This window comes from Akebia trifoliata, chromosome 1 (assembly GCF_017979445.1).
Source record: "Akebia trifoliata isolate Shusen 1 chromosome 1, ASM1797944v1, whole genome shotgun sequence".
Lineage (NCBI taxonomy): Eukaryota > Viridiplantae > Streptophyta > Magnoliopsida > Ranunculales > Lardizabalaceae > Akebia > Akebia trifoliata.
Genome location: NC_141375.1, coordinates 22,543,785 through 23,033,682, shown reverse-complemented (window position 1 = coordinate 23,033,682; position 489,898 = coordinate 22,543,785). Strand labels below are relative to the sequence as shown.

The following is a 489,898-nucleotide window of genomic DNA, read 5'->3' as shown; positions in this document are numbered from 1 at the left end:
GAACATGAGTAAGAAAGGTACATTCCGTAAGAAACCTAAGAAAAGATAGAGCTAAATAAAGGATTTTGTTGAAGTTAATGTATAAATTTGAATAATAAAAAAAGTTATATAAAGCAAATAATAAGAATAGTTGGAATGAATTTATCGATTTGAGTGACTAAGACACAGAGAAGTCATTTTAAAAAAAAATTAATTTCTCTCCCTTAGGATGATATCCACAGTGTAGTCGATCTTAGGTGATAAGTTTCTAAAATTTAACAGTCACACGTCTGTTAATCGCACACTCGAAAATAACAGACCTTCTACGAACTCGATCGAATATGTCGGTGTACTAGCCGTGAGAATTAGAAGAACAAAAGAGAGGGAGATCATAAGTTTCTATTTACAGTCTGTATTTCTGCGTACAGAGCTCTAGGGCACGATCCTCTTTTATAATAGTTAAAGCCCAAACAATACAAAGAAGCTCAACTTAGAGAGAGACATTTAAGTTTTTATTGGCTTGTTTCTAAACGTTGGGGGGTCCAAACGGTCAATAGAGATTAATTCTAACGATTAGATAGATCAATGGTTAAGATGTGATCTTTAAGTAAAAAATGCTCAAACGAAATTGAGCAAAAGTCTTATATTTACCCGATGTGAGACTAAATATTTAGAAAGTTATCTCTACAACTCTCAAGAGAAAAAAAAAGAAAGAATCTTTGACTTTTCAACTATCACAAATAAGAAAATATTCTCTTAAGTAAGATTTCACAAAAAAATGAAAAAATCCTACACCAACCACACGTAAGAGAAAATAAGGTCTTGAGTTCAAATCTAGCTCTCAACAAAACCCAATAAATAACATTAACTATGAATCCTACAACAATTCCCCACAAATTCATAGTAAGAAGGAATACAAAGTGAAATACTAGATATCTAATGTCGATGTCTTTTGGACTTAATCGACAGTTAATATAGATAAGTAGAATTTACAGGGACTTGGTGTAACTAGGTTACTATCATTTTCCTTTTGGAGTAAGTTAACTACCATATCATACATATCTTTCTTTCTTAGATTGATCAAGTTCTTATGGTTTGACATGTTTTGACCGTGTGTCGAATCTTGGTTCTTTTCATGAATGTTCTAGAGTACTTACCTATAGTACTTATAGGGAGTGGTCCACCTCCACATTCACATAAGTAATTCCATCAAGTGTGTTTTATGACTATTACGTATTACCTAAATATAGGCTATGAAATTTATTAAGAGCTTTTGCTCATCACATCGTCATAGAATAACACTACTCAACACCATAGGAAATTGACGTAGAGTTAGAATTTTTTTTCACTAGTGCTCATCTATCAGTTCAGTGACTTGTTATTACCCTTTAAATCTATTTCTTGGGATCTCCATTCAAATAGATTGAGTTTCCATCATAAACTAATTATTTACATTGGCTTAGGTTCCGTTCCCCTCAATGTAGTACTTACTAACCTTCTAGTTAGTGGTTTTGTTAAAGTATATACTAGATTGTTTTCTGACCTCACAAAGTCAATAACAATCATATCATTCGTCTTTAGTTGTATTACTCTATTGTGTCTTAGACTAATATGTCTACTTTTACCATTATATATATGATTTTAGCTTTGACTATAACTGTCTAATTATCACAATGAATGGATACTGACGACATTGGTTTTTCCCATAAAAGAATATCTAGCAAAAGATTTCTCAACTATTCAGCTTCAATTTTTGCCAATTCCAAAGCATTGAACTCTGATTCTATTGTTGATTTGATCATGCATGTCTACTTCGAAGATTTCCAAGAGATAATTCCCTCACTTAGTGTAAAAACATAACCACTAATGGACTTAGCTTTATCAGATTCTAAGATCCAATTAGCATCATCGTACCCTTCAAGTACATTTGGACTTCTATTAAAATGTAAGCCCAAATCCATGGTTCCCCTAAAAAATCTAAGAACTCTCACTAAAGTTGTCCAATGATCTCTACTAGAATTACTCGTGTATCTACTTAGCATTCCCACAACAAAAACTATGTCTGAACGAGTACAATTCATCAGTTACAATAAACTTCTTATGATCCTATCATACACCTTTTGTGACACGTCATCACCTCTGTATTTTTTTAAAAAAATTTCATGTTAGGATAAAAAATAGTTAAAATTGGTACATTATCAAAATGTCCAAACTTTTTAAGTACTTTTTATATATAATGACTTTAAGATAAAACATACCCTTCATCTTTCTTTGTGATTTTAATTCCTAACATGATATCAACTTCTCCTAAGTCTTTTATATCAAACTTAGATTTTAAAAAATATTTGATATTTTTAACTACTTTAAAACTAGTTTCCAGGATCAACATATTATCTACATATAAATAAATGATTACATCAGTCTTACCTCTAAATTTGGTATAAACACATCTATCACAATCATTGAAGACATACCCACTAGATTTAAGCATAGAATCAAATTTCTGATGCCATTGCTTAGGTGTTTGATTTATTCTTTCTCTTAACCATATACCACACACTCTTCTAGTTGGTCCATATAGATTTCTTCTTCTAAATCATCATTTAAGAATGTGGTTTTGACATTCATATATAGAGGCTAGGGCAACTAAGAGTTTGGGTAACGAAGACTCTAACTATAGCAATTCTAGAGACTGGAAAATAGTATCAAAGAAATCTATCCCATCTTTTTGTTTAAAGCCTTCAACTACTAATCTCACTTTAAATTAAATTTGTCTATGAACTCATCTATTTTTAATTTCTTTCTAAAAATTTATTTGCAACCAATAGGTTTAGTGCCTTTAGGTAAATCAAATAACTCCCAAGTATTGTTCAACAAAATTGACTTTAGTTCACTTTTGATAGCTTCTTTTCAAAAGACTACATTAAGAGAAGTCACAGCCTTTTGATAAATCACAGGATCATCATCCACTAAGTAAGTATAAAACCTATCTCCTAAGTTAGTTTCTTTTCTAACTCTTTTACTTCTTCTAAGTTCTATTTCTTCTACTACCTTTGTGTGATCTCGTGAAAAAGATTCAATTATTTATCTTTCACTAATGTTCTCAACAAGGATATTTTTCCCTTTAACATCCAAGGATATTTTATCCTTCATTGAAAAAATATATTCAAAAACATCTGCATCCCTAACTTCAATTATAACATTAGCTTCATAATCATTTCCATTTGACCTCAAAGTTATAAATCTATGTGATGAACTATATTTTGAATATCCTAAGAATGTACAATCAATGGTTTTAGGACCTATATTTCTTTTTTTGATTTCTAGGAGTCTTACCTTACACAAACACTCCCACACTTTGAGGTAACCTAGATTAAGTGCATAACCCTTCCATAACTCATAAAGAGTTTTCCTAATTTCCTATGAAGAATCCTATTAGTAATATGAGAAGAAATTAAAATAACTTCTCCCCACATGTTAAAGGGCATTCTTGAGTTTATAATGAACTTATCGATTTGAGTAACTAAGGCATAGAGAAGTCGTTTTCCTTAAAATCAATTTTGCCCCCTTAGGATGATATCCACAGTGCAGTTGGTTTCAGGCGATTAATTTTTAAAATTCAACAATCACAAGTCTGTTAATCGCACACTCAAACATAATAGATCTTTTACGAACTCGATCGAATTTGTTGGTGCACAAGTAGTGAGAATTAGAAGAACAGAAGCTAGGGATATTAGAAGTTTCTATTTACAGTCTGTATTTTTGCGTACAAAACTCTAGGGCACACTTCTTTTTTTATAATAGTTAAAGCTCAAACGGTACAAAAAAGCCCAATGGTCCAATGAATTAAAGAGAGAGACATTTGGGCCTTTATTGGGTCATTTCTGAACGTTGGGGGATCCAAACGGTCAACATAGATTAATTTTAATGGTTAGATAGATCAATGATTGAGATGAGATCTTTAAGTAAAAAATGATCAAACAAATTTGAGCAAAAGTCTTATGTTTACTCTATGTGAGACTAAAAAATTAAAGAGTTATCTCAACAACTCTTAAGAGAAAGAAAAAAAAAAAATCTTTGACTTTTCAACTATTACAAATAAGGAAAATATTATCTTAAGTAAGATTTCACCAAAAATGGAAAAACCCTACACCAACCACTCAAGAGAAAATAAAGTCTTGAGCTCAAATCTTGCCCCCAACAAAATGAATCCTACAACAGGCTTTAACTTCATTGACTTCCTATATTGTTAATGAATATTTCCGATGTGAACTTAGTTTCCCATATTAGAAGGCAATCTTGAATATTTGAAAATATGACAAGTGAGTCAAAAGTTTTTCTTGATAATTGAGATAGATTATTACAAGAGTACAAAATTGCATTAAATCTCTAACAAACATGTTGCACCATCCACAAGTGTAGGGAGACCAGCTCACACTCACAGATATAAAACATCCTAATTAGTACTATGTTAAGACCCTTGAGAAATGTGGGCTTAACTTTCCCCACCATTAACTCCTAAGTATTTTTAGTGTATTTGTTGAGTTTGTATCAAGGGTAAATTATCATTTCATGAGTTGAATAAGATGAATTGAAATTTCGATTTTGGCTCACTATTAATTTTAATTCCCAAAACATGAAGAGCGAGATTACAGATTTTTCAAAACGATGATCTCATTGATAGTTTTTTTCGAAGTGACAACTGGGAATCCCAATGATTTATATAGTGACAATCTCGTTAAAAAGTAGCGATACTGACTAATGAGACTATCACTATTAAAATAAACATCAATAATCTCACTATTTTATATTAGCGAAATCATCACTTTTGAAAACCTGCAATCTCACTGTTCCTGTTTTGGGAATTAAAATAAGCAATGAGTCGAAATGGGAATTTCATAAAATATTGATCATGTTTTAGGAAATTTCTCTAGTATCTATTGGTGTCAAGGCCAGCATATGCACCATGTCGTGGGTTGAAGACTCAAAAGGACAACCAAAGGAAAGGTCTACGTGGGAGCCCGTGAAAGACGTACAACTAGAGTGAAAGTCGCTACAGAGTGAACCATTGCGAACATCAAATATAGAGTGTGTGGAGTGTCACAACCCTTAAGAGATAAGCTAATTAACTTTATGCACCACTAAGTATTTTTGGTGTACTGCTTGGGTTTGTATCAGTAGTCTAGGATCCAGAGAGCACAACAAAGATTTACAAGATCCCCTTAGTTGTGGGCAAGAAGGGGACACATCCCTAATTGTGAGAAAACTGGAAGCACGTGAGCTTGTGGAAACTTGAGCTCCTTGGAAGGGGAAAAGTTTCGAATAAAGAGAATCCATGACACCCCATCCCATGTATGAAGAAATATTGGTGGATCCTTGAAAATGAAGGGTTTGGCAACAACTCAATCTAGAAAGTTCTCCAATATGGACACTATCTAGAGTGGACAAAGGACAAACAAGGAAAAAAAAAAAAAATACTTGGAACTACCAAGAAAAATTGTAGTTCGTCCATCCCATCGCCTATAAAAAGGGAAAGAATGAAAGCGTGCAAACATACAAATTTCTCTATACTCAAATCAATACTCTATAAAAATAACAAAAATAAAAATAAAAAATTGACTCGAGTACTGGAGTTTAATCTGAGGTACCGCATTGGAATCCAAAAGTTTATCCGAGAAGAAGATTGAACGAAACTCATAGCTTGCACCATAGATCTCAAGGCATTGAGAGGATTTTTACTCCCACAATTATATTATTGATATGGATTTTTTATAATGGAGTTTTCCATTCTTCACCACTCATGTTGGATAGAATCCCATATTTTTTGAGAGTTTTTTAAGTGAGAATACTTTCCCTGTTCAGACTTCCTAAATGGAATTAAAGAGATACTTTGATGACTTGCATAGCATACACATTAAATCAATGACAATGAAGACTTTCTACAATGAAGAATGGAAATCAATGACAATGAAGACTTTCTACAAGGATAACAACAAGTTATTATTGAACCTCACTATAAAACATGTCAATAGCAGTCTAAGAGACTTAAATAAGTAGAGACCAAAGAACACCTAAAAGGAAAGAAAGCTATAAATCAACTTAATTTTAGTGTCAACAAAGAATAACACTTTCCTTAATTAGTATTAATTTGATGTTGGGGTAAGAGGAAGGACACAAGGTATCGCTGCAACAATGTCGTCATAATAATTTTTGGAACGATATTAATACATACTTCTCAACTATTTTATGTTGGGCTTTACTTATTATATATCCTGAGACCACTTCCCAGTTAGGAAAAATCCATCCAAATAGAAAAACATCTATTTAGGTCCAAACAAAATCTATATTTTTGCTAGAACTGGCCAAAAAATTTCTGAAACAATATGCTCGCTCTAATCAGAAAATATTGCTAGAACCTTCAACTTAGAGAATGGTTTTCGAGCATTTTCAAAATCCCCATAACACCCTCATAGTTGCCTAAATTATCTTGTGGGCTTGTAAGAGCGTGGGCACAGTCGCTCGGCTAGGAGCCTAGTTAAGGCCGAACGTGATTTAATCATCCCTCTATCTGATATTAAGTCCCGATGATATCCATTATTGTTGAATAAGAGAACATTCTCAAATCATTTGTTTAAATTTCTTGACCTATATGAATTCCTAAAAATCATCTCATCTGAGAGACATTTATTTACAAATGAAAAGTACAAAAGTAACTCTCATTTACAAAAATATCCCTCATCATGGGCTGTTATTGTAAGTCCAATATGTGTTTTGCTAATGTAACAATTGCTAAGGGTATTTTAATTAGAAAAAATTACTTAAAGGACCCTCGTGGAAGGGTTTCTTTCTAAATAGTTCCTAAGTTTTCAACGTTAGCTTGACAAGACATTTAGTAAACTTTTTCTTTTTAAATAGTCCCTAGACCTCATCTCCCATATTTCTCATGATTGAATGCCCTAACCGTTTGAACTCATATTTTTCATCTAAAAATGAGATTTTTGACCTCTCAATTATATTTTGGAGTCTCCATTCTGTCATAAACGATTTACGAAAAAAGAATAAGCTAGTTTCAAGTAATTTTTTCAAATATTTTGAAAAAGTATGTAAAAAATTAGGGATTTTTTTTTTTTTTCACTTTTTTTTCTTATTTTTTGAATGAAAATCAATCAATAAAGGTTCTTTTGGGTTGAAATCATCTAAATAAGTCGTTATTTCAAGTCTTTAGTCGATCTTTCTATGTATTTTAGTCGAAAAAACTCAAAAATTGAAATTGGGTGGATTTTACTAGTGTCGAGTTCACCACTTTTTATTGAAAAAGTGTTGAATTTGACAATAATTAAAAAAGATCGAGTTCGAGAGTAAAAATGGTGAACTCGACACTACATAATAAAATGTCGAGTTCAACAATAATAAAAAGTGGTGAACTTGATAGTAAATAAAAAAGTTGTGAGTTTGCCAATAATGAGGGACCATTAAGAAAGAAAAAGTTTACTAAGGGTATGTTTGATTGGACGGAAAATTAAAGGGAAATTGAAGTTTTGTTAAAAAAAATGACAATGACAATTTTTTTAGTGTTTGATGTGTTAGAAACTCTAAATTTGCGCAAGAAACGATTTGCCAACACCTTCGATTTTCCTTCATTAATGGCAAATCAATTTTTTACCCCTCCCCTCTTGAAAAATGATTTGCTAACACACAACAAATCAAACAAAATCAATATTTGTTTTATAAATAAAATTAAACAAAATAAAAAAATACACACAAAATAATCATCACAAAGGTCACATTAAAATACTATTTTATATTTTATTATTATTATTATTATTATTTAATAATTCAAACAACAAAAATAATTTTCCATATTGTGCTCAAATGGTCAAAAGGATTTGCCAACTAATATTTTCTCTACAATCAAAGATGCCCTAAATGTCCTATCAAACTATCATTCAAAACTTAAGGACTATTTAGAAAGAAACCCTTCCATGGGGGTCCTTTAAGTAATTTTCTCTTTTAATTACAAAAATTCTTTGTGATTTTTCTACAAACCATCTCATCCTCCCTTTCTCGTCATGCCGATCATCTGGATCTCACCGCTTTTACTAATGCAGATTGGCAGGATCTGCTTCTGATCATCGTCCGACCTTAGGATATTGTGCCTTTCTAGGAGGCAATTTGGTTGCATGAAAGAGTAAAAAGCAACCAGTGGTCTCGCATAAAACAATTTCTTCATTTTAGGATAACATCCCAACAAGGATAGGATTTTTATTTTTAAGAGAGATATTATTGCCACATCAACTTTTACTAATGACACACCAATTCCTTTGTAAATAATTACACACAATTGGTGTGGCATTAGTAAAAATTGGTGTGGCAATAGCAACTCTCGATTTTAAATATGTACTTTAGTAATAAAAATAATGATTATTATTTTCAAAATAACAGTGATCATTTAATTTTTAAAACTTCTTTTTTATGGGACAAAAGTGAACTTTTAAAATTTAAATGGCATTTATAAGTCATGCTAGACTTAGTCTGTCAATTGTTGTTCCCCTACTTGTATGGTCTAAATGTATAACATCATAGACAATTCAATCATCACAAAAATCAATATTCAAACATTAATAGTTCTATTAAAAGAAAACCATAAATTAGCAGTTTAAATGAACAATCGACTGCTTCAAATTTAAAAACCATGGAAGACATTATTTGCAAAAATCACAATGAAAAAGTAATATGATCCAATGGTAGAGTCTTGCTATTTCCAAAAAAAATCATTTAACCATAGTGGAATTTTTTTTCGAAAACATGGTATACTAGAAAGTCATGGACTAGGGAACAAAAGATCAGTAGTAATTCTCACAATTCTCTGGACATAATGATCCATAAAATTACAAACAATTCTTTTTGGACATGAAAGATAAATTGCAATTCATTTGAAGGTTAAATCAATCCAATCAGTGTAGCTGTAAGGATACTAGCATTCAAAGAGGAGCCCTGTCATTCGAAATGCTTAGATTAATAAAAAATCCCTCCCCTTGGAGAGACAAGAAAGAGTAGAATAAATAGTATTTTGTTTCTACAATGAAGTTTCATTGAACACTCAACATCGTGTTGTTCCTATGAAGCCGCTTCTGTCCCCTATTAGTTGAATGGTTTGTCTTCCTCTCTCTTGGATGCATTTTTGCTATGGTCAGTGACCCCACGCTGCTACATAACCAATCTCACTTGTGTGAACTTAGCTCATATAGTTGCAAGTGAGATTGTATCGTGAATCTGCATTTCCATTCCAAGGGACAGCTTTGAATTCTCAATTTGAAGTGTAGTTAGGATCACTCAACTCTGGCATCCGGACCTTGAAACCAGACACATGGCATGAGATGCTCCTATTGCAACCGAAAGGACATGGTGAGGCCCTAATCCATCATCCTCAGTTAGAAACTTCACTTCAACAGGCAATGTTTGTACCTCAGGGAGCCCAGGAACCCCAAGCTGAGAATCCTTTGCATTTCCCCACATGTATAACTTTCCTTTATCTGCCGTTACCATGAAAAGATTTTCAGCACTATACCCCAAAAAAAAAAAAAGGTAATTGTAACTAGATAAGGTACCTAAAATCAAATATTTCAAGGCAGTCTTTGCAGACACTCAGAGCCCCATATATCATTTTATATGAATATAGAAATACATTATTAAATATAGTTTTTAATATGTAATCACTAAGGTTGTAGACTTTTTGACAGCATAATATCGTGGCTTTGAGGAGAGAGAGAGAGAGAGAGTAGGTTGAATAGATAAAAAGATAATGGGGCTATGTTTCTTCAGGTTCGGGGCGGATGCCAAAGCATTGATAGCATCAGGGCATCAGCTGAATCATCTTTGGGGCTTTCAAGCAATAGGAAAGTCAGATGCCTCTTCGACTAGTAAGGAAGAATTGTCTACAATTAAAGTCAAGTCCGAGATTGGCATCCGAGGGCCCAATGAGTGTAGAAAGATAGGTTCGAGGATGTGCTTCGCAGGACAACCTTTCGGAGTAAGTGCCGGAGTAGGTGTCTCTCGGTAAACTGCCTAGACCTCTACCTATGCATGATGACACCCGTGCCTATGCCTCTGCGACCTATGCCATCCCTGCTCCTGGGGCTACCTCTCTCACCCACCAAAAATTCTCCTAAAATATGACCAAGGACACTGTCCCCTAAAACGTGCTTTGTTTCTTATAAGATAATATGGTTCAAGGAAGGTGCCACCTCAGTTAGGTGAAGTCTGAGTGGTAATAAGACGTACTTGGGATCAAAACCCATCCACCTGCTCCCACCTATCAAAAAATAATATGGCTGAGAACTCATTTACACACTCCCAATCCATTCAAAGAAGAGGGATTGGATCCATGCGACAATATTTTATAGCCTTTGAAGATGCCCTTGATTTAAGATTGGTGCCCTAGTCCATAGGGTACTAAACAAATAACAAATTGTTCCAGAATAGATCAGCGCGCACTTTGAATTAATCGAAGGTCTTCACATATCAAAACATTTACACTGATTCTTTGTTATGTTACCACCTATTATTGTGCACTCTAGAGCCACATCACGTATTCCTTAGAGAAAAGGCCCATTGGGATCATAGACTTGCCAACATCATGATTAACAAAATTCAAAGCGATGAGGCCAGAGAAAGACTTCCAAAGCCACCCTTCAAGATGAATCGAGCAAGTTGACTTAGGTTGATTAAACGCATGCCACTAAAGACAGGAAGACAACTTTAGAGTGTCTACTCTGGTCTCACGATAATTATATGGAGAAGTACCAGTCTCTGTGTCAAGGGACTGCACCTACTAATAGCTTAAATCCCCACCTTAGGAGACGTCATCTCTTCCACCAGGGTTTCGTAAAGGGCGGAGATACTGACCCAACAACCCAAGTGCGCTCATGGAAACTTCTTCCAAGAACATTTGATTAACAATCTTAGGGTTTTGTAAAGGTCGTTTTTGCAATGATTTGATAATGAAGACCGAACCTCGATATTAGTCTAAGCTTTTAGAGCACCTGTTTGCGGTTTCACTCTCAGTTTGGCCTTCTTTCTTGAAAAACAAAGACTCCGATACCAAAGTTATATATACCAGGCAATTTTACAGAATTTCTTATATCTTTTTGGTTAAGATTCCATACCTTTGTTACGTATTCCTTCTTCTCTTTATAGAGTCCCCTTTCCTTTTTTTCCGTTTTTGTTATTATTTTCTTTTCTTATTTGAAAAGGTAAAACGCCCCCATCCCTTGGATTTAGGAGTTTCCTTAAAGTATTGTGCTCGAATCCAGGGATCTGCGCGCCATATCCTCACGGGTTGTTATTATCCCAGATGGCACCCGACTCATATTGGTTCGGAAGCGAGAGCACCCAGGCCTTGTGAACCTCGAGACATTCTTCCGACTCAATCTAATTTATCCTATTGGTGAGGACTTAATCCCCCCACAATGCCCATTCTCGAAAGGTCATGAGTATCATGAATTTTCGAGAAATCCCATTGTACTACTTCGAACGATGCTTCGAACTCCATGGTAATTGATTTCGATATACGGAAGTTTATGCATTAAATGGGTTGCGTGGTCACAAGGTGCGCATTTATTAGCTACTCTACGTGTCTTCTACTGATAGGGTTGCAGTCCTGTGCCGTCACCTCATTATGCCGTTCATTAAATGCGGCCGTCTGACATCGCAGGCGGTTGATTTTTTCTCTACGTGGCACTCCTCCATAAGTTGGGCACGGGACGTATGGCATTCGGTTACTTCGTTCTTAGTGCGCTGAAGGCTTCCAAGTGACCAGTTGAGATGCCATCTCTTCTTCTTCAGACTCTGAGTTAGAATTCCCAAGGGAAAAATACGAGGAGGTAGTGGAGGAGAGGATAGATGTCTGAGGACGGGGGTGAGAAGTTCCCTCTCCTGATCTGGGAAGGGTAGTGAGAGGAAGGGCCGGCAAGAGGAAGGTAAGTTTCTCCCTAAACTCCTAGTTAGCGAGGATGGTTTCAAGAACAGGAGTGGGGGGAAGATGTCTATTTTTAACACCTGCAAGGATAAAGTAAGTTAGCCTATTGGTGAGAAATCCAGCAATCGAGGAAAGGAAATACGTTGAATACACCTACCTGTCCAATTGAAATAATGATTCTTAAGAATAGGAGTGGCGCCTGACGGGGTACAGGAACCACTCCTTATTTGTCTCGGGAAGTTGAAGAAGGACTTCCTGACCTTTTCTCTTCATCAGGTAGAAGAATCCGGGCCTTTTGGGGGCATTGGAAAGTTTGTATTGGACACAGATGTCGATTAAACCAACCTTATGTCCTTCAGGGAGTCGGGAGTTCATCAGCTCAATCATAAAAATCAAACGGAAGAAATTCTCTGTCATTTGACTAAGAGCCTTGTGGTAGAAGTTCAGGACTTCATAGGTCAGTAAGGATAGGGGGATCCTGAGTCTAGCCTTGAACTAGCCCCAGAAGACAACAGTCGTGTCTTTTTCCCAAGTTTCATGTTGGTCAGGGAAATCACATCATTTTGTAGCCACAAACTCCGGAATGGAGTAGGCGGCTCGAAATTCATCCATGGATGGCCTAGCAGGAGTATATGATTTTTTACCCATGGAAGTCTAGTGGTTTCTTGGAAGGAAAAGAAAAAGAAGGAAAGAAAAAAACAATGAAAACCACAAGACAGAGGGTGCAAAAAGGGTATCTTGAGCGAGAAGAGAAGGAAAAATAAACTTGGACTAAGAAACTCAAGTGAAGAAAACCAGCAGCACTTCGACGAAGGAAACCAGAGAAAAGTAGAAATGAGGGGAAGAGAGGTCTTTTTATAAGAAAAGTATCATTGAGATTCGTATTCAATCCTAGGGTCAGGGTTTCCTAGAAGAGAGAGCACATTATGAGTTGTAATAACCATCATTGCGCCCCAAGAATGAGGCGACCAAATGCCATGCGTCCTGTGCCCAACCTATGGAGGTGCTCCAGAAAAACCAACCGCTTGCAATGTCAAACAGTCGTATTTAATGAACGGCATAATGAGGTGATGGTGCAGGACTACAGCCCTATCAGTAGACGACATGTAGAGTAGCTAATAAATGTGCACCTTGGGACCACGCAACCCATTTAATACATAAACTTCCATATATCGAGATTAAGTACCATGGAGTTCAAAGCATCGTTCGGAGTAGTACAACGGGATTTCTCGAAAACTCATGACCTTCCGAGAGGAGGCATTGTGGGGGAATAAAATCCTCACCAATAGGATAAAACAGATTGGATCGGAAGAATGTCTCAAGGTTCACAAGGCTCGGGTGCTCTCGCTTCCAAACCAATATGGGTCGGATGCGATCTGGGAGAATAACAACCCATGAGAATATGGTGCGCAGATCCCTGAATTCAAGCGCAATACTTTGAGGAAACTCCTAAATCCAAGGGATGGGGGCATTTTACCTTTTCAAAGAAGGAAAGAAGATGAGAACAAAAACGGAAAAAGAAGAAAGGGGATTCTATAAAGAGAAGAAGGAATACGTAACAAAGGGATGGAATCTTAACCAAAAAGATATAAGAAATTCTGTAAAATTGCCTGGTATATCTAACTTTGGCATCGGAGACTTTGTTTTTCAGGGAAGAAGGCCAAACTGGGACTGAAACTGCAAACGGGTGCTCTAAAAGGTTGGACTGATATCAAGGCTCGGCCTTCATTATCAAATCATCGAAAAAACGACATCCATAGGTTCAGTACCTTCCAACCTACTCAGCTCATCGCCATGTGAGGTTTTGTTCTTAGAAGACAGACCAATGTTCAGAGGAATACATCTACCCGCAATGGACAAAATGGGAAATTGAAGGGGGTTTCCCATTGTTGAATTCCCAGGACCTTTGAATAAATTGCTCTAGGACCCTTTTGAAATATGCTCCTGGTTTTACTCTTATCCTTCAATTTACAGGCTACAAATTATGATTTGAAGTAATATCCACCATACTTGTGTTGGCCTCTCGAAGACCAAATGAACAATGGAGATTGTGTTAATCCAAGCAGCGACAATGCTATAATGTTCCTTAGCATTGGTCATTTAGTTTTCTAAAGGCCAACACCATATTTTCAAAGTTGTGACCAAGGACTTCCCTGGGTTCACATAAACGTTGGGTTTCCAAGTGGAGGGAGACCCCAATGGGGTAAGCCTTGCTAAGCAAATTAGTTACCACATGTGAAACACTATTGGAAGGATTAACCACATCAGCTCCCCGCCCCCCAACTCCTTTTTCATTTGGTTGATTGGAGATGCAAACGCCTTGTGAGTTCTCCCCATCCATCTTGACCTCTATAGAAAAGATTCAAACTTTATCCAACTTATTTGATTTTCGTTTTTAATGTCTAACTTGATATATGCCTCTAGTTTTCCCTTTTTTCTCTACAAGGTAAAAAATATCCTTCTCACCCTCTTTTATACGGTACTTATTGTAAAAATCACCAAAAGCCATATGTTTTGCCCAACTACTTTATTGTTTCCTTTTTAACATTTCTATATCTTTCAAAGTTTTGTTCAATTCTAGTTTTCAGCTAAGATTTCATTGTGCATGACTTCCATTTATATTTCCCAAGAACTCCTTTAGCTACGCTTCTGATACAACTCATCCTACATTTGATTTTTGTTCATAAATTTTCCCCCAAAGCAGAACTACGTTTTCTCCATTTTAGATCCACCGTTTAATGCAAACATCTATAACCACCAACCTACCACAGTTGTCCTCTCAAGAGATAACCTTATGATTTTGCATATCTAAAGGGAGTTCTTTCTTAGAAGACAAATATTAATTTCTACTTGTTCCGCTTTTAAGAGCCACTCAATGTTCCTCCCTTTTCTAGAGTATATTCAACAATAACAAATTGTACACCATGTAAATTCAAGGGTTGTAAGCCCGTCTCATTCCTTTCTCTAAACCCTAGTGCTCCATGCACCATCAGTATCCTCCACAATCTTTTCATACATGACTATGTAGATCTCCCACAAATTTCCTTTCTCCATATAGAACTTCCTACAATAAGTCATCCATGTTATCAAAAATTCATCTTAATGAATTCATCCAATCCTATTTGGGGGTGCATATGTGCTAATAAAGTTAACCATCTCCTCTACTAAAAGGAGTGTAGTTGATAGAAGTTTATCACTTATTCTTCTAACACTTTCAACACTATTTATTAAACCTTCCCCCATCACTATACAAGGTTTAAAATTTCAATTAGAGGCAATGGTTCAATCAGAAGAAAAATTGAAATGGTCTCATCCAATGTTTTAAGATCCCAAACAATCAATGTTTTGAGGTCAATATTTCATTTTGGTCTCTGCCTAAGCTGAAATGTTCCACCTAAATATTCCAAAACAGAATGAAAGTTTGAACCATGATCATACCTACCCATCATTAGCATTTCCATCACCTTCATATATGCTCCCATGCCCATTCAGCAGACAGGTTTTACCTCTTCCACCATAACCTTTTTTTTTTTTTTGGATAAAGATAATTTTATTAAAGAGAGGAGAGGGGGGGGGGGGGGGGGGGGGAGGGGGGGTGGGTCGAGAAGACCAACCCAAACAACAAGAACAAAAACAGCACAACAAAGGAAAAGAGAGAACAACAAAACACCAAACAAACTACTCCAACGCCAAACTATATATCCCATCCCATCTAACAATAAAATCTTCGAAAAAAACTCCTTTGTATTCCTTGTAAAGTTTGTTCCAAGCGAACACCAAGCCCAAAATCGATAAGACCACGTCTTCCGACACACACTCCTTCCCCTCAAAGATACGATTATTCATTTCTTTCAAAATACCCCAACAAATTGCAAAGGGAATCAAGTACCAAAGAATCCGTTTCGATAAGGAAAAAGAGCCTCCACAAGTTAGCCACAATTCCAAAAGCAATTTGACCGAGTGGGGCAAACAACCCACAATGCCAAAGAGAGATAAGAAATGTGCCCAAATCTAAGAAGCCACCCAACAGTGAATGAAAAAATGATCTGAATTCTCCGCTGCCGAATTACACAAACAACATTGATTAGGAGAAATGAAGCCTCTTATAATCAATTGGTCCAAGGGAGGTAATCTCCCTAATGCCACCAACCAAATAAATGTCGAAATCTTTGAAGGCACCTTATTACCCCACACCAACGTATGGGGGAAGGTCAACGAACTCCTTGGAACTAAGATGTGGTACATAGATTTGACCAAAAACCTCCCATCTCTAGCTCCACCCCAAACTCTTCGATCCTCCAAAGTAGTTTCCATATGATAATTCTCCACTAAATAGATCAAGCTTCCCAATCTTTCCAACTCCTAATCATTAAAAGGTCTTCTAAAGCCAAAGTTCCAATTTATGTCAAACATTCCCAACGGTTCTAAAAAGAGAGATGAATTGTCCTTTCTCAAAGACAAATCGAAAATATCCTTAGGTGGACCATCCCCACACCACCAATCCTCCCAAAACCTTACCTTATTCCCCATTCCCAACCTTGAATTTGACCTTTTTCTTGAAAAAAGGGAGACTTCTCAAGATCAAACCCCACAACCATATGAATCTCTAGCCGGCCCACTTTCCCACTCATTCGCACTAACCCCAAAATTTTCCAATATCACACTCCTCCAAAGACTCTCACCTTCCTCTCCAAACCTCCATAGCCACTTTCCCAACAAAGCCGAGTTCATTGATTTAAAGCTTCTGAAGCTCAAATCATCATTCTTCTTAGACAAACACAACTTTTTCCATGCAAGCATTAGAATTGCAATGTTGGTCCCAAGTCAAAATAAAGGTTATGTCAGGTTGACAATCGATGTAAAATGATGTCAATATCATAAAATGGATATGAACTCATTTTAATTGGGATAAGGAGTAAACAATGATGAAGATGCACAAATGCTGCATTAACTCTCCTTAATAAATGAACTAACTCCCACTCCTGACCTTTCACATTCCCTAACTTTACAAGTAGCCAAATAGATCATTTTTTCATAGACAAACTTCTTTACTTGCACTTGTCTAACTTGGTGTGGGAACCCTTGCCTATCAACCTGACATTGCTATAGCATATCATTTATCTATATCCCATCCAACCCTTGTCCACTTGCCACCACACCAGAGTTGGGGTGTAGTGTGTTGTTTCCAGAGAATGCCCTAGTAAGAGTCAGAATCAATAAGTTTTGATCCATGTTAATGGTTGGCTGATTCGTAATTCCAACTGTCAACCTGAAGAATCCTTCCTCTGTTTTGGCTTGGGAGGAAATATAAGCCTAAAGCTCAAACAGACAGATAATGATGATATCCAAATTTGATACTGTACATGTACTCATATCATGATGGGAAACTGGATACACTTACGGAATTTGAAAGATCGGTAATAGGTAATAATGACCAGTTTGGGATTGAGGGACAAGAACCATCTCAGATGTAGATTTAAGAAAATATCTGATTCTACAATTCTTACCAGTTATAGCAGCTGAAGAGGAACCTCCACAAGCAATATAGACTATGCGTTCGGCAGCTAAAGTCTCAATCACCACAGGGACCTTCTGACTTTGGATAGAAGAATGACCCAGCTGACCATGTCCACCATGGCCCCATGAAAGTACTTTGCCTTCATCTGAAACCCAACACAAGCATTAGGTGACAATTAAAACTCGAGAGAAAAAGATACAATCTCTAGTATATAAAATCACAGTAAGCTTGTTTAACATTTAAGGCACACAAATTTATGTAAAATATAAAGCATTTATAAAAATAGAATTATAACTTTATTATTTTACCAGTTAATGCTAGAGAGTGATATCCACCACTTGCTATCTGAGTGATACGAACATCTTGAAGGCTAGGAATTGGTTGTGGTTTCCAACCACCAATCTTATTACCCCTTCCTAGCTCGTAGTTGGAGTTTGCTGCATGATGCATATAGTGACGACGTGTCAGTTCTTGATTAAAGATGAAAAAATTAAATACAGTACTTAATTGAACCCCATGCTTACTTGATACAACAATCATTAATATTTTTCAATTTGAACATGGTAGCCTAGATACATGAAAAGCCATAATGGTGTGATTGGTTGCATGGGCAAGGGATGGATTTCCATGAATGAGTATGATCCAATCTAGTAAGGTGGAAAAACCTTTTTTCTTGAGAAAATAACTTTCCCACAAAATGTATGAAATTTTTTTGCCTTTTGTGGATGGCATCTCTCTCTCACCCCTTACTCCCCTGCAATCCAAACAGTGGATGAGCTTTAATCCAGCATGTAATCAGTTCTACCCCAGTGACCAATGCCAAAGAGTTAAAATTTTAGAAGCATTTCCAAGTTTGTCTCACATGCATAGAGAAAACCTATTAGCTAAATGGAAGCCACCCAAGCAATCCATCTCCTTTTACGGTCAAGAGTGGTTAAGTACATGTATAAAATTGAAGAACTGTATCTCATCTTCAAAACTCAAAATGAACTAGGGTTCTTATCAATGGAAAAAAAAAATTATAAAAAAAGGCACCTATAGAAATCAACATAACAGAACAAAGTAATGGAGACAAAATAGATCTTAACCTCCCCAATTCCAAAGTTGTCCCTCTCTAGTCAATGCCATTGTGAAAAATCCCCCACAAGATACAGCAGCGATAGATACAGGCAACGCCTTTACTTTGGAGGGGATACTAAGTCCACCAGCCTGATCCGGACCACGATCAGCACCGAGGCCCAATCTACCATCCCCTTCATCTCGACCCCATACATACAGTTCACCTGCATTACATGAAAAATTAATACAATGTACACCGGCACCAAAAGAACAAAGCACCCATTATACTAATAATGGACCTCCTGCAACAGTGCTCTTTTCCTTAAAAAACCTTACAATTCCTTCAAATTAAAGGAGCATAAGATATTACAAAAAAAAAATTGTTTTTTTAAGAACTGTCGAGAAACATGGTAACAAATTTCTTTATGTGAAATTATAAAATAAATTTAAAAAAAAAAATGAAATAAACAAACCCGAATCAGAGACAACTGCAGTATGAGTCCCACTAGTTGCGATTTGGCATATTTTTCCATTCCAAGCTTCCTTCACCTTCCTAGGAAGCAATTCTCTATGATATACTGAATGCCCAAGCGCGCCAAATCCACCATAACCCCTGCAAACTTCATCCCACAATAGAGTCATTACAACCCGCAAATCCAAAAAAGTCCAAATTAACATAATAACAGTAACTAAATCAAAATTGATATGATCTTAAGAAGCATTAGACTTGTTGCATTGAAAATATGGTTTAAAAAATCCTCTTGAGACCGAAATGACTCACATCATCTCGGTATCATTCATGAGCTAGCGGAATGTGAATCGGCCTTCACATTGACTCATCCAAGATCCAATATGACTTGATCGATGCTGAGTCAACTGGGTCTTTGTATTTTCATAAAAATAATAAATTTCATAATCATGTAAATATTTACTATCTAAATAAAATTATGATCTTGTGACTAAATAAAATCTAATCCACCTTCTTTCATTAAAATATATATATATATATATATAAAATTACTTGAATACAAATATGCATTAATAAAAATACTTTTAACTCGAGTTGAACCAAGACAATATGACTCGGGTGGGTCAACTCAATAAACAAAACGGAAAACCAAGTTATAAAAGACGATTGTGAAATGTGAATGGTTAGACTGACCAAGTGAAGACATCGCCAAGAGTGGTGTGCGCCACAGAGTGAAGACCACCAAGAGAAATGCTTCGTATGCAATCAAGATTAGGGTTCAAAGTTGGGACAAATGCGGGATTTTCGTGACCAAGCCCAAGACGGCCACCATCCCCTTTCCCCCAAATCCATAATTTTCCATCAACGAGTAAAGAAGAATGGAAGAGTCCACATGAGATGCTGGTCTCGATGATGGACGGTTGTGATGATGATGATGGATCGGACGGTGGAAGGAGGCCGGGTGTAGGGGAGAGGCGGAAATTGGAAGGAAGGAGGAGAGAGGCAACAGGAGTAGGGTAGAGTCGGATTTCTTCTATGCCTCCACCGAGTTGGCCTGAGCCACCTCGGCCCCATGATAGGACTTGTACGGTGGTGGAAGATTCGATTTCAGTCCTCCACAGTAAGGGAAACTTAGAAGAGGAGGAGGAGAAGTAACGAGTTAGGCGGTGTGCCATGAGAACTTTTGAGGGCTCTGTTCTGTTTCTGTTTGTTATTTGGGGTTTCGGAGGGTTTATGGAATGTTTCTACATTTTAAAACACAGTATCTCGTCTCGGACGAGTTGAACCCTAACCAGGTTCAAGTCCATCTTACCCATAAATAAATTAAAAAATTTAAACTTTTATTTCAAATTGTTGAAAATATAATAAAAGAGTAGTTTTGTCATTATAGAAAATCAACTAAACTGATTATTTGATTAGGATTGTAAAGGTCTTTTTGTAATTTAAATAGCAAGTGAGGCCATTTTGAAGATAATTGAAAACAATGTTATTTTTTTAATTTTACAAAGCAAATTAGTGGTCATTGGAGTTGCTCAATTTATAATTTTATTCAATCTAGTAAGATTAAATGTAAATTTGGGAGCATTACAATAGCAAGAATATTGTGTTTTTGAAATCTAAATCTAGATTATCACGGTGTGCGAGTAACTATGTAAGACTAATGCAGAGGTTTAAAATGTTAAACTGGGGATCTATGAATCAAGTTCAATGTATATTGAGATGTCTTCAACTACTCCACTTGATTATATATTAATCAATATTCGATCCGTGATTTTGCCTTAAGCCCCTAAATCAAGTAAATGGGTAGTTTAATCTCCTCACCACATCTCCACCAAAGAAAAAAAATTTGCAATTGAATAAATGGAAGAAAAAAAAGAGTATCAAATTAAAATCTAAAGGAGGAAAATATGTCATTAGATTCACTCCCTCAACTACATTAGAGGATAAATATTTACATCTAACTGCCATTCCCCACTCTACAAAATTTGGAGAGACTGACTTAATTTGGTCTCATTTGTCTAAAACTGTACTTGGACTATTCTTTGTTCCTTTATGAAAAACAACTCAAACGAGAAGTGAGAATGACAAACGAGTCTTCTTTGCATGGGATTGTGAGACCACCTATTGGATGATCAAATCCAAACTCCTCTTCAGCCTTGCTTAATAAATCTTGGAAGGAAGGATGGTTCAAGTATGATATTGGAACCACAAATCGCTTCTTCTGTGTCTCTCCAACATAAACTGTGAAGTGGCCTTTAGGGACTTCTGTTCCTGTTAGAAGAGACTGTTGGAAAATTTGCTTAGCATTTAACATTGCAAGCAAACGGATACCCATGGCTTCTATGAAATATTATCGTTGACAGAACAAAAAAGGTTTGTCAAGAACTATTTCAGGGTCATACAGGTCAAGGTGAGGTGAGAGCTCTAACAAGTTGGAAGTGTGGTAATCTCAATATGTATATATAGAAATAGAGAGAGAGGAAATGTCGATAAGGTTGATCCACTCAATTGGAAAGAGTGGTGAAGAGAAATTGCAAATGGATTTCTTAAGAGACATATCTCACGAGGGATCACATGGTTTTGTCTCCCAACTCATGCCTAGTGGTTTGGATTGAAATGATCACAGTGTTCTCATTTGTTGCAACATTTTAGGCCCCACCACCCTGAGAATTAATACAACCTATACATTGCCCACTTGGAATTTTAGATAATTAGTGGTCTTAGGAACACTACTAACTGGCCCTTCAAATCAAAGATGTCGTGCTCATTTTGTTTGTACATACAACACCATCACATGTAAATGTTTTCTTTTATGTAAGGTGGCTGTTTTGGAGCTCTAGTTTTTATTTGAATTATGGATTCAAATGCATGTGGTGCTGCTTCAACATGAATAGATGGATGGATAAGAACTCTACATAGAGAGAGAGAATTAGGGAGGAATTTTAGTTGAATTAGATGAGCAAAGCCATGTGATGCTTTATGAGGTAGGTCCCTAAGCTAAGCCAATTGTGAATGCCTCCTCACCACCTATTACTCCTTTTGAATGGATTGCTAACAACACATATCGGCACTCTATATATACATACAGAGATACTAGACTTGCCTTCCAACTCCAAGTCTTCACTTGCATCCTCCATATCGCTAAAGCTTTCTTTTATTCCTCTATCAAGCTAATTTAATATCTCTCTTTTTTTTCTTTTTCTTTTCTGGTTTTCGTTCTCTTCACTGCAAGATTAGTCATGGGTGTCCGTTTGCATTCCATGGTTCTTCATGCCAAGCAGATTCTCAAACTACAATCTCTTCTTACCAGAAACCAATTATCTCAAGTAGCGGCCACAGCAGATGTCCCGAAAGGACACTTAGTAGTTTACATCGGAGTGACCGAAAAGAAGCGGTTTGTTGTTCCAGTATCTTACTTGAACTATCCTTCATTCCAAGACTTATTAAGTTGGGCTGAGGAAGAGTTTGGGTTCAATCATCCAATGGGTGGTCTTACAATTCCATGCAAAGAAACAACCTTCATCGATATTACTTCTCGTTTGAAAGCCTTGTGAAAGGGGTGGAAGAACAAAGTAAGCAACAACAAAGGAGTTACCAAGAAAACATGAAGGCACCCCTGAATTTTTCTCTCTTTTGATCACCATTTTTTTGAGAGTTTAAGACGGGTGGCTAACCATTATATCGAAAAAATCCAATTTTTAAGAAGAGGATTGTTCTCATCCCTTGTAAAAAAAAAATTTATTTATTGTAAAGAAGCGGGCAGAGTGATAAAAAAATGTCTCTCCCATTGAATACATCATTTAATAGAAATTTTTTTCCTTTTGTCTTTCAAATTGTATAATCTTGACCGGCTCTAGAATTTTATAATGATGAGCATGAGTTTACTCTAAAATTCTCCTATCTTAAAATTTGGCTGTCTTAGATGAGCATGGTGAGCCTCCTCTAAGAAAATGTTTCTTCTAATATACCTTAATGGTGAGCAACTATAAAGAGAGACATCATTTAGTTTCTTCTAATATACCTTAATTCTCTTTGACAGTTTTTAGTTTTTCTATTACAGCTTCTAACTTATCAGTTTGATTGTCAACAAGGTGATAAGCCAAGTTCATCAGATGAGGCATTTAGCTCACCTATAATGGTGACTGAGTTTGACTCATACATACATTCAACACTGTAGATGCAATCTAATCCATCGTTATAATTTATAAGGCATTTAGTAATTCACATTTTTTTTCCATTATCAAGATTTCACCACATTTAACAACTTGGACATTGAATATCACTAAACCAATATTCAAATGTATAAATTGGAATACTTGATCAAACTCAGGATTGGAACATTTGAAGTTACAATTCAATTAAAAATAAAAAATAATGGTTAATTTACCAAAACAACTTGTACAGGTTAGAGTGAATTGTAATATAGCCGATGCATGAACTTATATTGAAAAACAAGTACTCTATGTGATTATCTGTCAATAGATGCCAATGTTTTCTCTGGGACTTTGTAGGGTATAATGTGTTTGAAACCTAAATCTACAACCAGATGGTAAGAGTAACTATCTAAGACTTCACTGTCTACTCCTATCCACATAAACTAGAGCAAGAGATTTCAAATTCCAAACAGGGGACATGTGGTTTCAAGTTCAATATCCAGATACATTTTGAACGATTCGTCTGATCAGAAGAAAGGTTTTCAAGTAGTGTTAGACAGATTAGGTATTCATCAATATTCGAACGTTTGCTTTACCTTAGTCCCCTAAATGTAGTAAATGGGTAGTTTAATTCCCCAATCAAACCCACACATGAAAAAATAAAAGAAATTCCATTGAAGAATGCAAGGAAATAAAACAGAACTATATTGGAATCTAAAGGAGCAGAAATACATTCATTACATTCACATGACTCCATTAGGAGATAAATATTTACATCTGATTGGCCACTCCCCACTCTACAAAATTGGAGAGATTGACTTAATTTGGCCCCCTTGGCCTTCAATTCTAGCTTGAGTGTCAGATTTTGTTAGCAAGAAAATTTTCAACATTCTTTGCTCCTCTATGGAGAACAACTCAAACGAGAAGTGAGATCGATGAATGAGCCTTCTTTGCATGGAATTGTGAGACCACCCATTGGATGATCAAATCCAAACTCCTCTTCAGCCTGGCTTAGTAAATCTTGGAAGGAAGGATGGTTCAAGTATGATATTGGAACCACAAATCGCTTCTTTTGCATCTCTCCAATATAAACAGTGAAGTGGCCTTTTGGGACATCTGTTCTTGTCAGAAGAGCCCGTCGCAGAACTCGCTTAGCACTTGCTATTGCAGGCAAACGGATGAAACCCATGACTTCTTTGAAATATTATATCCTTGGCAGGAAAATAAGGTTTTTCAAGAACTCTTTCAGGGTCTTCTAAATAAGGGAGGAGTACTAACAAGTTGAACTGTGGTAGTAATCTCAGTATGTGAATATATAGAAATGGAGAGAAGAAATATCTGTAAGGCTAATCCTATCAATTGGAAATGAGTGGTGAAGAGGAATTGCAAATGGGTTTCTTAAGAGACATATTTCATTAAGCATCACATGATTTTGTTTCCCAACTCATGTCCAATGGTTTAAAATTGAAATGATGTTATGCCCCACCACCATGAGAGTACTACCTATATACATTTCCTAGTTAAAATTTTAGATAATTATTGGCCTTGTTGTTTTGATCACAACTAACTGGCCCTTAAAATTAAAGATGTCGGTGGCACCAGATGCTTATTCTTCAGGGTGGAAAAAACATGGTAATAATCATGACCTTTTTTTTCCTGTTTAACTAATTTTCTTAGTCTCTCACACTTTAATGGTCAAGTAGACTTTCCATGGGACATTGGTGCCCTACATGAGCCAATTGGTTTGCAGTCAGAGCAATGTCTACGACAACAATAACCACCTTTGATCATCCTTGTCCGCCACAGCATCCTTTACTAGCAACATCATAACCACCACGGTTTTTTCACATTGCTATAGCCCCTTATAACTGCAAGCAAAAGTTTCCAACCAACGTTGTTCTTGTTTTTGTTCGTGTTGCCACAAGCGGGATGTCACACGTTGTGATAGATTTCTTAAACGTCAACTTTGATTGATAGCCAGGAATGTCTAAAACACTAATAGTATCCAAATTTGGTTTATGTCAAGTCCAGGGGGTAATTGGGCATTACAACGTTTTGGGTATACATATAATTGTAACTCACTTCCAGGTTACAGGAGAGTGAAATCGAACAGAGGGAAACTTGGGTTTGTAAGTTGGGGAGGTCTGAGAGTGGTATAGAGAGAATTCACGGGTTTTAATTTCTTTCTCAAACATGGTCATCACTCTCATCTCATCTATGGACTTAGGCACTGCCAAACAACTTAAATTTGCTATGTTTTGTTCATTTTTCATTTTATTTATATCGTCTTTGTGTTCTTGAACTAGAATTCGAAGTACATTAAATTTTGCGTGTTAACATTTTGACGACAATAGTGATCTAAATGTTAGGCACATATAAGCATAGTGTTCTCGAAGACCTGCAATGTAGAAATGTATGTTTGTCTCCTACTTGAGAAATGGTTGAATGGAATTGTAAGACTGCAGATCGTTGGTCATAAAACATAAACAATTGTTGCATAGAGTAAGTACGTGGTTTGATGCGAATTGCTTGTAGCTCTCCAGAACATAGACAAAGCAACCCATAGAGATGTCAATGATTGAACCTGTATCAGCTGCTTTTCTTTATACTAACTATTAGTTACAAAGTATCTAGACTCTCAAAGTCAAATGACGATGAAGAGATTAGGATTGCTGAGAACATTGAGAGGGTGGGACAATAATGTTTTCACATGCCCAATCCAACACAGACCTTCGGTTTGACTAAACTACACCTAACCGGCTGGGTCTACTATTTCCTCATTTTTACCATAATTTGTACAAATAGCCAAATTCTTCATGCCACGTTAGAACAATTCAAGTTTATAATTCTGTCTCCATCTTTTTTTCCAAAGTTTAGATGTAGGGCCAAGCTCATATCATCCTCATTTTCATTTTGTTTTTACAACAAACACCATCACATGTACCTGTTTTGTTGTTGTTATAAGCCATTTGTTTTGAAGCTCTAATGTTTATTTGATAATTAATTCAAATGCATAAGTGGTTCTTCTGCAACATCTATTGATGGGTGGATAAGGACACTAATTGAGCAATGCCATGTGATGCTTTGTGAGGTGTAGGTCCCTAAGCTTAATTAGCCAATTGTGAATGCCTCCTCACCACCTACTAGTACTTTGGAAAAGGATTGGCAACATAACATTTCCTCACTGCATATATACATACTAGATCTGCCTTCCAACTCCAAGTCTTCACTTGCATCCTCCAAAGTGCTAAAGCTTTCTTTTCTACCTATATAAAGCCCATTTAAATCTCTTTCTGATCTTCATTCTCTTCACTGTGAGAATAGCCATGGGTATACGTTTGCCTTCCGTGTCCCTTCATACCAAGCAGTTTCTCAAACTACAGTCTCTTCTTACCAGAACAACCACAGCAGATGTCCCAAAAGGACATTTAGCAGTTTATGTCGGAGTAACGGAAAAGAAGCGTTTCGTTGTTCCTTTATCTTACTCGAACCATCCTTCATTCCAAGATTTATTAAGTCGGGCTGAGGAAGAGTTCAGGTTCAATCATCCAATGGGTGGTCTTACAATTCCATGCACAGAACCAGCCTTCATCAACCTTACTTCTTGTTTGAATGCCTTGTGAAAGGAGTGGAAGAACAAAGAAAACATTAACGCTCTCAACTTTTTATCTCTTTTGATCACCATTTGTTTTAGAGTTTAAGGCGGGTGGCTAACCACTAAATCTAATATCTCCAATCTCTACAAGAGGATTGTTCTCAATTCTTGTCACTTGTATTTTTTTTTTTTTTTTCTGTAAATGAGTGGGCAGAGTAAAACAAATGTCTCTCCCTTTGAACACATAATTTAATAGAAAATTTTTCCTTCCACTTTTAAATTTAAATGTTTTATATGATGAGCACTAGCCTCCTCACTCCTGTGAAAATTTTCCCACCTTAGAATCATTGTCACTTTGCAATCTGCTCAGTAAAAAACAGTCAAAAAATTCTATTCTTATAATCAACTCGGTAAAATCAATTTTCCGAATAGATTTAGTTAACCTCAAGAAAATCTACTACATAATTTGATCACTAAAATCAAGCATTCACCTGGGATTAATGAGCAGTTACCCAATAAGACAGACCAGATAAAGCTCTGACATCACCATGTGCAAACTCATATTCCTACAAACAAAGTGGGTCATTGTTTTCAAAATCAAGCATTGTATTTAATTTAGATTACAAATTTAGTTTCCATAAGGGCCCATTAGTAGGGTTGCATATGTGCATAACTGAAAGATGAAATCAACATAGATGATTTTACTCTTTGATCTAAAGTTAAAAATGGAAGAAATATAGGGAAAATAACTTAATAGACCAAACGAGAGACACATGTTTCTAAATGCACGCGGACTTTAGGGCCTGAATTAGTAAAATCTATCTTTCTTAATGCCCCCTCACCTTGATGAAACAGCAAACTTAAATCATCGAGATCGAGATTCAAAATTTTGAGATCCACAATAGATTAAATTGTTGATCCTGATGATTCATATTGAAATTTTGAGTCAATGATTGTAACAACAATGATCTTAAAAATTTGAATGTTGATCTCAATGACTCTAATTCAAACATCGAGAATCAGCAATTTACAATTTTTTTTATCTTGACATTGTAAAAGGAGATTCCGACGACTTAAACAAAGGTTGATCGTAATGATTTGAATTGTCTATCTCGACAATATGAGTCATTGATCTCACCAATTGAAAGGGGCTATCAGGGGCCATAAGAAAGAAAGAAAAAAAAAAAAAAGAAGCTTACTATAGTTAGGGGAATTTTGAAAGTAGTTCTTCTTGCAAGATGCATTAAGTGATTTTCCTAAAAATATAGTTAAAACGCTTGTGTTGGTAATGTTGGATGTGTCAAAATGTTTCATTTAGCTTCTTCTAAATCTCATATGTTTGAGATGATGTTACGCCCCAAATCAGACTATCGTCGACTCGGCAACATGACTGGGGGATACTCGACCCCACCCCAAACCTTAAACTTGAGCATAAACCTCAATACTATGCGAGGGAGAGATCCGCTAACACCTAAAGCTTATTGGTCTAGATACCACGCCCTAGGATTCCTATGATTCCCAAGGTATGGGCGAGAGTTGAGATAACTCAAGGAACTTTCTACCCAAAGAAATTTCAAATTACTTAGCAATAGAAAGAATTAATTATTCTACAAGCTAATAATTTGTAACATAAGAATTTTATCTAAAGCATAGGTGTTACTATCATATATAGATGTTCAGTAACATAACATATCATAGCGATAATATAAGAGTAGCATATGGTATAGCAAAAGTAAGAAACCAAGTAAGTCCTGAAGGACAATATACATAAATAAACAAAAAAACATCCCAACGTCTAAAAAAAAACCTACTGTCAGGGAAAGCAGATCGTAGCAGCGACAAACATGTGGCTCCTAACATCGTTGGCCTTTTAACACGGGCGAGGCATCTTCACTTGTCCTGATTTCCCAGTCTAGTGTGATAACCATTGGCTCCCATGGAGAGCATGGGGTCGTTCACAAAATGCCATCTTTTCCGATCCAAGTTGTCATTTGACAATAGGGTCAACGACCCAACTAAACCTAATGGCAATCAACAATTCGACGACTATAGTCTAGGATGGATCCATGTTTAAACTAGGTGTGAACCTTGCGTCTAATGCCTATCAGGCGTATTTGCAATCTCTAATCCCTCTAGCCATTGACCTCAACCTCTTTACAATCAAAATCAATGTTTATCCAAAAAAGATATAACCAATACTTCCCAGACTTCGTTGGTAAGGATTATCTCCAAGGCGTCCCATACCACCAAGGAGCAAGTCAAATCCATCGATATCTTAGGTAATTCCTCGTTTCCAAAAGAGCCTAGGGATTACCCGCAAGATAGTTTCACGGCCCTTTTCCGGCTCACCAATTGTATTAAAATAATATAAGTATTTATTTTATTTGCAAGAAATCTCGAAGAAATAGGTGAGATGCTAAATCATCGGTATAATAATTATTTTAATTCAGATTTGTTAAAAAGAAAACTAAAACATGAAAACAAAACATTACAACTCATTCCATGGATACCCAAAAATTGTCCATCAATTCCAATGTTGTGTTTCATATGTACTCACTAAATAACACATCCATAATCATAAACAATGTATTATACATATCAAAAATTGATCGTCTACTATATCACTCCTAAACAACACCACCGGATATCCATGTGACGAGTACACATCACAACAGTCTTTTATACATACTTAGTAAATACACATACTTATAGCATATATAACTTTGAAAATAGAAGAGGTTTCTTTGTTTCTAAAACAGAAACATTTGATAAGAAAAGGAGATATTTTTAAGTTAATAAACATGGTATCTCATAGTAAGCATAAGAGATTTTATAAGTTATAAATTATAAATTTCTTATGGTAAATAGGAAACATTACTATGATTTACAAAATAAAACCTTTCATGGGTGAGATTAATGGTTCTAGATTATAAATTATGTTACAAAACAGAAATTTTCTTGATAAAAATGAGGTATTTGTATGATGTAAAACAGAAACATTTGAGAGCTTTCTAGGTAATAAAACAAAGCATTTCATGATAAAATGATGCATATTTTTATAGCAAAACAGAAATAGTGAGAACTTTGTAGATATAATAAAAAACATACACACTTCATATTAACATTTCATGGTAACAATGATGTACTTCCATATTATAAAACAGAAATATTACATGAATGACATAAGAGTTCTCTATGTTATAAAACAGAAATATTACATAACAATTATGAGAGGTAGGTTGCAAGATTTCTCGTGATGTTCTTTCTTCAAATAGTTATGTTCCTAGTGTCTAACAAAATAGTGAAAATAATCTATAATTTAGAATTATATAAACATTTAAAGATAAAACTTTCTTCTCTAACGATCCATATCAAATAACCAAGTCATGTACAATTAAGTTAAGAAAATCATTCTACATATGGCAATTGAAATATAAAATACACTATCTGTCCCTCCTATGTCAAATAAGTTGAATGAAGTAGATTTTGAAAACTATTAATTTTAAAATCAGCAATACAAATATTTTAGAAAACACGTCAGTTGGCCTACCTAGGGTGAGAAGGTACCTTCTCAAACTACAGACACAACTCGCAAAAACCCTATTCCTTGGTCTCGGTTCCATGCTCCAGCTCTGCCACCTAGAGTTCTTTTGAGGCTGAAATACAAAAAGATTCCATTAAGTATGAATGTCTATAGTTCATATTTTAGCTAAAGTTTCCTTTACTAATAGATCTTACCTAAGGTTGTATGTGTTCCTCTTCAAGAATGCTTGAAGGTGTACTCTCCTAGAAGAGTTGAGGTTATAGTTTGTAACTGGAGGAGGACCTAATAAGAAAGAAAGGTGTAGGAATACTAATTGGCTAAAAGAAAATAAAAAAGATAGAAGAATGTGCACTACGTGAAAAGTGGAAAATTCGACAGAAAAAATTGACTGGCCAAGGCCTATGAATTTTATAAACTGAATTTTGATGGTCTAGGACTGTCGAACTTCTTGATGTTCCTAGATTTGATGGTTTAGAGCTGTCGAATTTCTCCCATCCTTCTTTAATTTGACAGTTTCGGTTCGTTGAAAAAAAATTTGGCAATGAAAAATTCAACGCCAATTTGACCTCTTGGTCCGTCGAATTTTATGAAATTTAATGGCCCAAGCCCGTCAAATTTGGGCTTTTTTCACATTGTGATGTAGTAGTGGGAAACCACTTATTTTAATAAGTAGTAAATGAAAACTTTTTCTCAAATACAAACTTAGGTGACATATGAAGGTAGCTGATTTTTCTTCAAGAATCCTTTAGAACTTCTTAATGATGTTGAGAGGTCTCTAGAGATGCATATACATTAGACTTGAGTTATGAAGATTTGTGGATGTAATTGAGGGGGGATGAGAGGTCTCTAGAGATGCTTAGGCAATGGAGAATGCATGAAAGAGTAGAGAAAAAGATTTACCTTAAATTTATATAATGGAGAGAACTATGAATTGAGGTAGCAATATGGACTCATACGGATTAAGTAGAGGGGGTCAAGTTGTAAAAAAGTGCATGCATAGGATTATATAGATTGGGCTGAGATTTAATCATGGGTGGAGGTAAACTAATTGGGGTTAATTTAGTTAGTTAAAATTAGTTAGAATTTCACTTTAGTTAAGGGGTGGTTGGGGTTGGTTAAATTTTAACACAACCATGGTCAAGTTAAGTTCTAACTAGGGGTAATGCATGAGGGATAACTAGACACTTTTCTCTTAGCTAAATACATGGTGTCTTTGAACAGAAATCTGACGTGGCAGCTATGGTGAGGTGGATAGCAATAATAGAGTTAAATTTTTAGGTTGGACACATGGCAACCAAGTCTTACATGTAAGACCATATGTAATAATTTGCAATAATGATATTGCCGATATAAGCAATAAGTTTGAGGTGACAAGGGACATATTTTTTTATTGTATGCTACATGTAGTAACATACAAAGTTACCCCCGATGGATGAGATTTCGGATCGCTCTTTCGGGCTTGTTTTGAGTTTGATTTTGACGATCCAATAGTTGATTCTCATCTATTCGAAGAGATCTACGCAATGGTGTAGTTTGATCTCATCGATGATGCTTTCATCAAGGATTGTCTTTCAAGTAGTTATGCGAATCTTGAGGCAATGCCTTGAGGTCTGATTTATGCGATTTAATAGTCTATCGTGCTTGATTTATCTATATATTTCTATTGGTCATACCCGACAGATATGATTTTTTTGTTGCATGTATCTCAAGGTAATTCCTTGAGATTCATTTCAACTTAGATCTAGTTGATCTTATAATCCATCCTAAGTAGTTTTATTTTTATTTATTTTTTTATTTTTGAGGGGTGATCATTGGTGATGTTTGTTTACTTGGTTAACCTTTAATTCTTATCTAATCCCAACGCATATCTTGAGGAATTATTGAAAGATATAGTTATGATTATATAATCATTCATTTTGAGACTAATAGCTGTATAACCAATAAAGTTACATGAAACAGTTAAATTACAAGTTCTTTCTTCGCTCGTCTCAATCGACGGGTCTTCACTACGTGAAAATCCCAAATTTATCTAAAAAAATTTGTTGGGCCCGGCCCATCGAATTTTAAACCCAAAACTCCGCGGCCTGTGTACCACGTTTTTGGGTCGATCAAATTTGTCTAAAAACTCTCTGCCTCTCTCACTATTTCTCTTTCTCTCTGCCTCTCTCTCACAGTCGATCTCTCTCTTTCTCTCTCACTGTTTATCTATCTCTCTCTTTCTCTCTCAATCGATCGACCTCTCCATCGAAGGTGAAGCACGATTCTTCCCGATGGAAATTTTGCGAAGAACTCTTTGTCTCCATTGTTGACGACGTTGCATCTCTTTCGATTGCACATCTCGAAATCGAATAGATTTCAATCGCAGCCGCGCGAAGAAATCTCTATCTCCATTTCAGACGAAGTTGAATTTCTTTATAGTTGATCCGGACACTCCTCCATCACTAACTTCCCTTTGAATTTCTTTATAGAAATCTCTATGTTCTTGGATTCTCTGCTAATCAAGGATCTAAAAGCTTGAATTTCACATATGGTAGATTCATGACGATTTGTCTGGAAAAATTGAATTTCACATATAATCCTCAAGGTATGTTCGAAATCTCTTTTTTCCTATTTGATTCATGTCTTCTAGGGTTTGTATCGTATAAATTGGATTGAGTTTCATTGAATTTTAGTAGAAAAATAGTTGAAATTTAGGTTTTGTAAGATTTTCTTATTTCAGATCTCAGTTTTGTATGATTCACGTTTTAGATTAGTTAAAAACATTATTAAAAAAAATTATGCCAAATTAGAGACTTAGAAAACGGATTGCCACTAATCTCAAAAATTTAGAACCTGTATATATTGTCACAATTGCCTAAATGATACCTCAATCATTCAGGTTTAAAATACAATAAAAGAATTTACTAATGAAAGACTTTGAAAATGGAAGGGCACAAAATTCTACATTTATCCACTACATTTATCCATAATAAAAAAGCATCTTTTTGATATTTTAGAGTTCTTTGAATTTTGTGCTCTAAGATATATCCTTACCATTAGATTTTGTGTTTCAACAGTCAGGATTATGTGATCCTTAGAGTTTTGTTTTCTTGTTTCCATGGATCCCAAATCATCTCTTATTTTGGGGTGCAAATAGCAGCTCTTCTTATTGTTGTATTGTTTTGGGCATGCATATATATTTGCAAAGTGAGTGCCAATACTGTTTGTACAGAATCAAATATCTCAGTTTCACATTAGGAAATTGGCTAGAGACGTCCTGTCACTCTACAATACAGGCCTGCCCTTACAACGGTAGCCAAAGTATTTGCATAATGTTTAACAAAACTGGCAATTACCAAACTGATTGTTTCATCTTTTTCTCATTTCACAAGGGCAATCCTTGACTATTTGCAGGCAAGCTCTTGATTGGTATTGGATTGCAGCCATGGGCTTCCAACCAAAATCATAGGTCTAACACCAACCTGTATGTATGTCAGTAGAGATAAATGGGAACAAGGTTTTTTGGTAGGCAAGCAGGTTAGTGGTAGGTAGCTATAAGAAGGATTTGGAACGCAGATCTTGTTTCAACTCCCATAGGCTTCATCTGTATAGTATGCATGTAAGGTGATGGGACATGGTTTCTATTTGCATACTAAAATTCTACACATCAAGTGAATGCCTGATTATTTATTAGAAGTTCTAGGAGTTCTATTCTTAAATTATTTATGCTGTAAATTCCAGCTACTTGGGACTTCCGTGTGCCCTTATTTTTGGGCTGCATCACCATGCCGATCAAAGAACATTAGTCAAGGCAATGTAGATGGAGACATCGGGTAGGAAAGCATGTATGATACATGAGGTGATTCTTATCCCAATATTGGATTTGGTAGCTGGAAATAAATTGGGCAGGCCACTTTTTTATACTCCCTTCTATCTCCCACTCCATGTATTTTCACAAATTTTTTTTTTTTTTTCTATTTGGTATCTTTTTTTTTTTTCTTTCTTCTTATTCTATTGCTTTGTTTATGTTGGCTTGTGACACAATTAAAGCATTCCAAAACAGATTCAAATATAAAATAATACCACCTACATAAAAAAGTTGTTCTATTGATTTGATTCATAAATATAATTTTGTAATATTTAGTACTCTGCAGTTTTTTGATTGATTGAAAATATGGGGTATATGCCCCTCTATTTACTACTATGCAGTTTTTCGATTGATTTGATTCATCCTTATATAGGCATATGCCCATTGGCATCCTTCAACACAATATCCATCAATTCTAAGGGAAAATCTCTAGGTTCTAAGGAAACAAACCCAATAGAGGGGATCATTGTATTTTTCCACTAATTTGCATTTGATATGTACTTAATCATGGAAGTGTTCTCACTACCATTGTGTATACTCTTCGTCTTGTTAAGCCTTGAAGCAGTTAATGCAAATTGTGAACTTATAAAATAAAATAGAAAAAGACAATTGTGAACTACTTTGGTCTTTCAAGATTGATTTTTTTTGTTTGGTGACAAAAACTTTTCTTGCAAATTTCATTTTTAATGAATGTGGCTTATCATATTACATGTATTATTAGAATACAAATGCATTTATAATTTATTTCAATTTTTTTTTTGGGTGGAATGTGAACTATTGCTTTTTTATTTTCCTCGCAGAATCCCTCAAAGTCATGCTTGTTTGTGGTTCTGATTTACTTGAATCTTTTGGTATTCTTGGAGCATGGATTCGTGAACAGGTATATCTCAGAAAGAAAAAAAAAAAAAAAGGAATCTTCCCTTTTTTTTCAATTGTGCTTCCCATTGTGTTCTTCCATGAACAGACTAGTTTCTTTGAACACTAATATGAACCAATCTGTAGACCTGGGATGTAGGACTCTGTCTATGACCAAATCAAGGAGATCCTTGCAACGAAAACAAAACAATAAATTAAGTGTTTTTCCTAATATGGTGTTTGAGAATGTCTTCCTTTTTCTTGAATAAGAAAAACAAAATTTTCTTTTTAAATGTCTCAACTAGTTCTGGGAAAGGGGGAATTCATCTTTGTTTTCCAAACTCAAACTTTATTTAGGACCTTTAAGGCAGCTGGAAAAACTGATCAAATATCCCTCTATGGTTTTACAGGTTCGAACTATATGCAAAGATTATGGCATTGCCTGCATTCGTAGGGAAGGCAAAAACATTGAGAATGTCATATCTGCTGATGATATTTTGAATGAATATAAGGTAATAAGAATCTTTGGTGGTTCTAAATATTTTTTTTAAAGTGTACTTTCATAAACAGCTAAATCTCATCATGGATGGGGCTTATACCCATAGGTCAGCTGGTTTGACAAAAATTGCAAAGCAACTTTGAGGTCATGGGTTCAAGTCCAGCTTAACAATAAAAACAAAAGAAAAAAAAAACCATCATGGAGGTGGGTTTTCTATATGCAACACTCAGTGTATGTATGCCCCCTTGTCAATCTGGTTTTATTGACTAGTCACCGCATGGATTCAACTATGGTCCCAAAAGTTCCTTCAATTAAACTATCTGATTCATGAACATAATTTAGTAGTTGTAAATATTTTCAGTTCATCAACTATTCAAAAGCAAAACACACAAATGCACACTCACAAAGATGCAATTTTGATAAGAATATCCTTAATTCAATTAAGGGAAAGAGATTCTCCATATATTGGATCTTACTTGATGTGCAATGGTCACATCCATCGTTTTCAGGTAGAGACAAAGAAAGAGCTAAATGATTTTTCGTATTAATTCCTTAAAGAACTAATACCATTCAACATTTCATATCTGTTTATTTCGGAAGAGTAACATCAGAGTAACATCAAAGTTGTAGATGAACTTGTACCTAACCAGATCAGCTCGACAAGAGTAAGGTAAATGATTTTTCGATTTATTCACAAAATACTAGAGATAACATGAACATGTTGATTAGTATAATAACATTGAAAGGGGAGCCTCTTTTTGTTAATCTTTTCAGGGAATGCATTTCAAGAGGGTTGTCAGTTAAATATCTTACTGCAGATGAAGTTATTGATTATATCAAGGAACAACACTTGTACTTCAATACAAATGAAAAATGATCACTTGAGTATTAAATTTGCACAATCTAACTGTACAATTAGCTGTTCTTAATATCATGATGTACAGTTCCCTCCAGATTCTTCACGTTCTCTTGCATTTGGTTCTGGATATCATAAAATCTATTGCTATGATCTTCGTAACACACGAACGCCTTTGTGCACATTAATTGGTCACAGTAAGACTGAGTTATGTCAAGTTTTTAGACTCAAAGACTCTTGTTTTAACGTCCACGGCTAACACACTGAAGCTTTGGGATTTATCAGCATGCACATCGCGAGTACTTGACAATCCTCTCCAAACATTCACAGGCCACACAAATGTAAAGGTGCTCATCATATTGAATTAAGATTCTTGATTCTCATAGTGTAAATTTGTTTCTTCTATGACTGTAGTTCAAGTTTGTTGCCAATGTACCTCTGTTAATTTGCTATATTTTTTAAACTTGTTGGAGGTTATGGTGACACGTATTTGTGCTCGATACTGGCGTGTGTTTTATATGTATTCTTCCAAAAGGCTGATAGCACAACTGCTGGGAATTACAATGATTTGATTTATGAAGTGTTTCTTCAGGTAAGTTTGAATATATATATTTCGATTAATATTTTGAGTAAGTTTTAGTCTTTTTGTTTAAATGGGAATTCTTTTTCTTGTTCAATAGAAATTTGATGCCGTCGTTGGAGATACAACCATTAGAGCCAACCGATCCCAATATGTAGACTTTACACTACCATATACAGAGTCTGGGGTATCAATGCTCGTGCCTATTAAAAACAATGGAAAGAAGAATGCGTGGATTTTCTTGAAGCCTTTAAGCAGAAATCTTTGGTTAACAAGTGGTTCCTTCTTTATCTTCACTGGTTTTGTGATTTGGGTCCTTGAACACCGGATCAACGAAGAATTTAGGGGGCCAGCAGCTTATCAGTTTGGCATGACCTTTTGGTTCTCCTTCTCTACACTTGTTTTTGCACATAGTAATTCCTCATACATATCTTTAAATTTACTTACTATTAGTTTCAATAGAGTGCAAGGACACCTTTTGAGGGCATTCGGTTCAAAAGAACCAAAGTCATGAAGGTTTCCTTTGACATAGTATAGTGTGCATTGGTTAAAAGACTTAGGCTGATGTGGTTGAGGTACAATATAACAATATCTAGAGGTCCAAACAGTATCTATTTTGTTATAATTTCAATACAACTTTGTGATGGTGCAGGGGAGAAGGTGGTGAGCAACTTGGCTAGGTTTGTGCTGATCATATGGATTTTTGTAGTCCTCATACTTGCATCAAGTTACACAGCAAGCTTGACATCGTTTTTGACGGTTCAACAACTCCAACCAACCATCACTGATATCAAAGAGCTCCTAAAGAGATGCGAATCTGTTCATTTGTGTTTGGGCTCTTGAAGCAGATGGGGTTTGATGAATCCAAGCTTAAGTCCTATAATTCTTCAGACGAGTTCGATCAAGCTTTATCAAAAGGAAGTCAAAAAGATGGCATTTCTGTAGTTTTTTATGAGGCCCCTTACGTAAAGCTCCTCCTTGCGAGATACTGTGCTAAGTATACGATGGTCGGACCTACGTACAAGACTGACGGATTTGGTTTTGTAAGTCTTTCCTGCTCTCTTTGGAATCATAATCACTGGGAAATACTAAATTGCTAATGTTCCAAATACAAGTATTGGGTGTTAACAATCTCCAATTACTTATTTTTTTTTTTTTTTTTTTGAAGAAAATCCTCAAACAACTAATCTTTTTTATTATTATTATTATTATTTTTTATTGTGCAATATTTTTTATAAATAACTTTCCGAGACTTTGTGATATTGACAGAAATGTCATTACACAACAACAATCAAGTAGTGACTTTTTTTTATAAACATTAGTAGACTAATTTTGGTTTTGATACTTTTTAAGAAATTTTATGAAAAAACAAGGTATGTGAGGTTGCTAACACCAAATGCTTGTATAAGACATTAGCAATTCCCATATTTAAGTAAAGATGTATTGAAATCTTAGCTATGTTTCTTTCAATTTATATGTGTACATATTGAGGTATAATTTTTCGACAAGCAAAGTGATGAGATGCATCCACATTGGGCTATTATGTGTTCAAGAAGATGTTGCAGATAGGCCAACAATGGCAACTGTGGTTCTTATGCTCTGTAGCTATTCTGGCACTCTTTCCCAACCTTTACCACCTACATTTTGCGTGCATGGTAGAATGAAGTCAAACATGCCCATGAGTGATTTAACACTGCCATCAACTATGAATGAGGTGACAAATACTGAGTTATACCCTCGATAATCGTATTGATTTATTGGAAATTACTTATTTTCTTTAGACATTATTAACTAGGGCTTGTCATTGCCATTTATGGCAACAAGTATGCTTGTGCTATTATTTACATTTGGGAGGTGTGAATATCATTTAAATCATATTGGATTATATGAGTGTTATTATCATATGCAAGAGTGTTCACAAATAAAACTAGATGATCTTTTGAGACATTATTAAGTTTGGGTTAAGTAGCCAATGCAATCAGGTTATTTGAGAACATGTACACCTGTTAGGTATTCCTGTCAGTTTTTGTAAATTACATTTTTTGATGCAATTGATGCCATTTTCAAAGGGAAGCAACTGAAATTATTATTTATTTAGTAACGGTTAAATAAATACTAGAATTTTGATATAGGAATGACTTTGGTTGGTTGAATGCTCTGATTGTTTATGCTCTGGCTGCTTGTGGGCTTTTTCCAGCAGCCATTCAAGGATTATATTGGCGTTTACCTGCAAACAACCTCGTATATATACATATATCATTTCATTCTTCTTCTTCTTCTTTATTTATTATTTTCATTGTTCTTCTTTCAATAGGTTTATTATTGCTTAATTCGTTATTCAGGATTTCATTTGATAAACTAACTTGGAAAACAAATTTTATTTGCTGCTGGTAAATGGCACATAATTGTTATTGCAAACTTTGTTTCAATCAAACAGGTGGGGTACCTTGGTGTTTGTATTGCTTGAGATCCTATTTTGGTGTCTTTTTGCATCTTTACATTTTATTGGGTCTTGTGAACAGTTAACATGGAGAGTATGGGTGGACAGCTAACATGGAGAGGACAATGAAGGCACAGGCTCTGAGGGACTCGAGCATGACTGGGTACATATCAAGCAAGAAGACAATGGAGATCAATCCAGAGAATCCCATTATGGAGGAGCTGAGGAAGAGAGGTGATGCAGACAAGAATGAAGCTAGTCAAGGATCTGGTTCTACTGAATTTTCTTCGATTTAATGTAAAGTTGGGTCTATTTCAATTTCAAAATATTAATTCATGAATATTGATTCAGTTTTCTCTTCTTTGTTCTTCAGTCAATATGGATGCCCATCATATTCTTATTCTATGATTTTTCTTTTGTTTTTTATTTTTCTGATTTTTTTTATTATTATTTTGTTCATTGTGATTAGTGAATTAGAGGACCATGCTATTGTTTGTTAAACCTCCAAATTCGACGGTCATACTCTATGAATTTTTTTTTTAAGCCCATTCTCCAATAATTTGATAGTCCAGGGCCGTCAAAAAAAAAATTCTACAAGAGAATATTTGACGGGCATATTTGATGGGACGGTCCGTCAAATTTCTCAAAATTTGACGGGCTAAGACCGTCAAATATGGGCTTTTTTCACATAGTGCTTGACATGTATTTCAAGAAAATTCTTGATAACTAAAATCAAGAATCTAAAAGTGACCCGGCCTAGATGAGTGTCGTTTGGGGTTATCACAAATGATCTTCTCACCTAGCAACAAAACAATGATTTTTTTTTCTTCTTTTTGGAAAGATACTCGAGATAGGCAGACTCCAACCAAAATGATACTAAAATATATATTTACCATCTATAATATATTGTCTATTAGCATCTTAGAAAATCTATTTACCTATCACGTCTATAACATATCTACTAAAGAAACGTTCTAATCAAATTTGGAATTGGTTCGGAACATAACTTTTGATTCAAGTAACTATTTCGCTATTGCTAGATATGCATTTTAGGTTATTCATAAATACCTAACCGGTGGCAAGTTTGGTGCTTTAAAAATCAGCAAGTGTTAAGCTTCTTTGCCAATGGATAGATCCTTCTGAAATACCTGAAATGAGTATATAATTGTAAATTAGAATTTAGTAAGGCATTTAGTAATTGGGTTTTTTCCTTTCTTTTCTTTTCTTTATCAAGGTTTGGCTGCATTTGACAACTAGGAGATTGAGTATCGTTACATGTTCAAAAATATAAATTAGAATACTCAACCAAACTAAGGATTCAAATATTTGATGTTACAATTCAGTTAGAAACACACAATATATGGTTAATTAACCAAAACAGCTTGGCCAAGGACAATTATAAGGTGTTCAAACATGTGGATTATCTGTCAATAAATGCCAATGTTTTCTCAAGGACTTTGTAGGGTATGAGGTGTTTGAGAATCTAAATCTACAATCAGATGGTAAGAGTAAGCCTCAAAGACCTCACTGTCTACTCCCATCTACATAAACTAAATCAAGAGATTTCAAATATCAAACAAGAAGATAGGTCGATTCAAGTTTAATGTATAATTCAGATACATTTGCAACATTTCTTTTGAGCAGAAGAAAATTGTTCTTGTAGTGTTTGATTGATTATGTATTATCCCTAAATCTAGAAAATGGGAAGTAAACTACGCCAATCACACCAGACCCTAAAAAAACGTTGCAATTTAAAAATACAAGGAAATAAAAGAGAATTAGATTTGACTCTAAAGGAGGGGAATACATTCAGTCAATTCCATTACAAGATAAATATTTACACCTGATTGGTCACTCCCCACTCAATAAAATTGGAGAGATTGACTTAATTTGGTCCCCTTTGCTTTCAGCTCTAGCTTGAGTGTTAGATTTTTTTAACAAGAAAGTTTTCAACATTCTTTGCTCCCCTATGAAGAACAACTCAAACGAGAAGTGAGATGGATGAATAAGTCTTCTTTGCATGGGAATGTGAGACCACCCATTGGATGATCAAACCCAAACTCCTCTTCAGCCTGGCTTAGTAAATCTTGGAAGGAAGGATGGTTCAAGTATGAAATAGGAACCACGAAACGCTTCTTTTGCGCCTCTCCAATATAGACTGTGAAGTGGCCTTTAGGGACTTCTGTTCCTTTTAGAAGAGCCCGTCGCAGAACTCGCTTAGCATTTGCTATCGCAGGCAAACGGATGATACCCATGACTTCTTAGAAATTTATATCCTTGGCAGGAAAATAAGGTTTCTCAAAAACTCTTTCAGGGTCTTCTAAATAAGGGTGAGAGCACTAACAAGTTGAACTGTGGTAGTAATCTCAGTATGTGTATGTATATATAGAAATAGAGAGAATAAATATCTGTAAGGCTAATCCTCTCAATTGGAAATGAATGGTGAAGAGGAATTGCAAATGGGTGTCTTAAGAGACATATTTCATTAAGGATCACATGGTTTTGCTTCCCAACTGATTTCCAATGATTTGGACTGAAATGATGACAGTGTTCTCATTTGTAGCAACATGTTATGCTCCACCACCATGAGAGTACTACCTATAACACAACTAACTTTCCCTTCAAATTAAAGACATGTCAGGTGGCACCATAGGCTTATTCTGCTGGATGAAAAAACATGGTAATCTTCATGCCCTTTTTTAACCTGTTTACCTAATTTTCTTACTCTCGCACGCTTTAATGGTAAAGTAGACTTCCGGGGACATTGGTGCCCTATGTAGGCCAATTGGTTTGCAGTCAGACCGATGTATACCACAATGACAACCACCTTTGTTCATCCTTGTCCACCACAGCATCCTTTCCTAGCAACATCACAACAACTTGCTATACCCCTTATAAGTGCAAGCCCAAGTTTCCAAACGACTATGCATCCATGATATTATGTGAATTCAGGACACTCAATGTAGGTCTGCTTTTGTTCGTGTTGCCACAGGTGAGGATGTCATATGTTGTGTTGAATCCAATGATGTCTTAAACACTAATACTACCCGAGTTTGGTTTATCTCAAATCCAGGGAAAATTTGCATTACAACATTTGTGGGTATACAATTGTAACTCGTTTCCAGGTAATAATAGAGTGAAATCAAACAGAGGGAAACTTGGGCTTGAAAGTTGGGGAGGTCTGAGAGAGGTATTGAGGGAATTCATGGACTGTAATTTCTTTCTCAAACATGGAAAATTCCTCTCATCTTATCTATGGACTTAGGCACTGCCAAACAAAATAAATCTTGTTATGTTATGTGTATTTTTTTCTTTTATTTATTTCGCCTTCATGTTCTGAACTCGGGTTCAAAGCTACATTACACTATAGTTTGCAGGTTGACATTTTGATGACAATGGTGATCTAAATGTTTGGTGCATATAAGCATAGTGTTCTCAAGATGACCTGCAATGTAGAAATGTATCTTTCTCTCCTACTTGAGAAATGTTTGAAGGGAATTGTAAGACTATAGATGGTTGGTCATGGAACATAAACAGTTGTTGGATCAAGTAGGTTGTTCGATGCAAATTTCTTATAGCTCTTCAAAACATAGACAAAACAACCCATGGAGATGTCAATGATTGAACCTGTTTTAGCTGCTTTCTTTGTTATAACTAGTAGTGACAAAGTATCTAGACTCAAAATCAAATGAAGATGAAGAGATTAGGATTGCTGAGAACATTGAGTCCGTGGGGCATGAATGTTTTTACAGGCCCAATCCAACAAAGCCCTTCAGTTTGGGTAAACTACACCTAACCAGCTGTGCCTAATATTTCCTTGTTTATACCACAATAACTTGTACAACTAGCCAATTCATCATGCCGTGTTAGAAAGATACAAGCCTTTATTATTCTTTGTCCATCTTTTTTGTACCTAATTTTAGATGTAGGCCCAAGGTCATATCCTCTCCATGTTCATTTTGTTTGTGCACCCAACACCATCACATGTACATGTTTTTTGTTGTGTAAGGTAGCCATTTGTTTTGAAGATCTAATGTTTATTTGAATAATGAATTCAAATTCATAAGTGGTTATGCTGCAACATCAATTGATGGATGGATAAGACACTAAATGAGCAAAGCCATGTGATGCTTTATGAGGTGTAGGACCCTAAGCTTAATTAGCCAATTGGGAATGCCTCCTCACCACCTATTCCTTGTGAATGGATTGGCAACATAACAATTTCCTCACTCTATATATACATACACTAGATCTGCCTTCCAACTCAAAGTCTTCACTCCACTCGCATCCTCCGAAGTGCTAAATTTAGCTTTCTTTAAATCTCTTTCCGGTTTTCGTTCTCTTCACTACAAGAATAGTCATGGGTATCCGTTTGCCTTCCGTCTCCCTTCATGCCAAGCAGATTCTCAAACTACAGTCACTTCTTACCAGAACAACCACAGCAGATGTCCCAAAAGGACACTTGGCAGTTTACGTTGGAGTAACCGAAAAGAAGCGATTTGTTGTTCCTGTATCTTACTTGAACCATCCTTCATTTCAAGACTTACTAAGTAGGGCTGAGGAAGAGTTCGGGTTCAATCATCCAATGGGTGGTCTTACAATTCCGTGCAAAGAAACAGCCTTCATCGATCTTACTTCTCATTTGAATGCCTCATGAAAGGGGTGGATGAACAAAGAAAAGAAACACAGGCACCCAGCTTTTTAGCTCTTTTGATCACCATTTTTTTGAGGGTTTGGGACATGGGAGGCTAACCACTAAATCTAATATCTCCAATATCTAGAAGAGGATTGTTCTCAATTATCATCATTTTTGTAAATTTGTTTTATTTTGTGTAAATGAGCGGGCAGAGTAAAACAAATGTCTCTCCCTTTGAACAAATCATTTAATAGAAAATTTTTTCTTCCATCTTTTAAATTGTGTAATCTTTACCAACTCTAACGTTTTATATGATCCTCACTCCTGTCAGAAATTTTCTATTCTTATAATCAATTCGGTAAAAACAATTTTCCGAATAGATTTAGTTAACCTCAAGAAAATGTACGACATAATGTGCAGTTATAAAATAAGACTGACCAGCTAAAGATCTGACACCTCCATGTGCAAACTCAAAGATCAAATCGACATAGATGATCTTAAACTTTGATCTAAAGTTAAAGCTGGAAAAATATAGGGAAAATAACTTAATAGACCCAACGGGAGGGACATGTTTCTAAATGCACCGAGATTTTGGGTCCCAAGTTAGTAAAATCTATCTTTCTTCATGCCCCTTAAACTCAATAAAACAACAAACTTAAATCATTGAGACCATAATTCAAATTTTCGGGATCAACAATAGGTCAAATTGTTGATCATGATGATTCATGTTGAAACATCAAGATCAACAATTGTGACAAGATCGATCTTAACCTTTGAATATTGAACTCAATGACTCATATTCAAACATCGAATTGACGATTTACAACCTTTTGATCTTGACAATTGGTAAAGGTGATCTAGAAAATTTAGATAGAGGTCGATCTCAACAATTTGAATCATTGATCTCACCAATTGAAAGGGGACCAGGGCAATAAGAAAGAAAGAAAAAAAAAGTTTAATAAATGAACCATCAAGTTACTAGGGAAAATTAGGGGAATTTAGAAAGACGATCATCCTAGCAAGATGCATTAAGTGATTTTCCCAAAAATATAATTGAAACACTTGTGCTTGTAATGTTGGATGTGAGATGATCTTCACACCTAGCAACAAATACTAAATGAAATCTTAGAAAATGTATTTACCTAGCATATCTATACTATATTTACTGGAATTGGTTCGGAACATTACTTTTGATTTGAGAAACCATTTCACTATTATTATATATACATTTCTCTATGAAATCTTATATATACTTTTGTTCGGCGCTTCAAAATCAGCAAGCGTTAAGCTGCTTTCCCAATGAATACATCCTCCTGAAATACCCAAATGAGTATAGAATTGTAGAAAAATGAATACTCGGATACATTTTTTTAGCTTTGATTAAGATTGGAGTTGGAGTTGGAATTGGTCAGAGCATAAGTTTTAATCCGAGTGTCCATTTCACTATTATTATATATACAATTGAACTATTCATGAGGATCTAACGAGTGATGAATTCATTGCTTTAAAATCAGAAATCAAAGCACCGGGCTGTTTGCCAATGGATAGATCTTCACAAAATACCCGAATTGTATATATAATAATCGCAAATTGGACATTTAGGTCAAAACTTAAGCCTAAATCTTCAAAATTATGAATATAATAAAGTCACCCCTGACTTTATCTCTTTCGATCACCATTAAATAAATAAAAAATTCCATGAGTAGAGGATTGTTCTCATCCCTTGCGTTTCTTTCCTTCCATCTTTCAAACTGTATAATCTTGACCGGCTCTAGTGCTTTAACACAAGTTTCCTCTAAAATTCCACTACCTAAGAACCTTTTGTTTTAGATGAGCATGAGCTTCCTTTAAAAACTCTGAGTATCGTTACATGTTCAAATTTATAAATTAGAATACTCAACCAAACTAAGGATTCAAACATTTGATGTTACAGTTCAGTTAGATACACAAAATAATGGTTCATTTACCAAAACAGCTTGCACAAGGACAGTTATTAGGTGTTCAAACATGTGGATTATCTGTCACTAGAGGCTAATGTTTTCTCAAGGACTTTGTAGGGTATGAAGTGTTTGAAATCTAAATCTACAACCAAATTGTAAAAGTAAACTATCTAAGACTTCACTGTCTAATCCCAATCTACACAAACTAAAGCAAGAGATTTCAAATATCCAGCTACATGTGCAACATTTCATTTGAGCAGAAGAAAGGTTTTCAAGTAGTTTTTGATCAATCGTGTATTAATCAATATTCGATCAGCTATTTTACCTTAATCCCATAAATCTAGTAATGGGCACTTTAATCCCCCAATCACACCACACCCAAAAAAATAAAAATGAAAATTCCATTGAAGAATACAAGGAAATAAAAAGAGAATTAGATTTGAATCTAAAGGAGGGGAAATACATTCACTCAACTCCATATAGGATAAATACATACATCTGATTGGTCACTCCCCACTCTACAAAATTGGAGAGATTGACTTAATTTAGTTCCCATTGCCTTCTACTCTAGCTTGGGTGGTCAGATTTTGTTAGCATGCCCTTAAGCAACGTTCTTTGCTCCTCTATGAAGAGCAACTCAAATGAGAAGTGAGGCCGATGAATGAGTCTTCTTTGCAAGGGATTGTGAGACCACCCATTGGATGATCAAACCCAAACTCTTCTTCAGCCTTGCTTAGTAAATCTAGGAAGGAAGGATGGTTCAAGTATGATATAGGAACCACGAAACGCTTCTTCTGTGTCTCTCCAACATAAACTGTGAAGTGGCCTTTTGGGACTTCTGTTCCTGTTAGAAGAGCCCGTTGCAGAATTCGCTTAGCATTTACTATCACAGGCAAACGGATACCCATGCTTTCTTTGAAATGTTATCCTTGGCTGGAAAGTACGGTATCTCAAGAACTCTTTTTGGGATTTATAAATAAAGGTGAGAGTACTAACAAGTTGATCTGTGGTAGAAATCTCAGTATGTGTTTATATAGAAATGGAGAGAAGAAATATCTGTAGAGCTAATCCTCTCATTTGGAAATGAGTGGTGAAGAGGAATTACAAATGGGTTTATTAAGAGACATATTTTATTAAGGATCACATGGTTTTGTTTCCCAACTCATTTCCAATGGTTTAAAATTGAAATGATGGTATGCCCCACCACCCTGAGAGTACTACCTAATACCAATACATTGCCTACTTGAAATTTTAGATAGTTATTGTCCTTGTTGTTTTGAACACAACTGGCCCTTCGAATTAAAGACATGTCAAGTGGCACCAGAGGCTCTTTCTTCTGGGTGCAAAAAAAACATGGTGATATTCATGGCCCTTTTTTTTTTTCCTGTTTAACTAATTTTCTTAGTCTCTCACACTTTAATGGTCAAGTAGATTCAGGGATAGTGGGGCCCTACATAGGCCACTTGGTTGGTTTGCAGTAAGACCGATGCCAATGACAATGGTAACCACCTTTGTTCATCCCTTGTCCGCCACACCATCCTTTCCTAGCAACATATCTCAACCACCATGGTTTTTCTCACATTGCTACAGCCCCTTATAACTGTAATGCACAAGTTTCTAAAGGACTTTGCATCCATGAGATAATGTGAATTTAGGACACTAAATGCAGTTCTTTTTTTTTCCTTATGTGTTGCTGCAAGTGAGGATGTCACTAGTTGAGATAGATGTTTTAAATCTCAATGATGATTGATCACTAGGGATATCTTAAACATTAATAGTAGCCACATTTTGTTTATATCGAATACAGGGGAAAATTTAGCATTACAACATTTTGAGTAGATATATAATTGTGACTCATTTGTGGGTTACAAGTGAGTGAAATAAATCATGAGGGAAACTTGGTTTAGTAGGTTGGGAAGGTCTGCATCACTCTCATCTCATCTATGGACTTAGGCACTGCCAAAGTCCATTTTTCCTTTTATTTATATTGCTTTTGTGTTCTGAACTAGGGTTCCAAGATACCTTACACTTGTGGGTTTCACATTTTATTTATAAGGATTGTGTTCTCAATGACCTGCAATGTAGAAATATATTTTTGTCTCCAACTTGAGAAATGGCTGATTCGAATTGTAAGACTATATATGGTTGGTCATGAAACACACAATGATTGAACCTGTATCAACTGCTTTTCTTTGTAATAACTACTAGTGACAAAGTATCTAGACTCTCAAAATCAAATGATGATATAGAGATTAGAATTTCTGAGAACATTAAGAGTGTGGGACATTAATGTTTTTACAGGGCCAATCCAAGACGACCCTTCGGTTTGACTAAACTACATGTAACCAGCCGGGTATGATATTTCCTTATTTAACCATGATAACTTGTACAAATTACCAATTTTCAGCATTTATTATTCTGTCTCCATCATTTTTCAAAAAGTTAGAAGTAGGGCCAAGCTCATATCATCTTCATGTTCATTTCAATTGTACACCAAACACCATCACATGCACCCGTTTTTTGTTGTTGTAAGGTAGCCATCTGTTTTGAAACTCTAATGTATATTTGAATAATGACCTCAAATGCACAAGTGGCTCTGCTGCAGCATCAAAATGAGCAAAGGCATGTGATGCTTTATGAGGTAGGTCCCTAAGCTTAGCAAATTGACAATGCCTTCTTACGACAACCTTCAACTACTTTTGATTGGATTGGCAACAAAATATTTCCTAACTCTATATATACATAAACACTAGACCTGCCTTCCAACTCCAAGTCTTCACTCACATCCTTCAAAGTGCTAAAGCTTTCTTTCCATCCTCTATAAAGCCCATTTAAATCTTTTTCTTGTTTCCGTTCTCTTAACTACAAGAATAGTCATGGGCATCCGGTTGCCTTCCATGTCCCTTCATGCCAAGAAGATTCTCAAACTACAGTCTCTTCTTACCAAAACAAACACAGCAAACGTCCCAAAAGGACACTTAGCAGTTTACGTCGGAGAAACCGAAAAGAAGCGATTTGTTGTTCCTTTATCACACTTGAACCATCCTTCATTCCAAGACTTATTAAGTAGGGCTGAGGAAGAGTTCGGGTTCAATCACCCAACGGGTGGTCTTACAATTCCATGCAAAGAAAGAACCTTCATCGATCTTACTTCTCGTTTGAATGCCTTTTGAAAGGGGTGGAAGAACAAACAAACCCACCACAAAGAAGTTAACAAGAAAACATGAAGGCACCCGTCATTTTTCTCTCTTTTGATCACCATTTTTGTTGAGAGTTTTAAGACAGGGGTGGCTAACCACTAATATCTTCAATCTCTAGAACGGGATGTTCTTAATTCTCATCATTTGACAAAAAAATCATTTTTATTTTGTGTAAATGAGTGGGCAGAGTAAAACAAATGTCTCTCCCTATGAACACATCATTTAATAGAAATTTTTTCCTTCAATCTTTTAAATTGTGTAATCTTTACCAACTCTAACGTTTTATATGATATGTATGCACTAGTCTCCTCATTCCTGTAAATTTTTCCCCATATTAGAATTATTGTCACTTTGCAATCTGCTCAGTAAAAAAACAGTCAATATTTTCTATTCTTATAATCAACTCGGTAAAATCAATATTCCAAATAAATCTAGTTAACCTCAAGAAAATTACTACGTAATTTGATCAATTTAAAATCAAGCATTCACCTCAGATTAATGTGCATTTATCAATTAATAAGACAGACCAGCTAAAGATCTGATCCCACCATGTGCAAACTCACATTGCTACAAACAAGTGGGTCATTGTTGTCAAAATCAAGCAATGTATTTAATTTATATTACAAATTTATATATACTTTTGTTCGGCACTTTAAAAATCAGCAAGTGTTAAGCTGCTTTCCCAATGAATATATCCTCCTGAAATACCCAAATGAGTATATAATTGTAGAAAAATGAATACTTGGATAAAAAAATTTAGCTTTGATTAAAATTGGAGTTAGAGTTGGAATTGGTAGGTGCATAAGTTTTAATCTGAGTGTCCATTTCATTATTATTATATATACATTTCAAGTATTCATGAAGATCTAACGAGTGATGAATTCAACACTTTAAAATCAGAAAGCAAAGCACCAGGCTGTTCGCCAATGGATAGATCTTCACAAAATACCCGAATTGTATATATAATAATCGCAAAATGGACAGTCAGGTCAAAAGTTACGCCTTAATCTTCAAAATTATGTATATAATAAAGTCACCCCTGACTTTCTCTCTTTTGATCTCCATAAAATAAAAAAAACTCCATGAGTAGAGGATTGTTCTCACCCCTTGTGTTTCTTTCCTTCCATCTTTCAAATTGTATAATCTTGACCGGCTCTAGTGCTTTATTTGATTAGCACCAGTTTCCTCTAAAATTCCACTACCTTAGAATCTTTGTTTTAGATGAGCATGAGCTTCCTCTATCAACATTGAGTATCGTTACATATTTAAATTAATAAATTAGAATACTCAACCAAACTAAGGATTCAAACATTTGATGTTACAGTTCAGTTAGATACACAAAATAATGGTTCATTTACCAAAACAGCTTGCACAAGGACAATTATTAGGTGTTCAAACATGAGGATTATCTGTCAATAGATGCTAATGTTTTCTCAAGGACTTTGTAGGGTATGAAGCGTTTGAAATCTAAATCTACAACCATATTGTAAAAGTAACTTTCTAAGACTTCACTGTCTAATCTCAATCTAGTAAATGATCATTTTAATCCCCCAATCACATGACACCCAAAAAAATAAAAATGAAAATTCCATTGAAGAATACAAGGAAACAAAAAGAGAATTAGATTTGAATCTAAAGTAGGGGAAACACATTCACTCAACTCCATATAGGATAAATATATACATCTGATTGGTCACTCCCCACTCTACAAAATTGGAGAGATTGACTTAATTTGGTCCCCATTGTCATCTACTCTAGCTTGGGTAGTCAGATTTTGTTAGCAAGCACTTAGGCAACGATCTTTGCTCCTCTATGAAGAACAACTCAAACAAGAAGTGAGTTCGATGAATGAGTCTTCTTTGAAAGGGATTGTGAGACCACCCATTGGATGATCAAACCCAAACTCTTCTTCAGCCTTGCTTAGTAAATCTAGGAAGGAAGGATGGTTCAAGTATGATATAGGAACCATGAAACGCTTCTTCTGTGTCTCTCCAATATAAACTGTGAAGTGGCCTTTTGGACTTCTATTCCTGTTAGAAGAGCCCGTCGCAGAATTTGCTTAGCATTTGCTATGGCAGGCATGTTGAGGAAAATCTAGAGTACTTGACTCTAAATGCACAAATATTAGATATAAACAAGTAAACAAATTACTTGTACTATACCCTCAATAAAAATATAACCCACAAGTTGAAGAAGAAAATAACACTCTATTAAGAAAAAAAACACACTTTTACAAACACTCACACTTTTTACAACCTCTCAAGACCTCTTACTCACAACTTATTTCTCACAACGTGTTTTCTTACTACTTGATACAAAATGAGAGAACTCACCCCTATTTATACTAGAAGCACCTCCTTAACCAATGGTTAGGATTGTGCCAACACATTTTTATTCTAGTGGTTACAATTTGTCATCTAGATCTTTCCACCAAAATATCTACTATTCTAGAATTTTCTACTTTTCTTTTATCTAAACAAACATCTAGAGTTTTCTCTAAGAAGATTCTAGAAATTGGGCTCTAAAAATATCTAAAGTTTTCTTTATGAAGATTCTAGAAATTGGGCTTGTCTAATAAGTTTTGGCTTTTTCCAATTGGGCTGGTGTTGACTTTTAACAAGGCAAACGGATACCCATGTTTTCTTTGAAATGTTATCCTTGGCTGGAAAGTAAGGTATCTCAAGAACTCTTTCTGGGATTTATAAATAAAGGTGAGAGCACTAACAAGTTGATCTGTGGTAGAAATCTCAGAATGTGTTTATATAGAAATGGAGAGAAGAAATATCTGTCAGGCTAATCCTCTCATTTGGAAATGAGTGGTGCAGAGGAATTACAAATGGGTTTATTAAGAGACATATTTTATTAAGGATCACATGGTTTTGTTTCCCAACTCATTTCCAATGGTTTAAAATTGAAATGATGGTATGCCCCACCACCCTGAGAGTACCACCTAATACCAATACATTGCCTACTTGAAATTTTAGATAGTTATTGGCCTTGTTGTTTTGAACACAACTAACTGGACCTTCAAATTAAAGACATGTCAAGTGGCACCAGAGGCTTATTCTTCTGGCTGCGCAAAAAAACATGGTGATATTCATGGTCTTTTTTTTTGTTTTTGTTTTTGTTTTTATTTCCTGTTTAACTAATTTTCTTAGTCTCTCACACTTTAATGGTCAAGTAGATTCAGGGATAGTGGGGCCCTACATAGGCCACTTGGTTGGTTTGCAGTCAGACCGATGCCGATGACAATGGCAGCCACCTTTGTTCATCCCTTGTCCGCCACACCATCCTTTCCTAGCAACATATCTCAACCACCATGGTTTTTCTCACATTGCTACAGCCCCTTATAACTGTAATGCACAAGTTTCTAAAGGACTTTGCATCCATGAGATAATGTGAATTTAGGACACTAAATGTAGTTCTTTTTTTTCCGTTCGTGTTGCTGCAAGTGAGGATGTCACATGTTGAGATAGATGTCTTCAATCTCAATGATGATTGATCACTAGGGATATCTTAAACACTAATAGTACACACATTTGGTTTATATCGAATCCAGGGGAAAATTTGGCATTACAATATTTTGAGTAGATATATAATTGTGACTCATTTGTGGGTTACAAGTGAGTGAAATAAATCATGAGGGAAACTTGGTTTAGTAGGTTGGGCAGGTCTGAATCACTCTCAACTCATCTATGGACTTAGGCACTGCCAAAGTCCCTTTTTTTCCTTTTATTTATATCGCCATCGTGTTCTGAACTAGTTCCAAGATACATTACACTAAATGTTGTGGGTTTCAGATTTTATTTATAAGGATTGTGATCTCAATGACCTCCAATGTAGAAATATATTTTTGTCTCCAACTTGAGAAATGGCCGATTGGAATTGTAAGACTATATTTGGTTGGTCATGAAACACACAATGATTGAACCTTTATCAACTGCTTTTCTTTGTAATAACTATTAGTGACAAAGTATCTAGACTCTCAAAATCAAATGATGATATAGAGATTAGAATTTCTGAGAACATTGAGAGTGTGGGACATTAATGTTTTTACAGGGCCAATCCAAGACAACCCTTCGGTTTGAGTAAACTACACGTAACCAGCTGGGTCACATATTTCCTTGTTTAACCACAATAACTTGTACAAATTACCAATTTTCAAGCATTTAATATTCTGTCTCCATCTTTTTTACAAAAGTTATAAGTAGGACCAAGCTCATGTTCATTTCAATTATACACCAAACACCATCACATGCACCTGTTTTTTGTTTTTATAATGTAGCCATCAGTTTGAAACTCTAATGTTTATTTGCATAAAGAATTCAAATGCAAAAGTGGTTCTGCTGCAGCATCAAAATGAGCAAAGGCATGTGACGCTTTATGAGGTAGGTCCCTAAGCTGAGCCAATTGACAATGCCTCCTTACCACAACCTACAACTACTTTTGATTGGATTGGCAACATAATATTTCCTAACTCTATATATACATAAACACTAAACTTGCCTTCCAACTCCAAGTCTTCACTCACATCCTTCAAAGTGCTAAAGCTTTCTTTCCATCCTCTATAAAGCCCATTTAAATCTCTTTCTTGTTTTCGTTCTCTTAATTACAAGAATAGTCATGGGCATCCGGTTGCCTTCCATGTCCCTTCATGCCAAGAAGATTCTCAAACTACAGTCTCTTCTTACCAAAACAAACACAGCAAACGTCCCAAAAGGACACTTAGCAGTTTACGTCGGAGAAACTGTAAAGAAGCGATTCGTCGTTCCTTTATCACACTTGAACCATCCTTCATTCCAAGACTTATTAAGTAGGGCTGAGGAAGAGTTCGGGTTCAATCATCCAACGGGTGGCCTTTCAATTCCATGCAAAGAAAGAACCTTCATTGATCTCACTTCTCGTTTGAATGCCTTTTGAAGGGGGTGGAAGAACAAAAAAACCCACAGCAAAGAAGTTACCAAGAAAACATGAAGGCACCCGTCTTTTTGATCTCTTTTGATCACCATTTTTGTTGAGAGTTTAAGACAGGGGTGGCTAACCACTAATATCTTCAATCTCTCGAAGGGAATGTTCTTAATTCTCATCATTTGAAAAAGAAATTGTTTTATTTTGTGTAAATGAGTGGGCAGAGTAAAACAAATCTCTCCCTTTGAATACATCATTAATAGAAATTTTTTCCTTCCATCTTTTAAATTGTGTAATCTTTACCAACTCTAACATTTTATATGATCTGCACTAGTCTCCTCACTCCTGTAAAATTTTTTTCCATTTTATAATAATTGTCACTTTGCAATCTGCTCAGTAAAAAAACAGTTGACATTTTCTGTTCTTATAATCAACTCGGTAAAATCGAATTTCCGACTAAATCTAGTTAACCTAAAGAAAATCTACTACGTAATTTGATGAATTAAAAATCAAGCATTCACCTCAGATCAATATGCATTTATCAATTAATAAGACAGACCAGCTAAAGATCTGACCCCACCATGTGCAAACTCGCATTGCTACAAACAAGTGGGTCATTGTTGTCAAAATCAAGCAATGTATTTAATTTATGTAACAAATTTAGTTTCCATAAGGGCCCATTGGTAGGGTTGCATATGTGCATAACTCAAAGATCAAATCAAAATGATGAACTTAAACTATTATCTAAAGTTAAAGTGGGAAAAATCTACGACATGTTTCTCAATTCACCTGGAGTTTGGGGCCTGAGTTAGTAAAATCTATCTTTCTTAATGTCCCCTCATCTTGATAAAATAGCAAACTTAAGTCATTTAGATTCAAATTTTCAAGATCAACATAGATCAAATTGCTGATCTCGATGATTCATGTTGAAACAACGAGATTCCCGAGTGTAAAAAGATTGATCTTAACAAAGTGAATGTTGATCTCAATGACTCATATTCAAATGTCAAGATTATTGATTTACAATCTTTTGATCTTGACAATTGGAAAAGGTGTTGTCAGCAATTTAAACAGAGGTCAATCTCAATGATTTGAATTGTCAATCTCGACAACTTGAATCATTGATCTTACCAGTTGAAAGGGGATCAGGGGCCATAAGAAAGAAAAAAAGAGCATAATAAAACCAAAAAGTTACTGTGGAAAATTAGGGGAATTTAGAAAGAAGTTCTTCCCGCAAGATGTATTAAGTAATTTTCCCAAAAATATAGTTGAAACACTTGTGATTGTTATGTTTGATGTGTCAAAATGTTGGGAAAATTACTTGACATTCCTGGCTTAACTTTTCTTTCCGATCAGTATCTCAACCCCACTCTAGAAATTTCTCACGATTGAAATGTTGAAATTACCCTAACCATTCAAACTCACCATTTTCATCCAAAAAAATTGCATTTCCGACATCCCGATCGAGTTTTGGAGACTCTATTCCGATGAAAATGATTTGAGAAGGAAGAAGAAGTCATTTTCAAGCATTTGAAACACTTGTGTTTGTTGTGTTGGATGTGTCAAAATGTTTCATTTAACTTCTAGACCTCACATTTTTGAGATGATTTTCTCACCTGGTTACAAAACAATGATATTTTTTTTGTTCTTTTTGGAAAGAAACTCGGGTTAGGCAGACTCTAACTAAAATGATACTAAATATCTATCTACCATCTATAATATATTGTCTATTGGAATCATAGAAAATGTATTTACCTATCTTTTCGGTAATATATCTACCAAAGTAACATTCTAATTAAGTTTGGAATTGGTAACCTTTTGATTGGAGAAACCATATTGCTATTATTATATATATATATATATTTTGTTGAGTTTAGTCCCACATCGGACACTCATTGGCTCATTGCCTTGTCTCTATCCTTATAAGCTTCTAGGTCTCTCCACTCTTTAGCAATTGGTTTTGAGTTGGACCCCAAAATTTATCATGGTATCAGAGTGGGCCTTTCTCTCCTCCACGTCACCTAATTCACATCTCCACATGTTTTGGCCTAGTCTGGTCCAGACATGCAGGGCGTGTTGAGTTTAGTCCCACATCGAACACTCATTGCCTTGTCTCTATCCTTATAAGTTGTTGGGCCTTTCCATTCATTGCCAATTGGTTTTGTGCTTGACCCCTAAATTTATCAGCTCAATGTTATCGTCCCCACAATTACCTAGAGGGCTACCGTTTTTGTTCTGATGATGCTGTTGCAACTAGTGATTCCACGGTTGTTGATGCTTCCCAACCCAAGTCTACTATTGATGCTTTGAGCTCGATGAAAGTACAAATGGTTGAGATTATGCGTACCACTGCATTACTTTGTGTTGAGATTTTAGCTTCCATCCAACCGTACTGCTATTGCTACACCCTCTTATACAGCTTACCCCTCCTCGTATGTTTCTTTAGGTATCCATGATTCTTCAGCTTATGCAGTCACTACTACATCTACTCCTACTCAATGAGTCATATACTCAGGGATAGGAACCATCCCTATCTCTTCTTTTCTCTCTCTGTCTCACGTCCTACATGTTCCTCATTTTTCTACTAATGTTCTTTTTGTCAGTAGTCTTGTTAAACACTTAAATTGTTGTACTATTTTTTACCTTACTTATTTTAGATGCACGAAATTGCTCTACACTTTCCTTTTCTCTAAGCTCGGGCGGACCTGCAAATCAGCCCACTTCGACGATCAAGTTAGACAAATTGATCAGTGTAGTTTTTAAGAGAAGAAGAATTCGAACCTCTTTTACCCATAGTTTTCTTCCTTATATAGGCGTTTATCTGGTTCGGTTTCTATGCCATCCTTCGAAGTGACTTTGGGCAGTTGGCTCACTCCCTGACATGTCAGCTGCAGGAGTTGTTGCAACTGCCCTGCCACCTCTGTGATGACGTGAGCTGTGAATGCTGTCAGTCGACTGTCGCACATGTCAGATCCGTACAACCGACCTATGCTGCCTCCAACCGACCTATTTTACCTACCGGTGGCTAAGGTCCGAGCTCAATCATTTACTTGCACCCGAGGACCTCAATCTGTCGGGCTTACTTTCCGTCAATCCAAGATTTGGAGATACTTCCGAGCTCAAACTCATGCCATGTGTCCTATTCCAGAATTTCCCCCACAATACCCCCTCTCGAGGATTCGAGCGAATTGCTCGGGTGCTCGAGAATATTAATAAGAGATTAGTGAGCTAACACGTGGCAACCTCCCATTGGATCTCAGCTAGGATTAATGATTTCTTTATGGCGAATCGTATCTTAGCCTTTTCGTTTTTCGAGGGCGGCGGTCGGTTGGGCTGTTATCGTAGTGCGCGTCCTGTCTGTTGGTTTGAACGGCGCAATTATTGCACAGAGTACACGTGGCACCAGGGGAATGGCTCGATTCGCGTGTAAAGGGGCGAATGGTCATATTGGGTTTCCCAACGTTTAATACCTCATTATTGACCTGAGAAACCCTGTCCGTTGATCCCAAATGCATATCTCGAGGCCCTTCTCGTCTATAAATGTCCCCCTCATCTCCTATTTTCATTATTTTGTTTTTCCAACCCCCTGCGCATTTCCTCTCTCATCTCCGTGAGTAAATTGTACATTGCAAGCATTGGGTCTTGCGCGTTTGGAGGCGAGTAGGCTGGTAGCGGGTTGGATGGCTCTCCACGATTTTCGCCTCTAGCCCTTCCCATCTTGGTCGTTTTTCTCCCTGTAAGTTTTCCACAGACGGCGCCAAATTGTAGATGCACGAAATTGCTCTACACTTTCCTTCTCTCTAAGCTCGGGCGGACCTGCAAATCAGCCCACTCCGACGATCAAGTTAGACAAATTGATCAGTGTAGTTTTTAAGAGAAGAAGAATTCGAACCTCTTTTACCCATAGTTTTCTTCCTTATATAGGCGTTTATCTGGTTCGGTTTCTGTGCCATCCTTCGAAGTGACCTTGGGCAGTTGGCTCACTCCCTGACATGTCAGCTGCAGGAGTTGTTGCAACTGCCCTGCCACCTCTGTGATGACGTGAGCTGTGAATGCTGTCAGTCCACTGTCGCACATGTCAGATTCGTACAACCGACCTATGCTGCCTCCAACCGACCTATTTTACCTACCGGTGGCTAAGGTCCGAGCTCAATCATTTACTTGCACCCGAGGACCTCAATCTGTCGGCTTACTTTCCGTCAATCCGAGATTTGGAGATACTTCCGAGCTCAAACTCATGCCACGTGTCCTATTCCAGAATTTCCCCCACACTTATTGTGTTTTTCAAGACCTATCAAATGTATCTGTTTTGAAGCTCTATTGTAAATTTTAATAATGGATTCAAATGCATTAGTGGTGCTGCTGCAACATCAATTGATAGATGGACAAGAACACAAAATGAGCAAAGCCATGTGATACTTTATGAGGTAGGTCCCTAAGCTTAGCCAATTGTAAATGCCACCTCACCACGTATTAATCCTTCTGAATGGATTGGCAATAAAACATATCCTCACCCTATATATACATTCACTGGATCTGTTTTCCCACTCCAAGTCTTCACTCAAATCCTCCAAAGTGCTAAATTTCAATGATGATTGATCACTAGGGATATCTTAAACACTAATAGTATCTTCATTTGGTTTATATCGAATCCAGGGGAAAATTTGGCATTACAATATTTTGAGTAGATATGTAAGTGAGTGAAATAAATCATGAGGGAAACTTGGTTTAGTAGGTTGGGCAGATCCGAATCACTCTCAACTCATATATGGACTTAGGCACTGCCAAAGTCCATTTTTTTCCTTTTATTTATATCGCCTTCGTGTTCTGAACTAGGTCCAAGATACATTACACTAAATCTTGTGGGTTTCACATTTTATTTATAAGGATTGTCTTCTTGATGACCTGCAATGTAGAAATATATTTTTGTTTCCAACTTGAGAAATGGCCGATTGGAATTGTAAGACTATATATGGTTGGTCATGAAACACAAAATGATTGAACCTATATCAACTGCTTTTCTTTGTAATAACTATTAGTGACAAAGTATCTAAACTCTCAAAATCAAATGAAGATAAAGAGACTAGAATTTCTGAGAACATTGAGAGTGTGGGGCATTAATGTTTTTACAGAGCCAATCCAAGACGACCCTTCGGTTTGACTAAACTACACGCAACCAGCTGGGTATAATATTTCCTTGTTTAACCATAATAACTTGTACAAATTACCAATTTTCAAGCATTTATTATTCTGTCTCCATATTTTTTCCAAAAGTTAGAAGTAGGGCCAAGCTCATACCATCTTCATGTTCATTTCAATTGTACACCAAACACCATCACATGCACCTGTTTTTTGTTGTTATAAGGTAGCCATCTGTTTTGAAACTCTTCTGTTTATTTGAATAATGAATTCAAATGCAAAAGTGGTTCTGCTGCAGCATCAAAATGAGCAAAGGCATGTGATGATTTATGAGGTAGGTCCCTAAGCTTAGCCAATTGACAATGCCTCACCACAACCTACAACTACTTTTGATTGGATTGGCAACATAACATTTCGTAACTCTATATATACATAAACACTAGACCTGCCTTCCAACTCCAAGTCTTCACTTACATCCTTCAAAGTGCTAAAGCTTTCTTTCCATCCTCTATAAAGTCCATTTAAATCTCTTTCTTGTTTTTGTTCTCTTAACTGCAAGAATAGTCATGGGCATCCGGTTGCCTTCCATGTCCCTTCATGCCAAGAAGATTCTCAAACTACAGTCTCTTCTTACCAAAACAAGCACAGCAAACGTCCCGAAAGGACACTTAGCAGTTTATGTTGGAGAAACCGAAAAGAAGCGATTCGTCGTTCCTTTGTCACACTTGAACCATCCTTCATTCCAAGACTTATTAAGTAGGGCTGAGGAAGAGTTCGGGTTCAATCATCCAACGGGTGGTCTTACAATTCCATGCAAAGAAAGAACCTTCATTGATCTTACTTCTCGTTTGAATGCCTTTTGAAAGGGGTGGAAGAACAAACAAACCCACAACAAAGAAGTTACCAAGAAAACATGACAGCACCCGTCTTTTTTATCTCTTTTGATCACCATTTTTGTTGAGAGTTTAAGACGGGTGGCTAACCACTGATATCTCCAATCTCTAGAAGAGGATGTTCTTAATTCTCATCATTTGAAAAAAAAAGTTTTATCTTGTGTAAATGAGTGGGTAGAGTAAACCAAATGTCTCTCCCTTTGAACACATCATTTAATAGAAATTTTTTCCTTCCATCTTTTAAATTGTGTAATATTTACCAACTCTAACATTTTATATGATATGCACTAGTCTCCTCACTCCTGTAAATTTTTTCCCATATTAGAATTACTGTCACCTTGCAATCTGCTCAGAAAAAAAACAGTCAATATTTTCTATTCTTATAATCAACTTGGTAAAATAAATTTTCCAAATAAATCTAGTTAACCTCAAGAAAATCTACTACATAATTTGATCAATTTAAAATCAGGCATTCACCTCACATTAATGTGCATTATTTATCAATTAATAAGACAGGCAAGCTAAAGATCTGACCCCACCATGTGCAAACTCACATTGCTACAAACAAGTGGGTCATTGTTGTCAAAATCAAGTAATGTATTTAATTTATATTACAAATTTAGTTTCCATAAGGGCCCATTGGTAGGGTTGCATATGTGCATAACTCAAGGTTCAAATCAAAATAGATGAACTTAACTAGGTGTCGGAATCTAATGCGAATTTTGATAATGGCGCATATTGGTCTGCGTAGCACGAATCATGGGCATACTCGGAGAATACTCGGGAGAATGACCATGATTATCACACAAGATGCACACAATCCATGATTCTCTCCTAAATTCCATGATAACATAAATTCTATTTGATCTCCCTAAATCTAAATTTTTATATCTACTTTTGCCTATCAAACATGCATAGACAGACAATCCAAAAATTACACACAAAGAAAAGACTAGACCTAGGTAGGGTGCCTAACTCTAGACAGCTTCTAACTAACTGTTTTAAAGGATAGTTTAAGCCTCCAACCCAGTTATCTGAAATCAAAGTCAACCAGTTCAATTCTCAAATGAGTGGTGGCACACATTGTTGAGCAAAGACACTCTTAAATCATCTTCTCATCTAGAATAGAAGTAATTTATTCCCCTCGTACAACATGGTACAACAGAATAGGATTATGCTTAGGCACTGACCTTAATCAAGAAGTGTAATTGATGCAAGTTAGACTAGCTTTGCCTATTGATCTCGATGGGACCTAGAGTCAAGTCTATCCAATTTTAAATTAATTATTGCTTTCTATGTGGATTCAATTAACCTAACAGGACAAGAAATCGGTGATGAAATCCGATTCTTATCTTAAGATGCCATCCTCGTAAGGGTCTCCTTTTTTGCTTAGTGTAAATTGAAGTGTGTAGGAATAATCAAGTAAAGGCGGTATAGAAACCTAGTAGCAGGAGTTTTGTGGGTTGAACGGGTCTTACTTGCCGTTCTAGACGGGGGGCAAACTAGTTGAGTCGACTCGGGCCACCGACACCAATCTCGGTGTACGAACTCAAAGGACCAATATAGTTACGTCCCACTATCATCCTTAAAGTTATTACACTCCGAGCCTTCTCAAATAAGTTCAAAAGTTGAATTTTTTTTATAAATAAAGTAAAATCCTACTATAAGTCTAATCTTGAAAAGAACATAAGAGAAAAGAAAAAGAGTGATACTGCATCTTGGTTGAAGAATTTGATCCGAGTGATCAAATAAAGCTTCAATCAATGTTCCGTGTTAACTCCTCATCCTGGACACAACAAACAAATCCGAAATCAAAATATTTCAAATTAATTATTTCATTCGATTAAGAATCAATGAAGAAATTTTCTAAGAAGAATACTATTCACATATCTCGAGGTTTCACCGTGTCACGTACTATAGGCACCATAGTGAATTTTTGCTATGTTTGAATGCTTTTTTCGTCTTTGTTCTCGTGACATATCGAGAATCCGAATGAACAATTCACCTTATCAAGTTATTTATTTCTTATTATGTCAATCAAATCAACAAAACTAATGTTATTGGATCGGAAGATGAAATTTGTTAATCCAAATATTAATCTCAAAATTCTATGATAATATTTAATATCTAATCAAGCATAGTTTAACTTGATCTTATCTAAGTTTAAACTATTAAAATTATGCGATTACTTATTCTATTCAATGATTATTACTTAAGAACCTGGCATTATAATAAAAATTCACGTACAATCAAAATAAATAACTATCTAAGAAGAACTTGTTTGGGCTTCATTGACCTCTCTAACGGAGATTTAGCCACAACTCATATCAAGAACAATAAAAACAAAACATAAATAAAAGAATAGGAGATTAGAGAAGAGAAAGAAAATATCTTTATTAATCTTGACTTGCACTTGGCAGAGTAATCCTTCTATTTACAAAGCTTCCACAGAAACTAACCTAAAAACTATAAATTGTGAAAAGAGAGAGAGTTGGAAGAGTATTCTTCTCCTGACTTTTTCTGATTTTTTTATTTCTTATCTGGCCACTTATTTATAGAGGTCAAATTAGGGTTTATCTTGAATTTGGATTACTTCCGTGTTTTACAAAAACACAAATACCTAATTCGTTTCAATATGAATCACGGCGCCTTACTAATGTATGAATCTCGAGAAAAAACATGCCGACATCATTGTGCCGCCCAAGGGGTTCATGGTGCTGCAGTGCTTGTAAGCCCAATTGACCTGAATCTTATTCTGCAACTTTGTCCTGGGTCCTAGATTTCAATGCACCTCTTCATTCGTCCTGGTTTATCCTTTTGATCTCGCAATTTTGACCTATTACACGTAAATAACCATAATTAGTCCGAAAATTCACAATTCATCCAAAAACAACAATAATTACGGATTATAAACGTATTATGTTTATTAAGGGGATTTTATGCATTTTTCAACTAAAAAGTCTCTGTAAATAGGGCCCTAGAATCAACTTTATAGTTCTATTTTTTTTTCCTGTGCGTGTTGTTGTAAGTGAGGATGTCACATGTTAAGATAGATGTCTTAAATTTCAATGATGATTGATCACTAGGGATATCTTAAACACTAATAGTACCTTCATTTGGTTTATATCGAATCCAGGGGAAATAAATCATGAGGGAAACTTGGTTTAGTAGGTTGGGCAGGTATGAATCACTCTCATCTATGGACTTAGGCACTGCCAAAGTCCCATTTTTTCCTTTTATTTATATCACCTTCGTGTTCTGAACTAGGTCCAAGATACATTACACTAAATGTTGTGGGCTTCACATTTCATTTATAAGGATTGTGTTCTCAATGACCTCCAATGTAGAAATATATTTTTGTCTCCAACTTGAGAAAGGGCCGATTGGAATTGTAAGACTATATAAGGTTGGTCATGAAACACACAATGATTGAATCTGTATCAGCTGCTTTTCTTTGTAATAACTAATAGTGACAAAGTATCTAAACTCTCAAAATCAAATGATGATACAGAGATTAGAATTTCAAAGAACATTGAGAGTGTGGGACATTAATGTTTTTACAGGGCCAATTCAAGACGACCCTTCGGTTTGAGTAAACAACACGTAACCAGCCGGGTATAATATTTCCTTGTTTAACCATGATAACTTGTACAAATTACCAATTTTCAAGCATTTGCCTCCATCTTTTTTCCAAAAGTTAGAAGTAGGGCCAAGCTCATATCATCTTCATGTTCATTTCAATTGTACACCAAACACCATCACATGCACCTGTTTTTTTGTTGTTATAAGGTAGCCATCTGTTTTGAAACTCTAATGTTTATTTGAATAATGAATTCAAATGCACAAGTGGTTCTGCTGCAGCATCAAAATGAGCAGAGGCATGTGATGCTTTATGAGGTAGGTCCCTAAGCTTAGCCAATTGACAATGCCTTCTTACGACAATCTACAACTACTTTTGATTGGATTGGCAACAAAATATTTCCTGACTCTATATATACATAAACACTTGACCTGCCTTCCAACTCCAAGTCTTCACTCACATCCTTCAAAGTGCTAAAGATTTCTTTCCATCCTCTATAAAGCCCATTTAAATCTTTTTCTTGTTTTTGTTCTCTTAACTGCAAGAATAGTCATGGGCATCCGGTTGCCTTCCATGTCCCTTCATGCCAAGAAAATTCTCAAACTACAGTCTCTTCTTACCAAAACAAACACAGCAAACGTCCCGAAAGGACACTTAGCAGTTTACGTTGGAGAAACCGAAAAGAAGCGATTCGTCGTTCCTTTATCACACTTGCACCATCCTTCATTCCAAGACTTATTAAGTAGGGCTGAGGAAGAGTTCGGGTTCAATCAGCCAACGGGTGGTCTTACAATTCCATGCAAAGAAAGAACCTTTATCGATCTTACTTCTCGTTTGAATGCCTTTTGAAAGGGGTGGAAGAACAAACAAACCCAACACAAAGAAGTTAACAAGAAAACATGAAGGCACCTGTCATTTTTCTCTCTTTTGATCACCATTTTTGTTGAGAGTTTAAGACGGGTGGCTAACCACTAATTTCTTCAATCTCTAGAAGGGCCTGTTCTTAATTCTCATCATTTGACAAAAAAATTATTTTTATTTTGTGTAAATGAGTGGGCAGAGTAAAACAAATGTCTCTCCCTATGAACACATCATTTAATAGAAATTTTTTCCTTCCATCTTTTAAATTGTGTAATCTTTACCAACTCTAACGTTTTATATGATATGCACTAGTCTCCTCATTCCTGTAAATTTTTTCCCATATTAGAATTATTGTCACTTCGCAATCTGCTCAGTAAAAAAACAGTCGACATTTTCTATTCTTATAATCAAATCGGTAAAATCAATATTCCGAATAAATCTAGTTAACCTCAAGAAAATCTACTACGTAATTGATCAATTTAAAATCAAGCATTCACCTCAGATTAATGTGCATTTATCAATTAATAAGACAAACCAGCTAAAGATCTGACCCCACCATGTGCAAACTCACATTGCTACAAACAAGTGGGTTATTGTTGTCAAGATCAAGCAATGTATTTAATTTATATTACAAATTTAGTTTCCCTACGGGCCCATTGGTAGGGTTGCATGTGTTCATAACTGAAAGATCAAATCGACATAGATGATCTTAAACTATGATCTAAAGTTAAAGTGGGAAAAATGTAGGGACATGTTTCTAAATGCACCTAGAGTTTGGGGCCTGAGTTAGTGAAATTTATCTTTCTTAATGCCCCCTCACCTTGATAAAACAACAAACTTAAACCATCGAAATCAAATTTTCAAGATCAACATAGATCAAATTGTTGATCTAGATGATTCATGTTGAAACATCGAGATTCACGAGTGTAAAAAGATTTATCTTAATAATGTCAATGTTGATGTCAATGACACATATTCAAATGCCATGATTATTGATTTACAATGTTTTGATCTTGACAATTGGAAAAGGTGTTGTTTGCAATTTAAACAGAGGCCAATCTCAATTATTTGAATTGTCGACCTCGACAACTTGAATCATTGACCTTACCGGTTGAAAGGGGATTAGGGGCCATAAGAAAGAAAAAAAAGAGCTTACTAAAACCAAAAAGTTACTGAGGAAAATTAGGGGAATTTAGAAAGAAGTTCTTCCTGCAAGATGTATTAAGTAATTTTCCCAAAAAATATATTTGAAACTCTTGTGACTGTTATGTTTGATGTGTAAAAATGTTGGGAAAATTACTTAACGTCGCATGGCACTAACTTTTCTTTCTGATCAGTATCTCAACCCCACTCTAGACATTTCTCACCATTGAAATGTCAAATTTATGCTAACCATTCAAACTCACCATTATCATCCCAAAAAATTGCATTTCTGACATCCCGATCGAGTTTTGGAGACTCTATTCCGATGAAAAGGATTTCAAAAGGAAGAAGAAGCCATTTTCAAGCATTTTGAAACACTTATGTTTGTTATGTTGGATGTGTCAAAATGTTTCATTTAGCTTTTTCTAGACCTCACATGTCTGAGATGATCTTCTCACCTAGCAACAAAACAACGATACTTTTTTTATTCTTTTTGGAAAGAAACTCGGGTTAGGCAGACTCCAATCAAAATGATACTAAAATCTATATTTACCATCTATAATATATTGTCTAATGGAATCTTAGAAAATGTATTTACCTATCATATCGGTAATATATCTACTAAAGTAACGTTGTAACTAAGTTTGAAAATGGTTAACTTTTGATTTGAGAAACCATTTCGCTATTATTATATATGCATTTTGTTGAGTTTAGTCCCACATCGGACACACATTGGCTCATTGCCTTATCTTTGTCTTTATAAGCTCCTTGGCCTCTCCACTCATTTGCAATTGGTTTTGAGTTGGGCCCCCAAATTTTTCATGGTATCAGAGTGGGCCTTTCTCTCCTCCACATCACCCAATTCACATCTCCACGTTCTTTGGCCCACAAGTGCAGGGGCGTGTTGAGTTTATTCCCTCATCAGACACTCATTGCTTTGTCACTATCCTAATAAGCTGCTGGGTTTCTCCACTCATTGCCAATTGGTTTAGAGTTTGACCCCCAAATTTATCAGCTTAGTGTTATGGTCACCACGGTTATCTGGAGAGCTACCGCTTTCGTTTTGATGCTGCTGCTGCTAGTGATTCCACAATTGTTGATGCTTCCCAACGCAAGTCTACTATCACTATGTGAAAAAAGCCCATATTTGACGGTCTTAGCCCGTCAAATTTTGAGAAATTTGACGGACCTTCCTGTCAAATATGCTTGTCAAATATTCTCTTGTAGAATTTTTTTTTTTGACGGCCCTGGACTATCAAATATTTTCTTGTAGAATGTGCTTCAAAAAAAATAAAATCCATACAATATGACCGTCGAATATGGAGATTTAACAAACAATAAGGCGGTCTCTAATTCACCAATCCCAATAAATGAAATAATAATATAAAAAATCAGAAAAATAACAAACAAGACAAAAATTATAAAACAAGCTCCAAATTAAACTAAACAACTCAAAATTCATATTATATATTGAAATTTCATTACTAAACAAGCTCTAATTGAAGCAATTGGACAGTTACAATTACGTCACATAATTGTTTAGAAATAAAACACAGTTAGAAGCAAATGGTCGTGATGTCCTTTGATCTCTTCTGGCTCTCTCCGCTCTATCGCGTCCTCTTATTTTCCTCAAGGTTTGGATTTCCCCCACATTGCTACTGTTCTGAAAAATCCTAATAGCGCTCTCGTACCTACACAAAAAAGATTTGGTATATCGAGATATCAACCCAAAGTAATAGAAGAACATATCTCGTTCCGTTGATATGCGGTTATCAAATTGGTCATGGCCAAGATCTCTGGATCATTTTTGTATCTGCAAAATGACAAAAACTGGTATTCCAAATAAGCAAACTAACATTCAAATATAGTAATAAAAAAAAAACTCATAAAGAACAATTACAAGGTTTATTTAAACTCATAAAAAATAAGTAGAATACAAAAAACGAGAAGCCTACTTTAAAAAATGAGGAATCCAAATGAGGAACATTCTATCCGACACATTTATTTAAAACCTTGTAATTGTTCTACTTTAACAAAAATGAGGAATCCAATTAAGTAGAATCAATTAAGTAAAGAAGTTCTTCTAACACATGGTAAATAACATTTGAATAGGAAAACAATGAAGTAAACACCAGTAAACGAATTTTATACCTATTATTGCTTTATCAGTTAGCTGGAAAACAGAAACAATGTGTATATGAGTTTCAAGGGGTTCGGTTGGGACTGGATTTAAACGAGGTTCGTGGGAGAGATGGGTTTCAGTTATGACCTAGGTTTAGGGCTGCAGTTGGGGGGGGCAAGAAAAGCAGAGAGAAGAGGATTAGTTCATTTAGTTCATCTAATTGATAGCAATAAGAGGCCTATTGGCATAAGAAATGCTAGTCCAAACAAACAGCCAACTTTAGATATCATTGATAGGAGAAGGAAACAGCTTCAGCAACCCTTACATGTTGTGCTTATCTTTCTTAAGCATAGGTTTTCCAATTAATTAAGGATGAATGAAAAGCGGGTGTTGGTACATTTGAGTCATGTTTCATTAAAGAGATAATGGTTGCTCGAAAAGAAATTCAAGACTGAAATTATAAGGAGATGGACAAATAAAAGGACTATTAAGGATTGAAAAGATACAACTATTTGAACAAACATCAAAAAAGCTACGTAGTAATAAGTTGTGCATCATTTCAAACAAGAAACTTCACATTTATACCGAGAATATCCAAAAGTTTATGTATTTTTAATCATGAACTTTTTAGTACCTATTTTCTATAAACCAGCTCACTTACACAACCATTTTAAACAATTAGAGATGGATTACAAATCAATAACCAAAACCATATGCAATGGATAACGATTTGATATCCCTACAAGCAAAATTGAGTATTGAAAACCAAATACTAAGACAATAAATTCATCTATGGGGGAGATTCTGGTTCCATTCATAAATATTGGAGGTTTTGTACGGAAATGGATCGTAACAAAGCACATTCTAACTCTCCAGAGATCATCAATCAAGGGGTTTTTTTTCAACGTTTTGACTAGGAATCATTTCTACTAAAGCTCAGAAACCCCAAAAATAGATTCAAAATAGTAAGCAAAATCTATATTTAAAGCATAATAATCAAGTTGAATGTGGTGGTACCAATACCATCTCTGTGGCAGCTGCTCTTCCATGGAGGAGACACCATGGTCAGAATAAAGTTGGGTTCGAGTTGCAGGAGACATTGAAGAGGAAGAACACGAACTCACATTCATTTACTTCTGATATTCATACAACAAATATTAACAAAAATTCTCCATCTCCTAGAAGCACATTACTACCTGGCTGAAACACAGATAGAAAAACAGAACCAAAAGTTAATGGAGAGAACTATCTGTGCTTCACACCCTAAAAGCCAACCAATTACAACTTAATTCCAACAAATCTATAGACAAAACACCTAGAAATGATAAGCACCAAATGAAGATCCACGTAATAAACAAACCTGGTAAGCTAATTCCCTTGTATGGCACAAAACAAGTGCAGCAACTTGTCCTACGACATATTTTTCAAACACTTCCTCAGATTTTTTTTCTCTTGGAAGTGGGTTTTAAGCTTAAATAAGGAGATCAAATAAACATTGATGTGTTCTAATCCAATGCACCCAAAAGAGTTGAAATAAAGAGGAATTACAGTAATTGGGTTTAGCAAGAACATATATCATTCCCAAAGGAAGGGCCCTGAATCGGCCTGGTCGAAAAGAATCCTACCCATGACTTTAAGAAGAAAATTTTGAAATTTTAGATGACTAAATTTTGATTTGGTAGGATAATAGTTTGTTTACCTTTACATAAGGAGTGCTTGAAACTTCAGAAGTTCTAAGATCAACAGCCTACAAGAAAATAAGTTTCTTTGGATCAGAATAAGAGGATGAAATTATCATTCTGATTTCATGGTTGGGTGATGAGAAGTGTATTAGGAGAAAATATGAAAAAGGTGCAACACCCATTTGTATATTTTTTGTAGTGAACATTGTTTCTAATAAAGAGAAAAGTAAAGAGAAGCTAAACACAACCTTATGCCAGAAAAAAAAAAAAAAAAAAAAACATACTTATGGAAGAAATAGGAGACAAGCCTCAAGTGCCTTGCAAACATTTTCGAGTTCGAGATGATAATTGATCTTCAGAGTAGTCATCACAACCTCCAAAACACCCAAGCAAGACTGAGTATCTCGTTCAAAGATGGGAAGCGCAAGGGTCCCATGAACATTATACCGTTGAGCATCATTCACCCGTGGGTACTCATCACTGCTGAAAAATTGTACATTGGGAGTCCATTCTGGTACCTTCTCCAAGTAAACTTGACCGGGCAACCCAAATGGCTCGTGAGAATCCTCAAGCCGGGAACTGGTACTTGATAGAGACATTTCAGTAATTTGTGAGCTGATGACAGTTATCATCAAGCGAAAAGGGTTGGTCATTAGTAATAAGAACAAGCTTGTCTCCCTTCTGTACAGGTACCCATATCTGAATAAGTACATCTCCATTTTTTATGGTATCTCTAATATATTTAAGTGCTTGGATCAGCCTCTTTCTCACAGAAGGACCTGGATTTTCCGTCGGTACAATCCACCATCTTCTGCCCAGCTCCGAGCTTCTTCTGGCTGCATAATAATCCACAATTTTATCCATGTTACTGTTTAGAGATTGAGTTTCAGTGGAATTTTCTGCTTGGGGTTCAACATTAGGATGTTTGGGTATAATTGATGTCTCTATGGATCTTCTTCTTTTTGTCATAAACTCCACATCTTCTAGTTCTTTGATGCTCACGGTTACACTAGGGGTATTACTTATGAATGAGGATGAAATCCAAAAACTATCATACGGAATAATCCATGCTTTACCAAATGATACATTTTTCAAGCAAGAAGGTATTGAACCAGACAAATTATTGTGAGAAAGATCCATAAGGTTTAAGTGGAGTAGTTGACATAATTGATTTGAAATGGGACCTTGAAGTTGATTTCTTTTCAAGAGAAGAACTGTCATATTTGAGAAATCATTGATCCAATTCGGAATGTTGCCAGACAAATTGTTATCACTCATATCTAATGTCACAAGGGAGGAAAGATTAAATAAAAATATGAACTAAAACTAAAACTAAAAGCAGATTTTCTTAGAGATTCAGGACTAAACATGCTTACCTTCAATTGGAATTGGTCCTTCTAAGCCATTATAACTGAGATTGAGAATCTTAAGAAATGAAAGTTCACCCAAAGATGTTAGACTCTTAAAAAAGTTCCCACTCAAATCCAAGTGTTGTAATTTGTTGAGTGTGGATAATTTATTGAAACCTGTGAGTACAAAAACAGGAGAGAGAGAAGATATGAATCAGTCTCTTGTGTGTGTGTGTGTGTGTGTGTGTGAGAGAGAGAGAGAGAGAGAGAGAGAGAGAGAGAGACGCCTACCTTCATTTTCAACCCAACCAGATATCCAATTTTTGGATAAATCAAGTGTCCTTAGTTGCTCAAAGGGAAGAAACAAGGAGACATTCAGATACCACCAATCTCTTAACTCATGATCCCTATCACTACTAAGAGAAAGTTTGATGACTCGCCTACTGGTATTGATGTTGTTACATAAAACTCCCTCCCACAGACAACAATTAGTCTCCATCTTAGGGTCCCAAGAAGAAAGAAAAGACTCTTCTGAGTGATTCAAGGCAGAATTCTCTCTTGTTCTAAGCATCCCAAACACCCTAATCCTTCAAACTTAACCAATAATATTACCCACAAAACCCACAAACACAACATCATATAAGGCCTTATCCTACTCTCCAAGATATATATAAGAAACAGTGCTTGATTGATTTTAAATTGAAAATCTAACTAAATCCAACATCCCTTTTATAATGCTTTATTCCTTTCTTACACAGTGCTGATGTGGCAGTGGACAGAGAACCTCAAATTTAATTTTATTTATTTTAATCTCAAGGAATTTTTATTTTTATTTTTTATGGTTATTCGATAAAAGTAAGTCAACTTGCAGTAATAATAAAGAAAATTTATGATTATTCTATAAAAGTGAGTTTGTAAGGAGATCCTGGTCTTGTATTCCAACCCCGTTCAAGTGTAAGCAAATGTCTCACTCCAATCTAAAAAAATAAATAAAAATTTTAAACTTATCTTCATGGTGGATTCTCTAACTCATTAGATCTGTACATGTCATCAATTCATAGTCCATTGTTGGGTCTTACACTTAATGGGAAGATCACACGACCAAAAAAAAAATAATAAGCTGAAATAAATGACAAATTATAAGTTTGAAAGTCTATTTAAATGATGGTGAGCGACAATGTTTAAAATATCGTATTGATTGAATTTTTCGGTTAATGAAAGTTTCAATATGGTGTCAATTGATACATACCTAAAACATTCAATGTTTCATATCAGCTCGGCTGATACCGATACGTATCGATAGATACATTCTAATATTTCAAACCATAGTGAGAGATACATTTTGCAACATCTAGACTATCAATAGAAGGTTAGCTTTCTTAGAATAATTCTCTTTGTTTTCCTTGTGGATTCAAAGTTTTTTATCAAAGGTGAATAAAGTGATCTTCTTCTTCTTTTCACCACGATTCAATTGTGTATAAAATTCAATGTTAAATTTTTTAATCTACTAAGAAAAATCATATAACCATAAGTTAAAAAAATTGTTCAATGTGAGTTTTGAATAGATAGATATACCTTTCACTTGTTCGTCTTGACAAAGCTTAGCAGCCAATGTAGTCTTCCCTGATCCACCAATTGCGCACAATCCAATCATACTCACGTTGTCTCTAAACAACTCGCACTTCCATTCCAACAGAAAAATTAGGGATTTCAGGAATTGCACACCGATATTCGTTCTGATCGTCATTTCCACTCCCAACACTTGTTTCTATCAAATTCAGTTGATCCAATTTCCTATTCACTTCTTGCAAATGGACCAAAACCTGTTTCTGATCTAAGAGATCGATCGATCAAATAAAGTGGGAGATGAGATCTATCGAGGGAGACAAATCGAAAGAGAGATCGGTCGAGAAAGAGACTGTGAAAGAGAGATAGAGAGGTCAATCGATCGATGGAGTGGTCGATCGATCGAGCGAATGAAAAAACGAGGTTGATCGATCGAGAGAGCCACTGTGAGAAAGCGAGAGACCGTGAGAGGCGATCGATCGATCGATGACTGTGATAGAGAGACCATGAGAGAGAGAGACCGTGAGAGACGATCGATCGATGACTGTGAGAGAGAGAGACCGTAAGAGGCGATCGATCGATCGATGACTGTGAGAGAGAGAGACGATCGATCGATAAGAGACTGTGAGAGAGAGAGAGACCGTGAGAGACGATCGATCAATGAGAGTCGATCCATGAGAGACTGAGAGAAAAAGAGAGACCGTGAGAGACGATCGATCGATGAGAGACTGTGAGAGAGGCAGAGGAACAGTGAGAAAGGAAGAGAAACAGTGACGCATATTATAATTTGGATTTTAAAACGTGGTCCACGGGCCGCGGATTTTGGATTTTAAAATTCGACGGGCCAGGCCCAACAAATTTTTTAATGCAAATTTGAGATTTTCACGTAGCGTATTGATGCTTTGAGCTTGATGAAAGTACAAGGTATCCATGATTCTTCAGCTTATGCAGTCAGTACTACATCTCTCCTACTCAGTGAGTCATAGACTCAGGGATTGGAATCATACCTATCTCTTCTTTTCTCTCTTTGTCTCACATCCTACATGTTACTCATTTTTCCACTAATCTTCTTTCTGTTAGTAGATTTGTTAAATACTTAAAGTGTTGTGCTATATTTTTACCCTACTTATTGTGTTTTTTAGGACCTATCTATGAGGAGGACGTGAGACAAAAGTTATGCCTAAATCTTAAAAACTATGAATAAATAATGAAAAGAAATTTTCTTGACAACGTTTTTGGTATGCATATAATTGTAACTCATTTTCAGATTATAGGAGAGTGAAATCGACCAGAAGGAAACTTGGGTTTGTAGGTCGGGGAGGTTTGACAGAAGTTTTGAGAGAATTCATGGGCTGTAATTTATTTGTAAATCTTTATATGTTTTGTGTATTTATCCTTTTATTTATATCGCCTTCATGTTCTGAAGTATGGTTTGAACTACATTACACTAAATCTTGTGGGTTCACATTTTGATGACAATGGTGATCTAAATGTCGGCTGTATAAGCATTGTCTTCTCGAGGAACCGCAATGTAGAAATGTATCTCTCTCCCACTCGAGAAATGGTTGAATGGAATTGTAAGACTATAGATGGTTGGTCATAAAACACAAACAATGATTGACTATTAGTGACAAAGTATCCAGACTCATAAAATCAATTAATGTTTTTACAAGCCCTACCCAATACAGCCTTTCAGTTTGAGCAAACAATACCTAACACACTGAGTCTTAAATTTTCTTGTTTTTTTTACCATAATAATTTGTACAAATAGGCAAATTATAAGTCATCATCCACCTTCGACCGATTCAAGCATTTATTGTTCTGTCTTCAACTTTTTCCAAATAGTAGATGTTGGCCCAAGCTCATATCATGTTCATTTTATTTGTACACGCAACACCATCACATGTATACGGTTTTTTGTTGTGTATGGTTGCCATCTGTTTTGAAGCTCTAATGTTTATTTGAATAATGAATTCAAATGCATAAGTGGTGTTGCTGCAACATCAATTGATAGATGGATAAGAACACAAAATGAGCAAAGGCATGTGATGCTTTATGAGGTAGGTCCCTAAGCTTAGCCAATTGTAAATGCCTCCTCACCACATATTACTCCTTCTGAATGGATTGCCAATAAAACATATCCTCACCCCTATATATATACAAACACTGGATCTGCTTTCCAACTCCAAGTCTTCACTCGAATCCTCCAAAGTGCTAAAGCTTTCTTTTCTTCCTCTATAAAGTGCATTTAAATCTCTTTCAGGTTATCACTCTCGTCACTGCTAGAATAGTCATGGGTATCCGTTTGCTCCCCATGTCCATTCATGCCAAGCAGATTTTCAAACTACAGTCTCTACTTAACAGAACAACCACGACAGATGTCCCAAAAGGACACTTAGCAGTTTACGTTGGAGTTACCGAAAAGAAGAGATTTGTTGTTCCTTTATCTTACTTGAACCATCCTTCATTTCAAGACTTATTAAGTAGGGCTGAGGAAGAGTTCGGGTTCAATCATCCAATGGGTGGTCTTACAATTCCATGCAAAGAAACAGCCTTCATCGATCTCACTTCTCGTTTGAATGCCTTGTGAAAGGGGTGGATGAACAAAGAAAGACACAACAAAGAAGTTAACAAGTAAACATGAAGGCACCCAGCTTTCTAGCTCTTTTGATCACCATTTTTTTGAGGGTTCGGAACAGGGATGGCTAACCACTAAATCTAATATCTCCAATATCTAGAAGAGGATTGTTCTCAATTCTCATCATTTTGTAAATTTGTTTTGTTTTGTGTAAATGAGTGGGTAGAGTAAAACAAATGTCTCTCCCTTTGAACACATCATTTAATAGAAAATTTTTCCTTCCATCTTTTAAATCGTGTAATCTTTACCAACTCTAACATTTTATATTATCTGCACTAGTTTTCTCACTCCTATAAAAATTTCCCCATATTAGAATTATTCACTTTGCAATCTGCTCAGGTAAAAACCGTCACATTTTCTATTCTTATAATCTGATCGGTAAAATCAATTTTCCGAATAAATCTAATTAACCTCAAAAAAATCTACTATGTAATTTGATCAATTTAAAATCAAGCATTCACCTCAGATTAATGTGTAGTTATCAATTAATAAGACAGAACAGCTAAAGATCTGACACCAACATGTGCAAACTCACATTGCTACAAAAAAAAGTAGGTCATTGTTGTCAAAATCAAGAAATGTATTTAATTTATATTACAAATTTAGTTTCCATAAGGGCCCATTGGTAGGGTTGCATATGTGCATAACTCAAGGATCAAATCAAAATAGATGAACTTTAACTAGGTGTCGGTATCCAATAAGAATTTTGATAATGACGCATATTGGTCTGCGTAGCACGAAGCCTGGGCATACTCGGATAACACTCAGGGGAATGACTATAATTATCAGACAAGATGCACACAATCCATGATTCTTTCCTAAACTCCATGATGACATAAATTCTATTTGATCTCCCTAAATTGGAATTTCTATCTCTACTTTTGCCTATCAAACATGTACACACATAGCCGATCCAAAAATCACACATAAAGAAAAGACAAGTCTTAGGTAGGGTGCCTAACTCTAGACAACTTATAACTAATTTTTTCAAAGGGATAGTCTAAAAGCCTCCAACCCAGTTTTCTAAAATCGAAGTCAGCCAATTCAATCCCCTGATGAGAGGTGGCACACAATGCTGAGCAAGGGCATTCTTAAAACACCCTTCTTTTCTAGAATAGAAGTAATTTATTCCCCTTGTACAATAGGACAGGATTTGGCTTAGGCCTTGACCTTAATCAAGAAGTGCAATTAGTGCAAGTTAGACTAGCTTTGCCAAATGAACTCGATGGGACCTAGAGTCAAGTCTATCCAATTTTAAATTAATTATTGCTTGTTATGTAGATTCAATTAACCTAACAGGGCAAGAGATCAGTGATGAATACCGATTCTTCTCTTATGATGTCATCCTCGTAAAGGTGCCCTCTTTACTTAGTGCAAATCGAAGTGTGTAGGAATAATCAAACAAAGGCAATATAGTTCATGGGTTGAACGAGTCTTACCACCCGTTCTACACGGGGGGGGGGGGGGGGGAACGAGTTGAGTTGACTCGAGCCACCTACACCAATCTCTGTGTACGAACCCAATGGGTCGAGATAGTTACGTCCCACTGTCGTCCTTAAAGCTATTACACTCCAAGCCTTCGGATAAGTTCAAAAGTTGAAAATTTGTTTATAAATAAAGTAAAATCCTACTATGAGCTTGATCTTGAAAAGAAAATAAGAGAAAAGAAAAAAAGTGATACTGCTTCTTGGTTGAAGAATTTGATCCAGGTGATCGATTGTGATCGATTAAAGCTTCAATCAACATTTTGTGTTAACTCTTCGTCCTAAAAACAACAGGTAAATCCGAAATCAAAATATTTCAAATTAATTATTTCATTCTATTAAGAATCAATGAAGAAATATGCAAAGAAGAAAACTATTCACGTATCCTGAGGTTTCACCACGGTGAATTTTTGCTATGTTTGAACGCTTTTTTCTTCTGTGTTCTCCTGACAAATTGAGAATCAGAATGAACAATTTGAAATATTTAAAAAAAAAAAATCAAATTCGACAGAAAACCTAATAAAATTTGTTGAAAAGAAATTGGATCAAACCGTTGTTCCCGGCAACGGCGCCAATTTGTTTGTTGTGTAGATTATCAATAAAAATAGTATAACAAAATATATAAAACCTTGGCAAGCAAGGATCGATCTACAGAGACAACGTTGATCCAACAATTTGTTTTGACTTAAAACAGTTAATCAAGTTCAAAGTATTCAAGAAAATTAAATTAAAACTAATATAAAATAAACAGAAATGTGGTTTACAATGTTAAAACTAGATTAGTCAAATCACCAAACAATTCAACTTATCAAATTATTTATTTCTTATTACCTCGATCCAATTAACAAACCTAATGTTATTGGATCGAAAAATGAAATTTGTTAATCCAAATATTAATCCTAAAATTCTATGATAATATTTAATAAGACAAAATCAAAGATAAAATATTTAATCTATAATCAAGCATAGTTTAACTTGATCTTATCTAAGTTTAAACTATAAAAATCATCTGATTACTAATTCTATTCAATGATTACTACTTAAAAAACTGGCATTATAATAAACATTCACGCACAATCGAAATAAATAACTATCTGAGATGCTCTTGTTTGGACTTCATTGACTTCTCTAACGGAGATCTAACCACAAATCATATAAAATAAAAATAAAAACATAATATAAATAAAAGAATAAGAGATTAGGGAAGAGAAAGAAAATATCTTTATTAATCTTGACTTGCATCTAACAGAGTAATCCTTCTGTTTACAAAGCTTCCACAGAAACTAACCTAAAAACTATAAATTGAGAAAAGAGAGAGAGTTGGAAGATTATTCTTTTGTTTTTTTTTTTTTTTCTTTTTTCTTTTAATTTTTTATCTGGCCTCTTATTTATAAACGTCAGATTAGGGTTTATCTTCAATTTGGATTACTTTCGTGTTTTACAAAACCTCAAATACCTAATTTGTTTTGATATGAATCACACTGCCTTACTAATGTACGAATCTTGAGAAAAAACTTGTCGACATCACCGCACGGCCCAAGGGGTTCATGGTGCAGCAGTGCTTGTGGTCCCAATTGACCTGAATCTTATTCTGCAAATTTGTCCTAGGTCCTGAATTTCAATGCACCACTCCGTTTTTCTTGATTTATCTTTTTGGCTCTCGTGATTTTGACTTATTACACGTAAATAACCATAATTAATCCAAAAATTCACAATTCATTAAAAAACAACAATAATTATGGACTATCAATGTATTATGTCTATTTAGGTGATTTTATGCACTTTTCAATCTTAAAGTCTCTATAAAAAGGGCCCTAGAATCAACTTTCTAGGCCCTAATCAGTGAATTTAGGACACTAAATGTAGTTCTTTTTTTTTTCGGTTCGTGTTGCTGCAAGTGAGGATGTCGTATGTTGAGATAGATGTCTTAAATTTCAATGATGATTAATCACTAGGGATATCTTATACACTAATAATACCTTCATTTGGTTTATAGTGATCGAATCCAAGGTGAAATTTGGCATTACAAAATTTTTAGTAGATATGTAAGTGAGTGAAATAAATCATGAGGGAAACTTGGCTTAGTAGTTTGGGCAGGCCTGAATCACTCTCATCTCATCTATGGACTTAGGCACAGCCAAAGTCCATTTTTCCTTTTATTTATATCTCCTTCGTGTTCTGAACTAGGGTTCCAAGATACATTACACTAAATCTTGTGGGTTTCACATTTATTTATAAGGATGGTGTTCTCAATGACCTCCAATATCGAAATATATTTTTGTCTCCAACTTGAGAAATGGCTGATTGGAATTGTAAGATTATATATGGTTGGTCATGAAACACACAATGCTTGAACCTGTATCAACTGCTTTTCTTTGTAATAACTATAAGAGACAAAGTATCTAGACTCTCAAAATCAAATGATGATATAGAGATTAGAATTTCTGAGAACATTAAGAGTGTGGGACATTAATGTTTTTACAGGGCCAATCCAAGACGACCCTTCGGTTTGACTAAACTACACGTAACCAGCTGGGTATAATATTTCCTTCTTTAACCATAATAACTTGTACAAATTACCAATTTTCAAGCATTTATTATTCTGATTCCATATTTTTTCCAAAAGTTAGAAGTAGGGCCAAGCTCATATCATCTTCATGTTCATTTCAATTGTACACCAAACACCTTCACATGCACCTGTTTTTTGTTGCTATAAGGTAGCCATCAGGTTTGAAAATCTAATGTTTAATTGAATAATGAACACAAATGCACAAGTGGCTCTGCTGCAGCATCAAAATGAGCAAAGGCATGTGATGCTTTATGAGGCAGGTCCCTAAGCTTAGCCAAGTGACAATGCCTCCTTACGACAACCTACAATTACTTTTTATTGGATTGGCAACATAATATTTCCAAACTCTATATATACATAAACACTAGACCTGCCTTCCAACTCCAAGTCTTCACTCACATCCTTCGAAGTGTTAAAGCTTTCTTTCTATCCTCTATAAGGCCCATTTAAATCTCTTTCTTGCTTTCGTTCTCTTAACTGCAAGAATAGTCATGGGCATCCGGTTGCCTTCCATGTCCCTTCATGCCAAGAAGATGCTCAAACTACAGTCTCTTCTTACCAAAACAAGCACAGCAAACGTCCCAAAAGGACACTTGGCAGTTTACGTCGGAGAAACCGAAAAGAAGAGATTCGTCGTTCCTTTATCACACTTGAACCATCCTTCATTCCAAGACTTATCAAGTAGGGCTGAGGAGGAGTTCGGGTTCAATCATCCAACGGGTGGTCTTACTATTCCATGCAAAGAAAGAACCTTCATTGATCTTACTTCTCGTATGAATGCCTTTTGAAAGGGTGGAAAAACAAACAAACCCCGAACAAAGAAGTTACTAAGAAAACATGAAGGCACCCATCTTTTTTATCTCTTTTGATCACCATTTTTATTGAGAGTTTAAGACAGGGGTGGCTAACCACTAATATCTCCAATCTCTAGAAGAGGATGTTCTTAATTCTCATCATTTGAAAAAGAAATTGTTTTATTTTGTGTAAATGAGTGGGCAGAGTAAAACAAATGTCTCTCCCTTTGAACACATCATTTAATAGAAATTTTTTCCTTCCATCTTTTAAATTGTGTAATCTTTACCAACTCTTAACATATTATATGATCTGCACTAGTCTTCTCACTCCTGTAAAAAATTTCCCTTATTAGAATTATTGTCACTTTGCAATCTGCTCAGTTAAAAACATTCGACATTTTCTATTCTTATAATCAGATCGGTAAAATCAATTTTCTGAATAAATCTAGTTAACCTCAAGAAAATCTACTATGTAATTTGATCAATTTTAAATCAAGCATTCACCTCAGATTAATGTGTAGTTATCAATTAATAAGACAGACCAGCTAAAGATCTGACCCCAACATGTGCAAACTCACATTGCTACAAAAAAAAAGTGGGTCATTGTTGTCAAAATCAAGAAATATTTTTAATTTATATTACAAATTTAGTTTCCATAAGGGCCCATTGGTAGGGTTGCATATGTGCATAACTCAAGGATCAAATCAGAATAGATGAACTTAACTAGGTGTCGATATGATAATGACGCATCTTGGTCTACGTAGCACGAAGCAAGGGCATACTTGGATAACACTCGGGGGAATGGCCATAATTATCAGGCAAGACACACACAATCCATGATTCTTTCCTAAACTCCATGATGACGTAAATTCTATTTGATCTCCAGAAATTGGAATTTCTATCTCTACTTTTGCCTATCAAACATGCACACACATAGGCGATCCAAAAATCACACATAAAGAAAAGACTAGTCTTAGGCAGGGTGCCTAACTCTAGACAACTCCTAACTAACGTTTTCAAAAGGATAGTCTAAAAGCCTCCAACCTAGTTTTCTGAAATCAAAGTTAGCCAGTTCAATCCCCAGATGAGAGGTGGCACACAATGCTGAGCAAAGACACTTTAAATCACCTTCTTGTCTAGAATAGAAGTAATTTATTCCCCTCGTACAATAGGACAGGATTTTGCTTAGGCTTTGACCTTAATTAAGAAGTGCAATTGGTGCAAGTTAGACTAGTTTTGTCAAATGAACTCGATGGGACCTAGAGTCAAGTTTATCCAATTTTAAATTAATTATTGCTTGTTATGTGGATTCAATTAACCTAGCAAGGCAAGAAATCGGTGATGAACTCCAATTCTTATCTTATGATGCCATCCTCGTAAGGGCCCTCTTTACTTAGTGCAAATCGAAGTGTGTAGGAATAATCAAACAAAAGCAGTATAGTTCGTGGGTTGAACAAGTCTTACCTCCCGTTCTACACAGGGGGGAACGAGTTGAGTCGACTCGAGCCACCGACACCAATCTTGGTGTATGAACCCAAGGGGTCAAGACAGTTACGTCCCACTGTCGTCCTTAAAGCTATTACACTCCAAGCCTTCTCGAATAAGTTCAAAAGTTGAAAATTTGTTTATAAATAAAGTAAAATCCTACTATGAGTCTGATCTTGAAAAGAAAAAGAGTAATACTATTTCTTGGTTGAAGAATTTGATCCAAGTGATCAAATAAAGCTTCAATCAACATTTTGTGTTAACTCTTCTTCCTAAAACAACAGGTAAATCTGAAATCAAAATATTTCAAATTAATTATTTCATTCGATTAAAAATCAATGAAGAAATATTCTAAGAAGAAAACTATTTACGTATCTTGAGGTTTCACCATAGTGAATTTTTGCTATGTTTGAATGCTTTTCTCTTCTGTGTTCTCCTGACAAATTGAGAATTAGAACAAACAATTTGAAATATTTAAAATAAAAAAATTCGGATTCGACAAAAAACCTAATAAAATTTGTCAAAAAGAAATTGGATCAAACTGTTATTCCCGGCAAAGGCGCCAATTTGTTTGTTGTGTAGATTATCAATAAAATTAGTATAACAAAATATATAAAACCTTAGCAAGCAAGGATCGATCTACAGAGACAACATTGATCCAGCAATTTGTGTTGACTTAAAACAGTTAATCAGGTTCAAAGTAATCAAGAAAATTAAATTAAAACTAATAAAATAAACAGAAATGTGATTTACAATGTAAAAACTAGATTAGTCAAATCTACCAAACAAATCAACTTATCAAATTATTTATTTCTTATTATCTCAATACAATTAACAAAGCTAATGTTATTGAATTGAAAGATGAAATTTGTTAATCCAAATATTAATCCTAAAATTTTATGATAATATTTAATAAAAAGAAATCAAAGGTAAAATATTTAATCTATAATCCAGCATAGTTTAACTTGATCTTATCTAAGTTTAAACTATCAAAATCATCCAATTACTTATTTTATTCAATGATTACTACTTAAGAAACTAGCATTATAATAAAACATTCGTGCACAATCGAAATAAATAACTATCTAAGATGCTCTTCTTTGGGCTTCATTGACTTCTCTAATGGAGATCTAACCACAAATCATATAAAAAACAATAAAAACATAATAGAAATAAAAGAATAAGAGATTAGGGAAGAGAAAAAAAAATATCTTTATTAATCTTGACTTGCATCTGACAAAGTAATCCTTCTATTTACAAAACTTCCACAGAAACTAACCTAAAAACTATAAATTGAGAAAATAAAGAGAGTTGGAAGATTATTCTTTTGCTTTTTTTATTTTATTTTTGATCTTTTGATTTCTTATCTGGCCTCTTATTTATAAAGGTCAGATTAGGGTTTATCTTGAATTTGGATTACTTCCGTGTTTTACAAAACCTCAAATACCTAATTTGTTTCGATATGAATCACGCTGCCTTACTAATGTACGAATCTCGAGAAAAAACTTGCCGTCATCACCACGCTGCCCAAGGGGTTCATGGTGCAGCAGTGCTTGTGGTCTCAATTGACCTAAATCTTATTTTGCAAATTTTTCCTGGGTCCTGGATTTCAATGCACCTCTTCGTTCATCTTGATTTATCTTTTTGGCTCTCGTGATTTTGACCTATTACACGTAAATAATCATTATTAGTCCAAAAATTCATAATTCATTAAAAAACAACAATAATTATGGACTATCAATGTATTATGTCTATTTAGGTGATTTTATACATTTTTCAATCTTAAAATATCTATAAATAGGGCCCTAGAATCAACTTTCTAGGATCAATGAATTTAGGACACTAAATGTAGTTCTTTTTTATTCCGTTCGTATTGCTACAAGTGAGGATGTCACATGTGGAGATAGATGTCTTAAATTTTAATGATGATTAATCACTCTTAAACACTAATAGTACCTTCATTTGGTTTATATCGAATCCAACGTGAAATTTGGCATTACAACATTTTCAGTAGATATGTAAGTGAGTGAAATAAATCATGAGGGAAACTTGGTTTAGTAGGTTGGGCAGGTCTGAATCACTCTCATCTCATCTATGGACTTAGGCACTGCCAAAGTCCATTTTTCCTTTTATTTATATCGCCTTCGTGTTCGGAACTAGGGTTCCAAGATACATTACACTAAATCTTGTGGGTTTCACATTTTATTTACAAGGATTGTGTTCTCAATGACCTCCAATGTAGAAATATATTTTTGTCTCCAACTTGAGAAATGGCCAATTGGAATTGTAAGACTATATATGGTTGGTCATGAAACACACAATGATTGAACCTGTATCAACTGCTTTTCTTTGTAATAACTATAAGTGACAAAGTATCCAGACTTTCAAAATCAAATGAAGATAAAGAGATTAGAATTGCTGAGAACATTGAGAGTGTGGGTCATTAATGTTTTTACAGGGCCAATCCAAGACGACCTTTCGGTTTGAGTAAACTACACATAACCAGCTGGGTCTAATATTTCCTTGTTTAACCATAATAACTTGTACAAATTACCAATTTTCAGCATTTATTATTCTGCCTCCATCTTTTTCCAAAAAGTTAGAAGTAGGGCCAAGCTCATATCATCTTCATGTTCATTTCAATTGTACACCAAACACCATCACATGCACCTGTTTTTTGTTGTTATAAGGTAGCCATTTGTTTTGAAACTCTAATGTTTATTTGAATAATGAACTCAAATGCACAAGTGGTTCTGCTGCAGCATCAAAATGAGCAAAGGCATGTGATGCTTTATGAGGTAGGTCCCTAAGCTTAGCCAATTGACAGTATCTCCTTACCACAACCTACAACTACTTTTGATTGGATTGGCAACATAATATTTCCAAACTCTATATATAAATAAACACTAGACCTGCCTTCCAACTCCAAGTCTTCACTCACATCCTTCAAAGTGTCAAAGCTTTCTTTCCATCCTCTATAAAGCCCATTTAAATCTCTTTCTTGTTTTTGTTCCCTTAACTGCAAGAATAGTCATGGGCATCCGGTTGCCTTCCATGTCCCTTCATGCCAAGAAGATTCTCAAACTACAGTCTCTTCTTACCAAAACAAACACTGCAAACGTCCCAAAAGGACACTTAGCAGTTTACGTCGGTGAAACCGAAAAGAAGCGATTCGTCGTTCCTTTATCACACTTGAACCATCCTTCATTCCAAGACTTATTAAGTAGGGCTGAGGAAGAGTTCGGGTTCAATCATCCAACGGGTGGTCTTACTATTCCATGCAAAGAAAGAACCTTCATCGATCTTACTTCTCGTATGAATGCCTTTTGAAAGGGGTGGAAGAACAAACAAACCCCCAACAAAGAAGTTACCAAGAAAACATGAAGGCACCCATCTTTTTTATCTCTGTTGATCACCATTTTTGTTGAGAGTTTAAGACAGGGGTGGCTAACCACTAATATCTCCAATCTCTAGAAGAGGTTGTTCTTAATTCTCATCATGTGAAAAAGAAATTGTTTTATTTTGTGTAAATGAGTGGGCAGAGTAAAACAAATGTCTCTCCCTTTGAATACATCTTTTAATAGAAATTTTTCCTTCCATCTTTTAAATTGTGTAGTCTTTACCAACTCTAACATTTTATATGATCTGCACTAGTCTCCTCACTCCTGTAAATTTTTTCCCATATTAGAATTATTGTCACTTTGCAATCTGCTCTTTTAAAAAACAGTCAGACATTTTTTATTCTTATAATCAACTCAGTAAAATCCATTTTCCGAATAAATCTAGTTAACCTCAAGAAAATCTACTATGTCATTTGATCAATTTAAAATCAAGCATTCACCTTAGATTAATGTGCATTTATCAATTGATAAGACAGACCAGCTAAAGATCTGACCCCGCCATGTGCAAACTCACATTGTTACAAACAAGTGGGACATTGTTGTCTAAATCAAGCAATGTATTTAATTTATATTACAAATTTAGTTTCCATAAGGACCCATTGGTAGGGTTGCATATGTGCATAACTCAAAGATCAAATCGACACAGATGATCTTAAACTATGATCTAAAGCTAAAGTGGGAAAAATGTAGGGACATGTTTCTAAATGCACCTGGAGTTTGGGGCTGGAGTTAGTAAAATCTTTCTTTCTTAATGCCCTCTCACCTTGATAAAACAGCAAACTTAAATCATCGAGAGTCAAATTTTCAAGATCAACATAGATCAAATTGTTGATCTCGATGATTCATGTTGAAACATTGAGATTCACGTGTGTAAAAAGATTGATCTTAACGATGTGAATGTTGTTCTCAATGACTCATATTCAAATGTCAAGATTATTGATTTACAATCTTTTGATCTTGACAATTGGAAATGGTGTTGTCGGCAATTTAAACAGAGATCAATCTCAATGATTTGAATTGTCGATCTTGACAACTTGAATCATTGATCTTACCAGTGAAAAGGGGAAGGGGCCATAAGAAAGAAAAAAAAAGAGCTTACTAAAACCAAAATGTTACTGTGATTGTTATGTTTGATGTGTCAATATGTTGGGAAAATTACTTAACGTTCCCTGGCGCTTACTTTTCTTTCTGATTAGACCCTCAACCCCACTCTAGACATTTCTAACGATTGAAATGTTGAAATTACCCTAACCATTCAAACTCACCATTTTCATCCGAAAAAATACATTTCCAGCATCTCGATCGAGTTTTGGAGACTCTATTCTGATGAAAAGGATTTGAGAAGGAAGAAGAGGCCATTTCAAGCATTTTGAAACACTTGTGTTTGTTATGTTGGATGTGTCAAAATGTTTCATTTAGCTTCTAGAACTCACATGTCTTAGATGATCTTCTCACCTAGCAACAAAACAATGATTTTTTTTTTGTTCTTTTGGGAAAGAAACTCGGATTAGGCAGACTCCAACCAAAATGATACTAAAATATCTATCTACCATCTATAATATATTGTCTATTGGAATCTTAGAAAAAGTATTTACCTATCATGTCGGTAATATATCTACCAAAGTAACGTTGTAATTGGTAAAGTTTTGATTCGAGAAACCATTTCGCTATTATTATATATGCATTTTGTTGAGTTTAGTCCCACATTGGACACTCATTGGCTCATTGCCTTGTCTCTATCCTTATAAGCTCCTTGGCCTCTCCACTCATTGGCAATGGGTTTTGAGTTGGACTCCCAAATTTATCATGGTTTCAAAGTGGGCCTTTCTCTCCTCCACCTCATCCAATTCACATCTCCTCGTGTTTTGGCCTAGTCTGGCCCAGACATGCGGGTGCGTGTTGAGTTTAGTCCCACATCGAACTCTCATTGCCTTGTCTCTATCCTTATAAGTTGTTGGGCCTCTCCATTCATTGCCAATTGGTTTTGAGTTTGACTCCCAAATTTATCAGCTCAGTGTTATCATTTCCACGGTTATCTAGAGTGCTACCGTTTTCGGTCTGATGCTGCTGCTGCTACTAGTAATTCCATGGTTGTTGATGCTTCCCAACCCAAGTCTACTATTGATGCTTTGAGCTCGAGGAAAGCACAAATGGCTGAGATTATGCTTGCCACTGCGTTACTTTGTGCTTAGATGCGGGCTTTTATCCAACCCTACTGCTACTGCTACACCCTCTTCTACAGTTGACCCATCCACATCTGTTTCTTCAGGTATCCATGATTCTTCAGCTTATCCAGTCGCTACTACATCTTCCCTGACTCAGTAAGTCATAGACTCAGGGATAGGGACCATCCCTATCTCTTTTTTTCTCTCTCTGTCTCACATCCTACATGTTCCTCACTTTTCTACTAATCTTCTTTCTGTCAATAGTCTTGTTAAAAACTTAAATTGTTGTGCTATTTTTTACCCTACTTATTGTGTTTTTCAGGACCTATCTACGAGGTGGATGTGAGACAAAAGTAATGCCTAAATCTTAAAAATTATGAATAAATAATAAAGAGAAAATTTTCAAAATGTGATCAATGAAATTCCTATTCCAGCTAATTGTTTATTTTAATTGCCAAAACAAGAAGAGCGAGATCGCAGGTTTTTCAAAATGACAATCTCGCTGGTAATAAAAGTGACAATGTCTCAGGTTCGCAGAGACGTCGCTACTTTAAACCAGCAAGATCGTCACATTGAAAAAAAAAACCTGCAATCTGGATTTTCATGTTTTGGGAATTAAAGTGAACAGTGAGACAGAATCAGAATTTCGTCACATTCAGCTCACGAAATGGTAATTTACCCTATAATAAAGGCACCCCTGACTTTCTCTCTTTTGATCACCATTATTGAGAGTTTAAGATGAGTGGCTAACCATTAAATCAAAAAACTCGATTTTGAGAAGAGGCTTGTTGTCATCCCTTGTAATTCAGATACATTTGCAACATTTTTTCTGAGCAGAAAAAAAGTTTAAGAGTAGTGTTTGATTGATTATGTATTTATCAATATTCTATCAATTATTTTCCCTTAAAACCAAATAAAGAAATAAAAGAGAATTAGATTTGAATCTAAAGCTGGGGGAAATACATTCATTACTGAATAAATATTTACATCTATTTGGCCACTCCCCACTCTTCAAAATTGGAGAGACTGACTTAAATTAGTACCCTTTGCCTTCAATTCTATCTTGGGTGGTCAGATTTTGTTAGCAAGACATTTTGCAACAATGTTTTTATCCACTATGAAGAACAACTAAAATGAGAAGTGAGGTCTATGAGTGATTCTTCTTTGCAAGGGATTGTGAGACCACCCATTGGATGATCAAATCCAAACTCCTCTTCAGCCTTGCTTAATAAATCTTGGAAGGAAGGATGGTTCAAGTATGATATAGGAACCACGTATCGTTTCTTCTGTGTCTCTCCAATATAGACTGTGAAGTGGCCTTTTGGGACTTTTGTTCCTGTTAGAAGAGCCCGTCGCAGAACTCGGTTAGCATTTGCTATCGCAGGCAAACGAATGATACCCATTACTTGTTTGAAATTTATATCCTTAGCAGGAAAATGAAGCTTCTCAAGAACTCTTTCTGGGTCTTTTAAATAAAGGTGAGAGAATTGACAAGTTGAACTGTGGTAGTAATCGCAATATGTGTATATATAGAAATGGAGAGAAGAAATATCTGTTAAGGCTAATCCTCTCAATTGGAAATGAGTGGTGAAGAGGAATTGTAAATGGGTTTCTTATGAGACATATTTCAGTAAGGATCACATGGTGTTGTTTCCCAATTCATTTCCAATGGTTTAAAATTGAAATGATGTTATGCAACCCCCCCCCCCCCCCTGAAAGTACCACCTATCATTCCCTACTTGAAATATTAGATAGTTATTGGCCTTGTTGTTTTGATCACAACTAACTGGCCCTTCCAACTAAATATGTCAGGTGGCACCAGAGACTTATTCTTTTAGATTGGAAAAACATGGTAATAACCATGCCCCCCATTTTTTTCCCTGTTTAACTAATTTTCTTAGTCACTCACCCTTTATTGGTCAAGTAGACTTTCCATGGGACATCGGTGCCCTATATAAGCCAATTGGTTTGCAGTCAGAGTGATGTCTACCACAACAATAACCACCTTTGTTTATCCTTGTCCACCACAGCATCCTTTCCTAGCAACATCATAACGACCAAGTTTTTTTTTTTTCACATTGCTATATCCCCTAATAACTTAAATGCCTGAGTTTCCTACCAACTTTGCGACCATGAGAATATGGGAATTTTAGGACACTCAACGTAGTTCATTTTTCTTCTCGTGTTGCCACAAGTGAGGATGTCAATTGTTGTGATAGATGTCTTAAATCTCAATGATGATTGATTACCAGGAATGTCTTACACACTAATTGTACCCAAATTTTGTTCATGTCTTGGGCATTACAACGTTTTTGGTATACATATAATTGTAACTCATTTCCTGGTTACAGGAGGAGTGAAATCGACCAGAGGGACACTTGGGTTTGAAGGTTGGGGAGGTTTGACAGAGGTATTGAAAGAATTCACAGGCTGTAATTTCTTTGTAAATCTCTCTCATCTCATCTATAGACTTATTAGTGCTGAACAACATAAATCTCTCGAGTTATGTTTTGTGTATTTATCCTTTTATTTATATCGCCCTCGTGTTCTGAACTTGGGTTCGAAGGTAAATTACACTAAATCTTGCCACATTTTGACGACAATGGTGATCTAAATGTTGGCTGTTATAAGCATCGTGTTCTCAATGAACTGCAATGTACAAATGTATCTTTGTCTCCGACTCGAGAAATGGTTGAATGGAATTGTAAGACTATAGATGGTTGGTCATAAAACACAAACAATGATTGACTATTAGTGACAAAGTATCCAGACTCATAAAATCAATTAAAGAGGTATTAGAATTTCTGAGAACAATGAGAGTGTGGGGCATTAATGTTTTTTACAGGTCCAACCCAACACAGCCCTTCGGTTTGAGCAAACAACACCTAACCCGCTGAGTCTAATATTTCCTTGTTTTTTTACCATAATAATTTGTAAAAATAGCCAAATTATAAATCATCATCCACCTTCCACCGATTCAAGCATTTATTGTTCTGTCTCCAACTTTTTCCAAATCGTAGATGTAAGTCCAAGGTCATATCATGTTCATTTTATTTGTACACCCAACACTATCACATGTATATGTTTTTTTGTTGTGTAAGGTTGCCATCTGTTTTGAAGCTCTAATGTTTATTTGAATAATGAATTCAAATGCATAAGTGGTGCGGCTGCAACATCAATTGATAGATGGATAAGAACACAAAATTGGCAAAGCCATGTGATGCTTTATGATGTGTAGGTCCCTAAGTTTAGCCAATTGTGAATGCCTCCTCACCACCTGTTTCTCCTTCTGAATTGATTGGCAACAAAACATTTCCTCACTCTATATATACATACACTAGATCTGCCTTCCAACTTCAGGTCTTCACTCACATCCTCCAAAGTGCTAAATCTTTCTCTTCTTCATCTATATAAAGCCCATTTAAATCTCTTTCAGGCTTTCGTTCTTGTCACTCAAAGAATAGTCATGGGTATTCGTTTGCTCTCCATGTCCCTTCATGCCAAGCAGATTCTAAAACTACAGTCTCTACTTTCCAGAACAACCACGGCAGATGTCCCAAAAGGACATTTAGCAGTTTATGTTGGGGTAGCCGAAAAGAAGCGATTCATTGTTCCTCTATCTTACTTGAACCATCCTTCATTCCAAGACTTATTAAATAGGGCTGAGGAAGAGTTTGGCTTCAATCATCCAATGGGTGGTCTTACAATTCCATGCAAAGAAACAGCCTTCATCGATCTTACTTCTCGGTTGACTGACTTGTGAAAGGGGTGGAAGAAGAAAGAAAGCCACAACAAAGAAGTTAACAAGCAAACATGAAGGCACCCAAATTTTTGTCTCTTTTAAACACCATTGTTTTTGAGAGTTTAGGACAGGGGTGGCTAACCACTAAATCTAATATCTTCAATCTCGAGAATAGGATTGTTCTCAATTCTCATCATTTGTATGAATTTTTTTTGTTTTATTTAGTGTAAATGAGTGGGCAGAGTAAAACAAATGTCTCTCCCTTTGAACACATAATTCAATAGAAACTTTTTCCCTTTTATCTTTTAAATTGTACAATCTTTGGCATTGTCTTTGATGAACTGAATCTTTCTAACCAAATGTTGCTTACTATCTTAGTGGTCGGGGACTATAAAGTGAGATGACATGTGTTTCCTAAAGATCACAAATACCTTGGTCAAAACCATGAATTGGGAACCATAAATAAATTCACCTCATACCAAGATAAGGCCTGAGCTCTATTTTCCATTATCAACTATATTGTAAATTATTTTATAACCATGGGCCTGGTATATAATTATCATCACTTCCCAATCTACTTGGTAAAAAGCAGTCAACATTTTCAAGTCTTATAATCAACTCGGTAGAATCAATTTTCCAATAGATTTAGTTAACCTCAAGAAAACCTAATATACCAATTTGATCAATTTAAAATCAAGCATTCACCTCGCATTATTGTGCAGTTAATAAATAAGACAGACCAGCTAAAGTTTTGACATCACCATGTGCAAACCCACATACTTCCAAACAAAGTAGGCCATTGTTGTCAAAATCAAGCAATGTAGTTAATTTAAATTACAAATTTAGTTTCCATAAGGGTCTATGGTAGGGTTGCATATGTGCATAACCCAAAGATCAAATCGACATAGATGATCTTAAACTTTTATCTAAAGTTTGAGGGAAAAACATAGGGAAATTAACTTAATAGATCCTTCTGAAGGGCTTGTATCTAAATGCACCCGGAATTTTGGGTCAGTATCATCTTAACTATCGAGTCAGTTAAATCTTTCTTTCTTAAAGCCCCCCATCTTGATAAAACAGCAAACTTAAATTGTCAAGATTGAGATTCAAATTGTTAAGATCAACAATAGATCACATTATTGATCTCGATGGTTCATGTTGAAACATTGAGATCAATGATTGTAACAAGGTCGATATTGACAATTTGAATGTTGATCTCAATGAGTGGTATTCAAATGTTGAGATCGACGATTTACAATCTTTTGATCTCAATAATTGTAAAAGGTCGTCGCAAAATAACCAAAATGTATATATAATAACTGCAAAATTGACACTCAAATCAAAAGTTACATCTAAATTTTCAAATTTATAATGCTTTCTACGATGAGGATGGATTTCTTCTAAAATTCTCCTATCTTAGAACGGCTTTGTTTAAGATGAGCATGAGACTCCTCTAACAAAATGTTTCTTCGTATCTTAATGGAGAGTGTGTATAAAGAGACATACATCATTTAATGGAAACTCTTACTGGAATTTTTTACAGTTTTTTTTTCTCTATTACAGCTTCTAACTTACCAGTTTGATTGTCAACATGGTGATAAGCCAATTTCAATCAGATTAGGCATTTAGCTCACCTATAATGTTGACTGAGTTTGACTCATACATACCTTCAAGATCATGTCAGCAATCTAATCCATCATTCTAAGGCTTTTAGTAATTTGCATCTTTTTTTAATGAAGATTCAGTCGCATTTGATTACTTGGAGATTGAGTAGCGTTACATATATTCAAATGTCTAAATTGGAATACTTGACCAAACTATGAATTGGAACACTTGATGTTACAATTCAGTTAGAATTACAAAATAATGGTTAATTTAACAAAACAGATTGTACAAATTAGAATGAATTATAATATAGCCAATGAATGCATTTATACTAAAAAATAAGTACTCAACGAGAAGGATAATTATAAGGTGTTCAAACATGTGGATTATCTGTCAATAAATGCAAAGATTTTCTCAAGGAGGACTTTACAGGGTATGCTGTGATTCAAATCTAAATCTACAACCAGATGGTAAGAGTTGTTGAGTGTTGTGTTATCCGCCTCTACTCTGGAGTGTCATGTGCTCAAGTATCGTGCCCCAGTTCGACACGTGACCCTCTAAAATTCATAGTTGCGCCTTCCCCATCAAATCGGTATTTTGGGGGTAAATGGTTTGTAACTTATTTCCGGGTTAGAAGAGAGCGAAATCGAAGAGGGGGAAACTTGGGTTTGTAGGTTGGGGGAGGTCAGAGAGGTATTGAGAGAATTCACCTACTGTAATTTCTCTCAAACATGGTAATCAATGGACTTGGGCACTGCCAAACAATGTAAATATTTTTATGTTTTGTATATTTTTCCTTTTATTTATATCACTTTTGTGTTCTGAACTGGGATTCGAAGTACGCTAAATTTTGCGGGTTCACATTTTGATGACAATGGTGACTAAATGTTGGGTGCATATAGCATAGTGTTTTCAATGACCTACAATGTAGAAATGTATCCTTGTCTCCAACTTGAGAAATGGTTGAATGCAATTGTAAGACCATAAATTATTGGTCAGAAAACACAAGCAATGATTCAACTTGTGTCAACGGCTTTTCTTTGTGATAATATAAGTGACAAAGTATCCAGACTCAAAAATCAATTAAAGATGGAGATATTAGAATTTCTGAGAACATTGAGAGTGTGGGGCATTAATGTTTTTACATGCCCAACTCAACATAGCCCTTCGGTTTGAGAGAACTGCACCTAACCTCTGAATCTAGTATTTCCTTGTTTTTTTATTTTTTATTTTTTTATTTTATTTATCATAATCATTTGTACAAATAGCCAAATTATAAATCATCATCCACCTTCTATTGATTCAAGCATTTCTTGTTCTGTCTCCAACTTTTTCCAAATCATATACGTAGGCCCAAGCTCATACCATGTTCATGTTAATTTTATTTGTACACCCAACATTATCACATGTCTGTTTTTTGCTGTGTAAGGTTGCCATCTGTTTTGAATCTCTAATGTCAATTTGAATAATGAATTCAAATGCGTAAGTGGTTGTGCTGCAACATCAATTGATAGATGGATAAGAACACAAAATGAACAAACCCATGTGATGCTTTATGAGGTGTAGGTCCCCTAAGCTTAGCCAATTGTGAATGCCTCTTCATCACTTATTACTCCTTCTGAATGGATTGGCAACATAACATTTCCTCACTCTATATATACATACACTAGATCTGCCTTCCAACTCCAAGTCTTCACTCGCATCCTCCAAAGTGCTAAAGCTTTCTTTTCTTCCTCTATAAAGCCCATTTAAATCTCTATCTCGTTTTCGCTCTCGTCAGTGTAAGAATAGTCATGGGTATCCGTTTGCTCTCCGCGTCCCTTCATGCCAAGCAGATTCTCAAACTACCGTCTCTACTTAACAGAACAACCACGGCAGATGTCCCAAAAGGACACTTAGCAGTTTACGTTGGAGTAACCGAAAAGAAGCGATTTGTTGTTCCCTTATCTTACTTGAACCATCCATCATTCCAAGACTTATTAAGTACGGCTGAAGAAGAGTTTGGGTTCAATCATCCAATGGGCGGTCTTACAATTCCATGCAAAGAAACAGCCTTCATCGATCTTACATCTCGTTTAAATGCCTTGTGAAAGGGATAGAAGGAAAAAAAGAAGACACAACAAAGAAGTTACCTAGCAAAAATGAAGAACACCATTGTTTTTTAGAGTTTAGGACAGGGGTGGCTAACCACTAAATCTAGTATCTCCAATTTTGAGAAAAAGGATTGTTCTCATCCTTTTGTAAAAAATTATAATATTTTGTGTATATGAGTGGGCAGAGTAAAACAAATGTCTCTCCCTTTGAACACATCATTTAATAGAAAATTTCCTTCCATCTTATAAATTGTGCAATCTTTACCAACTCTAAAGTTTTATATGATGAGAATTACTCTCCTCATTCCAGCAAAACATTTCCCATATTATTTAGAACTATTGTCACTTTGCAATCTTCTCAGTAAAAAACAGTCAGACATTTTCTATTCTTATTATCAACTCGGTAAAATCAATTTTCTGAATAGTTAACCTCAAGAAAGTCTAATACAAATAAACCTATTTTGGTCAATTTAAAATCAAGCATTCACCTCAGATTATTATGCACTTATCCAATAAGATTGACCAGCTAAAGATCTGACACCACCATGTGCAAACCCACATTCCTACAAAAAAAAGTGGGTCATTGTTGTCAAAATCAATCAATGTATTTAATTTAGATTAAAAATTTAATTTCCATAAGGGCCCATTGATAGGGTTGCATATGTTCATAACCCAAAGATCAAATCAACATAGATGATCTTTAATTTTGATCTAAAGTTAAAATGAAAAAAATATAGGGAAAATAACTTAATAGACTCAACGGGAGGGGTGTGTTTCTAAATGTACCCAGAGTTTGGGGCCTGAGTTATTAAAATCTATCTTTGTTAATGCCCCCTCACCTCACCTTGATAAACCATAGTAACAAAGTTCTGTTTCGGTAATTATTCGGTGGGGGTTCAGTTTGGTTAATTCGGATAAATTTGAAAATAGTTCATAAAAAAAAAACAGCAAAATCTCGGAGATTATACAAAACATGTTATTGGGTTTCTTACCCAAATCCATCATTTTCAACCTCTGTAGAAACCTTATAATCTTCTTGATGTATGAATGTTGGAAAAAAATCCAAAGGTAAAGGATCAAAATATTACCATGTTCCACAATTAATTGAGGAATCTTCGATTAAGTCATCAATTCGTCGATTTAATTGGCTACCCCTAATTCGGACAAGTTTACGATTTTTTTGAAAAATTCAGAGAATTTTTTTATTATGGATAAAACAACAAACTTAAATCATTGAGATTGGAGATTCAGACTTTCGAGATCAACTTGTCGATCTTGATAATTCATGTTGAAATGTTGAGATCAACGATTGTAACAAGATCTATCTTAACAATTTGAATGTTGATCTCAACGACTCTTATTCAAACACCAAGATCGACGATTTACAATTTTTTTTATCTTGACAATTGTAAAAGGTGATCTCAACGATTTAAACAGAGGTTGATCTCCATGATTTGAATTGTCGATTTCAACAATTTGAATCATTGATCTCACCAATTGAAAGGGGATCAGGGGCCATAAGGAAGAAAAAAAAAGTTTACTAAATCAACCAACAAGTTATCGGGGAAAATTAGGGGAATTTAGAAAGATGTTCTTCCTGCAAGATGTATTAAGTAATTTTCCCAAAATATAGTTGAAACACTTGTGTTTGTAATGTTGTGTCAAGCCCCGAATCCGACAATACATCGACTTTGCAACATGATTGGGGAAGGCTCAATCCTGTCCCAAAACTAGAAACTTGAGCATGAACCTCAAGAATATACGAGGGAGAGATCCGCCAAGACCTAAAACCTATCAGTCTAGATACCATGCCCTGGGGATCCCATGATTCCCAAGGTATGGATCGAGAGTCGATGTGACTCGACTCTAGCCTGGATGAAAAAACCATGGTAGTATTCATGCTTTCTTTTTTTTCTTCCCATTTAGTTAATTTTCTTAGTCTCTCACACTTTAACGGTCAAGTAGACTTTTGGGGACACCGGTGCCCTATGTAAACCAATTGGTTTGCAGTCAGACCGATGTCTACGACAACAATAACCACCTTTGTTCATCCTTGTCCACCACAGCATCCTTTCCTAGCAACATCACAATCACCAAGGTTATTTTCACATTGCCATGGCCCCTTATAACTTCAAGCTCAAGTTTCCAACCAACTTTGCATCCATGAGTGAATTTAGGACCCTCAATATAGTTCTCTTTTTGTTTGAGTCGAATCCGGGGGAAATTTTGGCATTATAACGTTTAGGGTATATATATATACATAATTGTAACTCATTTCTGGGTTAGAGAAGAGTGAAATCGAAAAGAGGGAAACTTGGGTATTTAGGTTGGGGAGGTCTGAGAGAGGTATTGAGAGAATTCACCGGCTTTAATTCCTTTCTCAAACATGGTAATTCACTCTCATCTCATCTATAGACTTAGGCTCTGCAGAACTATGTAAATCTTGTTATGCCTTATATATATTTCCTTTCATTTATATCGCCTTCGTCTTCTGAACTATTCCAAGTGACAATACACTAAATTTTGTGGGTTCATATTTTGACGACAATGGTGATCTAAATGTTAAGAGCATTTAAGCATCGTGTTCTCAATGACATGCAATGTAGAAATGTATCTTTGTCTCCGACCTGAGAAATGGTTAAATGGAATTGAAAGAGGGCAGATGGGTGGTCACGGGTCCCAAACAATGGTTGCATGAAGTAGGGTGCCTGATGCAAATTGCCTAAACATAGACAAAGCAACCCCATAGAGATGGATTTAATGATTGAACCTGTATCAACTTGCTTTTCTTTGTAATAACTATTAGTGACAAACTGTATAGACTCTAAAAATCAAATGAGGACATTGAGAGTGTGGGGCATTAATGTTTTTATAGCCCTTCAGTTTGACTAAACTACAGCTAACCCGCTGGGTCTATTATTTCCTTGTTTTTACCATAATAATTTGTACAAATAGCCAAATTATAAATCATCATGCCACATTAGATTGTTTCAAGAATTTATTATTCTGTCTTCAACATTTTTCCAAATGTTAGATGTAGGCTCAAGCTCATGTCATCTTCATCTTGTTTATACACCAAACACCATCACATGTATCTGTTTTTAAGTTGTGTAAGGTTGCCATCTGCTTTGAAGCTCTAACGTTTATTTGAATAATGAATTCAAATACATAAGTGGTTATGCTGCAACATCAATTGATGGATGGATAATAACATTGAATAAGCAATGCCATGTGATGCTTTATGAGGTAGGTCCCTAAGCTTATCCAATTGTGAATGCCTCCTTACCACCTACTCCATAACATTTCTTCACTCTATATATACATACACACTAAACCTTCCTTCCAACTCCAATTTTTCACTCGCATCCTTCAAAGTGCTAAAGCTTTCTATTGTTCCTCTATAAAGCCCATTAAGATCTCTTTCTTGTTTTTGTTCTCTTCACTGCAAGAATAGTCATGGGTATCCGTTTGCCTTCCATGTCCCTTCATGCCAAGCAGATTCTCAAACTACAGTCTCTTCTTACCAGAACAGCCACAAAAGATGTCCCAAAAGGACACTTAGCAGTTTACGTCGGAATAGCCGAAAAGAAGCGGTTCGTTGTTCCTGTATCTTACTTGAACCATCCTTCATTCCAAGACTTATTAAGTAGGGCTGAGGAAGAGTTCGGGTTTAATCATCCAATGGGTGGTCTTACAATTCTATGCAAAGAAACAGCCTTCATCGATCTTACATCTCGTTTGAATGCCTTGTGAAAGAAGTGGATGAACAAAGAAGTTAACAAGCAAACATGAAGGCACCCGATTTTTTATCTCTTTCGATCACCATTTTTTTGAGAGTTTAAAGCATGGGTGGCTAACCACTAGATCTAATATGTCTAATCTCTAGAAGAGGGTTGTTCTCAATTCTCTTCATTTGTAAAAAAAACATTTGTTTTATTTTTTGTAAATGAGTGGGCAGAGTAAAACATGTCTCTCCCTTTGAACACATCATTTAACGGAAACTTTTTTCCTTTCGTCTTCTAAATTGCAAAATCTTGACCAACTTGAAAGTTCTATATGATGTGCACTAGTCTCCTGTAAAATTCTCCCATATTGGACTTTGGCTGTCTTCTATGAGCATGAGTCTTTTTTACCCAAATGGTGCTTCCTATGTTAATGGTAGGGGACTATAAAGTGAGACGAACATTTATGAATTATATTGGAAGACCAAATAAAAATTCTTTGGTTAGGATATAAAGGTATACATGGACCATGGACTTAACAATGTGCAACATTCAATTATGGGGCATCCCCTTTGATGGAGCCGATCAAATCACCCTGTTAATCATTTCTTTCTTTGATGTTAAGTTTCATTCTTTTAGCTGCTCAACTTGGATAATATGATGTAAAGTTCATGATAAGATCTTTCTATGAATATTTTCGCCTCCCTCCCCCCCCCCCCCCTTAAGAGTAGGTCATGTGTTCCCTCCGCATATCAAAATATAATTTACCTCGTAATGTAAATTAGAGTATAATAAATTTGCAAACACCTCGGTCAAAATCATGTACTAGGTAGGAACCATAAACAAATTCACCTTGTACCAAGATTCCGCCTGAGCTCTATTTTTCTTTATCAACTATCATTAGTTTAAAATCTGCTCAGCAAAAAACAGTCAACATTTTATATCCTTATAAATAACTCGTTAAAATTAATTTTCCGAATAGATTTAGTTAACCTCGAGTAAATCTATTTTATAACAATTTGATCAATTTAAAATCTAGCATTCACCTAGGATTAATGTGTAGTTATCAAAGAAGACAGACCAGCTAAAGACCTGACAAAACCATGTGCAAACCCACATTTACTGGCAGTTTACTATCTTTTGATCTTGACAATTGTAAAAGGTGATCTCAATGATTGAAACCGAGATTGATCTCAAGGATTTGAATTGTTGATCTTGACAATTTGAGTCATTGATCTCACCAATTGAAAGGGGGATCGTGGTTGATAAGAAGAAAAAGTTTACTAAATGGACCATCAAGTTACCATGGAAAAACTAGGGGCGGGGGGGGCGGAAGGGGTTAGAAAGAAGTCCTTCCCACAAGGTGCATTAAGTAATTTTCCCAAATATGGTTAAACCATTAATGTTGTAGACCTCACATGTCTTAGATGACCTCACCCAACAAAATAATAAACTCGAGTTAGGCTGACTATAATATATTTACACATGCATTTTAGGTAATTTTTGAATATCTAATCAGTGGCAAGCTCGACACTTTAAAAATATCAAGTGTTGAGCTGCTTTGCCAATGAATAGATCCACGTGAAATACCCAAAATGAGTATATATTTGTAGCAAAATGGATACCCGGAAAAAAAAAATTATGCTCTTATTAAGATTGGAGTTTGTTGAATCATAACCTTTGATTTGAGTGTCCATTTCATTATTATTATTTATGCATTTCACGTATTCAAGAGGATCAAATGAGTGGTGAGCTCAATGCTTTAAAATCACCAAGAAAAGCATCAAGCTGCTTTGCTAATGGATAGATCATCACAAAATATCTGAAATGTATATATACTAATCGTGAAATGGAGACTCAGATAAAAAAGTTACGCTTAAATGTTCAAAATTATGAATATATAATATAGGCACCCTTAACTTTTTATTTATGTCTTTTGATCGCCATTTGTTTTTGAGAGTTTAAGATGGGTGGCTAACTAATAAATTAGAAAACTTCAATTTTGAGAAGAGGATTGTTCTCTTCCCTTGTAATTATTTTTTTTAAATTTTTATTTACTATAAATGAGTGGGTAGAGTAAAAGAAATGCCTCACCCATCGAATACAGTAAAAGAAATGTCTCACCCATCGAATACATCTTAATAGAGACTTTGCTTCCATCTTTCAAATTGTATAATCTGGATCGACTAGTGTTTTGTATGATGAGATAAGGTGGAATTTCAAAATCATTTCGGGTGCCCATTCACAACCATTTCCAAAAAAGAATGGTGACAACTCCAAATAATGTAGCATTGAGGTTCTATGATGAACACCTCATGTTTATAGGACCCTCTCCATACCGCAAGTCCTCCCAGAGTCTCACCTTGTTCCCTCTCCCAACCTTGAATTTAACATTTTTTTTTTAACGATGGAAGATTTCTCCATATACCTTTTCAAACCCCACAACCAAACGACCCTCTAGTCGGCCCACTTTCCCACTCATTTGCATTAGCCCCAAATTTTTCCACTCTCACTCTCCTCCAAAGACTCACACTTTTCTCTCCAAACCTCCAAAGCCACTTCTCCAACAGGGCCGAGTTCATAAATTTAAAAAAATTTAAAGTTCAATCCACCATTCCTCTTAGGTAAATATAACTTTCTCCAACACACCCAATTATGTTTCTTGTTTCCATTCTTTTCATGCCAAAAGAAATTCTGACACATTCTATCTAATTGCCATTCAATACTCTTCGGCAAAGATCTTCCACCTACTTAGCCTCTTCCTTACCCTTTCAAACATTGGTTCCTAGATAATCTTAATTTTATACCCTGCCCCCAACTGAAAACCCAAGTCTGTAGAAAGGACTCCTATTTGTAACAATGGACGTTGCCGCTACTTCCACCCCTTCTACCTTTCCCACCGCATACAACTTGCTCTTGTGAAGATTAATCAGAATACTCAAAATGGCCTCAAAAAACCCAAGAATGCCACTCAAAATGCTCAATTCTCTTGGAGAATAGTCCAAGAAAATCAATGTATCATCCACAAATTGAAGATGCAAGATCTAGTGTGTTGTGCGGAAACGTGCGACAAATAAAATGAACAATGAGCAAGAAATTAAATGCAAATGAAATAGAGGGAAAAATAGAAAAATAAAAAGCACAATTTACATGGTTTGGCAAGATGCCTACGTCCACGGGCAATGATGATCAATCCACTATCTTCAACAAGATTTTACAACGTTCATCAGAAACCCTAGTCCCCTATTACATTATCATTCTCTCTCTGGCGGCTCTCTCTTACATGTTAAGAATGAAACCCTAAAATTACCCTTTATATAATTAGGGTTACAAAAAGCCAAAAATGGGTCGGATCCAAACCAAATGGGTCCAAATGAATCGAGTCAAATGGGTCGTTAACGGATCATCAAGAATCTAGATTGAATTCATGACAATTCTCCATCAAAGTGCCCACCCGCTCCAGCTCTATAACCAGAAAGCTCGCCAATTTCCACTGCCTCGGACAACATCCTCCCAAGGGCTTCATACATTAAACAGAATTTGACTCATACATACATTAAACACCATGTCTGCAAACTAATCCATCATTATAATGCATTTTGTAATTTTCATTTTTTTCTTTTCTTTTCTTTTCTTTTTCAAGATTTGGTTGCATTTAACAATTTGGTGAATGAGTATCGTTACATATTCAAATGTATAAATTGGAATACTAGACAAAAATTGGGATTGGAACATCTTCTGTTACAATTTAGTTAGTAATAAAAAATTTTGTTTAATTTACCAAAGGAGCTTGTATGAGTTAGACAAGACTTCACTTTCTACTCCCAACCACAAAAACTAGAGCAAGAGATTTCAAATATCAAACTGGGGACATGTTGATTCAAATTCAATGTATGACTCAGATACATGTGCAACATTTAGTCCAAGCAGAAGAAAAGTTTTCGTGTAGTGTTTGATTGATTATGTATTAATCAATATTAAATCAATTATTTTCCTTAATCACCTAAATCTAGTAAATTGGTAGTTTAATCCCCCAATCACACCACACCCAAAAAATAATACTGAAAATTCTATTGAAGAATACAAGATAATAAAAAGAGAATTCAATTTGAATCTAAAGGAGGGGAAATACATCCATTACATTCACTCATCTCAATGACAGGATAAATATTTACATCTGATTAGCCACTCCCCACACTACAAAATTGGAGAGGTCGACTTAATTTGGTTCCCTTTGCCTTCAACTCTAGTTGAGTGTCAGATTTTGTTAGCAAGAAAATTTTCAGCATTCTTTGCTCCTCTATGAGGAACAACTCAAACGAGAAGTGAGATCGATGAATGAGTCTTCTTTGCATGGGATTGTGAGACCACCCAGTGGATGATCAAACCCAAATTCCTCTTCAGCCTTGCTTAGTAAATCTTGGAAGGAAGGATGGTTCAAGTATGATATTGGAACCACGAATCGCTTCTTCTGCATCTCTCCAATATAAACTGTGAAGTGGCCTTTTGGGACTTCTGTTCTTGTTAGAAGAGCCTGTCGCAGAATTCTCTTAGCATTTACTATCGCAAGCAAACGGATGATACCCATGATTCTCTGAAATGCTATGTCCTTGGCAGGAAACTAAGGTTACTCAAGAACTCTTTAAGGGTCTTTTAAGTAGAGGTGAGAACAATAACAAGTTGAACTGTGGTAGTAATCTCAGTATGTGTTTATATAGAAATAAGGAGAAGAAATATCTTATTAAGGATAATTCTCTCACATGGAAATGAGTGGCGAAGAGGAATAGCAAATTGGTTTCTTAAGAGACAATTTCATTAAGGATCACATGGTTTTGTTTCCCAACTCATTTCCAATGGTTTAAAATTGAAATGATGTTATGCCCCACCACCATGAGAGTACTACTTATACATTGCGTAATTGAAATTTTAGATCGTTATTGGCCTTGTTGTAGTGATCACAACCAACTGGCCCTTCAAATTAAAAACATGTCAGATGGCACCAGAGACTTATTCTTGTGGGTGGAAAAACATGGTAATATTCCTTTTTTTTTTTTTTTTTTTTTTTTCATATTTTGTTTATTTTCTTAGTCTCTCATACTTTAATGGCCAAGTAGACTTTCGGGGTCATTAGTGCCCTGCGTATGCCAATTGGTTTGCAGTCAGACCGATGACTACGACAACTATAGCTACCTTTGTTCATCCCTTGTCCACCACAACATCCTTTCCTCACAACATCACAACCACCATGGCTTTTCTCACATTTCTATAGCCCCTTATAACTGCAATGCCCAAGTTTCCTATCGACTTTGCATCCATGAGATTATGTGAATTTAGGACAGTCAATGTAATTCCCTTTTGTTCATGTTGCCACAAGTGAGGACACCACACATTGTGATACATGTCTTGAATCTCAATGGTTATTGATCACCAGGGATGTCTTAAACACTAATACTACCCAAATTTGGTTTATGTCAAATCCAGGGGAAATTTTTCCATTACAACATTTTGGGTATATGTATAATCGTAACTCATTTCAGGGTCACAAGAAAGTGAAATCACACAGGGGGAAACTTGGGTTTCTGGGTTTGGGAGGTTGGAGAGATGTTGAAAAATTTATAGGCTGTAATTTCTTTTCCAAACATGGTAAATCACTCTCATCTTATTTTTGCATGTATTCCTCTTATTTTCATTGCCTTCATGTTCAGAACTAGGATGTCAAGCTACAATACAAAAAATAGCGTGAGTTCACATTTTGACAACAATGGTGATCTAAATGTTGAGTGCATATAAACATTGTGTTCTCGATGGATTGCATTGTAGAAATTTATCTCTGTGTCCAACTTAAGAAATGTTTGAATGGAATTGAAAGACTATAGATGGTTGGTTCATGAAACCTAAACAATGGTTGCATTAAGTAAGTAGTCTGTTTGATTTGAATTGCATATTGCTCTCGAAAACATAGACATAGCAGTTCATAGTGATGTCGATGAAGACTCTTGTGTAAATCAATGATTGAAGCTGTATCAATTTGAAAGCGCCCTCGATCCGCAGGGTGTGCGGATCCGCTTTTGACCCTTAAGGTTTGAGAGTCGCCACCTAGTTATTACGGTCTAGGAACCGAACATTGACTCTAAAAGGCAAAATAAACTAATCTACGAAAAATAAGAAACTAAATTCGGGGATCACGTTACGGAGTTGGAAGGTGTTAGGCACCAACCCCGCCCGACAAACGTCGGTCTCTACTAATTCCCAAATAGAACTACATTGCTAAAAAGACCTAATCAATAAAAAAATAAAAAAATACTTACCTTTTCCGAACGCAATGATTTTTTTTCCCTCAGATCTGATAGAACAACTTCTTGTACAGTATTCCTCGCTTCGTTCTGTCACCGGATCTGATTTCTGATTTTCAAGTTGAAGTATCTCTTTCTTAAATCTGAATTCTTCGGATTTGTTTATGGGTTTTGGGGTGTTTTTAAAAGGTTTCTAGGTATTTTTCAAGCTAAAATTGAAGTATGGGTGTTAGGTAAGGAGTTGGGGCTTTAAAATTAGGGTTTTGGGAAGGTTGGGGAGGCTTCTTGACCTACTTTTCTTAGGATTTATGATTTGATACGAAAATAGAGTGTAAGGACCTCTATTTATAGATTTTTTTAAGGGTAGATTTAGATAGAATTAGTGTTTAATTAGAATTCTTTTAGTTAGAATTGTGTTTTAGTTAGACTTATTTTTGATAGAGTTGTGTTTTAATTAGAATTGTTTTAGGTGGAGTTGTGTTTTAGTTAGAACTCTATTAGATAGAGTTATTATTTAATTAGAACTCTATTATGATTTTGACTTTTGGTCTTATTTGATTGACTTTTAATATTTTGACTTTAGTCTTAATTGATTGACTTTTAATATCTTGACTTCAGTCTTGTTTAATTGACTTTAATTTTGACTTTAGTCTCACTTGATTGACTTTAATACCTTGATCTTAGTCTTGCTTGATTGACTTTAATTTTTTGGAGAACCCTCCTCTATTATATCTTTAATTCTTTGGACCCCCAAATGGAGGGGTCCTTAAAGAAATATCTCACGAACCCTCAACAATTTTTCATGAGAGTCCGATTGATCGATTTTTTTAGTTCAAAATTTTAAATTAATTTAATTAATGTTTCAATTTAATTATTTAATGTTTTATTTATTAATTTCGAAATTTTTAATTATGAAAATTGTGAAATTACCGTTTTACCCCCAGAGAGGACTTTTCACGTTTTAAGTCGGTTTTTAATGTTCTAGGATGTTTTAGAATCGATTTTTCGTAAGGAATTCAATGAAAATATTAGTTTGTGTCATTTATGAAATTTTGTGTGTGAAATAGTTGTAAATTTTATGAGGGACATTTTCGTAATTTTGTCAAATTTTGTGAAAATTGGTGAAATGATTTATTTGGTTTCGATTTGTTATTTTATGTGTTTGAATGAGTTTTCCTAATCATAACGTAGGCTCTAGGGTTATTTTGATGTTAGGGGTATTTTGGTAATTTGGCCAATTTTTAGTGATTTTTATCGTGAAGCTTCTTTTTTGTCTAAAAAATGATGATTTCTATGTTCTGAGGTCAAATTTTCCTAGTGTAGCGTGGTTTCTACAGTTTTGTCAGTTCGAGATACCTCATCCGGATTTCTGAAACATATCTGGTAACAAAATAAAGTAATGGAATAAACATCCATCATTGGGAATCGTTGCGATCGGGTTGACGAGTTGATTAATCAGGCGGATGCAAAAATGGGGTGTCTACACAATTGCTCTTCTTTGTACTAACTATTAGTGACAAAGTATCTAAACTCTCAAAATCAAAAGAAGATGAAGAGATTAGAAATTCTGAGAACATTGAGTTGGTGGGGGCATTAATGTTTTTTACATGCCCAAACCAACCTAGCCCTTCGGTTTGAGTAAACTACATCTAACCAGCTGGGCCTAATAGTTCCTTGTTTTTACCATAATAATTTGTACAAATTGTGAATTTATAAATCATCATTCCATGTTAAACTGATTCAAGCATTTATTGTTCTGTCTCAAATCTTTTTTTTTTCCAAAGTGTAGATGTAGGCCCAAGCTCATATCATCTTGATGTTCATTTTGTTTGTACACCCAACATCGTCACATGTACCTGTTTTTTTGGTGTAACGTAGCCATCTGTTATGAAGCTCTAATATCTATTTGAAAAATGAAATCAAATGCATAAGTGGTTCCAAAGCAACATCGATTGATGGATGTATAATAACACTAAGAGCAATGCCATGTGATGCTTTATGAGGTGTAGGTCCCTAAGCTTAGCCAATTGTGAATGCCTCCTCACCACCTAGTCCTTTTCAATGAATTGGCAACGAAGCATTTCCTTCCTCTATATATACATACACTAGATCTGCCTTCCAACTCCAAGTCTTCACTCGCATCACCTCCACAGTGCTAAAGCTTTCTTTTCTTCCTTTATAAAGCCCATCTAAATCTCGTTCTAGTTTTCGTTCTTTTCACAACAAGAATAGTCATGGGTATCCGTTTGCTTTCCATGTCCCTTCATGCCAAGCAGATTCTCAAACTACAGTCTCTTCTTACCAGAACAACCACAACAGATATCCCAAAGGGACACTTAGCAGTTTACGTCGGAGTAATCGAAAAGAAGCGATTCATTGTTCCTTTATCTTACTTGAACCATCCTTCATTCCAAGACTAATTAAGTAGGACTGAGGAAGAATTCGGGTTCAGTCATCCAATGGGTGGTCTTACAATTCCATGCAAAGAAACAGCCTTCATCGATCTTACTTCTCGTTTGAATTCCTTGTGAAAAGGGTGGAAGACCAAAGAAAGTCACAACAAAGAAGTTACCAAGCTAACATGAAGGCACCCATCTTTTTCTCTCTTTTGGGTCACCATTTTTTCTTTTTTCTGAGAGTATAACACAAGGTGGCTAACCATAGAAGAGGATTATTCTCAATTCTCATTATTTGTATATAAAAAAGAAAGGGTCCTTTTTTTTATTTTTTATTTTATTTTATTAGTGTAAATGAGTGGGCAGAGTAAAACAAATGTCTCTCCCTTGGAACACCTCATTTAATAGAAACTTTTTTCCTTCTATCGTATCTTTAAATTGTATATTCTTTACCAGTTCTTAAAGTTTAATATGATGAGCACTAGTCTCTTGTAAAATTCCCACATATTAGACTTTGGTTTTGTGCTTGAATGCTGAGTCTTACTAACCAAATGTTGCTTAATATCTTAATGATTGTGGAATATATAGTGAGACCAACATTTGTGAATTGTTGGAAGACTAAATAAAATTTTATGTGTAATGATTTTCTGACTCCCCAGATGGCATATAGAACCATAGATCCTTTTATCATATTTATGGGGATGTGCAGATGAGTATCTCAAGGCATAAATTCTATGGTTCTAACACATGCCACGTCAGGAGAGTATTTGACAAATGGAGAATTGAACATTTAAATGTATTTTTTCGATTTATTTCAACTACTTATAACAACAAATGAAGAACGAATGTGAGATTCTAATTTTTTTAAAGATTTCTTCGTAACTTTTGATCCGAGTGTTCATTTCACAACTACAATATATACATTTTAAGTATTTCGAGAAGATCTATCCAATATCGTAGTCGAAACAACGAAAAAATATTGGATTACCTTTATAGTGTCGATTTCACCACTTTTTTTTTTTGTTGAGTTTAATATTTTAATTTATTGTCAAGTTCACTACTTTGTATTGTTGAGTTCAACATTTTAATTTATTGTCGAGCTTAGCACTTAGTGTTGAGTTTAACACTTTTTATAAATTAAAATGTTGAACTCAACAATAAATTAAAATGTTGAATTCAATAATAAAAAATGGTGAACTCGACACTAAGTGGTGAGCTTAACAATAAAAGTATTGTACTTGATATTGTAATTGTGATCCATTCTTTCTTTCTTTCTTTTTTAAAATTTTTTCGATTATAGTATTGGATAAATCTTCTCAAAATACCTAAAATGCATATATTATAGATGTGAAATTGACATTCGGATCAAAAGTTACGATGAAATCTTCAAAAAATTTAGAATCTCAATTTTGTTCTTCATTTTTTATTACAAATCGTTGAAATAAATTGAAAAAATACATTTAAATGTTCAAAATTATAAGTATTCATTCTTCATTTGTCATTCTAAGTATAAAAATAAAAAAAAACTACTGGAAAATCCAAGTATGCAAAGAAGATCAGAAAAGGGTAGTTTGGGTATTTCAAAAATATTATAATGTGAGATGAGGTTTATAGACTATTAAGAAAAAAAGGTTCACTAAATGGACTATTAAGACACTGGCTAAAACTTAGGGACTATTTAGAAAGAAACCCTTGCACCAGGGTCCTTTGAGTAATTTTCCCTTATAATTATCATCAAAGCTGACAACGATCGGTTTGGTACTGGATCAATACCACTCTAATATCGATCCAAAATTTTTTAAACATGTATTTGATCATATCTATTAGGATTAATGAACAGGTGAACCAAATCCGATCTATTTCATTTCATCCTTAATCCGAAATTGATCCAATCCGATTCGAACAAATGCCTTATTTTCAAATTATCAATGTCTAAATTTTTTTAAAAAATCTACTATGCAACTACAAATATAGTGGGAAACCAAAATGACTAAAACAAATTATCTTATATGTATTTATAAGAAATTAAGAATAATAATAATAATTATTAAAAATATGTTCATATCAGATTTTTTTTTAAACGGATTAGGAAACATGGAAATCCAATCCGAAATTGTTTCGGATCTAAGATTTCAATCCAAATCTGATTTTTCATTTTTTTTTTTTTTATGGATCGACCTAGTTTGGACATTGGGTATATTTCTGATCATTGACAGCTCTAATTACCACCCAGGAGCCAAAAACTATTGATTTATAATTATTGTCACTTGGCAATCTGCTCGGTAAGAAACAGTCGACATTTTCTATTCTTATGATAACTCGGTAAAATCAAGATTTTATTAACCTCCAGAAAATCTATTACATACCAATTTGATCAATTAAAAGCAAGCATTCTCCTCGGATTTAATTTAGATATAGATCAGCTAAAGATCTGACACCACCAAGTGCAAACCCACATTAAGAAATATTTTTTTCTTTGGAAACCTTAAGACGCTTTATATGTTTGTTCTCTGGAAAACCATTTTGTACAGTTTTTGTGATTTCATCAATAAGAAATTTTCATCGCCACCCATGGACGTAGAAAATTCTACGAACCACATAAATCCGTGTGTTTGTGTTCAGTGTGCAATTTTATTCTCTTTGTTGCTTTGTTTATTTCAACATTAACTTCAATGTATAATTTTAGATACATTTGCAACATTTCGTCTAAGAAGAAAAGTTTTCAAGTAGTGTTTGATTGATTATATATTAATCAATATTCGCTCAGTTAATGCGTAGTTTAATCCCCAATCAGAGCCACACCAATAATGATAAAAAAAATTCCAATGAAGAAGTAAAAGAGAATTATATTTGAATCTAAACTCCAAGACACAATAAATATTTACATCTGATTGGCTACTCCCCACACTACAAAATTGGAGAGATTGACTTAATTTGGTCCTTTTGCCTTCAACTCAAGCTTGATTGTCAGATTTTGTAAGCAAGAAAATTTTGCAACATTATTTGCTCCTCTATGAAGAACGATGCAAACGAGAAGTAAGATGGATGAATAAGTCTTCCTTGCATGAGATTGTGAGACCACCCATTGGATGATCAAACCCAAACTCCTCTTCAGCCTGGCTTAGTAAATCTTGGAAGGAAGGATGATTCAAGTATGATATTGGAACCACGAATCGCTTCTTCTGCATCTCTCCAATATAAACTGTGAAGTGGCCTTTTGGGACTTCTGTTCTTGTTAGAAGAGCCCGTCGTAGAATTCGCTTAGCATTTGCTATCATAGGCAAACGGATGATACCCATGACTTCTTTGAAATGTTTTATCCTTGGAAAGAAACTAAGGTTACTCAAGAACTCTTTTAAGGTTCTTGTAAGTAAGTGTGAGAGCACTATAAAGTTGAACGGTGGTAGTAATCTCGGTATGTGTATGTATATATAGAAAAATGGAGAGAAGAAATATCTGTAAGGCTAATCCTCTCAATTGGAAATGAGTGGTGAAGAGGAATAGCAAATGGGTGTCTTGAGAGACATATTTCATTAAGGATCACATGGTCTTGTTTACTAACTTATTTCCAATGATTTGGACTGAAATGATGACCGTGTTCTCATTTGTTGCAACATGTTATGCCCCACCACCATGAGAGTGACCTTCAAATTAAAAACATGTCAGATGGCACCAGAAGCTTATTCTTCTCGGTGAAAAAACATGGTAATTAATGTTCATGCCCATTTTTGGAGACTTTTGTAACTAATTTCTTAGTATATCAAACTTTAATGGTCAAGTAGACTTTTGGAGACATTGGTGCTCCCTACATAAGCCAATTGGTTTGCAGTCAGATGGATGTCTACGACAACGATAACCACCTTTGTTCATCCTTGTCCACCACACAATCCTTTCTTAGCAACATCACGGTTTTTCTTCACATTTCTATAACACCCAATTTTCCAACCTACTTTGCATTCATGAGAGTATATGAATTTAATGAACTCAATGAAGTTCTATTTTTGTTCGTGTTGCTACAAACGCGGATGTCACAAGATCTAATAGATGTCTTAAAAGTCAATGGTGACTGATAACCTGGAATGTCTTAAACATTAATACTATCCAAATTTGGTATATGTTTAATCCAGGGGAAATTTTGGCATTGCACCGTTTAGGGCATAAATAATTGTAACACCTTTCCGGGTTACAGGAGGGAGAAATCAAACAGAAGGAAACTTGGGTTTATAGGTTGAGGAGGTCTGAGAGAGGTATTGAGAAAATTCATGGACTGTTATTTCTTAATGGAACATGGTAAATCACTCTCATCTCATTTATGGACTTAGGCACAGCCGAACAACATCAATCTCGTTGTGTTTTGTGTATTTTTCCTTTTGTTTATTTTTACCTTCATGTTTTGAGCTGGGGTTCCAATCTACATTACACAAAATTTATAGGTTCTCATTTTGAAGACAACGGTGATCTAAATGCTGAATGCATATAAGCAATGTGTTCTCGATGACGTGCAATGTAGAAATGTATCTTTGTCTGTGACTTGAGAAATGGTGGAATGGAATTGTAAGACTATAGATGGTTTGTCATGAAACACAAACAATGATTGAACCTGTATCAAATTGCTTATCTTTGTAGTAACTATTAGTGACAAAGTATCGAGACTCCCAAAATCGAATGAAGATGAAGACATTAGAAATTCTGAGAACATTGAGTGGGTGGGACATTAATGTTTTTACAGGCCCAATCCAACCCAGCCCTTCGGTTTGAGTAAACTTCACCTAACCAGCTAGGGCTAATATTTCCTTGTTTTTATCATAGTAATTTGTACAAATAGCGAATTTATAAACCAACATGCCATGTTAAACTGATTCAAGCATTTATTGTTCTGTCTCTAAACATTTTACCAAATTTTAGATGTAGGCCCAAGCTCATATCATCTTCACGTTCATTTTGTTTGTACACCCAACACCATCACATGCACCTGTTTTCTGTTATGTAAGGTAGCCATCTGTTATGAAGCACTAATGTTTATTTGAATAATGAATTCAAATGCATAAGTGGTTCTGCTGCAACATCAATTGATGGTTCGATAAGAACGCTACATGAGCAATGCCATGTGATGCTGTATGAGGTAGGTCCCTAAGCATAGCCAATTGTTAATGCCTCCCCACCACTTATTACTCCTTTTGAATGGATTGCAAACAACACATATCCACACTCTATATATACATACACTAGACCTACCTTCCAATTCCAAGTCTTCACTTGCATCCTCTAAAGTGCTAAAACTTTATTTTCTTCCTCTATAACTCCCATTTAAATCTCTTTCTGGTTTTCATTCTCTTCCCCAAGAATAGTCATGGGTATCCGTTTGCCTTCCATGTCCCTTCATGCCAAACAGTTTCTCAAACTACAGTCTCTTCTTACCAGAACGACCACAACAGATGTCCCAAAAGGACATTTAGCAGTTTACGTTGGAGTAGCCGAAAAGAGGCGATTCGTTGTTCCTTTATCTTACTTAAACCATCCTTCATTCCAAGACTTATTAAGTAGATCTGAGGAAGAGTTTGGGTTCAATCATCCAATGGGTGGTCTTACAATTCCATGCAAAGAAACAGCCTTCATTGACCTTACTTCTCGTTTGAATGGCTTGTGAATGGTGTGGAAGAACAAAGAATGACACAACAAAGAAGTTGCCAAGCAAACATGACGGCACCCGAATTTTTCTCTCTTTTAATCACCATTTTTTTTGAGAGTTCAAGACAGGGGTGGCTAACCATAGAAGAGGATTGTTCTCAATTCTCATCATTTGTAAAAACAAACTCATTTTATTTTGTGTAAATGAGTGGGCTGAGTAAAACAAATGTCTCTCCCTTTGAATACATCATTTAATACAAAAATTTTCCTTCTATATTTTAAATGGTATATGTTAAGAAATTATTGGAAATAATTATGTTGGTAAAGTTCTGTTTCCAAAACCAGTTGAGTCTAGTCATCTTGTGGTCGAAGATCAAAATCTCAAGTCACAGTGTAAGCATATAGTTGAAGAATTCTTTGAAGGCCATTCGACTCCATGTATGATGGTAAACAACAAAGAGAATAAGTGATTAGAGATTTTAGGTCAAAAGACCAATTTTGTTTGAATTTTGAAATGAGAAAAAATAAATTTAAAATGTCACCAATTGATCACTGTTTATGTCCAATCGAACTCCCTAGTTCGATCAATCGGACATGTAGACACCCCAAAATTGTACACGCATCTTTCTAAGCAATGCAACATTGCAGCAGCGAAGAAAATTTTTGAGATGCCCAACGACAGAAAACCAACAAAGTGTAGGAAGATTGGCTCAAGGTCACCATTACTTTTCTCGAGTAAAGAAAGTATGGAAAGAAGTGGATGAATTTGAGCTCCTATTTGTTATTTGGAGAAGATTTTATCTGACAGAACGTTCCCTAAGCTTCCATTGTCGATCGCCATATTGCAAACTAATTCTCTGCCTATTGTGCATGTTGCGAAAGAAATTGTTGCAAAGCCAACCATCATCAAATTTTGATTTAGATGTAAAGAAGCTTTTCTTGGTGCTAGAGCCTCCTCAACATATTCGTAAACAACTTCCTTCTCCTCAACCTCATCATCGTACTCATCATGTATAGGATCAGAGTGAAAAACACCTTTCACATTACATGATTTATTATAGTGTGGTTATTATGTGTGGCCTGCCAAAGAAAAAAAAAGTAAGTTTTTTTGGGTCAATGTTGCAACTCCATCTTCCATCCTTGTTTGAAAATCCATAGGAAAATTTGAACGCCGCAAGATTGGAACTATTGCTTTAATACCAATTGATGCTGGAAGAAGAACAATCTTACAATTAGTTCATTGATTCTCAAAAGAATACCAAATAATTGGGCATCCAAAACACCAAAACTTATTGATTCACAAAGAATACCATGTAATTGAAATAAAGAGAAAATTATCTAACATAAATTTTATTAATCAAAAGATTTTCCCAGTGGTGGAGTTACAAATACTAGAAAACATGAAAATGGTCAAAAATAGACAAATTACTAAAAATTGTAAAAATGTCTTAAGCATGGAAATAGATACTACTTAATAACCCTAGAAGTAAGCGATAATTGACAGTGCATGATTTTCACTTTCATAATTTAAGTTATGAACAGAACGGAACTTTCTTAAAATAGTAAAATCATCTAAAAAAAGAGTAAACAAAGAAATCAGGCCTAAAAGTGGAAAATCCATAGTTTGTTATGATTCTTGAAGATCTTAACATTTTCATTCAAGAATGGGTCTCCTTGAATGATTCTGACTCCATAACTTGTCAGGGTTCATGGGCCCTCTTAAACTTGTTGCACTACATCACCTATGCACTGAGCATCCTGATGTACACTCCAACATTTACTTCGGATAGCCCAACGTATTGTACACACCTACTACCCCAATGAGTGAAGTGATGGGAGAAGGAGAAGATGAGCATGAGCCCTCCTCTAAAAAAAAGTTTCTTCTTATCTTAGTGGTGAGTGACTATAGAGAGAGAGAGAGAGAGAGATGTACTTCATTTAATAAAAAGTTTTTTCGGATAGCCCAATGTTTGTGCTTGTAATGTTGGATGTGTAAAAATATTTCATGTGGCTTCTTCTAGACCTCACATGTTTAGATGGTCGTTCACACTTAGCAACAAAACAATGATTTTTATTTATTTTTTATTATAGAGAGTAAACTCGACTTTGGCAGACTCCAACAAAATGATACTAAATGATGTATTTACTATCTATAATACATTGTCTATTGGAATCTTAGAATGTGTATTTAGCCATCATATCTATAATATATTTGCTAAAACAACATTCTAATTAAGTTTGGAATTGGTTCGAAACATGACTTTTGATTCGAGAAACCATTTTTGCCATTATTATCTATGCATTTTAGGTAATTCGTGAATATCTTACCAGTGGCGAGCCCTACATTTTAAAAATCAGCAAGTGCCAACCTGCTTTCCCAATGCATAGATCCTTCTAAAATACCGTAAATGAGTAGATAATTGTAAAAAAATGGATATATATTTGGATAAAAAATTACGCTCTGATCTAGATTGGAGTTGGTCTATGCATAACTTTTGATCTGAGCAGCTTTAAAATCAGCAAGCACAGCGTCATGCTGCTTTGCCATTGGATAGATCTTCACAAAATACAAGAGATTTATACGTAATAATCACGAAATGGATGTCAAATCAAAATTTATGCCTAAATTTTAAAATTATGAATATATAATGAAGGGATCCCTGACTTTCTCTCTTTCGATCACAATTTTTTTTAGAGTTTAAGACAGGTGATTAACCATTAAATTGAAAAATGCCCATTGAAGAGGATTGTTCTCATCCCTTGCATAAAAAAAATATTTCTTTTACAAAGTGGGCAAAGTAAAAGAAAGGTCTCTCCAATTGAATACACATCATTTAATAGAAAATCTTTCTATCCATCTCTCAAATTGTATAATCTTGACCGGCTCTTGTGTTTTATGCATATGAGGATGAGCCTCCTCTCATAAATTGTTTCTTTTTATCAGTTTTTATTTTTTCTATACGGTATGATGTGTTTGAAATTGAAATCTAAATCTACAACAAGATGGTAAGAGTTACTACCTAAGACTTCTCTGTCTATTCCCAGCCACATAAACAAATGCAAGAGATTACAAATATCAAACATGGAGAGATGTGGTTTCAAGAACAAATTATAATTCAGACACCTTAGAAACATTTCGTCCAGGCAGAAGCGAAGTTGTAAAGTAGTATTTAATTGATTATGTATAAATCAATATTCTCCCTGTTATTTTACGTCATTCCCCTTAATCTAGTAAGTGCGTAGTTTAATCCCCAACCAAAGCCACACCAAAAAGGATAAACAAAAATTCCATTGAAGAATACAAGGAAATAAAAGAGAATAAGATTTGAATCTAAAGAGGGGAAATATTTTCATTACATTCACTCAACTTCATGACATGATAAATATTTACATCTGATTGACCACTCCCCACACTACAAAATTGGAGAGATTGACTTAATTTGGTCCCCCTTTGCCTTCAACTCTAGCTCGATTGTCAGATTTTGTTAGCAAGAAAATTTTGCAACATTATTTGCTCCTCTATGAAGAACAATGCAAACAAGAAGTAAGATGGATGAATAAGTCTTCTTTGCATGGGATTGTGAGACCACCCATTGGATGATCAAACCCAAACTCCTCTTCAGCCTGGCTTAGTAAATCTTGGAAGGAAGGATGATTCAAGTATGATATTGGAACCACGTATCGTTTCTTCTGTGTCTCTCCAATATAAACTGTGAAGTGGCCTTTTGGGACTTCTATTCCTGTTAGAAGAGCCCGTTGTAGAATTCGCTTAGCATTTGCTATCATAGGCAAACGGATGACACCCATGACTTCTTTGAAATGTTATATCCTTGGCAAAAAACTAAGGTTTTGAGGTTCTTGTAAGTAAATGTGAAAGCACTAAAAAGTTGAACTGTGGTAGTAATCTCAGTATGTGTATGTATATATAGAAATGGAGAGAAATATCTGGAAGGCTAATCCTCTCAATTGGAAATGAGTGTCTTAAGAGATATATTTCATCAAGGATCACATGGTCATGTTTCCCAACTCATTTCCAATGATTTGTACTGAAATGATGACAGTGTTCTCATTTGTTGTAACATGCTATGCCCCACCACAATGAGAGTACTACCTATACATTGCAGAAGTGGAATTTAGATAATTATTGGCCTTGTTGTATTGATCACAACTAACTGGCCCTCCAAATTAAAAACATGTCGGATGGCACCAGAGGCTTATTCTTCTGGGTGAAAAAAACATAGTTATATTCATGCCCTTTTTTTCTCTTTAACTAATTTATTAGTCTCTCACACTTTAATGGCAAGTATACTTTTGGAGACATTCGAGCCCCCTACGTAAGCCAATTGGTTTGCAGTCAGACGGATGTCTACAACAACGATAACCTCCTTTGTTCATCCTTGTCCACCACACAGTCCTTACTTAGCAACTTCACAACCACCAAGGTTTTTCTTCACATTTCTATAACACCCAATTTTCCAACGTACTTCGCATTCATGAGAGTATGTGAATTTAATAAACTCAATGTAGTTCTATTTTTGTTCGTGTTGCCACAAACGAGGATGTCGCAAGATCTGATAGATGTTTTAAATGTCAATGGTGATTGATAACCAGAAATGTCTTAAACACTAATTATATCCAAATTTGGTTTTTGTTTAATCCAGGGGAAATTTTGGCATTGCACCGTTTAGGGCATAAATAATTGTAAGACATTTCCGGGTTACAGGAGATTGAAATCAAACAGAGGGAAACTTGGGTTTATAGGTTGGGCAGTTCTGAGAGAGGTTTTGAGAGAATTCATGGACTGTTATTTCTCTATCGAACATGGTAAAGCACTCTCATCTCATTTATGGACTTCGGCACAGCCGAACAACATCAATCTTGTTGTGTTTTGTGTATTTTTCCTATTGTTTATTTTCACCATCATGTTCTGAGCTGGGGTTCCATGCTACATTACACAAAATTTGTGGTTCGCATTTTGAAGACAACGGTGATCTAAATGTTGAATGCATATAAGCAATGTGTTCTCGATGACGTGCAATGTAGAAATGTATCTTTGTCTGTGACTTGAGAAATAGTGGAATGGACTTGTAAGACTATAGATGGTTGGTTATGAAACACAAACAATGACTGAACCTGTATCAAACTCTTATCTTTATAATAACTATTAGTAAAGTGTCTAGACTCCCAAAATCGCATGAAGTTGAAGACATTAGAAATTCTGAGACCATTGAGTGGGTGGGGCATTAATGTTTTTACAGGCCCAATCCAACCCTGCCCTTCGGTTTGAGTAAACTACACCTAACCAGCTAGGCCTAATATTTCCTTGTTTTTACCATTGTAATTTGTACCAATTGCGAAATTATAAACCATCATGCCATGTTAAACTGATTCAAGCATTTATTGTTCTGTCTCTAATCTTTTTTCCAAATTTTAGATGTAGGCCCAAGCTCATATCATCTTCATGTTCATTTTGTTTGTACACCCAACATCATCACATGCACCTGTTTTCTGTTATGTAAGGTAGCCATCTGTTATGAAGCTCTAATATTTATTTGAATAATGAATTTAAATGCATAAGCAGTTCTGCTGCAACATCAATTGATGGTCCAATAAGAACGCTAAATGAGCATTGCCATGTGATGCTGTATGAGGTTGGTCCCTAAGCATAGCCAATTGTGAATGCCTCCCCACCACCTATTACTCCTTTTGAATGGATTGCAAACTACACATAACCATACTCTATATATACATACACTAGACCTACCTTCCAACTCCAAGTCTTCACTTGCATCCTCCCAAGTGCTAAAGCTTTCTTTTGTACCTCTATAAAGCCCATTTCAATCTGTTTCTAGTTTTCATTCTCTTCACTACAAGCATAGTCATGGGTATTCGTTTGCCTTCCATGTCCCTTCGTGCCAAACAGTTTCTCAAACTACAGTCTCTTCTTGCCCGAACTACCACAGCAAATGTCCCAAAAGGACATTTAGCAGTTTACGTCGGAGTAACCGAAAAGAGGCGATTCGTTGTTCCTTTATCTTACTTGAACCATCCTTCATTCCAAGATTTATTAAGTAGGGCTGAGGAAGAGTTTGGGTTCAGTCATCCAATGGGTGGTCTTACAATTCCATGCAAAGAAACAGCCTTCATCGATCTTACTTCTCGTTTGAATGGCTTGTGAATGGAGAGGAAGAACAAAGAATGACACTACAAAGAAGTTACCAAGCAAGCATGAAGGCACCTGACCTTTTCTCTCTTTTAATCACCATTTTGTTTTAGAGTTTAAGACGGGTGGCTAACCATAGAAGAGGATTGTTCTCAATTCTCATCATTTGTAAAAACAAACTTATTTTATTTTGTGTAAATGAGTGGGCTGAGTAAAAAAAATGTCTCTCCCTTTGAACACATCAGTTAATAGAAACTTTTTTCCTTCTATATTTTAAATGGTCTATGTTAAGAAATTATTGGAAATAATTACATTGGCAAAGTTCTGTTTCCAAAACCAGTTGAGTCTAGTCATCTTGTGGTCGAAGATCAAAATCTCAAGTCACAGTCAAATCGTATGGTGTAAGAATTCTTTGAAGGACATTCGACTCCATGTATGATGGTAAACAACAAAGAGAATAAGTGATTAGAGATTTTAGGTCAAAAGAACAATTTTGTTTGAATTTTGAAATGAGAAAAAATTAATTTGAAATGTACACCAATTGATCACTGTTTATGTCCAATCGACCTCCCTAGTTCGATCAATTGGTCGTGTAGACACCCCAAAATTGTGCACGTGTCTTTCCAAGCAATGCAACTTTTCAGCAGCAAAGACAATTTTTGAGATGCCCAAGGACAGAAAACTGACAAAGTGTAGGAAGATTGGCTCAAGGTCACTATTACCTTTCTCGAATAAAGAGAGTGTGGAAAGATGTGGATGAATTTAAGCTCTTATTTGTTAATTGGAAAAGAATTTATTTGACAAAACGTTCCTTAAGCTTCCATTGTTGATCACCATATTGCAAACTAATTCTCTGCCTATCATGCATGTTGTGAAAGAAATTGTTACAAAGCCAACCATCATCAAATTTTCATTTAGATGTAAAGAAGCTTTTCTAGGTGCTAGAGCCTCCTAACATATTCGCAAGCAACTTCCTTTTCCTCAACCTCGTCATCGTACTCATCATATAAAGGATCAGAGTGAAAAACACCTTCCGCATTACATGATTTACTATAGGGTGGTTAGTATGTATGGCCCACCAAAGAAGAAAAAAAGTCAGTTTAGATCGTAAAGAACGAATCCACAGACTTTTCTGTCGTCAAGCTTCTTGAACCTCTTGGAGATCAAATATAATCTCAGTATTCCCACTTTCACAAATCACCACCAAAGAGGCATTCCTCTGCTTTCTTCTTTAGTGTGATATCTTGAAAATGATTTCGAAAATCAAGTTCAATCTTGCTCACATCACCATGCAATAAGGAATCTTCTAGGGTCACAAACCTTTGGGTCAATGTTGCAACTCCATCTTCCATCCTTGTTTGAAAATCCATAGAAAAATTTGGGCACCGCAAGATTGGAACTATTGCTATGATACCAACTGATGCAAAAAGAAAAACAATCTTACAATTAGTTTGTTGATTCTCAAAAGAATACCAAACAATTGGGCATCCAAAAGACCAAAATTTATTGATTCACAAAGAATACTATGTAATTGAAATAAAGAGAAAATTCTCTAAAAACATAAATTTCATTAATCAAAAGATTTTCTCAGTGGTTAAGTTATAAATACTATTTATAAAAAAAAGAGTCTTACTCTTAGAAAACTTGAAAATGGCCAAAAATAGTAAAACTGACTTAAGCATGGAAATAAATATTACTTTACAACCCTAGAAGTAAGCGATAATTGACGATGCATGATTTTGACTTTCATAACTTAAGTTATGGACAAAACAGAACTTTCTTAAAATAGTAAAATCGTCTAAAAAAAGGGTAAACAAAGAAAGCAAGCCAAAAAGCGGAAAATCCATAGTTTGTTAAGGTACTGGAAGATCTTGAAATTTTCATTCAAGAATGGGTCTCCTTGGATGATTCTGACTCCGTTGCCCGTCCGGGTCTATGGGCCCTCTTGGGCTTGTTGCACTGTAGCACCTATACATTGAGCATCCTGACGTACACTCCAACATTTCCTTTGGATAGCCCAACATACTGTACACACCGACTAGTTGACTACCCCATGAGTGAAGTGATGGAAGATGAGCATGAGCCCTCTTCTAATAAAAAGTTTCTTCTTGTCTTAATGGTGAGTGACTAGAGAGAGAGAGAGATGTACATCATTTAATAAAAGGTTTTTTTGGATAGTCCAACGTTTGTGTTTGTAATGTTGGATGTGTAAAAATATTTCATGTTGCTTCTTCTAGACCTCACATGTTTAGATGGTCATTCACGCATAGCAACAAAACAATGAGTTTTATTTATTTATTTATTTTTTTGGAGAGTAAACTCGACTTTGGCAGACTCCTACAAAATGATACTCAAAGATGTATTTACTATCTATAATATATTGTCTATTGGAATCTTAGAATGTGTATTTAGCCATCATGTCTATAATATATTTACTAAAATAACATTCTAATTAAGTTTGGAATTGGTTCGAAACATGACTTTTGATTCGAGAAACCATTTTTGCCATTATTATCTATGCATTTTAGGTAATTCGTGAATATCTTACCAGTGGCGAGCCTACATTTTAAAAATCAGCAAGTGCCAACCTGCTTTCCCAATGCATAGATCCTTCTAAAATACCGTAAATGAGTATATAATTGTAAAAAAATGGATATACATTTGGATAAAAAATTACGCTCTGATCTAGATTGGAGTTGGTATATGCATAACTTTTGATCTGAGCAGCTTTAAAATCAGCAAGCATAGTGTCATGCTGCTTTGCCAATGGATAGATCTTCTTAAAATACACAAGATCTATATGTAATAATCACGAAATGGATAGTCAAATCAAAAGTTATGCTTAAATTTTAAGAATTATGAATATATAATGAAGGAATCCCTGACTTTCTCACTTTCAATCACAATTTTTTTAGAGTTCATGACGACCATTAAATCGAAAAACACCATTGAAGAGGATTGTTCTCATCCCATGGAAAAAAAAAATTATTTCTTTACGGACTGGGAAAAGTAAAAGAAAGGTCTCTCCCATTGAATACACGCCATTTAATAGAAAATCTTTCTGTCCATCTCTCAAATTGTATAATCTTGACCGGCTCTAGTGTTTTATGTATATGAGAATTAGCCTCCTCTAATAAATTGTTTCTTTTTATCAGTTTTTAGTTTTTCTATACAGTATGATGTGTTTGAAATCTAAATCTACAACAAGATGGTACGAGTTACTACTTAAGACTTCACTGTCTATTCCCATCCACATAAACTAATGCAAGAGATTACAAATATCAAACAAGGAGAAATGCGAATTCAAGTTCAAATTATAATTCAGACACCTTAGCAACATTTCGTCTGAGCAGAAGCGGTGTTTTCAAGTAGTATTTGATTGATTGTATATTAATCAATATTCTCCCAGTTATTTTACCTCATTCCCCTTAATCAAGTAAATTCGTGGTTTAATCCCCAACCAAAGCCACACCAAAAAAGATAAACAAAAATTCCATTAAAGAATGCAAGGAAATCAAAGAGAATTAGATTTGAATCTAAAGAGGGGAAATACTTTCATTTCATTCACTCAACTCCATGACACGATTAATATTTACATCTGATTGGCCACTCCCCACACTACAAAATTGGAGAGATTGACTTAATTTGGTCCCCTTTGCCTTCAACTCTAGCTCGATTGTCAGATTTTGTTAGCAAGAAAATTTTGCAACATTATTTACTTTTCTCTGAAGAACAACGCAAACGAGAAGTAAGATGGATGAATAAGTCTTCTTTGCATGGGATTGTGAGACCACCCATTGGATGATCAAACCCAAACTCCTCTTCAGACTGGCTAAGTAAATCTTGGAAGGAAGGATGGTTCAAGTAAGATATTGGAACCACATATCGTTTCTTCTGTGTCTCTCCAATATAAACTGTGAAGTGGCCTTTTGGGACTTCTATTCCTGTTAGAAGAGCCCGTCGTAGAATTCGCTTAGCATTTTCTATCATAGGCAAACGGATTATACCCATGACTTCTTTGAAATGTTATATCCTTGGCAGGAAAGGTTACTCAAGAACTCTTTAAGGGTATTGTAAGTAAATGTGAGAGCACTAAAAAGTTGAACTGTAGTAGTAATCTCAGTATATGTATGTATATATAGAAATGGAGAGGAGAAATATCTGTAAAGCTAATCCTCTCAATTGGAAATGAGTGGTGAAGAGGAGTTGCAAATGGGTTTCTTCAGAGACATATTTCATTAAGGATCACATGGTTTTGTTTCCCAACTCTTTTTCATTGATTTGGACTGAAATGATGACAGTGTTCTCATTTGTTGCAACATGTTATGCCCCACCACTATGACAGTGACCTTCAAATTACAAACATGTCAGATGGCACCAGGGGCTTATTCTTTTGGGTGAAAAAACATGGTAATGTTCATGTCCTTTTTTTTCTGTTTAACTAATTTCTTAGTCTTTCACACTTTAATGGTCAAGTAGACTTTTGGAGAGATTGGTGCTCCCTACATAAGCCAATTGGTTTGCAGTCAGATGGATGTCTACGACAACGATAATCACCTTTGTTCATCCTTGTCCACCACACAATCCTTTCTTAGCAACATCACAACCACCATGGTTTTTCTTCACATTTCTATTACACCCAATTTTCCTACCGACTTTGCATTCATGAGGGTATGTGAATTTAATAAACTCAATGTAGTTCTATTTTTTTTCGTTTTGCCACAAATGAGGATGTTTCAAGATCTGATAGATGACTTAAACATTAACTCTATCCAAATTTTGTTTATGTTTAATCCAGGGAATTGCACCGTTTAGGGCTTATGTAATTGTAACACATTTCCGGGTTACAGGTGAGTGAAATCAAATAGGGGGAAACTTGGGTTTATAGGTTGAGGAGGTCTGAGAGAGGTATTGAGAGAATTCATGGACTGTTATTTTCTTATCGAACATGGTAAATCACTCACATCTCATTTACGGACTTAGGCACAGCCGAACAACATCAATCTTGTTGTGTTCTGGGTATTTTTCCTTTTGTTTATTTTTACCTTCGTGTTCTGAGCTTGGGTTCCAAGCTACATTAAACAAAATTTGTGGGTTCTCATTTTGAAGACAATGGTGATCTAAATGTTGAATGCATATAAGCAATGTGTTCTTGATGACGTGCAATGTAGAAATGTATCTTCGCCTGTGACTTGAGAAATAGTGGAATGGAATTGTAAGACTATAGATGGTTGGCCACGAAACACAAACAATGATTGAACCTGTATCAAATTGCTTATCTTTGTAGTAACTCTTAGTGACAAGGTATCGATACTCTCAAAATCGAATGAAGATGAAAACATTAGAAATTCTGAGAACATTGAGTGGGTGGGCATTAATGTTTTTACAGGCCCAATCCAACCCAGCCCTTCGGTTTGAGTAAACTACACCTAACCAGCTAGGCCTAATATTTCCATGTTTTTACCATAATAATTTGTACAAATATCGAAATTATAAATCATCATGCCATGTTAAACTGATTCAAGCATTTATTGTTCTGTCTCTAATCTTTTTTCCAAATTTTAGATGTAGGGCCAAGCTCATATCATCTTCACGTTCATTTTGTTTGTACACCCAACACCATCACATGCACCTGTTTTCTGTTATGTAAGGTAGCCGTCTATTAGGAAGCTCTGATGCTTATTTTACTAATGAATTCAAATGCATTAGTGGTTCCGCTGCAACAAAATTGATGGTTGGATAAGAACACCAAATGAGCAATGGCATGTGAGGCTGTATGAGGTAGGTCCCTAAGCATAGCCAATTGTGAATGCCTCCCCACCACCTATTACTCCTTTTGAATGGTTTGCCCACAAGTCATATCCACACTCTATATATACATACCCTAGACCTACCTTCCAACTCCAAGTCTTCTCTTACATCCTCTAAAGAGCTAAAGCTTTATTTTCCTCCTCTATAAAGCCCATTTAAATCTCTTTCTGGTCTTCTTTCTCTTCACCAAGAATAGTCATGGGTATCCGTCTGCCTTCCATGTCCCTACATGCCAAGCAGTTTCTCAAACTACAGTCTCTTCTTACCAGAACAACCACAGCAGATGTCCCAAAAGGACATTTAGCAGTTTACGTTGGAGTAACCGAAAAGAGGCGATTCGTTGTTCCTTTATCTTTCTTGAACCATCCTTCATTCCAAGACTTATTAAGTAGATCCGAGGAAGAGTTTGGGTTCAATCATCCAATGGGTGGTCTTACAATTCCATGCAAAGAAACAGCCTTCATCGACCTTACTTCTCGTTTGAATGCCTTGTGAATGGAGTGGAAGAACAAAGAATGACACAACAAAGAAGTTGCCGAGGAAAGATGAAGGCACCCGACTTTTTCTCTCTTTTAATCACCATGTTTTTTTTGAGAGTTCAAGACAGTGGTGGCTAACCATAGAAGAGGATTATTCTCAATTCTCATCAGTTGTAAAAAAAAGCTTATTCTATTTTGTGTAAATGAGTGGGCTGAGTAAAACAAATGTCTCTCCCTTTGAACACATCATTACATAGAAACTTTTTTCCTTATATATTTTAAATTGTATACGTTAAGAAATTATTGGAAATAATTACGTTGGCAAAGTTTTGTTTCCAAAACAAGTTTAGTCTAATCATCTTGTGGTCGAAGATCAAAATCTCAAGTCACAGTCAAAGTGTAAAATTGTAGAATTCTTTGAAAGCCATTCGACTCCATGCATGATGGTAAAAAACATAGAGAACTTTTTACACCATAGGTGATTAGAGATTTTAGGTCAAAAGTCTAATTTTGTTTGAATTTTGAAACAAGAAAAAATTGAACTAGTTGATCACTATTTATGTCCGATCAACCTCCTTAGTTCGATCAATCGGTCTTGTAGACACCCCAAAATTGTGCACGTGTCTTTCCAAGCAAGGCAACATTTCAGCAGGGAAGACAAATTTTGAGATGCCCAAGGACAGAAAACCAACCAGGTGTAGCAAGCTTGGACCCTTGCCGCATTTAGGCTCAAGGTCACCATTACCTTTCTTGAACAGAGAGAGTGTGGAAAGATGTGGATGAATTTCAGTTCTTATTTGTTATTTGTAAAATATTTTATTTGACCAAACGTTTGTTGATCACCATATTTTAAACTAATTCTCTGACTATTGTGCATGTTGTGAAAGAAATTGTTGAAAAGCCAACCGTCATCAAATTTTCATTTAGATGTAAAGAAGCTTTTCTTGGTGCTAGAGCCTCCTCAACATATTCATAAACAACTTCCTTTTCCTCAACCTCATTATCGTACTCATCATATATAGGATCAAAGTGACAAACACCTTCCGCATTACATGATTTACAAAAGGGTGGTTGGTACATGTGCCTGCCAAAGCAACAAAAAAAAAGTTAGTTTTGACCGTAAAAAGCGAACCAATGGACTTTTCTGCGGTCAAGCTTCTAGACACTCTTGGAGATCAAATCTAATTTCAGTATCACCTTTCACAAATCTCCATCAAAGATGCATTCCTCTGCTTTCTTCTTTGGTGCAATATTTTGAAAAAGATTTCGAAAATCAAGTTCAATCTTGCTTACATCACCTTGCAATAACGAATCTTTTAGGGACACAAACCTTTGGGTCGATGTTGCAACTCCAAATTCCCTCCTTGTTTGAAAATCCATAGGAAAATTTGAACACCGCAAGATTGGAACTATTGCTCTGATATCAACTGATCCAAGAAGAAGAACGATCTTACAATTAGTTCGTAGATTCTCAAAAGAATACCAAATAATTGGGCATCCAAAAGACCAAAAATTATTGATTCACAAAGAATACCATGTAATTGAAATAAAGAGAAAATTCTCTAAGAACATAAATTTTATTAATCAAAAGATTTTCCTAGTGGTGGAGTTACAAATACTTCTTATAATAAAAAAAAGTCTTATTCCTAGAAAACAAGAAAATGGTCAAAAATAGACAAATTACTAAAAATAGTAAAAAATGACTTAAGCATAGAAATAGATACTACTTAATAACCCTAGAAGTAAGCGATAATCGACGATGCATGATTTTGACTTTCATAACTTAAGTTATGAATAAAACGGAACTTTCTTATAATAGTAAAATCGTCTAAAAAAGGGTAAACAAAGAAATCAGGCCTAAAATCGGAAAACCCATAGTTTGTTATGGTTCTTGAAGATCTTGACATTTTCATTCAAGAATGGGTCTCCTTGGATGATTCTGACTCCGTTGCTCGTCCAAGTCCATGGGCTCTCTTTGGCTTGTTGCACTGCATCATCTTGAACTGAGCAACCCGACATACACTCCAACATTTCCTCTGGACAGCCCAACGTATTGAACACACAGACTACCCCAATGACTGAAGTGATGGGATTAGGAGAAGATGAGCATAAGCCCTCAAATAAAAAAAAAATTCTTGTCTTAGTGGTGAGTGACTAGAGAGAGAGAGAGAGAGAAAGAGAGAGAGAGAGATGTACATCATTTAATGGAAACTCTTTAGTTTGATTGTCAACAAGGTGATAAGCCAAATTCATTACAGAGGATGCTTTTATCTCACCTATAATGTTGACTGAGTTTGAATCATACATACATTCAACGCCATGTCTATAATCTAATCCGAAATTATAAGGCATTTAGTAATTTGTGTTTTTCTTTTCTTTTCTTTATCAAGATTTGGCTGCATTTGATAACTTGGAGATTGAGTATCATTACATCTATTCAAATGTATAAATCGAAATACTTGACCGAACTCTGAATTGGAACATTTGATGTTAGAAATACAAAAACAGATTTTACAGATTAGAATGAATTATAATATAGCCAATGCAAGCATTTATATTAAAAAATAAGTACTTTACGATAAGGATAATTATAATTAGAAGAGTTCAAACATGTGGATTATCTATGAACAAACATAATTGTTTTCTCAAGGAGGACATAGAAGGGTATGATGTATTTGAAATCAAGATCTAAAAGCAGATGGTAAGAGTAGTTTTTGGTTGATCAAACACTAGTTGCTCTGAACCAGAGCATGAGATTACAAATATCAAACAAGGGGATATGTGGATTCAAGTTCAATGTATAAAACTCTGATACATTTGCAGCATTTCACAAAAGTTTTCAAGTAGTGTTTGATTGATTGTGTATTGCTCAATATTCGAATTGGTATTTTAATCCCCCAATAACATCATGCCCACAAAAATTGAAAGAGCCATTGAATAATACAAGGAAATAAAAGAGAATCAGATTTGAATCGAAAGGAGGGGGAAATACATTAATGATATTCACTCAACTCCACTCCATTACAGGATAAATATTTACATCTCATTGGCCACTCCCCACTCTACAAAATTGGAGAGAGACTGACTTAATTTGGTTCCATTTGTCTTCAACTCTAGCATGGGTGGTCAGATTTTGTTAGGAAGCCATTTTGCAGCATTCTTTGCTCCTCTAAGAAGAACAACTCAAACGACAAGTGAGATCGATGAATGAGTCTTCTTTGCATGGGATTGTGAGACCACCCATTGGATGATCAAACCCAAACTCCTCTTCAGCCTGGCTTAGTAAATCTTGGAACGAAGGATGATTCAAGTATGATATTGGAACCACGTATCGTTTCTTCTGCGTCTCTCCAATATAAACTGTGAAGTGGCCTTTTGGGACTTCTACTTCTGTTAGAAGAGCCCGTCGTAGAATTCGCTTAGCATTTGCTATCATAGGCAAACGGATGATACCCATGACTTCTTTGAAATGTTATAACCTTGGCAGGAAACTAAGGCTACTCAAGAACTATTGTAAGTAAATGTGAGAGCACTAAAAGGTTGAACTGTGGTGGTAATCTCAGTATGTGTATGTATATATAGAAATGGAGAGAAGAAATATCTGGAAGGCTAATCCTCTCAATTGGAAATGAGTGGTGAAGAGGAATTGCAAATGGTTAAGAGACATATTCATTAAGGATCACATGGTCTTGTTTACTAACTCATTTCCAATGATTTGGACTGAAGTGATGACAGTGTTCTCATTTGTTGCAACATGCTATGCCCCACCACAATGAGAGTACTACCTATAAATTGCCTAGCTGGAATTTTAGATAATTATTGGCCTTGTTGTATTGATCACAACTAACTGGCCCTTCAAATTAAAAACATGTCAGATGGCACCAGAGGCTTATTCTTCTGGGTGAAAAAAAGATAGTAATATTCATGCCCTTTTTTGCTGTTTAACTACCTTCTTTGGAGACATGTGTGCCCCCTACGTAAGCCAATTGGTTTGCTGTCAGATGGATGTCTACGACAACGATAACCACCTTTGTTCCACCACACAATCCTGTCTCAGCAAATTCACAACCACCAAGATTTTTCTTAACATTTCTAGAAAACCCAATTTTCCAACTGACTTTCCATCCCTGAGATATGTGAATTTAATAAACTCAATGTAGTTCTATTTTTGTTCGTGTTGCCACAAACGAGGATGTCACATGTTGTGATAGATGTCTTAAACCTCAATGGTGATTGATAACCAGGAATGTCTTAAACACTAATAGTACCCAAATTTGGTGCATGTCGAATCTAGGGGAAATTTTGGCATTGTAACGCTTTGGATGTACATACAATTTTAACTCATTTCACCTAAAGGAGAGTGAAATCAAACATTGTGAAACTTGGGCTTCTGGGTTGGGGATTCTGAGAGAGGTATTGAGAGAGTTCAGGGGCTGTAGTTTCTTTCTCAAGCATGGTAAATTACTCACAATTTTTATTTTTTTTAATGGTAAATTACTCACATCTCATTCTATGGAGCTAGGCACTTCCGTAAATCTTGTTATGTTTTATGTATTTTTCCTTTTATTTATATTGCCTTCATCTTCCGAACTAGGGTTTGAAGCTACATTATACTACATCTTGCGAGTTCACATTTCAACAACAATGGTGATCTAAATGTTGGGTCCATATAAGCATCATGTTCTCGACGACCTACAATGTAGAAATGTATCTTTGTCTCTGAATTGAGAAATGGTTGAATGGAATTGTAAGACTATAGAGGGTTGGTCATTAAACACAAACAATGATTGAACCTGTACAACTGCTTTTCTTTGTAATAACAATTAGTGACAAAGTATCCCGACTCTTAAAATAAAATGAAGATGCAGAGATTAGAATTTCTGAGATGAGTGTGGGGCATTAATGTTTATACAGGCCCAATCCAACACAGCTCTTCAGTTTGAGCAAACTACACCTAACGAACTGAGTCTAATATTTCAAGCATTTATTATTCTGTCTCCAACTTTTTCCCACATTGTAGATGTAGACCCAAGCTCATATCATCTTCATGTTCATTTTATTTGTACACACAACACCATCACATGCATCTGTTTTTAGTTGTGTAAGGTTGCCATCTGTTTTGAAGCTCTAATGTTTATTTGAATAAGGAATTCAAATGCATAAGTGGTTATGCTGCAACATCAATTGATGGATGGATAAGGACACTAATTGAGCAATGCCATGTGATGCTTTATGAGTTGTAGGTCCCTAAGCTTAATTAGCCAATCGTGAATCCCTCCTCACTACCTACTACTACTTTTGAATGGATTGGCAACCTAACATTTCCTCCCTCTATATATCCATAAAGGCTAGACCTGCCTTCCAACTCCAAGTCTTCACTCGCATCGCCTAAAAGTTCTATAGCTTTCTTTTCTTCATCTATAAAGTCCATCTAAATCTCGTTCTAGTTTTCGCTCTCTTCACTCCAAGAATAGTCATGGGTATCCGTTTGCCTTCCATGTCCCTTCATGCCAAGCAGATTCTCAAACTTCGGTCTTTTCTTACCAGAACAACCACAGTAGATGTCCCAAAGGGACACCTAGCAGTTTACGTTGGAATAATAGAAAAGAAGCGATTTGTTGTTCCTTTATCTTACTTGAATGATCCTTCATTCCAAGACTTACTAAGTAGGGCTGAGGATGAGTTCGGGTTCAACCATCCAAAGGGTGGTCTTACAATTCCATGCAAAGAAACAGCCTTCATCGATCTCACTTCTCGTTTGAATGCCTTGTGAAAAGGGTGGAAGAACAAACAAGTCATCAAGCAAACATGAAGGCACCCAACTTTTTATCTCTTTTGTTCACCATTTTTGAGAGTTTAAGACGGGTGGCGGCTAACCATTAAATCTGATATCTGCAATCTCTAGAAGAGGATTGTTCTTAAAGTCTCATTATTTGTATAAAAAAAAAAAATTGTTGTATTTTGTGTATATGAGTGGGCAGAGTAAAACAAATGTCTCTCCCTTTAAACACATCTTTTAATAGAAACATTTTCCTTCCATTTGTGAATTATATTGGAAGACCAGATAAAATTCCATTGGTTACTTCTTTCTTTGATGTTAAGTTTTTATTCTTTTAGCTGCTCAATTTGGATGATATAATGTAGAGTTCATGATGTAAGATCTGTGTATGAATATTTTCACCCCCCTTGAGAGTAGGACACATTTTTTTCTCTGGATTATCAAAATATAATTTACCTTGTAACATTAATTAGAGTATAGTAAAGATGACAAACACATCGGTCAAAATCATGAACTGGGAACCATAAAAAAGTTCCCACATACCATGAGAACGAGTGATGTTTTGCTCACAGACTCTTCAGTGCATGCATGCCACATCAAGCATAGCAAGGGTAGTTTTGTAAATTAGGGATGTCATTCAATACACATTGGTTCTTGTGATTGGTGGATCCCGGATTTATGTGAGCAAAACAAATTTCCCAAGATAATGCCTGAGCTCTGTTTTGGAGTTTGGTAGCCATCCATTTTAAACACCTTTGATCAAGCTTGAAAAGGATTTTTTTTTTTTTTTTTTTTTTTAATTTGAATTTGAGTTCTTTTCATGAAATCTAGAGGGCTGAGGTCTCGGATTGCCAATTTGACATGTGGGTCTAGTGACCCTTAGTAAGATTTGATATCTTACTAAGTCAGTCATGCTAGCCTGATTCATAAAGTAAGGTTTTTCGAGTAACAAACTTGATAAAGTAAAGGTGTTTTTGTAATAATATTGCAACAGATAGGTCTGCCCGGTAAATCTCTCTTACAATTATCGTCACTTTGCAATCTGCTCAATAAAAAACTATCAACATTTTCTATTCGTATCATCAACTTGGTAAAATTAATTTTCCGAATAGATTTAGCTAACCTCAAGAAAATATACTATATACCAATTTGATCAATTTAAAATCAAGCATTCACCTCGGATTATTATGCAGTTATTGAATAAGACAGACCAGCTAACGATCTGACACCACCATGTGCAAATCCATGTTCCTCCAAACAAAGTCGCTCATTGTGTCAAAATCAAGCAATGTCTTTAATTTAGATTTCAAATTTAGTTTTCGTAAGGGCCCATGGTAGGGTTGCATATGTGCATAACCCAAAGATCAAATCAACATAGATGATCTTATACTTTGATCTAAAGTTAAAGTTGGAAAAATACTATATAGAGAAAATAACTAAATAGATTCTATGGGACGAACTTGCTTCTAAATGCACCTAGAGTTTTAGGGAAGTATCATCTTATAAACCGAGTTAGTAACATCTTTCATTCTTAATGCCCCCCCAGTTGATAAAACAGCAACTTAAATCTTCGAGATTGAGGTACAAAAATTGTCAAGATCAACAATAGATCACAATTTTTATCTCGATGATTCATGTTGAAACGTTGACATCAACGATTGTAACAAGGTCGATATTGAAATTTTGAATGATGATCTCAATTATTCATATTCAAACGTCAAGACCGAATACAGGAAATAAAAGAGAATTAGATTTGAATCTAGAGGATTAGAAATTCATTGATTACATTCACTCAACTCCATTACAGGATAAATATTTACATCTGATTGGCCACTCCCCACACTACAAAATTGGAGAGATTGTCTTAATTTGGTCCCCTTTGCCTTCAACTCTAGCATGGTTGGTCAGTATTTGTTAGCAAGCCATTTTGCAACACTCTTTGCTCCACTATGAAGAACTACTCAAACAAGAAGTGAGATTGATGAACGAGTCTTCATTGCATGGGATTGTGAGACCACCCATTGGATGATCAAACCCAAACTCCTCTTCAGCCTTGCTTAGTAAATCTTGGAAGGAAGGATGGTTCAAGTATGATATAGGAACCACAAATCGCTTCTTCTGCATCTCTCCAATATAAACTGTGAAGTGGCCTTTTGGGACTTCTATTCCTGTTAGAAGAGCCCATCGAAGAATTCGCTTAGCATTTACTATCGCAGGCAAACGGATGATACCCATGACTTCTTTGAAATGTTATATCCTTGGAAGGAAAATAAGGTTTATCAAGAACTCTTTCAGGGTCTTATAAATAAAGGTGAGAGCACTAACAAGTTGAACTGTGGTAGTAATCTCAGTATGTGTTTATATAGAAACAGAGAGAAAAAAAATTTGTAAGGCTAATCCTCTCAATTGGAAATGAGTAGTGAAGAGAAATTACAAATGGGTTTTACAAGAGACATATTTCATTAAGGATCACATGGTTTTGTTTCCCAACTGATTTCCAGTGGTTTGGACTGAAATGATGTCATGCCCCACCACACTGAGACCTATATACATTGCTACTTGAAATTTAAGATAGTTATTGTCCTTTTTGTTTTGATCACAACTAAAGATGTCAGGTGGCACCAGAGGCTTATTCTTCTGGATGAGAAAAACATGGTAATAAGCATTCCCTTTTTATTTCCTATTTAACTAATTTTCTTAGTCTCTCACACTTTAATGGTCAAGTAGACTTTCCATTGGACATTGGTGCCCTACGTAAGCCAATTGGTTTGCCGTCAAACTGATGCCTATGACAACAATAATCACCTTTGTTCATCCTTGTCCACCACACCATCCTTTCCTAGCAACATTATAACTACCAAGGTTTCGTCTTTGACATTGCCATAGCCCCTTATAACTTAAATGGCTGAGTTTCCTACCAACTTCGCATCCATGAGAATATGGGAATTTAGGACCATGTGATTCTTTTTTTTTGTTCGTGTTGCCACAAGCGAGGATGTCACATGTTGTGATAGATATCTTAAACATCACTGGTGATTGATAACCAGGAATGTCAAAAATACTAATAGTACCCAAATTAGTTTTTTGTCAAGTCCAGGGGGAAATTTGGCATCAGAACGTTTTGGGCATACATATAATGGTAAGTCGTTTCTGGGTAACATGATAATGAAATCAACCAAAGGGAAACTTGGGTTTGTAGGTTGTAGAGGTTTGACAGAAGTATTGAGAGAATTCACAGGCTGTAATTTCTTTCCTAAACATAGTAAATCACTCTCATCTCATCTAGGCTTCGAAGCTTCATTACACTAAATTTTGCGGGTTCACATTTTGACAACAATGGTGATCTAAATGTTCGGTGCATATAAGCATAGTGTTCTTGATGACCTGCAATGTAGAAATGTATCTTTGTCTCCAACTTGAGAAATGGTTGAACAGAATTGTAAGACTATAGATGGTTGGTCATAAAACACAAACAATGATTGAACCTGTATCAACTGCTTTTTTTTTTCTTTTTTTGTAATAACTATTAGTGACAAATTGTCCAGACTCACAGAATCAAATGAAGATGCAGAGATTAGAATTTATGATAACATTGAGAGCGTAAGGCATTAATGCTTTTACAGGCCCAATCCAACACAGCCCTTCGGTTTGAGCAAACTATACCTAACCAGCTGAGTTTAATATTTCCATGTTTTTTGCCGTAATAATTTGTACAAATAACCAATTTATAAATCATCATCCACATTCGACCGATTCAAGCATTTATTGTTCTGTCTCCAACTTTTTCCCAAATTTTAGATGTAGGCCCTAGCTCTTATCATGTTCATGTTCATTTTATTTGTACACCAAACACCATCACATGTATCTGTTTTGAAGATCTAATGTTGTTTAAATAATGAATTCAAATGCACAAGTGGTTCAGCTGCAACATCAATTGATAGCTGGATAAGAACACAAAATGAGCAAAGCCATGTGATGGTTTATGAGGTGTAGGTCCCTAAGCTTAGCCAATTGTGAATGCCTCAACACCACTTATTTCTCCTTCTGAATGGATTGGCAACATAACATTTCCTCACTCTATATATACATACACTAGATCTGCCTTCCAACTCCAAGTCTTCACTTGCATCCTCCAAAGTGCTAAAGCTTTCTTTTCTTCCTCTATAACACCCATTTAAATCTCTTTCTGGTTTTCATTCTCTTAACTGAAAGAATAGTCATGGGTATCCGTTTTCCTTCCATATCCCTACATGCCAAGCATATTCTCAGACTACAGTCTCTTCTTACCAGAACAAACACATCAGATGTCCCCAAAGGACATTTAGCAGTTTATGTCGGAGTAACCGAAAAGAAGCGATTCGTTGTTCCAGTATCTTACTTGAACCATCCTTCATTCCAAGACTTATTAAGTGGGGCTGAGGAAGAGTTTGGGTTCAATAATCCAACGGGTGGTCTTACAATTCCATGCAAAGAAACAGCCTTCATCGATCTTACTTCTCGTTTGAATGCCTTGTGAAAAGGGTGGAAGATCAAACAAGTTACCAAGCAAACATGAAGGCACCCGACTTTTTATCTCTTTTGATCACCATTTTTTGAGAGTTTAAGACTGGGGTGGCTAACCACTAAATCTAACATTTCCAATCTCTACAAGAGGACTGTTCTCAAGTCTCATTATTTGTATATTTTTATTTTGTGTAAATGAGTGGGCAGAGTAAAACAAATGTCTCTCCCTTTAAACACCTCCTTTAATAGAAACATTTTCCTTCCATTAATCTAACGTTTTATATGATGAGCACTAGCCTCTGGCTTTGTTGTTGATGGGCATGAGTCTTTCTAACCAAATGTTGCTTCCGAAGACCAAATAAATTTTCATTGGTTACTTAGTGTTTTGATGTTAAGTTTTTATTCTTTTAGCTGCTCAATTTGGATAATAGGATGTAAAGTTCATGATGTAAGATCTGTGTATGAATATTTTCACCCCCCTTGAGAGTAGGACATGTTTTTCCTCTGGATTATCAAAATATAATTTACCTCATAATATCAATTTTAGTATAATAAAGTTCACGAACACATCGGTCAAAATCATGAACTAGGAATCATAAAATAAATTCACACATACCCAGATAACGCCTGAGCTCCATTTTCCATTATCAACTATAAGATAACTTCTGTTAATAATTATCGTCACTGTGCAATCTGCTCAGTAAATAACTGTCAACATTTCTATTTATATAATCAACTCGGTAAAATTAATTTTCCAAACAGATTTAGTTAACGTCAAGAAAATATACTATATACCAATTTGATCAAGAATAATGCTGAAGTGACCTCAAGATTGTACCTCATATCGCACTTTCCTGACGTGGAAGTGTGTAGGAACCATAGACGCTTTTCATCGAGACACGAGCGTAAAAGCATTTATGGTGCCTACACACTTCCACATCAGGAAAGTGCAATGTGAGGTACAATCTTGAGGTTACTCCAGCACAACTCTTTGATCAATTTAAAATCAAGCCTCAGATTATTATGCAGTTACTGAATAAAACAGACCAGCTAGAGATTTGACAGCACCATGTGCAAACCCATATTCCTCCAAACAAAGTGGGTCATTGTTGTCAAAATTAAGCAATGTTTTTAATTTAGATTTTTCCCTAAAGGCCCATGGTAGGGTTGCTTATGTGCGTAACCCAAAGATCAAATGGACACAGATTATCTTAAACTTTGATCTAAAGTTAAAGTGGGAAAATTGCTTAATAGATCCCATCAAGGGAACATGTTTCTAAATGCACCCAGAGATTTGGGGCAGTATCATCTTAACAACCGAGTTAGTAACATATATCTTTCTTAATGCCCCCTTGTGTTGATAAAATAGCAAACTTAAATCTTCAAGATTGAGATACAAAAATTATCAAGATCGTATTGTTGATCTCCATGATTCATGTTGAAATGTCGAGATAAACAATTGTGACAAGATCGATCGTAACAGTTTAAATGTTGATCTCAATGATTCGTATTCAAACGTCGAGATTGACGATTTACAATCTTTTGAGCTTGACAATTGTAAAAGGTGATCTCGATGATTGAAGCAGAAGTTGATCTCAATGATTTGAATTGTCGATCTCAACAATATGAATCATTAATCTGACCAATTGAAAGGGGGTTCAGGTGCCATAAGAAAGAAAAAGTTTACTGAATGAACCATAAAGCTATCACGGAAAAATTAAGGGGATATAGATAGAAATCCTTCCTGCAAGGTGAATTAAGTAATTTTCCCTAAAATTATAATTGACATACTTGTGTTTGTAATGTTGGATGTGTCAAAATAAAATTTTTCAATTAGCTTCTCAATCTCACATGTCTTAGATGATCTTCACAATTAGCAACTAAACAATGATTTTTTTTTTCTTTTTTTTTTTTTTTCCTTGTAAAAACTCGGGTTAGGCAGAGTCCAACCAAAACGATATTAAAACATATATGTACCATTTATAATATATGTCTATTAGCATCTTAGAATGTGTATACCTATTTTGTCTATAATATATTTACTACATGGTATCAGAGCAAGCCTTTCTCTCCTCCATGTCACTCAATTCATATCTCCACCTTTTTGACAATGAGTGGAGAGGCCCAGGAACTTATCAAGAGAGAGACAAGACAATGAGTGTCTAATGTGGGACTAAACTCAACAAGCCCCGCATGTGTGGGCCAGACTAGACCAAAGCACGTGGAGATATGAACTGGGTGACGTGGAGGAGAGAAAGGCCCACTCTGATACCATATGGAAATTGATCTAGGATTTAGAGAAGATAGAGAGAAAGAAGAGAAGAAATTCCAAAAAAAATATATTTATTCTTTCTTCATTCCTATTTATTTATTACATGATAAATAGGAAAAGATAAAAAAGGACGTGACATAAAAAACATAAATAAAAAAGAACTTTCACTGATAACACTTAGGATATGTATTTACCTATCATGTCTATAATATATTTACTAAAATAATGTTCTAATTAAATTTGGAATTGGTTCAGAACATAACTTTTGATAGAGAAACCATTTTCGTTATTATTATATACAAGGGCGGATTTACAGTGGGGGCAGTGGGGGCAATTGCCCCCACAAGAATTTCTAAAATCAATAGGGAGGTACTAATAATTTTTTAAAAAAATTTAACATTCTATTGCTTTGCCCCCACAGAAGTTTTGAAAATTTTTCTATTTGTAATTTGCCCCCACAAAATTTTTTAACATTCTACTGCTTTGCCCCCATAGAAAATCAGAAAATTTTTCTATTTTTAATTTGCCCCCACGACAACAAAAACCTGGCTCCACCCCTGATTATATATGCATTTTAGGTAATTGCTGAATATTTAGGCAATAGCCAGCTTGGCACTTCAAAAATCAGCAAGCATTGAGCTGTGTTGCCAATGGATAGATCTCCTGAAATACCCAAAATGAATATATAGCTATAGAAAAATGGGTCCCGTTCAGCACCCTAAGCTTTACCACACACTTTAACAAACGTGTTTTGTCTTACATGGGTTAGAAGTTTTAGAATGGGCTGATTTTTGGTAAGGATGATCTCCTCACAATAGAGATCATCCTCACCAAAAATCAGCTCATTCCAAAACTTCTAACCCCATCAAAAATGGTTTACAAAAAATGGACGGTCCACGATTTTTTAACGTGTAAACATGGGGCTAAACATTTCAGAATGGGCTGATTTTTGGGGACGATGATCTTCTAATCATAGAGATAATCCTCACCAAAAATCAGCCCATTCCAAAACTTCTAACCCATGTAGGACAAAAAACATTTGTTAAAGTGTGTGGTAAAACTTAGGGTGCTGAACATTTCCCTAGAAAAATTGATACACAAATAAAAATTATGCTCTGTTTAAGATTGGTGTTGGTGAGAGCATAACTTTTGATCTTAGTGTCCATTTCACTATTATTGTATATACATTTCAAGTATTCATGAAGAACTAATGGTGATGAGCTCAACACTTTAAAATCAGCAAACAAAGCGTTGTGCTGCTTTGCCAATGAATAGATCTTCACTAAATACCCCAAATATATATATATAATAATCACGACATGGACACTCAGATACAAAAAGTACACCTAAATCTTAAAAAATTTGAATATATAATAATAACACCCATGACTCTCATTTTGATCACCATTAATTTTTTTATTTTATTATTTTTTTTTTTTTGAGAAAGAGAGAGAGAGTTTAAGATGAGTGTCTAACCATTAAATCGAAAAGTTCAATTTTAAAAAGAGGATTGTTCTCATCCCTTGTATTTTTTATTTTTATTTTTATTTACTGTAAATGAGTGGCAGAGTAAAAGAAATTTCTCTCCTGTTGAATAAATCATTTCGTAGAAATCTTTCATGCCATCTTTCGAATTGTATAATCTTGGCTGGCTACAGTGTAATAGGATATCTCCGGATTATTCTTGATTATTCTTGACTTACTAGATTAATCATGTAATCTTCTAGATTAGGATAGTTGAGACTTTCTAGATTATTCTTATAATATTCTAGATTAGGATAGTTGTGACTTTCTAGAATATTCTTACAAACTTCTAGAATAGGATAATTGAGACTTTCTAGATTATTCTTGTAATACCTATAAATACCCTATTAGGGCATTTGTAATAACCATCTAAGAATTCTCAATCAAATAAAATCGTTACATTTTCTTCTTTTCTTAATGGTGGGTGACTATAAAGATATATATACATCATTTAATGGAAACTCTTTGTTTTTTTACACAGTTTTTAGTTTTTCTATTTCAGCTTCTTACCAATTTGATTGTCAACAAGGTGATAAGCTAAGTTCATGAGATAAGGAGGCATTTAGTCAAGTATAATGTGGACTGAGTTTGACACCATGTCTGCAATCTAACCCATCATTGTAAGGCATTCGTAATTTGTGTTTTTTTTTTCGTTTATCAAGAGTTGGCCACATTTGACAACTTGGAGATTGAGTATCGCTACATATATTTGAATGTATAAATCGAAATACTTGATCAAACTTTGGTTTGGAACATTTGATGTTACAATTTAGTTAGAAATACAAAATAATGGTAAACTTATCAAAATAGGTTGTACAAGTTTGAGTGAATTATAATATAGTTGATGCATGCATTTATATTAAGAAAAAAATGTACTTGACAAGAACAATAATAATAATGTGTTTAAACATATGGATAATCTATTAATAAACGCCAATGTTTTCTCAAGGTCTTAGTAGGGTATGATGTGTTGGAGATTTATATCTATAACCAGATGGTAAGAGAAACTATTTAAGACTTCACTATCTACTCTCATCCACAAAACTAGAGCAAGAGATTTCAAATATCGAATAGGGATCGTGGATTCCAGTTCAATATATAATTCAAATATATTTGCAGCATTTCGTCTGGGCAGAAGAATAGTTTTCAAATAGTGTTTGTATGTTTGATTGATTATGTATTAATCAATTTAGACCAGTTATTTTGCCTTTATCTCGATGATTCATGTTGAAGTTGAGATCAACGATTGTAACAAGGTCGATATTGAAATTTTGAATGATGATCTCAATTCTTCATATTCAAACGTCGAGACCAAATACAGGAAATAAAAGAGAATTAGATTTGAATCTAAAGGAATAGAAATTCATTGATTACATTCACTCAATTCCATTACAGGATAAATATTTACATCTGATTGGCCACTCCCCACTCTATAAAATTGGAGAGATTGACTTAATTTGGTCCCCTTTGCCTTCAACTCTAGCATGGTTGATCAGATTTTGTTAGCAAGCCATTTCGCAACATTCTTTGCTCCACTATGAAGAACAACTCAAACAAGAAGTGAGAATGATGAATGAGTCTTCATTGCATGGGATTGTGAGACCACCCATTGGATGATCAAACCCAAACTCCTCTTCAGCCTTGCTAAGTAAATCTTGGAAGGAAGGATGGTTCAAGTATGATATAGGAACCACAAATCGCTTCTTCTGCATCTCTCCAATGTAAACTGTGAAGTGGCCTTTTGGGACTTCTATTCCTGTTAGAAGAGCCCGTCGAAGAATTCGCTTAGCATTTACTATTGCAGGCAAACGGATGATACCCATGACTTCTTTGGAATGTTGTTCTTGGAAGGAAAATAAGGTATACCAAGAACTCTTTCAGGGTCTTATAAATAAAGGTGAGAGCACTAACAAGTTGAACTGTGGTAGTAATCTCAGTATGTGTTTATATAGAAACAGAGAGAAAAAATATCTGTAAGGCTAACCCTCTCAGTTGGAAATGAGTAACGAAGAGAAATTACAAATGGGTTTCATAAGAGACATATTTCATTAAGGATCACATGGTTTTGTTTCCCAACTGATTTGTAATGGTTTGGACTGAATTGATGTCATGCCCCACCACCCTGAGACCTATACATTGCCTACTTGAAATTTAAGATAGTTCTTGGCCTTTTTGTTTTGAGCACAACTGAAGATGTCAGGTGGCACCAGTGGGCTATTCTTCTGGATTAGAAAAACATGGTAATAATCATTCCCTTGCTATTTCCTGTTTGACTAATTTCTTAGTCTCTCACATTTTAATGGTCAAGTAGACTTTCCATTGGACATTGGTGCCCTACGTAAGCCAATTGGTTTGCAGTCAGACCGATGTCTATGACAAGAATAACCACCTTTGTTCATCCTTGTCCACCACACCATCCTTTCCTAGCAATATTATAACCACCAAGGTTTTGTTTTTCACATTACTATAGCCCCTTATAACTGAAATGGCTGAGTTTCCTACCGACTTCACATCCATGAGAATATGGGAATTTAGGACACTCAAAGTGGTTCATTTTTTTTGTTTCTGTTGCCACAAGCAAGGATGTCACATGTTGTGATAGATATCTTAAACATCAATGGTGATTGATAACCAGGAATGTCTTAAACACTAATTGTACCCAAATTAGTTTTTTGTCAAGTCCAGGGGGAAATTTGGCATTAGAATGTTTTGGGTATACATATAATTGTAAGTCATTTCCGGGTAACATGAGAGTGAAGTCGACCAAAGGGAAACTTGGGTTTGTAGGTTGTGGAAGTTTGACAGAAGTATTGAGAGAATTCACAGGCTGTAATTTCTTTCCCAAACATAGTAAAACACTCTCATCTCATTTATGGACTTAGCACTGCCGAACACCATAAATCTTGTTATGTTTTGTGTATTTATCCTTTTATTAATATTTCCTTCATGTTCTGAACTAGGGTTTGAAGCTACATTACACTAAATTTTGTGGGTTCACATTTTGACGACAATGGTGATCTAAATGTTCGGTGCATATAAGCATAGTGTTCTTGATGACCTGCAATGTAGAAATGTATCTTTGTCTCCAACTTGAGAAATGGTTGAATGGAATTGTAAGACTATAGACGGTTGGTCATAAAACACAAACAATGATTGAATCTGTATCAACTGCTTTTTTTTTTAATAACTATTAGTGACATAGTGTCCAGACTCACAGAATCAAATGAAGATGCAGAAATTAGAATTTTTTATAACATTGAGAGCGTAAGGCATTAATGCTTTTACAGGCCCAACCCAACACAACCCTTCGGTTTGAGCAAACTATACCTAACCAGCTGAGTTTAATTTCCATGTTTTTGCCCTAATAATTTGTACAAATAACCAATTGATAAATCGTCATCCACATTCGACCAATTCAAGCATTTATTGTTCTGTCTCCAACTTTTTCCCAAATTTTAGATGTAGGCCCTAGCTCATATCATGTTCATTTTATTTGTACACCAAACACCATCACATGTATCTGTTTTGAAGATCTAATGTTTGTTTAAATATTGAATTCAAATGCACAAGTGGTTCAGCTGCAACATCAATTGATAGCTGGATAATAACACAAAATGAGCAAAGCCATGTGATGGTTTATGAGGTGTAGGTCCCTAAGCTTAGCCAATTGTGAATGCCTCTTCACCACTTATTTCTCCTTCTGAATGGATTGGCAACAAAACATTTCCTCACTCTATATATACATACACTAGATCTGCCTTCCAACTCCAAGTCTTCACTTGCATCCTCCAAAGTGCTAAAGCTTTCTTTTCTTCCTCTATAACACCCATTTAAATCTCTTTCTGGTTTTCATTCTATTAACTGCAAGAATAGTCATGGGTATCCGTTTTCCTTCCATATCCCTACATGCCAAGCAGATTCTCAGACTACAGTCTCTTCTTACCAGAACAACCACATCAGATGTCCCCAAAGGACATTTAGCAGTTTACGTCGGAGTAACCGAAAAGAAGCGATTCGTTGTTCCAGTATCTTACTTGAACCATCCTTCATTCCAAGACTTATTAAGTGGGGCTGAAGAAGAGTTTGGGTTCAATCATCCAATGGGTGGTCTTACAATTCCATGCAAAGAAACGCCTTCATCGATCTTACTTCTCGTTTGAATGCCTTGTGAAAATGGTGGAAGAACAAACAAGTTACCAAGCAAATGTGAAGGCACCCGACTTTTTATCTCTTTTGACCACCATTTTTGAGAGTTTAAGACTGGGGTGGCTAACCACTAAACCTAACATTTCCAATCTCTACAAGAGGATTGTTCTCAAGTCTCATTATTTGTATTTTTTTATTTTTTTTTTGTGTATATGAGTGGGCAGAGTAAAACAAATGTCTCTCCCTTTAAACACATCCTTTAATAGAAACATTTTCCTTCCATTAATCTAACGTTTTATATGATGAGCACTAGCCTCTGGCTTTGTCGTTGATGGGCATGAGTCTTTCTAACCAAATGTTGCTTCCAAAGACCAAATAAATGTTCATTGGTTACTTATTGTTTTGGTGTTAAGTTTTTGTTCTTTTAGCTGCTCAATTTGGATAATAGAATGTAAAGTTCATGATGTAAGATCTGTGTATGAATATTTTCACCCCCCTTGAGTGTAGGATATGTTTTTCCTCCGGATTATCAAAATATAATTTACCTCGTAATATCAATTTGAGTATAATAAAGTTCACAAACACATCGGTCAAAATCATGAACTAGGAACCATAAAATAAATTCACATATACCCAGATAACGCCTGAGCTCCATTTTCCATTATCAACTATAAGATAGCTTCTGTTAATAATTATCGTCACTGTGCAATCTGCTCAGTAAATAACTGTCGACAATTCTATTCATATCATCAACTCAGTAAAATCAATTTTCCAAACAGATTTAGTTAACCTCAAGAAAATATACTATATAGCAATTTGATCAAAAAGAATGCTGAAGTGACCTCAAGATTGTACCTCATATCGCACTTTCCTAACGTGGAAGTGTGTAGGAACCACAGACGCTTTTCATTGAGACACGAGCGTAAAAGCATTTATGGTGCCTACACACTTCCACATCAGGAAAGTGCAATGTGAGGTACAATCTTGAGGTTAGTCCAGCACGACTCTTTGATCAATTTAAAATCAAGCATTCAGCTCGGATTATTATGCAGTTATTGAATAAGACAGACCAACTAGAGATCTGACACCACCATGTGCAAACCCTTTTTCCTCCAAACAAAGTGGGTCATTGTTGTCAAAATCAAGCAATGTTTTTAATTTATATTTTTCCATAAAGGCCCATGGTAGGGTTGCTTATGCGCATAACCCAAAGATCAAATGGACAAAGATTATCTTAAACTTTGATCTAATTAAAGTGGGAATAGGGAAAATAGCTTAATATATCCTATCGAGGGAATGTGTTTCTAAATGCCCCCTTGCATTGATAAAACAGCAAACTTAAATCTTCAAGATCAAGATACAAAAATTGTCGAGATCATATTGTTGATCCCCATGATTCATGTTGAAATGTCGAGATCAACAAATGTGACAAGAATGATCGTAATAGTTTAAATGTTGATCTCAATGATTCATATTCAAATGTCGAGATTGACGATTTACAATCTTTTGAGCTTGACAATTGTAAAAGGTGATCTCGATGATTGAAATAGAAGTTGATCTCAATGATTTGAATTGTCGATCTCAACAATATGAATCATTGATCTGACCAATTGAAAGGGGGTTCTGGGGCCATAAGAAAGAAAAAGTTTACTAAATGAACCATAAAGCTATCGTGGAAAAATTAAGGGGATATAGAAAGAAATCCTTCCTGTAAGGTGAATTAAGTAATTTTCCCTAAAATTATAATTGAAGCACTTGTGTTTGTAATGTTGATGTTTCAAAATAAAATGTTTCATTTAGCTTCTCGACCTCACATGTCTTAGATGATCTTCACAACTAGCAACTAAACAATGAATTTTTTTTATTCTTTTTTTCCCTTATAAAAACTCGGGTTAGGCAGACTCCAACCAAGATGATATTAAAAGATATATGTACCATCTATAATATAGAAATCTTTCATTCCATCTTTCGAATTGTATAATCTTGACTGGCTATAGTGTTTCTTCTTTTCTTAATGGTGGGTGACTATGAAGATAGATATACATCATTAATGGAAACTCTTTGTTTTTTTTTCACAGATTTTAGTTTTTCTATTACAGCTTCTTACCAATTTGATTGTCAACAAGGTGATAAGCCAAGTTCATGAGATAAGGAGGCATTTAGTCAAGTATAATGTGGACTGAATTTGACACCATGTCTGCAATCTAACCCATCATTATAAGGCATTCGTAATTTGTGGGTTTTTTTTTTTTTATCATTTGGCCGCATTTGACAACTTGGAGATTGAGTATCGCAACATATATTCAAATGTATAAATCGAAATACTTGACCAAACTTTGGTTTGGAACATTTGATGTTACAATTTAGTTAGAAATACAAAATAATGGTAAATTTACCAAAATAGGTTGTACAAGTTTGAGTGCATTATAATATAGTCGATGCATGTTTTTATATTAAGAAAACAAGTACTTGACAAGAATGATAATAATGATGTGTTTAAACATGTGGATTATCCACAACCAGATGGTAAGAGTAACTATTTAAGACTTCACTATCTACTCTCATCCACAAAACTAGAGCAAGAGATTTCAAATATCAAATAGGGTCGTGGATTCAAGTTCAATACATAATTCAAATATATTTGCAACATTTCGGCTGAGCAGAAGAATAGTTTTCAAGTAGTGTTTGTATGTTTGATTGATTATGTATTAATCAATTTAGATCAGTTATTTGACCTTTATCCCCTAAATCTAGTAAATAGTTAATTTAATCCCCCAATCACACCACACCTAAACAAATAAATAAACAAATAATCCATTGAATAATATAAGGAAATGAAAGAGAATTGGATTTGAATTTAAAGGAGGGGAAATACATTCACTCAATTCCATGACAGGATAAATATTTACATATGATTGGTTACTCCCCACTCTATAAAATTGGAGAGATTAACCTAATTTTCTCCCCTTTGCCTCCTACTCTAGCTTGAATGGTTAAATTTTGTTAGCAAAACATTTTTCAAAATTCTTTGCTCCTCTATGAAGAGCAACTCAACTGGGAAGTAAGATGGATGAATGAGTCTTCATTGCATGGGATTGTGAGACCACCCATTGGATGATCAAACCCAAACTCCTCTTCAGCCTGGCTCAGTAAATCTTGGAAGGAAGAATGGTTCAAGTAAGATATAGGAACCACGTATCGTTTCTTCTGCGTCCCTCCAATATATACTGTGAAGTGACCTTTTGGGACTTCTGTTCCTATTAGAAGAGCTCGTCGCAGAACTCGCTTAGCATTTGCTATCGCAGGCAAACGAGTGATACCCATGACTTGTTTGAAATTTATATTCTTAGAAGGAAAATGAAGTTACTCAAGAACTCTTTCTGGGTCTTGTAAATAAAGGTGAGAGCACTGACAAGTTGAACTGTGGTAGTAATCGAATTATGTGTATATATAGAAATGGAGATAAGAAATATCTGTTAAGGCTAATCCTCTCAATTGGAAATGAGTGGTGAAGAGGAATTGCAAATGGGTTTCTTAAGAGACATATTTCATTAAGGATCACATGGTTTTGTTTCCCAACTCTTTTTCTATGATTTGGACTGAAATGATGACAGTGTTCTCATTTGTTGCAACATGTGATGCCCCACCAAAATGAGTGTACTACCGATACATTGCCAAATTGGAATTTTAGATAGTTACTGGCCTTGTTCTATTGATCACAGAGGCTTATTTTTCTGGGTGAAAAAACATGGTAATATTCATGCCCTTTTTTTCCTGTTTAACTAATTTCTTATTCTCTCACACTTAAATGGTCAAGTAGACTTTTGGAGACATTGGTGCTCCCTACATAAGCCAATTGGTTTGCAGTCAGACAGATGTCTACGACAACAATAACCACCTTTGTTCATCCTTGTCCACCACACAATCCTTTCCTAGCAACATCAGAACCACCAAGGTTTTTCTTCACATTTCTGTAACACCCAATTTTCCAACCAACTTTGCTTCCATGAGAGTCTGTGAATTTAATAAACTCAATGTTGTTCTATTTTTGTTCGTGTTGCCACAAGTGAGGATGTCACATGTTGTGATAGATGTCTTAAACCTCAATGGTGATTGATAACCAGGAATGTTTTAAACAGTAATAGTACCCAAATTTGTTTCATGTCGAATCTAGGGGAAATTTTGGCCTTGCAACGTTTTGGGTATACATATAATTTTAACTCATTTCACTTACAGGAGAGTGAAATTGAACGAGGGGAAACTTGGGTTTCTGAGTTGGGGAGGTCTGAGAAAGGAATTGAGAGAGTTCGCAGCTGTAGTTTCTTTCTCAAGCATGGTAAAGTACTCACATCTCATTCTATGGACTAAGACGCTTCCGTAAATCTTGTTATGTTTTGTGTATTTTTCTTTTATTTATATTGCCTTCGTGTTCTGAACTAGGGTTCGAAGCTACATTACACTAAATTTTGCTGGTTCACATTTTGGCAACAATATATGGTGATCTAGATGTTGGGTCCATATAAGCATCGTTTTCTCGACGATATTCATGTAGAAATGTATCTTTGTCTCTGACTTGAGAAATTGTTGAATGGAATTGTAAGACTATAGATGGTTGGTCATTGAACACAAACAATGATTGAACCTGTATCAACTGCTTTTCTTTGTAATAACTATTAGTGACAAAGTATCCAGACTCATAAAATTAAATGAAGAGGAAGAGCTTAGAATTTCTGAGAATGTTGAAGAGTGTGGGGCATTAGTGTTTTTACAGGCCGAACCCAACACAGCCCTTCGGTTTGAGCAAACTAAATCTAACCAGCTGAGTTTAATATTACCTTGTACCCTGATAATTTGTACAAATAGCCAAATTATAAATCATCATCCACCTTCGACCGATTCAAGCATTTATTGTTCTGTCTCCAACTTTTCCCCTAGTTTTAGATGTAGGCCCTAGCTCATATCATGCTCATGTTCATTTTATTTGTACACCCAACACTATCACATGTATCTGTTTTTTTTTTATGTAAGGTTGCCATCTGTTTTGAAGATCTAATGTTTATTTGAATAATGAATTCAAATGCACAAGTGGTTCAGCTGCAACATCAATTGATAGATGGATAAGAACACTAACTGAGCAATGCCATGTGATGCTTTATGAGGTAGGTCCCTAAGCTTAGCCAATTGTAAATACCTCCTCACCACTTATTACTTCTTCTGAATGGATTAGCAACAAAACATTTCCTCACTCTATATATACATACACTAGATCTGCCTTCCAACTCCATGTCTTCACTCGCATCCTCCAAAGTGCTAAAGCTTTCTTTTCTACCTCTATAAAGCCCATTTCAATCTGTTTCTAGTTTTCATTCTCTTCACTACAAGCATAGTCATGGGTATTCGTTTGCCTTCCATGTCACTACATGCCAAGCAAATTCTCAAACTAAAGTCTCTTCTTACCAGAACAACCACATCAGATGTCCCAAAAGGACATTTAGCAGTTTACGTCGGAGTAACAGAAAAGAAGCGATTCGTTGTTCCAGTATCTTACTTGAACCATCCTTCATTCCAAGACTTGTTAAGTGGGGCTGAGGAAGAGTTCGGATTCAATCATCCAATGGGTGGTCTTACAATTCCATGCAAAGAAACAGCCTTCATCGATCTTGCTTCTCGTTTGAATTCCGTATGAAAGGCATGGTGGAAGAACAAAGAAGTTACCAAGCAAACATGAAGGCACCCCTGACTTTTGATCTCTTTTGATTACCATTTTTTGAGAGTTTAAGATGGCTAGCTAACCATTAATTCTGATATCTCCAATTTTGAGAAAAGGATTGTTCTCATCCTTTTGTAGAAAAAGATTTATTTTATTTTCTGTAAATGTGTGGGCAGAGCTTAAGAATTATCTCTCCCATTGAATACATCATTTAATAGAAACTCTTTCCTTCCAATCTTTTAAATTGTATAACTTTGGCCAACTCTAGTGTTATACATGATAGGCATGAAATGTTGCTTCTTATCTTAATGGTAGGGGACTATAAAGAGAGGCAAACATTGGGTAACTTTTAAAGGTATACTTGAAACATTTACCTATCAACATCCATCATTCAATAAATCCAATCAATCCTAATCAATTATTTCTTTGGTGAAAATACAGAAGCAGTTAAAACTTTTGGTCTAGTTACTTAATCAGACATGATTTTGAAATAGGAAAATGCTGAACTAACTTCATTGGACACTATTCAACACAGCACAGATGTGGCAGTGTGTAGAGAACCGTAGATTTTCTTAGTTGTATCTCGATAACATAAAGCTATGGTTTTGATGCCACAAGGTGATGCGGTCAGGAAACTTTCCTTAGTAAGGAAAGTTTTTTATGGGGGGAATTATTGTTTCTTGTAGTAGGGGTGCGAGACTAAATAGATCGACTCTTGAGGATATCTTTGTAGGTAGTGGATCCTCTGTAGTTGTTTGTCCCTGCAGTTCTCTGCGGTGGATTTCAACGGTTTAGGGATTGCCACGTCACTAAGTCACAAAAACCCATCCATTAAAAAGTTATAATTCATGGACCGTCCATTAATGACTCGGCTTAGATTTTCAAAATATCCATCCATTAAAAAGTTAAAGTTCAAGGAACGTCCTTGAACTATATCGTCTGAATTACGGCATCTCACATGTGCAGAATCTTGCGAGACAAATGAGATAATTCAGACAATATTTTGAAAATCTCAGCTGAGCCAGTGAAATTTGTTTGAGTCAATCGGATTTTCTCTATTTTAATTAAAATAATTAATTTTTTTTTTTTAATTTAAACATTATCTAAATAAATCATCTTCTAAGCTACCTTATTTTATAATATAAAAAATTATAATTACTTTTATATGAATAAATAATTGTAAACCGAGTTATTTAAATGATTTACCTCATATGAAACGAGTTGACTTGTCCGAGACACCTCGGTTTCATCCATGAACAAGATGACGACATGTTAAACCGAGATTTGAAACCTTACGGCATACCCCTACTTTACAATGCTAATGGAAGGAATTTCCATTAAATTTTGCTGGTACCATAGTCAAATTTCTAGTTGAATCTCTAAGAATCAACACCCTGATTTCCAATGCTTGCTCCCTCAAAGTTAAGCTTCACCTAACCCGGCGAGCTTACTCCAAAAGATTGCCTTGATGGTTGGTCTCTTGAAGAGAATAGTAGTTATAATGTGTTCAAAAAATGTGGATTATCTTTCAAACAGCTCCAATATTTTCTCAAGGAAGACTTAGTAGCATATGATGTGTTTGAAATCCAAATATACTACCTGATTGTAAGAGTAACTATGATGTAAAGGTTATTAGGCTGCACTGTCTACTCCCATCCATATCAACTAGAGCAATAGATTTGAAATATCAAATAGGGGGATCTGTAGAGTTAAGTTTGATGTATAATACTACAAACATTTGCAACATTTCATTTAGTAGTGTTAGATTGATTATGTATGTATTAATTAATATTTGATCGCTGATTTTAGTTTACTAAATGGGTAGTTTAATCCCCTCAATCACATCCACACCCGGAAAATTTTCCATTGAATTCAGAAGTAAATAAAAGAAAATTAGATCAGAATCTAATGAAGGGAAATATATTCATTCAACTCCATTACAGGATAAATATTTACATTCAATTGGCCACTCCCCACTCTACAAAATTGGAGAGACAACCTTACTCTTTGCCTTCAACTTTAGCTTTGCATTCTTTGTTCATCTATGAAGAACAACTCAAACGAGAAGTGAGATCAATGAATGAGTCTTCTTTACATGGGATTGTGAGACCACCCATTTGATGATCAAATCCAAACTCCTCTTCAGCTTGGCTTAGTAAATCTTGGAAGGAAGGATGGGTCAAGTATGATATTGGAACCACAAATCGCTTCTTATGTGCATCTCCAACATAAACTGTGAAGTGGCCTTTTGGGACTTCTGTTCTTGTTAGAAGAGACCGTCGAAGAATTCTCTTAGCATATACCATCGCAGGCAAACGGATACCCATGGCTTCTATGAAATACTATACTTGGCAGAACAAAGGTTTCTAAAGAACTCTTTCGGGGTCTTATAAGTAAATGTGAGAACTCTAACAACTTGAAGTATGGCAGTAATTCAGTATGTATATATAGAAATCAAGAGAGAAGAAATGTCTGTGGTTCTAATCCTCTCAAATGGAAAGAAGTGGTGAAGAATCAATTGCAAATGGGCTTCTTATGGGACATATCTCATGAGGAATCACATGGTTTTGTCTACCAACTCATGCCTAGTGGTTTGGATTGAAATGATCATAGTGTTCTCATTTGTTGAGACATGTTATGCCCCACCACCCCAAGAATACTTGTACATATCCTACTAGAAAATTTTGATAGTTACCAGCCTTGTTATTTTGAACACAACTAACTGGCCCTTCAAATTAATGATGTCGGTGGCACCTGAGGCTTATATTCTTCTGGGTGAAAAAGAACATAATAATATTCATCCCTTTTTTTTAATCCTTTAAAGGGGAGTTCAACTAATTTTCTTAGTCTCTTACACTTAAATGGTCAAGTAGCCTATTGGGGACATTGGCAACCTTCGGAACCCAATTGTTTTGCATTCAGAATATCCATCTCTAGCTACCACAACAATAATCACCTTTGTTCATCCCTTGTCTGCTTTCTTTCCTTTCCTAGCAACGTCACAACCACCAAGGTTTTTTTTTTCTCCAAATTGCTATAGGCCATTATAACTGGAACCCCCCAAGTTTCCACACCTGTAGTATTTGCACCAGATTATGGGAATTTAGGATACATCAGTATAGATATCTGTCTTGTTCGTGTGGCCACAAGCGAGGATGTTATATGTCTTGATGGATGTCTTGAATCTAGTTGGTGATTGGTAGCCAGGGATGTACTGAACCCTAATACCCAAATTTGGTTTAAGTCAAGCCAATGGAAAATGTATTATTACAAGGCTATATATAAATATATGTTAACATGAAAAGTTGGGTTTCTAGGTTCAAAAGGAAGTCTGAGAAAGGTGTTGTCAGAATTCATAGGAAGTAACTTATTTCAAACATGGTAAATCGCTCTAACGTCATCCAAGAACTTCAGCACTGCCAAAACATATAAATCTTATGTTTTGTGTATTTAATTTTTCCTTTTATTTTTATCGCCTGAGTGTTCTGAACAATGGTGATCTAAATGGTGAGTGCATAGAAATGTACCTTTGTATCTGACTTGAGAAATGGTTGAATGGAATTGGAACACTACAGTTAGTCATGGTACCCAAATAATGGTTACATCAAATAAGTAGGCTGTTCAATGAGAACTTCTTATAGCTCTCTGAAACATAGACAAAGCAGCCCTTAGATATGTCAGCAGTGGTAGCCAGCCAATTTCTTGTCAATGAAGACTCCAATATACTCAATGATTGAAGATGAAAAGAATAGAAATTCTAAGAACATTGAGAAGGTGAGGCATTAATGTTTTTAGAGGCCCAATCCAACATAGCCCTTCGGTTTGAGTAAACAAAACCCGACCGGCTGGGTCTAACATTTCTTTTGTTTTTACCAAATAATTTGTAAAAATAGCCAATTATAAATAATCATGCCATATTAAAGCGATACATGCATTTATTATCCTGTCTCCATCTTTTTTCTCTCCAAATTTTAGATGTAGACCCAACCTCATATCATCTTCATGTTCATTTTGTTTGTACGTCCAACATCGTCACATGCATGTACCTGTTTTCTGTCGTGTAAAGTAGCCATCTATTTTGAAGCGCTAGTTTTTTTTTTTTTTTTAAATGAATTCAAATTGCACAAGTGGTACTGCTGCAACATGAATTGATGGATGGATAAGAATAACGCATAGAGTGAGAGAGAGTTTTGTTAAATTACATGAGCATAGCCATGTGATGCTTTATGAGGTGTGGGTCCCTAAGCTTTAGCCAATTGACAATGTAAATATTCTCACTCTATATATACATACACAATAGACCTTCCTTCCAACTCCAAGTCTTCACTAACATCCTCAAAAGTACTAGAGTTTTCTTTTTCTCTTGGTCTATCAAATCATTTGGATCTCTCTCTGGTTTCATTCTCTTCAACCATGGGCTTCCGTTTGCCTTCCATTGCTCTTCATGCCAAGCAGATTCTCAAATTGCAGTCTCTTCTTACCAAAACAACCACAACAGATGTCCCAAAAGGACATTTAGCAGTTTACATCGGAGTGACTGAAAAGAAGCGGTTCGTTGTTCCTGTATCTTACTTGAACCATCCATCATTCCAAGACTTATTAACTCGGGCTGAGGAAGAGTTCGAGTTCAATCATCCAATGGGTGGTCTTACAATTCCATGCAAAGAAGCAGCCTTCATCAATCTAACATCCCGTTTGAATGCCTTGTGAAAGGGGTGGTGAAAGAACAAAGAAAGTGACAACAAAGAAGTGACCAAGCTAACATGAAGGCACCACTGAATTTTTATCTCTTTTACCATTTTTTTTAGAGTTTAAGATGGGTGACTAACCATTAAATCTAATATCTACAATTTTGAGAAGAGGATTGTTCTGATCCCTTGTAATTTTTTATTTTGTTTTTTGTAAATGAGTGGGAAGAGTAAAAGAAATGACTCTTTCATTGAAAACAACATTTAATAGAAACTCTTTCTTTCCATCTTTTAAATTACATAATCTTGACCACCTCTAATCTCATGTATGATGAACATGAGTCTCTTCTAAAATTCTCCCATAGTAGACTTTGGCTTTGTCATGGACAAACATGAGTCTTTCAAACAAAATGTTACCTCTTATCTTAATGGTGGGTGACTAAGTGAGACAGACATCATTTTATAGAAACTCTTTTATATTTCTTATGTATATAGGAGGAAAGGAAAGACAATAAATTTGAAGGGGTATATTGAAAGAGGGGATATAGTTGAAGGGTTTTCTTGGAAAGGGGGAGGAGAAAAAGCAATAACATTGGGGGTATCATTAGAAAGGCGAAGAAGTGCTATTGTTTTGTTGGTATAAAGATTGAGAAAAAGGAGTGGAGTCCACCATTGTGTTTTAATTTCTATATATATTTCTTATAATAAGCTCAGTAACTAATAATGTGGAATGAGCTTGACTGATGCATATGTTTGATACCATGTCTGCAACCCAATCCATCATTATAAGCCACTTAATAAAAAAAATTAATAAAGAATTGACTGCATTTAACATCTTGGAGATCAACTATTCTCACATATCAAATGCATTAATTAGAGTATTAGGCCAAATTTGAGATCAGAACATTTGATGTTACAATTTTTTTAGAAATAAAAAATAATAGTTAATTTACCATAGCAGCTTGTACAAGTAAGATTGAGTCATAATCTAGTTAATCCTCTCAAATGAAAAAAGTGATGAAGAAGCAATTGCAGATGGGATTCTTATGGAACATTTATCATGAGGGATCACATGGTTTTGTCTCCCAGCTCATACCTAGTGATTGGAATTGAAATGATCAGTGTTCTCATTTCTTGAGACATGTTATGCCCCACCACCCTGAGAATACGACCTATACATTACCCATTTGAAATTTTAGATAGTAACCAGCCACGTTATTTTGAACACAACTAACTGGCCCATCAAATTATATCTATATAGGTCCCGTTCCAACATTGGGAGCGCAACTTTGTCCTTTATGGGTTAGAAGTTTCAAAATGGACTATTTTTTGTGATGGTGATCTCTATGGTGAGGAGATCATCCTCACAAAAAATCAGCCCATTCTGAAAACTTCTAACCCCATCAAAAGTGGTTTATAAGTTGAAGAATTGTGGACAAAGTTAATTTGTAAACCACTTTTGATGGGGTTGGATCATCCTCACAAAAATCAGCCCATTCCAATTCTTCTAACCCATATAGGACAAAATGTTAGCTTCCAATGTTGGCTGCCGATTGGGACTTATATAACTGTAACTCAGTTCAAGGTTACAGGAGTTTGAATCAAACATGAAAACTTGGGTTTTCTAAGTTCAGAAGGAAGTCTGGTAAAGGTGTTGAGAGAATTCATAGGCTGTAAATTATTTTTCAAACATAGTAAACCATTCTCACCCATGGACTTCGGCACTGGCAAACCACGTAAATCTTATGTTTTGTAAGTTTTTCCTTTTATTTTTACATATAAGCATCGTGTTCTCAATTACCAGCAATGTAGAATTGTATCTTTGTCTCTAACTTGAGAAATGGTTTGATAGAATTGAAAACTGATTAGATTCTAGAAAGTCGTTTCTAGAGCCCTTATTACATGAACTTTACAAATAAATTGCACATTAAATCCCCTCATTAGATATAATTCATGGTTAGTCCATAATAATTCTTGTTTTCAATTTAATTATGCATTTCGGAACTAATTACTATTATTTACGTGTAATAGGAATTATTCGCGAAGTTTCAAGACGAATCGGAAAAATCCAAAGTTACCACTATGATCCAAGATCCAAAAAAAGACCATGAACCAAAAGTCAAGTTAATTGACCAAAACTTTACCGCAATGCCAGGGTCAACGGCGGCAGCGCGGTCAACGAAGAAGGTCAAGCCTCGAATTTCGTACTGAAGCTTGGCGGCTGGATACCATTCGCAATAGACTATTTTCAGTATTTTTTGTAAACACGGAATGTCTCCAAAACCCTAATTTCCATAGAAAACCATAATCTGGTCTCTTTATAAATAGAAAACCAGACTAAGAGTTAAGGAAGCTAGATTTTTAGAGAATTAGTTTAATTTTTATTTTCCTTCTTTTCTGAGTTTTATAAAAGTTGTAAGGAGGCTCTGCTAGGTTCAAGTCAAGCAATAAAGATAACTTCTTTCTCTCATTTCTCTTTTCTCTCCATGTTTTCTTTATTTTATTTTTGTTTTATTGTTCTTGCGATGACTATTGGCTAAATCTGCGGTAGATCGGTTGAGGAAGCCTGAGCTAAATTTGTTAGTGTTTTACTGTTGATGATTTTATAGTTTTATTGTGATAGCGTAGGTATTTATTATTAGGTTGAATATTAAATATTTTCAAAGTTTTGATGATCTCTTTCTTTGATAAGTTCAAGAAGAACCATACTCTATAGAGAATAGTTAATATTTACTTAATAATCTCGGCCTAAATTATTGCATATTTTTTATTTTGTTTACAGTTTAACTGCTTGATTTTCCGATCCATAAACATTAGTTTTGTTTAGTGGATCGAGATAAATAAAGAACCATAATTCACGGATAAAACTTGTGAAGATGGATCCAATTGATCTGTACTTCCCTCTCATATTTCTAAGTTTTTTTTTATTTTAGTAGTTTATTTTAGATAAGTCATCTTTTGCAAACTATTTTTAAATCTTTTCCATAAACCTGAATCGGATTAGAAGTAAAAAATTCATTGGATTAATGTTGTCTCTATGGTTCGACCCTTGCTTGCCAAGGTTTTCTTTTGTTCTTTATTTTATCATCATCTACAGCTCGAACAAAAACTACAGATAGTTGGTCAAGGAAAACCCAAACAAAGGTTGCATCAAATAAGTAGGCTGTTCAATGAGAATTGCTTATAGCTCTCCAAAACATCCTTAGAGATGTCAATAGTGGCAGCCAACCAATATCTGGTCAATGAAGAATAAATTATAATCAATGACTGAACCAGTTTCAACTGTTTTTCTTTGTAACAACTATAAGTGACAAAGTATCCTATCCAGATTCTCAAAATCAAATGAAGGTGAATAGATTAGAATTTCTAAGAACATTGAGAGGGTGGGGCATAAAACTGTTTACAGTCCCAATCCAACACAGCCCTTTTGTTTGAGTAAGCTAAACCCAACCAGCTGAGTCTAATATTTCCTCTGTTTTTACCATGATAACTTGTACAAATTTTAGACCGGTACAAGCTTTAAATGTAGTCCAACCCTTATATCATCTTCACTTATTTTGTCTGTACACCCAACACCATCACATGTATCTGTTTTTTTGGTTGTGTAAGGTAGCCATCTGTTTTGAAGCTCTGATGTTTACTTGAATAATGAATTTAAATGCATAAGTGGTGCTGCTTCAACATGAATTGATGGATGAATAAGAACACTATATAGAAAGAGAGAAAGAGAGTTTGGTTGAACTACATGAACAAACCCATGTGATACTTTATGAGGTAGGTCCCTAATCCTGGCCAATTGCCAACATAACATTTCCTCACTCTATATATACATACACACTGAACATGCCTTCCAACTCCAAGTCTTCACTCAAATCCTTCAAAGTTATAAAGATTTTCTTCTTGCTCTATCAAGACCATTTAGATCTCTCTTTTGTTTCATTCTCTTCACTGCAAGAATAGTCATGGGCATCCGTTTGCCTTCCATAGCTCTTCATGCCAAGCAGATTCTCAAACTACAGTCTCTTCTTACCAAAACAACCATGGCAGATATCCCAAAAGGACACTTAGCAGTTTATGTTGGAGTGACTGAAAAGAAGCGGTTTGTTGTTCCAGTGTCTTACTTGAACCATCCTTCATTCCAAGACTTATTAAGTCGGGCTGAGGAAGAGTTTGGGTTCATTCATCCCATGGGTGGTCTTACAATTCCATGCAAAGAGGCAGCCTTCATTGATCTAACGTCTCGTTTAAATGACTTGTGAAAGGAGACATGAAAAAACAAAGAAAGTCTTACCGAGCAAACAAAAGGGCACCCCTGACTTTTTTATCTCTTTTTTATACCTTTTTCTTGAGAGTTTAAGAAGGGTGGCTAACCTAATCTAATATCTCCAATTTTGAGAAGAGGATTGTTCTGATCCATTGTAAAAAAAATTATTTTGTTTTCTGTAATTGAGAGGGAAGAGTAAAAGAAATGACTCTTACCTTGAAAACATTGTTTAATTGGAAATCTTTCTTTTCATCTTTTAAATTTCATAATCTTGACCAACTCTAGTGTTATGTATGATGAGCACGAGTCTTCTCTAAAATTCTCTCATATTAAACTTTGGCTTTGTCATAGATGAGCACAAATCTTTCCAACAAAATGTCGCTTCTATCTTAATAGTGGGTGACTAAAAGGAGAGACGGACATCCTTTAATGGAAACAATTTTCTTTTTCTTTCTTTTTTTATCGTTAGTTTTTAGCTTTTCTATTACAAGGTGATAAGCCAAGTTCATCAGATAAGGAAGCATTGATTTAGCTCACTTATAATGTTGACTGAGTTCGACTCATACATACATTCGATACCATGTCTTCAATCTATTTCATCATTTTAAGGCAGTTTTTTTTTCTTTTAATCAAGACCTAACTGAATTTAACAACTTGGAGATCAACTACCATTACATATTCAAATGTATAAATTCGAGTATTTGACCAAACTTAGGATCAGAACGTTTTATGTCACGTTTTTTTTTTATAAGAAATAAAAAAAAAATAATGGTACAACAAAGGCTTGTACAAGTTATAGTGTCAGAATCTAGTTGAAACATTCTTTTATATTCAAAATCAAAAGCTGAACGAGAAGGATAATGATAATGTTTTAAACTGGTGGATTATATGTAATGGTGGCAGCCAACCAATTTATGGTCAAGGAAGACTCCAACGCAATACCCGCATCAACTGCTTTTCTTTGTAGCAACTACAAGTGATTAAGTATTGAAAAGGTGGGGCATTAGTGTTTTTACAGACCCAATCGAACACAGCCCTTTGTATTGAAAAAACTAAAGTTAACCAGCTGTATGAAATAACTTTACAAATAGGAAAATTATAAATAATCTTGGCACACTAGGCCGATACATGCATTTATTATTCTTTGTCCATCTTTTTTGTACCTAATTTTAGATGTAGGCCCAAGCTCATATTATCTTCACATTCATTTCATTTGTACACCCAAGACCATCACATGTATCTGTTTTCTATTGTGTACGGTAGCCATCTTTTTTGAAGCTCTAGTGCTTATTTGAATAATGACTTCAAATGCATGTGGTTCTGCTGCAACATGAATTGATGGATGGACAAGAAGAGAGAGAGAGAGATTGGGTGAACTACATGAGCAAAGCCATGTGCTGCTTTATGAGATAGGTCCCTCCGCCCAACTAATTGCCAATGCCTCTCACCACTTACTCCTTTTGAATGGATTGGCAACATAACATTTCTTCACCCTATATATACACATACACACTAGACCTGCCTTCCAACTCCAAGTTTTCACTTGCATCCTCCAAAGTGCTAAAGATTTCTTTTCTTCCCCTATCAAAGCCCACTTAGATCGCCTCTTCATTGCTAGAATAATCATGGGTATCCGTTTGCCTTCCATGGTTCTTCATGCCAAGCAGATTCTCAAACTACAGTCTCTTCTTACCAAAACAACCACAACAGATGTCCCAAAAGGACACTTAGCAGTTTACGTCGGAGTGACCGAAAAGAAGCGTTTCGTTGTTCCGGTGTCTTACTTGAACCATCCTTCATTCCAAGACTTATTAAGTCGTGCTGAGGAAGAGTTTGGGTTCAATCATCTAATGGGTGGTCTTACAATTCCATGCAAAGAAGCAGCCTTCATCGATCTAACATCTCATTTGAATGCCTTGTAAAAGGAGTGGTAAAAGAACAAAGGAGTTACCAGGAAAACATGGAGCACCCTTGACTTTTTATCTCTTTTGAATACCTTTTTTTTTGGGAGTTTAAGACGGGTGGCTAACGATTAATTCTAATATCCCCAATTTTGAGAAGAGGATCGTTCTGATCCCTTCGAAAATATTTTTTTTTTTGTTTTCTGTAAATGAGTGGGCAGAGTAAAAGAAAAGACTCTTTCATTGGAAATATTGTTTAATTGAAACTCTTTCTTTCCATCTTCTATAATCTTGACCAACTCTAGTGTTATGTATGATGGGCATGAGTCTCCTCTAAAATTCTCCCTCACCAGGCATAATGTGGACTGAGTTTGACTCATTCATATGTTTGATACCATGTCTGCAACCCAATCCATCATTATAAGACACTTAATAATTTTTATAATTAAGATTTGACTGCATTTAATATCTTGGAGATCAACTATTGGCACATATTCAAATGCATTAAATAGAGTATTTGACCAAATTCGAGATCAGAACATTTGAAGTTACAATTTTGTTAGAAGAAAAAAAATGGTTAATTTACCATTGCAGCTTGTACTAGTTGGACCAAATCATAATCAAGTTGATGCATGCATTTATATTTAAAATCAAAAACTGTATGAGAAGGGTAATTATAATATTTAGAAACGGGTGAATTATCTGTCAAATAGTGCCAATGTTTTTCCTCAAGGAGGACTTGGTAGGGTAAGAGTAACTATGTAAGACAATGTAAATATTAGTTAGACTTCACTGTCTACTCCAATCCATATCATCTGGAGTGAGAGATTTGAAATATCAAACAGGGGGATCTATAGATACAAGTTCAATGTTTTGTCGGATCAGAAGAAAAAATTTCGATTAGCATTCTATGTATTATGCATTAATCAATATTCGATCCGTGATTTTACCTTAATCCCCTAATTCTAGTATATGGCTAGTTCATTCCCACGACCCCTCCACATGAAAAAAAAAAATTTAAAATGCCATTGAAGAATTTAAAGAAATAAAAGAGAGTTAAATAAGAATCTAATGGAGGGAAAATACATTCATTACATACAATCCCTCGACAATATTACAGGATAAATATTTACATTTGATTGGTCACTCCCCACTCTACAAAATTGGAGAGACAACTTAAATTAGTACCCTTTGCCTTCAACTCAGGCTTGGGTGGACAGATTTTGTTAGCAATCCATTTTGCAACATTCTTTGCTTCTCTATGAAGAACAACTCAAACGAGAGGTGAGGTCAATGAACGAGTCTTCTTTGCATGGGATCGTGAGACCACCCATTGGATGATCAAACCCAAACTCCTCTTCAGCCTGGCTTAGTAAATCTTGGAAGGAGGGATGGTTCAAGTATGATATAGGAACCACGAATCGCTTCTTCTGTGTCTCTCCAACATAAACTGTGAAGTGACCTTTTGGGACTTCTATTCCTATTAGAAGAGACCGTTGGAGAATCCGCTTAGCGTGTATTATAGGAGGCAAACGGATACCCATGGCTTCTAAGAAATACTATATATAGTGAACAAAAAGGCTTCCAAAGAACTCTTTCAAGGTCTTGTAAGTAAAGGTGAGAGCTCTATCAACTTAAGTGTGGTAGTAGTCTCGATATGTGTATATATAGAAATCAAGTGAGAAAAAATATCTATGAGGCTAATCTTCACAAATGGAAAAAGTGGTGAAGAATCAATTGCAAATGGGCTTCTTATGGGACATATCTCATGAGGGATCACATGGTTTTGTCTCCCAGCTCATGCCTAGTGGTTTGGATTGAAATGATCATAGTGTTCTCATTTGTTGAGACATGTTACGCCCCACCACCCTAAGAATACAACCTATACATTGGCTAATTGAAATTTTATATAGTTATAGGCCTTTTGGTTTCGATTACAACTAACTGACTGTTCAAATTAAACACATGTCAGTGGCACATGAGAGGTATTCTTCTAGGTGAAAACGAACACAATAATATATGCATGCCATTTTCCACCTGTTTAAAGGGGGGTTTAACTAATTTTCTTAGTCTCTTACACCTAAAATGATGATCAAGTAGCCTTTTGGGAACATTGGCAACCTGTGAAACCCAATTGGTTTGCAGTCAAAATATCCATTTCTACGACAGCGACACCACCTTTCTTCATATGATCGATGTTTTGAATCTAGTTGGTAATTGATAATTAGGGTTGTACTGAAACACTAATACCTAAATTTGGTTTAAATAGAATCCAAGTACAAACCATTCATTACAAAGTTACTGGTAAATATATTGTATCTCATGTCATCCATGGACTTAGACACTACTAAACCATGAAAATCTTTTTATGTTTTGTGATCAGGGTCTAGAAAGTCGTTTCTAAAGTCCTAATTACATAAACTTTATCAATAAATTGCACATTAAATCCCCTCATTAGATATAGTTTATGGTTAGTCTATAATAATTCTTGTTTTCAATTAAATTATGTAATTCGAAACTAATTATTGTTATTAACGTGTAACAGGAATTATTCGCGAAGTTTTAAGGCGAATCGGAAAAATCCGAAGTTATCACTGTGATCCAGGATCCAAAAGAAGATTGTGGACCAAAAGTCAAGTCAATTGACCAAAACTTTATTGCAGCGCCATGGTCAATAGCGGCGACACTGTCAATGAAGAAAAATCAAGCCTCGAAATTTGTACTGAAGCTTTGTGGCTGAAAGACATTCGAATTGAAATAGAACTTTAGTAATTTTGTAATCTTGGAGTACTTCCGAAACCCTAATTATCCAAAAAACCCTAATTTGGTCTCTCTATAAATAAAAGACCAGATCAAAGGGCATCTCATATCTTTTTGGGAAATTTCCAATCTCCCCCGGTGGTCAACTTCTCTTCTTATTTTAGTTTAGATTTTTATTTTCTTTCTTTCTGAGTTCTACGAAAGTTGTAAGGAGGCACTGCCAGTTTCAAGTCAAGCAATAAAGATAATTTATTTTTCTCATCTCTACTTGTTCTTTTCATGTCTTCTTTATTTTGCACTTTATTGTTATTGCAATGATAGTTGGCTAAATCTCCGTTAGATCGGTTGAAGAAATCGAAGTAAAATTTGTCAGTGTTTTGATTGTTCTCGAAATTGTTTCATAACTTTATTGTAATAATGTTAGGTTTGTATAATGAGGCTAACCATTGAATGTTTATCAAAATTCTGATATTTCTCTCTTTGATAAGTCCAAGAAGAATCATACTCTACAGAGAACAATCAATGTTTATCTAATAATCTCGGCCTGAGTTATTGAGATAACGTAGGTTTTTATTATTAAGTTGAATATTAAATGTTTCTCATAGTTTTGATGATTTTTTTCTTTGATAAGTTTAAGAAGAACTATACTTCACAGAGAACAATTAATGTTTATTTAATAATTTCTGCCTAAATTATTGCATACTTTTGATCTTGTTTATATTTTAACTGCTTGATTTTTTGATCCACAAACATTAGCTTTGTTTAGTAGATCGAGATAAAAAGAGAATCGGAATTCACTGATAAAGCTTGTGAAAGTGGATCCAATTGATCTATACTTTTCTATCGTAATTTTTTAGTTTTTATTTCAGTAGTTTATTTTAGATAAATCCCCTTCAAAAATTATTTTTAATCGTTTCCGTAAACTTGAATTGGATTGGAAGTAAAAATACTTTGGATTAACGTTGTCTCTGTGGTTCGACCCTTGCTTGTCAAGGTTTTTTTTTTGTTCTTTATTTTATCATCATCTACAGCTTAAACATTTTGCATGTTCATTCCTTTATTTTTCTTGCTTTCTTATTTTGATATAGGATTTCAAGCTACATCAGACTAAATTCTGTGGTTTCGCATTTTGTCGATGATGGAGATCTAAATTTTAGGTGCATGTAAGCATCATTTCTCAATAACCTGTAATGTAGACATGTATCTTTGACTCCATCTTGGGAAATGGTGGAATGAAACTGTAAGACAGACTACAGATGGTTGGTCATGAAACCTGAACCCTTTCTTGACTAGAACTAGAATTCTTAGGCTCCAAACAATTGTAGCATCAGGTAAGTAGGTTCATCGATGCAAAACATAGACAAAGCAGACCACAGAGATGTGAAGATTGGCAACCAACTAGTTTATGGTCAATAAAGACTCAAATGTAACCAATGATTGAACCTGTACCAGCTGCTTTTATTTGCAATATCTACAAGTGACAAAAGTATCGAGAGTCGCGACTCTCAAAATCAAATGAAGCTGAAGAGAATAAAATTTCGGAGAACACTGAGAGGTGCGGCATTAATGCTTTTAAAGCTCCAATCCAACACAGCCATAAAATAAACCTGAATGGCGGGGTCAAGTATTTACCCTGTTTTTACAATAATAACTTGTATAAAGAATTGTGCACGTTAGACCAACAAATGCATTTATTATTTTGTCTCCATCTTCTTTTTTGTCCAAATTTTAGATGTAGGCCCAAGCACAAATCATTTTCACACTTTCTTTTACACCAAGGTCCCAACACCATCACATGTAACTGTTTTTTGTTGTTATAAGGTAGCCATCTGTTTCGAAGCTCTAATGTTTATTTGAATAATGAATTCAAATGCATAAGAGGTTCTGCTGCAACATCGATTGATGGATGGAAAAGAACACAAAATGAACAAAGCCATGTGATGCTTTATAAGGTGTAGGTCCCTAAGCTTAGCCAATTGCCAATATATCATTTTCGGACTATATATACAGCGCACTAGAACTGAAATGCCTTCCAACTCCAAGTCTTCACTTGCATCCTCCAAAGTAATAAAGCTTTTTTTTCTTAATTCTTCCGCTATAAAGCCGATTTAAACCTCTTTCTGGTTTTCATCATCTTTACTGCAAGAATAGTCGTGGGTATCCGTTTGCCTTCCATGGCCCTTCCTGCCAAGCAGATTCTCAAACTACAGTCTCTTCTTACCAAAACAACCACAACAGATGTCCCAAAAGAACAATTAGCAGTTTACGTCGGAGTGTTTGAAAAGAAGTGATTTGTGGTTCCTGCATCTTACTTGAACTATCCCTCATTCCAAGACTTATTAAGTCGGGCTGAGGAAGAGTTTGGGTTCAATCATCCAATGAGTGGTCTTACAATTCCATGCAAAGAAACAGCTTTCATTGATCTAACGTCTCGTTTAAATGCCTTGTGAAAGGCATGGTGGAAGAACAAACAAGTTATCAAGCAAACATGAAAGCACCAGACTTTTTTTCTCTTTTGAATACCATTTTTGTAAGAGTTTAAGATGGGTGGCTAACCATTAAATGTATCCAATTTTGAGAAAGGGATTGTTCTCTTCCCTTGTAGAAAAAATATTTTGTTTTCTGTAAATGAGTGGGTGGAGTACAAGAAAAGACTCTTACATTGAAAACATCATCTAATAGAAACTTTCTTTCCATCTTTTAAATTGCATAATCTTGACCAACTCTAGTGTTATGTATGATGAGCATGAGTCTCCCCTAAAATTTTCCCATATTAGACTTTGGCTTTGTCATAAATCAGTTTTTAGCTTTTCTATTGCAGATTCTAGCTTACCAGTTGGAATGTCAACAAGGTGATAAGCCAAGTTCATCAGTTAAGGAGGCATTTTAGCTCACCTATAATGTTCACTGAATTTGATTCATACATACATTCTATATATCATTTCTGAAATCCAATCCATCATCATAAGACAGTTAGCAATTTTTTTTAATGAAGATTGGATAGAATTTAACAACTTACAGATCAACTATCATTTTATATTCAAATCTATTAATTAGAGTATTGGTCCAAACTCAGGATCAGAACATTTGAGGTTACAATTTTGTTAAAAACAAAAATAAAAAACAATGGTTAATTTGCTATAACAATTTGTAAAATTTTATAATTTATAATGTGTCCAAATGTGGATTACTTGTCAAATAGCACCAATGTTTTCTCAAGGACTTGATAAGGTATAATGTATTTGAAATCCAAATCTACTTTTTGATGGTAGGAATTACTATGTAAGATGGCCTAAATATTAGTTAGACTTAATTGTCTACTCCAATCCATATCAACTACATTAAAATGCATATGAATTTACGAAAATATCTCCAACACACACACACACACACATAGTAATCAACATATTTAAATTACAAAAATTGTAAGTTTCTAAGAAAGAGTTGCTCACTGATTTCTCTTATCTTGAATGAAAGATTACATAGAAATATATAGATGAGTTGGCTGTAATAGGTAAACCCTAAGATTAGGAACTAATCAAGTTAACAGAGGAAAGAATCCTCCACTAATCTAGGAAATAAAATAACTGTGAGATATGGTAATATACAGTCAAAATCTCCTTATTAAGATATTCCTAAAATATTAGATATAATCCCTAAAAGTCCTAACTAACTTTGACAGAGAATTCCACACTCCCCCTCAAGTTGGGTTGTAAATGTTATACATGCCCATCTTGTGACTCAGTTCTTCAAAGTTAGGTCTTGGAAGTGCTTTAGTAAGTATGTCTGCAATTTGTGACCTCGTAGGAATGTAAACTAATTGCATCACTTCATTCTCAATTTTCTCTAAGATGAAGTGCCGATCTATCTCAATGTGTTTCGTCCTATCATGATGCACAAGGTTCTTTGCAATGCTTATGGCAGCTTGGTTATCGCAGAACATCTTGATGGACTTCTCAACTACTACTCCCAGCTCATTAAATAGTCTTTGTATCCACATTCATTCATAAATACCAAGAGCTAAGGCTCTAAATTCAGTCTCTGCATTGCTTCTTGAGACTACGGACTGTTTCTTACTTCTCCATGTCACGAGATTTCCCCAAACATAAGAATAATACCTTGATGTCGATCTCCTATTTGACACATCTCCTGCCCAATATGTATCTAAGAAAACTTCAACATCTCTCTTATCATTCTTCTTGTATAACAAACCTCTTCTTGGAGTCATCTTAAGATACCTCAAGATCTTATTTACAACTTCCATATGTTCTTTTGTTGGGTTGTTCATAAACTAGCTTCCAACACTAACAGAGAAGCTAATACCAGGTCGAGTATGTGAGAGGTAGATAATTCGGCCAACTAGTCTCTGATATCCCATCCTGTCTACTGGTGCACTTTCCTTCTCAGTTCCTATCTTCTTGGTAGAATCCATTGGAGTGTCTGCAGGTTTACATCCGAGCATACCTGTCTCGTTAAGCAAATCCATAATATATTTACATTGGGAGACAATTATACCTTTCTTCGATCGTGCCACCTCCATGCCAAGAAAGTATCTAAGGTTTCCGAGGTTATTGATTTCAAATTCCTTAGCTAAAAGCATCTTCAACCTCAGGACTTCTTCTTCGAAGTCACCTGTTAGGATGATGTCATCGACATATACAACCAACATTGTTATTTTCCTTTTTGGAGAAAATTTCACAAATAATGTATGATCTGCCTGACATTGAGTGTACCCATGCCTAATCACTGACTTTGCAAACCTGTCAAACCATTCTCGTGGAGATTGTTTGAATCCATACAGAGATTTTTTAAGTTTGCACACCTTATTGTTGTTGAAGGAAGTTTCCAGTCTCGGAAGTATCTCCATATACACTTCTTCATCCAAGTCACCAGTCAAGAATGAATTCTTGACATCCAGTTGATGCAAGGGCCAATCTTGGTTTGCTACAAAGGAGAGGAGAACTCTGATAGTGTTGAGTTTGGCCACTAGAGCAAATTTTTCTTGGTAATCTATTCCATAGGATTGTGTAAAGCCCTTAGCAACAAGACAGGCTTTAAATCTCTCCATACTTCCGTCGGCCTTATATTTGATTGTAAAGATCCACTTACACCAATTAGTTTTCTCTATGCTTGAAAAAATCAAAGGCAAATTTCCTCCCCAAATTAGATTTCAAGAACATCGCATTATGCTTAAAATTAATTTATGATAATGATTTTTGTTAAGGAATTAACACGTTTTATTAAAACAACCAGCTTCACCAATCTTTTAGTTACTAGAAGAATTAAATAGATATTGTTTAAAATTATGATAATTGATTATTAAAAATTGGTGATCATTGTCTTGATTAGATAAATTTGTGTTTAAAATATGTACTTTTTAAAATTTTGTGATGATTTATTAGTGAAATTGATGATTAATTTGTAATAACGTGTGCTCATTTAAAATTGATGATTAATTTGTGGTAATGGATGATTGTTTAAAATTGATTACTGTTTAGTTTTCAACCCATGAAAATCAAATTTTTAGGTGGTGTGCAACTTACTAGAATGTAGATTTCGGTCTAGTGTTTCAATCCCATAAAAAGAAAATTGGATTTTGGTTTTGTGTTCAACCACAAGAAAAACATAGTTTGATATATTTTCAAATATTAAAGAGATGGATTCCTCATGCATTTTTCAGCTATTGAAAATTATATTTTCATCATATTTTATGCATCATTGTTTCCAAGCAAAAAAAAAAAATCATAGTTTGGTCTCACAATTAGGCTCATTTATGTTGTTTTTTCTGTGTACAATAAAATTTTAAATGTCATTTTATGAAGTGGGACTTAGAATGTACTATTGTCCCTACGAGACCAAAAACATCAAATAATGCGTTATTTTACATATAATAATATTTTAATTATTTACTATAATTTAAAAGTTGAAAATTATTATTTTTAAATAATAATCACAATTCTACCCAAAACATTTTCCTTAGTATAGTAAATGTAGAGGTGATTTCATGTTACCTCTTACAACTTAGCTCCTTCTATTCGTTTCTTGTCCCCCACTCTCTTCAACTTGCAATGGTGATATCGGTGTGGTACCTGTCAAAAACTCTCCGATGATAAAGTGAATTCTCTATTTTGTTAGTAATGGACTATCTGACCTCTCAAACCCCTTGAGAGATTTCCTCGAATAAGGAATCTCCTCGAGATCCCTGATCTTCAAGGATCTCCAACAGAGAGTCCCTACCTTTAGGAAAGGATACTGAGAAGAAAAATATTCTTTGGGCTCTGTTATGCACTCCCTTGATTCTTGGGATCTTCCTTGAAATCATGGGATCTGAGTTGATATGGAGACCACTTAGAAATTTATCCTACTTGATTTATATATTTGATAGAGTTGACATTCAAGCTCTTCCCTTTAAACGAGTTGGGTGCCCTAGTTACCACTTGGGAGGAAATCAATTAGTTCTGGTCTCTCACTAGTCTAACATCTGGACACGTGTAGGATCCAAATGCCTTATTGAATTAACCCTCTACAATTACCCCCTCTCGAGATGACGTTAATCCTCATTCATCGTCTCGAGAAAAGAGTGTTCAAACATCATTAAATGTCAAACAAACCTTATCTTACCATCATTGCGTCACTTCGCTTCTAATCCCCTCATAATTACAAACTACCGTTTCGTCTTTCGAATGGTGCAATCAATCGGGCTCCGCCCTCTTCTAACTATTCACAAGTTTCTGCTATAAAATACATGGATTTTAGGGATTCGAATACCATTTTCTAATTTCATCTTCTACCTTTTGCTACTCTCGAACCTTGAAGCTCTTAAGCTTTTTCGTCTACAACACAATCCTTCTTTGAGTTTTTCCAGAAGTAATAGTCTTTTTCTCTATCTTTCTTTTCTACAATGTTTAATACAGTTAACACCATTGCCACCCTCACAAAACCTACTCCATCCCCAAGGATGTAAAGATCAGACTTTGTAAGAACTTCAACACCCGTTATCCTGGGGAGATAATGGTGTATGTAGGTCAGATCGTGACTGGCCTACATTTTTTGTTGTCTCCCATCTCAAGGAGGTCCTGACCCGCATCAATTGGGCTCTAGGACAAATGTATGGTAACTTGTACAGATTGATGGAGGTGGAGCAAAGGATGGGCATCTCCCCCTCCAAATTCCTCTCCAAGTATGAAGTTGTTACTAAGCAAGCTTCTCCTGCTCATAGGTACAAAGTTGGGTGAATTTTATCGAAAATTCAGAAAAAAATGTAGAATAGGGGGTAAGCGATTTATTCTGTGTTTAATCGGGCAAAACTTTAAAACGATGATTTAATCGGTGATTAATTAAAAAATTGCCGAATTTTTCTTTTAAAGATTAAAATCGCCGAATATTTCACTACAGTCGCATCTCACAATTTACACACACATGTCAGTGACGTCACACGATCCGGCTTGTAAAGTAAAAAACCTATTTTTTTTATTTTTATTTTTTAAGCCTTTACTGTCCAGCCGCACTTCACACACACCACGTAAGATGATGGTAATTTTAAATTTATACTTATAAAGAGAGTTGCTGTTGACACCCCAACTTTTTATATCACACCTCAATTTCTTTGAATTACGTATCAGACTCTAATTAAATATTAAAACACACCCTCCAAATATTACAAAGGTAACAATTTCAGTAATTGTTTACAATTATGATTATACTTATATAAAATCTTAAATCCAATAAATAAATAGAAATTTTTTAAAAAAAACAAAGGGACGGCTTTTATTAGCAACCCAATTTTACTTATTATCAATTAATCACTTATTTTATTTATTTTAATTAGGGTGTAATAAGTAAAAAATGAGTTGCCAATAAAGCTCTCTAAACAAATAAATATATCAATTGTGAATTATTTTTCCGGTTTATAATCCTATCATCTTCAATCATTCTGAAACTTTCGATCCCTTTTACAATATAAACGCCATAATTATATTTATTGGGGCGGATCATGGCACATATGTAAAAACAATGGTTCTTCAAAAAATAGGTTAGAAATTTTGGATTAAACTGATTTTTTGTGAGGATGGTCTCTATGATGAGAAGATCATCCTCACAAAAAGTCAGATCAACCTGAAAATTCTAAGTCCATCAGAAGTGGTTTAGAAATTAGTGGTAAAAAATCGACAATCCACATTCTACATGACTTTTGATAGGGGTTAGCAGTTTCAGATTAGACTGATTTTTTTATTATAAAAATTTTCTTCTCATCATAGAGATCATCCACACAAAAAATCAGCTCAATCCAAAACTTCTAACCCATCTTTTGAAAATTTGTTATTATTACATTGTTTTCACATATGTCCCATGATCCATCCCCATATTTATTTGATTAATATATAAATAAAATCAGGTTCACATGCCAAATCTCAAGCCAAAGTCATGGACAAATAAGTTGAACCGTTGGATCTCAATATATCTACCACGAGTTCCACATGGATCAAAATAAATCACGTGCGTGGTTTTTCACCTAAAATTTTCCACTTAATTACTTTCACCTCCCTACGTACCATTGCAATCCAAAAAAAAAAAAAAAAAAGAGTCGTGTTGGGGTCCTTGTTGGCAACCTCCCGTTTAATTCTTAAAAAATTCACAAATTTTTCATTTTTTTTTCAATGAAAGTATTATTCTCTGGATTATATTGAACTATTTTAAATACTTCACGGATTTTAAGTTTGAAAAGAATAAAACTCGATTTTTATGAATTTTACGACTTTTACAAATTTTTATAAAACTCAGTAGAAAAAAAAATAATAATATTGTAACTTGTTGTATGTTGCAAAATGTAAACTTGTAAGTTATGACGTGTAATCTAAGTTGACTTTGAAGTGGCTATGCTTCAAATTTTTTGAGGAATCCACATTTTTACATGATAAATTTTCCTTTATTTTTAAAAAATAATTATGTGACGCTCTACATTTATTTGAGATTATACCTTAATTTTTCAAATTGATGATTTATCCCTTGACTTTGGTCTTCTTTTGAAAATCAATAAAACAATAACCTCAATGTCCTCATTATCACCACCATCACCTTCACTGTCACCAATTTCATCATCACCATCACTATCACTATCGTATGTCTAAATATTTGATTTTTGAAATGACACGTGTGAAGCATTTGCTGCATATTTTTCATTTATTAAATTTTTGATCAAATTTTTTGTAATAAAAAATCAAATAGAACTCAAAATTTTCACTAATCAAATTTTTGCATATTCTGAATTGCTAACAAGGGTTGGGGTGACATTAGATTTATTGTGTTTTTTACATTTCTAACATGGATTGCATACATAACCATATATTATGTTTCATCGAGATACGATTCACACATATATGGTTATGTGTCCACCTCCACGTCGAAAATATAAGAATCATAGTAAATTCAATGTCACCCAGCATTAGTTAAAAAAAAATCCAAATTTCTGATTTTCTTTTTGTCTTATCTTCTTTTCTCTTATGTAACCCTAACGCTTTGTTTGGTTTGAGAGAAAAGAAAAGAAGATGAGAGAAAATATGTATTTTCTCATTCTTTCTCTTGTTTAGATTGTTTAGTGGGGAGAGAAGAGGAGAAAAGTGGAGGTAAGAGAAGGGAAAAACGTCATATTTCGTTCTCTCCAAAAGTGGAGAGACGAGGAGGGAAGAGAAGAGAAAGAAATTTGACGTTCCATGTTTGCCCTCAAGAATTTCAAAATTTCCAAAGATAATTAATATTGACAGGCCAGCTATTGCTACTTACACTCCAAGTACAAAAACAAATTTAATCTGATTTCAGAAACCCTGGAGGTGTAGAGCGAAGGAGCCGAACTCGTGTAGGAGACGACCTGAGGTATCCTATCTCTCTCATTCTTCTGGTTTTCTTCAAGAAACCCTCTTCAACGGCGCAGAGACCTTTCTCTTCTTCAACCCCACACACCTTTCTCTTCTTCTTCTTTTTTCAAAAACCCTCACACGCTCTGTTTTTTTTTTTTAATAACAGTGGGAAGTCATCATCTTCGATCTCAAGGTCCTCAAGAGGTAATTTTGGTGTGGCGCGGCTGATGCGAGATAAGCAGACCAAAGAGCTTGTTGCCGTGAAGTATATCGAAAGAGGCGAAAAGGTTTGTTTCTTAGAATAATAGAATTGTTATCGATCAAAAAAATGAATAATAGAATTGTTTGAAGATCTTCGATTTTACAGTTATTGTGAATTAGAGGTTAATTATTGGTTCAGAGAATCAGAAATCATGTGCATTATGTGGAAGGTGAAGACATCTATTGAGAAACTCAGGAGACAATCCGAATTTGGGTTTTGTTTGAGTGTTCTTTTGGCTTGAATTTTGCTTCGAGAATTTATGGTTATTGTTCTTTCTAATTAGAAGCTAGTTTTACTTAGTTTGATTGTCGCTGTAAATTGAGAATTTTTATGAGTTTTATGTAGTCTAGTTTTGCCGAATCTAGGTTTTGCTTGGTTTGGAGAAATTTATAAGAGGTGAGTTCTGTCAGATAACTCTGCAATGTGAAAGTTTCCACCTTGGTTAGGAATGTGTTGCTATCACAAGTGGTTTAGATGGAAGGTTTTTGAGTTTTATTTGATTGGAGAATTTTGGTTTTTGAATTTTATTTGAGCTAATCAGCAAATATTTTCTAATTTTATTAGATGACAAAACAGTTCAAAGAAGATTACTAAAGAGAATGATGAATCTGGATCATAGTTACCAAGCCATGCCTTTTGAGTCCATTAAATGATTTAGTCTGTACCATGGTTTAAAGTTTCATATAGTTTCGAAATGTCTCGGCATGTGGGAGAGAGAGAGAGAGAGAGAGAGAGAGAGAGCTGCTGCAAGAGGTCGAGTTGAAAGAGGTCGCGCAGAGAGGTATCTACAATTTTGTAAAGTTATTAAGTAAACATGGTTTTTTGATTTTGAAGTCATCTTGTCCATTGGATTGCGCCCAATCGAATGGCTGTGGTTTGTAGGGTAAAACATCTGATAAACAAACTGATGCTGAACGACTCCCGATGAATATTTATCATGTTCTTTATAAATGAGTTTAGGTAGTTATATTTTGTATTATTGTACACGTAGAACTTTGTTCTTTAGACCATGAAGGGTATAATATTCATTTGGACTAAAAATACTATTGTTGGTATGATATTTGGTTGGAAGATGAATATTTATCATGTTCTTTATAAATGAGTTTAGGTGTTTATATTTCATATCATTGTACAAGTATAACTTTGTTCTTTAGACTATGAAGGGTATAATAGTCATTTGACAAGAATAATTTCTCTTCTCTTCTCTTTCAATCCAAATAGGATGAAGAGAAACTAGTATTATCTTCTCTTCTCTTAATGAGTTTCTCTTCCCTTCTCTTCTCTCAATCCAAACAAAGCATAACCCTAACCTTGTTTTGTTGTCTTCTCCACTCATCGACTCCATTCTCTTCCTCCATCATTTGCGATTGTACATCTCAACCTAGTCTTCGACGAAGTTCATTGTCATCGTCGTCTTCGAAAAACTTCATCTCAGCTTGTCTGTCGCACTCTCACAGTATGATTTTTAGTTTTTTTGAAGGTTAAATCTCATAAGAAATTAAAGAAACATTGATTTAAATTCCCATCTTTAAATTTAGCTAATCGAAGGTTAATATATGTATTTAGCCAAATCATCATATCTCCTTTACATCAAAGTATATTTGGGAACAATCTTGTGTACTTGGTGTGCAGAAACTTTAATTAACATTTTCAAATCCTCACTAGAACAATAATGATAACAGCAACAGCAAGTGTTTATACCCATAGATCAGTTGGACCCTATTTATCAGAATTACCAAGTCCCTTATACTATCATATCATAAAATTCCAAGTGAATTGGATTCTTTTTTTATATAGTTTTTAAGATGGAAATTATTGGCTGGGGCATGTGGAACAGAACAGGAATTTTAGTTTTTATTTTATTTTATAGATAACAAAATTTATTAATAAAGTGGTCGAGAAGACCAACTAGAAAGGATACAAAGAGGACTTAAGAACTAGTAATACAACAACACCCATAAACTCCACAAAAACTTTGGACCAAAAGAAGAGGTATGAAAGAATAGACAAAATCACCTCCGAGGCTTGCACACCTTTATCTTCAAAGCACCTACTGTTCCACTCATTCCAAATTACCCACGAGATGGTGAAAGGCAATAGTCTCCACAGTACCCTCTTCACCCCCCAAAAAGGTCTTCCCCATTCTTGCCAGCACTGAAATGAGGCCAACACAGAAGAAGGAAGGCACCCAACCGCTACAAATCTCACAAGGTAGGAACTCCAAACCTGTCTTGAGAAAGCGCAATGAAGAAGGATGTGATCTATGGATTCCTCTTTGCTTAGGCAAAGCAAACAAACATTCAAAGTCTATGCAAAAATATTTATCAAATTGAATTCCAAATACATTTCATTTTATTGAACTTAATTCTTTTTCTTAATAGTCTACTTTTCTAATACAAAAGCAAAAAAATCATTTTTACTAGGTAGATATTTGGAATCTATGCAAAAATTCAAGTTGAGTAAGAAATTTGGATCTAGCCTTGTAAAGTTTCATGATTTACAATTTTGTTAGAAGAAACTAAATCCAAATTCACTCTAGATCATATTGTAAATGTACAAGTAAACATGGTATGCATATTTTTCCATGACAAGTATTAAAGTATAGGTTTAATAAACAATATTTTTGTTTAGAAATTTGGAATAGAAAGGTTATTGCATTTATATCTACATGTATTACTAGACTAACATGTCTATGAAATTAAACAACTATCCAAGAAAATCATTTGAGATTATGCACAAAAGAAAATAATTTTCTTAAAAAAAATCTACTACCATTGAGAAGAAGTGCAACTACCAATTTCCCCCCCTTTTTTTTCTTTCCTTCTCCTTTTCTTCTTCCTTCGTTTCTCTCTCTTTCTCTTTCTTTCTTCTCTCTCTTCCTTCTTTCCTTTCATCTTCTTTTCTCTCCTTTCTTTCTTTTATCTCTCTTTTGTGTTTTTTTCTCATAGCATGAGAATGGGAGAAAAAAAAAGGCTCACCCTTATAAGAATACTTGGTGGGTGGTGGGACACATGGCTCCACCTCCACATAACTAAAAACTTGTGTTATATTAAAAACAACCTCACCTCTTCTACACATAATTACACTACAATCCCCACTTTAAAATAACTACATACTGACTTCCATTTTTAAAACTCAAACTATTTTAATACTTTTAAAAATTAATTTATTAAATATTATTGTTATCTTTTTTTTTTTTTTTTTCCAAGTCATTACAAGGTGTCTGGTTTTGAAGGAAAAAAAAACTAGGGTTTTTGGCTACAGGGTTGAAGACAAGGGCATTTGAGTAATTTTCATTATTCTATGATAGAAGACTGAGTTCAAGGGGATACCATGTGTTCGAATTTCAGATAGAGTTCAAGTCCAATACATTTATTGGATGTATTGGGTTTAATAATCCAATAAGTTAATTGGATTTGAATTCGAATATTAATTCATAACATCCTTCATATTTTGGATTCAAATTCCAAGTACTTGTTTTTTGGATTCGAATTCGGATGTCTCTACATTGGGTTCGATTAATATCTGTTGACAGCTCTAGTGATTAACTCTTGATATACCAATATTGAAACCGTTTGTTAGTAATATATTCTCAAGCCTATGATCACTGATTGTTGTCAAGGATAAAGATGAACTTGAGAGTGCATTAAAATTGACCTAATGCCAGTCATTTAGTCATCAAGGTTGTGGTTGGTTGCGCGGAAAATTTCAGATGAAATCTTTTACTAGGAAAACGAATGATTTAACATTGTTTGACTATAAAGAAAACCCCCTACCATCTTAAAAGCATATTGGAGGTATGTCTTTCGTCCTTCAATTTGAAAAAAAAATACTGTGAATAATATTCTTTTGTTTGTTAATGAATTTAGATCATGGGTTTTGCTTTAAGATTGGTTTATCTCCACACATGGATGAGTTGGGAAGACTCACAGAACAACTACAATTGTACAAACATGACTGAGGTTTCTGTTCTTCCCCCTTATGTGTTTCCTAGACATATCCAAGCAAAATCTTCAATGTTAATGTTGTTTTTATTCCCAAAAGATTAAAAAAAAAAAAAATCAGGTTTTAGGTTCATGTTTGAAGTAGTTTATTGTAGTGCTTTATGTCGCAAAGAACCATACTTTGATTGTAGGAATGGCCACCCATTTTGAGTATGAATAAACCCCAAAAGTTCAACTTTTGAACCTATAATATGGCTGGTTTTCCAGACAAAAGAGTCACATATATGAAGTTTTGCATTGCTGTTAACCTATAAAAACATATTCTTGAAAGCTTTCTCATGGCTGTAAATGAGTCCCACAAATTTAGATTTATAAGATTCAATGCATGGCTGTGTTACGGCCCAAACATTTTAGATGTTTGAAGCATTCATGTGACCCTTTTTTTAGTCCAAGGAATTTAGATTTTCGAGCATACATGCAGATGTATTTTGAGTAAAAATGTTCAAATGTTCAAATCTCCAAGCTTCGAAAGGCACATTTTTTGGCACTGAAATCTCTAGAAAACCATATCTCATCAGAAAATGGCTATGCAGACAACCTAGGTTTTTGTTCCTTTAAATTAAGTATGGTCGAATTCTTTCATCTGTTTTGAAAACATAGGCTGTTGGGTTTGAGCTCGAGTGGATTATGTAGAAAATGTTGAAAGATGGGTTGTGGTGATTTTCCATGCGATTTTTCATGGTGTACTCAAACTGTGGAAAATGATTTCCATGGTGTACTCAAACAACAAAATGTGTTGTTATTATTTTATTTTAAGATTTGCTAGGCAAATTATTTCTCTGCAATAAAAAATGCTCTTAGTTCTGCATTCAGTGTCCTATTCACAACTCCCACCATTTTTTCTAGGGTTTTTTAATAAGCCTTCCTTTCATATTATTTTTATCTCTTGCAGTGGAATTTAGAGCCCACTTCCTGTTGATCTTTCTGTTTCGATCAAAATCCGATAGTTCACATACTTGTAATCCGAGCTAAGGAAGAATGTGAGTGTTGTCTATTCAATTGGTAAAATAAGTTCTGTTTTTAATGAATTTTAATTCTTTATGTATTTAATTTGATTTCTTCGATTCAGGTCACGAATATGTGTCAAGAATTTACCTAAGTATGTTGCCGAGGATCGCCTCAGAGAGGTCTTCTCTCAGAAAGGAGAAGTAACCGATGCGAAACTCATGCGAACCAAGTAACCACTATTATTTAGGTTTCATACGTGCAAATGTTGTTTTTCCCCCCATTATTTTAATTGTTACTGTTTTTCGTCTTGTCCAGAGATGGTAAGAGCAGGCAATTTGCTTTTATCGGGTTTCGAACTGAGCAAGAGGCCGAAGAAGCTCTCAAATACTTCAACAACTCCTTTGTGGATACTTCTAGAGTTACATGTGAGGTGCACGATTTACTGATTCGAGAACTCAAAATTTAATAAAGTATTGGTAGTGATTAGGCATTTGAAATTGAAAATGTACCATATTTAAATAAAAAAACATTTGATTACTTTCAGATTGCTCGTAAAGTAGGGGATCCAAATATTCCTCGTCCATGGAGTCGGTATTCTGTAAAGAAACAAGAGGCTTTGAATGGAGAGAAAGAAAAAAAATCTGGTGCCGATGGTTCGAGCATTGTGGATTCTAAAACAGAACCAAAGAATTCTAAAAAGAGCAGTGAGAATAAAGACCCTCAACTTGAAGAGTTTCTTCAGGTCATGCAGCCTCGGATTAAGTCAAAGTTGTGGGCGAATGATACACTAGGAAATCCCCTTCTTGACCAAAATGGCAAAACTATTGTGAAAGAAACTCAGTTCCACAAGGGAGACAGAAGGCAATCAGTTCCGATGCAGGTTGAATTAGTTGAAAAAGATGAAAGACAAAATGGGTCATCTGGGTCTCTTCCTAAAAAACAATCGCATGATCTAGCTCGTGATGAGGTTCTCTCGGACATGGATTATTTTAAAAGTAGAGTGAAGAAAGAGTGGTCAGATTCAGATTCAGAAAGTGATGGTGATGGTTCACTTGGTGAAAGCCTCGATGTTCGAGTTGTGGATGCAAGGGCATGCCGTAATGTCCATACTGGAGACCCATTACAAGAGGATGTCAAAGAAGAGGGTCCTTCCGATGAAATGATTGACTCTGAAAATCCATTGTCAGCTTTAAAAGATGATAAAGAAGAGATGCTTGAGACTGGCCGTCTCTTTGTCCGTAATCTTCCATACAGTGCAACGTACATGACCTTTTCCATCCATTATGATTTCTATTCTAAAGAAATGGTTTATCTGTGATATGAAATACTCTATGAGTATACTTCTTATGGTTGTCATTTTTTTCAAACCTTTTCCCTCTAATTGTCTGTTTATGTTTTCGATGAATTTAGTGAGGATGATCTGGCAGAGCTCTTTGGCAAGTTTGGCGATGTCTCACAGGTCCATCTTGTAGTTGATAAAGATACGAAAAGGTCCAAAGGAATTGCTTATGTTCTATATGCGCTTCCAGAATCTGCAATTAGGTATGCATCATTTTTTTTATTGTAAATATTGTTTCTTGGTAAAGTTTGAACTGCATTTTGAGTAACCAAAATGCTGCTTTGATGTAAGACAATAGCATGAATTAAGTTTCATATTTATTTATTTCATTTGGATGGCCTCATAGGAAAATATGCTAGTCTCCACTCTATTTTAGGTTTATTCTTACTAGCCTATGAACCTATGCCTTCTGGATGTTCAATGTGATGGGGCTTTTTAAATGTGTTTGGATGATTGTCACTTTCTACAATGTGGACTCTTTTTGAAAATGCTCTTTTATATAAGCCATTATTAAATGGGTTGTTGTTTCAGGGCATTAGAAGATTTGGACAATTCAATTTTCCAAGGCAGATTATTGCATGTTATGCCGGCAAAACAACAAAATTCTCTTGAGAAGCAAGAGTAAGTGGTGCTGAGCACCATAGCCTCTTTTTCATGCTCAGTTCAGCACTTTTTACGGATGTCTAGCTTTGCTTTTATGATTGTGTATTGAGTGGGGTGTGCTTACTCTACAGGTCTGTTGCTGCTGGCCAAACTTCAAAAACTTTTAAGCAAAAGAGAGAGGAACAGAAGAAGGCGGCTGAAGCTAGTGGAAATACACAAGCATGGAACAGTTTGTTCATGCGCCCTGATACGGTATGTCCTTATTCAGAATTATATATATATTTTTAGAGTCAGTCTAACCTAACTAACGTAGTAAGATTTCAGATCTTAATAAGGGATGTGAGCTCACATGCTGACATCCAAAAAGATGATCCGATGCCATAGGCTTTTATTATTTATTGTAATGTATTAAAACATTTTTTTTTGATAAGTGAAGAATTTTCTTAATTAAAAGAGAAAAGTTATGGTCGAGATGACCTTACAAAAGATAAGGTACATATGTATACACAAAAATATGAAGAAAACAGGAAGCTAAGGGCCTGCTTACATAACAATGCTACACACCCAATCCTGCCTCCTTACAAAATCTTCAAAAAACACAACCTTCTGATTCCTTGGAAATTTTGCTCCATAGGAAGATAGAGGCCAAGATGGAGAGAATGATTCCTTGCACTGAGTTCTCTCTCCCTTCAAAGATCCTAAGGTTCCCTCCTTCCAATTTTTTTTTTTTTTTTATACGTATAATTTAAATTGAAAAAAGAAGGATTACAAAAAACAGAAAGAGAAGGCCGAGATAGCCCCTTAGAAAAGAAAGCACAATGAACCAAAGAAAACTAGTACATTAGGTGTTACAAAAGGAATTCCATCTAAAAATAAAATCATCGAAAGTAATCCCCAAGAACTCCTTGTTCAATTTCAACCAAAGGTACATATAGTCCAACATCTCAAAGAAAACGCCATGAGAGTTTCTCACCTTACTTTTGAACACCCTGTTATTTATTTTGTTTCATAACCTCCAAGCAATAGTCGAAGGAAGAATGTCCCAAATGTGTCTTTTTCTGAAGGAGAAGACATTCTTAGTTCACAATTCTAACAACATGAAGAAATTGAGAGGAACGACCTAGTTAATCCGGAATAGCCCAAGAAAGAGAGATCAAATATCATGAGAAAAAGAGCAATGAATTAGGGTGTGTGCAACAAATTCGCCATCCCTCGAACACAGGGGGCAAAAATTAGGAGTGATCCATCCTTGGGCACTTAGGTTATCCATCGTTAGAATCCTCCCAAAGGAAGTCAACCAAACAAAAAAAGATACCTTAAAAGGGACTAACTTTGACAAAATGAATGAGTCCGAGAAGGAACGCTCACTAAAAAGGATAAGCAACTTATGAAAAGATTGGACAGAGAATCTTAGATCCTTCACCTCCGTCCACTCCCACCTATCTTGTTTGTTTTTCTTAAAATGAAAATAATTCAAGAAATCAAGGAAAGATGTCACCTCCGTTAGTTCCCAATCATTAAAGTTGCTTCTGAACCCCAAATCCCTAGTAGTGGAACCGTTGCGAATCAAACAATACTGAATTGAGCAATTCTTCTTATGAGAACAAGCGTACAATGACCGAAATTGAGTTGATAGAGATGATGTGCCTTACCAACGATCTTCTCAGAATCTAATCTTGTCCCCCGTGCTTACTTTGAATCTAATCTCTCTATCAAAGTCCTCCACCACCTTGAGAATCCCCTTCCATACACTACACCCATACGTGTCTTTAGCCTCACCATTATACCAACCTAATCTTTTCTCCCCGTACTTAGCCTGAAGGACTCCACAAGCTACCCCTCTTCTCGTCGAACCTCCAAAGTCACTTTCCTAAGAGCGCTCTATTAGCCAGTCTAAGACCTTTAATACCCAACCCCCTATTCTTCTTAGGCATGCAAATCAACTTCCAATTGACCAAGTGATATTTTTTCATACCAATCTTATTGTTCCACAAAAATTTCTCATATGCCTTTCCATTCTAATTTCCAGACTTAGGAAGCGAAAAGAGGGAGAGGAAGTAAATCGGAATGCTTGTCAAGGTGCTTTTGATGGAAGTAACTTTCCCCCCTTTGAACAAGTATTTATCTTCCCCCAATGAAAGTCCCTTGTTTGGCATTGATAAGTTTAGGAAGAACTTCTTTCAATCTCGAAGCTAGCACCTAGGATATAATTTTGTACACTGAGCTTACCAAGCTAATATGTATGAAGTCTCCTAGATTATCTAGCCCAACTCTCTTGGGGATCAAAGCCACAAAGGTGTTATTAAAGTTGTAATCAAGACACTTCTTTTTTTGTAATTCCTTGATGACTTTCATGAAGTCATTCGAGATAATGTCCCAACAATGGTTGAAGAATTCCATAGTAAATCCATCCGGACCCAGAGTCTTATCCCCACTCATCAAAGAGAAGACTGGTCTAACCTCCTCCTCCCCGATTTGTCTTTCTAGCCACGTTCTATCATCCTGGTTTAATGATTTGAACTCTAAATTAACTGGACGAGGTCTTATGAAGTCTCTTTCCCTGTATAGATCTTTGTAATAGCCCACCACACCTTTTATAATTTCCTCCTCGCCTTCCACCATGATTCCTTTGATAAAGTTTGTTAGTCTGATTGCTTCTTCTGTGGGAATTGGCCACTTGGTGGAAAATTTTCGTGGTGTTATCCCCTTTTTTCAACCATTTGATCCTCGATTTTTGCTTCCAACTTATCTTCTCCATTAACGCCACTCTTTGAAATTCTAATTTCAATTCCATTCTTTTACCTCTTTCTTCCATGTTCAAGTTCCCCCCTTCCCCCTTCTCGTTCAAAATTTCAATGACTTTCAAGATCTCCTTTATTTTCACATCAATTCTCCCTAAGACCTCTTTATTCCACACCTTCAACTTCTCTTTCAAACATTTAAGCTTATTCTTGAACATACAACCCGGATTCCCTATACAAGGGCACTCGTTCCACCAATTCTTAACAAGATCTAGAAAGTTCAGTTGAACCAGTCACATATTTTCAAATCTGAATGGTAAAAGATGGCTTCTAGGGTGCCTGCCTTCGAAAAGATGGGGGAGTGATCAGAAACAGGGTTAGAACTAGCCGAACACATTTTGGAACTTATCCTCCCACACATTATCGACCAAGAACCTGTCTAATCTGGACATCGTCGTATTACCTTGATGGTTAGACCACGTAAATCGTTTGCCCAGAAGAGGGAAGTCCATTAAGCGATGTCTACCAATGAATTTATTAAAATCTTTCATGCCTTTGGATGTGTGTTCCCTAATTCTTCTAGTGGGTAAATTTGGTGACATTGAAAGCCTCACCTAAAACCCAAGGATTCTCTCAATAACCCACTACATCTTCAAGCTCCTCCCAAAATTGCACTCTCTCCTTGCTTCTAGTAGGCCCATAGATACCGGAGAACACCCACTCAAAATCATCGTTACAACCCTTGCATAAAATAGAAATAGAGAAGGCCCCCACTAGGTTTTCTAACACTTAGATCAAATCCTTGTTCCACATCATTATAATATCAGTAGCTGAACCTAAAGCAAGAAGAGCAACCCAATTGATATTACCCCCCCAAAGCTCCTTAATGATCTTCTCCTCGCAATTACCTAATTTCGATTCTTGAAGTGTAATAATGAGGGAATTTTTACCTCTAATAAAAGCTTTCACTATTGCCTTTTTTTCTCCTATCTCCCCACCCTCTGACATTCCAAGATAAGACCTTGATTATCTTTGAGAATTCAAAAAGGACCCAAAAAAATCTCTGAAATTGACTACCTGCTCTCCATCCTACCCATCTTCTTATCTGCTTTTGGTTTGAGTAATCTTCTTGTCATCTCCAAAGGAGCAACCACCACCAACTCATTATGTTGACCATCCCTATAGCTACATATTTCCTGATTATTTAAGGAACCTAGGTACTCATTCGTCTCAACAACCCTTTTCATTCTACTGATATGGTTAAGTTCCTCCTCTAGAATAGCTCTATCTCTCAAGTCCCCAACAACCACTCTTAAGATGAGAGGATTCTCTATCTCCTATCTTTGGGACTATTCCGAAATCTTCTGCCAAGTTCAGAGCTTCACTAGCTAACTGCTCCACCATCTCCAATTCTGTCTTGACTACCTCTTCCTCACGGATTTTCATGATCGGCTCATCTTTCTTTTTGTTGACACAATTTTCATCGTTTTACCCCTCTGTTCAATAAGCACCTTCCACCTCCATTGTTATCTAAGTAGGACGTAATGATTCCAAGGCTAACTGACTGACATCTTTCCTGTTCTCCCTACTCCCTTCCTCTAAGACAAGCTCAAAGGATTGAGTGAGAGCGAAGGAGGCTGCAAATTTTCGAGACCTGTCCACAGAAAAAACACCACGCAGAACAACCAAAGAGACATCCAGAGACAATTTCATTGTAGTTAAAATAGAATCCTTGTGGAAAACAAGAAAGACACTCTCACCGTAATAAGGAGAAGAGACCCGAGGCAGAATAGAGGGTCGAATAAAACCTCTTACCTGCAAGTCACTTGAGCTAAACCTCACTTTGTTATGACTGATTAAAGGTCCAACAACTTTCGATCTAACAGGATGTTGCCAAAGATTAGTGCGAAGCCTATCCCAAATTCTGGATACCGTGATTAGATGATGCTTGGACTGATCCTCTCCACATATCCTGTTCCTTTCTGCTTTTGGTATCTTTTCGCTCGGTTCATACGAATCCCCTGCAAAAGATTGGATCGAACCCTTTGAAGAGAGCACTTCTGTATGATGATTAACCACCTGATTCTGGGTACTAACGTCCTTGATCCTCTAAGGATTTATGGGTCTCCAATTCAAGGTTTAGAGAGGGGCAGTCCAGGTTCAGTAATGTATGGTCCATGCCTCTACAACCCTCTGTGATGGGCTTTTCCAAATGGATTGGGCCTGATTTGCTATTCTGAAGACCTTTGTCCCCTGTAGTCTTATGGGCCTCCATTCCAAGGTTAAGCGATGGGTTGTCCAAGCTCTGGCCCATATCGTAAGAACCCAGGCTTGTATCATGAATTTGGCCCCCTCTTTGTTGGCCCAAAACATAATCATAGCCCAAGTTGTCGATCGGCCCCTCTGAATACTTATGATCCATTATATCGTGTTTTATCCCATCATCTTCGGTTGAGTTGGTGCCAAGTGTGACAATCTGAACATGTGTGTCATGTATGTTGCGTTCCACCACGACGCAAGAAATTACGATATCTCAGGATTCGTGCCACTTGTCCTAACCTCCTAACCAGCTTAAAGCCTTTGCGACGTGGCTTCTTAATGACCAAATCCCGCACTAAACTTCCTCCACGTGTTAAGACTCTTAGACTGCCTATTCATTAATTTAAATTTGAAATTCTGACAGCTTTGCTCTGTATGACATCTTCCCCAAACTTTGATTATTATAGGTCCATCTTGCTAATGCCAAGTTTCTCCTTCTCCCACTGAGCTCCAGGGGCAGATTTTGGTTTCATTAGAGGGCTTTTTGGATCTACAGGCATTTGAACAGTGATCTCCCTATTGGACTCTTCTTGAGGCCTTTTGATTGATCTATTGATCGTCATCTCCTCATCTTGTTTAGCTGTGTCGATTTCTATTCCTACTTTGAATTTGTAGCCTTCACAATACATACTCAAGCTTCTGTAGATTCTCCACATCGGAAAGCCCACCTTCAATCTTGCGAAAGTAAAATCCTCCCACCACCTGGTTTGATGATCTACTTCCTTCAAACCTCCCATTTGATTTTCGATTAATTTAAAAGCATACTTGTCCTAAAGATGGAATGGAATCCCCCAAACTTTGCTCCATGTTCTACATTTCCTCCAACTCGGGTTCTAACTGTTAGCGTCTGCAGACCAAGACCTAATCGAGACATACTTCTCGTTGCTAACCACCTCACGCAAATCACTAATTGTTGTGCTTCGTACCTGTTATTCAAGAGGAGAATTTTCTTGTTACGACCCCAGCTAACAAGTTTCCTATCGAAAGGCCCCTTGCATCTTAGAGCATGGCTGCAAAACTTCATCAACTCCACCCAGTCAAGCTCCTCTGATTCTGATTCATAGATTGGTGCGTAGTTCCATCTCCCAAAGGCTTCGCCCTTGCTGTTATCTTTCTTGTAGATTCTAACTTGATCTATTGACGCTTTTGCCCCTGTAAAAGAGTTTTGTTTATCCTCTTGTACATCACCTACTATCGGATACTATGTGTCTTTCTTTGAGACTTTAGTTGAGGTTGCATCCCCCAGGTTGTTGAAGATATCCCTTCCTCTTTTAGCTACATCTACCCACTTCGCATCCAGAACAAGTCCCTGTTTCTCCCCTCTCAAGTTGATCATAGTTTTCTCCGGTTCAAGAGAAGCTTCAATGCTAGATTGACTTTATTCCATCCAATACCCTCTTTTCCTCCCGAAAAACAATTGTTATTGTTTAAGCCCTGTTCGAGAATCTCGTAATTTTCAAAAATCTTCCCCCTCTATTGGAGTCTCTTGTTGCTAGGAGAAAGTTCCCTTCAAAAGAAAATTTGGCTCTGAAAGACTTTTCTGTTGTCCCTGCTGCTTTTAGGGCCTTACAAAGTCAAAGTCCTTCTGTAAGCATAGGCAGTTTAGAAATCCATCGTTTTCCTAGTTCCTTGACCTGAAGTCCTTTGCGATTTTTTCACCTAGCATCTTTTAATCTTGTAGTTCTTAGCTTCGATCTTTAGGAATCTGCTCCCCATATTGAACCACCCAGCCATCTTCGTTCCTTCTTCAGTCAGAAATCTGCTCCCTGGTTCGATTAATCTTGAGCTTTATTGTTTTGATCACTGCTTGTCTTGCTTTGTATCTCTCCTTCCAAATTCCCAACAAATAACAAAGGCGATAATACTCCAAAATTTCCTTTTAAGTGTTGAGAACCCCATTGGCCATCTACAATAGCTAAACAAAATTCCACCAGACCAAGCATCAAGCCTCACCATAAAAGCTCAGGAAGTAGGACTAAATTTTTCTACCCACTACACAATGTAAAAGATCATGATCCACCAACTCCCTATCCACCTTGCTTAAACCACAAAGAATACCTCCCTTAATTACATTTTCCATTGTCAAAATTTTTCATAGAGAAGACACCTAGATGATGAAAACAACTTTGGAGGGTACCTTAGGACTCTAAACCTCCTCCTCTGGATATCTAGCAGCTTGCACCTTAGCAATGACATAGTAGAGTGATTTTACTGAAAACACTTCCCATTTCTACCAGGGTCCCAAATATGAGAATCCTCCTCCTAAGGAGAATAAACACAGAATTAACAACCATAACCAAACTAGCCACAAAACTCACTTCCTAGTCATTAAAACCTTCCCTGAAGTCAAAATCTCAAACCAACCTGATCCAAGCGAGTCATGAAAGTGGAAATAAGAGATTCCTTTTCGGAGGACTTCTTGAAATTGAAAAATGCTCCTTGAAGGTGTTCATAACAAACCAACGGTCCTCCTAGAACCTCACCCTTAATCCATTTTCAATTTTGAGGCTCACCTTATCCCTAGACAGGGGGAAGATCTTTTGGGCGTCTCTCCAAACTCCACAACCAAAAAAAAAAAAACCAAGGCAAACTGCTATCCCAACCTAAAGGCCCTTCCCCAAACTTGGCCACTATGACCAATCTCCAAAGACTATTCCGATCACTCCCAAATCTCCACAATCACTTGCCCAAGTGGTATTGTTCATCTGATTTAAATTCTGAACACCAAAGCTGCCAACCTTCTTTGGGAGACAAATGAGCTTCCAATTACTTAAATTAAAAAAAATGCGCTTCCAATTAACCAAGTGAAACTTCCTACTTCCAGCTTTACCATGCTAAAGGAAATCCCTGAACGTCGTGCTCAATCTCAACTCTGCACTGGAATAGCTAATAAAGGAAGTACACGGGAATGCTAATCAAAGTGCTCTTCACTAGAGTCACCTTCCCGCCTTTGGAAAGATACTGGGCTTTCCAAGAAGAGAGTCTCCTGCCCACCCTTTCTAGCATGGGGTCCCAAATAGCTTTGGTAGAGTGCGCTGCTCCAAGAGGAAACCCAAGGTAAGAAGAGGGGAAGTAGCCTATCGACGCCCCAAACATCCCATTGTTAGCAACCTCACGAACAACAAACGCCTTACTTTTCCTAAGGTTCAAAGGGATTCTAGAAAAGGCCTCAAAACAAAATAGAATCCCACCCAGAAATTTGCGTGGCTATTCAATTTTTTTTAATTTTTTAATATTATATCATTTATTTAAAAAATATCCATGTGAGGCTTACGCTTTTTACCTTAAGGCTTACTCCTCGAGTTGTTAGCCAATTGGGCCTCACACCTCAACATCTGTAAACACCGTACACTAATATGAAACAAGCAAAGACAACAAAGTGAGAGTTCGATGGATTGATGATTGTTTTGTAGACAAAGCATGTTGTGTGGAGGCGGTGGACAATTGTCAATCTTTTGTTTTTTTTCCTTCTCATTGGTGCACAAGAGATCATTGGATCGAAAGTAAGGGTTTGATGAATTGATGAATGCAATGGAGAGAAAGGTGGAGGGAGGCCAATCTCCTCCTCTTAGGGTGTTAGGGTTTCGATTAAAATGACATTGATATCCTTATTTGTAGCCGTTAGAGAATCTCCAATAGTTATAATCAAGGGTTTAAATGCAAAAAAATATCTTTAGCCTGTGTATTGTATTGTATATCTATTATATATGCATTATACATATTTAAAAATGATTTTATTTTTGATACAATATAAAAGTATAATAGACTACTATTTAAAATAAAAGATTATATATGTATTATACGTAAGTCTCTATCCGATGATCTCTCATGCACCAAAAAGAGATGGAACAAGGAAGGTTGACCAATGCCCTCTAACTCCATGTACATCTCGTTTTCTCCACCCCAAGTGCCCTCGATCTACTTTATTGTGCTTGTGTTCCTTGGCTTAGCTCTATGGCATTCGGCCAACAATGGTAGCTCTTTTGACCTCCATGATATTCAACATACAAAATTTAGCTTTATCTATCAATATGTTGCTTCTTGGTCGCCTCACATTCAGCTCCATAAAACCTAGCCGGTCTTAGGTTTTAATTTGATTAAGCACTCACATGCATCAATTTTTTTTTTATGTAAGTAAAACTGATTTCATTAATAAAAGCCAAACCGCCGAGTTAGCCAGTCAAGTGAAAGCGTTACGCAGGAAGTCAATCTCTTGAAATGTTACAAACCCAATCCCATCTCCTCACATGCGTCACTTGAAATAACCCTTTAACCCATCTAAATGTATTGTATCTAGTTGTTGCATCTTATGATCCATTTTAATGCATTTTCAATTGGTTAAGAGTGAATTGCTACTGCTGATTCCTTCCTATATTTCCAATCACAGAATCATTTTTATTTTTAGTATCACATTGCATCTATGTTTATCAAAAAGTTAATAGGTGCATGCTTCTATTCCTACTTTAATTTTGTTCTGCTAGTTTCATTTATTGATAAAATTTATCTCGAACTTTGTTCGGCTTTGCTCAATTGTCTGATTCTGTTGTACTCTGTTACCTCTTCTGAAATTTATTCTCACTTGCTCATCTATATGTTGAATAGGTTGTTGAAAATATAGCTAGGAAATTTGGTGTCAGTAAAAGTGACTTTCTTGACCGGGAAGCGGACGATCTTGCTGTGCGTATTGCTTTGGGAGAAACACAGGTGATCGCAGAGACAAAGAAAGCTTTAGTAAATGCTGGAGTCAATATTGCTGCTTTAGAAGATTTTTCCTCTGGAAAAATTGATGGTGCTAAAAGAAGCAACCATGTTGTACTAGTGAAGAACTTGCCCTATGGTTCTTCGGAAGGAGATCTTGCTAAGATGTTTGGGAGGTTTGGTATTTTGGATAAAATTGTTCTTCCTCCAACAAAAACATTGGCCTTGGTACGCATTCATGTCAACTTATTTATTTTTGGTAATATTACTTGAATTTGAGGTTACTCAACATTTGATGTTCTAGATAACTTAGTTTTTGAGTTTTGCATTCTTGATTCTGTCTGGAGAAACTGGGTTGATTCTCATGATCTTCCAATAAATTACAATCGACCGGCCCTACTAGTAGCAATCCTAAATAAGAATAATTTCTAGGTTATCTTATGGTAAATCATATCCTAATACTCTAATACCCTTTGTCAAACTTATGGTGATCAATGATCATCATGAGTTTGCTAAAATAATAACCTTGAAGAGCTTGATCGTTGGTGATGAGTCATGTAACTGCTCCTTGTCGTGGAAGGTAAGTTGTTGAAGAATGTATCACGTCAAGTCTCATCCATTACCTACTCAATGGTCATATGGCTTGGGGAAAATCAAATCAACTTAAATATGAAGGGATTGAAAAGAAGTGCAATTGGATGGTCTCTTTTGGACCTTAAAAATGGAATCGATAACCATGAAGAGCATCATTGGTGTATTGCAGTATGCCTTGTTACGATACATCACGTCCTAATACTCTTAACAAGAAAAACATTTCCCCACCTTTCTAAACTTAAGAATAAGAGATCTTAAATTCTTCTAATGGTGCATGAGATGTGGTTTCATTTGAACCTTCCATATCAATTGTATCGGAAGCCAGTTTCTAATCGGCTCATTATGATAATTTTAGATACCTCCAGTTCTGTTCACCATTTATGTGTACTGTCATCTTTCCTGATTTAACTTCACCCTTTAGAATTTCTCTCCACTTGCTATTGAAATCCACGACTTGAATGGCTAGAAAATCTCAGTATGGACCTCCCTCGATTAACCTCTGTTATCTTGAAATGGCCTCTATAAATTTTCCTGTCTCAGTAGATTTTTTTAATGTGTTTTGCCATTACATTTATTTATGTTTTGATAGACAAGTTGTTTAGCGATTAGTAGTGTTAGTGGGTGAAGGCAGGTTTTGAGCCCTGGTCGTGGTATCAACACTCTCACCGAGCTTACCAACTTAGCAAGACTGTACCTCCATATATTCATAGGCTAGCAGGTTAGTGGTTAGTGATTAGTTAGTGAAGGTGGGTTTTGAACCTAGGTCTTGGTATCAACACTCACAGACTTCAACCGACTCAGCAAGCTGACCTATTACAGTTTAAGTTACCACTATAAAGTTAAAGAATTCCTGATAGATTTTAGGCAAAAAGGATGTCTACTGTTGTCATTTCTGGACCTTTGTGATGGTTTTTGAAGTATGTAACTATTACCTTTTTTATCTAATCTATATACCCTTTGTATGATATTTCAGGTCGTCTTCCTTGAAGCAGCTGAAGCTCGTGCAGCATTCAAAGGCATGGCATACAAACGTTACAAGTAAGCATATCTTTTTTTTTATGTTGACTAAAAAAATAAGTGTACAAAAAGTAAGTCTGCAAATGACAACCAAACCAATAATTGAATAAAAAAAGATTCTATTGGCACACCAACTTTTACTATAACACACAAATTCTTTTGAAATTAACTGATTGTTTATATGTAGATTGGTGTGTTATTAGTAAAATTTGGTGTGTTAATATAAGATCCCTAAAACAAATAACCATCCAAATCAGCTGATATGGCATGGATTATCAAACTAAATTGAATCAAATTATCAATTGGAATTTCTAGAAATGGATGAAACTGAATTCCATTCACTTCATGATATAGGACTGTGATGCCTAACCTAAGATGATGAGTGAGACCAGGATTAAATCAAATAAATAATTCAAACGAAAATCTCAGCTTATGAAACCACATGTGATAAAGAAAGTATACAGGCAATTGAAATCCAAATCTTAAAAGCAATCACAATCCCACAAAGAAAATCTTTAGAGTGTTAGAATGAAGGGATGCCAATGGAAGATTTCCACTAGCTTAGGGCGTCAATCCAATATTCAATTAAGAATTTATTAAACTCCCTAAGTTCAAAAGTTTACCCAAGTTATGGTAATGTAATATGTTAGTTAGTGTATGCGTAACAAGAATAACCAAAGAAATTCCAACAACTTTCCAGTTCAAAATTCATGTATAATTAATGAAACAGAGCTTTATAAGATGAAAATAGAGTAGGGTTGGGTTCAATACCTACTTTCATCAAGGCAGGAAAAAGAAAAAAGAAACTGTTGCTGGGAGCCCACCCCTGTGGTACTTATATAGTAATTCTATTGGGTCACATGGAGTTGACATAAGTTTCACTCTAATGGAAATAAAAGAATTCCAATGACTACATTGTCTGTTTCCTATGCTTTTGAGATCGTGCTATGTTGACTTTGCATGCTTCGCATGTTTGTGAAGTTTTGCCACAATTACCTTGCCGTGGAATCTCTTGTAGACACTATGGTTCAAAGTTTCATGCTGTTTCATAATGTTTAGGCAGAACTTTTCTGTTTCTCTCGAGACTGGAATGAAACATTGTCCCCGAAACATATTTCATTTGCATTTATCTCAGTTTTCTGTGGTTAATCACTTTGCCATTCTTGACGTGAATAATTCTTCCCACAACTACTGTTGTTATACTTGAATAACACTGCTATTTATCAATCATCAGATGCAAGTTCTAACTATGTTTTTTCTTCTTACATTAGAGATGCTCCATTGTATTTGGAATGGGCTCCCAGCAATATTCTTTCTCATATTTCAGCATTAGAGACTGATGCACGGAATAATGCTATTGTTGGTGAACAAGATGTCAAGAGAGTATTATTAGAGCGGCATGTGGAAGGAGTATCTGAAGTGGATATTGACCCTGATAGGGTTGAGGTAACATACCGTTTATGCATCTTATTATATACATTTTTACTTTCTGGACGTTTCTCTTATTTCCTTTATAGACTTGCAAATGCATATGGCTTCTTCTTTTTCTTCTGATTCACATGGACTTGCTATACTTCCATTGATCATTGTTGATCTTTGAAATCTTTCGTAATTAAGAGTTAATGTGGAAAAGTAATACAGTTATTTACTTCACTCATGTTTCTCATCAGTGTTACCATTCAAGATGAGTAATGTTTGTTTTCTAACTTTACTCACTTTCTCTGTTATCTTTTTTTTTTTTTTTTCTGACTGATAGATCAGTTATCCCTTTTGTTGTCCTTTCTTGAATGTCAATGGCCGGGAGATTGGCTAGCACCAAGAACAGTGCATAGGCAAGCTACTAAAATAGCAGTGGCCTTAGCATTAAGGCACAAGGTCTTAAGATTTGTTCAAGATAAACATAGAATAAATGGGACAAGTCACACACATTAGGAAACATGGCAGTGGAATGATAATGTTCGGAAGGTTGTTGGAGAAAAAAAAAGAAAGGATGAAATGAAGAAACCTTGGAAAGATGTGAAAATGTGAAGAAAGAAACAAATGAAATAGTAAGTGAAACTAACCATAAAGCATATGATTATCCATATCACACGTTGAGTACGATAGAGGGTGAGAAAGATATATGCAAGCCGGCATGAACAAGAGAAAAGATAATTGAAGGCTTGGATTATGTTAGATGCATTAAAGGCAAAGGTGAGCAAGTCTTGTCAAAATATGAGATTAAGGAAAGGTGACAAGGCTATTTTAAGAAATTATTAAAAGAAGACCACCAAAAAAAGCTAAGGACTAAGAGGAAACACGTGTATATCATAGAGCATACATACTTCCATTGAATTAGGGTGCTAAAGTGAAAACAACGGTAACAAAGATGAAGAGCTGGATCGCTTTAGGACTAGTGTGTATTCCAATAGATGTATAGAAATGCATGAGGAGTATTGCATTTTCCTGGCTAACTAAGTTTCTTAAATTATATTTGAAGTTTAAAAAGATGTTGGATGAATGGAGAAAATGTTTCGTTGTGTTAATAAATAAGGTGCACTACCGAGGCATCAAACTTGTGAATCATGCTATCAAATTAGTTTTGAGAAAAGAGCAAGAATCTCTGCATGGCAGTGTAGTTAAGGGTGAAATGCACACGTAAGGCACAAGGCGATGCGCATGCTTGAGTGAAGCATGTCGCAATAAAATCATAAAAAATAAAAAAAAAAATTAAATAGTGAATGACGGTTGTAGACATTTTACATTTACAACATATAAATATGAGTTTTAACGTATATAAATAAAAAGTAGGTGGACTTCTCAAATATTAACCAAAATATGAAGGGGTTTCCTAAAATCAATCCTTTTAAAATTGAAAGAGATTGATACTAAGTTAAAGACTCAAATCAAGTCTCTGTAGTGGGTTTGGTTGTGTGTGACAAGAGGGAGACAAAGAGGTTAACCACTTACCTCTACGCAAATCGAGATTTCCAACTCCAATCTAACTCCAGCAAGCACAGTTGTCTAGGTACGTCTCTCTTTACCAACAAGACCCTATTGTCGCTCTTTATCTCTTTCTGTACAAACGAAACCAGCTTCTTTGTTTCTCAGTTATGTTGCGAATCTAGTGCACATCACTCTCTTTCTCACTCTCCCTCTCTCTTTGAATCTGAGATGAAAGGAGGAATGAAACTAATTATTCTTGGCTGTTTCGTCTCGGAATGTTGAAAAACTGATATGTATTGGCTGAAGCTTTCTGAAACAAAACGACATTTTGAACCATGATTATACATATATATTATCTTGATGCTTCTATTTGGCTTAATAACATTATTAGGTTGTGAGAACCAATTAAAAAAATGAAATACATTTATTTTATTCAGTTTTTTAGGGAGGTGTGCACCTTGTCTAAGGCACAATCAAGGTGTGGGCCTAGGTGTGCATCACTTACATTGCCTCGCCTCACATGTATTAAGGTGCCTTTAGTGCGCCCCACCTGGAGATGCGTCTGAGGTGTACTAAGGCTCTCACCTTGATGACATTGCTACATGGTTTTTATTGACTTGGAGAAAGCATATGACAAAGTACCTAGAAGTTTAATTTTGCAGGTATTGTAAAATAAAGGAATCCCAAGTGGGTATTTACATAATTGAGGACATGTATAAAATAGTTGTCAAAAGTTTGGGAACAAATGAGGTCTCAGTGACAATTGGTTTACTTTAGGAATCGATTTTGAGTTCGTATATATTTGTTTTAGTTTTAGATTAATTGCTCACATTTGAGGGTATGTCACTTAGTATATGTTATTTGTAGATGATATAGTGTTAGTTAATGAAACCATACATAATGTCAATGCAAAACTAGAACTCTCCAAAAAATATTTTGGAATAGAAGGGCCTTAGAATAAGTAGAACAAAGACAGCTTATGTGGAATGCAACTTTAGATGTGAATGTGATTGGGCCAGTAAAATTGATGGCCAAGGAGTGCTCCAAAGCAACCATTTTCATTACCTTAGTTTTATTATTTATAATATTGGAAGATTGAGGAAGATGTTGTCATCAGAGTAAGATGGTTAAAGTGGAGGTGTGTTTCTGGAGTGCTATGGGGCTGACTCATTACAATTAAATTATAAGGAAATTTATTAGACAATAGTAAGATCAGCAATGCTTTATGGAACTGAATGTTGGGCAATTAATAAGCATGTTTACAGAGATACGTTGAGATGGATGAGTGGAAAGAGTAGGAAAGATAAAATTCACAATGAATGCCTTTGTGAAAATGCAAGAGTAGCCCAAGAGGCATTAAACTAAGAAAAGATTGATTGAGATGGTTTGGTCATACTCAACAAAGGTTTGAGTATAACCCCAATTCAATGAAATGTGCAAGTTGAAGTTTCTAAAAGAGAGCAAAAGAACGTGGATTGCAGTGGTAAGACTTGATATGAACGCACTTGATTTAACAACAGACGGGGCTTTGGAAAAAATTGACGGAACAAGATTTGTTCAGCTGACCCCAAATATTTTGGGACAAGGCTTTGATGATGGTGATAAGACATTGAATCAATGTTACATATTGTTGTCAAGTATGTTCGTTAAATGCATTTTAATTGTTATTTTTCTCTTTCTATCTCTGTTTTTTTTTATTAGTCTTATTTTGTCTGTATATGTTCATAAAATAAAATTTTACTATTTGAGTGCCTTTTGAAGCTAAAATATAAATTGATAGTAGACTTCAGATCTACCACTAAGAATTTGTTAAAATTGTTGATGTTGTTGCTATTATTGTTTAATGAAAGCAGACTTTCAGATCTACCACCTTGTAGAATTTTGTCCAAGTTTTTTCTCAAAATGGCTGGTGTTGTCGTTATTATATGTACAGTATGCCCATAGAAGCAGAAGGATTTGTCAGAATCTAGTTTGATTGGTTGAGCAAAAGGTTTTGAAAGTCGAGGAACATTTTTTTTTTTTTTTTTTTTTTTTTTTTACGTTTCAAAAAAAAATGTTCCTCCCCTTCCAAGTAATATTGGTTTTATTTCTTTTTCAATTTTATGAAATAAATGAACTAGTGTCCCCTGTTGCATAGGTGTTGCCTGACACTTTTGTCTACACGTGTGATGATTCCTTTAGTTAGACCAGCATCCTGAGCTCTAGAACTATATCAATATGCTTTCCATAGTAGCTTACCTCAGGTATTTATTAGCACTCATATATCTACAATCTACAATGTGACAAATTCAAAAAGTCCAGGTTAAGAGTTCCCTTTATTTCCTACTTATTGAATCCCTGGTTAAGAATCAGTTCTTTTCTTTTTGTTTTCCTTGAAGAACCCTAGTACTCAGTGCCATGGAGATAGTTATTACTTGAAATGCTTGGATCATCTGATATTTTTGCTATTTTATAAGATTTAAGAGGATTCTATTTCCTCATGGCCAAGCTTCGTACATTTTTTTGCGTATAATTTAATGATTTAGTACCCTGTGATCATAACTATAACTGCGTATAGTAACATACCAAAATGAGTAATTGAATAAACGTACAAGTTTGACGGCTGGATAATTTATGCAAAAACTTGCATAACTATTGTAGCTATATCGCTAGTGTTAATTATTGAAGTTGATGTCAATGTCAGATGTTCATGTTAATGGAATAGAGAATTTTCTGTCCTTGATCATTATCTGCATGGCTTTTAAAACTCAGCTACAATTGCTGGGTAATAGTTTCTTTCATTTTTCTTCGTTTACAGTCACGATCTCTATTTGTCAAGAATCTGAATTTCAAGACATCTGATGAGGGTTTGAGAAAGCATTTTAGTGACAATATTAAGGACGGAAGCATCAAAAGTGTCAAGGTAATACTCATTTGACTCGATCATCTTCACCATATGTATTTTTTAAACTCATTCTTCTCATGTTATAATGATTCTCCTGTGTAGATAAAGAAGCACCTGAAAAATGGGAAGACTGTATCAATGGGTTTTGGTTTCATTGAGTTTGATTCTGTGGAAAGTGCAGCAAATGTATGCAGGGATTTACAGGTAAGATATGATTATTTTTATGAAAGGATCCTATCTAATGAGGAATCTCCATTTCTTAGGAGTTCACTGTGTTGAACGCCTTATGTCAAAAACATGCCAGCATTTTACAAAAGAAATTCTTTGTACATTCAAATATTTTGTTTTTAGTTGTTATTTATCTACTTATACAATTTTTATGTATGTCAGCTCATTTAATACGTACTTTCTATATTGTCTATTTGTCTTGTTGTGATCTTTGAAAACTAATGGGGATCTCTAAAATACCACTCTACTTCAGGGAACTGTTTTGGACGGACATGCTCTTATTTTGCAATTTTGTCATGCCAAGAAGGATGAACAAATGATGAAAAAGGTTGACAAGGATAAGAGTTCGACAAAATTAATTGTGAGAAATGTTGCCTTTGAGGCAACGGAGAAAGATCTAAGGCAGCTGTTTAGTCCATTTGGCCAGGTAATTATTATTACATTCAAGTGATGAGATGTAGGAAGCATGCATGCTTAATAACCATTTATTGATTAGTCTATCTTTATTGCTGTGTAGTAGTTTTAAAAGTCACAATCCTGTTTTTTTCCTCTTAGTAGCCTCCTATTGACAATATCGATAAGAAAAGGGAGAAAGTGTTTTTTTTTTTTTTTGAAAAAAAAAACCTTGGCTCGAAAGTTGTTTTTGCTATTTGACTTGGCATCAAAGTGTAACTGTCTTTTAATGAGCCCTCCAAAGATCAAGATTCAAGAGATGGAATCAACTAAACCAATGCACGGTTAAGTTGATTATGAAGATTTCCAGTTTGCATCATCTGCTTCAGTGATTATAAGAACTTGTGGGCACATTTCAGGGAGATCCTAGTTCTATAAATGTTTGAATAAAAAGTCCAATAATAACTACATTCCATTGACAACTGAACTTTCTGTTATTTTTTAAATATGAAAAATTTATCACTCAAATTAAAATTTTCTATTTTTGTTTCTTTTGATATGGGCAAACGGGGGCTTAACTGAACCCTTGCAGGAAATTAACCACCAAAGAATCATACAAAACATGGGAACACAAGATGCTAAAACATTAGGATGAGTACAAAAATTTGTGCAATAATTTGCTAGTTTCCTGGAGCCTTAATTTTTACCAGAATCCCTTTTGATGGAACTGCTTTAGTTGCCTTCTGACATTATTTTTTCTAAATTCAAGGATTTAGCAAGATTTTTACCCTATCAAGCAAACACAAGGAACTAACTTGAAAGTTATGTTCAGTTCATATCCAATGTCTTTTCTGAATTATCTTACCTTCTTGTAGATTAAGAGTTTAAGGCTGCCAATGAAGTTTGGTAACCACAGAGGATTTGCATTTGTGGAGTTCGTTACGAAACAAGAGGCACAGAATGCTCTTCAAGCTCTTTCAAGCACCCATCTGTATGGTCGCCATTTGGTAAGAATTTACAAGTTTTTTAAAGCATTCTTGAGCACCAACCTGGAAACTAGAGTAACAGTTCCCCTTTTATAGGTCTTGGAGCGAGCAAAGGAAGGTGAGAGCTTGGAAGAATTGCGAGCTAGAACAGCTGCACAATTCACTGATGAGCAAAATGGGTTTCAGAATCCAACAAAGTTGTCCAAGAAAAGGAAACACATGTCCATCATTGATGAAGGTGGTGTTAAGTTTGAAAGGATTGCTGATTATTAGTAGTAACAACAATGTTGTCTTATAAGTCAACAATGTTTTTATGATTATTTTATCTTTTTTATTATATGGCCTTATCATCCCAAATTTGTATCATCAGTTGGTTTCTTTACTGGAAGCAACTTCAACCGTTCAACTAATCCCAAATTTTGTTTGTTGGGAGGTGGTATTTGTTGGATAGAACATACACAAAGTGTATGTTGGCACTGTAACGAATCTAGGAATTTTCCTTGCATTCGGGATTTTGATTCACACGCATACTGTAGGGGAGGCAAATTGAGTAATTTTTATTTATTTCTTTTAGCAATTTAACTTGAATATTATATTATTATTATTATTATTTGATAAGTAAAGATGAATTGATTGAAAGAAAAAGAAAAAAGAAAAAGAGACATTGAAGGGACCAGCCTGAATGGAATAAAGGGATCCTTGATCCAGAGAACAAACAAGGCACCAAACCACAAAGGACAGTACCCCGCGATTAAATTATAAACCCTATCCCATCTTACAAAAGAATCTTCATGGAAGATATTTTGAAATTCTTAGCCATCTTGAATAATAAAAAAAATTAATCCAAGGGTCTGTGTTGATATATGAGTCAAAAGTACTTAAAACATAAATACTCTCAGAAGAACTGTTTAGAGTAGTTTTGACAGAGTTTTGTGTTTCGATATAAGTTCTAAGAAGTATTTCTAACAGAGTTTTATGTTTGGGAACTATTCTGGATTTTGTTAAAATGACTAGAATGCCTTTATATGTAATAATTACTATTTTTAAAAAGAGTAAAAATAGAACATAGTTTTCTGCGTTATGTATGCTATTAAACTGTTCTTAGAGAGCTACCATCAGACAACAAGACCAAATCCTTCCACCCTCAAAACACAGTTAAATTAAACAAAATAAGAACCAAAAGTCCTAAAATTTTGTTGATCAGGTAGATGAATTACCTCTCCATGAGTTAAGTTTGAAGAAAGATAGTTATTGAAATTAGGAAATTGATTATAGTGTTGAAGTTGCTGTCAAATCCGAAGTTTATTTGAATTGGAGAAATCTGTTGTTCGAGAAGATGGTTTTAGGTTAGGGTTTTGGGGAAATAGGTTAGGGTTTGGCTACTGCTAATCAAAGAGGTTGCTGATGCTAATGCGGCGTGACGACGAGGAGGAACTACTGCGGCTCATCGAAGAGGTCAAAACCCTAAGAGAGTTTTTTGTTTTGGTTTTAGGAACAAGTTGTGGACAATGGTCTGAATTTAGAAATTGGGCAAGGGTATTTTCGTCACATGAATCGCAATTTTTATAGGATTTAGTGCTCCCCGCAAACATACTTTTGAGAAGTAGTTGCAATGATACTTTGTGAAAAAGCACTAAAATGATTCCAAATTGAGAAGTACTTCTCTCCAGGAGTCACTTATCCAAACACTCTTAAAGTGCTTCTAACTCCTTGCAGGAGCCAGAAGTACTTAGAAAAGTCAATCCAGATGCACCCTAATATTAGAGATACCCATTTGTTTTTTAAGATAAAGTAGATGCCTTCGTCTTCGACTTGTAATCCCTTTGATTTTCTTTTTGAAGCTCAAGAATAGATAAGAGCTTGGAGGAGGGATTTTTGGATACACAAATCCCAGGGTTTCTACATGACAATAAAGCTGAGATTGAGTAAGTTGAAAATAATTTACCCATTGTTCGTAGCGTGAAGATTACGGTTTTTTAAGGATGAACTGGTCTTCAATCTCAAGATTCTATCTCCTTCAACCTTCAAATCATCAAGAAAAAAAAAGATTTTTGAAGAAACAGACTAAGTTAAAATCAAGAACTTTTTACAAGACAGAAATATGATGGATTGAAAACAGACTGAATTGAAGATAACAGATTTTTTGGTGGAAAAATCAAGTGGTTTTGGCCTGAGAGAAGAAATTGACGGCTTATAGAACCATTTATTGAATTATAAATGAAAAAAAAAGACCTTTGAAGAAACAGATTAAGTTAAAATCGAGAACTTTTTACAAGACAGAAATATGATGGATTGAAAACAGAGTGAATTGAAGATAACAGATTTTTTGGTGGAAAAATCATGTGGTTTTGGCCAGAGAGAAGAAATTGAAGGCTTATAGAACCATTTATTGAATTAAGGAAAAAAGTAGGAAGTTTCTCTTCTTCATAACCTTTTACTTCTCCGTGATACATTTTCTGATTATTGGGTCAGACGAATAATATCTCTGGTCTTATTAGTGAAAATGGATGCCAACCCACACAAGGGTGCACACACGAGTGCTAAAGGACCTCAAATTCAATTGCTGGAATTCACCTATCAGGCTGGCTTTTGTTGTGCAGGTCCATCAAGTGGAGCAAACATTGACAGCTAATTAACCCAAAAGGTGTACATGCATGGGTCCTAGAATTTAATTACACAAGGATTAATCAACCAACTTAACACCCTCACATGTCCACCGCATGGAACCATGTCGAACACAGATTACCTCACACAAGCAAAACAGAGGAACTTGAACTTCATCTCAAACTCTACAAAGAATAAAATCAATTCTACTTCGTTTCTTCCTTTCATGACAATTTGAATCCGACCCAAAAACAGTATGAAGCCCCTGGCTTCACTATCTAAGGTCAAAACTGAAAATTACAAAATAAAATATGAAAATCTAACCATTCATTCTAAACATCATTATAAAGTTGATACAACTTGATTGATAAAAACGGGGAGAAAGGCCACTACAATCATCACTATCAGATGAGCACAATTAAATGTGCTTTCTTCTGATCTTCCCTTTACCATGGCGCTTGCCTTTTTTACCCATCTTCACTTTCTTCTTCCACTTCTTCCCAATGCCACCAACAGGCTTCAACGAGCCCAAGTTCTGACCATGTGAGGCTCCATCTTCGACCATCTCAACATCTGTTACAACAAAGTTTTTCAAGGTTAAGGTCTAAATCTCTGAAAGATGAAGACGCTGACAGATCAAAGTAATTTTACTTCATCATCAAGCGACCCTTTTGCTTAATATTGACATTAAGAGACCCCAGAGGCCTTGACAACGCTGATGCAAAGCTAAAACTGTATCCTTAAGCAAAATAAAACAAGAGGGAAAAGAAAAAAGAAAAACACAACCAGTCCAAGTACACATGCAGCATATATATATTTTTTTCTTCTGAATAGATAAACATTTTATTAAAAGAAAAAACAACAAAAGACAAATTAGCAACATTCAAAGCACTCAAGCAATCATAAGGGAGATCCCACTTACAATAGCACTCTAAAAACACAAGGTTTCAAGGTTCCCCATGCATGATCGCCATTATTTTAAATATATCATACTTGTTCATGTCATGTCGATAGCTATGAAATACTCATGTACACACCACGCAGACATAAATTGTAAAAACTTACACAATGTCAATATGAGCCCACATTTTATCTTGAGGTAATGTTCTCTTTTTATCTTGAGAAAAAAGCTTAGGCATAACTTGATCAACCTAGGCACGGTCTCGCTGGGATTGGACATGGCTTTGTCACTGCCAATGTTCTCTCTTTTTTATTTGTGTTATTTATGTGAGAAAGATTTGTTAAATGTAAATTTTATTGAGAATAAGCCACAGGATTCAACGAATAACTACTGATACAATATTATCCTTCAAATACTTGTTTTTTAAGAGATTCAAATCTTGTATTTGCTTTTCAATGTTTATAAACACATTTTTCAGGAATTTTTTTTTATCACTAAGTGTCTTTGTTTTTTAAGAATCTAAGCAAAATTGCAACAAAAAAAACTCAATTTTCTAGGTTGTCTTGGTTCGTCATAAAATGTTTTGGTCAAAACATTCTAGATGAAAAGAGGCATTTTGAGATGTGAATAAATGATTCAGAATGTTCGAATTCTGAAATATTTCAGCCGAAACAAAACTTTGAACTATGCCTGAAACAACTTGCCCCTGTGTAGTCAAGGTGAGTGCCTCAGGCGGGCCTTAATACATATGAGGTGAGGCAAATTTAAGTGAGGCACACCAAGGCTTGCACCTTGACTACGCCTCAATCAAGGTGCACCAGGTGCGAGCCTCACTAAAAATGAATGAATTTATTTAATTAAGACACCAATTTCAAATTTGATTGTATACTTTTTACATACCAATTTGTTCATCGTAAAATAATGCTTCTTTGTTGATGTAAATGAGAACAAATAATTTTTACCTTCTTGTGAAGGTAAGTAAGGGTTGATCCACAGGGAAACGAGGTATAAAATAAACGAAAACTCAACATGAAAAACAGTAGATCTTCGAAACCGACTTTTTTATTATTATTTATAAACTAAGAATTAAAATTTCAAAAAATAAATAAACAAGTAAAGAGTCTAGGGGATTGAATCCACCATGAGACAAGTTAGTAGTTAGCTTCATTTTAATTTTATGTTCTTGATTACTCAGATTAAGATCGCGTCAACGATTCTTAATCTAGAAGATTGGTTCTTACATCCGAAAATCCAATGTCTCCTTCCCTTATGATGTGATAATTTTCAAGGATTTTTCATCACTTCGAGCATTGATTATAATAGGACTTAACTCCATCATGATGGATCACGACATGTGATAAAAAAATAAGGAAAATATCGTAAAAGAAATTAAGTACCAAGATTTTAACGAAGTGAAACCTATTAATCTTTAAGAATTAATTGTTTTGAACATAAATTAAATACTTAGCTGCTCATGGCTTCCTCAGATCCCTAGATGAGAAGAATCTAGCCAAAAATCATCGCAAGTTCAACGTAGCAAATTCAAAGGAGAGAAATAGATATGGAGAATTAGAAATTTCGATTCATTTTGAACTTGCGTTATAACATCGTCGAGAACATTCCCTTCTAACTTACAAAATTAAACTATTCTAACTTACCTATTATTTATAAGAGAGCAAAATCTCAAAAGAAAAACAAAGTGAAGAAGATTTTTTTTTTTTTTTTTCGAGGGAGAAGGGCAATGAAAATGGCAAAATTAAGGTGCCATGATCACGACCTAAAAATACATCTTTCGAGTCCCCAATAATCCTATAGGTAACAAACTTCCCAGCTAAATCCTGAGACGTATGTCAAATAACGTACAAAATCACATGCATAATTACCGTAAACATTGTTAAAATGTTGATTGTATGATGTATTTGATGACGTGTATTAATGTTGATAGAACCGTAATCGAAAAGAAAAGGGATGGAACAAAAAAATGCAAGGAATTCACAATTTTGACGGGTGAAAAGCTATGGTCAAGGTGAAAAGACCTTGTGAAAACCAAATTTTGGCTTTTGGGCTTCTCCAAATCAAATTGTAAAGCCTTGGGCTTCATTATAAATTGTACTCAATCGGACCCTAAAGCCCAAAACCCAATACTCAAGTCTTACCTAACTTCAAAGCTTATTGACCTAAGGCATACCTAATTTACCCCATCATTCTTCACTTTACCTAATTTTTAATCCGTTTATTTCCCACCAAATGACCCCTCCTCATTCTATAAAAACCCCCCAATTCAACACCTTAGGGTGTGAACCTTGGCACCTTGAGCGTGTCATTTCCATTTCTCTCATTCCTATCTTGTTCTCTTTGTTTTTCTTTTGAGAACTTATTCTCTTGAATATAGTAGGTAGGTTAAGATAGTTTAATTTTGCAAGCTAGAAAAAAGAAAGGTTCTCAACGACGTTGTAATGCAAGTTCAAGATCAATCGAAGCTTCAAATTCTCCATATCTATTTCACTTTATTCTTCTTTTAATTTTCCACGTTGAACTTGCGATCATTTTTTTACTACTCTTCTTTTCTAAGAAATTGAGGAAGTCATAAGTGTTTAATTTATGTTCAAAACAATTAATCTTTAAAGATTAATAGATTTCACTTTGTAAAAACCTTGGTACTTAATTTTTTTTAACATTATTTTCTTTATCTTTTATCACGTGTCGTGATCCATCATCATTAGGTTAGCTCTCATTATGAACGATGCTCAAAGTGATGAAAAATCCTCGAAAATTATTACATAACAAGGGAAGGAGACCATGGACTATCAGACCATTGGACTTTTGGACAATCGAACCTAAAAACATATCTTCTAGATTAAGAATCGTTAACGAGATCTTAATTTGAGTAATCAAAGAACATAAAATTAAAACAAAGCTAACTACTAACTTGTCTCATGGTGGATTTAATCCTCTAGACTCTTTACTTGTTTACTTATTTACTGTATTTATTTTCTGCAATTTAAATTCGTAGTTCATAATTCCAAAAATCAATTTTGAAACTTGACTATTTTTCGTGTTGAATTTTCGTAAAACTTTTAACACCATTTCCCTGTGGATCAACCCCTTACTTGCCAACCCAAGAAGGTAAATTTATTTATTCTCAATTACATAAATAACAAAAAAAGCATCATTCTGCGACGAACACATACAAAATAAATTTATTTGGAAAGTGCAATTGTTTACCATTAAAAATATTGAATTTTACATTTGATGATTTTTACTCAACTCAAAACCCATTAAGACTTAAGCCCGAAAAGGGTATCAAGCTAGTCTAAGGTTGAGCTCGCCTTTTTAGGGTCTGGTTTGTACTCAACCAAACTTGACAAGGACCCACACATTGATAGCCATTAGTTGTTGTTCTGCAGAAGTAGCAACAACACATGTTAGCCTACTTATACTTCTTTTTCCTCCTTTTTATTCTCCTTATTCCTCTCTACTTTTTCTTTTACTATAGATTGTTCTTCTTCTTGAAGTGTTGAATACTTTAACTTGTTTGTAAAAACTCACATTTATATATATTATAATTGTAAAATATCTAGAACCCACCTTTCACTATTTTATTCTTTTAATTTTATTGTGCCTTACTTTACTTAGGTATGTGCCTTGCCTTGCCTTGTGCCTCAAGCACTAGGAGGTCTTCTCACCTCACAACATTTCGTCTGCAACCAAAACTCCCACATAAAAATAAAATCTCCAAAAAAACCCCCAAATCACTAACAGATGTTACATCAACAAAATAGCAAGACCTAAGCACTTATTATAATTTCCCTTTCTTCATGCTTCTTGTCATCAAATACCCTCTTGTTCCTCTTATTCAAAATGTCCCAACAAATTGCAAAGTGTATAATACCGCAAAAAACCCTTTTTTGCAATCTGAATGGAATAGGTGTCTAGCTTTGAAGAGGGAATTTGACCAACTTAGGATCCACCCACTAAATATCCGCAAAATTAGAAAAATGGACCAAATGGATTATGCAACCCGATCCATAGCATAGCATTCATTCTACATAGTATACATCGATTGACAATGAAGAAGACTTTGTTAACAAGATGATCTACCCTTAAGAACATGCCTAATGCAATAGACATGATGAATAATGACATTTTGGACCTGACCAAATAAATTCTCTAGGAAAGATGATTGACAATAACTGGAAATAATTGCTTATATAGAACGATTTAACATAAAGCAATCCATTAAGGCGTCTTATTTCACACCCAAACATCATCGATTAATCGAGAGATTGGGGTGGCAAAAATAACTCTGATAAGGACAGCAACCAAATTTACATCCCAATTGTGTTCCTTCTAAAACTAAAGTTCCAAGATAGCATTCCCTCAGCTCACTCCACAAATTCCTAGATCGGTAAATTCTTATTATCAAAAACCATAAAAAATTTATTTATATAAAAGTTTACTAAATTGAGTTCGCCCAGGCACTTTCCAACACCATAGGTCCTCCCAAAAACACATCGTCTCCTTTTTCAACTATTATAAAAACCATATTTATGAATTTTGACAGAAAATTTTGAATGCTCCACACCCATAGGAGTTATCTTACTACTCTCCCAATTGAATCCTTCCCTCCATATTGAGACTAGATAACAAGCCTCCATAAGCTACCTTGCTCAACTCCAAACCTCCATAACCATCTTGGACAAAACATGATCTTTTTTCCTCGATCTCTGAACAGTCCCTTCTCGTTCTCGGATGATAACAAAATGCTCCAACGTATTCTGAAACCATGCTCCATAACAATTTCCCCAACCTGAGGTTTTTTCCCTAAACTATTTTGATAAAGTTTGCTTACACCGATAATACAAAATAAACTCTTAATACAAATAAACAAATCGGAGTACTTGGATTAATCAAAATTACCTAAATAAGTAGTACAAATTTCACATTAGATGGTTACCCAGCATGCACAATTTTTCAAAATTTCAAGCAAATGGGTATGAATATTTAGTTATTTACTCCTATATCGAAACAGGTTTTGCTGAAATTGGTGAACAACAAAAAAGCTCGAAAACAACAACAACAACAACAACATTAGAAACCGAAATACAAGAAACCATTCATCACAATCTAGAGATCCAACAAAAGGGTACGAATATTTACTCATAAAGAAAAGGGTAACAGAGAAAAAAGGATAAAAAGAGTACCCGTGTTAGTACTGGTGGTGGAGATGATGGTGGTCTCCATTGAAGTACTGTTTTCGTTCTTATTAGGACGTACTGGCAGCTTTGGAGCCGCTAGGGCAGCTTCTTGGGCAGCAAATTTTGCTTCATCTTTCTTGTCGTAGAAAGGCACCGTGATTTCTCTCCTAATCGTTCTCAATCTCTTCTCCCTCTTCGATCTCTGCGACTTCGCCATCGTTAGCTTCTCTTGTTGGCTCTACTCACTAGGGTTTCACAACTTTAAAGAGAGGATTTTAGGGCTTCACCTTCAGCTTCATGTATTTATTATACATTTAAATAAGACGGATTCTATTGCCACACCAACTTTTGCTAACGTCGCCCCAATTCATCAGTAAATCACCAAAGAACTAGCATAATTTTCATAATTATAATATTCCTTATCATTAACTGGATTAGTACATCTTTTGTAACAAAATATTATTTTTATATAAACAATAACATAAATCATAATAAATTATTTATTTTTATATTAAAAATAAAAAGTCGACTTGGCAATGTTTTTGTAAACTCCATCTAACTTTTTTTTCTTCTTTTATAGGTAAACTTATTTAATGAGATGGGTGACTCGTCGAAGATATGACTTAAACTTAGGTCTATGTTATCATCATTAATAAATTTTATTACCTAAGCTATCTATTAACTTGATATTTAAAAATAGAGTTGTGATGGAGTGACCTCAAGATTATACCTCATATCCCACGTCTTGATGTGAAAATGGATAGCAACTATATCTTGATGAAAAACATCTATGACTCCCATACACTTTCATTGCAATGTGAGGTACAATCTTAAGGTCACTTCAGTCTTAATTCTTAAAAATATAGAATGAGTCATTTTGGATCTTAGGTGAGCCGATGTGATGGACGATTTACATTGATTGTCTTGAACACTTGCTTTTGAGAATGGGATGATTAGTCCAATCATCTCATGCCTCCTTGTGTTTGGGCCATAAGTTTTATGGTTTTTAAACTTGGTTTCTCATATTGTCACCCATGGAGACGAGTTGATTTGTCATGGTCATTTTGTTAAATTATTTAATGAACCATGTTGGAGTAATGACCTCATGATTGTACCTTATATCACACATCTTGTCGTGAAAGTGTGTAAGAACCATAAATGCTTTTTGACTTATATCTCGATGAAGATCATCTATGGTTTCAACTCACTTTCACATCAAGATGTGCTATATGAGGTACAATTTTAACTCACTTCAGTATCCTTCTTATTTAATTGTCTTTACTAATATAATGAGAGAAGGCAAAGTAAGAAGTGGTTTAACATTAAATGTTAGATTCTAAAAATACTCCCATCTTAACATTTAAACTTGATATAATCAAATTCATTTTGATCAAAACAAAAAAAAATTACAATCGCACAGCTCTAAAATCAAGTTGGATAGTTTTCAAAGTTACAAAAATATCTTTTTTTATTAGTATGTAATCTTCGAAACTACCCTAAGATACAAGTGGTGAAATTCAATCCTTTAAATTACAAATAAGCCCTTTAAGTACAAGTGCGTTTGCACATGCCACCTTTTAGTTTTTCATTAATAAATATGGAGAGCTTCTATTGCCACACCTACTTTTGCTAAATGGTCCCCCAAGATGTGTGTTAGCATTAGCAAAAGTTGGTGTGGCAATAGAATATCTCATAAATATTTATATGTAAAATGATAATTATTTTTTTGTTATAATTGTTGACTAATATTCTTTTTTTGATAACCAGTTATCCTTGTAGACAATGCATTGCCCTGTATCTGGCATTTGCCCGGTCCATAGACCATGGTCTTGTCCAAGGACTAGTCCTAGGCAAGGGCAATGCCTCCACATCACATGGACTAGGTAAGTGAGGATGCACCTCACGAGTGGCCCCGGAGAAATTAATGCTCATACTAGATATCAAATTCATTACCTACAAGCATTAATTACTTATCGGTCCAAAATTGCCATTGAGCCAACTCCTTGGGTTTCGTTGACAGATATTCTATCATAAAATATAAATATTTAAATTATTAAAACAATAATTATTTATATGAAAATATTACAATAATTGAAAGATTAATGTTGAAGTGACTTCAATAGAGGACATCTTGATGTGGTGGCATGTGCATGCCCGTAGATGCATTTTCTCCGAGATACAAGTAAAATGCATCTACGGACATGCGTATCACCACGTCAAGCTGTCCCCTATTGAGATTACTCCAGCATGACTCTAAGTGAAATGAGTCAATGTTTCCTCAACACCTTAATGATGAACTCGATCAAACACTTCAGCCATTGTGGTTCATCAACAAAATGGTGCACAAACACTAAAAACAACTATCATGGAAAACTCTTGAAATTGAAAGTCGGGGCCACGTTGAGAGTTGTACCTAATAGTCATGAGGTAATTATTCACACCCATATCATCGACTAATGATAGTAGCCATCAAGAAATATAATTAATATAAATAAATAAAAATTATATTTTGAACAATAAATAATTATATATTTTTTTTAAATTGATATAAAAAAATATTTATATATTAGTATAGCCTTGGGTTTGGGTTGCCTAAATCCTCTAATCGAATTAAGGTCAGATTAAATTATTCTAACTTAGGCTCAACTCATGTTCTACATAACTCGCCCAGGTTTGCCCATCAAACAGGGTTGAGTTCGAGCCAACCCACCCAAGTTGCATCTCTAGCTTGTAGGGGTAAAACAAACATTAAAACAAAATTGAGATTCATTTCACCTCCCCATATAACATAGTTCAATAGGATTGGAAGGCCATTGATCATTCAAATGAGATTCAAATGCATTAAGAACGTGGCACAACATGAAAGCGGGCATAGTCAGACTTAAAGCTATTCTCAAGATATTAATTAATATTAGTGCTTAGCATCTATGAATAATATTTTTATTCCGATCATCATCCAAAGTACAAACAACTATGGAAAATCAAGGATGAGAAGCTGGTGTCTTACCATAAATGCCTCTGGGGGATATGGTAAAGAAATTATTAGCCATTTTGATTTAAATGATGGAAAAATTACGTAAAGGACCCTTGCAGAGGATTTCTTTCAAATTAGTCCCTAAGTTTTATTGCTTCACTTAATAGTTCTTTTTAGTAAAACTTTTCTTTCTAATCAGTCCCTAAACGGCTAAACCTCACTCTTGCATCTCTCATAATTGAAACATGCCGAATGTGCCCTAACCATTTGAACTCACCATTTTCATAAAATAAGATTTTGATTTTCAACATTTTAATCGAGTTTCAAAGACTCCATTCCGATGTAAAGGATTTGAGAGGGAAGAAGAAGCCAGTTTCAAAGTTTTTTCAAGTATTTTGATGATGTATGTTAAAACCTTGGAGCTTAGCAAAAAAAAAAAAAAAATTGTAAAAATCTAAGAATTTTTTTTTTTTTTTTTTGGCTTCGTATTTGGATGAAAATTGATCAAGGATGGTTATTTTTTATTTGAAATCATCTATATAAGTCATTATGTCAAGTTTTTAGTCGACATCTCCCCATATTTTAGCTAGAAAAACTCAAAAAATGAAAGTGAATGGATTTTACCAGTGTTGAGTTTGACATTTTTTTTAAAATTATCAAATTCAACAATAAAAAATATTGAACTAGGCAATAAAAAGTAGTGAGTTTGACAATAAATAAAAAGCGGTGAACTTGACAATAATAAGTGATGAGCTCGACAATAAAAATGTTGACCTCAACGATAAATAAAAAGTATAACTAAAAAGTGGTTAGCTAGGGACCATTCAGAAATAAAAAATTTACTAAATGGACTATCAAGCTATTGCTGAAAACTTAAGGATTATTTAGAAAGAAATTCATTAATTAGGGTCCATTAAGTAATTTTTCCTTAAATGATTGAGATGCTGAGACAAAATTCTGGTTCAAACGAACAGTGAGAGGATTAAAAATTCCGTCCAATTCAACTCCTTGTAAAAATTCATAACCTTTTGAGCATTTTTGAATCATCCATGATTTATTCTTTTTCCGAATTAAACAAATAAAAAATACTTCTTGCAAAGAGGATTAAAAACACAAATTAACTCGTATATTTATAATAAAAAATTATATCTCAATATCGCATGATAATATTTTCATTATTCTCTTTTAACACTTAAGAATTTCATCATTAGACAATCACTAACCATTACTTATTATACATTATCGATCAATAATTAGGTGTTTTAACTCCTTTTATATATTTTTCATCTCCCAAGTAAGATGGTACGTGCTTTTTAACATTATGAAGATTTGTGTTAATAGTATGATTAATCATAAAAAAATAACTTTGTTCTTAGTTTTAAATTTATTCTATAGATGCTATTTTAAAATAGATATTAAAATATCCAATAAATATGTGTAAAGGCATCCAAGGGTTAGTGATTTGTAATAAGAGTTTAATGTTTGATAAACATGCATAACAATATCAAATGCTTAATTTACATAACGATGAGTTCAAAGATGAAGGATATTAGTGATGATTTTGAATAATGAGATATCAAAATAATAAATCTAAAAAAGATAAGGGAGAACCTTGAGGGGTTGGCTCAACGGCAATTTCAGACTGATAAACAGTTAATGCTCGTAGGTCGTGAGTTCGATGCCCAGTATAAGCATTAATTCCTCAGGCGCCACCCATGATGGCACACCCTCGATCCCTTACCTAGTGCATGTGATGTGCGAGCGTTGCACGTGCCCTGGAATTAGTCTTTGGACAAGACTATAGTCTATGAATTAGGCAAAACCTAAATATGGGTCTGGTCCGTTGTCTATAGGGATACCTAATTATCCAAGAAAAGATAGGAGAGTTTTTTTAATTTTAAAGTGATTACTATGAAAATTTTAATATGTATGAACGTGAAATTGTACCCGAATTGTTCTCGTATAGCAGTTTTGATGTTCTTCGAATTTTTCATCAAATTTTTAAATGAACTAATAAATATATAATCTGAATCGTACTCGAATTAATTCCGTAATAATTTTTTGCCTAACACGAAATTGTCAACTATGGGAATGCCTGGTTGTCCCTGTAATTTTTCTAGTCAAGCTTAATTTGCAAGCAAGGTATACAATTCTTCAACCCTTCATGATTTAAGACATATATCACTCGAAAATTTTGGCGAAAATATGGGATAACCCTCTTTGCTTAGAAACTGATCAGATGTGCTCCTTGACCTTGATCTTTTATGGTTCAATACTTCAAAAATGACCTAAATGCCTATCTTTCAAGAGTCCATGATTTTTCCTCTTAAAATGGTAAATTTGAAAGCACTTTAACAATTGGGATTAATTATTTTTAACCCGTTCATCATTGTCATCAATTTATCATCTTCAACCTTGTCATCAATTTCTCTGTAGTGAGAAAACCCTTGATTTTTCTATCCAAAAATCATTAAAAAAAATCAAATTATTAAGAATATCAAATTATCGGTTGTGGATGCATGCAATTAACATTAATGAACAAACAAAATTTACATACCTTGAGCCATTGAGAATTTGGAGACTAAGAGATGTTCTTTGCTTTGAAGCTTGACCACTTTCCAATTGTCTTGCAGTTGCATGAGCATTGAATCTTCTATTCTTTCAATTTTTAAATATTAAAAAGTTGATCTCCGCTTTCACAAGAGTCCTCATATGATTGACGTCCATCTTATTTAAATCCAACTTGTTTTAAGAGAATCAAAACAAGAAGAGGGCATGCGAATTACGTGTTATTGGGAAGATTTTAATGAAAGAAAATGTTTTTAGAAGGAACTCAAGAATTTTTGGATTGAGATCAAAGATGAAGGTATTTAGGTCATTTTATGTTGGTATCTCAATGGAGACCGATGTCAAGGGGTTATATACTTAGTTTGGACACGTAGGTATGTCTAATATTCAATAAAATGCGGAGGGTATCTCTAAATAACTCATTCTTCTAGTAATTAGAGAGAGAGGTGTGGGGAGCTGTAATAGGCATGTAATCGGTGTCAGTTAGCTTTGAAAAACCCAAACAACAGAGGAACGAACAATGGTAGCTCGGAAGTTCCTTGTTCACCATAACGGCTCTCAATTTGATGTCGATTACGATACAGATGACGGCATTGAAGTCTCTCTCTCTCTCTCTCTGTTTTTCTTTGATATTCTTGCTGTCTCTATAACACACTTTCTCTCTGTTGATGCAGGTTCTCAAATTCCAACTTTTTTCTCTTACTTCAATCCTTCCTGATGAACAAAAGGTTCTAACTTTTAATCTCTCTCTCTCTCTCTCTCTCTCTCTCTCTCTGTAACTCTTGATCTTACTCTACAAAATCTTTGTGTCGTTTAGATATTTGGAGGTGATAATCTGCTCATAACCAAAGACTCTGATCTCAATTCAGTCTCCAATTGCCTCCGATTGGTATCTAGCAGCAGTGAAGACGATTTATCAGTCTCAGATAATTCTATACCGATCGAATTAAAAAACAATGTTGCAGAATCAATAACACATAGTGTTAGATTCATATCTATCGACAGTGAAGAAGACAAAGAAGATTTATCAGTACCAATTGAACGCAAAGATGTAGTAGAATCATCAACACCAATTGTTGAAAATGATACTTCATTTTCCAAATCTGATGAGGAATTGGCCCGGATGTTGCAGGCAAGCGATTGTAATCTTATTTATTAATGGAGGAATTGGAATTTAATGGAAAAATTAGATTTTTTATTATTATTAATTCTCTTTTCACAGGCAGAGGAGGAGGCACTTTACCTCCAACAGTTTCGGAGCAGCGATAATAGGAGGGAATTCGAGCAAAGGGTTCGACCTTATGTTTCACAAGTTCTTATGGTAATAGTGATTTTCTTGGGCATTATGAGTTTTTAATTTTGTGAAATTGAGTATTTTGCTGATTTGGGCAAATAGCAACCATGTTTGGATTAGGTATCTATTCCTTGGAACTTCAGTTCGTGAAAGTTTCATTAAAAAATGGGAAAACTTTGTGGATTATACAAATGATGTTTCTGGTTTCTACCCAAAACCCATCATTTTCAACCTCCCTGAAAACCCTATCTTGTTCTTGAAAATTTGGAGGATGAAGATAGGAATGTTATCATATTCAGCCATTAATTGATAAATTTCTGATTAATTTATCGATTTGCTTATTTAATCAGCTGGTTCTTTATTCGGAGAATTTTAGTGATTTTTGGAAAAAATTGGAGATTATTTTAATATGATTTGGGCATGCTTGTTGATTCAGTACGAAGACCCAGTTCGCCAGGAAGCGGCTCGCAAGACGGTTCCGGTGGATCAACTTGAGGAGAAAGCACTAGTTTCTTTAGCCAAGGTACTGTCTTCGATCTTTTCGCTGTTCGGTTACTAATTTCTGTAATTTTTGTACTTCCATTGGTGTATTTACAATTAAATTGCTCATTTATGATACATTTGGGCATAAATGCCCCGAAAGTAGGATTGAATTGTAGATACTAGCCCCCTGATAAGCCCCTCAAATTAGAGTTGAAAAATGACTTGCGATTAGATGTGGTGTCATCTAAAAGTAGACATTGAGCTTTAGTCTGTTTCATGGATCCGATGATTGCCTCATGTTGGCTTGTAGAGATAAACGGGGGATTGATTGCTTGGTTCAAATTTTTACTATAAAAGTGAATACAAAGTTCAATTTTAGTTGGTGCAATGGGACAGTAGGTTGCATTTAGCTTGGAAAAACTGTATGTTACCCATCTATCGAAAAGAAAAAAAAAAAACTGTATGTTACCCAAACAGGCAAGGACATGGGTGTAGAACTTGGGGTGTGCATTAATGGATTTGCCTTACTACTCCATGTAGGTTGGACCTCAGTACCTTGGTGTTAGGATGTTTATATTGATTATATAGAATGGATGTTTGATAGATCCTTTCAAATTGGCCAATTTGTATCCATCTTCGAGGCTCAATTGATAATGGGGCCGGGCCTGCGTATTGTGGTACATAGACCATTTCCAACCAGTTGGAACCTTTATGGAAGATACATAGGCATATGATTAACTTGTTTTTCATGGCCACCGGGTGTAGTTTAGGCAGAAACTACACAACTTACTGTACTACATGCGGCAAATATATTGGGATGTTTGGTTTTCGAGACTAGGTTTTAAACAATATATTCTTTCCCTTGCATGTTATTGTTAAATGGAACATTGATGTTAGATTGTTTGGTTATCGTGCAAAATTAATAAGAAAGATATTGGTAATGTTTTTTTTGGTACGATCCTAAAGTTACTGAATTCACTATCTGTGTGAACCGAGCCAGTTGCGTAACCGTTCATTTTGGGTTCATAAAATACAACAATCCACATACCAACAGATTTGTGAACTCAATTGTTATAGTTTCGTCGAATTCAGCATAGTATTCAGACACATCTCTCTCTCTCCCGATTTAAAATTTGAAAATGATTTTAATAAAATTTCTAAATTTTTCTACCACCCCTAAATTTAACCGGTTTTCTATTTTGATGTCATGTAAGAAGGCATGTGGAGGAGGCTTACTGCCACCCCTTGAGGCTTATGCCTCATAATCGGATCACTAAAGCGCCGGCACATCACCCCTTATCGTTCAATGATGTTAGTTGAGTTTGAAGGGACCTGTGTTGAGGATTTCATTTTTTTTCTTCTTTAAAAGCATAATTTGTTAAGGATTTCGTGTTTAGTGGAAGGGGATTCTTTAGTGATTGGCTTATCCTTTATACCATATAGGTTGGAGCAAGATTTAAAATCTCGTCTCGAGGCATTGTCTCACCTAAGAGAAAAACTGACCATCTCAGCCAAGATAATCACAAAACATTCAATGTTACATTCTGGCCTCAGCAGACAGTCTGCAACTATGGAACTTTACACTGTGGAGAGGAGGCTTGTGAGTGAAGGTCTTCCTCAATTGCCTTCCCTATCTTTTGCATCTTGGGATTTAACTCACTCTTCTTTAATAATTTTGTTTTACTTATCCAAGAATGTTGAATCCAGTTAGGTGTTTTATTTTCAAGGAATTTCCTTTCTAACTGATGCACCCTTTCAGATCTATGCATTGGTAATCAGTAATCATATTCTTATGCTTATGATGGTTGTATCATTTATCGAGGGTTGACTAGTTGCTTATAGCAATTACTATTGATGGAATTGAATTGCATGTTTGCACTTCTAAAATTTGTTTGGCTTACAGATCTTGTTTATTGGAGTTTCTAAATCCCATTTCACCATTTTTATAGGAGGGAAACTTCAAACCATCAAAAGCTGAGCACGATCATGCCTTCCTGCTGCAATTGCTTTTTTGGTTCAAGCAATCATTCAGGTGTTGTTTGCTGCTTGGTTATTTTGATTCTCTCTCTCTCTCTCTCAATGTTATGTATTTAGCTACTTTAAATGATTATCATTGGACTCTTTTAGTCATTATTTGAGCATTGAACCTTTACAAATCAAACACAATATCATCCCTCTGAAAATAGGTCTTTAAATCTCACACTGTACAGATCGGGTTTGGAGCTAACCAATAATATATCAATTTCTTAGGTCAATGAGAGAACTTCTTTTATTTATCTTTTTTTTTTCTTTCTTGATATCTATATAATAATACAAAACTGTGGGCCCCACTCGCTTTAACCCCCCCCCCCCCCCCCCCCTTCACCCCCTCATGAAGAGGGGTTAGGATTTGATCTCTACTAATCTTGAGGAAAACTTTTAACTTTATTGGCTTTCCTTTTCTATTACTTTTCAAGAATATCTTCCAACTTTATTGTCTTTCCACTTCCACTCACATTTCCAAGAACACCCCCCAACTTTATACATTACCTTTTCTTTTCTCCCCTTTTCCAATAATACTCCTCCAACTTGTCTTTCCTCTTCTCCCCCCTTTTCCTATGGCTATAATACCCCTCCAAATTAATTGTATTTCCTCTTTTACCCCCTTAACCCCAAAGAGGATGCCCATGCCACAGGTATGACAAAGTCTAGTATCCTTATATGCCTCTCCTTCCAGTGGACCAAACCACTCTTTAGTTGAAGGTTTTTGTGTTCCGCTGTAAGGGAGGACATTTTCTATGAGGATTGTCTTTAGATAAGATTTGGTTGTTTTGGGTTTTTAATTTGTATTTTGTTTTTCTGTTTACCTCTTCAACTTTCTTTTCTTGTAGTCCCCTTTTCATTTTCCCATATATTTTGCATGTATAATAAAATAAATATTGATATGGTGAAACTACAATGGATAAAAAGGTGACTAAGAGATTCCTCATCTCTATTGCAAAGGAAAATCAAAAGTTGGAAAATCTTCTAATCTATCAGATTGTTCAGTCTCATAATTTTCCTCAACACCATAATCCATATAGAGAACGATATCTTTGATGGTATAGAAGCTCCCCAAACTGCCTCGTATAGAATTGTCTACTTTGTATCCTTTTCCACTTGAAATTTGATACCGTTATTGAAATCTACAAGTATCTTTAAATTACCTTCCCATAAATCTGACCTATATCAAACTGCTTTCTCACACATCCCTCATCCTTTACTTTTATAAGATGATCCTCCACAGATCCTCCTGCTCCTCCCCAAATTTCCACAAATATTTCCTCAACAGAGCTCTGTTCATGTTTCTGAAACGCCTCAATCCCAACCTCTAAACTTTTTTTTGATAGATAAAACAATTTTTATAAAGGAGGACGACATGACCTCTCAAAGAAACAACAAATAGAGTTGGCTCCTTCCCTTAAAAACTTGATCCCATCTAAAAGTGAAATCCTAAACGATAAAACCTTTGAACTCCTCAAACTGTTTTGAAAAGCATAAGGTTTTTCAACCCACCAAATGATACTTGAATTATATTGTATTCAATTTTGCAAATCTATGGCATCAGTTATTTTGTTCTAATTGTAGGTGGGTTAATTCACCTCCTTGTGATGGTTGTGGTGGTGGTACCGTAAATTGTGGAATGGGAGTTGCACTTCCTTCTGAGATGCAATTTGGAGGTTATCGAGTTGAACTTTATAGGTATGCGGGAGAGATATACTTATTCCTCTTTTTTTTAATGGTTTTCTTGTATTGACTCTTCCAATCTCAAGCCTGGATGAAGGAGGGTCGCTCCAGGTTGGCATTTGGTAAAACTTGCCCATCCCCCTAACATATGTTAATTACGTATTTCCTTTGGCCTCTCTCTTATTTTATTTATGAGTTTGTCTCAACCATGACATGACGTATTGTTTGCATTGGAGATTGACTAAGACTTAAATCATTGAACATCTTTGGTAACCTTTCGTTGTTTTGGGACTTGTTCATTTTTATTTTGGTATTTTAGTTTCAGATAAGGTTAGATTATTATGTTGAGATTTGAAATTTTTAGCTTCCCTCAAATCAATGAGGGTTATGATTCTATATTGTTGAATGAAGCAGTAATGGGTAGGAGTAGGGGTGTCAATGCGCCGGTTTCGGTTAGGTTCCTAAGGAACTTAGAACCATAACCATTATATTAGCGCGGTTCCGGGTCTGGTTCCAAAATAAATGGATCCAGAACCGCCAAAGATCATGGGTACCCAATCGGTTCCGGTTCTCAAGAATTGAATGAGAAAAAAAAAATATTTCAAATCATTATAAAAAAAATTTCCTTTCAAAAAATTAACATATTATCAACAAAATTGTTAACTGAGTTATAATTTATTATACTTAAAGATACAAATTAATTATTTTTTTCAAAAATAAAAATTTATCATTGTTAAAAGTAATTATTTTTTAGAAGAGTGACTCATTTTAATTTTCAATCGATGATTTATATGAAAAATTGAAGAAGTTTTATATAACATGCATTTATTTTTTAAATGAAAAAATACCTTAAATGTTTATAGTATGGAAAGAAATGACAAAATAAATTGGTTCCAAGTACCCATTGGATAGAACCTAACGGTTTTGGTTCCATTTTAGACCCGGTTCTAATTGGTTCCAATAAAAAGGGATCTGGAACCAGGGTATTTGGTTATGGTTCTGGTTCGGTTTCGGTTAAATGGGTACCCACTGACACCCCTAGGTAGGAGGAAGGTTTAAAATCCTGTATCATTCCATTGTTTCAATTTTTCCAAAAACTGGAATGTAACTGAAACATTCACTTGAATTCATTGGGTTTTTATTCATAAATAAATATAGAAAAGTATCTTTTAACTGTTTAAAATTAAAGATTAAATTAAAAAACATTTTGTTCTTCACATGGTATGCATCAGAAATGCTTCGAGGCATTCTGAAACAAATAGAGGAACCTCAAAACATTGCATTTGATACATGTATAATGTTGTAAAACACTTCTTTATTTAATTTAATGAATATTAGAAGTTAATTTTTTTTAGTAGTTAATTTATATCGAAACAATGCATTTGATATGTTTTGGGAAACATGCTGAAATGTTCTGAAACATTTCAATTTCAGTAAAATGTATATGTTCTGTCCATAGTGATATGTTTTGTGAAACATTCCAAAGAATATACAAAAACATTTCAAAACATATTGTGATGCATACACAATTTCGCAATGTTTCATTTTGATATGTCAAAGATTGAAATGTTCCACCAAAACATTCTGAATTGGAACACAATTTTGACCCATGGGGAGGAGTTCCACTATCTTCATTCTTCCTTGGTTTTGAGATGGTGTTTATGTGGTGAACGGTGTGAGGATTGTTTTGACTTGCTTTTCTCTTATGGGGCAAGCCTACCAAATGATATCCAAATAGTGAGATGTTGCAAAATCTTGGGCGACTGAGTGTTTTGGTGGTGTCTTTGTTTTAAGGGGTCACTAAAAGAAGTATAAATAAGAAAATACAACAACAAATGGACATAATTGAAACTCCATGGTTGTTTGTATTGAGATCTATCTTTGCAATCTTCTCTCATCATCCGTGGCATTCATAATGGGTTTTCTAGTGGTTTTATCTAAGCTGCCATTTTCCCTTTCTGGGAAGTGATTAGAAATGGATCTTAAGAGTATTCCGTTATTCATTGAATTATATATATGTATGCATGTATGTGTGTATGTATGTATGTATGTATGTTTGTTAATGTCTTTATGGAACTGTACTAATCCTGCACAAAGAAAATTTAGTCTTTCTATAATTAATGTTTTTAGTTCTTTGTTACTTTTTTTTCTAATTTCCTCAGTACTAACTATATAATCAGTGGCATGTCTAATATCTAAATTTATTCTTTTGAGATATCCTTCGATATTATCTATTCTTTGTTCAGAATTTGTGGACTGGATAATAGGCTCGTAAGCTGAGATATCCATCAAATGTTCAGACATTACTAACATTTGGTTTACTGTCTATGGGGAATTCAGGGTTATCTCGAGCTCCTATGGCTTCTTTATGAACTTAATTTCTGAGCATGACTCTGGATCATACCATACTCCTGCATCAGGAAGTAGGTATTCTTTTATGATCTCAAGTTTTCCTGTCCCTAAAAATCATTGATAGATTCTTGGGATAGGTCCTAACCTTGGGGTGTGCGACATATCTATCTTAGGGTTTTACTTTCTATTAAGTCTATGGCTTGAATATGCATGTTGAGCATTTTTTCTAAATGCAACATTGCTTTGTCATATTCTTCATTCATATCTGCTTCAAACAGATAAGAATATCTAACGTTATTATAATCATAATACTGATATCTATGTGCCTTTTCATTTAAGATAGCCATTTTGAAGTGGAAAATAGTAGAGTTATGTAAGCTCGGGTTGACTACTTTTCTCTCTTCGTCTTGAAATAATTGCCTTTGAGCATATTTGACTGTCTTTGACTCTGTCACGAGTTTCATGTCGTGGGACTGTATCCATATTTTCTAAAAAATTTCTATAAACATTCAAATGGTCTGAATATTCTTGAGTACTTGGTACCTTTATACCAAGGGTAAATTCAGTACCATGTACTGGTATATGAGTTCCTTCGAGAGGTAACTCTGGGACTGGTCTTTCAAGAGCAGGTATTTCTTGAGATGGTATATTAGAAGATTCTCTTATTTCAAATCTAACTTGAGTCATAGTATTGGGTTTAGTTTGGTCTGTAGGGTAAGGATAATAGTCTATAATACTCCACGGAGGTTCCGGGATATTATTTAAAGGTGAATCTGCCATGGCTCTGATATCAAAATTGGTCTTATTAACTATTATCTAATCTTCGTATCTAAAACCCCTTAACTGAGAATCTAGTATATTTCTTATTCAGGGATTTAATTCTTCGTATCTAAGTCTAGAGACACGATAGAATTCTTCTCTAACATCTTAAAGTAAGAAATGATTATCCCAATATTTTTGTACTAATAAAGCTCGGCTATGACTTTCTAAAGGTTTTTGTTCCCTCCTACGAAGGAACTCAGGAAAAGCTCTCTCTATTCCTTGTAAGTCTGTAAGATATCTTCTAAGAAGTTGATATCTTTCTTCTAAATCAAGAGTATAACGATTGCTATGAATACGAGGCATAAACAAAACAGAATAAGCTAAAGTAATTAAAAAGCAGAATAACTCTAAGGTTAGCACATAATAAGTAAAGATATGTAATCTCTGTGAGATGCATAATTAAATTCCTTGATGGGTAGTGGTCCACTTTGCTTCCGTTGTTCTTATTTTGTCTTCTATTTTCATTTTAGTTCATATGAAGGTCTGTATTAGGATAATAAATTTTCTTCATTTTAGGTTTGTCTGATTTTAAGGAGGGCTTGTCTTTGATTACTTGATTTTCCTTATAAACTTAACCTTTTAGCTCAACGCCTTTCGCACCCTTGCATACAGCAACATAGTTTGGTTAATTATGTTTAAGGAAAACCCTTTCATCTCACTACGGCCTGTCTGGTCTTTAAAATATTGTCCAGATCTGAGGAAAGTCCATTGTCCAGATATTACCATCTCAGATGTCCAAGTAGGAAGAAGCTTCTGAGTGAATTAATGGATTAGTTGGTTATTTTATTCTCTGGATTATGTACTTTATAAATTTCTATAATTTGAGAGTTTTGAGGAATCAAAATCATAAAACCAGGAAGGTATGGCGGATCATCATTTAGATGGTCGGCAGAAAACCAGTTTTACCCCATGAGAAAGTGGGTGCCTGTGTTTATGAGTTTTGACTAACCAAAGTCTCAGATCATAGCTTTTAAGTATAGATCAGAGAATGATTCTTTACTCATTGTTGATTAAGTACAACAAAAGCATAGCAGACCAAGTAAAAACTGAAGATCTTATAATATGCATCATTATATTTACATAAGAGATTACATAAACTTAGTACTTACTACGGCATCACCTCAGAGCTATTCTCTGGGCTTAGCCGGCCATATCTTGACTATGTACGTCTATAAGCTTTGAAGGCTTCTGGTCTCCTACTTCCAGCTTCTGGGAATGGGAATGGTAGAGAAGTGGGTGTGGAGTAGAGAAGTGAAGTGAGTGGAGTGGAGTGAGTGTGTGAAAATCCCGTGTCCCTTTCTCCTAAAATGAGTGTCCTTATAAAGAGTCCGGACCTCAAATTTTTTACATTCTGATTTACTTAAAGATAAGTAAGGCTATCACAGGTGTCATTCGAGGGTATAATTTATCTCAGGCGAATTTTTTTACTGTTCATGAACAGTGTCTTGTCGGGTACTATTCATGGAATAGTGATTTTGACCTTTTGACTAAACAGTAAAATTTTTAAGAGAAATTCCTAATTTTCTTTTTCGACTCTTGCTTCTGGCTTTTCTTCCTCTTCTTTGACTTCATCTTCTTCATGGTCGCTAAGAAAGGAGCTGATGGAGATTCTATCGTTGATCAGTTTGCCGACCACGTCTAGCTCTTCAAATGTCAGGGTCTTGATGGCATCTGCAGCGGGTCTTCCTTCTATAAGGCAAAGGGAAGCTATCAATGGTATAGTCGCCGGTACTTTGACTTCTACAGATTTGTCTCCTGTTCTGAATTTTTCTACGGTTACTCCTTTTCCGTATATTTCGAGCGTTTGGATGACACAAGTCTAAGAATGGTATACGGTCCACCAATTGTCTCCAGAATTGACTAGTAAGCTGACTAGGTCACCGAGTAGTCCAACTTGGTGGGCTAAAAAATCATGTTCATCTATCTTTACTTCTTTGATGGTGACATCATAATTTGGCATTCTGTCTTCAATGACTTTGACTAAAGAAAAAGAATTTTGGCCAAAGGTCTTTAATATTGTAATCCAGACTGGGTACTGTCCCTTGAGAATAATCTTTAGGATTTTTTGGATTTCTTGGCTAAAGAGGTCTAGATGGGTCTCATCCATTAGCAAGATACAGTCTAATAGATCGTATTCAGCTAGTACTTTGGCCAATCTGGGTTTTGTCAACTTTTTGTCACTAGTATCTTTGGAGATTCTAGGGATTTGTGGTACATATCCAACTACAAGATCACCTTCGATTAGGCTTTCTCCTTTATTAAGGCTTTGGCATATGTCTAGAAGGGCTTCGTCAACCTTTAAGTTTTCAATAAAGGCTGGAACTAGGAAAGATACTTCGAATCTAACTTTTCGAAATATTATTTCTGTTATGTCTTTAGCCATGTCTGCATAAGTAAAGTTTGGCTGAAGTACACTAATCTGTTGACTAACAATTTGGGTTTGTCTTCTATATTGTCGAACTCCTTGTAGCAAAGCATAAAGGCCTTGTCTGAACTCAATTTGTAGGTTATGAGTGGCTGCATTCCATACTGTGTCTGCTGCTGCTAACTCTCCTGCAGAGAAGTGTTCTCTAATAGTATTAGGGATAGGAAATCGTTCCTTGATACTATGTTGTCTAAGATATACCTGTCCAAAGACTCGGTATTTGTCTTTAGTGTACTCATTGAGTCCTGGTGGATAGAGTACTGCATTGATGTCATGCATTTGGTATATATCTGGTCTGTCTTGTCTTTGCTTTTTATTGTTATTTTTCAAAAAAATTTCTATTTGCTCACTGTTGACTATTTCTTTTTTCTTGTCTTCAATGATGTTATTAGATGATACAGCATCATCTTCTTTCTTTGTCGTGGAATTTTTTAGGTCTTTAATGAGCTGTCTGAGCTCTTCTGCTTCTTCTTTGGAAATAGATTCTAGGTCTTCTTTTTCCTTGTGTGATGGTGTCAAGCTTATTCCTCTTCCTCGTCCAGGTCCTCGTCCTCGACCCCAGTTGTTGAAAAACATATTGGCCTATACTAAATAATTGTTAGTTCCAAACATGGGTTCTCTAGAAAGGATATCAGGAAGAATATTAGTTTTTCCTGAAATATGTTTGACTGTAAATTTAAAACCAGCTAAATAGGTCTGCCAGGTTATTAGTCTCATTTGGGTGGTATTCCCTATATTGTTTTTGTTAAAAGTTTTAACAAACATCGAATCTGTTTCAATAATGAATTCAGTGGGTCTTAAAAACATTTCATACTTTTTTAAAGCTTGTATGACTGCAAATAGTTCCTTTTCATGAATATGATAATTGACTATTGCACCACTGAACGTGCCTGACTTATAACAACAGAGTTTCCTTTTTCTTTCTTTGTCAAATTTGTTTATAGCCAAATATACAGCTCCCCATTGCTTTTCTGAAGTATTGGTCTGCACAATAAATTCGTCGTCTTTTGTTGGAAGGGATAAGGGTGGCAGATTTTTGACCTGTTCTTTTACTTGTCTAATTATTTGTCTGTCTCTGTCATCCCAAGTAAAGGGATTTGTAATCTCGGTCTTTTGGAGTTTAGCGGATAGGCTTCCTCTGTATACTGCGATACCTTTAATATAGTCTGAAACGCAGTTAAGAATTCCTAAAAAAGATTGTAACTGTTTTCTATTTTTGATTTCTTCTGGAAAATCAAGAATTTTAGTGGCGATATGATCTTGCAATGCTATCTGGCCTTGGCTAATTGTTACTCCTAAGAACTTAATTTCTTGTTTTGCTACTTCTATTTTAGTAAGGGAAATAACTAAGCCATGTTTATTGATTTGATTAATTACTAAGTCTAAATGTTTTTGGTGTTCATCAATAGTCTTGGAGGCTACTAGAATATCATCTATATAGACTAAACAAAAATCTTGAAATTCTCTAAAAATTTGATCCATCCTTCTTTGGAAGATTTGAGGAGCATTCTTTAATCCAAAGGGCATTACTAACCATTCATATTTACCTTGTGGTATGGTAAATGCTGTCCATGGGATAGATTCTTCTGCCATGGCAAATTGCCAGAATCCTGATTTACGGTCAAATTTGCTAAACCATTTTCTATCCATGATTAATTGGATAAGATTGTCTTTTGATGGTATCTGATAATTTTTGTCAACAGTATTATGGTTGAGAAGTCTATAGTCTATCACCATTCTCAGTTCACCTCTAACTTGTTCTGAGTGATTATTTACTAAAAACGCAGTGGAACTATGTCTAGAGTTAGATTCTCTTACTAGTTTGAGTTCCATAAGTTTGTTTACTTGTCTTGCTAATTCTTTCCTTTCATCAGGATTAGCATTAAAACTTTTTTCCTTTGATGGTTTTTTCTGGGTCTTTTAATATTAATGTGCACACAAGTTTCTCTACATCCCACTTAGTGGTAGGATTAGTATTTGCACTATCTCCTAAAGTCTTTAATACTTTGCTTTCAACCCTTTTTTGTTTGTTTCTTTTCTCTTCTTTCCTTTTGTTTACATGGTGGCTCGAAATTCCTGCTAAATAAGCTTCAAGGGTTCTTTCTATATTAGAGCACATTGTCTTTTCTTTACATTTTTTTCCTATACATGTGCATTTGTCGTTTTTTCTTTTTGTTACTAAGTAAGGAAGGTCTAATGGTATCCTATGATCAAATTTAGCTTTGATACTTAAATCTATATTGGTCAAGTCTAATCTTATAGGAAAGTATTTTGTTAGGAAATCCATTCCTAGAATAGCATCATAATTTGATGTAAATGGTTCTATTATCCAGAATTTTTGTTCGAATAAAACTGGACTGTATTTTGTTTCTAAAAACAATGTTTTGGTGACTAATTGACTTTGAAATTTTCCTGCATTAGCGGTTCCTCCTGCTAATTCATCTACTGCCAGAGAAATAAGGTTGGTTCCTACTAGATCTTCTCCGTAGAGTGACATATTCGCACTTGTATCTATAAGAGCAGTGATTTCTTTATTCTTATAGTTGGCTATATTTACTTTGATAGCAGGGCTGATTCCTACTTGGAATCCAGATAAATCTAGTGGTGGAGGTTTCTGACTATTCATCTTTAAGATTTATTGTCTCATCTTGATTCCAGTACTTGACTGCCATCTGCTCATTATTAAAATTGGGCTTTCCTAGAAGGTCTTGAAGTGGGGTTATATTTTCTTGCCTCCTTTCTCTATATCCTTCTAATTTTCTAGCTATATTAAGTCTATTCTCTTCAACTTCTTTCCAGAATTTCGAATAGGTCTTGAGAATATCTTCTCGTCTTTCTTTATTTTTGTCTGTTTCTAATAATAAGCAATGTCTATGGTAGATTAGCATAGTATTGCATTCTATCATGAAACAATCGTCTATATGACTTTGTCCAGTAGTAGTTCCTTGACATCTATTACATTGGACTATTTGACTGGACCATTTTAGTTCAAATTTCCATCTTGGTCCTCTAGGAATTTTGTCTGAAAATCCTTGTCTTCCTGCATACCAGCAAGTTTGTTCTTCAAAATTATGAAGGTCTATTTGGAAATCTTCGTCTAGAGTGATTTTTTCTTCTATTTTCTGTTTACTGCCTTCCCCAATTTGAAACATATTAACTTCTATTGATTGATCTGAGGTGTTAGTCTCTTCTGACTCAGAGGAATAGCTATGATTAGAGCTACTAGAAGTTTCTTCTGCCGAATATATACTTTAATCTTCTTCTTCTTCCAAGAAAGTATTGACTTCTGATGGATAAATAATATCTAGATCATAATCATCGGCATCTATTAACATGCATTCTATCATGTTTACTTTTCTCTTTGACCTCTCTGGACATTGTGGGGCGAAATGTCCTTCTTTGCCACATGTCCAACATTCTTTTCCTCCTTTTAGAGGAGCTTGTTCTTTTCTATAATTGGCTATTTTCTTTTTGGCTGAATTATTTTTCTTGAAATACTTCTTCTTTAAGAATTTGGTTGATCTTCCTTTTCCAAATTCTTTAAACGTTCTAGATTTTTTGAACTTAAATCGCCTTCTCTTTCGAGGTCTATAATATTCTTTTTCAGGATTTTTATACTCTTTTGACTTTCTATATTTCTTCTTGTATCTTTTTTCTCTACATCCCCATTGTACTGGGATATTTTCGTCTCTATTGTCTCTTCCCAAATTCAGCTTCTTTAAGGCTTTAGTAGCTAATTTCTGGTCTTTTAAAGCCGTTTGCTTGTATTTAAGCTGATCTAGGGCAAAGTTTATTCTTTCACCAATAGAGTTGTCTTTGGTTCCATCAAGTCCTTCAAAAGCTTCATAGTCTCTTCTTAGAGTTTCTCCTATGAGGGGAATTTTTCTAAAATATTCGTCTTTAAGATTGTCACTTCTATCCTCACATAGATAATAAAGGTCTAAAAAGGAATTAGAGTATTCTTCTATATATCCTAACTTACAGATTTGTAGTCTGCTGAGCTTAGCTCGGGCTGCTTCCTTTTCTTTTTCTATACTAAGTTGTCTAGTTTGTCCTATAAACTCTCTATGGATTAGCCATACATATCCTTCAACATTCCTTTTGTCTTCATATTTTTCGGCATATTCTTCTTTTAATTGTCTTGATTCTTCATCTTCAGCATTGAAGAGAGTTTTTATGAATCTTTTGACTCTTCCTTCTAAGGATAATTCTGCATAAGCATGGCATTCTTCTATTGACCATTCTTTATTTAGCGTAAAGCATAGCTCCATGATGTCTTTCCATTTATCTAAAGCTTGTTTGATGTTATCTACTCTGTCTATATTTAGTTTTATTCCTACTGAATTCATAGGTATTTCTGTCATTTTAGTCCTGTTCCTAAATCCTTCTAAATGACTAGGAAGGTTTTTATTTGGAACGACTTCTGTCCTTACATCATATATTGGAATTGGGTCTTTTTTCCAATTGGGTCTTTGCCGATTTTCTTCATTTCCTGCCATGTGTATTTCAGCTTTTCTTCTAAATTGTGGCATATATCTGGTTTGGGCATGGGTATTATCGGTCTGTTCTTGTAGACTTGCTTTCACCATTTTGTCTTGGAGTTTTCTTATTTCTTCTAATGTCTTTTGTTCAGCTAGGCTATGAGTAAATTTCTCGTCTAGAGTAGTAAATATTTCTTTAGGACTTCCATCATTTTTATCTTTTCTTTTGTCTGAATCGTCTATCTTTAGACTCCCTGTTCTGGGTAGATTAAGACGGGTTTTTAGGGTGTAGGGTTTAGGGTTTAGGTCTGTGTTTTTGCCCTTGTATGTTCCTGACCCTTCACCACGCTCAAACTGCGAGGTACTCTGTCTGCTAGGGACGAATTGATCAAAGAACTGCTCATTCTGGTTCTGAGGTTTACTTATGGATTTGCTTTTGCGAAATCCAAATGTTACACCTTCCATGTCTTGATGCATATAAGCGATTTGAGCAGTATGTAAGACTTTGGGGGTCTTATCTGGGAAATGCCATTGATGCATTTCTTGACTAAATTTGTCAATTGCATTATTATAGGCAAATGTATAATCAGGGATCCCGCTGGGATTCATGCTTCTAACTATAAGTTGTTGTCCAAGTTTTCCAGTAGGGATTTCTTGTAGTAATCCCGTTTGTGGTTCGGTATGAAACATAACTAACGTCTGAAATTGGACTGCTAATTGATTCCTTTGAGGATGCAGAAGGGATTTCATTGTAGAAAACATGTTGGCTTCAATGTCTATTATATTTCTTTTCCCAGATAATGGCTTTCTAGTAATCTGGAGAGTAGTTTTTTCTTTCCCATCATTTATTATTCTTGTTGAGATAATGGGGTTAATTCCAACAGTGTTACTTTTAATGGCCTTTTTTACTTCTTCTTTGAACGCTGTAATTTCTCCTCTTTTTAGAATTAATTCCAACTGATCTAATATTCCTCCTAGTTCTTTAGAGATTTCGGTTCTAATCATCTTTCTAAAATTCTCTAATTGTTGTTTGCAGATATTCTGCAATTCCTTTTCTAGACTAGTAATAGTTTTCTTGAGGTCTTCTATGCTTCCTGAGATTATATGATGAACTTCACTGATTATTCTTTCAGTATTGGTCTTATATTCTCCTCTCATTTCATAACTAGCTTTGTTGATATTCTCAAAACTAGCTCTATTGTGTCCAAAATACAGTAACATGTCTGTTTTAACGTCTTCACTAAGATTTTGTCTTTGATTGTATAATATATCTACTAATTTGTTTAAGGCTTCAGCTAATTTTTGTGTGAATTCTACAAATTGTCTATGGGATTCTGTCATCCCACTATTCCATGAATAGTACCCGACAAGACACTGTTCATGAACAGTAAAAAATTTCGCCCGAGACATATAGTACCCTCGAATGACACCTGTGATAGTCTTACTTATCTTTAAGTAAATCAGAATGTAAAAAATTTGAGGTCCGGACTCTTTATAAGGACACTCATTTTAGGAGAAAGGGACATGAGATTTACACACCCTCACTTTACTCCACTCACTCCACTCTACTCCATACCCACTTCTCTACTATTCCCATTCCCAGAAGCTTGAAGTAGGAGACCAGAAGCCTTCAAAGTTTATAGACGTACATAGTCAAGGTATGGCCGGCTAAGCCCAGAGAATAGCTTTGAGGTGATGCCGTAGTAAGTACTAAGTTTATGTAATCTCTTATGTAAATATAGTGATGCATATAATAAGATCTTCAGTTTTTATTTGGTCTGCTATGCTTTTGCTGTACTTAATCAGCAATGAGTAAAGAATCATTCTCTGATCTATACTTAAAAGCTATGATCTGAGACTTTGGTTATTCAAGATTCATAAACATAGGTACCCACTTCCTCATGGGGTAAAACTAGCTTTCTACCGACCATCTATATGATGATCCTCCATAGCTTCCTGGTTTTATGATTTTGATTCCTCAAAACTCTCAAATTATAGAAATTTATAAAGTACATAATCCAGAGAATAAAATAATCAACTAATCCATTAATTAACTCATAAGTTTCTTCCTACTTGGACATCTGAGATGGTAATATCTGGACAATGGACTTTCCTCAGATCTGGACAATATTTTAAGGACCAGACAGGCCGTAGTGAGATGAAAGAGTTTTGCCTTAAACATAATTAACCAAGCTATTTTGCCGTATGCAAGGATGCGAAAGACGTTGAGCTAAAAGGTTAAGTTTATAAGGAAAATCAAGTAATCAAAGACGAGCCCTCCTTAAAATCAGACAAACCTAAAATGAAGAAAATTTATTATCCTGATAAAGACCTTCATATGAACTAAAATGAAGAAAATAAAAGACAAAATAAGAACAACGGAAGCAAAGTGGACCACTACCCATCAAGGAATTTAATTATGCATCTCACAGAGATTACATATATTTACTTATTATGTGCTAACCTTAGAGTTATTCTGCTTTTTAATTACTTTAGCTTATTCTGTTTTGTTTATGCCTCGTATTCATAGCAATCGTTATACTCTTGATTTAGAAGAAAGATATCAACTTCTTAGAAGGTATCTTGCAGATTTATAAGGAATAGAGAGAGCTTTTCTTGAGTTCCTTCGTAGGAGGGAACAAAGACCTTTAGATAGTCATAGCCGAGCTTTATTAGTACAAAGATATTGGGATAATCATTTCTTACTTCAAGATGTTAGAGAAGAATTCTATCGTGTCTCTAGACTTAGATACGAAGAATTAAATCCCTGGATTAGAAATATACCAGATTCTCAGTTAAGGGGTTTTAGATACGAAGATTAGATAATAGTTTTTAATAAGACCAATTTTGGTATCAGAGCCTTGTTACGACTCCATGACAGATTCACCTTTAGATAATATCCCGGAACCTCCGTGGAGTATTATAGACTATTATCCTTACCCTACAGACCAAACTAGACCAAATACTATGGCTCAAGTTAGATCTGAAATAAGAGAATCTTCTAATGTACCATCTCAAGAGATACCTGCTCTTGAAAGACCAGTCCCAGAGTTACCTCTCGAAGGAACTCATATACCAGTACATGGTACTGAATTTACCCTTGATATAAAGGTACCAAGTACTCAAGAATATTCAGATCATCTGAATGTTTATAGAAATTTTTTAGAAAATATGGACACAGTCCCACGTCATGAAACTCGTGACAGAGTGAAAGACATAGTCAAATATGTTCAAAGGTAATTATTTAAAGACAAAGAGAGAAAAGTAGTCAGCCCGTGCTTACATAATTATGCTATTTTCCACTTCAGAATGGCTATCTTAAATGAAAAGGCACATAGATATCAATATTATGATTATAATAACGTTAGATATTCTTATCTGTTTGAAGCAGATATGGATGAAAAATATGATAAAGCAATGTTGCATTTAGAAAAAAATGCTCTACATGCATATTCAAGCCATAGACTCAATAGACAGTAAAACCCTAAGATAAATATGTCTCACATTCCAAGGTTAGGACCTATCCCAAGAATCTATCAATGGTTTTTAGGGACAGGAAAATTTGAAACCATAGAAGAATACCTACTTCCTGATGCAGGAGTATGGTATGATCTAGAGTCATGCTCAGAAATTGAGTTCATAAAGAAGAATGAATTAGTGAACATCAAGATGTTAAGTCAACAAGGAAATCACATTTCCAATAGACTTAGATGGATTTTTGAAATGATAATAAAATCATTCAGGGAAATTAGTTCTTTATCTTATCAACAAGAAAAGACACTAGAAGCCCAACATTATACTACAAATTCTAAGATAGAAGATGTAGGAAATAATATAGAAAGGGGATTAATTGAGATAAATGCTAAATTAGAACAAGGCATTCCAGACAATTTAATAGAGTCAATACACCATATGCTAAGTTTTCAACTAGACCTACCCAAATTAGAAAAAAGAATTATCAATAGGATTGAAGCTTTTGAAGGAAAGCAAAGAATAGATCTTATGTTTCTAGATAAAAAATTAGACCTAATCTTAATCAGATTAGAAACTATTAAAGAAGCCGTAGGAGCTCGAGATAACCCTGCATTCCCCATAGACAGTAAACCAAATGTTAGTAATGTCTGAACATTTGATGGATATCTCAGCTTACGAGCCTATTATCCAGTCCACAAATTCTGAACAAAGGATAGATAATATCGAAGGATATCTCAGAAGAATAAATTTAGATATTAGACATGCCGCTGATTATATAGTTAGTACTGAGGAAATTAGAAAAAAAAGTAGCAAAGAACTAGAAACATTAATTATAGAAAGACTAAATTTTCTTTGTGCAGGATTAGTACAGTCCCATAAAGACATTAATCTCAGCTTTGAATCCAACCAAAGAAACACTAATGGAATAATTAGTGGGATGACAGAATCCCATAGACAATTTATAGAATTCACACAAAAATTAGCTGAAGCCTTAAACAAATTAGTAGATATATTATACAATCAAAGACAAAATCTTAGTGAAGACGTTAAAACAGACATGTTACTGTATTTTGGACACAATAGAGCTAGTTTTGAGAATATCAACAAAGCTAGTTATGAAATGAGAGGAGAATATAAGACCGATACTGAAAGAATAATCAGTGAAGTTCATCATATAATCTCAGGAAGCATAGAAGACCTCAAGAAAACTATTACTAGTCTAGAAAAGGAATTGCAGATTATCTGCAAACAACAATTAGAGAATTTTAGAAAGATGATTAGAACCGAAATCTCTAAAGAACTAGGAGGAATATTAGATCAGTTGGAATTAATTCCAAAAAGAGGAGAAATTACAGCGTTCAAAGAAGAAGTAAAAAAGGCCATTAAAAGTAACACTGTTAGAATTAACCCCATTATTAGACAAGATAATCTTATCTCAACAAGAATAATAAATGATGGGAAAGACAAAACTACTCTCCAGATTACTACAAAGCCATTATCTGGGAAAATAAATATAATAGACATTGAAACCAACATGTTTTCTGCAAGAAAGATCACTAGGCAACTATCTACTAGTATAAATAATAGAAGATTACCAAACATAGTTTGGCATCATAGTAATAAATCCCTAGAAGACTATATTTTAGAAAATCTCCAAAAGGACAAACTACCGGAGGCAAGATATAAAGACATATTTATCTAAGGGAGAAATCCTTTAGGTGAAAATTGTGACATAACTAGATGGGGAAATACCCTAAACATTTCTAGTGAACCAACAAGTCATTCCATTATTCAATGAAAAATGGATTAACAAGTATAGACTACATAGATATAAATACATGGCATTTGGCTTATTTCAATGCCGTATCCAAGGATTACAACTACCCAATTCTAGATTCAAAGTATGTGTAGTTTTAATAGATGAGAGGTACGAAAAGTTCAAAGACAATGTTATAGGAATGGGAGAACTTAGACTTCAAGACAACGTAGCCTATTTCCAAACAATTCCTAGCTACACAACAAGTATAGATTGTTTAGATCAATTCAAGTTAGTTGTAGACACATCAGGATATGAAAACCTTTTGCATCCTCAAAGGAATCAATTAGCGGTCCAATTTCAGACGTTAGTTATGTTTCATACCGAACCACAGACGGGATTACTGCAAGAAATCCCTACTGGAAAACTTGGAAAACAACTTATAGTCAGAAGCATGAATCCCAGCGGGATCCCTGATTATACATTTGCCTATAATAATGCAATTGACAAATTTTGTCAAGAAATGCATCAATGGCATTTCCCAGATAAGATCCCCAAAGTCTTACATACTACTCAAATCACTTATATGCATCAAGACACGGAAGGTGTAACATTTGGATTTCGCAAAGGCGAATCCATAAGTAAACCTCAGAACCAGAATGAGTAGTTCTTTGATCAATTCGTCCCTAGCAGACAGAGTACCTCGCAGTTTGAACGTGGTGAAGGGTCAGGAACATACAAGGGCAAAAACACAGACCTAAACCCTAAACCCTACACCCTAAAAACCCGTCTTAATCTACCCAGAACAGGGAGTCTAAAGATAGACAATTCAGACAAAAAAAAAGATAAAAATGATGGGAAGTCCTAAAGAAATATTTAATACTCTAGACGAGGAATTTACTCATAGCCTAGCTGAACAAAAGACATTAGAAGAAATAAGAAATCTCATAGATAAGATCCAACTGCTAGATTTTGCGCAGGATCTTGTGTTTTTTCTTGAGTTATTTTTCGCGAGTGAATGGAATCCAATCCTAAAACACATGTTGTTTTAGTTGATGAGATAAGTGAGAGTCAATGCAAACCTAGCTTTGGAGAACTTGTTTGGAGTGCAAGGACTTTAAATAAGTAAAATCAAGACAATACATGGAGCATAACTTTATTAATGACACCGATAGATAAGAAAGGCTAGTAAACCTTTATGGCCAAGAAATCTTGAAGCGGCCATTTGCATTACTTGGTTCTATATTCCATAAGAACGGAGAGATTGAGGAGGATGTTTTTTTATATAGAATTATAGCTAGATGGTTAAAGTGGAGGTGTGCTTCTAGAGTGATACATTAAAGATCTTTATAAGATTAAACGGAAACTTTTATAAGACGATTGTAGAATTGGCTATGCTTTATAGAGATGAATGTTGGGCAACAAGAAATAACATATGCATATTTTGAGTGCAGTAGAGATGGAGATTCTACGATGGATGAGTAGAAAAGATAAAATTAGAAACGAACACATTCAAAAAATGTAGGAGTAACCCCAATAGGTCATGAACTTAGGAAAAAAGTTGATTGAGATGTTTTGATCGTGTCCAACAATGGCGATGACAACAACAATCTAGAAGGAATGTGCAGGTTGAAGGTTCTAAAGTAACAAGTGAAAGACCAAAACATGGATTGAGGTAATGAGAGCTGATATTATGCATTAGAAATACTAGAAGACATGGCCTTAGATATAATCAAAATGAGGAACAATATCCGTTCAACCAACCCCAAATTTTTTGGGTAAAACTTTAATGATGATGAAAGATTTTGTTAAACAACCCAAATAAATGCCAAAAGGGACTCTCCAAGGAGGTCTAGCTGACATGCCGAAAGAGATTAAAAGGAAATATAATTAAAAAACAACAAAAAATCAACATAAGGAAAGATAACCTATTCCTTCTCATGAATTAACAACTCCCATCTCAAGAGAAGATCCTCAAAAGAGTTCCTTGAATATGGTGTGATTGCATGAATGGGTCCCATTGGAATATGATGGTCATTATAAGGAGAATTATATTTTTTAGGGAGAACTAAGTCTTGAAGACTGATGACAACCAAAGTGGTTAGGTATTCTGAACCATATGGCTGAAGATCAAAGATCCATAGTCAAATGGATGCCGGAAAAAGAGGTTGAGGTGTCCAAATACGATCGGGCCTAGATATCGTTAACTTCTAATAAATATAACTTTTTTGTTTTTTCCCTCTTTGTCAATAAACTTTACACTAATCAAAAATAAATAAATAAATTTATTCATATTTTCGATTGGGAAGCTGCAGATGCGTTGGAAAGCTTGTTCAAAGATCTAAAACCATTTCACGTCTTTTGGGAAGATTTTGATGCTTTGGGTAGCAAAACTATGTCAATTGTTTTGGTATTTTAGAAGTGATGGGAGTTAGATACTTTAATCATATTAGGAAAATATTTATGTTACTTTAGATGAGTGCTTTGTTTCTTAGATCTCAAGTTAGGTTCAGGGTTTATTTTTTATAAATAGATCTCATGGAAAAATGTAAGTAGACTTTTGATTATTGAATGTGGTATAATAATAATGAGATTTGGGATTCGGTACTTGAAGGGGTTGGCAAGAGGCTCAACACGTGGAAGGAGAAGTACCTTTCCAAAGGTACTTCATTGTGGATGGATTTGGTGCAAGTTGACCTTCCAAAAGGTGGGAGTAAGGCCAAAGATGTGACTTGTGGTAGTTAAAACAATATTATCACAGATGCTTTGGCATAAGATATGGTAAAGAGTTGAATTGTAGAATAGGATTAATGCTGCTGACCTGAATATTTGGGTATAAGATGACAAGGAGTTAATAGCTCAAGTGTTTTTCTCTTTCGTCTAGTTTTATGCATATATAATCATATTTAGGCACCTCATTAAGATTTGATCAATAAAAATATTAGTTCATGGTTTGCATGTACTTTACAATTTCATGCTTGTTTAGCATCTCTCTTATTTTAATTTTACTACAATCATCAGGTGCAATAGCTGTTTACGAGTCACCCGTTTCCCACGGTACAATGACCCACTAAAGGTATTGCTCTTTCTCATCTTCAGAGAAGATCATTTTTCATCAACTTTATCATGTCCTTTCTATATACAGCTAGTGGAAACAAGGAAAGGACGCTGCGGGGAGTGGGCCAATTGCTTTACACTCTATTGCCGAGCTTTTGGCTACGAATCTCGTCTGGTTAGTCATTTACGAGAAAACTTATTGTTGTTTTTACACTCCTGAGTTTAATGCTGTTGCCATTGATATTGCTATCACTCTTGTCTTTCACCTTATAAATTACCTGTCTCGTTTCCATGTATTCTTCGCAGAACACTTAAATTTTTTCATAAATGCAATGCATAACAAATCACAATAACTTTGATATTTTATTGTCTAGGAAGCAATGATCTAATTTTGTGAAATTTGTTACTAGTTCTGCATGAAGTCTGATGTTATTGAAATATATGACTGCAAACATTTGATTTATGAATTAATCCATTTGTTAGTCCTTTTCTGGCTTTACTGACTAAATAGAGAATTGGCAACCTAGGTTTATCAATTCTTGGTTTGCTCTACTTTAGGAAGAATGGAGGAAAGGCTAATTAGAGGGTGACGAAGAAGATAGAAAAATTATATAGATGTTTTTTATTCTTAAACACATATGATTATCTAAAATTTCCAAATCATCCACCCTTGAAAATTTTCGATTTAGTTACACCATATTTGCATGTGACGATCTAATTATCTTTATATTGCTCCATATCCTCCATTTTAAATAAGGGCTGTTGTCTTTTACGGAGAAAATTTACACAAGTTCTCTCCAATCATCTGTATTTGTTTGCATTATATGTTTTATGAAAAGAGGCTGTCTAGTGGGACCTCAACCAGTTGCAAGGTGGCAGAACCTAATGTATGAGAGAAGAAAACAAGGTCCTTATTTACTTGTGCTTCATTTCCAGATAATGGATTTCACGGATCATGTCTGGACAGAGTGTCTTTCACATTATCTGGGAAGGTAATAGTTAATTTACCATACTTGTACTTGATTCTTTTTTTTTTTTTAATTGAATTTCTTTTAGATTAATTGATGAGCCAAAATTTTCTTTGAGACCATCCTAATTCCCGAAGACATGCTGTATAACATGTATGATAATCAGATGGATGCATCTTGATTGTTGTGAAGGAGTATATGACAATCCATTGTTGTATGAAAAAGGGTACTTCTCTTCCACATATTTTATTACTACATTATGAATCATATCTTCCAGATATGGGTGTTTATCTTACTGTTTTTTTTTAATTGTTCCGTCACTGTTTTTCTTGAAGCTGGAATAAAAAATTGAATTATGTAATTGCTATTGCAAAAGATGGAGTACATGATGTCACCAAACGTTATACAAGGAAGTGGCATGAGGTAATCTCAAATTAGTCATCGTATACCGGTATCTGCATCTGTCCACCATCCTTCTCTTCTCCCTTTCACATTTTTAAGTGCTGATACACAAACAACAAATATTTCTATTTTGTAGGTTCTGACTCGGCGGAACATTACGACCGAATCCGGTGTCTCTTCTGTTCTCTCTAATATGACAAAAGAATGTCGGAAAGGTTTTACATCTGAGGTACTTTCCATGCTTGCAGATCATGACAAGATTGAAGCAGAAGAACTTGAGAGAAATCTCCGTTCTCAAGATGATACTTCAAACTTGTTACCAGGAAGGCAAAGCGGAGCCAAGGAATGGCGAATATCAAGATCTGAATTGGGTTCTCATGAAAATAATTCTTTAAGTTGTTCTTCATGCCCAGTCCGTACATGTGTGGATGAGCATGTTAGTAGAATTTACAATGCCTTTTATCCTCTCTTGTCTCAGTTTGTTGACAATGGTCTTTCCAACCATGAAACTGTTGAAGTCCTCAACGTGGCTAAAAGGCTTCTGGTGGATCTTAGCAAAAGATCTTTCAGAGTGAGGAGAACTTCCATAACTTCCGATTCCAAGGAATCACAAATTTTTGTGCATAAACTGATGCCATCGGTAGATAGGTTACTTGCTGCTCTTTCCTTGAAGACTGTGTTGGAGGCGGATGGGAGGGTGAACATTTGTCTGGCTGGTGATCCTGTTAAAACCTCTATTGCTTTACCTGTTGCATTGGATGCACTTGATGATGTCATTGAAAATCTTAATAGTGACAACTTTGGTCAAAATTCTCTCACTTTACCACTTCTGAAGTTAAATCGAATATCTTCTGGTCTAGTCCTTGCAAGTGGTGAAGAGCTTCCTTTTGGAATTGTAAGCAGCATATAACAAGTAATTGTGTTAGTTCATTATTTTTTGTGTTTAACTAAAGAGTGGTTGAGATATTTTTCAAAACTCTGATGGTTATCGTAAATTTCAGGTCACATCTGCATTCGATGGTATTCGGAAGTCTAAATGGGAAGAACCCAATGGCTCAAAAGGTATTACTCGAAATATGCTTTCCAGGCCAGAATTACAACCTGCAGAAGATAAATGAAGTTAGAAATTAAAAAGACTAAAACAATGATCTGTTTCTAAACAGGGAAAAAAATGATTCATTTTTATACAAGAATTGTAATGAGTGATCCTTATTTTCTGATGGTACTTACTGAACTTCCCCCATCTTTTCCTTTGTTGGCTTTCCTCCTACCGGTATTTTTAATTTCGCACCATCACATCCAATAGGAGGGGAGGTAGTGCATGATTTAAGTCAAAATCTGTTCTTAGTCCAACTGTAGTAACTAGCAGGCAGGTGTTGGAAACTTGAGTTGCATGGTAAGGAAAAAAAAGTAACGTACCAAGTACCTTAATCTCTTATGTAACAATCGTACTTATAGAGGATATGACTTTTAATCGATTTAACCAAGTTAAAAATATATATATATATTGTCGCATATATGCCAGGTGCACTGTTGTGATACTGCTCTAATTGCATCAAAATTTCTTTATGGTGTTGAAAAGTATTGTTAATTTTATCGAAAATTACAATACTTCACTTCATCCAGCTTCTTGGAAAAAAAATGGCACTATGAAGACTGTCTGATTTGCAATGGGAGTGACCTTACTTAGGATATGGGTTTAGCAGAAACTTCAACGATTGAGAGATTAACAAGGTGGAATCTCTCCTTGAGCTCCTAAATTTGAACCTTATTGAGGGGACTTAGGAAGAAAAAAGAGAGGAACGAAAAAAAAGGATAAGAGGTTCTCTGTTCGTTCGTTTTATAAAGCGTTATTGCCTTCTTTCGAGTTAGTCTTCCCATAGTCGTCCATTTGGTCTCCTTTAATTCTGTCCAAGGTGGCATTCTTCGTCTGGTTAGCATCTCTTGGGAAAATTCTAACTTTGGACAATCTAATTAATTGAGTGGTGCAAATTCCAAACTTTTGTTTTCTTTGTAAGAACAATGGTGAGTTTTGGTGTCACATTTTGATTCATTTCTAATATTTGGGCTCACTTTCTTTCCCTTTTTCATTTGTATTGGGTATTTCCCAATTCTGTTTTGTCTCTCTTTGTTGGGTGGGCTAGCAATGTTTTCTCTAGCAGAAAAAGACATCTATGAGCCATTCATCCATTTGCATTGTGTTGGGGCAGTTTGTAAAGAGAGGAACAGGAGAGTGTTCTAGGGAGAAGAAAATTTGCACCTCAAGAAGTGACTCTGCAGATATTGGGATTACTATTATACTGGAGAAAACTTTCAAAGGCTTCGAAGGAGTCTTCTTTGAGGACTTCGTGTTCAAATGGGATGAGTTGTGCTATTTGTAATCTTGTTAGGGTTTCGTTTGTCTAGTGGTTTGTTGCTTCTGTAGTTTGTTGTTTTGTATGATTTTTTCCCTTTCTTTTCTTTCTTAGGGGGGTCACCTCGTCCTCCCATTTCCCTTCTTTGTTATTAATAAATTTATACTTAATCAAAAAAAAAAAAAAAATCAGTGATTTTGAGGGAAAAAATTCAGTATAAGGTATTGGGCTTGCCTGGATAGCAGTTCTCTATCTTTAATGTTATGGTTTGGAGTTAATTCAGCGATGCTTTTCACTTATGACGGGAAGATTTAAATATGTAGAAAATTAGCAAAACATGAGAAAAGATGCAGGCATTCCATGATATATCAAATTTAGATTGATATTGTGAATGAGCTTGGGGAGCTGGGCACTTCATAACAGCATTCGGTTGTTTGCATTCATTTTTCAAGGATGCAGACAAGCTTGCCAATATTTTTTCTCTGAGATGAGGATTACATCTCCATTTATTATGCGTTTATGCCGAAGTCATTTCTTTCAAGAATGACACCTCTATCTTTTGTTTTCTCAAGTCTCAGGTTCTTGGCACATTATGGTGCCAATATAAGCCACCGAACTTTGGGTTAGTCAGCCCTTTATTCCCCAGTTATCTTCTCTACCTTCAACCTACACCCTCAAAAGAAAAAAAATAACACAAAGCACACATGATTCAGCACACATGTTGAATGTTTTATTGTTTGCACAACTGTGTTAGTAATCAGATTTAATCATATAGGTTGCTGGATAACATACAAAGTAATGGATGGCCAGATGCATGATCTTGAGGCGTATGAATTGATGTCAGCCAATGATGCTCCAGAGAGAGATCCACTGAATTGGTATGATGTAGAATATATAAGCATGGATTTTGATTCCAATGTGAATATAAATATTAATTATGCAAATATAGGTAGATAATTTTATTTTGAGCTGTTAATTCTGTGAAAGTTAACACTGTTCTTACCGTAAACTTATGTCTTGTGTACCGTCTTAATCCATGGAAATGATCTTTTGTAGACCTGCAACAATCATATTCATTCTTCTGCTTGAAATTTAGTTGCTACTGCATATCATTATTGTGGATGCAAAAATCCTGATTTATCCCTCCACAATTATGGCCTAAGCTAACCATTAACTCATGAAATTATTAATATGCTAGATCAGAAGAGAATATCCTCAATTCATTTGCATGTATACGTTTTTATACGTAGATAATCTGGACAGAATTATGTATCTGTATCAGATTGATATAATGATCAACAAAAGGGATTTATTAGGTTGAGTAGAATTGATTAAACAAGAATAGGAACACAGACAGAGAGAGATGTGTCTGTCTCAGGTTGATGTAGTACCCCAGGAAGCATGGACTTGCCAGCACAACTGTACTACTATGAGTGTTGCAAGATATATTGTGATAATGAGAACGCATACGAACACACATGAATCCTATGGCCCCGTGTTGTGATTGATGGCTTGGATCAGTTGGTTCTTGATCACCAAGAGTTGTTGTTTATGACATCAAAACCAAGCATCATTCTAGGACTTATTATCATCATGTAATTTGTATTGTATACAAGGAATATAAATCCATGAGTTGTATACGCTTGGGGGTATTTTAGACATTATACCCATCAAAAAGTTGGTTTTGGGGGAGTACCAAGGGTTGAAAGATGCTTGATCATAGGTTGCCTACAGAAAAAAAAGGGAGTGGGGGGTAAGAAAAGAAAAGAAAAAGGAATGAAAGTGCATCTTAGGAAGTAGAGTACCTCTGCTTTAGTTGATCATGGTCACCCTAGCTCTAACTACTAGCATAACTTCCCTTTAAGCTCTATAGAGCAATGTTCTATGGATGAGAAGCTAATCAATCCTCATATATTGAGATGAATGGATAGTTAATTTTTAGTGTCTTGTATGCTATTATCCATATGTTTCAAATGAGTAAATTTAAGGCAACATGGAGACAAAAGGGAGTATGAACTTCCACCATTTGTATCTAGTAGATTTGGATTTTCCAGAAAGGTAGTTCCGGCTTTCTTTTGTGGATCTTTTGTATATTTCACTCCGTAAAATCAAATGCTATAATACCTGGATTTTTGGACAATCAAATTTATGTATTTCAGGGTTGTTAAGGGAAGCAATGACGGGGGCTCCAGTTGGTACATTTTGGATCAACAAACTTCCCAGATTTTTGAAAAACGTTTCCAGCGTAAAACATTTAAGATTGGGTTGGTGGGTCACCCATCAAACGCATTCAGGTAACATCTACAGATCTACTCAAACCAAACCATATGGTCTTTCATATTCTTACTATTGTCCAGGATTGAACTGTAAACAATTGACAGGTTCAGGTTTCTGTCTGCTCGAGATGTTCAAGCAACGTCACGATTGCAAATAGGTAGCATTGACCTCTATGCAAAACCCAGTTAACATTTTTTTTTTCATTTACACCTAACATTAAAATAATTTTTCAGTGCTTCAAGTTATTATTCGCTGCCACTGAAAAATTGGTTTCATATTGGTACAGTAATGAGTTTGCTGAATAGATGCTGAGTCATTTGTAAGAGGGGTTTGATAACTCTTTCACTCTGTTTTTAACTGACCTAGCTGAAGCTATAAATACTAAAAACTAGAATTATGAAAATTTTATGAAGGATCAGGAGAGTTTAAGTAACATTATGCCTTACATTGCCAATTTTATCTGCCCCATTTCCAAATTGATAAAACATGTGTTACCTGGATACTTCAGCAGTAGGTTCCCTATTCATGACAAACACTTCAATTTTAAATACACACTATGCTAAAACCTCGAATGTGACCTCCAATTGACATTCATCTTGACTTAGAAGTTAAATCTTTCAAATTCTACATTGGATGGAGAATCATGAACCAGGTCCTAGCTCTGGGGCATAGAGGGGGTGATGATGATTACCTTCTTAGTGGTCCTAATTCAGAACTAGACTGACTAGTGATCTGAACAAATATGAATATTTAATAATAAATCTTTATTTGTTCATTTCATTACAAGTTAGTCCTTGCACAAGCAGTAATTATTTCCAAGTCGCGATTACTTGTTATTTCACGAGTTGCCCGTTATGTCTGGAATTCTGTATCAATCCATTAGGGCGAAAATATATCAAATAACTCAGATACTATTCTCTTGCAAATGTCTTGAAGTCCATAAATGTGCTGACCTTTCCAGAGGATTTAGATACTTGCAACATACTCAGTCATACATAATATTTATTGCAAAATTCGCAGGGACCAAATCAAGGGGTACCCTATCTTTGGTTCTACTAAAAAAATCAAATGATTCCCATAACTAGTCAACCTAAGTATAGTCATCATCATAACTAGTCAACAACATAACTTTCGTGAAAACTAGGAAAAAATAGCCAAAAAGGGGTTCACTAAAAGAAATGGGCGATTAATTGGTTTATCAGGCAAACAATAATACTTTTCAGAAATCGAAAATTTTGTAAATAAATTTCCAAATATTTATAAAAATTGCCAAATGTTTTCCTATCATGCCACTCAATTTTTATTTTTCGCATATCCCTTTGTAAGATAGTTTCCCAATTTGTTGTTTTTTCTTTTTTTTTTTGAAATTTTATTGAATTCATTCATTAATATAAAAGAAATTGTAGATAACCATGCACTACTATGTGGTAAACCAAAATATGACAGTAAATAGAAATTATCGAATATTATCTTGCATCAATTTAAATATTTGATTACATTCCTGACACTGACATTTTCCTCTCTCTCTCTCTCTCTCTCAAATTAGCATCTTTTTATTATTCTTTTTCCCCCTTTTTTGGCATTTAAACTCAAAAAATGGTGTAGTTTTGGTCATGATGGGACCAGACTCCAAAGAAATCTAGATAATGCCAGGGGATATTTGCCAAAAACCGAAATGCATGAGAAATACAACAAAAACTAGAACGATGTTGTTCAACTTCTAATAAAACTAGATCCTCTTACCTTCTTCACATTTTGGTTAATCATCATCTCCCTCACCCGATTGGCATCATCCCACTTCCCATTCAAAGCATACAAATCAGATATTAGAGCATAAACCCCTCCATTTTCTGGCTTCACCAACTTCAAAACATGTTCGATAACTTTCTCTGCCATATCAAATTGCTTATGCACCTTACATGCCGCCAAGAGGGAGCTCCACACTACTACATTAGGCTCAAGTTTCATTGTCTTGATGAGCTCATAAGCATCTTCTAACCGCCCCGCCTTACCTAACAAATCAACCATGCACCCATAATGTTGTATTCTAGGCTCCAACCTGTACTCTTCAATCATGTTGTTAAAAAAGTTTAGGCCCTCGTCGACCAAACCAGTATGAGTACATGCACTGAGAATCCCTGTGAAGGTGATCTCATTAGGTCTGATTCCTTCTTCTTTCATCTTCTTAAACATAAATAGTGCTCTCTCCCCATATCCATATTGAGCCAATCCACAAATCATAGCACTCCAAGAAATCACATTCCTCTCCTTCATCCTATGGAATATCTGAAATGCATTCTTTAACATTCCACACTTTGTGTACATGTCAACTAGAACTGTCCCGAGCTCCACATTTAATTCCCACCCATTCTTCTCCGTAAAACCATGTATCGATTTACCCACCAACAATCCAAGAGAACCCATATGGGTGCAGCCCGATAAGATTGATATTAAGGTTACCTCGTCAGGTTTCAATGACTCATTCACCATCATTTCTTGGAAGAGTGTTAGTCCTCGGTCCCAATTTCTATTACACATATACCCGGCGATCATGGCGGACCACGAAGCGAGGTTCTTAATGGGCATGTTTTCGAAGAGTGAACGTGCTCTCTCGATATTCCCAAACTTTGAATACCCAGTAATCATTGTGTTCCATGTGACGGTGTTTCTGTTGGGCATTTCATCAAACAGGAGACGAGAATCATTGAAAGAAGTGAAGATATAGGCATAAAGAAGTGAGGTGGTTACATAGACGTGAGAGGTGAATCCAATTTTGAAGAGATGGGCATGAAGGTGGCGGATGAGAGCGAGGTTGTGTAGATGGGTACATGATTTTAGTGTGAAAAGTATAGCGTAGCTATTGAAAGGGATTCCTTGGTTTTGCATTTGTGTGTAGAGGTGTAAGGCTTGTTGAGGAGAAGCAGCTTTTCTTATGGCTGAAGCCCATGAATTGAGGTTTTTTGTTAACCAAACAAGTTGATGGGTAGTGTGTGTTAGTGGGCGGGAGAAGATAACTAGCATGGCTTATGCATGTATTTGTGCTTACTAAGTAGTAAATCATGTAGAATACATCGTGCAGAGTGGGTCCAACTCCTGTCTCTTGCTCTCTCTCATACACACTATGGGCATTTGAGGATAGCTGCCATCCCTTAGAGTTGCATCTCATATCAGAGTCACCATCCAGAACGATGTCCCATTCCTATAACAACATACGGTGTCTACGAGACTGCATTTTTATTGGATATTATTGGAAAGAATCCTATGATCCGAAGTATAAATCAAATAAGAACACAAGAATCTCACACGATACAAGATATGCGTGGTTCAGTTAAAGCTTCGACCTACGTCCACGGACGATTTCACTATGATAATCAAAGAAGAATTAGGTTAAAATATTTCTCTGCCTTTCATATATTTCTCACCCTCTTTAAGTTTTCATCTCTTAACCTTTATATATTTAGGATTACAAAGAGGTTAAACAGGTTGGATCCAAATTCAAACTAAATGGGCCCAATATTTTGTTCGGGGGCGAATTAAACGGGTCATGCACGTCGTTAACAAATCATTAACAGATCCGAGTTACATCAACAACAACTTTCCATATACAATAATAGAAGACATAACACATTAGATGTGTGCCATGTAGGAAACAGCTTGATTAGGGGCCAATGTGCCATGTAGACACCATTCCTTCCACACACACACATATGTCATACTTTACATTACACTTCTAACATATTCTTAAGAGCATCTCTAGCCATCTGTGGCCTCCAAATTGGCATCTTCTTCAAAATTGAAGAAGATGCTCACCTTTCAAACCCATTTGAACTCCAACCAACATCTTCTCTAAAATATTATTCATTCATTTGAAAAGGTTGAATAAAAGGGACAAAAATAGTATTTAAAACATGTTTCATAAAAAAAGAATGTCAAAAATGACATTTATGAAAAAGGGTGAGTAGTGAGTTAGAGAGGATTTTCAAAAATTCTCCAGATCTCTATATTTGAAGACGTGAACAGTGAGATAGAGACAGTTTTTCTAAATAGAGACCAGTTTGAGTTATGTTTGGATATCTCCTCTATATTTAAAGTTTTAGAGACTTGTTGGAGATGTTCTAACAAAAAAATTTTCACGAAGTATCTCTTTATATATATTTAATTTTTTGCATAATTGAACCTGAAATTTCATTACGACACAGATGAGTAAAAATCAAGAGCTCTAATTCAAAATTTTCGTCTACCGTGCAGAATTGCCAATACACTTGACTCTTCATTGTTTCCGATAGGAAAGATTAATCAATCAAAAAAAAGATGGTGAGGGGACCAAATTGAAACTAAATGAGTCCCTATTCTTAGAATATTTGTCCTCTCCAGTTGCCTTTTCATCTTTATACTTATAGAGTGCGCTTTTGTTTTCATCTTTAGTTTGTTTTGATCCAACCTATGTGTATGATCATGGATCGATGTGATAAAAAAAAAAAAAGATTTGGTGATTTAGACATGTCCCTTTGTTTTTGGTGACAATGACATACCCCTTGACTTTGGTCTTCTCTTTTATACTAATGAAAACTGACCTTAAATCCCCTATCTTTAACCTCTAACAAAAAACCTTGATTTCTCTCTAAAAATTTTTTTGTCGTCTTCAAGCTCTTCGGCTCTTAAATTATTTTTAATCTACTACTTGATAGAGGTGAAGGCAGGGGTTTTCGAAGCCATGGTATTGCCCTCAACACTCCCAAAAGTTTATCAACTTATTTAAGTTGGCAACTTCTATTCAACCTTGTTGTTACTTAATCATTTTCAGCCTCTTTTTAACCCTTCAAGAAAACCCGTGATTTTCTCATAAAAATCTTAATCGTTTTTACCTCTTTTTTTTCATTATTGTCTATTTCTCCAAAAGAATCCAATCTTGTTCTTGAGGTTTGAAGGCTAAAGTAGATAAAATTTTAAGGTTGAAGATAAGGTAACAAGTTTTACCAAAGAGGTTGAAATATCATTGGGTCAGTCACATTTTTGAAATATTAATCAAAAGGTTCGTAATTCCATTTAGGCATTTGTTTGTTTTTACCAAAATGGGTATCTGCTTCCAGATTTTAAACTGAATTTATCTTTATATTTTCTTCTTTTTTTTCTTCTAAATTAACTCAAATGAGTTGATTTTGCAATAAACGCACTCATTTAGCTGACTTTACCTTTATGACCTTATTTTTGATCTGAAATAAACCCAAACTATAGTTCTGATTTTCATAATTTTGTGAAGAAAAATATGTATGTCTTTTATTTGAGGCTCACGAAAAGGCTAAAAAGGTAAAATCACAAATATGACATACAATGAGTAATTTATAATTTGGGTACAAGTAAATAAATACAAAAATGGATATATTACTCTTTTATTAAATATTTTTTAGGGTAAATTACAGACCTGTAGTTTTGCATAATTTCATTTTGACCCTCTGATGTTTTGATAATTGCGCTTACCTCCCCTTTCACTAACAGGTTAAAATTCAGATGTTATTTTACTATTTTATCCTCTTATTTTATATGATTTTTAATGAAAAAATAAGTTTTAAAACAAAATTTAAAATGCCCTTGTGTAAGAATTCATTGAACCCATTTTTTCAAAAGCTTATTTTTATTTATAAAAGGGAATAATATATTAAAAAGGGCAAAATGGTCTTTATAAAGAGAATCTAACTGTGAGCAAATCTCTTAGACAACTATAAGGGAGGTAAGTGTAATTATCGAAACATTAGAGGGTCAAAATGAAATTACACCAAACTACAGGGGGGCAAAGAGTAATTTACTCTATTTTTTATAATATAATATGGCTGGACTTGGCCTCATACACGACAATTTTGATGCTCTACCCAGTATTAGTCCATTTAACAACCACCCCATGTGATAAGGATATAAAACTCATAAGAATCAATAAACCTAATCGTCATTGTTTCTTTAATTAAGAGAGCTGCTATTGCCACACCAACTTTTACTAATGCCACACCAATTCCTATGTAAATCATCAAAGAATTGTACACATTTGGTGTGGTGTGGTGTTAATAAAAGTTGGCATGGAAATAGTAATTATCTTTAATTAATATAGATTAGGATATCGGCTTATATATTAAGGAATTTTTAGTAATATCACCCAGTGAAATTAGAGTTTTCCCCAATAAAAAGCAAGATTAGGCTTACCCCTTGACATAAAGTCAATACAGTAATTTTCTATTTTAATCAAATTTTGATTTAGTAATTTGAAATTTTTGAAGAATATTTTGAATAAATATACAATTTAATCATTTATTCATCATAAGTCAACATTGCCAACTTTTTCCCAAGGGTAAATCTAATCTTTATATTTTTCAGTGTATAACCCTAATATCACCAATTTTGCAAAGGATAGTAATTAAGTATTCATCTTAATATTGCATACTTTATCAAGTATATGTAGGATTGCAACTTGGGCGGGTAAGGGATCAACCAACGTCCAACCCAAACTTGACAAACACCAACATGCACCGTTGCCCAACCTGACCTCGGGCTTGAAATGCTCAATCCGAACCTTATCCAAGTCGGATTAATACATTCCTAATTAATGCTAGATAATTTAGTGTTGGTAAGGGTTTATATAAAAATAAGTGGTATGTACAAGAACTTAAAATTTACAATTATTTTTTCTAAAAATGTGTTTTAAAAGTTTATATACATAAAAATATAAGCAAATTTAAAAAGAGAAAAAAATAAAATAAAATAAACTAAAATGATCAATTTATTATTATTAATAATCACAACTTTCAAGAAAAGAAAAATATTTAAAGTTGTTATATAATTATTGTATGACAATATAAAATTATACTTAAAGCAAAGCATTAATAACAAAGATTGTTAATTTATCTAATGAAAATAATCACGCATTAATTTAGATATATAAATAAACAAAAACATACATATTGAAATATAAATTATGAGTGTGAATGAAACAAAGATAAGAAATATTTTTAAATTATTATCATATCAAATTCGGGTTGGCTGATACATATGCATACGCCCAACCCGATTTGAGTTGGGTACTTTTTGTTTTTTGCTTTTTTTTTTTTTCTTTGTTTTCCGAACTTGAGGCCAAACCCAGGCTAACTATGCCCATACATGACCCGAGGTCTAGTTCAACCAAGTGGGTTCAGGTTTTGCTCACCCAAGTTGCAACTCTAAATATATGATACGAGAAAGGGTAGAACATAAGTATTATTTATAATTTCTACCTCAAGATTGAAATAACTCTCCCTAGATCTAACTTTTTGAATTTCCTTACAAACTCTCCCTTTACCAACCCATTACTCTTTTAAGCCTTGCTTGGCATGAATGCAAATGATTTGATGGAATCTAATTTATAGATGCTCGATTATATTTGTATTTATTTATTTATTTATTTTTGCATTGCAAATTATTTGCATCAATCTCTTAATTCATAAATTTCAACAAATAGTTTGCAACACAAAAAGAATTGCAAATCATTTCTAGTGAAAATCTATTATATTTGCAAATGATTTGCATGGTACCAAACATAACCGTAATGACAAAATTTAACCTTCTTTTACAACCATTGAATAGAAATTACAAAAGAGTCGTCCTTGAGTAACCTCAAGCTGGAATCTGATATCGTACTTTTTTACATGAAAGTGGATAGGAAGCATAGATGTTTTTTCATACACTTTCACGTCAAGAATTGCGTAATGAGATTCCAGCCTGAGGTCACTTCAGCATTATTCATTATAAAATGATGATTATTGGGTGAAATGTTATTGGACATAAAATGTCCAGCACCATTTATTTATTGATTATTTTAAACATAAAAGTACCATCAATTTTTTTTACTTGATTCCATATAATTATTCTATTTATATTATAAATCTGAAAATCAAGATAGAATTTCTTGCCTTTTCTTTTTTTGTCTTTATTTTCTTTTTTTTACACCACTGAGTTTTAAAATAACGCAAAAGAGGCCAAGAATGTTATATTAATTTTACCATTTTAAATATTAGAAATATATTCTCTTAAGAAATATATTATTTTTAAAATATTTTCTGTAATTTTTTTTATTAGATAAAAACCTAATAATGAAAAAATAGTAGGAAACCTACCATACTTTTTTTTTTTTTTTTAACTTTTAATATGCACATGGAACGTTCTTGATGGTAATAAGTACTTTTTGTGTCCAATATAATTTGCTAAAATAATTATTTGTATATTTTATCTATAAAGAAATTGTACCTCACCCATTGGAAATGAAGGGTAGATATTTTCTGTCCAACATCATTTGATAATATAATTTTTTTTTTAATGAATGAAGAACACTAATAGAAGACCTTGGCCTTGGCCATTAAAAATTGATCGTTATATTAAAAAGAGAATTTTATCAAGAACCTCCTTGCTGCATTTTTTATATAAAAAAAAAGACCCTTAGAGTTCTAAGAATTTCAATCGAATTTTATTTTATCAAGTTTGTTACTCAAGAAATCTTAGAGTAGGACTCACATCATTTTAAGAGGTCAAATACCTATAATACACTCATTTCTTTAAATCAAATAACTATCATATTCTCTCACTTTCAAAATCATGAATCAAGTCCAAATATACATAGGGTCAGGATCCCTTGACTCATGAAAAAAAAAAACACATGATCTTAACCATTTAAACGCAAAATCCAATGGTTGAGATTTATTACCAGGATAAGTATCTCCAAGATTTGTATTCTCAGGATACACATAAATCTCAAGTAATTGATTTGTATCTAAACGGTTGGGGTCATTGTTTTCTCATGATTCATTCTTCATGAGTCTACATGTATATATATATATAGGGGTGGCGTTCGAAGGCCCTAAAGGGAGCCAAACATTGTGTCAAACATTTTTTCAATGTATGGTTTAGGAGTTTCGGAACGGGCTGTTTTTTTTTTATGAGGATGATCTCTATGATGAAGAGATCATCTTCACAAAAAATCAGCCCATTTTGAAACTTTTAACCTTATCAAAAGTGGTTTATAAAAATTGAACGGTCCACGATTCTTCAACTTATAAACTAGGGTTAGAAGTTTCGGAATGAGCTGATTTTTAGTGAGGTTGATCTCTTCATTGTAGAGATCATCCTCACAAAAAATCAGTCCATTCCAAAATATATACCCCTATTTTGAAAAATGTTTGGCTCTCTTTAAAGCCTATGAGCTGATTTTTTTTTTGTGAGGATGGTCTCTATGATGAAAAGATTATCTTCACGAAAAATCAATTAATTCATAAACTTGTAAACCTAATTTACAAGTTGAAAACGTGTGACCATCCAATTTTTATAAATTACTTTTGATAGGGTTAAAAGTTTCAGAACGGGCTGATTTTTTGAGAGGATGATCTTCTCATCATAGAGATCATCCTCACAAAAATCAGCCAATTCTGAAATTTCTAACCCATGTTTTGAAAAATGTTTGACTCTCTTTAAGGCCTCTGAATGCCACCCTATATATCTATATATATGGTGACGTTTGGAGGCCCTAAAGAGAGCCAAACATTTTTTCAATGTATGGGTTAGGAGTTTCGAAACAGGTTGATTTTAGGTGAGGATTATCTATTGATGAGGAGATCATCTTCACCAAAAATCAGCCCGTTCTGAAACTTCTAGACCTATCAAAAGTGGTTTACAAAAATCGAATGGTCCACGATTCTTCAACTTGTAAACTATGGATAGAAGTTTGGGAATGAGCTGATTTTTGGTGAGGATAATCTCTTCACCATAGAGATCATCCTCACAAAAAATCAGCCCATTCTGAAACTTCTAACCCCTACTTTCAAAAATGTTTGGCTCTCTTTAAGGCCTCTGAACGCTTTCCTATACCAACTGTCACAGCCGTGTTCTTTTGAAGCAATGTCCCGCAGTGTAAGGGGGTGCTAATTAACAAACAAGCCTGTAAAAATGATCTTACATCACAAACATAGCAAACAAACAAGATAACGAGGCAAAATCCAGAGGTAACTTTGTTGATGTAATATTGACACACAGTGTAATATGTTACAAAAGTAAATAGGTGTATTATAAGTAACTGATGATTTATGACACGCGGGACTCTACATAGCTTGGCGCGAGGGCTTGAAGTCAACGTGAGTATATATAGGGAAGTGTTCGAAGGCCCTAAAGAGAGTCAAACATTATGCCAAACATTTTTGAAAATAGGGGTTAGAAGATTGGAATGAGCTGATTTTTTGTGAGGATGATCTTTATGATGAAGAGATCATCCTCACCAAAAATCAACTCATTCCAAAACTTCTATCTTTAGTTTACAAGTTGAAGAATCGTGGACTGTTCGATTTTTGTAAATCACTTTTGATAGGACTAGAAGTTTCAAAATAGGCTGGTTTTTTGCGAGGATGATCCCCTTATCATAGAGATCATCCTCACAAAATATCAGCCCATTCTGAAACCTCTAACCCATAAATCTTTTCTTGTGTATCCCGAGGTAAATGATCTATAGTTCTGTGATGGAGGCATATGTGAAGGGTCAGATTATCATGACTCTTTATTTAATAACGGTGTCGGAGAGCGATTGGAATCTCATTCAACCTTTAAATTATTACTCATACAAAGCAACTTTGTTGGACATATTAGTGGGTTATGTATATTATGGCATTGTTTTAAAGTCTAAACTTGATTATTCACTTGAACACTTCATCTGCACTATTTTCTTCGTCATTGAAAAGTTGACACTTTTTTTCCTATAATTAAACTCAATTTGATTCCTAAACACCCTTCGCTTCCTGATTTGGGACGTCGTTTTAACTTAACGAGAAGTACAATTCAATTTTCTTAGTTAAAACAATGGGTTATTGATTTGTTCAAGCTTCAAATTTTAATTTTATAAGTTACATTTTATTCTTAATCTCAAACATATTGGAGTAAAAAATAATAATAAATAAAAGTTCTACAATTGAAAAGGAGTCGAAAGAGACTCAAAGGTGTGGCATTTCTTTTTTTTTTTTCGCTTGGAAATCATTTTAAGCACACTTACAAGAAAAATACCATTGAAAGAGATTATATCTTAGCAAAACAAGAAGAAAGTGACAGATAATGAATTAAGGGTGTTTTACTAAAAGGTAGAGCATTCTGCCAATATTACTGGCCCAACTACACTTTGAAATATTTGTTAAAAGGGCCATATATACCTTATGGGTATTTATTTATTACCAAATTAGGTATCTGCTTATAGAGATAAAACTGAATTTACCTTTATCCTTCTTTTTTTTTTCTTTGCAAAATCATCAAAATAAGCTGATCTTTCAAAAAGGGATCCATTTAGCTGAATTTACTTTTATACATTATTTTCAGCCTGAAATAAATCCTAAAGCCTGAATATAATTCTGGATTTTTTGTAACTTTGTTGAAAGGAGGAATTACTATTTCGTGAGCTGAAAATGAGTTATTTACAATTCCGGCTCAGTGTTCATTTTAATGACCAAAACGTGAATATTCACATTTTCGTTAAAAAAGAAAATCAAAACAAAGTGACTATTTTGCAGGTTTAAAATGAAATTGTCACTTTAAACTTGCAAAATAGTCACTTTAAAAAACACCAAATTCGTTATTGTTCATGTTTTGGTAATTAAAATGAGCAGTGAGCTGGAATTGTAATTCGTCAAAAGTTTATCACTTTTTCGTAAATATCTCTTGTAAAAATGCATGGTCTTTCGTTTGAGGTTCACAAAAGGGTAAGGAAAATGTAAAATAACGAATGTGACATACAACAAATAACTATTTTGGTAAAAATAAACAAATACCAACATGGGTATATCTATCTTTTGATAAATATTATTAAAAATATGGCTGGACCAGTAATTTTGGCTTGATACATGACTGTTTTGGTACTTTCAACATGAACTACCAGTTAGAGTGTTAGACAATTATCCAAGTCAAGAGAGGTTATGCTACAAAGAAATGGGCCCACAGCCTATAGAATTCATACCAATCAGATAATCTTAGTCACCACTAGATGTTTCTTTGATTCTTTAATGTAATTTAATATATATAGACAAGGTCATGCTCTTATTATTATACACTTTATTTCCCAATAGTCACCTTTCTTTTGATGGACAACCTTGAAACCAAATTCAAGTTCTCAATTAAAATATTTGATTTCTCCTAGTATGTATCTGTGGTGTATTTTTCAAACCAGACTGTACTGGTGATTTGACCGATTTGGACAGAATTATGTAATGTTGGTTTAGAATCGGTTTTTTCCCGAACTTATCTTTTTTGTAGGTATTAATGAAGCATTGGACGTTAGTATTCCCCATATATATAAATAATTTTTTTAGTAAAAACTTCTCAATTTACATTGAGAAAAAATCGTTTAGAGTGGAGTCTTAATTATAATTTAAAAAACGTAATCTTAACGAATGTGACATACTTGTTGCATGGCTATCAGTTTGACATAATTAAATCTACGTCCAACCAATTTCATAGTTTTTTTGTTTAATTTTCAATTTCATTCTTATATAATTAGATCAGAAATGTAAGGAGTTGATTATTCCTTGTTGAATAATATTTTTGTAAAAAACAAAAATTTATTTTGAGTCTTCATAATATTTTATAGAAATACCATTGAACAATGACTATCAAAGTCTTATTATTATTATTTTTTTAAGTAAAAGACAAATGAAAATATTTTTTAGAATTTTTATGGAAGAAATGTCTTAATGAAGCCTTGGAAGTGTATAAAACATTGAATCCAATAAAAAATTAGAGATTTGATGGACAATTAATTAGTTTTGATTAAATATAGAACACTAAGGGTGTGTTTTGATTGAGAGAGTGGAGAGAAGAGAAACTCATTAAGAGACAAGAAGAGAAGAGTAGAGAAGTTCAATTTCTCTCCACCATATTTAGATTGACTGAAGAGGACTTGGAATAACTTTGAAATTTTAAGATATCTTAAAAGAGATTGAAGGGCAGAGTGGACACTATAAAATATTTTAAAAAGGTTTCTCTCTATTTCTTTCATCTTTTCTCCACTTTTGGAGATAAAGAAAATTCACTTTATTTTCTCTCCTCTTCTTTCCAATTATTTTCTCTTCTCTCCCCACTTAACAATCCAAACCGGAGAAATAGAGAGAAACTCATTTATTTTATCCAAATACAACCTAATAGATATCCCTAGATGATGGCTCTTGACTATTGAGGTTTGATCACATGCCACATGGCTTGTAATTTTAGTGAACACTCACTACATGAAAAAAAGGGTAAATTCATCTTGAATTTGATGAATTTACCCTTATTTCACATAGTGGCCCCTACTTCATACTCAAGAAAGACATGAAAGATTGGTCCGATAGCCTAAAAAAAATACAAATTTAAAGGTGGAAAAAGATTTGCACTCCAATGTATTATGTTGCAAAGTTTCTCTCTCAAAGTTTTGTATCATTATCTGAATTCCAAGGGTTTTTAAGGTCTGAAAAAGATTTGGTTTTGATAATTTTTTAATAGGTTGCTTGGCTCGGTTATATAATTCATCTTGAATTTGATGAATTTACCCTTATTTCACATAGTGGCCCCTACTTCATACTCAAGAAAGAGATCAAAGATTGGTCCGATAGCCTAAAAAAAATACAAATTTAAAGGTGGAAAAAGATTTGCACTCCAATGTATTATGTTGCAAAGTTTCTCTCTCAAAGTTTTGTATCATTATCTGAAACAATTCCAAGGGTTTTTAAGGTCTGAAAAAGATTTGGTTTTGATAATTTTTTAATAGGTTGCTTGGCTCGGTTATATAATTCATCTTGAATTTGATGAATTTACCCTTATTTCACATAGTGGCCCCTACTTCATACTCAAGAAAGACATGAAAGATTGGTCCGATAGCCTAAAAAAAATACAAATTTAAAGGTGGAAAAAGATTTGCACTCCAATGTATTATGTTGCAAAGTTTCTCTCTCAAAGTTTTGTATCATTATCTGAAACAATTCCAAGGGTTTTTAAGGTCTGAAAAAGATTTGGTTTTGATAATTTTTTAATAGGTTGCTTGGCTCGGTTATATAATTCAAACATACAGGAGTCCCCCAATAAATAAATAAATAAAAACTAAAATAAATAAATAAATTGTACAAATATAATTTGCAAAAGAGCAATGAAGCACTCAAAGACCATAAATTTTGTTGCATTAATGGCAAAGTTAGAAAGAGTTGACATATGGGCATGATAAAGCATTTTAATGATAAAACTAAAGAAATAATCATAGAATTTTGGATAATATTTGTTTATGAAAAGCTCATAATCCTTAATTAACCTTTCCATGATCCCATCAGCTTCGTGGGTCACATCCTAAGCACAAAAACAATATTAACTAGAAATTTCTAATTGGTTGATATGATCATGACCAACAACAACATCATCATCACCATCATTATTAATGTATCAATGGATCTAAAAAAGTGTACATGTAGTATGTAAAGGGGATTTGGAGTTGGGTAGCAATAAAAATATTTTCAATTAATGTCCAAATTGGTTTGAACCGATTTGATTAGCCTCGGTAGGATTTCATTGGCCTGATCACTCTTGATCAGATCAAACAAATCCACATTTTTGGGTGGTATTGATATATTTCTTCAAATTTTATAAATATTTCGTTGATCTCAGGTGATCATGAATTTTTTTTTTTTTTCGTGAATTATACTATCAGTTATGCATTGAAGTAGGATTCTTAACTAATCTTTTATAGAGATCATATTTTGTGAGGATCTTGTCTTTCTTGGTGTCTGGACATTTTCAATTGCAGACCAACTATGAATTTGCTTACCTCAAGTTATGGATTGAGCATTATCTCTTTGCATCTTGGGGTTTGTAGGAATTTACAATTCCTCTTCGGTCTACAATGCATTTGATATGAATCTCAAGGTGAAAATTGTACATTTAGGATGGTTTCATATATATTTTTTATCCATATAATCAAACCTTCAATGAGACTTTTCAAGTTCGAACAAAATTCCTTATTTTTTATAAAAGAAACCCATTCTCTTCAAACTCCTAAACTTGTATGCAATTTCTTTAACTTAATTATATATCCTCGTTATCAATCCATTGTCTTCATCATCTCGCTAAAACATCCATAATCTCTTCCTAGAAAATCCCAGCTTGCTACAGAGTTTTAAAGGAGATAGAATCTTGAGGTTCAAGTTGAGGAAAGAAATTTTTATTGCCCCAAGTGATAAAAGAGACAAATCAAGAATTTTGACAAATAGTTGATTATGAAGGCATTTAAGTCAAATTTATTTAGTCTCTAAGAGAAGACCATGGTCAAATAATGCCTGCTTGAAAATGTGGGGTCTCTCAAATATTTACCAAGCCTTGAGGGGGACATTTAAGATCCCCCTCATTTTAGAGGTATCCTTGTTTTGGGGCTAGGCCATTTGCACCCATCGTTTTGTGTTCTTTGCAGCCACTTACCTCCTTACATCTCACTCCAAAATATGTTTAGAGTGGGTGCATTAAAGGGAGTTGGTGGGTGCAAATAAAATCACATTTTTAAACTGATTACATGCCCCCCTTGCTCTCAGTCTTGTCCCCGGACCAAAGAAAATGACTTAAATGCCTTTATATAAAATTTCTAGCAACAACACCTCCTCCCCCCCTAAATAAATAAATAAAAGAAGAGAATTTCTTAATTTTTCTCCCACAAAATGATCATCATCAAGCTCTTCAACTTTTATAGTGATTTATTCTTAACATATTCAATCTCATATTAATCTCTTGTAGAAAACTCTTAATTTTTCTATAATAATAATAAATTAAAAAAATCCATCATTATCTACTTTCCACAAAATTTCTATCTCATTATTTATGTTTGTAGGTTGAAATAAATAAAATAATACTTAGAATTTTAACGTTGATGATGATTATATTGGGAAAAAAAATCAAAGATCTCTTTTTAACACAAAGTTGAAGATAAAGGGTATTTAGGTCATTTTTATTAATGTATAAGAGACGACTCAAGTCAAGGGGTGTATATCTTCTAACTTTCAAAAGGAAGTCTTCTAGAAAAGGAAAGGAATATTAGGGGAAAAAGGATAAAAAAAAAACTTTCACCTGCTATCATAGAAAATGATGTGAGTGTGAGTGCACTAATAATCATCAAATTGAGAAAAACAATCACCAAAATGAAAAAACAGTTTTTGTTCATTTAAGGCTTTGTCTTTGATGCTTTTTCACGTAATTTTCTCTCATCTTTATCTTTTATATATATTATAAAAGTATGTTTTGGGAAACAAATTACATAAAAGAAGAACAAAAATCATGAGAGGAGACAGACCCAATCATCACGTACCCTCTGCCATGACACCAAGAAATTGACTTTCCCAAGAAAAGATTGAGTGAAGGAAAGATTAACCCAATTTCTTAAAACAATTTAAAAAATGTGTGAGGAGAAGCAGCTTTTGGAAGAAGATTGGACACGTTGAATTGGGTTCTCTTCCTCTCTTTTTTTAATTGCACATAATAATTTAGAGTTAGGATCGATTGATACATAAAAACATATATGTCATGGATATGTGACATATTCTCGAGATACATACTTTATACTAAGGATTTCTTTTTTTCTTTTTTTATTTTATTATTATGAATAACTAGATCTTAAATCAATAAAATTCTCATTTGAGGTTGGACTCTATTTCGTGAAATTAACTAACATTTGGGTTGTAGATTATAAATTGCACACATCGAAGAATAAGGATGTTGGGATTGATGAGTGAAAATGTGCATAAGGAAAAAAAAAAAAGGATAACACTATGTGAAAACTGCAAAATTCTATGGTAAAATTCGACGGACCAAGACCCATGAATTTCAGAAATCAAAATCAATAGTCTAGGGCCGTTTTAACTTGTGATGTTCCATAAATTCGACGGCTTAGAACTATCGATTTATCCCAGCCTCCATTAACTTGATAATTTCGATCCATCGACAGAAATTTTTTTACAAATTTTACAAAATTTGAAAAAGGACAGCCAAATATGAACTCTTTTTTTTTCGCGTTGTGTGGTACAAATATATGATAAATTGAGGTAAAAAAATTGAGATTGATTAATCATATGCAACACCACCAACCAAAATAACTAATATACAACTTAAAGATTCTAAAAGAAGAAGAGCTAAAATACCAAGAATTGAATTACTGAGTACAAATATGAACATGGTACAATTAAAGAAGGAATGACTTTAGACATAATTAGATGGGCGAAGAATAAGATCATTTAGACAACTCTAACATTTTGGGAAAGGAGTTTGTCCGAGATAATGGTTCTATATGTGTGTGTGAATCAAATGGCTTTGCTTCTTTGAGCCATGGATTATGCTTAACATATGCACAAGTGTCAATTTCTACATGCCATTTTTAGCAAGTTAGAGTGATATTGTACTACTGGAAATTTCAATATACTTTTGAAAAAAAAAATTCATTAGATTTGACATTTCGAATTTTTATAAAATTTTCAGATTTACAAAATTTGCAATCTATCAATACACCTCTGATCAAGTTGGATTGCTCATTGATGATGGTCAATTTTGAATAAAACTATTGAAATTGAGATGTATTTGGTGATAGCATAAGCTATTTATTCCTTAGATGAGATAAAACGGGCGATGAGGTCTTTGCGAGTAACCTTTCGCTTAGACAAAATGGTAGTCAATCTCTAAATGTTTTATACGTGCATGAAACACAATATTAGTTGATACATAGAAGGTCCCTAAACTTTTACACACCATAGTTAATGGTGATGGAATCATTGAAGAATTATATCAAATTGCACTACATTGATTGACTCCATGAGATCTTTAAGGTGACCAAGTGTCACAGTCACACGGTAAAACGTAGTAACTTCGGGTTAAAAACATATTCAGCCCGTGACACAAAGCAAGGTTAGGAAATTCAGGTTTTGTGCTAGACCTAAAGACACTTGTATTTTTGGAGCTCCAAGAGATTATGTGTGTCCCAAAGATGGCACAATAACCAATAGTGGAATTTTTTTCCCTGAAACACGTGGTCTCGACCCAATCAACATTAGAAAAAGTAATAAGTAAGTCAGATGAGAGTAAACTTCACATATCTTGAAGTTTTATCATGTGGGCCATGACACTATTAGAGAAAGTAATAGTGACACCTATCACCATTTTCTTTCAAATTTTATTGTCTTAAAGATCTCTATTTATAAAATCAGGAATTACTAAAATGTGTTTATCTTTTTATAATAGAAATCCCAAAGAAAATAAAAAAATTTTAAAAAAATATTACACAATTGCCCTTTAACACTCCTGGAGGGGCACTGCGTAGCATAGCATAATCCAAGACATTTCATACACGACACATTTAACAAATTTTCAGAACTTGTAATGAAATTAATTGAATTTTAAATTCAATGGTAATACTTGTAATGAAATGTGTTGAATTTTAAACTCAATACCAATCAAGTTGAAAGCAACTGTTGAAGAAAGAAATCTTGAAAGCTACCAAATTACTAATGTGACCAATGGTCCTCTCATGAGTACACCCTAAGTTAAAACTCCAGCACATTTTCTCAAACATATGCTCTCTCTCTCTCCTTAATCTTACACTATAATCTATGTATAACTAAATTTAGAGGAAGTCCTACACATTTGGATTAGAGGGATATATTAAGGAATCAGTACCCGGTTATAAGTGCCGAGATGCATTGTTGAGGGTTGGTGGTTTGAGATGGGCCATCAGTGCTGCAGCAAACAGAAAGTCAAGAGAGGGTTGTGGTCTCCTGAAGAAGACGAGAAGTTGATCGGATGCATCACCACACATGGACATGGTTGTTGGAGTTCTGTTCCAAAACTTGCAGGTTTGGGTTTTTTCTTCTCCTCTTCTTGCCTTCTTGTTCTTATCTAAATGTGTTAGTTTTGTTAGAACAGGACTTCAAAGGTGTGGAAAGAGTTGCAGACTTAGATGGATTAACTACTTAAGACCAGATCTTAAGAAGGGATCTATTTCTCCTCAAGAAGAAAGCATCATCATTGATGTTCATAGAATTCTGGGCAATAGGTGTGATGGATATTACAGCTTTATTTTTTTCTCACAAATGTTTTATTTTTTAATTTTAAATATCCAACATAGATTTATTATTTATTTTTCACAGGTGGGCTCAAATAGCTAAGCATCTACCAGGTAGAACAGATAATGAGGTGAAGAACTTTTGGAATTCATGCATTAAGAAAAAGCTTCTTGCACAAGGGTTGGATCCAAAAACTCACAATTTGATCCCTTCTCATCAGATTTCCAATAGAAACAATGCATGCAATCTCAATCAAATCTATCAACAACACAACTCAGTTTTCTCTATAAGAGATGCATCCACCATGAACATGAACCCAAGTTCTATTACATTGCCTCCTACTACTAGTACTGCAGCTACCATTGGTCCTCCTCCTTTGCATGAAGCTATGACCATCCCCACCTTTGACTACCAAAACCCTAATCTTGTTTGGACTGTTAAAGATCAAAACTTGATTGATTTCAGTAGTCATTCTTCGATAGCGAGTAGTAATCAAATCTCATGTTCTTCAATGAATCCATCTGGGTTTGGGTTTTTAGATGAGAATTGCTTGTGGAGTGGTAGTGTTGAATTGTTTGAGCAAGAAAGGCAACCACCACCACAACAACAGGAGGAGGGGAAGGTGTGTGAAGTGGAGTTGGATGAGACCAATGAAGTGAAGGATGGCCAAGACATGGACACTTCATTCAATAGTTCTACTTTTGATCTTGAGTTTATGGAGTCTACTTTGATTCCTTGTGGATTGTATGACAGTATGAGCTCCATGGATCAACAACTTGAATGGGATTATTAGATTTTTATTTTTTTTTCCTTATCTACGATTTAATTGGCTCCCATGAGTGATATTCTTGTAAAATATGGCTCATCATGGTAGGAAATCTGTTGTTTCTTCAATCAACATCTCTCTCTCTCTCTCTCCAGCACACACCAAACATCAGCCTGCTGGCGACTAGTAGCCATTGCGTTGGAGCATTTCCTCCCCATGGACATATTCATCATGATAAAACGTTCAAATTGAGTGGTTACAAAATCGTCAATCAAAATTGATTTTGGGTATCTATACATGATGCATTTTTATTCACAGAAAAGTCAATTTAAGATTTCACAAGATCTCGAAGTTTTGTAAGTTGGGGACATCCTCAATACATGTGAGTTCGTGTAACTGGTGGAATCTCTGATTGACTGTTTTGTGACAATTTATTGGGTGATTTAGCAATGCCCTCGATGTTTTAGTGAATATTTGAGATACCCCTATGTTTTGAAATCAATGACATGCCTCCCTTGGCCTCAGTCTTCCTAATGGAATTATGAAAAAGACCTAAATGCCCTCATATTTAATTTGAAGTAGAATTTTCTTCCTAAAACCAATCATGCATCTTCAAGTTGTTCAATCTTTATTACATATATTCATAATCTTCTCAATCTTGTCTTCAATTTATCGTTTTCAATCTAATATTAACTCTCTCCACCAAAAAAATTCAATAGGTTTTCTGTCGAAAATCTCTACTTTTCCTTCCCAAAAACCCTATTTTATTTTGTTCCCAAAACCAGCCATCTTCAAGTTCTTAAACGCTTTAAGATGACAGTTTTCTATTCAACTTTATATCCAATCCACCATTTTCTACCTTGTCTCAAATCATCACAAAAAACCTGAGATTCTTCTACCCCACCCAAATTCCATCATTTTACACTACCAAAAACCCCATCTATCCTTTAGATTTGAAGGATGGGGTAGTTAGAATTTTAATGTTGAAAATGATGAGAGTTAAAAAAAAATTAACCAAAGAGGTTGAAGACGACTGATTTTGAGAAGAAAAATCAAGGGTTTTTTTGTTGGTCTAAGATAATGGTATATATGTGGGGTTTCTTCATTATTCTATTAAAAAGATTGAGATGAAAGGATACACGTCATCAATTTCAAACCATAGGGATATCTTTAATATTCACTCAAACATGGGGGCACATGTCTAAATCACCCCAAAAAAAAAAAATCATCTTGAATTGGCATTTTTATAGACTGAGTGATCTTATTAGATATCTCACAAAGACAACAAAACAGAAACAAATTAAAGTCGTGTTGGAGTGACCTCAAGATTGACCTCATTTCGCACTTTTTTTTTACGTGGAGGTGCTTATAGAATCATAGAATCTTTCCACTCGTATCTCAAAACCATGGGTATTTTTCACTCATATCTCAATGAAAAGCTACTATAGCTCTAATAACACACTTCCACATCAAAAAAAGTATGAAATGAGGTCAATTCAGCATTATTCAAAAAAATTATGTCGAGGTATTTATGTCATCAAGTTGTCTTCGTTCGCATGTAAGGAAAGACAGGGTTTGAATTTTCTATTAAAGAATTTCTTTGCTACGCTGATGAACCAATGGAATGTTGCCACGTGTATTAAAAAAACAAGGGCAATTGGTTGGTAGAGAGAAATTTTCTCTAACGGTTAGAAGTTTGGATTTTAAGTATTTTTAATACACATTGCAACATGCCATTGGTTCATCTGCTTAGGATGGAATAAATTCATACTCGCAATGACAAAACTCTACAAAACATGGTTTCAAAACAGGTCCGAGATTGAGACGTATCGCTCGGGTCATCTCGATATCAGGCATGGACGAGATAGACGAACAAGTCAATGTCTCGAACGAGATTAAAACCCCACATTCATTTTTCTCTTTGTTGAACGAGACTTCTCAAACATACCGAAAAACTCGTCTGAGACGACTCAATCTAGTTCATAGACGAGATGAGATGTCAAAACGAGTTTTAAAACCATGTGTACAAGTTACATAAGAAGGAAAACGGTTTACGAGTTCGGATCCAATACTCCAGACTACCCAACTACTAGTCTCTTATTCTATCAGTTCTATGAATCATGTACACAGGGTCAGAGACATGATTTTTTCTTCGTGGGGGCAAAATTCTGACATTGTTGATATAAATTTTGTTTCTAATTACTATTAACTCTTTCAAAATTTAAAAACATTTTGTAAGGGGGTAAATTCCTTGATGATCTTAAAATTTTTTAATTTATATGGAAGTCCTTCAAAGCTTACAAAATTATGAGGGGGGGGGAGGCAAAGTCCTTTAGAGATATTAAAAAAATTATGAGTAACTCCTTCAAAGTTTAAAAAATTATGTAGGGGCAAAAGTTTTTAATGGAAAAAAATAATTTTAAGTAGCTCCTTCAAATTTTAGAAATTCTTGTGGGGGCAATTGCTCCTACTATAAATCTGCCCCTACATATAGACCCTTTTGAGGAAACAATTTTTGGGCCCACCATTCGTTAGACGCACAATCTAAACACCATTGTGATTGGTGATATATTTTCATTTGATTCCAACTTAATTTTCTTTTGTGGTTTCAACTCTGGAAAGAAAAAAAAAAAAGATGTTCAAAAAAGTCTCATCCTTGGTGCGTGCGTAGGTGACAGTAAATGAGACCTGGAGTTGAGTAGTTACTCAACTACCTGAAGTACGCAGTATCCACACCTTTCTTAAGTACTTGGCCTTAGTCTCAAGCAACGCTTGGGGCCTCCATCAAACAAACAGCTGAGACGCTTTGGAGAATGTTCGTGGGCATTCCCATATATTGATTTCCAAAAGATACCAATCTCTAGGAAATTAGAGTTTTCCTCTCAATCTCAAGATTTGGTGGAGAGCTTCAAATGAGGCTTGAGGTTAGACAGGTCAAAGTGAAGATATTTTCCTCATGCACAATGTTTTAAAAATGGGAAAATTACTTTAAAGACCCTCACGAAAGAATTTCTTTCTAAATAATCCCTAAGTTTTCAACTGTAGCTTGGCAAGGCATTTAATAAAAATTTTCTTTCTAAATAGTCCTTGGACCTCATCTCCCACATTTCTCACCGTTGAATGTCCTAAACATTTGAACTCATTGTTTTCATCTAAAAATTAGATTTTTGACATCTCAATCGAGTTTCAAAGACTTCATTTCATCGAAAAAAAGATTTAAGAAAGAAGAAGAAACTATTTTCAAGCATTTTTTTCAAACATTTTGAAGTTGTACGTAAAACATTAGGGTTTTTTTTTTTATATTACTTTTTTTAGTTTTTGGATGAAAATCGATCAAGAATGGTAATTTTGGATTGAAATCATCTAAACAAGTTAGTATCTCAAGTTTTTAGTTGATCTTTTCACATATTTTAGTTGAAAAAACTCAAAAATTGAACATGGGTGAGTTTTACCAGTGTCGAGTTCACCACTTTTTATATAGGGTATTTCAATAAGACTCCCCTTGCAAAATGGTCTCAATTAGTGTTATTCCGCCCCCCTTAAAATGTAAGATGAGGTCTACCTCCTGGACTTTCATTGACCCAGTCAAACCGTTACCAACATTTGTTTTGTTGACGGTCTATGGTCTGAATACCCAAACTACCATTGTAGCATTTAAATTACCAAAATGCCATTGTTTTTGTCTAAAAAATAAAAAATCAAATTAAATCTCAAATGTTAGATTATAATATTTCACACCATTGGATTAAACGAAAACCCAACTTCATCTTTTATTCCTTTATCGTTAGAATGTTCTCAAGAGTATTAGGGTTCTATTCCTTAAACCCATTACTTTGCAACCCTACCATTAACATCTTTCAATCATATTTTGATTTTGGGATAGATTTTGGTTAATCAAGTTAAAGATTTCATTTTTCATGGAATGAGTGAAGGTTTCAACTCTCATGTGAGCTCTTTTAACCATTTTATCCTCGAGGCATAAGTTTCCATGAAAAAAATCAATAATTTCTTCTTTTTTTTTGTTCTTTATTATGTGGGGTTGTAGAACTAACATATATATATATATATATATATATATATACAGGATGGGGGATTTCTAATTTTATTTTCTTCGTTGTTTCATATTTTCTCTTGATTTTTTTTCATTTTTCTCTAGTTTTTCATTTTATTTTAGTGTTTTCCAAGTAGAGATTCTAAGCCTTGGATCAAAGAATGCCTTTGGGATGAATGAAAACGATGGGATTGAGATGAACACATTGATATTAGGTTGAAAATATGAAATTGAGTTGAAAATGATGAAAAAATGTTAGAAACGATGAGATTAAGATTCAAAATAACAAAGTTTAGGATTAAATTATTGAGAAATTGATTGAAAACCATTAGGGTTCTCAAAGTTATTGTCTTTAGAACGATTAGATCAAACACAGATGTGTTGCTTTGATCGAAGGACATTTTCGTAATTCCAACACATAAGGGTATTTTTGACATTTTACTATCTCTGTTGACTGATTATTCTTTTTGTTAATAGTTTGACCAAGTCAACGAAAGTTACTCAAAGGACCCTAATTTCGCCAATTTTGCAGGGGAGAACACTAATATCGTCCATTGGGGGGGGGGGGTTAATACAAATTTACCCATTTTATTTAAAAAGTGGTGAACTTGACAGTAGATAATAGTGAGTTTGACAATAAAAATTGTGAACTCGAGACTAAATAATAAAGCATCGAGTTCAACAGTAAAAGTTGTGAACTCAACTGTACGAGGGACCATTGAAATTTTTTATTAAATATCCTATCAAGCTACCACGCAAAACTTATGGACTATTTAGAAAGAAACCCTTCTATGAGGGTCCTTTAAGTAATTTTTCCTTTAAAAATTGAACCAACGATAGTATCGAATTTTTTTATCAAATTGGTTGAATCTTGTTTCAATTATGTTGGGTATATATATATGGGAAATGTTCAACACCCTAAGCTTTACCCTACACTTTAACAAACATGTTTTGTCCTACATGGGTTAGAAGTTTTGGAATTGGCTGATTTTTGGTGAGGATGATCTCTACAGTGAAGAGATCATCCTCACAAAAAATCAGCTCATTTTGAAACTTCTAACCCTAGTTTACAAGTTGAAGAATCATGGACCGTCCAATTTTTGTAAATCACTTTTGATGGGGTTAGAAGTTTTGGAATAGGCTGATTTTTGGTGAGGATGATCGCCTCATCATAGAGATCATCCTCACAAAAAATCAGCTCATTCCAAAGCTTCTAACCCATATTTTGAAAAATGTTTGGCACCAAAGTTGGCAAACTTTACAGCTGCTGAACTGTCCATATATATATGAGTCCCGTTCAGCAACAAACATTTTGGCAAAACATTTTTCAAAACATGGGTTAGAGGTTTTAGAATGGGCTGATTTTTGGTGTGGATGATCTTTACGGTGAGGAGATCATCCTCACCAAAAATCAGCCAATTCCAAAACTTCTAGCCCCAGTTTACAAGTTGAAAAATCGTGGACCGTCCATTTTTTGTAAACCATTTTTGATGGGATTAGAAGTTTTGGAATGGGTTGATTTTTGGTGATGATGATCTCCTCACCGTAGAGATCAGCCTCACCAAAAAACAGCCCATTCCAAAACCTCTAACCCATGTTTTGAAAAATGTTTTGCCAAAATGTTTGTTGCTGAACATTTCCCTATATATATATATATGGGGGCGGTTCAAGGGACGTTTTGGAAAACGTCTTAGAAAACCATGAATTTCAATCGTTGGATGTGAGAAAACAAACGGTGCATATGAGAAAACACGTCAGTTTCCATTAAAGAAACCGAGTTTCTTTTATTTAAAAAAACTCCCTCGTTTTTTTTTTCTTTTTTTTCGTTTTTTTTTTAAACAACTTAATATCTGTTTTCTCTCTCGACAGACGAAAGTTTTTCTCTCAATAGACGAACTCAACCTTCGTCTCTCTCTCTCTCTCTCCATCGGCTGCTCCTCCACTTCGTCTTCTCCAAGCTATTACACGTACAGGTATAATTGTTCTCTCTCTCTCTCTCTCTCTCTCTCTCTCTCTCTCTCTCTCTCTCACTTTGTCTTCTCCAAAACGTCCCTTGAACCGCTCTCTGTCTCTGTCTCCGTCTCTTTATTTTAAAGCTCGGCGGATATCAAAATGACTCGGATATCAGACGAGTCAATCTGTTAAATATCTCAATTTAATATCAAAGATCGAGATGACTCAACTCGCTCGAGTTGTATCAGACAAGCTTTAAAAACCATTACTATAATAACAGTAATTTCGTATTTACTAGGGGCGTGGGTTTGATGCGAAGTGTTCTGTTTAAGGTTTCAGACAACAACTACTCTAGAGAAATGGTGTGTAGTCTCTCTCTCTCTCTCACTCACGAAGAAACAACGACACTAGTTGTTTTAAAAACCTTCGTCTGTCAAGAGAGAAAACAGAGAGTTGTTTAAAATAAATAAAAAATAAAAAAAACTTGGAGAAGACGAAGATAGAGACAGAGAGCGAGAGCGAGAGAGAGAGAGAGAGAACAACTATACCTGTAATAGCTTGGAGAAGACGAAGTGGAGGAGTAGCCGATGAATAGAGAAGAGAGATGATTCAAGTCTCAAAGGGTTTGTCGAGATGAAGATGAACAGAACAGAGTTGTTAGATTTAGTTAAAAAAATAGAAAAACTGAGGTAATTAAAAAAATAGAAAAGAGGAGGGAGTTCTTTGTAAATAAAAGAAACTATGTTTCTTTAATTGGAAATGACGTTTTGCACAATCTGCACCGTCCGTTTTCTCAGATCTAACGTCTCTCAAACGTCTATTTTTCAGCTGGTTTTCAGCACGTCCCTCGAACCGTCCCCTATATATATATATAGGGTCCCTATCCGTGGCCAACAGTTTGGCAAACATTTTGGCAAACACTTTTTCAAAACATGGGTTAGAGGTCTTGGAATGGGCTGATTTTTGGTGAGGATGATCTCTACGGTGAGGAGATCATCCTCACCAAAAATCAGCTCATTCCAAAACTTCTAGCCCCATTTTACAAGTTGAAAAATCGTGAACCGTCCATTTTTTGTAAACCATTTTTGATGAGGTTAGAAGTTTTGGAATGGGCTGATTTTTGGTGATGATGATCTCCTCACCATAGAGATCATCCTCACCAAAAATCAGCCCATTCCAAGACCTCTAACCCATGTTTTGAAAAATGTGTTTGCCAAAATGTTTGCCAAACTGTTGGCCATTGAACGCTACTCATATATATATATATGGAAAATGTTTAGCAACAAACATTTTGGCAAAACATTTTTCAAAACATGGGTTAGAGGTCTTGGAATGGGCTGATTTTTGGTGAGGATGATCTCTACGGTGAGGAGATCATCATCACCAAAAATCAGCCCATTCCAAAACTTCTAATCCCATCAAAAATGGTTTACAAAAAATGGACGGTCCACGATTTTTCAACTTGTAAACTGGGGCTAGAAGTTTTGGAATGGGATGATTTTTGGTGAGGATGATCTTCTCACCATAGAGATCATCATCACCAAAAATCAGCCCATTCCAAAACCTCTAACCCCCTTTCCCATATATATATATATATATATATATATTATATATATATATATATATATATAGATATATATATATATATATAGATAGATATATATATATATATATATATATATATATATATATACACATCATTACATTTTCCTAAAATACCTTTCTTTTTTAATCATGCTAAAGTAACTTCATCTGACACTTTCCTAATGTGAAGGTGTGCATAGAACCATAGATGCTTTTCATTTGTATTTTGATAAAAAAAAAACGTATATGGCTCGTACACCTCCACGTCAAGAAAGTGTGAAATGAGGTCAATCTTTGAAGTTACTTCAGTATTATTCTTATTTTTTAGGGACAATGACCACAAAGACCTATTTTTTGAAAATATGTATCAAAAGTTCTTTGTAAAAAAATGTAGACTCTTAGTATCCAATTTATCAAATATTAGTCTAAAAAAGATTTTAGAAACAAAAATACCATAATTACCCTTTCAATGATTTTTGAAGTTTAAAGAAACATGTTTATTTGAGCTACCCCTATGTTTTATAATTTAATGACCTGTACCTTAACTATGGTCATCTCTTATAAATCAATTAAAAAAAAAACGTATTTCTCTTACCAAAACTAGTAATCTTTAAATCACATAAATGGCGATGATAGAGATGAGTACGATCATCATCAAATGGATTTGGTCATGTATATTAGATTTATTAAAATATATAAATAATTAAAACAAAATTCTAAAACTCGACTTGAATGTTCATCGAATTGATTCAACTAAAAAATTAGCATGTTGACACAAATGAGTCAAATAAAATTATATTGAATTTAGTTTTTTAATTAATAAAGTTGTTAAAGACTATTGCCCCTCAAATAGCAATGCGCAAATTGTATGTCCCAAAGGCCACCTTAACAACCTTAGGGTGGATGAGGTAGCCATGATGCAGAACAAGCAGCTCCTCTCCTTGATCCAAATCAAGGCGGCTATGAAAGCTATGCAAGGACAGAAGAAGGCAATGGAAGGCCAAGAGAGGAGGCATGGAAAGGAGGAGGAAGACCTTGAAAGCTCCCAATGAAGTGCGCAACTTGGAACATTAGAGGGCTGCATAACCCTCTTAAACAGCAGGAAGTGAAGATATTCATAAAAACAAATCACATAGATGTCATGGGTATTATAAAACTAGAGTGAGAGATGTTAATAAAGTCAGAATTTCTAAGGAGGTGTGACCTGATTGGAGAATGGAAGACAATAGCATCAATGCTCTTAAAGGGAGAATCTGGGTAGGGTGGGACAACACTGTTACTAACATGAACCTAGTGCATAAATCTGATCAGATGATTACCTTACAAGGGCTCCACAAAGAGGGGCAGCATTTCCTGCTATCTGTGGTCTATGGGCATAATGTTAGACAAGATATGACCATTTTATGGCAAGAGTTGGAATGTACAGCTGACCTTCCCTGGTTAGTCATGGGGGGCTTCAATGTTATCTCTTCTGCTTTCGAGAAGATATATAGGAAGAAAAAAGGGTCTCTAACTTTGATGTTAAGGACCTGAAGGATTGTCTACATAAGACTGGGTTGATGGACCTTAAATTTAGAGGCTGCCACCTTACCTGGTGCAACAAACAAGATAATAGAAGGATCCTTTCCAAGCTCAATAGAGTGCTAACCAACATCAACTAGATCGAGGCTTTTAAAAACTCAAAAGTTGAATTCCACCACTCTGGTATTTTTGACCACAGCCCCATGTCAATCATTATAGTTGAGGAAACTGCTAGCAGGCTGAGACCCTTTAAGTTCTTCAACTTCTGGGTGGAAGACAAAAAGTTCCTCAAGATGGTGAAAGTTAGTCGGAGTGAACCTGTGAAAGGAAACCCCATGTTCAAGGTGGTTCTTAAACTTAAAAGACTGAAATCTATCCTAAAGAATTGGAGCTCTCAACACTTTGGGGAGGACATGAAGATGACTGAGAAAACTAGGGAGCAACTAGATAAAGTCCAAAAGGTTATCCAAGAGTTACCCCTGAACAGAGAATTAGTGGATGAAGATAGGAGAATTGCCAAGCTCTTCCATGTGGTGGCTAGGAGGGATGAAGCAGCCACCAGGCAACAATCCAGACTCAACTGGCTCAAATTAGGAGATTCAATATGCCCTTTTTTCCCAAGTCTTTGCTTGCTAAAAGAGCAAGAAACAAGATCTCTTCCATCCAAAATAGTGATGGCGCCTGGCCTGAGAAAGAGGAAGAAGTAGAAGAAGGAATAATGGGGTGCTACAAGAACCTCTATGGGTCCAACTCTTACATTGAGATAAATGATCAGGAATTGCAACTCATGAGCCTTGATGAAGCCTCTGCAAGCAAACTTATCAAGCCTATCTCTGAAGATGAAATCATATCAGCCATGTTTTTCATGGATGGGGAGAAAGTCCCAGACCCTGATGGATTGACTGACAACTACCTTTTTCCAAAGGACTTGGTCTATTGTCAAGAGGGATGTGATAGAAACCATCTAGTGCTAATTCCTCAAGGGTAAGACGGATATGAAGATGAATGCAACTACCATTTTCTTGGTTCCTAAGATCGACAGGCCTACCTTGGTGGAGGATTTCAGGCCCATTGCTTGCTGCAATGTGTTGTACAAATGCATCTTGAAGATTCTATCAAACATGCTCAAGGGAACTTTGAATATGCTGGTAAGTCCTTTCCAATTAGCTTTCATTCCAAGCAGATTGATCAGAGACAACATTATGCTATCCCATGAACTAGTTAGAAACCTCCACAGGGACAAAAGGGCCCCAAGTATGTGGCTAAAGTGGACCTAAAGAAGGCCTATGACTCTTTAGCTTGGGAAGTGGTTATTTACTGCCTGAAGAAGATGAAATTCCTTGACATATTCATTGCTTGGATCCGAGGTTGTATCTCCTCTCCCATGTACTCTATAATAAGAATGAAGAAAGCCTCAAGAGTTACTTTCTTGGGAAGATAGGGATTTGCCAAGGAGATCCTATCTCCCCCTATCTATTCGTCTTGGTGATAGAGCAAATCTCTCCTAACCTAAAGGAGTTAACAAGAAAATGAGAGATGGAGCTAATGGCCAAGTGTTCCAACCCCAAGATAAGCCACTTAATTTTTGCAGACAACCTGATGATGTTCTTTAAAGGTACCCCCAAGTCAGTTGAACCCATCAAGAGTGCATTGAAATGGTTTACCAGAATCTTTGGCCTCAAGATAAACCTGAATAAGAGCAATGTGTATTGCTCAGGGATTAGGAGGAGGGATAAAGACAGGATCACCTACTATTTGTAGATCTCGGAGGGCTCCCTTCCTGTCAAATACCTTGGAGCCCCCCTCATATCCTCCAGACTGAAGCTTTCTGATTGCCAACCTCTTATCTCCAAGATAACCAACAAGATTAAATCATGGAAGGCCAGATTTCTCTCTTTAACTGGGCACATTGAATTTATCAAATATGTTATCAGTAGTATGTGTGTCTATTGGTCTAGTGTCCTGCTGCTGCCTATGAAGGTGATCAAAGTGATTGAAAGTCTGTTCCAGATTCCTATAGGCTAGCCCAAACCTAGGAAGGAAGATGCATTGCATTGTATAAGCTAGAAAATAATCACTAGAGACAAGGCTAATGGAAGGTTGGGGATCCATGATCTTGAGCTTCAAAACAGGGTTGGGATAGTTAGGCAGGCTTGGGACATAACGACTAACAAAAAAACATTTGGGTGGAGTGAGTCCAAAACAACATTATAAAGGGGGAACTTTTGGACAATGCTTATCCTTTTTAAGCCTCGTGGATGTGGAGGAAAATACTACAATTGAGGGGTAACATCCAAAGCTTGGTGAGGCACAAAATTGGGAATAGCTACAACACCTCCATCTGGCATGACCCTCGGATCTTAGAGAGTGTCCTACTCAACATCCAGTAGCTACAGGCCTCCCATGAAACTAACATGCACAATGAAGCAAAAGTTAGCTATCTCATTAGAGATAGCCAATGACACCTACTTGCGCACCTTGCTGCCAGTCTGGGGAGTCAGATTGGAGCCCTGGACCTCGACATCTCCTAGGAAGACAAATGCTTATGGTCCCCAAACCTAAAGGGTTCGTTTTCTTTGAAATCAATCTACATAGCTCTTCAAAGCATTAGTTTTCTTGTCAGTTGGCACAGTTGTAAACACCCCATTTTTGCATCTGTTTTGATTCGATAATTTGTCACTCAATTATTGTGGATTCTTGATGATGAGCGCAAAATAATGCGAAGGAGCTGAAAGCTTGTGAGATGTTATGTTCTAATTTTCCTTATATTCTCACTTTTTCCTAGTCCTCGTAATTTCATCTCTCTTTTACTTGGCACGCTTAGGATCACTACACTCTACACTCCATTTAGTAAGTATGTATACTTAGGTTCGCCACACATTTCGATAACATATAGACCTCGCAACGCTAGAAAGACAAGGTTTTAAGACTTAAATACAATCACATTGAGACGTTCGTCAAAATTTACAAAAAATTGATAAAATGATAAAAATACCCCTTGTGGGCCCCACACCTCTAAAATGTCTCGAAAGTTCTTTCATTACTCTTAAAATATGATTCTGAGTTTAATGAGACAAAAATTAATGAAAATGGAGAAATTTACGAAAAATTGCAAAAATGATTAAAATGTTCTTTGATGTCAACTTTTACTTAGAAACCTTAATTTCTATGAAAATGTAATTGAAAATAAATTTTTGACAATATTTACGCACATTAAGAAAATCTAGAGACTCTACGCTTAGGAGAATCGAAAATTTTCACATAAAATGATGGGATTTTTCACATAAAATGACAATTTTCACTACGAGGACTGACGCAGATTTGATCACATAAAATGACGATTTTCATTATATGGATTGACACCTGTTGATCATGATGAGATAATGAAACTGAAATTTTAATCAAGAAAATGAGTATTGGACCCTTGTTGATTACAATGAAAATTTACTTATTACAACCCAATTTAAAAGTGGAATTTTAAAAAAGATAAGGTAGGGTGCTAATGGTATTTAAAATGAAGCCAATCAATTTCAATAATTGACAAATCAAAGCAATCAATTTTAAATTGCCACTCAATCTTAAAATCAACTTGTCATTTGCCAATCAATTAACAAAACACCAAACCAAGTAACTAATTATAATTAACTCATGGTAGAACTTCGGAGTGTTGCTCATTTTAATTGTCCGATTGAAATATAAAGATAAATATTCCAAATGATTGGTTGAGAATATTGGGAAGTGAACTGATTCAACGCATTTGAGATCCATGAGACCAAGACCCATTCTACACGGTTTCCTCTATTCGGCCAAGACTTAAAGTTAAAACCTCACACACACACACATTAGTTCTTAGCCAGAAAATATGCACTCAAAATTTAAAATGCCCCTACCCTTGTTCAGCCAAGAAGAAATGAGAAGTAAAAGATGAACTATTTTAAGATTCGGTCAAGTAAGAACCCAAAAGTCAAAATAAGTTTCTAAAAAATTTGAGATTCTCACATTGATTCAACCAATCTTCATAAGAAACTATCAAAGAATTCACATTGAGGAGGGGGCTCGTCCAATACTCAAAAGAAGTTTTTTCTCTCTTTCTTCTCTCCTTCGGAAACTTCTTAACGAAGGAGTGAAACAAAAACCTATATAAGGGCATCATTGGACCTTTTTTAGAGCTCTCGATGATTCTCATACTTATTCATTCACTAATAAGCTTTCCCATTCTCATTCACTCTCCTCATGCTCAAACCCTCTCTCTTATTTTTCTAAACAGCAAAAAGAATAAAAATATGAAGAAAAAGGGAACATAAGGACTGACCTCTCATTCATCTCCATGCTCCAATAGTAGCCACTTCTCCTCTTCTCTTATCCTTTTGACACTCCGACCAGCAGTTGAACACCCTCTTCTCTTCATCCTTTTAACACCCCAACCGGCAGTCACTACCCTTTCACCTTTTAACGCTCCAACTAGCAGTTGAACTTCCTCGAGCTCTTTCTTTTATCACTATCGCACTCACAAGTTTTCACCTTTTAACGCATCCAACCTTTTAACGCTCCAACTAGCAGTTGAACTTCCTCGAGCTCTTTCTTTTATCACTATCGCACTCACAAGTTTTCCTTGAATCAGATTTGAAGGAAGTACATAGCAACCACAATTTTTCCCTTTCAAGGTGAGTTCTTTTTTTTTCTTCTCCATTACTATTCTTTGTTCATTATTATTTTTATTCTCTTTATTTTATTTTATTTTATTACTCTCCCTTTTCTTATATTTTGCTAAAACAAAATTTTGTTTAATCATTTTCTTTTCCCTTTTTCTTATTTTTCAAAATTATTTTTTGGTTCAATCATTAATCATATACGAGTAGCTTGTAGAGATTGAGTTGGATAAGTTTATTTCATTTCCACTTTTTTCTTCTCTTTTATTTTTGAAAGGTATGTTCTATACTACGTGGCAAAATTTTAATGCATAAATTAATAATGTTTGAGTTTTCCTTTAATATTCACTTGCCCTTACTATGATTTAATTGATTTGATGATATCCGTGCTAATATTCATGATCGATAGGATAATATTCATGCTCATACGTTATTGACTTGACAATGATTGATACCCATGATGATAATTGACTAATTCAGAGATTCATTTGTGCCTTCACTAAAGTTTGACCACTTTGGTAATTACCTATGCTTATGGTTTGAAATGATAATCAATTTAAGATGTAAGTGTGTCAAAATGATAACTCATTTGAGAAATTATTTATGCACATGTTTTTGCCGGCTTTAGAAATTGTCCATGTGTATAGTGGTATTTACAAATTTGAAAATTGATGATGTATGCGTATGATGACATTTACCAATTCGGAATTTGTTTATGCATATGATATTTTCATCGATTTAGTAATTTATTTATGAACGTGGATTTTTTTACTAATTTGAAAATTTTATGCATATGATATTTTTAGCGATTTGAAAATTTTATTAATATAATGTTATTTCATCAATTTGGAAACTTAATCATGCATGTAGAAATCTTCATCAATTTGGGAACTTATTCATGCACATTGAATTTTGCTTTGGTAAATTTTGTCACCTGAGCCCTAAGGCATTATATATGATTTACGCTTTCTCAAATTGTTCCTTTCATCCTTGCGTGTGGAATTTGAGGAATTGTGTGATAATTGAGGAAATCATAGTCTTGATATTTGATTGACCAATTGGATATAAAATGATGATGTCATGATTGACCAACTTGACATGAAATGATGATGTTTGGATCTTAGTCTTAACCTTAGTCTTTGTCTTTTAATCTTATGATAGTTTTTGGATCATAGTAGAGACCGATTGTTTCGATCAGACGGATTCGGTGCCTAACACCTTCCGAAATCAGTAATTTAATCCCTTGCCCATATTTTTTACCTATGGACCATTCCAAATTCATTTGGAGTTATTTTTGTTCCAAAATCTAAACAAGGTGGCGGCTCCCATTCTCAGAAAATCCCTCGTTATATCAAGTGATGCTTTTTATTATTTTTGTAAAAAGTGTTGAGGCTCTTTCAATAGCTTGGGTTTGGTTCCCTAATAATGTCAAGCGCTGCAATTCTACCTCATGATTGAGTATTATTAGGGACCTCAGGATCCAAGAAAGGTTGAGAGACGTAGGCATCATCCAGAGTTCTTTATGTTGCTTTTGCAGAGACTTTTAAGAACGTGAGGATCATGTCTTTCTAGAGTGTGACTTTTCCTTCAACATTTGTTTTGGTCTCTTAAGAAGAACAAGATTGAGGCACTTGAATAAGAGTTGGAATCCTAAAGTGGAGTGAGTATGCAACAATTTTAGGTCAAAAAGCTATGTGCTACTGTCAAGAAACTTGCGTTTAATGCCTTCATCCACCACATTTGGAGTGAGAGATGTAGGCGATTATTCTAAAATTACTATTACCCCCAAATCTTTTGGAGAGCTTCATTGTGAGAGATGTTCAACTTAGAGTCCAAAGTATAGAGGCTTGCGTTGAGGACAATGCCTCTAATAGAGAATTCATGGACTCTTGGAACCTATCCCTCAAGTTCGAAGTCAAAGTTTATGTGAGATGCTCTTGGATCAAGCCCCCATACAACTTCTATGTTTTGAATTTAGATGGCTCCTTTAGAGTTAACGCTAGAGGCAAGGGAGCAATCATCAGAGAGAACAATGGTAGTATCATTAGAGCCCTCGTAGAAAATACCCATGCCAAATCAGTTCAAGCATATGAGCTAAAAGCCATGTTGAAGGGGTTGATAATGGCATCAGATCTTAATGTCCAGTCATTAAAGGTTAGAGCTGACTCAAAGCTAGCAATTGACTTTATCAAGAGAGAATATGAAACCCCTTGGAGAGAGAAGAGATTGATAAAAGAAATTAGAGCTAGAGCTAGACATTTCCCCAGGATAGACTTCAACTTTTGCTTCCAAGAGTGCAACCAAGCAGCTGATTTCCTTGCCTCCTTCATCATCTCCTTAAGTAGTGTAATGATGATCCTTAAACAATTGTAAAGATGCCAGTGGACACATTTATGATCAATAGTAGTCCTTTGTTTTCTGGTTAGGGGTTTGCCTAACCCCCTTTAATTAAAAAAAAAATGCCAACTATTTTAAAACAAGGGAGCTGTTATTATCACCCCAACATTTACATATCACACCCCAATTAAAACTAAACATAAACTCTTTGTTAAGCACCTCTTATGGACCTAATCTTACCAACAAAACTTGTATCGAAAATTTAAAAAATTATGAAAATGGTGCATTATTCATTTTAATTATGAGAATAGTAAATTAGCATTTTCAAAAATAAGCTATTTCACAAAAACGGTAAAATTTATAATGAACAATGTTTTTTAATAAAATAAAATATCCCCTATTTAAGTAAATATATAGAAATATAAATTTTTTTTATTAGAGAGCGATGGAATAGACTAAACCTTGAAGGAAACACTACCATACCAAAACAATTATATTTTTAGTTGCCTACTTAAACATGGGATATACATATCATTCTCACAAAATCTCCAGGATGAGAAGATCATCCTCACAAAAAAGCCCAATCTGAAACCTCTAAATCCTCAAAAGTGGTTTACCAATTATTGGCAAAAAATCAATTATCCACATTCGAAATCACTTTTGATGGGGGTAAGAAGGTTCATTTTGGGCTGATTTTTTTTAAGGATGATCTTCTCATCATAGAGATCATCTTCACAAAAATCAGCTCAATTCAAAACTTCTAACTCACATTTTGAAAAATGGTTGTTTTTACATATGTTCCTTGAACGCTCCCCATATGTATATATAATAAAACACAACTTAGTTGGAACAATTGTGTGTGACACAAATATCCAATTAATTACAGTTGTGGGAGACAACTATCGTCTAAACCTCCCATCAAGTTATAGTGTCATGGGACCCACTTTATTTATTTTATTATTTTACCTATTCTAATTTCACTATATTTTCTTTTCTACCCCTTTAATCTAGGTTTTAAAATTAGACAAATTTTATTCGAAATTCGAGTGCACCAAATCCAAATTTAGCGGGTTTGGTCCCATCAAGTAATATCTGAATAAAAATATGGTTCAGATACGGGTTGATGTCCCTTAATCCAAGTCGAATATGGATCCATTCCTATATCGACCAAGATTCGAATGATATTTTATTTTGCAAATTGTATATTTATATTTTTCTAGTTATCTTACATCAATCAAATTGGAGGAGTCTTGAGTTCAAGTCACTATTTGACCACATTTTAATAATTTTATTTGAAATAACCTTGAATGGTTTAACATTATCCGACCTTCAGATCAGTTCCAGATATGGATTTGATGAAAGTAAAATAGTTCAGATATGATTTTAGTTATTCAGATCCGGATCATGATATGAATCCGAATAAAAAATTCAGACATGGATATGGACATACTTATATCCAAACTGTATTTCACCCGTTCAAACCCTATTTTAATTCACTTTATTGTTTTTCATTTTTTACCCTTTAATCTCAATTTTTTTTTAATAATACACCCTAACTCATTTTCCCCCCTACTTTTATGCCCCTTAAACCGAAAGAGGATGTCCTATAACTTTACTATATTGTATCTTTTGTCCCTTTAATCCATTTTATTATATTCATCTCATATCCCTTTAATATAATTTTCTTTAATAATATCCTTCCATCAAGTTACAGTTTCTTGGGACCCACTTATTTCATTTATTATTCACCTCCCTAACTTTATTATATCTCCTCTTTTACCTTTTATTGTTTTTCATCTTTTACTAATTTCAATTTTTTTTAGTAATAATAATACTCATCCAATTATATTTTTTTTTGCTTTTATCCCTTTAACCTGAGAGAGGATGCCCATGCCGTAGGCATGGGTGAACTCTAGTACATATGTATGGGAAATGTTCAACACCCTACATTTTGCCCTATATGTTTTGTTTTATATGAGTTAAAAGTTTTGGAATTGACTGATTTTTGATAAAGAGATCATCCTCACAAAAAATAAGCCCATTTCGAAACTTCTAGCCCCATTTTATATGTTGAAGAATCGTGGATTGACCATTTTTTGTAAACCACTTTTGATGTGTTAGAAGTTTCAGAATGAGCTGATTTTATGTAAGGATGATCTCTTCACCATATATATCATCTTCAACAAAAAAAAAAAAAGAAAATTAGCCCATTCTAAAACTTCTAACCCAAATAGGGAAGAACACGCATGACAAAATGAAGAGTGTTGAACATGACTATATATATACTATTTTATAAGAAAAAATGGAAAAAGGGTATTTTTGGCATTAAACACTATTACATTTAAAATTTTATCATTTTGGTGAAATAACTTATTTTTGAAAATAGAAATTTGCCATTTTTGAAATTAAAATGAATAGTGCCTCATTGCGGTGATTTTTTAATTTTCATATATCGTTTTGGTAAATTTCTCTTCTTTTAATTTGTTATAAAACATGGTAATGTTAAAGTAACTTTGGTAATGTTTGAATGGTGTGTTCGAATCTTTAATGAAGGTGTGATAAATAATTTAAGAATTGGGGTGTAATAAGTGAAAATTAAGTGCCAATAGCAGCTCTCTAAAATAATGTAAACGACTTGACTCGTGCAAGACGAGATGGCTCATACGACGAGACGAGACGTGTATACCGGGTTTCAACTTTCAAAATCATGGTATCGTCCGTTACATACTGACATCTCGAATTCTTGATACCTCTCTGTAGGGTTTTAAACTCTCTCTCTCTCAGCGAAGGATTGCTCTTCTCGTTAGGGTTTATATGTACTGTCTGTAAGCATAAGAAAACTTAAGAAGAGTTCTTGTGATTCTCTCTCGGGCTTCGCTTTTCCTCCTTCGAAGTTCAAAGATAAGATGCCACAAGGTTTTCTCTCTTTCTCTCTCGCTCTTAATTGTATACTATTTTCGCTCTTAATTGGATACTATTTTCGCTCTTAATTGAATACTATTTTGTGAAATTTATATAACTAATCGATCATTGGGTGTGTGAAGATCTTCCTGGTTTCTATTTCGATCCGGAGAAGAACAGGTACTTCCCTATCAAGGGTCCGATTCCTGGTTCTACTTCTTCGCATTCTCAAAGAAAACAATCATCAATACCAGACAAGGTATCAACTCTAATCAATTTCTATATTTTGTTTCGATTGCATTAATGTAAACGTGAAGAAAAACAATGTTGTTTGATTTGATTTAGTTATCAATTTTAGGTTAATCTCATTCTTTATTTTATTTTATTTTTTAAATAAAATTCATTAAAAATCAAAGCCAAAGTAGAATTCAAGATAGAATTCTTGAAGCCTAAGTAAGTTATGTTGATTGATTTGTAATTTTAAGAAATAGTTTAGTTCATTTTCGTTGACTATACTGAATTAATGATTCTAGATAATCTGATTGAAAAGGGATAAGTACAGAAATGTGACCTAACTGAACATAAGACGTGATTGGTAGTACCTCATTGTGATCGAGATAGTTATGCAACTCTCCAAGATAGTTACATAAACTGCTTATAACTTACACAGCAGTTTCTCTTATGTAATATTATAAATAAGTGTTTTAGATACAATTATCGGTTTCCAATCTGATTTCCTATCTTAACTAAAACTCTTTATGGTATCAAAGCTACATAGGAGGAGGAGGAGACCTAAACCAGCCTTCTTTCATAAATATTGTTGGATGTCAGACTTTTGTTCTCTTCTGTTATCTTTTCTCTATTCCCTTATCTTTCATTCTTTAAGAAAATGGCTTCTTCTACATCTACTGCAAATGTGAAAAATCTAGTCCCAATTAAACTTGATTGCACCAACTACATTCTTTGGAAAGATAGTTTTCTCACCTTCATCGACAGCCAAGGTCTGGGAAGGATATCTTGATGGTTCAAATCCTGCACCAATCAAGTTCCCAAGTTCTCAACCAATGAGATTGGTCAAACCACTGATATTGTTACCCCTGAATTCCAAAGTTGGTACAGAGCTTATCAATTGGTTCTGACTTACATCAATGCTACAGTTTCAACTGAAATCTGACCTATTATTGTTAGCTATTCTTCTTCTCGTGTTGCATGGATTACCTTGGAAAAAGTGTTTGCTGCTCAATCTAATGCAAGAGAATTTCTTCTCAGGGAACAACTATTGGATTTGAAAAAGAAAGACTCATCTATCACTGATTATTTCCAACATGTCAAAAATTTATGTCACCAACTTGCAGCTCTTTCAAAGCGTGTTTCTGACTCAAAATTCATGCAATATATTCTCCATGGCCTAGATTCCAGTTATGAGCCTCTTGTCTCCCCTCTCATTGTTCAACATTGCACTCCTCCTCCAGACGAACTTTATGGCCATCTACTGTCACAAGAAATTCGCATTACACAAATGAATGCTTCTCTCTCTAATGAGATCCACAATTCTACTTTCCTTACTGAACGTACCTGTCCTTCATTCCCCAAGGATAATCAAACAAATCCTTCTCCACGTGGTCATTGGAGCAACAACTATCGTCCAAACTCTCGTAATTACAGAAATAATCGTGGATGGAACAATAATCGACGATTCATCAACAATCGCTCCAACTGGAATAATACAAATTGACGTCCTTTCGGTAATGAGATTCTAGGTTCCTATCCTAAATTTAATTCCTCCAACATCTCTGGATCTGTTGTTCGTCAGCTTTGCAATGGCATAGGCCACACTGCTAATGTATGTTCCAAATCTAATCGACCCTACCCTGCAGAAAAATTTTCTAATAATTTTGCAGGACTCTCTATTTCACAACCTTTAGATCCCAACTGGTATACCGACTAAGGAGCGACGAGTCACATGACTCCGGGCATCACTTCTTTTTCTGAACATCAATCCTATAATGGGAATGACGATGTTTTTGTTGGCAAATAGGCTTTTCTTCATATTCAAAATTCGGGTAACATCACTTTACTTGTTTCTTCTACTGTCTTTAACTTACATGGTGTTCTACATGTTCCCGGGCTTTCCAAAAATTTGCTTTCTGTTTCTAAATTAACTAGAGATCATAGTTGTTCTATTGAATATTTTGATTGGGGATTTTTTGTCTCGCTCGAGGAATGAATAGTGGAAGACTATCATTTTTCTTTGCCCCATAATCCTCTCTATCTTCATACTGTGCATTATCCATCCAATGTTTGGCATCATCGTCTTGGTCATCCAAGCATTTGTGTGATGAACTTTGTATTGTCAAAAAGTCTGTCAATGAAAGCTGTATCTCCTACAAATTTCTTTTGTAGATATTGTCCTTTGGGCAAAGTTCACAAGCTACCATGTCAGAACTTATCAATCTCTGTTTCTCGCACCCTTTATTTCAACTTTATGCAGATGTATGGGTTCAAGCACCAATTGTTTCATGTGATGGTCATAAATATTATCTAATAATAATTGATGCTTTTGGTGGTTTTTCATGGTTCTTTCCCCTATTCGAAAATCTGATTGCCTCAGTATTTTTATTAAATTCAAAATAATGATTGAAAATCAATTCAATCTGAAAATTGCTCAATTAAATACTGACAATGGCGGTGAATTTGTTGACAATAATTTCCAATCTTTTCTTTCTAACAATGGAATTTTTCATTGTTTAACCTGTCTTTACACGCCAGAACAAAATGGCGTTGCAAAGAGAAAACATAGGCATATTGTTGAAACTGGTCTGACTCTACTGGCTCACTCCAATCTACAGCAGTATATCTCATAAATCGGCTACCCTCGCCAATTATTCAAATGTAGAGCCCATTTGAAATTTTGTTCCATAAAAAGCCTCAATATCACCAATTGAAGAGTTTTGGATGTGAATGTTATCCGTGGATTCATCCTTTCAATAATTCCAAACTCCAATTTCGTTTCGAACAATGCATATTTTTGGGTTACTCTGCAGCAGGTTTTAAGTGTTTCAATCCTTTAACAGGTAAGGTTTACAACAATTGCCACGTTACCTTTAATGAATCTTCCTTCCGCTATATAACTCTACATTCACCATATAAGTCCTGTGCTTCCTACCCACATTTGTCCCAACTTTTTCAAATTCCTTTTAAACAACCTCCTCTTCCTTCACCAGACCAACACTCTCCTAATACAAATCCTGTACAACAAGGCAACACTTCTTCTATTTCTTCTAATTTCCTACCAGACACAACTCCTACCATCTTTCCTACTTAACCTTACCAACCAACTCCCTCATCCTCTACTAATTCACCATCTTTTCCTGTTCCAGTTTCTTCTACACCAACAATTCCTATTTCCCTATCTAGTATAACCATTCCTAACCCTCCACCACAAACCCATTAATACCCAATGATCACCTGTTCAAAAGATGGGTCTCTCCCATCCAGAAAATTTCAGATTAATCCAAAAACCTTCTTGACTGCCAAATACCACCTTCCTACAGATAGTCTTGCTCTTCTTGTTTCTTCTCTTCCACATGAACCGTGAACATTCACTGAAGCAAATAAGGACCCTCACTGGCGATCAGCAATGCTAGATAAATTCAATGCACTCTTATGAAATAAAACTTGGAGCCTTGTGCCATATCAGCCTAACATGAACCTAATTGGGTGCAAATGGGTCTTCAAAGTCAAGCAAAAATCAGATGACACCTTAGAAAGGTTGAAGGCACGACTTGTTGCAAAGGGGTACAATCAAAAATAAGGTTTTGATTTTGAAGACGCCTTCAGTCCTGTATTAAGCCAACTACCATCAGGTTACTTCTTTCTATAGCAATCACAAATAATTGGATCATTCGTCAATTGGATTTCAAAAATGCTTTTTTACATGGGACATTAAATGAAGATGTATTTATGTGCCAACCCCCTGGCTTTGTTGACAGACAATCTCCAAATCATGTCTGTTGTTTGCACAAATCTTTATATGGATTAAAACAAGCGCCCAGGGCATGGTTCCATTGCTTAAGTATGTCATTAAAGGAACTTGGCTTCATCGCAAGCACTTTTGACAGCTCTCTCTATTTCTGTCGTGATGGATCAACAATCACTATTATCTTGATCTATGTGGATGATCTACTAATAACAGGCAACGATGCTCACAGTGTTAAATCTTTTATCCGTCAACTCTCACAACGATTTGACATGAAATATTTGGGAAATTTACATTATTTTTTGGGCATTCATTTTACTCGAACATCTCAAGGTCTTTTCTTGAATCAACTCAAGTGTGTTTTGAATTTACTTGAACGTACCCACATGATTGGAGCAAAGCCATGTAGCACACCTTGCACTTCTGGCAAGATACGTTCTATTCATGATGGTAAACCTTTGGCCGATCCAACTCATTATGGACAAGTCGTGGGAGCACTTCAATACCTCTTAATGACAAGACCAGATATATGTTATGCAGTCAATCACATTTGCCAATTTATGCATGCTCCAACAACAAATCACTTTATGGCGGTGAAACGGACTCTAAGATACCTCAAAGGTACACCTTCTGAGGGTATTATGATCTGTCCATCATCCAACTCCGAACTTCAAGTGTTTACCGAAGCAGATTGGGTCAGAGATCCGGATGATAGATGATCTACCAGTGGTTTTTTCCTATTTTATGGTCAAAATTTGGTCAGTTGGTCTTCCCCGTATGCAACCCACTGTCTCCAAATCATCTATTGAAGCCGAATATAGGGGAATTGCAAATGCTACAGCAGAAATTTTATGGATTTGTTCCATCTTACAAGAATTACAAATGCCATTCTCTTCTCCTATCATTTTCTCTGATAATTCGAGCGCCACTTACATGGCTGTAAATCCAGTTTTACATTCACGATCCAAACATATTGCCGTGGACTATCACTTTGTTAGAGAACGCACAGCCGCAGGGGAACTTAAAGTTCAATTTATCCCAAGTTCAGAACAAGTGGGTGATGCATTTACCAAAGGCTTACCTACATTGATGTTCAAATGTTTGAAAGCCAAGCTTCATGTGGTATCACCCCCGTTCAGCTTGCAGGGTAAGTACGGAAACGTAGTCTAACTGAACAAGACGTGATCGGTACCTCATTGATGTTTGAATGTTTGAAAGCCAAGCTTCATGTGGTATCACCCCCGTTCAGCTTGCAGGGTAAGTACGGAAACGTAGTCTAACTGAACACAAGACGTGATCGGTACCTCATAGAGATAGTTACGCAACTCACCAAGATAGTTACGTAAACTGCTTGAAACTTACAGCAGTTTCTCTTATGTAATATTATAAATAAGTGTTTTAGTGGAAATACAATTATCGGTTTCCAATCTGATTTCCTATCTTAACTAAAACTCTTTACTGATACCTATGAAAAAGTATATAGCAACATGGTTCAAGCTGTTGGAATGTATTGGTGGATACATATTTGTATTGGCCAAGACATTGGAATGTTTCAAAATGCATCCCAATGTTTCGGTCGAGACAATATCATTTTTTTTTTATCTTGATCAAAACATTGCCTCAAGATAAGATTTTAAACGTTTTATAGCAGAATGTCGATAACAGGTGAAAAACATTGATGGATTTAGATTTCCAAGTTTGAACATCTAAGTACGATGTATGAGTTTGACACGGCCAAATTTTAGATTCTATTAGTCCTACATCCAAGTTTCTTAGTTCTAAGTTCTAACCAAGTGTTATATTTGTGTTTTTCTCTCATTTGTTGGAATAGAAATATCATTATGATTCTTTAAAGAAGCTTTAAATAGATCATCATCATCTTATTCCGTATCTCATATTGGGTCAACCATACGAATCCAATTTCACCATTCCATTTTATCTTGGGTCATATCTCCAATTGGGGAATTTAGTTTTAGATCCTTTCTTACTACCTCCATCAATGACATTTTTGATCTCCTTTTTGCATTTTTAGATCCATTTTCGCTGTATGCACCCAAATCATTTCAATTTTCAAATGACTTTCCTTTATTTTATCTCTTATTTGGACTATTCTTGAATTACCTTGAATGTATCATTTTTGATATTGACTTTCCTTCTCATCTATCTTCACATCCAAATCTCTGCTATGCTCATTCTATGGGCATGTTTGTTGACTACCAACAGTTTTGTAGAGTGTGAATGGTCTAATTATTAGGCATGATTGTCTCATAAAACTCTAGAAGTGTGTCTCCAACTGATCCACTCAACTGTATTGCAATGGGTCATATCCTCACCGATATCTTCATCAATATGAATAAATCTTCAAATAACTTATGAAAGTGTCCCCTTTGGGATAATTCTAGTTTTTCCATCTTAGCCAATATCTCATCCTTAGGATTTTTCTTCCTAATGTTACATTGCATATATTATGTTTTGGTTGTACCTACTTAAAATCATTAGTTTCTTAGGTGTTCCTCCATAGTTCTCATTTGAATTCGTTCGTTTTCTAGTTTCATCAACTAAAACTACTTTATTTACACATAGCAAATGCCATAATCTCCTTGTGAATAAGGGCAATTCCATGACTAGTGCAAAAAGTTAAGGATTTGGGGTTGATACATAGCACGGACCATTATAGTTGGAAACTTTCTACGAAATATTCTAGCTTCATCACCATTTTACATTTCTTAATATCATCAGCATATTCATCTAAGATCCACATTTTCTCATCAAATTAACTTTCCATGGACTCAATCATACATTTTTTCTAAGTCAATAAAAAGCATTTGTATATTCTTCTTCAATTTTCGAATTGGCAAAAAAATAGCATTGGTAGTTGAACAATTGACAAGAATCCAAATAGTTTTATGAAATTTGATAGAAGCCAAATAGTTTGATGAAATTGTTGTCTCTTGTATTAATCTTCTTCTTCATCACCCTCTCCCACAATTTCACAATGTGACTCATAATTTTTATCTCAAGATTTAGTTGTAAATTTTTTTTTTAAAATAACCAAGAGAGTTGGTACCAACACTCATAGACTTTAACCAACTTAGCAAGTTGGCACTTGCATCATAATGCATCTAATTTGATCTATTATCTCTCTCTCTCTCTCTCTTTCTCTATTAATTTTTGCAGTATGTCGGTGTCTTTATCACTCTCTTTGAATCCAACATACATTTTAAATAATAAGCCTTATGTTTTGCCTCACTACAATCTTTGCTTTTATTTTATTTTATTTTATTTTTATTTTAAATAGATTTATATTTTTTCAAAGTTTTCTTTGCTCTTAGTTTGTTTCTCGATCTTGAACTACAAGGTCTTTTGTCTAGTGAGCTTAAACCTCATTGTTTCACTACCGAGTTTGTTAGTGTTGATAATTTTTCCCTTTAGATTCAACAAAAACATCTTTTAATACACTTTTGATTTTATTGGACACTTTATCCCATATCAATGTAGTTTTGGTTTCTAAAATCCATTTCCTATGACAGTTTTCCCTAAGGTATCGATGTTTTCTCCTTTCAAGTTCCACCATCTAATTTTTGGGCATCCTTTTTTTCTATCCTTCTCTTTCTTAATGCAAATATCCATAACCAAGGTTTAAAATCTTGTTAAAACAATGTTTCGGTTAGGAGAAAATTCGAGATTGTCTTGATCAAAACATTTTGAGACATTCCAAAACATTTGGAAAAATGCCGAGACAAATCAAAACATTGAATGTTTCAAAGTCAATGTTTCGTTTTGGTCTTGATTAAAACTAGGATGTCTCGGCCAAAACCTTCAATCCATGTCCGTAACCACTAACCTGATTGTCTTGGCCGAAACCTTCATGCTTTGTATGTTGAACATTCCTTTTTTTTTTTTTCCCATTTATTTTTTGAGAAGTAATAATAAAAATCTCATTACTAGGAAAGTAAAGGGGGATGAGATGATCAACCCACTTCAAATAAATAAAGAAAGGTGATGGGGACATCAAAGCTTGAAGAATATGTTTTATTTTATTTAGTTTTCTATTTTAGGACTTTATTTTTATGTTTTTTGAGCTTAGTTTCATGTTTTATTGGTCCATGGTCTTAGTATAATGTTTAGGGGTAGTTTGTTAAATTTAGTTTTTCTTTTATTTAAGTTTACAATGGTTGAAAATTTAGGAGAGAGAAAGTTACAAAAATAGGTTATTTATTAGATATTTTAGTTTTATTAGGACTCTTGGTTGATTTTTATTTATTTATAGATTGCATTAGTGTTTATCGACAAAGTTGATTAATATAATAAAAAAAAGTCTATGTTTTTTATCGTTTGGATGTTGGTGCATGCATTCAACGTGGTTGATGCCATGGAAATCATTGGGGTGATTCCAAGGTAAATGTATCATTTTTTTTTCCTTAATCGTTTTCTTATATTCTATCTTCTTCTTCAATCCATTATTTCTACTTTTTTTTCTTTTTGTTTATTTGTGAGAGATCAAGAAACAATCAAGAACCCCCTAATCCTTTCAAGAAACCAACCCATAAACTCTGTTTTCTTGATTTTTTTGAGAATTCTTGATTCCTAAATTCTTGAATCTTGAATTCTTAAAATCCCTTTCCTCCGGCCTCTAATCCTTATCCTATAAACCTTAATTTTTACTCTTTTCCCTTTTCCCCTACCTTGTTGAAAATATCGTAATTGTAATTTTGTGTGTATTTTTTTGTATTTTTAGGCCATTAGGATTGTGGTCATAATTGCAAAACGTCAAAATTAAACCTTAACTCCCAAATCCGTTTGGTTTTACCCTAACGTAAACCAAATCCTTAACTCAATCCCAAACTAGATTTCCTTAATCCTTAAAAAAAATGTTCTTCCCTCATTGTTCTGCATCAAAAAGTAACTGAGACACAACATAAACAACTAATTAAAAAATTGCCCGCATCAAGGGACTCGTGTGCAACACATCATGCACACTGAATTTTATAATATTGTCGATATGATCCCAGCTGGATAGAAAATCGTCAAAGAACACCCCTCTAAATTTTTTCAAAACTTTGCTCCAAAATAAAAGTAAGCCCATAATGGACATGATAATCTCCTGGATCAATTATTTATGCCCTTCAAAGAGTTTAAAGGGGTGTTTTTTGATGACTTCCTTGTCTGGTGGGAGAACGTTGCAATCTTTTGGAGCCTTCATTCTGTGTTTTGTGTTGACTTTGTTTCTTTTTCTCTTTCTTTGTAGGTCATCTTGATCTACTGTTTGATTTGCTGTATTTTACCTTTATCTATTAAAAAAAGAAAAAAGAAAAAAAGAAAATTCAAGTGGTTGGCAGCCCTTAAAGAAGGAAGAAATAGAACTAGGAAAGCACACAGATCTGCTCGATAGGGAAAATAAGTGAGACCAACTTTTATGAGCAAGTAAGCAATGAAGGAAATGGTCAATGTATTCTCCATTTTCCTTGCATAGGGAGTAGAAATTTGACTCACGTAATTTTTTCTTAAAAGAAAAAAGTTTGTCTTCACACTTTTAAAACTATTACTAGATGTTTGTACATGTGTGGACACTGGATCATATGATATGATAAACCCCTCGACGATCCATCTTATTTCTTTTTCCAAACCCTTATTCTCCATTTTAAATCCCCTATTGTCTTTTCCTTCATGACCATGTACCTCTACAAATATCATTTCTAGCGCTATACCTAACCCTTTCTATAATTTCAATGTCCATTGTATAAAAGCTTGTAGTCTCCCTACCTATTTCCCTTGCTTTGCTTCTTCCACCATATTTTATCTATTGTAGACATGCTCGAGTCCTAAAGTCCAACTGGCCAAGCAAATCCTATTTCCTGGGTTAGCTTCTTCATCTACTCAAGCTTCATTTACTCTTGTTTAGCTTGGGGTAAGAAACCATGTTTACTATTTCTCCGCAATAAGCTTGTTAGATTCTAGGGAGGACGTCATAGCCAAATTGTCGGCCACTTGCCACCACAGCCGGTTCACAAAGTAAGGCATCGTTTCTAAAGAATTCCTTAGTAGCTTGAATCATAATCAACAAGCTTGGATCCATATTAAGGGTTTGATAATATTTATGCTGTCTATCTACTTGATGCATCCCTTGTTCATCTGGGCTTTGACTGAGAATGCTAGCCTAATGCTCACACATGCTAAGTTATATGCATATACACACAAAAAATGAAGCAAGAAAAGAAAAATGATCAACTGTCCTTGCTTTTGAAATACCTTATAACTGCCTCAAATTTTCATCTATGCCCAAATTCAATCCAGTTCCACCTGTTCCGCTGCAAATAATATTTGGACTTAATGAAGCTTGTTTTATTGCAGGAAAATGAACAGCATAACACAAATATGAGAAAGAGAATCAGTACCGCTGAGCTGCTTCAGCTTAGGGAATTGCATGGTAAAGTACTGAGTTTCAACAAGTGGAAGTGTAACTTTCAGCATGAATGCCAAAAAATAAAAGCATCCCAACCTATGGTATGTTTTTTTTTTATATTATAAATTATTTAATTTGTTCCTTTAACTTATTCTTTTCATCAGTCATGATATTTTTTTTTTCTCTGCCTGATTCTTCCTCCAAAATTCATTTTGATCACCATGTAATAACTTTTACAGTTGGTCATACCAGATTTCGACTTGTGCACTGTTTCAACTAAGTTACGCGAGTTATCAAAACCCTTTTATAGCTTTTGGGAAACATATGATATGGATTAACTATCATTTCTCGGCATCTGTGTAATGGCATTCAATGAATTTCAGAGATCACTATTTGGAGTTATAAAATTCAGGTTTGTCACGCCCTGAAATCCGACACCGTGTCGACTCAGCAACATCACTGTGGATGCTCGACCCTGGCCCAAATTTCGAACTTGAGCATAAACCTTGAGATATGCCTGGGAGAGATCCACCAACACCCATAACCTATCGGTTTAGATACCATGCCTCGGGATTCCTGAGATTCCCAAGGTATAAATTGAGAGTTGTTGTTATTGTGAACCAAAGACCTTCTTTATACCTAGAAAAAATCCATTTACTTAACAGATGGTACTATTGAGAAAATTAATTAATCTATGAGGTAAAAAGTCATGTCACAAAAATCTTAGCTGAAGAATAAGTGATACTATTATTATATATGGATGATCAATATCGTACTATATCATAATGATAACAAAAAGAAGTCATAGTCAAACTATAATGGAGAAAAGAAATGCAGTACATCTTGAAGGACAATTTAAATATATTCAAAAACATCCAAACATCTAATAAAAGACCTATAGTCAGGGGATAGAGATTTGAGCAATGACAGATAGGTGGGTCCTTAAGGCATGACGGTCTAGCTCGTAGTACAGCTCCAACTCCCATTTCTTTGCTTTATTTTCTTCCATGCTATTGCTTGTTTATCAATTGAATCTATTGATTTTGTGTGTTCCATTTAACACAATCTCTCAATTCCTTTCGAATCTATTGATTCACACCCTTCCTCTACGTTACTGGGGACATGACTTTCTCTAGTGTGCAAATTTTTAATAACGTATAAAGTTACTTCTGATGAACAAAATTTTGGATCGTTCTTCTGGAACCATTTTGCGTTCAATTTGGCGATCCAATAGTCGAATCTCATCGACTCAAGGACATCTATGGAATGATGCTGGTCAATCTCACTGCCGATGCTCTGATCGAGGATCAATCTGTTGAGTAGTTTATACGCATCCCGAGGCATTGCTTGAGATCCGATTTATGAGATCTAATATTTTATCTTTCTTAAGTTCTTGATATCTATCCATTGGTCATGCCCAATCAAATCTTAACTTTTATTTATTTTTGCATGTATCTTGATGTTCCCCAAAATTCGTTTCAACTCCAATTTGGGTGATTTTATAATTAGTTTACATAATTTTTCGAGGGCGACTCATTGATAATGCTTGATCACCCAATTCATTATTCAATCAACTTTTAAATTTTGTGCAACTCTGACATTTATCTCGAGGAATTTTCAAAAGGCAAAGCTAAGACTATGATCATTCCTTTGTGTCTAATAATTATATAGCCATTAAATTAACATGTAACAACTAAATTATATTCTTTTTTCCATCGCCTTGATTCATGGGTTTTGGCAAGTGATTCAAGAAATTTTTTGATAGCTAAAATTGAGACTCCAAAGGTGAACTATCCTATCTAGATAAGTGTAGTTTGGGGTTATCGCAGGTTTCCAGTGAAGAGCTGTTATATGGCACATCTTACGCATTCTGAATTGTATAATGTGAAACATAATAATAAGTTTTAAGAATGAACTGGTATGAGAACTATCCAGAGAACCACGAAAACAGTAATAGACAACAAAAAAGGAAAAAAATACAAATAGAAAGGATTACTATAAATAGAAACTACTTCTCTTTAATCTTATGCAATTCTAAAGCATAACATAATACAACTCTAGAGTTAATGTGGCCTTTATACCACTTTCAACTATTAAAAATACTTAAAACTAAGACCTTACTTTAAGTGGATTATGCATAAGACCTTTACTTCTCATAACCAAGAATGCTCAAAATATCCCTATAAGTGCTGGAATTTAAGTTGAATAAAATAGTTAGCCTCCAAAAATTGTTACATGGTGCTTGTGAGGATTTGAGAGGGTACCATCCTCTTTGGGTTGGAAGAAATTTGACTCCGTTGAGTTGGAGAGGTCATAATCCTTCCAGGCATCTTCATAATTGTGTTTCAACTCATGCTTTTGAATCCAGGTGTTCCTCTGATTGGAGCTTGTCTTTTATTTACCAAAAAATAGTGATGCCCTCCTTATCATGTATTTTTCTGCTTGACTGTATGTCATAGTGTATTTATCTTGTCCTCTTTTCAATAAAACTTTTACTTATAAAAAAATGTACTCTGTCTCATCGTTCTTCTTTACTAGAAATTCTAGCACTGTAGGTGATGATCTTGTAGTGTGAGAATATTTCTTTCACAACTGAACAAATCAAATACATTGAATATGGGTTATATGTCCCATTCGTGAAGAAGCTGAATGTGATGAGCACTGTCATTCACCTTTGGCAAAATTAAGAACAACCCATGTTTTTCTCTCTTTCATTTCCATATGTGCATGTAAAAATTTCCCGTCTCGCAAATAAATCATAATCAAATCTTCTTTATCGTTGCTTTCACATGTGCGGGAATTTCATGCATATACTCTGTAAAAGTAACTTTGAGGTTGTGGTTCAAGTCTAGCTTACTCATTAAAAAAATAAAAATAAAAATTTTGCATATGCTCTGCAGAGGCTGTTGTATGACAACTATCTTTGGTCTGAGTTATCAATGATGCTAAATCAACAACTTGTTTCTTACTGCAGTTATATACTATTTCAAATAAAGATCTTCCAGTAGTCCGGTTCATTGAACGGTTATAGTGAATTCTGGTAGTAAGATCATGTCCCTCATTTTTATTTAGTCCCCAACAATGCTTTTTAGTAGATTACCCAAACTTCGACGAATTACCCAAACTCTCGTTTGTAATTTGAGAGACTAGTTGTTTCTCTTTTCGTTGTTATTTTTGCTTGTTTATTTTTTCTCTTTTGATGAGTTTGTATTCATGGGACATCTTGTCCTTTTTCTAATAGAATTTTAACTTATCAAAAAAAAAAAAACTTTTGATCTGATTGTCTGCAGATTATAGATGCTTGAAAATTGTAATGAAGTCCTTAATCTCTTCCTTAACTAACGTCCTCGAAAAATGATTTATCAATTTTGATAAGTTTGGGCCATACAGTTGAACCACCTTGTTGAAATGTAAAATAGCCATGTGTTGTATCCATAGGTTGTCGACATGCAATAAAATGAACCATCTTCAAAAAGCGGTCCATTACCACAAATGTCAAATCATACCTGGATGCAGTCTTTAGTGGCTTAAGAATGAAATCAAAGTTAACATCTTCCCAAGGCTTGACTCGAAGTGGTAATGGAACATACCAACTAGTATTCCGTGATTTCCCTCTGGAAGTTTGGCATACACATCTATCAATTGCCTTGAAGATTTCTTTTCTCATTCTTGATCAACTGCCTTGAAGATTTCTTTTCTCATTCTGGATCAATAGTGTTGGTTCTTAGTTAATGAAAAGTTTTGACGTGCCCAAGAGTCATATTCCGTTACTGTGAAGCTCTACAATAACTTTTTCATAAAGTAATCCATTGGGGATACAAAGCTTGTTTCCTTGGAATAAGAAGTGATTATGCAAAAAATATCATCCTGACAAATCTCTAAACCATGTGTACGACTACCATGTACCGCTAAAATTAACATCACCTACATATTGATCCTTTATAAGTTTGAAACCCACTACTTGGCTTGCCATTGTGGTGAGGATAAATTTTTGGCATTTTAAAGCATTGCTTCATGATTTTGAGTGCTTGCCTTATGATGTAACACAAAAGTATACTTCTGGAACAATGCCATCTACTTGGCATGACAAAAATTTAGTTTCTTATGAAATGTAAGGTATTTTTAGGTCTCATGATTTAAAAATAAAATATATTCTCATAGTAAGATCATGCCCCGATGTTGACCAGCCTGAACAACAATCTAAAACTCTGTCATATGTGGAGTATTGCTTTCGTACATCGCAAAAGCTTTTAATGCGGATCGCAACTAATGATGAGAATTATTATAATTTTATTTCGCCATTGGCGAAATCTTCCTAGTCGAGGAGAATTGATAGGGACATCAAATATTGAAGAGTAGATTTTAATTTTTATATAGATGGTATTTCTGTTTTTATTTTATTTAAGTTGTTTTAAGTTTATTTACAACCATTGGATCTCCTTATTTTAGTTGGATGTTTGAGATTAGATTTAGGGTTTATAAAACATTATAAATACTTGCTTATTGCTGTAATTTTCTTCAATAATGAATTAAATTGAGATTGAAGCTTTGATATTCCCATTAATCCCATTAATGGTGTGGTGTGAGGCCATTTTGGAGTGAGGCCAATATAACATTATTTTCTTGTAATCTTTATTTTTCTTGATTTTCTTTTAGTTCCTTATTCTTGATTTTCTTGATTCTTGAAGCCCTTTTCTTGGTTCTTGAAATCCTATTCTTGATTCTTGATTCTCGATTCTCGATTCTTGAATTCTTTATCCCTTCTCTTAGCCTTTAACAATTCTTTAATCCTTTTCATCTATCTTATTGAAATTGTTGTAATTGGGGGAAAAATATATATATTTTACTTTTGGGTTTATTTATACTAACCCAAATCATAAATCAATGTCAAATATACCCTATACCCAAATACCCTGAACCTTCCCTTAATCCAAATACCGTCAACCTTATAATTTCAAAATGTTTTAATTGGAATTGTTTTGCAATTGTCGCTCAAATCCTTAATCCTTACCCAAAATCTTAAACCAAATTCCATTTTCTAATCTCCCCTCATCGTCCTGCATCAAATTTGGTATCAGAGCTAAACCTGGAATAGATAAATATGGTATTGGAAATCAAAATCAGATTTATTTTACCTTCTGGGAAGTCATTCAGGGTATTGTGCAGTGATGAATATGAGGTAAACTTGATTTCGACAAGTTTTTTTAAAAAGATTTTGCAGAACGTTTAAAATAAGACTTATTGTGGTTATCGTGGCTACGACTATGTTGTTCGGTTCCCTCAAGGAAATTTTATCCATGGTTTTGAGTGCAAGGTGATTCCTTTAATGGATTGTCATATAGTGTTGTGTTGAGATTGGATCTCACATATACAAGTTACATTTGATGTGGATCGAAATATTTTACGTGTTACTTCAGGCAAACAATATTTAAGGTATGTCCATGGAAATCAACTTCTGTGGTACCATCAATCCAAGAGCAGATTGAAGAAAAGACAAATCAAACATCACCTTTAGAAGATGGTGTGCTTACAACTCTGGAATCAACTCAAGAACAAAATCATGAAGTGGAAAATACGTCAAAAGAGCCTAAGGAAGATCTTTTGGAGACATTTACAGTTTTTGTTCATGATGCAGTTATTTCATCACTATCTCAAATAGGTACAATGAAGATTTTGCCAAATATAAGATTGCAATTTGAAGTTAATAGTTCAACACAAGATCAAGACATGCGGACGAATCGTCACCAAAAGGGATGAACCACAAATTGTCATGATCATTCTCAAGCATTTTAAATCTTCCCAACCAGAGGAGAATAATGTGGAACGCAACTGATGATGAGAATTACTATAATTTTATTTCGCTAATGGAGAAATCCTCCCAGTCAAGGAGAATTGATGGGGACATCAAATATTGAAGAGTAGATTTTAATTTTTATTTACTTTCTATTTTAAGGCTTTAATTTTAAGTTTTTTGAACTTATTTTGATGTTTTATTAACCTATAATGTTAATAAGGGTATTAGGGGGAAATTTGGTAACTTTATATTGATTTTTTTAATGAGCATAGGCTGAAAATTCAAAGGAAATAAAGTTACGGGATTGGGACATAGATGGTATTTTTTCTTTTGTTTTATTTAAGTTGTTTTAAGTTTATTTGCAACCATTCAAGGGAAATAAAGTTACGGGATTGGGACATAGATGGTATTTCTGCTTTTGTTTTATTTAAGTTATTTTAAGTTTATTTACAACCATTGGATCTCCTTATTTTAGTTAGATGTTTGAGATTAGATTTAGGGTTTAGAGAACATTATAAATACTTGTTTCTTGTAGTAATTTTCTTCAATGATGAATAAAATTGAGATTGAAGCTTTGATATTCCCATTAATGGTGTGGTGTGAGGCCATTTTGGAGTGAGTCTAATATAGCATTATTTTCTTCTAATCTTTATTTTTCTTGATTTTTTTTTTTAGTTTCTTGTTCTTGATTCTTGAAGTTTTAATATTCCCATAATGGTGTGGTGTGAGGCCATTTTGGAGTGAGTCTAATATAGCATTATTTTCTTCTAATCTTTATTTTTCTTGATTTTTTTTTTTTTAGTTTCTTGTTATTGATTTTCTTGATTCTTGAATCCTTTGTCACCTTTAATAATTCTTTAACCCTTTTCATCTATCCTAATGAAATTGTCGTAATTGTGAAAAAAATATATTTTGTTCTAGAGTAAACCTGTCCTAACCCAAATCATAAACCCAATCTCAAATCTACCCTATACCCAAATCCCTAAACCTTCTCCTAATCCAAATACTCTCAACCTTGTAATTTCAAAATGTTTTAATTGGAAACGTTTTGTAATTGTCGCTCAAATCATTAATCTTTACTCAAAATCCTAAACCAAATTCCATTTTTGTATCTCCCCTCATCGTCTTGCATCAGCTTTTTGTTGAAATAGGCCACTATAAGGCACTCCTAACTCAAGACTCCTCCCATATTGATGTGGCACTCTACATCGAATAGCTTAACCATACTTAGGAGCGCTAAAATGGGTGCTTCTGTCATTTTTCATTTCCAAAACTGAAAACTTTATTCGGCCTATGGAATTTGCTTATATTGGCATGTTGTTTTAAAACCATGGAAGCTCCTCACTTCATTTTGATTGTGATGTTGACATATACTTTTCAGCCCGTAATGCTAATAAGACTTGATGTAAGTGGGAAAGATGATTGTTGAGAGTATTAGTAAAGACCAAAATATCATCAAACCAACAACTACTAAATTTTCGATAAATGGCCTTGGTACTTGGTTCATGATCTGCATAGATGTGCTAGGATCTTGGGGAAGTGAACATTGTCAACAATCATAAACCCCACCCCTCGTTTAAAAAATCATCTTTTATTAGTTCTTATTCTGATTTGTATCTGGTGATATCCACTGTGCAAATGGATTTGGAGAAAATAATGGTACCATGCAAGATATCAAGTAAATATCCGAGACATGGAATGGGAAAATGATAGTTTAAAATCCTTTTTTGTTGCAATGTTTCGGTCAGCAGAAATTTAATTGGTCTCAACGAAACATTTTGTGACGATCAATGTTTTGTTCATGTCGCAGCCTAATTTGAAAAGTATTGTAAAATTCCAAAACAACAAAACTTTGAACCATGCTTAATAGTAATTTGGTTGATGACCTTGCTGGCAACACACACACCATTATCCATCCTTCTTTGACGTTAGTAATGCAAGAACACACAGGCATACTCTCTCTCTCTCTCTCTCTCTCTCTCTCACCAAGTCCCTTTGTAGTAGCTTGCTGACTTGCCTTTATAATTCTTTTTTCTTTTTTCAGACTCATATGATAGGATGTTAGGTTTGGTGGTATTGATCTGAGCACTAAATTGATATGATGTTGGATATCTCGCATAGGAGTATGGCCTTCTAGGAGCTCATATGGTGCAAAATTCTGAATTCTAGTAAATTCTGTACGTGCTCAGGTACTATGATACCTAGGTTTCTTACTTTTGCTACAAATGCAAACATAATCCTAGTTGAGGCACTCTCCATGTCAAATTCACTCAAACTCTTTAAATTAATCCATTTTCTTCGATGATATTATGATAGTCGTATCTTGACATGAAGTCAAAATAGTTTTGATCATTTCTTTAAAAAGTCTTGGTGTTGGCTTTACCTCAGTATAGGGTGTCCTGATCATGCTGCTATTGGTGACCAAGCAAAATATATCATTGATACTACATTACATCACACCTTGTCTTTATATTTGGGGTTCAATGCAAAAAGAAACCATACACCTGGTACTTACTGCTACTTCTATGCGTTTTTTGAACCATTGTATATGGTACGGTCGGGGTGGTTCTTTTTTTTCCTTCTACCTCAACTTGGTACCTATCTCCTTTGCCACGATATTCTCATTAATACTTTTTTCTATACTCACATTACACAATTTTCTTCGCAAAGTGCAACACGCTTGAAATACATTAAATTGTTGCTAGCGATCTACATCAACTTCAGGTTAGGTGTGCATCACCTTATGCTAGATCATTGTTTCGTTGCCTTCCACCTGGTCACCATCTTCCCTCTTTTCATTTTTTTCATAGAAGGGATTTCATCTTCATCAATTGTGGTTCTTCTTCACCTTCAGTCATGTGATTCCATCACATATATTTTCATTATTGTGAACACATATGAGCTTTGTGTCCTGGCTATTAGCATCTAAAACAAGCGTTACCCTGATTTTCCCTTCAGGGACCTGTTTTTGGCAGTTTGAACGGCCAGTTATCTTGCTCATCCATCATTTGTTGTTGACCATGACCTTTCTCTCATTGTGGTTTGTTTGGATGATCCAACTCCTATGGGATTACTACAATATTTTTTCCTCATTATGATTGGGTACGAGTTACTTGATCTTCTCCTGCGAAATCCCCTCTCCTTTTAGGGCTAATTCATATATACTCAACATGCTAGATGTATTGGGTGTTGATTTTTTATTTCTTCCATATATTCTTATTAAGCATGTCCAAATATTGCATTAAGCATGTAGCATCAAACTTCTACTCTGGCTGACAATTTATAGAACTCCTTTGTGTATGTTACCATGTCCAAATCATGTTGTTTTTAGATTGTGGCATCGTTGCAAAATTTCTACATCATAATTCGGGATAGTAAATATTTTTTTCATCTTCACCCGAGTATGTATCGTACTTTTCTTTTTTGGACTCAATGATTGGAGATCAAACCACATAAAAAACCAATAAAACGAGAAGCAACCAATATTACTTTATGTGAATTGTATGTTTCACAAAGATCAATAATTATACCCATTTTCTCAAACCAATTTAATAAAGAACCTGGATCCATTTTCTCGTTAAACTAGAGAGTTTTTGATATCTTCAAAGGTTCTTGATGGTCTTCATGGTTATGTGCAACAAACCGATCTTTGCAGTTATGCCCGTAATTGCTCCCATTACGTTTTTCACCATTGAAACCACGTCTTCCATGGTTTCCATGACCATGTATTCATCGACCACCATGAATATCACGTCCCCGCGGGGTTTAGGAAATTTTCTCGTGTACCATTCTTAAGGAACTTTCGATCATTGATTTGGTGACAGTGTCGTACTAAATATGGAACAAACCGATCTTTGATGGTCTTCACGGGTATGTGCAACAAATCGATCTTTGTGCTTATGTTCGTAATTGCTCCCATAACATTCTTCACCATTGAAACCATGTTTTCCATGGTTTCCATGACCATGTATGCATCCTTGACCATCTAGATATCACGTCCCCGCAGGGTTTAGGAAATTTCCTCGTTCACTACACTTAAGTCATTTTCTATTGTTGATCCGGTGACAATGTGGTACTAGATGTGGACAATAAACTAGTGGATGCCACACTTGTTTGGCCTAAAGAAGCCGTAGAGGATGATGGTTGGAACCGAGAATGAGCCTATCATATGCCTATCCGAAAAGAATGATAGATAGATTCCTCCGTAATCTCGTCAGGAGTAGAAGTATGTGTTTGATATGCATTCTAAACTGATGATGAAACCTAATGAGCAGTGAATCTTTCATGTAAATCCCAAAAATAGTTTATTATATGGCTATCGAGGCCACAATCAGTGCATTTACGGGCTGCACCTCGGCCTCCCCCTGAATCTCCATTACCATCTCTACCACCACGACCTCCTCGACTACCATAACCATGGTTTTCACAATTTTTGATAACCACTAAAGCTGATCGATCACCACCACCACCACCACCATAGTTGCATTTGATAATGTGGTTCTCTTAAGTCGAGTGAAAACATCATTAAGAGATGGGAGGTCTTGGCCACCCAAGATTTAAGTGCTAACAATCTCATAATTTTGTCTGAGTGAGGTTAGCAACCTACTCACATTGATATTCTTTCTCTGCCTCAACATCTTCTGAGTAACACTAGTGATGGTCTGATATTGATTTAATTCCTCATACATGCATCATGGAGGCAAGAAATTTACTCAAATGCCTTGTCATCTTGCTGCTGAGAAAATATTCTTCTATCTATTCATAAATCTGGGTGATATTCTTAGATCCTAAGTACATATTCTTTACCTGCTTCCATATCTCTTTAGTTGTGCCCAAGAATATAATAGTAACACTGATCTGTGGCTCTTACTATTCCACAACCATGTCACAATTTGAGCATCTTCTTGTCCCATGCATCAATCATAGTAGGATCATGAGAACTAGGCATATCCCTAATCGGGTGTCTGTGTTTCCTCTTTGCTTTCCAAAATTCCTCTACTACTTTAGAACTTTGAATGTAATTTCTTCTATGTAGTCTAATGGAAATCATCTTAACCCATAGAAGGTCTTGGGAGCTTTCATGATCGTTTTTTTTTTTGCTCCATAAATCAATTACGAGAACACAATTGAATTTTGCATGTCAAAATTGTCTCGGCTAGAATAGGTCAAAGAGGATTGTAGGTTTCAAAATATCACACCTTCCACTACATGGAAAATACCACGAAACTTACTCTCAATAATACCAGACCTCTGAAAATCCTTCTGGGACTTAAATCACATGAGGGAACACACTTGCCCACGACTAAAAAATGATTCTCTACATAGGGGATTTAAACACCAACATATTCACAAACTTCAATTCATCAAGAAAATCTAACTTTCCAATATTGAAGAGGAAATGTGGAATCAAATGGTGAAAAAGAAGAGAAAAAAAATAAAGCCCTTATTACATGATGTGCTCTGATACCATGTAGAACAAGAGTTTAAGGAGAGAAGAGGATGGAGAAAACTTGGGAGAAGTCAAAGTTAGTCCAACCCTGGGCAACAATCCCATATATATTAATAACGCTAGTCTACTGATATTTGTTGAAACGTGCTCTATGGACATTATTCATGCTTCTTCTCCGTTGAGATAGAAACACCTTACCTTTTTTGGTGTCCAAACTCTGAATATATATTGCAAGTTTGTTGTTTATTCGTCATATTTTGACGAGAAGCTATGCATCAAGAATGTATATGATGATCTTTCTATAATAGGATGAGATCCAAATGACTAGAAAACAAACTAGCTTGGATTCTATTGTTGTTTATTGGTCATATTTTGAAGTGAAGCAGTGCATCAAGAATGTATATGACAATCTTTCTATAGTAGAATGAGGTCCAAATGACTAGAAAACAGACTAGCTTGGATTCTTTTAAATGTTTTCCTTCTGAGTTATAAATACAAATTTAAGAGCAAGAGTAGGATCTTTTATTTTATTTTATTTTTGTTCCCATTTTTGAAAATAATATGGTGTATAATGTGAAGGGATTCTATTATGTGGATACATTTTTTCTCCAAACAGTGTGAACCACTCAGTACAATTTCAATAGGAATGCATTGTTCCATATAGAATTTCTTGCACTATTATATTAAGTTCTCATGGAAGACTGTCTACTCTTGACCAATTCTTTTGTTACCTTTCTATGATATGAGTAGATTGTTGATAGGTTTTTCACATTTTATTATTAGTCACTTGTTTAATCAATTTCTGATGTAGAACAAATTGCTCTTGAGAATAGAATTTTCATGATGGAATCAACCCAACCAGATCTGGCTCAGTTGACTCATCTTGACCGAGTCAACTTGGTTAGGGTTCACCAGGTTGGGTCTATACTTAATTTTGATTTTAGTCCCATGTGTTTAGATTTTTTTTTTTTTTTTTTTTTTTCCAGTTTTAAGTAATATATAAGTTGTTTAGTTAGTTTCTATTTCAACTTTAGGAAGTTTCTATTTTCTCTAGTTTCTAATTTGTTTTCAAGTTTCTAGTTTTGTTTACATTCAGTTTTATTCTTTAGAACCGTAAGTGCTTAGAAGTATTCAAATTGAGTTATAATAGGTTTAGAAAGTTGTTATCATGTTATAGATAGATTAGGGAAGTTAGTTTTTAGTATTTTAGAATGTTTCTAAGTTGTTACGATTAAGTTATCTATATAAGGAGCTTCAAAAACGAATTTTATAATAATTCAATTCAAAACATATCAATACAAATCTCTTTTCTCTCTTAGTTGCTTTCTAGCTCTTTGCTTTATTTTCTTCTTAGCTATTGCATGTTTATCAATTGAATCTATTGATTCACATACTTTCACTATGTCAACTTCTTTCCTGTTTTATAGATTTGGAGGTATCCGAATACAGAGTGGGTAGCTGATAGTGCTTTGGAACAATTACATGTTAATATACAAACACTAGAAGGTCAAAGTGAAACAAGTGTTCTATTGACAGGCAGTATGAATGGTTCTTTGAGGTAAAGTTACATGTTGATCTGTTAATTAATAAAATCCACTTCAACTTTTTGATGCAATTCTTTAACCTCAGAATTAAGCTCATAGCTGATGCTTAAGTTAATATTTGTAGTTAGGCTTATTTTGTATAGTGAAGAAAAACTAAAATTTTATGCTTTTTCTTGTTTTTATCGAAGAATATGTGTCAACTATGACAACATTTTTCACTTTTGTGGAGAATGATGCAAACCAGCTTCTTTCTTTGATTCATATGTATCATTGTGTTAGAGAAAAAAGGGGGCTAAATCCCACCCTATAGAAACATAGGCTTGAACAAGGAAATAGCATCTCACTTGCCTCGGTCCTATAACAAACATCCCAATCACATAAATTTTACAATCTTCTGCCATTAAAAAACTAGAGGCTCGAGCCGAATGCCCCTCAAATCATGATAATGGGCAACAATGAATACTGGAGTGCTTTGAGCTTCTTATGTTCAACGTCAGTATTGCTTTGTTTACCTTAAAGATGCGATACTTTCTCTCCTACCCAATGTTTTAAAAACCGGACCAGTCAATGATCCATTTGAGTAGTCGAGTTGGTTCAAACCAGTCCGACCTTTGCGTCAATTGGGCCCGACCCAAAACTGGAACACTTCGTAAAATACGGGTTTCTTCTTCCCAAAACCAGGCATCTTCAACTTTAAAGACTGAATTTTTATTATTATTTTTTCAACCTTTAGATTCTATCTACTGCAAATACATTTTCAATATCATTCTCTTCAACTTTAAGATTCTACTTCTTCAATCTTCAAACCTAACAAACAAGATGGGATTTTTGAAGTAAGAGATGATGGGGTTTTGTAAAAAGTATTAAAGTGAGATTGAAAACGGTGGATTAAAGATGAGGTTCAACGGCTTAAAATAATCAACCATAAAGGTTTGAAGAGCTTGAAAATAACTGGTTTTAATAATAAAATCAAGGGTTTTTTCTTTACAGGTTGTAGAAAACTAGGAAAAATCAAGGTATTATTCTACAATGGATTAAAGTGAGATTGAAAAGATGGATTGAGGATGAGGTTCAACAATGGTTGAAGGACTTGAAAATGACTGCTTTTGGAAGAAAAATCTAGGTTTTTTTTTTTTAATATATATTTTTGGTTCAAGATGAAATGGTTGAGATTGTTTCCATTAGTTTAGAAGAGAAGAGGGGCACGTTGTTGATTCTAAAAAATGGGTATTTCATATTATTCAAAATTTAGAGGGGCATGTATGTCGGAGAAGAGGTTTTATTTAGAAAGGGGTGAAAATATTAACCAAAATTTGGACGGCATATATAGGAGACGATGTTTTCTCCAAAACCGATCTCTTCACAGACTCGACTGGGATAGGTCACAGGTCAAATGAATTTATTAAACATGGTTTTTTTTTTTTTTTTTTACTTTGACTTGAACCGTGAAAACTTCCGAGTCTGGTTCGACCCGGTCTGGTTTGGGTTTTAAGACATTGCTCTTACCATTTATAGATGGTGCAAAATTAGTAGTTCACGCGTACACTACGTGGATTTGTCATAGATGAGGTGACAAAATGTAGGGTAAAACACACCAACCTGGAGTTTATGTTAAAAATCTGGTTCTAGGTGAAATCCCAAGAACTAATAGTAATGACTTTGTCAACTAAAACAGATTAGAAACTTCAATCCAAGTTTGAGATTGATGAAAATCAATCTCAAACACTAAAATTTCTTACCAATATCGGGTTTTTATACTAAAAAAAAAATGAAAAAAAGGAAGAAAAGTCTCTTATTTTATTAATCAATCTTCAAAAAAACTTACGCACTAAATTTATTTATTGAAGCTCCTTATATAGATAACTTCTTAAGAACTTAGAAACTTTCTAAAATATTAAAAAGTAACTTCCTAATCTATCTATAACATATTACTGACCTTCTAATCTTATTAGAACTCAATTTAGACATCTAATTGTAATCTAAAGAATAAAAACAAATTTTAAACATAAAACATATTAGAAACTAATTAGGAAAAAAAACTTTCTAAAATTGAAATAGAAACTAACTAGGACTACTTAAGCAACTTAAAAAATAGAAACTCAATGAAAGAAAGAGTCTTAAGAGAAGCTGGATTAGGTCTTGTGGGCCGGTCAAAGCTTGGGTCGAGTTGACTTGGTCAATGCTGCTGATTTCTTTCTTCGATGCATCTTAACTCGATCATTGACATTGAGATAAGTGTCGGCAAACCTATCTATATCACAAAAAGACAATAAACATAGGGGGATAAAGATGATGTGGGTTTCGAGGCTAAGGGATTTTCACAACCCACACGATCATTCGTTTGACGTCTTCATTTATGAAATATGACACATTATAGGTAAAGCCCTTTGCTTATAAGTGATATGGAAACAAAGGGGTGGGGCGACACATTCTCCTTCACTTCGAGCATCATCTGTTCCTTTCTCTCATCCATTTTTTTGTCTCCTACCACCTTTATATTCTTCCCTTAAATTCTTGCAATGATCCCCTATACCATTGTTTTTCACTTTAAGCAGAGTCTTGGTTCCCCTTGAGATCTACCCATTTCCATTTCATCATCCTTAGGCTCATCAACATTCACACTATGTTTTTGAAGAAAACAATTTATGGATCGATAGACACATGGAAAGTAAATTAATATGTTCACTCACAATCTTGACTGTGTGCATGTGACTTTCAAGGGGCCAGGATAAAAAAATGTCACAGGAATATAGCGTGAATCTTGAGGATAAATCATGATTGTTGGATTTTGTATTTACACGCTTGGGATTGTGTGAACATATGAGTTGACATTCATGAGTCTACGGATCCCAACCCATGTATATATACAAAATAAAACACAATGGTGGATCCCACTCTGCTATAGTATTATAGGGGTATAAACGTCCCACTCCAACTATAATTGAGTGGGGTCCACACTCTTCCATTTTATTGTCTTCCCCCCCCCCCCCCCCCCCCCCCCCTTTCAATAATATCCCTCAAATTTTACAATCTTTTTTCCCCTTTTTCAATAATACCTCTCTAACTATCTTTCTTCTTTTTCCCCTATAACACCGAAATTTTTTAAGAATACCCCTCCAACTTTATTATTTTCCTCTTTTACTCTATAACCCCAAAAGAGGATGCCTAGGTGCACACTACCCCACACTTTTTTCTCTTCACCTCCTTCAACTTTATTGTCTTTATTCTTCTCCTTTTTCAATAATATCCCTCTAATTTTATGACCTTTCCTCTTCTGCCCCCTTTTTCCATAATACCCCTCTAACTTTATTATCTTTCCTTTTTTACTCCTTTAAGCCCAAAGATTTTTCATAATACCTCTCCAACTTTATTTTTTTAGTGTATATATATAGCATTTATGTTAATGATTGCCTTACAAATTATCGTCTTTGAAGTGTTATGCTTTTGCAGTCTTTTTGAACTTGGGAAAGTTGAAGATTATTTTAACCACGGGTTAAAATGCATGCCGACTTGTGTCTGGCCTCACATTACTGAAAGCCAAGCAGCATGTGATAAAGCACCTGGACATATCTGTGGGCCCATACCTTTAGTAGCAAGAATGCCCTCTCATATATCTTGTATAAAGAGAGCTGGAAAGCTATCTTCTCATACAACTGATGATGGTTCAGTCGTCCACCATACATTGTATCCATAAATAATTTCAGATGCATTGGTTCCATACGTTTATTTCTGATGTTTCTTTCTCTATACGGATGTTTGGATCTATGCATTTCTTTTGTCATTTCTTACTATGTTTGTTTACCCTTGCTTTATCTATTTTCATTTTTCATGTTGTTGCACTTGCAATCCTTGACTCAAGGAAACAGGATAACTACTCTGGGATCGGAAACAGCTGGTGGATCTGTCTATATTGATAAACTCACTGAACCATTTGACTTCGGTCAAGGTCTTCCTACTATAAGGGGAGGAATTCTTAAAGTCGCTTCTTTAAATTGTACTATTTGGACTGCTGATTGTAACCCGACTGGATCTCAAGCAGTAATTGGCAAGTTATTCAGCTACTCTTTTTAATTATTTTGTACTGTTACTATGCAATACCTGTGTGTGTGTGTACTGTGCTGAAAATGTTTGCAATTGCTGTGTTGGAGTTTAGACACATTTATGATGTTACTATTGGTGCATGGGATTAGTAGTCATCGATTAATTATTACAATACAGAAAACAAAGAGATAATAATTCAATAAAGTTGACAAATGTGATGGGGAGATCAAAGCTTCAAGAGTAGATTTTTTATTTTATTTAATTTTCTGTTTTAAGGTTTTATTTTTATGTTTTTTGGGCTTATTTGCATGTTTTATTGGCCCATGGTCTTAGTATAATGTTTAGGGGGTAGTTTGGTAATTTTATAATGTATTTTATTTAAGTTTATGAGGGTTGGAAAATTAGAAGAGAAAAAGTTGCGAAAATTAGGTTATTTATTTGGTATTTTAGTTTGATTAGGATTCTTAGATTTATTTTTTTTATATATAGATTGTGTTAGGATTTTTTCTAATGAAGAATTTGATGAATAAAGAATAAGTTTCTTTCATGGAGTTTTTTGAAGTGAGTTTTCCTTCATTCTTGGTGTGATTCCAAGAAACCCTTGATGTGATTTCAAGGTTCTATCCTTCTACGCCTTCTATTTTTCTTCTAATCTTTATTTATTTATTTTATCTTAACTTTCTTGAATTCGTGATTCTTGAAACCTACACACTTCAACCCGTAATCCTTTTCCCATTCCCTTAACCTTTAGTAATTTACCTACAAACTTCAATCTTTAACCCTTTCCTTATCCTATAAACTTAAATCCTTAATCAAAATTGCAAAATGTCAAAATTAAACCCCACAACCCAAATCTTTTTTGGGTTCATCCTATTGTAGTCCAAATCCTGAATCCAATCATTACAAACAAGATTTCCCTAACCCCCCCTTTTACCATCTTCTTCCCTCACTGCCCTATATCAAAATGCCAAAAGAATTTCTTTACAGTGTTGATTTTGTTTTTACTAAGATAATAGCTGTCAAAGCATTTCACCATGTTGCGAAATTTTACTGATTGATCCATAATTTTTTTTTATTAAGTTGAAAATTGTAAATTACATATTAAATGAGTTTGCCCTAAATTACCCAGCAGTCTGCTAGAAAGTTCCATCTTTTAGCAAATTTGTATCAGTGGGTACATGTGTTCCATATTTTTTCTAGATTTTGTTAATTATATGTAATATCTAGAGAAATTTCCCAAAATGTGCTCAACTTATGATGAATTTCTGATTCTGGCTCACCATTAATTTTTATTCCCTAAACATGAACAACAAGATCTTTCAAAGTGACGATCTCGCTTGTATAAGGTCGTGAGATCACTGATAGTGACAATCTCTCTGGTTATAAAAGTGACAATCTCACTGATATTTATTAGATAGCAAGATTGTCACTTTTATAAACCAGCGAGATTGTCACTTTTCAAATAAATAACAGGAATCTGGCTACCTTATAACTGCGAGATAGTTACTTTGGAATAGCTGCAATCTCACTGTTCATGGGATCTAAAATGAACAGTGAGCCGGAATTGGAATTTCATCATATACAACACACGAATTGGTAATTTACCCCAATATCTAACTTGTTCTTTTTATTTTTATTTTTTGTTGGTTAGGCACCAATCTTGGAGCTGCCTTGGTAAATTTGGAAAATGGACGGGTATCATGGTTGTGCCGCAGTAAAAGTGATGTCTTCTCGCTATGCTTTGATCAGTCGGTAACATTAATCAGTATTAATGACAAATTTACATTTCCATTTCATCATGCATACTGTTTTACTTAAATAATTGGTACTGGAGTTTGTATGCAATATTGTTCACCGGTACACCTTTCACCTAATTTCCATTTCCATTGCCAAGAGACCTCTTCTGCTCCCCTGATCCCTGGTGACATTTCTTTTGGTCCTATGATCGAGGATTGTCACCTTCGATTACTATAAGGAAGGGAGTGAGAACTTGTACTCAACACCCTATTTCCAATGTTGTCACATATAGCTATCTCGTTCACATCGTGCTTTTGCCACTTCCTTGTATTGTGTGTCTATCCCTCTCAGGGTTGTGGATGCCCTTTATCAACCTAAATGGAGGGATGCCATGGCTGAAGCGATGTGTTTCCTTGAAAAGAATTGCACATGGGACTTGGTGGAGTTACTCAGGGGGCAAAGACCCAGTGGGTTGTAAATAGGTGTTTATTGTGAAGTACAAGATGGCTCGGTAGAGCAGTACAAGGCTAGGCTTTTGCCAAGGGGTATATGCAGATGTATGGAGTAGATTATCAAGAGACATTTGCCCTGGTGGCTAAGATGAATTCTATTCGAGTTCTCTTATCCCTTGCAACTTATCAAAATTGGGTTCTTCAAAAACTTGGAATGAAGAATGGCTTCTTTCATGGGACCCTGGAGGAAAAAGGACTATATGAGAGTACCTCCTGGTGTGGAATTACCATCATCTAAAGGTAAAGTGTGCAAATTGAAGAAAGCACTTTATGAGTTGAAACAATCTTTACGAGCATGGTTAGACAGATTCAACAGAGCTATGCAAAGTATGGGTAAAGTTAGAGTCAAGCCAATCACACTTTGTTCACAAAACAACGATCAAGGGAAAGTTAATTCCCTCATTGTGTATGTGGATGGCATTGTGATGATTGAAAATGATCAGGACATAACATGGCCAAAATGCCAACTTGCAAATGAGTTTGAAATTGAGGATCTCGGAAAATGGAGGTACTTTCTTGGCATCAAGGTGGCCAGATAAGAAAGGGGAATCTTTATTTCACAAAGGAAATATATTCTTGACCTTTAGAAGGAGACATGAATAATGAGTAGCAAGCCCATAGACATGTCCATTGAGAAAAATTACAATCTTTGCAATGACAGTGGTCATCCATTGATTGATGGAAGTCAGTATTAGAGACTCATTGGCAGACTCATCTATTTCTCTTGCTCATCCTGATATAGCCTATAGTATAGTAAGACACTTTATATCTGTGCTTCAAAGACTACTCATTTGGAAGTTGTGTATCGAATTTTATGCTATTTAAAATCTTTGTTTTGGAAGGGTCTCTTGTTTGCTCATCATGGTCATATACCAGTAGATCTTCCTCAGGGTATTTCTCATTTGTTGGGGGTATCTTATTGACATGGCAGACTAAGAAACAATCTGTTGTTCGATACCTAGTGCAGAAGCAGAGTTTAGATCAATGGCTTATTGTGTTTGTGAGCTTATGTGGTTGAGAATGCACTTAAAAAGCTAGGACTTACTATCATGGTCTTATGAGTGTGTACTGCAATAACAAAGTTGCTATTAGCATTCCCATAATCCAGTGCAACATGACAGGACAAAATGTATTGAGGTTGATCATCATTTCATTAAGGAAAAGTTGAATTCAAGATAAGTGTGCATCCTATATGTAAATTGGAGGACCAGCTTGCTGACATATTGACAAAAGCTATCACTGGTTCTCATTTCCATCATATTTTGGCCAAGCTGAGCATGTGCAATAACAATGCCCCGGGGGAGGAGTGTTGGAAATGTGAGGCACTATGGGCATTTTTGTCATTGTTTTTTATTAGGGTATTAAGTTCTCTCTTCTTCTCTTCATCTTTTTCTCTCTTCCTTGATCTCCTTACAAAACAATTACCACATCCAAATTTTAAAATAAAAGGCATTTCCAAATTCTGACGGTCAGCTATATATGGTGTTTATATGCCAATGTGTGCTGGTTAATGGCACACAATTTGTGAAATATGAACAAGATGTTGCTTTTCCAAACAATCTCCAATTCGTTGGAATCTCATGTTGCTGTAACCATATTATTGAGGACGAGCATACTTGTTGAAAAAAGGCAATAAAACATGTTTTGATATGATGTTTTTTGGGGGGCATCATATTTCTTTACATAAGCCAATCTAAAAACTTTGCGTGCTTGTTGCATATAACTTTCATTCATAAAAACAAATGACATCAACTTTTCCACCAGAATAAATGAAAACAAGCGACTTTACAAAATGGGTTGATAATGTGGGATGCAAATCAAGCCAATAATAATATACTTCAATGACAATTTTATATAAGGATCCACTTGTTTGAGCCTATATTTATTTTTCATCACTTTTATTTTCGTTGGGGTAAATTTTAAATTAGTTAATTTATTATATTCTAGTTTTGAGTTGGTTTTTGGTTATTTTATGAGTCCAATTTGAGTTTGAGTATTCACATCATTTTTCTGTAAGCCTTATTTTCAGGTGTCACATTCCAATTTTTATACTCGGATTTCCATGAGATTTCCTAAAATAAAACTAGTTCGCTAGTTGACTCAATACTCAACATGTAGCGGAAGCTATAACTTCCATTAAATATTAAAATAGATTACATTGAAACAACGACAATAATTACCATCATCCTCTCGACTACATAAACTGAGAATACAAAAAAAAAAAGAAAAAAGACAAGGGCTCTTTCCTCTTAGCTTGAGTCGTTTTGAGTTCATCTAAAAATCCTCCTCCACTATTAAATCTATGGACATGAAAGGTCCGTGAGCTATGAAGTGAAGCAAGTAAAAAATCACCATCAACAATAAATAAACTACAACAACAATAAACCAGCAATAGACTTTAATGAGGTTTTCTCTTGGCACAATCTTTTAAATTTAAATGTCTATTATCTTGTTTTATTACCTTGACTAGGATCTACCTCTCTTGAGGATCTATGTCTCTCAGTGTATTTAGCCAATCAAAAGTTCTTTGATAAGGATCGACCAATCTTGAGGGCTTGTGCTTCTCAAGGTATTTAGCCGATCAAAGATTGTTTTCTTAGACCCCTTCTTGGACTAAGGAGCAAATCTGATTAAGATCAACCTCTCTCTTGAGGATCCATGTCTCTCAAGATATTTATCCATCAGGGTTGGATTTGTGTTAACGTCTTCCTAGTTATGATTTTCTTAATATCTTACTTTTTTGCAACCTTCTTAAAAATCATGCTTTACATACGTATAATCCTTTTAATAGAAAGAGGCATTTGTGAAAACTATTCTTCCTCTGGCCATTGCTTGGGGTCTTTGGAAAGAGAAACAATAGGATGTTTCATGGTAAGGAGAGTAATGTGCATACGGTGTTTATGGAAATTTTAGGGTTATTGTTTCTTTGGGTGAAACTAAACAAGGATTTCATCGGTTTTTTTCTTCAAGGAGTTTGTGTTTAGATGGGATCGTATTTGTAACTTGGTGGTTCTTTCACTTTTTTTCTTTTCTTTCTATGTTCTTGTTTGGGGGCTACCTCAGGCCTCATTTGTACTCTCTTTTTTTATCTTTATATTTATCAAAAAAAAAAAAAAAAAGCTGCTCAATTTATCGATGTAAACTTTTCCATAGTTTGAACTAAGGATGATTTTTCAGCTCCTGGATCACTCGTTTAAGACAATATCTACGATAGGGTAATAATCAATTATATAGGGTCTTGAAAGAGGCAAAAAGCTTAGGTCATTCCTATAAACAGTACATTCATGGATCAATCTCCTCTTAGTCTTGGACTAAATTGCGTGTTTCTCATTCCTTGATACACCTGCATGAGACAATACCTATAGGAGGATGGTAGTGAATCATATAGTGTCCTTAGAAGGGGGCAAGAGATTTAGGCCACTTGTATGGAAGTATTCCCTTGGTCATAAACTATAAAAACAAAGAGAGAAATACATGGGATAGAGAGAATAGTAATAAATACCGAAAAACGGGTATATATCGTGGATAATCTGCACCCATGGTTGGCCTTACATCCCATTTTAATTATGAGGGTAGAACAACTTGGCTTAGGTAGCCCTTGTGCCCCTTCTTGATGCACACAAGGGTGGGCTAGGAGCATCCCTACCGCGTTTTTGGGAGAAGCAGAGGGAGCGAGTTCTCACAATTTTCTTTCTCGAGAGAATGGTGTGAGAATGAGAAGGTGAGGAGGGGTATTTATATGCTTTGAGGTGGTTTGGCAGCATTGGTTGAGCAATAAAGGAAGCAAAATTAGGCAAAATCCAAGTTAACTTTATTATCTTCAATTGTAGTCAATGAACAATGAATCACATGGGGCACACCAAGGGTGGGGCAGTCCCCCCTTTTTGGTGGCTTGAACACACATGTATGTTCAGACATGGTATTAAATGATGCAATTACAATTTTATTTATAGTTACCTATAGTTTGAACATGCGCCCGCACACCCGCACACGCACACACACACACACACACACACACACACATATATATATATATATATATATATATATATATATATATATATATATATATATATATAAGGTTACCTCCATGGAATGTACATAAACCAGAGGTAGATCTCCTATCTGTAAGAGAGCCCGTATAATCAGCATCAGTGAAACATGACAAATGTGGTTGAGCAGTGGATGAGTAAAAAAGCCCAAGCCAGGACCCAAGCGATTCGATTGTTTCACGGTAGAGTTCAGCAACGCGAGGGTCCCCGATGACTATGTCATCACCGAGGAGAGCGTACTTAGTCAACCGCAATCCGGGATATACCTTGTCTGCACAATACCACACCACAAAGGGATGAGATAAGGCAAACAAAGGCCAAGAAGAAAGGAAGCCCAATCTGAAACTTTTAACCCCCATCAAAAGTGGTTTACAAATTAATGGTAAAAATTGACGGTCAACAATTCTTCAACTTGCAAACCACTTTTGATGGGTTAGAAATTTCAGAATGGGCTGATTTTTCTGTGATGATGATCTCCTCACTTTAGAGATCATCCTCACAAAAAATCAGCCCATTTCGAAACTTTTAACCCATATAGGACAAACATTGGCTCCCTAAGCGTTGGCTACTGAACACTACCCATATATATATGAATTGTTGTAAATTATAACCTAAAGTTTTATAAGCTATAGATATTTAATTCAATTAACTATGTCCCAATAATTCAACCTAGGATAAAATGTCCATTTAGCATACTAATACAAATATTAATGTGAACCACTATACATCTTATACAAATAAAATGATATAAACATAATATCCTATATGGGATATAATATAATGTCATGGATGGATGTAGTAAGGAAATATATGAAAACATATGCCTTGAACAAAGTTCTGGTTCATGTTAGGTAAGTGGCAAAATAGGATTTATGTTGCTTTACCCACTCATTGGGGTAAGGTGTAGACGATGATGATGTTTATTAGTAGTTAGGAGGCAATGAAAGGTTTGGAAATGAATTGTTGATTGTGACCTACATGTACTTCAATTGAAATTTCTAGTAATACTTGTGTTATTGCTACCACACTACCCACCTTAGATATGTAATTACCAATATTTTTTCCCCAATAAGCCCCAAAATCAACATTACTAGCTTACTCATCAAGTCTGATAGAAAGAGTTGATTTTTAGTTATGTTGAGAGAGCTTGGACATCTTGTACATTCATATGTGCAGTCTTAGTTTAGTTCATTTTGTTTCATTTGGTTAATGGTATAATAATTCTCTCCTTCTCTCTCTCTCCCTCCCTCCCTCGCTTTCTCTTTGAACACTAATTATTTACAAGTATATCCTCATACATACACACACACACATAAGTAACTAGACACTTTACAACACTCCCCCTCAAGCTGGAGCATAAACATCAAACATGCCCAACTTGATAGTGACATCCTGAAGGATGAATGGTCCTATAACTTAGGAAATATATCGACGAGCTGATAATAGGAAGAGGCATGTTGCAACCTAAGTGAACCATCTTGGACCTTTTCACGGACAAAGTGTATACCAACTTCTATATGCTTGGTTCGCTTATGCAGAACAGATTCAGAGGCAATCTTCTTTGTTGCTTCATTGTCACAATATAGCGGCATAGATCTCTTGATAGGAAATCCTAATTCACTCAGAAGAGATCGAAGCCAAAGAAGCTCACATGTACCATGAGCAATAGCCCTATATTCGGCTTCAACACTTGAACGAGATACCACTGGTTACTTTTGTATTTTTCCATGTAACCAAATTGCCTCCTAGAAGGGCACACCATCCTGAGGTCGAATGGCAAACAGAATAAATCCTACCCAATCAGCATCAGTAAAAGCAGTGAGATCCAAATGACCATGCAAACGATATATAAGTCCATGCTCGGACTAGACTTGATAAAACGAAGAATACGATGAATTGTTGTGAGATGGGTAGGATGAAGAACATGCATGAACTGACTAACCATACAACAAATGCAATATCTGGTTGTGTAGGGGTAAGATAAATCAACCGACCTACAAGTCTTTGATAGGTATGTGGATCAGGAAGATCATCCTCAATCTCATGTATAGATAGCTTTGGATCCATAGGTGAAGTAACGGGTTTGCAACCAATCATATCGGTATCGCATAAGCGATCCAAGGCATACTTCCTTTGTGAGAGAAAAATGACTTTCTTGGAACAAACAACCTCAAGCCCAAGAACATATTTTAATGGACCCAAATCCTTAACTTCAAATACACGGTCTAGTTCCTTCTTCACATAAGTGATGAAGGACGAGTCATCTCCAGTGAGAATAATGTTGTCCACGCAGACTAAGAGGATGGTATGACTTGTGGAACTAGAATGAATGAAGACAATATGATCAGAGTGACATTTTTGAAAACCCATGCTCATTACTACCTCTCTGAAGCGATGAAACCAAGCTCTAGGTGACTGCTTCAAACTATAAATAGACTTGTTTAGTCTACAGACTTTATTCTTGGACCCTCTTGAAGTAGAAATCCAAGTGGGGGATCCATATACATCTCCTCTGTGAGATGTCTATGTAGAAAGGCATTCTTCACATCTAACTAATAAAGAGGCCAATCGTGATTAGTTGTGTTAGAGTTTTCATTGTATGTAGTCATTAGAGTTCTCATTGTATGGAAGACATGTCGGTCCTCTTATGTCTATGTGGGAGATACCACTACATGTAGCATGTAAACATGTATGTGTGCCTAGCCCATTACTTATATCTTATGTTTAGGTAGGCTATAAATAAAGACTTGAGAGAAGGGGCTAATCACCAAGTCTCTAAGCATCTCTCTTTTCTCATCTTCTTTTTTATTTTATGCGATTTTCTTTGATTTAACTAGCTGCAATGGAGAGGACACAAACCGAAGTCAACTTCGCCACAGGAGTAAAGGTTGCATCATAGTCAAGGTCGTAAGTCTGTGTAAAATCATGAGCAACAAGACGAGCTTTATACCGTGCAATACTGCCATCAGAGTTATGCTTAACATTAAAGATCCATCGAGAATCCATTGTTTTCTTCTTAGGGGGAAGAAAGACCATATCTCATGTCTGATTACTTTGCATGGTAGCTATTTCGTCTAGCATATCAGTTTTTCATGCAGGATTAACAGGAGCAACAAAAATCGTATGTGGGATAGTCACAGAGTCAAAATCAGAAAGAAATGCTCGATAAGGAGCAAAAACAACTTGGTAAGAAACATATCTGGCAAGCGAGTAAGGAGTTACACACTTACGAAGAGCATTAAGCAACTTAAGAACAGATGTATTAGCAGGAATAATAGTATCAGAATGACTAAGAGAAACTGTGGGTGTAGTGATAGGGTGAGAAATACCTACTAGAGGTGTCTGAGTGAAGAGAGGTCGCGGTAGTGCATGAAAGGAGGAACTATGCCACTTGCGTTTAACATAAATGAGATACCCATTCGTTTGAGGAAGATCAATTGGGATGGACAAAGGCGATGCATGAGGGGTAGAAGGATCGGTAGAATAATAAGGAATATCCTCAAAAAAGTAACATCCATGGTAGTAAAGAAATGACAAGATGTAGGATCATAACAACGATATCCTTTAAATATACTAGAATAACCAACAAAAATGCAATGAACCATGTTATTGTCTAACTTGTGAGTTGTGACAACTAGGACGGAGGTCCTAAACAAAATAGGTACAACCAAAGGCAAGTGGCTCAATAGGAAAAATGGGATGCTCGGGCTGAAGTGTTTGGAATAGAGTATGTTCATGAAGAATCTGAGAAAGCATACGATTAATCAGGAAACATGTGGTAAGTATAGCCATGGACTAATAGGTCTTAGGCATTTGCATACCACATAACAAAGAGCGGGCAACCCCAACCAAATGGCTATTTTTACATTCAACAACACCATTTTGTTGAGGGGTATAAGGACATGTAAATTGATGGATAAGACCATGGTCAAGAAGATAGTGGACAAAGGAAGTAGACCAATACTCACCACCATTATTAGACTAAAGAGTTTTAATCAGAGTACCAAACTGGGTGGACACCACAGTATGGAATTCGCGAAATTTAGAAAAAACTATATCCTTAGATTTCATAAGGTAAACCCAAGTGGTGCGAGAGTAGTCATCAATAAAGGTAACATAGTAACGAAAATCATCAAGAGATGTGGTTGGGGAAGGACCTCAAATGTCAGAGTGAACCAATTCAAACATGAACTTACATTGATACATGCGTGAAGGATAAATATTTCTAACATGCTTAGTGAGTTCACAAATCGCACATTGAAATTTAGATGAACAAAAACTATGAGATTTTGGAATTAAAGCACATAAGTTTTAAAAGCCAACGTGCCCATGCTTGGCATGCCACAAATGTAAAGTATCTATACTAGCATCAATAGAAAGGAGAAAAAAAAAAGGGTTGTCATCAATAGCGGCAACAACATCAAAAGTCGAAGGGTAAGTGACCAAGTAATATAGGCCTCCTCTCTCGACACCTTTACCAACAATCCTCCTCGAAGACAGGTCTTCAAAAACACAATAGGTAGGGTAAAAAATAGCACTACAATTTAAGTGTTTAACAAGACTATTGACAGAAAGAAGATTTGTCGAAAAATGAGGAACATATAGAACATGAGACAAAGAGAGAAAAAGTAATAGGGATGGTTCCTATCCCAGTGACAGGTGTAGAAAAGCTATTAGGAAGGCGAACTTTTTTTTGAGAGGAAGGTGGAGAATATAAAGGAATAACTCAATGACTCACCCCATCATGTGGTAAGTGTCTCTCGAGTCTATGACCCACTGTGTAGGGGATGATAGCAATGATTGCATAAGCTGAGGAATCATGGATACCTGAAGTTGTAGAGGATGATGAGTCAACTCTAGAAGAGGATGTAGCAGTAGCAGTACGGTTGGATGGAAACCGCATCTCAACACAAAGTAACGCAGTGGTACACATAATTTCAGCCATTTGTGCTTTCATCGAGTTCAAAGCATCAGTGGCAGATACGAGTAGGGAAGCATCAACAACTATAGAATCACTGGTAGCAACAAAACTAGAACATTAGTCCTCAGGATTACCAAGGAGACAATAACATTGAGTACTATCATGCCCCGCAATACCACAATGAGAACATATCATACTGGAGCGACTACTTAACCACATCTCAACACAAAGTAACGCAGTGGCATTCATAATTTCAGTCTTTTGTGCTTTCATCGAGCTCAAATCATCAGTGGTAGACTCGGGTTGGAAGCATTAACAACTGTAGATCTATTGGTAGCAGCAACAAAATGAGAACGGTAACCCTCAGGATTACCATGGAGGCGATAACACTAAGCACTATCATGCCTTGCAATACCACAATGAGAACATATTATACTAGAGCGACTACAACCACGGCCATGACCACTACGATCTTGATTATTCCCTCGACTATGTCCAATAGAGGGAAGAATGGGAGGCACTGGCATAAGCAATACGATCTTGATGAGCAATTGAGGAAGTCTTTGAAAACATAACTGCACGACGATACTCGTTAAAAATTGTGGCATAGATGGCGTGAAGTGGAGGAATAGGGGATGTTGCTAGAATGCAAGTGTGCAACTGCTCATACTTAGTGTGAAACCTCCCAAAAAATCATAGATTTGGTGATGCTTAACCTGCTTAGCAACGATCTTAGTAGACTTAGGTTGGAGTTTAGAAAGAGGCTCATATTGACTTAGCTCTTCCCAATGGCACTGGAGGGCATTGTAATAATCTGAAACAGAACTCTCCCTGTTGAAAAGTAGCTAATTCGCGAATAAGTTGGTAGATTCGCACATCATTCTCAGCCAAAACTTGTCTGTGAAAGTGAAGTTCGCACCTGATGAGTAGTCTCATAAAAAATATAGTTGGCAGTAATCTGAGACTCCATAGAGTTGAAAAGCCAGGTCAAAACGATGCAATTCTCAGAATCTCACTTATCAATGACACCAACATCAATAGTAGGCCGATGAGTATCCCTTGTAAGGTAACCTATCTTCAATCGACCCCCAATGTAAAGAGTAATAGTTCGACATCACGTAAGAAAATTATCACCATTGAACTTTAAATTGGTGATAAAATTAGCAATCAGATCAGAGGGGGTAAGAGGAACAAGGGATTTAACCTCCATTACAAAGTAGCTTCACCAAAAAGAAACTATTATGATGTTGGACAAACAAGAGTGCAATATGTTGGATCCTAGATGAAGTTGACAACTAAAGAGAATCAAGGAGCAAGATGTTGAAAATCAAAGAGAGCTTCACAAGCAAAATTGCAAAACACAATGAAGACATGGGTTTCCTAAGAGCCAAAACTGACAAAGAAGGTAAAAACCCTATCAAACCTCAATGATCCAAAGATCGGAGGTTGTAGATGGGATTTAGAGCCAAAACGACCTACCCTTTCAAGGGGTTTGAAAATCGGAGAACTGGATGAAGAGATATCAACGAAACATGCAAAACGAGGATGACAAGTTCACAACCTGCAACTACTTGAAAAGCACATCAAATGACTTCAAAATCCAGATCTGAGGAGTCCATGAGACTTAGGGGATGGAACTCCATTGGAAGCACTCATCAATGGAGATTTGGGGCTGATGACATCATCATAAAATGAGCAAGGGAAACCCTAGCTCTGACACCAACTTGATTATTTGGGAAAAATATGCTTAGGGAAATAACCCTACAAGCCTTCGTATATTAAGATGAAGAGAAGATTATAGATTTACAAGTATATCCTCATACATACACACACACACACCAAAAATGATACAAACACACACACACGTAAGAAACTAAACTTTTACAACACTTTTAGCCTTTGTTGGTTTGCATAAACCTTTCTTGTGGCACATCATTTTTAACTAGCTGAACTTAACAGTTGGAAGGCCACAATGCACTTAAAATTTTTCTCTATTAGTTGATCATGATCACATGTTTTCTATGGTTTCCATTATGTCTTCTACATGTGTAGTCTTGTTCTTACTGGCCTCATTCCAGAAACATATACATTTATCTCTTGTTGCAGGGAAATGTTATTTTATGTGGATTTAGAAATGGAGCAATTGTGACGGTTGATGTTCGCCAGAAACCGCAAGGCTTTCCTCCTAAACTTCCTAGCCATCGAATTCCTTACCGTTCACATACAATTCAAGATCCTTCAAGGAGGAAAGCTCAGAATTTGGTTAAACGATGGTTTGAGGTATTTGATTTGTGGTTCTTAGGATGATAAAATCTACACTTTAAATCTTAATTATTTTCTCAATTATCATTTTCTTGATGAAGGAAACAATTTGAAAGCTACTGCTGTCATCTTTTATGATGTTAACCGGGTCTGTATATTGAAAGGGACAAAACATTTGACCATGTTTCAGTCAAGAAATAATAGCCTGGACAGTAAATCACAAAGGATATTTTAATCAAGTGAAATAGTCCACAATTGTATCATTCCTGCAATTGGACCTACATACTTGGTGCTTCTTTCAGCTAGTTACCTACTAATTGAAGATTTGTCATCGACCCTGCAACCAACTGCGAAAAATTTACAACCTTTAGGGGAAAAGAGCATACACCAAAAAGTTTTCCTTTTTTATGTCAGAAACATCATCATCATAGCCTTTGTTCAGATTTTACAAAATACACCAAAAAGAACAGGTTTTTTCATAGGCAACGTATTTTGTTTTTGGGTTGCTTTTCTAAAAGCTTGAACCTTCATCTTTTGACTAAATTTTTTTGGTGGAAAATGAAATTTCAAAACTCTTTTTTAATCTAATTTTGTCCCACATTGCCCAAGAAGAGAAGTGCTCTTAAGCTTATGTATAATGGTTCTCTCTCTTTCTTTAGTTGTTTTAAAAAAAAGACTAAATCATGGTGTTAGGAGACGAAGCTTTTGTGTTCACATAGGCATGGTGCATGGGTGTGCATATTGCATTGGCCGCTTATGATGCATACTTTGCACTTTGTAGTTTGAATGCACGCATCAGAAAAGCTTGAGGACTCTTTCTTATTTTCTACTTGTTAGATTAGGCACCTAGATCATGAAGTTGTGGGCATCGCAGGTTTATGTACTTGTTGCATGCATGTCTTAGGCACTTAGGGTGCACCTAGAAATAGAGTGTGGCATGATTGGATGGTCCATTTGTGTAAGGCATCTAATCAATGGCTTTGGTATATGGCAATAAACTAAGGCGTGTGGGCACATGAACACTTAAACTGGTTTTGACTTGGCCATTTGACCAAGATGATGTTGTTCACAAGGAAAGGGTGGCACACTTCAAGTTGACACTGCTCATAGGGATAGGGTGTGCAACCTTGTATGTTGACTGTTGGAGTTTGATATTCACTTGAAAAGGGTGCGGCTCTCCAGCTCAATGTTGGATATGGATGATCTTTGATCAGATCAATCAAGGCCCTTGATTACAATATCCAAAGATTTCCTATACCCATGAAATGGTGCATTGAAATCTGTATACAGTGGGTTTTGGGATGAGTCAAGACAATGTAGATTATTGGTGGAATTTGAATTTCTAAGCATTCAAAGTGCATTAGTATGTTACAAATTAGTTGTGTCTTAAATTTGGGCATTTCTGTTCATATGGTTTGTGCATCATCTGCAACAGTGCAATTTTCGATGGGGATTCATTGTATTCTAGATTCAAAGTTGTCAATAACACAGTTCACAGTAGGGGGTAAATATAGTCTTAGAAACTGCAATGTTTATCGTGCATTATCAGTTCCATCAGTTTTTGAGTAACCCAGAAACAGCCTTAGCCCAAAAATTTGGGTTCAGATGGTTGAATCATGTTCATTCGATTCAGTTCTGCCCACTTGATGTAACTTCTCTATATGAATTGCCTCCACCAAGACCACTTTTGAACTGTTATTTTTAGTGAATCCTCAAGTGACTGGATCTGAATGTTGTGTTTTGCAGCTCAAAGGAAATATAAATCCTTCTTTTACCATTTATATGCCTTCATCTATTTCCAGGTTAGTTTGAAACCACTTTAGGAAGTCAACTATTTAGCCCACTGTGCTTAATACCTCTAAATAGGCTATATTTTTTTATCCACTTATGCTAGAGTTTTCACCAACTATTGTCTGAAATCTCAACTACAATTCAATTATGGTTTTGTAGTTTGGTAACACTTCAAACGTGTGACCAGTACTTCTTGGCAAGCTCCATGGATGGGTCGGTGAGTTCTCATTCGAACTCCTTTTTTCTGGTATTGCAATGCTAACTTTGTGTTTCTTTGTTATTGGGACATAGTGAATTTTATTGCTTCATACATAATGTTGTTTCAGCATAATCCATAAAGATCATTATCATACTGTGGCTTCTTCATTAAAAAAAAAAAAATGACATGTACCAACAATTAATTATGCTAAGACAATTATGCAAGTTGCAAAATATGCTCAATACCTCACCTCAAACATAGTGACAATTGGTGACAGAATGTAGTGACCATTGGTGAAAGATCGATTGACAGTAGACCAGTAACCTGGTATTTTGATGGTACTTAACACACGATCAGTACTTTTAGTAATGCCTTCACTGAAATTAAATCCTTGCCAGTTCGAATAGGTTTGATCCAAACAACTTTGGCTGGAATCTCCCAAGTAGTTTTGTTTGCAGCATGGGTTAGTGGTTTTTGTTGTTGTAGGTGAAGGTTAGTGTGGTCAGCAAGGTTAAGGTGGGTTCAAGGGGTTTACCTAGGATGTGAGACTAACACTCCACACATCTTACCAGCTAAGCTAAGTTGGCACTTCATTAGTGCCCTTTTTTTTTTACCATGAGGATACTAGACATTTTGTTAATATGTAGAAGGACACTGAAGGTTCTACTTAGCTAAGTGGTAAAGGCTTGAGGAGAGTTGATTCCATGACCTAAGTTCAAATCCCGTTGAACCCATCTTCACCTCCATTAACCACTAATCTCTTTCTTGCTTAGCAAAAAAATAAAAGAAATAAAAAATGTATCAAGGAGACCAATTTTAGGATTTTTTCCATGTCGTACATATCAACGTGACACACCCCAACACATATCGTTATACAGGTAGGATTACCTTTACACTATGTTCTATAAACTTAAAGATTTAATAGGTTGATGCAATCCATCCTCCATCCACTAATTTATAGGATATAAAAAATCACGATCTGATTCAAGGAATTTACCTTTTATTATGGATGGTGTATTGGAATATTTCTTTTAGGTAATATATCTTCATTTTTAAATTTAAAAAAAAAAAAAAAAAAAAAACTATGAAAAGAAGAAGGTAAAATTATATGACGTAATACATGTATATATGTCTCTCTCTCTCTCTCTCTCTCTCTCTCTCTCTCTCTCTCTCTCTCTTTTGATAGATAAATGTAAATTCTATTAAATATGTTCAAGATGACCAACAAAAGTAAATACAAGAGACAACATTCAAGAAGCATCCTTCCGAGCTTCACTCAAAGCAAATCACATACATATATACGTATGCGTCACCATTCTATGCTTTTCTAAGGTGACCTACCAGACACCTCATACCCAGTTGGACACCGACATAGGTGTTCATGTTTTTCTCGTTGAAGCTGCAGGCGCTATCTTGGTTTCATGTTTAGTTTTCCTATTGTTACTGCTTGTAGTTGTACATTTCTCTGAATTCAGAGCTTTGTGAAAAACAAGAAGAGAACGAAGAAAGCAGAAAGTGAGTGAACTAAACTGTTCTTAAAGTACAAAAAACACAACAAAGCCTTGTCGTAAGTTTTTTGGTTCTGGAAAACTAATCCTTTTCCTCCATTCCGTTCTGTCAGAGCTAAGTCTTTCGTTATTGAAAGTGAGTTCATATCTTCTTTTGCTATCTCTGTTCATGTTCTTTGGGGTTTTCCTCTCATTCTTTTAGCACCTTCAACTTGAATATTTTCTTCTAACTGGGGCTGTATGTCCAGTGCAAATTACAAATCATGATTTATGGAACACAATAAAGTTAGGACCACTCACCTGCATTGCAATGTATCACAAATTGTCTCTGTGGTTTCTTTAAAATGCAAATCTATTGATTTCGACTTATTATTTTTGATGTTGATACAGATCAAGCTCTATGATAATCGCTTGGTTGGTAGAGGAGCTATTCAATCTTATGAAGGGCATGTGAATTCCCTCACCCGCACACAACTTGTAGTCGATTCATCTGAGGAACTTGTTATGTCAGGTGCCTTCTGAATTAGTAATGTCATTTGTTGCTTATAGTCATCATTAAGCTGAGTTTGAGCACCAAAATAGGTGGAGAGGATTGTAAGGTACCATTTGTTGCTTATAATTTTCATTAAGCTGAGTTTGTGTGCCAAAATTTGTTAGGTGGAGAGGACGGCAAGGTACGCATTTGGTGCATCAAGACTGGTGAGATGCTCTTTGGAGAGAGAATTTCGAATTCTGTCCCTTCAAGAGTGTGCTGGCCCGCAACAGGAAGTATATCCCATGGCCCACCCTTTGTATCTTTCGATCAATTTGTTCTTTCTGGGAAAGGTCAGAGAGAAAATAATTTGCCTAGAAAATGTTTGCTCGTGTTCGATTGCAACTAGGAAATTGTCAAATAAGAGTGAGTTTTTAATTTTGGAGGTGGGCGTACAGTAGGATTTTCTGGCCTTGACGAGAAAATCATTTTTTTGAAGGGTTGAGCCAGATAATATTTTCCCGCTAACACATGAAAACCATTTCCTTAGGAAAACTTATTTTTTTACCAAATGTGCAATTCTACCATTGCAAATTTCATTTTTTTTTTCTGGAAAAACTATATTCTTGCTGATTTTCCCCTGCAATCATACAGACCCTTTATGTGTCTGATTTGTTCTCCCTGTGCAGAACCACAAAGACGGTCCAAGGAAAGCGAGCCAAATCATATTTTGGGGACATGGATTGGGTCCAGGGAAGGTTTATTTTACATGCACGGGTCATGATTGATCATGAAGTTTGGATGCTGATGCAAAGTGGATAACCAGTGATGGCTTCTCCTTCGAAAGTAACACCATTCTCAGCCAAATGGAAAGAGATTCCAAGCAATGATCTTCAAAGAGCAGAAAGCCAATTGATCAGGTAAAGTTATTATACTATCTCGATCAAAACATTGTGAGACAATTGTAAACATTGATTCTTGGGGTCAATGCTTTGTTACAATTTCGAAAGAACTTGGGGAGTGTATGTTGTTTCTCCATCACTAAGTGAAGAATAGGAGACTAAAGAAGTGATGATTGTATTGGTGATGGTAGGTGTGGCATGATTCCTCAACCTCCCAAGTCATTGGCATCAAAATGTCTCTAGGTCCAACCTGTGTTGCTTCCATTTGTTGATGAAAGCCTTTTGGCGGTGTATTAGTTCATTCAAATTGGATGGGTTCATCATTTCCACCAATCAAGTGGTTGACAAACATCCTTGCTCCCTTTCCCATTGTACGGAAAATATCAAATATGATATTAAGAACACCATAGAATTTCAATAATTTTTTTTGTTACAAATATTGTGTTGGGTGCATGCCTTTTCTACTTTCTGAACAGCAAAGAGAAGCCATGCATGCAATTAGAGCTATCGAACATAAGATATAGTCTAAACTGATAACATATTAAATAAACTGAGATGCTTCGTCACAGGGATGTCCAAAGAAATGTTAATTAGCGAATTTCCTTTGTACACAATCTTGTAATTGGGGTTGCATTAGTCTTCCCCACCAAACAAAAGAAGGCACATGAAGAGTTTACATGGAAAGTATTTGTGGTTTGCATGGAGCTTGCAAGCGGAGAGTAGCTTATGCTGATATTGTGAGGAACAAAAGCAATGGCCATTATCAAATTAGCTTTGCAAGCCAAACAAATCGCTGTATGCCGTGTAGAGCAATTTACAAGTATGTCATGTAAAAGCAAATTCTATGGATCACTGAATATTGAGCTTAGACCCGTACTCAGTTGTTTGTTTGGACACATTGCAAAGCAACTTTCAGGTCGTGGGTTCAAAGTACAACTAACCCATATAAAAAAAAATAGAGTTACTATTGCCACATCAACTTTTACTAACGCCATATGGTTGCAATTCTTTGATGATTTACATAGGAATTGGTGTGGCATTAGTAAAAGTGGGTGTGGCGACATCAGCTCCAAAAAAAAATGGGTAATGACTTTAGTTTTTGTAGTGTACAAAAATAGTAAGAACTTTTTACTCTTTTTGTATAACATATCGATTGTAGACGATAAAATACAAGGAAACTTTTCTCTTCTAAAAAAATTTGAACACGATGATCATACAAGGCCTAAACCTATATTCTTTTCAAAACTTCAATAATAACAATGGGAAAGGTAAAAATCAGACCCAATCATCAGAGCTTCGATTTCACAGTATCATCATCCTTTGCTAATGCATTTCATATATCTCCATTCCTGTCAAAGCATGTGTATACTATTAACTCAGTATCATGTACTTAAATGAATTAAATTCATTTAACAATATCATGTGTCTTTTCTTACCATGTCAAATTCATATCTTTTTGGCCTTCTTCCCCTTCTGAGACTCAAACCTACACCAAGGCCCTGCTTGGTATGTAGCAAATCTGCTAATGCAAGTAATTTTCTGAAATTAATTTTACTGATGCTTGGTTACAGAATGATAATGATTTGCATTGACCACCTAAATTCTTAAGAAATTTCAGCAAATGATTTGCAGCACAAAAAGTACCGCAAATCATTTGCAAAATCACAATGAGAATTTTCTTAGCAAATATCAACCAATCATAAAAAAAGATTCGAAAGAGATTTCCCAATGGTTAACAAGCAATAGTAAATCAATCATCAAACCATTTGCATTTCAAATCATTTGCAATGCACATGATTTGAAGCATACCAAGCAGGGCCAAAAGTGCACCTCAGTGGCACATAAACAATTCAAAAAAAAAAAAAAAATTGTAAATCTACTTCATAAGAAACTCAGACTTAGGTTTTTATTTTTTTTGTTTTATAAAAGAGCTCATTCCGTCAAAGTCAGAGACCTATTAACTAGTTTTTCCACCATATATAATCCAAGCAAAATTCATGTATCTACCTCACAAGAACTCAAGCAAAATTTCTTTCTCTATAACAGGGTTCATTCAACAGAGTCAAACATCATAACTAGTTATTTTTCAATAGCTGAGTTCAGCAACGGCTAAGTAATGACTTGTGGAAATAGATACAGTGGCCCAAAGTAGATTAAAAAAGAGTATGATAGTTTTAACTAAGGCCCAATGGACCCATCTTGGCAACAAAAAAAGGTTAATTGAGTTAAAGAAGATGCAGCAAGAGCACCAATAACAAATAGCAAAATATGTTACTCGAGTCACTCACCAAAGACATGGTGATCTAGCGTGATGGTTTTTTTCAGAATTTCATCAAACCATTTTGAGCCTTGCATTCTTTATGAAAGTACCAACTCCCTTCATTATCTGGTTATCAAACTATGTAATAGAATGTCTCAAACAATAGAAACTACACAAAAAAGAGTGGAGATGGTAAGAAAACTGAAATACATTGATTAGAGCATTCTATGCTTTCTCACTGACCATAACAGCCACGTGTGAATTCAAATGTGTTTGTCCTCACCAGGGTGCCTCCCCAAGTTGCAAATTGCAATTACATTGATAGGAGCATATTCTGCCTCAACGAACACCCAGTTAGCACCTTAAGCAATGTCAAATGCACCACTTCGGCAGCTCCATGAATCTACATAATTTAAAAGAAAATATGTGTGAAGAAGATGAGAAAGGAAAACCAAATCAACAAAGCAATGTAAAAAAAAGAAAAAAGATGACTAATTTAGAAGCTTTGGAGGTCTCTACTTTGTAAATTGGTCAAAGTGTTTGAAGTATTTGTCGAAGGTATCAACTTAGCCAAGTTGGTAAAGGCATGTGGAATGTTGATCCCATGTCTTAGGTTCAAATCTCGTCAAATCCACTGTAATGTTGACAACTAAAAAAAGGTATTTGTATCCTAGAGGTAGGTTCAATTGTTTAAGTGATCAACAACTTAGCCTCCCAAATATATTTGAAGTCAAAATGAAGGAAAATATGTGCATGCCCTAAAATGATTGTACTAACCTTCTAGTATCCTCTAGCAGTGAGAGGGGTGTTGAAGGAGAAAAGGAGCCAACTCATCACTGTGAATTTGTATTGTGAGAAATGGACAGAGAATGTTAGGCAAGGACTTCAATTCAATGTATGGGTTGATTCTGAAAATACTTTTGCTGACTCATCCCATTGAATAGAGGTTATAAACTAATGTTCAGAATGAAATATTACAGGGTTATGCATGATGGCAATTTACCAGAATGAGGAAGATGCCTATACATATATCGTTGTAACAACCTGATATTCATACAAAATCCCGAAGGGTGTGTGGTCTATGCTGTAATAGTGCAAAGGAAACTGTTCCAATTACCCGTAATTTCCTTAAGAAGGTTACTGAATTAAGGAAATATAACCGTTTTTAAATAGTAAGATCTTCTTGACCAAAACATACATTCTTCATTGAACAAAAACAAATAGAAGTGAGAAAAGAAAAAAATCAAGCTCAATCATGGGAGCTTAGATTTTACAATGTTCAATAAAGAGACTGTCAAGGAGAAAATGTTTAAAGAGAGGAAATCGTAAGAAAACTGAAATTACATTATTACCACCTTAAACAATGTCAATATGTATCACTTGGGCAGCTCCTTGAGTCTACATAGTTTGAAAAGAACATGTGAAGAAGATGAGAATAGATAACAATCAACAAAGTGTTGGTTTACGATTTAAATAAACAAATTTATAAATAATTTTTTTTTCCTTGAAACATTAAATTTAGTTTTAAATTATTTACAAAGGGGATGTATGGTTTGAAGCAATGAACCAAATAAGTTAATTGTATCTAGTCCTAGGTGCATGAATCAAGGTTCATACATTTATGTTTGTTCGTAGACCAAGATTCCTTCATGTTCATAGACCAATGTACTTCGCTAGAAGAGATGAACTTAAGGTTAGAAGATTTTTTGGAGCATGTATACAATAAATACATGAACAATGCACCTTAGTAGGAAGAATTTGTGGGACATGTATCAATTAATTGTGATACATTTCCTCAAATTCATCTCCACTGCTATATAAACCCCCTAACCCTATTGGTTTTGGTATCTCACTCATTTCTCACATTCTCTCAATTTTCACTCCACTCTTTGTGAGAATTTTCCTTTTTTCTCCATCTTTCTTTTGGGCATCCTAAAGAGGCAAGGTACAAGTTCCTACCGAGTAGTACAAACTTGTAAAGGAACAAGCTCAAGTTGAGGTTAGGTTAAATCACGGAGAAAGTGTTGACGTGTTCCCTTGCCCAAACGGGAGGCTCTGACTATCTTTAAGAAGCATATACAAGTCTCTTAGCCAAGTTGATTTGATCAAGGATTATAATTCGTTGTTTGTTTCTTACAAAGAAATTAAGTTCTATGCTCGATTTCCAACACAAAACAATTTAAAAAGTAGACGAGTAATTCAAAAGCTTTGGAGGTGTCTACTTAGTAAATTGGTTTAAGTCTCTATTCTAATTTTTTTTTCAATGCAACCATACAAGGCTTAAACCTGCATTCTTTAGAAAAATCCAATAGTAGCAATGAGAAAGGGGGAGAACTAAAATCCAATCACTAAAGCATAAAATTTCACAATTTTGGAGTCAGAGATACAACGTTAAATGAACAACATATAAACAGTGTTGACGGTAATCTTTCGGAACTGTACAAACACCACTATTTTCCATTCACACAGCCACTATTTCCATTCCATTGCCATTATTTCAAGCAAGGGTCATAACCATCAAAACAGAGTATGTCCTCTAGCTTTTAATTTTTCTATTTAAGGAAAGATGGTAATTACTATCTAAAATGACTAATAAAATATTACCTAGAAGAAATGAAGCTGCAATCAATCCACCAAATCATCCGCCTTCTCTCACGAAAGAGTACATGTCGTTGAGTCCACCAATGTATTTCTTATCCCGCCATTCTTGTCAAATCATGTGTATCCCATTAAGACAGTATCATATACTTAAATGAACCAAATTGATTTAACAGGGTCACCATTTTCATTAAGGCACCATACCTCAACTATTTCAAGAACTGCCGTTCAAATCACGGGTTCTACACTCTTATCTTACCACCTCAAATCCATATCTTTTTGGCCTTCCTGTTCCCTTTTGAGACTCCAACCTGCACTAAAGTTCATTTTCCTTTGAAAAGCAAGTGAAATAAAATGAGAACGGATGACAAATCGGCAAATCAATGTTAAAAAAAAAAAATGCAGTTGAGTATTTCAAAAGCTTTGGAGGTGCCTACTTTGTAAATTGGTTGTCTTTAAAGTGTTTGTACCCCAAACCTAGCTTCAATATTTTAGAGAGAATCAAGAATTTAGCCTCCAAAAAGTGGGTTGATTGAGTGAAGAAGATGCAGCAAGAGAGCACCAATAACAAATATCAGAATCTGGCACTCGTATCACTCACCATTGACATGGTGTTGGGGAATCGCAACTGTTTTTCGTTTATTTTTATTTTCATTCCCTTTTGGGTCTTGCCTTCTTTATGAAATTATCAACTCCCTCCATTATCTGGTTTTCAAAGTATGTATTAGAATGCCTCAAACAAATGTACAAGTAACTAATCACAGATCACGAGAGACTTTACGGGCAAGAAACCAAGGTAATGGAAAGAAACAAGGAAATGAAACGGACTTGCATGCCAAAGTTTTGATCAGGGCATAGCCGAAAACATATCATAGAATTCCCTTTAGTAGGGCGAAAAACCGAAGGAGTCATCCCTGATCCAACCAGCTTGGCAAACAGAAGACAAAAGAGAGGCTAATTTAATGTTTTAACTCTGAAAGTACTTTTTGGAGACTCACCCCATTGAATATAAATTTTTTTTGAAAAGTATAATATATTGATCAGAAAGGGGAAATAAGAAACAATGAGGCCGAGAAAGCCTCAAATAAGAACAAAAAAGAAAAGAAAAACAACATTAGTAATTACAAAATGAGTGCCATCTAAACACAAAATCATCAAATGTAGTCCCCGCAAACTCTATATGCTGCTTTGACCAAAGGTATAACAAACCCAAGATCTCCAAAAAACCTGCATGAGAACTGCTACTCTGATTATTGAACACTCTGTTATTTCTTTCGTTCCAGATCCCCCAAGCGATAGCTGAGGGGAGCAAAGCCCAAAGCCATTGAATATAAATTCAACGCCAAGGCCTTGAAGTTTAGTTTCTTGGGTGCACCTGAATAGTATGATCATTTTTTATTAATACTAGGTTTGTCTTTAATTGTAAAAGACAATGAAAAAAAACATAAATTGGTGCATTTTCCGTTATAAGCAGTTATAGTCAACTGTGAGCTCATGGATGTTTGGGCCAACCCTTTGATTGACTTTGGGTCACATGGACCCCCTAAAACATCTGCTCCAAAAATATTAACAGAGGAATTATTTATAGATGGTTCATAAAAAATCTTCTACTGTAAAAGAAAGTGCATAATAGGAGTTTAGAAGGAACAAAGGAGTCAGCTTCTAATCCAATTAGCTGGGCAAGCAAAAGATATCATTGTGAGCTTGTACTGTGGGACAATGCACAAGATATGTTAGGCAAGGACTTCAATTCAATGGGTGGGTTGATTTTGAAAATACTTTCAGAGACTCATCCTATTGAATAGAAGTTAGAAACAAACATCTAGAATGAAATAATATAGGGTATCATGCATGATAGGATGTCACCAGGAAGAAACCAAAGTGAAATTAGAGAATGTGTGACCCATCAAAAAGAAAAAGAAATGAGAAAATGTGTGTGTGTGTGAGAGAGAGAGAGAGAGAGAGAGAGAGAGAGAGAGAGAGAGTACCTGGATTGCAATTTGGTCTGATTCGCTAGTCTTCCAACGCTAACCATTCGAACCATTCTTGTGAGTACTTGAATTGTCTCAAGTTGGGTGCACAATGAGGTCTAAGCGGAGCCTCTTCAATTTCGGGTGGTTTCTAGTTTCAATAATTTCCAAAAAACGAAAATTTATATGTTTCCTTGCCCAGGTGAAGCATGTTAGTTCTAGTAGATCCCATAAGCTCAGGTTCCACAAGCGAAGGAACACATTACTTTTACGCATCTCTGCAATTAGGTCCTTCATGCCCTCGCATCCATACATTTTTAAAGAATCAAGTTGTTGTAGGCCTCCAAGTGCAAAACTCAACGTGCATATAAATCATTGTAACGATCTGAATAAGCAATGGAAATTACTGTCTTGTAGTGAGAGAGAATATATAAGTATGGTAGGCAAAAATTTCTGATTTAGGAACAAAACCACATTAAAAACATGTATACTGGATCCATTTTCCATTACTAACAGTCATAGCCAACTATGATCTTACAGATGTTTCACCAACCCTTTATTGACTTATGAGTCATGTGAACTCAATAAAAAAATGGGGAAATTAATTGTTAGATTGGCATATAAAGTCCTCCCCCCCCCCCCCCCCCCCAAACAAAAAGAACATATCAAGAGGTTTTACGTGGAAAATATTTGGAGAGTCCATGGAGCTTCCAAGGGGTGTGTGGCTTATGTAGATACTGTAACCATACAGGGCCTAAACATGCATTCTTCAAAAAAATCCAAAAGTAGCAATGGGAAAGGGGAAAACTCAAATCCAATAACTAGAGCTTAGATTTCACAATTTTGGAGTGAGAGATTCAGTGTTAAATGGAAAACATATAAACAGTGTTGATGGTAATCTTTTAGGACTGTACACACAGAACAATTTTTCATTGACACAGTTGCTATTTCCATTCCATTACAATTATTTTAAACAAGGGGCATAACCATCGAAACAGAGTACGTCATCTAGCTTTTAATTTTTCTATTTAAGTAAAGATGGTAATTACAATCTAAAATGACTAATAAAATATTACCTAGAAGAAATGAAGCTGCAATCAATCCACCAAATCATCTGCCTTCTCTCACAAAAGAGTGCATGTCATTGAGTCCACCAATGTATTTCTTATTCCGCCATTCCTGTCAATTCATGTGTATCCCATTTACACAGTATCATATACTTAAATGAACCAAATTGATTTAACAATATCATCATTTTCATTAAGGCGCCTTATCTTAACTATTTCATGGACTGCCATTCGTTTCACATCACGGGTTCTACACTCTTATCTTACCACCTCAAAAATCCATTTCTTTTTGGCCTTCCTGTTCCCCTTTTGAGACTCCAACCTGCACTAAAGTTCATTTTCCTTCGAAAAGCAAGTGAAAATAAAATGAGAAAGGATAACAAATCGTAAAGCAATGTTTAAAAAAAAAAAAAGCAGCTTAGTAATTCCAAAGCTTTGCAGGTGTCTACTTTGTCAATTGGTTGTCTTTAAAGTGTTTGTACCCCAAACCCAGCTTCCATAGTTTAGAGAGAATAAAGAACCTGGCCTCACAAATGGGTCACATGGACCCTGTAAAAAAATGGGGAACTAACAATTAAATCAGTACATAAAGACCTTACCCAAAACCAGCAGCAGCAAGGATATGTAGGGAAAAGGATTTGTAACATGAAATTACCTTTAACTTTTTGTATGGAAAATGATAAATGGAGCTTTTACAGGAACTCAATTGAGTATCATCTAGCACATAAACTTGTAAATGTTAAATTACTTACATAATCACACACACAAAGAAAAAAAAAAAAAAAAGAAAAGAAAAAAGGAGGATCATTGTCGATACATGATACTGGAAATTAGTAAATTTCCGTGCACACAAATACAAACCATGGAAAAAGAGGTCCACCAAACAAATAGCATATCAGTAGTATTTTACAGTCCAAATATTGGAAGATGAATTATTTACACATGGTTGATATAAAATCTTCCACTCTACCAATGTAAAAAAGGAAGAAGAAAAAAAGTGCATGTGGCATGTGCCGAAATCATTATAATAACCTCCTAATAATTGCATACTGTCCATGGATGCAGTGATAGGAGTGTTGAAGGAGCAAAGGAATCATTTTCAAATCCAATAAACTGCACAAGAAAAAGGAACCATTGTGAACTTGTAGTGTGGGATAACACAAAGTGAGTTAGGCAAGAATTTCAATTCAATGGTTTGATTCTGAAAATAAAAGACTCGCCCTATTGAATAGAAGTTATAAACTAACGCGCTTAATGAAATCTTTGAAAATTTTTCTTTAAAAGAAAATTTCTACAATTTTGGTGGGTGGGTCAGAAATGCCAGAACAACAAAAAAACTGAAAAAAAAAATATAACATTGAAAAGTTTCTTAAGCTTACATATAGACCTTATGGTCACATTAGAACATTTATTTTTTCGAGAAAAATTTCATTTTTCGTGGTTTGTGTTTGTTGTTGAAGGTAGGGGTCGCAATCTCAACACGACACGAAGTTAAGGGAATTTTTGGTACAAATTCCAATTTCCAGTGTGTATTCATTGCACTTTAACGTGTGCCCTTAACGAGACCCTATATTATATAGGACCTAAATATACATTCTTCAGAAATCTCAAATGGTAGAAATAGGAAGGAGAATTCAAAGCCAGACCCAATTATGGGGAGCTTAGATTTTTGGAGTACGAGATTGTTGTTAGAAAGAATATGAAGAAAATTGAATTTGCATACTCTGGACTTCACATTCACACAGACCATTCTACAGTACAGTGAGAAAAATAATACAGGGTATGGTATGTTATAGATAACTTACCTACCTTAAAGAAACCAATAATAAGCAGAAATAAAATTGGTCCACTTCCTCAAACAATATCTTCTTTCATGTGGACCCCACTATTCCTGTATTCTAAAGAATATAGAGGTTCCCCAAACCTAACATCATTTTGAATCTTTGATTAGTAAAGTAGATAATGTATGTATGTGTGTGTGTGTGTATGAGAGAGAGAGAGAGAGAGAGAGAGAGTACCTGGCCTTGGATTGTAGTTTTGATCTGAAGCCTTCATCATCCAACTCTAACCCTTGGAGCCATTCTTTTGTTGAGCAGTTGAATTGTGTCAAGTTGGGAGCGCTATGAGAGCCTAAGGGGAGGCTCTTCAGTTTTGGGCAGCTAAAAATTTGAATAATTTCCAAAGATGGAAAATCAAAAACTATGTTCCGTTGCTCTCCTCCTCCTCCTTCTCTTGAGTATAAGCATGTTAGTTCTGGTAGATAACTTAAGTTCAGTACCCTCAAACGAGGGAACACATTACTCATCTTACGCATCATCTCCATCTCTTCTTCTTCTTTCACCTTCTCATCCTCATCTGCCATATTTATTAGCTCCTTCATGACCTTGCATCTATACACTGTTAAAGAATCAAGCTGTTGGAGACCTTCAAGTACAGCAAAAATATTTATAAACGTGAACACATTCTTCAACCTGTTGCACTCATATACAAATACCTCTTTGAGGTTGTTGAAACTCCCAATTGGTATTGGTATTGGTATGCCTCTACCACCCCCCCATATATTTATCAATCCACGTAGGAAATACAACTCTAATTTCCTCAATTTGGGAAGGATTTGTAGTAGTAGTAGTTCCTCATGATCACACCCATGTCGCCCTTCTTCTTCTTCTTGATAGTGAAAAACATTTTGCAATTCAACACAAGATTCCACGTATAGATGTTCAAGATTTTTCATTCTTCCCCGTAGAAAACTATATGAGAATACGGCTTTCCCCAATCTGCCACAACACAACACTTTTAGAACTCTTAGGTTTCCAAAGAAACCTAATTGATGAGATGGAAGTCCATGGCATAATTTCTCCAACTTTGGCAAGCACACTAGGTTCAATTCCTTGAGGTTGTTAGCAATTGCAATTATTCCTTGTGGTGGAAGTGAAGATTGAGAAGAAACCATTTTCTCAAAATTAATAAGATATTCCATTTCTTCACAATCTTGTAGACGAAGAAACTCTAAGCAATCATTATCAAATAAACAATCCAATTGTTCAATACTATTCACATCTTTGCATCTGACTAAACATAGCGCCTGTGTTCTTTTCAACAGCACCCTAATCCAATTCTTCAAACTTGGACTTAACATGGTAAACCCTAACACTGATTTAGGCTAAGAATTTCGAGTTTTACCAACCCTCCAAGAAGAGCTACATCTTTTAAATGCTCACACCCTTTCAAACATAGTGTCTTAAGGTTTCTTAGGCACGACAGTGACAGGGGGGCAACGATACAATGCCAGTGTAGCTTAGATCCAAAACTAGAAGAGAGGGCATCCATTTGAAGAAATTATCTGGAATATCTTCCAAATATCGATTTTTCTGCAATAATAGAGTTAAGAGATTGGGACACTTTGGCTCTGCAGGGACCATCGTAATTTCATTGCCCACCAATGAAATCCTCCTATATTCTCTCATGCTTTTGCCCTCGGGCCACGCTTCCAATCCTATTCTAGCATTTACAAGAAATCCATGCTCATCACCCATTGAAATTTTTATGGCCATATCTCGTACAACATCATGCATTTTCACTTCCTTGTTACCATCATCACCAACCAACAACAAACCACAATCCTTCAGTCTAGAGACAATATCATACGCTTCATCCAGTGTATCTTCCAAAATTCTGTCCACCTTCAAGAAACCTTCCCCAACACCGTACCACAATAGATACTCTAAATCAATGTTTTCGTCTTCAGGGAATAGGGAGCAAAACAAGAAGCATAATTTGACATCTTCACCTTTTAGGAAGTCGTAACTAAATCGTAAAGATGAAAAAACAGGATCTTCTTGTTCATTTAGTATAGAATTTTGTAATTTCCTCAGTGCATTTCTCCATATAATACTATCCCTATTCATTCTCAAAGACAATCCAACAGTTACAATTGCCAATGGCAAACCTTTGCACTCACTCATGACAAGTTTTGCAATAGGTTGCAATGTGGGAATATCAACTACATCGCCGGCTTTTTCCTTGAAGAGGATCCATGATTCATCATAAGACAATGGTTCCAATTTAATGTTACTTTGTGTGTCCATTTGGATGCAAACACTTTCTATTCGAGACGTCACCACGATTTTAAGACCCCTATGATCAGTTTCACGAGGGATTCCTATAGCAAATAAATCTAGCATCTTCCACACATCATCCAATATAATGAGAACTGTTTTCTTCAGCATCAATCCCTTGGACACCTTGTTAGCCCTTAGAAGTTGAGAACAGTCATGATCTTCGAACTTAAAGCCCAACCTCCCAGCCATCTCATCTTGGATTCTTTCCAAGTTAGGGTTGCTGGAAACAGTCACGAATATAACTTTCTCGAACATTTGATTTCTTTCAAGTTCATTGTTTAATCTTTTAATTAGAGTAGTCTTCCCCACACTCCCCATTCCATGCACTCCTATGGCTCTAATTCTCTCGTGACGTAGTGCTTTCATGAGCTGATGCAATGCATGCTCTATGGATTTAAGGCCCTCCACATAATCACTAAGCATTGGTACGACGCTTGGAGGAGGCAAAACATGTGACACCTTGCTAAAGTTTCCTTTTTCTAGGTGTTCCTTGACAATATCTACCTTGTTTACTGCTGTTTTACTGGCCCTATAGCGAGAGCTCCAATCGGGACACAATCCCTTGAGCCACTTCTTGTTCTCACTTTCTTCTCTTCCTACATTTCTTGTAGCAAATTCAATCTCATTTGCTCTTTCGAGCCACCATTGTACCTCTTCAATGGGTTCTTCGAGGTTTCGAAGAGATTCATCAATCCTATTTTGTATGTCTTTCTTCCTTGTTTCTAAATTTGTCACTTGATTTCTAAGGTTTTCAATATTGGTCTTATAATAGACCAAATAATTGATTCGGCGTTCAATGGGAAACCATAAACATTTTCCCACTTCAGTTACAATTGAAACAAGAAATTCCATAGCTTTCTAGGCGAAGCAAATGTTATATTTATGTATTGTAAAGGCAACAACTAAAACAATTGCGTACTACCAGGCAACAAAATTATGAGTAATGCAATGAAGAAAGATTGTCTAGTGTACCTCAATTCTTGCTTGATACAATGGTCTTTCCTGTGGGCAAGCAAGTAATAAGAAAACACATCAATAAAATTATATAGCATAGAAACAAGCCTTAGAGAGAACACAAAAAATATATGGTAATGTAACATATATATATAGAAAATGATTTTTCTTGATGATGGCAAAGCCTAAGAAAATGATAACCAATGTCTTAATTATCCAGAATGAATCAATAGTGAACTCAGAATTCGTAACAAATTGGGTTCAAAAGGTCATTAGAAGCCATCATCGATTTTAACAATAATGCAATTCAACCATCAATTGATCAACTTTTTAAACAGATTTTAAATACGAAAACATGGGAAATCAATATAATTTCCTATGTCAAGATTCTTTATTACTCAAGACTTTAATATTATAAAACTCAATATTATTATTTTATAAGAGACACACAAAATGATAAAACAATCATCTACAACTCTTGCCCAAGTTGAAAGCACCCCCCTCAAAAAAAAAAAAAAAAAAACTTGGGACAATGACTGCAAAGGACTTTTTATTGAGAATATGTATTGAATAGTCCTCTAATAAAGAATATGGACAATTTAAGTCTCTCTTAATTAAGGATCTTTTAAAGAATTTTTTAAGAAAAAAACCTGAAATACCCCTTTAACAACTTTACAAAGTCGTTTGATCTAAAAAAATATATTGTCAAATAAAAAACTAAACGAATTTATTTGATTATTACTATTTCTGTGAAAAAAATAAATAAATATTTGTATTTATTAAAAGTTATTCATTTATTTAATATAATTTTATTTGATTCATTTAAGTCGACTTGTTAATTTTTTAGCTAAATCAATTCGATGAACATTCAAGTCGAGTTTTACAATTATATTTAATTATTTATATATTTTAATAAATCTAACAACATAGATCAAAGCAGTTTGATGATGTTGATAACCATACTCATCTCCATCATCTTTGTTGTAGTCGTTAACATCATATATGTGAGTTAAAGATGGTTGGTACGTGCAGCCCGCCGAAGCAAAAAAATAAATAAATAAATGTGTGTTAAAGATTATTAATAGTCATATATGTATATAGTTGCTAAATATTATGACCAATGATAACCTAATTCAAAATTCACTCATCGAAGTGGATGTATGTATGAAACCATAGATTTTTTTCCTTGTGTATCCCTGAGAAAAAGATCTATGGTTTTGTGAACATGCCACGTCAACGAGTTAATTTCGAGTGGTTTTTTTCAAATCAATTTATCACGACTCTATTATTATATATACTAACTCATGAATGGCATGTGCAAATGCATTGTGTTTTACAAAAATTAGGATTTATGCATGGTTAGAAATTTTTATCGATTTATAATATACTTTATCACTTACTATATTATAAAAGGCTTTTTTTTAATTTAAAATATAGAATAATTTTAAAGAAAAAGTCTAAAAGGATATTTTTATAATTTTATAAAACTAACATAGATATACAGGTCGTGGGATTATACGGAGCTTCTTACAATTTTAGAATATTAATTAACAAAAAATCTAATATAATGTGATCTTAAGAAACTAAGTAATGTGATTTTAGGAGTGGTGGGATTGAAATTCTATTAGATTTGAATAAAATAACCTTGATATAATAAGGTCAAATGCAAATGTGGAGGTAAATTTTGTTTTCCAAACTTTAGTGTCAAACCACTTTATTACAGCTTCGCTAGTTATAATAGTAAAGATGTAATATACTAAGAGAGATTTTCCAGACAGACCTATTTGTGGCAATTTTATAACAAAAACTCCCTTACTTTATCGAGTTGGTTACATGAGCAAACCTTAGTTTATGAATTAGGCTACCATGACTAACTTAGTAAATTTTCAAACCTTACTGAGGATCGTTAGCCCATATGGATTATTAAATTAGCAATCCAAAAACACACAGCCTTCTAAGTTTCATGGGAAAACTCATATTCAAAAAAATAAATAAATAAATAAATAACTTTGTAAAGTGAGGTTTGGTGGGTAACAAACTTTGTGGAGGGATAAATTCTTCGTCCGATGAGATAACAACATATGACACTAAAGAATAAGAGGGATCACAAAAAACATACTTCCAACCTGTGTGAGTACAATTGCTTGGATGGTTCACCAAGGGAAGGAGCTCAAACGGAGGTTGGGGAAACAGGGATCTGTAAGTGGAAAGGACTCTAATCCTTGAGATTTCAGGATTCGAGCGACTGACTTAGAAGGGATTTGTAGAAAGAGATTCTCACACAATTCTTATCCCAAAATAGAAGGAGATAAAGTAGGAAAGCGTGCAAAATGGATACTCCATCTCTATAAATAGATGAGGATCCTCACATCAAAGATACACAATTTTTCTACACTAAAACTCCGTCGAATTTTCTCTAAAATTAACTTAGGCATCAAAGGCTTTGTGGAACAAGGAACAAAAATGATCTTGAGGAGTTGCAGTCCATCCAATCGAAAGAAGGAAGATCTCAAAGTGACCATGAAGATCACGTCCACAATTGACGTCGTTATTAGGAATTAACAAAAAACACGACATACACATGATAAACACAATGGAATAAGAACGATCTCGAGGAATTGCAAGTCATCTAGTCGGGAAAAGAAAAATCTTAAGAAGATCACAAAAATCACCTCTACAAACTTCATAAAGAAAGGTTCTCTTAGAGTTGTCAAAACTCTAAGGGAGTATTTGTAATAAAAGTGCAACAGTTTGGTTTGCCAGGTAAATCTCTCACGTTAGGATTTTAGCCTTGCTCTTCTACAAGTATCGTCAGCCTTGATTTAACATTTTACCCACATGAAGTAATAAAGATGGTTTACCCGAAATCAAAAAATGATTATCAGGGAAGATTTGAGGATCTACACCAATATTCCAACTTTAATTTTTATGACAATGTTTCTTTGAACAATAGTGTAGACAATAAACGGCTAATATTTAGGATAAAAGCTAGGGAGAAATGACATGGCTAGACACAATAAATATAAATATATGTTAATATTTAGGAGGGATTTTACCATCGGAATGTCATATCGATTAAGCCTATTTGAAATTTTTACCTTTTTTATTCAGTTTTCAGACTTCTAAAAATGGTTGAATGCGGTTATTACGAAACAGAACCTTTAAACCTTTTAGGACAATGTTTCTTCAAAGGGTGTTGGAATGTTAATTAGGAGCCTAATTCAGTTGTCATTAATAATAAAATTTATATTTAATAGATCAAACCTTAGGAAATTTAGCAGTAATTCACATATATGGATTGGTGTGTTATAAGTAAAATTTGTAATGTTAATAGAAGCTCTCTATTAATAATTAGTTTTGTGTTACTTTAGCATCCTAGTTTTTGTTTTTTTTTCTCCCTATCTTATCTTTAAGAAGTAGATCATAAATAAGGATTTAGGTTTGAGAGAAAGAATTTGGAGAAATCATTGAAAGGTTTTGCCCCCTTGAAATGACAGGCGCCGAGGTTGAGCACTCCAAATCACTCTTACTTTAAAGAGAAAATACTATTTTCCATACCTATCAATTATATTTACCTAAGGATGTACATTCAGTAAATCCGAATCGAATTCTTGGGTTCAGTCTGGGTTTGATTTAAAGTATGAATTTACCTTTATGCCCCATTGGTTAAGTAGAATGAATTAATAGCCACTATTTTTATTTAAATTACATATGTATATATCAAGGGTCCCGTTCCCCACCCTACGTTTTATCAAACGTGTTTTGTCCTACATGGGTTAGAAGTTTTGGAATAGGCTGATTTTTGGTGAGGATGATCTCTATGGTGAGGAGATCATCCTCACCAAAAATCAGCCCATTCCAAAACTTCTAATCCCATAAAAAATTGTTTACAAAAAATGGACGGTCCACGATTTTTCAACTTGTAAACATGGGGTTAGAAATTTTGGAATGGACTGATTTTTGGTGAGGAGGATCTTCTAATCATAGAGGTCATCCTCACCAAAAATCAGCCAATTCCAAAACTTCTAACCCATGTAGGACAAAACACATTTGGTAAAGCGTAGGGTAAAGTGTAGGGTGTTGAACATTTCCCATATATCAATTGCTTTAAACCGTGTCAAATTATGCATGCAATTATAAAAAAGCAAATTTATTTGTCAATGTAAAACACCATTTCTTAATCTTCAACGAACCCTAAAAGTTATACTAAATGGAAACGATAAAATATAATAAAGAAAAAAGAGAACAATAAAAGAATGACTTAACATACCTCAATTAAACAATGGAAGAAATAACCAATCTCCTCAATCAAAGAATGAGCATTTGGAAGTATATCCACATGTTTATATATAATGAAACAAAGATTCAAATCTAAAGAATGAAGCAAGAGATAGTCCAAAGGAAAGGAAAGAATCACTAAAGTAATATTTGATTTTGATTTGCTACCTTGCTTTCACCTCTCCACTAAATTTGTGATAATGTTATAAGTTGTTGATATTATTTATTATTTTTTAGTAAAATAAATATTTATTAAATTCAATTAAAAAATAAGATATGATTCATTTTTATTATTTTTAGGTTAAATGGGTTCTTTTGTAAGTAGAAGGGCATTTTTATATTTATTTATGGGTTGGGATCAGTAGACTCATCAAAGTGAAGCAGTGAAACTCATATGTTCCCACACAATCTTGATGATGTGTATACGAAATCTAATAGTTGAGATTTATTATCTTAGAGATTTCTAATGTATTATTGGGTTCCATTGACTCATGAGAAAACACATGAACCCAACAATTGAGATACAATATCCAATAGTTGAGATTTATGCATATCTTAATAATAATTATCTTGGAGATACTTATTTCCAAGATAAATCTTAGGCATTGGATTTTTGTATTTAAATGGTTATGATCATGTATTCTTTCCATGAGTGAAGGGATTCTGACACATTAGTTATTTATATGAGAGGACATAGAGGTGCACTTTGCACGTGAGGAATTTGAGGATCACTTTTCTATTTGCTAAATCAAATTTTAGGATTCGATCTCGTTTGTTGGATGATCAAAGTAGGTATACAACTATGATTGATGATTTAGATGGGCTTGACTGATACTATTCATCGAAGGGGTTTGATCATGAAATACCGGTTGGACCATTAGGCAATGGGGTTTAATCATGTACAACAAAAGTCATTGGCCAATGGGATTTAACCTAGGGTCAACCATCCAATCATGACTATTGAGACAAACAATCATTATGACTATTTGAACAGTCACATAAGATCTATACAAAGAGATCCATAGTCATAAATCCAAATACACAGACTTGACATTTCTCAATAATATAAAATACTTCAAATAGGATTTGTATTCCTTGTCATTGGATTGTTCCTGAGAGTGTTAAGGTTCTATTTTTAATACCCATTGTTTTAAAGCTCTACCATTAACGACTTCGATTATGATTTTGAGTGATCAAGTTAAAAATCTGATATTTTGGGTAATAGGTGGAGTTTTAAACTCTCAGGTGAGCTCATTTCAACATTTTCAACCTCGAGGCTTAAGTCTCCGTGAAAAAAAAAAAATAAGAAAAATGTTGTCATTTTCATTACTGTGGGAGGTGAGTAAAACTAATATAATTATTTACAATAGAGATATTACTAATTTTATTTTCTTCAATGTCTCATGTTTTTCTCTCATATTTTTTTTTTTTTGCTTTTTTGTTTCAATGTTTTGCATGTAGAGATTCCAAGCACTGGCCGGGTCAAAGAATGCCCTATCATAGGATTGAGTTTAAAACGATGGGATTGGGTTGAAAATGATAAGATTAGGTTGAAAAATATGAAATAGGGTCAAAAATTAACAATTTTAGCTTCAGAGCGACCACATTTAGTGAGATCAATGAGAACTAAGATTGAGAACGATTTCGTTCTCGTAGTTACAATGCTCAGAATGATTAGATTGAATGAAAATTGAGTTGTTTAATCGAAATATATTTTTGGAATTTCAACTACTTAAGGGTATTTTTGACATCTAACCATCTCTATTAAGAGACAATTATTTTCATTAACAGTTTGACTAGGTCAACGGAAGTCTAGGGAGGGACCTCATCTTGCATTTCACTAGGGGGATAATGCTAATATCACCTATTTTTCAGAGGGTTTGATTGGATCAATGAAAGTCTAGGGGTTGGACCTCATCCTGCATTTCACTGAGGAACAAGTAACACTAACATCACCCATTTGAGGTGTGGGGTGGGGGGGAAACTAAAATATCTTATAATCTTTTGCATAACTTTGTGGCAAGTCATTTTTTTGAGCTCTTATTAATCTTTGATAATCAAGTAAATTTTAAATGCGCTCTCTCTCACTCTCTTATTTTCATTTTGTGTTTTTTGTTTTTTGTGTGTACGTGTGTAGTTTATGCATTATTTTCAATATTAATATTTATTAAGAAAACCATATTGAAATGTATTTAAAAGGTTGAGTGAGATTGCTCGGTCCCAACGTAAGTGAAGGTTTGATGAATGATCATCCAAAATAAAAGATCATTTTTAGAGCCAAAGGTTAAACAAAAGAAAGAAGTTCAATAAGTAGCAACAACTATCACATAAAAGATCATTTTTAGAGTTAAAGGTACACAATTTACTATATATCCACAATCGCCACTCCCTTAAAATTATCACTGATTTGATCATTGGAAATCACCGCTACAATTATTTAATTTTTAAGTGAGAAACTAAACTTCCCGTAGCCACTAAGGGCCTAAACTAAGGACTTGTTTTTCCTTCTTTTTAAAGAAAGATTTAGGATTGCTACTCGAGAGGTGAGTAGCAAATAACACCCAAAGTACCTGTAGCATTATGTGTGAAGATTCAGCCCCATGTTGGTTAATTGCTTAGGTATGGATCTTGTAATACGATAAGCATCTATATTATCTTCAAAATTTGACTGAATCAGCCCAACGAAACATAATCGATCCAAGCAGAGCGGGCCATCCACCTTTGAATGGTGTTATCTTACAAACTATAAATGGGCATCGATTTTGCATGAAAGGTAGGACAAAAAACTCCAAAAAAAGTAAAGAATGGTCAGAATAAAATGAATTATTCTCTAAAAATATAGTTAGAACAATTCAGGCTACACCTTTTTTCCCTACTAAACCTTGGTGGGTTTTTCCCCACTAATACTTGGTTCTTCCATAAATTTTCTGGGTCTTGCTAATGGTTTCCTTGGCACTTCATGGAGGGATGTTTGATCATAAATTTTGATAATTAAGAAGTTTCGATCACAAACGTGGATTGCTCACGGCTATATATGGATTGCAACGAAAGCTTTATAATACCTTTTGTAAAGATCCTTATCTCCCTAGAAAGTTATCCAAGTTGCCAAGAAATAGTTCTTTTGTATGAGTATGAAATCAATGTGTTTCCATTGGTTGCCTTCATAGAGTATACGAGTTCCTCTGAATTTCTTGCATCGCTTCTCTTGGATTTGCATCTCAAAGTCCTTTGATGGGCATAAAGAAATCGCCTTGGTAGCAAACTCAGAATTTTAAAAATATATATATGAAACAAAATTGAAACCCAAAAAAGAAAAATAATAGGAAAGAAAAGATGCACATATAAAGATAAAAGATCTATAGACATCTTCCAAGACTTTAATACAAAGAGACCCCATATTTTACATTCGGGAATAAGTGGATTTTTTGGATCGGTTACATGAAGGAATAAGTTGTAACCCATTCTTAATACTACTACATGGGTGTGATCATGAACTACTACTACATACCCAGTTGGACACCTAAAAGATCTATACCCAGTTGTTACTGCTTGTAGTTGTACATTTATCTGAATTCAGAGCTTTTTGAAAAACAAGAAGAAAAAGAAAAAAACAGAAAGTGAGTGAACGAAACTGTTCTTAAAGTACAAACAACACAACAAAGCCTTGTCGTAAGTATTTTGGCTCAGGAAAACTAATCCTTTTCCTCCATTCCATCTTGTCAGAGGCAAGTCTTTTGTTATTGAAAATGAGTTCATATCTTCTTTCACTATCTCCGTTCATGTTCTTTAGGGTTTTCCTCTCATTCTTGTAGCACCTTCAACTTGAATATAGAATCTAACTGGGGCTGTATGTCCAGTGCAAATTACAAATCATGATTTATGGAACACAATAACGTTTGGACCACTCACCTGCATTGCAATGTATCACAAATGCGAATCTATTGATTTCGACTCATTATCATTGATGTTGATACAGATCAAGCTCTATGATCATCACTTGATCGGTAGAGGAGCTATTCAATCTTATGAAGGGCATGTGAATTCCCACACCCGCATACAACTTGAAGTCGATTCATTTGAGGAACTTGTTATGTGAGGTGCCTTCTGAATTAGTAATGTCATTTGTTGCTTATAGTTTTCATTATGCTGAGTTTGCGTACCAAAATGATTTAGGTGGACAGGATTGTAAGGTACCATTAGTTGCTTAAAATTTTCATTAAGCTGAGTTTGTGTGCCAAAATTTGTTCGGTAGAGAGTACGGCAAGGTACGCATTTGGTGCATCAAGACTGGTGAGAGATGCTCTTTGGAGAGAAAATTTCAAATTCTGTCCCTTCTAGAGTATGCTGGATCGCAACAGGAAGTATATCCCATGGCCCACCCTTTGTATTTTTCCATCATTTTGTTCTATCTGGGAAAGGTCAGAGAGAAAATAATTTCCCCAGAAAATGTTTGCTCGTGTTCAATTGCAACTAGGAAATTGTCAAATAAGAGTGAGTTTTTAGTTTTGGAGGTGGGCATATATTAGGATTTTCTGGCCTTGACGAGAAAATCATTTTTTTGAAGGGATTAGCCAGATAATATTTTCCAAGGAAAACCATTTCCATAGGAAAACTTATTTTCGTACCAAATGTGCAATTCTATCATTGCAAATTTCATTTTTTATGGAAAAACTATATTCTTGCTGATTTTCCCCTGCAATCATACAGACCCTAAATGTGTCTAATTTGTTCTCTCTGTGCACCACAAAGAGGGTCCAAGGAAAGGGAGCCAAGTCATACTTTGGGGGCATGGCTTCTCCTTTGAAAGCAACACCATTTTCAGCCGAATGGAAAGAGATTCCAAGCAATGATCTTCAAAGAGCAGAAAGCCGTTTGATCAGGTAAAGTCATTATACAATCTTGAGCAAAACATTGTGAGACAAACTATAAACATTGATTCTTGGGGTCAATGCTTTGTTCCAATGTCGAAAGAACTTGGAGTGTACGATGTTTCTCTGTCACTAAGTGAAGAACAGGAGACTAAAGAAGTGATGATTGTATTGGCAATGGTAGGTGTGGCATGATTCCTCAACCTCCCAAGTCATTGGCAAAATGTCTCTCGGACCAACCTGGTCCGGAGTCAAGTTGGTCTGTCTGTGCCTAGTCCATTGCCAGCCTTGTCCCTCTTCCAACGAAAATGCCTTTGAGAAAGCCTTCTCTGTACATGTTGAGCCTCTAAACCAAATATATGTTGGCACTGTGTTGCTTCCATCTGTTGATGAAAGCCTTTTGGCGGTGTATTAGTTCATTTAAATTGGATGGGTTCATCAGTTCCACCAATCAAGTGGTTGACGTCTTCACCCTCATTCCCTACATCCTTACTCCCTTTCCCATTGTACAGAAAATATCAAATATGATATAAGTACACTAAGAATTTCAATAATTTTTTTGTTACAAATAGGGTGTTGGATGCGTACTTTTTCTACGTTCCAACAGCAAAGAGAAGTCGTGCATGCAATTTGAGCTATCGAACATAAGATATAGTCTGAACTGATAACATAATAAATAAACCAAGGTGTAATCCCAACTCCTACCATTATAATTAATTGGAAGGAAGATGCTTCCTCATGGGATGTCCGTAGAAATGTAAATTAGCGAATTTACTTTTTACACAATCTTGTAAATGGGGTTGCATTAGTCTTCCTCACCAAACAAAAGAACGCACATGAAGAGTTTACATGGAAAGTAGTTGTGGATTGCATGGAGCATGCAAGGGGAGAGTAGCTTATGCTGATATTGCGAGGAACAAAAGAAATGGCCTTTATTGAATTTTGGGCCTAGACCCATATAAAAAACAGAGTTACTATTGCCGCACCAACTTTTACTAATGCCTCACCGACTGCAATTCTTTGGTGATTTACATAGGAATTGGTGTGGCATTAGCAGCTCCAAAAAAAAAGGGTAATGACTTTAGTTTTTGAAGTGTACCAAAATAGTAAGAACTTTTACTATTTTTGAATAACATATCAATTGACTTTAGTTTTCTCTACAAGGAAACTTTTCTCTTCTAAAAAAAATTTGAACACAATGATCATACAAGGCCTAAACCTATATTCCTTACAAAACTCCAATAATAACAATTGGAAAGGAGAAAATCAAACCCAATTGTCAGAGCTTAGATTTCACAGTATCATCATCCTTCACCAATGCATTTCATATGTTGCCATTCCTGTCAAAGCATGTGTCTACCATTAACTCTCAGTATCATGTACTTAAATGAACTAAATTGATTTAACAATACATGTGTTTTTTCTTACCATGTCAAATCCATATCTTTTTGGCCTTCTTCTTCCCCTTCTGAGACTCCAACCTACACCAAGGCCCAGCTTGGTATGTAGCAAATCTGCAAATGCAAGTAATTTTCTGAAATTAATTTTACCGATGCTTGGTTACAGAATGATAATGATTGCATCGTTTTACAGCACAAAAAGTACCGCAAATCATTTGCAAAATCACAATGACAATTTTCTTAGCAAAGATAAACCAATCATAAAAAAAGATTCGCAAGAGATTTCCTAATGGTCACCAAGCTATAGTAAATCAATCATCAAACCATTTGCAAATGCAAATGATTTGAAGCGTACCAAGCAGGGCCTAAAGTGCACCTCAGTGGCACATATATAATTCAAAAAAAAACAAAACAAAACAAAACAAAAATTGTGAATCTACTTCATAAGAAACTCAAACTTAAGTTTTTATTTTTGTGTTTCATTCCATCAAAGTCAGAGACCTGTTAACTAGTTCTTTTTCCACCATATATAATCCAAGCAAAATTCATGTATCTACCTCATAAGAACTCAAGCTAAATTTCTTTTTCTATAACAGAGTTCATTCAGCAGAGTCAAACATCATAACTAGTTCTTTTTCAATAGTTGAGTTCAGCCATGACTAAGTAATGGCTTGTGGAAATAGATTCAGAGGCCCAAAGTAGATTAACAAAGAGTATGATAGTTCTAACTAAGGCCCAATGGACCCATCTTGGCAACAAAAAAAGGTTAATTGAGTGAAGAAGATGCAGCAAGAGCACAAATAACAAATAGCAAAATATGTTACTCGTGTCACTCACCATAGACATGGTGATATAGCATGGTGGTTTTTTTCAGAATTTCATCAAACCATTTTGGGCCTTGCATTCTTTATGAAAGTACCAACTCCTTTCATTATCTGGTTATCAAACTATGTAATAGAATGCCTGAAACAATAGAAACTACACAACAAAGAGTGGAGGTGGTAAGAAAACTGAAATACATTGATTAGAGCATTCTATGCTTTCTCACTGACCATAACAGCCATATGTGTGAGTTCAAATGTGTTTGTCCTCACCAGGGTGCCTCCCCAAGTTGCAAATTGCAATTACATTGATAGGAGCATATTCTGCCTCAACGAACACCCAGTTAGCACCTTAAACAATGTCAAATGCACCACTTCGGCAGCTCCATGAATCTACATAATTTTAAAGTATATATGTGTGAATAAGATGAGAAAGGGAAACCAAATCAACAAAGCAATGTAAAAAACAAAGAAAAGAAAGATGACTAATTTAGAAGCTTTGGAGGTGTCTACTTTCTAAACCTGCATTCTTTGGAAAAATCCAATAGTGGCAATGAGAAAGGGGAGAACTCAAATCCAATCACTAAAGCATAAAATTTCACAATTTTGGAGTCAGAGATACAGCGTTAAATGAAAAACATATAAACAGTGTTGATGGTAATCTTTCGGAACTGTACAAACACCACTATTTTACATTCACACAGCCACTATTTCCATTCCATTGCCATTATTTCAAGCAAGGGTCATAACCATCAAAACAGAGTATGTCCTCTAGCTTTAAAGTTTTCTATTTAAGGAAAGATGGTAATTACAATCTAAAATGACTAATAAAATATTACCGAGAAGAAATGAAGTTGCAATCAATGGACCAAATCATCCGCCTTCTCTCACGAAATAATACATGTCGTTGAGTCCACCAATGTATTTCTTATCCCGCCATTCTTGTCAAATCATGTGTATCCCATTAACACAGTAACATATACTTAAATGAACCAAATTGATTTAACAATATCACCATTTTCATTAAGGCGCCATACCTTAACTATTTCATGGACTGCCATTCGTTTCAAATCACAGGGTTCTACATTCTTATCTTACCACCTCAAATCCATATCTTTTATGGATTTGGCCTTCCTGTTCCCCTTTTGAGACTCCAACCTGCACTAAAGTTCATTTTCCTTTGAAAAGCAACTGAAATAAATTGAGAATGGATAACAAATCGGCAAAGCAATGTCAAAAAAAAAAAAAAAATGCAGTTGAGTAATTCAAAAGCTTTGGAGGTGTCTACTTTGTAAATTGGTTGTCTTTAAAGTGTTTGAACCCCAAACCTAGCTTCAATAGTTTCGAGAGAATCAAGAATTTAGCCTCACAAAAAATGGGTTGATTGAGTGAAGAAGATGCAACAAGAGAGCACCAATAACAAATAGCAGAATCTGGTACTCGTATCACTCACCATTGACATGGTGTTGGGGCATCGCGACTGTTTTTTGTTTTTTGTATTTTCATTCCCTTTTGGGTCTTGCCTTCTTTATGAAATTATCAACTCCCTCCATTATCTGGTTTTCAAAGTATGTATTAGAATGCCTTAAACAAATGTACATGTAACTAATCACAGATCACGAGAGACTTTACGGGCAAGAAACCAAGGTAATGGAAAGAAACAAGGAAATGAAACGGACTTGCATAACAAAATTTTGATCAGGGCATAGCCGAAAACATATCATAGAATTCCCTTTAGTAGGGCGAAAAGCCAAAGGAGTCATCCCTGATCCAACCTGCTTGGCAAACAGAAGAAAAAAAAAAAGAGGCTAATTTAATGTGTTAACTTTAAAAGTACTTTTTGGAGACTCACTCCATTGAATATAAATTCAACGCCACGGCCTTGAAGTTTAGTTTCTTGGGTGCACCTGAATAGTATGATCATTTTTTATTAAAACTAGGTTTGTCTCCAATTGTAAAAGATAATGAAAAAAAAACATAAATTGGATCCATTTTCCATTATAAGCAGTTATAGTCAACTCTGCTCATGGATTTTTGGGCCAACCCTTTGATTGACTTTGGGTCACATGGACCCCCTAAAACATCTACTCTAAAAATATTAACAGAGGAATTATTTATAGATGGTTCATAAAACATCTTCTACTGTAAAAGAAAGTGCATAATAGGAGTGTTGAAGGAACAAATGAGTCAGCTTCAAATCCAATTAGCTGGCAAGCAAAAGATATCACTAAGAGCTTGTATTGTGGGACAATGCACAAGATATGTTAGGCAAGGACTTCAATTCAATGGGTGGGTGGATTTTGAAAATACTTTTAGACGCCCTTCCCATTGAATAGAAGTTAGAAACAAACATCTAGAATGAAATAATATAGGGTATCATGCATGATAGGATGTCACCTGGAAGAAACCAAAGTGAAATTAGAGAATGTGTGACCCATCAAAAGAAAAAGAAAAAAAAATAAAAAATGTGCGTGTGTGTGTGTGAGAGAGAGAGAGAGTACCTGGATTGCAATTTGGTTTGGTTCCCTCGTCTTCCAACGCTAACCATTCGTATCATTCTTGTGAGTACTTGAATTGTCTCAAGTTGGGTACACAATGAGGTCTAAGCGGAGCTTCTTCAATTTCGGGCAGTTTCTAGTTTCAATAATTTCCAAAAAATGAAATTTTAAATGTTTCCTTGCCCTAGGTGAAGCATGTTAGTTCTTGTAGATCCCATAAGCTCAGTTTCCACAACCGAAGGAACACTTTTACGCATCTCTGCAATTAGGTCCTCCATGCCCTTGCATCCGTACACTTTTAAAGAATCAAGTTGTTGGAGGCCTCCAAGCGCAAAACTCAACGTGCATACACAGAAATCATTGTAATGATCTGAATAAGCAAGGGAAATTACTGTCTTGTAGTGAGAGACAATATATATAAGTATGGTAGACAAAAATTTCTGATTTAGGAACAAAAACACCTTAAAAACATGTATACTAGATCCATTTTCCATTACTAACAGTCATAGCCAACTATGATCTTACAGATGTTTCACCAACCCTTTATTGACTTATGAGTCACGTGAACTTGATAAAAAAATGGGGAAACTATTTGTTAGATTGGCATAAAAAGTCCTCCCCCTCCCCCCCAAACAAAAAGAACATATCAAGAGTTTTTACATGGAAAATATTTGAAGAGTCCATGGAGCTTCCCAGGGGTGTGTGGCTTATGTAGATACTGTAACCATACAGGGCCTAAACATGCATTCTTCAAAAAAATCCAATAGTAGCAATGGGAAAGGGGAAAACTCAAATCCAATCACTAGAGCTTAGATTTCACAATTTTGGAGTGAGAGATTCAGTGTTAAATGGAAAACATATAAGCAGTGTTGATGGTAATCTTTTAGGACAGTGTTGATGGTAATCTTTTAGGACTATACACACACAACAATTTTTCATTGACACAGTTGCTATTTCAATTCCATTACAATTATTTTAAACAAGGGGCATAACCATTGAAACAGAGTACGTCATCCAACTTTTAATTTTCTATTAAAGATAGTAATTACAATCTAAAATGACTAATAAAATATTACCTTGAAGAAATGAAGCTGCAATCAATCCACCAAATCATCCGCCTTCTCTCACGAAAAAGTACATGTCGTTGAGTCCACCAATGTATTTCTTATCCCGCCATTCCTGTCAAATCATGTGTATCCCATTAACACAGTATCATATACTTAAATGTACCAAATTGATTTAACAATATCATCGTTTCCATTAAGGTGCCTTATCTCAACTATTTCATGGACTGCCATTCGTTTCAAATCACGGGTTCTACACTCTTATCTTACCACCTCAAATCCATATCTTTTTGGCCTTCCTGTTCCCTGTTTGAGACTCCAACCTGCACTAAAGTTCATTTTCCTTTGAAAAGCAAGTGAAAATAAAATGAGAACGGATAACAAATCGGCAAAGCAATGTAAGAAAAAAAAAAACAGTTGAGTAATTCAAAAGCTTTGGAGGTGTCTACTTTGTAATTAGTTGTCTTTAAAGTGTTTGTACCCCAAACCTAGCTTCAATAGTTTAGAGAGAATCAAGAATTTAGCCTCACAATTGAAGGTGCCACTTAGCTAAGTTGGTAAAGGCTTGAGGAGAGTTGAACCCACCTTCACCTTAGATAACCAGTAACCCCTTGTTTGCTAGGGAAAAGAAAAAAGTCACGCCAACATATTTGAACTCAGCATAGGAAAATAGGCATTGTTCTTGGTAGTTTTTTTTTCCTGATAGAGGAACTGAAAAAGAAAAAAAAAAAAAAAAAGCTGCTGGAATTATGTTTGTGCCATTAATTGGTAAAACATTAAAACACATATAAATTGGATCCACTTTTCACTGCAAACAGTCATAGTCAACTGTGAGTTTAAGGATGTTTGGGTTTGGACCAACCCTTTCATTGACTCATGGGTCACATGGACCCTGTAAAAAAATGGGGAACTAACAATTAAATTGGTACATAAAGACCTTACCCAAAACCAGCAGCAGCAAGGAGATGTAGGGAAAAGGATTTGTAACATGAAGATACCTTAAACTTTTTGTATGGAAAAGGATAAATGGAGCTTTTACTGGAACTCAATTGAGCATCATCTAGCACATAAACTTGTAAATGTTATATTACTTACATAATCACACACACACACACAAAGAAAAAATAATAATAATAAAATAAAAAAGGAGGATCATTGTCGATACATGATACCGGAAATTAGTAAATTTCCTTGCACACAAATAAAAACCATGGAAAAAGAAGTCCACCAAACAAATAACATATCGGTAGTTTTTTACTGTCCAAATATTGGAAGATGAATTATTTACACATGGTTCATATAAAATCTTCCACTCTACCAATGAAAAAAAAAAAAAAAAGAAGAAAAAAAGTGCATGTGGCATGTGCCGAAATCATTATAATAACCTCCTAATAATTGCATGCAGTCCATGGATCTCCAAAGGAGTGTGTTGTCTATGCAGTGATCGGAGTGTTGAAGGAGCAAAGGATCATTTTCAAAGCCAATCATCTGCACAAGAAAAAGAAACCATCGTGAACTGGTAGTGTGGGATAACACAAGTAAGTTAGGCAAGAATTTCAATTCAATGGTTTGATTCTGAAAATAAAAGACTCACCCCATTGAATAGAAGTTATAACGTGCTTAATGAAATCTTTGAAAAATTTCTTTAAAAGAAAATTTCTACAATTTTGGTGGGTGGGTCAAAAATGCCAGAACAACTAAGAAAACAGAAAAAAATATATATATATATATATTTGAAAAGTTTCTCAAGCTTACATATAGACCCTTATGGTCACATTAGAACATTTATTTTTTCAAGAAAAATTTTCCATGAAAAATTTCATTTTTCGTAGTTTGTTGTTTGTTGTTGAAGGTAGGGGTCGCAATCTCAACATGATTAAAAAACGACATGAAATTTTTGGGTCATAATAGTGTCAACCCGTCTAACACGATTATTAAATGTGGTCGGGTCTGGGTTATTGACGTCTACCTGCCACGATTATTAAATGGGATGGGTTTGGGTTTCGTAAATTTTCATAATACCCTTACCTCAACACGACACGACCGGACCCATTGCTAGCGCTAGTTGAAGGTTACTGAAATAAGATGAAATAAAATTCCTTGAGCCTAGTCAAATGGCAAGAACTTTTTAGTGAAAAATTATTTTGGATAAAATCTAGTTTGCCACCAATCAAATGAAACTATTTTGTTTAAACAAAAAGGAATTTTACTAATATAAAAAAAAAACTTCTTGTCTTGAAATAATTGCCAAAAAGCCATATATTATAGGATTTTGTTGACCTGTGCCCTAAGCGCTCACGTTAAAGTGCAATAAATACTCTTTGGAAATTGGAATGTAATGGTATTTTGGTAAAAAGAAAAAAAATTAAGTGCATTTTCGGGACAAAATCTAATTTCCAGAGTGTATTCATTGCACTTTAACATGTGCCCTTAACAAGACCCTATATTATGTAGGACCTAAATATACATTCTTCACAAACCTCAAATGGTAGAAATTAGGAAGGAGAATTAAAAGCCAGACCCAATTAGGAAGAATATGAAGAAAATTGAATTTACATACTCTGCCTTGACATTCACACAGACCATTCTACAATACAGTGAGAAAAATAATACAAGGTATAGTATGTTATAGCTAACTTACCTACCTTAAAGAAACCAATAATAAGTTGAAATAAAATTGGTCCACTTCCTCAAACAATATCTTCTTTTAGGTCATGTGGACCCAACTTCTCCTCTATTTAAAATGGAGGTTCCTGAAACCTGACATCATTTTGAATCTTTGATTAGTGAAGTGGATAATGTATGTATGTGTGTGTGTGTGTGTGTGTGTATGACAGAGACAAAGAGAGACAGAGAGAGCGTACCTGGCCTTAGATTGTAGTTTTGATCTGATGCCTTCATCGTCCAACTCTAATTGGAGCCATTCTTTTAATGAGCAGTTGAATTGTGTCAAGTTGGGAGCGCTATGAGAGCCTAAGTGGAGACTCTTCAGTTTTGGGCAGCTAACAATTTGAATAATTTCCAAAGATGGAAAATCAAAAACTATGTTCCCTTGCTCTCCTCCACCTCCTTCTCTTGAGTATAAGCATGTTAGTTCTGGTAGATCACGTAACTTCAGTACCCTCAAACGAGGGAACACATTACTCATCTGACGCATCATCTCCATCTCTTCTTCTTCTTTCACCTTCTCATCCTCATCCTCCTCTGCCATTATTATTAGCTCCTTCATGACCTTGCATTCAAACACGTCTAAAGAATCAAGCTGTTGGAGGCCTCCAAGTACACCAAAAATATTTCTCAACGTGAACACATTCTTCAACCTGTTGCACCTACATACAAATACCTCTTTGAGGTTGTTGAAACTCCCAATTGGTATTGGTATGCCTCTACCACCCCCCCATATATTTATCAATCCAGGTAGGTTATACAACTCTAATTTCCTCAATTTGGGAAGAATATGTAGTAGTAGTAGTTCATCATGATCACACCCATGTCGCCCTTCTTCTTCTTCTTCTTCTTTCTCTTGAGAGTGAAAAACATTTTGCAATTTGTAACAAGCAGCCACCTTTAGATGTTCAAGATTTTGCATTCTTCCCCGTAGAAAACTATATGAGAATACGGCTTTCCCCAATCTGTCACAATGAAACACTTTTAGGACTCTTAGGCTTCCAAAGAAACCTAACTGATGAGATGGAGATGGAGATGGAGGTGAAGATTGAGAAGAAACTATTTTCTCAAAATTAATGAGATATTCCATTTCTTGACAATTTTCTAGAACAAGAAACTCTAAGCAATCATTATCAAATAAACAATCCAATTGTTCAATACTATTCACATCTTTGCATCTGACTAAACATAGCGCCTGTGTTCTTTTCAACAGCACCCTAATCCAATTCTTCAAACTTGGACTTAACATGGTAAACCACATTTTTCTAAGGGCCCCTTCGTAATTAAGAGGATAATATGGTTGACCATGAAGTTTAAGGCGGAATCTATTTAATTTTTTCCAAAGGCCATCTGACATTTCCTCAAATAAACATTTCTCATTGTCCAAATCCACTTCTAGAGATGTCAGACGATTTAACGATGCTAGCTCAGTAAATCTAGCTAATGCTCCATCATTTTCTCCACCAACATCACATTCCCATCCAGAAAAGCTATGCCGCATGTTCAATATTTCTAAACGAGTTAACTTTGATATCACCCCTAAAGGTATCCTTCCAAGATTATATGTCTCTCCCAGATCCAGTAGCTTCAAATTGGTCAGTTCACATATTGCATTTGGCAGCTCAAAGATACTGCGACACCCACATAGGCAGAGTATTTCGAGTTTTACCAACCCTCCAAGAAGAGATACATCTTTTAATTCATAACACGATTCCAAACGTAGTGTCTTAAGGTTTGTTAGGCACGACAGTGACAGGGGCAACGATACAATGCTAGTGTCGCTTAGATCCAAAACTAGAAGAGAGGGCATCCATTTGAAGAAATTATCTGGAATATCTTCCAAATATCGATTTTTCTGCAATAATAGAGTTCGGAGATTGGGAAACTTTGGCTCTGCAGGGACCATCGTAATTTTATTGCCCACCAATGAACTCCTCTTATATTCTCTCATGGTTTTGCACTCAGGCCACTCTTCCAATCCTATTCTAGCATTTACAAGAAATCCATGCTCATCACCCATTGAAATTTTTATGGCCATATCTCGTAAGACATCGTGCATTTTCACTTTCTTGTTATCATAATCACCAACCAACAACAAACCACAATCCTTCAGTCTAGAGACAATATAATACACTTCATCCAGTGTATCTTCCAAAATTCTGTCCACCTTCAAGAAACCTTCCCCAACACCGTACCACAATAGGTACTCTAAATCAATGTTTTCGTCTTCAGGGAATAGGGAGCAAAACAAGAAGCATAATTTGACATCTTCACCTTTTAGGAAGTCGTAACTAAATCGTAAAGATGAAAAAACATGATCTTCTTGTTCACTTAGTATAGAATTTTGTAGTTTCCTCAGTGCATTTCTCCATATAATACTATCCCCATTCATTCTCAAAGACAATCCAACAGTTACAATTGCCAATGGCAAACCTTTGCACTCACTCATGACAAGTTTTGCAATAGGTTGCAATGTGGGAAAATCAACTACATCGCCGGCTTTTTCCTTGAAGAGGATCCATGATTCATCATAAGACAATGGTTCCAATTTAATGTTACTTTGTGCGCCCATTTGGACGCAAACACTTTCTATTCGAGATGTCACCACGATTTTAAGACCCCTATGATCAGTTTCACGAGGGATTCCTATAGCATATAAATCTAGCATCTTCCACACATCATCCAATATTATGAGAACTGTTTTGTTCAGCATCAATCCCTTGGACACCTTGTTAGCCCTTGGAAGTAGAGAACGCTCTTGATCTTCAAACTTAAAGCCCAACCTCTCAGCCATCTCATCTTGGATTCTTTCCAAGTTAGGGTTGCTGGAAACAATCACGAATATAACTTTCTCGAACATTTTATTTCTTTCAAGTTCATTGTTTAATCTTTTCATTAGAGTAGTCTTCCCCACACCCCCCATTCCATGAACTCCTATGGCTCTAATTCTCTCGTCCCGTAATGCTTCCATGAGCTGATACAATGCATGCTCTATGGGTTTAAGGCCCTCCACATAATCACTAGGCATTGGTACGACACTTGGAGGAGGTAAAACACGTGACACCTTGCTAAAGTTTCCTTTTTCTAGGTGTTTCTCGACAATAACTACATTGTTTACTGCTGTTTTACTGGCCCTATAACGAGAGCTCCAATCGGGACACAATCCCTTGAGCCACTTCTTGTTCTCACTTTCTTCTCTTCCTACATTTCTTGTAGCAAGTGCAATCTCATTTGCTCTTTTGAGCCACCATTGTACCTCTTCAATGGGTTCTTCGAGGTTTCGAAGAGATTCATTGATCCTATTTTGTATGTCTTTCTTCCTTGTTTCTAAATTTGTCACTTGATTTCTAAGGTTTTCAATATTGGTCTTATAATAGACCAAATAATTGATTCGGCGTTCAATGGGAAACCATAAACATTTTCCCACTTCAGTTACAATTGAAACAAGAAATTCCATAGCTTTCTAGGCGAAGCAAATGTTGAATTTATGTATTGTAAGGGCAACAACTAAAACAATTGCGTACTATCAGGCAACAAAATTACCAGTAACATAACGCAACAACGAAGAAAGATTGTCTAGTGTACCTCAATTCTTGCTTGATACAATGGTCTTTCCTGTGGGCAAGCAAGTAATAAGAAAACACATCAATAAAATGATATAGCAAAGAAACAGGCCTTAGAGGACACAAAAAATATATAGTAATGTAATATATATATATATATATATATATATATATATATATATATATATATATATATATATAAGAAAATGATTTTTCTTGATGATGGCAAGGCCTAAGAAAATGATAACCAATGTCAAAATTATCCAGACTGAATCAATAGTGAACCCAGAATTGGTAACAAATTGGGTTCAAAAGGTCATTTGAAGCCATCATCGATTTTAACAATAATGCAATTCAACCATCAATTGATCAACTTTTTAAACAGATTTTAAATACAAAAACATGGGAAATCAAATATAATTTCCTATGTCAAGATTCTTTATTAGTCAAGACTTTAAAACTATAAAATTCCATGTTATTATTTTATACGAGACAAACAAAATGATTAAAACAATCATCTACAACTCTTGCCCAAGTTGAGAGAAGGCGACCAAAAAAAAAAAAAAACTTGGGACAATGACTGTGAAGGACTCTTTATTGAGAATATATACTAAATAGTCCTAATAACGAATACGGACCATTCAAGTCGAGTTTTACAATTATATTTAATTATTTATATATTTTAATAAATCTGACATATATAGATCAAATCAGTTTGATGATGTTGATAACCACACTCATCTCCATCGTCATATATGTGAGTTAAAGATGGTTGGTACGTGCGGCCCGGCAAAGCAAAAAGTAAATAAATAAATATTTTTTAAAGATTATTAATTTTCATATATATATAATTGCTAAATATTATGACCAATGATAAACTAACTCAAGATTCACTCATCGAAGTGGATGTATGTATGGAATCGTAGATTTTTTTCCTTGTGTATCTGAGAGAAAAAGATTTATGGTTTTGCGCACATGCCATGCCAACAAGTGCATTTCGAGTGGCTTTTTTCAAATCAATTTATCGCGACTCTAATATTATATATACTAACTCGTGAGTGACATGTGCAAATGCATTGTGTTTTACAAAAATTAGGATTTACGCATGCTTAGAAAAAAATTTCGATGTATAATATATTTTATCACTTAAGGGTATGTTTGATTGCACATGGAAAATAGGGTGGAAAATCAATTCCATGGAAAATGATATTTTTCAAGTGTTTGATTGCACATGGAAATGGAATTCATTTTCCACCCCATTCAAAAAGTCCACTAAATCATGGATTTCACTTTCCCACCCATATGGGTGGGAAAATGAAATCCACCCATATTTTCCATCACCAATTCTTCCCTACCACCACCACCACCACAATCACCACCACCACCACCACCACCACTACCACCACCACCACCACCACCATTATACTAACCTCGTCATCACCATCGCCGTCGCCATCGGCTCCGTCTCCGACCACCTACTATCTTTCTTCTTCTCATTCTTCTCCATCCCTCACCTCATCCGCCACCACTACCACCACGTTCTCCCTCCCATCTTCCTCACTTACCTCCGTCGCCACCGTCACCGCCGCCACCGTCGTTGCCGTCGTCGCCTCCACCGTCGTCGCCGTCGTCGCCGCCACCATCGCCGTCGTGGCCGCCACCGCCGCCGTCGCCGTCGTGGCCGTCACCGCCGCCGTCGCCGTCGTGGCCGCCACCACCGTACTCGTCGCCGTCGTGGCCGCCACCGTCGCCGTCGTCATGGCCGCCACCTTCGTCGCCACATCCTCCCCCCTCCCTCTTCCTCGTCATCTTCTTCTTCCTCTCCCCCTCCTATCATCTTCTTCCTCCTTCTCCTCTTTTTCTTTTTTCTTATATTTTTCCATGATTTTATCCATGCGAAATCAAACAATGGAATTTGATTTTCCAACCCTACCTATTTTCCACAACTAATTTTCCATGGATTTCAAATTCCATGGAAAGTGACTTTCCATGCAATCAAACATACCCTTAATATATTATAAAAGGTTTTTTTATAATTTAAAATATAGAATAATTTTAAAGAAAAAAAATAAAAGGATATTTTTATAATTTTATAAAACTAACATAGATATACAGGTCATGGGATTATATGAGGCTTCTTACAATTTTAGAATATTAATTAACAAAAATTTTAATATAATGTGACCTTAAGAAATTAAGTAATGTGATTTTAGGAGTGGTGGGATTGAAATTTTATTAAATTTGACAAAAATAACCTTGAAAATATAAGGTCAAATGCAAATGTGGAGGTAAATTTTGTTTTCCACACTTTAGTCGAACCACTTTATTATGGCTTCTCTAGTTATAGAAGTAAAAATATAATATATTAAGAGAGATTTACCGGGCAGACCTTTTTGTTGCAATTTTATTACAAAAACCCCTTAGGTTATCGAGTTGGTTACATGAGCAAAACTTAGTTTATGAATTAGGCTACTATGACTAACTTAGTAAATTTTCAAATCGTACTGAGGATCATTGGCCCCTATGGATTATTAAATTAGCAATCCAAGAACACAGCCTTCTAGGTTTCATGGGAAAACTCATATTCAAAAAAAAAAAAAAACTTTTGAGAGCTTGGTCATTAGTGTTGAAAATGGATGGTTAACGAACTCTCGAACTTAAAACTAAAATTTAATGGTAAAAATTTACCTTTGTTTTTCAATTTTTTTGAAAGTTCTTAGAATTTTGTCCTTAACAACCCTGTGGCATCATACATGTTTTTAGATGACACAAATTGATGGGGGTTAGAATCCACTCCAAAGTATGTTAAATACATAATAACTCCATAAATTTGAATTTTATGATGTGGATCCTACCCCAGGGTTTGCTGGGTAACAAACTTTGTAAAGTGAGGTTTGGTGGGTAACAAACTTTGTGGAGGGATAAATTCTTTGATCGATGAGATAACGACACGTGTCACTAAAGAATAAGAGGCATCACGGAAAACATACTTCCGACATGTGTGAGTACAATCGCTTCGATTGTTCACCAAGAGAAGGAGCTTGGACGGAGGTCAAGAAAACAGGGATCCGTAAGTGGAAAGGACTCTAATCTTTGAGATTTCAGGATTTGAGCGACTGACTTAAAAGGGACTCTTATAAAAAGATTCTCATGCGATTCTTATCCGAAAATAGAAGGAGATAACGTAGGAAAGCGTGCAAAATGAAAACTCCATCTCTATAAATAGAGGAGGATCCCCATATCAAAGGTACACAATTTTTCAACACAAAAGCTCTATCTAATTTTCTCTATAATGAACTTAGGCATTAGAGACTCTGTGGAACAAAGACGATCTCGAGGAGTTGCAGTCCATCCGATTGAAAGTAGGAAGATCTCGAAGTGACCATGAAAATCACGTCTACAATTGGGGTCGTTCTTAGGAATTAACAAAAAACATGATATACACATGACAAAACACAATGGAATAAGAATGATCTCAAAGAGTTGCAGGTCATCTAATTGGGAAAAAGAAGATCTCAAGGTGATCACAAAAATCACCTCTACAAACTTCATAAAGTAAGGCTCCCTTGGAATTGTCAAAACTCCAAGGGAGTATTTATAATAAAAGTGCAACAGTTAGATCTCCCAGGTAAATCTCTCATATTAGGATTTTAGATTCAGACCTCAACAAGTATCGTCAGTCTTGATTTAACAATTTACTCACATGAAGAAAAAAAAAATATTATCAAGGAAGATTTGAGGATCTACCACCAATATTCAAACTTTAATTTTTACGACAATGTTTCTTTGAACAATAGTGGAGACAATAAAAGGCTAATATTTAGGATGAAAGCTAGCAAGAAATGACATAGCTAGAGGACACAATAAATATAAATATATGTCAATATTTAGGAGGGATTTCACCATCTGAGTGTCATTAGGATTCTTGAAGATTTGCCGCCACACCAATTTTTACTTAAAAGACACTAAACCTTTAAAAATTTAGCAGTAATTCACATATATGGATTGGTGTGTTACAAGTAAACTTTGCTGTGTTAATAGAAGCTCTCTATTAATAAATAGTTTTCTATTACTTTCGCATCTTACTTCCCCCCCCCCCCCCCCCCTATCTTACCTTGAAGAGTAGATTATAAATAAGGATTTAGGTTTGTGAGAAAGAATTAGGAGAAATCATTTTAAGGTTTTGCCCCCTTGAAATGTCAAGTGCGTCAAGGTCGAGCACTCCAAATCACTCTTACTTTAAAGAGAAAATACTACTTTCCATACCTATCAATCATATATTACCTAGGGATGTACATTCAGTAAATCTGAATCGAATTTTTGGATTCAGTCTGGGTTTAGCTAAAATTGAGAAAAATCCAAAAATCTCAGACTTGGTTCAGGTTCAAATTTTTAAGGTCAAAATCGAACCCAAAGTGAACCGAAAGTTTCAGGTAATTTTCAGGTTTGAATTTGGGTAGAATCGAAATTCAAAGAATTGAATTTGAAATAACTATTATACAAAAGTGTGTTTAGGTGAGTCGAACCACTACTTTTATTTAAATTATATATGCATATATCAATAGCTTTAAATCATGCCTAATTATGCAATTATAAAAAAACAAATTTATTTGTCAATGTAGAACACCATTTCTTAATCTTCAATGAACCCTAAAAACTATACTAAATGGAAACGATAAAACATAATAAAGAAAAAGAGAACAATAAATGAATGATTTTGCATACCTTAATTAAAGAATGGAAGAAATAACCAATCTCCTCAATCAAAGAATGAGCATTTGGAAGTATATCGACATGTTTATATATAATGAAAGAAAGATTCAAATCTATAGAATGAAGCAAGAGATAGTCCAAAGGAAAGGAAAGAATCACTAAAGTAATATTTGATTTTGATTTGCTACCTTGCTTTCACCTCTCTACTAAATTTGTGATAATGTTGTAGTTGTTGATATTATTTATTATTTTTTAGTAAAATAAATATTTATTAAATTCAATTAAAATATAAGATATGATTTGTTTTTATTATGTTTAGGTTAAATGGGTTCTTTTGTAAGTAGAAGGGCATTTTTGTATTTATATATGGGTTGGGATCTGTAGAATCATCAAAGTGAAGTAGTGAAATGTTCACATACGATCTCGATGGTGTGTATGCAATATCCAATAGTTGAGATTTATGCGTATCTTAATAACATATATCTCAGAGATACTTATCCCGAGGATAAGTCTAAGGCATTGGATTTTTGTATTTAAATGATTGGGATCATTTGTTTTTTCCATGAATTAAGGAATCCTGATCCATTAATTATTTATATGAGAGGATATAATTTGTTGTTGAGGTCGCTCGTGACAGCGTTCGTGCACATGCGTATTGCACTTGGGCACATTGAGGTGCACTTTGCACATATGCATCTTCACGAGAAACTTGAGGATCACTTTTCTATTTGCTAAATCAAATTTCAGGATTCGATCTCGTTCGTTGGATGATCAAAGTAGGTATAAGACTATGATTGATGATTTAGATGAGCTTGACTGATAGTATTCATCAAAGGGGTTTGATCAGGAAATTCCGGTTGGACCATTAGTCAATGTGGTTTAATCGTGTACAAACACAACTAGATCATTGGCCAATGGGATTTGACCTGGGGTCAATCACATTTGACCAACTCCAAAAGGCATTCTCTTATTTCATGAAGAGTTGCAACTCTCTAAGAAACCTAGAAACATGCATGTATCTTCTTCATCAATTGAACTTTAAATCAGATCTAGAATAATCTAAATCATTCAGTCATGACTATCGAGGCAAACAATCATTATGACTATTTGAACAGTCACATAAGATCTAGAAAAAGAGATCTATAGTCATAAATCCATATACACAGTCTTGACATTTCTCGATAATATAGAATACTCTACCTCTTTCTTCTTACTTTTAGTTTTAGGTATCTAATCAATTTGAGTTATCAAGGCAATTCTCCAGCTTTATAAGACAACGGATTATATGTTCAAAAGATCGGGTCTATCGTATTCTAGAAATATTTTCATGGAAATCCTTTTGCAAACTTGAGTAAGGAACGAATAAGATTTTAAAGAAAATGATCTCATGCCGTGAGTTCAACGTATTTTTTCAACAATAGTATTATGGCATTTCAACGAATTGCCTATCAACCCAGTATAGGAAATAAAAACAAAGGGAATTGATAATGTTCGCATCACTCGTTCATGAGAAAAGTATTGTGATGTAGAGTTTTATATTTTCAAAAGATTACTATAAAATTAAATTTATGATTTGTCGTTATATACATATATACTAATATACAGTTCTGTTATTGTAATATATTCTTACCACATTTTAACAACAAAGCATCATTCTGTTTACCACTTTAAATACTTTTGTAACAAAGACTCAACTTGGAGATATCAAGCAAAGATGGACCCACCCCATTATCAAAAACTTTTGTAACAAAGGCTCATCCTATGGATTTCAAGCAAAGATGGACCCACATTCATCATAAAAAACTTTTATCCCAAACTTGTATCTTTGATAAAGTACAATACAATATGGGTATTTTTTCTCCCTCTCCCTCTCCCCGAGATCCAATATTAACATGAGTTGTTGGATTAAAACATAAACCCTAACTTCAACTTGTTTAATTAAGAAGATGAATATAAGGTTAGAGTTTTTCCATCATCTCACCTATTCCAAATAGCATTTGTATTCCTTGTCATTGGATTGTTCCTGAGAGTGTTAAGGTTTTATTTTTAATACCCATTGTTTTAAAGCTCTACCATTAACGACTTCGATTACGATTTTGAGTGATCAAGTTAAAAGTCTGATATTTTGGGTAATAGGTGGAGTTTTAAACTCCCGGGTGAGCTCATTTCAACTTTTTCGACCTCAAGGTTTCAGTATTCATGAAAAAAAAAAAAGAAAAATGTTGTCATTTTCATCACTGTGGGAGGGGAGTAAAACTAATATAATTATTTACAATAGGAGATATTACTAATTTTATTTTCTTCAATGTCTCATGTTTTTTTTTTTTTTTCAATGTTTTGCATGTGAGATTCCAAGCACTGACCGGGTCGAAGAATGCCCTATTATAGGATTGAGTTTAAAACAATGGGATTGGGTCGAAAATGATAAGATTAGGTTGAAAAATATGAAATAGGGTCGAAAACTAACAATAAAATTTAGCTTCAGAGTGACCACATTTAGTAAGATCAATGAGAAATAAGATTGAGAACGATTTTGTTCTCATAGTTACAATGCTCAGAATGATTAGACTGAACGAAAGTTGGGTTGTTTAATCGAAATATATTTTCGGAATTTCAACTACTTAAGGGTATTTTTGATATCTAACCATCTCTATTAATCTATTAAGAGACAATTGTTTTCATTAATAGTTTGACTAGGAAAACGAAAGTCTAGGGAGGGAACTCATCTTGCATTTTAACAGAGGATTTGACTAGGCCAACGAAAGTCTAGGGGTTGGACCTCATCTTGCATTTCACCGTGGAACAAGTAACACTAATATCACCCATTTGAGAGGGGGGGGGGGGGGGGGGGTATACTAAAATACCCTATAATCTTCTGCATAACTTTGTGGCAAGTCCTTTTTACGGACTCTTATTAATCTTTGATAATCGAGTAAATTTTAAATGCATTCTCTCACTCTCTCTTATTTTCATTTTGTTATTTTTTGGTTTTTTTGTGTGTGTGTATGTGTAGTTTAGGCACTATTTTCAATATTAATATTTATTAAGAAAACCATATTGACATGTATTTAAAGGGTTGAGTGAGATTGCTTGGTCCCAACGCAAGTGAAGGTTTGATGAATGATCATCCAAAATGAAAGATCATTTTTAGAGCCAAAGGTAAAACAAAAGAAAGGAATAGTTCAATAAGTAGTAACAATTACCACATAAAAGATCATTTTTGGAGTCAAAGGTACACAGTTTACTACGACCACCACTTTCTTAAAATTATCACTGATTTGATCATTGGAAATCAACTCTACAACTATTTAATGTTCAAGTGAGAAACTAAACTTCCCATAACTACTAAGGGCCTAAACAAGGTACTTGTTTTTCCTTCTTTTTAAAGACAGATTTAGGATTGCTACTCAAGAGGTGAGTGGCAAATAACAATAAGATTCAGCCCCATGTTGGTTAATTGGTCAGATTGAGTATGCACCACGGGTCAGGTATGGATCTTGTAATACGATAAGCATCTTGTATGCATCTCTTATCTTCAAAATTTGACTGAATCAGCCCAACGAAACATAATCGATCCAAGCAGAGCAGGCCATCCACCTTTGAATAGTGTTATCTTACAAACTATAAATGGGCATCGATTTTGCATGAAAGGTTGGACAAAGAACTCCATAAAAAGTAAAGAATGGTCAGAATAAAATGAATTATTCTCTAAAAATATAGTTAGAAAAATTCAGGCTACACCTTTTTTCCCTACTAAAACTTGGTGGGTTTTTTCCCCACTAATACTTGGTTCTTCCATAAATTTTCTTGGTCTTGCTAATGGTTTCCTTGGCACTTCATGGACGGATGTTTGATCACAAATTTTTATAATTAAGAACTTTTGATCACAAACGTAGATTGCTCACGGCTATATATGAATTGCAACGAAAGCTTTATAAAGCCTTTTGTAAAGATCCTAATCTCCCTGGAAAGTTATTTAAGTTGCCAAGAAATAGTTCTTTTGTACGAGTATGAAATCAATGTGTTTCCATTGGTCGCCTTCATAGAGAATATGAGTTCCTTTGAATTTCTTGCATCGCTTCTCTTGGATTTGCATCTCAAGGTCCTTTGATGGGCATAAAGAAATTGCCTTGGTAGCAACCAAACTCACAATTTTAAATATATATATGAAACAAAATTGAAACCCAAAAAAGAAAAATAATAGGAAAGAAAAGATGCACATATAAAGATAAAAGATCAATAAACATCTTGCAAGACTTTAATACAAGGAGACCCCATTTTTACATTTGGGAATAAGTGTTTTTTTGGACCGGTTACATGAAGGAATAAGTTGTAACCCATTCTTAATACTACTACATGGGTGTGATCATGAACCACTACTACATACCCAGTTGGACACCTACATAGGTGTTCGTGTTTTTCTAGTTGACGCTGCAAGCGCTATCTTGGTTTCATGTTTGGTTTTCCTATTGTTACTGCTTGTAGTTGTACATTTCTCTGAATTCAGAGCTTTGTGAAAACAAGAAGAGAAAGAAGAAAACAGAAAGTCAGTGAACAAAACTGTTCTTAAAGTACAAACAACAAAAAAAAGCCTTGACGTAAGTATTTTGGTTCTGGCAAACTAATCCTTTTCCTCCATTCCGTTCTGTCAGAGCCAAGTCTTTCGTTATTGAAAGTGAGTTCATATCTTCTTTTGCTATCTCCGTTCATGTTCTTTGGGGTTTTCCTCTCATTCTTTTAGCACCTTCAACTTGAATATTTTCTTCTAACTGGGGCTGTATGTCCAGTGCAAATTACATATCAAGATTTATGGAACACAATAAAGTTAAGACCACTCACCTGCATTGCAATGTATCACAAATTGTCTCCGTGGTTTCTTTAAAATGCAAATCTATTGATTTCGACTCATTATCTTTGATGTTGACACAGATCAAGCCCTATGATAATCGCTTGATCGGTAGAGGAGCTATTCAATCTTATGAAGGGCATATGAATTCCCACACCTGCATACAACTTGAAGTCGATTCATCTAAGGAACTTGTTATGTCAAGTGCCTTCTGAATTAGTAATGTTATTTGTTGCTTGTAGTTTTCATTAAGCTGAGTTTGTGTACCAAAATGATTTAGGTGGAGAGGATTGTTAGGTACCATTTGTTGCTTATAATTTTCATTAAGCTGAGTTTGTGTGCCAAAATTTGTTAGGTGGAGAGGACGGCAAGGTATGCATTTGGTGCTTCAAGATTGGTGAGATGCTCTTTGGAGAGAAAAAAATTCAACTGGATTAGAATGGTACTTAAAAGGAATAAAAGGGTTTTCAGGGTTTCAGGAAGTATATCCCATGGCGCACCCTTCGTATTTTTCCATCATTTTGTTCTTTCTGGGAAAGGTCAGAGAGAAAATAATTTGCCTAGAAAATGTTTGCTCGTGTTCGATTGCAACTAGGAAATTGTCAAATTAGAGTGAGTTTTTAGTTTTGGAGGTGGGGCGTACATTAGGATTTTCTGGCCTTGACGAGAAAATTATTTTTTTTTGAAGGGTTGAGCCAGATAATATTTTCCTACTAACACGAGAAGACCATTTCCCCAGGAAAAATTATTTTCCTCCTACATGTGCAATTCTACCATTGCAAATTTCATTTTTTTTGGAAAAACTAAATTCTTGTTGATTTTCCCCTGCAATCATACAGACCCTAAATGTGTCGAATTTGTTCTCCCTGTGCAGAACCACAAAGACGGTCCAAGGAAAGGGAGCCAAATCATATTTTGGGGGCATGGATTGGGTCGAGGTAAGGTTTATTTTACATGCACTGGTCATGATTGATCATGAAGTTTGGATGCTGATGCAAAGTGGATAACCAATGATGGCCTCTCCTTCGAAAGCAACACCATGCTCAGCCGAATGGAAAGAGATTCCAAGCAATGATCTTCAAAGAGCAGAAAGCCGCTTAATCAGGTAAAGTCTTTATACAATCTCGAGCAAAACATTGTTAGACAATTGTGAACATTGATTCTTGGGGTCAATGGTTTGTTCCGATTTCGAAAGAACATGGAGTGTATGTTGTTTCTCCATCACTAAGTGAAGAATAGGAGACTAAAGAAGTGATGATTGTATTGGTAATGGTAAGGGTGGCATGATTCCTCAACCTCCCAAGTCATTGGCATCAAAATGTCTCTTGACCCAACCTGGTCTGGAGTCAAGTTGGTCTGTCTGTGCCAAGTCCATGGCCAGCCTTGTCCCTCTTCCAACGAAAATGCCTTTGAGAAAACTTTTCTTTGTACTAGTGGGTACAGTGAGTTTATGCTCTTCTCTGCACATGTTGAGCCTCTTAACACCAAATATATTTCAACACTGTGTTGCTTCCATCTGTTGATGAAAGCCTTTTGGCGGTGTTTTAGTTCATTCAAATTGGATGGGTTCATCAGTTCCACCAATCAAGTGGTTGACATCTGCACCCTCAATCCCTATATCCTTACTCCCTTTCCCATTGTACAAAAAATATCAAATATGATATTAAGAACACTAAGAATTTCAATAATTTTTTTTTGTTGCAAATAGGATGTTGGATGCATACTTTTTCTACTTTCTGAACAGCAAGGAGAAGTCGTGCATGCAATTTGAGCTATCGAACATAAGATATAGTCTGAACTGATAACATAATAAATAAACCAAGGTGTAATCCCAACTCCTATCATTATAATTAATTGGAAGGAAAATGTTTCCTCACAGGGGATGTCCGTAGAAATATAAATTAGTGAATTTCCTTTGTACACAATCTTGTAATTGGGGTTGCATTAGTCTTCCCCACCAAACAAAAGAACGCACATGAAGCGTTAACATGGAAAGTATTGCATGGAGCTTGCAAAGGGAGAGTGGCCTTTAGCTTCGCAAACAAAACAAATTGCTGTATGTTGTGTGGAGCAATTTACAAGTATGTATGTTATGTAAAAGCAAATTCAATGGGTCACTGAATTTTGGGCTTAGACCCATAGCTCGGTTGTTTCTTCTCCTTCTGATCCACTGTTAGCCGACTCCTCTTGAATCTCGACTCTTGCAGATCCTCTTTGCTGCATCTCCTCCCCTGGTTAGTCAAGTGATTGCATCTCCTCACGGAGTTGCTTGTTCCTCGTAAACTCGGTTGTCAATTACATCTATCCTTGGAGATCTTCAAAAAGGTCCTTTAATAAAGTCAAGCTTCCATTAATAGAGGGCAGCCCGCTGTTTCCGATAGCGAGAAGGGACGCCTCCATAAATCCATTTTCTTCCCCATGAGTTCCAGTAGACTCCACTTGCTGGGCTTACGCTTGCTGCTGGGCTTGCTCTGGCTTTTAATCCTACTTCTAGCTAGTTCCGTGCCGCAGCTTTTGATTCTGCACAACTGTTTGCCGAGTTGATCATTCGGTTGCAACTGATTAATAGGAACACGTAGGAAGTAAAAGACGACACATTGCAAAGCAACTTCGAGGTTGAGGATTCAAAGTACAACTAACCCATAAAAAATAGAGTTACTATTGCCACACCAACTTTTACTAATGCCACACCGACTGTGTGCAATTCTTTGGTGATTTACATAGGAATTGGTGTGGCATTAGTAATAGTGGGTGTGGCAATAGCAGCTCTAAAAAAAAGGGTAATGACTTTAGTTTTTGAAGTGTACCAAAATAGTAAGAACTTTTCACCATATTTGAATAACATATTGATTGTGGACGATAAGATAGAACCACTGCTTTCTTTACAGGGAAACTTTTCTAAAAAAATTTGAACACGATGATCATACAAGGCCTAAACCTATATTCTTTACAAAACTTCAATAATAACAATGGGAAAGGAGAAAATCAGACCCAATCGTCAGAGCTTAGATTTCACAGTATCATCATCCTTCACCATTGCATTTCATATATTGCCATTCCTGTCAAAGCATGTGTATACCATTAACTCAGTATCATGTACTTAAATGAACTAAATTCATTTAACAATATCATGTGTCATTTCTTACCATGTCAAATCCATATCTTTTTGGCCTTCTTCTTCCCCTTCTGAGACTCCAACCTACACCAAGGCCCTGCTTGGTATGTAGCAAATCTGCAAATGCAAGTAATTTTCTGAAATTAATTTTACTGATGCTTGGTTTCAGAATGATATTGATTAGCATTGACCACCTAAATTCTTAACAAATTTCAGCAAATGATTTATAGCACAAAAAGTACCACAAATCATTTGCAAAATCACAATGAGAATTTTCTTAGCAAAGATCAACCAATCATAAAAAAAGATTCGAAAGAGATTTCCCAGTGGTTACCAAGCAATAGTAAATCAATCATCAAACCATTTGCATTGCAAGTCATTTGCAATGCACATGATTTGAAGCATACCAAGCAGGGCCAAAAGTGCACCTCAGTGGCACATATACAATTCAAAAAAAAAAAAAATTGTGAATCTACTTCATAAGAAACTCAGACTTAAGTTTTTATATTTTTGTTTTATAAAAGAGCTCATTCCGTCAAAGTCAGAGACCTATTAACTAGTTGTTTTTCCACCATATATAATCCAAGCAAAATTCATGTATCTACCTCATAAGAACTCGAGCTAAATTTCTTTTTCTATAACAGAGTTCATTCAGCAGAGTCAAACATCATAACTAGTTATTTTTCAATAGCTGAGTTCAGCAATGGCTAAGTAATGACTTGTGGAAATAGATACAGCGGCCCAAAGTAGATTAAAAAAGAGTATGATAGTTCTAACTAAGGCCCAATGGACCCATCTTGGCAACAAAAAAAGGTTAATTGAGTTAAGAAGAAGCAGCAAGAGAACCAATAACAAATAGCAAAATATGTTACTCGAGTCACTCACCATAGACATGGTGATATAGCGTGATGGTTTTTTTCAGAATTTCATCAAACCATTTTGAGCCTTGCATTCTTTATGAAAGTACCAACTCCCTTCATTATCTGGTTACCAAACTATGTAATAGAATGCCTCAAACAATAGAAACTACACAAAAAAGAGTGGAGATGGTAAGAAAACTGAAATACATTGATTAGAGCATTCTATGCTTTCTCACTGATCATAACAGCCACGTGTGAATTCAAATGTGTTTGTCCTCACCAGGGTGCTTCCCCAAGTTGCAAATTGCAATTACATTGATAGGAGCATATTCTGCCTCAACGAACACCCAGTTAACACCTTAAACAATGTCAAATGCACCACTTCAGCAGCTCCATGAATCTACATAATTTGAAAGAATATATGTGTGAAGAAGATGAGAAAGGAAAACCAAATCAACAAAGCAATGTAAAAAAAAGAAAAAAGATGACTAATTAAGAAGCTTTGGAGGTGTCTACATTGTAAATTGGTCAAAGTGTTTGAAGTATTTGTCGAAGATACCAACTTAGCCAAGTTGGTAAAGGCACGTGGAATGTTGAACCCATGTCTTAGGTTCAAATCTTGTCAAACCCACCTTAATGTTGACTACTAAAAAAAGGTATTTGTACGCTAGAGGTAGGTTCAATTGTTTAAGTGATCAACAACTTAGCCTCCCAAATATATTTGAAGTCAAAATGAAGGAAAATATGTGCATGTGCTGAAATCATTGTACTAACCTTCTAGTATTCACTAGCAGTGAGAGGGGCGTTGAAGGAGAAAAGGAGCCAACTCATCACTTTGAATTTGTATTGTGAGAAATGGACAGAGAATGTTAGGCAAGGACTTCAATTCAATGTATGGGTTGATTCTGAAAATACTTTGGCTGACTCATCCCATTGAATAGATGTTATAAACTAATGTTCAGAATGAAATATTACAGGGTTATGCATGATGTTCAATTAAGAGACTGTCAAGGAGAAAATGTTTAAAGAGAGGAAATTGTAAGAAAACTGAAATTACATTATTACCACCTTAAACAATGTCAATGTGTATCACTTGGGCAGCTCCTTGAGTCTACATAGTTTGAAAAGAACATGTGATGAAGATGAGAATTGATAACAATCAACAAAATGTTGGTTTATGATTTAAATAAACAAATTTATAAATAATTTTTTTTTCCTTGTAACATTAAATTTAGTTTTAAATTATTTTCAAAGGGGATGTATGGTTTGAGGCAATGAACCAAATAAGCTAATTGTATCTAATCCTAGGTGCATGGATCAAGGTTCATACATTTATGTTTGTTTGTAGACCAAGATTCATTCATGTTCATAGAGCAATGTACTTCACTAGAAGAGATGAACTTAAGGTTAGAAGATTTTTTGGAACATGCATATAATAAATACATGTACAATGCACCTTAGTTGGAAGAATTTATGGGACATGTATCAATTAATTGTGATACATTTCCTCAAATTCATCTCCACTGCTATATAAACCCCCTAACCCTATAGGTTTTGGTATCTCACTCATTTCTCACATTCTCTCAATTTTCACTTCACTTTTTGTGAGAATTTTCCTTTTTTGTCCATCTTTCTTTTGGGCATCCTAAAGAGGCAAGGTACAAGTTCCTACCAAGTAGTACAAACTTGTAGAGGAACAGGCTCAAGTCAAGGCTAGGTTAAATCCCAGAGAAAGTGTTGACGTGTTCCCTTGCTCAAACGGGAGGCTATGACTGTCTTCCAGAAGCATATACAAGTCTCTTTGCCAAGTTGATTTGATCAAGGACTATAATTCGTTGTTTGTTTCTTACAAAGAAATTAAGTTTTGTGCTCGATTTCCAACACAAAACAATTTAAAAAGCAGACGAGTAATTCAAAAGCTTTGGAGGTGTCTACTTTCTAAATTGGTTTAAGTCTCTGTTCTAATTTTTTTTTCAATGCAACCATACAAGGCCTAAATCTGCATTCTTTAGAAAAATCCAATAGTAGCAATGAGAAAGGGGGAGAACGCAAATCCAATCACTAAAGCATAAAATTTCACAATTTTGGAGTCAGAGATACAACGTTAAATGAAAAACATATAAACAGTGTTGATGCTAATCTTTCGGAACTATACAAACACCACTATTTTCCATTCACACAGCTCCTATTTCCATTCCATTGCCATTATTTCAAGCAAGGGTCATAACCATCAAAACAGAGTATGTCCTCTAGCTTTTAATTTTTCTATTTAAGTAAGGATGGTAATTACAATCTAAAATGACTAATAAAATATTACCTAGAAGAAATGAAGCTGCAAATCAATCCACCAAATCATCCGCCTTCTCTCACGAAAGAGTACATGTCGTTGAGTCCACGAATGTATTTCTTATCCCGCCATTCTTGTCAAATCATGTGTATCCCATTAAGACAGTATCATATATTAAATGAACCAAATTGATTTAACAATATCACCATTTTCATTAAGGTGCCATACCTCAACTATTTCATGGACTGCTGTTCAAATCACGGGTTCTACACTCTTATCTTACCACCTCAAATCCATATCTTTTTGGCCTTCCTGTTCCCCTTTTGAGACTCCAACCTCCACTAAAGTTCATTTTCCTTTGAAAAGCAAGTGAAATAAAATGAGAACGGATAACAAATCGGCAAAGCAATGTTAAAAAAAAATGCAGTTGAGTAATTCAAAAGCTTTGGAGGTGTCTACTTTGTAAATTGGTTGTCTTTAAAGTGTTTGTACCCCAAACCTAGCTTCAATAGTTTAGAGAGAATCAAGAATTTAGCCTCACAAAAAGTGGGTTGATTGAGTGAAGAAGATGCAACAAGAGAGCACCAATAACAAATAGCAGAATCTGGTACTTGTATCACTCACCATTGACATGGTGTTGGGGCGTCACAACTGTTTTTTGTTTATTTTTATTTTCATTCCCTTTTGGGTCTTGCCTTCTTTAAGAAATTATCAACTCCCTCCATTATCTGGTTTTCAAAGTATGTATTAGAATGCCTCAAACAAATGTACATGTAACTAATCACAGATCACGAGAGACTTTACGGGCAAGAAACCAAGGTAATGGAAAGAAACAAGGAAATGAAACGGACTTGCATAACAAAATTTTGATCAGGGCATAGCCGAAAACATATCATAGAATTCCCTTTAGTAGGGCGAAAAGCCAAAGGAGTCATCCCTGATCCAACCTGCTTGGCAAACAGAAGAAAAAAAAAAAGAGGCTAATTTAATGTGTTAACTTTAAAAGTACTTTTTGGAGACTCATCCCATTGAATATAAATTCAACGCCAAGGCCTTGAAGTTTAGTTTCTTGGGTGCACCTGAATAGTATGATCATTTTTTATTAAAACTAGGTTTGTCTTTAATTGTAAAAGACAATGAAAAAAAACATAAATTGGGTCCATTTTCCATTATAAGCAGTTATAGTCAACTGTGAGCTCATGGATGTTTGAGCCAACCCTTTGATTGACTTTGGGTCACATGGACCCCCTAAAACATCTACTCTAAAAATATTAACAGAGGAATTATTTATAGATGGTTCATAAAACATCTTCTACTGTAAAAGAAAGTGCATAATAGGAGTGTAGAAGGAACAAAGGCGTCAGCTTCAAATCCAATTAGCTGGGCAAGCAAAAGATATCACTGTGAGATTGTACTGTGGGACAATGCACAAGATATGTTAGGCAAGGACTTCAATTCAATGGGTGGGTGGATTTTGAAAATACTTTTAGACGCCCTTCCCATTGAATAGAAGTTAGAAACAAACATCTAGAATGAAATAATCTAGGGTATCATGCATGATAGGATGTCACCTGGAAGAAACCAAAGTGAAATTCGAGAATGTGTGACCCATCAAAAAGAAAAAGAAATGAGAAAATGTGTGTGTGTGTGTGAGAGAGAGAGAGAGAGAGAGAGTACCTGGATTGCAAATTGGTCTAATTTGCTAGTCTTCCAACGCTAACCATTCGAACCATTCTTGTGAGTACATGAATTGTCTCAAGTTGGGTGCACAATGAGGTCTAAGCAGAGCCTCTTCAATTTCAAGCAGTTTCCAGTTTCAATAATTTCCAAAAAATGAAAATTTAAATGTTTCCTTGCCTAGGTGAGGCATGTTAGTTCTAGTAGATCCCATAAGCTTAGTTTACACAACCGAAGGAACACATTACTTTTACGCATCTCTGCAATTATTTCCTTCATGCCCTTGCATCCATACACTTTTAAAGAATCAAGTTGTTGCAGGCCTCCAAGTGCAAAACTCAACGTGCATATACAGAAATCATTGTAACAATCTAAATAAGCAATGGAAATTACTGTCTTGTAGTGAGAATAAATAAGTATGGTAGGCAAAAATTTCTGATTTAGGAACAGAAACACATTAAAAACATGTATACTGGATCCATTTTCCATTACTAACAGTCATAGCCAATTATGATCTTACACATGTTTCACCAACCCTTTATTGACTTATGAGTCACGTGAACTCAATAAAAAAATGGGGAAATTAACAGTTAGATTGGCATATAAAGTCCTCCTCCTCCCCTCCCAAACAAAAAGAACATATCAAGAGTTTTTACATGGAAAATATTTGAAGAGTCCATGGAGCTTCCAAGGGGTGTGTGGCTTATGTAGATACTGTAACCATACAGGGCCTAAACATGCATTCTTCAAAAAAATCCAAAAGTAGCAATGGGAAAGGGGAAAACTCAAATCCAATAACAAGAGCTTAGATTTCACAATTTTGGAGTGAAAGATTCAGTGTTAAATGGAAAACATATAAATAGTGTTGATGGTAATCTTTTAGGACTGTACACACACAACAATTTTTCATTGACACAGTTGCTATTTCCATTCCATTACAATTATTTTAAACAAGGAGCATAACCATCAAAACAGAGTATGTCATCTAGCTTTTAATTTTTCTATTTAAGTAAAGATGGTAGTTACAATCTAAAATGACTAATAAAATATTACCTAGAAAAAATGAGCTGCAATTAATCCACCAAATCATCCGCCTTCTCTCACGAAAGAGTACATGTCGTTGAGTCCACCAATGTATTTCTTATCCCGCCATTCCTGTCAAATCATTGTATCCCATTAACACAATATCACATACTTAAATGAACCAAATTGATTTAACAATATCATCATTTTCATTAAGGCTCCTTATCTTAACTATTTCATGGACTGCCATTCGTTTCACATCACGGGTTCTACACTCTTATCTTACCACCTCAAAAATTCACATCTTTTTGGCCTTCCTATTCCCCTTTTGAGACTCCAACCTGCACAAAAGTTCATTTTCCTTTGAAAAGCAAGTGAAAATAAAATGAGAAAGGATAACAAATCATAAAGCAATGTAAAAAAAAACAAAAGCAGTTTATTATTTAAAAGCTTTGGAGGTGTTTACTTTGTAAATTAGTTGTCTTTAAAGTGTTCGTACCCCAAACCTAGCTTCCATAGTTTAGAGAGAATCAAGAACCTAGCCTCACAAATGGGCCACATGGGCTCTGTAAAAAAATTGGGAACTAACAATTAAATTGGTACATAAAGACCTTACCCAAAACCAGCAGCAGCAAGGAGATGTTGGGAAAAGGATTTGTAACATGAAGATACCCTATAACTTTTTGCATGGAAAATGATAAATGGAGCTTTTACTGGAACTCAATTGAGTATCATCTAGCACATAAACTTGTAAATGTTATATTGCTTACATAATCACAAACACATAAAGAAAAAAATAATAATAAAATAAAAAAGGAGGATCATTGTCGATACACGATACTGGAAATTAGTAAATTTCCTTGCACACAGATACAAACCATGGAAAAAGGGGTCCACCAAAAAAATAACATATCAGTAGTATTTTACAGTCCAAATATTGGAAGATGAATTATTTACACATGGTTGATATAAAATCTTCCACTCGACCAATGTAAAAATAGAAGACGAAAAAAAGTGGATGTGGCATGTGCCGAAATCATTATAATAACCTCCTAATAATTGCATGCGGTCCATGGATCTCCAAAGGAGTGTGTTGTTTATTCAGTGATAGGAGTGTTCAAGGAGCAAAGGAATCATTTTCAAATCCAATAATCTGCACAAGAAAAAGGAACAATTGTGAACTTGTAGTGTGGGATAACACAAAGTAAGTTAGGCAAGAATTTCAATTCAATGGTTTTGATTCTGAAAATAAAAGACTCACCCTATTGAATAGAAGTTATAAACTAACGCGCTTAATGAAATCTTTGAAAATTTTTCTTTAAAAGAAAATTTCTACAATTTTGGTGGGTGGGTCAGAAATGCCAGAACAACAAAAAAACTGAAAATAATAATAATAATAATAACATTGAAAAGTTTCTTATGCTTACATATAGACCCTTATGGTCACATTAGAACATTTATAATTTCGAGAAAAATTTCATTTTTCGTAGTTTGTTGTTGAAGGTAGGGATAGCAATCTCAACCCACTCGAAAACGAAACGAAGTTAAGGGCATTTTCGGTACAAAATCCAATTTCCAGAGTGCATTCATTGCACTTTAACGTGTGCCCTTAACAAGACCCTATATTATATAGGACCTAAATATACGTTCTTCAGAAATCTCAAATGGTAGAAATAGGAAGGAGAATTCAAAGCCAGATCCAATTATGGGGAGCTTAGATTTTTAGAGCACAAGATTGTTGTTAGAAAGAATATGAAGAAAATTGAATTTACATACTCTGACTTCACATTCACACAGACCATTCTACAGTACAGTGAGAAAAATAATACAGGGTAAAGTATGTTATAGCTAACTTACCTACCTTAAAGAAACCAATAATAAGCTGAAATAAAATTGGTCCACTTCTCCGCTATTTAAAATGGAGGTTCCACAAACCTAACATCATTTCGAATCTTTGATTAGTAAAGTAGATAATGTATGAATGTTTGTGTATGACAGAGAAAGAGAGAGAGCTGGTGAGAGAGAGTACCTGGCCTTGGATTGTAGTTTTGATCTGATGCCTTCATCATCCAACTCTAACCCTTGAAGCCATTCTTTTGTTGAGCAGTTGAATTGTGTCAAGTTGGGAGCGCTATGAGAGCCTAAGGGGAGGCTCTTCAGTTTTGGGCATCTAAAAATTTTAATAATTTCCAAAGATGGAAAATCAAAAACTATGTTCCTTTGCTCTCCTCCTCCTCCTTCTCTTGAGTATAAGCATGTTAGTTCTGGTAGATCACTTAACTCCAGTACCCTCAAACGAGGGAACACATTACTCATCTTACGCATCATCTCCATCTCTTCTTCTTCTTCCACCTTCTCATCCTCCTCTGCCATTATTATTAGCTCCTTCATGACCTTGCATCCATACACTGTTAAAGAATCAAGCTGTTGGAGGCCTCCAAGTACAGCAAAAATATTTCTCAACGTGAACACATTCTTCAACCTGTCGCACCAACATACAACTACCACTTTGAGGTTGTATAAAACTCCTAGGTTTCCAAAGAAACCTAATTGATGAGATGGAAGTCCATGGCATAATTTCTCCAACTTTGGCAAGCCCACTAGGTTCAATTCCTTGAGGTTGTTAGCAACTGCAATTATTCCTTGAGAAGAAACCATTTTCTCAAAATTAATAAGATATTCCATTTCTTCACAATCATCTAGAACAAGAACCTCTAAGCAATCATTATCAAATAAACAATCCAATTGTTCAATACTATTCACATCTTTGCATCTGACTAAACGTAGTGCCTGTGTTCTTTTCAACAGCACCCTAATCCAATTCTTCAAACTTGGACTTAACATGGCAAATGACATTTTTCTAAGGCCCTCATAGTCATCGAAATAATCATAATACAGACCTTCGGCAAATCTAAGGTCGAATTTATTTAATTTTTTCCAAAGGCCATCTGACATTTCCTCAAAGAAACATTTCTCATTTACCAAATCCACTGTTAGAGATGTCAGACGATTTAACGATGCTAGCTCACTAAATCTAGCTAATGCTCCATCATTTTCTCCACCAACATCGCATTCCCATCTAGAAAAGCTATCCCGCATGTTCAATATTTCTAAACGAGTTAACTTTGATATCACCCCTAAAGGTATCCTTCTAAGACGATATGTATCTGTCAGATCCAGTAACTTCAAATTGGTGAGTTCACATATTGCATTTGGCAGCTCAAAGATACTGGAACACTGATTTAGGCAAAGTATATTGAGTTTTACCAACCCTCCAAGAAGAGAGACATCTTTTAAATTAACACACCATTCCAAACGTAGTGTCTTAAGGTTTGTTAGGCACGACAGTGACAGGGGCAACGATACAATGCTAGTGTAGCTTAGATCCAAAACTAGAAGAGAGGGCATCCATTTGAAGAAATTATCTGGAATATCTACCAAAAATAGATTTTTCTGCAATAATAGAGTTCGGAGATTGGGAAACTTTGGCTCTGCAGGGACCATCGTAATTTTATTGCCCACCAATGAAATCCTCTTATATTCTCTCATGGTTTTGCACTCAGGCCACTCTTCCAATCCTATTCTAGCATTTACAAGAAATCCATGCTCATCACCCATTGAAATTTTTATGGCCATATCTCGTACGACATCGTGCATTTTCACTTCCTTGTTACCATGATCACCAACCAACAACAAACCACAATCCTTCAGTCTACAGACAATATCATACGCTTCATCCAGTGTATCTTCCAAAATTCCGTCCACCTTCAAGAAACCTTCCCCAACACCGTACCACAATAGATACTTCAAATCAATGTTTTCGTCTTCAGGGAATAGGGAGCAAAACAAGAAGCATAATTTGACATCTTCACCTTTTAGGAAGTCGTAACTAAATCGTAAAGATGAAAAAACAGGATCTTCTTGTTCACTTAGTATAGAATTTTGTAATTTCCTCAGTGCATTTCTCCATATAATACTATCCCCATTCATTCTCAAAGACAATCCAACAGTTACAATTGCCAATGGCAAACCTTTGCACTCACTCATGACAAGTTTTGCAATAGGTTGCAATGTGGGAAAATCAACTACATCGCCGGCTTTTTCCTTGAAGAGGATCCATGATTCATCATAAGACAATGGTTCCAATTTAATGTTACTTTGTGTGCCCATTTGGACGCAAACACTTTCTATTCGAGATGTCACCACGATTTTAAGACCCCTATGATCAGTTTCACGAGGGATTCCTATAGCAAATAAATCTAGCATCTTCCACACATCATCCAATATAATGAGAACTGTTTTCTTCAGCATCAATCCCTTGGACACCTTATTAGCCCTAAGAAGTAGAGAACACTCATGATCTTCGAACTTAAAGCCCAACCTCCCAGCCATCTCATCTTGGATTCTTTCCAAGTTAGGGTTGCTGGAAACTGTCACGAATATAACTTTCTCGAACATTTGATTTCTTTCAAGTTCATTGTTTAATCTTTTCATTAGGGTAGTCTTCCCCGCACCCCCCATTCCATGCACTCCTATGGCTCTAATTCTCTCGTGACGTAATGCTTTCATGAGCTGATGCAATGCATGCTCTATGGATATAAGGCCCTCCACATAATCACTAGGCATTCGTACGACACTTGGAGGAGGCAAAACACGTGACACCTTGCTAAAGTTTCCTTTTTCTAGGTGTTCCTTGACAATATCTACCTTGTTTACTGCTGTTTTACTGGCCCTATAACGAGAGCTCCAATTGGGACACAATCCCTTGAGCCACTTCTTGTTCTCACTTTCTTCTCTTCCTACATTTCTTGTAGAAAATTCAATGTCATTTGCTGTTTTGAGCCACCATTGTACCTCTTCAGTGGGTTCTTCGAGGTTTCGAAGAGATTCATCAATCCTATTTTGTATGTCTTTCTTCCTTGTTTCTAAATTTGTCACTTGATTTCTAAGGTTTTCAATATTGGTCTTATAATAGACCAAATAATTGATTCGGCGTTCAATGGGAAACCATAAACATTTTCCCACTTCAGTTACAATTGAAACAAGAAATTCCATAGCTTTCTAGGCGAAGCAAATGTTATATTTATGTATTGTAAAGGCAACAACTAAAACAATTGCGTACTACCAGGCAACAAAATTATGAGTAACGCAATGAAGAAAGATTGTCTAGTGTACCTCAATTCTTGCTTGATACAATGGCCTTTCCTGTGGGCAAGCAAGTAATAAGAAAACACATCAATAAAATTATAAAAGCAAAGAAACAAGCCTTAGAGAGAACACAAAAAATATATGGTAATGTAACATATATATATATAGAAAATGATTTTTCTTGATGATAGCAAGGCCTAAGAAAATTGATAACCAATGTCTTAATTATCCAGACTGAATCAATAGTGAACCAATTCGTAACAAATTGGGTTCAAAAGGTCATTTGAAGCCATCATCTATTTTAACAATAATGCAATTCAACCATCAATTGATCAACTTTTTAAACAGATTTTAAATACAAAAACATGAGAAATCAAATATAATTTCCTAAGTCAAGATTCTTTATTAGTCAAGACTTTAATACTATAAAATTCAATGTTATTATTTTATAAGAGACAAACAAAATGATTAAAACAATCATCTACAACTCTTGCCCAAGTTGAGAGAAGCGCCCCCCCCCCCCCCCCCAAAAAAAATAAAAAAATAAATAAATAAAATAAAACTTGGGACAATGACTGCGAAGGACTCTTTATTGAGAATATGTACTGAATAATCCTCTAATAAAGAATACAGACCATTTAAGTCTCACTTAATTAAATATTAACAGTAACCTATAAAGGATCTTTTGGAGATTTTTTTTAAGGAAAAAACCTGAAATACCTCTTTAACAACTTTACAAAGTCGTTTATTCTAAAAAAATATATACAGTCAAATAAAAAACTAAACCAATTTATTTGGTTATTAATATTTCTATGAAAAAAAAAAATAAATATTTGTATTTATTAAAAGTTATTCATATATTTAATATAATTTTATTTCTCTCATTTAAGTCGACTTGTTAATTTTTTAACTGAATCAATTCGGTAAACATTCAAGTCGAATTTTACAATTATATTTAATTATTTATATATTTTAATAAATCTAACATACATAGATCAAATCAGTTCGATGATGTTGATAATCATACTCATCTCCATCATCATCTTTGTTGTAGTTGTCATCATCATATATGTGAGTTAAAGATGGTTGGTAAGTGCGAACCGCCAAAGTAAAAGATAAATAAATAAATGTGTGTTAAAGATTATTAATTTTATATTAATTTTCATATATATATATAGTTGCTAAATATTATGACCAATGATAAACTAACTCAAAATTCACTTATTGAACTGGATGTATGTATGGAACCATAGATTTTTTTTCCTGGTACATCCCGAAGAAAAAGATCTATGGTTTTGTGCACATGCCACGTCAACGAGGAATTTCGAGTGGCTTTTTTCAAGTCAATTTATCACGACTCTAATATTATATATACTAACTCGTGAGTGGCATGTGCATTGTGTTTTACAAAAATTAGGATTTACGCGTGGTTAGAAATTTTTATCGATTTATAATATACTTTATCACTTAATATATTATAAAAGGCTTTTTTGTAATTTAAAATATAGAATAATTAAAAAAAAAAAAAAAAAAAAAAAATTTGTTATCAAGGAACATTTGAAGATCCTCCATTAATGTTCAAATTTTAACCTTTTTAAGGATAATGTTTCTTCAAAGGGTGTCAGAATGTTAATTAGAAGCCTAACTCAGTTGTTATTAATAATAAAATTTATATTTAATATATCATGTGAGATTTGTTGTGTTAATAGAAACTCTCTATTAATAATTAGTTTTGTGTTACATTTACATCCTACTTTTTTTCCCCCTATCTTACCTTTAATGTTGTGTTGGAGAAATCATTCGAAGGTTTTGCCCCCTACAAATGACAAGTGCGTTGAGGTCTGAGCACTCCAAATCACTCTTACTTTAAAGAGAAAATCCTACTTTCCATACCTATCAATCATATTTACATAGGGATGTACATTCGGTAAATCCGAATCGAATTCTTGGGTTCAGCCTAGGTTTGGCTAAAATCGAGATCAACCCTAAAAACTCGGATTTGGTTTGGATTCAAATTTCTAAGGTCAAAATCGAACCCAGATTGAAACAAAAATTTCAAGTATTTTTCAGGTTCAGATTCGGGTAGAATCGAAATTCAAAGAATTGAATTTGAAATAAATATTATACAAAAGTGTGTTTAGGTGAGTTGAACCAAAGACGGGCTCAATCTGATTCTGGAGAGGTAAAATCATATTCAAACCGAAATTTATCGATTTCGGTTTGATCCTAACTCGAGCGGGTTCAATCTGGGTTCAGTCCAGGTTTTGGGTTCTGGTTAAATAGGCCTTTATGGCTACTCAAATGTTGGGGACCATAGAGATGGTCACATAATCCGTTACAGTTTCAAAAGATTTACAAAATGTTAGAATTGATCGGGTAAATTAAAACATTTTTTATCCAAATGAACACAAATATTTGATTTAAAGTATAAATTTACCTTCACGCCCCATTGGTTAAGTAGAATGAATTAATGACCACTATTTTTATTTAAATTACATATGTATATATCAATTGCTCACCATTTTTAATCTTCAACGAACACTAAAAACTATAGTAAATAGAAACGATAAAACATAATAAAGAAAAAGAGAACAATAAAGGAATGATCTTGCATACCTCAACTTCCAATAAACCGATCTCTTAAAAGAATGAGTATTTGAAAGTATATGGACATGTTTATATATAATGAAAGAAAGATTCAAATCTAAAGAATGAAGCAAGAGATGGTCCAAAGGAAAGGAAAGAATCACTAAAGTAATATTTGATTTTGATTTGCTACCTTGCTTTCACCTGATCTCTACTAAATTTGTTATTATGTTATAGTTGTTATTTTTTAGTAAAATAAATATTTATTAAATTCAATTAAAAAATAAGATATGATTTGTTTTTATTATTTTTAGGTTAAATGGGTTCTTTTGTAAGTAGAAGGGCATTTTTATATTTATTTATGGGTTGGGATCAGTAGACTCATCAAAGTGAAGCAGTGAAACTCATATGTTGACACACAATCTCGATGATGTGTATATGAAATCCAATAGTTGAGATTTATTATCTTAGAGATTTGTAATGTATTATTGGGTTTCATTGACTCATGAGAAAACACATGAACCCAACAATTGAAATACAATATCCACTAGTTGAGATTTATGCGTATCTTAATAACATATATCTTGGAGATACTTATCTCCAGGATAAATCTCAATCATTGGATTTTTGTGTTTAAATGGTTAGGATCATGTGTTCTTTCCATGAGTTTATTTATCTGAGAGGATATAATTTGCTGCTCATCACCGGCGTTCAAGTATATGCGTATTGCACTTGGGCACATTGAGGATCACTTTTCTATTTGCTAAATCAATTAAAGGGGTTTGATCACGAAATACTAGTTGGACCATTAGTCAATGGTGTTTAATCGTGTATGTATTTCTATATTATTGTAATATGTGACAACATATTCATGCAAGGGATGGCAAAAGGGGCGGGTTTAGCTACATCCGCCCTGATTAGCCCCACCTTGGCAATTCATGTCTATATATAGATTTTTTTTAAATGCTCAAGAAGACTTGAACCTAAGACCAAATTGATGTGTCTTATAACAAAGCAAGGGATGGTTGTTGTGTTATATGTTTATAACAATATGTATTTTTGTGGTGAAGCGGGTTTGGGGGTGGGGTGGGGCGGAACGGGTTAATAGGGTGGGGTATATCAAAACTGTTTAAGATAGTAAAAAACCGATCCTATAGGGGCAGGTCGGGATGGGGCGGTGCAAAATTGCCATCCCTAAAACAAAATGAAATATGTGATAGAATTGAAATAAACTTTAAATTTAAAACGTTTTTTGTCGCACAAGTTTTTGCATAAACACCTCAAGATCCCCAACAAATCATCTTCAATTCCAGTTCACATTATCATTTTTTCTTATACTAAAGTACAGTTTTTAACAGTGAAGCATCATTCTTTTTACGACTTTAAACACTTTTGTAACAAAGATTCAACTTGGAGATATCAAGCAAAGATGGACCCAATTAAGCCATTATCAAAAACTTTTGTAACAAAGACACAACTTGGAGATATCAATCAAAGATGGACCCACCCCGTTATCAAAAACTTTTGTAACAAAGGCTCATCCTATGGATTTCAAACAAAGATGCAATATTAACAAGAGTTGTTGGATTAAAATAATTTACACTATTGGATTAAAACAGAAACCCTAACTTCAACTCGTTTAATTAAGAAGATGAAGATAAGGTTAGGGTTTTTCCATCATGTCACCTACTCCAATTAGGATTTGTATTCCTTATCATTGGATTGTTCCTAAGAGTGTTAAGGTTTTATTTTTAAGACCCATTGTTTTAAAGCTCTACCATTAAGAACTTCGATTATGATTTTGAGTGATCAAGTTAAAAATCTTATATTTCGTGTAATAGGTGGAGTTTTAAACTCTAGGGTGAGATCATTTCAACATTTTCAACTTCAAGGCTTAAGTATCTGTAGAAAAAAAGAAGAAAAATGTTGTCATTTTCATTACTGTGGGAGGGGAGTAAGACTAATATAATTATTTACAATAGGGGATATCACTAATTTTATTTTCTTCAATGTCTCATATTTTTCTTTCATTTTTTTTTTCTTCTATGTTTTGCATGTAGAGATTCCAAGCACTGACCAGGTCAAAGAATGTCCTATTATATAGGATTGAACTTAAAACAATGGGATTGTGATGAAAATTATAAGATTAGGTTGAAAAATATGAAATAGAGCTGAAAACTAACAATAAGATTTAGCTTCAGAGTGACCACATTTAGTGAGATCAATGAGAAATAAGATTGAGAACGATTACGTTCTTATAGTCATAGTGCTCAGAATGATTAGAATGAACGAAAGTTGGGTTGTTTAATCGAAATATACTTTAAAATTTCAACTACTGAAGGGTATTTTTGACATTCAACCATCTCTATTAAGAGACAATTGTTTTCATTAACAGTTTGACTGAGACAACGGAAGTCTAGGGAGGGACTTCATTTTGCATTTCACAGGGGGGATAATGCTAATATCACCTATTTTGCAAGGGGTTTGACTGGGTCAACAAAAATCTAGGAGTTGGACCTCATCATCCTGCATTGCATTTTGTGGCAAGTCCTTTTTTCGAACTCTTATTAATCTTTGATGATCAAGTAACTTTTAAATGTGCTCTATCTGTCTCACTCTCTCTTATTTTAATTTACGATTCTTTTTTTGTGTACATGTAGTTTAGGCATTATTTTCAATATCAATATTTATTAAGAAAACCATATTGAAACGTATTTGTATTTAAGGTTGAGTGAGATTGCTCGGTCCCAACGCAAGTGAAGGTTTGATGAATGATCATCCAAAATAAAAGATCATTTTTAGAGTCAAAGGTACACAATTTACTATATATCCACAATCGCCAATCTCTTAAAATTATCACGGATTTGATCATTGGAAATCACCGCTACAACTATTTAATGCTTAAGTGAGAAACTGAGCTTCCCGAAGCTACTAAGGGCCTAAACTATGGACTTGTTTTTCCTTCTTTTTAAAGAAAGATTTAGGATTGCTACTCGAGAGGTGAGTAGCAAATAACACCCAAAGTACCTATAGTGTTATGTGTGTAGATTCAGCCCCATGTTGGTTAATTGGTCAGATTGAGTATGCACCATGGGGTCAGGTATGGATCTTGTAATACGATAAGCATCTTGTACGCTTCTCTTATCTTCAAAATTTGACAGAATCAGCCCAACGAAACATAATGGATCCAAGCAAAGCAGGCCATCCACCTTTGAATGGTGTTATCTTACAAACTACAAATGGGCATCGATTTTGCATGACAGGTAGGACCAAAAACTCCATAAAAAGTAAAGAATGGTCAGAATAAAATGAATTATTATCTAAAAATATAGTTAGAAAAATTCAAGCTACTCCTTTTTTCCACTAATACTTGTTTCTTCCATAAATTTTCTGGGTCTTGCTAATGGTTTCCTTGGCGCTACATGGACGGATGTTTGATCACAAATTTTTATAATTAAGAACTTTTGATCACAAACGTAGATTGCTCACGGCTATATATGAATTGCAACGAAAGCTTTATGAAGCCTTTCGTAAAGATCCTAATCTCCCTAGAAAGTTATCCAAGTTGCCAAGAAATAGTTCTTTTGTAAGAGTATGAAATCAATGTGTTTCCATTGGTCGCCTTCATAGAGTATATGAGTTCCTTTGAATTATTTGCATCGCTTCTCTTGGATTTGCATCTCAAGGTCCTTTGATGGGCATAAAGAAATCGCCTTGGTAGCAACCAAACTCACAATTTTAAATATATATATATGAAAAAAATTGAAATCAAAAAAAAAAAAGAAAGAAGAGAAAGAAGAAAACGGAAAGTGAGTGAACAAAAGTGTTCTTAAAGTACAAACAACACAACAAAGCCTTGTCGTAAGTATTTTGGTTCAGGCAAACTAATCCTTTTCCTCCATTCCATTCTGTCAGAGCCAAGTCTTTCATTGTTGAAAGTGAGTTCATATCTTCTTTCACTATCTCCGTTCAAGTTCTTTGGGGTTTTACAAATTACAAATCATGATTTATGGAACACAATAAAGTTAGGACCACTCACCTGCATTGCAATGTATCACAAATCGTCTCTGTGGTTTCTTTAAAATGTAAATCTATTGGTTTCGACTCATTATCTTTGATGTTAATACAGATCAAGCTCTATGATTATCGCTTGGTTGGTAGAGGAGCTATTCAATCTTGTGAGGGGCATGTGAATTCCCACACGCGCATACAACTTGTAGTCGATTCATCTGAGGAACTTGTTATGCCAGGTGCCTTCTGAGTTAGTAATGTCATTTGTTGCTTATAGTTTTCATTAAGCTGAGTTTGTGTACCAAAATGATTTAGGTGGAGAGGATTGTAAGGTACCATTTGTTGCGTATAATTTTCATTAAGCTGAGTTTCTGTGCCAAAATTTGTTAGGCGGAGAGGACGGCAAGGTACGCATTTGGTGCATCAAGACTGGTGAGATGCTCTTTCGAGCGAAAATTTCAAATTCTGTCCCTTCAAGAGTATGCTGGCCCGCAACAAAAAGTATATCCCATGGCCCACTCTTTGTATTTTTCCATCATTTTGTTCTTTCTTGGAAAGGTTAGAGAGAAAATGATTTCCCTAGAAAATGTTTGGTCGTGTTCGATTGCAACTAGGAAATTCTCAAATAAGAGTGAGTTTTTAGTTTTGGAGGTGGGCGTACATTAGGATTTTCTGGCCTTGATAAGAAAATTCCACCATTGCAAATTTCATTTTTCTGGAAAAACTATATTCTTGCTAATTTCCCCCTGCAATCATACAGACCCCTAATGTGTCTAATTTGTTCTCCCTGTGCAGAACCACAAAGACGGTCAAAGGAAGGGAGCCAACTCATATTTTGGGGGCATGGATTGGGTCCAAGGAAGGTTTATTTTACATGCACGGGACATGATCGATCATAAAGTTTGGACGCTGATGCAAAGTGGATAACCATGATGGCTTCTCCTTTGAAAGCAACACCATTCTCAGCTGAATGGAAAGAGATTCCAAGCAATGATCTTCAAAGAGCAGAAAGCCGTTTGTCAGGAGTAGTCATTATACGATCTCGAGCAAAACATTGTGAGACAATTATAAACATTTATTCTTGGGTTCAATGCTTTATTTCAATTTCGAAAGAACTTGGGAGTGTATGTTGTTTCTCCATCACGAAACATAGGTGTGGCATGATTCCTCAACCTCCCAAGTCATTGGCATCAAAATGTCTCTCGGCTCTACCTGGTCTGGGGTCAAGTTGGTCTGTTTGATCCAAGTCCGTGGCCAGCCTTGTCCCTCTTCCAATGAAAATTCCTTTGAGAAAACTTTTATTTGTACTAGTGGGTACAGTGAGTTTAGGCTCTTCTCTGTACATGTTGAGCCTCTAAAACCAAATATATGTTAAACACTGTGTTGCTTTCAGTTTTTGATGAAAGCCTCTTGGCAGTGTATTAGTTCATTCAAATTGGATGGGTTCATCAGTTCCTCCAATCAAGTGGTTGACATCTTCACCCTCATTCTCTACATCCCTACTCCCTTTCCCATTCTAAAGAAAATATCAAATATGATATTAAGAGCACTGAGAATTTCAATAATTTTTTTTTTGTTACAAATAGGGTGTTGGATGCATACTTTTTCTACTTTCTGAACAGCAAAGAGAAGTCGTGCATGCAATTTGAGCTATCGAACATAAGATATAGTCTGAACTGATAACATAATAAATAAACCAACTCCTATCATTATAATTAATTGGAAGGTAGATGCTTCCTCACAAATCTTGTAATTTGGGTTGCATTAGTCTTCCCCACCAAACAAAAGAACGCACATGAAGAGTTTACATGGAAAGTATTTGTGGATTGCATGAAGCTTGAAAGGGGAGAGTAGCTTATGCTGATATAGTAAGGAACAAAAGAAATGGCCTTTATCGAATTAGCTTTGCAAGCAAAACAAATTGCTGTATATTGTATGGAACAATTTAGAAGTATGAATGTTATGTAAAAGCAAATTCAATGGTTCACTCAATTTTGGCCTTAGACCATCCATAGCTCGGTTGTTTCAACACATTGCAAAGCAACTTTGAGGTCGTGGGTTCGAAGTGCAACTAACCCAAATAAAAAAAATAGAGTTACTATTGCCACACCAACTTTTACTAACACCACAAGACTGTGTGCAATTCTTTGGTGATTTACATAGGAATTGGTGTGGCATTAGTAAAAGTGGGCTTGGCAATATCAGATCTAAAAAAAGGGTAATGACTTTAGTTTTTGTAATGTACCAAAATAGTAATAACCTTTTACTATTTTTGAATAACATATCGATAGTGGACGATAAAATTGAACCACTGTTTACTCTACAAGGAAACTTTTCTCTTCTAAAAAAATTTGAACACGATGATCATACAAGGCCTAAGCCTATATTATTTACAAAACTTCAATAATAACAACGGGAAAGGAGAAAATCAGACCCAATCGTCAGAGCTTAGATTTCACAGTATCATCATCCTTGACCAATGCATTTCATATATCACCATTCCTATCAAAGCATGTGTATACCATTAACTCAGTATCATGTACTTAAATGAACTAAACTGATTTAACAATATCATGTGTCTTTTCTTACCATGTCAAATCCATATCTATTTGGCCTTCTTCCCCTTCTGAGACTCCAACCTACAACAAGGTCCTGCTTGGTATGTAGGAAATCTGCAAATGCAAGTAATTTTCTGAAATTAATTTTACCGATGCTTGGTTACAGAATAATAATGGTTAGCATTGATCACCTAAATTCTTAAGAAATTTCAGCAAATGATTTGCAGCACAAAAAGTGGCGCAAATCATTTGCAAAATCACAATGAGAATTTTCTTAGCAAAGATCAACCAATCATAAAAAGAGATTCGCAAGTGATTTTCTTATGGTTACCAAGCAATAGTAAATCAATCATCAAATCATTTGAGTTGCAAATCATTTGCAAATGCAAATGATTTGAAGTATACCAAACAGGGCCTAAGGCGCACCTCAGTGGCACATATATAATTCAAAAAATAAATAAATAAATTTGGAATCTACTTCATAAGATACTCGAACTTAAGTTTTTAATTTTTTGTTTTAGAATAGAGCTCATTCTGTCAAAGTCAGAGAGACCTATTAACTAGTTTTTTTCCCACCATATATAATTCAAGCAAAATTCATGTATCTACCTCATAAGAACTCAAGCTAAATTTCTTTTTCTATAACAGAGTTCATTCAGCAGAGTCAAACATCATAACTAGTTCTTTTTCAATAGCTGAGTTCAGCCATGGCTAAGTAATGGCTTGTGGAAATAGATTCAGAGGCCCAAAGTAGATTAAAAAAGAGTATGATAGTTCTAACTAAGGACCAATGGACCCATCTTGGCAACAAATAAGGTTAATTGAGTGAAGAAGATGCAGCAAGAGCACCAATAACAAATTGCAAAATATGTTACTTGTGTCACTCACCATAGACATGGTGATATAGCTTGGTGGTTTTTTTCAGAATTTCATCAAACCATTTTGGGCCTTGCAGTCTTTATGAAAGTACCAACACCCTTCATTATCTGGTTATCAAACTATGTAATAGAATGCCTCAAACAATAGACACTACACAAAAAAGAGTGCAGATGGTAAAGAAAACTGAAATACATTGATTAGAGCATTCTGTGCTTTCTCATTGACCGTAACAGCCACATGTGTGAGTTCAAATGTGTTTGTCCTCATCAGGGTGCCTCCCCAAGTTGCATATTGCAAGAGCATATTCTGCCTCAACGAACACCCAGTTAGCACCTTAAACAATGTCAAATGCACCACTTCGGCAGCTCCATGAATCTACATAATTTAAAAGTATATATATGTGTGTGAATAAGATGAGAAAGGATAACAAATCAACAAAGCAATGTAAAAAGAAAAAGAAAAAAGGATGAGTAATTTAGAAGCTTTGGAGGTGTTTACTTCGTAAATTGGTCAAATTGTTTGGAGCGTTTGTCAAGGTACCAAGTTAGCCAAGTTGGTAAAGGTATGTGGAATGTTGATCCCATGTCTTAGGTTCAAATCTTGTCAAACCCACCTTAATGTTGACTCCTAAAACAAGGTATTTGTACCCTAGAGCTAGGTTCAATTGTTTCAGTGATCAACAACTTAGCCTCCCATATATATTTGAAGTCAAAATGAAGGAAAATAGGCATTGTTCTCGCGACTTAATTTTTTTTTCTCATAGAACAACCTGTAAGTTTGGTAGAACAGATTAGAACTATCAAAGTGCACTTTCTTCCTCTATAGAAGAGAGAGAACAACTAGACTGTCAAAGCACCAAAAAACAATTGGTGTTGCTCAATTAGTCATCAAGATCAATGTCTTAAAACATGAAACCTTGATTCTACACAAAGGCGTGCTAACTTTGACATGATCTGAAAAATTGATCGTGAAAGAGTTTGACTGCATAGGTCCACATCTTCTATTATTGGATGTAACTTCATAGCTTCTCTGACTATCTCAAAAGTAAACTTCATTCTCACGCTCGGTATTGATATACTTTTAGGTTTTTCAAAATATTATTTTAATACAACATGAATTTTTATAAAACGGAAGGATTATAAGGATAAAATAAAATATTACAATAACTAACAAGTAAGTAAAGCAGAAAAAAGGTCCAACAATCTAGAATTACCTGATCTGGCCCCGACCCCGAATCAAATATAATTTGGTTGGGCCAAATCCTCTGTAGCTCCCTTTAGTGCATTTCAATGGGGGCAGACCTTTGTAGGCCTTTTTTCCTGTAGTTCTTTGTAGCTATTATCAATTGTTGAGGGTGTGCCACATCATCATGATTACATCAAATCTTTTAAATTTAGGAGATCAGTGACCGTACTTTTTCAAATAATTGATTAGAGAATTTTTTTTAATTTTTATTAAATCTGATCTAAACCATGAATACAAGAAGATTAAGTAGTTATCTTTCTTCATTGTAATATTCTCTGGACCACAGAACAAGAGCCATAGGACATGTCCATAAGACATTAAAATCTAATAGTTTGAAATTGAGAGTTCACTGACCCTCCTTTTTAAAATCATTGGAATAGGGGGGCAAATTCAGAACTAGGCCATGAACACTAATTGCATGAGATGTGACGTATTTATTTGTAGAATAATAGTGTTGGAATAGGGGAAAAAATTCAGAATTAGGCCATGAACACTAATTGCATGACGTGTGATTTATTTATTTGTTGAATAATGATAAACTAACACCCACCCCTCTGACATACATCCCCATACACTCCTAACGTGGCATGTAATAGAACCATAGATTTTTTTTTTTTTTTTCCATTGGGATACACTTATTATGGAGATGTGCAATTGTGTATTCCGAGAAAAAATCTATGATTTTGGCACATGCCACGTCATGGGTGGTGTCAAAAGAATGGGGATGATATGCACCCAAGGTGGAGGATTGAAGCCTTCCTCCCACACCCCAATACATGCCACCTAAGTCGTAATTGAAGGAAAATTTTAAAAGGAGATATTTTAGACACTATGTGGTGGATTGGGGTGTGGGAAGAGGGTTTCAATCCTCCTCTTGAGTTTGTTGAGTTTAGTTCCACACCGGACACTCATTGCCTTGTTTCTCTCCTAACAAGCTCTTAGGCATGTCTACTCATAGCCAATTGATTTTAAATTGGACCCCCAAATTTATCATGGAATCGGAGCGGGTCTTTCTCTTCTCCATGTCACTTAGTTCATGTCTTCATGTTCCTTGGCCCAGTACGGCCCACATGTACGGGGGTGTGTTAACTTTAATCCCACATTAGACACTCATTGCCTAGTCTCTCTCCTAATAAATTTTTGGGCCTCTCCACTCTTATTTGTTTCTTAATCATGTCTTCAAAAACTCATCCGAGACTGAGACATATCATCCAAGTTGTCTTGAAATTAGACAAGTCAATGTAAGGGACGAGATTAAAAATCCCACATTGAACGAGATCTCTCAAAAGAATAGGAAAAGTCATCCGAGACAACTCGGTCAGACCAGAAAGCGAGTTTTAAAACCATGTTCTCAACATGAGTCTCTTTCGTCTGCGGCGACGCTTTACATGAAAAGACGCGTTATAGAGGCATTTCCGTAGTTAATTGGGAAAAGGAGGGTAATTCCATTGCAAGTTTCTCTTAAGTTGCATCTCCACGCAATTTGATGATTGCCTCTCTCTCTCTCTCTCTTGTCTAGGTGTGAAGAAGTGAAAAATGGGAGAGTATTCGATGGCTTCGGTTGCAGTTTCCGCTGTTGTAGTTATTGTGATTATGTGGGCCTCGAAAATACTGTATTTGATATGGTTGAAGCCCATGAAGTTGGACAGGGAACTGAGACAGCAAGGGATCAGAGGTCCTACTCATAGGTTGTTATATTTGAGCCAACCCTTTAATTGACTGATGGGTCACATGGACCCCATTAAAAAAATGGGGATTGAACAATCTAATTGGCATACACAGATTTGACCCAAAACCAGTAGCTGGAATTTGATGTAGGGAAGAGAATTTGTACCATGAACATAATTTGTAAATGTTTGTTACTTACACAAGCGCGCGCGCACACACACACACACACAATAATAATAATAATAATAATATTAAAAGATGAATCATTGTCAATTACATGACATTGGAAATTAGTGAATAACATATCAGTAGATTATTCACATTCCAAATATTAACAGAGGTATTATTTAAAGATGGTTCATAAAACATCTTCCAATCTACAGATGCAAAAGAAAGTGCATGCGCTGAGATCATTGTACTAACCTTCTAGTATTCGCTTGAAACAACTTGATAGTCATTCAAAATCCCGAAGGGTGTGTGGTCTATGCTGTAATAGTGCAAAGGAAACTGTTCCAATTACCTGTAATTTCCTCAAGAAGGTTACTGAATTAAGGAAATATAACCGTTTTTAAATAGTAAGATCTTCTGGACTAAAACATACATTCTTCATTGAACAAAAACAAATAAAAGTGAGAAAAGAAAAAAATCAAGCTCAATCATGGGAGCTTATATTTTACAATGCTCAATAAAGAGACTGTCTAGGAGAAAATGTTTAAAGAGAGGAAATTGTAAGAAAACTGAAATTGCATTGTTACCACCTTAAACAATGTCAATGTATATCACTTGGGCAGCTCCTTGAGTCTACATAGTTTGAAAAGAACATGTGAAGAAGATGAGAATTGATAACAATCAACAAAATGTTAGTTTATGATTTAAATAAACAACTTTCTAGATATTTTTTTTATTTCCTTGAAACATTAAATTTAGTTTTAAATTCTTTTCAAAGGGGGTGTATTGTTTGAGGCAATGAACCAAATAAGTTAATTGTATCTTGTCCTAGGTGCATGGATCCAGGTTCATACATTATGTCTATTCGTAGACCAAGGTTCATTTATGTTCATAGACCAATGTACTTGGTTAGAAGAGATGAACTTGAGGTTAGAAGATATTTTGGAATATGTATACAATAAATACAATGCACCTTAGTTGGAAGAATTTGTGGGACATGTAACAATCAATTATGATACATTTCCCCAAATTCATTTCCATTGCTATATAAACCCTCTAACCCTATTGGTTTTGGTATCTCACTCATTTCTCACATTCTCTCAATCTCAATTTTCACTCCACTCTTTGTGAGAATTTTCCTTTTTTCTCCATCTTTCTTTTGGGCATCCTAAAGAGACAAGGTACAAGTTCCTACTGAGTAGTACAAACTTGTAAAGGAACGGGATCAAGTCCAAGCTAGATTAAATCCCGGAGAAAGTGTTGACATGTTCCCTTGCACAAATGAGAGGCTCTGACTATCTTCAAGAAGCATATACAAGTCTCTTAGCCAAGTTGATTTGATCAAGGATTATAATTTGTTGTTTGTTTCTTACAAAGAAATTAAGTTATGTGCTTGATTTCTAACACAAAACAATTTAAAAAGTAGACAAGTAATTCAAAAGCTTTGGAGGTGTCTACTTTGTAAATTGGTTTAAGTCTTTGAAGTGTGGCTTATGATGACTACTGTAAGGAACAAAGGAATCAGGCTTTATCCAATTAGCTGTGCAAGCAAAAGAAATCACTGTTCTCTCTTCTAAATTTTTTTTCAATGCAACCATACAAGGCCTAAACCTGCATCTTTAGAAAAATCCAATAGTAGCAATGAGAAAGGGGAGAACTCAAATCCAATCACTAAAGCATATAATTTCACAATTTTGGAGTCAAAAGATACAGCATTAAATGAAAAAATTATAAACAGTGTTGATGGTAATCTTTTCAAAATGTACAAACACCACTATTTTCCATTCACACAGCCACTATTTCCATCCCATTGCCATTATTTCAAACAAAACCATCAAAACAGAGTATGTTCTCTTAACTTTTAAATTTTCTATTTAAGTAAAGATGGTAATCACAATCAAAATGACTAATAAAATATTACCTAGAGGAAATGAAGCTGCAATCAATCCACCAAATTATCCGCCTTCTCTCACGAAAGAGTACATGTTGTTGAGTCCACCAATGTATTTCTTATCCCGCCATTCTTGTCAAATCATACGTATCCCATTAACACGGTATCATATACTTAAATGAACCAAATTGATTTAACAATATCACCATTTTCATTAAGGCGCCATACCTCAACTATTTCATGGACTGCCATTTGTTTCAATTCACAGGTTCTACATTCTTATCTTACCACCTCAAATCCATATCTTTTTGGCCTTCCTGTTCCCCTTTTGAGAATCCAACCTGCACTAAAGTTCATTTTCCTTTGAAAAGAAATTGAAAATAAAATGAGAGCAGATAACAAATCAGCAAAGCAATTTTAAAAAAAAAATGCAGTTGAGTGATTCAAAAGCTTTGGAGGTATCTACTTTGTAAATTGGTTGTCTTTAAAGTGTTTGTACCCCAAATCTAGCTTCAATAGTTTAGAGAGAATCAAGAATTTAGCCTCACAAAAAATGGGTTGATTGAGTGAAGAAGATGCACCAAGAGAGCACCAATAAGAAATATCAGAATCTGGTACTCGTATCACTCACCATTGACATGGTGTTGAAGCATCGCAACTGTTTTTTGTTTTTTTGTGTATTTTTTTTTTTTCATTCCCTTTTGGGTCTTGCCTTCTTTATGCAATTATCGACTCCCTCCATTATCTGGTTATCAAAGTATGTATTAGAATGCCTCAAACAAATGTACATGTAACTAATCATAGATCACGACAGACTTTACGGGCAAGAAACCAAGTTAATGGAAAGAAACAAAGAAATGGAACGAACTTGCATGACAAAGTTTTGATCAGGGCATAGCCGAAAACATATCATAGAATTCCCTTTAGTAGGGCGAAAAGCCAAAGGAGTCATCCCTGATCCAACCAGCTTGGCAAACAGAAGAAAAAAAAGAGGCTAATTTAATGCGTTAACTTTGAAAGTACTTTTTGGAGATTCACCCCATTGAACATAAATTCAACGCCAAGGCCTTGAAGTTTAGTTTCTTGGGTGCACCTGAATAGTATGATCATTTTTTATTAAAACTAGGTTTGTCTTTAATTGTAAAAGATATCACTGTGAGCTTGTATGTTATAGCTAACTTACCTCCCATATAGAAACCAATAATAAGCTGAAATAAAATTGGTCCACTTCCTCAAACAATATCTTCTTTTATGTCATGTGGATCCCACTTCTCCTCTATTTAAAAAAGATGGAGGTTCCCCAAACCTAACATCATTTTGAATATTTGATTAGTAAAGTAGATAATGTATGTAATAGCGTGTGTAAGAGAGAGAGAGAGAGAGAGAGAGAGAGTACCTGGCCATGGATTGTAGTTTTGATCTGATGCCTTCATCATCCAACTCTAACCCTTGGAGCCATTCTACTGATGAACAGTAGAATTGTGTCAAGTTGGGAGTGCTATGAGAGCCTAAGTGGAGGCTCTTCAGTTTTGGGCAACGTATCACTGCAATAATTTCCAAAGATGGAAAATCAAAAACTAAGTTCCCTTGCTCTCCTCCTCCACCTCCTTCTCTTGAATATAAGCATGTTAGTTCTGGTAGATCACGTAACTTCAGTAAACTCAAACGAGGGAACACATTACTTATCTTACGCATCATCTCCATCTCTTCTTCTTCTTTCACCTTCTCATCCTCCTCTGCCATTATTATTAGCTCCTTCATGACCTTGCATCTATACACTGTTAAAGAATCAAGCTGTTGGAGGCCTCCAAGTACAGCAAAAATATTTCTCAACGTGAACACATTCTTCAACCTGTCGCACCTACCTACACCTACCTGTTTGAGGTTGTTAAGACTCCCAATTGGTATTGGTATTGGTATTGGTATGCCTCTACCACCTCTCCATATATTTATCAATCCAGGTAGTTGATGCAAGTATAATTTCCTCAATTTGGGAAGGATATGTAGCGGTAGTAGTTCATCATGATCACACCCATGTCGCCCTTCTTCTTCTTCTTCTTCTTTCTCTTGATAGTAAAAAACATTTTGCAATTTGTCACAAAACTTCACTTCTAGATGTTCAAGATTTTGCATTCTTCCCCATAGAAAACTATATGAGAATACAGCTTTCTCCAATCTGCGACAAAACAACACTTTCAGGACGCTTAGTTTTCCAAAGAAACCTAATTGATGAGATGGAAGTCCATGGCATAATTTCTCCAACTTTGGCATGTTCATTAGGTACAATTCCTTGAGGTTGTTAGCAACTGCAATTATTCCTTGTGGTGGACGTGAAGATTGAGAAGAAACCATTTTATCAAAATTAATAAGATATTCCATTTCTTCACAATCTTGTAAACGAAGAAACTCTAAGCAATCATTATCAAATAAACAATCCAATTGTTCAATACTATTCACATCTTTGCATCCAAGTAAACATAGCGCCTGTGTTCTTTTCAACAGCACCCTAATCCAATTCTTCAGACGTGGACTTAACATGGCAAACGACATTTTTCTAAGGGCCTCATCGTAATTGAGAAAATGATGAAGCGGACGTCGGCCACGTCTAGACGGACCTCGGCCAAGTGTAAGGTGGAATCTATTTAATTTTTTCCAAAGGCCATCTGACATTTCTTCAAATAAACCTTTCTCATTGTCCAAATCCACTTCTAGAGATGTCAGACGGTTTAACGATGCTAGCTCAGTAAATCTAGCTAATGCTCCATCATGTCCATTATTTTCTCCACCAACATCACATTCCCATCCAGAAAAGCTCCTCCGCATGTTCAATATTTCTAAACGAGTTAACTTTGATATCACCCCTAAAGGTATCTTTCCAAGATTATATGTATCTGTCAGATCCAGTAGCTTCAAATTGGTGAGTTCACATATTGCATTTGGCAGCTCAAAGATACTGGAACACTGATTTAGGCAAAGTATATTGAGTTTTACCAACCCTCCAAGAAGAGAGACATCTTTTAAATTAACACACCATTCCAAACGTAGTGTCTTAAGGTTTGTTAGGCACGACAGTGACAGGGGCAACGATACAATGCCAGTGTAGCTTAGATCCAAAACTAGAAGAGAGGGCATCCATTTGAAGAAATTATCTGGAATATCTTTCAAATCTCGATTTTCCTGCAATAATAGAGTTAGGAGATTAGGACACTTTGGCTCTTCAGGGACAATCGTAATTTCATTGTCCCACCAATGAAATCCTCCTATATTCTCTCATGCTCTTGCACTCAGGCCACTCTTTCAATCCTATCCTAGCATTTACAAGAAATCCATGCTCATCACCCATTGAAATTTTTATGGCCATATCTCGTACGACATCGTGCATTTTCACTTCCTTGTTACCATGATCACCAACCAACAACAAACCACAATCCTTCAGTCTAGAGACAATATAATACACTTCATCCAGTGTATCTTCCAAAATTCTGTCCACCTTCAAGAAACCTTCCCCAACACCATACCACAATAGATACTTCAAATCAATATTTTCGTCTTCAGGGAATAGGGAGCAAAGCAAGAAGCATAATTTGACATCTTCACCTTTTAGGAAGTCGTAACTAAGTCGTAAAGATGAAAAAACATAATCTTCTTGTTCATTTAATATAGAATTTTGTAATTTCCTCAGTGCATTTCTCCATATAATACTATCCCTATTCATTCTCAAAGACAATCCAACAGTTACAATTGCCAATGGCAAACCTTTGCACTCACTCATGACAAGTTTTGCAATAGGTTGCAATGTGGGAAAATCAACTACATCGCCGGCTTTTTCCTTGAAGAGGATCCATGATTCATCATAAGACAATGGTTCCAATTTAATGTTACTTTGTGTGCCCATTTGGACGCAAACACTTTCCATTCGAGATGTCACCACGATTTTAAGACCCCTATGATCAGTTTCACGAGGGATTCCTATAGCAAATAAATCTAGCATCTTCCACACATCATCCAATATAATAAGAACTGTTTTCTTCAGCATCAATCCCATGAACACCTTGTTAGCCCTTAGAAGTAGAGAACGCTCTTGATCTTCGAACTTAAAGCCCAACCTCTCAGCCATCTCATCTTGGATTCTTTCCAAGTTAGGGTTGGTGGAAACAATCAAAAATATAACTTTCTCGAAGATTTGATTTCTTTCAAGTTCATTGTTTAATCTTTTCATTAGAGTAGTCTTCCCCACACCCCCCATTCCATGCACACCTACGGCTCTAATTCTCTCATCACGTAATGCTTCCACAAGTTGATGCAATGCATGCTCTATGGGTTTAAGGCCCTCCACATAATCACTAGGCATTGGTACGACACTTGGAGGAGGCAAAACACGTGACACCTTGCTAAAGTTTCCTTTTTCTAGGTGCTCCTTGACAATGACTACTTTGTTTACTGCTGTTTTACTGGCCCTATAACGAGAGCTCCAATCGGGACACAATCCCTTGAGCCACTTCTTGTTCTCACTTTCTTCTCTTCCTACATTTCTTGCAGCAAATTCAATCTCATTTGCTCTTTCGAGCCACCATTGTACCTCTTCAATGGGTTCTTCGAGGTTTCGAAGAGATTCATCAATCCTATTTTGTATGTCTTTCTTCCTCATTTCTAAATTTGTCACTTGATTTCTAAGGTTTTCAATATTGGTCTTATAATAGACCAAATAATTGATTCGGCGTTCAATGGGAACACTACGTCATATTGCGGGATAAACGACTGTCTTGAACAGTCGTTTTTGACAAAAACGACTGCCACTACTGTCGTTTGCACAGTCGTTAAAAAAGGAGTCGCGATTAGAAAGCAACTGCCAAAAAAAGTCGGGAAATACGACGGCTTTGATCCGTCAAAAAGACCGTCGAAAAAAAACGACGGCTTTGGGCAGTCGTTTTTATGAATTTATAATTAAAAAAAATAATAATTTTTTGTTTGGTTCGCAGAAAACTGATAGCGTACTTCCGGCTGCAGTATTGCATTAAAATGCTACAGAACTTTGAAACGTTGACTGATGATTAAGTCAATAATGAAACTGAAACTGAATCTAATTGATGTACCCATCATTTCCGATACGGATAGCACACAACAAAAAAAGAAACCTCCGTCCTAGAAATAGATAGAAGAACAGATACATTGATACACATCAACCTCTACTATACTCACACCATGGACTCTACCAAACCTCGTTCAACCTTTATTTCCACGACAACCTTAATAGTGGTGCTTATGTTAATAGTCTGTGGAACCAACCTTGTTGCTGGTAGCGAGTTTACGGATTGGTTAGCGAGTTTACTGGGCTGTGACCCACTAGAATTGTGGGTGTAACGCCATCATACTTAACGGAGGATTACAATTCGTGTACACCGGGCAGCCCACAAGGTTTTACACTCAGCCCGATTGCAAGGGTGCAGCTGCAGCTGCAGCATCCCAACCATCACCTGACAAAGGAATTGTAGTCCACACGAGAGAGGAAACAAAACAATAAATAAAAAACGTATCTTGTATGTGTAATCCATGTGAAATATAACTTCGATCACAAACGGGAATTAGATCTCTTTAACAATAATTAGGGGTGAACACATATTAACACGAAACACCAATCACCGCCATCCCACATGCCTTGGTTGACGATTCAACGCTATCAATAGGTACAATTTTACGATCGAAAATCTGTCACTCCATAGAAAAATAAATCCATCTGCACATAGAAAAAGTAAACTTGAAACATCACAATTGAAAAAATTGGATTCATCAACTAAGTGCACAAACAGAACCATCTACTAACAACAATACGAGTGGGTTCGATTTGAGCTTGCCAAAATGGTCCAACTTGTTAGACAAAATATCCCTTATGCGATCTGGGTCCATTATGTTTATCCTAGGAGTTGTTCCATACCAAATAACAGACATTTTACCTGTATTCAATAACAAATTCAATTCTCATATGTTGATTAAATGTAAAGAATCGAAGATCTTCTACTTCAGTTGTTGAAAGATTGATTCTGATATAATATATGGTTGGCCAAGTTGCTTTTCTCAACCAAAACAAACCTTACCTTAAAACATCTCCAAGTAAGTTTTCTTAAAGGTATGTAAAATGACTAAACCGTGAATAATTTGTAGGTAAAAAATTCGTGTATAATTAGTGAATAATGTGGAGAATTGCTAACTATGGTGAATCCATACAGTAGACCACTCTTATTTTCATTATGTTTTTTTTACTTGTATTGAATCAGGTCCAAATGACAACCACAGTATTGCCAAATGAAGGGGGGAAATAACATGAAGTAGAAGACAATCTTCAAGTCGTTAAGTAAAATACCTTCCGCCCATGAGTTAATCGCAGACGTGGTTAATCTTTAAGAATGTCATGGACACACTGTGCTACGGTAGTCCAATTCTGATAGGTACACCATGAAACACAAAAATAAATAAGTTCAACTTAAAAGCTACACATAAGCTGCAATGCAGGATTCAATATGAACAGTCTAATTCAGTTGTAGAGATCAAAGCAGCCATTTTACCTTTCCAGATATTGTCACCTTCAAAACTAAAATTGAAAAACTATATAAAAATACAAACGATTAGACACATCTATCAAACTATTCTTTAAGTAAAGTAAAAGATGAAAAAACTATTCCAGATATTGTCACCTTCCAAACTAAAATTGGCTACTAGCTAAACATTTAAAAAAATAAAAAAAAAAAAATAAAAAGCTTATAATAAATTGGTTAATTCCCATAAGCATCATAGAGAAAGTAAAACCTATAAAGAGATGAGGTATATCTCAATATTTCTATGGGGTGGGGTAATCGACCACAACAAATACTTATTAGAATCACTGAATCATGTGAGTCAGTAGGTCCACTTTAACACAAAAGAGAGCAGTATTTCGTATATGGTTTAACCACATCATACTTTAACACAAAAGAGAGCAGTATATGGAAATAATTGACTTTCGTATATGGTTTAACCACATCAAGGTATCTTGACAATAAATTTACGTCAATGAATGAATCTCGCGTACAATGGATAACAGAAGTATTACTTAAGAAAATGTACCAAAACAGGTGAGTTTGCATTTGTAAAAAATTAGTCCAACTACAATTCCAATGTAGCCTCACACACAAACAGTCTAATTCAGACATTTGAAAGGTGACAATATATGCCCCCTTCTCAATACTAAATTTTAAATTTATATGACATTTTGGAAGACAACGGCAAAAGTATCCCTGTAGATTCACCCCCAGAACTCAAATTGCTTTTCTTTTAGTGGGAGAATATGTCGAATCCAGGCCCTACATCTCTGAAAAAAAATGTCTGTTTTTCTTTTTGGAATCAATTTTGATAGGATGGATCCCTAAGAAAAAACAAATGAATTAATTATGGATCTTTCTCACAGATGATAGATATGACAGATGAAAATGGCAGGTATCTATTAAATCATGACTGCCACGTGTAGAGATGCTTAGTTGGCTAAATGTAACTGAGCTAACTTTTTGTTTTACTTTCTACTTTCTACTTTCAATATGAATGGCCCGCTCCTTTCAAGAGAAGAAAGAAAATCTTGATGAGTAGTAGTAGTATGATAGTGTAGTAAAGGTGGTCCCACAGAAGAAAATTACAGTGTTTTGTGTTCATGTTTTTGCAGCGAAGCTTGCAGAAAGTTCACTTCTTTCAGTCAGAGATGACCCAACCTGATACAGACACACCAAGCATTTTACTCAACTAATTAGATAAACATCCGGTAACAGTTGGCAAACCTCGTTGGGGAAGAAGAATGAACAAAAGATAAAAGTAAAAATAAACAGAAATATTATAATGAAATCACCTGCAAGCTTCCTGTGTATTAAACAATGGAGACGTGGCACCTGAAAATAAAAGGGTTATTTTAAGTTCCAATGAAATCACAAGTTTCATTATTATGTAGCTGACATATGAAATCACAGACCTTTTTGGGATGCAAATGGGACAATGTATCTTCACAAAGGTCGTTGGAGCAATCATCAGGAATACCTTGATGGAACTTTAGATTCTAACCCAAATAGAAGGTCCGAGAGATATGTTAGTTACATAAGCAAAAGATCTTTTTGTTCTGTTTATATATTTATATAACCTTAGATGAACACAACCAATAGCTAACAACATACGAACATAACTTCAACAATAAAAAACTAGAAAATTGTAATAACAATAAAAACAAATACCTTTGAAAGAGGGGAAAGGGAGAAGCGATCGTTCAAAAAAAAAACCATATCTCAAAATCAGGCACCACATTCATCTTCAGAAGGATCTCTTTATTACTTGATGATTCTTGCATTTGAGCTTATTTGCAAGAGAATCCTCCAACAGTCATCCGGACTTGGGACCATCCTTTTCCAACAGTCATCCGGACTTGGGACCATCCTTTTCCCTCCTCCTTTATCCGGGCTTGGGACTGGCAATGTAAAACATATAATTTTACATTGCTGGAGTTAAAAATGGGTTAATTAACAATAACAAAAATAGTTATAAAAGAAATCATAAAACATACGTAGGTAAAAAGTCTATGTAGTGAAATTAAATATACCAAAAACTAAATGTATTGAGATGACATTGGATTTACACCTAACTCTTGACCTGATATTGGATCTTTCTGCATCTGCATTTGCATCATCACAACATTTAAGTATAGCTTCTTAGTAAGGAATAATGCAACTGCATAGTAATATAGGAAGTAATGAACTAAATGAATCCGAGTTTGATGCAAGCAAGTAATACAACTATAGGAAGCATGCTTTAAACGACGCGTCACTTGAAATACAAGTTTGCTGTTTCGTTTAATATAAAAGTCTTGTCTTCACTGATTAGTATTTAGTTTGGCCTAAGATTATCTTCTATATATTCTCTGATGGAAACCTACTTTCTTGATGAGTAATTCTAGTACTTATCTGCATTATGATTGGCTCTGCTTGGGAAATCTAGACATTCAACTGCGACAGTTAAGTAATAACCTTCATAATATTACATTACATTTTCTATTCAAAACAAATTTTAAATATAAATTCGAATTTCTTTTTGAAACACACATTTGGGGTGTTATTTAGTATCATCTATGGGTCCCACTCTTATATCATAAAGACATAACATTACTGTTTTAACGGTTGCAACGGTAATGCAAGGAATCTTACACTGTTATAATGGTCCCCTTCAAACCTTGATTTTATCTATGGCATTTTGCTGGATTATTTGGTTGCTGCATGAGGAAGTATGGTTGTTAATTTTGGAGTTGCAGCTAAATGATGCAAACTGCAAAAAAAAAAAAAAATTGCAGGTTGCTATGATGGTTATCAGTTAATCCTTCATCTTAGAAGTGAAGATCGCTGGTCCTCCATCTATGTTTAAATGTGTAATTGACTTGGGATGCATCCTCCGTGTTTTGGACTGTTGGAGAAACAATCATATAATCCTTGCATGGTTTCCATATGATAGTGGCTTACATGCAGTGTGTGTCTAATGTGACTTCATAAAATCCCACAAAACTGTTGTATCCATCAACCTATTAGCCCTTTTGTGGGGCTGTATCTCTCCCCCTAGGTGCCTTTAAATTCACATAAACAAACCCCACATGTAAATTAGGATAATAATGTACCTAATTTGATACCTAATCACATCTACTTGCACCATCTATGGGTTCAAGTCTCTCATTATTAGACATAGGTGAGTAGTATATGTAGCTTGGGCTGGTCTAGTTGTAGGTTAAGATTTGCCACTCATATTATTAAATATCATATGTATAATTTAACTTTATTTTTAGTAATCCCTCTCAATTATTTTGCAAAATATTAATCCTACGTTGCAATGATAAGAAGTTATCTTCACTTTCTTGGTAGATTCTTACTGACCAACACTGTTACTTTTCCATACTATACTAGCAACATCAGCAACTGTTGACCACAGGCATTTATTCCCCAACCATCAGTTGAATGGGGCTTCATCAATCGAATCAATCCAATTGTTTTATTAATTGAAGAGAATCAATGTAAACCCCACGATTAGAGGGTTATTTTTAGCATGATCTAAACAGACTTATTTAAATAAAATTTCCTAAAAATGAATGAGACTAAATTCATAAGAGAGAAATTTTACTTATTTTTCCTATATGATTTGAATCTGAAAGGCATTATACATTTCATGCCATTTTATACATTTCATAAGAAATAAATAATTTCATAAAGTAACCCATTTCATGCCTAATACAGTGGCCATTTTATACATTTCACTAAAAAACAAGGCTCTATAAATAAGAAATAAATAATTTAAAGATAATACAATGGCTTATTATGGTTCCCCTTTAATATATATAGCAATGACGAAAACAAATAGTCTTAGGACCGGATGGTATTCCTATAGAAGCATGAAAATGCATAGAAGTTTTAGAATATCTTGGCTAACTAAGCTAATCAATAATATTTTAAAGACTAAAAATTGTCAGATGAGTGGAGGAAATAGTAACAACTGTTTAGACAAAAACGAATATATCAGAAAATAACTTTGATTTTTTGTTAGGTAGATCAACCATCGAGCCAATCTTTCTACTTAGAGAAATGGTAGAGAAGTATAGAAAAAAGAGAAAGAGCATTCATACAGTTTTTATTAACTTAGAGCAAGCATAAGACGAAGTACCTAGAAAACCAATTTGGGGGGTATTGGGAAAGAAGGGAATCCTGATTACTATTGATCTGCACAAGGGATCAACTTTGAGTCTGTATTTGTTTGTTTTAGTTATAAATTGAATAACTTATCATATTCAAGAGCATGTACTTCGTTATATGTAATTTGCGGATGATGCAATATTAGATGATGAGACTAGAGAGGCATTCAACACAAAACTAGAATGATGGAGAGAGCTGGAGGATTCCACAGGCTTAAGGATAAGAAGAGCCAAGATAGAGTATATGCAGCATAAATTTTGTATTGGCACCCAAGAACAATTAAAATTGATGGTCGAGATGTTGGCAGCATAAATTTTGTATTGGCACCCTTAGATGTTGCCCATAGAACCAGAGTTTGATTGTTAAAATGGAGGGAGTTCATATATTATAATTATATTAAGATGTGAAACACCAATCTTAACAAGAGTAGAGTTCCCAATTTCAACAAATAATTTGGCAATGTGGACATACAAGATTAAACAAGTAATTTCGACAAATAATTTCAACAAGAGTAGATCATCTACCTACTGCTTAAATTGGATACTTCCCCAACTAGTCTCATTTTACAAGTTTTCCAAAACATTCCCCCAGAAATGAACACATTAGAACTACTAAATTCTTTCAAATATTAGTTTTAGATTAACTTCTAGTTGTTTAGTCACAATTGTGATAAAAAACTCAATCGTGGCTAGGGATTTGTTGGTGGATCTTAGTTCTGTGAAGATGATATGAATTGCTACAATTAGAAATCAGGAAGAGGCGATTCAAATAAGGGTATTTTCCAACATAATATCAATTAAAAACCTTTAATGCCTTCAAACGTAAGAAATAATTTGAGATCGGCGAATCCGTACCTCTTTCTTCTTCAAATCTGCTAAAGATGACCTTGGTAATTTGAGAGAATCGAGTGAGAGATCGAAGCCCTAGATCACTGATTTTGAAATCTGATTGCGTCTGGAAACCCTAGTTATTTTTCTTCAAAAGTCGAGATTCTGTGAGTGAGATCGAGCGAAGAATTAATGTTCAAAATCAGATCGATTCTGTGAGTGAAAGAGAGTCGATCGAACGAAATCTAGAGTCAGTGAAAGAGAGAAAGAATCGATCGAACGAAACAAGTGTGACTGAAAGAGAGAGAGTAGATCGAACGAAAACCGATGAATGAGAGAGAGAGAGATTCGATCGAAGAAAAATCGGTGAGTGAGAGAGAGAGATTCGATCGAAGAAAACCAGTGAGTGAAAGAGAGAGACAGAGAGAGTCGAGAAAGAGAGAGACGATCGAACGAAATAGAGTGTGTGAGTCGAGTTTGAGTCCATAATGACGATACGAGTTGAGTCAAAAGAAACCATCTGAGTTGAGTCGAGTTTGAGGCGGAAAAAGGGATTAGCGACTGTGGGAATCCGTCGCTTAAAACGACGGCTCAAAGCAGTCGTTTTTTCCGCAAAAATCGCGTCGCTCTTTCCCCATTATGACGTAGTGGAAACCATAAACATTTTCCCACTTCAGTTACAATTGAAACAAGAAATTCCATAGCTTTCTTGGCGAAGCAAATGTTATATTTATGTATCGTAAAGGCAACAACTAAAACAATTGCGTACTACCAGGCAACAAAATTATGAGTAATGCAACGAAGAAAGATTGTCTAGTGTACCTCAATTCTTGCTTGATACAATGGTCTTTCCTGTGGGCAAGCAAGTAATAAGAAAACACATCAATAAAATGATATAGCAAAGAAACATGCCTAAGGGGGACACAAATATATATATATAGGGTGGCGTTCGAAGGCCCTAAAGAGAGCCAAACATTTTTTAAATGTATGGATTATAGGTTTTAGAATGGGCTGATTTTTGTGAGTATAATCTTTATGATGAGAGATCATCCTCACAAAAAATCAGCTCATTCCAAAACTTCTAACCTCACCAAAAGTGATTTATAAAATCGGATGGTCCACAATTTTTCAACTTGTAAACAAGGGTTAGAAGTTTCGAAATGAGCTGATTTTGGTGATGATGATATCTTCATCATAGAGATCATCCTCATAAAAAAAATCATCCAATTCTGAAACTTCTAACCCCTATTTTCAAGAATTTTTGGTACAATGTTTGGCTCTCTTTAGGACATCCAAACAATTCCCATATATATATATAAGAAAATGATTTTTATAGATGATGGCAAGGCCTAAGAAAATGGTAACCAATGTCTTAATTATCCAGACTGAATCAATAGTGAACCTAGAATTCATAACAAATTGGGTTCAAAACGTCATTCAAAGCCATCATCGATTTTAACAATAATGCAATTCAACCATCAATTGATCAACTTTTTAAACAGATTTTAAATACAAAAACATGGGAAATCAAATATAATTTCCTATGTCAAGATTCTTTATTAGTCAAGACTTTAATACTATAAAATTCAATGTTATTATTTTAAATGATAATAATAAAAGTTGGGACAATGACTGCAAAGGACTCTCTATTGAGAACATGTACTTAATAGTTCCCTAATAAAGAATACGGATCTTTTAAGTCTCACTTAATTAAATGCTAACCGTAACGTATTAAGAGATCTTTTGAAGATTTTTTTAAGAAAAAAACCGAAATACACCTTTAACAACTTTACAAAGTCGTTTGATCTAAAAATATATATAGTCAAATAAAAAACTAAACCAATTTATTTGGTTACTAATATTTTTGTGAAAAACAAAAATAAATTTTGTATTTATTAAAAGTTATTCATATATTTAATATAATTTTATTTGACTCATTTAAGTCAATTTGTTAATCTGAATCAATTCGATGAATATTCAAGTCGAATTTTACAATTATATTTTATTATTTATATATTTTAATAAATCTAACAATCATAGATCAAATCAGTTTGAAGATGTTGATAACCATACTCATCTCCATCATCATCTTTGTTGTAATCGTTATCATCATCTAAGTGAGTTAAAGATGGTTGCTACGTGCGACTCGCCAAGCAAAAAGTAAATAAATAAATGTGTTATATATATATATATATATGGAGCAGTTCGGCAGCCCTAAAGTTTGCCAAGTTTAGTGCCAAACATTTTTTGTAAATCACTTTTGATGGGGTTAGAAGTTTTGGAATAGGCTGATTTTTTATGAGGATGATCTCTACGGTGAAGAGATCATCCTCACAAAAAATCAACTCATTTTGAAACTTCTAACCTTAGTTTACAAGTTGAAGAATCGTGGACCGTCTAATTTTTGTAAATCACTTTTGATGGGGTTAGAAGTTTTGGAATAGGCTGATTTTTGGTGAGGATGATCTCCTCATCATAGAGATCATCCTCACAAAAAATCAGCTCATTCCAAAGCTTCTAACTCATATTTTGAAAAATGTTTAGCACCAAACTTGGCAAACTTTAGGGCTGCTGAACCGTCTCCACATATATATATATGGGAAATGTTCAACACCCTAAGCTTTACCCTACACTTTAACAAATGTGTTTTGTCATACATGGGTTAGAAGCTTTGGAATGGGCTGATTTTTGGTGAGGATGATCTCTATGATTAGAAGATTATCCTCACCAAAAATCAGTCAATTCCGAATTTTTTAGCCCCATGTTTACAAGTTGAAAAATCGTGGACCGTCCATTTTTTGCAAACTATTTTTTATGGGGTTAGAAGTTTTGGAATGAGCTGATTTTTGGTGAGGATGATCTCCTCATCATAGAGATCATCCTCACCAAAAATCAGCCCATTCCAAAATTTCTAACCCATGTAGGACAAAACACGTTTGTTAAAATGTAGGGTAAAGCTTAGGATGGGGAACGGGACCCTATATATATATATATATATATAGGATCAAGATCCGTGTACACATATATATACTCATATATCTACAATGTGTTTTGTCTTATGTGAGTTAAAAGTTTCAGATTGAGCTGATTTTTAGTGAGGATGGTCTCTATGACGAGGAGATCTTCCTCATCAAAAATCAGCTAATTCTAAAACTTCTAGCCCCATATTTATGAGTTGAAGAATCGTGGACCATCCTATTTTTGTGAACCACTTTTGACGAGGTTAAAAGTTTCGGATTGAGCTGATTTTTTATGAGGATGATCTCCTTATCATATAGATCATCCTCACCCAAAATCAGCTCAATCCAAAACTTTTAGCCCACTTTGAACAAAACACGTTAAACATACATGAGTAAATATATGTGTACATAGATCCTGACCCATATATATATATATATATCTTTTGTATCCCAGAGAAAAAGATCTATGGTTTTGTGCACATGCCACGTCAACGAGTGAATTTCATGTGATTTTTTCAAGTCAATTTATCAGGACTCTAATATTATATATATACTACCTCACAAGTAGCATGTGCAAATGCATTGTGTTTTACAAAAAGGATTTACGCATGGTTAGAAATTTTTATCAATTTATAATATACTTTATCACTTAATATATTATAAAAGGTTTTTTTGTAATTTAAAATATAGAATAATTTTAAAGAAAAAAAAATAAAATGATATTTTTATAATTTTATAAAACTAACATAGATATACAGGTCGTGGGATTATACGGGGCTTCTTACAATTTTTGAATATTAATTAATAAAATTTTTATTATAATGTGATCTTAAGAAACTAAGTAATGTGATTTTACAAGTGGTGGGATTGAAATTCTATTAAATTTGACAAAAATAACTTTGAAAATATAAGAATGCAAATGTGGAGGTAAATTTTGTTTTCCAAACTTTCGTGTTACCACTTTATTATAGCTTCCCTAGTTATAATAATAAAGATATAATATATTAAGAGAGATTTATCGGGTAAACCTATTTGTTGCAATTTTATTACAAAAATTTCCTTACTTTATCGAGTTAGTTACATGGGCAAACCTTAGTTTATGAATTAGGTTACTATGACTAACTTAGTAAATTTTCAAACCTTTCTGAGGATTGTTGGCCCCTATGGATTATTAAATTGACAATCCAATAATGCAGCCTTCTAGGTTTCATGGGAAAACTCATATTAAAATAATAAAATTAAAAAAATTAAAAAAAAAAACTTTGTAAAGTGAGGTTTGGTGGGTAACAAATATTGTAGAGGGATAAATTCTTCAATCGATGAGATAACGACATGTGTCACTAAAGAATAAGATGGATCACAATAAACGTACTTTCGACCTGTGCGAGTACAATCGCTTGGATGGTTCACCTAGGGAAGGAGCACGAACGAAGGTCAGGGAAACAGGGATCTGTAAGTGAAAAGATTTAATACTTGAGATTTAAGGATTTGAGCGACTGACTTATAAGGGATTCTTAGAAAGAGATTCTCCCACAATTCTTATCCCAAAATAGGAGATAAGATAGGAAAGCATGCAAAATGGAAACTCCATCTCTATAAATAAAGAAGGATTCCCACACCAAATGTACACTATTTTTCTACATTGAAACTCTGTCAAATTTCTTTAGAATTAACTTACGCATTAGAGGTTCTGTGGAACAGGGAACATAAACAATCTAGAGGAGTTGCAGTCCATCTGATTGAAAGAAAGAAGATCTCGACTATGAAAATCACATCTACAATTAGCGTTGTTCTTGGGAACTAACAAAAAACACGACATACACATGACAAACACAATGAAATAAGAACGATCTCAAGGAGTTGCAGGTCATCCAATCGGAAAAAAGAAGATCTCGAGGTGATCACAAAAATTACCTCTACAAACTTCATAGAGTAAGGTTCCCTTGGAGTTGTCAAAACTCCAAGGGAGTATTTGTAATAAAAGTACAACAGTCACTACGTGAAAATTGAAAAATTCTACAGAAAAAATTGACAAGCCAAGGATCACGAATTTTAAAAATTGAATTTTGACAGTCTAGGCAGTCGAAATTCTTGATGTTCCCAGATTTGATAGCTTAAAGCTATCGAATTTCTCTCATCCTTCATTAATTTGATGGATTCGGCTAATCGAAAAAAAAATTTGACAATGAAAAATTCAATGCCAATTTGACAGTCGGGTAAATCTCTCGTATTAAGATTTTAGCCTCAGACCTCAACTAGTATCTCGTCAGCCTTGATTTAACATTTTACTAACATGAAGTTATAAAGATGGTTTCCCTGAAGTAAAAAATTATTATCAGGGAAGATTTGAGGATCTACCACCAATATTCAAAGTTTTAACTTTGAACAATACTGGAGACAATAAAAGGCTAATATTTAGGAGGAAAGCTAGCAAGAAATGACATAGCTAGGGGACACAATAAATATAAATATATGATAATATTTAGGAGGGATTTTACCATCTGTGTGTCGTATCGATTAAGCCTATTTGAAATTTTTACCTTTTTTATTCAGTTTTCAGACTTGTACCATCGGAGTGAAAGAAAATTCCTTCAAACTGGTTATTACGAAACATAACCTTTAAAAAATTGTTATAAAGGAACATTTGAAGATCCACCATGAATTTTCAAATTTTAACCTTTTGAGGACAATGTTTCTTCAAAGGGTGTTGGAATGTTACTTAGGAACCTAACTCAGTTGTTATTAATAATAAAATTTATATTTAATATATCATTTGGGATTTGGTTGTGTTTCATTAGGATTCTTGACGATTTGCCGCCACACCAATTTTTACTTAAAACACATTAAACCTTTAGAAATTGATGAACACGACTTTTATTTAAATTATATATGTATACATCAATTGCTTTAAACCATGTCCAATTATGAAATTATAAAAAAGCAAATTTATTTGTCAATGTAAAACACCATTTCTTAATCTTCAACGAACCCTAAAAACTATATTAAATGGAAACGATAAAACATGACAAAGAAAAAGAGAACAATAAAGGAATGACTTAACATACCTCAATTAAAGAATGGAAGAAATAACCAATCTCCCCAATCAAAGAATGAGCATTTGGAAGTATATCGACATGTTTATATATAATGAAAGAAAGATTCAAATCTAGAGAATGAAGCAAGAGATAGTCCAAAGGAAAGGAAAGAATCACTAAAGTAATATTTGATTTTGATTTGGTACCTTGCTTTCACCTCTCTACTAAATTTGTGATAGTGTTATAGTTATTGATATTATTTATTATTTTTTAGTAAAATAAATATTTATTAAATTCAATTAAAAAATAAGATATGCTTTGTTTTTATTATTTTTAGGTTAAATGGGTTCTTTTGTAAGTAAAAGGGCATTTTTGTATTTATATGGATTGGGATTAGTAGACGCATCGAAGTGAAGCAGCAAAACTCATATGTTCACACACAATCTCGACTGTGTGTATACAAAATCCAATAGTTGAGATTTATGCGTATCTTAATAACATATATCTCAAAGATATTTATCCCGAGAATAAATCTCAGGCATTGGATTTTTGTATTTAAATGGTTAGAATCATGTGTTTTTCCATGAGTTAAGGGATCCTGATCCATTAGTTATTTATATGAGAGGATATAATTTGTTGTTGAGGTTGCTCATCATGGCATTCATGCACATGTGTATTGCACTTGGGCACATTGAGGTGCACTTTGCACATATGCATCTTCACGAGAAACTTGAGGATTACTTTTCTATTTGCTAAATCAATTTCAAGATTCAATCTCGTTCGTTGGATGATCAAAGTAGGTATAAGAATATGATTGATGATTTAGATGGACTTGACTGATACTATTCATAAAATACCGGTTGGACCATTAGTCAATGAGGTTTAATCGTGTACAAACAACTAGATCGTTGGCCAATGGGATTCGACCTAGGGTCAACTACATTTGACCAACTCCAAAAGGCATTTTCTTGTTTCATGAAGAGTTGCAACTCTCTATGAAACCCAGAAACGTGTATGTATCTTCACCAATTGTACCTTAAATTGGATCTAGAATAATCTAATCATGCAGTCGTGACAATTGAGGCAAACAATCATTATGACTATTTGAACAGTCACATAAGATCTATAAAAAGAGATCCATAGTCATAAATCTAAATACACAGACTTGACATTTCTCAATAATATAAAATACTCTAACACTTGCTTCTTACTTTAATTTTTGGGTATCTAATCAATTTGAGTTATCCAGGCAATTCTCCAACTTTATAAGACAACAGATTATATGATTAAAAGATAGTCTATTGTATCCTAGAAATATTTTCCTGGAAATCCTTTTGCAAACTTAAGTAAGGAATGAATAAGATTTTAAAGAAAATGATCTCATGCCGTGAGTTCAACGTCGCTTATTTTCTTTTCATCATATTTTTTAAATTCTAGGAATATTTTTTGAATAATATTATTATATGAAATGAAAACAAAGGGAATTGATGATGTTTGCATCACTCTTTCATGAGAAAAGTATTGTGATGTGATGTGTGACGACATATTCATGCTAGGGATGGATAAGGGGTGGGTTTAGCTCATTTTACCACAACACCAAGTGATGGTTGTTGTCTTATATGTTTATAACAATATATATTATTGGGGGGTGGGGTGGGTTTGAGGGCGGAGCAGGTTAACCGGGTGGGGTATATCAAAATTGTCCCTGTCCCAAAACTGTTTAAGATAGTCAAAAATCAATCCTATAAGGACGAGGCCAAATTGCCATCCCTTAAAAAAAAATGTGTGATAGAGTTGAAATAAACTTTAATTTTAAAATGTTTATCGTCACACAAGTGTTTGCACAAACACCTCAAGATTCCCAACAAATCATCTTCAAGTCCAGTTCAAATCATCATCTTTTCTTACGCCAAGTACAGTTTTTATCATTCTGTTTACCACTTTAAATACTTTTGTAACAAAGACTCAATATAAAGCCAAGATGAACCCCACCCCATTATCAAAAACTTTTGTAACAAAGGCTCATCCCACGGATTTCCAACAAAGATGGACCCACATTCATCATAAAAAAACATTTTTTTTATCAAACTTGTATCCTTGATAAAGTACAATACAATGTTGGGTACTTTTAGTAAACCACCTACGAAATAGGTGATAGTAGTCTCAACAACCCCACCTCCCCCTACCCGAGATGCAATATTAACATGAGTTGTTGGATTAAAATAATTGACAATATTGGATTAAAACAGAAACCCTAACTTCAACTTGTTTAATTAAGAAGATGAAGATAAGATTGGGGTTTTTCCATTATCTTACCTACTCCAATTAGGATTTGTATTCCTTATCATCGGATTGTTCTGAGAGTGTTAAGGTTTTATTGTTTTAAACCTCTACCATTAATGACTTTGATTACGATTTTGAGTGATCAAGTTAAAAATCTGATATTTCGTGTAATAGGTGGAGTTTAAACTCTTGGGTGAGCTCATTTCAACATTTTCGACTTCAAGGCTTAAGTATCCATGGAAAAAAAAAAGTTGTCATTTCAATTACAATGGGAGGGGAGTAAAACTAATATAATAATAAAAAAATGTTGTCATTTTCATTACTATTTTCATTTTCTTCAATGTCTCGTGTTTTTCTCTCTTTTTTTTTTTTTTTGGTATCAATGTTTTGCACGTAGAGATTCCAAGCACTGACCGGGTCAAGAATGCCCTATTATAGGATTGAGTGTAAAATGATGGAATTGTGATGAAAATGATAAGATTAGGTTGAAAAATATGAAATAGGGTTGAAAACTACCAATAAGATTTAGCTTCAGAGTAACCACATTTAGTGAGATCAATGAGAAATGAGACTAAGAACGATTATATTCTCATAGTTACAGTGCTCAGAATGAACAAAAGTTGGGTTGTTTAATCGAAATATCTTTTTCGAATTTCAACTATTTAAGGGTATTTTTGACATTTAACCATCTCTATTAAGAGACAATTGTTTCCATTCACAATTTGATTGGATCGGCAGAAGTCTAGGGAAGGACTTCATTTTGCATTTCACAGGGGAGATAATGCCAATATCATCTATTTTGCAAAGGGTTTGACTGGGTCAATAAAAGTCTAGGAGGTGGACCTCATCCTGCATTTCACTGAGGGACAAGTAACACTAATATCACCACTTCTGCATAACTTTGTGGCAAGTCCTTTTTTCGAACTCTTATTAATCTTTGATAATCAAGTCAATTTTAAATGTGCTCTCTCTCTCTCTCTCTCTCTCTCTCTCTCACTCTCTTATTTTCATCTACTGTTCTTTTTTTGTGTACATGTAGTTTAGGCATTATTTTCAATATTAATATTTATTAAGAAAACCATATTGAAACGTATTTATAAGGTTGAGTGAGATTGCTCGGTCCCAACGCAAGTGAAGGTTTGATGAATGATCATCCAAAATAAAGTTACTTTTTAAAGCCAAAGGTAAAACAAAAGAAAGGAATAGTAACAGCTACCACATAAAAGATCATTTTTAGGGTCAAAGGTACACAATTTACTATATATCCACAATCACCACTCTCTTAAAATTATCACTGATTTGATCATTGGAAATCACCGCTACAACTATTGAATTTTTAAGTGAGAAACTAAACTTCTTGTAACTACTAAGGGCCTAAACTAGGTACTCATTTTTCCTTCTTTTTAAAGAAAGATTAAGAATTGCTTCTCGAGAGGTGAGTAGCAAATAACACCCTAAGTACTATAGTGTTATGTGTGTAGATTCAACCCCATGTTGGTTAATTGGTCAGGTATGGATCTTGTAATACGATAAGCATCTTGTACGCGTCTCTTATCTTCAAAATTTTACTGAATCAGCCCAGCTAAACATAATCGATCCAAGCAGAGCAGGCCATCCACCTTTGAATGGTGTTATCTTACAAACTATAAATGGGCATCGATTTTGCATGAAAGGTTGGACAAAAAACTCCATAAAAAGTGAAGAATAGTCAGAATAAAATGAATTATTCTCTAAAAATATAGTTAGAAAAATTCGGGCTACACCTTTTTTTCCCTACTAAAACTTGGTGGGTCTTTCCCCACTAATATTTGTTCTTCCATAAATTTTCTGGGTCTTGCTAATGGTTTCCTTGGCGCTTCATGGACGGATGTTCGATCACAAATTTTGATTATTAAGAACTTTCAATCACAAACGTAGGTTGCTCATGGCCATACATGAATTGCAACGAAACCTTTATAAAGCCTTTTGTAAAGATCCTAATCTCCCTAGAAATTTATACAAGTTGCCAAGAAATAGTTCTTTTGTACAAGTATGAAATCAATGTGTTTCCATTGGTCACCTTCATAGAGTATGAGTCCCTTTGAATTTCTTGCATCGCTTCTCTTGGATTTGCATCTCAAGGTCCTTTGATGGGCATAAAGAAATCGCCTTGGTAGCAACCAAACTCACAATTCTAAATATATATATGAAAAAAATTGAAACCAAAACAAAAAGAAAAATAATAGGAAAGAAAAGATGCACATATAAAGATAAAAGATCTATAGACATCTTGCAAGACTTTAATGCAAAGAGACCCCCTATTTTAATATCTTACATTCAGGAATAAGGGTATTTTTGGATCGGTTACATGAAGGAATAAATTGTAACCCATTCTTGCAAGAATAATAACCATTTGTTACCACTATTGAAAATTATTGTTCAAAATAGTATTTAAACAGTACAAGTTAAACTAAAACTTGATCCAAAATACTTTTATTTCAACGATTTTTAAATAGTTTGGTTTGAAATTTCGATTTTAGATCATGGATAGGAGTTGGGCTGCGTAATGTGTTGCTCTTTCGGGTCCACCGACCACGAACGTTTGGCCCTCAAGTATGGTGAACCAATGAATATATCAAAATTCAGCATGATTGGATAAAAGACAAAAGAAAAAACAAATGGCAACTCAAAAGGTTATGAAGCATAATACAACAGAAACTTTTACAGATTGTAATCTTATTGTTATGAAGTTCATATACACAAAATATGCAGACCAACACAAAATATGGTGCAAGACTTAAACCTGTTGTCTCCATCAACCTGTATATACCCGGAGACGAGAGGTAATCCGCGCTCGACATATGGGACAAGTAGACAAGTTTTCCCCACATTCTCGACATGTCTGCAATCAAAAGAATATTTTCTCGAAATCAATACAGGAACATTAAAATGAAAGTGAGAAAGCCATTTTTCTTAGTGTCTATGATCCAAGAGAATGTATTTTCTGAAAATGATGTTAAGAAAGATAAATTTGCACAAGAAACTGTTTGTCCATGTTTGATTTCACCTTGAAAAGTGTCAAAAAGAGGGGTACTCAACGGGATTTTCCCATTGTGACCAAAAAATCCTTTTCCTTTGGGGTAAGGTCAAAGAATATTTTCAAACCAAATAGGAAAATTGTTTCAGGAGGGGAAATAATCTTCTTGAAAATGTGCAATCATACACCTGCAAATCACATTTTCCTAGAAAATATATTTTCCCACCAATTTTCTTGCTCAATCATGTGGACCACTGGTCATAACCACAGTTGATAGTGTCGGTGTAGCTTACCATATGCCCACAGCCAAAGGCCAAATCCTTTCCATTAGTCAAGCAAATTGGACAAACCTACATCCAAAACAAGAACTTAGAAACATGATCCAGAAATTCTCAGAATCTACATACGGACGCACGCATGCATGCACACACACACACCCAAAAAAAAAAAAAAACTATGAACGCTATCTAATATATTTTCAAAGTTTCGATTGTATTATTAATATAAAACTTTTCGATGCTTGAGCAAATAGAATCACATCCCAAATTTCTGCCAAAAAAAGAAAAATTAGTAATATCATTGTTACTTGATTGCGCTCATCTGCAGTTGATTCTGGGGCGTTGCTTGGTTGTCGTGTAAGGTGAGCGAAAGGAACTGGTGGAGGGCGTGAAACTACCTTCTTCGCTTTCCCTGTTACGCGACTTTTGTCCAATTGAACACACATATATAAGCATTATATTTGAAGCTTAACCTCAAGTTTTACAACAGTTAAACTCACAGCAATGTAGTTTAGATTCCTTACCCAAGGATACCAAATTCCATGCTTGCTTTATACTGAAGAGGTATCTCCATAAGTGCAGCAAGGGCAAAAGCTGTTTCTTTCTCTGTTGGACTCACATCTCTAGACATTATTTCTGTAAAATTAACAAACTACACAAGAAACTGAGGACGTCAAACCATATGGATAAAACCACAAAGGCAATAAAATAAAATAACACGCAACATAGTCAGATTTACGCGGTGTCACCAATAAATTCAAGACATCTATCACAAAAGAACATATAACAAGAGACCTGATAAATATTGAAACAATATAACTATACAAAATTACAGCATTTTCAATTTGCGTTCCAACTTTAATATCTGATCTTTTTGTTTGTATAAGTTGGAGTTTCAGATGTGATACCTGAAAATTATCGAATTCACGTGCAGGAAGCTTATCATCAAATTTCTTCATATCATCCCATGGACCGTCGCCAACTCCAACAAGCACGATCGAGAGTGGATAGGAACTGAATACCAAAAAAAATAGAAATGTACTGAGATTTGCTAACTCAACTAATTCTTACAAAGGAAAGTCTCTCTCTCTCTCTGTCTCTCTCTTTTTATTCTATACATCTCATGCATGATTCAACTAACTTCGGTCGATACATTTGCTTTTTTAAAATTTAATACTAAGTTAATAATTCAGCTTAATATTTTCAATGGGGAATCTCATGGAAAAAGAAATCAATGAAGGTTTAACTCATTAGAAGAACGACACCACGACCTAGCTTTTGTGATTGCAACATAAATAACTTGCATCACATCAGCTAATAGTAAATAATATGAATGAATCACTAAGAGTTCTAAAACAAGCCCAAAGGAAACTTGAAAGATTCAATCTTTCTTCATCATTGAAGTCTTATTTCAAAATTTTAGGTTTGGCAGAACAACTCTTGTTCATCCATTCAGTTATGTTGATTCAAGTGTGTTCATATCCACCCCCGAAAAAAAATTTCAATTATTTACGGGGCTCTACCTTGCATAGACTATTGACTTAATAGTGCTCTCTTCCTGTGGACTGAGCTCTGTACTATTTATATCAACGCTTCTCGTGACCTTCACCACAAAAGACACAATGGTGATTGTTGGTAAGGATGAAAGAATGAAAGTGTTAAACAATACGAATATAAGTAAAGGTTTCAGTCAAGACCTGGCCATCTGCGATGATAACCAAAACATGGTATTGGCCACCTGTCTTTTCCACAATGTCAACAGCAGCCTCAACTATTGGTCCAAAAGAAGTTGGCCCTTTGAAACAAATCACATAAATTAGAATACATGAAGTGCAAAAGTTTATTTATGACATCATCATCGTCATCATCTTCAAAGCCTTAAACTTAACGGGGTTGACTGAACACATCCTGTTCTTCCATTTATTTCTGTCTAAATCAAATTATATGGGAAAAACTAAATGATGAAATGGAATATAAACAGGTATTCCTAATGCATCAGTCAACTTCAGTAGATTTCTATGTAATTGTGGGTGTGGATGGTGGGTATGTGAGTTTGTGTTCACACATTTCTGTAGCTTTGGTTGATCTCCTTTTTAATAACATTTTGTTTATCAGAAAAAAGAAGCCCACTTTGGTAGATGAAACTACATTTGTGTTGAAGTTTTGGATCCCACGGTGAACTCTACGGTTTCCCAAATTCATGATACTTGACCGACATGCTAATTTCAAAGTATAATATCATTTGGGTTAAAAGCAGTTACTAAGATACAGACTCAGGTTAATAATTCTAACTTTCTTGTATATTCTTCTCTTCTTGAAATCTGAATTTTATAAATAAAATAAATAAATAATCCTCTAATTACTGGTCACTAATCTCGCTTGCCTAGCAACTAAAGAAATATACAAGGCATAGATCCAGGAGAAGATGCTGTTCTTGAACTTCTCTAGGCTTTTTTCCTTGTCTGAAGAAGGAAATGGACATCGGCAACAATGATTCATAGAAAGAATATAAGATGGTGTATTCGTCATCAAAGGTTTGGGACTAACAACCTGCAATGGTGTATTCGTCATCAAAGGTTTGGGACTAACAACCTGCAATGGTATGAGTTTTGCTGAAGAAAGTCTTATGTTGTGGTAACTTGAGCTGGATTTATCCCAAACTTTTTCCTAAACCAATTCAATGGTTGTTTGGACGTTGCAAAGAGAGAGAGAGAGGTGAGGCTTAAATACCAGGGTTGCTTTTTCGGTCTTATGATGTGGTTATTTCGAGTATTTTCATATGACTGTGTCATTCTTCTGTTGTCCATCATCATACCCTGGTGTAATTGTTATGAAGGTCGGTATTACAATGAAATTTTATCTTACAGAAACCCTTTGCTGGGAGAAACCTACTGCTGATTGGGTTTAAAAAAAAAACGTTAATGGAGCAAGTCGAGGGAATCCAGGGTTGGCTGTAGGTGGAGCTATCGTGAGGGATGAGGATGGAAACTTTATCCAAGCAGATTCATGGTTTTTTCGTCAATGCTACAAACTCTATTGCTGAATGTAGAGCCATCTTCCATGCTTTAGATGAGTTCAATCTCAATAACAGGAGGATTGTCATTGAATCAGATTCGTTGATAAATAGTTCTAACTTTGTTGGGTGGTGCGTTCCCATGGTCCTTGGAATCTTGGATGCAAGCTATCCACAACAAGTTGTCCACGCTCAATTGGAGGGTTCAACATGTGTGGTGGGAAAAAGGTTCTGTGGCAGACTCTCTAGCAAAATTTGCACGAGTGGTATCTTTACTATGTTCTCAGACCTTGCTAATTTTCCGTAAATCACTCGGAAATGTGTTGCAGGAGACATACTTGCATTACCCCATTTAAGGATGTTACCCTTTGTTCACTATTTTTCCTTATTATAATTCTGCTCATTTAGCCAAAAAATAATAATAATAATGCATTGTGAACAATGTTAAATGGATCCTTTGTATGAAGTTTCCAACCTGATAATCGCAAGTTTGGAACGATCCGTTTATAGCAAGCCAAAACTTCTTCAAATCCATGACAAGGTGAATGATCATTGTGAAAGCTAAACACCTCTTGATCATGAGTGGTGGCTGTCATGAATGATAGATATTAGTACTTGGAAAGCAGAGTGGCTTAAGAACTTATTATCCATTCAAGGAGAAATGAAAATTCTTCAAATTAGAAGGAAATCGTTACTGACCATCACCAAATCCAAAACAAGGAATTAAGTTGTCTTCATCGAAAGGAGCTAAAGTCTTTCCAATAATAGAGATTGCTTTTTCATATGGATTGGGTGTATCACCAAGTGCATGTAGACTCCGGTTATTGAATGAGCGTTTGCCTTCAATTACATCATAAATGCATTAAACTTCCAAGAAATAGAAGAAAAATACAGAAATAATTCAAGGAGAGTATTGTGCAAATCCCAACAATATGGATGACAAAGGAAAAAAATTATTAAAAATTTCATAACAATTACAGTGGCCTCTAAGAGTTCATATTAACTCACAAGATACTGGTAATGTATTAAAGTCTCAGAGTGTTACTATTCATCAAATACCCAACCTGGTGACCATGCGAAACTCTAATAGGGATATTTGACTTAAAAGGAAAATTTGACATTTTGGGTTTTGGACTGAGAAACTTAAAGCTATCTAAATTAGGGATGAAATCGTTCTCAGTTACATAGTGAAACCCCCTCATCTCCCAATCAAAGACTTTTAGCCAAACCATGTAAATCTTGTGTTTTCTTGATTTAATATTTCTTGGTTCTTTTTCATCACACATATCGCTAGATGTAGGATCAGAGCTCATATAATCCAATCTAACATATTCTTCCTAAAGTAGATGAACTTAATCGGTCATAAAAGAAGATGTTTGATGAGATACACATTAGTAATGAAAATGTGTATCTCCCACATTTTATTTCAATTAATCAAATGTTGTGTATCTTATATTAGCCTTGACCAAAGAAGTAAGGATGACCCATAAATAAGAATGATCAAAATTATGATGCCCCATTAAATCAAGAAATTGGTTTTTTCATTAGTTCAGACCTGTCCACTCATTGCTTTTCGTGAAATCAATTCCAACTATAAGGTTTGATGACTCTAGACCTGCATCTTTCAAGGCGGATGTAACCTACAAAAGGAAAATGTCAACTCTGATTAGTCGTAACTTATTGGAAAATACGAAAAAAAAAAAACGGTAACCTCAACAATTTATTCATATGTGGAAAACATTGATGTACAAGTTTGGTTTGTTTGGGTTGGGACTTATTTACCAAAAAATCCGGGAAACAACTCTATGTTGGGAACAAAAGCATCGTCAATTGAACTACATTATAACTGGAAAAGGGAAAGGGTGGAGATTCCGGAGCAAAAAAAGCACGTTGGCATAGTTGGGCCACAGCATTGTAAGACTCCGTCACCACCTTTCCTTATTATTTTTTCTTCTATTTTTTCAGATTTCGAATTTGCATTTATTCATACAAGAAAAAGTCGAGATTATGTGGGAGGGAAGATAAATTTAGTTATGTTCATTCAAGGCTATTCATGTTAATATTTGTGGGATTTTTTTTTGGACAAGGAATTTACAAAATCTCTATAAATCATCATCTATGCATTATCCCCATATTGAGGTCAGCAATATGTGTTCTATTTTCCAATTCTGTTTTGTCTATAGTTACATTTTCAGTCAAGGCAGCATGTGTTTTCGAATGTTTCTTAATAAGCATGCAAAATATAAGAAAAGATATCCACGTACTCATGAGCTGCATAATGAAAATCCCAAATGAAAAGTCATTATTGTAACATACAACCAGTGCAATTCAGGTACAACGTTATGAAGTTTTACGGCACTACCACATTCTTTCTTGATTGCGATGACATGAACACTCATAAGGTTTATATACAAAATAAGGAGCAATTCCAAATATGAGAAAACTATAGCTAATATAATGAACCTAATCTTCATTAGATTATGATTGGTGTATTTATCATATCTAATATCCTATCACTCTCACTTCAACTCATTGTGATCAACAACTATCGTGAGGTTACTAAAAGCAATAGCATCCCTATTAGATTAGTTGTCATTAAGGAAGGTGACAATTGATTGTCAAACATGTATTAGTGATGAGATAAAGAGTTGATTGAGAGAAATGATGGATTGTATACCGACATGTGTCGAAGAGAATGAGGAGGAGAATAGCTCAAGTCAAATGGGCCTCAACTAGGACAAGATCGATTTAGGCTAGCATGAAAAGACCTAGTCGGAAATGAGAATGTGTAGGAACCATAGATGCTTTTCAACTGGCCCACACACTTCCACGATGAAAAGCATCTATGGTTCCTACACACTTCCACATCAGAGATGTCCCCCACAATGTTACTCCAGCACAACTCTTTCTTGAGAACAATTAAACAACCCTAACCCTAACCAGAGTGACCTCAATCTAGAACCTCATATCGTACTTCTCAATGTTTAAGTAGATAGGAACTGTAAATGCTTTTTCACTCGTATCTCAATGAAAAGCATCTATGGTATCCCCACACTTTCACGTCCTAAAGTGTGATGAGGTTCCAGCCTGAGATCACTTCGACATTATTATTATTATTATTATTATTATTATTTTATTGCGGGTCTTTTAACTAGAAAATCTTCACTCGATCAATACTCGGCTGATGGATAGTTATGATTCTATTTTCATGACACGTTATCTGAGCGTCGACCTAGTGAAGACTTTCTATTTAGAAAATCACTATTTTTTTCCAAATTTTGCACGTTTTAACTTTGAGCGGGTCTCACGTTTCAAAATTTTGAAAAAAACCTCTTCATTGAATTACACGTGGCATTTTGAGAGGTGTTGCAAATTTTGGCGGAAATATTGAGACGTGAAATCAATTTAAAACTCCACGTGTCTTATAACGAAGGCTCCTTCAAAATTTAAAGCGGGCTACCCGTTTCAAAAATACTCAAAAGACAACACATTAAGGGTCTGTTCTTTACAGAAGTCAGCTCCAGCTCCAAAAGTCAGCTTCTGGAAGAAGCAGAAGCCTAGAGCCTGAAAAGCTACATTCAGCAGAAGCCTGTTCGTTACAGAAGCATATAAATTAGAAATTGATGTTCGTTTGACAGCTTTTTATCGCTGGATTCTGGTAAAATGACCAGAATACCCTTAATGTTGATAATGCATCTAAAATGCATCAAAAATGACTAAAATACCTTTATATATATATTTTTAATTTAAATAAATTTATAAATTTTATGAATTTTATAATTTTATCAAAATTTCAGTAGCATCTGCTTTAAAAATGGACATATGAAAGATGACATTAATGCACTGATCATTATTATTGTCTCATCATCATCATCTGTATTATTTTATATAAAAGATTATAGATGACTAATTTTCGAAAGAAAATTCAAATTTTTTTATAAAAAAAATCTAGGATTTCAATTGGTGATTTTTCATTAATCACTGAAAACAAATTATACTAATCCCTAAATAGATAATATATAGTCATCTATTGTAAATTTTAGTTATTTTCCTTTTATCTCAACCGTCATTTGATGAACAGTAAACCTTTTATGCTTGTCTTTGAATCCTTAGACTTAAAAAAAATAAGTCTAATTTTATTTTTTATCTTAGAACTTGAGATGACATGTTTTTAAGAAAAAATCAAGACTTTTTCGGATAAGATTAAAGACAAGGGTATTTCCATCATTTTACGTCAATATTTCATGAAAGACCAAAGAAAGATTATGTCATTAGTTTGAACTTTGAATTTCAAAACACACGGGATTATCTATAATGAGAATTTTTATTGGCACCCCAACTTTTACTTACTACACCCCATCTAAATTTTATAGTTGATGGTGGCAATGTGAAAATGTTAATTCCTATTTTAAATGCATTGTGTTAATTTTTTTATTGGGAAGTAGTGATAAATAATTTGAAGTAATTGGATTGTAATAAGTAAAAGTTGGGGTGCCAATAGAATTTCTCCATAACTAACAAAAAAAATAAGATTGCTTGGGGTGAAGTCATAATTAATGGTGTGGTAATAACACATCTCTTTATTTATTCTCAGATTTTTATCACCCTCTCTCTTTCCATTATATGTGGTGGACCCATCTAGCACAATTCTTTTTTTATTTTATTCAAAGAAGGGTACAAATCATTTGGTGGAATATTATTTAAAGAAGAGGGGCATTTAAGTCATTTTAAGTTGGTGGAATATTATTTAAAGAAGAAGGGCATTTAAGTCATTTTAAGTAAAACCGTTTTCGGTCTTTGCTTCGCGCAAAAGCTCATTCGCGGAGCACCTCAAAGGCGGCTTCAATTTCGGACTTCAATCTGAAGCCCAATCAGCTCCAGAAGCCCAAACGAACACAATCCAACGGGCTTTTTAGGCTTAAAAGCAATAAAAGCTAAAAAAATCCGGCTCCGAAGCCCAAACGAACAGGGCCTAACTTTCCACACCACTATGGTTTAGGTGCTTTATGTCCATTGGTTTAAGTTAGGTTAGATTCGTACGATAAGGCAGACACGGAAGCCCACATCTTTAAAAGATTCTTAAATCCTTTATTTATTTATTTATAACAAAAGTAATTAATTAACGTGTATTTACCAAAACACCCCCCCAACAAAACTCATCAATATCCCATTAATGCCCTTCCTCCTCATCCACTCAAGTCTATTCACCCCCCACATGACTTGACACGATGACAGCCAATCCAAGGTCATGAACAACATATTTTATTATCTCTTCTCTTTTTTTTTCACGTGACCTCCACATGTTTTCGCATGTCCCCATAATAGAAGTTGACCTAACCCTAAACCTAATCCACATTTTTTTCTACCACCATGGTCCATGGGTAAGTAAAAAAAAAACAACCATCAGATTTACAAGTACTTGATTAAAAAATTACACAAAAAAAGTAACGGTCAGAAAATTCGATACAAATTCCACAATGACGTAGGGCAAAAGAAAAAGCCACGTGGTAACGTTAGGTCAATTAACATCAATTTCCAAATTGTTCAAGTTGTATCGAAATGTTTTATTGCGCTCCACTTAAAATCAAGATGTGACATTACACTCACGACTTCCAACATCCAATAATTCAATACCGTGTTGACGTAAGACCACAGAAATAAGAGTCAGTCTAACCTCACCAACTTACTACATTTCAAGTCTTACTGAAGGTTGTTAGGTCACATCTAAATCATGATCCGATACCAAAGGTCTGCATAGGACGAAATTCTAAGGCCTTTGAAGAAAGAAAATTAAAAAAAAAAAAGCATTATTTTCACCGTTGAATTTAAATTTTAAATCTTGGGAGCCCGGTAGTCGTTTATTTTCAAAATCCTGATAAGTTAAAAGAAAAAAAAATTTCTTACTCTGATTTTTTTCTAAGAATTCTAAAAGGCTGTTGTCGTGGATTACCAATGTGATAATCAATTTGGACCCAATGACTCTCGGTAAGATTTCAAATCTTACTAAGTCAGTAAGGAAAGTGTTTTTTAATAATCATAAAAGTAGATGAAGAGTTTCCTAACATGCTAACCATTTATCACACCGATCAAATTCACACCTCTACTCATAAACGTACACGTGGCAGCAAGAAACCGTCGCCGCAACCATACTCTGACCGGCTGAGAAAGAGTAAATAAGTATACGAAGAGAGAAAGAGAACAGACCTGTTCGAGAGTGGTATAGTGGTCAGGGATAAAAGCGTATTTCTTAGATGGTTTCCTCTCAGGAGGAGCAGAGTTTTTGTGTGTGCGTGAGGATGATGAAGCTGATGAAGGACGTTGCATCCTCGTCGTTCGAGTCCTCGAGATTGACCTTGATCTGATTTGTACCTGTTTAGAACGAGTTTGCCTTTGAAACAGATTACCCATTTGAATTTGATGATACTTCTTTGTATACACTCCTCGAGATTTGTGAAGCTGATAGCAAGAGTTGATGAGAAGAAGAAAAAACGCTTTTAATATCACAAAGAGTAAGCATCATAGCTATCGTGTGTCCCTCTATGGCTGCTGATAAGTCAGAATCGGATTCTTAGCTTAGCTTTCTATCGTAATAAATAAAACCAATAATAAAATATTAAAGAGAGAACATATAGGATTCGAATGGCGGAAAGAAGATGAAGGAAACATCCAGGTTTTTTCTTCCTTTATAAACCTCAACACTCTTTTATTTCTTTAAATCTCAACCCTCTTTTTTAATAGAGAAGATTCAGATTTCTATACAGATCAAGTAGTTTTTTTTATGAGTGAGCCTACTACAGTATTCTCCCCTCTCAACCGTTCGTTTGATGGACAATCTCATATCGTGATAGCTTCTTTTTTTTTCTCTTACATCTCAGCCGTTGTTTCAATAGAACTTGAGACTAGAAAAGTCGTATGCTTTGGTCTTTATAAAAAGTTGTGAAGTGTCGTGTATCACACTATTAATATTTAATAGTGTGCAGCAGATGTGTTGGACGGACTTCAAAGATTGACTTCATTTCGCACTTTGCTGACGTGGAGTTGTGTATCTAGCGTAAATGCTTTTCTTCGAGTACGTGTGAAAAGCATCTATGGTTTTGTTTCATCTCCACGTCAGCACCAGCAAAGGTGCGAAATGAGGTCGATCTTGAGTCACTCCTGCACGACTCTTGAAGTTATGTGCAACATGTTAGCAGAACCCTTTGAAGTTGACTCCTCAACTTTCAGAAGATGAATATTCTAAAAGATTCCGAATTGAAATTAGTCCTGAAAAAAAAGATCCCGTTCGTCTCTCCTTAGCCCTTCCTTGCCGTTAGTTTATACAGCATGGATCAAGTTCGAAAAACTATTATTTTTACTTTTTTTTTTAATATAAATATTTTCATGAAATCTAGATGTTTGTATTGTTGGATAATCCATGTGGGTTTAACTATCTTTTTTAATATTTAAAATCTAATAAATTAAATATGGGAAATGTTCAGCACCCTAAGCTTTACCACACACTTTAACAAACGTTTTTTTGTCCTACATGGGTTAAAAGTTTTGGAATGAGCTGATTTTTGGTGAGGATGATCTCTATGATTAGAAGATCATCCTCCCCAAAAATCAGCCCATTCCGAAATGTTTAGCCTCATGTTTACAAGTAGAAAAATCGTGGACCGTCCAATTTTTGTAAACCATTTTTGAGGGGGTTAGAAGTTTTGGAATGAGCTGATTTTTGGTGAGGATGATCTCTATGATTAGAAGATCATCCTCCCCAAAAATCAGCCCATTCCGAAATGTTTAGCCTCATGTTTACAAGTAGAAAAATCGTGGACCGTCCAGTTTTTGTAAACCATTTTTGAGGGGGTTAGAAGTTTTGGAATGAGCTGATTTTTGGTGAGGATGATCTCCTCACCATAGAGATCATCCTCACCAAAAATTAGCCCATTCCAAAACTTCTAACCCATGTAGGACAAAACACGTTTGTTAAAGTGTATGGTAAAGCTTAGGGTGCTGAACGGGAACCCAATATGGGAAATGTTCAGAGAATGGGTAAGAGAGAAATTTCCCTCTTTTTTATTTTTTTCTTTCTTTTTTGTTTTTTATATAAATTATGTGTTTTCATGTCAGCATGCATCATGGCTATCCACCAAAAGTCCGTCATAAGTACACCATGTTATCAGCACTCGTGAATTATTGGTGGAGCCCACTTATTAAGACTCACGAGGGCAACAGTTTTAAAACTCCAGTGTGGAATATTTTATAAAATGGCCAAACCCCTTGTGGACTAACTAATGATGATGAGCTAAACACTCCACGTTTTTGACAAATATTTGAGATTACTACTCATGTAATGTTTTCAAAACTTATGGAATGCTCTTTCACGTGGGTCTTCTCTTATAAACAAATGAAAATACCTAAACACCCTCATCTTCAATCTCTCATAATTAATTTATTTAAAAATCAATTTTTTAACATATGTGATGACTCTTTTTATGGAAAAGGAGATTATCTACTTAAATCTAGGTAATAAGGATCGTTTAAAAAATGAGTAAGGTGTTGTGCACCCCATTCTCTCCATTATAAATCACCTTTAAAATTTATTATTTAAAAAAACGATGAATTGGATAATAACTAACAATGAATCATATGCATGAAAGGTAGGTGGATGCAATAAGTGAGTAATGTACATCTTTAAGAGAGGGTTTAATGTTGTGTTGACGTTAGAGGGCACCTTACGAAAAAAGATGCCTTGTTAAATCATCACTCTTTATGTGAAATTGAATATTGATTTAAGTTTTTTTAAAGAGATTTCATGAGTGAAATTCTCTTTTAACCATAACATTGATGCATGCATGCGTGGTTAAAAACTTAGTGTTTCCAGCCCACCAAGAGGGTTACAAAGTTTTTTTATCATGACTAAACATGTGGTATGTGCATTGTGTACTTGCATGAGATAAATGGGTTAAGATAGCTTCAACCCTTATCATTTTAATTAAACTGCCTCAAGCGTTTCATGCCCAAGGTTAAGGTTCAACCTACTCTAGATGAATGATGGTTCTCCATTACATCCCAAGATTATCTAAAAGAAAAATAAAGAGAGGGATAAAAGGAGAGAATGCACGTGTTTTAAAATGAAAAATTAAACATACACCCACCTTGCCCCTTGATGTTTTGGAATAAGTTTGATCTTTGAATGATAGACTTTTAAGGTTGTGGAGTTTTAGTTGAAAGTTGAAAGTAGAAGATGGATGGGGTTTTAATATGAAAGGTTGAAGGTTAGAAAAAAGCTAAGGGGTTTTTAGTAGAAATTTGGCTTGAGAGAATTTATGATATGTTGAGTAGAGATTTTGATTGAGTTTTAAGGTTGAGATAAGGGGGCTTGATATCATGGGATTCTCATGTAAAGTAAGGGTTTATATAGAGGTTTTGAGTAACTTTTGGGTGTAAAGTGGTATAATCTCAAAATTAAAGGGAAACGGCATTGGATTTATGTTTTTCCTTTTTAGATTTTTATTTTGTTTTTATGAAGGTAAATGTGAAAATTGTGAAATGAAACCCTAAAAGCATATTTGATATTTGATTTTTAATAAATAAAGATAAGAGACAAAATGGGTTTTAGGAGAGTGAATGGAAGAGTGAAATGTATGAAGGTGATGTAATAAGTAAAAAGTAGACATTGTTTCATTTGTAAATAACACATAAAACAATGATAAATGGGAAGATGTGGAAAAGCACTTTTGGAAGAATGACAAGTGTAAATGTGATGTATTAGATAAAAAATAGACCTTGATTCATTTTTAAATAACCCAAAAAACAGTGTCAATGATATAAATTTGAAATTGAACCAATTGGAGGGTGACATGTGTCCACTTTTGAGAAAAGGTGTGAGACCATAGGCTTCTTAGGTTATGACATAGGTCATGGATTTGGATTTAAAAGTTGGATATAAGAATGAATTAGGCTTGGATTTGGATTAAGAGTAATGATGGGTTTAGGTTAAAAATGGGGTCATGCTTTAAATGAGTTTGGGTTAAAATAATGAGTTAGATTTTGTAATTGGATTTAGGTTAGGTATATGGATAATGAATTTGAATTGGGTTATGGAAAATAGATTTAAAGCAATGAAGTGGATATGAGTTGGGTTTGGGTAAAATGGGTTTAGGTTGGGGACAAAGTTTAGGAATGCAAAACAATATGAAATGATGCATGCATGCATCTGTGCTTGCGAAAAATGTCCAATGATGGTTATTATGGACCATGAGTTCATTTAAGGCTTTTATTTAAAATTAAAATTGAGATTCTTAAAATTTTGGAATTTTTTAGGTGAGCTTGTGCAAATTGGGGTGTCTACATATCTCACGTAGATATATCAAATATTCAACAAAATCCAACCGAGTTTAGTCAAACCGATCAAGTTTTGAGCCAACTCGAGAATCTACTGGGTATGTCTGGTTAAGCCCAGGTTTTTAAATAACTGGCCTGGCATGCTCCTTCAAAGACTAAAACCAGATAGTATACTCAACTCGAAGACCGCTAACATCTCTTAATTGGTGAGCTTGTGAACTCCCTGCCTATAGTCAAAGAAGGGTCGATGTAATTGAGGCTAACTCAAATTTCAAACTTTACATTAAAAGTTATGAAGCCCATGTGTATCCAAGTCAACTCGGGCTTATCCAGGGATTGATTTGGATTCTATTCCTTGAGCAAACCCCCCCCCCCCCCCCCCCCCCCCCAAAGAAAAAAAAAAAAACCCAACTCAAGGACATGTCAAAAAATCGAGTGGTTTGAATCGATTTCAATGTTTTTTATATTTACCTTTTTATTAAATTTTAAATGTTTGTGAGTAATACACAAATAAAATAACCTTATTTCGAAGATTTATTTTTAATTAAACATATTTTATTCCCTTTATCTACTATACTCAAAGTTAATTTTTTTCTTATTGAAAGTGAGTTTATTTCTATTAAACTAGATTATGACTAAAAGAATAAACAAAAAACAACAATAAAGTATTAAGTCCGTTGAACTCAATTTGAAGGTTTTACTAGTTTGAGTTGATTGGATCACACACACACACACACACACACATTAGCCCATGGCCTATTTATCTTCTTTTTGAAAGTGCTGATTTTTTAACTCAACCTGATAGGAGGACTCAAAACTCATCGACGTGGCATGGGCAAAAAATCGTAGATTTTGTCCTTCGAGATACACAGTCGACCTACCATCTGCAATTGTGTATCTCGATATATGGTTGTGTATCCTGAGCGAAAGAATCTACATTTCTTTGCACATGACACATCAATTAGTTTTTGAGTCAAATTGTTAGGTTGAGTTTAAAAAGCATTAGTTTTTTTTAAGGGAACACATGACACCCTCTCATTCATATTCTCAAAATCACTCTTTACCTACCACTTAACTTCCCACATATCTCCCCCTCATTCATGCTCTCAAAAATCATTTTTGACCTATTACCCACTAAGCCTTTTTCACCATCCCAAAACTTACTCAAATTCCCTTTCAAAAAAAATATTTTTTACTCCCCCCACATACTCTCTCTTCTCTCTCTCTACCTACTACAAAAGAGCTCATTCAATACTCAAAGAAGAAGAAAAGATAAAATGGAAGAATACTCAAGGAAGGAAGGTAGGTTCTTGGATAATTTATTTCAAGTACTTGCATACCCCTATCCTCTTTGATTCCCCTCAATCACTCTTTATTTTATTTTTAGAAAAATCATAATAAGTTGTATAAAACATTTTTTTCTCACACTTGATAGATCGAGCTCAATGCTTATGCAATGCATGTGAGGAGACTCGATTGATGGAATGGGAGATGAAACCCTTAGGGACTGACATCATTTTTGTTTCCTTGCCATTACTTTGTCATGATATTGACTTTGCACACACAAACACTCATCTTATTTAAATGGCATAGGAAAAAATGGGAATGCATCTTTATATGGGACTCCTAACTTCTAGCCAACATTTCATGCACTCATGCACTTGGCAATGATGAAAAAACAGTCCACTATGAAAGTGACCAACATGCTTCTAGTCAAGCTTTAATTTATTTGTTACATTCTTAATGCAATGGTGACCAGATTCCCCCTACTAACGAGATGAATCCATTCATAACTTAGCCATAGTCACATCTTTTTCAAGAGAACATCTCATGCATTCAAATCACTACATGGCAAGGCATGAACAAGGGTTCCCTTCTCAATAATGGTATCTTCATGACTCAGTGCCAAATAAATGACCCCTCCTTAACAATATATTCAATGTATAAGTCATAATGCATGTACTTTTTTTTTTTAAATTGCCAAGTTAAAATATGTAATCATCTTTGGATGGAGAGAATGAGGTGCTTAACACCTTTCTCATTATCCAACCGAATCTTTTTTCCTAGACTTTTGATAGATCATGCCCTTATTCATTAGCGAGTCACTACAATGTCGTTTATGTAAAACTATTTTCAAGTTTCAATTCACACTATTTCAAAATTTGAATGGTGGAGCCTCCAAACATAAATGGTAATTAGATTGTTCTTATGAAAAAATCACATCATTACAATAATAATAAAGAACTAAAAAAAAAATGTTAGGTCAAGCCATGGGTTGAGATTCTCTATCAACATAATTGTCATGATGGTAGGGGTTCCCAAGAAAAATGTATCCCAAGGAAAAATTAATCCCTAAAATAACAAAAATGATCCTTAGAAAATCTGCATTTTTCCTCAAATCCTAGCAGCCATGTTGACGGAGAGCCTCAACAGTGGGTTGAGACTAGAAAATTCCTAAAAATAATTGATTAAAAGGAAATAACATAATAACACTAAACTACCTTAAAATCTTACACTTGTCAAGGTTTTATATTTGTCGTGGATTATCAACTTTATGCAATCCTCATTCATCCGATCTTTGGAACAGATGCAAATTCAATGCTCACAAAATGCGAATCTAATACTTTCAACTCTTGAGTTAAATTCTTTTTCATTGAATGTATTTGAAGCTACATTAATGGATATACTTTAGCATTAATCCCTCTTGGTTGAAAATTGAAAAAGACATTGAGAATGACTTTTTTTACAAATATTTGATTAAGACTTTTCATGCCATTGGACGAGATTCTCAAGGTATTTGTGCTTCCATCAATTTGTTTGGCATCAATCCAATTGGGGGGTGTATCTTTGTAGAACTTTTCTTCTTATAGCTCTCCTCATGACCGTCCATTTTCAAATCCTTATAGTCTGGGGGAAAAAAAAATTGATTTCGTTATTAGAAAAATTAGGGATTTCTTTCTAAATAATCCTTGAGTTTTAGGTGGTTACTTGATAGTCTATTTAGTAAAACTTTCTTTTCTTAATGATCCATCATCCTCATCTCAAGTAATAATATTTTTGAATACTTAAATTATCTTTTTTCATCTTCTGCACATATTTAAATTTTCAGTTCACAACTCTGAAGAACGAGGCCAAGATTTAAAAAAAAAAAAAAAAAAAAAACAAATTACAATCTCGAGCTCACCACTTCTTATTTATTATTGAGATCAACATTTTTATGATTGAGGTCATTAATATTTTATTGTTGAGTTTGACAATTTTTAGAAAAACTATTGAACTCGAGAATAAAAATGTTGAACCCAAAAATAAAAAGTGGTGAGTTCGACGTTGGTAAAATCCACCCGTTTTCATTTTTTGAATTTTTTAGATTAAAAAACATGGAAAGATCGACTAAAAACTTGACATAATGATTTATGTAGATGATTTCAAAGCAAAAGAATCATTCTTAATCAATTTTTATCCAAAAATGAAAAATAGATATTTTACATATATTTTCAAAATGCTTGAAAATAACTTCTTCTTCTTTTTCGAAGGAGTCTTCGAAACTTGACCAAGATATCGAAAATCTAATTTTTTGTACAAAATTATTGAGTTCAAATGGTAAGAATAGTTCAACATTTCAATCGTAAGAGATGTGTGGAATATGATTTAGAACCTAATTAGAAATAAAAAATTTATTAAATGAATTATTAAAAAATAAATCTCTCCATCAGGGTCCTTTATGTAACTTTCCTTTGCTTGTTCTCTAAATTTGATTCAAGTTATTGAACCTAGAGGACTGAGTTTTTTTTCCCCAACGTGATGTACTCTTTCTTGACTGGCAAAAGTTTTACAGGAAAGAAGCCACTCCCCAGATGAAAGTGATAATCGTTGACAAGTTTATTCATTTTGTTAATTTTATTTTGTTTTCAATTATCCACTAGATTGTAGTCCCCGTGAAAGTCATCTCATGGTTGGTTATACAAAAGAATATGAGAATAAAAAATTGTTTGCTCACTGAGCTCATAGAAATCTGGGATCCACCGACCACATGTACCCATGTGTATTAAATGGTATTCTTAATTTACAATATTACCTTTACTAATTATCAAACTACTACGCTTATATGTTTGACGTGGCAAATACTGAAGTCTGTAAGAAAAAAAAAAGACTCGTAGGAGAGTCAAAGAATTGAAAGTTGAGATGGATAAGTTTAAAAAAATATGCACGTGTATTGAATGGCATTCCTAATTTACATAAGTACCCTTGCTAGTTACAAAACTACCCTTATATTACTTGACTTGACAAATATAGAGTGTATATGTACGGAGCCTTCGGAGGCCTTAAAGAGAGTCAAACATTGTGTCAAATATTTTTTGATGTATGGGTTAGAGATTTCAGACTGGACTGATTTTTGGTGAGGATGATCTCTATGACGAGGAGATCATATTCATCAAAAATCAGTTCATTCTAAAACTTCTAACCTCATCAAAAGTGATTTATAAAAATTGGACGGTCCATGATTCTTCAACTTGTAAACTAGGGTTAGAAGTTTCAGAATAAGCTGATTTTTTTTGTGAGAATGATCTCTTTACCTTAGAGATCATCTTCATAAAAAATCAGTCCATTCTAAAACTTCTAACCACTATTTTGAAAAATATTTGACTCTATATATATATTTGCCAATTAATTTAATTGGTAAAGTCTTGGATGATGACACAGAGACTTGGGTTTAAATCCCCAAGTACCAAGTTATTGAATTTACAAAAAATAGATTTATTAATAACAAAAACTTAAAAAATATATATTAAATTTAAAATATTATTTTTTAATATTTTACAATAAATAAAAATCTTTTCTTTTTGTTCTCCACAATATTACAGAGAGTTGAATAATTCTGTAGAGTTTTTGACCAATCTTGTTGCATTTTTTAATCTTAATAGGCTGAATTGCGTAAATGATATGCTTAGTTGACAGGAGGAGTGGGCTTCATAGAATTTTAGGGCCAAGCAGGGCAGATTTACATTGGGGGTTGGGTGACGACATAGAAACTTGAGCTCAAATCCCCCAAGTACCAAGTTTTTGAACTTACTAAAAATAGGTTTATAATAACAAAACTTTAAAAAAAATATATTAAATTTAAAATATTACTTTTTTATATTTTACTATAAATAAAAATCTTTTCTTTTTGTTCTCCACAATATTACGGAGAGTTGAATAACTTTGTGGAGTTATTGAATAATTTTGTTGAATAATCTTAATTTTGTGTGTGTGTGTGTGCGCATGTGTCCCCCCAAAGAATCCCAAAAGTCAAGAATAGGGTGTCAATGGGTCGGTTCTAATTCGGTTCTTAAGGAACTTAAAATCATAATCATTAATATTTGTTCGATTCTCGTTCTTGATAGTTTTGGGTCTGATTTCAAAATAAATGGAATCGGAATCGGAACCGTCAAAAATCACGGGTACCCATTGGTTATGTTTCTCAATAATCGAATGAAAAAAAAAGTATTTCAAATCATTATAACAAAAAAATTAACATACTAGCAACAAAACTATTAACTTAGTTATAATTTGTTATACTAAATATACAAATTAAAGATTTTTTTTTCAAAAGTAAAAAAATTTATCTTTGTTTAAAGTAACAAATTTTTAGAAGAATAACTCATTTATTTTGAAATAAAAAAATACTTTAAATCTTCTATACTATGGAAATAAATGACAAAATTAATCGGTTCCAGTTCCATTTATTTTGAAACCTAATGGTTCTGATTCCTATCGATTTGATTCCATTTCAGACCTGACTCTAATCGATTCCAATAAAAAGGGATCTGAAATCGGGGTTTTCAATTCCGATTTCAGTTCAATTCGGATTAAATGGGTACCCATTGACATCCCTAGTCAAGAAGATTATGAGCTATTGCAATTTTTATTGTCCCCGAACTTTTTTTTCCCTCTTAGTTGTCATCACAAAAAAACCTTTTACCATCTTAATTGCCCCCACATGGGCAAATTTCTAGCTTTGCCCATGGGGTCAAGTCTCCTACAAACCCAATCCGAGTGAAGCCAACTTGACTTGGTCAAATTGTGAGTTGAGTTGGTAATTATTAAAACTGTCGTCTAAACATAGAGTCATGCTACTACCGCCCACCATATACTGCCCACTTAAGTTTTTTTTTTTTTTTTTTAAATAAAAATAAAAACAAAATTAGGTTTTTACCCTTCTCCATATACTTACCATCTTCTCAATTTATTGATTGAGAAATCCAAACTGTTTTCTCTATCCATTCTCTTATTCTTCTCTGCCACCTACCCCTCACACACACACACACACACACATACAATCTTCTCATTCTTTTTCATATTCATCTTCTTTTTCATTTTTGTGAGAGGTGGAATCAATAGAAATTAGGTTTTAGGATTTTTTTTTCAAGTTATCTTATTTTTTTATTTTTTTTAAACGAAGATTTTAAATCGAAGAACTTAAAGTTTTTTTTTTTTATATAGATTTTGTTTGATAGGTTCAAACTGAACTTGTTTTAGCAGATTTGATAAGTATCTTACCGAACGTAATTTTTTATTGAACATTACAAAAGCAAATTGATAGATGTTTACCAAACAAAATTGTTCTTGTGTAACTTGAAGACCTCCAATTGCATCTATCGAATCTATTTTTGTAATGTTTGATAGAAAGTTACGTTCGACAGGATACTTACCGAATTTGCTAAAACAAGTTCAGTTACGGAACAAAATCTATAAAAAAATCTATGAGTACTTCGGTAGGCGTCCACTGAATCGATTTTGTAATGTTCAGTAGAAAGCTACATTCGATAGGATATTTATCGAATTGACTTAAACAATTTCGGTCTGAACCTATTGAGCAAAGTTTTTAAAAACACTTTGAGTTCTTCAATTCAAAATTGTTGTTTTGAAAGTTTTAGGGTATGTTTCGTCATACTTCTGAAGCCTGAATTCTAATTTCTGTTTTTTGAAATTTGGAATCTAAAGTCTTGTTCTAAAAAAGTTGTTTGTTTATCATTTTTAAAAGCTTCTGGTTACAAACAAAATTTTAAAACATAATGATCATTTTGACAAGATTACCCTTTTGTAATTCTAATAAATTGTTAACCGAAAAATATAACATGTTATGCATAATGAAATCATCTACACATTTAATTTCAATTTCTAATAAATCAAAGACCCCAAAAGTATTGTTTTCAAATTGATTTCATACTTGCAAAATTATATTCTAACAATGTAATACTCAAACAATAAACAATCATGTATTTTCTAGTTCAATTGCAATCTGATCATATAAAGTGATGTGAACTACCTACAAATTTAACAAATAAAATCAAAAGGAAAAGTGGATTGAGATGTGAACTACATAATCAAAAGAAAAAGTGGAAAGACCTTAACAACACAATTGTAGAGGAAGAAGAGGTAGAAGAGAAAGGAAAAGTAGAAAAGTTAAAAATAAGGGTTTTAGGATTTGTATAAAGAAGAGATAAGTGATAGAAATCAGTGTTTTGAGAAGGGTATTTTAAGAAAAAATAATAATTTAAAATTCAGAAGTTTCATCCAGCATCCCCCATTGCTTAATCAAAAGTTCTGAATTTTGGTTCTAAAGGCAAAAATCTGAAATGAAACAAACAATAATAAAGCTTCTTCAGAAGTCAAAATTTTAAAAGTGGACCACCTCTTTTCAGATTTCAGAAGTGTTACCAAACACATACTTAATAGTGATTTTTTCATCTTTTTTTATGATTAAATGCAAAAAAACAAAACAAAAGTAAAAAAAAATAAAATAAAATAACTTGAAAAAATAAAGCTAATCTCCATGGATTTAACTTCTCACAAAACTCAAAAGGAGATGAATATTAAAGAGAAAGAAGAAGAATGAGAAAGAGGTAAACAATGGAGAAGAAGGAAAGAATGGATAGAGAAGATGGTGAGATGATTGGGATTTTTATCTAGTAAATAGATGGAGAAGATGGTGAGTGTGTAGAGTAATTTGATGAGGGAATTAGTGTAATTTTATTTTCTATTTTTATTTTTTTAATAAAATAAACTTAAGTGGGCGCAAAAAGAGCATATGGTGGGCACCAGTGGCACGACTCCTGTACAAATGGTGTTTTTGGTTTTCATCCCAAAACATCTCATCATCTTCAACCTCCCAAAAATCTTTCTTGCTTTTAAGATTTGAATGTAGAAAGAAGATAAATTTTTGAAATTGAAGGGTAAAACTTTTTCTAGTATTCCCCAATTAATCGATAAATCATCACTTAATCCATTGATTTACCAATAAATACCAATTAATTCATTGGTCTACCGAATTAATTGGCTGGTCTCTCATTGACGAATTTTATAAATTTTCGGAATTTTTTTGAGGATTTTGTGAGTATGGTGCTGAAGAGAGAGAAAAAACATGACATTTGATGTTCTTCAAATATCCTTAATAGTGGGGAATGCGAAAAATAACCAATTGGAGCAAATCTCAACGTGCTGGCATCAGCATTGCTAGCATCAATTTATTTATTAAAAAAAAAAAAAAAATCCAAGTATAAATAACCATAATGGGCAAATTAATTTAAAATAAAAATTAATGGATGTGAAAGCCACTTAATAGTTGAGTAAATTGCAGTTGGTTCGAATCTCCCCTTCTCTTTTGCCTGTAAGAACTTGAGTATTTCCTAGCTTCACCATGGACACTGCAAACTGTTGGTAGAAGAGCAATGGCTGACTTGCCAATGCAGTAACAAGAGGTGAAGTCCTCGGATCAGAGTAAAGCAATTGATCTGTAGATAGTAATCCCATCTTCTTCTCGAGATTTGTGTAGTAAGTTGAGTCAAAAGTCCTTGGGGTTGTAGCATCGAGATCCACATATTCCGAAGCCCAACGACATTTTCTCTTCAAGAAATTCAAATATTTTGAATCGATGGAGGGATCGGGCTTGCTTGTACCATTGAAGTTATATAGCCTGTTTTGAATCGAACCGCATGTACTCCTACCAATGGTGTGTGCACCTAAAGAATATTTAAATCAAAGAGTATTGGATATGATACATTGTAATACGGTGCAATATACGTTAAATCATATCTGACAACTGATGATTAGACAAGTGTAGCCCTACTATCACCCCTCATCAAGACCAATGATCGTGGTCTTCCTATGGTTTCATGGAGCCTGATCGTATTGGTTAGCAAGGAGTACTATCAATCATTTCTCAGTTTTTCGCCCGAGCCAAATTTTCCTGTGGGTATTTTCGTACTTTTATTGATATTATGTAAAATCCTAATTACATTTACTGGGTCGGGGTGCATATTTCTTTTTATTCGGTGAAAGGGTGTAATCTGTAGTAGAGAGCTTTCTCTTCCTTGTGGAATCGGTGTGAATCCGGGGACATACATCAATCTTAAGGACAACCACGAAAATCTCCATGTTTCTTGTGTGTGCTTGCATCTTGATTTATTTTACCATATTTTTCTTGGATTGGTTTCTTTACCAGACTCGTATCATATTGTTTTATGGACTCAAGGTATGTGCCCATCTATATAATAGGAACGGATCTTTTGCTTTTTTTCTTTTTTTCCTATAGCTCTTGTTCTACAGTCCAGAAAACATCACAGTGAGAAAAAATAAAAACTCAGTCATCTTGTACTAATGGCTTAGATTAGATTTGAAATATATGAATGTATATGGGTACGGCTCATGGGACAACAGTTGTGACAATTTCCATGACAACTCTTTTTTGTAAATCACTTTTGACGGGCTTAGAAGTTTTGGAATGGGCTAATTTTTTTGGTAAGGATGATCTCTATGGTGAGAAAATCACTCATAAAAAATCAGCCTATTCCAAAACTTCTAACTCCAATTAACAAGTTGAAGAATCGTGAACAGTCAATATTTTTTGTAAACCACTTTTAATGGGATTAAAAGTTTCAGAATGAGCTGATATATAAACTTCTTTTTGTAAAGTATATAAAATTGGACGGTCATTTGATTCCCAAATTAAATGATGGGATGTAACTTTATTGATGGTGTGACATCCTCAAGCGTTTGTAATAACTACATAAAGCTATAAGAAAAATGGGCTACAGATAATCTGCTCCCCTGTATAATGGGCATGACAAATGGTTAGGGAGTTTTCAATTGAATTTAAAAATACAGTGTAAAAGCTTCTGGCCTCAATTAGAGAGTTGAGTGTTTTCACTCACGGGTGAGTGAGTCCTCGGCAGCTCTAGTGATTTTTGGTGTGATCCCTTGTTGGGTGAGTGCATGATTCCCCCCAACTATCTACCCTTGTTCTCCTATTTTCTTTGTAATCTTCTGAAATTATTTTATTTTCTTCATACTCTCTACATTGGTTACCCATCTTGGTCGTAAATTTTGGGTTGATTTTAACTTTTAAGTTAAAATTTTTTTTCGACAATATTCATAAAGACTGATAAAGATTAAAAGACATTATAATGCAAATGTACCTGAGAGGATGACTAGATCAAGTAGATTCAAGCCTCTAGATTGGCAAAATTCGATCAGAGAGGTGACATTTTCGTGACCCTTAGGAACATTATCAGCTTCTTTTGCAAAGGAAGCTCGACCATCTTTCCTACCGAATGGGACCTCCCAAAATGGACCTCCGAGCTTAATTGTTGCATCTCTAGCAGCAGTGGTGAGAATGTCGGCACAAGAGACAGTCTTGGGGCATTTCTTCTCCACTTCTGCTTTGATTTCGTCGATCACTTGAAATCCTCTCAATGTTTTGCTAGCAGCAGCACTCCTTTCACTTCCCGCATGGTTTAATAGAATCGAAGCATCACATCCCTAATAAGATGTAACACATATATAATGTGCAAGTAGTTATTTTGTGACAAATTATAGGAGAGGGACTATGGTAGTCTCATCATTTCGGGTAAGTGTTAAAAGTGACTGAAAATAAGTGAAAAATTAAAGGAAAATCGATTGAGATGGTTTGCTCGTGTGAAACGAAGACTGGCTATAAATTGAAGGCTTGGATGATCTAAGGGGGTTAAGTATATATCATTTATGCATAAGAGCTAAATCTAATAAGAGTTTTTATGACCATTTCTATAGACTAAACATGCTATTCTAAAGAATCGCGATTACCTGATTACCCCACGTGGCATAGTCAATTGACTCTCTTGACGTAACAAGTTCAGGAACCGTAGATTTGTACCCCTCGGGATACATGGTTCCCTCAGGATACACATTTTTTTGGGATAGTGCAGTTTTGTATTCCGAGGCATACAGATCTACGATTTCCAAACTTGTCACGTCAGGAGAGTCGATTGAGTGTGCAAGGTGAGGTAGTCAGATTATCACCATTCTATTCTAAATTTTAAACAATTAAAAATATTTACTAAATTTAATATGTATTTACTCGACTTGCTTGAGTCCACTCATGAGTTGTTGAGCTGACTCAACTCTGTGGAAATCAGAATCATGTAGAGTTTCCAAGTATTAAAACTTAGATTTTAGTAGGATGGCCAATTGATTGGGTCTTAGGTTGAATCATGGTCGATCTAGCACCAATCCAAGAAAGATCTGATCAGACTTGGGATAGACCCAATAAGAATTGGTCGGACACTTATTAGATCGGGATATTATTGAATATCAATATTATGATCTGAATCCTATTCGACCAAAATCGGATCAAATCTGAATTGACATACAAAATATAAATGAACTCGTTACATTTAAACAAAATATAATATAATTTATATACTTTCCCACATTTTATCCGATTGGGACATGGTCAATCCAAAATGGATGCCAAAAGTTATCAAATCAGAACCTTATTCAAAGTAACTCAAGTTCTCAATCCATTCTAGATTATTGCCAATAAAAAACAGACCAATGTACCCACCAGCGTCTAGCTGAGATGGTAAGAAGTGATTGGGTTTGCTCTCCAAGTCATGACTTCGAATCTCTATGTACCCCTCCACAGAAATGTGGCTGCTTAAATATCGTAAAACATGACAAGGTGCGGTGTTGTGTGCGGTGGGACTAGACCAATTTATATAACACCCCGCAAATATAATAATGTAATTTTCTTACCCTAACTGCACAATCATGAAAGTGCAATCTGATGAGACTGGCAGCAATGGTGTAATCCTTCTTAACCCAAGCATCCACTTTCTTGTGGATAATTCCTTCAAGATCAGGACAGCTGTGATGATAGTAAGTGAGAGAAAGATAGTTTCCTCCTGGTCTGGCTGCCATCTTTGGAGAAGTAATGGCCTTAAGAGATTCAAATTGTACTTCTTCTTGAGCTGAGATGATCATAATCAGGTGAAGAACAAAGAGGAAGAAAATGGAAAGAGACAACTTCATTTCTTTTCTTCTTCTTTCCACTTGGAAGCCTAAGAAGGCGAAAGAATGAATCTTTGATCTAAGAAGTAGAGATGTTTGGTGTGTATCTTATAGCTTTTTCTCTCGACAATATATAATATATTAAATGGGATTGTGTTATTAAAGAAGAGAAATACGTGAGAGGCACATCTCATAACCATAGGTGACATGCCAACACGTAGGGTTGGGACTTGGGAGGGAATATTTAATTTTCTTCAAATAATTTGGAAAAGAGTAGTTTCGATCAACTTTCAAACGTGGTTTGAGCCTCTCCATATTAAATAAACGGTGGAGATGGGAAATACTCCTAAGAATTGGAAAGAATATTGTATCCCTAAAAAATAATTACTATTCCCTAGAAAGCAAGTACTTGTTACTTAAGCTACAAGTTGGGTGGGCCAAAGCCAATCTATTGGGTTGAACCTGGCATTAGGTCTCAGGTTAGGGCGCAATAAGCTTGGGTTCGTACAAAAGAAAATGATCTAATCAAATTGGGTTGGGTTCGGGTATAGGAATCCGATTGCCCAATTTTGGCTGAGCTCAAATTTAAGATGATTATAATTTAAAAATATTTTCTTATATTTTTATTTTTTTCTCATTAACAATTCATATTTTTAATACAAATTACATATGATTGGAAACCTTTTCTTATAATTTCATGTAGGTAAACTCTGAAACATAATCACAAATTTTGTCAAATTTTTTGAAATATTCGTAAATAGTGGCTCAGCCAATTACATCTGCGATTAATCGCACAAATCTTTAAATCAGCTTCTACTATCATATGCATCTTCCATGTCAGAGCATAAAAGCAAGCAGCTTTGTCTATTTTTTAATTTATATTATTTTTACTGTTCTAGGCTTTGAGCATACAAATCAATACTCGCTTTGCCCTTAGCCGCTCAATCGTTTGTTTGATGGACAACCTCAAATTTTTAAGTAAAGGCAAAAAAAAATAATGATTATAATGATTTTAATAAATGTATATCCATCCGAAAAAATTGAATCAGTGCAGATCATGGTCTGACCAATTAGAAAATTTACGATATATTGATCGATCGATAATTAAAACATTAATTGACAAAGTTGATTGAATATTTAGGGTCTCTAAGGATTGAATGAAAAATTGAAAAGAGTCGAATGTAACATATATCGTTATATCTTTCTTGGATTTATTAGTAATAATATGTTATATTATACAAATACATCATTTATATAGCATTCAAAAAAATTTCAATTTTTTTTTACGGAAATTTCCCAAATTCATCCGACTTGACTGAATTAACCTATGGCCAAATCCGAACTTTGTTACTATGCTTTGAAACACATTGTCAAAACCAATATAGCAAAATTTGTATACAAACTACTTATCTTCACATAAGCTCTTATCATTACTAAATTATCCACTATTGATGAGAAATAAAAATGCATGGTCAACCTCATCAACCTTACTTGGGTTGGGCTTGACTTCAGCATTTTATGCCCGAGATCGGATTGGGCATATGGGTGTGGCCCTGGTGGCTTGATGTTCATCAAGTTTGGTTCGGCAGGCTTGGGTTGATCCCAACTCGGCTCAATCCAGCCATATTGCAGCCCTATGCAATAATAGAAAATGTGTGATTATCATCTTGTCTTGTCTAAACTATCTCTCAAAAATAATTTTTAACAACAAATAATAATAATAATATAGGTCGGGTTCTAATAACTTGTGAAGAATGACTTAGGAGAAAACACATGATCCCAATTTGTGTAAATACGAAATCCAATAATCAGTATTTGTACATATCCTGAGTACAAATTTTGACAATTGAATTTAATATTGAATACACCATCAAGATCATGTGTTTTTTTCATGAATCACCCAAACCTGACCCAAATAATAATAATAATGTCGTGTGTGCAAATACATATGTATTACAAAAATTACGATTTATTCATGACTAATATTTTTTATTTTTATAAATACTTTAAATAATTATTTTGGGTATTTCACAAAATGATCTATGAAATACCCAAACTACCATTTTCTCGTCTTTGTCATGTACTTGGGGTTTCCAATGGAGATTGCAATCAATTTTGATGATTTTTTTTATCCTAAATGACAAATGGAGAATGAATACTTCTAATTTTGAATATTTAAATGTATTCTTTTTTTATTTATTTCAACGATTTGTAACAAACAATGAAGAACAACATTGCGATTCTAAATTTTTTGAAGATTTCATCATAACTTTTGATCTGAGTGTCCATTTCACAACTATAATATATGCATTTTAAGTATTTCGAGAAGATCTACCTAATTTCATAATCAAAAAATGAAAGAACAAGAAATATTGTTCACATTTATATTGTCGAGTTCACCACTTTTTTATTGTTGAGTTTTAATTAAAATTGGTGAACTCAACAATAAAGTAAAATGTTAAACTCAACAACAAAAATCAGTGAAATCAACAATAAAATGTTAAATTTGACAATAAAGTGGTGAACTTGATACTGTAAATGTGATCTAATTATTTTTTTAGATTTTTAGTTTTTTTGTGTTACGATTCTGAATAGATCTTCTTGAAATACTTAAAATGCATATATCATAGTTGTGAAATAGACACTTGGATTAAAAGTTATGAAAAAATCTTCAAAATTTTATAATCCTAACTTTGTTCTTCATTTTTTGTTATAAGTCGTTGAAAAAAAAATACATTTAAATGTTCAAAATCAAAAGTATTCATTCTCCATTCTAGGGGTGTCAATGGGTTGGTTCAGGTTTAGTTCCTAAGAAAGTTAGAATCATAAGCATTGTATTTAGTTCAGTTCCAGTTCTTGTTGGTTCCATGTTTGGATCCAAAACAAATGGAATCGAAACTGGAATTGTAAAAAATCACAAGTACCCATTGGTTCCAATTCTCAAAAATTGAATGAGAAATACAGTATTTTAAATCATTATAAAAAAAAATTCTTTCAAAAAATTAACATATTATCAACAAAATTATTAACTTAGTTATAATTTGTTATATTAAAGATACAAATTAATAACTTTATTCAAAAATAAAAATTTATCTTAGTCAAAAATAAAAATTTATCTTAGTCAAAAGTAATATTTTTTTAAAGGACTAACTCATTTTAAGCTCCAATCAATAATTTTTATGAAAAATTGAAGAATAACATGCATTTATTTTGAAATAAAAGGTACCTTAAATCATCTATATTATGAAAAGAAATGACAAAATAAATCGGTTTTGGTACCCATTGGATAGAACCTAACGGTTTTGATTCCTATCATTTAGATTTCATTCTAAACCCAGCTCTAATCGATTCCAATAAAAAGGGAACTAGGATTTTTGATTTTGGTTCGGTTTCGGTGAAATGGGTACCCTTGACACCCCTACTCCAGTCATTATTTGCTGTAAAAATAATCGTCAAAATTGATAAAAATCCCCTTTGAAAACCCTGAATACATGAAGAACATGAGAAAATGGTAATTCGGGTTTTTCACTAGCTATTAAGAAAAGAAAAGTTTACTACACTGGCTACGAAGACATCACCCAAATCGTAAGGACTATTTAGAAAGTTAAGGGGTCCTTTAAGTATTTTGTTTCCTTTAAAATATTAACAAAGACGATTTTAAAGATAATATAATAAAACATATTTTTATAATTTTGAAAAACAAACCTAACTATAGGGGTTGTGGCATATGGGATTGTAATTTTATTCTTTCGACAAAATTAACTTTGATAATAGTAAAATTAATGGCAAATTTACCAAAACATGCATTGAAAATTGAATAATTCAGAAAATAGAGCAATTTTGAACTTATTTCTAAAGACGGTAATTTACCATTTTTTATTTTTATTTTTTTATTTTTTTATTTTTTTATTTTTATTTTATCAAAACTGTAAAAAATAAAAATTTAAACAATAAATTGGTAATTTTATATATCAAAAGTACCTTTAAAAAAAATTCAATGTAAAAAAGATCTTATTGGCATTAAACCTCTTATACATATATAGATAATTGTTGTTTGTCGTTGGGGTCCTTTTGATATTGTACAAAACTAAATTATGATCTCATGTCAAAAGATATTTTAAAAAAAATAAAAATCAATGTCAACATGATCCTTTTAGCATTAGATCATAATTTATTTTTGTATAATGTCAAAATGATATTATTGACAAAGATCATTTAAAAGAATACTAAATGTTAACATGATCATTTTAATGTGAGATCGGAATTTATTTTTATACAGTGTTAAAAGGATCTCATTGACACTGATTGTTTAAAAAAAAAAGGTATTTTCAATAAATAAATAAAATAAAATAAAAACTACCATTTTACTGTTCAAAGTTTTTCTTACCATTTTGATATAACAAGATATTTCCGAAAATGATAAATTTCGTATTTATTGTGTTTTAGAAATAATTAAGTTTAAAAGTGCTCCGTTTTTTAAATTATGTCAAATGTTTATTCCATTTGGATAAATTTCTCAAAATTAATTGTAAATGTTTGAGGCATTTATAAGATTTCAAATTTTGATGTCGAATTGTTGCTCGTTCTCCTCCCCTCCTTATAACAGAGAAGATTAATAAGTAAAATTTACACATTTTCTATGGCTGAGATGAAAGGTAGTCCTTATGGATTCGCAAATGCAATACATCACAAACGCATCCACCACTTTCTAAGAAACTGTGTATTTCCCACCCATCTCAACCGTAGGTTTGAAATCAATTGAGGATCAAAGGTTACATGAAGTTCGAAAAGTCTGAAATTTAAATCCTTTAAATTAAAATAATAAATATCCAGAAAAAACTGAAAATTTCTAATCTTAATTGATGTTTGAGGCTCAACATCAAATCATTAACTGGGAGAAAACAACACAAGTTGTTTCCTAGCAATCGGTCTCATAGTGATTCATCAATCAAGTGGATCACGTAACAAATTTTCCCATCTCAGCCGTAGTTTTGATGCAGACGTTATTCGAGGTTAGTAGTCTCCAACTTTTAATATAAATTATAAATTCCAATTTTTTAAGGGAAATACTATCCTCAAACACGTTTAATTTTAGACATTCCATCAAAATTCAAATGAATGGTTGAGATGAAAGGATGTTTCCTTTCCCGAAAATTTGTGTTTGTCTTTCCATCATAGTTATATCTTTGATATTGATTTATATATATAAAATGTTTAGCACCAAACATTTTGGCAAAACATTTTTCAACATGGGTTAGAAGTTTTGGAATTGTCTGATTTTTGGTGAGGAGGATCTTTACGGTGAGGAAATCGTCATCACCAAAAATCAGCCCATTTCAAAACTTCTAACCCATAAAAAATGGTTTATAAAAAATGGACGGTCCACAATTTTTCAACTTGTAAACATGGGACTAAAGTTTTGGAATGGGCTGATTTTTGGTGAGGATGATCTCCTCACCGTAGAGATCATCATTATCAAAAATCAGCCCATTCCAAAACTTTTAACTCATGTAAGACAAAAATGATTGGCTAAAATGTTGGCCAAAATGTTTGGTGCTGAACGGGACCTTATATATATAGGGAAATGTTCAACAACAAACATTTTGGCAAAACATTTTTCAAAACATGGGTTAGAGGTTTAGGAATGGGCTGATTTTAGGTGAGGATGATCTTTACGGTGAGGAGATCATCATCACCAAAAATCAGTCCATTTCAAAACTTCTAATCTCATCAAAAATGGTTTACAAAATATGGACGGTCCACGATTTTTCAACTTGTAAAATGGGGCTAGAAGTTTTGAAATGGGCTGATTTTTGGTGAGGATGATCTCCTCACTGTAGAGATCATCCTCACAAAAAATCAGCCCATTCCTAAACCTCTAACCCATGTTTTGTCAAAATATTTATTGTTGAACGGGACCCACATATATATATATATATGAAAAAGAAAGGTGATTATTTAATATTGTACACGTGCCACATGAAATGACACGTTCAGTTGTCAAAAGAGAAAAAGAAAAAAGAAGGCATCTATAGATTACTTGTCCCATTCTGTCACGAAAGCAACTTAATCATAAGAAATTTGGTTTTCAAATGAGCAATAATCGGTGTGTTTTGTATTCTAATATTCTCAATTATTGGAGCCTCTAGCTCTCTGCTTTAGATTTTATTATCCAGAATTTCAGACAACATGGTATCCAAAGAAGTAATGGAAGTGCCTCCTTTATAGAACACGTGGTCCTGTGAATATTTGACATACCCTTGCGTCTGCAAACTGATGATATGTCCCTTGACCTTGATCTTGTCTTATAGACTAATGAAAACTGACTTAAAAATCCTTGATGTTTCTTCCCAAACTCTAAAATTTTCTTCCCAAAATTAATCATCTTCGACAGCTTAGATAAGATGATGCAATAATTATGATGAGAATGGTGATGGTGAGGGAATTGAGGTCCTATTTCCTCAATCTATGAGTGAAGATTGACATATCAAAGGGGATTTGTCATCAGTTTAAAAACTTAAAGAGGTGTCTTAAAAATTCAACCCAGGGAGAGGTGGTGTCATTGTTTGAATTATCTTATATGATAAGAGTTAAGAGTATGTTTGATATAGATTAGCACTATTGATTGTAAGATTGTGCTTGTAAGAGTTTGATCAGAATTTTCTAGCATTCATTTACATGGATTCAACAAAGGAAGCATCAAGAGAATGAAATAGATTATCGAAGAGAACATTTAGACCCAGTCCACATGCTATACTTCTGGGCTAAGTCTCTCTTAGTAATTCTCCATCGCCCACATCATTCGTAATAATAGCAAGTCCCACATGCTATTTTCCAATGTCACCTATACGAATCCGAAGTTACACCATGGTGATCCAATCATGCTCCCCTCCCCTCCCCACCCCACCCCACCCCACCCCATTGCTCCTATATGCTCAACTCATAGAGGCTAGTGAAGCACCTCAACAAATCCTATTCCCGTGTAACCATCAAGGTCTTATTAACCCAATATGCTTCATTCTCTCTCCTCAACTCATCCTTATGTGTAGTAGGACAAGTTGCCATAAAACCTTATAATTACAAATTTGTCTCAATCACCGAACATTAGAAAATAACATTACTAAGAAGGGGAAAATCACTTCCCTTGCGGCTAAGGAATAGAGTAGCTACTAGGGGTGGTAATTGGTCAGTTCGTGTCGTGTTGAAGTAAAGGTATTATGAAAAGTTACTGTGGTAACTTTTTTGGGCTGCCACTTCTTGAGATGAGAATTATCTTCTGATTGTATACTTGATCTTGATCTAAAGACCTTCCTCCTTTGTTGGTGCTTGCTCAATTGACCTCTTCTAATGGTGGGCCTGATTTTGATCTAAGGGTATATTTTCTTCATCTGATGATGGTTGATCTTCAGTCTTTCTCAACTTCCTAGTTGAGGAAAGCAAGAAAGAGATAAGCATTAGGATTCAGTGTGATGCTTGTCAAGGATGTCTGATGGTCAAGTTAGTACTCCAATAGAAAAAGATGAATAGTGCTCATAGATATAGAGATTAGAACTCAACCCCCTCCCCTTTAGTTTTTAGAATGTATACTTATAGCAAGTCTTGGAGATAGGTATCACCACATTAGTTGTCCAGGTATATGATGAACTGGATAGTTGAGATGCACCTGAGTTATTAGGAAGATGTTTTCATCACTTGTTAGCAAAAACTTGAATCTAATGTGTAAGTGTTTCAAATCATTAATGCAAAATAGATAAATGAATAATTCTTACATGTGATGTTCTATCAATTTGACAATATCTTGTTTGCATCTTATTTAATGTGAATGATATACTTGAATTTAAATACGTGTTAGGGATTTTATGTGTCATAGGGATCAAATTAGATACGAGCCAGGGATTAAATTAGATACGAGCTAGGAGTCAGATAAACTTGGGATCAGATCCAAGCTTGGGTTTAGCTCAGATTTGAGCTTTGGTTTATATTAAATATTAGCTAGGGATAAGATAAAATACGAGCTAGGGATTGGATCAGGTATGAGATCGGGATTACATACAAGTCAGGGATTAGATTATATTCGAGTTAGGGATCATATTAGATATGAGCTTAGGTTCAAGTCAAATATGAGTTAGGGATTAGATATGAGCTAGGGATTATATTAGATACAAGCTAGGGATCAGATCATAAGCGAGTTAGGGATTAGATTATATAAGAGCTCAATTTTAGGTCCCTATGTGATATCGCTCAAATGTCAATTGCTTTTAACATATTGATTTAAATAAGCTCAGGCTCTACTTTTTTTATGTGATGATAATTTCATATTTTGGGGTATGTATCACGATCTTAGGTTGTGACAAAAAATGGTTACCAAAGTTACCAAACCCTAAATAATCATGTCAAAAACTTGAACCCAAACTCAACAACTATTTGTTTAATAGTTAACCTAACTCCCATCACAATGTAAAAAAAAAACCTATATTTGACGGTCCAAGTCATTAAATTTTTTATTTTCAATTTCTTTTCTTTGACAGATCAAAATCGTTAAATTAATGGAGGATGAAAGAAATTTGATGGCTCTAAGTCGTCAAATTGGGGACCATGGGCCATCGAAATTCGATTTATAAAATTTATGGGATTTGGCCTGTCAAATTCTTCAGTTTTCACAAAGTTCATGTAACATGTTTAATAAAATTGTAATCTTAATTGAAAAAAATAAATTCCATTTTTACAACCAAAAATAAAATACCATTATCAAAAATAAAGTTACACTACCATAAACCAATATCACAAAAGATAACTAAGATTCATAACCAAAAATGTATTACAACCAATTTAAGGGATAAGTGAAGAAGAAAAAGAAAATAGATAATTATTTGAAAAATATCTTAAATTTTGAAAAAAAATATAAATTTAAAAAAAGCTCTACGAAATTCTAAAAAAATGGAAAATTTTAAAATCCTTAAATAATTATGAATATTTGAGATACCTCTTATGTTTAAAACAACATGTTAAAATAGTTAATGAAAAAATAATTAAACATGCCAAAATGGTCAAGTAGGTTGACATCCTTAACCCAGACCCTACCCATTCAATAATTGTGTTAAACGGGTCGATACTAATATAACACAAACCCAATAACTGCATGTCATTTTTGTGGGTTATGTAAAGATTGCCACCCCTAGTGGTTGGGATTTTGATCCTTTATTTGTTAAACGAGATACAATGAATAATGAAAAATGCATGTATCAATCTGTGTGGGGTTTTTTTTTTAAATCTTTTTTGGGCCTTTGAACAATTTGGATTAACTCTAATCACCATGGTTGCCCTATCAAGAAAATTCTCTAACGCCTAAGTTGGTGGATAATCTAGCAAAGTAATAATGTAAGTGTTCAAAATTGCCTACCTTTACACTCTTTTAAGGTTTTTATTTTTATTTTTTATGGCAGGGTTTCTGGATCCATAAGCCCAACTAGTAGGGGCGAGACAACTGGTCTCTAAGAGCACCATATATCACCCAAATCTCCGTGGTACATGCAATGCTCCGCAAACAACACTACTAGGTAAGTAGGGATTAATTCCTATGGGTGGCCAACAAAGGGGCTTGAACTCAAGACCTCTCCTTTTTTGGAGGGATGTCTTTGGTTCCTCAATTCCCGCAAAGATGGAATCCTTCTCCAATTTAAGAAAGAATCAGTCAGTGATTCCCTTTTCTGAATGTGTGGGATCCTTATCTAGACACATCATAATTTGTTGTTTAGCTAGCAATCCTTTCAATTGAGGTTGCATGTAGCCCTTGTGTACGTCCATTTACCCAATGTATTTAATATAATGAGTTATCTATCTGCTGTTGGTAATTGTCGTCAGGAGTTTACTTTATGTCATTACATAATCCAATTGGAGAAATGGCTCTAAAACCTTTTTCTTGGTTTGGTAAAATTCAAATTGAGTATTCTCAAATCTAAATTGAAGATATCAGTGAGAAACTATCACATCAATGAAATAATAAAAAGAGTGGTAGTCGGGATGAAATCCAAAATCAAGTACAAATCAATGAAACTTCTTATCAGATTATATATGGATAGTGAAGGAGAGTGTATCTGTAAGCTACAAAGCCTCAAGTGATTCAAAGACAGGATCAGACGCAAATCTAGACTGTTATGGGGGAGACCTCAGTTTTGTTGTATAACGTACTGACTGGAGTAGAATTCTATCCACGGATTTCTTTCTCATTTCCTTGACTTCTGATCCAACTATTGTTATTAATATGACAATATACTTTCTCTTTTTTTTTTTATAGAAATAAGTAAATAATATCAAACGGAAACTAAATTAAAAAAAATTACTTATAGTGATGTATATGAAAAAAAAATAGAAAAAAAATGAATGAGATCGAGACTAGAGTTTGACTCTATAGCTTTAAGACAATAATCACCCTGCACTGGTGCTCACGATCTTTGAAAATTGTCTCCCAAGATATAACGATCTCCTTCTTGTGATAGTAGCACTTCAAACCACAAGAATAACGAAACAACTATGATTTGCACTCTCTTTTATGAAACTAGTATGCAGAATGATTAAGAAAAATTCTGTAAAAAATGCAATAAAGATGGACTATAAATAGAAGAAACATGATAGTTAAACACCTATACATGGAAGGACATGACTGTTGGAAAGGTACATAACTCTTTGAAAAGGTATTGCAACTATTACCATTTAATACACCTCTTTGAAGGAGTACATAACTCTTAGAAAAATGTACGTTTAATATATTTATTTTAAGAGGTACATAACTCTTGAAAAAGCACATTTAATGCATCTCTTTGAAGAGGTAAATAATTATTAGAAAAAGTATTGCAATTTTTAATAATTTTCTGTCCACATGACTATTATGAACATGTTTTGTAACTACCCATGCGACTGTTGGTATGAACCCAGATTCTAAGACAAACCCAAACTCTAATTTATCATTCATTATTCCAACAATTCCCCACATGAATAAAAATTAACTAAAAAAAATGAAAATGAAAATGCAGACACTAGAAAAAGTATAATTGAAAAATAACTATATTGAGATAGGTAGCTTGTGGCTTTGAACCCTTCCTAGTGAAAGACTATTGGATTTACTAGCTAATCAATGAACATGATGTCTTGAACTATTCAGCCTTTTTATGTAAATTTAGATAATAGAATTCACACAATTCTTTTCGGACATAGTTGATTATCACGGTTGTGTTCATTTTAGTCTTGAACAATTTTTGGTTTCATGAGTGCTTTAGATAATTTTGGCCTTTAAAATCTCATAGAAGAGACCCTCTTTCACACTCATATAGGTGATTTCCTATTAAGAGTATCTTGCCATACCCTATTTGAATTCTCAAGTTATAGTAACTATTAAAAGTATAACTTATCTTATGTAGCATTGTTTCATTATAGGAATGATTGGGAATAGTTTTCTTTCTAGTGCTATTATTGAATCATACATAATTTGGTTGTCTATTTTGAACCTAGATCTTAAGATCTCCAGTCGATTAGGTTGGGTTGTCACTATGAAAACTTTTTAAGTATAGGTTTTAATCTCATTCCTTCGATGAGTAGTTGACTTTATCTCTTTACAAACTTTTAGTAAATTGATCCGCAAGATTATGCTTCGATTTAATATAATCTATGAAAGTTATTTTATTTGAGAGTAACTACTTCACGGTATTATTTCTTCATAGATATATATATATATATATATATATAATTTTGTGCCCTTCCAATCACTAATTGACTATCGCAATGTATACATATTGCTGGTACAGGTTTTGACCAACATATAATATTTTCTAAGAAATTATGAAGCCATTCAGCTTCTTCTCCAACTTTATAAAAACTATAAATTCAGATTTCATAATGGATATGACCATATAAATTTGTTTTGAATATTTTCATGATATGGTTGCACTTCCAATTGTAAATAGATATTCATTAGTGGACTTAGAGTTCATAGTATCTGATATCCAATTAGCATCATTATACCCTTAAGTACAACTGGATATCTTGTGAAGTGCAACCCATAATTTAGAATGTATCTTAAATATCTAAGAAGCCTGATTATTGTTGTGTAATGATATTTTCCTAAATTACTTGTAAATATACTCAGTTTATTAACTAAATATGCTATGTCAGGACGTGTGTAGTTCATGACATACATTAAACTACTTATGATATGAGAATATTCTATCTGAGATATAATTTGACTAGTATTTTTAGCTAAATGTAAATTTACATACATCGATGTTTTTGCTGGACTATTTCCATATTTATTAATTTTTTTCTAGTTTTTTCTCAATATAATTTGATTAAGATAATATTAGTTCTTTAGATGTTTTAGAAATCTTTATTTCTAATATAATATCTGCAATACCTAAGTCTTTCATATAAAAATTTCTAGTAAACATTTTTTTGATAGCTTTAATGATGTCATTATTGTTATTTATAATAAGTATATCATCCATATAGAGACACACAATTACATAGCCATTTTGTGTACTCTTGGCATATATGTATTTATCACGTTCATTGGTCTTGAAGCCATTTAATAATATTGCATTATCAAATTTTATATGTCATTGTTTTGGTGCTTGTTTCAATTCATAAAGAGACTTAATAAATCTGCATACTTGCTGTTCTTTTTCAAGAACAATAAATCCTTCAGGTTTTTCTATATAGATTTCTTATTCTAATTTACCATTTAAGTTGTTTTAACATTCATTTGATGAATTTTAAGTTTATGTAATGCATCAATTGCTATTAACATTCTAATAAATGTTATCTTAGTAACTGATGAATTTGTATCAAAGAAGTCCAAGCCTTCTTTTTGTTTAAACATTTTGTTACTAATCTAACATTATACTTATCAATTGCTCCATCAGGTTTCAATTTTCTTTTGAATATCCATTTGTACCCTAAAGGCTTATTTTTCGATGGAAGATCTACCAGTTCCTATGTGTTATTTTGTAAAATGGATTCAACTTCACTATTAATAGTCTCTTTCCAAAATGGAACTTCTTTATATCTTTGAGGCTCATTTTCTAATAAATAAATTAGAAAATCAGGTCCAAATGATTTAATCAATTTTGTTCTCTTACTATGTTTAGGTTCATCATCATTTTCTATAGATTTTTTGTCTATATTCCCTTGAGAACTACTTGCAGTATCATGAGTTCTCTTATGAGAACTTATTTATTGTACATTTTTATAAGAAAAATCTCCTCAAAATATGAAGCATTCTTTGACTAAATAATAGCATTAACATAAATGTTAGGAATGTTAGATTGTGCATAAGGAATCGATATGCACTATGTTATGCTAATAACTAATGAATATACAATCAATGGTTTTGTCTTATTTTAACTCTTTTAGGGGTAGAAACCATTATTTTATCTAAACACCCTCACACTTTTAAATATTTATATGACAATCTTCGTTCTTTCTATAACTTATATGGATGTTTGATCTTTTTTCTTGTAAGGTATTTTGTTGAGAATGTGATTTGCAAAAAGAATTACTTCCCCCCCCCCCCCCCGCCCCAAAATTCTAAGGAAAATCAAAACTTATCAACATAACATTCATCATTTCTTTTAAAATTCAATTTTTGTGTTCAACAACACTATTAAATTGAGGTGAATAAGGAATGATAGTTTGATGAGTAATATCTTGTTCTATACAGAACTTATCAACATGTACTTCATATTCACCACCTGTATCGCTTCTTATTACCTTTGTCTTTTTTGCTAAGTTGATTTTCAACTTCATTCTTGTAATACTTAAACATTTTTAAGATTTTATATTTGCTTCTTAGCAAATAAACATAACAATATTTTTTGCAATCATCAATAAAAGTAACAAAATATTTTTTTACCATCTCTAATTTGTACAAACTTTAAATCACAAATATCATTGTAAATTAACTCTCAAGGTTTAATGTTCCTTTCAACAGAATGAAAGAGTGTTTTGGTCAATTTAACCTCTACACACGTTTCATACTTATGATTTAAGTCAATATGAAATTTTGACAATAAATATAAATTTATTAATCTATACAAGATATTAAAATTCACATGACCTAAACTATTATGCCACACATTAAAAGATTCGAGCATATAAATAGAAGAATTTACTTTATTAATATTAGAAATTAAGGACACAATTGTCAGTATATTCATCTTAAAAAAATTATCAATCAAATAACATTTGCCCAAATAGACCCCATTTTTAGTAAAATACGAACTTGTCAGATTTAAAAACCAATTTGAACCCATTCTTATTCAACAACGACCCTGAAACTAAGTTTTTTCAAATATTTGGAACATACAACACATTATTGAGAGTGAGTTCCTTACCCGATGTCTTTTTAGTACGACCTTGCCTATGTCTTCAACCTTAAAAGTTGTAGAATTTTCCATAAATAATTTTTCTTCATTATTTATTTTCTCATATGAAGATGGCATTTTCTTGTCTGAACAAATATGACAAGTATCTCTAGTGTCCACCCACCATTCTCTTGGGTTGCTTACCAAATTAACTTTCCACACTACGGTTAAAAATTTTATGCAAGTAATTTTAGTTACTAGTCTCTCTTCCTCAGTCATATGCACTTGATTTGTCTTCTTTTTTAAGTTTTTTTTCCCTTGTTCAAACAGCAGTCCTTGGCACGATGACCTTGTTTATGACACACATAACATTTTCCTTTGAATCTTTTTGAATAACCTTGACTTGGACCTTGATTAGAATGTGTGGACATGGGATTTTCAACATTTTAAAACATCCCTCCACTTTGGGGGTGTTTTGGAGTCGCCACCATTCAAATTCAAAAATGGGTGTGAATGGTCACCCGAAGTCATATCTTTTGAAAAACATGTCAGTTTGACATTTTTGATGATTCTCGTTGGATAATACACGTGGTCCAACCTTTGATTCAAGGTAAGGGGGTCCATTTATGGAGTAGGGTAGGTGTTAAGCACTCTACTCCATCCACGTAATGTGGTAACCTCGTATTCGATCTTTTCTAAAATAAAGGAAAATAAAATCGAAAATGATTTGATGTGTGCCCTCAAGTGAGGGACTTTCGATATTGGTTCAAATCATTGAGGGCACCCTTATGAAGAAGGGGGCCCTTTGGTGATTTAAATCATCGTGGTGTGTGCAAATGTGTAGAGAAGGGGAGAGTAGAAGAGGGCAATTGAGGGGGGTGTTCCTTTGTCCAAACCCACCTTGTTTCTTCCTTGACTTCCTTTGATTTTCTTTGATGAGTCTTCTTTTTCTTTGCTTGACTTGTTTGAGAGGAGATTGAGAGTTGAGAGTTGTGAGTTGTGAGATGAGTTGAGAGTTGGGTGTTGAGAGTAGAGTGAGAGTAGAGAGTTGAGAGAGTTTTTAGGAGGTGTTTTTTTTAATTTTTCATTAATTCTTGTAAGGGGAGAATGGATGGGTTTTTATAGAAGTTGGAGAGTTATTTTAGGGGTAGAATTGGGTGAAATGAAGAAAAAGGATAGAATGGTTATGAGTTTGAGAAATAAGTGGGTGTAATTTAGAGGAGATTGGAGGGTATTTAGGGAAGGGGGATAAATGGGTGAGTTTTGACCCAAATGGTTTGGATCCTACCCAACCCATTTGGGTGGAGTGTTTGGTGAGGTGAGTTTAAGATGGTGGTCGTGATTAAATGGTGTTTGGTTTAAGAGAATGGATGATTTAATGAGGTGGGTTGATGATATTTTGGGAGGGTGAGGGAGATGATGCCATGTGTTAAAGTGGGTGGAAATGAAGGGTTGAGATGAGTTGATGGAAAAGGATGAGTGTTTGATTTGAGAGAATGAGTGTAGGTTTAGATTGTAGATGTAGGTTTTGTAGGGAATGATGAGGGTAGATTAGGGGGAGATGTATGTTATAAGTGTTTGATTTGAGAGAATGGATAGGATAGGTTAGGCGGTGTAGGTTGTAAGTATGGGTAGATGATATTTAAAGGAAAGTAATGAGATAGTTATGGTGATGGGGGTTGGTGGTTAGATGAGGGAGGTGAGATGGGGTGATGACATATGTCATATTGGGTGATTGGTTGTGATGTTGGGCTTGGGTAGAGAATTGGGCTTGGGTAATGTGTTGGGTTGAGTTGAATGGGCTTAGGTAATGGGTAGAATAAGAATGGGTTTGGGCTTGTATTGGGTTGGGTTGAGTGGACTTGAGTTTGGGTAGAATAAGAATGGGTTTGGGCTTGCATTGGGTTGGTATTGAAGAATGTAAGAGGGTGATGAGGTGTCTGGGTCCATGGGCCACGTGAGTAGCCTTGGGCCGTTTATTGAAAATAGGATGACAAAATACGTTGTATTTTTGTAGGTTTGGGCTTCGGAGCCCATTCCAATTTTTACGATTTTTGGGGCATTTTGCATCAAGGGCCCGATCAAATTTGGGTGTCTACAGAATGCTTTCTCTTTTTGTTGGTTTTATGTTCTACCTCTACTATGTTTGCCTTGGAATCTATAGAAATATTTCTTATTTTCTTTTCAGAAGTACATTTATCTTCTTTTATTCTCAATCTCACAATCAAATCCTCGAGTCCTATTTCTTTATGTCTGTGCTTTAAATAATTTTTAAAGTCTTTTCAAGTTGGTAGTAATTTTTCAATTATTTGCAATCACTTGGAATGATTCACTAATCATCATATTTTCTGCATGTATTTCATACAAAATGAGTTGTAACTCTTAGACTTGACTTATGATAGTCTTTGAATCAATCATTTTAAAATTAAGAAAACAATCGACGACAAATTTCTTCATGCCAGTATTTTCTGTTTTATATTTTTTATTCAAAGACTTTCATATCTCTTTAGAAGTTTTGATTTGGCTATACACATTATACAATGTGTTTTCCAATCAATTGATGATATAATTTTTACATAAAAATTAGAATGTTTTCGTGTATCCACAACAGCCACTATTTGACTATCAATTTCATTTTCTTTTGAAATAAGGACTTCCTCAAGTAGAAATCTCACGAGATTCAATGTAGTAAAATAAAACAACATTTTCTGTTGTCATTTCTTAAACTCAGTCCTATTGAATTTCTCGGGTTTCTTCTTATGACTAACATGGGTTGGAATAGTGATATGAGTGATAAAATTTGTAATCGATGTAGTAGTCACTCTTGTAAAATACAAACTCTAAAAATATTGTCTTAAGATTGTTATTAATATGACAATATACTTTTTTTTTTGTAGAAACAAATAAACAATATCCAATGGAAACTGAATTAAAATAAAATTCAAAAACACTTATAGTGACGTATACGAAAAAATAGAAAAAAAAAATTGAATGAGACCGAGACTAGAGCTTGACTTTATATCTTTAAGACAATAGTCGCCTCGCACTAGTGCTCACGGTCTTTGGCAATTATCTCCTAAGATATAACGATTTCCTTCTTGTAATAATAGCACTTCAAATCACAAGAGTAATGAAACAACTATGATTTCCACTCTCTCTTTATGAAACTAGTATACAGAATGATCAATAAATTTTTTATAAAAAATGCAATGAAGGATGGACTACAAATAGAAGAAGCATGATAGTTAAATACTTATTCATGGAGGGACATGACTATTAGAAATGTACAAAACTCTTTGAAAAGGTATTGCAATTATTACCATTTAATACACCTATTTGAAGATGTACATAACTCTTGCAAAAAAATACATTTAATACACCTCTTTGAAGAGGTACATAACTCTTGTAAAAAGTATTACAACTCTTAACAATTTTCTGCCCACATGAGTATTATGATCAAGTTTGTAACTACCCATGTGACTGTTGGTATGAACCCAAACTCTAATTTATCATTCATTATTCCAACAATCCCCCAAATGAATGGAAATTAATTAAAAAGAATAAAAATGAAAATATAGACACTAGAGAGATTACAATTGGAAAATAACTACATATAATTAAGTGTTTTTCGATAAAACTTATATTTTGATTTCATTAAAATCTAATTGAAAGTGTTTTTCGATACTAGCTTAGCGAAAACAAAATGTTATTTGAAATTCATATCATATATCATTCATTAATTCGAAAGGAAAGCAAATATATGGGATAATTCTAGGGGAATGAGAATTAAGATTTGGCTATTCTTAAGATATGGTCAAAGTAGGATAAGTAGGGTTCTACAAGTATAAGTGTCTCTCTTTATTAAAGGTTTTTTTTTTATTTTTTTTGCTTTGGTGGGCCACACATACCAAACTCACTGCATGTGTACAATAGTTAAATATAGTCACTTTATGTGAAGGGGCATCTAGAGATTCGAAGGTGTGACTTGGGAAGCAAACATAATCTCCCTTACCATCTCAGCTAGCCTCGAGTGGGTTATTGGAGGTTTCTTTCATGTGAAGCTCAATTAAAGAACACTACTTTGTACACTTGGATTTGTGCAACTTTGGGGCATTGAGATTGCTTATTTAAATAAATGCATTTTTCTTTCCCAAAGAAAATATAATCTCTCATTTGTTGAAAGAAATTAGAAGCCACGATGCAAAATAAGCAAACCCCTTCTGAACATAATCATAATTTAGGCATTGATATCTTATCGTATTGGAGACGATATTTAGACATTTACAAATGAATAAGGACATTAACGTTTAGAAGTCAAACATTTACACTTATGTCGATTCCAACAAACAATAATTTCAACTCAAAAGCACTTTTCTCATAGATTCAAATCAGGTTGATTAATGTCCTAAAAAATTAAAATATCATCACGTTATAAAAAATAAAAAAATCCACTTTATTTAATCTGCTTCAACTCGACTTCATCATCTATTTTAGTTGATTGGGGTCAAATTCCAAATCCACCCATAGAATTGGTCGAGCCTATGTTGTAGTCTTACAGATACCAAAATTCCCAAAATTGTAGTATAAGGGTCCCTATACCACTCATAAAGTAAAGACAAGTCCTTAAAATCATAAATAGGACTCATAAATTTGAGTTGGGCTTGAACAACAACATGGAATGGACCCAAAAGCCCAGGTCAAGTTCATCATCTATTACAGTTGATTGGGTTCAAATTCCAAATCCACCCATTGAATTGGTAGAGTCTATGTTACAGTCTTACAGATACCTATATTCCGAAAATTGTATAAAGGTCGCCATACCACTCAAAAATTAAAGACAAGTCCTTAAAATCATAAATAGGACCCATACATCTAAGTTGGGCTTGATCAACGACATGGGATGGACCCGAAAGCCCAGGTCAAGTTTCAAAACGGATACATCGCGACCGAATTATGCATCCAAATGATTCAGACCAAGCACTGAGAGTCACACATCCAATATTGAAAATAGTTGGTCTATAATTGATGTATAAATTCTGATTAAAAATAGATGGACCCCAAGAACAAAATAGATTGAGTCTAGTCCATAACACTTTTAAGACATTTTTTGAATTTTGTTACATGGTTGATCTACCATGTATCACATAATCTACATTTCAACTCCAGTTCTGGTGATTGCTTCATCATATCTTTTACATCTACCAGCCACAGATCCTCATTACTACTATTAGAAGCATTCCTTCTTTATTTTTTCAAAAGAGCTGTAGCCATCCCTAGTGTTTCAAGTCACAATAAGATTGTGATTAGTTTGTTTCACATTTGAGATCAATCCTTTAGGTGGAGTTTTGTTTTCAAGGACAATTATATTCACATTGAGATCTATTTTGTCCACTTTCTTTTTGAAAAACTGATTCTACAAAACTGTGAAAAGGAATGCAGCTACAATATTCTTAATCTTGCAAATTCATCTTGAATATCATTATGAGATAAGGTGTAAAAGATGAAATCATGACCAAATTATACATCCTAATATGATATAAGTTAGTCAATGAGTGTTGGGTGTAGTGGTCAGGGTCTCACTCCAAAAAGGAAGAGGTTTTAAGTTCAAGCTCCCTTGTTAGTCACCCATAGGGATTTATCCCGGGGTATTGCATGTACCCAGGGGATTTGGGAGAGTTATGGTGCTCTAAGAGATCGGTTGCCTTGCCCTTGCTAGTTGGGCCTTCGATCCAGACATTTTCGTCATCAAATATGTACACACACACACACTAGAGTTTGGGCATCCTCTTTAAGGTTAACAAAGGCAAGAACGAAAAAAATAATAAAATTAGAGGGGTATAATTAAAAAAATATTAAGATTGAGGGAATAAAAGATTTAAAAAAATCAATAATAAAGTAAGAGAAATATTATTAAGAAAGGAGGAAATGAAGAAAGACAATAAAATGGATTAAAGGGTAAAATATGTATGATAGTAAAGTTGGAGTGCATTATTGAAAAATTGAAGAAGAGAAAATATAGTAAAATTGGATGATATAATTGAAAAAAAAATTGGAGGGAGGGGATGAGAGGAAAGATAATAAAGTTGAAGGGATGAAAAAAAAAAAGTGAGTAGGGTGGACCCCATAAAATTGTAGTAAGATGAGACTTTTATCCCCTCACAATTGTAAAATGATGGAACATTTACCCTTACAAAACTGTAGTAAAGTGGGTCATACAATTGTATTTTATTATATACTAGAGTTTGCCTATGCCTACGGACAAACATCCTCTTTGGGGTTAAGTGCATAAAAACGAAAAAAAATAAAATTTGGAGTACTATTAATAATTTTTACTATTAAATTTTTTAGGTTAAGAGATTAAAAGATGGAAAACAATAAAGTGGGTTGTTAAATATGTAAAAATATATATATATAATATATATATATATATATCTATATATATTATATATATAATATTATATATATATATTAGAGGGGGGGTGAAGAGTAAAAACAGTAAAGTGGGTCTCACAAAAATTATAGCTTGATTGAATGTTTATCCCTACAAAACTGTAGTAAATAAAAAATTTGTCCCTCACAAAATTATAAGTAATTGTGAATCCTACTGTTGTGTTTTATTTTATATATATAAAAACTTTTTCTTTAATAATTTTAATGTTATTAAGATGATTTTTTGCAGATTAAAAAAAAAAAAATTTATAATTTTAGAAAGCTAAAACTTAACCAACACAGTTACAGAAGGTTGTCGAATTGAGACTAATCTCCCCTAGGGCCGCACGCACCATCCAACCCTGTCATGTGTTATGATGGGTAAGTAGCCACATTTCTATTGAGGGATATGTTGAAATGATCTTCCTTTTTATAAAAATATCCTTGACAATAATGAGATTAAAAAGTAAAAGTGCAGGCATTTTTTACCTTCTAAATTTTAATTTAAACATTCGGTCCACTCTTATTATAATAGTAAAGATACATGGATAGATATGACTTGATTGAAAACCTATATAGTTGAATGATGAATTATGCGATTCATGGTGACTATCCCAATTTAAGGATAACACATCATTGATGATGATGAACTTTTTCTTTCCCCAAAAGGATGACGATATTCCATCATTATTTTATTAGGAATGAACGGTGATTTAGCATTAAAATACTGACAATTTGCTGTATCGCTCACACTGGATATCTCCCCTTGTAGTAATCCACTTGATCAAGTTATTATTGAGGCAATTAGGGGTATTATTATTATATAGTGAGTTTGGTGATAGCTTAAGCTCGTCATCTTTGTCATATTTGCTTGGACATTGAATCTACAATTAATTTACGATTAAATCTTCTCTAGGTAATAGAGAGTTGGCTTATTTAACACCACGAGTCACTATAATTCTTTGTACATTATTGCATGGGACGCATATTAAAAGTCCTAAATCTGAATCTTTATTAGATTATTTGCTTATATTAACAAAATAAATAAATAAATAATAATGTCAACACGAGTGGGCCATCATCGTGAGGTCTAGACACCGCGAAGACGATCTGTCGTGGTTGACGGCAACATTTCCATAGTACTACAGAATGTATTGTTGGCCACCTAGTCCATTTATATATCTTCCTTGTCATTTTAATTGGTAAATCTTAAAATAAAATTACTAAATGCACCTGCAGATGGACTTCATTCCAAATGCCTCACTTAATTTTGAGGGTAAACTCCATAAGTTTTAAAGGAAAATTACTTAAAGCATCTCTAGGAGAGACTACTTTCAAAATAAGGATTTAGTTTTAATGTTTGATCCAAGTATTTGTTTAACATTGTAATTTTAGAAAGATTATCTAGCTTCATGTTCGAGCAAATGAAAAATTGAAATCACTAAGATCGATAATTGAATCATCAAGAACGATGTTCGAATCGTCTACCTCGACAATTTTACTCAGAGTGTAATGTTTAATCTGAATGTCGTCTCTCCTTTATCATATATGCATTTGGTATATTTTAGAAAGATCTATCTGACATAGATTAAAAAAAAAAATTCTAAATTTTGGAGATTGATATTTAAATAATCAAGATTGATATTTCAATCGTCGATATCGATGATTTTAATTTTTGTTGCTTCAAACATAAAGCCCAATTAATAGATGCCATGTTTCTATGATTGGGAATTTGTATTTCTTTGTGAGTCCTTTTTAATGTTAGTATGACTCCGAGAATATAACATGGACAAATCAGTAAAAGTAAGAATACAAAAAATATGGGTCTTTAGGGCAAACGTTAAGATGCATTAAATGCACCTTTAAAATTTATTTTACTATAATAATGCCCTTAAAAATACTTTTCCTATCAAAAATACCTTCAAATACATATTTTCAAGGTGTTTTAAATGCATCTTAACATGTTTAAGGCACACGCAATACCCAAAAATATAGACATTCAACCACATCAATCATTATTAGAAGGAAAAAAGACCCGACCAATCCAATTGATTAATTCATTTATGTGCAAAAGAAGTGTTGCAAGTAATGAACTATAATATTTTATTGAAAACCAATATCTTTTAGTGTGGGAAAAGAATTAGGGTTGGTTTACCAAATAGACTCAAACCATAGAATCCATCCCACAAGATAAACTAAAAAGGTTATATTAATGTCTGCACGGAAGGACGGGAAGAAGTTGTCCTCCTCACCTATTCCATGAAAGAATTATCATAGATCCAATAACTTCAAGTTTTAAGTGATTTAACTCATCATAAACTATTAACTCCCCTAGTTAATTTGGAACTTATAAAAGAATAATGATGAAAGCACGCGATCTGGGTACTTGGCTGATGTGATAAGGGCACAAAATTGAATATCTTTTTCTTGTGTATCCCAATGAAAAGGATCTATGATTATGTGCCCTTGCCACGTCAGCTGTGTACCCAACTACGTGCCAAGACCACGTGCATGCATCACGACTCCGTATAAAAAGAAGTCTATGTGACTCCAACTCAACTTGTAAAATTGACATGCTCTAGACCATCATTACTTGATCGTTTTTATCCTGGCCTTCGATCCTAGATAACCTAAACTTGATCTATTTCAACACTAAACTGCACTGATTTGGATTGCCAAAGTAACCGAGTAAATTCAATCTTTGTGTTTGATGAATCTAAGTCCTAGATTATTGTAACCTATTCCACTCGCTTTGCATTTCACACATCAAAACGAAATCGTAATATAGTTCAAGAATCGAAATCATAATTGAGGTTTAACCCATAATCTAAAGTTGTCAATACCTTTGGGAGAAAACGGTGAACAATTATGAACTTTACTTTTGGAAGAGCATGCAACATAACGGCGAGTTGGATTAAACATTATGCATAAATATTTAAGCAAAAGAGCACAACCCACAAATCATTAAATCCAAGATATATAGATTCTTCAACCTATGCTTTGATACCACATGCTCTATATTTCGACAATCAATATACATTTCCATGAAATATAATGTTCCTAATCTTTGAATGTAACATATATCTCAAGATTGATTCATCATTGTCATGCTCATAATATTCAAAAAATTAGAAAGTGTACCTTGCGACGTTGCAATCCAAAATCAAATTCCCGAAATTTATTGTGCTAGCAAACGAACTTCCCCTTAATTATTTGATTCTAGTTTCACATTCTCTTCTTTTTCTCTATCATTTGGATTGACCAAAGCTTTTCATTCTTGATAGATTTCAATCCCAAAAATCTTAGAGAGTGTCTCCACGTTTTTTATTCTTTTAATGATTATTGTTAATCGTTAATGCCTAATACGGGGGCCGATCCATTCTTATATAAAGAAGAGTAAAGGGCGTAGAGTTCCTCTTTTAGTATAATTCATTATCATCAAGGTTTCCTATTAAAACCTAATAAGGATTCTATTTAAATCCAATGACTTATGGGTTTCTTATTATTGACAACTCTTGATTAGAATAATCAATGCATATCTCAGACATATATATATATATATATATATATATATATATATATATATATGATATATATATATATATATATATATATATATATATATATATATGGCTTAATGACTTAAAAGTTTCGGATTGAGTTGATTTTTTTGTGAAGATGTGTTCTCTAGGGTGATGAGATCATTCTCACAAAAAATCAATCTAATCTGAAACTTCTAAATCCATCGAAAGTGGTCTACAAATTATTGATGAAAAATCTACGGTCCACAATTCTAATCACTTTTATGGGTTTAGAAGGTTCATATTAGACTGATATTTTGTGAGGATCATCCCCTCATCCTAGAAATCACTCTCACAAAAAATCAGCTTAATCCAAAACTTTTAAATCATGTAGGACAAATTATTGACTCTATAACGTTGGTTGCTGAACCAAACCCTATGTACATATGGGATTACCCTCCATAGACTATGCTAGGAATTGTGGGTTCTTTTACTCTGCCTGATTTATTGCTCCTGATCTTTCTCTCCAGTGGTGTTAGAATAGATTGAATTTTTGTGAGGATTGTCTTCAAGACATGAATAATTCATCATATGGTTGGATTGTCTAAAATGTTATCCACATGAACCCCATAGGCTAGAATAAGAGCAGAGAGCATTTTAATCAAACTATAATCATGAAGTACACAAATTTAACACGTGCCAGTTAACTTAATTGATAAAGTCTTTGAGTAATTATACTAGAGACCTGGGTTCAAATTCTGTTAGCATCGAGTCACTAAACTCATTAAAAATGGGTTTATCGATAAATAAATAAAAGATCCAAATTTTAGAAAGATTGTAAAATAAAAAAAGTAAACGTTCATTTGATCCAAAACTACTTGTACAGCAAATTGGTTCACTTATATTAATTTGCAGTTGGATACATGTAGAGAGAATTCAATAACTTAGATTAATTTGGTCAATTACAAAAGTTTTATGTTCAGATAGAAAGAAATACAAGGTCAAATAAGATTTGAAGATGGCAAATTTATCCAACGGTTAACAGCTCAACTGCAGCCTTCTCCGTATGAAAACGAGCTATATGATGATTTCCTAAGCATTAAATAGACAGCATGGATCGACCCATGTTTCATGCATGTGAACCCCGCATATGCTTTGATAGAAAAATGCAGTCTCAATAACTCGACTTCTTAAGAAAATAATTAATTTTTTGGGGTAAGAACCTACTTACACACGTTTCTCCCACTCAAGAATCCTATTTTCAAATAAATAGTTTTATTTCTAAATTTTTATGACAGTCATCCTTGCAATCTGGTGCAACTTCTTAAGAGCTTTCAATTACTAAAAGCAACAGTAAACTATTAAAATATATAAAATTGTTATTTTATTTTTGGGAGATTGACCGATATGGGATAAATTTTTCCTCTCTCGATGATAAAGTAATTTACCTAATGTATCCAACAAATATTTAATTTCCCACTGCACGTAAATTGCATTACCGTGGGAAGACTATTTTCTTTTGAAAAAAATACAAAATCCTAATCATTGAAATACAAAATCCCTATTTGGGATATAACATATACTCAAGTTATATTAAAGATACATCCCAACAATTGGATTTCATTTATTTTTTATTATTTGTGAAGAGGGTGACCGAACTGACGTCCAATTAGGAGATCAGAAGAACCAAGGTATATGAGTAACTTGTTGTGCAAAAACATGCAACAAACAAAACAAACTACGAGTAAGAGATTAAAAGAAAAATGAAATAGAGAAAATAGAAATAAGACACCCGATTTACGTGATTTGACAAGATACCTACGTCCATGGGTAATGATGATCAATCTATTATTTGCAACGAGATTTTTACGAAGTCCATCAAAAAAATCTTAGTCCCCTGTTACACTCATTCTATACTTTCTCTTGTAGCTCTACTTTTTCTCACACAAAGAATGAATCCTAAAAATACTCTTTATATACTTAAGGTTACAAAGAGGATAAAATGGGTCGGATCAAAACCCAAATCAAATGGGTCAAAAAAATTCGATTATATGAGTCATTAATGGATCATCAAGAATTTAGGTTGAATTCATGACAATTCTCCAACATCCCTCCCTTAAGCAAGTGCAACGCCCACACATCACACATACTAAATAAGTGAGGGTGCGCCCTCACAGGTGGCCCCACAACCTATAGGCTCTCACCGTTTATTAGATCCAAAATTGCCATTGAGCCGTCCCCTTAGGGTTAACAATCATCAAGATTTCACATTTTTTTTTCTCTCTTTGAGTCCCTGGAATTTATGTACACTAGACTCTAAATGTCCGATGGTCCAAAATAAAAAAATAAAATACAAAATCTACAAATCAAATGGTTGTGTTCTTAATTGGTCAATGTTTTTTCAAAGATCAATTGCATGGTGGGTCCAATTAACCTTCCTAGATGACTGTCTACAATGCAAGCAGGAAGGCAGCTACATCCTCTACTGACTTGATATAGAAAACACACCCTATGTATGTCCTTATCCATTTAAATTGCTGATGAATAAAGTGGTTTTTTTTGTTGTGAGGAAACTAAAAACAAGAATAAAAGCATTGTAAATGAAGGTAGGGACTTGGAGGTATTGGTTAGAACTTAGAAACAAGAAGAAAATGAAGAGAAGGGGAAAAGAGGGAAAAAGGATGCAAGAAGACACGAGGGTTTGGTATGAAAGAGTATTAAGTATGAAAGAGTATTAGTTTTGTACTTGATTTGATTATATTAAGAAAGAGAATAAGAGAGTAGAAGAAGAAAGTTGGAAGTTTGTTTGTTCTCTACAGTCACGAGTGGGGCTATCAGTATTGACTTTGTAACCCTTGAAAGACAGACATCGAGAGAGAGAGAGAGAGAGACAGAACAAAAATGGGAATTCAACAGCTCTCTTATAATATTTCTATCTGTGACACTAAAACTAAGAGAGAGAATAAAAATGGGAAATCAACTGCTTTCTTTCGAATTCTCATAATCTTTTTAGCTGAAACACTAAAACTAGCAAAAGTAACAAACCCACGTCCTCTCTTGCCTTGTCAGTCATTCAACTACTGTATCTTCCCTCATGTAACCTCTCCTCTCTCTCTCTCTCTCTCTCTCCAATTATTAGCTTTTTTTACTATAATATTTTCTATTTTTCTCATATTCAATAACCATCTGTCTCTCAATAATCAAGAACTGTTGGTTGGTTGTCATTAATAGCCTCTCTCTCTCTCTCTCTCTCTCTCTCTCTCTTATCTCTTAATATAGCTCATTTCAAGATACTCTGCAAATACCGACGTATGGCTCAAGAGTACAGAAACTACATGCATTCGCTAACAAGGTCGGCAGCTCAGACACAGTCAATGCTCATGCAGAGAACCTAACGAATAAGTATTTATGACTCTTTTGTTGAGTCATATTTATCTCTTTCTCTTCTCCACCCCACACCGACTTTGAGCTTCAGATTTTTGCAAAAATGGCAAGAAATCTCGTTTTATCTGCATTTCTTCTTGTTCTGTTGATGGGTTTTTCAATTGGTTTCGTTTCCTGCAAGAACAAGAGAAACCGAGTCAATCACGAGTTAGACTCTTCCTTCACTCATAAAGTTCTTTTGGAGATTAAGGCATCGTTCGTTGAAGACCCATCAAACGTGTTGGAAGATTGGTCTGAAAATAACTCGAGTTTCTGCGCATGGAGAGGAATTTTATGTGAGTCGAACTCAGTAAAAGTGGTGAGTCTAAACCTATCTGACTCCTCACTCGCCGGGTCAATATCTCCCTCACTCGGTCAACTGCATCACCTGGTCAACCTTGACCTCTCTTCCAACCGCCTCACTGGTCCCATCCCTCCTCACCTCTCTAACCTCTCATCTCTTGTTTGTTTACTTCTTTTCTCCAACCAACTCACCGATTCAATACCAATTCAACTCGGATACCTAGCGAGTCTTCAAGTCCTTCGTATAGGTGACAACGATCTCACTGGTCCGATTCCCACTTCTTTCGCTCATCTCTCCAATTTGGTCACACTTGGTTTAGCCTCTTGTAGTCTCACTGGTCCGATTCCTCCAGAACTCGGACGACTCGCCCGAGTTCAAAACCTGATTCTTCAACAGAACAAACTCGAGGGTCCGATCCCAGCAGAGCTTGGAAACTGTTCAAACCTCATCGTCTTCACCGCTGCTCTGAACAATATCACAGGTTCAATTCCAGCAGAATTGGGTCAGCTGAACAATCTCCAGATTTTAAATCTTGCCAACAATTCTCTCTCTGGAGAGATTCCAAGTCAACTCGGCGAACTGAGTCAACTCGTTTATCTCAATTTCATGGGAAATGGACTTGAAGGGCAAATTCCCAACTCCTTTGCAGAAATGGGTAATCTTCAAAATCTCGATTTATCGATGAACAAGCTAACAGGAAGAATCCCTGAAGAATTCAGCAATTTCAAAGAGTTAATTTTCATGGTTTTATCGATGAACAAGCTTTTCGGTACTATACCTACAAGTATATGTTCTAACACAACTAATTTGGAACATTTAATCTTGTCTGGTAATGGGTTTTTTGGTGAAATTCCAATGGGTTTAAGAGAATGTAGATCACTTAAACAGCTCGATTTGGCCGATAATCAGCTCAACGGGTCGATACCGTTTGAATTATTTGAGCTAAGTAATCTAACTGATCTTTATCTCAATAACAACAGTTTAATGGGTTGGATTCCTCCATTAATTGGAAACCTCAGCAATCTCAAAACACTTGCTCTTTATCACAATAATTTAGAGGGTAGATTGCCTAAAGAGATTGGAAAGTTGGGAAATCTTGAAATTCTCTATCTTTATGAGAATCAGTTAATGGGTGAGATCCCATTTGAAATTGGTAATTGTTCAAGCTTAAAGATGATTGATTTCTTTGGAAATCAATTTACTGGTAGCATTCCGATAACAATCGGAAGGTTAATGGAGTTGGAGTTTCTTCATCTTCGGCAGAACGATTTTTCGGGTGAAATTCCTGCCACTTTGGGTAACTGCAAGAAACTAACTGTCTTGGATTTGGCAGATAATCGAATCTCCGGAGGCATTCCAGCGACGTTTGGATTTCTTGAATCGATGGAACAGTTCATGCTTTACAATAATTCTCTTGAAGGTAATCTTCCTGATGAACTAAGAAATGTTGCAAATTTGACTAGAGTGAATCTTTCCAATAACAGATTAAATGGAAGTGTAGTTCAATTGTGTAGTTCGAATAATTTTCTTTCGTTCGATCTTACAAGCAATCTGTTTGACGGAGAGATTCCATCCCAATTGGGGAATTCGCCTTCTCTCAGTAGGCTAAGATTGGGGAGTAATCGGTTAACGGGGAATATTCCATGGACATTGGGGAAAATCGGTGAGCTCACTCTGTTAGATCTTTCGAACAATTCGCTTACGGGAGTGATTCCATTTGAACTCTCATTGTGCAGGAAACTAACCCATATCGATCTGAACAATAATCTTCTTGGTGGAATGATCCCGAATTGGTTAGGAAGTCTGCCTCAATTGGGGGAGCTCAAGCTCTCCTCTAATTTATTTGTTGGATCTCTTCCTCAAGAGCTCTTCAATTGTTCCAACCTCCTCGTTCTTTCCCTTGAAAACAATTCCCTTAATGGATCTCTCCCAAACAAATTTGGGGATATACCATCCCTCAATATCCTCGTTCTTGATCGAAATCGATTCTCTGGATTGATTCCTCCAACAATTGGCAAGTCAAGCAAGCTCTACGAGCTCAGACTATCGAGAAACAGCTTTAATGGTGAAATCCCATTTGAGCTCGGGCAACTTCATAATCTGCAAAGCATGTTGGATCTAAGCTACAACAATCTCACTGGTGAAATCCCACCGTCGCTTGGGGTATTATCGAAGCTCGAAGTTATGGATCTATCTCACAATGATCTTGTTGGAGAAGTACCGCTCGAAGTAGGCGAGATGAGTAGCTTGGGCAAGCTTGATCTCTCTTACAACAATCTTCAAGGTCAATTAGATGAGCGACTCTCGCATTGGCCATCCGATGCATTTGCAGGGAATGTCAGGCTCTGCGGAAGCCCTCTCAACAGATGCAACAGCTCTAAGTCTGATCACCACAACACAAAACCATCATCAATGGCAGTAATTATAGTCTCCTTAACCATACCTGTCGTTGTTTTATTGCTACTTGGTCTTGCACTACTGTTCAACCGAAGGCGCCAATCCCTTACAAGAGCCCACAAAGTGAACTGCGCATATTCATCGAGTTCTTCCCAAGTTCAACGGCGACTACTCTTCCAAGGTGGTGCGACAAGGAGAGAATTTAAATGGGAAGACATCATGGGAGCAACTAATAACCTAAACGATGATTATGTGATTGGGTCGGGTGGGTCCGGGACAGTTTATAAAGCAGAGCTACCCAATGGAGAGAGAGTTGCGGTTAAAATGATATCGAAGAAAGATGAACTTTTATTGAATAAAAGCTTCATGAGGGAGGTTCGGACGCTCGGGAGAATAAGGCATAGGCATCTAGTGAAACTGATGGGGTGTTGTAGTAACAAAGGAGCGGGATCAAATATGTTGATATATGAGTATATGGAGCATGGGAGTGTTTGGGATTGGTTGCACCGATCATCGGTGAGTGGCAAGAAGAGGAACGAGTTCGATTGGGAGGTGAGATTGAGGATAGCAGTGGGGTTGGCACAGGGCGTGGAGTATCTCCACCATGATTGTGTGCCGAGGATCGTTCATAGAGACATCAAGTCAAGTAACGTACTTCTCGATGTTGATATGGAAGCACATTTGGGGGACTTTGGGTTGGCGAAGGTGCTCGGTGATAACCAGGACTCGATCAATACCGAATCTAATTCCTGGTTCGCAGGGTCTTACGGTTACATTGCTCCAGGTACTACTACTAATTGGCAACCGATGTTCTAACCATCCCAAGTGATGACATTTTCAAACTGACATACCCTCTAGGCCATGGTCTTGTATGAGATTGATAGAAAATGGCCGAAATAACTTCATAGTTAACCTATTGCAAGAAACCTTTCATTTTAACCGAGCTTCAAAACTTCAATTTTTAGGGTAAAATCTTTGATTTATTTCGCAATCCTTAAATTTTCTCTAAAAGCTCTTATTTTTTCTCAAAAACCAATAGCTTTCAACCCTTAATTACTTTTTTGCAAAATCATCTTTAAGGTAATATAACTTCATTTATTTTCTTCTCATTGCTTTAGAAAGTCAAACAGTAGAGAAAATTTAGTAGTTTATAATGAATCTTGTCACTGAAACCCAAGGTTGAAGATTGGGTTTTAGAGTAAAATCAAGGGGTTTTTTTTTTCACTAGAGATTGAAGATGATGATAATTTGGTCATTTTTTTATTAATTTCACAAAGAATACTACCATTTAAACTGATGTTTTAACATGTCTAATGAAGATCTTACCATGTATGTGTTTGTTTCAGAGTATGCTTACTCATTGAAGGCAACAGAGAAGAGCGATGTGTACAGCATGGGGATCGTTTTAATGGAGCTTGTGAGTGGGCGGATGCCCACTGATGCACCCTTTGGTGTAGACATGGACATGGTGAGATGGGTTGAGTCGCATATGGACATGTCAGGCCCCAACCATGCCCAAGAGGACTTAGTTGACCCGGCCTTGAAACCACTCCTACCCAATGACGAATCTGCAGCTTTTCAAGTGCTTGAAATCGCGTTGCAATGCACAAAAACTACACCAGCAGAGAGACCGTCATCTCGGCAAGTCTGTGATCAACTTCTTCATGTCTCTAACAACAGTAAGGTGGCTTCTGAGAAGAAAATGAGTTCTCCATATCCATGGTAAATAGAAAGTTTGTCGAAATAGAGCTCTTGTGAATAATGACAAAGAGTTCACTAAGCACAATGTATCAACTTTTGAGTATGGTTATTTATTTTTATCAAAGGGTTTTATTGAGGTAAGCATCCTCACTAATTTAAGGCTTATTTAAAAAAATTAATTATAGGTTTTATTCACTAATTTAAGGTTCCCCCACCCCCTAAAATGAAAATTGATAATTTACATTTATATTTAGAAGCTCACAAGATATGGGTTTCGCTTCAACTTTAAAAAAAATATATTCGTTTAATCCCACTAGTTGCACGTTCTAGGAAGAGTCCTTGCAATCACCTTTAACCCACTTAATTCTTCTTCGCACATTTTCTCATTAGTACCATCAATTGTAGTTGCAGTAGCTCTCTCTTGAAAATGCAATCGGATGTATGGAATGGAATCAGTAGAAGAAGAAGATTGTAAAGGAGTGCAGTCTTTTTTTTCCTCTCTTTTTTCCTTTTTTTCTTATTTCGAGTGACAATGAACAAGAAAAATGACAATGTTGCAACCAATCTCATAATGTTCAGCCAATCAAGAAGAATAGATGATTATGAAGTGCAACCTTTTGTTTTTGAAGTGGAATTATACGGATTACACTGAGGAATTTTGTAAGTGATGAAGCATAATTGGTATCATGAGATCTGCAACAACTAGTAAGTCACCTTTCGAAGGAAAAAAAAAATTAGTCAGTCCCTTATATTTATTGCAGTTAGAAGTTTTGAATTCTCTCGGAATATGGAAATCACAATGTCTTACTTTTAATCGAGTTACTCTCAAAATTCAAATGATATCAGAACAAAATATAGGTTTAGGATTGTCTAATTAACCCCATTTTTATAACTACAGATGCAGGTTGACTCACTTAAATATAGAATTGAAAGGAACTTCAACATTCAACCTGAGATGCTTTTGGGCCCCAATAAGCATCGCAGACCATAGGCTTTCCTAAAGAAACGTTTCGGCTCACATCACAGAATTCTCCCGCACCCGCAGAACTCAAGCTTTGATACCATCCATATCAAAACCAAACCCCTTCTTAAAAAAACAAAAAAACAAAAAAATTATTATTAAGCCTTATCCTAAAGATTTGGGCTCGACTAAATTTACATTGTTCCTCTATTCAATCTGTTCAGCACCACGTCTTCGTGAGTGTGTTCATAACCACTTTTACAATATTGAAAGATCACTCTTTTAAGTTTTTTCCCCACCCCAATCTAAAAAAAAATTACGAAAAAGAGAAAAAACTACCATTCAAGTTAATCATCATCATCAAGTACTATGACAAGAAATCGGTACTAACAAAAAGGAACCACATTCATGTGTGCACATCAGCATTAGGTAACGTTAAGGACGACTTTGCATTTCACATGAAGCTTGCAAAATATAATTTACTAAACTGAACTTTTTCTATGCATCTACATCAAAGCTTCCCTTTCTTTTGTGGCAGATGCAAAACTAGCCAACAAAGGAAGAAAGAAAAAAAATATTAGTATTTTATGAAGTTATTTTGCTCATAACCCTCCGTGTCACTTCAATGAAAGCGAATAGGATAGGTGGGAATGGACTAGGATGAAGGATTCGAGATTCTCTGTAAGGTCTTTCTATAAGTGGCTCACTCATCTTGTTGAACAAGCCATCCTGAGTTCTATCATTTGGTTCAGGTCAGTGCCCTCAAAAATCTCATTTTTTGTTTGGTTGGCGTCCCTTGAAAGAATTCTTACAATGGATAACTTGATTATTCGAGGTTGGATCACTCTCAACTGTTGCCCCCTTTGCTTGATGGAAAGAGAATCGGTTGATCATATTTTAATTCATTGTTCATTTTCCTATAAAATTTGGTCAAATTTCCTTGGTTTATTTCGTATTAATTGAGTCATTCCTCGTAAATTTTCTTCATTGTTGGATGAGTAGACCAATAATGTTTTTTACACCAAAAAACATTACTTGTGGGCTATGCTTTCTTCGACTATTGCTTGGGGGATTTGGATCGAGAGAAATGACAAGGTGTTCAATAACAAGATTAGAAGCTCTCATGCAAGTTTTTTAGAGATCTTGGACTTATTATACCTATGGTCTAAGCAAAACATAGAGTTCGCAAGGATTTCTTTTCATGATTTTATTTTTAGATGGGACTCTTTATGTAACCAATGATATTGTTTGTTTCTTTTCCTTGTTATTCTTTGTGAGACCTTCTCGGCCTCCTTGTATTCTGTTTTCCTCTTTGCAATATATTATACTTATCAAAAAAAAAAAATTTTACCACAATACTGCTATGAAAAGCCCAACCATAGTGTCTACTTTGTGTCTGACTTAAACCACAAATAACATCAATTTAAACAGCAGAATTAATAAGATTCATAGCATGATTTAGGGATTTAATTTATTAAAACAGCTGTTAAGTATTATTTCAATATTGACTTGAAGAAAATTAGTAATTTTATTTATTGCTTTCAGCATTCCATTTAAAATTTATTTTTTCCATTTCTGCATTTCCAATGCATCCCAAAGTGTGAAGAAAGTGTTTGAAGTAAAATAACTTATCAAGATTAACTTTAAACAACTCGCAGGAAAATGGGTAAACAGTTAAAATAGGAGCACATTGAAGTGTCGATAACACACGGGATTTTCTTTGAAACTTAGGGCGCCTAAGACTGAAAGGCTTAACAAATTCTGACCATGAAGGGTGTTGTTAATCGTCATTGTCATCTGCACAGGAAGAAGGAAATTTAAGATTCAGATCATGCTATATTTGGCATAGAAATCAAGTAAGTCTTTCTTCTCCTCTAATCCATAAACTCAAATTTGACAAATTACATATAAAAGGATAAGATAATAAGTCTCTTCAGCCCCCTTACCATATGGTCGTAAAAGCATCAGAAATTCTTGGAAATGCAATGCATGAACACCCGGATCAAAATAAATGAGATACAGATTTTACTACCCAGATGTGCAGAATAGGCATGCCTGTACATGGGACGTTCAGGCTAGAGCTAAAAGGCAAATCAAATCAGTGAGATTTCTGATACAAAGATGTAGTAGGCTTGTATATTAAGTTTCTGTGAAAGCTATAACAGTGAAATGTCTCATCTAGAGATAACTTCTCGTTTGTTTGGGATATGGCTTTGATGATGATGATAGAGATAATTTCTCATGCACACTAGTTTCCAAATATGATGGCCTTCTAGCTGTTGCAACACTCGAAAACACCCAAAAAAAAAACATTGAAAACGAACATTTACTAATCTAATTTCTCTAACTTAACTATTCTTTGTCATATTTTATGATTCTATTGAAGCTCTTGTAATTGTAGCCGGTACCAAGGCATTATTGATATTTTAGTCATTTTTAGAACAATCTGGCTTCTGGATTAGAGAAGGCATGCCTCAGTGCAAGCACTCAAAAGGGTCTTGGGGCTTTAAGGAAAGGTCATTTCCGCCCATAAGATACGCCTTATTCAAATAAAGTGCTGGAAAATCTTATGCCTTAGGGGAGACGCACGGCCTTTCAGTGAGAATTGATCAAAGTCAAGAACCCACACGTTGCAACACTTCAGGAAACCAACATAGGGAAGGTAAATGAGACAATTATTAGAGAAGTGTGGAGCCAGGGTAAAGGATGGGTAGCACTACTAGCCATAGGGTCTTTGGGAGGTATCATAGTCATGTGGAATAAAAAAGCATTTCTATGTCAGATCAGCTCATTAGGGCTTTCTCAATTTCAATATTATGCAAATGTCTGCATAAAGAATTATCTGGGACATTCACAGGGTTTGATTCGCTTGTGAGAAAAAAGGGAGGATCTTGGCTAACAAGCAATACGAGATCGTTTGGAGAATTTGTATATAGAAATTTTTTAGTGGATATGCCGCTGGAAAGAAGGCTTTCACATGGTCAAACCATCAGGAAAACCAAAGAATGTCGAAATTTGATAGATTTTTATTATTAATCGAATGGGTAAAACACAATAAATATGGCATTCCAAATGGCAGTGCCTAACCCATGCTCTGATCATTGCCCCATTTTCCTTGAAGCAGGGTTATCATGCAACAGGACAAGACCCCATTCAGATTTGAAAACATGTGGCTATCCCACCATGAGTTCCAAGATAAGGTGAGAGAAGTCAAATTCCTTATCCTTTGTGGGAATACCAGGCATTTGATTTAGGGAAAAATTAAAGGCCCTCAAAGAGAAAATAAGGAATGGAACAAAGAAATTTTTGGTCGAATTGAGAAAAACTGGGAGACTCTTCTCAATGAGATTGAAAGGGGCAAAAAGGAGGAAGAAAATTTATCCTTTCAAGAGATAGCTAATCGAACAAACTTAAAAGCGAATTCCAAAAGGTGGAAACAATGAAGGAGGTGAGTTGGAAACAAAAATCAAGGGTGGGGCTGAGACCCATAGCTCAGTTGGTTTGATGCATTGCAAAGTGACTTTGAGGTTGTGGGTTCAAGTCCAGCTTACCCATCAAAAAAACAAAAAACAAAAAATACAGGGGTGACATGGTTCAAGGAGGGAGATAATAACACAAGGTATTTTCACAGGGTTGCAAATGGTCACAGAAGAACAAGTCATATATCAAGGCTAAGGATTGATGGCAAAGATTGGATGGGAAAGAGAATATCAATCATGGGGTGGTTGATTATTGTCGCAAGCTATACTTGAAAGTCTGGGACAATCGTCCTCTCTTGGATAATTTAGAATTTGAGTGCTTATCGGAGGACCAAAGAATTTGGTTGGAGAAACCATTGGAGATCGAGGAGGTTTACCAGACTATTGGGGCAATGAGTGGAGATAAAGCCCCAAGTCCAGATGATTTTCATGTTGTGACATTGTTTGTGATGATTTGATGCTAGTGTAGCTTTTTAGACTATTATTCTCACAAAACATTCATAGCTATGATCCCTAACAAAGTGGGTGTTGAGGATATCAAAAATTTAAAACCAATTAGCCTTTATGGGATCAGTGTACAAGATCTTGTCAAAAATGTAAGCCACAAAACTAAATGAGGTAATGGAGAGCATAATTGGGCCAGAGCAAGGAGACTTTGTGAGAGGTCATCACATTCTTGATGGGGTTTTAATCGCAAATGAATGTATTTATTCGAGAGTTAAATCAGGACTTCAAGAGTGGTTTACTAAATAGATATGGAGAAAGCATACGAGTCTGGTCCAGCAGTGTTTGATTGGCAACGACTTTGGTCCTACTTGGGATTTGGGGTTCAGAAAAAATTTTAATGATTAGGAGCTAACTGAGGTGATATCTTTCCTTGATCTTATGTATACGGTTCATCTCAACGACAGCGAATAGGATAGGTGGGAATGGATAAGGGCTAAAGACTCAAGATTCTCTGTCAGATCTTTCTATGAGTGGCTTACATCCTATGCAAAGAGTTCCCTAGTGGGATCAATCAGTTTGTCCAGGTTAGTTCCCTCTAAAGTATCATTTTTTATTTGGTTGGCTAATCTTGGAAGGATCCTTACGTTGGATAATTTGATTGTGAGGGGTTGGATCATTCCCAATTGTTGTCCCATTTGCATAAATGATGGGGAATCTGTCGATCATATATTAATCCATTGTTCATTTTCTTATCATATTTGGTCGAACTTCCTTGGTCTTTTCGGTTTTAACTGGGTCCCTCCTCGTAAGTTCTCCTCGTTGTTAGTAGAATGGACTAGTAATGCTTTCCACACCAGAAAAAGGACCCTTTGGGCTATGCTTCCCTTGGCTATTGCTTGGGGGCTCTGGAATGAGAGAAACAACAGAGTGTTCAATAATAAGAATAGAAGCTCTCATGCAGGTTTCTTGGAGATCTTGGGTTTGTTATACCTTTGGTCAAAGTAAAATATAGAGTTCGCAAGGACTACATTTGATGATTTTATTTTTAGATGGCACTCCTTATGTAATTACTGATGATGTTTTTATTTTCTTTGAGGCTCTCTCGGCCTCTTTGTTTCTTGTATTCCCTCTCTGATCAATATATTATACTTTTCAAAAAAAAAAGCATACGACCATGTTAGTTGGGAATGCCTGAAATATTTGATGGGTCGTATGGGATTTGGGGAAAATTGTATTAAATGGGTCATGAAAAGTGTGTTTTCTGCGTTCTTCTCCATTTTGGTAACCCAGCAAATTATTTTGGGAGTTCAAGAGGTCAAAGTATTATTGTGGCAAAAGCATTAAATCAAATGTTGGTGAAAGCTATTTGCATTGGGGCTTTGTCTGGGTTCGAAGTTGAAGTATAGGATCCCATGGTTTCCCACCTGTAGTTTGTAAATTTACCATCATTTTCTTGGAGGTTCCTATCAATTAGATTAGGTTCCACAGAGGAGTTTTAGTATGCTTCAAGATGACCTTACTTCTTGCTCGCAACCTCTCTAGGGTTCCAAGTGGACTGGTTTCCATTTTCTTACTTAGGCCTCCCTTTAGGAGCATCTTATAGAAGTTGGATTATTTGGGATCCGGACATTGAGCATATAGGGAGGAGGACTGGATAATGGAAATTCAAGCATCTTTCAAAGGGAGAGAAGGTGACCCTAATCAAAAGCACTCGTTCAAGCATTCCAATATACTTTTTATCATTGTTCACCATGCCTTGAAGTGTGGAAGTGAAAATAGAGAAGATGCTTCAGGATTTTCTATAGAATAATAGGGAAGGAAATAGGAAGTTTCATCTTGTAAGTGGAATCAGGTTTGCCTTCTTAAGGAAAATGGTGATCTTTGGGATTAGGAAATAGGAGCAATGAATATGGAACTTTTAGGAAAATGATTGTGGCAGTTTGGAGATGAGAGGACAACTTGAGGAAAGCGATAATCAGAGCAAAATATAGGACCAATCAATTCAGTTGGGAGAATGGTCCAGTGACCTCAACTTATGGATGTGGATTGTGGAAAGATATGCACAAGAATATGTTAAGAGTTCCGAAAGAGAATCATGTTCAAAAATGGAGAGAGAATAGAGTGAGATTTTGGGAGGACCGACAGAATGGAATTTTACCCTTAAGATCTCATTTTCCTAATTTATTCTCAATATCTCACAAGAAAAATGTCATAATAAAAGACTTTATAATTCCTTCAGGTGATTAAATCTCTTGGGATTTTAGGTTCAGGAGAAGCTTCAATGATTGAGAGGCTCTAGAAGTCGCTAGTCTGATTGAAAATATATCTAAGGTCCATATAGACTCTCAATGGAGGACAAGCGGGTATGGGAAGCCAACAAGGGCAACACTTTCTTTGTAAAGAATTTTTCTGATCTTTGGTTCTCAACCAATCTTCCTTGTTCCTCGACATTGCTATCGAGGGGCCAAAAGTCCCATTCAAGAAATCTTTTTTCATTTGGACAGCCTCACTCAAGAAGATTTCTCACTATAAATTATCTTATGGCTAAAGGGTTCATCTCCATCAATCGTTGTCCTCTTTATAAATCTACTGAGGAATCAGTCAATCACCTTCTTGCTCATTATCCATTCGCAAGAGAGGTATAGATCCACTTTCTTTTGCTATTCCAAGTCTATGGTGTTTTCTTTCCTCATTTTATCATTTGTTTCAAAACTGGTGTTTGTTTGAAATTCCTCATAAAAAAAGAACCTTGTGGTCTTTAACCTCGTTTAACATTTGAAATATGGATGGAATGGAATAGTAAGGGCGTTTCCAGGGAAAGAACAGTCGTATGATGTCATCTTCTCCATTGTGGGGTTAGTATTCATTTGGACCAAATGTTTTAAAGCAATTAAAGGGGTCTTCTTCAAAGAGTTTGTTTGACACATTGCAAAACAACTTTGAGGTCATGTGTTCCAAGTCCAACTTACCCATCAAAAATAATATGGAATTGAACTTGCTCTAGTTGAGTAGAGCGTTAGATTTCTCCTCTAAAAGTTGTGGACTCTCTTTTGTGAGTTTGATTTCAATCTTGTGTCAGGAGTTAGATAGTGATTTTCAATGGGTGTTCTCAGGAGTGTATGGTTCTAACAAAAGCAAAGAAAGGGGTCAATTTTGTGATGAGCTGAATGATGTGGCTGGGTACTGGGATAAACCTTGGTGTATTGGGAGAGATTTTAATGTGGTAAGATTTTCTCATGAGAAGAAAGGATAAGGTTCTATTTCCAAAGGCATGAGACATTTGGGGAGTTCATTAATCGTTTCTCCCTGATTGATCTTCCTCTGGAAGGGAAGGTTATCACCTGATCTAATAATCAAGTTGTCTCTAGAATGTCCAAGTTGGATAGATTCTCAATCTCGAGGGAGTGGGAGGATCACTAAGGGTTGTTGCACAATCTTCAGTGTCAAATCCAATTTCTGACCACACCCCTAGCATTCTAGAGGCAAGAATGCAAATTATGCATGAGGATTTTCGCCAAAGAGTGGACGCATGGTGCAAAGAATTCAACGTTGTTGGTGACCCCGGGTTTGTTTTCAGGCAAAAACTTAAGGCTCTTAAAGAAAAAAATCAAAGTTTGGAATGTGGAGGTTTTTGGGACAGTTGACTTCAAAAAAGAGAGATTTTGAAAGAGATCAAAATTTTGGACAAAAGGGAGGAAAGGCAAAGCTTATCTTTGGAGGAAAAGATTAAAAGAATCAATCTTCGAGGGAAATTCCAAAAGATTTCCTAATTAGAAGGGGTGAGTTGGAAGCATAAATCAAAGGTGAAATGACTCAAAGAGGGTGCCAACATATTAAATTTTTTCACAAGATGGCCAATGCTGGAAGGAGGTTCAATAACATAAGATGGGTGGTCATCAATGGGGTAAATATTGCAAAGGGGAGGGGGAGAGGATTAGGGATGGGATAGTGGGATTTTATAAAAATCTTTACAAGGAAAAGCACGATTAAGTAAATGGGAAATATGAGTGGGGACAAAGCTCCAAGGCCTGATGGTTTCACATTGGGTTTTTCCAAAACTTGTTGGGATACTATTGGTTTTGATCTCTTAAAAGTGTTTAAAGACCTTCAGATGTCAAATTTCTTGGATTTTGTGCTAAACAATTATGTTGTGGTTTTGATCCCGAAAATAGAAGGGGCTGAAGATTTAGAAGATTTTAGACCAATAAGCTTGCTTAACTCAACTTACAAGATTGTCGCTAAGGTTCTAGCACCTAGATTAAAAGAAGTAATTTCTACAGTGATTGGCTTGAAGCAAGGGACTTTTATTAAGGGCAAACAAATCTTGGATGGGGTAGTAGTTGCAAACGAGTTAATTGATTCGAGATTGAGAGAGGGGCTCCCGGGGTTAGTGTGTAAAATCGACATTCATAAAATGTATGATCACGTGAATTGGGAGTTCTTGAAGTTTTATGTATCGCATGGGCTTTGGAGAAAAATGGATTGTGTGGATAATGAAATGCGTGTCGTTAGCCTCCTTCTCAATTTTAGTTGACGATAGTCCTACTGGGCATTTTAGTAGTACAAGGGGGTTGAGACAAGGGGGTCCTTTG

General features: G+C 34.8%; 31 protein-coding genes, 2 long non-coding RNA genes and 24 pseudogenes across 118 annotated transcripts in view; 31 read left to right on the top strand and 26 right to left on the bottom strand.

The window, feature by feature from the left end:
• Positions 1–8,832: 8,832 nt before the first annotated feature.
• Positions 8,833–20,326, bottom strand: RUG3 (Regulator of chromosome condensation (RCC1) family protein). 2 transcript variants are annotated; one of them, XM_086443617.1, is made up of 6 exons: positions 19,696–20,326; positions 19,007–19,146; positions 18,563–18,757; positions 17,783–17,911; positions 17,464–17,619; positions 8,833–9,512 (listed from the first exon to the last, which is right to left on the bottom strand). In XM_086443617.1, the coding sequence occupies exons 1-6, from the start codon at positions 20,175–20,177 to the stop codon at positions 9,313–9,315; spliced, it is 1,302 nt and encodes a 433-aa protein (XP_086299743.1). In that variant the 5' UTR covers positions 20,178–20,326; the 3' UTR covers positions 8,833–9,312. The 2 variants fall into 2 exon arrangements, with proteins under 2 accessions (XP_086299743.1, XP_086299752.1); XM_086443626.1 differs by having other exon boundaries at positions 19,007–19,153; positions 19,696–19,848.
• A 537-nt stretch (positions 20,327–20,863) lies between these two features.
• Positions 20,864–21,443, bottom strand: LOC147411034 (auxin-responsive protein SAUR24 pseudogene; annotated as a pseudogene).
• Positions 21,444–22,241: 798 nt separating this feature from the next.
• On the top strand, positions 22,242–22,556 carry LOC147411033 (auxin-responsive protein SAUR21-like). The gene has a single exon (XM_086430729.1). It carries the CDS (start codon positions 22,242–22,244, stop codon positions 22,554–22,556), a length of 315 nt encoding a protein of 104 aa, XP_086286855.1.
• On the bottom strand, positions 22,423–24,834 carry LOC147411032 (auxin-responsive protein SAUR24-like). The gene has a single exon (XM_086443638.1). It carries the CDS (start codon positions 24,343–24,345, stop codon positions 24,058–24,060), a length of 288 nt encoding a protein of 95 aa, XP_086299764.1. The 5' UTR covers positions 24,346–24,834; the 3' UTR covers positions 22,423–24,057.
• A 1,648-nt stretch (positions 24,835–26,482) lies between these two features.
• LOC147411031 (auxin-induced protein 15A-like) lies at positions 26,483–26,779 on the top strand. Its single transcript, XM_086430649.1, has one exon. It carries the CDS (start codon positions 26,483–26,485, stop codon positions 26,777–26,779), a length of 297 nt encoding a protein of 98 aa, XP_086286775.1.
• Positions 26,780–32,414: 5,635 nt separating this feature from the next.
• Positions 32,415–36,623, top strand: LOC147411030 (nicotinamide/nicotinic acid mononucleotide adenylyltransferase-like). 12 transcript variants are annotated; one of them, XM_086443563.1, is made up of 5 exons: positions 32,415–32,879; positions 34,943–35,022; positions 35,408–35,509; positions 36,108–36,166; positions 36,271–36,623. In XM_086443563.1, exons 1-5 carry the CDS (start codon positions 32,834–32,836, stop codon positions 36,371–36,373), a joined length of 390 nt encoding a protein of 129 aa, XP_086299689.1. In that variant the 5' UTR covers positions 32,415–32,833; the 3' UTR covers positions 36,374–36,623. The 12 variants fall into 12 exon arrangements, 5 of the variants coding, with proteins under 5 accessions (XP_086299689.1, XP_086299703.1, XP_086299670.1 ...); XR_015178782.1 differs by having other exon boundaries at positions 32,425–32,879; positions 35,603–36,166; positions 36,271–36,358; XM_086443577.1 differs by having other exon boundaries at positions 32,425–32,879; positions 36,097–36,166; positions 36,271–36,358.
• Positions 36,624–36,688: 65 nt separating this feature from the next.
• Positions 36,689–39,798, top strand: LOC147411029 (glutamate receptor 2.9-like). The gene is made up of 5 exons (XM_086443608.1): positions 36,689–36,699; positions 36,826–36,944; positions 37,033–37,345; positions 37,585–38,646; positions 39,455–39,798. Exons 3-4 carry the CDS (start codon positions 37,126–37,128, stop codon positions 37,773–37,775), a joined length of 411 nt encoding a protein of 136 aa, XP_086299734.1. The 5' UTR covers positions 36,689–36,699; positions 36,826–36,944; positions 37,033–37,125; the 3' UTR covers positions 37,776–38,646; positions 39,455–39,798.
• Positions 39,799–40,592: 794 nt separating this feature from the next.
• On the bottom strand, positions 40,593–41,738 carry LOC147411028 (auxin-responsive protein SAUR24 pseudogene; annotated as a pseudogene).
• A 1,835-nt stretch (positions 41,739–43,573) lies between these two features.
• On the top strand, positions 43,574–44,278 carry LOC147411027 (auxin-responsive protein SAUR21-like). Its single transcript, XM_086443515.1, has one exon. It carries the CDS (start codon positions 43,733–43,735, stop codon positions 44,027–44,029), a length of 297 nt encoding a protein of 98 aa, XP_086299641.1. The 5' UTR covers positions 43,574–43,732; the 3' UTR covers positions 44,030–44,278.
• A 1,915-nt stretch (positions 44,279–46,193) lies between these two features.
• Positions 46,194–46,963, bottom strand: LOC147411026 (auxin-responsive protein SAUR24 pseudogene; annotated as a pseudogene).
• A 1,736-nt stretch (positions 46,964–48,699) lies between these two features.
• On the top strand, positions 48,700–49,494 carry LOC147411025 (auxin-responsive protein SAUR21 pseudogene; annotated as a pseudogene).
• Positions 49,495–53,637: 4,143 nt separating this feature from the next.
• On the top strand, positions 53,638–54,344 carry LOC147411024 (auxin-responsive protein SAUR21 pseudogene; annotated as a pseudogene).
• Positions 54,345–59,631: 5,287 nt separating this feature from the next.
• Positions 59,632–60,324, top strand: LOC147411023 (auxin-responsive protein SAUR21 pseudogene; annotated as a pseudogene).
• Positions 60,325–64,220: 3,896 nt separating this feature from the next.
• LOC147411022 (auxin-responsive protein SAUR21 pseudogene) lies at positions 64,221–64,517 on the top strand (annotated as a pseudogene).
• A 2,592-nt stretch (positions 64,518–67,109) lies between these two features.
• On the bottom strand, positions 67,110–73,271 carry LOC147411021 (uncharacterized). 4 transcript variants are annotated; one of them, XM_086443459.1, is made up of 6 exons: positions 72,401–73,271; positions 70,853–71,002; positions 69,761–70,756; positions 69,494–69,541; positions 68,818–68,994; positions 67,110–67,485 (listed from the first exon to the last, which is right to left on the bottom strand). In XM_086443459.1, exons 1-3 carry the CDS (start codon positions 72,570–72,572, stop codon positions 70,077–70,079), a joined length of 1,002 nt encoding a protein of 333 aa, XP_086299585.1. In that variant the 5' UTR covers positions 72,573–73,271; the 3' UTR covers positions 67,110–67,485; positions 68,818–68,994; positions 69,494–69,541; positions 69,761–70,076. The 4 variants fall into 4 exon arrangements, with proteins under 4 accessions (XP_086299585.1, XP_086299573.1, XP_086299564.1 ...); XM_086443447.1 differs by lacking the exon at positions 72,401–73,271 and adding an exon at positions 71,117–72,394 and having other exon boundaries at positions 68,818–69,204; XM_086443438.1 differs by lacking the exon at positions 72,401–73,271 and adding an exon at positions 71,117–72,394.
• A 1,285-nt stretch (positions 73,272–74,556) lies between these two features.
• LOC147411020 (auxin-responsive protein SAUR21-like) lies at positions 74,557–75,253 on the top strand. The gene has a single exon (XM_086443471.1). The coding sequence runs from the start codon at positions 74,685–74,687 to the stop codon at positions 74,979–74,981; it is 297 nt and encodes a 98-aa protein (XP_086299597.1). The 5' UTR covers positions 74,557–74,684; the 3' UTR covers positions 74,982–75,253.
• Positions 75,254–79,445: 4,192 nt separating this feature from the next.
• On the top strand, positions 79,446–80,187 carry LOC147411019 (auxin-responsive protein SAUR21 pseudogene; annotated as a pseudogene).
• A 4,082-nt stretch (positions 80,188–84,269) lies between these two features.
• LOC147411018 (auxin-responsive protein SAUR21 pseudogene) lies at positions 84,270–84,717 on the top strand (annotated as a pseudogene).
• A 2,900-nt stretch (positions 84,718–87,617) lies between these two features.
• Positions 87,618–88,495, bottom strand: LOC147411017 (auxin-responsive protein SAUR20 pseudogene; annotated as a pseudogene).
• A 1,565-nt stretch (positions 88,496–90,060) lies between these two features.
• On the top strand, positions 90,061–90,972 carry LOC147411016 (auxin-responsive protein SAUR21 pseudogene; annotated as a pseudogene).
• Positions 90,973–94,067: 3,095 nt separating this feature from the next.
• LOC147411015 (auxin-responsive protein SAUR21-like) lies at positions 94,068–94,364 on the top strand. The gene has a single exon (XM_086430481.1). The coding sequence runs from the start codon at positions 94,068–94,070 to the stop codon at positions 94,362–94,364; it is 297 nt and encodes a 98-aa protein (XP_086286607.1).
• A 3,335-nt stretch (positions 94,365–97,699) lies between these two features.
• Positions 97,700–98,473, top strand: LOC147411014 (auxin-responsive protein SAUR21-like). The gene has a single exon (XM_086448897.1). It carries the CDS (start codon positions 97,824–97,826, stop codon positions 98,118–98,120), a length of 297 nt encoding a protein of 98 aa, XP_086305023.1. The 5' UTR covers positions 97,700–97,823; the 3' UTR covers positions 98,121–98,473.
• Positions 98,474–102,102: 3,629 nt separating this feature from the next.
• On the bottom strand, positions 102,103–102,772 carry LOC147411013 (auxin-responsive protein SAUR23 pseudogene; annotated as a pseudogene).
• A 3,188-nt stretch (positions 102,773–105,960) lies between these two features.
• Positions 105,961–107,201, top strand: LOC147411012 (auxin-responsive protein SAUR21 pseudogene; annotated as a pseudogene).
• A 2,322-nt stretch (positions 107,202–109,523) lies between these two features.
• Positions 109,524–110,174, bottom strand: LOC147411011 (auxin-responsive protein SAUR23 pseudogene; annotated as a pseudogene).
• A 1,804-nt stretch (positions 110,175–111,978) lies between these two features.
• Positions 111,979–112,683, top strand: LOC147411010 (auxin-responsive protein SAUR21 pseudogene; annotated as a pseudogene).
• Positions 112,684–115,677: 2,994 nt separating this feature from the next.
• On the bottom strand, positions 115,678–116,287 carry LOC147411009 (auxin-responsive protein SAUR23-like). Its single transcript, XM_086443405.1, has one exon. The coding sequence runs from the start codon at positions 116,211–116,213 to the stop codon at positions 115,926–115,928; it is 288 nt and encodes a 95-aa protein (XP_086299531.1). The 5' UTR covers positions 116,214–116,287; the 3' UTR covers positions 115,678–115,925.
• A 1,717-nt stretch (positions 116,288–118,004) lies between these two features.
• Positions 118,005–118,743, top strand: LOC147411008 (auxin-responsive protein SAUR21 pseudogene; annotated as a pseudogene).
• Positions 118,744–122,098: 3,355 nt separating this feature from the next.
• On the bottom strand, positions 122,099–122,689 carry LOC147411007 (auxin-responsive protein SAUR24 pseudogene; annotated as a pseudogene).
• Positions 122,690–124,322: 1,633 nt separating this feature from the next.
• LOC147411006 (auxin-responsive protein SAUR21 pseudogene) lies at positions 124,323–125,133 on the top strand (annotated as a pseudogene).
• A 2,580-nt stretch (positions 125,134–127,713) lies between these two features.
• LOC147411005 (auxin-responsive protein SAUR21 pseudogene) lies at positions 127,714–128,394 on the bottom strand (annotated as a pseudogene).
• A 1,941-nt stretch (positions 128,395–130,335) lies between these two features.
• Positions 130,336–130,632, top strand: LOC147411004 (auxin-responsive protein SAUR21 pseudogene; annotated as a pseudogene).
• Positions 130,633–132,390: 1,758 nt separating this feature from the next.
• LOC147411003 (auxin-responsive protein SAUR24-like) lies at positions 132,391–133,030 on the bottom strand. Its single transcript, XM_086443292.1, has one exon. The coding sequence runs from the start codon at positions 132,871–132,873 to the stop codon at positions 132,586–132,588; it is 288 nt and encodes a 95-aa protein (XP_086299418.1). The 5' UTR covers positions 132,874–133,030; the 3' UTR covers positions 132,391–132,585.
• A 1,684-nt stretch (positions 133,031–134,714) lies between these two features.
• LOC147411002 (auxin-responsive protein SAUR21-like) lies at positions 134,715–135,410 on the top strand. Its single transcript, XM_086443277.1, has one exon. It carries the CDS (start codon positions 134,858–134,860, stop codon positions 135,152–135,154), a length of 297 nt encoding a protein of 98 aa, XP_086299403.1. The 5' UTR covers positions 134,715–134,857; the 3' UTR covers positions 135,155–135,410.
• A 4,790-nt stretch (positions 135,411–140,200) lies between these two features.
• On the bottom strand, positions 140,201–140,855 carry LOC147411001 (auxin-responsive protein SAUR24-like). Its single transcript, XM_086443242.1, has one exon. The coding sequence runs from the start codon at positions 140,758–140,760 to the stop codon at positions 140,473–140,475; it is 288 nt and encodes a 95-aa protein (XP_086299368.1). The 5' UTR covers positions 140,761–140,855; the 3' UTR covers positions 140,201–140,472.
• A 5,264-nt stretch (positions 140,856–146,119) lies between these two features.
• Positions 146,120–146,407, bottom strand: LOC147411000 (auxin-responsive protein SAUR24 pseudogene; annotated as a pseudogene).
• A 519-nt stretch (positions 146,408–146,926) lies between these two features.
• LOC147410999 (auxin-responsive protein SAUR21 pseudogene) lies at positions 146,927–149,037 on the top strand (annotated as a pseudogene). Of its 2 annotated transcripts, XR_015178698.1 has the most exons (3): positions 146,927–147,038; positions 147,320–147,419; positions 147,524–149,037. The product of XR_015178698.1 is annotated as an auxin-responsive protein SAUR21 pseudogene, transcript variant X2 (transcript). The 2 variants fall into 2 exon arrangements; XR_015178696.1 differs by having other exon boundaries at positions 146,935–147,419.
• Positions 149,038–150,699: 1,662 nt separating this feature from the next.
• On the bottom strand, positions 150,700–151,327 carry LOC147410998 (auxin-responsive protein SAUR21 pseudogene; annotated as a pseudogene).
• Positions 151,328–153,095: 1,768 nt separating this feature from the next.
• Positions 153,096–154,055, top strand: LOC147410997 (auxin-responsive protein SAUR21-like). The gene has a single exon (XM_086443209.1). It carries the CDS (start codon positions 153,207–153,209, stop codon positions 153,501–153,503), a length of 297 nt encoding a protein of 98 aa, XP_086299335.1. The 5' UTR covers positions 153,096–153,206; the 3' UTR covers positions 153,504–154,055.
• Positions 154,056–157,216: 3,161 nt separating this feature from the next.
• Positions 157,217–158,096, top strand: LOC147410996 (auxin-responsive protein SAUR21-like). The gene has a single exon (XM_086443222.1). The coding sequence runs from the start codon at positions 157,444–157,446 to the stop codon at positions 157,738–157,740; it is 297 nt and encodes a 98-aa protein (XP_086299348.1). The 5' UTR covers positions 157,217–157,443; the 3' UTR covers positions 157,741–158,096.
• Positions 158,097–159,115: 1,019 nt separating this feature from the next.
• Positions 159,116–159,928, top strand: LOC147410995 (auxin-responsive protein SAUR21-like). Its single transcript, XM_086443232.1, has one exon. The coding sequence runs from the start codon at positions 159,371–159,373 to the stop codon at positions 159,665–159,667; it is 297 nt and encodes a 98-aa protein (XP_086299358.1). The 5' UTR covers positions 159,116–159,370; the 3' UTR covers positions 159,668–159,928.
• Positions 159,929–160,261: 333 nt separating this feature from the next.
• LOC147410994 (auxin-responsive protein SAUR24-like) lies at positions 160,262–161,346 on the bottom strand. Its single transcript, XM_086443265.1, has one exon. The coding sequence runs from the start codon at positions 161,188–161,190 to the stop codon at positions 160,906–160,908; it is 285 nt and encodes a 94-aa protein (XP_086299391.1). The 5' UTR covers positions 161,191–161,346; the 3' UTR covers positions 160,262–160,905.
• A 10,799-nt stretch (positions 161,347–172,145) lies between these two features.
• On the top strand, positions 172,146–198,558 carry LOC147410993 (nucleotide/nucleic acid binding protein). Of its 2 annotated transcripts, none has more exons than XM_086443173.1 (17): positions 172,146–172,276; positions 172,427–172,547; positions 177,419–177,506; positions 177,596–177,703; positions 177,790–177,899; positions 178,019–178,734; positions 178,885–179,016; positions 179,345–179,434; positions 179,548–179,668; positions 189,079–189,402; positions 190,742–190,806; positions 192,057–192,231; positions 196,508–196,612; positions 196,697–196,798; positions 197,076–197,249; positions 198,091–198,222; positions 198,298–198,558. In XM_086443173.1, exons 4-17 carry the CDS (start codon positions 177,682–177,684, stop codon positions 198,472–198,474), a joined length of 2,445 nt encoding a protein of 814 aa, XP_086299299.1. In that variant the 5' UTR covers positions 172,146–172,276; positions 172,427–172,547; positions 177,419–177,506; positions 177,596–177,681; the 3' UTR covers positions 198,475–198,558. The 2 variants fall into 2 exon arrangements, with proteins under 2 accessions (XP_086299299.1, XP_086299291.1); XM_086443165.1 differs by having other exon boundaries at positions 177,790–177,904.
• Positions 198,559–201,000: 2,442 nt separating this feature from the next.
• On the bottom strand, positions 201,001–207,193 carry LOC147410992 (uncharacterized). Its single transcript, XM_086443182.1, has 2 exons — positions 206,911–207,193; positions 201,001–201,378 (listed from the first exon to the last, which is right to left on the bottom strand). Exons 1-2 carry the CDS (start codon positions 207,119–207,121, stop codon positions 201,224–201,226), a joined length of 366 nt encoding a protein of 121 aa, XP_086299308.1. The 5' UTR covers positions 207,122–207,193; the 3' UTR covers positions 201,001–201,223.
• A 5,695-nt stretch (positions 207,194–212,888) lies between these two features.
• On the top strand, positions 212,889–242,712 carry PNG1 (peptide-N-glycanase 1). 2 transcript variants are annotated; one of them, XM_086443145.1, is made up of 18 exons: positions 212,889–213,044; positions 213,121–213,174; positions 213,264–213,578; positions 213,669–213,767; positions 214,177–214,263; positions 216,173–216,255; positions 217,830–217,943; positions 236,260–236,314; positions 236,384–236,470; positions 237,232–237,287; positions 237,430–237,489; positions 237,599–237,686; positions 237,802–237,894; positions 238,144–238,560; positions 238,667–238,727; positions 240,795–240,897; positions 242,179–242,313; positions 242,401–242,712. In XM_086443145.1, exons 1-18 carry the CDS (start codon positions 212,967–212,969, stop codon positions 242,483–242,485), a joined length of 2,070 nt encoding a protein of 689 aa, XP_086299271.1. In that variant the 5' UTR covers positions 212,889–212,966; the 3' UTR covers positions 242,486–242,712. The 2 variants fall into 2 exon arrangements, with proteins under 2 accessions (XP_086299271.1, XP_086299262.1); XM_086443136.1 differs by having other exon boundaries at positions 237,802–238,560.
• Positions 242,713–243,698: 986 nt separating this feature from the next.
• LOC147410990 (pentatricopeptide repeat-containing protein At5g66520 pseudogene) lies at positions 243,699–245,711 on the bottom strand (annotated as a pseudogene).
• A 15,280-nt stretch (positions 245,712–260,991) lies between these two features.
• On the top strand, positions 260,992–262,177 carry LOC147410989 (uncharacterized). The gene is made up of 3 exons (XM_086430052.1): positions 260,992–261,174; positions 261,245–261,374; positions 261,469–262,177. Exons 1-3 carry the CDS (start codon positions 261,045–261,047, stop codon positions 262,175–262,177), a joined length of 969 nt encoding a protein of 322 aa, XP_086286178.1. The 5' UTR covers positions 260,992–261,044.
• Positions 262,178–280,836: 18,659 nt separating this feature from the next.
• On the top strand, positions 280,837–371,362 carry LOC147410986 (Transducin/WD40 repeat-like superfamily protein). Of its 5 annotated transcripts, XR_015178646.1 has the most exons (14): positions 280,853–281,161; positions 281,290–281,405; positions 291,477–291,629; positions 304,199–304,329; positions 307,766–307,999; positions 308,182–308,360; positions 310,008–310,108; positions 321,685–321,858; positions 323,587–323,642; positions 323,791–323,878; positions 325,729–325,849; positions 325,996–326,106; positions 326,500–326,730; positions 326,904–327,149. XR_015178646.1 is itself a non-coding variant. In XM_086443097.1 (13 exons), exons 1-13 carry the CDS (start codon positions 281,152–281,154, stop codon positions 371,340–371,342), a joined length of 1,542 nt encoding a protein of 513 aa, XP_086299223.1. In that variant the 5' UTR covers positions 280,837–281,151; the 3' UTR covers positions 371,343–371,362. The 5 variants fall into 5 exon arrangements, 4 of the variants coding, with proteins under 4 accessions (XP_086299223.1, XP_086299213.1, XP_086299233.1 ...); XM_086443097.1 differs by lacking the exons at positions 326,500–326,730; positions 326,904–327,149 and adding an exon at positions 371,275–371,362 and having other exon boundaries at positions 280,837–281,161; XM_086443087.1 differs by having other exon boundaries at positions 326,500–327,149.
• LOC147410987 (disease resistance protein At4g27190-like) lies at positions 327,881–360,785 on the bottom strand. 20 transcript variants are annotated; one of them, XM_086442761.1, is made up of 13 exons: positions 357,476–360,785; positions 357,253–357,371; positions 356,640–356,686; positions 354,828–356,099; positions 354,624–354,726; positions 353,551–353,917; positions 352,503–352,605; positions 352,087–352,212; positions 351,889–351,990; positions 351,323–351,442; positions 351,066–351,206; positions 350,257–350,342; positions 348,520–350,168 (listed from the first exon to the last, which is right to left on the bottom strand). In XM_086442761.1, exons 1-2 carry the CDS (start codon positions 360,733–360,735, stop codon positions 357,350–357,352), a joined length of 3,282 nt encoding a protein of 1,093 aa, XP_086298887.1. In that variant the 5' UTR covers positions 360,736–360,785; the 3' UTR covers positions 348,520–350,168; positions 350,257–350,342; positions 351,066–351,206; positions 351,323–351,442; positions 351,889–351,990; positions 352,087–352,212; positions 352,503–352,605; positions 353,551–353,917; positions 354,624–354,726; positions 354,828–356,099; positions 356,640–356,686; positions 357,253–357,349. The 20 variants fall into 20 exon arrangements, 19 of the variants coding, with proteins under 19 accessions (XP_086298905.1, XP_086298902.1, XP_086298893.1 ...); XM_086442718.1 differs by having other exon boundaries at positions 352,087–352,207; XM_086442776.1 differs by lacking the exon at positions 352,503–352,605 and having other exon boundaries at positions 348,519–350,168; positions 352,087–352,207.
• On the bottom strand, positions 329,148–339,724 carry LOC147410988 (disease resistance protein At4g27190-like). 2 transcript variants are annotated; one of them, XM_086443067.1, is made up of 12 exons: positions 336,626–339,724; positions 336,413–336,531; positions 335,263–335,720; positions 335,057–335,156; positions 334,821–334,949; positions 334,617–334,719; positions 333,559–333,925; positions 332,172–332,275; positions 332,008–332,051; positions 331,577–331,901; positions 329,750–329,808; positions 329,148–329,375 (listed from the first exon to the last, which is right to left on the bottom strand). In XM_086443067.1, exon 1 carries the CDS (start codon positions 339,578–339,580, stop codon positions 337,859–337,861), a length of 1,722 nt encoding a protein of 573 aa, XP_086299193.1. In that variant the 5' UTR covers positions 339,581–339,724; the 3' UTR covers positions 329,148–329,375; positions 329,750–329,808; positions 331,577–331,901; positions 332,008–332,051; positions 332,172–332,275; positions 333,559–333,925; positions 334,617–334,719; positions 334,821–334,949; positions 335,057–335,156; positions 335,263–335,720; positions 336,413–336,531; positions 336,626–337,858. The 2 variants fall into 2 exon arrangements, with proteins under 2 accessions (XP_086299193.1, XP_086299201.1); XM_086443075.1 differs by lacking the exons at positions 329,148–329,375; positions 329,750–329,808; positions 331,577–331,901; positions 332,008–332,051; positions 332,172–332,275 and adding an exon at positions 332,892–332,945.
• Positions 371,363–372,403: 1,041 nt separating the features above from the next.
• Positions 372,404–384,518, bottom strand: LOC147410985 (disease resistance protein At4g27190-like). 40 transcript variants are annotated; one of them, XM_086442928.1, is made up of 16 exons: positions 381,392–384,518; positions 381,220–381,297; positions 380,035–380,515; positions 379,829–379,928; positions 379,595–379,723; positions 378,340–379,494; positions 377,287–377,741; positions 376,891–377,018; positions 376,693–376,795; positions 375,444–375,486; positions 375,150–375,208; positions 374,656–374,775; positions 374,401–374,541; positions 373,547–373,632; positions 373,392–373,459; positions 372,404–372,928 (listed from the first exon to the last, which is right to left on the bottom strand). In XM_086442928.1, the coding sequence occupies exons 1-2, from the start codon at positions 384,415–384,417 to the stop codon at positions 381,276–381,278; spliced, it is 3,048 nt and encodes a 1,015-aa protein (XP_086299054.1). In that variant the 5' UTR covers positions 384,418–384,518; the 3' UTR covers positions 372,404–372,928; positions 373,392–373,459; positions 373,547–373,632; positions 374,401–374,541; positions 374,656–374,775; positions 375,150–375,208; positions 375,444–375,486; positions 376,693–376,795; positions 376,891–377,018; positions 377,287–377,741; positions 378,340–379,494; positions 379,595–379,723; positions 379,829–379,928; positions 380,035–380,515; positions 381,220–381,275. The 40 variants fall into 40 exon arrangements, with proteins under 40 accessions (XP_086299054.1, XP_086299124.1, XP_086299010.1 ...); XM_086442998.1 differs by having other exon boundaries at positions 375,444–375,479; XM_086442884.1 differs by lacking the exon at positions 375,444–375,486 and adding an exon at positions 377,122–377,165 and having other exon boundaries at positions 376,693–377,018.
• A 5,929-nt stretch (positions 384,519–390,447) lies between these two features.
• Positions 390,448–392,040, top strand: LOC147410984 (uncharacterized). The gene is made up of 3 exons (XR_015178662.1): positions 390,448–391,034; positions 391,226–391,608; positions 391,903–392,040. It is a non-coding gene; the product is annotated as an uncharacterized LOC147410984 (long non-coding RNA).
• Positions 392,041–407,929: 15,889 nt separating this feature from the next.
• LOC147410983 (uncharacterized) lies at positions 407,930–411,492 on the bottom strand. The gene is made up of 3 exons (XR_015178650.1): positions 411,101–411,492; positions 408,122–408,193; positions 407,930–407,989 (listed from the first exon to the last, which is right to left on the bottom strand). It is a non-coding gene; the product is annotated as an uncharacterized LOC147410983 (long non-coding RNA).
• A 9,790-nt stretch (positions 411,493–421,282) lies between these two features.
• On the bottom strand, positions 421,283–432,433 carry RGLG4 (Ca(2)-dependent phospholipid-binding protein (Copine) family). 4 transcript variants are annotated; one of them, XM_086442613.1, is made up of 12 exons: positions 431,863–432,432; positions 427,214–427,298; positions 426,358–426,498; positions 426,134–426,247; positions 424,343–424,440; positions 424,169–424,248; positions 423,554–423,659; positions 423,170–423,297; positions 422,954–423,068; positions 422,661–422,717; positions 422,134–422,232; positions 421,283–421,499 (listed from the first exon to the last, which is right to left on the bottom strand). In XM_086442613.1, the coding sequence occupies exons 1-11, from the start codon at positions 432,064–432,066 to the stop codon at positions 422,146–422,148; spliced, it is 1,215 nt and encodes a 404-aa protein (XP_086298739.1). In that variant the 5' UTR covers positions 432,067–432,432; the 3' UTR covers positions 421,283–421,499; positions 422,134–422,145. The 4 variants fall into 4 exon arrangements, with proteins under 4 accessions (XP_086298739.1, XP_086298732.1, XP_086298748.1 ...); XM_086442606.1 differs by lacking the exon at positions 421,283–421,499 and having other exon boundaries at positions 422,010–422,232; XM_086442622.1 differs by lacking the exons at positions 421,283–421,499; positions 426,134–426,247 and having other exon boundaries at positions 422,010–422,232; positions 431,863–432,433.
• Positions 432,434–444,582: 12,149 nt separating this feature from the next.
• On the bottom strand, positions 444,583–448,254 carry LOC147410981 (Peroxidase superfamily protein). The gene is made up of 3 exons (XM_086448792.1): positions 448,039–448,254; positions 446,442–446,784; positions 444,583–444,986 (listed from the first exon to the last, which is right to left on the bottom strand). The coding sequence occupies exons 1-3, from the start codon at positions 448,201–448,203 to the stop codon at positions 444,583–444,585; spliced, it is 912 nt and encodes a 303-aa protein (XP_086304918.1). The 5' UTR covers positions 448,204–448,254.
• A 27,565-nt stretch (positions 448,255–475,819) lies between these two features.
• GSO1 (Leucine-rich repeat transmembrane protein kinase) lies at positions 475,820–480,618 on the top strand. The gene is made up of 2 exons (XM_086442584.1): positions 475,820–479,502; positions 480,065–480,618. The coding sequence occupies exons 1-2, from the start codon at positions 476,082–476,084 to the stop codon at positions 480,442–480,444; spliced, it is 3,801 nt and encodes a 1,266-aa protein (XP_086298710.1). The 5' UTR covers positions 475,820–476,081; the 3' UTR covers positions 480,445–480,618.
• A 2,374-nt stretch (positions 480,619–482,992) lies between these two features.
• The window catches only part of LOC147410979 (excitatory amino acid transporter), an 11,175-nt gene continuing 4,269 nt past the window's right edge, over positions 482,993–489,898 (bottom strand). The window contains exon 3 of the mRNA XM_086442596.1: positions 482,993–483,177. Within this exon, the coding sequence (XP_086298722.1) occupies positions 483,161–483,177 (17 nt within the window). The 3' untranslated portion in view covers positions 482,993–483,160. The remainder of the gene's footprint in view (positions 483,178–489,898) is intronic.

Bases quoted from the DNA above. Each gene is read 5' to 3' on its own strand.
- LOC147411020 (XM_086443471.1), top strand. From the start codon at position 74,685: ATGGGTATCCGTTTGCTCCCCATGTCCATTCATGCCAAGCAGATTTTC.
- LOC147411031 (XM_086430649.1), top strand. From the start codon at position 26,483: ATGGGTATACGTTTGCCTTCCGTGTCCCTTCATACCAAGCAGTTTCTC.
- LOC147411029 (XM_086443608.1), top strand. From the start codon at position 37,126: ATGCTCGTGCCTATTAAAAACAATGGAAAGAAGAATGCGTGGATTTTC. The intron at 37,346-37,584 runs GTAATTCCTCAT...GTGATGGTGCAG, and splicing joins TACACTTGTTTTTGCACATA to GGGAGAAGGTGGTGAGCAAC.
- LOC147410986 (XM_086443087.1), top strand. The intron at 281,406-291,476 runs GTATCAACTCTA...GTTTTATTGCAG, and splicing joins AATCATCAATACCAGACAAG to GAAAATGAACAGCATAACAC. The intron at 308,361-310,007 runs GCAAGTTATTCA...TTTGTTGGTTAG, and splicing joins TGGATCTCAAGCAGTAATTG to GCACCAATCTTGGAGCTGCC.
- LOC147411014 (XM_086448897.1), top strand. From the start codon at position 97,824: ATGGGTATCCGTTTGCCTTCCATGTCCCTTCATGCCAAGCAGATTCTC.
- LOC147411001 (XM_086443242.1), bottom strand. From the start codon at position 140,760: ATGGGTATCATCCGTTTGCCTGCAATAGTAAATGCTAAGCGAATTCTT.
- LOC147410993 (XM_086443165.1), top strand. The intron at 179,017-179,344 runs GTATGCATCATT...TTGTTGTTTCAG, and splicing joins CTTCCAGAATCTGCAATTAG to GGCATTAGAAGATTTGGACA. The intron at 196,799-197,075 runs GTAAGATATGAT...ACTCTACTTCAG, and splicing joins ATGTATGCAGGGATTTACAG to GGAACTGTTTTGGACGGACA.
- LOC147411021 (XM_086443447.1), bottom strand. From the start codon at position 71,396: ATGCTTAGAACAAGAGAGAATTCTGCCTTGAATCACTCAGAAGAGTCT. The intron at 71,003-71,116 runs GTAGGCGTCTCT...TTGTACTCACAG, and splicing joins TGGTTGGGTTGAAAATGAAG to GTTTCAATAAATTATCCACA. The intron at 70,757-70,852 runs GTAAGCATGTTT...TTGTGACATTAG, and splicing joins AGGACCAATTCCAATTGAAG to ATATGAGTGATAACAATTTG.
- RGLG4 (XM_086442613.1), bottom strand. From the start codon at position 432,066: ATGGGTAATCTGTTTCAAAGGCAAACTCGTTCTAAACAGGTACAAATC. The intron at 424,249-424,342 runs GTCTTGACTGAA...TTTGTGGTGAAG, and splicing joins TTATCATCGCAGATGGCCAG to GTCACGAGAAGCGTTGATAT. The intron at 422,233-422,660 runs GTAAGCTACACC...TTTTGATTGCAG, and splicing joins CCTTTGGCTGTGGGCATATG to ACATGTCGAGAATGTGGGGA.
- LOC147411033 (XM_086430729.1), top strand. From the start codon at position 22,242: ATGGGTGTCCGTTTGCATTCCATGGTTCTTCATGCCAAGCAGATTCTC.
- LOC147410997 (XM_086443209.1), top strand. From the start codon at position 153,207: ATGGGCTTCCGTTTGCCTTCCATTGCTCTTCATGCCAAGCAGATTCTC.
- LOC147410981 (XM_086448792.1), bottom strand. From the start codon at position 448,203: ATGGCAGCCAGACCAGGAGGAAACTATCTTTCTCTCACTTACTATCAT. The intron at 446,785-448,038 runs GTAAGAAAATTA...ACATCTTATTAG, and splicing joins TTCATGATTGTGCAGTTAGG to GGATGTGATGCTTCGATTCT. The intron at 444,987-446,441 runs GTACATTTGCAT...AATATTCTTTAG, and splicing joins TGATCTAGTCATCCTCTCAG to GTGCACACACCATTGGTAGG.
- PNG1 (XM_086443136.1), top strand. From the start codon at position 212,967: ATGGTAGCTCGGAAGTTCCTTGTTCACCATAACGGCTCTCAATTTGAT. The intron at 213,768-214,176 runs GTAATAGTGATT...TTGTTGATTCAG, and splicing joins ATGTTTCACAAGTTCTTATG to TACGAAGACCCAGTTCGCCA. The intron at 238,728-240,794 runs GTATTACTCGAA...TTAATCATATAG, and splicing joins AGAACCCAATGGCTCAAAAG to GTTGCTGGATAACATACAAA.
- LOC147410988 (XM_086443067.1), bottom strand. From the start codon at position 339,580: ATGGAATTTCTTGTTTCAATTGTAACTGAAGTGGGAAAATGTTTATGG.
- LOC147410987 (XM_086442779.1), bottom strand. From the start codon at position 360,735: ATGGAATTTCTTGTTTCAATTGTAACTGAAGTGGGAAAATGTTTATGG. The intron at 357,372-357,475 runs GTACGCTCTCTC...AAATGATGTCAG, and splicing joins AAACTACAATCTAAGGCCAG to GTTTCAGGAACCTCCATTTT.
- LOC147411003 (XM_086443292.1), bottom strand. From the start codon at position 132,873: ATGGGTATCATCCGTTTGCCTGCGATAGTAAATGCTAAGCGAATTCTT.
- LOC147410989 (XM_086430052.1), top strand. From the start codon at position 261,045: ATGGGCCATCAGTGCTGCAGCAAACAGAAAGTCAAGAGAGGGTTGTGG. The intron at 261,175-261,244 runs GTTTGGGTTTTT...TTGTTAGAACAG, and splicing joins TTCTGTTCCAAAACTTGCAG to GACTTCAAAGGTGTGGAAAG. The intron at 261,375-261,468 runs GTGTGATGGATA...TATTTTTCACAG, and splicing joins CATAGAATTCTGGGCAATAG to GTGGGCTCAAATAGCTAAGC.
- LOC147410994 (XM_086443265.1), bottom strand. From the start codon at position 161,190: ATGGGTATCCGTTTGCCTCCTATAATACACGCTAAGCGGATTCTCCAA.
- LOC147411002 (XM_086443277.1), top strand. From the start codon at position 134,858: ATGGGTATCCGTTTTCCTTCCATATCCCTACATGCCAAGCATATTCTC.
- GSO1 (XM_086442584.1), top strand. From the start codon at position 476,082: ATGGCAAGAAATCTCGTTTTATCTGCATTTCTTCTTGTTCTGTTGATG. The intron at 479,503-480,064 runs GTACTACTACTA...TGTTTGTTTCAG, and splicing joins TTACGGTTACATTGCTCCAG to AGTATGCTTACTCATTGAAG.
- LOC147411015 (XM_086430481.1), top strand. From the start codon at position 94,068: ATGGGTATCCGTTTGCTCTCCGCGTCCCTTCATGCCAAGCAGATTCTC.
- LOC147410992 (XM_086443182.1), bottom strand. From the start codon at position 207,121: ATGGCGAAGTCGCAGAGATCGAAGAGGGAGAAGAGATTGAGAACGATT. The intron at 201,379-206,910 runs GTACTCTTTTTA...TTGTTGTAACAG, and splicing joins CACCACCAGTACTAACACGG to ATGTTGAGATGGTCGAAGAT.
- RUG3 (XM_086443617.1), bottom strand. From the start codon at position 20,177: ATGGCACACCGCCTAACTCGTTACTTCTCCTCCTCCTCTTCTAAGTTT. The intron at 19,147-19,695 runs GTCAGTCTAACC...TGAAGTTTGCAG, and splicing joins CTTGGCGATGTCTTCACTTG to GGGTTATGGTGGATTTGGCG. The intron at 17,620-17,782 runs GTAAAATAATAA...GTTGGGTTTCAG, and splicing joins TCACTCTCTAGCATTAACTG to ATGAAGGCAAAGTACTTTCA.
- LOC147411027 (XM_086443515.1), top strand. From the start codon at position 43,733: ATGGGTATCCGTTTGCCTTCCGTCTCCCTTCATGCCAAGCAGATTCTC.
- LOC147411009 (XM_086443405.1), bottom strand. From the start codon at position 116,213: ATGGGTGTCATCCGTTTGCCTATGATAGCAAATGCTAAGCGAATTCTA.
- LOC147411032 (XM_086443638.1), bottom strand. From the start codon at position 24,345: ATGGGTTTCATCCGTTTGCCTGCAATAGCAAGTGCTAAGCGAGTTCTG.
- LOC147410985 (XM_086442867.1), bottom strand. From the start codon at position 384,417: ATGGAATTTCTTGTTTCAATTGTAACTGAAGTGGGAAAATGTTTATGG. The intron at 381,298-381,391 runs GTACTCTCTCTC...AAATGATGTTAG, and splicing joins AAACTACAATCCAAGGCCAG to GTTTGTGGAACCTCCATTTT.
- LOC147410996 (XM_086443222.1), top strand. From the start codon at position 157,444: ATGGGCATCCGTTTGCCTTCCATAGCTCTTCATGCCAAGCAGATTCTC.
- LOC147411030 (XM_086443544.1), top strand. From the start codon at position 32,834: ATGACGATTTGTCTGGAAAAATTGAATTTCACATATAATCCTCAAG. The intron at 32,880-34,942 runs GTATGTTCGAAA...TTTTCCTCGCAG, and splicing joins TTTCACATATAATCCTCAAG to AATCCCTCAAAGTCATGCTT. The intron at 35,510-35,602 runs GTAATAAGAATC...TTATACCCATAG, and splicing joins ATATTTTGAATGAATATAAG to GTCAGCTGGTTTGACAAAAA.
- LOC147410995 (XM_086443232.1), top strand. From the start codon at position 159,371: ATGGGTATCCGTTTGCCTTCCATGGTTCTTCATGCCAAGCAGATTCTC.